This window comes from Lissotriton vulgaris, chromosome 1_2 (assembly GCF_964263255.1).
Source record: "Lissotriton vulgaris chromosome 1_2, aLisVul1.2, whole genome shotgun sequence".
NCBI classification, from domain to species: Eukaryota; Metazoa; Chordata; class Amphibia; order Caudata; family Salamandridae; genus Lissotriton; species Lissotriton vulgaris.
In genome coordinates this window covers 214,139,916-214,654,681 of record NC_141686.1, presented here as the reverse complement: position 1 = coordinate 214,654,681, position 514,766 = coordinate 214,139,916, and the positions used below count along the sequence as shown (strand labels likewise).

Below are 514,766 nucleotides of genomic sequence, written 5' to 3'. Positions count from 1 at the left end.
GAGATTCTTTGGCATATAAGAAAGCCTTCTATTTATTTATTTATTTTGAAAGTTTTATATAGCGCGAACATGACCACCGAAGGTATAAGAGCGCTTACCGATTTTGCATCACAAGCTAATAAGCATACAAGACAGAATAACCAACACGACAAATTCAAAGTAAAAATTGTCCAGCATTCTCTTGAAGGCACAGCAAAATACATCATAAACAACAGAGGGAGAAAAAAGATCACAGTCAGAATTGTCCAACAGGCTCATGAACAAGGTGGCTGGGCAAGAGTCAACAGGTATGGACCCAGAATCAGAGGAAGGTGCCAGGCTAAGGCAGAAATTTCTTTATCAGGAGCGCTTTGACTTCTTATTTGAAGAAGACAGTAGACGAGTTCACCCTGACTTCAGGGGGAAGGGAGTTCTAGATCCTCTGAGCCATCCCTGAGCAGGCTCGGTTATAGATCTTCTCTAGAACCACAGGAGAGTTCCAGTTTCCACGCAAGGTACAATGTCGTCTTGAAGTGGATGGCTTTGTGAGCCATGCATGCAATTTTTGGCTGTATCCGAGCTTTATATGGCAGCCAATTCAGTTCCCCCAAGTCCGGGGAGATGTGGTGGTATTTTTTTTTGCCAGTTAAGAGCTACAGCGGAGTTGAGGATAGCCATCCTCACTCTGGGCAGGCCACAAAGTGTTGCACAACCATAGTCCAGCTTTTAGATCACTAATGCTTGTACTGCAACCTTTAGGTCATGTGCAGGGAGAAAGGGTTTGAGTTTCCTAAGTATGTTGAGTTGGAAGTTCCCTCCTTTGGTGAGGGAACTGATGTGCTTCTGCATGTTCATGATTTTGTCAAGTATGATACCCAGAGAGGATGCCGAGTCCACGAGGTGCGGTCTACAGTTAAGAGCAGTCAGCTGATTCAATCATTGTTCTATGATGAGAGACTGGTTGTGGGGTGAGATTAGTAGGAATTCCGTTTTAAGAGCATTTAGCTTCAGGTGATTGCATGTCATTCAGCTTTGTGTTTCCAGCAGGACTAAATTGAGGGAATGGATGTCTTCGGGGAGGCGATCTTCAGGTATAGTTGGGTTTCGTCTACATATATATGGTAGCGAATGCTGGATGATTTTAGGATTTCTGTCAGACACTCCATAAACAGGTTTAAAGAGTGTGGGGGACAATGCTGACCCTTGTGGCACCCCCTAGGTGACTGGTGCAGGGTGGAACAAGGATTGGTTTACCTTGAAGCTTTGGTATCTTTTCTGAAGGAAGGAAGAGAACCAGCCTTATATCGGCCCAGACTGCCCTATCCTGTGTTCTAGGTCAATTAGGTGATCATGTTTGACAGTATCAAATGCTGACGAAAGGTCCAGAAGAATCAGTAATCACAACTCATTGTGATTTAGCATTCTAAGCACATCATCCATGATGTGCGTTAGCGCCAACTGTATTATGACCTGAGCGGAAACCAGATTGGTATTGATGCAGACTTTGGAAATGGTCAATGTGATGGCAAAGTTGGGCAAGCACACATTTCTCCAAGAGTTTTGCCAAGGTGGGGATGGTAGTGATTGGAAGAAAGGTCCGTGGGATCCGCTTTTTTAGTTTCTTTAGGATCGGGGTAACTTGACCTGCTTTAAGGCAATCCGGAATAGCCCCTTGCATAAGGAAAGCATTGACGAATGTCATTTAGAGTGTTAGTAAGACAGATCTCACTTCCCTGAACAGGTTAGATGGCAGGGGGTCGTTGTAGTGATTGGAAGGCTTCAAGGTCAACAGCATTTTGTGTAAAGTGTATTCATCCATGGTTTGGAATAAACTCCAGGATGCATTGTTTTTGAGGTGGCAGGGCTGTGAGGGTTCAGTGATATTCAACTCCGCGGGGCAAAGGGTGATCAGCGGCCCACTCGAGATGTGATCATGGGCCGAGCGTAGTTCAGACTTGATCTTAATAGTCTTCTCCATGAAGAAAACAGCGGATTCTTCACAGTTCAGCAGTGTCCCTTGAACCGGGGCAGAGAGTTTAGTTTGTTTATTAAATTGGGACTTGATGATTTCAAACAGTTTTTTCTGACTTTTTTTCTAATTTTTTTTTTTGCTTGATCTAGTTGAGAAAGTAGCCTTCGAGCATCTGATGCATTTGTTGTAAAAGCTTTGCAAGTGACATTGAAGTTCAAGAGAGGGATACAATCACCACTACCTTTCTGCAAGTCTCAAATTCCTTTTTTCAGCATTAAGACTATCATTGAAAAATGGTTTGGAGAGCTTAGCAGACACTCTTTTAAGCTGAAGTGGTGCCACTGACTCATGTACATTAAGCATTGCATGGTTATAGTGGGCTGCCAGGTCATGGACATCATACATGTTCAAAGGGGGGCAAGATGTTATCACAGAGCTCCGTAAGGTCTTGCGAGTTGATGTTCCGTAAACATCTTTTTAACTGTTTTGGGTTCTTAGGTTGGGATCTGCTTGCTCTTACCGATTCAAGGACAAGGAAGGTGATGCACTAGTAGCCAGTCCAGTCACAAGGAGGATCGCCTTCAGGCTGAAGGAGTTCGGTGGACCAACGACAAGATCTAATCGCAGACCGGGTAATTGAGGCATTTGGCGTTAGGAAGGGAGGTGCCTCAGTGCAGAAAGCAGTTAGATTAGCGCTCCAGGATTATGGCGACACTCGCGCTTCCAATGCCCGATCTTGTGACAAAAATGAAAAGGGGTAGTGTTTTTCCGAGTCGCAACATCTATCCCTGTCTTGAGGTCTTAAGGAGTGCCTCTCCCTCTTCCCTGTCCTGCCACTCCTACAACTTGTTGTTCTTGAACTCCTCCTGGGTGTTTCCCTGACCACAAGTTACAACTTCCATCACTGCTTGTACCCGCTCTCCCTTCTGGGCATTGCACATTTGCACTAGCATCAATTTCTCCTTTATCCTGCTATGCTTTAAGTCCAGCTCGTCACTGAAATACCGAGTGGAGTAGAACAATAGTAGGCAGGGACTGAGTCAACCTACCACTGGAGTACCCATGAACCTGGGACTGACTAGCTATAGTGTGAGAAGCCTGGTTATAATGTCCACCAATGTAAGTGGGCGCCATGCACCAGTCCAGACAACCCTTTAGGTGGGTTAAGAGGCCTTAGACAACCTTGGAAAGCTCTCTAAGTGGTAGCTGTAGAGAGAAGCCTTCAGACCTAGTCCAGAAGGAGTGTAAAGCAGTTTGTTTTGGGAAACAACACTTACAACGCAACTTTTACAACGCACTACCTTTACAACAAAACTTTTACAATGCAACATCCATTACAACGCATACCATTACAACGCAACCATTACAACGCATGTCACTACAACGCATACCACTGCAACGCATGTCATTACAACGCAGTCATTACAACGCATACCATTACAACGCATACCTACACTATCCAACACTTACCCTACTGTTGCACCCCCTGGAGTTAGAATAATAATTTTTACCCCTACACTATCCAATACTTACCCTACTGTTGCACCCCCTGGAGCTAGAATAGTAATGTTTACCCCTACACTATCCAACACTTACCCTACTGCTGCACCCCCTGGAGTTAGAATAGTAATTGTTACCCCTACAATATCCAATACTTACCATACATGCAATGTATGGTATGCGTTGTAATGGTATGCGTTGTAAATGTAGTATGCGTTGTAGTGGAATGCGTTGTAAAGGTAGTTTCAAAGAATTCGTTGTAATGGCATGTGTTGTAATGGAATGCGTTGTAATGGATGTTGCGGTGTAAAAAATGCGTTGTAAAGGTATGCGTTGTAAAAGTATGCGTAGTAACGACATACATCTGTTTGTTTTACCAGAATGCAATCTTTATAGTATAGATTAAATGAAAAAGACCCACACAATGTATTTATAAAAATATGTATTTATTATATAATACCCTCTAACACACAGAAATATCTCCTACTCAGAGTTATGCACAATGCACACAATACTTTGCATAGAAGCACATTAAATAGCATGAAATACACAGTGGACCCCAGGGGGGACCAAACCATATACTTAGTAAGTGGTATAAGAACCATGACTCAAGTCAAGACAATGACAAGAGGACGTAGAATTGCTGGGGTCCCACAGAACCACCCAAGGTAAGTAGATAGAGGCCCCATGGAGAACCTGTGTAGTAAGGGAACATGACCACGTTCTCCGTAGAGCTCAACGTGTAAGTCACAGATGGATTTTTAAAGCTTAAGGACCCTTCCCAGTGGACCCTGAAGAAACCCAGTGGAAGACAGAAGGTTGGAGAGCCACCCCACCCGGGGATACCCTAGCACCCACATTACGTATACCAGGGAAGCCGGGTGCATAGGTGTGAACAGGTGTCGGAAACAGCAGTCGAACCCAATGGAGGACTTCAGGAAAGTGCCGCTGTTGAGGAAGGAGAAAGTGGCTGGTGTAATCCAAAACTGGATTGTTGTTGAGAGGTACCTGCAAGCAGAAGGGACAGAGTCTAGGTCACTCAGGAATGACAAGGAGACTTGGAAGATTAATGCCCTCCGATGTCTGGAGTTGCAGTATGGTTTATGAGGACCTTTACTCTGCAGCTGTGAGGACCAGGCAATGCTGAGGAAGACCAGGAGCCATGCACGAGCTGTCCCACGAAGGATGTTCAGTGCTGAGGGGTCGGTGTCGGGCGAGAGCACCAACAAGCCTTGGCAAATGCAACCAACACAGGAGTTGAAGAAGGAGCAACGTTGGAACCAGCAAGTTCCAGGGAACTCACCACAAACAGGGAAGTCAGGGCAGGCCTCGAACAATCAGGGGAGCCCAAAAGAAACAAAGATAACCCTCAACAGGACCCACAGCCTCGAGGCACTGGAGTCGCAAGAGGACCTCAAGCTGCTCACCAAAAGTTGCAGGCCACGGTGCACACAGTGCGATGTGGACAAAGGCTTTGGGACCAGATGTAGGTGGCCATTTACCGACCGGTAACGGCCGATTTCGGCCGTTACCGACCGGTAAATGGTAATTTGTGATGTAGGGGCCCTATTTTACCGAATCGGTAAATTTACCGAATCGGTATTTTTACCGATTCGGTAACTTGCAGATGTAGGTGGGACTATTCTGAGTCCCACAGGCCTTACAGAATCGGTATTTTACCACCCAATCCAATTGGGTGGTAAAATACCGATTCCAGGTGTGCATGCACATGTGTGCATGCACACCTGTGCCATGTGACAGACAGACATGCCCCTAGGGCATGTCTGTGTGCCACATGTCACACGTACCTGAATTCGGGGTGCTAGAGGGTGTCAAAGTGACACTCCCTGCACCCTTGCAACATTCGGTATTTACAGAATCGGTAAATACTGATTCAGTAATGCCCATTGATTCCTATGGGCTTCAATGCCCATAGGAATCAATGGGCTTTACCGAATAGGTATTTACAGATTCGGTAAAATTCGGTATTTATGAATCAGTAAAATAGAATTACCTACATCTGGCCCTTGGTCACTGAGGTGCTTGAGGTTAGGGTTACTAGGAGCCTGAAGATCTTGCTGGAAGGAAGCCAACAAGCCTTTGCAACTGCAAGTTGATGTGGTACACAGGGGTTCGGTTATTGCAGCCCCCACAAGGGATACTGGCCTCAAACCTGGTGAGAGGGCAGGTCAGGCCTCAAGAGCTGTGAAAAACTACACTCGTGCTGTGGAACCTTTTGGAGTCTGGAGGAGCCAAGTATCAGCAGACCAGTTGGTGCCTGTGAATGCAGGAAAGGGACTCCTTCACTTCAATGGAGATTCCTTTATCTGTCTTTGATGCTTCATAGGCCTTGAAAGGTTCCTGTACTATGCACAGGCACAGGCAATGCAGCAGACTGGAAGAGAGTTAAAGTCAAGCCCAAACAAAGTCCAACGAAGTCCAGAGTGCCCAGACGATCAAAGAAAAAGTGGTGTTTGATCTGAATCTTGTCCCACAACGAATCTTAGGACCTAAACTCAGGCATGTCCTTAAGTACCCTAAAGAAAGGTTTGGGACAATTCGGGGGACCATCCTAGGGGAGGGTCTGGACAAGTGGGAGGTTACTCCCATGTCTTTTGTCCAGTTTTGCTCCAGAGCGGGAGGCAACGCCTCCCAGGACTTGTTTGAAGCAGACTATGTACAGGGCCACCAAATGTGCCCCTCAGACAGACTTTGTGGCATTGGCAAGCACTCCCACGCAGCTCCAATACACTAAATCCTGTTTGGGAGGTGGTCACATCACCCTGTGACAGGATACAAATGGTTCTTCCTTCCCCTGCTTGAGCTTGAGTCAGTAGCAGGAGGGCAGACATGTGTCTGTTCGGCAGCAACCATTTTGTGCTGTCCGGAACTAGAAGGCTGGTACAGGGAACACTGAAAGCATAACAAAGGGGTCATCCAGTGCTTGGAATCATACCCCACACCGTTTTGTGTGTGTGGGTATGATTCCAACATGTTTGATTCCACACATGATAGGATTCGTTGCAGCTAGTTTTGAGATGGTCATCGCGTAATTACTCGGTGTCCCTCTATATAGTAAATGGCTGCTTCACTGACAACCCGGGAGAATGGACTCCGTAGGCTATAGGGGTGTCCTGCTCATGCTGGGGCACCCTTTCACTTAGAACCAAGCAACCAGCCTTCAAGGTTGCAAAGGCCTGCTAGAGGAGTGACTTATAGGTTTTAAGTGCAGTGACCCAAGATATAGGAAACCTATGTCTTTAGTAAGTGGTGCTAGCACAACCTTACACAGGCTGCAACCATGAGTGGTCTCAGATGGGTGGCATAATGCATGGTTCATCCCATGGAGGACCTCTGGGGTACCTATGCCATGGGTACCTTAGTAAAAAATACTAGGGACTGATAAGGGTACCCCAGTATCCAATCTGGAATGTACCTAAGTACTCAACATAACATTTTAGGGAGAAATCAGATAGACTGGGGTCCTGATTAGCAGGATCCCAGTCAGACTAGTCAATAACAGCTTAACACCAGGCAAAAGTTGGGGGTAAGCACAGAAGCATATCCTACTTTCCTACATCTCACTTGCCCTCCAACTCACTCACAGAGGAACAAGTGATTAGACACCCCAAAACACAACACTCCGACACTCTCAGGAATTGCCTTGCAGAACACACCCTTTAGCTCGCACACCCATACTAATACACAATATAGTCTGGCAGAGCAAGAGAAAAATGTAAAATGTTTGTATATGCAGTATATGCGCCACAATAAGTATGAAGATGCCTAACACAATACGGTCAGCATAGTAGGTAGTCCATATATCATAAAAGGTGCGGTCAGTATATAACACAGGGTTGCCTAACCCTCTCCACTTCTACAGAAGGAAAGTAATTATATATCAGAAGATCTTGGGTGTTTGCAGCGGACCCTGTACCTTAGTATGCAGAGGTGAAAGTTCTACATCTCTGGTGCTGTCACAATCTCTTCCCTGGAAAGATACCTCTCCTTGTGTGTGTTACCTGTTCTGTGCATAGCTATATGACAAAGTACGTGTTCCCCAACAACAGCTGCATTGGTGTGTTTTGTCTAAGTGCAACTGCCTGACTAGAACAAAATAACAATGGACTTTGTAGTTTGACCTTGTCTACGGTGTGCAGACTAAATTCTAAGAAGGATCTGAATGTTAAAACAACAGCAGGTTCTGTTTGAAAGTACAGTGTGGCACAAAGCAAAATATGTCTGTATCGGGATGTGCGCAAACGAGAGTGTAATCTTCAGCGTGCTCATGCTAACATAGGGAATACGAAAACGGGCCTGCATGGAACATATGGCAGCCTCCTCTTGGTATCGATGGTAGCACCACAATTACAACAGAAATCAGGTGATAAGCAGAACCAAAGTGTTCAGAACAGTTTTTAGTCCGTGTCCCTTATAGGGACTATTGCCAAATTGGGAATAAAACATTTTGGTGAAAAATGTATCCAATTACAGCGTATCACTAAGACCCAGAATAAGTAAGAAAGAAAACCAAATCTTCAAAATTAAAAATGTCAGCCATCCAGTTGAGCAGGTCAAAGGAACAAACGTGCTACTCATATCCACTTGTTGACAAGACAATGAAAGGACATCCTGTGTTGATTTTGATGAAACTGAGATCCAGAAGGCGCTGCACCATTTCACAGGGATCACCTCCGGCCACTGGCCACAACACTGCATTGTATACAATCTGCATACCAAAGTAAGAGAACTGGTTATGGGCCATAAAGGGACCTATCAACAATTCGAAATCCAGGGCAGAGTGAGATGGGGTAGCCAGGCAGACGTCCAGGGTACATTGAAAGGGACACCGGATACGAGGGAACACAGGTTGCACACATGCGAAGTAGGCAAAGCAGAAGGTTAGACAAAATTCGGCATCAAGAGTATCTAAGGGCAACATTCCAAAAAGTTGTAACATTCGCTCACAATACAGTTGTAGCGAAGCCTGTCCAGGAAGGCCCACAAATGGAGCAGAGATTGCGGGATTGCAGGAACAGCACAATGATGCCGCAAATTAAGACGAGCATCAACCAGAACCCACCGAACACACTGGAAAAAACTAGAATATATAAATGCCGGGATTACTCTAAAAATAGTTTGAAAAGATGTCATGATGCCGAAGCCCACAAGTTTAACAAGCATTGGAAATGCAATTGGTCTCGCATTTGTTTGAGTTAGAGCTTTTGGTTTTGTAAATGGCAATGTCTTTTACCCATGAGTAATGGAGATCCTGTATGTGGTGTGTAGTGGAATTATGTTGGTGGGATTGGAATTGTAAATTGTGGAGCAGCGTGAAGCATAATTAAGGAGAGTGAGGAGAAGATCAGCATGAAGAAGAATGAAGGAGTGAGGAGAAGATCAGCGTGAAGAAGAATGAAGGAGTGAGGAGAAGAGCAGCGTGAAGAAAGAAGGAGTGAGGAGAAGAGCAGGGTGAAGAAAAAGACAGGAGTGATGAGAAGAGAAGCATGCGGCACAAGGAAGGAGAGTGAGGAGGAGAAGAGCAGGGTGAGGCAAAAATATGGAAACTGAGAAGAAGAAAAGCAGCGTGAGGCACAAGGACGGAGAGTGAGGAGGAAAAGTGCAGTGTGAAGCAGAAGAATGGAATGTGAGGAGAAGGAGAGCAGCGTAAGGCACAAGGACAGAGAGTGAGAAGAAGAGGAGCAGTGTGAGGCACAAGGAAGGAGTAAGGAGGAGAAGAGCAGAGTGAGACACATGGATGGGGAGTGAGGAGAAGAGCAGCATGAGGCACAAGGATGAATAGCGAAGAGGAGAAGAACAGCGTGAGCAACAAGGATAGAGTGTGAGGAGGAAAAGAGCAGCATGAGGCAGAAGGATGGAAGAGTTGGTAGGAGAAGAGCAGCGTGAGCCACAAGGACTGGGAGCCAGGAGGAGAAGAGCAGCGTGAGGCACAAGGACAGAGAGTGAGGAGAAAAAGAGCAGCGTGAGGCACAAGGACGGAGACTGAGGAGAAGAAGAGCAGCGTGAGGCACAAGGACGGAGACTGAGGAGAAGAAGAGCAGCGTGAGGCACAAGGACGGAGAGTGAGGAGAAGAAGAACAGCGTGAGGCATAAGGACGGAGAGTGAGGAGAAGAAGAACAGCGTGAGGCATAAGGACGGAGAGTGAGGATGAAAAGAGCAGCGTGAGGCACAAGTACGGAGACTGAGGAGAAGAAGAGCAGCGTGAGGCACAAGTACGGAGACTGAGGAGAAGAATAGCAGCGTGAGGCACAAGGACGGAGAGTGAGGAGTTGAAGAGCAGCGTGAGGCACAAGTACGGAGACTGAGGAGAAGAAGAGCAGCGTGAGGCACAAGGACGGAGAGTGAGGAGGAAAAGAGCAGCGTGAGGCACAAGGACAGAGAGTGAGGAGAAAAAGAGCAGCGTGAGGCACAAGGACGGAGACTGAGGAGAAGAAGAGCAGCGTGAGGCACAAGGACAGAGACTGAGGAGAAGAAGAGCAGCGTGAGGCACAAGGACGGAGACTGAGGAGAAGAAGAGCAGCGTGAGGCACAAGGACGAAGAGTGAGGAGAAGATCAAATGCCACATTTTGAGATAGCATCCCTTATGTAAATAATTACGTTTGGCACTGTGTATAAATATATCCTGTGCAGCTATCCTGATAATCTGGTATGGATCCAGGCCAGGGGCGTATGAATGAATCAAAGGCCTTAATAAAAGGCCTTTGATTCATTCATACGCCCCTGGCGTATGAATGAATCAAGGGGGCTCACGAAGGGGGTGCCACAAGGCTCCTGTCTTAGCCCTACATTGTTTAATGTATATGTGGCCCCCCTTGCTGAGATTGTGCGGAAGTATGGGTTCACACCGATCTCCTATGCTGATGACACTCAGCTCCTCTACCCTTTCAGCTCCCTTGACTCTAAAGTCAAAGAGAATTTCGCTGAGGGTATGAGGGCGGTGTCACATTGGATGGCGAAGAACTGCCTCCAATGTAATGTTACAAAAACTGAGGTCATGCTTTTTGGCAAAGCAAGCATTCTTTGGTCCCCTGACTGGTGGCCAATAGATCTTGGCCCAGTACCGTCACCTAAACATCATGTGAAGAATCTTGGGGTAAAACTGGACCAAAAGCTGACCTTGAAGGAGCATACCAATTACATCGCAGGATTATGCTTCCACACTATTGGCCTGCTTAGACGTGTCTTTCCGTATCTTCCTGCTTCTTACAGGAAGACACTTGTGCAGGCATTAGTGACCAGTCGTCTGGACTACTGCAACGGCCTGCTGACGTTAGCAAATGCTGACGCAGTAGGCCGTTTGCAGGTGGTCCAGAACACGGCAGCAAGACTGGTTATGGGGGCACCAGCTAGGACCCCTTCCAAACCCCTGCTCAGGGAGCTGCATTGGCTCCCAATAAGACAGCGCGTCGATTTTAAGATCTGCTGCACGGTCCATAGATGCATCTATGGTACAGGTCCTAAATACCTGTCTCAATCCTTGGTGCCATATCAGCCCAGTAGGTCCCTTCGTTCAAGCAGTCAAGCCTTGCTAAAACCCCCATCCACAAAGAAGTCCAGACAAGGAGACCGGGCCTTCTCCTCAGTCGGACCTGCCCTATGGAACAGACTGCCCCTCGAAGCCAGAACAACTACTAATCACCTATCCTTTAGGAAAATACTAAAAACTATCCTTTATCAAGAGGCATTCCAGTCCATCTAATTAATGTTCCTTATTCACCGACTGAGTTTCCTACTGCTGGCACAGCGCGGAGATACCCTTACGGGATTGATTCCTGCGCTCTAGAAGAATTTAAATAAAAAGCAAGTAAATCTGGTTCTCTTGCCCACTCGTTTCGTATTAAAAACATGATTGTAGTGCTGGTGCACGTTACAGCTATCATCCCTGGTGCAACTGTGACTGCAGCACTAATCATAGCTACAGCACCTATCCATCCTCCCTGCGCCAAGTTTGGACACCTGCCCCTTGTATCCTTAATTTTAGCATTGGTACTGAGCAGACACAGTTAAGAAACCTTGCAGCACCATAACAAAAGCAGCTGGTGCAAGACCCGCCCTTAGCTCACAGCTGATAAGAAATCTGATGCAAATTTTAATTGCTACTGTAAAGCCCTCCCACCTGCAAGTATGTATCACGGCAAGAAACCATTACAAGGTGAATTCCAACAAGCATACTCATTGAAGGAGAACGAGTGTTACGAACACAATAACACACTACGCCCACATCATAAGAGTTTGGGAGGACGTGCAAAGGAAAAAAACATTTAGATATTCTAACAAATGAATAGGTGTTTAAAAACAACAATATCTGAACACTGGTTTGGGCAGTGCCAGGGCCGGACTGGTGATGGCGGGCACCGGGCAATCCCCCGGTAGCAGGGCCGGACTGGGAACCCAAAACAGCCCTGGCAATTTTCTCAGACCAGCCCCTAGTGAAGCACTGCCTGGCCCAGGAGGGAGACTGGAAATGCTTGCTTGCTACTTCTTTTACTGGGGGATGTTATTGCAGCACTGCTGAAAAACCGGCCCCCAGTAACAAAACCAGTCCCCACAGATGCAGAAGCGGCCCCCACCCTTCCAGCCTCTCGAGGAAACGCCTGATGCCTGTTTCGGCCAGTCCTTGAACAATGTGAACATTTTGTGTTAAAGAAGCGCACTGATGCCATACCTTGGCCAAAGTGTGCTATAACAATGCAGGTAATTTAACGGAAAAAAAACACAAGATAACACAACACTCCTTTTAAAATTGCTCAATACTTACTTATTTTACATTTCAGCACAACACACTGATAGTAATTAATGTGTCCCGCTCTCAGTGCGTGATTCCCAAAAATAGCAACTTCACAAGAGTTGATGCTGGTACCCACTTTGCAGAGCCTACATGGAGCGCTTCTCTGTCATGTGACCTGGATGTTTCTCCTGAAGAAACTTCAGGGTAATCCTCAAGATGGCCTTTCTAAAAAGACGCAGGGGCAGATTTTCAAGGAAGTGACGCATCTGCATAGATGCATCCGTTTTCTTGCGTCAGCGCCGAATGTCTTTGCGCCAATATGGATGCGCTGTATTTACAATACAGATGTGTCAGAAATACTGACACATCTATTGGCACAAAAATGACGCATTGTTGGAGTGACGCAACTCCAGCAATGTGCCACAACAGGAAGGTAAGTCCCATACAAAAAGCCATGCATCATTCCTTTCGCATGTTCTGAGCAGGCGTAGGGATTTTGACGCAGTGAAGGCGTAGAGTGACGCAGTGAAATATAAATTTCACTGCGTCAGTTCTACATGGCTTAAGGAACGCCTAGCCTGCATGCAAATAAACTCCTTCAATGTCGCAAAAGACACATACATTTTAGAAGAGCAAAACGACTGTCCAATCTAATTCTAATGAAAACAACCACCTCAAAAGTTTTTTGCCATCAGCCTCGTCTCAAAGGGAAGTATAGCTTCGCCGGACATCTAAGCACACGTTTGCATGCAGAACACTCTCACAGTCAATTTAAAAGACCCTCAAGCAAGATGTCAAGGTTGAATCTCTATTTATGGCCAAATCATCTGTTTTTCTATCAAACATGTTTGACAGATGTATTCCAAGCAACTGGGATAATCCTAACCGAACACTAAGCAACTGCAACAACAAAATATGAATGGGAGAATTTACAACCAAATAAAATATTATCAGCTCTTGCTGGCATGTGTGCACCTCAGCATTAGATACATATAAATATGTTTTGGGCCACAAGTGTGTAGTGACCTCTGTTTTATCAGACAAAAAACTTTCTATTCTGTGATGTATTTATATATTATATTATATTATATTAATTACAATTTACTTTCAAATGATATTTCGTATGAGGGGTGTTTGAAGTGGACGCACATATGGGTATGTGTGAGCATGAGTATGTCATGCGATTGAAATGTGTTTAAAAAACCATAATGTATTCTTCCTGAAGGGCCCGATTCACAGAACTAATTTAAGACAAAATCCTAAACTTACTACCATTTTTGTATTCACAGAAGGCACTTACTCATTTTGGTATTCACAGAAGGCACTTACTCATTTCTGTATTCACAGAAGTTAAGAGTCCTAACTCTAGGACTCCTAAATGCCTTCTGTGAATACCGAAAGTCTTAAAATTAGGATTTTTCTCAATTTAGTAGTAGTAAACTGAAAATAATCCTAATTTTAAGAGTAGCTGGTGCAGAATCAGGCAGCCAGGCTGATTTTTCAGCAACCCAGATGGGAACATGTCTCCCCTCTTATGGAAAAACTACATTGGCATCCTATCCTACAAAGATACGCATTTAAAGTTGGCTGCCTTATTTTTGAGTCCCTAATTGGCGCAAGCCCAAAATTCATCTCCAGCCTTGTTCAAAAGTACACGCCCTCCCGAAGCCTGCAATCAGCACATAAGAACCTCTTAACCATTCCTTCCTACAAACAGAAAGGACTAGGTAGTTGCAGGTTTGCAGTACTGGCACCCAGATTCTAGAACACTCTTCCATTGAACATCAGAACCTGTACTGACTTCCCGAGATTCAGAAGACTTCTCAAGACCTGGCTATTTCTCCAAGCATAAACCTAAATACTAAACAAATGACCAAACATACAGGGCTCTGGCAAAATCCTAGGAAGGCGCCAAGAAAACATGCGCTTTACAAGGAATCTTTAACATTAAATAACATTCCATTGTGTTTTATTAAAAAAAATGTTTAATGCTTGATTTGTGCACAAGTGCTAGGATCTTCTGTTAGCCATTGTTAGGTCTCGCGGCTCGCCTGAGGCATTGCACATGCCCTGTCTTTCGAGATCTATTGTATCTTAAACAAACTTAAAGTGGGCTTATAGCCCACTCATTACTTACCATTGGTTGGCATCTTCGTCACTCTCATTTCTTTTGTCTTGGTCAGCCACAACTGAGCTGGTTTTATGTAGCCAGCCAGTCTTGCTCCAGACTTATTTGGATCTCTCTCTCTCTCTCTCTCTCTCGCTCTATCTCTCTCTCTCGCTCTATCTCTCTCTCTCACACACACACACACACACTTTACGCTAGCACATATAACATGAATCACTCCACAGTGCCACATTCTCCACTCTGTGCTCCTTCATTCTACACCATTCCACTGTCCGCCACTCTATGTCACTCCAACGTACAACACTCTACTTCACTCTGCACTATTTCATTCTATTACACTCTACAGACTCCTCTGCACCATTCCAGTCTACGGCACTATACTCCCCTCTACACAACTTAACTGTATACAATTTTACTCCACTCTACGCCACTTCTCTCTAACACCCCACTCAACTTCACCCTATAGCACTCCACTCTATGCCACTCCATGCTACTTTACTCTACAATAAGCCACCCCACTCCATGACACTCGATTCCACTCTACTTCACTCTACTCCACTCCACAGCAATCTTTTCCACACTACTATACTTTATGCCATGCCACACCACTGTACTCCACTCCACTCTACAACATTCCACTCCTCTCTATTCCGGTCCACTCTAAGACACTCTACTCAACTCTGTGGCACTATTCTACTCTACGCCACTCCAATATACTCCCCTCTACACCTCCCTACTTTATGTTACTCCACTCTACCACCCTCTACTACACTCTACTGCACCACATGCTAGTCCACTCTTGCCACACTACTCTACTCTCTACTTCATTTCACTCAACGTCACTTCACTCTCCTCTCTGCAACACTCTACTCTATGACACTCTACTCCACTATATGACACTCCACTCTATTCTATACTACCCCAATGCCACTTTAAGCCACTTCACTCTACAACACTTTATTTCGCTCTACTTCACTCTACTCCACTCCACTCTACAACACACTTCTCCACTCTACTGCACTTTGCGCTATGCCACTCCGCTCTACAATATTCCTCTCCACTCCATGCCAATCCACTCTAAGACACTCTACTCCACTCTTTGACACTATTCAACTCTATGCCACACTACTCTTACACCATTCTACACCACTCCACTCTACTCCAGCCTATACCGCTCCATTCTACATCACTCTCCTGCACTTCACTCTACTCACCTCTATGCCATCTAACCGACTCAGCTCTATACCACTCCACTCTACCCTACTTCACACCACTCAATGTTACTCTACTCTGCACCACTTCAATCTATGAGACTCTACTCCAAAACACTCTACTCGACAACATTCTGCTCCCCTTCAGTATATGCTAATCCGCTCTACAACTCTCTCCTCTAATCTGAGACACTCCAGTTTATGACACCCGACTCTTACACTCTACTCCACTCAAAGCCACTCCACTTGTCTCCACACTACTTTACTCAACTCAATGCTCCTCCACACCACTCCACTCTATGATGCTGTACTTCACTCCACTCTACAACACTCTACTCCACAACACACTACTTCACTCAACGCTACTCCACTCTACTCCACACTATGCCATTCCAATAAACACTTCACTCTAAGACACTCTTCTCCACTTTTCGGCATTCATGCTACTTTACTCTACCCTATGTCACTTTACTCTATGCTACTCTGCTCTACTCCGCTCCACTCTAGTCTACTCCTCCATACAATACTCTACTCTATGACACTCCTCTTCACTCTACCACACTCTACTTCATTCTATGCCACTCCACTCTATACCATTCTACTCTATGCCACTTTAAGCCACTATACGCCACTTCACTCCATGACACTCTATTTCACTCTACTTCACTCTACAACACTCTTCTCCATTCTACTACACTTTACGCCAAGTGAAAAGTAGTGCACTTCAGTACCAGGGCTTTAGGGCAAAACTCTCCTTTAAGTTTAAAAAAAAAGAAATTTAATATTTTATTTTATTTTTCATAAGTTTGCGAAAAATGCATGTTTGCTAATGCTTGGTTTTAACCCACTCATTTCAAAATAACGTGTTCAAAACACAGCATATCCTTTTGTCAGAGTTTTAAAGCCAAGCTGTTCTTGAGGGGTGCTAATTCAGTACTTTTGGACTACTTCACGCAACCCCTGTGAGCAGACCAACTTGATGGCTAGTCTTTTACAAACACATTTTACTTTTATTTTTTTATTTTAGTTGGTGGATTGCAGGAGTTGTAAGTGATTTCATAGAATAACTATTTCATGGAATACCATTACTGAAAAACACCTCAACTGTTTAATAGTAATTTGCAGCATGAATGACATTTACATTTTCATATTTGTTTTTAAATTGGCTTTTGCATGCTTATTTTTTGAGGTGTCAATACAGTAGTTTCACGCCTTACTGACATTTTACTTGGAGGTATTTATTTCTGAGCTTTTCTTCAGGGTACATAACTTTGGGTTTATATTTTTTACGGTGTCAAACAATTACTCAGATGCTCTTAATTTGCTGATCCCCTCACCGCAACTTAACAGCATTGATCCCTGATCCCCAGCACAAGCCATGAGCTCCTGCGTCCCAAGAGCAGTGGTCTTCAAACTTCTTAATGCTGTGCCCCTCCTCCCTGTAAAAAAAAAGGAAAATCCTCGGTTCACCCCTCAACTTTTTCATAATTATTCTGCTAATTTGGCAATGTATGGTTAGATTTACCAAAAGGAGTACTATATAGGGGAAAGTAATTTACACTGTTTTCGTGAAGCTTGTGCGCATTTTTTTTACCTACAATATGGTATAATGTGCTCTTTTTTTTACATGATCACTCCACTGCAAACAGAAAAACATACATAAAAACATTGTCATTTACACCGCCAATAGCTCTAACTTTTACAAATGTGAGACCGATAGCATTGCAAATGCTTGTTATTTCTAATCAGCCATTGAGCTGCATTTATCTTGATCATTGTGGTCCTCTTATATCCGATAATGCTATCAAATATATTTGGGTTGCAGTGGATTCTTGCACAAGGTTCCTCTGGGTCTGTCCACAGGGCTCGGCTGACGCTCACACTGTTATAATAGATTTGCATGTCTTTGTCCGAACCTATGCCTGTGGCACTTTCCATTCAGACCAGGGTCCAGGTTTCACCTCTACTGCATGCCCATGATTCGATGATGTCCATGGGAGTGCGTGTGCATTTCTTGTCTCTATATAGGCCCATGGGCAATTCTCTTGTGGAGCGGATGAATCGTCACTTACAGCAATCTTTAACAGCTAGGGTGTTACGTATAGGCCGTTGCTGGTTAACTCATCTTTATGGGTTCCAATGTGCTCTTAATAACCTCCCAAGAAGATCTCTGGGTGGGTGGACCCCATTCAAAATGCTCTTTGGTATTAAATTGTTTGTTCCAGACCTTTATGGTCTAGTCGTTGTGGCAGCTGGTGCAACCTTTCAAGTAGATAACCACTGTTCTGTCTACAGGATCTTCAAAAGTGTTGTGATTCTCTGGCTAAAACCCATTTGCCTTCGCATCAGCCATCTGATGCAGTGGCTCTGATTCCTGTTTCTGGCTGGCTTCTTAAAATTGGAGATCAGATTAGTGAAAAGGTGGCGATTAAGAAATAATCTGTTCCCTCCTACCATGCTCCTGTCCCAGTGCTTGATCTTCAGGGTACCCAAACTGTGATTTTACCTCCACTCTCAGGATACAAAGACAACCACTTTATTTCCATTAAACATGAAGAGTTACCCAATTTAGCTGGTACTTAATAGTATGCCTTGGGGAGTCCCAGGACAGAATATTAATTTACAACCTGCGAGCGCCGTTACTTCTGATTCTTCCCGGCTGATGGAAGGGGATGTTGAGTCTTCAGTTGATCTGATACCTTTTTTACCGTCCTACTCTCCACAATGGAACTACCTTACTCTGATCTACTGCTTGAGGCCCCTTCAGGAATGCAAGTCTCAGGTCTACATCCAGAAACCCAGCTTCCATTATTCCAACTGAGTTCTTCTGGTTACTATATCAGTCAATGTACATTTTCTTTGGACAGTTCTTCATTATCGTTTGTTTTAACTCCACCAGTGAGGATTTGTGTTTTTATCTCTGGGTTAAAACACACTTACCTGGTTCAACCTTTGATATATCTGATCGTGATTTCCTTGGTATTTTTGCTCAAGTGGATTGGATTTGTGACTAGTTTTTTTCCTTTTGATTAATGGCCTCTATCTCCCAGAATGTTCTGCTGCAGAACTTGTCGACTGGGTGTTGGCCCCACATTCCTCCCTGCATATAATGAAAAGAGACCAGTCCCTTGTTTACAGCTCAACGATCCCTGTCACTGATGGAATTGTATGAGATAAAGTACCATTTGATGTATTCAGTCCTACGGAGACCCTACAGATACCATATGAAGTCTGTGTTTCATGTGTGATGTGATCGTGCCTGGGTTACAATAAGACGATTGGGATGTCAATGCTGTAAATTCTATGTTTTGCGAATTTCAATATTATTCTGTCTTTGACTCTGAAGATTTATATTTAAATTCTGCTAACTGTGCCAATTTATTCTGTTATCAAAATATGGGCAGAATTTGTTGCACAGAGCTAATGGACACCATCCCCAATTAAATTATACTCAATGGGAACATTGCCCAATTCCACCATTTGGGTAGTTCCAAAACTCAAAAGATGAAGAAGCCTTATTTCACCGGTTATTACATTTCGGACCAGGCATCATACTATGTTAAAGTGGTTCCGACTCTTTAAAAAAAATAAATGCATACTCAGACCAAGTCTATATATGCATCCTTTTTATTGATAACCTGGCCCTGAAAACAATATGATTATTGGAAAGGCAATATTGACTTGAAATTAGTATGGGGCACTAAGTCATGGCAAATCCAAGATACAGAATCTTTATTTCATGCATGTGTGATACCCACGCAAATTCCCTTTCTTAATAACACCGTCCAACAGACTGCTTGTTTGGGGTTGGCTAAGATTAAAGAACTGAATACTCCCGCTATTCCATCCTTGGCCTTCTTCAATAATTGGCAATCTTATACAAATTATACTGAAAACCAACTAAATAGTATTGCATGAAACAGTACATTTAATTATTCTATGAAAACTCCGACTGGGTAGTCATTATGGCCTTATTATTATTATTATGTTTCTTATATAGCGCCTGAATAGACCCCCGAAGGGGTATCTCCGCGCTTGCCTTGGGAACCCGTCCTGGCTTTTCCCTGTAAGATAGCCCCTATTGGGCATCCCCAAGGTGAAAGCCAGACATCCCTCCGCGGGGGGGCCAGTGTGGAGATTAAGCAAGCTTAATGCCCAGAGTTGCAGAGTGTGAACCCATGATTAGGTCAGGCACCGAAGCGAGAATTATCGAGTCCATGGACATTTGAACCCAAGACCCTGCCGCGTCGGGAATTGAACCCTGGTCCCGGGTCTGACATCTGCTTCAGGGTCTGCCTGCTCTAACCAGTGAGCCACACTTCTGCACTGAATACTCCCGCTATTCCATCCTTGGCCTTCTTCAATAATTGGCAATCTTATACAAATTATACTGAAAACCAACTAAATAGTATTACATGAAATAGTACATGTAATTCTTCTATGATAACTCTGACTGGGTAGTCATTATGGTCTTGGCACACTAATGTTTGTCCTTCTCATTTCGTGAACACTACTTATGGGTTCAAATTAAATATACCAGATCCATGTCATCCACAAACACCTCTTTCCAACACTGTTACTACTTATTCTGCAGATAAATTATGTCAACAATGGCTAGAACATTCCACTTTGTCTGCAGAAGACATAACCCTATCTAATTTCGTTTTAGGTCCAAAGTCCCCTCGTTCGAAACAATTTTTTTATGCTGCTTATAATGAACTTTGGAAATGGTTGCAATTGGAAGCTGGAGTACGTTTACACCGACTTGATCAAGATCATTAGGATAAAGGGCTTGCTCTGGTCGATAACAGTATTAACCCCTTCCACGCTCATGACGAGCTGGGCTCGTAATGGCGTAGCCTCCTCGCACGCTGATGACGAGCCCAGCTCGTCACGTAAAGAGCGGTTTTAAAAAACTCAGCACAGGAGCGGAATTGCGCTAGCGCGCATGCGGTTAATACATTGTCATCTCGTATTTATACTTTAGATAGCACTGTGTCATCAGTAATCGATATTGTACAAAATGAAGTATCTACCTTTTATTATGGTAAGAATCTATTTACATTGATAATGCAATTTAGCTGGGCACTGCAAACACTTAAAAATGGATGCATGCTTTAGCATTACCTTATTTCTAGCACATTGTACTTACCATTTCATTTGACACGAAAACAACAATGAATTGGCTATGAAAGACTATAGTTACGCCATGCTTCATATAGAAAAACTTGAACAACTCCCCTTAACTATAGCGAAACTCATTTTGTGGTATAGTTAATACATGGGGTTATCCCTTTGCCCATCTCGATGTTTCAGTTCACTGCCTGCATAAACCACTTCCTCGTTGGTAGATGTAATTTGTTTGTTTTTATTTGAGTCTTCAGGTAGTGAGGCCCTCTCTGCTCAACCCTTCATGTTATTTCTGAGCCAAATAAACATGCAAAATATGACATCTCGCTTGTGCCTGTCACTATGCTGTGTCAATGAAATAGTGAAACTGACTCGTGCATTTTCCTCCCTTACAGTTTCCAGATCTGTGAATATATTAATCAAACCCAAGCACTTTATATGACTAATTACATCAATCAATGGAGAAATGATCTAAAATAGTGGAGATCGTGCATAAATGGAAAAGATGTGACAACTAAAGGTGATATGCACAACATTCTAATGGAATTTTTGGTGACAATCCTTGCAGCCTCATCATAGCTATTGAGACAATAAGTCCTGCAATTACCAAAACATTTGCACCATCATGACTCCACATGAAAGGAATTATTGAAATTGGGGGCAGAATTTACACAAAGAGCTCTCATTTCTAAATCAGAGACCTGTCATTGACATAGCCGCATGTAACATCTAGGTGACATTATAGGCATTTTAACACACTTATTAATCAATATAAATAAAGAATAAAGTACTAATGTTTGCCTACACTGCGTCACAGTACATTAATCCATGTTCACACAACTCCAAATGTCTATCACATAGCCTGCGCCAGCAGGGTTTGAGGGGGATGCTGTAAAAATGACCAACCAAATCAAGCCACGGTAATAGGTCCCTGTAAGAATAGATGCAACGTAACATAAAAACACTTCATACTGTCTTTTGTTTAGCTAATATTGCTTAGCATTCTGCCACTTGAGAGCTCACGGGGGAAGAGCGATACCACAATTCCCAAAATACACAACACTGATTTCTCCAAACTGGATTAGCGCAGGGTGTGCAATACGTCATGAGGTTAGCTTGCCAGCACTCGGTAGGCTGGAAGGAATGGGGGCCGGTTTTGTCACAGGGGGCCGGTTTTGTTACTGGGGGCCGATTTTATTCTTAGCAAAATCGGCCCCCAGTAACAAAATCAGAAGGCCACAGTGACAGTCCCTGTAGTTCACTGACCTCTGTATTTATTGTGTGCGGTGCGCGTAATCGCCATCCGCCTTATTGTGGCAGAGCATTCAACAATAAACGCCATCCGGAAGCGCCAATGATTTCTCCGATTCGCGCATCGCACCCTAAACTCTCACTGTCATTGCCAATGACAGAGAGAGTTTAGGGCATGATGCGCGAGTAGGACCAATCATCTGCGCCCCCTTTCGTGGTTCACCCGCCTGCAGCATAGAACGTAGGTGAGAGAGTCATACGCACCGGAAAAACAAGCGGCAGACAGCACAGCATTACTCTGTGTAGGCCTGAGGCCTGGCCTCCAGACGTTTAAGTAAGTGTCATTTTTAATGCTTTACAAAAGTATTAAAGAAAAAAACACACTGGTTCGTCGTGTACCTTTATATTTCCTAACAACATTTTAGAAAGGTGCGCAATGAGCACGCACCAGGCAGCATTTTTTAGATTCCCCGTGAACTGTGCAAGGACCGTGGCGTGTTCTTTTAGGGTGGATAAAGTCGTTCTGCCGAGAACTTAATTTATAGGCCTTTAGTGTCTAAAATAATAATTACGGGCATCCGGTGCCTGCAGTTATATAAGTAATGAGAAAACGCACCCAGGGGGGCAGTTATCAGATGAGTGTACGTCGTGTCCTTAAATTACGAAAAGAATATTGAGCGCTCAAAGCCCTAGTTTCACCCTCAAAAGTCCACACGAAAGAGGGCACAACTTCTGTAGGGCCTGTGACCCACATCAGACTTCCAGATGTACGTCATCACAGAAAATCCACGACTTTCTGTTTGTATAAATTTAAGACTAGCGCTTTAATTTGAATTTCTATTTTTTCCCTTAGTGCTATACACTTACCCTTTAGAGAAATAGCAACAATTATCGGAGTAGCTATAGTGTCTTTCTTAAGCACACATATGGCCCAATTTTTGAAGATTGTTGTATGCCTAAATTGACAGATTAAATCACCTGGGGTTTGCCATCTTTGGATGTGTTCACAAAATGGTCAGGCATTAGTGCGTTTCCAAAATGAAAATGGGGATGAAACATCCCCAAAGTTGTGGTGCGCAAAAAAAGGTTTCTTCTTCATGAGAAAACCTATTTTGACTTTGGGGAAATAACCTAAAAAATTCGAAATGTGATAAAATGTGAAAATGCTAATTTCTCCTCACTTTGCACACCTGCCTCTTACAATTCTACATGGATAAGGAGTGAGTAATTTTAGTTTTCCAAGAAAGCTTCAGATGTTGTAGATTTCCCTGATCTCTTCTGATATTCTTCGAGAATGCCAAAAATGCAAAAATGTACTCCAAAGGTATGTGTTGAATACAGATCTTTCAATTTTTCATGACTTTTGAGAAATGGCCATATGACGTACCTTTTTTGGACATAAATGTATTAATGCTAGTGTGAAACTACCTGCCACAGTTTTAAGTACAATGTAATAAATTCCCACCCCTACTGAATTCCCAGATATTTGGAGACAATGCACATAGAATTAGGATAAAAAGTCATACACAAGAAAAGATGCACAAAGAATAATGTTGATTGCATGTTTCCAGTGCTTAATTTGTAATAAAATAAGTGCAGGGGTCCAAAGTTCCAGAAAGAAATTGAATATATGGGAGATATATGTGATTGTATTTGTTTATTTTGTCAAATAATACAGACTTCAGATGACACATGCCTTGCATTAGGTCTCAGAGCTTTTTAAAGGTTAGGCACAGTATTACACTCATAAAATGCCGGGACTCTGCTACCCATTACTCAATAAGCAACCTCAAGCATACAAAATAATCATGATTTTCACACAAAATAATCCTATATTCAATATAGGCCTGGGTGAAGATTCACATGAATACTGGACCCTAGCTATGCCCCTTGTCTACACAAGTCATGTCCAATATCTGATCCATTCGTTTTCCTCGCAGTTTGTAAAGTAACACGGGGAACGTTTGCATGAACACCAAGTGCTGCTGTTAAAATTATGGAAAAAATTCTAAGCAGGTGTTTAAGAAAAAGGCAAAGTAAATGGCACTCATTAATCAGGAATTCTGCTACCAGAGTGCAGTTGCTTGATAAAAAATATCAACAAAACCTAGTAGTAATGTCACTTCTGTATCTTTATGATCACAGGTTGGAGGATTACGTCTACAATTTGAATACATTTATGGATGCTAAGGTGGCCCCAAATATTCCTGTTAACATAGTAGACCCTTTTACCTGGGTTTTTTTGGACTTCACCCCAAGTGCATATAGACATCACCACTTTGAGTTATGCTTCGAATATGCTGCTATGCATTTTGCATCATGATTGATCTGATTTGATGTCCTTCCTATTTTATGGTCTTGCTTTATTTGTACTTTATATGCTTCGTATGTAGTTTTATGGTCTTTATTGACCGAGTAAAGAAATAATCGACTTCTGGCAAAAACTTCAGGAGTTTCCCAATCTGCCCTATAGCAGAAGCCTTCTCATCTGCCTCCTTCTCTTTTCCGGCCTTGATTAGCACAGAGACAGGAAGCAGATGAATGGAGTGGCGGACTCTTCATGGGGTCTTCCGGCAGGTACAGGTAACCATGCTTCGGCTGACTGCGCTATCGCAATTTACAGTGGTAGCACCATGCCTGTGGAAGACAAGCATGTAAACGATGGCGATCTTGTATGCAAAGCTAAGCAAGTGTCCCCGGCGTGCCAGTAGAAAACCCATGACATGTCCATGCCAATTCTAAGAGGTGCCTCTTGAAATTACTTGTTGAAATATATATAATTTTTGTAGCTAGGTGGTGTATTTTCATGCTTCTGCAGAATGTTGGGGATTTATTATGAATGGTTGCCTTCACAGACTTACAACTTGTACCAAAATTGTTTGTCTTCCTGGCCTCTTCTCCCAATGACTGTTCCAGCACCTCGTCCCCCGACTTGTGCTGACACTGTCTGTGCTGACCTATAACTTGGAGAGTGGAAACACCACATCCGATTATTTTGAAGTGCCTTATGACAAACTTACTTTGTTGTTGAGGACTGAGTTTGGCTGCTGAGGAGCTTTACCAGAATTTCTCAACCAACATGAGAAGCGAGCTCTAACCACAGCTTTCCTGTTCTTTTCATTAGTTGGGGCGTTGCCTTCAGACCTTTTTTTAATTTGCAGGTCACAGCGACCTGCGAAGATTCCATTGATAGGCTGCCCACAGTAACTAGCAGATAGCTGAACCAGTGGTGTCACATCTTTCTATCACATCACACTTAGTCGACAATTTGAGAATCTCTCTCACTGATAAAAACACAAGCACTAAACACTGCGGTATACTAAACCCAATGAGATTAGGAACTTTGCTGTTTCTCACATTTCCACCCTTTGGGAAATATTTAGAGGGACGGGGGCTAGAACACATAAATGAGAGTGGTTTTGTTCGACTCTCTAGCTCGTCGCAGCCTTCCAGCATTCAGAACAAGCAGCCTTATGGGGAGCCCGAACTGGTAAGCACCCCCCCTACCCCCCCAGCTCCAATACAAAATCGCATTTGCCAGTGCAGGACTTTCAGCCCCTAATGCCAGTTTCTCCATATTTTCTACGAATGTCCCCAAGCTCGTGCATCTCATGTATAAAGAAGTGTGGATACATTAATTAATAAAATCATTCACTGGATCCGCAAAGTGAGGTGTTGTCTCTCAGGTATACAGCAGGATATTTTGGGGGGTAAAAGGCAGTCACACAGTGGTACTATGTACACTAGCATTGATCTAACTCTTGGGAAGAGGGACTTAGTTGGCAATCTAGTGGCTTTTGATGTTCGAACCTCTCACTTATGTGACACCAAAATTCATTTTAAATATAGGCGCCCTGAACACAGACATCAAGTTGATTTATGTGCCCCGTCTCATGAATGAGATGGATATCCTATAGAGGAAATAAACTGACAACCACCGGTTTTTCCTCTCGACGGGCCCTCTTATTCCCCTGTTTGTGTGAAGCATGGTGACTCTCCTTCTTAAAATGTTTTGAGCGTCTCACATGACAACCCGTTTTCAGGTGACTTTCTGGGTCTATCTGACATTGCAGACTGTTGGGCTTCTTTAAGCCTCTCTTCTTCCTTCAGCAGCATTTAGACTAAACCCACAATGTCTATAATTTCTCAGAATGGGGCTGGTCTTGGATCAAAGGTCGCACTCCCGTACTGGATCAGTTTTATTGATGTGTATGATATTTGTTTGTTTCAGGAAACTTGGTACCTGATATCACTTTTCAAACATGGCTATTTAAACTTTTTAACTCCTACATCACGCAGCCTTGCTGGCCGACCTTCAGGAGGGATTTTTCAATGTGGATTAGGCCCGGCACAGTTTGTAAATTCTATGATTTTCGCATCAACAGTCCCAACATCATGGCCATTTATCTAGAGTTTGAGAATATCACTATTATTGATATTTATAATGTCTATGCTAGAGGGGTCGGGTTTTTAGCGATTAAAACCCTCATATGCATTGAAGACCATCTGGAAAAATCTATTTTCATTCCTATCAGATAACAGCAGGGACTTTAATACAACCTTTGAGCCCCTAGATACAGAGGATATCAAAGAGAGGAGGACAAGATGTGAGGTATTCCAAGTCTAGAACTACCACCTATAAACAAATGGACAGAGGCTGCCTTACAGCGTAAGGCTTTCTCATTGGAGCTGGGGCTTAGAAAACCCAATGGTAGGTCCATATCTGACAGGACAGGGGCCAAATCCTGTAACAATGTGGTTCACTGTAGTCACATTGACTATAATCTATTAGATCTGAGGCTTTGGACACTTCTTAGGGACATATGTAGCAAGGAGAAACTGGAGAGTTACCACAATCCTCTCTGCCATTTATTTCCAAATACATTTGACGTGTCCACCATAAAAGACAATGATGGAAAGACAGTGATTTAGTTAATAATGTGAAATCTGCTGTAAACTATAGCACCAGCATCTGTGCCTAGGTAAGCGGTGCAAATGGAAGCCACTGCTGGGAGAATGAAAGAGTGGCGAATGCTATTACAGGTCGGGACACTTACAGCAAATGGCCCTTCAACTCAAGCATTATAAAAATAATTGTGAACAATGCCCTGTTGTCACTTACTTATTATAGAACAGGGGGTGACCCAATTTAGTCAAAGGACCTGGGTACCAAGTATTATAATGAACAAATGGTCCTTGACGAAAATTCACCATGTAACACAATTACAGCCTAAGTTCAATAATTTTTTAGTCAGCTCTAGATTACATCTGTATAGTTAGGTAAATAGATACATTAGTCCAAATTGTCAAGTTCATACATAAAAGGTACCAAAACATTTGAGAATTCAATTGAATCCAGCGGGATTCTCTGATTTAATATATAGTTTGAAAAAATTTTTGCAAATCAAATACAAATATTTACATTTATAATCAACAAAATCTTTTCTAGTATAAAAAGATGAACGTGCACAGAGAAAGGTAAAAGTTTGTGCTCAAGTGATTGATCAAAGAGATCAGAGAAACAAAGTGTAGAATTGTTTATATACAAGAATGAGCCTGCCCTAACCAATGCTTGTAAATAAATTGTTCTTTTTTACTAGCTTGTAGTTTTCAAACACAGCCTCCGTTTTCCTTGATTTGCACTATTGGCAAGGGGATTAGGAGGGAGGGGGGGAAGGGGGGCAAAAACTAATAGATGCAGGCTCCAAAAGGAAAGTGTCGACGTTTCGAGCCACACGTAAACCGGGTGGTTTAATTCCTCAGATCAGGGTCTTCATCAGGACGGGATGAGGGAGGGACAACGAATATTTCAATGTGCACGCAGGTTAAAAACCAATGTCAATGGGCACCTGTAACAACAAATGGAGATAGGGCTAAGAATCTTTGAACCATAACAATAATTGGATTCATAGCCTGGGGGGCATGGAATTGCACTCACCCTTAAGTGGTGAATCACCATACGTGCGACGTTATGTCCGCACCAAAGGTTATTTGAATAGGCGCTGAAAATAAACAGTTTCCTGCAACCATCCCCTCACACATTCAATTAATCCTGTGCACGAGGCCAAAACAAAGCATTTTTCAACACAGTTTTCATTACATATTAGATTGTATTAACTTTTAAAGCATAGTAAATGATTACCTTATGCAACGCCATTCACACCCTGCCAGGGTGTGAATGGTGACCCTGCACTGCACTCCACCATCACTAGCAGCAATCAGGCCTGAGGCGAGCTCATTTCACTTGGCTTTAGAGCCCATGGTTCTGTCCCTGAACCTCTGGAAGGAGTGCTGCATTGAACAATACCTCGTGCACAAGCGTGGTGTCTTTCTCTGTCAGGCGCTTTAGAGAGAAAGCTGACCCTATGTCCTTCGGTGTTTGCCTCACTGTCCCCAATGAGACGCGAGCCTCTGATGCTGTAAGAGCCACCAGGCTGCTGTAAGTGACAACAGTATTATAATGAACAAATGGTCTCCAAATGTTTCTTGGGAGGACAACCCCTCAAACACCCCCTAATAGTGGTTGCTCACTGCGCTTGCTCGCTACACACCATGTGGGGGCTGTTCTCACTTTTACTTTGTTCTCCCTGATTCACCACGTGTGTCTATTTTTGGTGCTCTCTGAAAGAATGTCTATGGATATATATGACTGGGTGGGTAACCTGGTGCTCTTTAAGGTCATCATCTTCTATATACTGCGCTTTGAAAGTTGATACAATTGAATACGTAAAGAAAAATGTGCTGTAAAATTGACCATTTTGTTCAGTCTTACTCCAATCCAGAACCCCCGCCCCCACCCACCCCCCCAAACTCCCCTACTAGCAGTCGGGCTCGGTCGCTGCGCTCGCTCGCTACGCGCCGGACAGGGGCTGGTCTGGCAAAATTTGCCAGGGCTGCTTTCAGTTCCCAGTCCGGCCCTGGGCAGTGCTGGCAAGCTAACCTCATGACGTATTGCACACCCTGCGCTAATCCAGTTTGGAGAAATCAGTGTTTTGTATTTTGGGAATTGTGGTATCGCTCTTCCCCCGTGAGCTCTCAAGTGGCAGAATGCAAAGCTATATTAGCTAAACAAAAGACAGTATGAAGTGTTTTATGTTACGTTGCATCTATTCTTACAGGGACCTATTACCGTGGCTTGATTTGGTTGGTCATTTTTACAGCATCCCCCTCAAACCCTGCTGGTGCAGGCTATGTGATAGGCATTTGGAGTTGTGTGAACATGGATTAATGTACTGTAACGCAGTGTAGGCAAACATTAGTACTTTATTCTTTATTTATATTGATTAATAAGTGTGTTAAAATGCCTATAATGTCACCTAGATGTTACATGCGGCTATGTCAATGACAGGTCTCTGATTTAGAAATGAGAGCTCTTTGTGTAAATTCTGCCCCCAATTTCAATAATTCCTTTCATGTGGAGTCATGATGGTGCAAATGTTTTGGTAATTGCAGGACTTATTGTCTCAATAGCTATGATGAGGCTGCAAGGATTGTCACCAAAAATTCCATTAGAATGTTGTGCATATCACCTTTAGTTGTCACATCTTTTCCATTTATGCACGATCTCCACTATTTTAGATCATTTCTCCATTGATTGATGTAATTAGTCATATAAAGTGCTTGGGTTTGATTAATATATTCACAGATCTGGAAACTGTAAGGGAGGAAAATGCACGAGTCAGTTTCACTATTTCATTGACACAGCATAGTGACAGGCACAAGCGAGATGTCATATTTTGCATGTTTATTTGGCTCAGAAATAACATGAAGGGTTGAGCAGAGAGGGCCTCACTACCTGAAGACTCAAATAAAAACAAACAAATTACATCTACCAACGAGGAAGTGGTTTATGCAGGCAGTGAACTGAAACATCGAGATGGGCAAAGGGATAACCCCATGTATTAACTATACCACAAAATGAGTTTCGCTATAGTTAAGGGGAGTTGTTCAAGTTTTTCTATATGAAGCATGGCGTAACTATAGTCTTTCATAGCCAATTCATTGTTGTTTTCGTGTCAAATGAAATGGTAAGAACAATGTGCTAGAAATAAGGTAATGCTAAAGCATGCATCCATTTTTAAGTGTTTGCAGTGTCCAGCTAAATTGCATAATCAATGTAAATAGATTCTTACCATAATAAAAGGTAGATACTTCATTTTGTACAATATCGATTACTGATGATCTAAAGTATAAATACGAGATGACAATGTATTAACCGCATGCGCGCTAGCGCAATTCCGCTCCTGTTGTGAGTTTTTTAAAACCGCTCTTTACGTGACGAGCTGGGCTCGTCATCAGCGTGCGAGGAGGCTACGCCATGACGAGCCCAGCTCGTCATGAGCGTGGAAGGGGTTAATACTGTTATCGACCAGAGCAAGCCCTTTATCCTAATGATCTTGATCAAGTCGGTGTAAACGTACTCCAGCTTCCAATTGCAACCATTTCCAAAGTTCATTATAAGCAGCATAAAAAAATTGTTTCGAACGAGGGGACTTTGGACCTAAAACGAAATTAGATAGGGTTATGTCTTCTGCAGACAAAGTGGAATGTTCTAGCCATTGTTGACATAATTTAGCTGCAGAATAAGTAGTAACAGTGTTGGAAAGAGGTGTTTGTGGATGACATGGATCTGGTATATTTAATTTGAACCCATAAGTAGTGTTCACGAAATGAGAAGGACAAACATTAGTGTGCCAAGACCATAATGACTACCCAGTCGGAGTTATCATAGAAGAATTACATGTACTATTTCATGTAATACTATTTAGTTGGTTTTCAGTATAATTTGTATAAGATTGCCAATTATTGAAGAAGGCCAAGGATGGAATAGCGGGAGTATTCAGTGCAGAAGTGTGGCTCACTGGTTAGAGCAGGCAGACCCTGAAGCAGAGGTCAGACCCAGGACCAGGGTTCAATTCCCGACGCGGCAGGGTCTTGGGTTCAAATGTCCATGGACTCGATTATTCTCGCTTCGGTGCCTGACCTAATCATGGGTTCACACTCTGCAACTCTGGGCATTAAGCTTGCTTAATCTCCACACTGGCCCCCCCGCGGAGGGATGCCTGGCTTTCACCTTGGGGATGCCCAATAGGGGCTATCTTACAGGGAAAAGCCAGGACGGGTTCCCAAGGCAAGCGCGGAGATACCCCTTCGGGGGTCTATATAAGAAACATATTAGGGGGGGCGGAGCTAGCCGGCGTTCATGGCGGACGCTTGAGCGCGAAGCTCCGCGCTAGCGCTGCTAACAATCCATCAAATATCCTCATAGAGCGGCGATCACCGTGAAATTCCGGCGGGGGCTGTCCCTTCTCCCCCCCGTTGACCTCCGACGCAGCTTTGGGAGAGCTGCTCCTGCGGGTTCCCCCGGTGACGCCGCAGACCGGAGAGCGGCGGACCGGGCCGGGATCCCCGAGCTGCCTTGAGACGCGGGGCCGGGCTGCGTCACCCGACGTGCGGCCCCTGAGGGGAGACGTCCCGCGGGCACCGAGGCCGGCGGCTATCACGACCCCTACTGTGCCCCAAGCTCACACAGCGGACTCCTGCTACAGCGACTGCACACCCTGGAAGCCCTTGGGGTCTAGGGCGAGCGCCGGCGGTGAGGCGGACCCGCCGGGAGGTCACACGTGGTGCAGACGGGACTCTGCATCGCCGCGGGCGCCATTTCCCACAACCGGAGTGGACTGACTGGCAGCTTGAGGAGGCCCTGAGGAGCGGCGGGCGGACCTGTGATAGCGCGCCCTCTGCACGAGCCCTGCACCCCTAATCTGGCTGAGGGTCCCCTGACACTGAGGCACCCAGTGGGGGAGTGAAAGCGACGGGCACCTGTCTTGACCGGTTGCGTTGCTGGCCAGGCAGGCCTGCACACGATTGGGACCTGGACTGTCCCATTGGGGGACCTCCGGCGCAATAAGGACTGGGGCGCTGGCCTCACTATCCGCCGCAGAGATGGGCAAGGGCGACAGGACTCAAACTAAGCTGTCGTTTGACCAGAGAAGGCAGAAGGTGCCGGACCCACCGACGGACCAGACCCCGGGTGCAGCTGCAGACCCGAGCTCCGCACTGTGCGCAGAAATCAAAGGTATGCTCAACACGATGGAGAAGGGCCTACATGAGGGTATGGCGGCCATAGGCACCAAGATAGACGCCCTGGCATACCGGATGGATCGAATGACGGAGAGGGTGGATAAGCATGCAGAGAGGCTGGACATGGCGGAGCGCAGACTAACGGAGGCGGAGGAGGCGCAAACGACGTGGGACGCTGACCGTAAGCAGTTGGGAAGGCTGCTCCAGGTGATACAGGATAAATCCGAAGATTTAGAGGCCCGCTCCAGGCGCTCCAACATCCGCGTCACGGGTGTGGCGGAGTCGACCCAGACAGGGAAAATGGAGCTATTTGTCGAGAAACTTCTTAAATCTCTGCTGGGGGACGATACCTTCTCCCCTATGTTTATAGTGGAACGTGCTCACCGCACCCTGGGACCGAGGCCTCCACCGGGTGCGAACCCTAGGCCCATAATAGCAAAACTCCTGAACTACAGGGACAGGGACGCCGCCCTCCGTGCTGCTAGAGAGAAGGGAGACCTGCAGTACGAGGGGATGAACATTTCGTTGTACCCTGACTTCACCTCAAAGGTACAGGAAGAGAGGCGGCGATTTGTCCCCTACAAGCAGCAGCTCAGGGACTTGGGCTTGGACTATGCTATGTTGTACCCAGCTCGGCTGCGCATCAACAGGCAGGGCCACTCGCATTTTTTCACTGACCCCAAGGAACTGCAGAAGTCCCTGAAGCAATGGATCAAGGAACGCCGAGACGACCGATCTGCGCCGGCGGAGGAGCGGGCTGGCACTGGCGACCTGGATGAGCAAGACTAGCGGGGAGAGGGGGAGCAACGGCATCCTCTGACGGATCGAGTACGCTAGCCTCTGCGCTAATCCCTGCAGGTGGAATCGAGGGAAGCCCACTCGGGGCGCACCGCTGCGGTGAACGGACTTCTGGACATGTTGCTGCGGGTGAGATCTGCACAAGCCACACGGGTCAGGGTGGGGGGCGGCGATTACCATGACATTGTTGGATTGCCCTGGGGTGGCGTTGCTGGGGCCCTGCCACATGGGATTGTCGACAAGGGCCGGGGGGGGGGGGGGGGACGCCCGTTAAGGCGGGTACTATACTGCTCTCATATCTTACAGCCGCACTTGCGATTGGGGGCGCTGGCGTGGGGGCTGCCTATTTACACTGCGCAGGAGGGACGACCGGTCTGAGGTCGATTTGGACATTGTGTGCGCTACCTCTGCCCTGGCGCTTACAGTGCTTGCGGCTCTTCTTGAGACTGCTTGGGGAAGTTTGAAGATGGGTGGGGGGGGTGGATGCAGGGATCTCGGTCACACCAGGTTGGGGTTGGTTGACTGTGGGCGGAGGGGGGCAATGGGGGTTCTGAATTTGGAGTTGTTTGGGATGTTTGGGGTAAGGTCCGACATGTGCTCTAACAGATTGAGAACTGCGAAGTGGGTGGGTGGCTGCCGCTACCGGGAGGGGGTGGCCCCAGTCACCACGCTACGATTGATGTCCTCCTTTAATGTTAATGGCTGACACGGCTCGGGCAGACTCGCTGCGGGATTCGGAATCCCTACGGGCTGTCACCTGGAATGTAAGGGGATTAAATGACTACAGGAAACTCCGCAAGGTGCTGCACTACCTACAGAGACACCACATAGACTTGGCACTGCTGCAGGAAACACATCTCCCTAACACCAGCAAGATGCTAACTTACAGGGGGCTCCAGGGACACTCCACTTCTGCAGGTTTCACTACACACGCCAGAGGGGTCCTAACCTGGGTTAACCCGAAATCTAAGCTATCCCTCGCCCTGGTGAAGGCGGACCCGGAGGGGAGGTTTGTGTTAAGCAAGTGCACGGGCAAGGGACACAACCTATTGATCATGAATGTCTATGGTCCGAACTATGACTCCCCTGACTTTTATGCAGCGGTTGCGGATCATTGTACTGAATGGTCCGCTGGGAATATGGTCTGGGGAGGGGATTTCAACTTCACCTTCAACCCTGATCTAGATAGGTCCACGGGCCCTACCAGGCGCCCTGCTGCGGCGGCGCAGCGCATGCAGGCAGAAATGTTGAGGCTGGGCCTAGTGGATGTATGGAGAGAAAGACATAGCGCCAAGGGGGGGTACACGCACTACTCAGCATACCACAACATACATACCAGGATCGACTACTGGCTGGCATCACACTCCCTGTTTTCCATGGTCAGGGGCTGCAGTGTACTTCCCCGCACCCTGTCGGACCACTCCCCGGTGCTCCTGGAGTTGCGCACTCCCCTGCAGAGAATCCCGCCATTTACGTGGCGATTCCCGCCTTACTCGTTGCTGGACGAGGCGTTCAGGGCAGACCTGGGAGAGGACATAGACAATTTCTTTACCACTAATCTGGGCTCGGTGGACACCTTCGGGACAATCTGGGAGACATTCAAGGTGTATGTACGGGGGGTGGTCATGGCGAAGCACTCAGGGGTTCTCAAGGCGATTAGAAACAGACTGAAATTCTTGGAGGGGCAGATAGCAGACTACGAACGCCGCCAGCTCCTTGACCCGAGCCTGCCTGGGGATGACACCCTGCAGGAACTTTTGAAAGAATTCCACGAGGAGGCGGACAGGGAGGTACGACATTTAGGAAAATATGCGACGGCGCGCGCGTATGGGGAGAGCGACCGCCCGGGTGCACTGCTTGCCAGGATTATGAAAGGCGCTAGACGCAAACAGTCTGTCACGGAACTGCGCACCACTGGAGGGGTGACACTCACGGAGGAGGCGCGCATACTGGCGGAATTCAGGAGCTTCTATGAGGAGCTATACACCACTAAAATCTCGGGGGTGGAGGACCAAATTGACAATTACCTTAGCTACATTAAGATGCCATTCCTGGAGAATTGGCAGAGGGAATTCCTCATGGCCCCTATCCACTGTGAGGAGATATCTGACGCGTTGGCCACCATGAGAGCTGACAGTGCCCCCGGGATAGATGGTCTGACGGTGGCCTTTTACAAGGCGTATAAGGATAAGCTGCTCCCCCATCTCTCCACTCTCTTTGACGAAATTTGCGAAAATGGCGCTATGCCCCCCACTATGCGGGAGGCGCTCATTGTCACCATCCTTAAGCCTGGTAAGCCCAGCGACCTGCCAGGCTCGTACCGCCCTTTGTCCCTTCTCAATGTGGACGCTAAACTCTACGCAAAGGTGCTGGCGACCAGGCTGGCCCTGGTGGCGCCCGAGTTGGTGGCCCCGGAGCAGGCTGGGTTCATCCCGGCTAGGAACCTCACTTACAATATTCGCACGGTCCTGGGAGCCATGCAACACACCAGGCATGATACTAAAGCTATCGCGGTCTTTCTAGACATGGAGAAGGCCTTTGACTCTGTGGAGTGGCCCTTCATGCGCAAAGTACTGCGGAAGCTGGGGCTGGGAGAGATCTTCCTCCAACTACTGGGCGCACTTTATCACCAGCCCACGGCCAGAGTCAGACTGGGAGATGCAGTCTCGGAGCCGATCTCCATCAGCAGAGGCACGAGACAGGGGTGCCCTCTTTCCCCGCTGCTCTACGCCCTGGTGGCGGAGCCGCTGGCGTGTGCGATTCGGGAATACCACTCGTACGAAGCCATCAACTACCCCACCTACAAGTTAGGTATCTCCACGTATGCGGACGACACCCTTCTTTATGTCAGGGACCCGGCCAACAACATTGCGTCGGTACTGAGGGAGGTTGTGAGGTTTGGCGCGCTATCCGGGCTGAAGGTTAACTGGGCGAAGTCAGTCGCCTTCCCACTGACCCCGATTACCGTCCCCTTCGAGATGGACTACCCGCTCCAATGGTCCTCTGAGCCGATAAGGTATCTGGGCATTATGCTGCACACGGACCCGGACGTCATGCTAAGGGAGAACTACGGGGTTGCCTACAGCAAACTCGTGGATGATGTTGAGCTCTGGATTAAGCTCCCGCTGTCCCTGGTGGGACGGATTGCCTTAATGAAAATGGTCATTCTCCCGAGGTTCTTATTCCTATTCAATAATCTCCCGATTGTCCTCTCGAAAGCCTTCTTTGCAACTCTAAACAAACTCCTGGTGAGATTGGCGTGGGCTGGGAAACAACCTAGGGTGCAATGGCAGGTGCTGCAATTACCGTACGAGCAGGGGGGATTGGCGGCCCCAGATCTGGAGCGCTACTACAGGATTGCACAGGCCTCCCACCTCCACACTTGGATTCATGGCAACCAAGACATTCCGCACGTGATCCTGGAACGATTGTTCGCAGACCCTACCCCACTTCCTGCTACCATATGCGGCCCCAAAGACCGCAGGGTTGGCGTTCTGGACTCCTTGCTATCCACCAACCATGCATGGCATTCCATTGTGCAGAGGCAGAACAAGGAGCTGATGTACGCTCCCAACATGCCTATACAATGGGCGCTCTGGCTGCCGACCTTGGCGGAACCGGGTGTCCATAGGGCCCTCCACGAACTGGGTGCACACACTCTGGGGGACCTATTTGTGAATGGCAAGGCGAAGACGTGGGCGCAGATCTCGCATCGAGGGGAGAGCTCCACGTTACTCCAACGCTTCCAATACCATCGAGTCCGTAGTTCCCTTTTGGAACTACTGGGCCCGGATATGGAGGAGCCCCCCGCAGTCCCGGAACTGGTGTATGTTATAGACAGCGACTCTCCAAAGAAGCTGCTCACTAGGCTGTACAGGATAGGGCACGAACACACGGCACTGCTCTACACTAGGGCGCGGTTAGCCTGGCAGACTGACCTGGGCACCCACGTCGATGATGACATGTGGGCATACTGCTCTGCGGCCACAAGGCGCATCTCCCTGAACGGGAGGCACCGTTTGGTCCACTTTAAATTTTTACAAAGGGTATACCATACACCGGAACGGCTCCACAGGTACGGCCTCCGCGACTCCCCACACTGCGAGAGGTGCCGGGCACAGGTTGCGGACTTCTTGCACTTAGCCTGGAACTGCCCGGGGGTCCAGAGATACTGGGCAGGCGTATTCGCTGAAATGAGCACTATAGTTGAGGTGGACCTGGCAATGGACCCAGCCCTTGCCCTAATGGGCTATACGAAATCGATACCCGTCTCGATTAGGAAGCTGGTGGGCATGGGGATGCTCCTTGCGAAGCGGGTAGTTGCATTATGCTGGATGAGGGGGCCATTACCTACACTCAAGCGGTGGGCTAGCGATATGAAGTACTGTAACACTCAAGCGGATACATACAGTGAGCTCCTTCCGCCCACGAGTCGCCCCAAGAACTTTTGGGGGCTATACCAGACCCACTTGTCCTCCAGGCCGGTCGGGGATGCCTCGGGGGAGGGAGATGGGGAGGAACCGGAGAGTGTCCTGCAAGAGCCACCTGATTCACCTGCCCGGTGTGTTTCCCCGCACACTTAGCGCTCCATAGGCGTTAGGAAACACCCCATCCGTAGAAGCGTGGGATGGGAGGGCAACACATTAGATTGAGGAAGGGTGGTAGGATACACCAGCCACAACAGGAATTAGTGACACCTAAGGACTTACTCGGGGAGCACAACTGAGGGACCAGTTATGGGGAGGGGGGATGTTTACGGGGTTAGGGATTGGTTGGGAGAAAAAGTAAAAATGTACTGCTTTGTTCATTTCTTCCAAATGCACGCTGCTCAGCAGATGGTACAAGCCTACAGAGGAGAGTTTCCATCCATTGACCTCCGGCGAGCTCTTATACTGGACTCTATGATGATAATGTATAATGACATGTGTAATTGTTGTTGCACGGAGACCTATTGCCGGCCCGAGATGGGTTGTAGGCGAGCGCTTTATGTACTTTGTGAGGTGCTTTTTCCTAATAAAATAAATTAATAAAAAAAAAAATATAAGAAACATATTAATAATAATAAGGCCATAATGACTACCCAGTCGGAGTTTTCATAGAAGAATTAAATGTACTGTTTCATGTAATACTATTTAGTTGGTTTTCAGTATAATTTGTATAAGATTGCCAATTATTGAAGAAGGCCAAGGATGGAATAGCGGGAGTATTCAGTTCTTTAATCTTAGCCAACCCCAAACAAGCAGTCTGTTGGACGGTGTTATTAAGAAAGGGAATTTGCGTGGGTATCACACATGCATGAAATAAAGATTCTGTATCTTGGATTTGCCATGACTTAGTGCCCCATACTAATTTCAAGTCAATATTGCCTTTCCAATAATCATATTGTTTTCAGGGCCAGGTTATCAATAAAAAGGATGCATATATTAACTTGGTCTGAGTATGCATTTATTTTTTTTAAAGAGTCGGAACCACTTTAACATAGTATGATGCCTGGTCCGAAATGTAATAACCGGTGAAATAAGGCTTCTTCATCTTTTGAGTTTTGGAACTACCCAAATGGTGGAATTGGGCAATGTTCCCATTGCGTATAATTTAATTGGGGATGGTGTCCATTAGCTCTGTGCAACAAATTCTGCCCATATTTTGATAACAGAATAAATTGGCACAGTTAGCAGAATTTAAATATAAATCTTCAGAGTCAAAGACAGAATAATATTGAAATTCGCAAAACATAGAATTTACAGCATTGACATCCCAATCGTCTTATTGTAACCCAGGCACGATCACATCACACATGAAACACAGACTTCATATGGTATCTGTAGGGTCTCCGTAGGACTGAATACATCAAATGGTACTTTATCTCATACAATTCCATCAGTGACAGGGATCGTTGAGCTGTAAACAAGGGACTGGTCTCTTTTCATTATATGCAGGGAGGAATGTGGGGCCAACACCCAGTCGACAAGTTCTGCAGCAGAACATTCTGGGAGATAGAGGCCATTAATCAAAAGGAAAAAAACTAGTCACAAATCCAATCCACATGAGCAAAAATACCAAGGAAATCACGATCAGATATATCAAAGGTTGAACCAGGTAAGTGTGTTTTAACCCAGAGATAAAAACACAAATCCTCACTGGTGGAGTTAAAACAAACGATAATGAAGAACTGTCCAAAGAAAATGTACATTGACTGATATAGTAACCAGAAGAACTCAGTTGGAATAATGGAAGCTGGGTTTCTGGATGTAGACCTGAGACTTGCATTCCTGAAGGGGCCTCAAGCAGTAGATCAGAGTAAGGTAGTTCCATTGTGGAGAGTAGGACGGTAAAAAAGGTATCAGATCAACTGAAGACTCAACATCCCCTTCCATCAGCCGGGAAGAATCAGAAGTAACGGCGCTCGCAGGTTGTAAATTAATATTCTGTCCTGGGACTCCCCAAGGCATACTATTAAGTACCAGCGAAATTGGGTAACTCTTCATGTTTAATGGAAATAAAGTGGTTGTCTTTGTATCCTGAGAGTGGAGGTAAAATCACAGTTTGGGTACCCTGGAGATCAAGCACTGGGACAGGAGCATGGTAGGAGGGAACAGATTCTTTCTTAATCGCCACCTTTTCACTAATCTGATCTCCAATTTTAAGAAGCCAGACAGAAACAGGAATCAGAGCCACTGCATCAGATGGCTGATGCGAAGGCAAATGGGTTTTAGCCAGAGAATCACAACACTTTTGAAGATCCTGTAGACAGAACAGTGGTTATCTACTTGAAAGGTTGCACCAGCTGCCACAACGACTAGACCATAAAGGTCTGGAACAAACAATTTAATACCAAAGAGCATTTTGAATGGGGTCCACCCACCCAGAGATCTTCTTGGGAGGTTATTAAGAGCACATTGGAACCCATAAAGATGAGTTAACCAGCAACGGCCCGTACCTAACACCCTAGCTGTTAAAGATTGCTGTAAGTGACGATTCATCCGCTCCACAAGAGAATTGCCCATGGGCCTATATAGAGACAAGAAATGCACACGCACTCCCATGGACATCATCGAATCATGGGCATGCAGTAGAGGTGAAACCTGGACCCTGGTCTGAATGGAAAGTGCCACAGGCATAGGTTCGGACAAAGACATGCAAATCTATTATAACAGTGTGAGCGTCAGCCGAGCCCTGTGGACAGACCCAGAGGAACCTTGTGCAAGAATCCACTGCAACCCAAATATATTTGATAGCATTATCGGATATAAGAGGACCACAATGATCAAGATAAATGCAGCTCAATGGCTGATTAGAAATAACAAGCATTTGCAATGCTATCGGTCTCACATTTGTAAAAGTTAGAGCTATTGGCGGTGTAAATGACAATGTTTTTATTTATGTTTTTCTGTTTGCAGTGGAGTGATCATGTAGAAAAAAGAGCACATTATACCATATTGTAGGTAAAAAAAATGCGCACAAGCTTCACGAAAACAGTGTAAATTACTTTCCCCTATATAGTACTCCTTTTGGTAAATCTAACCATACATTGCCAAATTAGCAGAATAATTATGAAAAAGTTGAGGGGTGGACCGAGGATTTTCCTTTTTTTTTACAGGGAGGAGGGGCACAGCATTAAGAAGTTTGAAGACCACTGCTCTTGGGACGCAGGAGCTCATGGCTTGTGCTGGGGATCAGGGATCAATGCTGTTAAGTTGCGGTGAGGGGATCAGCAAATTAAGAGCATCTGAGTAATTGTTTGACACCGTAAAAAATATAAACCCAAAGTTATGTACCCTGAAGAAAAGCTCAGAAATAAATACCTCCAAGTAAAATGTCAGTAAGGCGTGAAACTACTGTATTGACACCTCAAAAAATAAGCATGCAAAAGCCAATTTAAAAACAAATATGAAAATGTAAATGTCATTCATGCTGCAAATTACTATTAAACAGTTGAGGTGTTTGTCAGTAATAGTATTCCATGAAATAGTTATTCTATGAAATCACTTACAACTCCTGCAATCCACCAACTAAAATAAAAAAATAAAAGTAAAATGTGTTTGTAAAAGACTAGCCATCAAGTTGGTCTGCTCACAGGGGTTGCGTGAAGTAGTCCAAACGTACTGAATTAGCACCCCTCAAGAACAGCTTGGCTTTAACCCCTTCGATGCTGATGACGAGCTCAGCTCGTCATCACCCACGGGGGTCGTGTGCTGATGACGAGCTGAGCTCGTCATGGAAAAGGGCGATCAGAGTATTTCAGCACCCAGCGGGAAAACGCCTAGCAGCCAAGTGGTTAAAACTCTGACAAAAGGATATGCTGTGTTTTGAACACGTTATTTTGAAATGAGTGGGTTAAAACCAAGCATTAGCAAACATGCATTTTTCGCAAACTTATAAAAAGTAAAATAAAATATTAAATTTCTTTTTTTTTAAACTTAAAGGAGAGTTTTGCCCTAAAGCCCTGGTACTGAAGTGCACTACTTTTCACTTGGCGTAAAGTGTAGTAGAATGGAGAAGAGTGTTGTAGAGTGAAGTAGAGTGAAATAGAGTGTCATGGAGTGAAGTGGCGTATAGTGGCTTAAAGTGGCATAGAGTAGAATGGTATAGAGTGGAGTGGCATAGAATGAAGTAGAGTGTGGTAGAGTGAAGAGGAGTGTCATAGAGTAGAGTATTGTATGGAGGAGTAGACTAGAGTGGAGCGGAGTAGAGCAGAGTAGCATAGAGTAAAGTGACATAGGGTAGAGTAAAGTAGCATGAATGCCGAAAAGTGGAGAAGAGTGTCTTAGAGTGAAGTGTTTATTGGAATGGCATAGTGTGGAGTAGAGTGGAGTAGCGTTGAGTGAAGTAGTGTGTTGTGGAGTAGAGTGTTGTAGAGTGGAGTGAAGTACAGCATCATAGAGTGGAGTGGTGTGGAGGAGCATTGAGTTGAGTAAAGCAGTGTGGAGACAAGTGGAGTGGCTTTGAGTGGAGTAGAGTGTAAGAGTCGGGTGTCATAAACTGGAGTGTCTCAGATTAGAGGAGAGAGTTGTAGAGCGGATTAGCATATACTGAAGGGGAGCAGAATGTTGTCGAGTAGAGTGTTTTGGAGTAGAGTCTCATAGATTGAAGTGGTGCAGAGTAGAGTAACATTGAGTGGTGTGAAGTAGGGTAGAGTGGAGTGGTATAGAGCTGAGTCGGTTAGATGGCATAGAGGTGAGTAGAGTGAAGTGCAGGAGAGTGATGTAGAATGGAGCAGTATAGGCTGGAGTAGAGTGGAGTGGTGTAGAATGGTGTAAGAGTAGTGTGGCATAGAGTTGAATAGTGTCAAAGAGTGGAGTAGAGTGTCTTAGAGTGGATTGGCATGGAGTGGAGAGGAATATTGTAGAGCGGAGTGGCATAGCGCAAAGTACAGTAGAGTGGAGAAGTGTGTTGTAGAGTGGAGTGGAGTAGAGTGAAGTAGAGTGAAATAAAGTGTTGTAGAGTGAAGTGGCTTAAAGTGGCATTGGGGTAGTATGGAATAGAGTGGAGTGTCATATAGTGGAGTAGAGTGTCATAGAGTAGAGTGTTGCAGAGAGGAGAGTGAAGTGACGTTGAGTGAAATGAAGTAGAGAGTAGAGTAGTGTGGCAAGAGTGGACTAGCATGTGGTGCAGTAGAATGTAGTAGAGGGTGGTAGAGTGGAGTAACATAGAGTAGGGAGGTGTAGAGGGGAGTATATTGGAGTGGCGTAGAGTAGAATAGTGCCACAGAGTTGAGTAGAGTGTCTTAGAGTGGACCGGAATAGAGAGGAGTGGAATGTTGTAGAGTGGAGTGGAGTACAGTGGTGTGGCATGGCATAAAGTATAGTAGTGTGGAAAAGATTGCTGTGGAGTGGAGTAGAGTGAAGTAGAGTGGAATCGAGTGTCATGGAGTGGGGTGGCTTATTGTAGAGTAAAGTAGCATGGAGTGGCATAGAGTGGAGTGCTATAGGGTGAAGTTGAGTGGGGTGTTAGAGAGAAGTGGCGTAGAGTGGAGTAAAATTGTATACAGTTAAGTTGTGTAGAGGGGAGTATAGTGCCGTAGACTGGAATGGTGCAGAGGAGTCTGTAGAGTGTAATAAAATGAAATAGTGCAGAGTGAAGTAGAGTGTTGTACGTTGGAGTGACATAGAGTGGCGGACAGTGGAATGGTGTAGAATGAAGGAGCACAGAGTGGAGAATGTGGCACTGTGGAGTGATTCATGTTATATGTGCTAGCGTAAAGTGTGTGTGTGTGTGTGAGAGAGAGAGATAGAGCGAGAGAGAGAGAGAGAGAGAGAGAGAGAGAGAGAGAGAGAGAGAGAGAGAGAGAGAGATCCAAATAAGTCTGGAGCAAGACTGGCTGGCTACATAAAACCAGCTCAGTTGTGGCTGACCAAGACAAAAGAAATGAGAGTGACGAAGATGCCAACCAATGGTAAGTAATGAGTGGGCTATAAGCCCACTTTAAGTTTGTTTAAGATACAATAGATCTCGAAAGACAGGGCATGTGCAATGCCTCAGGCGAGCCGCGAGACCTAACAATGGCTAACAGAAGATCCTAGCACTTGTGCACAAATCAAGCATTAAACATTTTTTTTAATAAAACACAATGGTATGTTATTTAATGTTAAAGATTCCTTGTAAAGCGCATGTTTTCTTGGCGCCTTCCTAGGATTTTGCCAGAGCCCTGTATGTTTGGTCATTTGTTTAGTATTTAGGTTTATGCTTGGAGAAATAGCCAGGTCTTGAGAAGCCTTCTGAATCTCGGGAAGTCAGTACAGGTTCTGATGTTCAATGGAAGAGTGTTCTAGAATCTGGGTGCCAGTACTGCAAACCTACAACTACCTAGTCCTTTCTGTTTGTAGGAAGGAATGGTTAAGAGGTTCTTATGTGCTGATTGCAGGCTTCGGGAGGGCGTGTACTTTTGAACAAGGCTGGAGATGAATTTTGGGCTTGCGCCAATTAGGGACTCAAAAATAAGGCAGCCAACTTTAAATGCGTATCTTTGTAGGATAGGATGCCAATGTAGTTTTTCCATAAGAGGGGAGACATGTTCCCATCTGGGTTGCTGAAAAATCAGCCTGGCTGCCTGATTCTGCACCAGCTACTCTTAAAATTAGGATTATTTTCAGTTTACTACTACTAAATTGAGAAAAATCCTAATTTTAAGACTTTCGGTATTCACAGAAGGCATTTAGGAGTCCTAGAGGTAGGACTCTTAACTTCTGTGAATACCGAAATGAGTAAGTGCCTTCTGTGAATACCAAAATGGTAGTAAATTTAGGATTTTGTCTTAAATTAGTTCTGTGAATCGGGCCCTTCAGGAAGAATACATTATGGTTTTTTAAACACATTTCAATCGCATGACATACTCATGCTCACACATACCCATATGTGCGTCCACTTCAAACACCCCTCATACGAAATATCATTTGAAAGTAAATTGTAATTAATATAATATAATATAATATATAAATACATCACAAAATAGAAAGTTTTTTGTCTGATAAAACAGAGGTCACTACACACTTGTGGCCCAAAACATATTTATATGTATCTAATGCTGAGGTGCACACATGCCAGCAAGAGCTGATAATATTTTATTTGGTTGTAAATTCTCCCATTCATATTTTGTTGTTGCGGTTGCTTAGTGTTCGGTTAGGATTATCCCAGTTGCTTGGAATACATCTGTCAAACATGTTTGATAGCAAAACAGATGATTTGGCCATAAATAGAGATTCAACCTTGACATCTTGCTTGAGGGTCTTTTAAATTGACTGTGAGAGTGTTCTGCATGCAAACGTGAGCTTAGATGTCCGGCGAAGCTATACTTCCCTTTGAGACGAGGCTGATGGCAAAAAACTTTTGAGGTGGTTGTTTTCATTAGAATTAGATTGGACAGTCGTTTTGCTCTTCTAAAATGTATGTGTCTTTTGCGACATTGAAGGAGTTTATTTGCATGCAGGCTAGGCGTTCCTTAAGCCATGTAGAACTGACACAGTGAAATTTATATTTCACTGCGTCACTCTACGCCTTCACTGCGTCAAAATCCCTACGCCTGCTCAGAACATGCGAAAGGAATGATGCATGGCTTTTTGTATGGGACTTACCTTCCTGTTGTGGCACATTGCTGGAGTTGCGTCACTCCAACAATGCGTCATTTTTGTGCCAATAGATGTGTCAGTATTTCTGACACATCTGTATTGTAAATACAGCGCATCCATATTGGCGCAAAGACATTCGGCGCTGACGCAAGAAAACGGATGCATCTATGCAGATGCGTCACTTCCTTGAAAATCTGCCCCTGCGTCTTTTTAGAAAGGCCATCTTGAGGATTACCCTGAAGTTTCTTCAGGAGAAACATCCAGGTCACATGACAGAGAAGCGCTCCATGTAGGCTCTGCAAAGTGGGTACCAGCATCAACTCTTGTGAAGTTGCTATTTTTGGGAATCACGCACTGAGAGCGGGACACATTAATTACTATGAGTGTGTTGTGCTGAAATGTAAAATAAGTAAGTATTGAGCAATTTTAAAAGGAGTGTTGTGTTATCTTGTGGTTTTTTTCCGTTAAATTACCTGCATTGTTATAGCACACTTTGGCCAAGGTATGGCATCAGTGCGCTTCTTTAACACAAAATTTTCACATTGTTCATGGACTGGCCGAAACAGGCATCAGGCGTTTCCTCGAGAGGCTGGAAGGGTGGGGGCCGCTTCTGCATCTGTGGGGACTGGTTTTGTTACTGGGGGCCAGTTTTTCAGCAGTGCTGCAATAACATCCCCCAGTAAAAGAAGTAGCAAGCAAGCATTTCCAGTCTCCCTCCTGGGCCAGGCAGTGCTTCACTAGGGGCTGGTCTGAGAAAATTGCCAGCGCTGTTTTGGGTTCCCAGTCCGGCCCTGCTTGACATTTTTCTGCTGTGTAGGATGATGTATTGTTCCAATCCTCTTCGTCAATCGTACTAACGTATTTCATGAACGAAAGGCTGTGTCCCGGAATGCATAGGTCTGTTTAGCCACCATGTGGGCATTTTCTTTACTGCTTTTGTCATTTCACATCCTGACTTGCAGTGGCTCTGCGGGGAATGAGATTTTGATATCTTTTCTGATCACTTTGATACCTATCTCATTTGTCAAATTTGGATCGATTATTTTCTGTCATTGAGTAAAAGACAAACCCCGCATAGGTTAAGTCAACCCCATAAACTGACGCAACTCTGAAGAACCACTTACGACTGATAAAGTTTAAAAAGTTTAATATAAAATCAGAATAAGTTGCATATACAATCCTCTCAGGATAAGATTCAATAAGTATACAGGAACTAGAAGGAACATAAATTCCCTAAAGAACCTCAGTCTACAATTGAATACAATCAATATCAATTCAAGAATCAACAGATTAAAAAGCATAGACACAAAGTGGTTCCGTTGCGTCATCTACAAAAAGAGAATAAACAAGTTAAATCTGTCCCTACTCTATGCTAGGTGACATCCCTACTTCGCAAGTTCCTTACCTAAAAAAGGTGTCAGCAGTTTGACTTCCAAAGAAGTTCAAACTCTCTTAGCCTCTAATGGTAACTTATGTTGAGAAGCAGTACCCTTTCTGCCTACCCATCCGCTCTCTAAGGGTCCTCGGCCTACTGCTCTCTTGCGCTGTGATCTCTCTGCGCTCGCTCCTAACTTCTCCTCCCCAGGGTGCTGTCCCTAAATACACAATCACAGTATGGGTGGAACGCCCCTTTGACGCCCACCATGTACACATTCACATGATGTCATTTCTGGCTCTTTCCATAGCTTCATCTCTTCGCGTCGTCCGTTAAGTTGACCTTTCTTCTTAGGCGCCATCTTCGTCTTCTTGCTGGTGACTTCATTGACATTCCATTTGACACTTTCAGAGCAAAAGTCTATCACCTCAACAGAACTCTACTCTTTACGGTTGTGTTCTTAACCTCTTTTGGTCCTGTGAATGGTCATTTCTAAACAAGACTCAAATTCCAAGCGTCTCTTATCGCATTTAGGCCATAAACTTCGTCCAGCATTGTCACCTTAAATCTAACAAGACCTTTGACTCTTGACTCGCACATTCAGATCAAAGCTATCCCCGATTCCTGTGAGCCCACTAAATTACATGGAGCGGACTACACTCTTGCGAACCCTTGGTCAGTTAGGTTAAAATCACACATGACCAAACTCTTCTAACATTCCTACAAACTCTTCTACACAGTATAACCTTTAACACACATTTATATATAATCGCATTTTAGCAAATCGTTTATTATAAGCGAATACATTTTACATAGAATACAACTTATATTCTCGTTCGTTACATCGTCTATATATACTCTCTCTGCACATTTCTTCCCTTTTACATTTCGCCGTTTTCTCCGTTTAATAATTACACACGTATATTCTATTCAGCACGTTCTAATATTCGTAAGCATTTCTATACATTTCTATATTAGCCCACTATGTATACAGGCCTTTCCTAATTCTAATGCATATTAGAGTGAATACAAAATACATTTCCTATTACTCATGTTACATCGGCTAACTTTACGCTATAAGTGTTATTTCACGTTATAGATTCTACGTTTGCGTTATATGCTTGTGAATATGGTACAGATATACTTTTTATTCAAATTGCGCTCTCTCAGTTCTCTCTCTTGATGACCTCTAGGGGTCATCACTAAATGCAATTTGAATGACACCTTACACAGAACTAGTTACAAGATTCCCTCTTTTTATCGTTTTGAGAGCTCTTAAACTTTTATACTGTTGATCTTGTAAAGCAGCTAATCTCCTTTCTTGCTCTCTCATGGACCTTTGTAACCGGTTCGACCTATACCATTTGTACAGTTTCACTAACCCCAACAATGTGATTATGCAAATCAATATTATCAAAACAGGTTTCAATATGTACCACACAACACTTTTACCAAGGTTGGCAAACCAACTTCCAACCTTTCCTACTCCATGACCTACTTTTTCCCAAACATTTATTTTTGTTAAATCTTCGATTTCTTGGTGTATCTCTGTAATGTTCTGTATGACTTTCTCCAGTGGTTTTGAATTGTCTGGAATGTAAGTACAACTTTCCTGGACCTTCAAAGCCTTGCAAACTCCGCCCTCTTTTGCTAGCAGAACATCTAAAGCAAGACGGTTCTGAAGAACCATTGCCCTAATCGACTGCATCTCTCCTTCTACTAGCATCAATGACCTTGCAGTACTTGCAGACAATCTATCTACAACTGTAGCTAGTCTCCTGATCTTAACATCGTTAAGTATCAAACCTAACAGAGGAAACATCGCTCCAAATATGTCTCCAACTACTTCAGCATCTCCTATTTCTCTTTTCGCTCTTGTCGAAGCCTTTCCTTCTATGATCGCTAAATCCTTTGCATGATATATTTTGGGGAAGACAATTGCCAAATAACACGAACCATACCAATTGTCAGGCAGTTTTACATAGGCATTTCTTCCACATACAAAATATACATTTGGAATCGCTTGCATCCCTTTCATGAAATCTTTCGTATAGTACTCTAACCTAAAAGCATGTTCGCAATTAACTTCACCTACAAATACACTCTCATAATATGTCTTGCTTCGAGTTAAACATAGCTTTCCTTTCTGCGTTCTATCCAAAGCTATTGGACCATTGCTACCTTTCTTTTTGTGTGCCTTTTCTTCTTCGGTCCAATCAGTTTTCCACTGTCCTGACATTTTTAGAATCTTCTGCCTTCTGTATCGGTCATCTACTTGTCCTATGAATTTTTTCTCGACCTCTGACACTTTGCAAGTCAGATTATTTCTGCGTGCGTATGATGTATCTAGTGTATCCCAAGGAAGAAAGAATTTCGCTAATCTATCCTCCTTTTTATAATAGTCCCACTTATTCATTTGTTTATAATTCGGGACTTCAGGCAGTACCGAATCATAATTTGAAAAGTAGTACTCGAACCCTTCTCTACCATAAAATATACTGAGCAATAAACTACATGTTATCCCATAAGTCAGTGGGAGATGATGATATCTGATGCCTTCATCTACAGAAGCCGGCAATTGCATACAAACATAACAATCTTTGGCCTCCATGGCATCACTGTACTCGTACAATAGTTTGGCATATGCATTTGATCTAAAATTTCCCTGTGACTCGTCTACGTGTAACCTACGAGCTTCGTCTGCCAGTAACGCTTTTTCACGGATCACATTGCTCTCCTCCTTCTTCCCAACAAGAGCAGGTTTCAAAGTCGTTACAGGCTTTACATCTGTCGTTTCTTTTTCACTTGCATGTCCTACTATGTATGATATGGTAACTACTGTAATAATGAGAAAAATTACTACTGCTATTAGTGTACCTACTATGCATTTAGCCTTTCGGTTTGGGTTGCCATGCTCCATGTTATCAAACAGCGTAGCTCTTTCTTTTTCGAGGAAAAGTTTTTTCTTTTCAGTCTTTATTTGCTTTATTTGATTTCTCAGTCTGTAAAGTGCTCTTAATCAACAAAAGTCTCTTTTTTTTTTCTTTCACAACAATGTCTTTTATCTTCAGCAACAGACAACCCTAACCCTTCTCCGTCCTCTAAATGTAATCCCTAATTTTATTCTTCTTTCCACTCGGCGCTAGGTTATCTTCTTCTTTATAGCTTAAACACAAAAGTCTTTATGCGTCTACAATGATTCTCGTACCTGCAGCTCTAATAACATGTTCCAATAATTCTAAACGAATGACTTTTTCTTCTTGTTCTGGTATTTGATGACCAAAAGTCGGAAACTCTAATCGATTTAGCACTAGATCTTTGATCCGACTCAGGTAAGGGGGTATGGGAAGTGTGAAAGTCAGTAGCCCCTCAGTCTCGATTCCAGGCGTCAACATCCATATCTCCACTGCCACAAATGGATCGAGATTGATCACCTTCACTTCTCTCACTCTCCCAGATTTCTGTCCCCAAGACATCTGCTAGATAAGTCCACTCTGGGGTGGCGTACCTTCGGCAGGGCACACGTACCCTTCTTGATCTTCTCGGACTCTCAGAGCCTGAATCCGTAGTTTCTTCTTCTAGATCCGACTCTTCAGAGATCGGGACAAGGGTTTTCTCTTGATTTGCTTTCAAGCTTGGCCTTCTCCGTCTTTCTGGCCAACTGGCTTCGTCACTCCTTGTCCTCCTGCTCCTTGTCCTTGGACTTGTCTCTTGATCACTCACAGCTTGTTCGGTATCTGATTCGAACTCCCAGGTACTCTCTTCTCCTGAGGCGACTTCGGTCCCACTGGTGTCCTGACCGTCGTCAACCTGTTCCGACACAGGCTCAGCCTCTTCGATCACCTCTACAGCTTGACTTTCCCCCTCTGTGGCTTCTCCGCTTTCCGCTGGATTTTCATCCGAGAGAGGAGCTGTTTCTTCCAGAGGTGTTGGCACTCTTCGGGTGTGTGAGGCGTGTATCCAGTTTGGCAAGCCTCCACACTTTACTGCAGTGTTCGTAACTAGTATGACCTGGAATGGTCCTCGCCAGCGCACGTCTAGACAGTTCTTCCTGACATGTTTCTTCACCAGGACCCAGTCCCCCGGACACAGGTCATGGCACAAGTCTTGTGCTGATGGAACCTCCGCAGCCTGGACCTGGAGGGACACAGAATGAATGGCATCAGATAGTCCCTTGCAGTAGTCCAAGATCAAATCGTCTGTGATGTTCAACAACGCTGCAGTCGGAACCGATGGCAATATCATAGCTCTCCCCATTAGCACTTCGTGTGGAGAGAGACCTGTTTTTCTATCTGGTGTGCTACGTATGCTCATAAGAACCAATGGAAGTGCATCAGGCCAACTCAGAGATGTCAATGAACAAACTTTGGCGAGTCTGAATTTAATCGTGTTGTTGATTTGCTCTACGATCCCTGAAGCTTCTGGTCGATAACTGCAATGGAGCTTCTGATCGATACTCAAAGCTGAACATAGCATCTTCACTATTTCGCTGTTGAAATGAGTTCCTCTGTCCGATTCCAAAGAGGCTGGCACCCCAAACCTCGGTATCAGCTCTCTAAGCAACAATTTCGCTACTGTAAGTGTATGGCACCTACGTGTAGGGTAAGCTTCAACCCATCTAGAAATATACAGACAATCACTAAAACGTATCTGAGTCTATTGCATTTGGGCATTTCGATGAAATCCAGCTGCATTCTATTGAAAGGCCCCCCAGACCTCCCTATGTGACTCAATGTGACTGGTGTTCTCTTTCCTACGTTTAGTTGCTGACAGATCGCACAACGCTGCTTCTGCCGCTACTCTAAACTTCGGATTAAACCACGTTTGTCTGAATACTCTCACCATGGCATCTCTACCTATGTGTGCTGATCCATGCAATTTCCTTGCCATTGGACTAACAAGCTCGTTTGGTAAAACTGCTCTCCCATCTGCAGAAATCCAAAAATTCATTTCACTTTTAGTACATCCAGCTGTTTCCCAGCCCTTCTTTTCAGAATCTGGTGCATTTTCCTGAATACACTTCAATTCGTCCCACGTATCTACAGTGTCTAACAACATTGTTAACTCAGTTCTTTCTTGTATTCCCCCCACTTCTACATTGGTGTGAGAATATCCCTGTTCCGCGCAATAACGTGCTACTTCATCGGCATAACGGTTGCCTTGCGACACAAAGTCTACATTCTTCGTGTGCGCGGCGCATTTGACTACCGCTATGGCTGTCGGACCTTGCAATGCTTCTAACAATAATCTCACGAATTCTCCATTCCTAATAGGAGAACCCGAGGAGGTCATGTAACCTCTTTGAGACCATAACTGCCCGTAATCGTGAACTACCCCGAAACCATACTGGCTATCGGTGTATATGGTGACTCGAATTTTGTTACCTGCTAAACAGGCACGCGTCAAAGCAATAATTTCAGCTACCTGAGCGGAATGTACTCCTTCCAGGCAAGCGGCTTCCACAACTCTGGTAATAGTACAAACTGCATATGCTGCTCTCAGCTGACCGATATCGTCTCTAACGCATGAACCATCAACAAAGAATATTTCATCGGGGTCAGTCAATGGCTCATCTACGATATCAGGTCTCGGTTTGGTGCATAGTTCAGTCACATCAAGGCAGTCATGATCTGTACAAATTTCATCATCAATCTCATTTGGAAGTGGCATCAAAGTAGCAGGATTCAAGACAGAGCATCTCTTTAGGGTCACATTCTCGGCAGCCAATATGACTTGCTCGTAGCGTGTGAGCCTGCTATTCGTCAGATGCTGAGTCTTAGTCCTGGTCATTAACAATTCCACAGAATGCGGTACGTACACCACTAACTGATGTCCCATTACCACACTTTCACATCTTTCAATGCTGACACCCGTTGCAGCAACGGATTTGAGACATCCGGGCAACGCTGCGGCTACTGGATCTAATGTAGCCGAAAAGTAAGCAACTGGCCTACGCGCATTGCCGTGTATCTGGGCCAAAACTGCTAAAGCGCAACCTTCTCTTTCGCAGCAGTAAAGCAAGAATGGTTTTTCGTAATCAGGCATTCCTAAAGCCGGGGCACGACACAAGTCCTCCCTCAGCTGCAAAAACGCCATCAAACAATCTTTGTCCCATGGTACCGGATCACTCACTCCTTTGTGCGTCAGTTGTAGTAACGGTTTTGCCTTCAGTGAAAAGTTGGCTATCCACTGTCGACAATAACCGACCATGCCTAGAAACATCCTGACTTCTCTTTGTGTTTTAGGCGCGTTCATTTTCATGATCGCCTCTATTCTGTCTGGAGACACCTTCCGTTTTCCCTTTTCAATCCTATGGCCCAATTATTGCACTTCAGTCAGACAATACTGCAATTTACTTCGAGACACCTTGTGTCCGTTCTCGGCCAAGTGATTTAACAAGGTGATGGTGTCTACCTTGCAAGCTTCCTCAGTTTCTGACGCCACTAGGCGGTCGTCTATGTACTGGACCAGAACCGAATTCTTGGGCAGTACTAGACTTTCAAGATTTTTCTTCAGCAGCTGGTTAAAAATCGATGGGCTTTCTGTATACCCCTGGGGAATACGACACCATGTTAGAACGCGATTTTCCAGCTTAAAAGCGAACAAATACTGGCTCTCCTCATCTAAAGGGATCGAAAAGAAAGCCTGGCACAAGTCTATCACTGTGAACCATTCAGCTTGGAACGGTATCTGAAACAATATCACTGATGGATTCGGTACCACTGGACAACATGAAACAACGATATTATTAATCTTTCGAAGGTCCTGCACTATTCTGTATTTCCCACTAGGCTTCTGCAAACCTGTAATCGGGGAGTTACATGGACTTCCCACGATCTCCTTCAGTATTCCCTGTTTAATCATGGATTCGATCACAGGCTTTATTCCTGCAATCGTCTCCGGTGTCAACTTATATTGTGGTGTTCTTGGATACTCGGCATTGGGTCTTACCATGATCTTTACTGGTTCTACCCCTTTGATCAACCCTATTTCTTCTCCAGTAAAATCCCACACCTCAGCTGACACTTTCTCCCTCAAGTCCTGTGGAAGCTCCTCCACCGTCAAGGTAGGATACAGTTCCACGCATCCTTGCGAGTTTACAACCTTAAAATCGGCATCATCATCGTTAGTCTGTACTTCTACTCCTTCAGGTGTGCAATATATGGTGCAATTTAGTTTACACAACAGATCTCTTCCTAGCAAACACACAGGGCTAGAATCACAGATCACAAACTGATGTTCATCACTGTAATTCCCTATCTTCACTGACACTGGTTCTGTCAGAGGATTCGTCATCCTCCTATTTGCGACTCCTACCACCTGAATCGTTTCTCCCGACATTGGCAGACCTGGGACTACCGCCGATCTCAAAGTGGATCGAGTGGCCCCCGTATCCACCAAAAAGGTCGTAGGATATCCAGCCACTTCAGCCTCTACGTATGGTCCTCTCTGGTCTACCTCCAGGGCTGCTCCTAGAGTACAGTCTTCTTCCCTATTCACTCGTTGCCCCGTAAGAGGATCAACGTAGTAGCATTCTTCTCCTCCTACGAACAATGGCATTTGTCTATAGGTTTTCCCTCCATTTGCAATGCGAGGCGGTTGAGGGAACGGGGCTCGAGGAGTCTGAGTCCCCCCTTTGACAAACTTTCCCTTCGGGACTGCTGCTCCCTTAACCACGTTGTTCTGAACCTCATCCTCCTCCTGTTCTAATTCCCCCGTCTCGACATTATAAGGACACTCGCGTCTCCAATGTCCCACCTCGTTACACTGATGGCACCTCGTTGTCTTTTTCAGTGTCGCAATATCTATTCTCGGTCTCGGTCTTTCCTCCTCATCTCTGTTTTGATTATTCTGTTTCTTTCCTAGTGTTCCTGTTCCCTGTTGCCGCTGTCCACCCTTTCCAGCTGATTGCATCTGCACCAACATCAGCTTTTCCTTAAGTTTCTTTGCCTTCGAATCTATTTCATCGCTACAGTACCTCGCGTACCTCAGAATCTCATCTAAAGGTTTGTTTTGCCAACAAATCAAATGCTGTTGAATCATTAAGCTTATGTCTGGTCTCAATCCTAGGACAAACTTCGACACAAACTGTCCTATGTCTTTAGGATCCATTACGTCCAACCCACTGTACTGTTTGAATGCTTTCAGTAATCTCTCATAGAACTCGTGAACTGTCTCTTTAGGTTCCTGAGTTGTTCGATCTATCTTAACCCAGTCTATGTCCTGCACCGGCACTTTCTCTTTTAACCATGCAATTACCCTCTCGTACTTTTCCATAACTCTCTCTGATGGACCATTCGTCTGGGCATCCCTCGGGGGTTCACAAGTGGGCCATTCGATACTAAGTTTGCATGCCGTCCACAAATCTCCGGGTACTACGATATCGAACAAGGTGTTCAAATCGACCCACAGCACCTTAGAGATCTTCACGAACCTCTCTACCTGCTTATACCACTCAACGGGGTTCTCTCTTAACTTGGGGAAAGAATTAGTAAATGCCGCTAAATCCCCCCTACTCCAGGGCACATGGACGTAGCTTCCGTTCGCGATTTCTCGCAAAGGGAAAGCTTCCATTCGCATTAGCTTTCCATCCGGGGACCTCGCAAGTGTACTCCTTCTGACGGATCCCCTCTTGGACCATCTTTCCTCCCATTTATCCAAATTCCTCCACAATCTGATACTCAGGATCAGTTCCTTGATGTGTATTTTCAGCCCAATCGTCCTACGCTCATCTAGATCCTGATCCGTGCAATTTAGCCTATGGTTACCCTGTAAAGCTTTAGTTTGTGATAGGTCTATCATATACCTGTTTGCCAAATCAGATAAATTTTCATGAACTGACCTCGCTTTCCGAGTAACATCCTTAGACATAAACAATATTTCATCCGGTTCATACAGCTCTATCCTTTCCATTGGCAATGTGCCGTCTATTATTTCATCCAAGTCTGATTTCAAACTCATTACATCAAGCCGTTTTGCTTTTATTCCAGCTCTCAGTACCTCACTCCTAGGTGGTTCGCTTACATCCCTCTCACCCCCACTACGCGCCCTACGTCTAAGCACAGGTGAGTTATGAGGAGTTCTCCTTGCATCTCTTTGTTCCCACCTCTCTAGATCCCAAGCTTTTCCATCCTCCCTTGGGGTATGGTGGAACAATGATCTATTCCCCATCACTACATTCTGTCTTTTCGGCTCGGTCTCTTTAGCTGCAAGATAGGATCCCCCGTTCTGCTCTATATCACTGCAACTCCCTTGCTGTCTTGTGTCGCTCAATAAACGATAAGGTCCTTCACGGTCCTCCATGTTCCCGCGATCTCGTCCGTGATCACCGGATGCATGGCGAGACGCTTCGCGACTCCCTATGTTCTCGTGATTCCAATGTCGCACGTTTTCGCCCGGGGCATGGTGAGTGCACCTGAAGCTATCTCGATACTCCTGTGTCTTTCGTTCTCCCTCACTAAGGATGAGGCGAGGCACTCCCCCACACCCTGCACTCTTGTCATCGCACATTTGCCTATTGCCACTGGTGGTATGGCAAGTATCTCCTTTGCTTCCTTGACTCCCTCTCTCCCACTCCGGGCTGCTTTCGCCAGCTCCGCAGTGAGAGAGGATCCTGTTATCCTGATCTCTCCATTCTGCTTCTGTTTCTAATCTTTTATTCTGAGTCTCTTCGGCAGCATCCCATTCTTTCAAATACTCCCTCAATTCCTTAAAGGATTTCGGTTTCGGTCCCCTCAGATCCATCTGTCCTCTTTGACCCCCCCTGTTCTATCCAGGGACCCGTTGCTGAATCTAATGGGGTACTCCGACTCATTGGTCCTAGCAACTGCCTTTGGGAATTGATCGTATTATTCCTATTCTCCATCTCTGCCCTTTCCCTGTCCCATCGTGCCTGTTCCTCCTGCTGGGCTCCCTCTGGGTTGTAGATTGACACTATAGGACCTATGGTAACGGGTACTTGTAGAGCATCCGGCAATTGATACGACCTTGCATGCTGCGTTTCTGGTACCTTCTGGACCACGAATCTTCCTACTACTCTCTGTACGGGACTAGATTGAGGTACTTCCTCACCTTTCTTGGGGTCCCACTCTGATGTGGGGAGCGGTTTATATTCCCCCCACCTAGCTCCGTCCCCTTGCTGTAGTTCGGGACCTTCGGCTTCTCTGTTGTACGGAGGTGGTCTATCCATTAATAGCCTCTCTATCAGATCCTCATCTGGCTCGCTATCCTCATCTTCTTCTAGAGGTTTCTTTTCTCCCGTAGTCTCTAGCATTGTGAACAGTTTGTCTGCTTCTATCTTTTGCACCCTCCACTTTTTAGCTTCATCGTCCCATTTAGCATCCTGCACTGCTTTTACCGATCGTCTCACTCTTTCTTTGCGCCTATTCGAGCTCTTTTCATGTGCTGCTCTAAACCATGCACTAAGGGCTTCGAACTGTGTTGGCCTCGGTAGAGGTCTCGTTGCGAGCATTACCGCTTTCAGTTGGTTCAATACTTCTAACTTAAACGTCCCGTATCTCGGAAACGTCAGTTCCTTATTCCCTTCCGTTAGCTTATTCCACTCAGAGATCCATAGTATTGAGTGTAAGCCTACATTCACTGCCATATGATAAGCTGGTGTGCCTTCTGGTGGAGCTTCTTCTCCTGCATACAAGTTTCTTCTATCTCTCCTAAAGATCGCCCTTAAACGCTTAAAACACTTCATTTTTGATAATCTACAATTTTCCCCTATTCTCTTCCTTATTTACGTCCCGATGACAACCACCAATCCCTGTGCGACTCTCGCTAATCAGCCTATCCCAGCGCGGTTCTACACCAACCGGCCAATCTCAGCGCGGCTCTACGCTGACGTCACTCGTCCCCTCTGCAGCAGTTCCCCTCCTTTCTCAGCTCGTCTCGCGGTCTTGCATGCGTCTCATTCATACACCGAAAAATGACTACTTCCGTCCAAGCGATCACTTTTCTCTGACTGTACGTCCACAGTCTAACTGTAATTGTCACCTCAACTGACGAGACGTCTTTCTCTCACTTCAGACGCTCGCCTTAACTGATAGGTTACTTACACACAGTAAACGTACGACCAGCGTCCGTTACTCATACACTCTCTCTGTCACTCCCCCTATCATCGGTCCTACGGGCGATCAATGGTTCCTCATGACCCCCTTACAATGGTAGACAATTACTCTGGGCGTTCGATACACCCAAACCACTTAAGCCCTTCTCTGGATCTTAAGATTTTATCCGGTTGCGCGCGCTCACAACCTTCCCTCAATCACACTACAGGCATTCAACTCCGCTTGACATTACAACACAGGTACAACATAAAACACCGCAATCTGGCAACGCATGACCCTTATACTCATTCTCGACCGACTCTGCTGCTTTTCTCTCGACGCACCGTCAGCACCTTCTTCGGCAGGGATTCTTCTTCTGGTCGTCGATGACTAGGGACCTTGGGGTAATCTAGACCTGACCTAGGTTGCCTTCCTCAAGAAGAAAACCATCTTTCTCTGCTACCAACTGCGGGGAATGAGATTTTGATATCTTTTCTGATCACTTTGATACCTATCTCATTCGTCAAATTTGGATCGATTATTTTCTGTCATTGAGTAAAAGACAAACCCCGCATAGGTTAAGTCAACCCCATAAACTGACGCAACTCTGAAGAACCACTTACGACTGATAAAGTTTAAAAAGTTTAATATAAAATCAGAATAAGTTGCATATACAATCCTCTCAGGATAAGATTCAATAAGTATACAGGAACTAGAAGGAACATAAATTCCCTAAAGAACCTCAGTCTACAAACGAATACAATCAATATCAATTCAAGAATCAACAGATTAAAAAGCATAGACACAAAGTGGTTCCGTTGCGTCATCTACAAAAAGAGAATAAACAAGTTAAATCTGTCCCTACTCTATGCTAGGTGACATCCCTACTTCGCAAGTTCCTTACCTAAAAAAGGTGTCAGCAGTTTGACTTCCAAAGAAGTTCAAACTCTCTTAGCCTCTAATGGTAACTTATGTTGAGAAGCAGTACCCTTTCTGCCTACCCATCCGCTCTCTAAGGGTCCTCGGCCTACTGCTCTCTTGCGCTCTGATCTCTCTGCGCTCGCTCCTAACTTCTCCTCCCCAGGGTGCTGTCCCTAAATACACAATCACAGTATGGGTGGAACGCCCCTTTGACGCCCACCATGTACACATTCACATGATGTCATTTCTGGCTCTTTCCATAGATTCATCTCTTCGCGTCGTCCGTTAAGTTGACCTTTCTTCTTAGGCGCCATCTTCGTCTTCTTGCTGGTGACTTCATTGACATTCCATTTGACACTTTCAGAGCAAAAGTCTATCACCTCAACAGAACTCTACTCTTTACGGTTGTGTTCTTAACCTCTTTTGGTCCTGTGAATGGTCATTTCTAAACAAGACTCAAATTCCAAGCGTCTTTTATCGCATTTAGGCCATAAACTTCGTCCGGCATTGTCACCTTAAATCTAACAAGACCTTTGACTCTTGACTCGCACATTCAGATCAAAGCTATCCCCGATTCCTGTGAGCCCACTAAATTACATGGAGCGGACTACACTCTTGCGAACCCTTGGTCAGTTAGGTTAAAATCACACATGACCAAACTCTTCTAACATTCCTACAAACTCTTCTACACAGTATAACCTTTAACACACATTTATATATAATCGCATTTTAGCAAATCGTTTATTATAAGCGAATACATTTTACATATAATACAACTTATATTCTCGTTCGTTACATCGTCTATATATACTCTCTCTGCACATTTCTTCGCTTTTACATTTCGCCGTTTTCTCCGTTTAATAATTACACACGTATATTCTATTCAGCACGTTCTAATATTCGTAAGCATTTCTATACATTTCTATATTAGCCCACTATGTATACGGGCCTTTCCTAATTCTAATGCATATTAGAGTGAATACAAAATACATTTCCTATTACTCATGTTACATCGGCTAACTTTACGCTATAAGTGTTATTTCACTTTATAGATTCTACGTTTGCGTTATATGCTTGTGAATATGGTACAGATATACTTTTTATTCAAATTGCGCTCTCTCAGCTCCATCATTGTCAATCACTGAGAGTGGTCCCTGTATAACAAACAGCATGCTCGTTTTCTCACATGTAAGTTAGCGCAAATTTAGTACCCTAAGGAGGAGATTTACTAAGCTTTTACGCCATGTTTGTGTTACAAGAGTGACGCAAAATGGAGCAAAATCTCTTTTTCCTAATTCCAGCGCTAAACGTATAGCACAGCGCTGCTTCACATTACTCTTTGCGCCATTGGGGCGTGCCAAGGGTGGTGCATGGGCGTTCCCATGCAACCACCCAAGATTTATAACGCTAAACCCGATTTACTAAACACAGCTGATTGGGGTTAGCGCGAGAAAACTGTGCCCTTTTAAATGATACGCAAAGAAGGAATTTCTCCTTCCTTTTCTGACTTTGCATGCTTGATGCACTGTGCAGCACGCATACAGAGTGGGAAAGCTCTCCCTCGTGTCTAGGCATAGTATTTTGTACAGGAAGGATACCCTTCCTTCATGTACAAAACCTATGCTAGACTCACACACACACACACACCCTTACGCTAGGGTGGTGCGTGGCGCACAGCAGCCGTAATCAGCACCGACGTAAGGGAAAGGGGAGTAGAGATCTTTGAACATTTGGCGCTCTCCTGCTCCCTCCCTGTCGCGCAACGTAGTGCAGTCTCGCTGGAGGATGCGCCGCATTGCATGGAGATTTAGTAAATATCCCCCTAAGTAATAACCCTAACTCCAATCTCTTCTGTAACATGTCTTAAAACAAGATCAATTCATTCGATTGATTGTTTGCCTGTCTTTAATTGATGAGAGTATCCTTCCTTTCGAACATTTTCTCAGAAACATTAAATTTATATCTTTGGTTTCGTTATCCACACAATGGTTAAACATGCAACTGCAGGTAACTGGGGAGTGTTTTGAACACTATGGAGCGATTCACAGAACTACCTTAAGACAACATCCTAAATTTACTACTTTTGATATTCACAGAAGTTAGGATTTTGTCTTAAGACAGACTTAAGACAGAATCCTAACTTAAGTCTGTCTTAAGTCTATCTTAAGACAAAATCCTAACTTCTGTGAATACCAAAAGTAGTACGTTTAGGATTTTGTCTTAAGTTAGTTCTGTGAATCGGGCCCTAACTGTACAAGATTACGTCTGTCTTTATTACACGCTGTACTGAAATGCTCCAAAAAAATACTTTATATTTTATTTGTAAAGGCACATGCTTGCAACCACAATAGCACATCGGAAAATAAGTAATTATTATGATATTACCAAATTATTAAATATTTATTAGGTTACCTCTTGCTACCAATATTTAGTCTGGGCCAGATTCTTACAATTTCCGCATCCCCCCAAAAAAGTTGAATAAGTGTGTCCCCCGGTACTATACTGGCATTTCTTCTCTTTAAATAAGCTGGGAATTACAAAGGGCCCGATTCACAGAACTAACTTAAGACAAAATCCTAAACTTACTGCTTTTGGTATTCACAGAAGTTAGGATTTAGTCTTAAGTTTGTCTTAAGACAAACTTAAGACAAAATCCTAACTTAAGTCTGTCTTAAGCCTGTCTTAAGAAAAACTTAAGACAAAATCCTAACTTCTGTGAATACCAAAAGTAGTAAGTTTAGGATTTTGTCTTAAGTTAGTACTGTGAATCGGGCCCTATATCTTTAATATGTAGTATTTTCTCTAAATGATTAAAGAATTAAATATCTCTAATTTATCAAGCTCATTATCATCTTATTTCTTTGGTCTTGCTAACAACATGCTTGTTCCTTTCTTTTATTTGGCACACACATTTTACTTTTCTTACATTACCAAGGTGCCTGGGTTCCCATTATGTCTATAAGGTTTATTTGTTCCTACCTTTAATGTTTCCTTTCATTTACTCTATAGAATTTCTTGTTTCTTTCTTTTATCTTATTTTGTAAATTCCTTTGGTTCATTTTTCATGTTTTCCTTCCTGCTCTCTCTGACAGTTAGTTTGTTAGAATGCGCAGGTAAATAATACAATAACACTGATGTATCAATCAATCAATCAATCAAGATTTGTAAAGCGCTGCTTATCACCCGTGAGGGTATCCAGGCACTGAGGTAAGGGAGCAGGCTGCTGCTGGTCGCTTTTAGTTGGACAGTCAGGACTTTAGTCCATGTCTAAATTCTTGAAGGTTGGGTGAGGTTCGGAGGTGGAGTCTGTTCCAGGTTTTTGTGGCCAGGTAGGAGAAGGAGTGGCCGCCAATTCTGCTTTGGTAAGAGGGTGAGAGAGGGTGAGAGAGGCAGAGCGCAGGTGTCTGATAGGTGCGTGGAAGTTCAGCCTGTGGTTTAATTAGGCTGGTCCTTGATAGTGCAAGGCTTTGTAGGTTTGGGTCAGAATGGTGAACTGATATCTTTTGTCTACTGGGAGCCAAAGTAGTTGTTAGAGGGGGGGGTGAGGTAAGCTCGCTGAGGTAGGTTGCGGATGAGCCTGGCTGCTGAGTTCTAGATGGTCTGCAGTCTGTTCAGTGGCTGGGTGGTGACTCCCACATAGAGAGTGTTGCTGTAGCCCAGTTGACTGGTGATGAAGGCCTGTGTGATTGTGCGTCTGGTGCATCTGGTGCTGATCAAGATCCACTTGATGATTTTCTGAAGCATGCGGAGCATGAGGAAACATGTTAGGATACTGCATTGATTTGGTTTTCATTGTGAAAATGATGTGAAGTATGATGCAGGGCCAGGATCTGCTGGCCACAAGGTGCCATTCCAGGGTTTGGCATTGTCCCCGAAAATTAGTACCTCTATTTTGTGTGTTGAGTTTCAGGCAGTTGTTCTGCATCCAGCATGCCACTCTGGTCATACATCAGTGGAAATTATTTTTGGTGTTAGCGGGCTCCACAGATAGGGAGAGTATAAGCTGAGTGTCGTCAGTGTATAAAATGATAATCATACCGTGAGCCCTGGTTAGGGTGGCCAGAGGTACCATGTATGTGTTGCACAGGGTGGGGCTAAGTGAGGATCTCTGGGGGATTCTGCAGATGATGTTCTCTAGGTCTGAAGTGTAGGCTGGGAGGCGGATGCTCTGAGTTCTTCCAATAAGGAAAGATGCAATTCAATTTAGGGCATTTATTCTTTTTGGCGGGTTTGAGTTCTGGGGTGAACCAGTTATTTTGCTTGGTGGTTCTGCCTTGTTCTTCCATTATGAGGGAATCAACCCTGTTGGCGCACTCAAAGATCCAGGTGTTGAAGTTTTTGACAGCCACCTCGAGGATGAGGGTGGTGTCTGAGGTGGAGGCTCTGAGGGTGTTGGTCCACAGGTCCTCGGTTACGTGGTTCCAGCTCCTGTGAGAGGAGCTGGTATAGTTTGTGGACCATTGAGCGGTTTGACCAGGTTAGTTTGGTTAAGTGTCTGTGGTCTGTGACTATTTGGGTGAGGCCTAGGCTCTCGATCAGGTTGGCTGCGTAAGTGTTGTTGGGGTCCTCGATGTGGAAGTTGAGGTCTACAAGGAAGATGAAGTTCTTGGATTTGATGGCCAGGGGTCTGTGAAATCGTGGATGTCTTCACAGAATGTGTGCCGTGGGCCTGGTGGCCTGCATGCCAGGGTGCCCCTCAAAGTGGTTTTGTTTTCCATGTTGAGAGGGAGGTTTAGGTGTTCCATGATGGCGGTGGAGTCATCTGTGGTTGCAGTGTAGTGGAGAGACTCTTTGAAGATGATGGCTATTCCACCACCATGATTGTTGATGCGGTCCCGGTGTATCATCTAGTATCCGTTTGGCGTGGCGGTGGCGATGTCTGACTCTGAGTGGGTTTTTGCCAGGGTTCAGTCAGGGAAGATGACGTTGGGGAAGAGGGAGGTTGAAGGACTGGGTTTTTCTAAGACCCAGCGGTGCCAGGGATAACACCTAAAACCTTCGTGGGTAACCTGTTCCGGCGTACAAATGACAGAGACACGGGACACTTCCTTCGGCGTCAAAGATTCGAGGTTTATTACTGCAGGGAACACAGAAGTCACAAGAAGTACAGCATGTGTAGGTTCGAGGAGTCTGATTCGAATTGTATCTGTGGATCGCTCCTTTTATACAGTTTTCATGCATAAGATAACATAGTACACAAAGGTTTACAACTTGGTTCCCATCGTAAAGACCATAAGGGATCGCTTTCATGTATTCAGGGCCCGGAACATAAGTACAGTGGCGTTTGGTAGTTCCCATCTGTAAAAGCACCTCTTCCAAACATATGTACATTCCAATCAGCAGTAAACAGATCGAGGAGAGGACAGAAACAGGTGCAGAGGAAGACGAGGACAGTGAATAAAACGAAAAGGGTGTAAAAGGGGTGGTATCGGGAAACACGAGCTGCAGGAATCAAAGGGGACGTGCTTAATGAATACACAACTAAGACAATAGACCAGCACGGCAAGATGAGCCTCGAGCAGGGCCATCTGCTTTACAGTGCCATCCCCCTTATCATAAAGACACTTTCAAAGGAAACGTGTCTTCCGCAAAAGCTTGGGAATCCCAGGGTCGCGAAGCGGACAGCGTCCGTTCGCTGGCTACTTGAGGGCAAGAAACAAAATGGATGCTGTATCTAAGATGGAACCCGTGGGTTCAGATGAAGAAACCCACGAAACAGATGAACGGTTCAGGCCAGCGTAGCGAAAACGCGTACAACCACTAAACTCGTCATTTGAGGTTCATAGATACCAGACTTGACCATATTCGTGCGAGTCGAAAACACCACTTACGATTGTCACGGAACCTCAGACGCTCCTTTTGCCCTCATGTAGGCAAGCTCAAGTCGGAATCATAATCGATCTCGATATTCATCAGACTATCTAGATGCTGCTGCAACATAACTCTATCCATCAGAGTTCCTTTGGTAACAGGCGGCTGTCTTATACACGTTGTAGCACAGAGGCTACATAAGGCAGGGCCACACTGCACACAAAGGCAACACGTGAACAGGAATGCTACAACAACCCCGACGATCATCAGAATCTTCCAACCCCAAGTCGACATTAGGCCCCAAAACCACCCAAGTAGCGTCCAATCCCCTACGTCCACGTGTATGGACTCAGAGATCTTATGCAACTTTGAGATGGCTTGATAGACAGTCGGAGCGTTGTCTGGAATGAATATACAACAGCTCGACTGGATCACCTTACATACTCCACCTCGATCTGCCAAGACAAAGTCTAAAACCATACGGTTTTGCAACGTCATAAGCCTATCCGCCTGAAGCTCTGCTGTAATGTTGCCAAGGGCACTGGCAGTGATATTAGCAGTCGATTCCACCACTCGAGTCAACTGTCTCAGGTTCCTACTATTGACCATAGGCCCCCAAAACGGAAAGAAACCTTTGAAAAAGTCTCCTGCCTCTTGACCGGCAGTGTCCTCTTTGCTAATAACGCCCCTCACAACTCTAGTCTTGTGGTAATCTGCGGCAACGGTAAACGTCGGTGGCAACAAGTTTGCAATATAACAGGTGCCCGCGAAGTCCAGGGGCAACCATGTATACGCACGGTCGTAGCAGACAAAGTACGTACCCTTGGCAGTCAGAAGAACAGGGGAAGAGAGCATTGGTAAGACATACGTCTCAGAGCAAGCACTCTCTCCAAGGTGAGCTCTCGGGCTTCGGCCACGGCCTTTCAAGCAGAAGTTACCAAGGTGGGGTACGACCCATATTGGAGACGAACTTCTAAGCTGTCTATCGCCTACGAGCGCACTATACTCAACCTCACTCAGATCCCTATAAGCTTGCACCTCTTCCTCTGGGATGAGCGAAGGCTCATAGATATCCCTATCTAAATCAGCAATCGCTATTACCAAAGACTTATGGTACGGGCCGGGACCAAAGTGTGGAGGACGTGGCTCTCGATTGGGGTAAGAATCTTTTTTTTTTTTTTTTTTTTTTTTTTTATTGAAAGTTCATGACAATAGTATATCCAATAAATACAAGAAAAACACATTAATACAAAGAGACAAAATAAGTATACATCAAAGATGTTAAAACAGGTAAGAAAAACCGATAATGTAGGAAGAGTGATAATATATCTGTGGAGGACAGGAGGGAATTTCTACATAGGTACTAAGAACTGAGGCACGTAATTTTCGACCGCCTCCATGCTGCAACGGGCGACCACAACCTTAGCCCCATATCCCTGGATTTCACTCCCTTCAGTGCATACAGCTCCGATTCGATGTTATGAATCCCGAGCAGCCTGCAGATCCACATCTGAAAGGATGGGGCATCAGAGTCTTTCCATGCAGCAGCAATTAATATTCTAAAAACAGCTATTGCTAAAAACACAAGTGCCTCAGCCTCGATGCTTAAACCCTGTTTGGCGTCAAACCCGAATATTAAAAGTGTAGGGGATAGGTCGATCTTGACAGCTAGCAGCCCCTCTAAAAACTTTGCAATTTCGTTCTTAATTGGCCCTAGCTTTTCACAGCTGCAAAACATGTGAGGCAGATCCGCAGGGCCCTTACCACATCTAGGACAGTTGTTATCCACTCTCTTACCCCAATCATACAGTTTTGCCGGTGTATAGTATAAGTTAAATAGGGTTTTAAAATGCTGTGCTCTTAGGTTTGAAGAGCGTAAAAACCTTTTATCCATAAGGATGGCTCTATCCAGATCAATATCGGGATCGTTCAGTTTCCCAGCCCAGGTAGCCTCTGTCTTGAGCATATCATCCGGCAGAGTTCCCAAGAATATTGCATATATTTTCCTTATACGGCGACCGCCACCCCTTCAAATAATCTAATAGTATACATTCTTTTGATATATCTATCACAGGTCTTTTGGATTTAATTGTGTTAGTCAATTGTATATATTTGAAATCTTGAGGGCCTTGAAGTGAATATCGTGTCTTTAGGAGTTCAAGAGGCCTCAGAGCATTCTTTACCATAACTTGACCCAATGTAGTGATTCCCTGCATTTCCCAGTGTCTCCAAGAACCATCTCTGCTTAAATGCGGGAATAACCCTGATTTCCAAAGAAGAGTATGTTTATTAAACTTAGGAATACTCTGGTTCTTTTGTATTGCCAGCCATACCACCCGGATATCTTCCAATATTTTGTAGCCTGGGGATTTGAAAAAACGTTTATCATAGTTCCTTAACAGTATACCATACGCCTCATTTCCTAGTACTAACTGGTATATGGATGGGATAGTACACTGGGAATGTATCGTATCAGCAGGGAAAAAAAGTATAGCCATATCAATGAGGAGACAAGACCAGTGATATAATTTTAAGTTAGGAATACCCAATCCTCCCTGTTCCTGGGGTAGAGACATAAATTTAATTGATCTCCTCACCTTACCGTATTGCCAAAGGAAGTTCATAAAAATAGCCTCCATCTCCCTGATCAGGATATCGTCTATTTTGAAGGGGATTGACCTAAACTTATATAGGATTTTTGGGATTGGGGTAAGAATCTAGTGCACTTCGAAACATTGTTTGGAATGCTCGAGCTGAACCCTGGGAACTATAAGGAAGGACCAAGTACGGAATTCCCTTATCGGTGGTATGTGGCATCAACCCACACACCCAACAATTGGGAGTGCTCACCACTAACTGATGCTGATGAAGGAGTGGAACGAAGGAATTGTTCATGAATTCCGCACGTCTGACCTGCTCGTGTTGGGGTAAGATGTGGAAGGAATGAGGAGAAACAGTAGAGGTAGGTTTAGGTTCAGAAGTAGGTTGAGGTAAGGCAGAAGGCAAGAAGGACTGTATCATGTAATACACCCCACCCGCCAATAACGAGGAAACAGTTAAAAACAGAAGGAACACCTGAAACATCAAGCATTTTGTACGAGCAAGTTGTTGCAGCTTGAATCTTTGGGCCTGAGCTTTTTCCAAATCCAACAGCTTTGAGAAAGCCATCCTCTAAAACCGTCCGCAACGTTTTTGACGCACTTCGTTCTGTGTAGCAGTAGTCAATCCCCAGGAGTTCCCAGGAACCGACGGTCTTCGACCTAGTGTCAAGACCTACTAACCAGAAGGAAGTACCCGATCTAATATCAAAGACTAATAAAACCTTTGCTTTGTTCCTTGACATCCACGTTACCCCATTGCCCCCATTCAGTCTGAACACACTCGTATAACTGTGATTTTTGTAATATTGAGTTTTTTTCCACATATGTGTTTTTGCTTCCACAGCTAGGAGATTTTGTATATGTTTGTAAATTAAGATACCTTACATCCGGGTGAGCCGTAGGGCCCTACGGCTCACCCGGATGTAAGGTATCTTAATTTACAAACATATACAAAATCTCCTAGCTGTGGAAGCAAAAACACATATGTGGAAAAAAACTCAATATTACAAAAATCACAGTTATACGAGTGTGTTCAGACTGAATGGGGGCAATGGGGTAACGTGGATGTCAAGGAACAAAGCAAAGGTTTTATTAGTCTTTGATATTAGATCGCAGAAAATATCGGCTTCTCCCAGGACGTGTCTGTTCGTCAAACAACGGATCTGATGATGGGACAGAGTTCTGCTGATCAGTCAATTGTTCAGACCTTGAGTTTTGCGATGACAAATGTTCAACAATGCCATTCTGCTGCACTGAGGAATCTCCGACAGGCTGAGCGTCGCTAAAAGGGACGAAGGTCGGCAACGTTTCTGTTTCAGACGAGGCAATGCCCTTCCTCACCCACGAGTCTGCTGATAAAGGTATAGGTACCTTTTTAGTATGTATGGCATGCACCCAGTTTTTGCGTCCTTCCAAACGAACAGCAGTCCTCGTGGCAAGGAGCACTTGGTAGGGTCCAGTGAAGCGGGGTTCAAGGTTGCGCTTCCGTCCAAAGTTTCGTGTTACCACCCAGTCTCCGGGCTGGAGCTGGTGGCCTGGACCCTCCGTCTGTGTCGGCAGTGCTTCAAAGACCTGTTGGTGAATTAACCTCAGTTTAGCAGTCAGATCATGAAGATAATCGATCAACATTGGATACTCAAGATCAGAAAACACACTCGGTCTAGGGACCCCCCAAACATTAGCAGGACGGCCGAACACTATTTCATAGGGACTGAGCCCTACTCGGGAGTGTACAGTCGCCCTAGTTGACAGAAGAGCTAGAGGCAAAGCGTCAGGCCACAAAAGACCAGTGGTAGCCTGAATCTTCGCTAACTTCAATTTAAGGGTGCCATTATACCCTTCAACCAAACCTGCTGACTGGGGATGATTGGCGCTATGGAATTTTTGAGTAATTCCAAGGCCCTTACACACACTCTTCATCACACTCCCCACAAACTCACTTCCGTTATCAGACCATGCAATCCGTGGCATTTCATACCGAGGAAAGTATTCCTTCAGTAGAATTTTCGCAGTGGACAGAGCAGTGTTATCTTTGAGAGGGTAGGCTTCAATCCATCGGGAGAATGCGCAAACCACAACTAAAACGTACTTCAGGTTGTTGCATCGCTCCATATGAATGAAGTCTAGCTGAATCACCTCAAAGGGACATGAAGGGGGAGCAAAATGGCCAGGAGGTGTAGGGGTTCCTCTACCAGGGTTGTACATCATACATATCATGCAATTCTTAACCAATCTCTCAGCACATTTAGTAATACCGTCATTCTTCCACACAGGGGACAACAACTTGCAGATACCTTTCGCACTAATATGTGCTAAACCGTGTGCCATCGTCACGACAGCTAGCACATACGCGTCCGGCAACATCCATCTCTTATGCTCCGACAGATCAATCCAGCAGCCATTCGCATCCAACTTTCCCGTACTCTCTTTCCACTTCGTCTTTTCAGTCTCAGTGGCCTCGTTCTGAATCGCTTTCACACTCTCGATAGTGTCCTCACACATACCAGTCTCTGTAGGCTACCTAACCAAACTCGTCACATACATTCTAGTGCTAAGATTCCGGGCAGTCTCCTTAGCGGTCTCATCCGCAAACGCATTACCACGACCAACATCATCTGTCACCTTACGGTGCGCACTACATTTAACAATCGCCACCTGCTCAGGCAATGTAAGTGCATCCAAAAGATCATTCACAAGCTGTCCATGCTGAATCTTAGTGCCATGCAACGCCATAAAACCTCTCTCTCTCCACAATCGCCCAAAACTGTGCGCAACACCGAAAGCATACTGGCTATCGGTAAACACATTCACCCGTTTCCCTTTTGACAAAACACACGCTCTAGTCAAAGCAATCAACTCTGCCGCCTGAGCATAATTCTGATTCAATCTCGCGGTTTCCACAACAGTACTCAATGTCACCACAGCATATGCAGTCGTCACATCACCATTCGGCAACTTAAAACACGACCCATCCACATACAAAGTCCCGTCAGGATCTTCCAAAGGAGTATTTTTCAGGTCGACACGACCTTTTGTTTCTTCCTCCGTCCGTAAGTAGCAGTCATGAGGTGCTACTTCATCTGATTCCATACTAATTGGCAACAAAGTCGCCGGGTTCAAGACATTGCAACGTTTTATTTGAATGTGACTTGCCAAAAGCGTCAACTCGTACCCAGACAACCTTGCACTCGTCAGGTGTTGAGTTTTCGTACGATTCAAAAGAGTGTCAACTGCATGCGGAACCATCACCGTAAGCATATTATCCATGACCAGTCCTGCAGATTGTCGGATGGACACCGCAGCTGCCGCTGTTGCTCTCAAACAACTCAGCAATGCTCTAGCTACCGGGTCCAAGGTCGAGGAAAAATATGCACATGGACGCTGCTTACCACCGAATTGTTGCGTCAAAACACTCAACGCACAACCTTCCCTCTCGTGCACATATAGTGTAAACGGCTTGCTGTAGTCAGGAGTACCTAACACAGGAGCCGAACACAACGCGCCACGTAGTTCAGAAAAACTTTTCTGACATTCTTCCGTCCATGGTAAAGGAGTTGGAACATCCGTGCACGTCAGAGCTACTAATGGTTTCGCTAGCAATGAAAAATTTGGAATCCACTGCCTGCAGTATAACGTGATACCTAAAAAGGCACGCACATCTCTCTGAGTCATTGGCACAGTCATTCGAGCAATCGCTGCAATTCTCTCTGGGGTCAACCTTCTTCCCTCCTTTGACAATAAGTGACCTAGATAGGTTACTTCTTGGCAACAATATTGCAGTTTAGAAGGTGACACCTTGTGATGTAAGTCACAGAGATGTTGCAACAACGACACCGTAGCAAGTTTGCAAATGTCCTGAGTGTCTGCAGCCACCAATAGGTCATCGACGTATTGGATCAAGGCCGCACCGGCCGGCAACACAAACGCATCAAGTTGGCCTTTCAAGGCTTGACTGTATATCGATGGACTCTCACAGTAGCCCTGAGGAGCACGTTTAAACCTAAAGCTGCGGCCACCAAGGGAGAAACCGAAAAGGTCTCTGCTCTCCTCAGCAATCGGAATGCTGAAGAACGCATTCTTCAGATCGATCACTGAGAACCAAGATGCAGAGGCTGGAATCAGAGTCAGTAGAGCCGTGATGTCCGGCACCACAGGGAACTGAGGAATCACAATTTTATTCACCTCCCGCAAATCGATAACAAAACGATAAACAGGGGGCTTTGATGGATCAGTACGCTTCAGAATGGGCAGCACAGGACTATTGCACACGTTTCCCCGAGTCTCCTCTGTTAGGACCCGTAGCTCTTAGGGGAATCAAGGCCTTTCGAGTCTGTGCCGAGCGTGTTGTAATGTGTTTTTCCGCCTACCAGGGACTACGTGTCCCAGAATGCCTTGAGGCGTGAACTGGAAACCTTGCTTCCTTTTGCACCAATCAGCTACTGTCTGGGAGGTTCATATGCCTCCTCCCTCTTCTTGGCGGTGCTTGGTTTTCATGCTTGGATTCCTGCCTGGGGCCCGACCAGAGTATCGCTGATACTGTTCCTGTATCCCCGTGAACTGTGTTCGTGTTCCTCCTTTCTTTCCCATCCCTGAGATAGCGCTCCTCGAGACCGCGTGGGCTCACGCGGTCCATTTCAAGAACCACCACAGAGTTTTGGTTCGTGTCTCCTGCCTTTTCCTTCGCCGACCTTGGGACTGGATTTACCCTGCTTCCACCCTAACGGTTCACAGGTGTGACGCTTGGAAGCGCTGCCTAGGTTCCGTCAGTCTCTCTTCGGCTTCCCTGTGCCTCCGCACCTACTCGCTGCGAACTTCTGCTGTGAACTCTCTGCCTTTTTGTTTGCGGACAATTCTCCACGTTGTTATTTTTTGCACTAAGGCACGCCGGAAAAAATGTAGCCGGTTTGAAGGAACCTTGGTGAACATTTCGCACGCATTTGTGAACTTTGTGTTTTTTTGCCTACGCAGAGAAGATTAACTTTTACCTACAATATCTTTTGTTGGATTCTACCTATTGGGAATTAATTCGAGACTATTATCTCTCCCGAGGAACTACTTATCTTTATTTTGGAGAGACCAAAGTATACACCCATCTTTTGGTTCGTATATACCTTTTATTTCTTGGATACCTTTTGGGTTCTCTGCACTCAATGGGCAGGTAAGAGCATTGCAGCACACTTGGTACAGAAATCTATTTATCTCTTCGTTGGTGTCCTTTTGAATCCACTAAGGCCCTGTTGTATGTTTTGTTTTCTTTTTCCTCTGCAGGTTACTGCGTCCTCATCGCTTATCATTCCCGAGTGCCCTGTCTTCTATTCAGGAGACCTATGGGTTTTGGTCTCTCTCTTTTATAGCGACCACTCAGACCTGTGTGTGTTTCTATTTCGCTGGGTGTGTGGTGTCGTTTGTAACAGAGAGAGACACTGTCTACACTTCTGAGGAAGCTGGTTTCTGCCTGGAACTTGTTGATCGCCCGACAGAAAACCAAGCCCACGTTTTATTTTCCTCCCGAGTGTAGACAGTCATGGATGACGCAGCCATGCTAGGCGAGGCAGATGAGGTAACATTAAGAGAGTTAGCAACCACAGTGGTGAACTTGCAAACTGAACTAAAGTTAATTAGAAATGATAATCAAAGGTTACTAGCTGAAAACGCCCGATTAATAGAAGCCAGTAAAACCCCTGAGATACAAGCTAGACATAGAAAAAGTTATATACAACCCTCTCACTTTCAAGCGTCTAGCGTTAGCTCCTCGGGAGCCTCTCAGGACTCTACCACTCCTGTACAGGTTACTGTAGTTACCCCACCACAAACTCCCTTAGCCATGCCAGAAAGATTTAGCGGAGATAGTCAGAAATTCAAAGTCTTTATGAATCAATGACACCTGATGTTTTTGTGTAAAGCCGCTTCATTCCCGGATGACGCGGCTAAGGTCGCCTTTATCATTTCCTATTTAAGCGGGAATGCGGCCTCTTGGGCGGTGGCTTTAGTAGAAAATGACGATCCTGTGTTATATAATCTTGACCTATTTAAAGAGAGGATGAAAAACCTTTTTTCTAGGCACACATATATGCAGGCGAGTGATAACGAGCTTCTTAACTTGAAACAGGGTTCAAAGGATTTATTGACATATATCACTGCCTTCAATAGATTAGTGACAGAGACCCACTGGCCGGACGATAAGAGAACTTCTATATTTTATAGAGGTCTGCGAGATGAACTAAAAGACATCTTATCGCAAATAGTGGACCCTCCCGAAAACTGTTCTGAATTCATTGACCTGGTGGTCAAATTAGACCACAGACTGGCTGAAAGAAAGGGAGAAAAATCTCGTACTGATCTCCCTAAATTCCTAATAACAAAGACGGTAAAAAGCGATCCCAAAGACACAAGCGAACCCATGCAAATAGGAGGTATTCGTGGCCCATTAACTCCCGAAGAAAAGGAAAAAAGGCGTAAGCTAAATCTTTGCTTATATTGTGGAAAGGCTGGCCATTTCGCCCGAGAATGTCCTGTAAAGCCCAAAAGTTCCTTGAGTGGGGGGTTACCAAAATACTCTAAGACTATGCCTTCGGAAAACTTGTTGACTTGGGGAGTACTGAGGTCGCTCTTCCAAGTTCCTCGCTGTCTCAGACCTCTAAATATGTGGCTAACACATATTCACCCATTCCTAAACCTTTTACCATTTCGGTGGTGTTAGTGTTGCCTTCACAGGGAAGACATTCTATGGCTCTTCTTTTGGACTCAGGGGCAACAGGTAACTTCTTGGATATTACTCTAGCTAAATCCTTGGGTATGCAGTTCATAAAAAAGGAAGTGCCTGAAAACGTCAGAGCAGTAGACGGGTCTGCCCTATCCTCTGGGATGTTGAAATACCATACCCCTGACATTATTGTGTTATGTGACAATGGTCATAGTGAGAGCATATCCTTTGACCTAATTGATACCCCCAATTTCGGGGCTATATTGGGAGTACTCTGGCTTCAGACTCATAACCCCCATATAGATTGGGTAGCCAGAACTGTTACCCTACGCTCAGCTCACTGTCTTACTCATTGTTATAGAGACATCACCCACTGGCATACTCCTGTGTATTGTGCCTCTACCACTATTGACGGGGCTACATTACCCTATGAATATAGACAATTTGCTGACGTGTTTGATGATGTAAAAGCAGTTGCTTTACCGCCACATCGTTCCTACGATTGTAGGATAGATTTAATACCAGGCGCTGATTTACCTGTTAGTCGCATATATGCGCTTACGGAAACAGAGACTAAATACCTGCAAGAATATCTACATGACATGTTGGCCAAGGGCTTCATCAGTCATTCTACCTCTCCAGTGTCATCCCCCCTTTTTTTTATTCCTAAACGGGAAGGGGGACTCAGAGCTTGCCTAGACTACAGAGTATTGAATAAAGCCACTATCAAAAACAAATATCCTCTTCCCCTCATTTCCACGCTGCTTGATCAGGTTAGGAAGGCCACTATTTTCACCAAACTCGATTTACGAGGAGCCTATCACCTGATCAGAGTTAAAAGAGGGGATGAATGGAAGACTGCCTTCCGAACGAAATTTGGGCTCTATGAGTACAACGTCATGCCCTTTGGGCTATGTAATGCTCCCGCAGCGTTTCAGTTTTTTATAAACGAGATACTGCGGGAGTATCTGGACATTTTTGTCATCGTGTATATCGATGATATACTGATTTATTCCTCTAATGAGTCTGAACATGTGTCCCATGTACAAGCCATATTGGGAAAACTACAAGAACATCACCTGTTTGCAAAACTTGACAAGTGCATCTTCCATACCCACAGCGTAGCCTTTTTGGGGTTTGTTATTTCCTCCAAGGGAATACATATGGATCCTGCTAAAATTTCTGCCATCATAGAGTGGGCAAGCCCCACTTCCATAAAGGAGATTCAATCCTTCCTAGGATTTACCAACTTTTATAGAAGGTTTGTTGACCATTTTTCTGACCTGGTAGCTCCCATCACACGTCTGCTTAAAAAAGGGGTTGAGTTTATCTGGGATGCGGCAGCTGAAAAAGCCTTTCAGGCTCTTAAGGTCAGTTTCACTTCTGATCCCATTATGAAACATGCGGATGAAACGCAACCCTACTTCTTGGAAGTGGATGCTTCACAATACTCGGTGGGTGGTGTGTTATCGCAGCGTGACTGCATAAAAGGTACCCTCCATCCTATTGCGTATTTTTCAAAAACCTTGACACAATCAGAACAAAACTATACTATCGGGGAAAGGGAACTCCTTGCCATCAAGCGAGCCTTCCAAAAATGGCGTCACTACCTTTTAAGCTCCCCTCATGTGATCACTGTTTATTCTGATCATCAGAACTTACAATACTTCCGGACAGCTAAAGCCCTGACACCGAGACAACTACGTTGGGTTGCATTTTTTGGGGAATATGATTTTTTTATTCACTTCAGACCAGGGATAAGACAGGGTAAGGCGGATGCTCTATCCAGACTGGGTAAGGAGAACAAGTGGGTTCAGGAGAAGCTGTTGCCTCTTATGCCTGAGAGTAGACTAGTGGCTATAGGAGAAAGAATCCCTGATTCACATACCTTCTTGGAGCACTTAGAACAGGCTTATGCCCCTTTAGATCCGCTCACCTGGTTACAAGAACCAAAAAACACCATCGTGGACAATCTGTGGTATCATGACAATAAAATCTTTTTACCTACTACAGAATTACACCACCTTGTTTTATAATGGTGTCACAATATGCCCTTAGCAGGTCATCCGGGGGAAAACAAAACCAAGAGTCTCTGTCAACGATGGTTTTGGTGGCCACAACTATCGCATGATGTTAAGCATCACGTCAAGACCTGTCCCACATGTGCCCGCCAGAAGGCCTCACATTCTGTACCTGCGGGGTTACTACAGCCCCTTCCTGTTCCCAACTGTCCCTGGACTACCCTTAGCATGGACTTTATAACAGATTTACCCAACACTCATGGATATACCACAATTCTGGTTGTAGTGGATCTGTTGTCCAAAATGGCCCATTTTGTACCCCTAAAAAAGATCCCCTCAGCTGTGGAGTTAGCAGCGGTGTTTATCCGAGAAATTGTCCGGTTACATGGATTACCATCTGTTATAGTATCAGACCGGGGTCCCCAATTTGTTTCTAGATTCTGGCAAGGGTTATGCAAATCTCTCTACATTGATCATAGGTTATCCTCATCCTATCACCCCCAGACAGACGGTCAAACCGAGAGGACAAATCAAACCTTAGAGCAATATCTCAGATGTTTAATAACCACCACCTGTCAGGATTGGGTACAAGCACTTCCTCTAGCAGAATTTGCGTACAATAATTCTACTCACACTGCTTCTAAGATCTCTCCGTTCTTTTTCACCACTGGTTATCACCCCAAAATACTCCCTCTTGAGGTACTCCTCTCTGACACGCTAAACCCTGCAGTTCTCGATCATCACCAAACCCTGTTACAGATATGGGAGCAAGCCAAAACAGAATTAACCCAGGCGAAAGAGCAAATGAAGGCCCAAGAGGACAAACATAGAAGACCTGCTCCCGTTTATTCAGTAGGTGATAAGGTTTGGTTATCATCTAAGAACTTGAGACTCGAAGGGCCACGTAAGTTACAACCTCGCTATCTAGGGCCCTTTGAAATACTAAAAGTCATCTCCCCTGTGGTTCTCAAATTGGTCCTGCCCCCTGATATGCAGATACATCCTGTGTTTCATACGTCCCTTCTGAAACCTTATGTGGCCCCTCTACTCCCTGAACCTCCTCCGCCCCCAGTCATGGTTGAGGGAGACATCGAATACGAGGTGCGAAAAGTTCTAGACTCTCGCAGGCACAGAGGTAGACTCCAGTATTTAATTGACTGGGTGGGTTACCCTCCAGAAGACAGGACCTGGAAACCAGCTGAAAACATTCATGCCCCTAGATTGATACGTAGGTTCCATGCTCTTCATCCCTCCAAACCTCGACCTGTGAGAAGGCCTTTAGGGGGGGGGTACTGTTAGGACCCGTAGCTCTTAGGGGAATCAAGGCCTTTCGAGTCTGTGCCGAGTGTGTTGTAATGTGTTTTTCCGCCTACCAGGGACTACCTGTCCCAGAATGCCTTGAGGCGTGAACTGGAAACCTTGCTTCCTTTTGCACCAATCAGCTACTGTCTGGGAGGTTCATATGCCTCCTCCCTCTTCTTGGCGGTGCTTGGTTTTCATACTTGGATTCCTGCCTGGTGCCCGACCAGAGTATCGCTGATACTGTTCCTGTATCCCCGTGAACTGTGTTCGTGTTCCTCCTTTCTTTCCCATCCCTGAGATAGCGCTCCTCGAGACCACGTGGGCTCATGCGGTCCATTTCAAGAACCACCACGGAGTTTTGGTTCGTGTCTCCTGCCTTTTCCTTCGCCGACCTTGGGACTGGATTTACCCTGCTTCCACCCTAACGGTTCACAGGTGTGACGCTTGGAAGCGCTGCCTAGGTTCCGTCAGTCTCTCTTCGGCTTCCCTGTGCCTCCGCACCTACTCGCTGCGAACTTCTGCTGTGAACTCTCTGCCTTTTTGTTTGCGGACAATTCTCCACGTTGTTATTTTTTGCACTAAGGCACGCCGGTTAAATGTAGCCGGTTTGAAGGAACCTTGGTGAACATTTCGCACGCATTTGTGAACTTTGTGTTTTTTTGCCTACGCAGAGAAGATTAACTTTTACCTACAATATCTTTTGTTGGATTCTACCTATTGGGAATTAATTCGAGACTATTATCTCTCCCGAGGAACTACTTATCTTTATTTTGGAGAGACCAAAGTATACACCCATCTTTTGGTTCGTATATACCTTTTATTTCTTGGATACCTTTTGGGTTCTCTGCACTCAATGGGCAGGTAAGAGCATTGCAGCACACTTGGTACAGAAATCTATTTATCTCTTCGTTGGTGTCCTTTTGAATCCACTAAGGCCCTGTTGTATGTTTTGTTTTCTTTTTCCTCTGCAGGTTACTGCGTCCTCATCGCTTATCATTCCCGAGTGCCCTGTCTTCTATTCAGGAGACCTATGGGTTTTGGTCTCTCTCTTTTATAGCGACCACTCAGACCTTTGTGTGTTTCTATTTCGCTGGGTGTGTGGTGTCGTTTGTAACAGAGAGAGACACTGTCTACACTTCTGAGGAAGCTGGTTTCTGCCTGGAACTTGTTGATCGCCCGACATCCTCAATGACCTCTTTCTCAATCAAATCGTAGATGATTGCTAACAACGCTCGCTCACCATCAAGGGAGATACGATACTGGGGAATACGTGGCAATCGCACATTAGATTTCAAGTGAACAACATAAGGAGAGATATCAAGCAGGCCCACGTCGTTGGGACCTGTTGCCCACAAAGATGCAGGAAGAGAACTCAATTCCGGTGGAAGCTTATCGAGAGACAAGTACATTGGAGAGATAACTCTCTCACCCAAAGTAAGCTTTACTCCCGCAGGAGAACAATACAAAGTCGCATACAGACGTTTAAGCAAGTCCAGGCCCAAGAGATTTTCACCACAACCAGTAGTCAAAATCAAAGGAGCTTGCAGCTCACGAGGCCCAATTGTAAGGGGCAAAGGGCGCGAAACTGGATTGCTAACAGGGGCGCCAGAGAATCCAACTGAAACACTTGTTAAGCCAGACAAAGGTGCGCCAGGGAGTTTCGAATGCATGATGGAACTTTTCGCCGCACCAGTGTCCAACAGAAAAGGCTCAACGACGCCCGAGGTGGCAACTGCGACGTAAGGCCCTCTCTGATCAACCGGAACTGATACTACTCCCTCTCCTTGTCTATGGCTGTCCTAGTAATTACCGTGGTCAGTGCCATGATCGACATAATAATCGTCTACATTGTACTGCGCAGATCTCCCTAGCGACGATCCACGCTGATCAAAACAATTGTTAGAGTCTGAAGAATGATCAGAACGATCATTTTGAACACCGCGGCCTCTACCAAGTGATGCTTGTTGTGGACCACTACGACCTCCTCTAGATGAACTACCACTATTTCGATCACGCAAAACTGGACAGTCGAATTTCAAATGACCCTCACCTCTACAATAGGCACACTGGTTGTACCCCAACGAAGATCTCTGCGAAGAGGAGTCATTTCGTGATTGCGACCTATTTGACTGAGACTGTGATCGATTACGCTGTTGCGAATCATTCTGATTCGAACGCGGAGGATACGCTTGCTGCAACAACACTTTAGTTTTGAGCTCTTTCGTCTTTTTGTCAGCACGGTCATTTTCCTCTTTCTCCCTATTTTCATAATATTGTGCCGTAGCCAATATTTGAGCTGACGTGGAAACAGCCCACGCACTTTCAGAATTTCTTAATTTGTTGCTTAAGTCCGGCAACAGATTAGACACAAATTTGTCTACAAACAACCTCTGACCTCCCTCGGTACCCATATCCTGACCACTATGATCGATAAATGCCTCCTCAAATCTCGTAAAGAAATCAGAGACACTCTCGTCCTTCTTTTGTTTGCAAGCGGACAACTTGTCCCAATTTACCTTCATAGCTGGCATAAGCGTTTTCATAAGAGTAATTATTCTCTGAGGGAGATCGGTTATGAGCTGTTCGGGCTTGACCCCACCAATTTGACGGGGGTCTGCTGCCACAAGAGCAGGCCAGTCACCACCTAGCTCGTTTACATGATTTTCCTGATGAATCTTCGCTCATACCGGTTGCGGTACGACATTACCGAACAACATATCGATGTCGGCAAGAATTATTATCGTAGCATCCACTAACTGAGACAATTCCTTATAGTACCCTGCAGGATTTTTGCGAGGGTCTGGCAAAGATTGCTTTACTTGCAGAACTTCCGATCGTTTCCATGGAAGATGTATCCACACTCTCTGGAAATGTGGCAAGATCGGTGGAGCTCGAGTGGATCACCCGGCATCCACACTGGTGGAACTTCGCGCATGGGATACTGACCTGGCGCTTCTAGCGGTCCCTCAATGTCTTCTACAAACAATGCCCGAGGCATTATAGAAGGACGAAAAGACAACAACTGCTCGACAGCACGTCGAACATTGGTGCCTACTAACATTCCGCTCGCAAACTGAAGCTGAAGATTAGTCAAAGCAGTCAATACATCGTCAGATGCATCAGCTGATATTTGGTCACGTAAAAGCTTGCACATTTCTTCAAACACGAACCTTTGTGTCGGTACATTGAATTGACAAAACGTATCAAGCACCACACGTGGAGGATTTCTAAGGGGGTATTTCATCCAACCCATCGCCATATTATACAATGCGTCACTTTCCCTACTACCGGGAAGCTGACTACGTCTTTGAGGACCATCCGAACCAGCGGACTCAAGAATAGGTCCAAGCGAATTAAAGAAGTTAGCAGCAACAGAAGGAGTACGACGTCGAACAGATGGAGAAGAAGAGTAACACAACGGGTTAACAAGGGAAGTGTCGGAAGCAGAAGGGACAGCAGGAGTAAGTAGAACAGTAGAAGCAGCGGGAGCAGGAGTATGAGGAAGTACAAGTGGAGGAGCAGTAGGGACAGAAGCAGGCAAGGGAGCAGGAACAGACGGAAGAACGGGTACAGGTTGGGGAACAGGTTGAGGAACAGGTACGGGAACAGGGACAGGGGGAACCACAGGAGCTGCGGTACCCTGTGCGTACGGAGGTGGTGACTTCATGAGATAGGACAGCAAAGGGTCCTCCACTGTTTCCTCCTTCTTACCCGTTCCCGTCGGTAAAGCGGGATAACATTTATCTATAGTCATACGCTGCAATCTATCGAAAACTTCCTTTTCCTTTTCCTCCTTATCGCGCTGGAACTGCTCTGCATTTTTCACTGTCGTAACAATTCCTTCTCTCTTATTACGTTTAATCTGTTTGATTTCGCTCTGCTTGGCTTCTTTACGCCACAACCGAAAGGAATCAAACATGGCCGGTCTTGCTTTTCTTTGGAACAATTTAGCTTCAAGATTATCTAAAATCGGGGTCTCAAAACTACCATGGGGTGGCCAACTGACTACACCATCCTTTTTAGTATAACGAACCCAACACTCATTGAATGTAATTGGACCTAATCCATGTTTACTGTACAGTTCGTAAGTTGGAGTTCCAACCGGAGGTATCGGACACGAGTCCTCCAGTCGGGAATCCGCACCACATTTTCTAAAACAACTGAACAAAGTACTACGGCCAGGCATCTTGCACAGTAGCCGAGTTTCACAAACTTCAAGGGTTATAGGATTTACAATGTCCCTGCAAAGAGCAAAAACCCTCGGTTTTTGGCGACTGCAGACGTCAAATATCACAACAAAGAACCAAGTACTAAGAACCACGAATGCAATGGAACCATGCAACAACTAAGCACCCACAACTAAGGACTCTGGGAGCGACCCACAAATACTTAACTAAAAAATCGATAGCGTCACCAGGAAGGCCCGTCAATCGTCTCGCTGTACCAAGCTCTACGCCAGGCGCCAAAACAGGTCTACAGTCAGGGCAGCAGTCCGTCGCAGCCGTCAGGAGGTGGGAATCTTCGCGGGAAAAGTCGTCGGGCCACTTGTTTCGACAACAGGATCGATGAAGCGGGGTGCACCTTCCCTCGGAGATTTCACACGAAGTTCCTCACGATCGTCGGGCTTTGGACCGGTACCACTGATGCAGCTCCACGTGGGCGCCAACTGAAGGACTGGGTTTTTCTAAGACCCAGCGGTGCCAGGGATAACACCTAAAACCTTCGTGGGTAACCTGTTCCGGCGTACAAATGACAGAGACACGGGATACTTCCTTCGGCGTCAAAGATTCGAGGTTTATTACTGCAGGGAACACAGAAGTCACAAGAAGTACAGCATGTGTAGGTTCGAGGAGTCTGATTCGAATTGTATCTGTGGATCGCTCCTTTTATACAGTTTTCATGCATAAGATAACATAGTACACAAAGGTTTACAACTTGGTTCCCATCGTAAAGACCATAAGGGATCGCTTTCATGTATTCAGGGCCCGGAACATAAGTACAGTGGTGTTTGGTAGTTCCCAACTGTAAAAGCACCTCTTCCAACCATATGTACATTCCAATCAGCAGTAGACAGATCGAGGAGAGGACAGAAACAGGTGCAGAGGAAGACGAGGACAGTGAATAAAACGAAAAGGGTGTAAAAGGGGTGGTATCGGGAAACACGAGCTGCAGGCATCAAGGGGACGTGCTTAATGAATACACAACTAATACAATAGACCAGCACGGCAAGATGAGCCTCGAGCAGGGCCATCTGCTTTACAGTGCCATCCCCCTTATCATAAAGACACTTTCAAAGGAAACGTGTCTTCCGCAAAAGCTTGGGAATCCCAGGGTCGCGAAGCGGACAGCGTCCGTTCGCTGGCTACTTGAGGGCAAGAAACAAAATGGATGCCGTATCTAAGATGGAACCCGTGGGTTCAGACGAAGAAACCCACGAAACAGATGAACGGTTCAGGCCAGCGTAGCAAAAACGCGTACACCCACTAAACTCGTCATTTGAGGTTCATAGATACCAGACTCGACCATATTCGTGCGAGTCGAAAACACCACTTACGATTGTCACGGAACCTCAAGGTGATGGAGTCTCAGATCTCAGAGGCCTGTTTGCGGGGAGAGCCGGAGTTGATCAGAAGACAGTAGATATCTCCTGGGTCTAAAATAGGGCGGGGTTCCTTGGGAGGGCTGTGCTGTGTTGCAGGTGAATTGGCAGTGGCGGCAGGAGAAGGGTCCTGCTGTAGAGCCCAGAGATGTGCTGATGCAGTGTGTGCAGCTGGGTCCGGGATTCTGGCTGTAATCTTGGCAATGGTTTATCTGCAGGTCATTGGCGGTCCAGGTGTCACAGTCCAGGCATGGACGGTCACGGACGGGCTTGCCTTCGGTGCACTTTTGGCTCCAAAAGGCTGAACTGAGGCTGCATTAAGTAGCTAACTGGGAGGGGGCGGGGTACTAGGTCGGGTAGCAGGGATGCTGTAAGATAGAAAAAAGATTTTGCATTGTTTTGTGTAAGTTAGCATTTGCAGCAACATTTTGTATACGGGCTACATTTTAAATCATAATCGAAACTAATCCTAGGGCATTTCGGAGAAAAGGCCCCTGATGAGTTGGGTTTCTCCAAAGTTGAGTTTTACTACACTAATGAATACACTGTTCTTATTAGTGCATACCTTTCTTCATAGATCTAAGCCTTCTCTCACTTGTCTAGTGGAGGGCATTAGCAGAATTACCTTGAATAGTAGGTAATGTGTGCTCAGCCTCAGAATTGAAACTTACTCCTTTGTTATATACTGTCCACTGCATCTGATAGGAAAATTCCACTATCAGCATGTTTAGCCCAGCTATGAGATGTACATAATGTGTCTTTATGCTTACTGAAAGAAAGGGCCTTAAAACTCTGCTCTTTACTGAAGCCTACTCTTAGGTCTCCTCTCCCTTCCATTCCACTTCAGTACCTGGCTTTCTATTCCATCTTTTGCGCCTTGACGCCTTTGGGCAAAGTAGCGCTTACACAAATCGCCCTTCATTCATTCATTCATTTCAGTCCCTCTGCAGCACCCATAGAGACTGGGCAGACCGGGATCCACTCTGAGTGTACTCTGAATAAATAATTTTTGGTTTGTATTTTCTACTGCCTGACCGACACTTTATTTGGTATGGAAGGCTGAGAGGTGGTCCTGAGTGACCCGGGTGACCCTAATCGGACCACTTCCTTCATTTGACACCCGAACCGGGACTCTTTCGGGTCTGTAACCCATGCCCTCCCAAGGACAGATGGGGAGGTTGAGGATATTGTCTGGTCGGACTGACGGATCAGGGATCCCTGCACAAAGAGTACTTGCTACTCTCAGCTGCCCCTTCTGTCCCATTGGACGGTGCCTCGCCCAGTGGTCATCCCGGCTGGAGTCTTGAAAGGCGAAATCCTTGGATCTGACCGCTTGGTCTGAAGAGTCGGCAGTGAAGAATTATTTCATGTGAGCTGCATATACCAAGTGAGTTTGTTTTGGTCCTTTGTGGATATGGTACCATTTTGGTTTGTATTTGGCATGGTTGGAGGACCGTGTTTTGTATAAAAGCACTTGCAATTGCCTTCCCAGGCAAAAATAACAAATTTGGTTTCTTTTTGAAAATGCCTGGGTTCAGTCGATTCTTGGTTTCTTGTTGTCGTTGTTGTTCTGCAGATGCTCGATTGGAAGTAGGACAGCCGGCACCTCCAGAAGGCACTCTAATTTTGACATGTATGTAAAGCATGGTATTGGCCCTATTATGTTTAGTACACTTTGGCACAAATATACGAGGGACAATGCTGGGTTGCACAGTAGCCATTCGGGCAATTTTGATAAATGAATGATTGGGTTTTTGCAGGAAATTATTATTTATTTGTGTATTTTATATAGCGCGCAGCTACCCCAACGGGGTGTCCCGGCGCTTCTGAGTGAAAGCAGAGTGATAGTCCTGGGGGGGTTAACAAAAGAGAAAAGTTTTTTTTTTTTTTTTTTTTTTAAATTTTTGAAAACCTTTATTGATACCAGAACACACAGCTATTCAGCCTGACATCCCGGAGGCAAGGCAGCAGGAATAAAGGAGAAGAATAGTGTCAAACAGTTGAGACATATACATCGAAGGTTAATTTTATAATATAAATACAACAACAGGCGCCCGTGGGCGCGAAAGTGGCAGTGTAGAAAACGTGACGCTGGGTGTCGGGGAGGGGTAGGGAATAAGGCAGGGAAACACTTATTAAAAGGAAATTGCAGGATGGGAAGGAGGCAGGAGGGGGAGGGTATCAGGAGAGTAATTTACATTAGTGCTCAGCTGGAGTCACAGGTTAGGGAAAGGCGATATCATGTTGATCGAGTGGCTCAGGCGGTAAACACACATCCCCCCGATATTCGTTCCATGCTCCCCAAATTTTCGTCCAAGTCCGAGGTCTCCCCCTGGCCACATAGACTGTCTTTTCCCTAAACATGCACCAGTCCATGTTGGCCTTCCACTGTACCAATAGGGGGGCCTCGGCCGCACCCCATCTCTGGGCTATGTCCCTCTTCGCCACCATGTTCCCAAGGGTGACCCACCTAGTCTGTGCAACGTTGTGGTCGGAAGGCTCCCACACATTCAAGAGGCATCGCCGGGCCTCCGCCTGGGAGGTCACGCCAGTAACCTCCTCCATAACGCGGTGGATCCTTCTCCAGTAGGAGGCGATCACCGGGCATTCCCAGAGGATATGTAGGAAAGTGGCAGGAGCTCCACAGCCCCTGCGGCAGAGACCGTCAGGTGAGAAACCCATACGCATCAATCGGGGCCCTGTCACATACACCCGGTGCAAGACCTTAAACTGTACGAGGCGAAGACGGGAAGAGATGGCAACCTCCTTAGGAGAGGAAACCGCACCCTGCCAATCCTCGTCGTCTAATTCAAGGCCATCTGCCACCCACTGGTCTCTCAAGCTAAGGAGGAGGTCCGTGCGAGTGTTGATCAACTTCTTATACGAGAGTGAAATCGCACTGTCAGGCATATGCCCATCCAGGATCCTATCTTCCAGTGGGGAACTTTCGGGGATGACGCCGTCCGGCGGAGAGGCCGAAAGCAGCGCATGTCGCAGCTGTGCATAGCGGAAGAACTCCGTCGCGCCCAGCTGGTACTCAGCTTGCAACTGGGGGAAGGTCTTAATCAAACCCCTGGAGAGCATGTCATCAACCCTGCTGATGCCGATGAGGTCCCACCTATCAAAACCCTTGGTGTGCCAGAGTCTACCCAGGATGTCGGAATCAAAGAGGGGAGTGAACCTCGTGAGTCTGCCCTGCCATCCTTGTGCCTTAGTAACCGCTTTCCAGGTGCGGACCGCCGTGCGGGTGGGGCCCGTTAACTTACGGTCAAAAGTCTTGGAATATAGGGCCCGGTAGTAGTTACCGTCGCCCACCAGCCACCTATCCATGGCATATCCGGGGCTCACCACTGGGCCATAAAACCCATGGTTTAGGGCAGCTAGCTGCGAAGACCAGTAATAACGGCGCACGTCGGGGAGGGCGATGCCCCCATCATACCAGGGGAGCGTAAGTTTGCGGAGGGCGACGCGAGGGCGACCCTCCCAAAGGAGGTTACGGAGTAGGCCTTCAAGCTCACGGAAGTAGCGGGCTGGGACAGGGTCTTGTGCGTTCTGAAGTGCGTACAGGAATCTGGGCAGGGCCATCATTTTGAAAAGAGCGGCGCGGCCAAGCAGGGAGATTGGCAAGTGGCGCCAGCTGTCGACGTCACGCCTCAGCCTCTGCAGAGGAGGGAGCAGGTTGTTGTCATACCCGAGCTTGGCATTACCAGAGATGTAAATGCCCAAGTATTTGAAACCGCGTGAAGCAATCTGAATACCGCAGCCCCTAGGGAGACGTGGAGTATCCCCCTTGAGGACGTAGAGGGAGGACTTGGCCCAGTTAATAACCAGGCCAGAGTACCGCCCAAAGAGTTTGATGACATCACAGGCTACGATAAGGGATCTGCCAGGTGAGGACAGGTACAGCAGTATATCGTCAGCATACAAGGAGACCCTGTCCTCAAAACCAGGGGCCCATGTAATGCCTCTCAAGTCAGGATGTGAACGCACCAATGCCGCCAGGGGTTCAAGGGCCAAGGCAAACAATAGAGGGGACAGGGGGCAACCCTGTCTGGTACCGCGACGTAGGGGGAACGGCGCCGAAAGGCGGCCATTGACTGTGACATTGGCCATCGGGTCCGCATACAGGAGCTTCACCCAGCTCACAAAGACAGGGCCAAATCCGAGTTTGGTCAGAACTGCCCACAGGTAAGGCCATTCGAGCGAGTCGAAGGCCATAGTGGCATCCAAGGACGCCAACACGGTGTGGGCCCGGGCCATGACCCCATGGAGGCGGCGCAGGTTAAGGGCAGTGTTACGATGGGGAATGAACCCGGATTGATCGGGATGCACAAGTTCGCTAATGACTCCAATCAAACGATTAGCCAGTAGTTTGGCAAGGACCTTGGGCTCCACGTTCAGGAGGGAAATGGGACGGTAGGAACGACAAACGTCTCGTGGTTTACCCTCCTTGTGGATGACCACGATGGTGGCCAACAAAAGAGAAAAGTTTTTAGTGCCTTACGGAAGGGTAATTCTTCCTGGATCATCCTAATTGCGATCGGGAGTTTGTTCCAGAGAGTTGTGGCACAGACCTGGAAGGTTTTACCTCCAGAACGTGCTTTCCTGAATCTTGGTATGGAAAGCAGATGTTGGGAATTGGAACAGAGGTTCCGAGAGTTACAGTAAGGACGGATACTAACAGAGAGGTAGGCCCATCCCCTACCCCTAGTTGCTCGATGGGCTAAGGTCATGGCTTTGAATGCAGCTCTTTGATGGATTGGTAGCCAATGTAATGCTCTGCGTTGTGGCGAAATATGGGTGCGTAGGGAAACCCCGCAGACCAGCCGAACAGCTGCATTCTGGACTTTCTGGAGCCGATGTAGGAGGCCCGCGGTCTGGAGCCGATGTAGGAGGCCCGCGGGCAACCCTAAATACAGGCCGTTCGTATAGTCCAGGTGGGATGTAATCAATGCCTGGACTATGGTTTTCCTGGTGTCACTAGGGAGATAGGTGATGAATTTCCTAATCATCCTGATCTTGGAAAAACAAGCGGCTGAAACGGTCTGTATTTGGTTGCTAAAAGAAAGATTTGAGTCCCACTTGACCCCTAGATTTTTTACAGAGTCCTTAGGGATAGGAGGAAGGCTGAGTTCCTGTGGCCACCAGAGAGTTGCATCAAGAGGGGAGGGTTGATGGAAAAAGAGAACCTCAGTTTTCGCCACATTCATGCGGAGGCAGTTATGGTCCATCCATTTTGAAATGTCCCGCAGTCCATATTTGATTTGCTTCGAACGTGGCAGAAGAAGGCTAAACAGAGACGATTGAAGATGGAGAAAGATGCATAAAAGTGAAAAATACAAACATTGACTAAGAAAGCTGTAGCGCATGATAGAGAAAAACAAGAGACAGAAATTAAATATGAAGATAGGTGTTTTCGGTTACACATTGATAAATCTCATATGGCCCAGAAGAAAATGATACTTTTGTGGCAGAATTGTTAGATACCCGACCCCCACCTCTGTATGCCCCGCAGAGGATATACCCCATTATTCCTTTGCAGTCCTAGCAACATCCTCCTTCTGTTTCAACTGCTTCTGTCTCTGCTACTGTTGATCAGACTGCTGTGGCTACGTCGCCTCCTGCTCTTTCTTTGTCTTCACCAACTATGGCAACTGTGACTGTTAGTACCCCTGCCAAACCTGTTGTTTCATCATCCCTTCCGCCAGCTCTTTCTCCTGCCACCCAACCATCAGCGACAATAGTGCCTGTTAATCCTGTTGCTTCTCCCACTATGTTTTTTTTATTCCCTGACATTAGTAAGTACTGGAACGCTGATACATGGATGTGAGGATAGAGACTGATCGAAATTTAAAGAACGCATAGGACTATTAGTGCGATCCGATGTGGATGATGAAGAGTAACAGCTAATAGTTAATCAGGCTGCACAGTGGGCTAATAATCCTATTTATAGTGTAGAGGATGTCTGGGCGACTATGCGAGATTTTGAGCCCTTTATACGGTGCAGAGTACGAATATCGACAGAGAAATATCATGGGACAGAAATATTGCCGCAAAAATATCGTGGGGAAGAAATATCGACAACAAAAATATAGTTGATAAGAATATCGACTGACAGGTAAGAAATATCAATTACAAAAATATCTTTGTAATAAGTATAATTTACAAAAATATAGTTGACAAAAATATGGATTTATGATTATTTGTATGTATTTTAGTGTTTTTAATGAGAATTGTTTGTCATTTTATTATATGTTTTAGAGTTTTACTAGTTATTAATTTATTTTAAATTCAATTTTGCGTTTTTAGTTCTGTTGCGGTTGTTGGTTTCTAGGGGATTAGGGTGGAAAGTAATTTAATGTTATAACATTTATTGAATAATTAATGTGTTAATTGATTAATGATAGTTTAATAATTAGTTGTTAATTAATTTCAATTAGTCAATTAATAATTAATTATTTTAATAGTTTAATCAATTTTTGGTGTGTGTTGTGGTGTTTTTATGTGTAAATTGTGTGAAGGGGAAGTAATTCATTTTTTATTGATTAATTATTAAATATTTATAAATTAATTACCATTAATGAATTGGTAATTATTAATTGTAATTGTGTAATTAATTTTAGCTGTTTGTTGTGGTGTTTATATGTGTAAATTGTGTGAAGGGTGGTAAGTAATTATTTTGTTTATTGATTAAATATTACATGTTTTTAAATTATTACCATTAATTAATTACTAATTATTAATTGTAATTGTGTAATTAATTTTAGGTGTGTGTTTTGGTGTTTATATGTGTAAATGGTGTGAAAGGTGGTAAGTAATTACGTTTTTATTGAATAAGTAATACATAATAATAAATTCATTTCCATTAATTAATTAGTAATTATTCAACTTAATTGTGTTATTAATTGTAGGTGTGTGTTGTGGATATTATAGTGTTAAATAATGTGTAATTCATTATTTGTTATTATCTTTGTTAATAATAATATATTTAACTTTATATATTAATTATGTTAATATTGGAAATTAAATTTAATAAAAATGTTGATGTTTTAGTTTTTTATTGTTTTGGGATCCAGCGCTTTCCCTACTATTGCACTCACTAGAGTGAGAATAGTAATTATTACCCCTACACTTTCCCTACTGTTGCACTCATTGGAGTGGAAAAAGTAATTTTTACCCCTCCGCTATCCAGCTCTTTCCCTACTATTGCACTCACTGGAGTGGGAATAGTAATTTTTACCCCTACGCTATCCAACGCTTTCCCTACTGTTGCACTCACTGGAGTCAGAATAGTAATATATACCCCTACGGTATCCAGCGCTTTCCCTACTGTTGCACTCACTGGCGTGAGAATAGTAATTTTTACCCCTACGTTATCTAGCACTTTCCCTACTGTTGCACTCATTGGAGTGGGAATATACATTTTTACCACCCCGCTATCCAGCGCTTTGCCTACTGTTGCACTCACTGGAGTGGGAATAGTAAATTTTACCCCTCTGCTATCCAGTGCTTTCCCTACTGTTGCACTCATTGGAGTGGGAATAGTAATTTTTACCCCTATGCTATCCAGCACTTCCCTACTGTTGCACTCACTGGAGTGGGAATAGTACATTTTACCCCTCCCCTATCCAGTGCTTTCCCCACTGTTGCACTCATTGGAGTGGGAATAGTAATTTTTACCCCTACGCTATCCAGCACTTTCCCTATTGTTGCACTCACTGGAGTGGGAATAATACATTTTTACCCCTTCGCTATCCAACGTTTTAACTACTAATGTTTTTATTTTGTTATTACATATGTATTTTTTTTTAAATAGTTTAATGTTTTAATTAAATATAGAATATTTTATTTTAAATTATTTATATATGTGTTTATTTTATTTTTATATAATTAAAAAGTTAATGAATTAAATAAAGATAATAGTTAATAAACTGTATTTAAGTAAATATATGTATATGTACACTTTCTTTGTGTTTATATTTATTACATTAAGTTTATTTGTTATAATTAGTTAACATATATATTAAATGTAATTTATGTTGTTAATAATATTAATATTATTTAATTAATTTATGTTAAGTTATGTTATTTTTTAAAGTCGATATTTCTTACATCTATATTTTTTACATCGATATTTTTAAGTCAATATTACTTTACTTACCTGTTTAAGTATAGGGAGTCGATATGTTTGTAATCAATATTTTCACATCGATCATTTTTTAATCTATATTTTTAAAATCGATATTTAAACATACAACCCCTTTATACAGCAACATGCCCTTAAACATATGTCTTCTACTTTGATTGATCTTTGGCAAAAATACTTTGATGCAGATGCGCCTCAAATTTTATATGATATTAGAGATCCGGTGTATGCTAGTGATTTAGGGCCAGAGCAAGTGTTCAGCAATGTCACAACGATAATAGCTTATAGGGGAAGATTGCATGAGAAGAGCCCCAAGCCGAAAACTCAGTTTCCCATGCAGGAAGTTTATCCAATATCATCCAGAATTACCAGAATCGACAGATGGCCGTGGTAATATTACTAGGCCAAGGGAGGTGGCTTGTTTCCAAGAACAATGGGTTTATACTCCATGGAAAGGAGCAAGGTTTTGTCAGGTAACACCCATTTGCCCAATCCTAGAAAATATCCTCCTGCTTATTAAAAAAAGAACTGAAGCTGCCTCTTCGACGGTGATGACCCTTGCTGATATTGAAATGTTTTTTGGTTTGTTGGTTCCAGTAGATATCTGGAGACAGATACACACCCAAGATCATGTTGCGGAGTTAGGTGGTACATGGGATGTGATTAGAGGATGGGATCAAGTAAGGAAGCCGAGCTGAGATATTTGCTCTGCCTGGTCGCATTATTACATATATGCATCCACTTATTCCATCGAGAAAAGTAGATTGGGATAAATTGTCGGCTTGTCGACAAAAGAGAGATGAGAGTGTGTCTGATTTTTTCACCCGGTTTGAAGACACGTTTTTGGATTATAGTGGGCAGGATGTGTCTGTTGAAGGGGTGTTCGGTTGTTTGTTAACAGATTTGTCTCTAATTTTCTTCCTGAAATTGCGACTCGATTGCAGGCTTCTGAGAGTACCTGGTTCACCTCGTCCCCTTCTGTTATTTTGAAGACCAAGAAAAAACAAAAGGATTTAAAAACAATTGTGCTATTACAGCAGGCTTTTAGAGGGAATGGCAGAGGATGTGGTGGTCCTGCTAGACAGCGTCCCTGTACTAGCAGGCAACTGAATACGACTCCTCAGAGGCCAAATCAGTGTGCGTATTGTAAGGAGGAGGGACACTGGCGTAGCTAGTGTCCCGTGTTGTTGCAAAAGGTAGCGATCCCTAGAGGACGAGGATCTCATGGACAGGGTCGTGGAGCGGTGTGGTTGATAGGGCTCAGAACACTACAGCCCCACAGGGTCATTCTGATAATATTTTTTTTGAATACCCTCGGGACGGGCAGTTTTATCATGATGATTATGACACAGATGAGGTGACAGGAATGCCTTATAGCTAGGACAGCCAGGGACAGTTCTTGTGGGTCAGGGCGTCTCCGTTCCCGGTCTGTGCACCACGTGATCGGCTTTGGGATTTTCATCGGTCATGACTTCGTGATAGCATCAGCTGGAGCTGTTTGTTGCTACAAGATTTTTTGTGAATAACATATTTTGATGATATATTGACCTATGTATGTTGGATTTTTGTTGTTTTGGTTTTGTTTGGTTTAGATAAAGATTTCCTATTTTTCTTAACTGATGTGGTGTCCATTTGTAGTGTTTTCACTGGGCTACTTTATGTGTGCACAAATGCTTTATACACTGCCTCTGAGATAAACTTGCCTGCTCGTGCCAAGCTACCAAGGGGGTGTCTAACTCCCTTTCCCTGACCAGAAGCAAGGGTCCATACTTGGACAAGGTGCAAACCATTGTTTAATTGTGAGACAGATGCACAATAAATCTGGCAATTCCCAACACTTCTGACATGAGACTCACTCCTTCCACTACACTTATTGCACAGATGAAGGTACTCACTGATGAAGTTCAGGTTGCTGAAGTTGGCCATCTCAGGGTCATCATAAGCAAACAAAGACCGACACCAAAAAGCTGGACATGAACCCAGAGCATCTGTGCAGGAGCTGCCTTCAGCAGCGTAGACAGAGGCTAGTTTATAAATGATTCCGTATGAAATCGGTGCTTCAAGCTTTTTTTATATGAATATAGTCAGTGGGTGACAGTCACGAAATGCAGATTGAGTCTGCAAAAGTTTGAGTTTGAAATAGAAATGTTCATTCAACCTCCACTTTTCCTGGAAATCCTTTGATAATGTTTAGAGGGACACAATTGCAAAGTGGTAAACAATCAATTAATCAGGCGTTTGTTAAGCACGACTACTTACCCGTAAGGGTCTCAAGGCACTGGGGGCATGGGGGGGTTAGCAGGCTCCATTCCATGAAGGGAGGGGGGTCTGTCGAAGAGCCAGGTTTTAAGGTTTCTTGCAAAGATGGGGAGCGTTGTTGTCTGTCTGAGGTGGAGCGGAAGGCCGTTCCAGGCTATGGTCGCGAGGAAGGAGAAGGAGCGACCTCCTGATCTGGTCATTCAGGTGCAGGGAACCACACCGTATTAGAGCTAGGCTGATCGTAGGGTCCTCTGGGATACGTGGAATTTGAGTCAGCTGTCCAGGTATGCTGTTCCGCTGCTGTGGAGGGCCTTGTGGGTAGGTATGGGCGAATTTTGCAAATCTCGCGTTCGCGAATTTTGCGGATTTGCGAACTCGCAATCCGCAAAATCCGCAAATTCCCACGAATTTGCGGATTTTTTTTTTTTATGTTCGCACGGGTTTCTGCAAGTTCGCAAGGGTTTTGTACAATTTCGCAAATTGCGAAATTGTACAAAACACGTGCAAACTTGCAGAAACCCGTGCGAACACAATGTGCCCAGTAGGGTATGTGCCTCGTCTTGTGTGAATAAAAGGTCAGAGAAAGATCAGTTCAGCAGATGAAGAGAAAGAAGCTCCTGGTCACAGGAACAGCACGGGTATTGCGCTCGTGAAAGTCAAGGATGCAAAGCCTATCCAGCATCACAGCTGATTTTCCACTGTAGATTTGGGAAGAAGGCACACCTGTTCAGCCTCGACGACGCTCACGATTGTTTTTGGGCTAATGAATGAGTCACTGAATTTGAGCATCAACTAGTTCGAGCGACCATGTGTTTGTTACTATGCAATCGCCCCGAAGGGCGCAGGGGTCCCTTGAGTGAGCTGCAGACCTGTGCCGGTCACAGGAACAGCACGGGTATTGCAATCGTGAAAGTCAAGGATGCAAAGCCTATCCAGCATCACAGCTGATTTTCCATGGTAGATTTGGGAAGAAGGCACACCTGTCCAGCCTCGACGACGCTCACGATTGTTTTTGGGCTAATGAATGAGTCACTGAATTTGAGCATCAACTAGTTCGAGCGACCATGTGTGTGTTACTATGCAATCGCCCCGAAGGGCGCAGGGGTCCCTTGAGTGAGCTGGAGACCTGTGCCCAGCCATGCAACTATTTTACAATGGCGCCAGCAAGCTGCCAGCGCCGTTGTAAAATAGTTACAAAGTTAGCTTGCACAGGAAGCACTTAGATAAAATAAAGCAGCACCTGCTTCGTTTTATCTAGTGGTTCCTGTGCAAGCTAACTTTGTAACTATTTTACAACGGCGCTGGCAGCTTGCTGGCGCCATTGTAAAATAGTTGCATGAGTGGGGGTTCAACTTTTGAACCCGTTACGTTCACGGATTTTTTTGCGAATTTTGCGGGAAATCCGCAAAATTTGCGGATTGCGGATTTCCCAAAAATCCGCAAAATCCGCGAGCGTAACGGATTTCCCGCTCACACTTACTTGTGGGCGTGGATGAGCATCTTGAAGGTGACTCTAGCTTCAATGGGGAGCCAGTGGAGGGTGCGCAGGTGCTGGGAGATGTTGCAGTGTCTTGGCAGGTCGAGGACCAGTCTTGCGGCGGCACTCTGGATGTTCTGTAGCTTGCAGTGAGCTTTTTCTTTATTCCGGTGTAGAGTGCGTTGCCGTTGTCGAGTCTGCTGCTGACCAGGACGTGAGGGTTGGTCTTCCTGTGTTCGAGGGGAATTCATTTGAAGGTCTTACATAGGAGGCGGAAGGTGTGGAAGCAGGATGACGAGACGGAGTTGATCTGGCGGTCCATTTTGAGCTCGGAGTCCAGGATGATTCCCAGGTTGCATGCGTGGTCCGTGGGGGTGGGCGGGCTTCCGAGGGTTGGGAGCCAACATGTGTAGTTCCAGGCATTGGGGTTTGGGCCCATGATGAGTACTTCTGTTTTGTTGGTGTTTAGTAATAGGCAGCTGTTTTTCATCCATTTGGCGACGGCTGCCATGCCTTCTCAAAAATTGTGTCTGGCAGCATTGGGTTCGTTGGATAGGGAGAGGATGAGTTTGGTGTTGTCTGTGTATGACACAATGTTGGCGATGGGGGCGAGCGGAGCCATGTAGACGTTGAAGAGTGTACGGCTGAGGGAGGACCTCTGAGGGACTCTGCAGGTGTTAGGGTCCAAGAGGAAAGGGGGGAGTATGACCCGCTGCATTTTGCTGGAGAGGAAGGAGCTTATCCAGTTGTGGACCTTGTCTTGGATCCCTGCGTCGTGGTGTCTGCGTATTCCGGTCTGGTGAGAGACTGTGTCGAACGCCGCTGAGAGGTCGAGGAGGATGAGCACTGCTGTTTCTCCTTTGTACAGTAGGGTGCGGATGTCATCTGTTGCAGCGAGGAGGGCGGTTTCCGTACTGCGGTTTTTTCTGAAGCCGATTGGGAGGAGTCGAGGATGTTGTGCTCCTCGATGAATGTGGCAAATTGGCTGTTGATGAGCTGTTCCACTAATTCTTATATTCCTACTGTTCTTGCCTAACTATCTTCTTCTGTTCATTTATATACATATAAGTTCTATATATGTTTTACTGATTGTGTTTAGCAATTGCCTAGGTGTTACTTTGAGGAGGGATATTTGCATATAGTACAATTTGGCCTACTGTGTATATACTAATAAAAATACCCCAGAGCATATCATTATTTGTCTGTTTTCCCTGGGATGGGAGGTTAGGACCTTTCTTGTCCAAGTGCTTATGTTTAGAAGGTCGGAAAATTCCCTTGTAGCAGGTAATTGTGTAAGAGAAAGTTGTTCCACTCCCAACCCGGGAAGTGTAAAATTCTAATTCTTCCACCCCCAGCCTTGTTGTGAGAGGTATTTGTGTGTGTGTGTGTTGGGTGTATGTAGTTCTTCTTAGGTGAGTATTCTGTAGCGGAGAGGAGCGATCAATTGCCTCACGCGCAGTGCCTGTCACTAGGAGGATTGATGTAGTGTTCGAGTCCCCTCGGCAAAGGCTATGATCTAGAAAGCGTTAGTAGGCCCGATCCACAGAACTAACTTAAGACAAAATCCTAAACTTACTACTTTTGGTATTCACAGAAGTTAGGATTTTGTCTTAAGACAGACTTAAGACAGACTTAAGACAGAATCCTAACTTAAGACAGACTTAAGTCTGACTTTCTTGTGGAAGCTACCATTAGACGTTCCACAAAACAAGGTCGGAGAGGAGCAATCAATTGCCTCACGCGCAGTGCCTGTCACTAGGAGGATTGATGTAGTGTGCGAGTCCCCTCGGCAAAGGCTATGATCTAGAACGTGTTAGAGGGCCCGATTCACAGAACTTACTTAAGACAAAACCCTAAACTTACTTCTTTTGGTATTCACAGAAGTTAGGATTTTGTCTTAAGACAGACTTAAGACAGAATCCTAACTTAAGACAGTCTTAAGTCTGACTTTCTCCTGGAAGCTACCATTAGACGTTCCACAAAACAAGGTCTCCCTTTCACTCGCCACAGAGAGGGAAAGTGCTTCAGGAATTGGAGTCTGTACTTGCCTGTTGCACGTCTGAGCGAGTTTGGCGTTTACCTGTATTCAGTGCACAGAAATTTAAACATCTGTTGAGGGCTTCAGTTCTCTATGCTCTCCATCAGAACCTAGGGCCTAGAAGATGTTCGCCAGTGTGCTCTCTGCTACCACCCTGCCCTACCTCTGCACGAGCTTAAACCCTACACCGGTGTGCTCCATAATCTATTGGTTTCAGCTGTTATGCAGATGATTCATCTGAAACTGCTGCAGAACATGAAGTGTTAAATTACTTTAAACTAACTTCTATCCTCCAAACTCTCTATAGATCTCTATCTATGCTATCCCATTACCTCCCACTTCTGTCAGTCTGCAGAGCTCTCTCCTCTCCCTCTCTCACACTGCCCTAAACTCTGTTCTAAAAGTCTACCCAAACTGTGTTAGCTTTTTATTCAACACAGCTGGTCTCCCCATTTCATGCCAATACCCTAAATGTGCTAAATCGCTAAATGCGTATAAGGTACCAAAGGCGAAACGGATTGCATTGCAAATGCTTGTTTTAAAAAGATGCTGTGCAAGAGATTGCAGTTTTCTAAAAATGGCATCACGTACGTGATTGATGCAGTAAATGTGCGATTGCATGGGTTTTTAAAACAGGTAGAGACGAAAAACAAATATGTTTTGCCATTATTTCCTAATGTTGGTAAATGGTGTTCTTCATTTTTCTATTTTTGCATTCTACGTGTTTGAGTTTCGCAAGAAGAGGAAGGGAAAGCCATGGAGGAACTGAGAAAGATTCACATTTTTAAATGTAGACAAAGAACTGAATTCAGCAATGGCACTGCACAATAGCTAAAAGTATTTTATGATTAAAAACAAAATAACGTTAATTGTAAAAAAAAAAGTGCTTTTCAGTGCCATGCACAAGCACGCTCATTATGTAAGTTCCCTCTTCCCTGTTATATTTTGTGCATGAAAAAGGGCAATAGGCTTTTGCAGAAGATATTATATGGCAGCCTTTCTGTTTCCATCCAGTTAGTCCTACTGATGTTAACCAGATGGACACTACTGTAAAGTATTTTGGTCAGTATTGCAACAAAGTGCTAGCACAACAGTAGGTCAAACAATGCCATAGGTTTCGAATAAAGGTCATAACAGTGACTAATTTGTAAAAAAATAAGTACCAGGGCCCTTAGAAGGAGGCCACTGCAGCTTGTACCACCTATTGCCACTGCCAGAGCTGCCAATGATACTAACCATCTGATTGCTACAAGTGTGACAGTTCAGAATATTCCAGTCCACCCAAGAGTGGCAGGTATTAATAATTTGCAATGCATATTGAATTATTAAACAACTGTTGTTGTGCACATCTCAAAATTAGAGAAACAGAGCTGCCATATGGTGGACTGTCATAAGAGTCGGTGTTGACAATTATGTGCTGGTGCTGAGCACAAGATTAGGCACTTGGTTGCAGCCTATTTTGCCTAGAGAATTTGTGCAAAAAAACCTGATGTGGAAAATCGAGTCTCTGCCCCATGCTACAATTCCAAAAGCCATTGGTGGTTTCTGAAATATTGTTCTATGACAGCGACTTCTATCTGGAGATTCCTTAATTTAGAATAATCACCAGGCATCAGACTGGAATAGAAACATTTCAAGCAGTACCCCTGCGTGCTGGTAGCCAGCTCCCCTTTGGCATCATCGTGAGCCCCAGAAATTATGTGCATGGGCCTATAAAGGAGCAACCCCAGCGCGCTGACAACGGTTCCTTTCTTTCCACACCAGTCAGTGCGGACCCTGAGTCACTTTTCAACTGACCTTTTTTCAACATTTTGTTGATGTTTCTTTTAGAAATTATTTCTCCCAGTGTATCATGAATGTCCCCCCAAAACAACTGTGGGGTTTTAAATCCTGTAGTGCCATTGTCAAGCAGATGTCTGTGACAGACCCTCCACTGGTTTGCTTTTGATGCTTGGAGCCAGACCACGACTCCAAGACCTGAGAAGACTGCTGTGCCATGTACCCAAAGTCATTGTGGTAGCTGTCCATGAAGCTCAGTGTCGTCTGTTGTCAGACTACTCTGCGACGCTCCAAACCCAGTCACATGAGATGTCCCAGAACTGTTTGGAGAGCCACGCTTGAAGTTCGGCTTCAGGGTCCAAGTCATTGTTGGGTAAGTCCTACCAAAAACTCCTCCAAATTCAAGAAGATCTAAGCACTCTTTCAAGTCTTCAGACGATGCTTGAGAACGACATCATGAGTTGAGGTCCGGCTCCCAATCATCCACCCCAGAGCCTGTGCTTGTGTCCACTCCGTGCCTCCCAGAGTTTCACGGAGTCAGAGAAACCACCCAAATTCAACAAGTTTTATGAGGCCATGCACCTGATTTTCTGGCAGCCCAACCGTTCCAGAGAGCCTTCCAGTCTAATGGGTTCGGGGGTAGCCCTACTGGATTTCCAGCTGGTGGGTCCGCCTTTGGTGCCAGTCACACTGCTCCTAGGAACCCAGCTTTCCTTTCCCAGCACCCTACCCCAGAACACCTGGTTGTCCAGGCCTCAAACTCTAAAGGAAACACAGGTGCGTTACCTACAACTACCTAATAAGGAATCGAAGAAGCTGGACAACTCTGGAATGAGAATGTTTTCTGTTAGCTTGGCACTGTGGTCAGTGAACAACGCTTGCCTTTTGGGCGACACCAATAAGGCATGGGATTCAGTTGTGCAAGAGCTGCACACGGTCTCAGAAGAGGCCCAAACCATACTGTCAGAGGCACTTGCAGATGGCAGAGATGCAGCAAAGTTCATTATACGCTTCGGACCAGGGGCGTAACACAAGCCACCGCAGCCCCCGCGATGCGGGTGGCCCGCCACGCCACAGGGCCCCCCTCAGTGACAGCAAGCCCCCATGCCACAGAGACCCGGCCTCTTAATATTCACCTGACACAAAGCGCAGCATGATTAATGAGATTATTTTCATGATGCTGCTGCACAATTTGTTAGGGGTGGGGCAGTTAGAATAAAGTGGCAGGCACGGGGTTAAAATTGCTCCTCATGAAAGCCCATAGTAACTGCCCTTGTTTAATTTCTAAAGCGCAGCACTCCCTGGAAAGTGCAGCATATTTTTTTCATAATAAAAATGGCGGCAAGGGCGGCAGATTCACACGCTTTTTGAACTTCCCGGCGAAGGCAGGTGTGACAGTGGACAGCCTCTCCTGGCGAGCAGTGGAAAGCTCGAGCCAGGCTCGCGCCGGAAGCCTTGGCTCAGCTCACGGTCATGCTGGGACCTCGAGTCCAGAGGAACAATCCAGCCCCAACCGCCTGGCCGGGTCTGCTGAAAGACACTTTACCCTTTGAATTGTTTGAAGCAACTTTATTGATTTTACACAAACGGCACAATCCCCCTAATAATCAGCATGGTTCTCGGAGTTTAAAAAGGCACTGAAGCATGTGCCATGCAGGGGCGCTGCAGCACCCGCTGAAATCACAAAGGGGAGACAGGGGCGGCTCTAGGCACATAGTGGCCCTGGGCAGGGAGCGTAGGTAGGGGGCCCCGGAAGAGGGGGTCCGAGCGGGGCGGAGCGCGGAGTCCAGTGAAGAGGGGGAGTCAGGGTGTTTGGAAGTGGAACAGAGGCCACCAAATCCTTGCCAGGGGCCGCCACACAAATATGTATCCATCCTCAGAAGATTATTATATTAAGGATATATATTGGCGTGGTGGCCCCTGGGGTTTGGTGGCCCTGTGCAGGTGCACAGCTTGCACATGCCTAAGGCCACCCCTGGGGGAGAAGCAAGAAAGAGGCCCATGACACAGCATTAAGAAGTGTATGTGTTGCAAAAGTCTCTACGGGAGGGTTCAGCACAGACAAGGGATCGAGGAGACGCAGCAGCTCCACTCTGCAGAGGCATCTATTTACCAAATGCAATAATTACCCAGTCTGTTATTTATGGCATTGAAGACTTTCTTTCTTATGCCAAAAAACTGTTGACACACGCGCCAAACCCGCTTTTTGTAGATGTTCCCCAGGTCGTGTCAGCTCCCACGTGGACACACCGGATGGCCCAGGCTGTGACACTGTGTTTCAATTTCCTGCCCCCCAGTCGGCCCCCAAGGCACCCAGGAATTCACTGTTGTTCCGCTGCGCACTCTGCTGATGACCCAGAGTTAAAGGAGGGAGCCTGTGTTTCGTTAATCGACCGCCTGTTCACCTCCTCCTGACCTCGACATGTTCTGTTACAGCAACAGCCCAGGCAGAGCCCAACTGTGGCCCGGACTCACCAGGCCAGCGTGAGTCTCATCTTAAGAGCAGGTGGCACAGGTTGTTGCTGCAGGGCAGTATGGCTCGCTATCAAGAAATCAGGTAAATCAGATATTAATTTAGTAATCCGCTGCTGACAGGATTCAAAATGTTCATAGAGAATGGGTGCACTAAAGTTTTGTATCTGTGCTGTAAATGCAGGGCCCTCTCCGAGTTTTTTTCTAACTGAATTAGCAGTTTTGAATGAATGATTACGCACTTATATAGCGCATGGCTACCCGGAGGCATCCCAGCGCATTAAACAACCTGGTCATTCCTCCATTGTTCAGGGAAAAAGGAAGGTCTTTAAAAGTTTCCTGAACCTCAGATGGTTAGATTCCAATCGGATGGCGTCGGGAAGCTGGTTCCAAAATTTTGCAGCCGGTAGGGAAAAACGTCTGCCTCCCATACAGGTCCTTTTAATCCTAGGAACACGCAGGAATTTCTTATTGCTTGACCTTAGAGTACGCGGAATGTGATGGAGTTGGAACATAGGTTGGATCAAGGCTGGTCCCGAGTCAACCATGGCCTTAATAATAATAATAAGACCATTTCTTAAGCGCCTGGTTACACCAATGACAGTGTGTCCCCGCGCTGAAAAACTACTGCTCCCAGATGAAGCTAAAACCAAGGTACACTAAAATCCTAGATTGTATCAGGAAGCTATTTACTTGGGAAAGAGATGAGTTTTTAGATTTTGTCTGAATCTTGTTTCGGAGGGCTCCATCCGAAGATTCAAGGGGAGGCTATTCCAGTGTTTGCTAGCCAAGAAACGGAAGGAGCTACCTCCCATTCTGGACCTGTGAACTCGAGGGAGTTTGAATAACATCACTCCAGCAGATCTAAGATTTCGGATAGGGCGATGGGTGATAAGGAGTTTTTGCAGGTAGTATGGACCTTTTACCTGGGCAATACGATGAGCTATGCATAGTGCCTTAAATTTGATACGCTCCACAATGGGGAGCCAGTGAAGTTTACGCAATGCCGTGGAACCGGATGCCCTACGTGGAAGGTTCAGTACCAAGCGGGCGGCGGCATTTTGGACACACTGAAGTTGTTGAATGCCTTTTTTGCTCAGGCCAAGGAGAAGGGCGTTGCCGTAGTCCAGGTGCGGCGTGACTAGGGCGTGGATAAGTTTCTTCCTGGCACCAAAGGGGAGCAGGTCGAGAACTTTGCGGAGGGTTTTTGATATTCCAAAGCATTTTCCAGTGATTTTGCTAATTTGTTGCTTGAAGGAAAGCTCCGCATCAATCATTATTCCCAGGTTTCTGACAACCTCTGCTGAGCGGGGGATTGGCCCTAATTCCGTCGGCCACCAGTCCTGCGACCAGGTAGAGAGAGACTTACCGACCACTAGCAGTTCGGTTTTTTCGCCATTTAGGCGAAGGCAATTGTTGTTCATCCACCCAGCTTATGCACAATGGTCATAGCCTTGAACCAGATCCTATGTTGTACTGGGAGCCAGTGCAGCTGACGTTGCGCTGGCTTAGCCAAGCTCCTCTTAGGGATATCCAACAGCAGTCGTGCCGCACAGTTTTGGACTGTCTGTAGGATTTTGATTGTTCCCTGGGGATCACCCAGGTAAAGTGCATTTGCGTAATCCAGCCGCGATAGGATCAGTGCCTGTACCAGGAGGCGCCTGGCTTCAAAAGGGAGGAGTATAAGAATCTTCCTTATTAGTCTTATAAGGGCATAGCAGGTAGCTTTCACCTTACGAGAATGAACCAAGAAGCTAGGAGTAGGGTCAAGCCAAACACCTAAGCTCTTAATTTGTTTCTTGGGGGAAGGGGGCTGGCCAAGATTACTAGGCCACCAGGCATCCACCAGGCATTTGCTGATCTCTTAGTGCAAAGGCTTTAATATTCATGCTTAACAGTGCCAGTAAGTACAAAGAAGCCTTTATTTTCCAGCACAGTGAGACTTGCTAAGTCAAAGATAAGTGGGGTGATTTATGTTCCCGCTGGAGAGAGGTCAGAGTTTTGTCTAGTGACAGTTTTCACTCTCACCATTATGTAGCGCAGAGGGTTAATATGCCTACTGCAAAGAAACTCTACCACCATATTGTATTGTATTGAACTGTATTGTGTGCAGATAGCTCAATGGGTTGCTGCTTTTGTAGCAGAGATCCTTTTATTACATGTGGTTCAGCCACACCTAAAGCTAAGATGGGGTGGAGGGTGCGGTTTATTTAGAAATTAAATAATAGCTTTAAAAGCACCTACTTGCTCGTCACCAGTGCTGCCAGTCCTATAGTACTTTCAGCGACCTTAATTCAGAGCACAGCTCACATAGTCAGCGCCTGCCAGTGAGTGTCATTGTAGTTGCTCTGTGACAGCCCATAACTGAAAACAAATGTGTGCAGGAGCCCCTCTGTTTATCTGGGCAATGTGCGGGCTCTGCATTCACATTACATTACGTTATGCAAGTTAGACGTGTTGCAGAGGCCTGCTTTGGTATTGTTTAGCATAGTGACACGAGTATATTTAAATAGGGAACCCTCTCGTTATGTTCATGCCCTGACTGCTTCCGATCTCCACGACTGCGTTTTTGTCTAAACGATTACATTTTATTTTCAACCGGCTGTTTCTTTAGTGCATTATGGCGTCTAGAGGTAATCTAAAAGCGCTGGAAGTTCTGGCATCAGGTTTCTTGTTAGAGTGCTGCCATCCGCACATGGTGTCCTGCTCTCCACATGCAGCGTAAACAGCATATTGCTTGTAAGACATGAACACTTCTTGAAAAGCAGTATGAAAATGGAAAAAGAAAAAATGGTCCCTTAAAAACATTCACACTCGGACTAAGTTATAGTTCACAATTATTGGTTCTAAAATGTATTTCTTAATTACCAGGGGCCCGATTCACAGAACTAACTTAAGACAAAATCCTAAACTTACTACTTTTGGTATTCACAGAAGTTAGGATTTTGTCTTAAGTTTGTCTTAAGACCAGGGCCGGACTGGTGATGGCGGGCACCGGGCAATCCCCCGGTAGGCTGGAAGGAATGGGGGCCGGTTTTGTCACAGGGGGCCGGTTTTGTTACTGGGGGCCGATTTTATTCTTAGCAAAATCGGCCCCCAGTAACAAAATCAGAAGGCCACAGTGACAGTCCCTGTAGTTCACTGACCTCTGTATTTATTGTGTGCGGTGCGCGTAATCGCCATCCGCCTTATTGTGGCAGAGCATTCAACAATAAACGCCATCCGGAAGCGCCAATGATTTGTCCGATTCGCGCATCGCACCCTAAACTCTCACTGTCATTGCCAATGACAGAGAGAGTTTAGGGCATGATGCGCGAGTAGGACCAATCATCTGCGCCCCCTTTCGTGGTTCACCCGCCTGCAGCATAGAACGTAGAGAGAACGTGAGAGAGAACGCGAGAGAGTCATACGCACCGGAAAAACAAGCGGCAGACAGCACAGCATTAGTCTGTGTAGGCCTGAGGCCTGGCCTCCAGACGTTTAAGTAAGTGTCATTTTTAATGCTTTACAAAAGTATTAAAGAAAAAAACACACTGGTTCGTCGTGTACCTTTATATTTCCTAACAACATTTTAGAAAGGTGCGCAATGAGCACGCACCAGGCAGCATTTTTTAGATTCCCCGTGGACTGTGCAAGGCCCGTGGCGTGTTCTTTTAGGGTGGATAAAGTCGTTCTGCTGAGAACTTAATTTATAGGCCTTTAGTGTCTAAAATAATAATTACGGGCATCCGGTGCCTGCAGTTATATAAGTAATGAGAAAACGCACCCAGGGGGGCAGTTATCAGATGAGTGTACGTCGTGTCCTTAAATTACGAAAAGAATATTGAGCGCTCAAAGCCCTAGTTTCACCCTCAAAAGTCCGCACGAAAGAGGGCACAACTTCTGTAGGGCCTGTGACCCACATCAGACTTCCAGATGTACGTCATCACAGAAAATCCACGACTTTCTGTTAGTATAAATTTAAGACTAGCGCTTTAATTTGAATTTCTATTTTTTCCCTTAGTGCTATACACTTACCCTTTAGAGAAATAGCAACAATTATCGGAGTAGCTATAGTGTCTTTCTTAAGCACACATATGGCCCAATTTTTGAAGATTGTTGTATGCCTAAATTGACAGATTAAATCACCTGGGGTTTGCCATCTTTGGATGTGTTCACAAAATGGTCAGGCATTAGTGCGTTTCCAAAATGAAAATGGGGATGAAACATCCCCAAAGTTGTGGTGCGCAAAAAAAGGTTTCTTCTTCATGAGAAAACCTATTTTGACTTTGGGGAAATAACCTAAAAAATTCCAAATGTGATAAAATGTGAAAATGCTAATTTCTCCTCACTTTGCACACCTGCCTCTTACAATTCTACATGGGTAAGGAGTGAGTAATTTTAGTTTTCCAAGAAAGCTTCAGATGTTGTAGATTTCCCTGATCTCTTCTGATATTCTTCGAGAATGCCAAAAATGCAAAAATGTACTCCAAAGGTATGTGTTGAATACAGATCTTTCAATTTTTCATGACTTTTGAGAAATGGCCATATGACGTACCTTTTTTGGACATAAATGTATTAATGTTAGTGTGAAACTACCTGCCACAGTTTTAAGTACAATGTAATAAATTCCCACCCCTACTGAATTCCCAGATATTTGGAGACAATGCACATAGAATTAGGATAAAAAGTCATACACAAGAAAAGATGCACAAAGAATAATGTTGATTGCATGTTTCCAGTGCTTAATCTATATCTATACTACTATTATAAAGGAAGAACTTTGTACCTTTGAGGCGGGTAAACTCGGGAACCACAGCGCCAATCCACACACCTGATACATCTTTGTAATCCTCAGGGTGTGCCGATGGACATAGGCTATATAAAGTAAAAAAATACGTTATATTTAAAAAAAATTACATTAAAAAAAAAATAGTCCCTGAGAAGTAGTGCCGGCCGTGACCTGCGTGCTCAGGTCCCCGGTAGCTTGTCTCCTTTCTGGTAAAGAATTGGCTTGGTAGTTTAGTCTGCCCTGTTCCCATGATGCACTGGGCCAGGGACAGACTGATTTGCATATAGCCAGGTTCTGAGCTGGGATGGGGCAGTGAGATAAATAACGGTGATGGATCAAGCCCTGATCTTTGGACTGGGTAAGAGTGGTCTGCTCAATTCAGACACTCTGTTCATCACCACCCCCTTTTGTAAATCACGTCAGGACATGGCGTGGGGGAGGAGCGGTGACGAGCGTCCAGTGAGCAGTAAGTTCATCTTGGGTTAAAGTTATGTGGTTTCTTTTCTGTGAATTTGTGGTTTTAAAACGGCAAATGTCCAAAGACTGTTGGCAGGTTTGCGCTCCGTACCCGGTCCCAGGCAAGCCAAGCACTTCATGGCCTGCTGTTCGCCCGAGTTTGGTTTCATCTCTGCTTTCCAGGGCGGGCGGAGGGGAGAGAGCGGGCGGAGGGGAGAGAGCTGGCGCTGGACGGGTGAATCGGACTTTCAGCAGCAGATGTCAGAAGAGGACTGTAATAAGAAAATGAGAGACAGACGTTGTACATGGGGGTTACAGGCTGCCTTGTGGTTCATACATGCATTTCAACATGATACCCTAAAGATTTAGAGTAGATTCTTTCTTAACAAAGCTGTCTCTGCCGGTACAATGGCTTCAACACTGCATCAGGCTGTAACGCATTCAAATTACCCAAGTCTGCATCTTTAGCCTGGAATATTCTGAAATTGGTTGTTGATGATCTGGTGCATTAGAGGAACATTATCAGAGGCTCCAGACAAAGTAAACAGTCTTAAAGGACTGATTAACTGAAGGCTTCGAATCGGGCTTTCAGCAGCAGATGTCAGAAGAGGACTGTAATAAGAAAATGAGAGACAGACGTTGTACATGGGGGTTACAGGCTGCCTTGTGGTTCATACATGCATTTCAACATGATACCCTAAAGATTTAGAGTAGATTCTTTCTTAACAAAGCTGTCTCTGCCGGTACAATGGCTTCAACACTGCATCAGGCTGTAACGCATTCAAATTACCCAAGTCTGCATCTTTAGCCTGGAATATTCTGAAATTGGTTTTTGATGATCTGGTGCATTAGAGGAACATTATCAGAGGCTCCAGACAAAGTAAACAGTCTTAAAGGACTGATTAACTGAAGGCTTCGAATCGGACTTTCAGCAGCAGATGTCAGAAGAGGACTGTAATAAGAAAATGAGAGACAGACGTTGTACATGGGGGTTACAGGCTGCCTTGTGGTTCATACATGCATTTCAACATGATACCCTAAAGATTTAGAGTAGATTCTTTCTTAACAAAGCTGTCTCTGCCGGTAAAATGGCTTCAACACTGCATCAGGCTGTAACGCATTCAAATTACCCAAGTCTGCATCTTTAGCCTGGAATATTCTGAAATTGGTTTTTGATGATCTGGTGCATTAGAGGAACATTATCAGAGGCTCCAGACAAAGTAAACAGTCTTAAAGGACTGATTAACTGAAGGCTTCGAATCGGGCTTTCAGCAGCAGATGTCAGAAGAGGACTGTAATAAGAAAATGAGAGACAGACGTTGTACATGGGGGTTACAGGCTGCCTTGTGGTTCATACATGCATTTCAACATGATACCCTAAAGATTTAGAGTAGATTATTTCTTAACAAAGCTGTCTCTGCCGGTACAATGGCTTCAACACTGCATCAGGCTGTAACGCATTCAAATTACCCAAGTCTGCATCTTTAGCCTGGAATATTCTGAAATTGGTTTTTGATGATCTGGTGCATTAGAGGAACATTATCAGAGGCTCCAGACAAAGTAAACAGTCTTAAAGGACTGATTAACTGAAGGCTTCGAATCGGGCTTTCAGCAGCAGATGTCAGAAGAGGACTGTAATAAGAAAATGAGAGACAGACGTTGTACATGGGGGTTACAGGCTGCCTTGTGGTTCATACATGCATTTCAACATGATACCCTAAAGATTTAGAGTAGATTCTTTCTTAACAAAGCTGTCTCTGCCGGTACAATGGCTTCAACACTGCATCAGGCTGTAACGCATTCAAATTACCCAAGTCTGCATCTTTAGCCTGGAATATTCTGAAATTGGTTTTTGATGATCTGGTGCATTAGAGGAACATAATCAGAGGCTCCAGACAAAGTAAACAGTCTTAAAGGACTGATTAACTGAAGGCTTCGAATCGGGCTTTCAGCAGCAGATGTCAGAAGAGGACTGTAATAAGAAAATGAGAGACAGACGTTGTGCATGGGGGTTACAGGCTGCCTTGTGGTTCATACATGCATTTCAACATGATACCCTAAAGATTTAGAGTACATTCTTTTTTAACAAAGCTGTTTCTGCCGGTACAATGGCTTCAACACTGCATCAGGCTGTAACGCATTCAAATTACCCAAGTCTGCATCTTTAGCCTGGAATATTCTGAAATTGGTTTTTGATGATCTGGTGCATTAGAGGAACATTATCAGAGGCTCCAGACAAAGTAAACAGTCTTAAAGGACTGATTAACTGAAGTGAGGTAAGGCTTCCATGACATCATTGTCGTGTCTCTTTCATTTGTTTAGTGCCTACAGACAAAATGCGTGACTTTGAGGCCGGCTTCCTATTTCTTCATGGGATTAGACACATTTTAAGATGGGTCTAGCAGACTTTTTTGTTAAAAAGATGACATCATTGTTGATAAACAGAAGATCACATAAAATCATTGCACATCTATTATGGTTTTATGGCCCTTTCTTTTTGTTCATCAATTAATGTTGAATAAGCATCAATCCTTTATGTCAATACCTTTAACATGAGACAAAGTCCACAAAGTTCGACAACTAATTTCTGAACAAATTTAATGTTTAATACATTATATATTTTTGTATATTTTTTTAATATGTTTTTTATAATTGCACAGTTTTCACAGTATCTATACGAATAGACCCATGCAGATTTTGTAATACCACGGAAATTTGCGTGTTTTTTTTAATCCGTCCTCTATCCATGGTAAAGATGATTTACTCTTTCATTCTTGGGTTCTTAAATAAGACGCCAAGATAGCTGTCCATAACTTGTGTATAATAGGTGATTCCTTCTTTAAATCTATACTACTATTATAAAGGAAGAACTTTGCACCTTTGAGGAGGGTAAACTCGGGAACCACAGCGCCAATCCACACACCCGATACATCATTGTAATTGTCAGGGTGTGCAGATGGACATAGGCTATATAAAGTATAAAAATATGCGTTATTTAAAAAATTAACATTAAAAAAGTAGTCCCTTCAAAGTAGCACCGGCCGCGACCTGCGTGCTGACGTCAGCAGCGCGGGGAGGAGCGGCGTCCAGGAACGCGAGGAGGAGCGGCGGACATGGCGCGGGGGAGGAGCGGTGACGAACGGCGGAATGGCGGTGAGGACCGGCGGACAGGCAGGAGGAGCGGTAAGCGGCGAGGAGCGGCGGAGCAGTGAAATGAGGAGTGCAGGGGAAGAGCGGCGGCTGAGGTAAGGCTCCGGGCAGGTGCGGGTCAGGGCAGGCAGGGGTCGGGGCAGGCGGGGGGCAGGCGGGGGACGGGCGGGGGACGGGACGGGGCGGGCGGGGGCCCAGGCTGCTTGACAATGTCGGGGCAGGCGGGGGACGGGGCTGGCGGGGGACGGGACGGGGCGGGCGGGGGCTTGGGCTGCTTGACAATGTCGGGGCGGGCGGGGGGCCGGGCTGCTGCTGCACAATGTCGGGGCGGGCAGGGGCCTGGGAAGCCTGATTGCTCCCGGACAAGGTCGGGACGGGCTGCTAGTTTGTAATAAAATAAGTGCAGGGGTCCAAAGTTCCAGAAAGAAATTGAATATATGGGAGATATATGTGATTGTATTTGTTTATTTTGTCAAATAATACAGACTTCAGATGACACATGCCTTGCATTAGGTCTCAGAGCTTTTTAAAGGTTAGGCACAGTATTACACTCATAAAATGCCGGGACTCTGCTACCCATTACTCAATAAGCAACCTCAAGCATACAAAATAATCATGATTTTCACACAAAATAATCCTATATTCAATATAGGCCTGGGTGAAGATTCACATGAATACTGGACCCTAGCTATGCCCCTTGTCTACACAAGTCATGTCCAATATCTGATCCATTCGTTTTCCTCGCAGTTTGTAAAGTAACACGGGGAACGTTTGCATGAACACCAAGTGCTGCTGTTAAAATTATGGAAAAAATTCTAAGCAGGAGTTTAAGAAAAAGGCAAAGTAAATGGCACTCATTAATCAGGAATTCTGCTACCAGAGTGCAGTTGCTTGATAAAAAATATCAACAAAACCTAGTAGTAATGTCACTTCTGTATCTTTATGATCACAGGTTGGAGGATTACGTCTACAATTTGAATACATTTATGGATGCTAAGGTGGCCCCAAATATTCCTGTTAACATAGTAGACCCTTTTACCTGGGTTTTTTTGGACTTCACCCCAAGTGCATATAGACATCACCACTTTGAGTTATGCTTCGAATATGCTGCTATGCATTTTGCATCATGATTGATCTGATTTGATGTCCTTCCTATTTTATGGTCTTGCTTTATTTGTACTTTATATGCTTCGTATGTAGTTTTATGGTCTTTATTGACCGAGTAAAGACATAATCGACTTCTGGCAAAAACTTCAGGAGTTTCCCAATCTGCCCTATAGCAGAAGCCTTCTCATCTGCCTCCTTCTCTTTTCCGGCCTCGATTAGCGCAGAGACAGGAAGCAGATGAATGGAGTGGCTGACTCTTCATGGGGTCTTCCGGCAGGTACAGGTAACCATGCTTCGGCTGACTGCTCTATCGCAATTTACAGTGGTAGCACCATGCCTGTGGAAGACAAGCATGTAAACGATGGCGATCTTGTATGCAAAGCTAAGCAAGTGTCCCCGGCGTGCCAGTAGAAAACCCATGACATGTCCATGCCAATTCTAAGAGGTGCCTCTTGAAATTACTTGTTGAAATATATACCATTTTTGTAGCTAGGTGGTGTATTTTCATGCTTCTGCAGAATGTTGGGGATTTATTATGAATGGTTGCCTTCACAGACTTACAACTTGTACCAAAATTGTTTGTCTTCCTGGCCTCTTCTCCCAATGACTGTTCCAGCACCTCGTCCCCCGACTTGTGCTGACACTGTCTGTGCTGACCTATAACTTGGAGAGTGGAAACACCACATCCGATTATTTTGAAGTGCCTTATGACAAAATTACTTTGTTGTTGAGGACTGAGTTTGGCTGCTGAGGAGCTTTACCAGAATTTCTCAACCAACATGAGAAGCGAGCTCTAACCACAGCTTTCCTGTTCTTTTCATTAGTTGGGGCGTTGCCTTCAGACCTTTTTTTAATTTGCAGGTCACAGCGACCTGCGAAGATTCCATTGATAGGCTGCCCACAGTAACTAGCAGATAGCTGAACCAGTGGTGTCACATCTTTCTATCACATCACACTTAGTCGACAATTTGAGAATCTCTCTCACTGATAAAAACACATGCACTAAACACTGCGGTATACTAAACCCAACGAGATTAGGAACTTAGCTGTTTCTCACATTTCCACCCTTTGGGAAATATTTAGAGGGACGGGGGCTAGAACACATAAATGAGAGTGGTTTTGTTCGACTCTCTAGCTCGTCGCAGCCTTCCAGCATTCAGAACAAGCAGCCTTATGGGGAGCCCGAACTGGTAAGCACCCCCCCTACCCCTCCAGCTCCAATACAAAATCGCATTTGCCAGTGCAGGACTTTCAGCCCCTAATGCCAGTTTCTCCATATTTTCTACGAATGTCCCCAAGCTCGTGCATCTCATGTATAAAGAAGGTGTGGATACATTAATTAATAAAATCATTCACTGGATCCGCAAAGTGAGGTGTTGTCTCTCAGGTATACAGGAGGATATTTTGGGGGGTAAAAGGCAGTCACACAGTGGTACTATGTACACTAGCATTGATCTAACTCTTGGGAAGAGGGACTTAGTTGGCAATCTAGTGGCTTTTGATGTTCGAACCTCTCACTTATGTGACACCAAAATTCATTTTAAATATAGGCGCCCTGAACACAGACATCAAGTTGATTTATGTGCCCCGTCTCATGAATGAGATGGATATCCTATAGAGGAAATAAACTGACAACCACCGGTTTTTCCTCTCGACGGGCCCTCTTATTCCCCTGTTTGTGTGAAGCATGGTGACTCTCCTTCTTAAAATGTTTTGAGCGTCTCACATGACAACCCGTTTTCAGGTGACTTTCTGGGTCTATCTGACATTGCAGACTGTTGGGCTTCTTTAAGCCTCTCTTCTTCCTTCAGCAGCATTTAGACTAAACCCACAATGTCTATAATTTCTCAGAATGGGGCTGGTCTTGGATCAAAGGTCGCACTCCCGTACTGGATCAGTTTTATTGATGTGTATGATATTTGTTTGTTTCAGGAAACTTGGTACCTGATATCACTTTTCAAACATGGCTATTTAAACTTTTTAACTCCTACATCACGCAGCCTTGCTGGCCGACCTTCAGGAGGGATTTTTCAATGTGGATTAGGCCCGGCACAGTTTGTAAATTCTATGATTTTCGCATCAACAGTCCCAACATCATGGCCATTTATCTAGAGTTTGAGAATATCACTATTATTGATATTTATAATGTCTATGCTAGAGGGGTCGGGTTTTTAGCGATTGAAACCCTCATATGCATTGAAGACCATCTGGAAAAATCTATTTTCATTCCTATCAGATAACAGCAGGGACTTTAATACAACCTTTGAGCCCCTAGATACAGAGGATATCAAAGAGAGGAGGACAAGATGTGAGGTATTCCAAGTCTAGAACTACCACCTATAAACAAATGGACAGAGGCTGCCTTACAGCGTAAGGCTTTCTCATTGGAGCTGGGGCTTAGAAAACCCAATGGTAGGTCCATATCTGACAGGACAGGGGCCAAATCCTGTAACAATGTGGTTCACTGTTGTCACATTGACTATAATCTATTAGATCTGAGGCTTTGGACACTTCTTAGGGACATATGTAGCAAGGAGAAACTGGAGAGTTACCACAATCCTCTCTGCCATTTATTTCCAAATACATTTGACGTGTCCACCATAAAAGACAATGATGGAAAGACAGTGATTTAGTTAATAATGTGAAATCTGCTGTAAACTATAGCACCAGCATCTGTGCCTAGGTAAGCGGTGCAAATGGAAGCCACTGCTGGGAGAATGAAAGAGTGGCGAATGCTATTACAGGTCGGGACACTTACAGCAAATGGCCCTTCAACTCAAGCATTATAAAAATAATTGTGAACAATGCCCTGTTGTCACTTACTTATTATAGAACAGGGGGTGACCCAATTTAGTCAAAGGACCTGGGTATCAAGTATTATAATGAACAAATGGTCCTTGACGAAAATTCACCATGTAACACAATTACAGCCTTAGTTCAATAATTTTTTAGTCAGCTCTAGATTACATCTGTATAGTTAGGTAAATAGATACATTAGTCTAAATTGTCAAGTTCATACATAAAAGGTACCAAAACATTTGAGAATTCAATTGAATCCAGCGGGATTCTCTGATTTAATATATAGTTTGAAAAATTTTTTGCAAATCAAATACAAATATTTACATTTATAATCAACAAAATCTTTTCTAGTATAAAAAGATGAACGTGCACAGAGAAAGGTAAAAGTTTGTGCTCAAGTGATTGATCAAAGAGATCAGAGAAACAAAGTGTAGAATTGTTTATATACAAGAATGAGCCTGCCCTAACCAATGCTTGTAAATAAATTGTTCTTTTTTACTAGCTTGTAGTTTTCAAACACAGCCTCCGTTATCCTTGATTTGCACTATTGGCAAGGGGATTAGGAGGGAGGGGGGGGAAGGGGGGCAAAAACTAATAGATGCAGGCTCCAAAAGGAAAGTTTCGACGTTTCGAGCCACACGTACACCGGGTGGTTTAATTCCTCAGATCAGGGTCTTCATCAGGACGGGATGAGGGAGGGACAACAAATATTTCAATGTGCACGCAGGTTAAAAACCAATGTCAATGGGCACCTGTAACAACAAATGGAGATAGGGCTAAGAATCTTTGAACCATAACAATAATTGGATTCATAGCCTGGGGGGCATGGAATTGCACTCACCCTTAAGTGGTGAATCACCATACGTGCAACGTTATGTCCGCACCAAAGGTTATTTGAATAGGCGCTGAAAATAAACAGTTTCCTGCAACCATCCCCTCACATATTCAATTAATCCTGTGCACGAGGCCAAAACAAAGCATTTTTCAACACAGTTTTTATTACATATTAGATTGTATTAACTTTTAAAGCATAGTAAATGATTACCTTATGCAACGCCATTCACACCCTGCCAGGGTGTGAATGGTGACCCTGCACTGCACTCCACCATCACTAGCAGCAATCAGGCCTGAGGCGAGCTCATTTCACTTGGCTTTAGAGCCCATGGTTCTGTCCCTGAACCTCTGGAAGGAGTGCTGCATTGAACAATACCTCGTGCACAAGCGTGGTGTCTTTCTCTGTCAGGCGCTTGAGAGAGAAAGCTGACCCTATGTCCTTCGGTGTTTGCCTCACTGTCCCCAATGAGACGCGAGCCTCTGATGCTGTAAGAGCCACCAGGCTGCTGTAAGTGACAACAGTATTATAATGAACAAATGGTCTCCAAATGTTTCTTGGGAGGACAACCCCTCAAACACCCCCTAATAGTGGTTGCTCACTGCGCTTGCTCGCTACACACCATGTGGGGGCTGTTCTCACGTTTACTTTGTTCTCCCTGATTCACCACGTGTGTCTATTTTTGGTGCTCTCTGAAAGAATGTCTATGGATATATATGACTGGGTGGGAAACCTGGTGCTCTTTAAGGTCATCATCTTCTATATACTGCGCTTTGGAAGTTGATACAATTGAATACGTAAAGAAAAATGTGCTGTAAAATTGACCATTTTGTTCAGTCTTACTCCAATCCAGAACCCCCGCCCCCACCCACCCCCCCAAACTCCCCTACTAGCAGTCGTGCTCGGTCGCTGCGCTCGCTCGCTACGCGCCGGACAGGGGCTGGTCTGGCAAAATTTGCCAGGGCTGCTTTCAGTTCCCAGTCCGGCCCTGCTTGTCACAAGGATAAGACATTCTCTAGGCTGAGAAGGATTCGCCACTAGAGTTTGTAGTAGATTGGCCAAGAGGGTAAATGGTAATTTGCCTGCATTCTCTGACCTCGTTCCAGATTCAGTGAAACAATCATATGCCAAAGAGCGGACGCTAGTGCTAGCTCCTGTATTATATCGCAACCATGAAGTGGCAAGACAGATCTCCCTATCATTAAATTCCATTGAGGTCTACCCCACAACCTCAGAGACAATACCCCATTAAAGATGAGGCAAAAAAAAAACAAGTTAGAGAAATTCTCCAACAACTTGAATACCAGGGTGTAATTGAAAGTTGCACCTCTCCAATGACTAATCCTTTGTTTCCCATAATAAAATCAGATCATTCATATCGCTTAATGTTGGATTACAGATGTCTGTACTTGGCCACTCACACATCCGCAGTGCAAAATGCGCATAGCTTTGCACCGATGAACAATATTGTACACAAAAATACAAAACTGCTGTAGATATCTCAAATTGATTTTTCTGCCAAGATATGACAACTGAAATTAGCAATCTGTCCACCTACAGTGCTCTTGGGTCTCAGAAGAAATGTTGCCTTTGCCCCAGGGTTATATGATTAGGCTTGGGCTATATTTGGTTTGAGTTACAGAATTACCACAACATTTTGATGATAATGCATTGTCCTTTGTTGACGACCTCTACCTAACAGACGATGAGTTGTCAGCACACTTGGCTGGAGTGGATCGCATTGTTTTGAGATTTGCTGACATGGGCTACAAATTTAACTTTAAGAAAGTTGTCAATTGAAGGCACTGGATTCATTGCAGTTTTGGACCTATCCTCTGGAATGGCGAATCCTGAATATTCACACTATGATACCAATGATTTAGCCTGAATCCTGGATTTCATTGAGACTGACTCTGAAGCTGTTCAGCCTCATAGCCTCCGGCATCCTGTCAGTAACACATGCCAGTTGGCATATGCAGGCTCTGCAGTGGGACCTGAAGTCCCTATGGGCATAGGGTCAAGGAAGTTACTCCGACCTAGTCCAGATATCGAAGGGACCTGCTAAAGACCTGCAGTAGTGGCTGGCGAAACAAGACTGGGACAGCCGCATACCCGCCCCCCTTCTCCACCCAGAGTTGACTGTAGTGCCAAATGCACCAGATGCACCACTTCTGCAATGGGGCAGCTATCTGTGAGAGGTTTAGCGCAGAGTTCTCTGGTCTCTTGAGGAGTCTCAGCTTCATATAAACCTGTTGTATCTGAGAGGGTTCCGACCGGCAGTGAAAGCCTTTCTTCCTTCCATCAAGAGAAGGCTAATTCAGGGGTTTGTGGACAGCCTCACTGCCATGTCATATTGCAACAGACATGGACATGGCTGGAATGCCAGGTCAATTTCCTGGTGGTCCAAAATCTGCCGGGCTCCTTAAACGCCGGAGTGATAGTACTGAGCCATCAAAACCCAGTGAATCGTGAATGGCATCTCCATACAGAAGTGATTCAAGGTATCATCTGAGAATGGGTAGAGCTCTTTGCCACCACCAAGAACGTGCAATGTCAGCCCTTCTGCATGTTGGAGTTTTCAAGGCAACTCTTACTCTTTTCCACTCAAGTGGAGTTCAGACCTCCTGTATGTCTTTCCGCCGATACTACTCCTACTCATAATTCTCAAGAAGATCAAGAATGACCAGGCCCAAGTCATTTTTATGGTGCTGGAATGGGCATCGAGTGTGGTATCCAGAACTCCTGAGTCTGAGCAATGGCTCTGCGAACAGTTTCCTCTCTCGGGAGGAGCTTCTGTAAGCAGCAGGTAAGGGTCCTGCACCCGAGCCAGCACTCGCTCCATCTTCATGTATGAAGAATGAACAGCAGCAACTAACAGTTTTTGATCTTCCTAAGATCATAGCCGCCTGCCAATGGGACAAGTTTGTGACATGGTGGCAACTCTAAACATATTGATCCCCTCTCTGCACCTTTATCCGAAGCGTTGTTGTTCATATTTTCTTTAGCCCAGCAAGGCTTTACCTTGGGCACAGTTAATGGTTATCTTTTGGCCATCTCGGCTTTCTTGAGGTTTTCAGATCAGCGTTCTCTGTATAACTCCCTTGTTGGGACTCTTTTCTTGAAAGGACCCCACCAACTCTTTTCACCAAAACCCTTCATTATGCCCCAATGGGACATAAATCTAGTCCTGATTTTCCTAATGTGCTCGGCATTCTAGCCCCTGAACAACTTTCCACTCCATCTGTTTACCATCACAACAGTCTTCATGGTGGCCATAACATCTGCCAGGAAGGTTAGTGCACCCTCCTTACACATCTTTTTTCGATGACAAGCTGGTTCTGAGAACAAATGCCTTATTTCTTGCAAAGTAGGCAAGAAAATTACACTGCCCAACTTTGTTGCTTCACCACATCTTTCAAAACAGGCGGAGAGATTCCATCATCTGGACCCAAAAGAGCATTGTCATTCTACATTGGTCATACAAAAGAGTTCTGCATGGACGATCAACACTACATTGGGTTTGTCAAAGTGAAAAAAGGAAAGGGCTTGCAGAGACGGACCATCTTACAATGGATTGTGTTCTGCATTAAAATGTGCTACTCACCTGAGGGCTTGCGGGCTCATTCTACCAAAGCCAAAGCTGTGTCAACAGCGTTAGCTCACGGACTTCCAGTTCTGGACATCTGTCAGGCAGCAACTTGGACTTCTCTGCACACATTCACCCAACACTACTGCCTGGACAGTTAGGTCTGTCATGACAGGCACTTTGTGCATATGGTCCTCCAGGACTTCCTGGTCTTATGCCCAGATGCATCAACCGTTTTAGGAAGTGCAAACGGTGCGATTCGCATAAATCGGCCTTTTGCACTTCCTAAATTGGTTACTGGGATGCATCAAGCATTTTTTGGAAATCGCTTTTTTTGCGAGTTCCAAAAAAATGCGATTGCTGTTAAGGAATCGCACATTTGCGATTCCTTAACAGAAATGCATCATCCCCAAAACATTTGCGATTTCCAAAATTGCAAATGCAAATTACCACGAAGTTGAACTTCGTGGTAATTTGCAAAAATGTTTAAAAACGCATGAAAATGCATTTTTTAAACGTGTACGTTACAGGCACACATGTCCTTAGGACATGTGTGTATGTAACTCACATGTAAAAGTGCATTTCATGAGTGCAGGGGGGGGTCCTTTGGACCCCCCTCTCCACCCTTGAAAGGCTTTGATGCATTCCGATTCGAAATTGCGAATTCGCAATTCCCATTCATTCCTATGGGCATTTCAGCCCATAGGAATGAATGGGAATATCGGATTCGCTATTTGGAAATCGCAATTTTATTGGAATTCGGTAAAAAATGCGATTTTTACCGAATCCCAAAAAAATAGCGAAATTAATGATGCATTGCCATTTGCGAATCCTTAATTGCGATTCCTTATTTTTCGCAATTAAGGAATCGCAAATGACAACGTTGATGCATCTAGGGGCTAATCTTTTCACAGACCCACTTCAAGGAGGGTATTGCTTGTATATCTTTTTTAAGGTAAGGAATCTGTGGCTTTAAGTCTCTATCAGATGAACATGTCACTTACCTTTGGTAATGCTTTATCTGGCAGCCACAAGTGCACCAGCTCACAGAGAGAGCTAGAATGCTCCATATGTTAGTAATTATGGCACATTCCTGCCCTCTCCTGCGCATGATACTTCCGGCATGGACAACACAGATGCAGAGCCAACCGACACCACCTATCGGCACACAGGGGTACTGCTTGAAAATATATTGTCCAGGCTTACAGTGGGGATTATTCTAAAGTAAGGAATCTGTGGCTAGATAGAGTCTCTACCAGAGATGGTGTTACCGAAGGTAATTAACTTGTCCTATAACTCTGTAGACTTTTGATGGGAGTTTACCCAGCCTAAACATGAGGTATGTGGCTTATCGTCTGCATTTTATTTTGCCGCGTCTTACTTTTATTGGTAGCCCATATGTAACTCAGGTTTCTAACAGATCTCTTAGAGACGCTGAATATCTCGCTGATAGGAAACATGTCTTGGTAGTACCTTTATGTAAAAAACTGGTGCCATTCTGCCAAACATGGCAAAATCTTCTCCCCTACCCTGCTAAGATTCTGGAAAAACTGATGCATTTCCAGTTTTCTCGTTATTTGGAGGACAATAACTTGTTAGACTCCTCCCAAACGGGATTTAGAGAAAACAACAGTACTGAGTCATACTATTTGAGATTGAGCTGTATTTTACTACCATTCAGTGGCTTTTTTTTTTGAGTAATCGCTTTCATGCAGCTATGCTGCTGCCTTTTGAAGCCTGTGCCGGTCAACTGAGCCATTCTCCAGGGTTCGACTCTGAGTCACACGCTCTTCAATATCTATACAACCCATTGGAAAGGCAGTGTGAGAGCATATTAAATGGGCAACATTTAATATTTGAATGATACTCAGTTAATTGTTTCCATTAAAGAGAACTGCTAAATTATTAGAGTGAAACTTGTGGGTTGCCTCACACTAAACAGCAGGCTGGATGCAGTCTAATTGTCCAAAACTCTATGGCAAAAAAAAGTGGATTTTACTATTTGGGAAGGTCAACATCATTTGGGATAAGCCCCAAAAAGCAGTGAGGAATTTGGGCTTCCGGACTGATGAGTCCCTTTCCATGGAAGTCCAGGATAATGTGGTGTGTGGGAATTGGTTTGATATTTTGCGTTTACTTCAGGATTTTTAATTGATTGCGACTCATTGGTGCAAAACTATAGTACAGGCGCTCATCACTATACTAGACTATTGCAATGCTTTATATGGATAGATGGACTAGTATCTTTTTAACGGCTTCCAAAGCATTCGAAACATGGCTGCTCATTTGATCTGCAAACTTCCCCCTTATATTGGCTGCCTGTGTGCAAGAAAGCTGTTTTTAAATTGATCTGCCATGTGCAACGTGCAGTCTATTTGATCAGTCCTGTGGCTCCGAGAAACAGAATCTGTTTCTATGAGCTCTCGAGATCACCAGACAAGGCTTTCATACGTTTGAGATGCATCACTGGGGTTCATATGGGATGACGCTCCTTAACTAGCCGGCCTCCCATTGGAATGCGTTCTTGCCTACACTGTGCCTGACCTCTGTTTAAGCTGCATTTTTGAAATTATTTAAACCCTGGCTGCCCGCTTTATATTGTTGAAATGAGATGCTCTTGTTGTCTGGTCACCCCCAAGCTTTTTGATTGATGCTGCTGGTTTTTTAACTCTGCACGAGGACTACTAACCAGACCTCAGTGCCTGGGCCCTGACCTTATAATGTGTATGTTTGATTACAGCCAATTGGCATAAGCTAGATTACTTGTATGTCACTCGTATAGGGTACCTAGGGTACCCTGGGCCTGTAATTTAGAAGGCACTGGCTGTGCCATCATGGATGTGACAACCATACAACATGTCTTCCTGTCCGCCACTGCAGACTGGAAGGGACGTTTTAAACTGCTAGTCTGACTGCCAATAAAAAGCATGGCAAAGAAAGACCCGCCTCTGTAGTATGTGTAAGTCACCCCCATGGCAGGCTTGACTTGAGGAGCCCTTAGGCGGGGTGCAGCATATTTCTAGAACAGAACATGCCTTTTACTGAGAGTAAAAAGATAGCACTGTCATTTTTACTGTGGAAAGGACTCAGTCACCCAATTGGCAAGTATAGGGTTACAATCTGGCCGCTCAGTTGTGCCCACTCTTGAATATATTTAATATTTTGATACTTTTTATTTATAAAGTGCAACGTACGTCCGAAGGCATCTTGTTACAAGTGACTTCAACCAAGGCAGATCAACAGCATTTGGTGAATTTGTGGAAAAAGGTAGGGGCGATGACCTTTTTCAGAGTTGCCCGGCGTTATCCGCCTCTATACCCACTCAAGTTACCCAAACAAAGAGGCAGGCGCTGGAGACTGGAAGGCAGGAAACAGAAGTTTTATTCCGTCGGAGCAGAACACATCAAATCAGACAACAGGGTATCTTCTCGAGGTGCTCTAACCGCATCTCTGAGGCCTGGCCTCTTATACACGAGTTTATTGCTTTATTGTATGAAACACATCTCTGTCAACCCTTTGATGTACGGAAAGACATCCTCGGAATCCCCCCTTCAGGCCCGTTCCCACACACATTTACAGTTGGAATCCCCACCCCGGTCACAACAGGTGATGATTATCGCGCAGCTGGATATTCCGCCGATTCACGGAATGTGTGGGGTTGATCGGATCTCACATGGCGGGGGCTTTGATCAACTCGAGGGTCCTTTGATGGGGGAAGCTTCCTACTGTACAGGGGGGGGGCAACAAACAGTATCCGCAGGGCCGGGTGGCGGCCTGGGAACGAGGAGGACAAACGGGCACATAGGAAAAGGGGGTTGTATCAAAGGACCCGGGACCATGAAAGGAATGAAGGGAGGTGTCGTGCTGGGAACAGGTTGGGGTTCCGAGGCAGAGCTGCGCAGAAGAGGGGTTTATGACCCAAGGCATGTGAGAGCGGGGGTTGTCAGCGTGCGGGGGATGCTTGCGAGGTTAGGAGAGAGAGAGAGAGACGCGCTGGCTATCAGCGAGGGGCAGAGAGGCCATGGTACTCAAAATGGCTACCGCTTACGCACACAAATGGGCTCGAAAAGGGGCAAGATGGCGCCGATAATGTTGACGTTTGCGGCCTAAGTTTTAACAGTCCTCTCTTTTCAACGTATCTAGCCAACTTGCCTACTCAATGTCAATCTTCATCAAATTCCTAACCTCGGCATCATATAATGCTCCCATGCGTTCATTTCCAAAGTCCACAGTCTTAGGGCAAATACAATTCATACATAAGGAACACAGAGGCGGCAGGCATTGGATTCCTAAGCACAACCCACATATAACAACTACAGGAATCAGGATAATCGTAAACAGTCTCCAGCCCCAGTTCTTAACGGTGTTCCAGAACCAACCACCAAGCGACCATTCTTCCTGTTCCTGGTGGACTTCTGAAGAGAGTCTGTGGAGGTGTTCGATGGCCTTGTATACTGAGGGTGAATTGTCCGGTATATATGTACAACAGCTGGACCCAATGATGCGGCATGCTCCACCACGGTCCGCAAGAACCACATCTAGAACCAGGTGGTTCTGGAGAGCCACCAGGCGGACCGCTTGAAGTTCGGCTGTGTTATTAGCAAGAATACCAGCTGTGATGTTCATTGTTGTCTCGACTGCCTGAGTCAGATGTCGGATGGCACGGCTGTTTGCCATCGGGCCCCAGAGTGGAACAAGTCCCTTCATAGCATCGAGGAACTGTGCTCCTGTTGAGTCGGCTTGTTCAATATCCTTTGCTCGCTTTTGTCTATGGTGATTTGCTGGGGCCACATAGGTCGGTGGGTGCTGTGCTAAGGGTTGGGAAGGGGCATATGGAAGGGGCATGTAGATGATCGGAGGACCTAACAGCAGATCATCGTTGGCTCGCTGTTTCAAGGGTAATTCAGGATAGAGCGTGGAGGGTGTTCTAACCGGACACTGGCTTGATGTTTCCATCTCTAGTTTCTGTTTGGCTTCCTCTCTTTCCTTAATCTCTTCTTCTAGTTTCTGAGCAGCTAGGTGGGCTGCTTTTCGCAGCTCTTTTCCCAACCTACTTTCAGTTTTCTTTTTACATTGTTCGGTTTCTTTGCGCCACATGCCGAGACTATCAAGCGTAGTGGGCGTTGTCTTGTGTTTACCAAGGGCTGTTTCTAGCGCGCTTATTTTGTCCTCATCGAAGGATCCTATCAGTGGCCACTGACTTTCTCGATCCTTTTTCGTATATTTATGCCACAGCTTTCTATAAGCTATAGCGATCAGTCCATGCTTCATGAACATGTCCTTATTAGGGGTGCCTTCCAGTGGAGCCGGATGGTTCATCTCTAATAAGCGGTCCGGGCTAAACAGGCTACAAATCAGTGGGGAGAAGACAGGCATGACGGATTACAACGGGGACAAAAGTCAGCACTACCTATCTTATCACTGCGTGCAAAGACTAGACAGAATATTTCTATTCTACGTTGTTTGCAGGCGGTGAATACCTCAAAAAGAACCAATATCGAACAGTCAATGTTCGGTCAATCAAACAATCAATGGGGAGAATAAGTAGGCACGACGGGTTACAACGGGGACAAAAGTCTGCGTTACCTACCCTTTCACTACCTGCAAAGAGAGAACCTGTTCTTCCCTGTTTGCAGACAGAGAATCTCCAGAGAACAATCCACAAACAGTAGTTCGGGCAAAACAATCAATCAGTGGGGGAGAAAGATAGGCACGACGGATTACAATGGGGACAAAACGTCTGCGTTACCTATCCTTCACTGCTTGCAAAGAGAGAACCTGTTGTTCTCCGTTTGCAGACAGCGAATCTCCAAACAAATCAACAAAAGAGTAATACTAGTATTTTCCAAACAATCAAACAATCATTTCGCAATTCGTCATGTTTACACGACCTTACCCGGACCGCATGGACAGTTTCTTGTCTTCCGAATCCAGCGCCTGATCATCCTCTATTCTTCGTGATCCTCGCGGCACTCCTGATGGTTCCCAGTCAGGACCGTAGATCACTCGAGAGAGGTCTGTTCAGAACCAGTGAAGTTCGGATGATCGGCTGTCAGACGAGGGTCTATCGGACAGGTGCACTCCCGATCGTTGCAGTCGTTCACTCTGTCGTCAGGACCTCTCCCACTGGATCCACGAGTCGCTGATGGGCCCCACGTTTGGGACGCCAATTGTGGAAAAAGGTAGGGCCGATGACCTTTTTCAGAGTTGCCCGGCGTTAACCGCCTCTATACCCACTCAAGTTACCCAAACAAAGAGGCAGGCACTGGAGACTGGAAGGCAGGAAACAGAAGTTTTATTCCGACGGAGCAGAACACATCAAATCAGACAACAGGGTATCTTCTCGAGGTGCTCTAACCGCATCTCTGAGGCCTGGCCTCTTATACACGAGTTTATTGCTTTATTATATGACACACATCTCTGTCAACCCTTTGATGTACGGAAAGACATCCTCGGAATCCCCCCTTCAGGCCCGTTCCCACACACATTTACAGTTGGAATCCCCACCCCGGTCACAACAGGTGATGATTATCGCGCAGCTGGATATTCCGCCGATTCACGGAATGTGTGGGGTTGATCGGATCTCATAGGGCGGGGGCTTTGATCAACTCGAGGGTCCTTTGATGGGGGAAGCTTCCTACTGTACAGGGGGGGGGGGGGCAACAAACAGTATCCGCAGGGCCAGGTGGCGGCCTGGGAACGAGGAGGACAAACGGGCACACAGGAAAAGGGGGTTGTATCAAAGGACCCGGGACCATGAAAGTAATGAAGGGAGGTGTCGCGCTGGGAACAGGTTGGGGTTCCGAGGCAGAGCTGTGCTGAAGAGGGGTTTATGACCCAAGGCATTTGAGAGCGGGGGTTGTCAGCGTGCGGGGGATGCTTGCGAGGTTAGGAGAGAGAGAGAGAGACGCGCTGGCTATCAGCGAGGGGCAGAGAGGCCATGGTACTCAAAATGACTGCCGCTTACGCGCACGAATGGGCTCGAAAAGGGGCAAGATGGCGCCGATAATGTTGACGTTTGCGGCCTAAGTTTTAACAGTCCTCTCTTTTCAACGTATCTAGCCAACTTGCCTACTCAATGTCAATCTTCATCAAATTCCTAACCTCAGGCTTCAAACATCTGAGAAACCATTCCGGAAGCTGCTCAAAACCTGGATCTTCACGCTCCCTGACGACTGGTCCAAAGCCGCCATTTAGCCTCCCCCACTCCCCTCTATGACTGGAATCAGGACCTATAGCGCCATGATGCTCCTTCCGGAGCGACCGCTTGCGCTTTACAAATACCACTCCAAATTCCAAATTCCAAATAATGCTCCCATGCGTTCATTTCCAAAGTCCACAGTCTTAGGGCAAATACAATTCATACATAAGGAACACAGAGGCGGCAGGCATTGGATTCCTAAGCACAACCCACATATAACAACTACAGGAATCAGGATAATCGTAAACAGTCTCCAGCCCCAGTTCTTAACGGTGTTCCAGAACCAACCACCAAGCGACCATTCTTCCTGTTCCTGGTGGACTTCTGAAGAGAGTCTGTGGAGGTGTTCGATGGCCTTGTATACTGAGGGTGAATTGTCCGGTATATATGTACAACAGCTGGACCCAATGATGCGGCATGCTCCACCACGGTCCGCAAGAACCACATCTAGAACCAGGCGGTTCTGGAGAGCCACCAGGCGGACCGCTTGAAGTTCGGCTGTGTTATTAGCAAGAATACCAGCTGTGATGTTCATTGTTGTCTCGACTGCCTGAGTCAGATGTCGGATGGCACGGCTGTTTGCCATCGGGCCCCAGAGTGGAACAAGTCCCTTCATAGCATCGAGGAACTGTGCTCCTGTTGACTCGGCTTGTTCAATATCCTTTGCTCGCTTTTGTCTATGGTGATTTGCTGGGGCCACATAGGTCGGTGGGTGCTGTGCTAAGGGTTGGGAAGGGGCATATGGAAGGGGCATGTAGATGATCGGAGGACCTAACAGCAGATCATCGTTGGCTCGCTGTTTCAAGGGTAATTCAGGATAGAGCGTGGAGGGTGTTCTAACCGGACACTGGCTTGATGTTTCCATCTCTAGTTTCTGTTTGGCTTCCTCTCTTTCCTTAATCTCTTCTTCTAGTTTCTGAGCAGCTAGGTGGGCTGCTTTTCGCAGCTCTTTTCCCAACCTACTTTCAGTTTTCTTTTTACGTTGTTCGGTTTCTTTGCGCCACATGCCGAGACTATCAAGCGTAGTGGGCGTTGTCTTGTGTTTACCAAGGGCTGTTTCTAGCGCGCTTATTTTGTCCTCATCGAAGGATCCTATCAGTGGCCACTGACTTTCTCGATCCTTTTTCGTATATTTATGCCACAGCTTGCTATAAGCTATAGCGATCAGTCCATGCTTCATGAACATGTCCTTATTAGGGGTGCCTTCCAGTGGAGCCGGATGGTTCATCTCTAATAAGCGGTCCGGGCTAAACAGGCTACAAATCAGTGGGGAGAAGACAGGCATGACGGATTACAACGGGGACAAAAGTCAGCACTACCTATCTTATCACTGCGTGCAAAGACTAGACAGAATATTTCTATTCTACGTTGTTTGCAGGCGGTGAATACCTCAAAAAGAACCAATATCGAACAGTCAATGTTCGGTCAATCAAACAATCAATGGGGAGAATAAGTAGGCACGACGGGTTACAACGGGGACAAAAGTCTGCGTTACCTACCCTTTCACTACCTGCAAAGAGAGAACCTGTTCTTCCCTGTTTGCAGACAGAGAATCTCCAGAGAACAATCCACAAACAGTAGTTCGGGCAAAACAATCAATCAGTGGGGGAGAAAGATAGGCACGACGGATTGCAATGGGGACAAAACGTCTGCGTTACCTATCCTTCACTGCTTGCAAAGAGAGAGCCTGTTGTTCTCCGTTTGCAGACAGCGAATCTCCAAACAAATCAACAAAAGAGTAATACTAGTATTTTCCAAACAATCAAACAATCATTTCGCAATTCGTCATGTTTACACGACCTTACCCGGACCGCATGGACAGTTTCTTGTCTTCCGAATCCAGCGCCTGATCATCCTCTATTCTTCGTGATCCTCGCGGCACTCCTGATGGTTCCCAGTCAGGACCGTAGATCACTCGAGAGAGGTCTGTTCAGAACCAGTGAAGTTCGGATGATCGGCTGTCAGACGAGGGTCTATCGGACAGGTGCACTCCCGATCGTTGCAGTCGTTCACTCTGTCGTCAGGACCTCTCCCACTGGATCCACGAGTCGCTGATGGGCCCCACGTTTGGGACGCCAATTGTGGAAAAAGGTAGGGCCGATGACCTTTTTCAGAGTTGCCCGGCGTTAACCGCCTCTATACCCACTCAAGTTACCCAAACAAAGAGGCAGGCACTGGAGACTGGAAGGCAGGAAACAGAAGTTTTATTCCGACGGAGCAGAACACATCAAATCAGACAACAGGGTATCTTCTCGAGGTGCTCTAACCGCATCTCTGAGGCCTGGCCTCTTATACACGAGTTTATTGCTTTATTATATGAAACACATCTCTGTCAACCCTTTGATGTACGGAAAGACATCCTCGGAATCCCCCCTTCAGGCCCGTTCCCACACACATTTACAGTTGGAATCCCCACCCCGGTCACAACAGGTGATGATTATCGCGCAGCTGGATATTCCGCCGATTCACGGAATGTGTGGGGTTGATCGGATCTCATAGGGCGGGGGCTTTGATCAACTCGAGGGTCCTTTGATGGGGGAAGCTTCCTACTGTACAGGGGGGGGGGGGCAACAAACAGTATCCGCAGGGCCAGGTGGCGGCCTGGGAACGAGGAGGACAAACGGGCACACAGGAAAAGGGGGTTGTATCAAAGGACCCGGGACCATGAAAGTAATGAAGGGAGGTGTCGCGCTGGGAACAGGTTGGGGTTCCGAGGCAGAGCTGTGCTGAAGAGGGGTTTATGACCCAAGGCATTTGAGAGCGGGGGTTGTCAGCGTGCGGGGGATGCTTGCGAGGTTAGGAGAGAGAAAGAGAGACGCGCTGGCTATCAGCGAGGGGCAGAGAGGCCATGGTACTCAAAATGACTGCCGCTTACGCGCACGAATGGGCTCGAAAAGGGGCAAGATGGCGCCGATAATGTTGACGTTTGCGGCCTAAGTTTTAACAAATTGCATTTACATGGAGAGTGGAAACAGCCAAGTTTTGAGCGGTTCTGAAATATCGGCAGGTTCACCTGGTTTCTTAGGTGCCAGGGGAGCAGGTTCCAAAGCTTGCATGCTGAATGTACAAAACCTCTGCCACGCCATGAAGCAGTGTGAATTACTTATAACCTGAGATTTTTGTTGCTTCCTGAACAAAGGATTCTTCCCGGGCCTACTTGTAGCTGCCAATCACCACCTCAGGCTTCCTTGCTTCATAATGCATTGGGGCCTGTGTTGTGGTCAGGATTCTTTTCGAGCTGGAAGGGATACCTGCAGAATTCAGCAAACATGGAAAGAGCAAGTAATGAGGAGAAATAAAGATGTATCTCCTCATTGCACCTCTCTCAGATAGGCACATATTTTTGGTGCAAACCCAATTTTCTTGCCTTTAGTAAATATGGTTGTGTGGAAAAATCCATAGGTGAATGCATGGGAATGCCCATACTGCACCCCTTGAATCATTATCTATGACATAAAAGACAGTAGGATACGCTGCCATAGAAATTGGGGGTTTAATAAATCCTGAAATACATTTTACGTTGGGGCTGCATCAAAAAACAGATGCAATTTTGACTGCTGCTTTTAGCAGGAGATCCAGTAGGTCTCTGTCCTGTTGTGAGTCTAGTTATGTTGTTATAAATTCGGTGGTAAGTGTTGGGTGGCTCAACTGGGTGACATACCTTAGAGGAGCTGACAACACTGCTTTGCGTAACACACCATGGAGACAACCCCTCAGGGGCATGTGGGCGTCTTTGGACAAGATCCTAGACCCATACGAACCGCCATGAACAGTACTAACAAAACGTAAACAATTGGCTCATAGCCACCCCCACTAGATCAAGACACTAACAAGAAGATAGTAATCTTCTGGTATGCTATCCCCTTTTTCTCTCCATCTTAATTTACTATTCTTTCCTCCTTTCACAACCCCATTTTTCCTCTCACTGGGACAGTGGATAGGGGGACAGCCAAGCATATATTTTGTGTAAACTTTACTAGCAGTAATATAGCCAGTCTGGGCTGCTATCCTGTATCGACAAAGCGTTGACGATTATATGTTATATGTTATATGTTATATGTTGTAAGATGGACATGGACAACAGTGCTTCTACAATTCCAAATCACACATCCTTTTGGGATGTGCGACATTTAAAAGGACAGAGTCCTAATTTTCAACAGTCACAATATTGACTGTCTCTGCTCTTGGGATGCCAATAGTTTAACTTTTTGTTTGAGTCACAAACCAACCATCCTCCCTCCCTTACACCTCCCCCCCACAATGGAGAGGAAAATGTCACTAGTCAGTAGGTATTTTTGCCACATTAATGTTCCAAAGAATAAGGCCAAGATTGTGGCACCCCAGGTCTGAATAGTTATGGGCGATGCATCATAGAAAGGGGAGAGATCATCATTCCAAAAGGGTTCCTGCTTGGTCATGTGTTCTTAAACAACTTTGAAGCTGGGGAAACAGGTTCGAGTCTGGCGGGAGGCTCAAACATCCTGTGATTCTGGGAAAATCACTTAACCTCCCTGTGCCTAGAAATGAATGTGTACATCTGTAATGCAACTGGAATGCATGTAAAGTGCTCCGATTCCTTTGGGTTGAGTTTGCGCTATATAAAACTGCAAAGAAAAAAAAGATTTCCTCTAGGCAGATTGGGCAACCCCTTCAATGGGTTGGGGAAATTAACGTAACTGGCACTGCTAAAGACATAAAACTGTAATGAACAAAGAACCTAAGCTAGACAGAAAGTCCCATGATCAATTAAGGACTGCTTGAAGACATCAGAGTACTGGGACCAGCAACTAATGCTTTATCAGAAAAAACCCAGATCCACTCACCGAGCAGTGGCATAGCTAGACCTCAGATCCCTGCGACTGCGGCCACATTGAAGAGAGGTGGGGAGGAGGGGGGTGCTGGCGGATTCCTCGGATTGTTGCGCCCGCGATGCCAAATTGCCCCAAAACTTGTGCTGCCCGGGGCAGGCTCCCCCCCCCTTGCTATGCTCCAGTCACTAAGGAAGGTGTACGGCTGTTAGAGGCAGGCAGAGTAAAACAAACCTGTAAGAAAGTGGTTTATTTGTTGTGAAGGATTTGAGTATTTCACAGGTAATCTGCTCGCAAATGTCTTTTCACTGGTAAACAAGTACCACATTGGATCGCTTGACTCTCTCATGCCAGTGAAGTGCAGCAATAACCCTGTCTTGCTGGTGTGCAACGATAACCCTCACTAACTCTTTGTTTAATCAGTGCTTTTTTATTTTTTTTAAGTACATTTATTTGTAGTTTTATAAACACAAACAGACCCATGTCGGTATTACACACACACACACACACACACACACACACACACACACACACACACACACTACTAAATACTGCACATTAAATCGCAAACTTGTATATCAGATAGATGAAAATACCTTGGTGACCCCCTCATTACAATTCACACTATTAGTGGACCCTGAACTTTATAACCCTACAAATCCCACCTACTGAAGATGCAGCATCACAATCAATAAGGCAGGCCTACTGGCTTTGTCAGTGTGCCGCCACATCAGTAAAAGCAGCCATCTGTTATAATTCGCCAATGTAACACCATTGAAATCAATGGTGGCGAAACAATGTACATCACATGTTATCACCTTACATTGAGGTTAATTGGGGTTGTCCCAATATTCAAAAACATTAATTACTGTCTAAAAGCTTGTGTTGTCAACATCAGCATTTTCAATAAAGCATAATGTTTCAAAACAGGTGACCAAGCATCTTTATTACTACACTGAAGTGTTGGTGATGCCCCTGCTCCTTGTTGACCTCAGCAGAAACCTATACAAATGTTTGCCCCCTCACTGGGTCCAAGGAGTGCTTCTGTTGCCGGAGTGGTGAATATCTAATGAGCAGTAAAAATCTCTCTGTTGTTTCAAGTGTCCTCGTGACGCATAGCCTTTTTCTTCTTTTTCTGTGCCGGGTGTCCATGTCCACTCAGGCAACTGGATGGTTCTGAAGTAGTGTGGCTCACTGGTTAGAGGCGGCAGACCCGAGAGCAGAGGACGGCCCGGGACCAGGGTTCGATTCCTGGCGCGGCAGGTTTCTGGACCAGGGTCAGCAGACTCGATAATTCTCTCGCCTCGGTGCCCACTCTGATCAGCGATCACACTCGGCAACTCTGGGCATTAGCTTGCCTCATCTTCACTAACGGCCCCACCAGACCGCCGGGGATGCCTGGTCTCACCCTGGAGATACCCATTAAGGGACCATCTCTCAGGGAAGCCAGGAAGGGTTTCGCAGCGGTCGAAGCGCCTTGGGACCCTACGGGTAAGTAGTGCGCTATATAAATGCCAATACATACATGGGGAACCCAAAGCCCCCACAGCCCTTGCATGCCAGTGTGCACTCACAACTCCAGTGCAGCGTGCAGGAACAGACACACCTGTTGTTTTGTTCCTGCCCAGAGGGATCAGTTTCTCTTCTGCAGAGCCCATTTACTACAACACTCATACCTAGAAGAAAGAAACCAAAGCTTACATACTGTCTCTAGTGACTATGTTGGATGTATTGTCATTTGACAGAAACATGTGTTGTCAATCGTTCTTCCTGAGTCTGCGATGTCTTTGGTATCATCTAGTGAATTTGCACACTTTCTTGAATATTCCATGATTTACAAGTTTTATCTGTATTAAACGATTCCTACCCAGGTTTGTGTAGCTGAAGATGTCTATTACCTGAAAAACAAGCACAACATTTGCTTCCACACTGTTCATGCCAACGCTTACAGGCCAGTTCTTTTTCAAACCACATTCACATTCATATGAACCTGAATTCTCAATTGTGTCTGTCCATTTTCTATCTAATGCTTCATACAGGCATTAGTCTTTGCAAGTTACTACCAATTCTAACAGGCTTTGGAATTGAGGCAAAGAGAGAAAGGTGCCAATGACTAAAGAAAGTGGTAAAGATGTGACCAGAACTAATGGCTTATGGGCCTAGTCACAAAAGTAAATTTGGTAAAAAACATACATTTGCAGCCACATTTACCCGGCTTAAGTTTTACAGAAATTCACAAAGGGGTTCCTGGCAGATGTAGCCCCTTTTACAAGACTGGTGATCTCCGGTCGCACTAAAAGGGTGGAGCGAGGTTCAACTTAAATGTTTGTGAAAATGTACAAGTACTTCTTTGTGAGCATTTAGTAATCTCTCACCCTTCCTTTCCCAACATGCAATGTCTCAAATTTTACATCCAACCCAAGGCTGGTGCATATCCATCTACGATGGTATGTGGAAGATATCACCCCCAGATTTGGTGGGGACACAGGGAAAGGGGTTTCTCGATTGGGAAAAATGCCCTTGGCATTACGCAGTACATCTAATTTACTGACTTTTAGGAAAGGCCTTCAAACATGGCTCCTTGCCCGTTAGTGCGCTCTTTTTCTACTGCTGGATCTGTTTTTATTGTTATTGCTTTGTTTTTATTTTCACTGTGTTGTGTTTGTCTATTTTTGGTTGCCAATAAAAGCGCCGGGACACTCTATCGGAGTAGCCGTGCGCTATAGAAGACCAATTTAACATAACATAACATAACAAAATATTTTCCTCCCAGAATTTCTTTTTATTTGCATTTGCACAGTAGTTATCATAATGGCATCAGGTAAAGAAGTGAATTTTGCTCCTGTAGCCCATCTCGTCCCTCACACAGGAAATCAGGGCATGATTATGAGTTTGGTCGTACGACTCCTAGAGAACTGAAGCTGCCACATCCATGCCCCCATTGTGCCGGCACACGAGCGACCGCTATATTACGAGCTGCGTAGTCTGAACCCCAGACCACTGGCACAGCGTTTCATCCAGTGGTCCTGCAGCAATCCAAAATGTTGCCAGTCGAATGGATTACGACTACACTGTTGCAATGACAGTGCCCGATCACAGTGGTTCATGCAAAAAAGTTTAAAAAAACACATACACTGACCAATCAATGGATGAATTTAAAAACTACACACAACCACTGTGCTTTGGCAGGTGGACAGACCTGAAAATCACACTATAAAACGCACCTTATAGTTGACTAGCTTCTAAACTGCAGCACAGCAAGACAGACTGCCATTTACAGTACTTTTTAGATAAGGTACTCCTTTTTCATTGTCCCATTCGGCACTCTCCACCACCTTTCATTTTCAAAGATTTTTTGCACCGAGTTGACAGTTATGGTGGATGAAATCGTTAGAGCAGAGCCCCAAATTTTTGGAGGCCAAGTCCAGAAGACTCCACACATATGGAAAGCAGAAATGGGACAGGATAGTCAACAGTGAATGCTGTTGGTACCACCCTCCGCACACAGGGAGACATCAGGAAGAGGTGGAATGGCCTCAGACACAAGGTGCGTGGCAAGCACACCAGCCAGCACCTGGAGTCTCCTGGCGGTGACCTCCCAGTGCACCATTACAACTCATGCCCTGGGAGGGGAAGGTCTTGGCCATCATGCATACTGAGGGCTTCTCCGAAATACCTGGTGGACTGGACTCTAATATGTTACACTCCAGGAACTTACACCATATCACAATGTCCTGTTTGCTAACAACTCTGCCTTAGCTATCGTCTCCTACATCTACTCTCATAACATGCAGCATAGAAGGTATCTGAAATGTATGCTTGTGTGTGGCAATGAGTATTGGTGCATATGACACCACATGCCTACACATCTTTGAACTGCCACATGTTGCAATGCTATCTGTAAGTGCAGCATCATCAAAATCACAGCCTAGGACACATTACATGTGGCAATGTGGAAATGTATGGTCCAACACAAATGCGTGCCGTCAGCAGCTATGGTACACTTAACATTCGTCAAGTGCTGCAAAAATGAAATTGAACTGACTAAAGCTACCATGAATCCTTGTCACTCCAACTTCAAACACAATGCTAGACTGCTTGTGTCCCCACTCACTTGTCAGCCATCTTACTCCTTTTTTTTTGTAACATATTTTTTATTGGCATTTATCAGTTTTACATTAAGCCTGCAGTAACTATTATCAAAATTACATTTTGCATGCCGCAATACAGTATTCAGTCATCATCATCAGTGTCATATATCATACACGGTCACTTCTGTATCCACATGCAACTCGGAGAAGTGACCCCTACGGCCTTATAGTTATGTATAAAATTCTTAAACATTATATTATGTAGGGGTTATTTCCCATGGTTATCGTTTCGATTATTTCATGTTGTAAGCATCAATAATCTGTTTATGGGCTTGTCTGTCTGAATTAGGGGTTTCTATAAAGGGGTCTCCCGAACAGTGCCTTTCACCCAAACTTAAAACAAACATATGCAGAGTGGTGTATATTTTCCCAGGAGTTAGCAATATCTCATTTAAGGGGCTTATTGGAATGGGCAAGCGGGTCGGTGATGATAAGGGTGTGGGGTAAAAAACCTGTCAGTCAGCCAGTGTTACAGTCCTACCAAATATGTTTACCCATAAGTAGCTTCCGGAATGTATTTGATTCCCACATGAGTCATCTTGGAGCACTCCCCCCGACCGCACCCTCTACCTGCCGAGTCTCCCCTCTGTTCTGGTAGTGTTACTGCCCTCCGAATCTTGTACCCTTTCTGGGTGTTCCCAGTTTTTAAGGATTTTTCTCCATTGAGTAGCGATAGGGCCCCTGCGTAGCCCCCTCACCTCTTCCCTAATCAGAGCCCTACTTTCAGCAACAGCCCAGTAGGTAACATCTTGTCTCAATGCGCTCACCGCTAGGCCAGCATTTGATTTACAAGCCATGGCTATTCGTTATCTGGCAAGGACCAAATCAGATCTATAAATCTATTCCCGGTCTTTCATTTGGGTGGATGGGAAATGAGCCCAGCACCTTGCCCACTGCTACAACCTCCTCCTCCCAAAACAGTCCCAAGGTGGGACAAGCCCATGTTATATGTATGAATTCTGCATCCTTGCATTTGCATCTGGGGCAGCCACAGGTCTCCCCACCATAGACTGTGTAAAACCTGCGAGGTGTCATATATGTCATATTAAATAATTAAATTGTGTATATTTAAATCTCGTATTGCGCTCAACCATCCTACTCTAGTCTGCTGATTACTATTTCTCAAGTGTTGTTAAGTAGTGATAGAAAAGGTACCCCAACTACCATGAGGCCTTGTCACTCCAACTCCAAACAAGATAGTAGACTTCTTTTGCCCCATCTCACTTATTGGCCTCCTTACTACTGATCTACACTAGTCATGTGCTTACCAATTCTCAAGTGTTGCTAAGTTGAGATAGAAAAGGTACCCTAACTTCCATGAGGCTTTGTCACTCCAACTTCAAAAAAGATGCTAGATTGCTTGTATCCCCACTCACTTGTTGATACGGGTTTAAAAAACCCTGGTACACAGCTGAACTGCGCGACCTTAGAAAAGTCTGCAAACGTCTGGAACGCGTCTGGCGGAAAGACTGATCTACTAATAGTAAAGTCCCTTATCAGGAAGCCATGAGGGCATACAAGCTAGCCTGTAACCACACGAAAGCGACCTTTTATGAAGAGAGAATCAGGACTGCTTCCAACTCCTCAAGAGAAACATTTACTATAGTCAAGGAACTCCTGAATACCCCCTCTCCTTCATTGCCGCAAGCTACGAGCAGAGCTCGGTGCAATGAACTTGCACATTTTTTTGACAATAAGGTCAGAAAAATCCTACGAAGTATTCCTCTTAGTGCTCCTCCCTCTGAGTCCTCAACGCAGGTCGTGAGTGGTGTGAGCCCTTTGTGGGAAGTTATCACTCCCATAACTGAGGAAGACTTCCGCAAAGAACTAGCTAATCTCAAAAGTGGTTCCCCCTCTGACCCTATGCCCATCCATATCCTTAAGCGGATTGCACAGACCATCTCCTCGCGGGCCACGGACCTTTTGAACGCCTCCTTCGGCGGTGGGGAAGTTCCCCCTAGCTGGAAGAAGGTGATGGTTAAGGCTCTTCCTAAAAAGTCGGGACTTGACCCTGACGATCTGGCGAACTTCCGCCCAATTTCTTTGCTGCCTGGCCTGAGCAAAATTGCAGAAAAGGTTGTCAACCGCCAGCTGTCCACATTCCTAGAAGGTCATAACCTGCTCAAGAACTCGCAAACAGGCTTTCGCTCTGGGCAGGGTACTGACTCTGCCCTGATTGCAGTAGTGGAGGAAGCCAGACGCATTCTTGACGCAGGAGGCTCCGCAGCTGTGGTCCTCCTTGACCTCAGCGCGGCTTTTGATACCGTCAACCATGGTATCCTTATTCAGCGCCTTACTAGGGTGGGAATATCTGGCCAGGCTTTAAGCTGGATGACTTCCTTTCTGAATGGTCGGTCCTACCAGGTTTGTGATGGCACAAACCTTTCCGAGTCGATCCCCCTCCAGTGTGGAGTCCCGCAGGGCTCCTCGTTGTGCCCGACGCTTTTTAATATCTATATGGCCCCACTGGAGGATGTGGTTTCACTTTCGGGGTGAAAATAGTGACCTATGCGGACGACACCCAGCTTGTCGTCTCGCTATCCCACCATGAAAATGTGGCAGAAAGATTCGGGTGCTGTTTGACAGGTATCATGGCTTGGATGACAGAATCACGGCTGAAACTCAACGGGTCCAAAACGGAACTTATGATGTTGGGTAACCTTTCCTCCTCCCTTCCCAAAACCATGTGGCCCCCCTGTCTGGGTGAGGCACCCCAACCCAAGAATGAGATTAAGAGCTTGGGAGTATGGCTGGAGCCCGACCTGACTTTCAGAGTACAAACTAAGAAAGTGGCAGAGATCTGCTATGGTTTGTTACGCTCTGTCCGGAAGGTGTTGCCTCTTCTTCCCTTCAGCTCTAGGAAACTTCTGATCCAGGGGCTAATACTGTCAAGGTTGGACTACAGCAACGCCTTGCTGCTCGGTGCCCCTGAATCAGCCATTAACACCCTTCAGCGAGTACAAAATGCGGCGGCCAGAGTACTGACCGGCACAGCGAAAAGAACTTCGGCCAAGCCCGCTCTCAGAGCACTCCATTGGCTCCCCATCCGGGAGAGAGTTAAATTTAAGGCCCTTTCCATCGCATTTAAGTCTCTCCAGGGAATGGGCCCCCCTGTCCTCAGGGACCTTATATGCCCCTACAAGTCCTTGCGTTCCCTCCGCTCTGACGGGAGCAATTTACTGACCATCCCCAGAGTAAAGAGAGCTCGCTCAGGAGGCAGGAGGTTCTCTGTGAATGTAGCCAAGACCTGGAATGATCTTCCTGCCTCTCTCCGCCTGGAACCCTGTCTCCAGAAGTTTCGGAAATCTTTAGAGACATTCCTTTTCCCACGAGGAGTATGAGTCCGTTGTCTGAGGATCTTGGAAGCTAGCGGTGTGTATCAGCGCTGGGACGCTCTTGGGCAGCCATGCGCTTAAGAAATCTAATTTCATTTCATTTCATTTCATTCATCCTTTTCCTCCTGATCTACACTAGTCATGCTGGTTTCCATTTCTCAACTGTTGCTAAAGTGAAATTTAATAGCTACTACAGTTACCATGAGACCTTGTCACTCAAAACAAGGATGCAACACTCCTTACACCCCTTCTCACCTGTTGGCCATCTCACTACAGAGTGTAGTATTCTGTGTCAGTATACATTGTATATTACATGTTATATCTTGTGATTGTATGCTCCCTGTAATGTTTGGAATGTTTATGGTTACTTGGTAACGTTGTAATGCACTGGTGCTGTGGACACTGCAGCTGTTGGAGTTCGCTGCCTCTTGGATGGCTCTATTTTCGTGTAGCTTTATCAATAAACTTCTCAAGACATATATTGTGTTTCCAGCATACTTACTACATTTTATTGGCGACGATCCTGCTACACGGATTGACCCAGAATGCAAAGCACATCTTTACTGATGTCTGCCTACAATCAACCTTCACCTATGCTAAGGCCATCCTTTGCTCTTCACTCGAGCTGTGTGTGGCACTCTGTGACTCCTGAGCACATCCAGTCAATTCCAGCACTTCAAGCATGGAACTATTGTAATTGATCTTCCCGGAGCGGATTTCAACAGTCAAGTAAGGCACTTTGTCAACAAGGACAGTAAGGCATTTACTCTTTCTTTGCCTGCCCTCTCACACTCAGCGCGCCTCCGGTTAAGCTTATTTTTTTTGCTCTCACCTTACTGCCTTTGCTTCCCCCCTGGTACCTTTCAGTACCGACGAATGCCTTTCGGATTAGCATCTGCGGCATCTGTATTCCAAAGGGTGATGAACAACATACTTAAGGGTGTTGATGGTGTGTTGGTCTTCCAAGACGATGTGCTAATTTTTGCAAAGGATGCTTTGTTCCACTATCACGTCCTGAACACAGTTCTAAGTCTGTTTCAGAGAGAGGTGCAGAAAGAGACAAGTGAGGTGCAGAAAGAGGAAGAAAGGTGCAGAAAGAGGAACAAAGGCACAGAAAGAAGCAAGAGAAGTACAGAAAGAAGCAAAAGAAGTACAGAAAGAGGCAAGTGAGGTGCAGAAAAAGGCAAGAGAGTTGGAGTAAGAGGCAAGAGGGGTTCAGAAAAGGGCAAGGGAGGTACAGAAAGTGGCAAGAGAGGTACAGAAAGAGGTAGAAAGGTACAGAAAGAGAAAGAAATGTACAAAAAGAGGCAAGAGGGGTATAGAAAGAGGCAAGAGAAGTGCAGAAAGGAGCAACAGATTTCCAGAAAGAGACAATAGAATTGTAGAAAGAGGAAGAAAGGTACAGAAAGAGGAAGAAAGGTGCAGAAAGAAGCAGGAGAAGTGCAGAATGATGCAAGAGAGGCGCAGACAGAAGCAAGAGAGGTTTGCGCACCATTAGTAACAATTTGACACAAACATTTAGCAATAAGTAACAGGTGACCATTCCCCCTTTACAAAGGGCCTTCCACCATGGTGTAACACGTGTCGCTTCACTTTTGGTAACAGCTCTGCAGTAGAAAACTTTTCAACAAATTGTAGCCCAAAGGAGTAACAGCAGACAAATCACTCTTGACACCCCTACGTGATTTAAAGGCAGCCCACTAAGCAGAGAGGGTTGAAGAAGACAGCTTCTTCAGAAAACCATCCATTCGGAAATGCAAAATCTGGACCGGGTCAACAGAAACTGGGCCAAAAGATTAAGAGGAACACCAACAAGACAAATAACACCAATACTTACTATAGGAAGCCCTGGTAGAATCCTTCCTAGGGTGCTGAATCTGTTCCACCTCCAGGGAAGAAGAGCCAAAGGACACCAAACTCAACTTCTCAAGTTCCAAGCAGTTAGACTGAGGAGAAACAACTGAGTCTGAGACATCTGGCCGGATCTTGAAAACCCGACCCTTAGAGAGAGACATCAGAAGAGCAAACCAAGGCTGTATGGGCCAAAAAGGTGCCATCAGGATCACTGGTACACTCTGAATCTTCTGAATAACCCTTGGAAGCAATGGAATTGGGGGAAGGAATATAGAAGACCCAGTGGCCAGGGATCTGACAAGCCATCCACCGCCCAGGCCTGTGGGCAAACCATCTCTGTGCAAAACACCTGGAGCATGGATTTCCATTCAGACGCAAATAGGTCTATCCAGAGAATGCCAAAGAGGTTGCATATCTGGAGGAACAGAGGAGCGGCTAGATGAAACAGGACTGAAGAAGGAAGACTGCGACTTAGGCAGTCCGCCTGAAAGTTCAGAACCCCTTGAATATACACTGCCTTCATTAGTCTCTGTATGGCTGCTTTAGAAATTTGGAGGATGTCTTCCTCCTCCTCCATAGCAAGGATATTGTGGAGGTTCTCAGCCCTCTTCCCAGAATCGGATGACTCCGTTGCCCAGGAAGAAAAAGTGAGACCAGCTTCACTTCCCCTTTATACCAGTTTCCAAGCAACCAGATCTCACCAAGCACGAGATCCAGCAGCTGAAAAACCAGCCTGCAACCTTCCCTGGCTCTGCGCACACTGCAGAGGACAGGATACTCCTATGTGGTCCAGAGGCGTCTTGCTGCAGTGTGCTGAAAGATACTCCCCACCCCAGCCAAGCACATGAATGGGGAGAGCAGCGCAGAAACCCTGCCGAGCAATGAGTGTGTACCAGTGAGGAGCTTATATTCCAAACAAACAGCAATCGGTTTTAGTGTAGCACTTAACTGTAAGCCATAGGAAAAAACATATACCTAGACATTGGAGGACCAGCCTTAAGTCCATGTAGGTCATGGACATAATGGTAGGACTTTGTCCTAAAAGCGTGGTAAAGGACATGTGGTGGACAGGGCCGCCTCACGTTGTGATGACTGGGACCAAGGTGACCAATGAGGAGGTAATGATGCAGTGACTGAAATTGTGCCACAGAGATTAAACTTAAGGTGCTTATTTACAAGCCCCTTGTGTGTCCGGTGCATTACTTTTTTTGTGGGGAAAAGTAAGGTACTGGCTGTGCAAGGGGCTTGTAAATAAGCCCCAAGAATTCCAAACTCGCTGCCATCTTGTCTCATTCCAGAGCATTTGTACAACCTTTACCCTTGTCTAGCCACTAAGAACTTCTGTATGAGTAATCAGAGTTGGTGTTGCTGGAGGTGGGCTACTGAGGTTTACCGCTCACAAGGAACTCAACGCTAAACAGCAGTTGCCATTCCATCTCCCTGTGTGGGTTCATCCCGAGTGGAAAAACATATGCTTTACCTATACCTGCCAACTCACACAGTGCAACACCACATGATTTCTGCTCCCTTCACATGGTCACCTGGTGAGGAGACAAAATCACAAGGTGGCAGGGTAAACCAGCTGAAAACCACTGTAAACAGTAGAATTCCAGCTCGTTTTCGGAGACTGCAAACATCTGACCTCCAGGACATCTGCAACAGCCTTGATTACACTTTTAGGTCGACCCTGGGCACTGCATGCGCTGCTCTGCATGGCATGTTGTATTGAGGTATGGACTTGAAGTTCCACCCATTGTCCACCCATATTTTTCATTGGCTTGTGTGAGAAGTTGGCCTGATATGCAGTGCTCACTATTCTAGTGATCACTATGTATCAGTCCAAATAACCCTTATTGATGATTGGTTGTAAGTCAACCGTAGACCAGCTATCCTAGTAGCATGGACAAGAGCAGTCTTTAGGCTAAACTCTAGAGGGCGTGTTAAGCCAGCTGTTATACCATCACATATACCCCTTGAACACCAAGTGAAAGGACACCACACAAGTTGTTATGAAAATAAAGTATATTTATTTAGAACACAACAACCCTGGACTCTTTATGAGGACAGGGTGCTAAGCACAATACAAAGCTCTTCGGAAAATACGCAAAGTTGCACAATTTACACAAATGCCCGAGGGGCACGAAAAACCATATACTCTAAAAGTGGAATGCGAAATTACTAGCAGGTAAGTACTACGCTAATAGGCTTTGGGATCGCTAGGACTTGACTACTGAACCTTCAGATTACTAGCAGGAGGCCTTGGGAGATCGGGTGCAGAGTGTGCACTCTCACGCGGGATGCGGAACAAAGTCTATGGTTGCTAGGAATTACAAAGTTAGTGTTATCGGACGAATCCGACTAGGTAGAGCTGAAACTAAAAAGGATCTGGACCCTTGGATAGTGAGGCTATGCTGTAGCACCAAAATGCTGAGTTTACCTAGCCCAGGGGCTGCGGATGCATAGGTCTGGAAAGACGTCGGAAATCCTCGTTGCAGTCTATGGAGCCTGAAAGAAGAAGTTGCTGGCAGGCGGCCAGTGAAGAGATTCAGATGGATCCAAGCCTGGATCGGAGATGGAAGACACCTGTAAGCAGAGGGGACCAAGTTCTGAATCACAGTGATTAGATGGGCACCAGGATGGCACCGGATGGAGTTACCTCGACCATGGTGAGTGGGCGACGCTGGGCTCTGCAGTCTCACGGACCAGGAGGCGTTGTCGGCGACCAGGATGGAGGTGCGAGCTGTCCCACGATGGTATCTGCTGTCGACGTCGCTGGACCCAGGATTGGGGCAACAAGTCTTGGCAAATGCAAGCCCACGCGGTGGACTTAAAATGGCGTCTGGAGTGGACCAGGAGGGTCCGGGGTGCTCCTCTTTTGGAGGGGAGCAAAAGCCAGTCCGGAGCAACCAGACCAGCGGTGTTGATGTCGTCGTTCGTTGTTGGGAAGGCCACAAGCCAGTGGGCTAGTAGCCAGACAACGCGGTGAGCAGCAAAAAGCAGAAGGGCCCCACGCAGATCTCGTGGAGGCTGGGAGGCTGAACTTCGGTGCTGGAGCTGCTCAGGGTTGGGGCTTTTCACACCCCAAAGCACTCACTCGAGGATCCCTCGGCGGTCGTGCTGGGCAAGCGTCGTGCAGTCTTGAAGATGGCCGGTCCCTCGAGGTCTCTTCGCACCCACGGGTCTCAGCTGAGCTGACGATGTGGGTAGAGGTCAGAGGTGGGAGCACGTAGACCTTCTGTGAGAAGGGGTGCCGAAAAGTAAAGCGAGGCAAGACGGAATAAAGGGGAGAGGACGAACAAAGTCCCCTGAGGAAGGGCATTTATTGCTTGAAATGCATTGGGCATATGTACATAAAAACATGAAATGAATACATGAAAAAACAAAGGAGGGTAATGATGAAATAATTACCTAAAAAGGATAAACCAAAAGAAAAATAATAAAAAGACAATTCTATGAACAATATGTGATGAAATTTGCTTTACATTGAATGAAGGATTATAGAGTGCTGTGTGAAGGTGAAGCTTGGGGTCCAAGCAACGCGTGTTGGAATTTATAGAACCTCCCATGCTCAGAGGGAGTATCACATTCAGCACCAACCACATTGTTGAAACTGAAGGAACTAAATAACCATCAGAATAAACAAAGGAGTGCAGAGCCACACCCACAGAGGTTTTTTCATAGAGGTCAGAGGTGCCAGGGAAGCCGGCTCTCGTCGAGCTGGGCAGTCTTGATCCGGAGGAGAGACTTACAGCAGACCGCGATGCTTGGATGGTGCCTGCGGATGCAGGGTGACTACTCCTTAGTCACAAGGGAGAAATCTTGAGAAGAAGTCGAGAGTTCCTTCCGAAGAAAGTAGTTTCAGGATTCAAAGATGATCTAATTTGGAAGGGGACCCGCTCCTATCTTTATACTAGGACAAGGGGCTGGCACGCGACTAGGTCCTGCCCATGGGTGGGACCAGGAAGGGGGGTGGTTACACCCCTCTCCCATGCCAGACTTTCCCCAGCTCAGGGGCTGGTGTGCCCCTGGAACTGGTTCTAGCCGGCAGATGCATAGTGAGCACCGGGGTGCCACTTGCAGTCACCTTCCTCTAAAGCCTTGCCTACTCAGGATACACAAAACCCTGTCTGGGATGGTGCTAGCACCGCCCCTGACAGGAAACCCTTTGTCCAAGCCTCCCTCGCTGGAAGGACTCCCAGCAGCAGGAGGTCAGACTTGTGTCTGTGGTGGCAGCATCCATTTTGTGATGCTGAGGCTTGAGTTAACTGGGGTTCACATTTACATACATGTCGTGTCCCTCTAGAAGGGTGGAATGCTAACCCCGTCGCCAGAATTGGCGAGGGGTTAGTATTCCAATTCGTATGACACCTTACTCGACATGTTTTGATAAAGCGATACCAGAGTTGGCATATAACCGCGAGGATTATAATGCACTTAAGAGTATATTGCATGCGTTATCATGGAACAGCTATTAGGACTTGGTTCCGCAAGCTGCAAACGGGCTCAGCTCATGCCAGAGCACCATCTCACACGATTCCAAGCACTCTGCCTTCAGGATTGTCAAGGCCTGCCATAGGAGTGACTGATAGGAATCTGTGTGTCCATTTTAGGGTTAGATATAGGTATACTATATCTAAAGCAAAGGGTGATTACACCACCTTGCCCCAGCTGTCGTGCAGCCAGTTGTGTCAGATTTAGATGGCCAGCCAGGGGTGGCATAATACATGCTGCAGCCCCTGGTAGGCCCTGGGTACACCTATGCCCTGAGTTACAGGGTCTGATAAGGTGGCCCAGTACCAATTGGATATGTACCTAAGGTACATGGAATCCATTTTACAGAGAGAGCAGTAGGCCTGGGGTCCTGATTAGCAGGGTCCCAGGCCAACTCATTCGGAAAACCAGCAAAACACCAGGCAAAAAGTTGGGGGCAACCGTAGTCAGGTATCCACCTTCCTACAGCTTGTGTCATTGTGCACTGTAAACTGTAGATGCTCATTGGTCAAAAGGATTAGTAGTTCCTCCTTAGTATTGCCTTGTCTCATTTTGTAAACTCCAATGGAGAGACACACCCTGTTACGTGTGTTGTGGCTTTGTAGGCTTTAATTACAGCCTTCGAGCACTATTTTCTAAAATAGCTTTATCCTGCCTGCCACGCTTTCTCCTAACTCTTTTTAAAATCTTTATAGCACGTATTTGTAACGCAATAGGTCTCACAATTGCGAGAGTTTAAGCTATTGGCATTGTAAATGACAATGCCTTTCATTTATGGGTTTTAAAAACAACACCTAAATAAAAGGCTTTGTCATTTGCAATGCCCATTGCTCAAACTCTCATAAATGTGAGACCTGGTGCATTGCAAATGCTTGTTTATTTGGAGGGACTTGGTGAGGGACAGAGTGTCTCTTAGATAGCTCCCAGCAACATGTCCCCTCCCCTCCAAGGCCCAGTCCCCTCCTCACATGGTGAAGTTATTTTGTAAGTTGGCAGGTCTGATGTACCATGGAATTCCGCACCATGCTGAGTTTCCATGCAGACTACAAACAAATGTTGTGAATTCCACAAAGTAGTAAAGCTACAATAGGAGGTAGGTTTAAATATATGAGTGCGTTTTTACTATGTCGCTTGTGAATCAGACATTAAGTTAGTAACTTAGCGATTCTCCTTCCCCATGGTGAATATTGTGAGAGGGCCTCTATCGATGTTGTGTATGTGTGTTTGGGCCCGATTCACAGAATGAACTTAAGACTCAATCCTAAACTTACTACTGTTTTGGTATTCACAGAATGCACTTACTACTTTTGGCATTTATTTATTTATTTATTTATTTAGTGTGTTTTCTATAGTGCACAGCTACCCCAAAGGGTTGTCCCGGCTCTCCTGTGCATTCTTATGCTGAACTAGATTTTTTAGAGTGGGGATTAACAGAAGAGGAAAGTTTTTAAGGCTTTCCAAAAGGGGAGCTCTTCCTGGATCATCCAGATAGAAGTTGGTAGCTTATTCCAAAGGGCAGAGGCATATACTTGAAAGGTTTTTCCGCCAGAGCGGGTTTTTTTAAATCTGGGAGTAGTGAGAAAGTTTTTTGAGGAAGAGCGGAGAAGCCTAGTATTGCTGTAGGGGTAGAGACATATGGAAAGATAGGCAGAGCCCTTTCCCCTCACTGCACGATGGGCCAGTACTAGTGCTTTGAATTCTGCCCTTTTTTGTATGGGCAGCCAATGTAGTCTACGGCGGTGGGGCGCGATGTGCTCACGTAAGGGAATGCCACCCACCAACCGTACTTCAGCATTCTGGACTGTCTGGAGTCGATGGCAAAGACCAGCAGTCAGTCCAATGTATAGGCCATTGGCGTAGTCCAGATGGGAGGTGATCAATGCCTGGACTATGATCTTCCTGGTGTTGTTAGGTAAGAAGTTGATGAACTTTTTCACCATCCTTATTTTGGAAAAGCATGCTGCAGAGACCGTATGAACTTTGTGTTGGAATGAGAGGTTAGAGTCCCATCTAACCCCTAGATTTTTCACCGATTCTTTAGGCTGGGGAGGGGCGCTCAAATCAAGGGGCCACCAGATGTTGGGGTCCAGTGGGGACGGCTGGTGAAAGAATAATACCTCCATTTTCCTGGCATTAAGCTGGAGGAAATTGTTATCCATCCATTGGGCAATGGTACGCAGGCAGTTTTTTAGTGGGTCAAAAGTAGATTGAGTGATACTGTTGAAAGTAAATAAGAGTTGAATATCATCTGCATAGGAGGTGGCTTTTATTCCAGTTTGGGCGATGATTTCAGCAAGAGGTGAGAAATAAACATTGAATAGAAGAGGGCTCAGTGAGGAGCCCTGAGGGACTCCCCACCGAAGCGGTCGACTGTCTGAGGTGTCGGGAGGGGTGAACAATGCTTGCGTCCGGTTGGACAGGAAGGATGCAATCCATTTTAAGGCCGTACCCTGAATGCCTTTTGATTGACGGTGTCCAATGCTGCCGACAAGTCAAGCAGCACCAACACCGCTCTTGATCCCTCGTCCATCCTCCAGCGTGCGGCATTGGCCATCTCGATTAGTGCTGGCTCAGTGCTATACCCTGGTCTAAAACCATGCTGTGAGTCGTGGAAAGCACCATGTGTTTCTAAAAAACCTGATAGTTGTTGCTGAACAAGTTTTTCGAGCACTTTGGCAGGAGCTGGTAAGAGAGAGATAGGCCTGTAATTGGCAGGTTAATTGGGGTCGGCACTAGCTTTCTTCAATATGGGGACTACCCGAGCATGCTTCCAAGAATCTGGGAAGACACCAGTATGCAGAGAATCATTCCATATCCCATTCAAAATGGGGTTAAGAAGAGGTGCCAGAGATTTGTATTGCTTAGCTGGCCAGGGATCCAAAGGTGAACCAGATTTGCATTTTAGGAGTTCTTTTAAGGATTGATCTAAGGCAATCTCTTTAAAATTGGAGAAAGTACAGTCTGATTCAATAGCGACAGTACTGGTTACATGATTGTCTGGGTTGATATTACTAGGGAAGGAGTCATATATGATTGCAATTTTGTTTTCAAAAAAATCAGAGAGACTATTGCATAGTGTCTGAGACACCAGAGGAGGTCGTTTGAGAGCTAGGGGTTCGGTGCAGGTTCTGACTGTATTAAATATTTCACTGGATGATCCCTGTGCGCGGTTAATTTTTTATTCCAGAAAAATTCTTTTGTGCTCGATTATTTTTTTCCTATACTCTTTAAGGGCAGATTTGTATAGGAGCTTACAGTCGGGAGAATAAGTAGATCTCCAGCGTCTCTCAAGGAGTTTACATGCCGATTTGCATTTACAAAGTGCATCGGAGTACCATGGGCAGATGGGGTGGCACAATAGGATTCAATAGGCCTGATTGGGGCAAGATGGTCAATGGCGGAAGAAATCCAGCCATTGAAGTTGGTCAGTCTGGCGTCTAAGTCAAAAGCTGTATCAGAGGGATGGATGGGGGAAAGATGGGCAGCTAAACTGTCAAGGGAGATCTTACTCCAGTTTCTACCTTGTAATTTGGCCGGGAGTCTAGGTCGGTCTTGTTGGTGTCGAAAGAAGGAGAATGGTATAAAAAAGTGATCGGACCAGATCACCGGAAGGGGATCGTTTATGGATAGTCCATCCAGGTTGGTACAGATTAGGTCAAGAGTGTGTTCAGCTTTATGTGTTGGACTGTTAATTAGTTGGTTTAGTCCTCCATCTGACAAGGTGGATAAAAAGTTAAGAGTGATGGAATCCGAGGGATTATCAACATGAAGGTTGAAGTCCCCGAGGAGGGTAAAGTTTGCGTAGCGCAATGTTGCCTGCAGAACGTAGTCTAAGAAGGCCGGTAAATGTGATGTTTTAGAGTTAGGGGGGCGGTAGACCAGGAGGCCAGAAAAGGTAAAATTAGCCGCCATCTTAATACAAACTGGAAGTGCTTCAATGTGTTCTAATTGTGTGTAAGGGAAGGAGGAGATAGTCCACTGAGATCTATATATTATGGCAACTCCTCCACCTGAGCGAGAACCCTGTCTGTTAGCGCACAGTATGCTGTAGCCAGAAGGTATGGCTAGGTGTATAGCGTTATTGGTTTCGTCCCCTAACCAGGTCTCGGTAAAGAAAAGGAGATCCCACTTTTCATCTTCCAGAGTTTGGGCAATGTCAAGAGAGTGTTTTGTTAAAGAACAGCAATTAATCAGACCAGATTTTATGAATAGAGTGTTTGTGGTGGGAGGGGTAGGGGCTAGAGTTCGTAGAATGGAACATTCATTCCTTATATCATCATTAGTCTGTCCTAAACTGCAGGATGTAAAAGGCAGATGAGGGGTGAGATCTCGAGGTGAAATTAACGTCAAGGTACATTGGTTGGGCTTGAGGGTCATAAGCATAGCCTTATCATAGGAGATAAGGGTTGGGGAAATGCAATATGTAACAGTACTTACGTCTGCGGCCGCTTCCTGGTCGCGGACGGGCGCAGACAGGCATTCACAGAATGAACTTACTACTTTTGGTATTCACAGAAGTTAGGATTTTGTCTTAAGTCTGTTTTAACTCTGTCTTAAGTCTGTCTTAAGACAAACTTAAGACAAAATCCTGACTTCTGTGAATACCAAAAGTAGTAAGTTCATTCTGTGAATGCCAAAAGTAGTAAGTGCATTCTGTGAATACCAAAATAGGAGTAAGTTTAGGATTGAGTCTTAAGTTCATTCTGTGAATCGGGCCCCTTGTGCGCGCTCGTGTGTGCCTGCATTTCGTAACTGTTACCAGTAGTGATGACTGTGAAGTGTGAGATCCAGAATTCATTTTAACTGCACTTCCCCATCCTTTGATTGCCACAACATCTGGAGCTGTACTCGGTCGGCATTGCTGTTACTTCCTTGATCTTGACTGCGCCCTTTCATTGGAAGAAAATCAGCTTCGACACGCTCTCGCCTACATCTCTGTCGAAACATCCTGACGTCACCCACTGCAGACTCTAGTGAACCAGGCTCACTGGAGCAGACAGGTGGTGAAACAAGAAGGTGTCAAGTCAGAGCCGGTGGCCACAGGAAACGTGAGTACAAGAGATTGAGCAATGACCAAGTCAATAGGTCTCTTTTTTTGTAAAATAAATAAATAAAACATGCTGCACTTGATACGGACGGGTATTCGGGTTTTGTGCAGATTTTTGTAAAACTGTGTGTGTGCAGGAAGGATGGGAAGGATAGTGCATTCACTGCTGTTTCTTTGGTGAAGAGTAGAAGTGCTTGAGTGTGATAAGGGTTGAAGGGCCACCTCATGGAAAGTCTCAGAGTGGCCCTTTGCTTCAATGGGTCAGTCTGGTAAGGTTTAGCTCGTTCTTCCGCTTTGCACAGCCAGCCCAATAAAGTTTCATTTTTTGCACCTTTCTTTAAAGGTCCAATACAGTCAGGTTCCATTTTTTATTCTCCCATTTGGGGCACATCCCATGAAATGCACTTTTTCTTCCAGTACATGGCACTATTCTTTAAAATCTTGCCTAGTGAAATTTAACTCTGACATTTTCTTTAGTGTCATTCACTGAACTTTATTGAACAAAGGATTTTTCCCAATTGAAGAGCATTAATGTTGATTTTCTGAAACTAGTTGCCAAGTATTTATTATGCTTGCTCAAAATAAAAGGATCAATAATCTTATTTCCATTAGCTATTGTGATTTATTCCACTTTTCTTTTGTGTTAACTGCTAGATTTCTTTTACATCTTCTCACATGTCTTTTGTGAAGGGCAAACTTTTTTCAGAACAAGAATTCAAATGTACACATCAAAACACATTCAACACTGCAACAATAAAATTAAACCTATGCCTCTGCGGGAAGAATACCCGCAATCAAACTAACAGTACCAGTACTTGGTAGAAATTGACAAAATATCCACTCTCCTACTAATAAAATTTTGGGTTAGTGGCCCAGTAGCTTACACCAGCAGGATATAGTATGTTTGTTAAGAAACAGAAACTAAATATTCCGCGAGGGGCTAATACGTTAAATGACGGACTGTTCTAAGAAAGGTCATTCACATTCTGTGTTTTTGAATTCAATGGGATAACTTTATTGTTTTTGTCATTATATGGTTTTTAGGTTGAGCCTGTAGCAGCACGCATGTGCTGCTCCGGCGAGACTTCTTGTAAAGGGGTTAAGAAAGCTCACCACACGGTCATGCGTGTGTTTTTGATTTTCATAGGCTATTGGGTTTTGCCTGCATCTTTCTAAGAAAGACAGCACGCAATTGGACAAAGGCGGGTGCATGTCCCACCTTTGCTCCGCCCACGGCCTATTGCTTGCAGTTACCTGCACGGGCCACATCTGTTTGCCATTATAATGCACAGACGCATAATGCAAAACAGATGTCTGGCTGTGTGAGGCGTGAGTGCACCACTCGCGTGCTTGTTTTTATTTGATGCTGCATCCATATCCGGCCAGGTGTAATCAGACCCACTGAGTTTTAGAGGAACACATTTCTCCAGTTAATACACTGAGGAATTTGTGCAAGCAAAATCCATAATAACAGGTGATGGACAGAATGAAGAACAATGACATACATTCACCCCAGTACAGAGATCTGGGCCTAAATCCATCGTTTTTTTGCTCACCATGCCTTTCCAGTTTGAACCCAGCCATATGCAAATCAGTCTTGACCCTGTGCCCCATGGGAACAGTCCAGCCCGAACTGCCAAGCCAGGTCCTCCCTGGATTGGAAACAAGCATCCAAGGACCGGTTTCGGGCTTTCAGCACTCATCAGCCTGGATAGCTTGATTCCAGTGGCATGGAGAGCACGGGACTCACGTCTGAGCATACCCGTCCTACTCGGGGTGACAAATGCAAAAATAACAGGTGATGGACAGAATGCAGAACAATGTCATACATTCATCCCAGAAAAGAGATCTGGGCATGAATCCATCGTTTTTTTGCTCACCATGCCTTTCCAGTTTGACCCCAGCCATATGCAAATCAGTCTTGACCTGTGCCCCATGGGAACAGTCCAGCCCGAACTGCCAAGCCAGGTCCTCCCTGGATTGGAAACAAGCATCCAAGGACCGGTTTCGGGCTTTCAGCCCTCATCAGCCTGGATAGCTTGATTCCAGTGGCATGGAGAGCAGGGGACTCACGTCTGAGCATACCCGTCCTACTCGGGGTGACAAATGCAAAAATAACAGGTGATGGACAGAATGCAGAACAATGTCATACATTCATCCCAGAACAGAGATCTGGGCATAAATCCATCGTTTTTTTGCTCACCATGCCTTTCAGTTTGACCCCAGCCATATGCAAATCAGTCTTGACCCTGTGCCCCATGGGAACAGTCCAGCCCGAACTGCCAAGCCAGGTCCTCCCTGGACTGGAAACAAGCATCCAAGGACTGGTTTCGGACTTTCAGCCCTAATCAGCCTGGATAGCTTGATTCCAGTGGCATGGAGAGCACGAGACTCACGTCTGAGCATACCCGTCCTACTCGGGGTGACAAATGCAAAAATAACAGGTGATGGACAGAATGCATAACAATGTCATACATTCATCCCAGAAAAGAGATCTGGGCATAAATCCATCGTTTTTTTGCTCACCATGCCTTTCCAGTTTGAACCCAGCCATATGCAAATCAGTCTTGACCCTGTGCCCCATGGGAACAGTCCAGCCCGAACTGCCAAGCCAGGTCCTCCCTGGACTGAAAACAAGCATCCAAGGACTGGTTTCGGGCTTTCAGCCCTCATCAGCCTGGATAGCTTGATTCCTGCGGCATGGAGAGCACGAGACTCACGTCTGAGCATACCCTTCCTACTCGGGGTGACTAATGCAAAAATAACAGGTGATGGACAGAATGCAGAACAATGTCATACATTCACCCCAGTACAGAGATCTGGGCCTAAATCCATTGTTTTTTTGCTCACCATGCCTTTCCAGTTTGAACCCAGCCATATGCAAATCAGTCTTGACCCTGTGCCCCATGGGAACAGTCCAGCCCGAACTGCCAAGCCAGGTCCTCTCTGGACTGGAAACAAGCATCCAAGGACCAGTTTCGGGCTTTCAGCCCTCATCAGCCTGGATAGCTTGATTCCAGTGGCATGGAGAGCACGGGACTCAAGTCTGAGCATACCCGTCCTACTGGGGGTAACAAATGCAAAAATAACAGGTGATGGACAGAATGCAGAACAATGTCATACATTCACCCCAGTACAGAGATCTGGGCCTAAATCCATTGATTTTTTGCTCACCATGCTTTTCCTGTTTGAACCCAGCCATATGCAAATCAGTCTTGACCCTGTGCCCCATGGGAACAGTCCAGCCCGAACTGCCAAGCCAGGTCCTCCCTGGACTGGAAACAAGCATCGAAGGACCGGTTTCGGGCTTTCTGCCTTCATCAGCCTGGATAGCTTGATTCCAGTGGCATGGAGAGCAGGGGACTCACGTCTGAGCATACCCGTCCTACTCGAAGTGACAAATGCAAAAATAACAGGTGATGGACAGAATGCAGAACAATGTCATACATTCACCCCAGTACAGAGATCTGGGCCTAAATCCATCGTTTTTTTGCTCACCATGCCTTTCCAGTTTGAACTCAGCCATATGCAAATCAGTCTTGACCCTGTGCCCCATGGGAACAGTCCAGCCCGAACTGCCAAGCCAGGTCCGCCCTGGACTGGAAACAAGCATCCAAGGACCTGTTTTGGGCTTTCAGCCCTCATCAGCCTGGATAGCTTGATTCCAGTGGCATGAAGAGCACGGGACTCACGTCTGAGCATACCCGTCCTACTCGGGATGACGAATGCAAAAATAACAGGTGATGGACAGAATGCAGAACAATGTTATACATTCACCCCAGTACAGAGATCTGGGCCTAAATCCATCATTTTTTTGCTCACCATGCCTTTCCAGTTTGAACCAAGCCATATGCAAATCAGTCTCGACCCTGTGCCCCATGGGTACAGTCCAGCCCGAACTGCCAAGCCAGGTCCTCCCTGGACTGGAAACAAGCATCCAAGGTGCGGTTTCGGGCTTTCAGTCCTCATCAGCCTGGATAGCTTGATTCCAGTGGCATGGAGAGCACGAGACTCACGTCTGAGCATACCCTTCCTACTCGGGGTGACAAATGCAAAAATAACAGGTGATGGACAGAATGCAGAAAAATGTCATACATTCACCCCAGTACAGAGATCTGGGCCTAAATCCATTGTTTTTTTGCTCACCATGCCTTTCCAGTTTGAACCCAGCCATATGCAAATCAGTCTTGACCCTGTGCCCCATGGGAACAGTCCAGCCCGAACTGCCAAGCCAGGTCCTCTCTGGACTGGAAACAAGCATCCAAGGACCAGTTTCGGGCTTTCAGCCCTCATCAGCCTGGATAGCTTGATTCCAGTGGCAAGGAGAGCACGGGACTCAAGTCTGAGCATACCCGTCCTACTCGGGGTGACAAATGTAAAAATAACAGGTGATGGACAGAATGCAGAACAATGTCATACATTCACCCCAGTACAGAGATCTGGGCCTAAATCCATTGTTGTTTTGCTCACCATGCCTTTCCTGTTTGAACCCAGCCATATGCAAATCAGTCTTGACCCTGTGCCCCATGGGAACAGTCCAGCCCGAACTGCCAAGCCAGGTCCTCCCTGGAAGCATCGAAGGACCGGTTTCGGGCTTTCCGCCCTCATCAGCCTGGATAGCTTGATTCCAGTGGCATGGAGAGCAGGGCACTCACGTCTGAGCATACCCGTCCTACTCGGGGTGACAAATGCAAAAATAACAGGTGATGGACAGAATGCAGAACAATGTCATACATTCACCCCAGTACAGAGATCTGGGCCTAAATCCCTCGTTTTTTTGCTCACCATGCCTTTCCAGTTTGAACTCAGCCATATGCAAATCAGTCTTGACCCTGTGCCCCATGGGAACAGTCCAGCCCGAACTGCCAAGCCAGGTCCGCCCTGGACTGGAAACAAGCATCCAAGGACCGACCTGTTTTGGGCTTTCAGCCCTCATCAGCCTGGATAGCTTGATTCCAGTGGCATGAAGAGCACGGGACTCACGTCTGAGCATACCCCTCCTACTCGGGATGACAAATGCAAAAATAACAGGTGATGGACAGAATGCAGAACAATGTTATACATTCACCCCAGTACAGAGATCTGGGCCTAAATCCATCATTTTTTTGCTCACCATGCCTTTCCAGTTTGAACCAAGCCATATGCAAATCAGTCTTGACCCTGTGCCCCATGGGAACAGTCCAGCCCGAACTGCCAAGCCAGGTCCTCCCTGGACTGGAAACAAGCATCCAAGGAGCGGTTTCGGGCTTTCAGCCCTCATCAGCCTGGATAGCTTGATTCCAGTGGCATGGAGAGCACGAGACTCACGTCTGAGCATACCCTTCCTACTCGGGGTGACAAATGCAAAAATAACAGGTGATGGACAGAATGCAGAAAAATGTCATACATTCACCCCAGTACAGAGATCTGGGCCTAAATCCATTGTTTTTTTGCTCACCATGCCTTTCCAGTTTGAACCCAGCCATATGCAAATCAGCCTTGACCCTGTGCCCCATGGGAACAGTCCAGCCCGAACTGCCAAGCCAGGTCCTCTCTGGACTGGAAACAAGCATCCAAGGACCAGTTTCGGGCTTTCAGCCCTCATCAGCCTGGATAGCTTGATTCCAGTGGCATGGAGAGCACGGGACTCAAGTGTGAGCATACCCGTCCTACTCGGGGTGACAAATGCAAAAATAACAGGTGATAGACAGAATGCAGAACAATGTCATACATTCACCCCAGTACAGAGATCTGGGCCTAAATCCATTGTTTTTTTGGTCACCATGCCTTTCCTGTTTGAACCCAGCCATATGCAAATCAGTCTTGACCCTGTGCCCCATGGGAACAGTCCAGCCCGAACTGCCAAGCCAGGTCCTCCCTGGAAGCATCGAAGGACCGGTTTCGGGCTTTCCGCCCTCATCAGCCTGGATAGCTTGATTCCAGTGGCATGGAGAGCAGGGCACTCACGTCTGAGCATACCCGTCCTACGCGAAGTGACAAATGCAAAAATAACAGGTGATGGACAGAATGCAGAACAATGTCATACATTCACCCCAGTACAGAGATCTGGGCCTAAATCCATTGATTTTTTGCTCACCATGCCTTTCCTGTTTGAACCCAGCCATATGCAAATCAGTCTTGACCCTGTGCCCCATGGGAACAGTCCAGCCCGAACTGCCAAGCCAGGTCCTCCCTGGACTGGAAACAAGCATCGAAGGACCGGTTTCGGGCTTTCCGCCCTCATCAGCCTGGATAGCTTGATTCCAGTGGCATGGAGAGCAGGGGACTCACGTCTGAGCATACCCGTCCTACTCAAAGTGACAAATGCAAAAATAACAGGTGATGGACAGAATGCAGAACAATGTCATACATTCACCCCAGTACAGAGCTCTGGGCCTAAATCCATCGTTTTTTTGCTCACCATGCCTTTCCAGTTTGAACTCAGCCATATGCAAATCAGTCTTGACCCTGTGCCCCATGGGAACAGTCCAGCCCGAACTGCCAAGCCAGGTCCGCCCTGGACTGGAAACAAGCATCCAAGGACCGACCTGTTTTGGGCTTTCAGCCCTCATCAGCCTGGATAGCTTGATTCCAGTGGCATGAAGAGCACGGGACTCACGTCTGAGCATACCCGTCCTACTCGGGATGACAAATGCAAAAATAACAGGTGATGGACAGAATGCAGAACAATGTTATACATTCACCCCAGTACAGAGATCTGGGCCTAAATCCATCATTTTTTTGCTCACCATGCCTTTCCAGTTCGAACCAAGCCATATGCAAATCAGTCTTGACCCTGTGCCCCATGGGAACAGTCCAGCCCGAACTGCCAAGCCAGGTCCTCCCTGGACTGGAAACAAGCATCCAAGGAGCGGTTTCGGGCTTTCAGCCCTCATCAGCCTGGATAGCTTGATTCCAGTGGCATGGAGAGCACGAGACTCACGTCTGAGCATACCCTTCCTACTCGGGGTGACAAATGCAAAAATAACAGGTGATGGACAGAATGCAGAAAAATGTCATACATTCACCCCAGTACAGAGATCTGGGCCTAAATCCATTGTTTTTTTTCTCACCATGCCTTTCCAGTTTGAACCCAGCCATATGCAAATCAGCCTTGACCCTGTGCCCCATGGGAACAGTCCAGCCCGAACTGCCAAGCCAGGTCCTCTCTGGACTGGAAACAAGCATCCAAGGACCAGTTTCGGGCTTTCAGCCCTCATCAGCCTGGATAGCTTGATTCCAGTGGCATGGAGAGCACGGGACTCAAGTGTGAGCATACCCGTCCTACTCGGGGTGACAAATGCAAAAATAACAGGTGATGGACAGAATGCAGAACAATGTCATACATTCACCCCAGTACAGAGATCTGGGCCTAAATCCATTGTTTTTTTTGCTCACCATGCCTTTCCTGTTTGAACCCAGCCATATGCAAATCAGTCTTGACCCTGTGCCCCATGGGAACAGTCCAGCCCGAACTGCCAAGCCAGGTCCTCCCTGGAAGCATCGAAGGACCGGTTTCGGGCTTTCCGCCCTCATCAGCCTGGATAGCTTGATTCCAGTGGCATGGAGAGCAGGGCACTCACGTCTGAGCATACCCGTCCTACGCGAAGTGACAAATGCAAAAATAACAGGTGATGGACAGAATGCAGAACAATGTCATACATTCACCCCAGTACAGAGATCTGGGCCTAAATCCATTGTTTTTTTGCTCACCATGCCTTTCCAGTTTGAACTCAGCCATATGCAAATCAGTCTTGACCCTGTGCCCCATGGGAACAGTCCAGCCCGAACTGCCAAGCCAGGTCCGCCCTGGACTGGAAACAAGCATCCAAGGACCGACCTGTTTTGGGCTTTCAGCCCTCATCAGCCTGGATAGCTTGATTCCAGTGGCATGAAGAGCACGGGACTCACGTCTGAGCATACCCGTCCTACTCGGGATGACAAATGCAAAAATAACAGGTGATGGACAGAATGCAGAACAATGTTATACATTCACCCCAGTACAGAGATCTGGGCCTAAATCCATCATTTTTTTGCTCACCATGCCTTTCCAGTTTGAACCAAGCCATATGCAAATCAGTCTTGACCCTGTGCCCCATGGGAACAGTCCAGCCCGAACTGCCAAGCCAGGTCCTCCCTGGACTGGAAACAAGCATCCAAGGAGCGGTTTCGGGCTTTCAGCCCTCATCAGCCTGGATAGCTTGATTCCAGTGGCATGGAGAGCACGAGACTCACGTCTGAGCATACCCTTCCTACTCGGGGTGACAAATGCAAAAATAACAGGTGATGGACAGAATGCAGAAAAATGTCATACATTCACCCCAGTACAGAGATCTGGGCCTAAATCCATTGTTTTTTTGCTCACCATGCCTTTCCAGTTTGAACCCAGCCATATGCAAATCAGCCTTGACCCTGTGCCCCATGGGAACAGTCCAGCCCGAACTGCCAAGCCAGGTCCTCTCTGGACTGGAAACAAGCATCCAAGGACCAGTTTCGGGCTTTCAGCCCTCATCAGCCTGGATAGCTTGATTCCAGTGGCATGGAGAGCACGGGACTCAAGTGTGAGCATACCCGTCCTACTCGGGGTGACAAATGCAAAAATAACAGGTGATGGACAGAATGCAGAACAATGTCATACATTCACCCCAGTACAGAGATCTGGGCCTAAATCCATTGTTTTTTTGCTCACCATGCCTTTCCTGTTTGAACCCAGCCATATGCAAATCAGTCTTGACCCTGTGCCCCATGGGAACAGTCCAGCCCGAACTGCCAAGCCAGGTCCTCCCTGGAAGCATCGAAGGACCGGTTTCGGGCTTTCCGCCCTCATCAGCCTGGACAGCTTGATTCCAGTGGCATGGAGAGCAGGGCACTCACGTCTGAGCATACCCGTCCTACGCGAAGTGACAAATGCAAAAATAACAGGTGATGGACAGAATGCAGAACAATGTCATACATTCACCCCAGTACAGAGATCTGGGCCTAAATCCATCGTTTTTTTGCTCACCATGCCTTTCCAGTTTGAACTCAGCCATATGCAAATCAGTCTTGACCCTGTGCCCCATGGGAACAGTCCAGCCCGAACTGCCAAGCCAGGTCCGCCCTGGACTGGAAACAAGCATCCAAAGACCTGTTTTGGGCTTTCAGCCCTCATCAGCCAGGATAGCTTGATTCCAGTGGCATGAAGAGCACAGGACTCACGTCTGAGCATACCCGTCCTACTCGGGGTGACAAATGTAAAAATAACAGGTGATGGACAGAATGCAGAACAATGTTATACATTCACCCCAGTACAGAGATCTGGGCCTAAATCCATCGTTTTTTTGCTCACCATGCCTTTCCAGTTTGAACCCAGCCATATGCAAATCAGTCTTGACCCTGTGCCTCATGGGAACAGTCCAGCCCGAACTGCCAAGCCAGGTCCTCCCTGGACTTGAAATAAGCATCCAAGGAGCGGTTTCGGGCTTTCAGCCCTCATCAGCCTGGATAGCTTGATTCCAGTGGCATGGAGAGCACGGGACTCACGTCTGAGCATACCCGTCCTACTCGGGGTGACAAATGGAAGCTTGTTTCCAGTCCAGGGAGGACCTAGCTTGGCAGTTCGGGCTGGACTGTTTCCATGAGGCACAGGGTCAGACTGATTTGCATATGGCATGTCTGAACTGGGGTGGTGTGGAGTGCAAAAAACGATGGATTTAGGCCCAGATCTCTGTACTGGGGTGAATGTATGACATTGTTCTGCAGTCTGTCCATCAAATGTGGTTTTTGCATTTGTCACCCCGAGTGGGATGGGTAGGCTCAGACGTGAGTCCCATGCACTCCACACCACTGGATTCAAGCAAGCCGGGCTGAAGACGGCTGGAATGCCAGAAACCGGTCCAAGGAAGCTTGTTTCCGGTTCAGGGAGGGCATGGCTTGGCAGTTCGGGCTGGACTGTTCCCATGAGGCACAGGGTCAGACTGATTTGCATATGGCCCTGTCTGAACTGGGGTGGTGTGGAGTTCAAAAAAACGATGGATTTAGGCCCAGACCTCTGTACTGGGATGAATGTATGACATTGTTCTGCATTCTGTCCATCAACTGTGGTTTTTGCATTTGTCACCCCGAGTGGGATGGGTATGAACAGATGTGAGTCCCATGCACTCCACACCACTGGATTCAAGCAAGCTGGGCTGAAGACGGCTGGAATGCCAGAAACCGGTCCTCGGAAGCCTGTTTCCGGTCCAGGGAAGGCATGGCTTGGCAGTCCGGGCTGGACTGTTCCCATGAGGCACAGGGTCAGACTGACTTGCATCTGGCCATGTCTGAACTGGGGTGTTGTGGAGTGCAAAAAAACCGATGGATTTAGGCCCAGATCTCGGGACTGGGGTGAATGTATGACATTGTTCTGCATTCTGTCCATCAACTGTGGTTTCAGCAAAATCCAGCCAAGCAGCACAGTTTGCACACTTCGCGGACTCTGAATTTTACTGCAAATGCCGATTGCTCTCGATATCAGATCCACATTTTCACTCAGAATGAGGCAATAATCCTGCAATGCCTTAGACGCACTTAAAACATCGGAAGTTCCCGTCCTAAGTGACTGTCTCAGGCCCAATCCTTTGAGGCTTCCTAGCACCCAACAGCCCGCATCCTCCTAGAAGAGACCTCAGGGGCATATTAGCAAGGAGTAGCGATAATTATCGCTAAATGCACTTAGCGCATTTTTTTTATCGCCGCCCATCGCCGGATATTATTGCAGAGATAACGTGCTGACATGCAAATTGGGCTTCAAACCTGTAGCTATCGCCTACAAGCTGTCGCTTACTGCTGTTAGCGACAGCTTGCTAAAAGGGCGATAAAAATATCGCCGCTTCGCGGGAAAAAGTTCTGCTAAAGCGAGGATATCGAACTTGCTAATAATATGCCCCTCAGTTAGTACAGCCTGCCTGTGAGGTCACATACTGTGTGTATATTGCTTTTCTGCTCTCCGCAGAGGTCCGTGCACCCGCATGTCAGTTTGTCATATGACAGTTTAGATTCAAGCAGCCCACGCAGGACTTTTCTTTTGAAAAATAGCACATGAACAAAATTTGTATTATGTTTCTTGAATGTTGATCACATCGATTGTGAATCAATTTTCAGAAATATGACACATTCATGTTCTTTCTCTATTTTACACCGGCACGTTACACCGAGGAGAGAGAAAGGTGTAGGTTAAGGAGATGCTTCTTTGTAGGTTGCTGTTCTCAGGTCTCGAACTTTAATTTTCTAGAGAGCCACTCCATGCCATCTCTTAGTGGGCCTTTCCATTACCCTGATTGATACATTCGCCCTCATGCTGATCCAGTGGGTGGGAATGCAGCAAGATAAATGACCTCAGGTCCGCAGGGTGTTCTCAGAAACCAGGAGGTACATGTAAATTTCCAAGGGTACAATTGTTGTGGCAGCAGCCAGCTATAGCAACAGCGTATTTTCAACGTTGAGTTCTCTGTATAGCCTTCCGCAGGCAGAGAACAAGCTTGCACTGCAGCAATAGCAATTTGCCTTTTCAAATCCCGCAGCCCGGTTATAAAAACATAATTCCCCGTTTCGGGGCCCTGGCCCTATGTTCAGTTGAAATATGCCGCTTTATTTAAATTTGGTGAGTTATCATTCTCCCCACGGCATCTACTATCAAGGTTACTCGTAGACAGCCGGTTAACCTTACCAAATGTTCAGCGATACATAAAAAACAATTCTGAGCATTTTCATCCCCGACTACAGATTAACTAGAGGCAAACCTGCCAGGTGCCATTCACAGCAAATGAGTTGTACTCCTTTTGGCCAATATTGCCGGGATGCCCCGCCTAGACGAAGAGTCTTTTCAGCGAGACGTTTTCTGATCCCGAGTTCTTTCTCACACACAGCTGACGTTGCAGTGTAGGAGGGGCCCATCATCTGTCACGCATGCTTCCTCCTCAGAAGTGCCAGTGTTCTCTCGGTTACACCCCTGTGTGATGTGCTAATGACCCATGCAGTAAAATTGTACCCACTCTTCGCCAATTGTATGCTCCTGTCCTCTGTGCCTGGTGGTGTTCGTGATCCCACCCTTGTCGCCAATGTAAAGTCCTCTGCTCGCCCCCACACTCATCACACTGAGCCGATATGAATGCAGAACTGGTTTATTATATTTATGCACGGTTTACTGAGCTTAGGGCGCCGAGCGTCTATGTCTCTCAAGCTCCGGTCGCCAACTGCCGTTTTCCCCGTTCGCGCCTTCTCCGCATTCTTCCTGCGCATGCGCGCGCCTACCGCTCCAGTCTATGGCGTGACGCGTCATCGCGTACACGCTCATAGACTAGAGCGTACACCACAGTTGGTATTTGCAAATCGGGCGTAATCTTAGGGTCCATATTAATTTTCAAATTGCCATAGATCACTGTATGGCAACAGCCGAGGAGTCTGGTGGATGGCTGGATGGCAGTGAAATGGATTAATCTTTTGTTGAAACGAAACCACTTTTATGTACATGCATGAATGAATTGGTAAACCTAGCATCACATTCTTTATTCACTACCTAGAATAACATGCACAATGAATATAGCACATACTCCAAAACCTTCCTTCACCCTTAAGTCACATTGGTCTACTGAGCCTAAACCACATACCCCTTCTGCTACTCCTCTCGTGGACCTAACAAAACTACCCTGAGCCAACAACCTATACTGGTCACACTCTTGGGCATTGATGTGAAATTGGCTATTCAGCACACCCCAGTACAAAGTTGTCTAAAACCACAGTTGTGAAATAGTTATAGCCAGGGAAAGTAGATGGTGTCCTTGCCTTTCCTTTGAAAGGGACATAAAGTCAACAGCAGGAGAAAGCAAGCATTGGCATAGCCAATAGGTCTCGCTTTTGGGACCTTATAAGTGTTTAGCCATGGAACAGTGGATGTTGTTGCACCAAGGATATTGTGCTGGATAACTAAACGCTTATAAGTTCCAAAAGCGAGACCTATTGGCTATGCCAATGCTTGTTGTATTGTTGCATGTTAAATGTGCTTTGATGTGTACATTTGAATTCTTCTTCTAAAAAGAGTTTACCCTTCGGTGGCATCTCAGGCAAGATGGCCGCGAGCGGGTTGTGCTGAAAGGTTGCATCAAGACCTCTCTCCCGTCATCACCAAGATGCTGACAGCTTTATGATCGGTTAAATGACCCCCGATGGCCTCTGAATGGTGGTTGCATGCACGTTTTACATCTTCTGTCGGTGTGGTATTTAAAAACGACTCTTAGCGGAATTTCTCTGGCTAAAGGGAAGGCTCTGTGACCTTATGAGCTCCCTCGGCTCTAAAAGAATGCAACACCAGCAGCCGGCTAAAATGCCCCCGCGTTCTGCTAAAATCGACAAAGGGAAAGAAAAGCTAGAAGAGCAAGTGGACACGGGGGGAAAAAATGCTTCTTCTGGAGAGGTTACGCTTCCTGCCAAGAATCCAGGGGCAATAATGAAAACGGTGGCCCCACAGCAGAAGAAGAAGACGGAGCCACGGGGTAAGCCCAGCGCAGTCTCCAGCACAGATCTGAGCAGCCCTACCGAGACGCACTCTGCGATGCCGGGAAAACTCGCTGACAGATCGGAGAAAAGTAAATCAAGGGAAACAACCCTCAGGCAGCCTACCTTATCGGAGGTTTTTACCGCGCGATCAGCAGGGCAACACGACGGAATCTCAAGCAAACTCGGCGGAGGCAGTCCTGGAGGTCTTGCCGATGGTGGAGGCGTCCTCGAGGACGCTGTAGACGCACTGAACGCTTCCCCAACCGTTGCTAGGCAACAGCCTAGGCAGAGTGCTGTGAGTCGAGGAAGCGTTGTTTCTGGGTCCCAGGATGCAGAACGGCCTCAGCAGCAGAAGGATGTAGCCTCTGACTCACTATTGGGAGACGCGATGCCGGAGTTGGTGGGGAGCGCATTCAAAGGTGAGACTGGGAGCGCGGACATGATGAGTGCTTTTATGTTGTTAGAGGAAGAGCTGCGTGCCTCAAAAAATACCAAGGCCACATGGGGGAGCTCAGTCAGCCTTGCTAACAAAGAAATGTGTGCTGCTGGGAGCTCTGGAGCTCAGGAAACCTTTAAAAAAAAGGGAGATGTGGGCTCAGTGGAAGGGGAGCACTTTTACTCTTTAAATGAAGACTCTGACTCAGTGCAGCCTAGTGAGGAGACTTCAGAGGAAGAGGGCGACGCAGATGAGGATTTATTGTCAGGCTCTAGCTCTTCAGGTACTGATATGGGTAATGATACTACTCAGAAGAAAAGACAGTCAAACCTGAGTAGACGGTTGGCAGGCTCCCCGGGGGGCGCGGAGAAGCGACTCCTTTGGGTCTATTCAGCAACTTCCCAAACTTATTAGGAAGAGGAGTCGGCTGCGCCTTCAAAGCACAGCGCCCCATTTGATTGTTTGTTTAATATGTTAAAGCAAATGCAAGCTGAGGCCAGATCAGTGAGCCGGAAAGCAAGGCAGGATTCTAAAAAAATACAATTGACTTTGAAGAAAACGAATAAACTCTACGATGATCTTGTTGGTAGAGTCACAGAGGTGGAAGAGCGAACGGGCAAGCTTGAAGATGATCTTAGAAACTGGCAATCTTTTAAAACGACACACGAAAGGTTGTCAGAAGACCTCCAGTGGAAAATGGAGGATTTTGAAAATCGACAAAGAAGTAACAATGTTAGACTCTTGGGTGTGGCTGAGGGGCTGGAAGGGCAGGATATTAGGCGCTATGTGATCAACTTACTTGAGGGTGCGTTCCCGGAGTCCCAGTGGCAGTGGGACAGGGAGATCCAGAGGGCCCATAGGTTTCCTTTCACTCAGAAGAAGGTGCACGGCGCAGAAGGAGGAGGCCAGGCGTCCTTTCCCAGAGCTATTCTAGTCTACGTAGGGAACTTTTTGCTACGGCAAGAAATTATTGACAAGGCGAGACCTGACAGTAAGAGATCTTTTGAGGGTACCACTTTTTTTGCCAGGCTGGATTTTTGTCATGTGACGGTCGAGAGAAGGTGGAGGTTGAGGCTTTCACAATTTCAGGCTCTGGGATCAGAGACCTATCTATTGTTTCCTGCCAAGCTGAAAGTAGTCACGAAAGAGAGAGCCGAATGTTTTTTTCTGAGATTAAAGCTCAGCAGTACATGGAAGAGCTGAAAGAGGGGGTTATCAGCTGGAGAGTGGTGTTGGTGGAGGGGTGCGACTGACGCAACCCAAAAACGGCCACGTATAGGTCATACCTGACCTATTTGCCTGTAGTGGGGGGGGGTGGCGGGGACAGCAGGGGAGGGAAAGGCAAGGGGGGGGGTTGGGGGGTTTAAACACAGTTAAAATTGTTGGTTTTTCTGGTGTAATAACACACATTTTCACTGGGTGCCGGGTACAGTACAGGCAGTACAGGCAGCGCATAAAGATTGTAGGATGTTGTTTTCATATTTTTTAATTTTTTTTTACTGTTGTAGGACGGTTTATGAGCAGAGATTTGTTTGACTTCTTTTAATGTCTTGTAAGATTGCTTCAATTAACGTATGCGGCCTCAATGATTCTAATAAGAGATTGAAAGTAGCAGGACTACTGAGAGCTCTCCATCTAGACCTGCTATGTCTCCAGGAGACCCATATTGAAGCAAAACAGGTATACCTTTTGGGTCAGTTGGGGTTTGCAGTATTAGCAGCCAGTAAACAAGGAACCAGGACTAGAGGGGTGGCAATTTTGGGGAGGAATAGGGATGTGGTGGTTCGTAGGAAAAAGGAGGATCAATGGGGTAGGTGGGCTATAGTGGAAATATGCTTTAAAGGGGTAATCTTCACTTTGGTTACAATATATGGCTCCACCGATGATGATCCTGATGTTTGGCAGTTCATGGATACGGAACTTGCCCAGTGGCCAGAGCCCATTGTATGTTGTGGGGATTTCAACATCCATGACCCAGAAAGTTCATTCACAGAACCAGGGGGAGATTTGTAGGGAGAAAGAAAAAGACATACAGTGCACTAGCCAATATGGTTCAGCACAACTCTTTAGTTGACCCGTGGGTGAAGCGACATCCTTTTTTGGATGATAGTACCTTTTTCTCCGCCCCTCACAAAATTCTGGTCAGACTGGATTACTTTTTAACTTCTAAATCTTTAATCCCTGGTGTCCAAGTGGAAAAACAACCTAGGATCATCTCAGACCACAGCCTCCTGGTGTTAACCTTTAATATACCTATGGCTCAGAGCAGGAACACGCAGTGGACTTTTGAACATATTCTATTAAAGGATGGGGCTTATCAGAAGCATATGGAAGCTTGGATAAAATTCTTCTGGGATACCAATAGAGGCTCGGCATCTCCAGGGACAGTATGGGACTGCTTTAAGGCTGGCGTAAGAGGGGAGACGATGAGCTATGTGTTGGCAAGACGAGAAAGGGAAAGAATTAAAATAGAAGAAATATGGCAAAGACTAATTGTAGAAGAAGAAAATCTAGCTGGAGCCCTTTTTGCTTAAAATCATAGCCCTCAAAGGGGATGCTATAGCAGGTCTTAGTAGGAAAGCAGCTGAGAACTATCTGGTTAAAAAGCAGGATGCGCACAAACTGAGTGAGAGAGTTGGTCATATCCTGGCAGTCCGAACCAGGCAGCGCACAGCTGCAACCGATATCAAGGAGATTCTGGATTCACAGGGAGCTTCAGTTACAGATCCAGATCAGATAAGAGAAGTTTTCAGGAATTTCTATGATAAATTATAGTCCTTGGGTGATGTAAGGAGCCAGGACGAGATAGATAGATATCTTAGCGATATTCCTTCCCCTTCTTTGTCTCTTGAGGAGAAGGAAATATTAGATGCCCCACTGGGTTTGGAGGAGCTTATTGGGGCTTTGGGTAGCCTCCCCTCAGGGAAAGCAGCTTGGCCAGACCAAATTCCGGTTGAATTTTATAAAGTGTTCCAAAATGTATTGTTGGTTGACATGTTTGATATTATGCTACACACACAACGTGGTGGTTTACCTCCTGAGTCCTGGGGCGGAGCGGATATTATTGTTATCGCAAAAAAAGGGAAGCCTCCAACACTCCCTGGCTCATATAGACCTATTACCCTGATGAACTCAGACGTTAAAATATATTCAAAAATGCTGGCAAAAAGGCTCGCAGGGAGTATTGAGAACCTGGTAAGCCCATCACAACACGGCTTCATACCTGGCAAGAGCACGACTCAGCATGTTAGAATGGTAGTCACTATGTTTGATGCTGCAGGGGTCCTGGGCGATCCTATCAAAGCACTTTTTTTAGTCGCCGAAAAGGCCTTTGATAGGGTCGCCTGGGAATTCCTATGGGCAGTCCTGAGGTGGAGTGGCATAGGTAAAGGTTTTATAACAGCCATACAAGCCTTGTATAATGATCCATCCGCGAAGATCAGAGTGAATAGGGGGCACTCAGAGGCAGTTAAAATTCTAAGGGGGACGAGGCAAGGGTGCCTGTCATCCCCACTTCTTTTTGCATTATATCTGGAGCCATTACTACGTAGACTAGAAAGAAACGAAGGGATTCCACCAATTAAATTGAATGGCTGCACAGTTAAATCTTTAGCTTACGCCGACGATGTGGCTATTTTAACCCCGGACCCAGACACAGCTATCAGGCGGGTGGAAACAGAGGTTCAATTGTTTGGCCAAGTGTCGGGCTACAGTTTAAATAAGTCCAAAACGCAAATAGTTAGGAACCAGTTCACTAGGTGTATTGACACCAGGGTGGTTAGCTCAGCTACATATCTGGGTATTTCAATCTCCGCGAACTTGGATACTGTGGTCGAGATCAACATGGCTCCGTTACTGGCTAAGGTTAAAAAAGACTTAGAGAGGATGAATAATTTGCATCTTTCTTTGGTGGGGTGCACTAATGTTCTGAAAATTGTGATCTTACCTAAATTTCTTTATTTATTTAGATCGATTCCCCTTTTTTAAAAAATCCAAATGGTTTAACACGCTGGAAGGCATTTTAAATAGGTTCATATGGGCTCATGGAAGAACTCGGAGGGCGTATAGATTTATGTCTCTACCAAGAGAACGAGGGGGCTGGGTCGCGCCAGAGGCTGTACTATTTGGCAGCTGCTCTAAAATATATGCAGGGATTGATTGGAGGGGGTGGTATCCTACAGAAAATAACAACTATGTCCACAGAAGTATATGCAGTAGAGTTAGGGCAAGAGGCAGAAAATTGTTTATTGTATTATGCGGAGCTAGGATACTTCAGAAGGAAACAGTCTAAGTTCATTAGTGCAGCCCTTAAAATATGGAATGCCTTTCTGAAAAAGCCGAGCCTGGGTAGATACAACAGATATGTTAAACTATATAACAATAAATCCTTTCCTCCAGAAATGTTCTCTGACTCAGCAATGGCTGCTTGGGAGGATAAAGGAATTACACAGATTGGTGACTTAAGGAATCCTGAGGGAGTAGTACAGTTTGGGGACCTTGTAAGTAGATATAATGTAGACAGAAGAGATGTTTTTAAGTATCTACAAGGCAGGAGCTTCCTGAGTAGCAAACAGGGGGGCCCAGCAGGGTACAATTGCAATGATTTCATGGAGAGTATAATTACCGGTGGAGAGTCTACGATTAGATCAGCTTATGCATTCTTAGTAAGTGGCAAACCGGATGATATGGATAAATATAGGAGTAAGTGGGTAGAGAAATTAGGGGTTGAACCTGAAGCCTTCCAGGAGTCATTGGATCTGGGCCGCACTAACCTGTGTTCAGCTCCCCTTCAATCTCAGCACTATAAGACCTTGTACTCACTCTACCACACGCCAGCTAGGATCGCCAAATGGGGAGGCTCTGAGGGGACAATTTGCCCGAGATGTAAATCCCCTGAAGCAGATATTGTCCACATGTTCGCCACCTGTCCACAACTACACACTTTAATTAAAGACATAGAGGGCTTCGTTGGATAGGTCATTAGGGATACAGATAATCTTAACCCCCATTTGGATTCTGTTGGGAATTGGATCAGATGGAAGTAATATTGTACAGACTGATTTTATGTTTTTGGTAATGGCAGTCTATAGATTAACCTTAGCAAGGGCTTGGCTTGACAAGACGCCCCCGCATATGCAAATTTGGTTGGTGAATTTAATAGCTGCATATAATTTGGAGAAACCTATCTATGCTAGGAAGGGAAGGGTAGGGAGAGCTCGGGGTGTAAGAATATGGGATCCTTTAGCTAGATGGAGGGATGGGATAGGGTAATATGATTAGGATTAGGATTCTGTTCACATTTTCATTTTTGTTTTAATATAGGGGGATGTCAGAATAATCAAAGTACAACGTTGTGGTTATAATTTTCTCTTTTTTTTCTGAAAATGTTTGTACTGTAATATTATAATGAACCTTGTTTGTGGAGTAAACAAACTGCTGAATGTATGTGTGTGATGTAAAGTATAATAAAAACAGAGTTAAAAAAAAAAGAGTTTACCCTTCACAATAGAAGTGAGAAGATGTATAGAAATCTTGCGGTTAACGCAGAAGAAAAGTGAAATAAATCACATGTCGTAATGGAAATAAGATTATTGGTCCTTTTATTTTGAGCAAGCATAATAAACACTTGGCATTGGCAACTAGGTAATTGTTGGTATATAATTTTAAGGAGGCTCAATCTAGTTTGAGGCTAAGGGCCCAACCCCTTTGTATTTTTTGTTACAAGTTTTTCTGAAACTGGCACACTCAGTGAAATCACTGTTGTTGTGTTTGGTTTGCATTGAAAGAAACTGTCTGGCTCAGTGTCAGTTGTGCGCTTTAGAGGGTGTGTGAGTTAGAGCCCAGTGTACTGAGTTAAAGCAGAAGAGGGCTAAAATGTGCTGTGCTGCAAAGGAATGCAAAAAGAACAATTGATGGACGGAACACTGAACAATGTCAAACATTCACCCCAGTACAGAGATGTAGGCATAAATCCATAGTTTTTTTGCTCACCAGGCCATTCAGTTCGATCCCAGCCATATGCAAATCACACTTGACCTTGCACCCAATGGGAACAGTCCAGCCTGAACTGCCCAGGCCAGGTCCTTCCTGGACTGGAAACAAGCATCCTAAGACCTGTTTCGGAGTATCACCTCTCATCAGCCAGGCTAGCTTGAATCCAGTGGCACTGTGAACACAGGACCCACGTCTTGGCACACCCTCCCCACTTAGGACGTCAAAAGAAAAAAGAACAAATGATGGACAGAATGCTGAACAAATAAAACATTCACCCAAGTTGCATATCTGGATTCAATACATCTTTTTTTTGCTCAACACGCCACCCCAATTTGGACCCAACCTGTGCAAATCAGTCTTAACCATGCTCCTCAGGGGAACAGTCCAGATCGAACTGACAGGCCAGGTCATCTGTGGACCAGAATCAAACATCCTGGTACCAATTTTGGGGAATTACTCCTCATCAGCTAGGCTAGCAGCTTCAATACAGTGGCATAGTGAACATGGAAGCCATGTCTGGGCATAATCTTCCCAATTAGGGTGACAAAAGCAAATAGAAGAAATGTTGAAAGGAACGCTGAACAAATCAAACATTCACCCCCAGTCACAGATCTGGTTTTGATCCATTGCCTTTTTGCTCACCTTGCCTCCCCAGTTTGGATCCAGCCATATACAAATCAGTTTTGACCCTGCTCCCTGTGGGAAAAGTCCAGCCCAAGCTGCCAGGCCAAGTCCTCCCTGGACTAGGAACAAGCATGCTGGGACCAGTTTTGAGGTATCAGCCAGGCTAACTTGAATCCAGTGGCACAGTGAACTGCATAACCCTCCCATTTAAGGGGACAAAAAGAAAAAGAACAAAGGATGGACGGCATGCTCAACATATCTAAAACTCACCCCCTGTCACAGATCTGGGTTTAATCCATTGTTTATTTCCTCACCATGCCTCCCCAGTTTGGACCCAGCCACATGCAAATCAATCTTGATCCTGCTCCCCATGGGAATAGTCCAGCCCGAACTGCCTGGACCAGAAACAAGCATCGTGTTTTCCGTGCCCACCAGGCCACTGGAGTGAGGTCATACTCTGAAACCAGTCCCAGAAGGCTTGTTTCCGGTCCAGGGAGATCCTAGCTTGGCAGTTGGGGCTCAACAGTTCCCATGGACAGCAGGGTCCAGACTGATTTGCATTTGGCTGGGTCCAAACTTGAATGGCCTTGTGAGCAAAACAACTATGGATTTAGGCCTAGATCTCTGTACTGGGGTGAATGTTTGACATTGTTCAGTGTTCCGTCCATCAATTCTTTTTGCTTTCGTCACCCCGAGTGGGAGGGGTATGCCCAGACATGGTCCCATGCTTACCATATCACTGGAGTCAAGCTAGTCTGTCCGATGAGGGTTGATGCCCTAAAGCTGGTCCCTGGACGCTTGTTTCTGGTTCAGGGAGGACACGGCCTGGTAGTTCGGGCTGGACTGTTCCCATGGGGAGCAGGGTCAAAACTGATTCAGAAATGGCTGGGTCCAAACTTGAATGGCCTGGTAAGCTAACAAACAATGGATTTAGCCTTAGATTTGGTTGGTGCAAAACGCTGCAGTTAGGCTGGTGATGGATGTGCCTAAACATCTTTCAGTCTCATCCTCCCTTCGGGCTCTGCACTGGCTCCCAATTGACCGTAGGGTTATGTTTAAGGCTCTTTGCCTCACTCATAATGCCTACTATGGTCGGGGCCCAGACGGTGTTAAAGTATTATTTCATCTTTACGTCCCTATTAGGAATCTCAGGTTGGCCAGTAAACATCTTCTTACGGTGCCTAGATTTAAGCGGCTGAGATGGGGGGAGATCCTTCTCAGCAACTGCTGCTAAAGTGTGGAATTCCCTTCCTGACGAAATTGTTGGACAATGCTCACACATTGTGTTTCGTAAAATGCTAAAAACCTGGCTGTTTCCACAGATGCTGGTTTAGCTTGGCTGTCTACTTTTCTCTACCGCTGTTAGCGCCTTGACGCCCTTGGGCAAAGTTAGCGCTTTACAAGTTTTATATTCATTCATTCATTAATTTATGTACTGGGATGACTGTTTAACATTGTCCAAGGTTCCTTCCAGCAATTGTTCTTTTTGTCTTTGTTTTTGAAGTGCAGGGTGAATCCAGGTGACTCCAGTCGGCTCGATATGTGTGAGCCATGTAGTATCAGTGCAGTGTGAGCAATGTAATATGGGAAGAGAAGCATAGGCAGTGCAGTTGAAGGGCTGTTTGAGCTATGAGGCCAGAGTTGTGTCAGAATGAGCAGTGGTAGTGCAGTATGATGCAATGTGGGCAGTGAAGTATTGAGTAAGCAAAACTCCTCAAAAGCATGATGGGGAGAAAAGAGACCATCTTCCCCACCTCTAATTCCCTTCTATTTTACCATGCACACCTGAGCAGGGCCCCATTGCAGTTATGGTCATTCATACATGCATACTTATATCAATATTTCTGAGATATACCTTAGCTGTAATGCATGTGTTATATCTAATCACAAAAATATTGCATCCATTACTTTGACCTAACCATACACCACATGGCAAGTCTAGGTGACTAACTGTGCAGTTATGAATAGTAAATAAATTCTTATGTTGATTATGATGTGGTAGAAGATGTAGTGGAAGCAATATTTCTTTCTAGTCGATATTACTGACCTCAATATAGTGTTATACAACTGCAAACATCTTCCTAGGCTGCTGAGAGCTCCAACTCGGCATCATTTATATATCCCACCAGACAGGTTTAGGACTGGCTCTGTGAAGTGTGAGCAGTGTAGTGTGGGTGTGATATGGGCAGTTATTAGGAGAGCAAAGTGAGCAGTGAAGGAGGGGCTCAGATCAGGCGAGGTCCCAATAAAGCCGCTCAATCATAGGTGTAATGCAGAGGCAGCCATGACATGTGCACACAAGTGCACAGTAATTGTTCTTCTTTGACATTTCTCTGCAACTTAGATTGGACAACTGGCCAACTCTCAAAAATTGTCTGCCAACTTCAAAGAGGCCCATCTTTTCGAGGCACTTAATGAAAGTATAAACATCACTGCAGAGACAAACTCACCTTGGCATTGGACTGGAGTAATGCAGTGGCGGCTTGCTTGTACAGAGGGTGGTGAGGCAAAAGAAAAAAATCACTTACCTTTGAAACCTGCTTTGCGACGTTGTCCTCCCTTGTGTGTCTTTTCTCCTCCTGGAAGCTGCGAACAAGAAAAATCCACTACCAATCATGGCGCTGCTCTCACAGCATGGGAGCAGCACTAGGATTCGATAGAGCAGGCTCTTTCAGCGCTCCAAAGAGCACTGGAGGCCTGCGCTTTCTCTAACCCAGCTGCCTAAGATAGCTATGTTAGAGAACTTAAAAATGCACGTCTGGCTGGCAGTCCCAAGACGTACGGCCATAGAGGCGTGTGTATTTTAAAGCTCAAAGCTCCCCGCTGCCGTCACTCGGCAGCACTGGCCCGCCCCATCCTGACACTAAGGGGTCCATTAGGATGCAGGGCGGATCGGCACCGCCCGTATGGCGGTGGCGAGCCGCCCTACATCCTACCCCGCCCGCCACCCATTTCTCCCCGCCATAATATTATGGCGGGGGACCCCGGCGGATGGAAAGACCGTCCGCCACTTTTCCGCCTGGTCGACGAGTCGACCGGGCGGAAACGGATTTTATATGGTGGCGGTGTCTGCTAGACACCGCCATCCATATTAGTATGCTGGTGAAGATCAGCCTTTACATGGCGGCGTTGTGCCATGGAAAGGCATGCGGAGATCACAATTGGGGGCCCTTTGTGGGCTCCCAGGTAGTTGGGAGGGTTTGGGGTGCACATGGGGGGTACCTATGGTACCCCTGCTGCATTTCCATGCACAATGCAGCGGCACCGCGCGGTGCCTGCCACTTTGTGCATGCGAATGCACAACATGCATTTCTACCATTGCGGCGGATGCTGCTGAATGCACCGCCCGCCGCAATATTAGAAATGCGTGATGCGCCCACCAGTGTGGCGGGCGCATCCTAATTTCCCCCACGGGACCACCCACATATGGTGGCAGATCCCGTTTTCCGTCAGGTTGGTGGGCGGACCAAGTCCACCCGCCATCCTAATGATGCCCTATGTTCGGAACGGGTTGCTGAAAAATAAAATGGTAAAAAATAAACCTCATTACCATTTTATATTTCAGTTCTGGGGCTTGTGGGACGATGCTTCTCTGCTCAAATGGATGTTCACATAGCTTATTTATAATCGTAAAGGCCTCTGTTCTTTCCTATCATGTGATTATTACCTAGAAATACTAGTGTGTCAAGTCAAGTCAAGTCAGAGGCTTTTGTAGAGCGCAAAACTTATCACCGCAAGATCTCAAGGCGCTTTAGGCAGAGAAGAGCAAGTGGAAACAGTGCCAGAGGTATGATTCGGACGAGGGGGACCTCATTTCGGGAACAGCCAGGTTTTGAGACTGGCCCGGAAGAGTTTATGTTCAGAGATGGATAAAAGGTGGGAGGGCAATTTGTTCCACAGCTGAGGGACGAGATAGGAAAAAGAGCGATGGCCATTTCGAGAGGTACGAACACGCGGCTGGATCAGGAGTGATTTATGACTGGATCTGAGAGGTCTTACTGGTGCATACCAATTGAGCTTCTTTCGGAGGTAGTTAGGACCAGATTTATACAGGATAGCATGCGTCAGACTCAGGATCTTAAAGTAGCTTCTTTGGCGAATGGGAAGCCAGTGAAGTTTTTTCAACGTGGAGGAGGACGGGGTTCTGGGTGGAAGGTCAAGGATCAGTCTCACCGCTTCATTCTGCAGGGACTGCAGTTTGGAGAGCAGATTTTCGTTGAGTCCGAAAAACAGGGCGTTCCTGTAATCGAGCCGGCTGATGACCAAGCCCTGCACCAGAGGCTTCCTGGTTTCAATAGGAAGCCATTTGAAAATATTTTTGAGATTACGCAGAATCCCATAGTAGGTACCGATAACCTGGCTGACAAGATTCTTCATGGACAAGGAGTGATCAATCATTATCCCTAGGTTGCGGATTGCAGGTTTAGGGGGAGGACAGGGGCCAAGTTCCGGCGGCCACCACTCGTGTGACCAGAATTCCTCGGCTTTGCCAAACAGAATAATGTCCGTTTTACTACTGTTCAGTTGAAGTTTGTTGCTGCACATCCAGTTGCTTATATCGATCATACAGTTTTTAAAGCGGTAGCGAGTATCAAAATAGTCTGGGCCGCATGTGATAAGTAGCTGGGTGTCGTCAGCATACGATAAAGGTTCAAAGCTGTGTGATTTGATGACATTGGCCAGAGGGGTCAGATATAGATTGAATAACATGGGGCTTAGGATAGATCCCTGGGGTACCCCCACGGTAACTGGGTGGGTGCTGGAAGTCAGAGAGTAAGCTTGAACTGTTGTAAGGTGGTATAGTTACCCAGCCAATCCAGGGCTTTTCCTCTGATACCCATCTCCCACAACCGATGTTTCAAGATGTCGTGGGATATGGTTTCAAAAGCTGACGATAGGTCCAATAGGACCAGAATTGCTGACTCCCCTTTGTCCAACGTTAGCCTGATATTATCCACAATCTCTAGGACTGCGGTCAATGTACGATGGGCGGCACGGAAGCCCGATTGTGCTTCACTACACTACACTTCACTACATTCCGTGTGCCTCCACGAATGTAGTGAGCTGTTTATTCACTAAGTATTGCAAAACTTTCCCAAAGTAAGGTAACAGGGAAATGGGCCGGTAGTTGACCAGTTAGGTAGGATCATTGGAAGGTTTTTTTAAAATGCGCCTAACTAGTGCCTGTTTCCACGTTTCCGGTACCCTAGCTTGGTCTAATGAGGAGTTACAAATGTACAGAGTGGATCTGCCAGTTGAGGAAAGATGTTGGCGCAGGAACGGTCCATTGGAGAGCCAGATTTTACTTTGTGTAGGGCCTCCAGTACCACTACAAATGTAATTGGATCAAATTGGGTTAGGTAGGGAGTGGCTGTGGGTGCATCCGCAGGAGGATTATCCCAGATTTTAATGGTGGGATGGAAATGACCAGAATCCTTGCTCGGGAAAGAGGAATACATTGTTTTAATTTTATTTTCGAACAAAAACGGACATGGAGTCAACCCATTCTTGGTTGGGCGTTAAATGAGATTTTTCAGCCCGAGGCGAGGTAAAATCTTTTACTATTTTATAAAGTTCTTTGCTGGAGTGGGCTGCCTTATTTACCCGTAGTGTAAGGAAGGTCTTTTTGGCCATTTTGATGTTTTTTAAATAAAGCAAATGCTGTAGTTTATAGGTCTTTCTATCCTCCTCGGTTTTGGATTTACGGCATTGCCGGTCAGCCGCACAGCAGGATTGTTTATCCACTTTTAAAGCGACGGTGAACCATGGAGATGCATTAAATTTCGTGTTCACAGTTGTCCTTGGGATGGTCTCGTCTAAGGCTTTTAAAATGTCAGAGTCTAAATTGGTAGCCATTTGTGCCACAGGGGTTTCCGGGTGCAGTTGTTGCATTTTGAAATGGAACTTGAAGATTTCCGGGGTCATTTTACGCTAAGGGCGGATAGGGACTCTTATTTTATTGTTGGACATGTGCTCAGAAGGTGCAGGGATACTGAACTTTGTAGTGATCTGTCCATAGCATGGGAAGCGGGGCCTCATTTCTGAGTTGAGGTGAATTGGTGAAGATTAAATCGAGTGTATGTCCCGCTCCGTGGGTGGAGCCGTTGACCGGTTAGGTAAGTCCGAAAGTTTCCATTGTGCTAATTAAATGGATAGCTCCAGGGTCAGACAAAAGTTCAGCGTGATAGTTGAAGGCTCCTAGCAGGATAAAGTTTTCCGTTGCTAGAACATGGGAGGCAATTAATTCTAGGAGGGAGTTAACAAAATTAGATTTGGAGCCGTGGGACCTATAGACTAGGGCGAGACGCCATGTATCCACGCAAGAGACTTTGATGTTAACGATCATGATTTCGGCGGAGGTGTTGGAAACAAATTCTAGCAGCTGATTTCTGAGGGAGCTTTAGCTGCAATTGCAATGCCTCCACCTCGACTCCCTACCCTGTCCATCCTGGTGAGATGATACCCCTCAGGGAATGCAATTGCTATGTCAGGGGAGGCCTGACAGTGGAGCCACGTTTCGGTAAAGAGACAGGTGTCGGGTTTCTCAGCATCAATCAGGCTCCATAGCTCAAGTGCGTGTTTGGGTACAGATCGTGTGTTGAGATAAAGCGCGGTGAGTGTCAGAGCTGAATGAGAGTAATGTGCCATAGCTTGGCCTATAAAGAATTCCAGGGACTATGTGGTAGATACCTCACTGCTCAGACCATCTTTTGCCATTGAGATGGAGATGAAGTTGAACAGAGAACATCTAGTGTCTGTTTGGACTATATCTCTCCAAGGCTGACCAGTCTCTGTTGAGTATACACCAGGGAGTGACCCTGGTAACACATATGTTGTTATCACCTGGCCGGAGAGCGCTCCCAAGAAGCTTTAGAGTGTCTCAAACTTCCTTGAGTTTGAGGCGAAGTCCATTTACCTAGTTTTATTCTCTAAGATGTTTGCATCACGATGTTTTCTTTTTAGCATTAACTGATGATTTAAGGATGCAGTTGTATCCAATACTTCGTTCTCATGTACTTCACTTGCAATAGTAAACACCTTCCCAGTTGTAGCACCACTACTAAAACAAACATGTCCAGTATGGACGCTGACATCCATGTTAGCGTCCACACTGCTTCCAAAGAAGCCACCTGTGTCCTGGGGAGATGAGCCTCCGCCATCTGCGGATCACCCAGTGATGTGATGCAGAAAACCTTCCCAGGAGCAGCAAGGGCGAGCAGGCATTTACTCACTTTATGTCTTCAAGATGTCAGCAAAGAGGGGAGAAACCTGTTAGCTGAGGTTTCTGAGGCCTGTTGTCATGCTGCACCTTATCTCTCTCACCTCATTACTGTACCACTCTCTGCTCTTCTTTTCCTAACTCTTCCCCGCCTTGCTTCCTTTATTCTTCCTTCACCCTGGGCCTCCTTCTTGCCTTTGGCTGGTAATTATATATCACACATCTACCAGTAGTCGCTCTTTAGAGGTTTTAGGGTTTCCATGTGACACTTGCCATGCTGGCGTGGTTCTACTGTGTCTGGTCAGTGAAGGGTTTTATGGTATCATGGGTTTCACCCTTTCAGAGAGTGCACTCCATTAACATATTGCTTCCATTTCTCCCATTATACTAGATACATCTCTTTACATCCTGCTCCTAATCTTTCTTTCCTTTTCTTTTTCTTTTCGTATTTTGCTTTTCAGACACTGCACCAAAATAATACAATGTTTTCGTTTCTTCCAGCACAATTCAAAATTTGCAAACATTCGTGACAAGAATTTTCAATTCTATTAAGGACAAGGAGGCGAGGATTATGCTTTCTCATTTCTTTAATGAAATGCTCAGCAGCCAATAAAAACAACCAAAAAACTACATTTCCCATGAACACCAGGGAGTAACCATAGATGGTAGCGTATAAAAGGTCCCAACATTAGTCTGTCTTCCTCTTTCTTTGTGGAAATATGTCCAAATTAAAGTAAAATCCCAAATACAACAGGAACAACAATTCCAAACAAGCCGCCGTCATCCACAGAATCCGGAAGTAGGCAGCTGAAGAACCATGGGTCCAGACGACAGGAGGAGAAACAGATCCCGGCAAGGCAGGAGCGACATCACTTCTGATCTGAGCCTGAAACAAGAGACAGAGCCATAATATCCAAACCCAACAAGACTGTCAAGAGTCATCCAGGGAAGGGAACAGGGAGAGAAATATTTGCAAATGCATGTATACAGTCATAATACATGAGCATACAAATATGGAAAAACCTGGGTGGGATAATCCTCGCCTCCTTGTCCTTAATAGAATTGAAAATTCTTGTCACGAATGTTTGCAAATTTTGAATTCTATGTCAGGACAGGAGGCTCCGATTATGCTTTTTTAAAGCTGGTCCACCACCACAGAAGCAACACAATCAATCGGTTTGTAATAAAACGTTTTAAATACAGAATCAGATGACCAATCTGCAGCTTTCATTATGTCAAACAAAGTAACACCCATGGAGAAGGCTTTGGACGCCATAGCCCCACGTGCAGAATGTGCGCCAAACACAGAAACATCAATACCTGCTTCAGACAGAAGCCCCCGTACCCAGCGCGCCAAAGTAGCTGGAGTGACAGGGCAAAAAGGCTTTTGCAAAGCAATCAGCAATTGACCCTGCATGTCAGATCGCAAAGAAGCGGTACTCACCTTGTAATCTTTTAGGCATTGCACAACGCAAAGGTTGGGATGCGAGGGAAAAGAAGGATAAAAAATAGAAGGCGTATTAGATTTTGTACGCCTAGAAAGACGAAAAGAAACCCCTTCAGGAGTAAAACTACGACCAGCAAGATCTAAAGCGTGGACATCAGAAACACGCTTACAGGAAACCAAACACAGTAACATAGTTAATTTCACCGACAACTGTTTGCGGGAAAGCAAAGAGTTCGAAGGCCAGGCCTCCAAAAAACGGAGAACAACCGAAACGTCCCACAATGTAACATACTTCGGAGTGGGAGGTTTCGCAAAACGAATTCCCTTAAGGACCCTGGAAACAAAAGGATGTTCACCTGCAGGTTTCCCATCAATGTGAGCATGGCCTGCCAAAATAGCAGAGCGGAAGCCATTGATAGTGGAGTAAGCAAGCCCCGAGGTGGCTAAAGAAGCCAAAAAGTTAACAATCATACTGACATCTGCTGAAACGGGAGTAACTTGTTGTTGATCACACCAATCGCACCATCGCTTCCAAGACCCCTTGTATCGTTTGTGAGTATTGGGGGCCCATGCCTCACGAAGGTACTTGGAAGCGTCGCTTGAAATGCCTGGGATCGCCCAACGATCCCCGAGATCTTCCACGCGAGCAATTGTAGGGAGCCCGAGGTGATCAGGGGATGAGGATCTCCGAGAGGATCCAACAAGAGATTCCACAACGGGGGAAGGAGAAACGGCGGAGCGGAGCACATTTCCAGAAGCACCGGAAACCAAGCTTGAAGCCCTCCAGAGAGGGGCAATCAGAATCAGATCCGTCTGGAAACGTTTGGAATAAGCCAAGACCCTGGGAATCATCAGAAACGGTGGAAAGGCATAGCAAAGGGTCGATGGCCACTGTTGGAGAAAAGCATCCGTGGCCAGAGCTTGAGGGTCCGGTCTCCAACTGTAAAAGCGCGGGAGTTGCGCATTTAGACGAGAGGCAAACAGATCCAGTTGACAAGGACCCCAACGGCTTTGGAGAGCACGGAAGACTCGAGGGTGAAGCCTCCAATCGCTGTAATCCCGGAGATGTCGGGAGTGCCAGTCCGCTATTTGATTGTGGCATCCCGGAAGATACTCCGCAATAACAGTGATCTTCTTCTGCAGACAAAAATGCCAGAAATGTTTGGCGATCTCCGCCAAGATTTTGGACCTGGTCCCGCCCAGTTTGTTCACGTAGCGGACTGCCGACACATTGTCCATCCGGAGAAGGACACAACAACTCGGTCATAGGGGAGAGAAACACTTGATCGCAAAGGAACCCGCCAGGAGTTCCAGACAATTGATATGCAGAGTCAATTCCTGAGGTGACCAACGACCCCCGGTCGAGACAGACCCGCAGCGGGCTCCCCAACCCCACCGGCTGGCATCGGACTCTATCACTAGATCCGGGGATGACCCGAAGAGGGCTCGACCATTCCAGGCCTCCATGTGGTCCAACCACCACTGCATCTCCCAACGGACCTCCTCCGTAAGAGGGATCTGGTCTGAATATCCGAGACCCTTCCGGAGATGCAGAATTTTCAGGCGTTGCATTGCCCTGTAATGTAGAGGGCCCGGAAAGATCGCTTGAATGGAGGACGCTAGAAGACCCACTACTCTCGCCAACGACCTCAACGACACAGTCGGTCTGGAAATAACAGATGTCAACTCTCTCTTGATGTAACGCATCTTTTGCTTGGGTAAGAGAAGTTGACAAGCCACCGAATCTATCTGGAAGCCCAGGAAGTCTATAGACTGGGAAGGAACCAAAACCGACTTCTGAACATTGATCAGAAAGCCCAGAGATTGTAACAGATCGACAGACCATTCCAGATGACGCATAAGCCGAAGACGACAATCCGCCATCAGGAGAATATCGTCCAGATAAATTATCAACCGCACACCCCGAGAACGAAGATGTTCTACTACTGGTCTCAACAGTTTCGTGAAACACCACGGTGCCGATGACAGACCGAAGGGGAGAACCTGATACTCGTACCAAACCCCTTGCCACAGAAACTGAATAAAACGGCGATGGGGTTGAAAAATTGGAATCGAGAGGTATGCATCCTTGAGATCCAGACGGACCATCCAGTCCCCCTCTCGTAAGAGATCCCTCAAAAGATGGATGCCCTCCATCTTGAAATGACTACCACCCCGTTGAAATCTTTCAGATTGAGAACAAGGCGAGAGCCGCCTCCTTTCTTCTCGACCAGAAAGACAGAACTGGCAAACCCCAAGGGATGACGAGTCGTGGGAACAATCGCCCCTTTCTTGAGGAGGGTGGCTATTTCCTTGGAGAGACACTCTTGGTCCTTCAGAGGAAAATGCAAACAAGGGGGAGGACGAGTTTGATGCACTGGATGATAAAACTCTATTCTGAACCCTTGAACAGTTTGCAGAACCCATGCATCGCTTGAGATCATGCGCCAATTGTGCAGGAAAAATTGAATGCAACCCCCCAACATCACATCGCATGCATTTATTAGGCTCACCTGTAGAGGAGGCATCATGGTACTGTCCTTGCTGACCACCAGATCGGCCTTTCCCATACTGGCCTTTTCCTTTTCTGGAAGGATAAAAGTTGGCTCGGGTGGAGTAGCCGGAGTCATAGGAGCCTCTCTGCTGAGAGGAATTTCCCCTCTGGGACTGGTTCGCAGAGCCTCGGCCGAACGAGCGTCCCCTTCCACGTCCGGCCTTAGCAAAAACCGGGCGCATGGCCCGTCTCAAAGAGGCCTGCGCCTTGTCAATGCCGCTAAACGTTGACACAAAACGAGTGAGTTCCTTCAGGAACGGTTGGCCGAACAACAGTCCTTGAGCTTCAGGGCCTGATTCAGACGTTGCCAATTCCGAAAGCTTTGGATCCAACTTTAAGAGTATGGACCTGCGACGTTCAGTCGACATCGCGCAATTTGCATTGCCTAGATAGCAAATCGCCCGCTGGGCCCATTCAATCAATTCCTTGGGATTCACCAGAGCCGAAGCCTCGTCAGCCTTATAACCAAGGTCCAAGAGTTTGGTGAGGGGAGCCAACAAGTCGAGCATCTTGTCCTGACAGGACTTCCAAGATCTGTCCAAACCCTTCTTTTTCAAGTACGTGACCATCATGGGGTCAACCTCTGGGGTGTCGGCCAGATGGTCAGCCAAGTCCGGTCTCGGGCACTCGGAGCGCAACCGTGCCTGAACCGAGGCCTCAAAAGGCTGGCGAATGTGGGATTCAATATAAGCCGCCACAGCAGGTGAAGGCTTCCACGATGAAGAGTTCGGGTGGACAATGTCCGCCAGCTCGAAATTCAGGACTGAAGGATGCTCAGGGGCGTCCACAAAGTGTTCTTTACAGACCCTCTTCCGAGGGGGCGGTGAAGCATGGTCAGAAGAAGCGGAAGAGTGGGCATTATCCGACTCCGACTCATGAGGAGCTGAAGAAGCGGAAGGAGTGGCCGCCAAACTCTTCGCAAGGCGCTGAAAGTCCGACTTATGAGGATTCACCGGCGACTTAGCCGATTTCTTGGCAGCAGGCAACCAACCCTGCTGCTGGGCGTACAGATTTAGGTGACGCTTCAGGGGGTTAATGGCACGCACCAGTGCCTTGTTAACAGACTGTTGGACCCCCTTGTCCAACTGCTCCACCAAATTCTGCTCCAAGGAGTCTTCCTCCTCGCCATCGTAGTAGTAGTCGTCGTCAGCGTCATAATATTCAGCCATTCTACCAAGTAGAAAAGTAATGCCCACAAGACGACTAAAGTTCAGAGTGTCAAAACACCAGTCAAGGGGGAGTGCGTAAACCCCAAAGCAGGCTTTGAAAGAAGCAGGAACCGGGTCCGGACTTCAAGAAAACAATTCAAGCGTGGAGGGAGCCAAAGCCTGCACAACACCACACTCTAGGCAAAGCCTATGCCACAATGTTGCAACCGCAGTCCTCAAGAAACCACGGCGTCTGACGGGGTTAAAGTTTGTAGACAGGTCGTGGGCAGTACGCCAAAGACGTCGTCACTCAACCAGTTCTGAGGAGAAACCCTGAAACCGGAAATAGGACAGTGCGCACGCGCGACAGTCACCTGTCACCAAACACCGTCTCGAGAGCGCTCGCGCTCCCCCAAGGAAACGGAAACCCCTGCTCCCACTCCACAAGAGGACACGAGCGCGAGATAGCGCACGGAACAACGGAGGTGACCACACGCTCCAACGGAAGAGAAAAGCCGACTAGCAGCTGAAGAAAAAACCACGTAAGTAACACGGAGACAAAGCCCCAAACACGTGAACCTCAAATGCGCAAAGCACAACAGGTAAGAAAAGCAACAAAGTCAACAGAGTAACAATATGCTTAGGAGAGAAAATATGCACTTAACTGGCTGCGGAGCAGCAAAGTGAGGAAATATAAATTTTATGGTCAAGTAATGTTCCCTAAAGCGTACCCCACCGTCTCCATGTACTAGCTTGAAGTGCATGTAACTTCCCTCCTGTGCCAGTTATGAAGACGCAAATACATTTGCGTCCAACGTTAACCAGTCCTCTTTCAGATCCGCCATGAACGGGTTGAATATTCAGTTTCTAAATATGCTATGCCAACGTCTTTTTGTGGTATACTTTACACTTTTTTCAGCTCTGGCGAAGTAGGCCCTGAATTCTGCCATCGAGCTTTTTTTTCTGCCTTCTGACTCTGAAAGCCTCAGCCCAGGCTGCCTCTGTACCAGTGACCCCTGCCTTACTCCTTGCGCGGCTCACGGCGCTTAGCTCAGCCTACTGCCTGCCAAGACTGTATCCAACCTTCGAATTATCTGCTCCACTCCTCGAAAATACATTCCTGTCTCGTAGTTCAGGTAAACATCCTCCCAGCTGCAGAGCAACGGGCCCGGCCTTACTGTCTCCGTGCAAGTAATTCATAGCTTCTGTTGCCATGGTAGGCCCATGCCCCCCCTCGCCTCTCATGCAGACACGTAGACGCTTATACACGCACTCACAACCAGTATAGAATAGCCTCCGTCCGAGAGACCTTTCCCTTCCAGATAATACAGTTCCTTAAACATAAGATATCAGATACGATTTGGGATTAGGTTGATCTGACATCCCAGACTTATGTCTACACTTGTAGGGCTAAATGTCAAGTCCCCTTCACCCTCCAGTTACACGTCAATCACACGTCATGCTGCTGCGCGCGCATCTCTGCCATGTATTTCTGCTGACACTGCAGGATTCTCTTATGGATCCACCTACTTGTGACCTCATGATAAATGACGTTTCTAGTACACGCCTTCATGCACGCCTATTGCAACGCCTTTTCTGTTACGTATGAGCATTTTATCTCTCTTCTCAGCTGTTACGCCTTCTGCATATGCCTTTACTGTAATGCATTGACTATATATATGAATAACTGTCAATAAAGTGTTGTCTGTCAGTCCCTTCCCGAACCTATGTGGTGACGGAATGGTATGCCACCTTGGCTCGAGCCAAATACCCAATTCCTTTTTAAGCAATAAAACCCTTTTTGAGAAACCTCAAATATCACGGATTTTGCCTCTTATTTATCTGAGTTATTCTTATTGACTTTACCGTATAAATTAAGCATGGGTAATTAGAATTTACCACAAAAGAAAGAGGAAGACAGACTAATGTTGGGACCTTTTATACGCTACCATCTATGGTTACTCCCTGGTGTTCATGGGAAATGTAGTTTTTTGGTTGTTTTTATTGGCTGCTGAGCATTTCATTAAAGAAATGAGAAAGCATAATCGGAGCCTCCTGTCCTGACATAGAATTAATGTTGTTCCTGTTTGGTAAATGGCATTCTGTTGACACAAACACATTTTGAAATGTATTTCACAACACATAGTTCTGAGCAATCCAAGTATGCTTCCTGCTTTGAATTGCAAGTTTAGAACAGAGAAGCGAGCAATGGCTTCACATTCAATGATTTCTCAGCAGATTACGGTAGGGTAATAGCAGAGGGTGACTGGGATACAGCGAAACCAGTAGATTTCTAGAAGTCTCCTTCCAATGAAAAGCTGGTACTGTTGGGGCAGGGCCAGTCACTGTTCGCTGGAACAGACCCTTCCCACCTGCCTGCTACAGCACACCCAGTGTTGTAATCCAGCATAACTTCACTTCTCACGCAAAATGTGATACAAGATCCATGAGGCTGTGGCTGTCTGTGAGGTAATTGGAGGAGTCCCACCAACTTTTCAGCAGCTTCTCATGCCTGCCTCTTAAATAGTCCCCTCTGCAGCCACGGTCATCCTTCTAGGTGCAGTGTGCATCTTAAAAACAGCCAGCATGAAGGGCGGTGTAAACACCAACCAACCCACGGGTGATGAAGAGCATGTATACGTCTGCATATGTTTGTGTATGTACATGTGTCAGTACATGAAAGTGTATCTAGCGAATGAATAGCGAACATGCTCTTATGATGTGTGTGTATGGTTGTGGAAGTTTGTTGGTCTGGGTGGCATCAGGTAAGGTGGGTGGGTATTTATTACCCTGGCTATCTGTGCCCATCTTTGACATATTGTGGACATTCTCAACAATATTCTGGCCATCTCTGGTATGATGACAGGTTATTCTTGACATACTATGGCCATGTTAGTTAGCATTATGTGTATTTCTGGCAAAAGTGGCCCATCGCCGATGTATTATAGGCCATCTGTTTATTCTCGCCATGTTAGTGGACTGTCCTTGGAATATTCATACTATATTGCGGCCTTGCTTGTCAAACATTTGGTTATGCCTTGCATAATATTGGCCAATCATTGGCATTTTGTGAACATTCTTGATACATTTTGTGGCTATCCCTTGCACAAAGGTCTTTGCATAAAAGTCCCCTTAATTGACGTATTTTCGTTGTTCTTGACATGCGTGTAGTTATTTTGCATTATGGAGATTTTGGCACAATTATGCACCCCTGGGCTTGCTGCATTTATTCTTGATGGAATTTTAAGTATCCTTAGTGTTAACATAGTGGAAGTTCTTGTCACAGGGTGGACATTTTTGTTATGCGATGTTGATAGACAAAAGGGGTTCTTGTGTGTGTGTAGGAAAGTTCCTCTTTTTGCCTTTTCTGTTACGTATGAGCATTTTATCTCTCTTCTCAGCTGTTACGCCTTCTGCATATGCCTTTACTGTAATGCATTGACTATATATATGAATAACTGTCAATAAAGTGTTGTCTGTCAGTCCCTTCCCGAACCTATGTGGTGACGGAATGGTATGCCACCTTGGCTCGAGCCAAATACCCAATTCCTTTTTAAGGAATAAAACCCTTTTTGAGAAACCTCAAATATCACGGATTTTGCCTCTTATTTATCTGAGTTATTCTTATTGACTTTACCGTATAAATTAAGCATGGGTAATTAGAATTTACCACAAAAGAAAGAGGAAGACAGACTAATGTTGGGACCTTTTATACGCTACCATCTATGGTTACTCCCTGGTGTTCATGGGAAATGTAGTTTTTTGGTTGTTTTTATTGGCTGCTGAGCATTTCATTAAAGAAATGAGAAAGCATAATCGGAGCCTCCTGTCCTGACATAGAATTAATGTTGTTCCTGTTTGGTAAATGGCATTCTGTTGACACAAACACATTTTGAAATGTATTTCACAACACATAGTTCTGAGCAATCCAAGTATGCTTCCTGCTTTGAATTGCAAGTTTAGAACAGAGAAGCGAGCAATGGCTTCACATTCAATGATTTCTCAGCAGATTACGGTAGGGTAATAGCAGAGGGTGACTGGGATACAGCGAAACCAGTAGATTTCTAGAAGTCTCCTTCCAATGAAAAGCTGGTACTGTTGGGGCAGGGCCAGTCACTGTTCGCTGGAACAGACCCTTCCCACCTGCCTGCTACAGCACACCCAGTGTTGTAATCCAGCATAACTTCACTTCTCACGCAAAATGTGATACAAGATCCATGAGGCTGTGGCTGTCTGTGAGGTAATTGGAGGAGTCCCACCAACTTTTCAGCAGCTTCTCATGCCTGCCTCTTAAATAGTCCCCTCTGCAGCCACGGTCATCCTTCTAGGTGCAGTGTGCATCTTAAAAACAGCCAGCATGAAGGGCGGTGTAAACACCAACCAACCCACGGGTGATGAAGAGCATGTATACGTCTGCATATGTTTGTGTATGTACATGTGCCAGTACATGAAAGTGTATCTAGCGAATGAATAGCGAACATGCTCTTATGATGTGTGTGTATGGTTGTGGAAGTTTGTTGGTCTGGGTGGCATCAGGTAAGGTGGGTGGGTATTTATTACCCTGGCTATCTGTGCCCATCTTTGACATATTGTGGACATTCTCAACAATATTCTGGCCATCTCTGGTATGATGACAGGTTATTCTTGACATACTATGGCCATGTTAGTTAGCATTATGTGTATTTCTGGCAAAAGTGGCCCATCGCCGATGTATTATAGGCCATCTGTTTATTCTCGCCATGTTAGTGGACTGTCCTTGGAATATTCATACTATATTGCGGCCTTGCTTGTCAAACATTTGGTTATGCCTTGCATAATATTGGCCAATCATTGGCATTTTGTGAACATTCTTGATACATTTTGTGGCTATCCCTTGCACAAAGGTCTTTGCATAAAAGTCCCCTTAATTGACGTATTTTCGTTGTTCTTGACATGCGTGTAGTTATTTTGCATTATGGAGATTTTGGCACAATTATGCACCCCTGGGCTTGCTGCATTTATTCTTGATGGAATTTTAAGTATCCTTAGTGTTAACATAGTGGAAGTTCTTGTCACAGGGTGGACATTTTTGTTATGCGATGTTGATAGACAAAAGGGGTTCTTGTGTGTGTGTAGGAAAGTTCCTCTTTTTGCATGGTTAGCCCCCACTTTTTACTTGATGCCTAATGTAATTTTGAACTGCAAGTGCACTGGGTCCCTACTAACCGGGTTCCCAGTGCCAGATCTCTTTCTAAAAACACTGTTCGATGATTGGCACAACTTTAGCTACCCCTGTAAGTCTCTAGTAAGTGACACCCCTAGTACCTAGGGCATGGGTACTGAAGAGGGTATTCTGGGCTACAGCATTGGTTGTGCCACCCCAAGGCCCACTCACTAAGGCTAGGCACTCTGACATTGCAGGCTGCATGTCTTAGTGTAGCTAAATCAGAAGAGTCCACATGGCAGACAGCGCAGTGTGCCATGCCTCCCCATGCACTGCATACAATATGGGTAATTCACTCCTACTGCTGGCCTTTAGCCCTAAGGCAGCATGCATATATACTGTGTGTGGCCATATCAGCATGAGCAGATATGCCCCTACAATCTCCAGTCCATTCTGTGATGTAAGTTAACATGGAAGCCATAAAGAGGTCATGGACTTGATGCATGTCAACATAAGTTTCCTAGCTCCCTGCACTGATTTCTAAGATGTTTGGTACCAAACATCTTGTCTTAATAAACCCTCACTCGTTCCAGTGTTGGATTTATTAATACATTTACACAGGAGATATTTTTAGAGGGTCCCCCGAACTCTAGTAGGGTCTGTGGCCAGTTTCCACCAGTCTGGCACCACCAGACATGTTTCTGAACTCATGATGCGAGAGCCTTTGCTCTCAGAGGCCAGAAACAATACCTGCACTGGGCAGGGGTGTTTCACACCTCCTTCCCGGACAGGATGGCAGTTCGGAGCGGGAAGCTCCAAAGGCAATGCCACCTTTTAAATCCAACCCAGGAACCCCCAGATGGTGGGGAGGCCAAGGCCTCTTTCCTGCTCCACTTTTGGAGGGAGGTGAGGCGGGGAAATGATTTAGATGAGGAGGAAAGTACCCCCTGAATTTGCACCACCACTAGGTTGGGGCAGGCAAGGAGAACCACTCACCTGAAATTCCACCACCTTTAGCTGGTGGGAAAACCTCCAATAAGGGCTAGGATAGTGCCTGAGGAAGTGGTCACTAAAGGGTGTAGACACCATAAAAATAGATATCCCATTGGCTACTATTACCTGCCTCCCCTTGTAACGCCTAAATTCAATATTTAGATGGCTCCCTGAGGCTTAAACCTCGGAATCATCAGACCAAAAAAGACCAGGACAAAAGAAGACTTGCTATGTGAGAACAGAAGCCCAGCAGCAGAAAGAAAGGACATCAAACTCTGCCAGCTGCAAGATGGACTCAACAATCATGGCTGCTGTGTCATCCTGAGACCTGCCAGGACTCCAAGATCCCTGGAGCACCTTCTGCCTTCATGAAATCACAGAGAATCTTTTAGAGTGAAGGTATCACTTCCCTGTACACGGCAGACACCGATCCCATGAAGTCTGGTTTATCGACTTGCTGCTCCTCGATGACCTCAACGTAGCATCAAGCCAAGAAGAGGTACAACTTCTCCGGAGGGTCAGGTCTGCCTCTCTACCAAGTTTGATGGCATTAGGACCTCTTGAGCCACAGCCTACCAATACCCGATACACCGGACCCCCAACAGTAAAAACCAAGAAGAATCCACACTGTACTCCCAAAGCACCAGAAGCAAGCACCTGTGAAGGGATGGTAAAACACCTGCTATCTACTTCCTGAGTTGCCCAGCTGTCCTGAGATCACCTCTCTAAGATGCCTGCTCCTGACCGCAAGGACAGTAAAGATGCACAATGCCCGGCTAACCCGTTCGCTCTGCACCGAGCCCAACTGGCCACAGCACCACCCAATTAGCTGTGCTCCCCGTGGTCCCCAGGCCATTGCGACCTCCTCCAATCAAAAAGATCCACCTGAATTACATGTAAGTCCACCTGTGCAGTGCATTTTCAAGTGGCCCCTTTTGTCTTTGTGCACCTGTTTCCAAGAACTTCAGCACTCTGCTACCACCCAATCTGGGTGCTTCTGAACATCTCCTGCTGGAACTTTGGACCTGGTCCTGACAGCAACCAAAAACGAGAAGGTGAACTTCAGGAAAGAATTTCCTGATTCTATATTCAATTTCCAATTTTCCCCCCATTGATCCTATGGTGTATTTTTGCGCACAAATGTGATATATTTCTCAAACCCTTTAAAAGTGACAACAAGCGCTTAGCAATACCCTCTGATAAGCCTAACTGCTCGCCCACACCACCACTAAAAGAGCATTAGAATTATCTGCTTTTACCTCTCTGTACTAATTCTTGATTCTATGGACTCTCTGCACAGTGTACTTCTTTTTAGTTCAATATATAGAGAGCCAGCTTCCTACATCTTGTGATTCAGCGGTGGGATAGAGAACTTTGCATATGCTGGAATTACTTTATCAATATTTCACTGTGAGCAAATCCAAAAATGGTTTTTGGGTAGTCAAATTTTTGATTGGTCTATTTTTTCTAAATTTCTCAAATTAACTGATAGGGCCTTGGTTAAGTCAATGAAACAAACTGGAAATTAAAAAAATCTGTACTTTGGTTAAGACAAAGCATTTAGTGATAGTTCTTTTTTTAAGTTCTCAAAAAAGTTCCCAGCTTTAGTAAATATAATTTTAGATACAGAGAACCTGGTTCAGGAGCTCAACTTGACCCCTTATGAGGACATGTACTATGGCCACTTAAAGGCTCCCTGTAAAGCATATGGTATAATAACTGGATCTCATGATACCAAACAAAAGCTTAAAAGGCTTTTGACTGCGTTTGAGAGAGATAACCCAGAAATAGCGGCTACATTCTATGAGGATGAGAATGCTACTACAGATCCAAATGAGGAGGTGGTTGAGTCCCGCCCTCAGAAGCCGATGAGCCTCCCTCAGATAAGGACATAATGCTAGAACGATTGACCAGGAGACTAAACTTAGAAACTCAGCCCCTGGAAAAAGAAAGAAGAAAGACAAAGGAAAGAGATGAGCCTAGGACCTATCTCTGGTGGCAGCATACAAATAAAAAGGTAAGGTGAAGGTTTTTATGACTCTGAACTTCTAAATATTCAGATGGTGATGACATCACCAAATGGTTCACTGCATTTGTGAGGGCCTGTATAAGTAGAAATGTAGCCAGAAAAAATTGGGCTCCTCTCTGGTGGGGTCTATTCTACTTAATGTTTTGTTTTACTACCTTGCCTGCTTTTTGCATATAGAGGGGTTCCCCCTTTGAACTTATGTTTGGACACCCTGTAAGAGGACCCCTCTGTATTGTCAAGGAAGGATGGCAGAGACTCCTCCAAGAACCGAAACAAGACATCGTGGATTATGTACTTGGCCTTTGTTCAAGGTTGTCTGAATACATTGAAAAAGCCTTGAGGCCAGCCAAGAGGTACAGAAGGTCTGGTATGATCAAAAGGCTGCCATGTTGGAGTTCCAACCAGGGCAGAAGTTGTGGGTTTGCAGCCTGGGGTACCTCAGGCATTTCCAGCACAAATGGACTGGGCCCTACCCTATCCTTAAGAGAAAAGGGGAGGTAATTTACTCAGTGGACCTTGGCACATGTAAAAACCCCAAAAAGTAATACATATAAATTTCCTAAAACCCTACAATGACAAGGGTGATGTGACCATGCTTATGGTTACAGATGAGGAACAGGAGGTAGTGAGCCACTCCCTGACCTCCTCTCTCACAACCCTAAAGATAATACAGTTGATGTGTAGCAGGGTTTCCGTTCTCCCACAGAACTGTGCATAGAGATCTAGAACCTTAGTGAGTTAGGATGATCCAAAAACTCATCTCAGTGTCAGAAATCTCGTTACCTAGCTAGCTACAGTGTCTCATGGATCATTATGGAATGATACATGTATTAGACAAACCAGAACATGATCTTTAGAATACCTCAGGAGTCGTGGAACACATGAACACTCTTTCGTTATATAATCATTTCAAACCAAAACTGAGAGTCAAAGAACACAAGTGCAAGTTTGAAATATTTATTATTCAATGCAAAGTTCTCAAACGCAGTATCTTGTATAATACCAAAATGCAGATTATAAAAATCAGAGTCAGCAGCATAGTCACTAATCCATAGTAAGCAAAAGGTGCTAGCATGTTATAATGCAATTTCTATAGAAATCTATATCACCTATATTTCGCGCACCCTATCTAGAATATTATATTATATCTAAGAAGGTCTCATTCGGGCTTTAGCAGGGCGGCCCCATACCTCTCAATGTCAGTAGGAGCAGTTCACATCAGCAGCTACCAGCTCTCTTCCTGCGCAGCACCAAGTGTCTGCGTTCATTCCGTGTAACTCTATCTTAAACCCGCGTAGAGCCCAAAATGTTGGCATCAACATTATTTGTGTTATGTCTAATGTCTAATGTGGTGCGAGGATCAGACCTCCTAGCAACCTTGTGTTAGGTTAATCTTAGAGTGTGCAGCTCTCAGTGTGCAGACAGTTGTACCAAGTGTACCAGGCAAAGCTGATAGCATAGGAATAACATATTATTCTCAAATAAAGCAACTCGCCGCTTCTAGGGTGAAAGCTACAACAACAAGTACGTGTCGTGTGCAAAACTGAAGCCGAAGGCAAAACGGCTGTTTAAACATGTAATACACTCATGCTAACTTAACGCAATATATGTAATGAAGTATCCATATGACACCCCCCCATTGGTCCGAGCACCGCCAATCATAAGGGAAAAGGCAATACTAAATCAGATACAAAAATTGAAAGCAAAATTCAATAATCTTGAGCAAAAATAAGCTAAAATATGTATGAATGAATATGTATGAATGAATATGTATAAATGCCTACAGTGGCCTCAATTCTAAATAAAACAAAAACCACAAAAACCCTTGAATCAAAAGTCATCCGCCAGGTCTCAAAATTACGAAATGTAGAACCAGGTCTCATCCTTTCAAATGTTTGTAAGAGAAAAACCAAGGCACTTATCCGATATCCAAAGTCATGTGCCACCTAGACGTTATCTTCAGCGACATCACGTGAGTGAACTCTCCATCAGCTGAACATAGTTCATCTCTCCAATTCAGCGAGGGGAAAGTCATATTTCACCACAAAGCATTCCTCCCAGGCATCTCACGATTGGAAAGTATATGCAAAGAAAGTTGCAACAGCCTCCAGTATGAAATCACTGCCATCATCCGAAAATAGTTCAGCCATCCAATTTAGCAATGGGAAAGAACATACGTGCTCCTCCAGCATCGGATCCTCCTGCAACGTCAGAGGACAACTCGGTGGGTTCACCAGATCGCTGTGTGTCAGAAAGGCATTCGCCGCTGCAGAGATCTCCCATTGTCCCAGAACTCCATTTATCGCTGCCAAGGCCATAAGTCTCTCGCCAGAACAGATCAGCTCGTGAGCCACAACGGGACGCATTAGCTGATCAAAATCGACGTCAGGAGCAGTCCTCAAGCATAGGCATAAATCAATGGCCCAATCGAACTCGCAGCTCAGGCAGTGAAACACAGGTTGGACACACGTGAAGTCGGTGAACCGAAATGACAATCTATAGGCCGTGCTTAATGCTGCAAGCGGCAATGTTCCATAGTAATTGAGCATCCGATTACGGCACAGTGTCAGGAGGCGTTGAACGGCGTCTTGCGCAGGATGGGCATCCATGTTTTATGAAGAAAAACACCAACAGGAAGCCTGCGGCTACAGCCAGCAATACAGGTATTCCACCAAACAAACTCCCAAAAATAGTGTGGAAAAACGTGGGAATGAGACCAAAAACTTTTTCAAACGTAGTCACGAGGCCACTGCTTACTAGTTTAAAAAAATGTGCCAGCCCAGTCGTTGAAGAAGCATTAAAAATCTGGTGTACCAGCTCGCAGAAATGAAATGGCAAATCAGTGTTTAAAAGCGCCTGCACCTCTGTGCGGGTGTTAGCTATGTGAAGGACATAAGTTTCCCGGGCCGAACTCAGGGTCACTTGTTTTTGAGACAAAAGAGCCCTTATTCTGCTTAAACCATTGAATTTCGCTTCCAAGGTTGGGATCCGTGGCCAGATGGAGACATCTGAAGAGCCATGCGGGGGTGGGTATAGAACGTTCTTGCAGCACACTACACGCTCTGATACAGTAACTATATAAGCCACACCAATTAATAAACCACAACATAATTCGTTGTTTAAAAGCAAATAACTACCATTAGCTAATAAAGTAAATGTGGGAACTACTGCTGGAACTGGCGTGCCTTTTAAAACACATGCTAAATTTGGGCGGTCCTGATTACAAGAACCGTGTAACTGAATGTGTCTGCATATTAATGAATGGTCAGGTGACTGTGTGCATTCCTCACCATTAAGATTCACTTCTTTTCCATCTTTCAGACATCTGTATGTGTATGGTAATGACCATGCCTCATGTAGGAATGCATTGCCTAGTGGCTCATATCGTCCTATAGCAATATACCGCATACAGTTAGTAAATTTATATAAAGGAAATGGTAATGTAATTAAACCATGAATAAGCCACGTGGCAGTAGTGGTTTCAGCAACAGAGAAAGGTAAGGATTCTAGCTTCTCAATATGTAACATAGAAAACGATGCATCACGCATTGAAAGCATGCGCTGTTTATCAGTAAGATTAAAAGGGGCAAAGAGTGATGAAACGTTCAATGAGGTCCAGGGAACTCGACCAGCCTTAATTGTCTGTAGAGTCCAGGCAAACTGCATTACAGAACGTAATTGATTTTGACCATGGTATAACGTGGACACTTCATCATGTACAATATCAACAACAGAAGAAACAATATTATCCAATGTGTAAATTCTTGAAGAAAGCGTGTTAATACTATTATCGACCACTGCAAGCACTTTTTCCAAATTGGCTTGATCAATAGCCCTCAGGCGTTTAGCTGCTTCGACTTTTGAAAATTTCCAAATTTCATTGTAAATAGCATAAATAAAGCGTTTAGACCTACCCATAGTCGGGCCTTTTATAAAATCATTTAACGCTATGTTCTCATTCAACTGGGACAGATGCAGTTTAACTGCAGCTAAAGTGGAATGTTGTAACCAGTTCTGACACAATTTGCCTACTGAATAAGTTGTAACAGTGTGATCTGAGTCAAACCTGGGATCTGGCCTGATGCGTGTAAAACCCTCAGACAAACCCAAAAAACGACTTTGGCAAGAATCAGAGCTTCTTTGCCATAAAAGCCACCCATCCGGATCAAAACTGGAAATATTAAAGGAGGAATTCTGCAAAAGTGCTTGTACCTCACTTATGGGCAATGTAGTGAAATTACTCCAACCTGAATATTCTTCCAAATCAGGGATAGTAGGGGTATTTAATTTTTTAGATGTAGCCAATCCAAAACATGTTGTTTGGGAAATAGTCGAATTTAAAAACAACATGTGATTCGGGATGAGACATGCACGATGCAAAGCCTCAGTGCCTTGTACCTGCCAATCTTTGGTACCCCAAACCGATTTAAGGTCAATAGCATCCTTCCATAACTCATAGCCATCCACAGATAACCTTTCTAGAAAGGACTTTGAATACAACAATTTTGTGTCAGTCAGTCTAACTTTTGGCATGGATTTCTGTTTCACCTTGAAGTAAAAAGACTCAGGATTTGATTGATTAAAATCTGTAAAGTAAGAGTATTTTCCCAGAAAAGTACTTGAGCTCCCCTGTAAAGGAGCAGGGCAATGTTCCCACTGAGTGTAATTCACAGGAACCCGCCTGGAACTTGTCTTGTGCAAGAAATGATTTCCATAATGTTGGTAACAAAACAAATCACCATAATTGACAGAATCTAAATACAAATCCTCATCATCAAAGGCCGCATAATATTTCAATTCAGAGAACAATGCTTCTACGGCCTGAAGATCCCAATCATCAGAACGAATATTTTGCTTAATAACATCTCCCATGTTTACTCTAAGCACATTAGGAACATTAATTACTTCTGTGGGGCCATGTATCTGAAACCTAACCGCATCCCACACAATCCCATCAAGGACAGGCCAAGCAGTAATATGTACTGAATGTAAGTCTCTCTTTAGTCTGTGTGCTGAATGTGAGGAGGAGTGAGGGGCCAATGTTCCATTAAGGTACCGAATTCCTGTTTTTTCTTTCACATAATGGCCATCAATCAGGCGGAAAAAATAAAACACAAAACCAATTGACATAAAAAGATAAAACGAAAATAGTATCAGCCAAATGTATGTCCAAGGTGGAATTAAAAAATGTTTTTTAAACAACGTGGCATATTTTGCAATAGTCGATGGTTTCTTTGAAAGTTCCGAAACAGAGTCAAAAGAGAATCTGGACTGGTTAGCCAAACGAGCATGTAAATCGGACATGGATAAATCAGCAGGATCTGCATAGGTCACCTCATCAATGTTAGTAACAGGAATAGTATTTAATAAAGGACTTGATATGGCAGGCATCTCGAGGGACACCTCCTGATCTGCACCAGATGTAATAGCCAGCACAGAGTGCCTCACCATGGAAGGACAGGATACAGCCGGTGTCATGCTATGAAGAATCGGCCACCCTGTGTGTCTTGACATTGTCAATAGAAATAAATCTGTTTTCTTTACGACCTGGAAGTGGTGGTAAAATGACTGTTCTTGTGCCCTTCACTCCAAGGACCCGAACTGGCGCTCGATATGAGGGACCAAACTCCTTTTTGTTATCGATCTTCTCTCGAACCAGTTCTCCAACTTGGGGTAGCCAGCCAACTACCGGGATCTGCAAAGCATCATCCGACGTGGAGGGCAAGTGTTCCTTTGCAAGACTGTCTCTGGTCTTTTGTAGATCCTGTAAAACATTGCAATGTTCATCTACGTCAAAGGCCGCGGCCTGGGCCTCGCAGTCTGCACCATCAAGGTCAGGGACGTACATCTTGATACCAAAGAGCATTTCGTATGGGGTCCGCCCACCCAGAGACCTTCTAGGGAGATTATTAAGCGCACGCTGCACGCCATAGAGGTGGGTCAGCCAGTTTCTACCAGTGCCTATAACTCGGGCTGTCAAAGATTGCTTTAAGTCGCGGTTCATTCTTTCTACCACAGAATTGCCCTCAGGCCTGTAGGGGCTTGAAAACTTCACCTGTACTCCCAACGAAACCATAGCATCCTTATACGCCTTAGAGGCGAAAGCCGGACCCTGGTCCGAATGGAAAGCACCACAAGCAAAGATTCCCACAAAGACACGCAAATCCTTAATGACAGTCCGTGAATCAGCGCTGCGATGCGGCCATAACCACACAAAGCGTGTGCATGAGTCAACTGCTACTAAGATATATTTATACGCAGTATCAGAAGAGAAAGGACCGCAGTGATCCAAATAAACACATCCAAGTGGTTTATTAGAGATGTACAACTGTGTCTGAGGCGGACGCGCAGCAGTAGAAGGCTTAATCTGCTGACAAATGTCACACATAAGGACATAATCGCGCGTCTGTTTGTACAGTCCCCGCCACCAGAACCTCTGTTGTAGCTGAGACACAGTGGCTGAGACGCCCGCATGCGCAGACGCCACACCTTCATGAGCCGCTGTAATCAGAGAAGCTCTGCGATCCGAGTTGGGAACTAGACGCTCTCCAACTTCAGGAATTTTCACATAAGGAACCTTATCGGGACTTAAGTGGTATGTGTACTTCGAAGGGAACCCCGCAGGATATTTACCTCCCTTCGCCGTGGCAGCAACAGCCGCCAAGATGTCATCATCTATTTTGCTCTTGGACCTCGTGACTGCTGCAACTAAGTATTTAGATACCGCTGACTTCGCTGCTTCATCAGCAAGCGAGTTGCCAACAGCGTGGACTCCCACGCGCTGGTGGCCGAGAGTATGAATCACAAACACGAGCGGCAGCTTCTCTTTAAGTTCCGCCACTCGGACCCAGATCATTTTATGTTTTATTGTACTACCTTTGGAATCACGAAAATCATTCTGAATCCAAAAGAACAAGTTCTCATTGTAAGACTGGACACAGTAGTAAGAATCACTTACGATTAGAGTCGTCACACTAGGATCTGCGTACTCCAATGCGAGCATAAGAGCACGGAGCTCTGCTAATTGTGCGGTGCAGTCTCCAAGCGTCTGCGTGTGCACGACACTGGACTTGAACTCATCGTTCACCATTGCACCGACCACAATGGCGCAAGCGGAAACGTAGGCATGTTTAGAGCCATGCGCAACCTGCGCCGAACCATCCGTGTAAATGATACAATGGAAATCCTCCAACGGCCGCATTGCTAAAGGAGCAGGATGAACAAATTCATACTGTAAATACTCCTGCGACCGTAAAGCGGCGTCAAAAATAAACGTGACATCCTGAGATGTCAAGGATGTAGCCCACTGAATCCACCGAGGGTGCAAAGCTTTAGAATTAGGTACACTGGCTTTCGTGACCGCCTCCAAGGCAGGACACGGGGTAACAATCAACATGCGCTTCCCCTGCGACAGGGCACGTTCTTTAAGAATTGCCATCTGCACAGCCGTTAAAACTTTCTCCACAGTGGAAAAACGCAGTTCAGCCGAAGTGTACAAGTGTGACTTGTAAGCAATAGGTACAGTATCCCCCTCATTAAAAGTCAGGTACGTGAAACCCACCGTCCCAGGGATAATTCTTATCACCAGGTTGGTCTGGTTATCACGGGTCTGTAAGTAGTCAGAAGTGAGCAAATCAGCCTGCAAAGACTGCAGAATGGCTGAATGCTCAGGCAGCCAGCATGATTTGGAAAAAGATGGTTGTACCAAGGCATATAAAGGCTTGATACGCTGGGCATATTCCGGAATGTATGTCCTCCCGAAATTTAAAAAACCCAGTAAAGACTGTAATTTTTTCAGCGTTGTCGGAGAGCGCAACTGCGCGCACTTCTCCAGGAAGTGAGGAGCCAATCCCTTTCCTTCATGGTTAAGTTCATAACCTAGAAACAACACTGTGTACTCCGCAATGTGTGATTTTGCAAAGTTAAACTTGTAACCCATATCTGCAAAGTTACAAATTATGCTGTTTACTCGACACAGATGCACCCAAAGCTCGTCGTCTGTGAGATAAATGTCATCCACATACGAACATGCAACTGGATCGAAACTCTCCAAAAGAGAGACTATGCGGGCGGAAAACACTCCAGGACTATTTTTATATCCCATTGGGAGTCGTTTAAACATTTTTTGTACGCCGCCGCACGTAAAACTGGTCCATTGGGAACTTAGACCATCTAATCTATGTGCATAAAAACCATTGGAAATGTCAAGCGTGGTTTTGAACCGTTTACGCTCAAGACTATTCACTAGGGCAGAGCCGTGAGTATTCTGTACTGCACAGTTACGGCAATGCGAGTTCAAATGCCTGTAATCCAAAACAAGACGATACGAGCCGTCTGGCTTGTTAACAGTAAAAAGGGGATTATTCATTGGTGACACACATGTTTCAATTACACCTTGATATTCCAATTGTTCAAGGATAGCCGCGACCGAAGCTTTAGCTTCACGCCGTATGGGATACTGGGGTTGTGGCTGAGGCTGTGACCGCAAAGGAATCTCATGGCTAGGGGACAATTTATCCCAGCCACACTGATTTCGGTACACAGCCGGCGCAAGCGCCAGAGCCCACTCTTCTGCAAAATGCAGCGCTTCCACTCTCGGTACAGTGTGCGCGAAACTGGGGAGGATTACCTCCTCCCCTCGCGGAGCTGCGAGAACAAAAGGTGGGGGCCAGTCAGCCTCCGAAAGCAAAATGTCATACGTATCCGAAAGATTCTCCCAAAATACCCCTTTTACAGTTCGCTGCATGTCACCTTCAATTAACAGGACAATTTCAAAAAGTCTTTCAGGGGGAGCAACATGTGTATCAGCTGTTTCGATTACAACATAAGTGTCAGTCGCTGTCACCTTCAACAGTGGACGGAGGGCCTCTCTCACTATGGTAATCTCCGCCGCGCTGTCCAGCAAGGTCAGAGCCCACGTCAGATTCCGAAGCCGCGTTCTCACTATCTGGGGCATATCGATGCGCCGTTAAGGCTGCGACTTTCTTCTTGGCAAACTGCGGTCTCTTTGGCGTAGAGTCGCCCCGCTGGTCTCCTTCACTTCGCGTGCGGGGCTGGCCACGTCCTTGCTGACCACCCCTGCCCCTGCCGCCCCCTCCACCACCGGTTGACGGAGCCGATGAGTCCTGAAAGGAACGAGGAGAGCGTTGGTCAGATGCCTGATATCTATCCGGCGATTTAATCGTAGCGCGATCGCGCAATTCATAAACTCGCTCTGACTGCGCAGGTTGTGAAGGCGCCGGACTAGAGACCTGTGTCTGTTGTTGTTGTTGCTTACCCTTATTCTGCTTTTTCGGCCAAGTTTGTTTTTTGGACTTGGGCTGTCTATCTGTTTCCGAAGACTGCCCCTGGGGCTGCTTCTTTTCTTTTTCAAGAAAAACCTTCGCACCCTTAGAATTGCGGCCAACCATTTTATAAGCCGCCACAATAATTCTTGCCAGCTGACGGGGTTTCTCGGCATCGGGTACTAACGCCAGACCATTGGCCACCTGAAAGTTCACTGCATCCCCTTTTACATTGGCAAGGATAATACCGCAAACTGTCTCAAATGAACCGTTCAGGCGCATACCCAACTCAACCGCCGACTCAGGTCCGTGATCATCCTGAACACGTTTGAGGATCGCAGACAGGTTCGAAACTGACGGTGTGCCAAAGCACCTCGAGTAAACCGCTGCAAAAGTCTTACCCCATGTCTCACAGTCAGCAAGTTCCGGGGCTATTTCCTTCGGTAAACTAAGCGTAAGAATCCGGTGTTTTTCACTCGGAGTCGTATTAGGAAACACAGCCTCTAGCTGGTCGAATTTCTCGGCAAGCCAGTAAGGAAATTCATCCGTACTATCTGGCTTTCTGCCCATAACGGAATTCACCAAGACAGGACTGATTTTCAAACCAGCCTGCTCCGCTCGAAGCTGCGCACCTGCGGGGGCTGCGCCTTGTATATTACGACTAATGTAATGAACAAGCGCTCTAATCACTCCAACCGAGACCTCATGAAGACGCCTCAGGTCAGCCACGTTACACGTGGCTCGATTAGGATGAGGAGTAAATCCACCCAAGGCGGGCCAATTTGTGCCCGGAATGGACAAAGGACCTAACCTCGGAGCCGTTAAAGAATGGGGTAGGGCGCCACCAAACCAAACTCCGTGCTGCCAAGCGTCTATAGGTACTTCCAGTGCTCTGTACGGAGCATAAGCCGCCGGTACATCCGTGGCAGTGTATGTATGGTAGACACCCGAATTAGCGTCCACTTCCGGAAATGTCACCCAGGAATAAAACAATTCATACGGGTACGCATGTTCCGCACTCACTACTAGAACCACAGCTAAGCCTTCCGCGGGGACATTATAACCCCGCATGTGGTCGCGAACCGCGACGCGGCTATGCTGCGCTATTTCCACTGCCATGTGAGCACAGGAAGAAGAAAAAAGACAGAGAACACTTTATAGCACAACTGGGTTGTGATTCAAAGAAACCGTTTTCAGAAGAATTCAAGCTTGAAAAGACCTATTTCAAAAACAGGTAGGTTATTCCGACACCACCGTTTACCGGAAACGGGAATGAAGGTGTCAAGGTATGAATGATATACTACTCGAGTGTCATGAAATACGGCCAACCAATCCGTTGGGCGCCATGTAGCAGGGTTTCCGTTCTCCCACAGAACTGTGCATAGAGATGTAGAACCTTAGTGAGTTAGGATGATCCAAAAACTCATCTCAGTGTCAGAAATCTCGTTACCTAGCTAGCTACAGTGTCTCATGGATCATTATGGAATGATACATGTATTAGACAAACCAGAACATGATCTTTAGAATACCTCAGGAGTCGTGGAACACATGAACACTCTTTCGTTATATAATCATTTCAAACCAAAACTGAGAGTCAAAGAACACAAGTGCAAGTTTGAAATATTTATTATTCAATGCAAAGTTCTCAAACGCAGTATCTTGTATAATACCAAAATGCAGATTATAAAAATCAGAGTCAGCAGCATAGTCACTAATCCATAGTAAGCAAAAGGTGCTAGCATGTTATAATGCAATTTCTATAGAAATCTATATCACCTATATTTCGCGCACCCTATCTAGAATATTATATTATATCTAAGAAGGTCTCATTCGGGCTTTAGCAGGGCGGCCCCATACCTCTCAATGTCAGTAGGAGCAGTTCACATCAGCAGCTACCAGCTCTCTTCCTGCGCAGCACCAAGTGTCTGCGTTCATTCCGTGTAACTCTATCTTAAACCCGCGTAGAGCCCAAAATGTTGGCATCAACATTATTTGTGTTATGTCTAATGTCTAATGTGGTGCGAGGATCAGACCTCCTAGCAACCTTGTGTTAGGTTAATCTTAGAGTGTGCAGCTCTCAGTGTGCAGACAGTTGTACCAAGTGTACCAGGCAAAGCTGATAGCATAGGAATAACATATTATTCTCAAATAAAGCAACTCGCCGCTTCTAGGGTGAAAGCTACAACAACAAGTACGTGTCGTGTGCAAAACTGAAGCCGAAGGCAAAACGGCTGTTTAAACATGTAATACACTCATGCTAACTTAACGCAATATATGTAATGAAGTATCCATATGACAGATGGAGTTGTCTTTTCAGACACCCTCACTACCCAAAATCAGACTGATGGCAGACAAGTCCTGATTCAATTTGCTGAGCACTTTTCCATGACCCCTGATTAGACTAACTGGTGTGCACTTGATGTGGACACTAGTGACAGCCTACCTGTCAAAAACAAAATATACAGGCAGTCTGATCAAGTCGAGCAATGCATCAGAGTTGAGGTCAGCAAGATGATGGAGTTGGGTGTCATGAACCCTCAGACAGCCTCAGAGCCAGATTATTTGTGTTAGTCCCCAAGCCTCATTCCCAGAGTGGAAAGAAAGAAGATAGGTGTTGTGTGGACTACAGGGTCCTCAATGCAGTTATCAAGACAGATGCCCATTCAATTCCAAAAGCTGTTGAGCTAATTGACAAGTTAGCGCCAGCCACAATTCTGAGTACCTTTGATCTCACATCAGTGTACTAGCAGATAGGTCTGACCCCTGGAGCCGAAGGGAAAATTGCATTTTCCTCTCCAGATGAGCCCTTTCAGTTCACTGTGATGCTTTTGGGTTTGCAGAATGCACCTGTCACCTTTCAGAGGTTGGTGAACAAAGTCCTCACTGGTTTGGAAGCCTATAGTGCAGCCTACCCTGATGATATTGCTGTCTTTAGATCCACCTAGCAGGATCACCTAATACACCTCCAAAAGGTCCTGGAGGCTCCACAGAAAACAGGCCTCACTATCAAGTCGAAGACACACAATTGAAGGACGGAATGCAGAACAAATCATGGGAACAGTCCAGCCCAAACTGCCAAGCCCGGTCCTCCCTGGACCGGAAACAAGCATCCTAGGACCGATTTTGGGGTTTCACCCCTCATCAGCCAGGATAGCTTGAATCCAGTGGTACAGTGAGCCTGGGGCCCACGTCTGGGCATACACGACACACTAATGGAGAGAAAGCAAAAGACACACAATTGATTGACGGAATGCAGAAGAAATCAAAACATTCACTGCCAGTCAAGAGACCTGGGTTAAATCCATCATTCTGTTGCTCACCATGCCACCCCAGTTTAAACCTGGCCATATGCAAATCAGTCTTGATCCTGTGCCTCATGGGAACAGTCTAGCCCGAACTGCCAAGCCAGGTCCTCCCTGGACCAGAAACAAGCATCCTAGGACCGGTTTCGGGGTTTCCCCCCTCATCAGCCAGAATAGCGTGAATCCAGTGGCACACTGATCCCAGGACTTACGTCTGGGCAGACCCGGCGCGCTTAGGGCGAGAAAGCAAAAGACACACAATTGATAGACGGAATGAAGCAAGTGCCAGATAGAGCAGTGCAAGGTTGTATACTTGGACCACCTGGTAGGTGGAGGCCAAGTTTAGCCCTTACAGCCCAAAATCCAGTCTATTCTGGATTGAGAAGCTCCAACCACCCAGACCCAAGTCAGGGCATTCCTTGGCTTGACTGGGTACTACAGGAAGTTTGTGCATGGTAAAGGGTCCATTGTGGCCCCCTCAAAAAACGGACATTTAAGAAAATGCCCAAAAAGGTCAACTGGACAGTGAGCTGTCAAAAGGCGTTTCACACTTTGAAAGAAGCAATATGTAAGCACCCATACTAACAGCTCCAGATTACTCCAAGCAGTTCATAGTGCAGACAGATTCCTCTAAACATGGGATAGGAGCAGTCCTACCCCAGACCACTGGTGATGGCTATGGCCAACCTGTTGCTTTCATAAGCACGAGGCTTCACCCCAGAGAGCAGCTTTGGAGTAAAATAGAGAGGGCAGCCTTTGCTGTGGTGTGGTCCCTGAAGAATCTGAGACCATACCTATTTGGTACTCACTTCATTGTCCAAACTGACCACAAACCTTTCAGATGCCTCCTTCAGATGAAAGGAGAACACCCAAATTGTTAAGGCGGTCTGTATCCCTATAGGTAGTTGACTTTAAAGTGGAACACAGACTTGGGACTGACCATGACAATGCAGATGGTCTTTCCAGGTTCTTCTACTTAGAAGATAAAGACTCTCTAGGGGCAGTTTAGTCTCATCTCTTTCGTTTGCGGGGTGGGGGGTGTTGTGTAGGAAAGGGCCTCTTTTTTCATGGTTAGCCCCCACTTTTGCTTGATGTCTGATGTAATTTCGAACTGCAAGTGCACTGGGCCCCTGCTAACCAGGTTTCCAATGCCAGATCTCATTCCCTAAACACTGTATCATGATTGGCATAACTTCAGCTACCCCCGTAAGTCCCTAATACGTGGGACCCCTGGTACCAAGGGCATGGCTATTGAAAAAGGTCTTCTGGGATGCAGCTCTGGCTGTGCCACCCCATGGCCCCCTCACCAAGGCTATGCACTCTACCATTGCAGGCTGTGTGTCTTGGTGCAGGAAAATCTGAAGAGTCGACATGGCACACAGCCCTGTAGGTCACCCCTATACTGCAGAAGGTGGGAAAAAGATGATGCTGTCGGGCTTCTGGACCCAACTCTGGTCTTTGGGTATCAAGAACCAGAGTAGAGCGAAAGCTGTCAACCAGATTGTGCTAAATAAAAATAGATGTTTCTCGGAAGCAAGCAAGCCATGCACCAAGGTCCCACCCAACAAACCCCAGGTGGTCCCAGTGTTCCAATTAAGGAACACAATCCAAAGTTGTTAATCACCTTAGACCAAATAACAGTTAAGGGTCAACTTTCAGTCTTGGGTTTGGCTAGGATCCAATGTACTTGTTGGCCAGTACTCACTACGATAACCTTGGGGGTCTTTGGGCTTGATTATGAGTTCTGGACTGCCAAACTTGTGGTGACAGTCCAGCCACTTCCGGACTGCGCGACCTCCAGAAGTATTATGACTGTGGTGGTCGGACTGCCACAGGACTGCTGCGACTGCCAGGGATACAGGATCCCACGCTGTTCACGCAATGGTCAGAAGAAGAAATATGATGGCAGTACCGCGTCGGCATCTCCAAGCATTTTTCGAGTTGCCTCACCAGCACCATTTTCATGGTGGTGAGCCCGCCATGAAAAATGTGGTGGTGAGGCAACTAAGAGGGTCCTAATAGGGCCACCAACTGCCACATGGCCCAGGGGGTGCATGTGGGGGGCGCATGTAGTGCCCCCTCGATTTGCACCTCAAGTTCCTACACAGTGTGGCATGTATGCCAAACAGTGCAGGAAGGTGCAGACAGTGCTCTAAGAGCGGTGGTCTGCATAGGAGGCTCTTCTATGAGCCTACCTGACCGCCGCTGCTTGACTGCCCAACAGACCAGGAATAAACTCCTGCACCATGGGTTTTGCAGTCCCACAGCGGACAGCAGGTTGCACCGCCCCCTGTATTAACTACCAAACACGTATTCAGGCCCTTAATCTTTAGAAGCCAGCATCTTAGAAACCACCAGTCATTTTCATTTTACAAACTCTAGCAAACGTTTCCTTTACTGATTATTAGTGAATCTAACTTATGAGAATGTGATGTCCAATTAAAAGAATTTGTACTTCAAACATTAGGCTTATCTCTGCCATGAAATGTATTGTTAAAATTAGTCTAAGATATTTTGTGGTCAAGGATATAGTAAAATATTTTTGGGAAATAAATTTGAGCAAAATATATTTTGGAAATGGTTATATCACATGCTACCATTTAAAGAGGTAAAGAAAGAAAAAGCAGCGATAATACCACTCTCAGTAATTACCATCCACCATGGTACTGATAGTTATGTATGTGGCAGTATGGCACACGTTCTCAAATGGAACTAAAAAGGATCCTCATAGTGTTGGGTATACCCGAACATAGCAAACACAAGGAGTTGATGGACGGCCACTCACCCAGAGTCACAGATCTGGGTTGAATCTATCGTCATTCTTTAACTCACTACACCACCTCAGTTCAGACCAAGCTATATGCAAATCAGTCTTTTCTCTGTGCCACATGGGAACAGTCCAGCCCAAACATGCCAGCATTGATGAATTTCAGGGACGATTCTTGACTTCCATCGCACATATGTGCAACATGTTTTATTTATTTCAAAACTGTCCCAAATTATTGGTGTGTGTTACAAACACGCTGACTGGCTAGCTCAGTTTGTTTGAGGTGAAACTGTTTGAAGGTCTTGTGCTCTGTATTTCCGTTGCAAATTGGGTTTCTGGTTGGCAAAGGTATGCACCCTGTCCAAACTGTAACAACCACTCTAGTCACGGTAAGCAAGATACACACTAAAAGATAACCTGTGCTCACCCTATGGTAACTTGGCACAGAGCAGTCAGGCTTATCTAAAGAGGAAATGGTACTTACTTCCTGATTCAGAATGACCACAGGCCCCCCAGCTGGGTCCTTTAAATGAGGGGTGAGAATCCAAATGGTAGAGGTGGTCCATTTCTCTACAGGGCATGGACTTCACATTGAAACAGAGACCTGGGTTATAACACTCCAATGCTGATGGTTTATCTAGGTTTTTACACCTTAGTGATCAGAACTCCCTAGAGGTTGGGTAGATCTCCCCACTTGCAGTTGGTGTGGACACATGTTAGATCTGGCATCCTCAAGGTGGTCTTTCCCTAGACTTTTTGATATTTACCTCCAGCTGTTTCTGATTCTTTTTGTTGGCCTTCGGACTCTAAGCACTTTATCACTGCTAACCAGTGCTAAAGTGCACATGCTTCTCCCCTAAACATGGTGTCATTGGTGTGTACTTGATTAAGCATATTTAATATACTAGTATGTCCCTTGTAAAGTGGTATAGTATAGGGCCTGTAAGTTAAGTGCTACCAGTGGGTCCAGTACACCACAGACAGCTGCCCTATATGGCACATACTTGCCTTGATGGTCAGGCCTGCCTGTTGCAGACTCAGAAGCACTTCCTGAAGGTGGAAAAGGTGGACCTTCCAGTTGCTACTATAGACAGCTATGTTATCCTGATAGGCAGCTGAGAAGACGTTCATACCAGCAAGGACCTGGTTCACCAAGCTCTGAAAGGTGGCAGGGACATTTTTGAGACCAAAGGGCATACTCCTAAACTTGTAATGGTGTTCTGGGGTGGAGTAGGCTGGCATCTCGTTGACGCCCTCCATTAGGTCAATCTGCCAGTACCCGGTGTAAGATTAAAGGTACTTAAGTACAGTGCAGTCCCTAACCAGTCAATCAGCTCCTCCGCCTGGGAGGGTGGGTCAGTGCAGTATCTTGCATTTACAATAAGAGACTAGTTAGGCTTAGTTGACGGAACCTTTATTCCGCCAGTGTTCCAACCACTTGTTGCTATGGTGGAATGTTGATCTTTGAAAACGTGAGTTGGAAAGAGCGACGGAGGAGCTGGAAGAAGGAGGCTGACATGAATAGATGTGGCCAATGTACTGCCCTGTCATGTATTAAGACTCTGTATCTCATGCCAAGTTGTTTATTATATTGAAGGATTAAAAAAAAGCCTCTGTAAAGACTATTACCAATCAACTACCCATGAGGTCTATCTTTGTTACATTGGTGATGAATATTTCACTTTCAGTGAATGATGGTGGGGAAAATGGAAGAATATTTTTGCACACTATGCATATGTTTGTGGCACTTCCTTGAGTTCAGAAAGAAAAACCTCTCTCAGTTCAGTTCATGAAGCTTTATTCGGTACATAAAAAAATGACCACAAAAGCATAGCACACAAGCAACAGAATTAAAATACAGACATAATTAAAAACTCATACTTTTCCTAAAAGCCATCGATTTACATATAAAACTGGCAGTATAAAAACATACGTCGGGGTGGTCCATGTTATATAACAGACACATAGCATCTTCCACGTGTAAAACTCCATACTTGAGAAATAATGGTTTTAAAAAGGAGATCCTAACATTCTGAAATAGGGGACAAAAAATCATAAAGTGCATAGTGCTTTCATTTGAATGTCCATCACATGGGTATGGGCCACAGGGGGCTTTTTAGGGTGAGGGAAGGCCACTAATACATGAGCAATGCCAACTCTTAGTCTGGTTAGTACAAACCTATGTGTTGGCCTAGTTACAACATTCAAATAACCTCTCTCCTACTTCAATATTTGGATCCTGGAGTTCAAGAAATGTGTGAACATTTGCCTGATTTAACAAAAGAAGAGGCATGTGACTTAAATGAATGCAAAATTTGTCTCAGGAAACTTGATTTACATTTTTTGCCTATAGTATCAACTGTGTTGGAAAGATATAATGTTGGCAAAAGTGTACAAAGGAAGATGTTAAACAGTGGAAGAATACATCACTGTATTCTACCACTGTTATCCTGAACATGTAATTTTGGTGGAAATTGTGTGAAACAGTTGAGAGACCAATTCATGTTGGGTTGCAACCTAGAAAAAGCTTAGGAAATGTGTTGGAAGAAAGACAATCCGTCTCTTAATGAGGTACTCATTATGACAAACACTTGCAAACACAGTATGGCATGTATAGAAGATCAAAAAGGAGGGGGAAGAAATGATGGTACAAAAAAGAATGTTCATGCTGTTTAAGCCTTGAAGAAAGAAAAAGAAGGAGCACAACAGAAGTTAGGAAAGGGACATGGTAGCATTGAGAAAGCAATAGGAAATTTCAGGGAACATGTTATGGATGTGGAGAATATGGGCATGTAGCTAACAACAAGGAGTGTATTGGGTGGAAGGGCAATGGCAAGAAATGTGGGTGCAAAGGTCATGTGTCTTAGTGTTGCAGGAGTGGAAATTAAAAAATAAAATGCAGGAGATAACTATGCCACGAACCTAGTGAGTAAGAAGAAATATTAATACAAATTATGGAAGTGGGTGATGCTGGTCCGTTGGAAAATAAACTGTACCTGTTCTCATCCTATTTGATTTAGGAGCCAAAATCACACTTATTCCCCTTGAGGTTCATCTTAACGATTTGAAGGGCAAGGTGAACCTTCATGAACCATTCATCTGTCCAAAAGGATATGGAGGGGAACCCTTTAAGTTACTGGGGTACTTCATAGGTTGTATTAACTTTAAGGACAAATATAGAGCCTGGAAGACATATGTGTTCGAGGCATGTGGGCTGCTGAATTCATATCTGTGCATAGTCCGCCACCTAGTGTTGGGTCCGGATGATTGCACATTGTTGTCCTGGAAGAGTCTTCGAAGTATCACGAGATAGGTGGCTCCTCCCCTGGACTACAGTGCGCATGGGCATCGCCTCCATCCCCAGATTGTTTTTTTCCGCCATTGGGTTCGGATGTGTTTTCGGTTCCCTCCTTCGGAACCGATAGTTGTTCGATTTTACTTGAGACCAAAAGGTCTTTAGGCTGGGCGTCGGTATAGTTGCGTTCGGGTTTTCTTACTGACTCTCAGCTCCAATCTCCTACTGCCCTTCCACGTGCTTCAACGCGGACGGGCCTACACTACCACATTTGCTATGGAGCGGACTCCATTCAAGAGGTGTCCGCTGTGTAACTCGAAATATTCGCACCTCGACGTGCACCCTGTGTGCAACACATGCTTGTCACCGCATCACCGTGAAGACACCTGCATGGCGTGTTCAAAGTTTAGGAGTAAGAAAACTTTGAAGATTCGCCGGGCTAATCGACTCCAGGCGCAGTTGTCGGCTTCGGCGCCCTCACCTGATGACATATTTCAGGAATCGGTCGAGGAAGAGGACGACGTAAGGGAGTCGGACTCTGGCCCCGCGTCCGAGGACGAGACCTACGACGCGGAGGAGGAGGCCTGCGACGAAGTCTCCGGTGAGGTAGGGGACGATGAACTGATTTGTGCCACGATGGGAGATAGCTCGGAGGAAGAGCATCCCCAACCAGACTACGGGGTTACCCCCCGTCTTACGGCCCAGGTCGAGGGATCGCCTTCGGGCCTTACCCAAGATCTTGCTATGAGTCCTACGTCCCCGCCTCCGGGCCCGGTCACGGACATTTCTACCAAGAAAACGAAAGTGAAGCCAACTGGTCCCGCACCCTCGGATGCGAAACCGAAACCGAAAGTGGCGTTGGTGAAGAAGGTTCTGGAGGCGTCAACTTCCACGAAACCCAAAATGGCCGACTTGAAGAGCCACGCCAAAATGGCCGACCACAAGAGCCGCGCCAAAATGGCCGACCCACAGCCCTCTGGGTCGGCGTCGAAGGTGAAGGCATCCGACGCGGCTGCGTCGGCACCGAAAGGGGTCGCGGACCCGAAGACGGCTTCGAAGAAGCGTCACGCCGACGGTGCGCCAGGCCATGGGGCGTCGGCGCCGAAGAAAAGGCCTCCCGGCGACCGGGCCCTCGTAGACGATGAGTCGCTCGAGCCGGTTCAACCCTCGTCATCCCTTGCAAGGAAGGTGGGAGAATCCTTAAAGCGGATCCAACAGTCCACTGTGGTTCCCAGCCAGGACACTGTAGTGCCTAGGCCCGCGCCGAAATCTACCAAAGAGCATACGCCCATTCGTTTTACCCTTCCTCCCAAGTCGGCGCCGAAGGCTTTCGCGCCTAAGCAGAGCGGACGCTCTCAAGAAGCGTTGACGCAGAAGGCTGCATTGGTGGTATCGAAGCTTCGGCTCCAGCCGCTGGCGGTGGAGGAACGTCGTGAGGTGATCATCGACGCCAACACCGGGAAGTTGTCGCTCCTCAAGAGGAAAATTACATCGGAGCCGGCCTTGGAACCTTTTAGGATTCCACTCAAAAACAAGAGAGACTCTTCGGCGCTGATGGAACCTCTGTCTCCACAGGCCCAGGAACACTCGCCGGCACACTCCCCCGTACCTGAGGTGGACGAGGAAGAGGACGAGTACACATATCCTGCGTACTCGGATCCGGAAGAGGAGCATGTGCCCTGGACAGCAGGAGGCGACACAGACGACCCGCAGTCGGGCCAGGACACTCAACTTTTCGCCGCGAAGACGTCCCCAACGGAGGACTCGGCGGCATTCAATGCATTGATAGAGAGAGCTGCAGCGAACCATGACGTCGAACTGCACTCCGACACCGTGGATGCCGATTTCTTGGTCGACACCTTCTCGGTAGCCGAAAAACAAGTCAAGACACTACCGATGCTTAAAGGGGTGCTGAAGCATGCACAGGAGGTGTTCAAGGAACCCACCCGGGCGCGGGTGGTCAACCCTCGCATCGACAGGAAGTATAAGGCGGCGCCCACGGATCCCACGTACATTAAGGGACATTTGCCATTGGACTCCCTGGTGGTGTCCAACGCTCGAAAAAGGGCGAATTCGCAGACTACTGGTGATGCTCCTCCCCCAGATAAGGAATCCAAAATCTTTGAAGCATCAGGCAAACGCATTGCTGCGCAGGCAGCAAACATATGGAGGATCTCTAACACTCAAGCCCTGCTTGCACGTTATGATAGGGCCCATTATGACACATTAGAGGCCATCCTGCAACACTTGCCTGACCAATACAAGGAGGCGGGGGAGATGCTCATTCAGGAGGGTAAACTGATAACAAATGCATCCATCAAATGTGCCCTTGACGTGGCAGACACTGCCTCCAGGGCTATCAATACTAGCGTTTTACTCAGACGCCATGCCTGGCTTCGAATTTCTGGGTTCAAACCCGACGTACAAACCACTATATTGGGTCAAACAGTGAATCCTGACCATCTGTTCGGCCCTGAGGTGGATGCCTCCCTAGAAAAGATGAAGAAAGATACCGAAACTGCCAAGTCTATGGGGGCTTTGCAGAGTCAGCAGTTTCGGGGGAGTTCTTTTCGCCGCTCCAATTCAAGAGGCACCTCAAGGGGCCAGGCATCCCAGTCCACGCAATACTATAAGGGTAATGCCCAGTCCTCGTATAACAACAACAAGGGCAGGGGTGGCTACAGAGGCAATAATGTCAAAGGCAGGGGACGTGGAAACAATGCCTCCAGGTCCACCGCCTCCAACAAGCAGTGACGTCTTCTCACTCCCCCCCGATCACACAACACCTGTCGGGGGGAGACTCCAGCAGTTCCTGCCAGCGTGGAGGTCCATCACCACGGACAGGTGGGTGAGGTCTATTATCCAGTGCGGGTACTGTCTAGAACTTACGTCCATTCCACCGGACATACCGCCAAGAGGCCGTGCTATGTCCGACGAGCATTTGACCTTGTTGCAGCAAGAAGTACTGGTCATGCTGCAAAAAGGGGCAATAGAGCTCGTTCCATTGCAAGAACGGGGAACAGGAGTTTACTCCCTGTACTTTCTAATCCCCAAAAAGGACGGATCACTCAGGCCGATCCTGGACCTCAGGCCCCTGAACTGGTACATCAACTCGGAGCACTTCCATATGCTCACATTGCAGCAGGTACTTCCCCTGCTTCAGCAGGGGGACTTCCTAGCAACGCTGGATCTAAAGGATGCCTATTTCCATATTCCCCTGCATCCTTCCCACAGAAAGTACCTCAGATTCAAGATCTTAGACCAGCATTACCAGTTCAGAGTCCTGCCGTTCGGGGTCACCACGGCACCGAGAGTATTTACAAAGTGCCTAGCGACTGTGGCGGCGCATCTCCGTCGCCAGCACATCCATGTCTTTCCATACCTAGACGACTGGCTTATTCAGGCAAAGACGGAGCAGCAGTGCGTGGACCACGTGTCACGCACCATTCATCTCCTGCACGATCTGGGATTCTCTCTGAACTACCCCAAGTCCCATCTCCAGCCCGCCCACGTGCGACAGTATCTGGGCGCGACAATCGACACTCTGGCAGCCACTGCGCAGCCGACTTCAGTGAGAATCGCCAGTATCCTAGCGCTGATCCAACGGTTCAGACCCCAGCACTCGCTTCCAGCGAAGGTGTTCATGCAGTTGATAGGCATGATGGCCTCCTGCATCTCCATTGTCCCGCACGCGAGACTACATATGCGTCCGCTTCAGGAGTGCCTAGCACGTCAGTGGACTCAGGCTCATGGGCAACTGACAGACCTAGTGTTGGTGAGCGGTCGGGCATACAACTCTCTGCATTGGTGGAATCCACAAAACCTTAGCAAGGGCCGACCATTCCAAGAGCCTGTCCCACAGATCATCCTGACAACGGACGCCTCTCTCCAGGGATGGGGAGCGCATGTACTCCACTACACGGTGCAGGGACTATGGACACTTCAGCAAAGGAAGATGCACATCAATGTGTTGGAACTGATGGCAATCTTCATGGCCTTAAAGGCGTTCAAAGTACATCTGTGCAACAAGGTCGTGTTGATCCGGACGGACAACATGACGGCAATGTACTACATCCAGAAGCAGGGAGGTACACACTCTCCACAGCTGTCTCATCTGGCTCAGAGCATGTGGAAGTGGGCCATTCAGAGGAACATCTTCCTCATGGCAGAGCACCTCCCGGGCAAGGACAATCAAATGGCGGATCTGCTCAGCAGACACAGCCATCAGATGCACGAGTGGGAGATACATCCATCGGTACTCCAACCGTACTTCCAAAAGTGGGGTCTTCCAGAGATAGACCTGTTCGCCACAAAGGAAAACGCAAAATGCCAAAGCTTCGCCGCCAGGTTCCCACACCCCCAATCACAGGGCAATGCGATGTGGATGAACTGGTCAGGCAGATTTGCGTACGCTTTTCCCCCAGCACCTCTGATACCGCTGGTGGCACGCAAGCTCCGGCAACACTCGATGAAGCTCATCCTGGTTGCTCCAACGTGGGCTCGCCAACCATGGTACACCACGTTTCTGGAACTCTCCGTGGTACCGCATCAAAGGCTTCATCTCACTCCCAGCCTTCTGACGCAGAGCCATGGCGACATTCAGCACCCAGATCCGCAACAGCTCAACCTGGCGATCTGGCTCCTGAAGTCCTAGAGTTTGGCTACCTCAATCTTCCTCCCGATTGCATGGACATCATTCGGGAGGCAAGAAAGCCCACTACTAGAGCTTGTTATGCGGCTAAATGGAAGAGGTTTGTCGTCTACTGCGTGGAGCACAGCATTGACCCGCTAGACGCTTCCATTCAAAACATCATATGTTACCTCTTTCACCTGTATCGTTGTAACCTAGCTTACTCTTCCATCCGCATTCACCTGTCGGCTATGGCAGCATACCTCCAGAATAGGCAGCACCTGTCACTCTTTAAGGTCCCTGCTATCAAGGCTTTTCTGGAAGGACTCAAAAGAGTCATTCCACCAAGGACTCCACCAGCTCCGGAATGGAACCTCAACGTGGTTCTTACAAGGCTGATGGGTCCTCCCTTTGAGCCACTACACTCTTGCGAGCTGCAGTTTTTAACCTGGAAGGTTGCGTTCCTAGTAGCAATCACATCGCTACGGAGGGTTAGCGAACTGCAGGCGCTCACCATCCAGGAACCTTTCTTCCAGGTACATGCTAACAGGGTGGTGCTCCGCACTAACCCTAAGTTCTTACCCAAAGTGGTCTCACACTTTCACATAAACCAAACCATTGAATTGCCGGTGTTTTTCCAAAACCCAGAGACGCTGGCGGAGCGGATGCTCCACACCCTTGATGTCAAAAGGGCTTTGATGTATTATGTGGACAGGACGAAAGATTTCCGCAAAACCCAACAACTTTTTGTTGCTTTTGCCACACAACACAAGGGAAATGCAATCTCCAAAGCAGGAATAGCTAGATGGATAGTAAAGTGCATTCAGATCTGCTACGCTAAAGCTAAGCGCACTCTCACTATCCCACCGAGGGCCCACTCCACTAGGAAGTTGGGGGCCTCTATGGCTTTCTTAGGTAACATTCCCTTAGAAGACATCTGTAGAGCAGCCACATGGTCTACCACTCATACTTTCACTAAGCACTACTGTGTAGACGTGCATTCAAAACAACAGGCAGCTGTTGGTCAGGCTGTTCTAAAAACACTTTTTCAGACGGCTGCAGCTGGCACGGGCGGCCGCCGCTAATGGAGGGACTGCTATGTATTCTATGCACAGATATGAATTCAGCAGCCCACATGCCTCGAACTGCAAATGCTACTTACCAGTATGCATCTGTTCTTGGCATGTAGGGCTGCTGACATTCATATCGCCCACCCTCCTCCCCGGCGCCTGTAGCAGCTGCAGTAGGTATTCATATACACATATATGCTCATAGCATGGTCATCACTCATTTCTCACTCCATCTCTGCCAATGGCTAAAACAATCTGGGGATGGAGGCGATGCCCATGCGCACTGTAGTCCAGGGGAGGAGCCACCTATCTCGTGATACTTCGAAGACTCTTCCAGGACAACAATGTGCAATCATCCGGACCCAACACTAGGTGGCGGACTATGCACAGATATGAATGTCAGCAGCCCTACATGCCAAGAACAGATGCATACTGGTAAGTAGCATTTGCATTCTGTAAGAGGTGATTCATTAACCAGTTGGTTTCCCCAGAAGGTGTACTTAGATCCTAATGGAAGTCCTTTGGTGAGACTCAAGGAAATTAAAAGAGATAGAGATGGGTGTGACAAACAGAGTTTATGTCATATAAGCATAGAGAAACCAGACTATGGGAAAGAATTCCCAGAGGTTTTCAAAGGTGAATTGGACTGTTCGAAAGGGTTTGTACGTAGTATAAATATAACAAGCTTTGGAAATGCAATAGGCCTCGCATTTTTTGGACTTGGAGCTATTGGCATTGTAAATGTTTTTTGCTTATGTGTTATGGAGTGTATGTATGTGATGTTATTATGTGGGTTGGACTGGATTAGTTAGTTGTGTAATTGTGTGTCCTGGATTTGTGTGGTGTGGAGTGGATTTAAATGATGTGGCATGGTGTGCTGTGGAATGCTGTGGTATTGAGTCTACTGTAATTATGTGGAGTGGGATTGTAAGTTTTGGTGTGTAATTATGCGGAATTGAATTTTGTGTTGTGGAGTGTTATGCAGGGGAGTTTAATGAGGTTGTGTGTTGTTGAGGGCTGCACAAAAGAGACTATAAATAATACATTTAAAATTACATGATGTAAACAGCCAAACATCAATGCACTTGATAAGGATATGCCCTCCCCACCTTAATAAAGCAAGAACTACATTGTGTGTCTTTTTCTGTAGAACTTTGTACAGCATTCTTTTTACTTAGCCAGTCACGTAACGCCGCTGGGAGGGAAACTTGAAATACTGATTAAATGCTATATGTGGCATAGGCTATCTCTTAGCACAGGAATATCCTATACATTACAAAAGTGGGAACTTTGCATGATGCTACTGGGCTTGATGAACAGGACTTGCTATGCGCGCACAGGTATGCGTTTTCTGCACTCTGACTGTATTTTCTCTGTAGATTTTTACAGCCTCCGTATATAGATAGGCCATTTCAGGGCCAGATTTTGCGCTGGTGGCGCCCGGTGCGACAATGTTTGTTGGCGCCCCCAATGACCGCCTCCGCCACGAATTCTCTCACTATCACCCTTTAACAGTGCCCATCAAGTCTCCATAACTACTCTCCCTCCAATGCACTTATTTTACTTTATAGAGCCACTCATACCAGTCTAGGGTGTCAGAGCATTTTACATCACACACACATTACACAGAGACAATCACTCATACATCAGTAAATCAATGTATAGGAAATGTTACATCAGACAGAGGATTACCAGGTGTAGGAGTCAGATGCCACCCATACTGCTAGGCAGTAAAGTTTAAGAGTGCTTGGTCTGAAGAAGCACAAACTTAGAATTTAAAAAGTAACACCATGGTTAGGGGTTGTCTTTATTAATAATTGATTTCAACCCAAATGAATCTTTTAGGCAACATAAGAATAGTGAAATACTGGAGGGAAATGCTCTAATCTATACCTTGTAGTTTTCATACAGCTCTCTGATAATAGCTAATACCTCACGGCTCTCACGAAGGCAGAAGACCCGGCACCGAATTACACAATTCGCACAGAGATGCAATTGGTGTGTCTGCCTGTTTTTTGCACCATAAGCACTAGTATTACAGAAGGGACTGCAATGAGATGGATTAAAGAGTTTACGCCTTGAGCTCCAAAGGGGCAGTCCCTCATATTCATTGCAGCATCGAGTGTAGCCCCTGGACCACTGCCTGTACTCACTGTCACCTGACATGATTCCCGAAGGGAAAGCTGTCCCACAGAGACAACATTTCTTTTCTGAATTATGTACCAACTGCAGCTCAGTGTTGGTATCAGATCAATGGTTTGCGATTGCCATTGCGTTTGAAAACCATTGATACATGTCATTGTAAATTGCAATTTGAAGATAGCACCCTTTTCACTGCCCCTCCAAATTTCAATATGGAGTAAGATGCAGAACCCCTTTTGTCAATCATGAATGTTATTCACAACTCTAAAAAGGGGTTTTGCAGTAGCACCCACTGTGATGCTGCAAATTGTAAGCTTTATGACCACAACATCCGTTTGTATATGCGGGCCTTGGTTATTTAGGTAAAGCAGGATGTGCAGTGAAAGGAATGACGTTACAAATGAGTAGTGCCTTTAATGCTCTGGAAATGCTAGGATCTCCAATCTACCTCTCTCTCTCTACCTCTCTCTCTCTCTCTCTCTACCTCTCTCTCTCTACCTCTCTCTATCTACCCCTCTCTCTCTATCTCTACCTACCTCTACCTCTCTCTCTACCTCTCTCTACCACTCTCTTTACCTCTACCTCTCTCCCTAACTCGCTCCCTCTATCTCATTCTCTCTCTCTCTACCTATATATAACTCTCTCTCTCCCTATCTCTACCTCTACCTACCTCTACATACCTCTACCTACCTCTACATACCTCTACCTACCTCTACATACCTCTACCTACCTCTACCTATCTCTACCTACCTCTACCTGTCTACACCTCTCTCTCTCTACACCTCTCTCTCTCTACACCTCTCTCTCTACGCCTCTCTCTCTACACCTCTCTCTCTCTACACCTCTCTCTCTCTACACCTCTCTCTCTCTCTACACCTCTCTCTCTCTACACCTCTCTCTCTACACCTCTCTCTCTACACCTCTCTCTCTACACCTCTCTCTCTACACCTCTCTCTCTACACCTCTCTCTCTACACCTCTCTCTCTGCACCTCGCTCTCTGCACCTCTCTCTCTACACCTCTCTCTCTGCACCTCTCTCTCTACACCTCTCTCTCTACACCTCTCTCTCTACACCTCTCTCTCTACACCTCTCTCTCTACACCTCTCCATCTCTCAACCAGTTGAATTCCGGGAAGCCCAAACCATCAATATTTCAAATCTGCGTATGAAACGTGGGTAGGATGAGCTGTGCAGCTCAGAAAGGGATGTTTTTTTTACATAATTTTTATTTAACCCCTTGCGTGCGGGGCGTATTCCCCGCCTGTGCTGACTCCGCCTTGCGCGGGCGGAGTCATGACGGAACGGTTCCGTCATCAGCACAGCTCAACCGATGCTGATGACGGAACCGTTCTGTCATCAGCATGGAAGGGGTTAATAGAATTGGGAAGCAGGAGACCAGTTGAGATAGGAATTCACATACACTGGTGACAGCTTTATAATTGGCTTTAAAACCATTCAAAGATGACTGCAGCATCTACGTGGGATGTGGTAGACTAAGTGGCAGCCGTAGCCCTATAGCACTGCTTGTCATTAAAAAAAAAACAGCATTGACATAGCCAATAGGTCTCCCCTTTGGGACCTTATAAGTGTTTAGTTATCCAGTACAATATCCTTGGTGCAACAACATCAAGTGTTGCATGGCTAAACACTTATAAGGTCTCAAAGGCGAGACCTATTGGCTATGCCAATGCTTGTTTGTTTTTCCTCTCTTTCATTGTAGTTGCCAGGTCATCTGCTGTGGAGCCTAACACGATTTTTCTCCTGCTCCATGGGTTTCTTTGTTTATTTAAGCACTTTGTCTTAATAGATTTTTTATTTGTTTATTTAATACTTGTGCTCTATCATGTAGTAGGATGGTGATGAAGTAAAAATGTTGCCCCCCCCCCTGGAAATATTTCTGCGGACGCCCATGGCCCCACCAATACTATACCAAAGTGAAACGATTTTCATCCCAATTTTGACATACATGCACAATCTTAAGAAGATAAGGCAAGGGTGTTATGTACCCTTGTGGTCCAATACCAACATAAACAAAGGCTCGTGGTCACCAAGACATCTGCACTAGAGGATCCTTGCAGTAAACACAAAACATCACCTCTGCTGGAGCAGTGTTTGCAGGCCTGAGACGGCCTAGAGAGAGATATTCATTGAATCATGAGAGTTTTGAAATAAGGGCGCTTGATTAATCAAATGCAAATAGACCAGAATTGCAATTAGCATCCATTCCTTTCAGTTTCCTCAGCTGCCGTCAATTTCAACAGATTTGCCTGGAAATCAAACTTGTTTCCTTTCCGGCTGCTCTAACAGACATGGGCAGCGTCTGATATGAAAATGAGATTTATTTACCAGGGCAAAAGCCTGGTCGTGTGTTTATTCAGCAGCACGCCTACCTGCTCGGTGAGGAGCCAGGGCTGGCCTAGCATGGTTGGGACTGGAGGCAGAGTTTGACACAGCGGCTGGGGATCTGGCGGAGGGTGGCTCCATGGAAAGTGGCAAGGAGCAGTGGCCACAGGTTATACAACTATCATGAGTCTAACGCAGATGTTACCAGCGGTGGGTAAGCGCTTCATACATGTTCAACCCAAGCATCACAACTCCAAGTCAAAGTCCTACTTAATATGAACGCAAACCAGCAACTTCAAACAAATGAATATGTTTGACAAAGAATGACACTCGCCCAACAGCTGCCCTTCCCCGATAGAGGCATGGCCACCCACTGATTTTGCAAATAGTAGCAAATCAATGCGCTCCATGGAAAACAGAACAGCTGTTGTTGATTTTAACACCGTCTTTTCAACATCATTGCAAACAAAATGTTAAAACAAACAGCATCCGCAGGGGTAGAGGGGGAGGGCATGCTGCTGACATGGAAGGAGGATGTCGAATTGTGCTTTTAAAATGCTTCACATATCCTTACTGAGTAAATCAAAGGCCTGTTTTTAATTGTGCTCAAAATCGAAAGGCAGGGGGAGCAGCTGTGTGACCAGAGAGCTTTCACATGCCTGTTTACAGAAAGTCAGAGCACTGACAAGATAATTAAATGCAAGCAGCTATGGCACTGAGCAGGAACCAAAGAAATAAATAGTCCCCCAAAGAGCATAAATACAGTCAAATCTTAATGATTCAGTACTTAGTTCTTGCTGCCTGCGAGGAATGAAAGAGAATAAGGAGGGACAAAGAGGCAGGACTGACCACTAGCAGGCAAAGAATATTAAAAGACATGAAAACAAACAAATGGTTAGCAGGGAGATGGCTTTAAGTACACAAGATAAGTTACAATAGGTCTCGAATGCTCGACCTGAAAAGGGGAGCCAAGTGAGAGGTGTTCCCATTAAAGTAAAAGAAAAAATTAAAGAAGAGTTTGAAAAAGTGAAGGTGAATGGGCTCATAGAAGAAGTTGAAGCCACTGAATGGCTTGCTCCTTGGTCGTGGAGCAGAAAGCAAATGGAGAGGCTAGACTCTGCATTGACTAAAAGGAGCTCAACAACAGTGTTATAGTAGATCACAAACCCTTGCCCAATGTCTCTGAAATATTGTCTTTACTTGAATGTGAAAAGTGTTTTTTGTCAATTGACCTCCCGTTTGCTAACCACCAGAGAACGTTACATTAAGATTTGCAGGAGTTTACAATGTTTATTACCCCCTTTTGGAACATATAAATTTCTCAGAATGTCATTTGGGCTATTCTCTGTGGTAGCAGTCTTTCAGAGAATGATGGAAAGAATTTTGAGAGGAACGGATGACGTAAAAGTCTATCAGCATGACATCTTAGTTTTTGGGAGTAGTGTTGAGAAGCACAATCAACGAGTTAGAAAAGTTTTAAGTGTGTTGAAAGAGAAAGGTTTAACATTAAAGGTAGAGAAATGTAAATTCAATCTTTCTGAAATTGATTATCTAGGCCATAAAAGTACATCTGCAGGGATTGAGCCAAAACAAGAGTTGGGGATACCAAAACTATCTTGGCCTCTCTGACTTGTCGTTAAATTTTTAGGCATGTTGAAATATTGTGGTAAATTCATTCTGAGATTTGCCGATAAGACTCAAAACATGAGGAGGTTATTTGAAAAGCGCATGGTATGTACATTGGACCCTGATTGTTAGAAAGAGTTTAAATTGGTGACAGCATGTTTATCAGGGGCAGCGTCTCTGAAAAGTTTTGAGCTCAGTCAATCAATTTTAATCATGACAGATGCGAGTTCATGTGTTCTGGGAACGGTACTGCTTCAAGAACAGGACGCCATAGAGTGTACAACCGCATTTATCTCAAGGAGCTTAAGGGGGGCGGAACTCAATTATTCTGTGATTGATAAAGAGTGCCTTGCAATATTCTGGGAAGTGCGCAAACTGAGGAAGTGTGTATGGGGTTGTGATTTTCAATTCAAAATGGATCACAAACCATTCAAAGAGATCTTTAAGAAGAAGGCCATTGAAAATATTTCATCCAGGATAGGGAAGTGGGTTTGAGGAGTTTCATTTTGAAGTGGGCTCTGTACCAGGTATGAAGAATAATCTTGCATACTGATGCTCGCGTCTAGTGGAAAGTGATGCCACAGAGGGTTCAGAAGATGCAATGGATGAGGATAATGATTTTGTAGTTTGCCTGAGTAGGGATAGTGTGATTAAAAAAGAAGAATGAATTGTACTGGTTGGTTGAGACACTGAATTGTAGCCTGTGATCAGGAATTTGTGGGAAACTGGAAGGGTTACTCAAAGACAAATGAAGTTTTAAAACCATATTGGTCTGTGAGGTCAGTACTTTCATATCAGAATGTTTATTGTTAATAGCTACCAGGTTAATTCCCCCTAGCAAGCCAAGGGGGCATCTCGTGGAATTTGCTTATGATAGGCATCTGGGTATCTCAAAAACAAAAGAAAGAATGAGACAGGTGAACTGGTGGCCTGGGACGGACATTCTAACTGAAAGAACTGTGAGGGAGTGAAAGGAGTATGTGATTGTGATAAGGGATTAAAGTCAAGAGTACAGCCAATGATTTCTGATAAAGCTCCAAAAAGAAGTTGCCATAGATATTTTAGGCCCCATTATGGTGTCCACTAGTGACAAATACGTCATTGTGATTATTGATATGTATTCAAGGTGGCCGGAGGTGGAGATCACTAACTCCGTGGAAACTAAGGATATCACAGTTTCTAAAACACATTTTCAGACAAGAAGGTTTTCCTTCCACATTGTTGTCTGACAGTAGGGTACAATTTGTGTTCAAAGACATGGAGAAGTTTCCAGATGATTGAGGCATAATTCATAAGAGGACAGCACTGTACCACCCAGAAGCTTCTAGAATGGTTGAAAGGTTCAACCATGTGTTGAAAGAAACCACCCAGAGAGCATTGTCTAATCAGATGTGTTGGAAGAAAGATATTTTTTAAAAGGTTATGGACTATAGACTTACCCCACACACAGTGACAGGAAAAAACCCCATTTGAATTGTTATAGAAAAGGAAAGCATGTACATCAGTTTGTCCATCTTAAATGCACATTAGAACCACAGGTAGTGTACATGTCGAAGAAAATAAGAAATAGAAAGATGAAATAGAATTAAGGAAGATGCTTGTCAACAAAGAGATATGTGATGTATGCAAAGCTATTAAAAAGCCAAGAATACAGGTTAGGACACTGGTGAAAGTTAAATACTGTGTAAAGGATCTTCTGCTCTAAAGTCCTAGCATTTATCTCACATAAAGATCATCGGGTGTGGAATCTCGATAGGGTGGTAAGAGTATCAACATGTAGAGAATTTAAAAGTGGGGAAGTGGTTGGTTTCAATCGGCATGGTTCCAATGAGAATGATGTGAACAACAGAAGTGAAAGGCGTTGCACCAAACCTTGATATGTTTAGAATATTCCAATGAATAGGCTGTATATATCTTGTATTTTCTCATGTTGTTCATCAGTCCTTACACTTTCTTTTAGGTTTTTCTATGTACAAAGCAAAATGCAATAATGTGCAGGTTTTTATAACCCATGAGCGGTATTAGTATTAGATGGGAGATGTGTAGTATCTTGCATTTACAACAAGAGCCTAGTTAGGCCTATGTGATGGAACCTTAATTCATCCAGTGTTCCTACCACTTGATGCTATGGTAGAATTTTGATGTTTGAAAGTGGGAGTTGGAGAGAGAGACAGAGGAGCTAGAAGATGGAAGCTGAGGTGAATAGATGTGGCTTATAATTAGGGTTCCCAGTTTTATGGTATTTATTTTTCTAACATTTCCGTCTGTATTTACCCATATTTATTTTTGGGCCATTTTATCTGTATTTATCCATATTTAATAAGTGTTTTGCGGATAAATCAAGTTGTAGAGCTGTACATTTCCATATTTATTTAACTGATAGACATGCAGTCATACTTTGATGTCTTTCGTGTTTTCACTATTTAAACTGCCAAATAGTCATAACAATACATCCACAGGTAAATATTAGCATTATATCACAAATTTATGTTGACATATGGCGTTATTTACAGAAATGTCATCATGTTTTTTAACTTCCCATGCTGTCCTTCTGCTCGGCTGTTGGGCTATAATTCATGAAAGACAGCACGGAGAGACACTTAAAAGAAGCCTAGTTTTCTGTATTTATCAACTTTTAAAAATAAATGCAGACAGAAAACACATTGCTTTCTGTCTGTATTTATCTGTAAAAATCCGTAAAAACAGAAAACTGGGAGCCTTACTTATAATAAAGACTATTCACAATCAACTACCTGTGCGGTCTATCACTGTTACAGTGAACATCTGTTTTGGTAACTGAGTTTAGCCCTCTGTAATCCACACAGAACCTCAGTTCAGGTGTGGTGCCCGGTGGGCCAGCTTTTGGTACCAGAACCACAGGATCAACCCCAACTTTAGCATTTAAGACACTTCAGCCTTAATGTTAAACCTCACCTTATCTGACAACTTTTAAGATTTATCCTTAACAGGAAGGTTGTCCCATGTGTCCACATCATGGGTCCACGTGTGGACAGCCGCAGGGATAAGGGAGAACATAGAAGAGTACTGCCCCATGACATGGTGGCAGACCCTCTCCTGCTCAGGAGGCAGACTGGGGGAAACGACTACTCCTTCTAGAGACCCATCCTTATCATTGAAGTCTAAGAGGTCAGGGAGAGGTTCACTCTTCTCTTCCTCTTCTCTATTTGTCACCAACAGCATGGTGAGCTCAGAATTCTCAAAGTGGAGTTTGAGGTGATTGGCATATAGCACCCAGTGGGGTTGCATTGGGGTCTTGAAGTCCACATGGTATGTGGCCTCATCCTTTCCCTCAATCAATTCATAGGGCACAGTCCAGCGGTTCTGGACAGTCCTGCTCCACTGGCCCCATCACCCACACTTTCTGACAAGGTTGTAAATCCACAATGATAGAATGTTTGTCAAACCATTCTTTTAGGACATCCTGCTGGCTTCTAACTTGCTGGAAGCTTGCTTCTGTAGCTTAGCCATTTGGCTTACGAAGGTGAGCATGCAGCTCACTGCATCCTGGGATACCCTCTTTGGAGGTTGCTCCCAACCGTCTTTGACCAAACTCAGAGGTACTCAGACTGGGTGGCAATAAAAAAGCAAGAAGGGGTTAAAGCCCTTTCCTTTTTGTGGAGCAAACCCAGGCATGGTCCAAGGATTTGACACTTTTTCCTTAGGGCCTCAAGCAGGCCTCTGATCATGCCTTTCAGGATCTTGTTGAACCTCTCAACAAGGCTATTGATTTGCGGGCGGTAAGAAGTGGAAAAACTGTAGGTTACCCCACACTTCTTTTACTTCTTTCACATTAGCGGCATGTATGTAGACATGATGAGGCATATTATCAAGAAATGGCTTTAAAATTATCGCGGAAGGAAACTGCTGCTAAAGCTGCAATTTTTGGCTTGATAATATGCCCTTGTGAATTCCCATAGAAGTCCATGTTCTGGTGTGAACATGGGCTTCTATTGGAATTCTCTACGGCATATTATCAAGCCCATTATCGCCGCTTTAGCGGCAGTTTCCTCTCGCTAAAGCGGCGATAATCTTAAGTTCGTTCTTAATAATATGCCCCGAAGTTTGTGCCCCTGTCAATTTTGGGAGAATTGAAAAAAGCTTGAATTGGTATTAGTATAGAATTATAGGGTATACAACCTTTAGCACGCATTTTTTACAACGCACTACCATTACAACGCAGGCATTACCACGCATACCATTACAATGCATTGCGCTGGGGGGAGCTCTAGGATAGGGAATAAGTTTAATTTTCTATCCAACACCTTCCCTAGTGTCCACGGGGACTGGAGTTGGAATAGAAAATTATACTTACCACTATCCAGCACCTCTAAGCGCTATGCGTTGTAACGGTATTCGTTGTAAATACCGCGTTGTAAAGGTATGCGTGGTAAAAGTATGCGTGCTAACGTCATACATCCAATTGTAGCAAACTATGAGTTAATATATGGTATTGCACAGACACAGGTCCTATTCTCACAGCTGATAATCAATGTTAGAAATTGGGTTTCTGGTTGGCAGCACACACACACACACACACACACAGTAGCACAATCAATACAGCAGAAAAAGACTACACACTGGTTTAGAAAAATTGATTATTATATTCTGAACAAAAGAAGTCCAAAACGACAAACATCCAATAGGTACAAGTTGAGATATGAATGTTTGAAAAATAAGGGCAACATAGTTTTAAAAGCAAATAGCATTTTAGGGGTTACTTAAAGTCATGCTGGACCGGGGAAAAGACAATGTTCAGGCTGACTGCGATGAAGCACAGGCCGCCTATAGGACCCACACAAACTCTGGTGAACAAAGTACCTTTCCTGGTCGAAAACAGAGGGATGCATTGCCAAATGCGTTGATGCAAGTTCCGCAAGTTGAGGATGTGTCGATCTGTTCCACGCGCTGATGGCGATGTGTCGTTTCCGTAGATGGGTGCTCGAGTTGAGAGGCGTCGAGTGATGTGCTGAGTTTCTCCATGCAGTCGAAGGGATGCATTGATCTCCAAGCTGCAGCGGCAGCAATATACTGTCCAATGCGTCAATCTCAGGAGGCAAAGCGATGGTTCTGATGTGATGCACCGATTTTACTCATGCCACTGTGTCAATGCGTCAGTTCAGCTACACGCAGACAGGATATGCATTGAAATCCATGTTGCAAATATCTGACCCACTTTCAGTGAACCAGGCACAGGTGCAGGGGTAGAGACTTTGATATCCCTGAGTCTCAAGAATCAGGAGGCAAACCAACAATCCCTTGGAGCACACTGTGAGAGAAAGGCAGACTCCAGCTCCCCTTCAGCGATTTAAACATAAATTATTGAATCACCACCCTGAAACATCAATTGTTGATACCGACCACAGTCTCTCCTCGCCCTTAAAATCGAACTACATTTTCTACTCCAAATGCCCCTCCAAATGGAAAAACATCTTCCTCCACCACCTTACAGTTACTAAATCAAGTAATATTCCTTATGGTTGCAAACTGTCAACTACCCCATCCCCAGCCTTTCCCGGTGAAATTGACATTTCTATATTCAATACTGGCAATATCCTTATCCGAGCCTCTTATCACCTCCTTAACCTCTTTGAGTGCCACTTCAGTACCTTGACCTATCAACTCTCCAAACCTGTTCCAAACCCTTCCTATTCCCAACTTCCTGCTGCCCTCATGTTGTCTGCAACCCCTCTGGGTCTGACCCACCCTCCCCTTCACGTCTCAATCACTCACGCCGTTATGTCAACTCTCACTCCCTCCAACAACCAACCCTCTCAACCCCCCTCCTTACCTCCAACCCCACTCCTTCTTCCTGGTCTCCATAATCCGTATTGTCGTACTCCATCCCCCCTTTGCCAATCTCTCCCTCTCCAAACTACATTCCCCCTCAACCTAAAGGGACTTATCACTACAACCCTCACACCCACTTACCTTCTCCTTCCACCTTGACTGACATGACGACTGACCCGCCTCTTTTCATCCTTCACACTTCGCCAATCAACCGGAACACTCTTCTTACTCCTCCCCCACCTCTCCTCCCCCCTGCTCATCAGACTATCCTCCCTAACCAATAAGGAACCCACTTCTTCCACCCCTCCTTCGCAACTGAGCCCCCTCCATCTTTTAACTCAGACACTCACTAAGATAGAACTTAATCTCTCAACACTAATGACTGAACTGCACGACTCAGATAAGATAACAGCGACCTTAAATCCTTGCCCTTCCTTAATCACAATGATTCCCTCCTATCCAATACTGACCTCATGGACCTTTGCAACTCCTACCTACCTAAACCTTAGATTACTGATCACCCACTCCCATATGCCAACATTCCAGTGATAGTGGGAACAAACAGACTCCCTTTCTCACCCATCTCCCCCAGACCTCCTGCACCACGTACCACCAAAGGTGGATGATGGGAATAGCAGCCAAACCCATGGGGCTGGAGACTCGCAACCGTGATGGCGGCAGCAGGGCCGCAGATGGTGCCCAAAATGACCAGACCCGGCGGAGATCACAAAGGGGCAGGAGGCGTTCATCGAGGGTCTCCCGGGGGCGTAGGCAAAGACTCAAGCCTGTGAGCATGTGATATAATGTTTGTATTTAGCTCCCTTCCATTGCATTTGGGCAGGCAGCAGCCAGGACGGAGGGCCATTCCTGGACACTTTATGGACCCCATACGGACTGCTCACCAGCTGTCCTTTGACAACGGACTATATCCTGAATCCTTCTTCGTTCCTCGTTCTGTTATTCTGCTACCTTTTTTAGGGTTCTCTCTGTTCCTTTTTCCTTTTTTTGTTTTTGGGGTCCCCTGTTCACTGCTCCTAGGCTCACATGGACCTTGCTATGGGACACACGGCTCACTTCACACCCACACAATGGTCACAATGCACGGATCCAGCGTTGGATCCTTGTACTCTCTCCTCGATACTGGACCTCTAGATGCCTCCCCCTAACCTCAAGATCCTCATGTTTAATGTGAGGGGTCTCAACAATCCTATTAAGCGCAAGGTGATACTCTCATACCTGGAGAGTACTAGGGCTGACATATGCCTGTTACAGGAGGCACACCTGCTTACCCGTGAGTGTCACCGACTCAAATCTTGTATGTTTCCCACACAACGCTTCTCGTCTGATGCTTCTAAGTCAGAGGGAGTGGCGATCTTAGTTCCTAGAGCTTTCCATGGGAGGGTGGGGCAGAAGTGGAGAAGTGTGGCTCAATGGTTAGAGCGGCAGACCCTGATGCAGAGATCTGGCCGGGACCAGGGTTCAATTCCCGACACGGCAGGGTCTTGGGCTCAATGTCCACAGACTCGATAATTCTCGCCTCGGTGCCTACTCTAATCATGGGTCCCCACTCTGCAACACTGGGCAATAGCTTGCTTAATCTCTACACCGGCCCTAAAAAGCGCTGGGAAGCCTGGTTTCACCTTGGGTGTGCCCAGTAGGGAGTATCTCACAGGAAAAACCAGGACGGGTTCCACAGCGGTACACAGCGCCAAGATGCCTGTCAGGTGATGGTGCGCTTTACAAGTATACATACATTTACAAGGTGGCGGAGACCTGGGAACGGCTACTGACTTATAAGTTTCACATCGAGGGGTATATCCTGGTTATGGGTCCCTGTTTGCACCCAATGAGGGCTAGGAGCGATTTATCCTTGAGGCTTTGTCGGAGGCTACCATAACATTTGAGCGCAAGATATTACTGGGGCGTGACTTTAATCTTGTCCTGGACAATTACCTTGATAGGTCGTGCAGTGCTTCAGCCAGACAGGCGCACTCTCCACTGCAAGGTTAGCCAGACTGAAGAACCTAGGCCTGGTTGACATGTGGCGGTGTCTCCAACCCCAGCTTAGGGAATATTCCTACTATTCCAATGCTCACAAAACGTATGTCAGGTTTATAGATGTTTTTTTGGTAACCTCAAACCTGACTAAAATTCCAAGGGAATTTCTGGAAATAGATCTAACGCTATGTTTGTTACTTTTGCATACTCAATTGTTCTAAAAAGAAATTAATTAGTGTTATAACTGGGGGTCTCTAGTTGGCAGAGGTAGGTACCACTGTCCAAATAGGAACCCTTGATTCTAGTCCGGGTAAGGAGGAAACCCTCTGAGATAACCCCTGCTCACCCTCTAGGTAGCTTGGCACGAGCAGTCAAGGCTATTAAGGAGGCAATGTGTAAAGTATTTGTACTAACACTCACAGTAACACAGTGAAAACACCACAAACTGACTCCACAACAGTTTAGAAAAATAAAGGTATTTAATCTAAACTACACAAGACCAAAACAACAAAAATCCTACATACACAGTACAAGAATATGGTTACAAAAGAGTTCTTAAGGTTGTAATAAAAAGTTCCACAGTTGCGTGAAAAGTTCACAGTTGCGTCACGTTTCAGACACAGTACCTTTAGTTGCGACAAAGTTCCATAAGCAGAAACTGGTGCGGTGGAAAACAAGCGATGTGTTGCTCCTGAGACCCTAGGGAGGTTATGCGACAGCCCCGCTGCAGCAGCGGGCATGTTGCGACGAATCCAGTCTGTTTGGGGAGGAAGGCCACTTGTATGGATTCTGGTGCGTATGTTCTGTAGGAAGTTTGTTCTTGCAAAGGCACGATGCGGCGATCTCTGGAGTTGCGACGATCTCCGGAGTTGCGACGATCTCCGGGGCGACGATGCGTGAACCAGCGGTGATCTTCTCTCTCGCAGCTGTTCAATGCTATGGCTTCTGCGATGACACTCGTAGCAACGTGATGCGGTCCGCAAGCAAGCAGTGCGGCGATCTCACCCCGCGACGACAGGCTCTGCGACGACACTCTCAGTGATGTTAGGCTTCCCGCACCGATCAGGTGCGTCCCGCAAACGAAGGATGCGACGGCTCTGACAGCGGCAACAGGCGCTGCGATGATCTCGACCTTCGTAGTGGCAGGAAACTTCTTGCACTGCCGGGGACGCTCTACGCAGCGAGCAATGCAATAACTTTTCAATTGCAAAAAGTTTCTCAAGCTTAGTTACAAGCTTCCCAGCACAGGTACAACTTCCAGAGGCCCCGCAACTGGATCAAGCACTCTAGGAAGGACAGAACCCTCTCAGCAGAGTTCAGGGAAGTTGGGGGTGAAGTCCTTTTGTTCCTGGGACTTCAGAACAGGGAGCCAGCTCTCCTCAGGCCCTTGGAGATTCCTTCAAGATAGGGGACACAGCACAACAGCAAAGTCCTTCCCCTCTCCTTGGTAGCAAAGCAACAGGTCAGTCCAGCAGAGCAACAGCAGGGCAGTCTTCCTTCTTCGGATTCAGCTTTCTCCTTGGCAGAGGTTCCTTCTTGATTCCAGGATGATCTAATTTTCTGTTGTCAGGGGTCCTGTACTTATACCCCTTAAAGTCTTTGTTCTCTTTGTGCATGTGGGCCCTGAGCCTGGTCTGAACCAGTTCTGGGTGTTTCTTGAGTACTTTGTTTTCCTGGGTTCTCCTTTCCTTTCAGAGTGAGGGGCAGGATCGTCAGACGCCCGGCAGGAGGGGGAGCCAGCATTGTGGCAGGCAGGCACAGCCCTATTTAGGCCCAGGTGCTAACTCCTCCCACCACTCAGGTTGCAAATGCAGTCATTCAGCCTAGGGCTGACTCAGCCAGCCTCCCGGGGAATCCCCAGCCCCTGTCACTCTCAAACCAGACAGTCAATGCACAAACAGGCCAATTTATTTTATGTTATTTTTTCAATTTGTAAGGCGCAACAGCTACCCAAAAAGGGTTTCCCGGCTCCGAGACACAGCTAGAAAGAAGTCAGGACAAGGTTCTGGCTATTCATGTTATTGTTCGAAAAGCCAGGTCTGGACATGCCTTCTAAACCTGACATGGTTTTCCTCCTTTCGAATGAAGGGAGAGAGTGCGTTCCAGAAGGATGGTCCAAGATGGGAAAAAGATCTGCCTCCCATTCTTGCCAATTTAAATCTTGGTACACAGAAATTGGCAGCTGATTGCGAACGAAGATTACGCTTGGGAGTATAAGGGTGGGCCAGAGCTAGAAGGTATTTGGGTGCAGTACCTGCTTTAATTCTGAACATGTAGTTCAGGGCTTTAAAACGGATTCTGCTTTCAACCCTGAGCCAGTGGAGTTCCCGACGGTAGCTCGAGACTCCGCAGTTTTTAGCGATTTTGCACAGTAGTCGGACTGCTGCGTTCTGGACCAGTTGTAGTCGACCGACTACCGCTTTGTTAGAGCCAAGGTACAGAATGTTGCCGTAGTCAAGCCGTGATGTTATGAGGGCATGGACTACGGTCTTTTGAGTGGAAGGGGGCAGCATCCAAAGGATTTTCCTCAGCCATTTAATGATGGTGAGGCATAGGCCGGTGACTTTGCTGGACTGTTGACTCATGGAAAGGGAGCTGTCCATGATGACTCCCAGATTGCGAACTTGGGTCACTGGGGTATGAAAAATGCTCATCTGATTAGGCCAGTGTGAGGGATTCCACAGGTCTCGACGTTATCCCAAGAGAAGAATCTCTTTCTTGTCTCCATTGAGCTTTAATTGGTTTCTTGTCATCCAATTAAGGATGTTTTAAAGCCCTGATTTGAGGAGAGATGGGGATGTCGGACAGGATTCAGATAGAGAAAAAGTAATTTGGGAATCGTCGGCGTAGGTCATGAGTGTGAGTCCGGATTTTTCGGCTAGGTCAGCCAGGGGTCAGAGATATAGATTGAAAAACAGGGGATTCAATATAGATCCCTGTGGCACTCCGTGGGGGGCATAGAAGGTATTGTGGTATTGGGTTCTTCAGGCCTACATATTCTGCAAAACCCGCTATACCATAAAACAGACGTTGGCACGAAAACTGGAAAATGCAAAAGACAAGTTTATTAAGACCCCATGGGGTGGTGGTACATTCCTACAGCACCCTTCGGTAATGCAAGAAGTATCACACCGAACATCGGTGCGAGACATCTTTTATACAGTTTTACAGCAATAAAAGAGTAGGCGGAACACATTTGCTCAGTTTTAGGTACATATATGGTCATTTTTGGAACACAGCCAACTCATGGGAGGAGTTACAACATCACTGGTCAGTTTGGATTGGACATTCCTAAGTGATGACTGTCCACTAGTACAGAGGGTTTAACTGCGCATGTGAGAGCTTGACCAATACTAAAAATAGCTTGTTGCTGGGCAAATTCGAGTGGTCAGTGGTACAGAGAAAGGACAAAAGGGTATGCTGGCCACGAGGCGACGCATTCATATGAAATGGCCGCTAGTGTATTCAAAATGGCTTACGATCACCATAGTCAAGTTAAGGGGGAATGCGTGTAGCAAAGCTTAACGCTAACCCGATCATCGTCAAATTACGACAGACGACCCTTTTAGCGTTCAGCTGAAGCTACCTCATAGTGGACATAGTCAGGATATTCATCTTCAATATCAATGGACATAATTTTCGCTACTTCTCTATGAATCATTTGTTCATTCTTGACAATAGCTCGTCTAGATGGAATACAAGCAGAAAGGCACATGGAACATAACATAGGGCCACATTGAATACAGAGACATAAAAAGAATAATATCCCAATTATTACACATAAGATTGTCAGCAACTTCCAACCCCACGTACTAAGTAACGTCCAAAACCACCCCAAAAATGTCCAAGTACCATTATCAGGATGTATCTCAGCAGCTATCTTGTGTAACTTAGATATTGCATCATATACAGAAGGTGAATTATCTGGCACATATACACAACAACTACTTCCGATAATGCGACATGCACCCCCACGATCAGCTAGTACTACATCTAGAACCATTCGGTTCTGGAGCGTTACAATTCTGGTAATTTGAAGTTCTTCAGTTAAGTTTCCTAAAGCAAAAACTGTCTCATTAGCAACAGCTTCTACAACACGTGTCAGTCTTATTTTCCGGCTATTTAAGGCAGCCCCAACAAATGAAAACAAGCCTAGAATAAAATCAACATACTGTTGCAGAGAAGTGTCAGTTTGGTCTATTTCATCAAGAGCTAATGTTCTCTTCACTCTATTCAGTATAAAATCATGATACAAGATGAAGTCATTATGGTACATAGGTGGGGCAATGAACACAGGGGGTAATACAAAGGATATATAACATGTTCCTAACCAACCTATAGGGAGACGGTGATAACCTTTATTTCCACAAATGAAGTACGTATTTGGTGAAGCCACAAAGGTGATACCATTTGGAGTGTCAAAGGTGAGAGTGGTGTTACATTCACTTCTTCCTACTGGGATTGTACATTTATTACGAACACACAAGTCAGCTTTCGTATCAATAACAGTAATCACATATAGATTAGACATATTTACATTTCTTTGGTTACTATAAATTCGTGGCGAGGATATATTATCAGGACGGTAATCTTCCCATTCAAACTTAGGGGCCAGATGTAGGTAGCCCTTTACCGATCGGTAACGGCCGAAAATACCGATTTTTGGCCCTTACCGATCGATAAACAACCATCGAGATGTAGGGAACGAAAAACATAAAGAATCGGAGTGAAAACCGATTCGGAATGAGCACCGAATGGGAAAGAATCCGATACGTACATACCGAAAATCAGACATGTAACGAATCGGAAAAACACCGATTCGGATGCAAAGACCGAATCGGTCCATGTACCGAATCGTTCGTGACACCGAATCGGAAAATCACCGAATCGGTCCATTGACCGATTCGTTCGTGACACCGAATCGGAAAATCACCGATTCGGTCCATTGACCGATTCGTTAGTCACACCGATTCGGAATATCACCGAATCGGTCCATTGACCGATTCGTTAGTGACACCGAATCGGTAAATCACCGATTCGGTCCATCTACCGATTCGGTAGAAAGACCGATTCGGACATGAGCCGAATCGGAAAACATGCCGATTTGTAGGATTCGCCGATCGGGAAATTCCCCGACTCCGACAGTTGGGGAGATGTAGGGAGGCACAGAAACACCGAAATCGGCTCAAAATCGGTAGAATTCACTCGGTATTTACCATGGATTGCAATCAGGTGGTAACCAACTCCAACCCATATAAACAGTCCCAAAATGCATTGCAACTTGCAGGATGGCAGCTTTCTATGTCATTGCGAGGCGGCTACGGCTACAGCAGGAAGGACAGAGGGAATGGCTAAGAAATGAACAGGTCTACAGACAGAGGATAACCCTGTTCATGCTCACAGAGGCAGAGATACTACAGAGATACAGGCTGGACTCTGACACCATGCTTGAGCTCATCAGGGATCTCAAGCCATTCTTGGACCACCACACCCCAAGGGCACACGCCATCCCTGCGCACATCCAGGTGCTATGCAGCCTACACCTGCTAGCGTCTGGCAGCTATCAAAGTGGTGTAGCAGCAGCAGGAGGGGTGAGCCAGAGCAGCCTGTCAAGGTTCTTTCACACATTCCTTGACGCCATGATACACAGGATGGACCAATACATCTCTTTCCCTGCAACCCACGCAGAACTGCTACAAACCAAAGCTGACTTCTACCAGATGGCACAATTTCCCCAAATCATCGGTTGCATAGATGGCACGCACATTCCGATTTGCCCACCAGCGGACACCGAATACATATACCGCAATCGCAAGTCTACACACACCATCAACGTGCAGGTGATCTGCAATGCAAAGTGCACCATCACAGACCTGGTAGCAAAATTTCCAGGGAGTACCCATGACTCCTATATTTTCCAACAGAGCGGCATATATGCACGGCTGATGGCTGGCGAATTTGGAGAAGGATACCTCCTAGGTGAGACACTTCATCAGACCCCCATAACACATAGTAGGTAGGTGGAATACATGTATGCATGTGTCTAATGTGACCCCTTTCTCTTCCAGGCGACAGTGCATATGCCCTCCGCTCATTCATACTCACCCCCTACCTCAACCCCTCCACACCCAGCCAAAGGAGGTATAACCGGGCCCACATACGCACAAGGAATGTTGTCGAACGGACCTTTGGCATCTGGAAAAGTAGATTCAGATGCCTGCACAAGAGTGGAGGTGCAAGGCAGTATACCCCCATCACCTGCTGCAAGATCATAGCTGTATGTGCAATGTTACACAACCTTGCGGTCAAGAAGGGCGCTGAGGTGGAGTTGTCTGACTACGAGGACCATGACGACGACGAAGCTGTGCCACTGACACAGCCAGCTGGGGTGTGTACGCCAAGTGATGGCAGATACAGACGTGAGGAGATCACTGAGAACTATTTCTGACTGAGTACAGATGCAAAGACAGCTAAATGTTGTTTTGAAACAAATATTTTAATAGTGTAGCACCACAGTTACAGCACTGATGTGCAACAAAAAATGGAGTATGGTAAAAAAAATAAAGTCCAAGGTACTGGTTGCCTCACCCGCCCTTGCCAGGCTATTTTTTTGCCCGCTTGCCAGACCCACTGGGGTGTCCCTCAGCCCCCTCTGAATGCCCAGCAGCATCAGCGGAGCGCCTGGTGCTCCTCCGTGGCTCAGACGCAGCGCTGGCCGGGCTGCTGCGGCTGCTGCTGTCCCCAGCATCACCCAGGTCCAGGGCCGGATTGGAGGCGGTGTTTGAAATTATCATGGCCTCCATGGCAGTGGTGATCCTGGCCATCCCCCTAGTAAGCTCAGCCGTATGCTGACTAAGGACGGATTCCTGGTTGGCGCTGCAATGGCACAGTTGTGCCGTCGCCGCTGCAAGGCGGCCCATGGCGCGGTTCAGAACCCGGGCATCCCGCCTGCGCACCAGCTCATGCTCCTCCTGTCTGCTTGCTGAGTGGGTGATGGCAGTGGTTAGCCTGCCTAACCCTGCTGCCACCTCCTTGTTGGATTCCACCCCGGCCTGGAATCCCTTCACCAACTCTCCCATCTGCATGTTGTGCTGCAGGAGCTGGCGTTGGCAGGCCATAGTGGATCTGGCTTGTTGCCTCTGAATTTTCACCATTTGTCCCTCCAGGCCCAGGAATACACTGCCCTCCCGTGCTGGTGCAGCAGTGGTGGTGATGTTACGGCGCCGGGCACTGCTGCTTCCAGCCTGCTGAGTGGGCTGGGGTGCCACTGGTGGGGGTGTGAAGCTGGCCGGTCCCTGAGCCCCTGCTCCCAGGACAGGTTGAACAGGTGGCAAGGCCACGGTTGTGGCAGGAGCTGGAGTCGGCGGAATGGTGTCCCTTGTAGGGGAGTTCTCTGGGGAGAACTGCAAGGGGGGTGTGCTGGCCATTACTGGGGAGTGCAGTGCATCGTAGTCAATGACCAGGACTCCCTCCATACCTAGCCCTGTGGTGTCTCCTTCCTCCTCCTCCTCCTGGCCAGCCTGGCTGGTGCTGGGCCCTGCGACTGCAGTGTCGGACGCTGCTGCTCCCTCTGCTGTCACTGTTGTTCCGCCTGATGGGGCCCCTAGGTACAAAGAAGCATTTGTAAACTGAGTGCCGATGTATTACAGTCAGTACAATTATAGCATTCCACATGTCCTTGCATCTCCTTACACTGTGTCACACTGTTTCCTGTCTTGTGAATCTGCACTGCCATAGTTAGCTAACTTCTGCTGACTACATGTACCATGATGCTTGTCTCTTGTATGTTGGTGACAGTACTGTGCTGGGGTTTGCCTATGCATTGTGTCTAATGGGGAGGTGTCTGGTAGGGTGTGTCATGATGCGCATGCTTCTTACCTGTAGCTGTGGCTCTCGCAGAGCTGTCCAGGGTCCCGATTCCAACGACACTCTCCCTCTCAATGGTGCTGGAGACCAGTTCCTCCAGCTCGGTGAGGGGTGGCGCCGGGTTCCTGCCTCCTCCTGTGCCTCCAGCCTGCCTCTGTATCTCGCCCATCTTCCTCTTAGTGAGGCTGCGGATGTCATAGAACCTTTTTTTAAGTTCTTCGACAGACCTGGGGGTGACACCCGCAGCATTCACCTTCTGGGCGATGTCGGCCCAGATTCTCCTCTTGGTGCTGTCTGGCACGTTCAGGGACAGCTTGCCAAACAGCTGGCGGTGCACCCTCACCACCTCCTCCACCAGCACCTGAAGTTCGGTGGTGGTGAACTTGGGCTTCCTCTTCTGGGAGGACTTCTGGCTTTCTGACTGCTCTGCCATGTTCTCCAGTTCAGTTGGCAACCTCCTACTCCCACTGCTGCAAACTGTGAGTGTTGAGCTCAGGCTGGCTCTCCAGAAACTTCTTAATTAGCTGCACCTGCCAGTGTTGCCACTCCCTGTTTGGGTGGGGGAGGGGGAGCCACCTCATTGGCTGAATCGGCTTTTGCCGAATCGGCTTTTACCGATTCGGTAATATCCGATTCGGTAAAATCCGATTCGGTATTATCCGATTCGGTAAAAGCCGAATCGGTTCCTTCAATGCATTCCTATGGGCTTTTTCGCCATGGGTGTGTTTTCATGGCTACGAATCTATGATTGCCGAATCGGATTTTACCGATTCGGCTTGTACCGAATCGGTATTCGCCGATTCGGGAATATCCGATTCGGTGGTAGCCGATTCGGTAATTTCCGATTCGTTGTTAGACGAATCGGTACTTTCCGATTCGGATTTTTTCCCTACATCTCGTTTTCCGATTTCAGAATACCGATTCGGCCCGCCTCGATATTTTGAAATCGGAAAATCGCGTTTACCTACATCGGGCCCTAGGTTCCTTCTGCTTGTGGATAACCATCTCGATTATTAAAACAGACCTTGTTGAGTCGGAAAAGTAGTCCACCTTTTGTCGGCCATCGCAAAGTAAACAAAAGAGTATACCAAGCATTGCAAGAACCATTATGAGAAAACGGTAGTGGGATAAGTGGAGTGCCTCCTTTCTTTTGATGTCCAGGCAACATCCCACATACCCAGCAGTTCGAAGTGTTTGTCATGTTATGTGTATGATGCAGAATCTGGATGAAACTGTTATTCAAATAGGTCTGTCTGTGTTGTTCTTCATGGTAAGGCAGAGTAAAATGATAATGTTCAGCCGGAATTGGGGTAGTTGGCAATAAATGTTCTCTTGCCGGCACCAGCAACTCTACCACCCAAGCTATAACTGCAATTACCACAATTATTATAACAAAAAGTACTGCACCAAGACTTCACTTATTTCGCATTGTAGTAGATGCCCTAGTTCAATGTTCAAAATGCCTTTCAAAAAGCAACTAAAAAATAAAAATGTGAGTGCTGAGCTCCGAGGTAGCCGTTGGTTTCTTCTCCGAGATTCAAGACGTGTGTCGCTACACTTGGCAGAACAGATCTCCCCCCCTTGATATTCCCGGCTTCCGTTTCACAAACCTGGAGCAGTAACTCAACCAGTCTCGCAAAAAACAACTGCTTTTCTTGGTCGCAAATTGTATCTTTCCTTTCCGAAAACGGTGTGGTCCGGGAAGGCTCCCTCCGATTCAGTAGACGTAACAGCTGGGTTCTTCTCCTCGTCCAAGATGTCTCGATAATCAGACAGCACAGTTGGGCTCACCAGACCCGGAGAGACACGGCGGCAGTGAGTGGAATGCACCCAACGCTTCCGGTTGGTAACTCGCACAGCCGTTCGAGTTGCAAGTAGCACTTGCTCGGGGCCACGCCACCTCGGCTCCAAGCTGCTGGTTCTCTCAAAGGACCGGACCATTACATGGTCGCCAGGACGAAGAGTGTGAGCCTCTCCAATGGAATTGTCGGGGAGTGCTTCTCGAACCTGTTGATGAATGGAAAGTAAATTATTTGTTAATCGTGCCAAATAATCGTTCATCATTATACAAGGCACATCGTGCAAAAATCACGACTTAGGAACTCCCCATATATTCATAGGCCTTCCAAACACCACTTCATAGGGTGTGAGGCCAGTTCGGGAATGGGGCACTGATCTGATAGATAACAATGCCAGAGGCAGAGCATCCGGCCATTTCAAAGACGTGGATGCCACGATCTTTGCTAGCTTCAATTTCAGAGTAGCATTATACCTTTCCACAAGACCTGCTGACTGCGGGTGGAATTCAGCGTGAAACTTCTGCTGAATTCCCAATCCCTTCATCACATATTCCACAATTTTCCCAACAAAATGAGGACCATTATCATTACACAGAAATTTGCAAACGCTGTAGCGTGGGAAGTACTCCTTAAGCAAAACCTTAGCTGTTGTCAGAGCTGTATTATCCTTCGTGGGGAAGGCTTCAATCCACTTACTGAAAGCACATACCACCACTAAGACATACTTAAGGTTATTGCAACGCTCAAGCTGAATATAATATAATCCATTTGTAGTACCTCGAATGGTGCAGTAGGTGGAACAAAACCTCCTTTCAGAGTACGGGTCCCCTTAGCAGGGTTGTGTTGTAAACCTATCAAACAGGTCTGCACTACTCTTTTGGCCGTATTGGCAATCTCAGGATGCTCCCAAACTCGCGTTAACAATCGAGTAATTGCAAGAGCTCCAACATGTGCCAATCCATGTGTCATTTGGACCATTGCTTGCAAGTAAGCTGCAGGCAATTTCCATCTTTCCATATCTTTGCTTCTCCAACAACCCTCATCATCCAGCACTCCCTCCACTGCCCAGGTTGCGAGTTCTGTTGCAGACGCTGATTTCTGAATGTTTAGTATCTCCTTTCTAGCATCATGCCATCGCTCAGCCTGTGATTTCACTACATACATTGGCGAGGCATTTCGTAACATAGCAGTTTCCCTCGCTATGCTATCTGCAAAGGCGTTTCCTCGTCACACTTTGTCCGTCACTTTCTTATGTGCACTGCATTTAATTATCGCCACTTTCTTTGGACAAAGTAACGCATTCAAGAGATCACGCACTAATTCTCCGTGCATGATGTGCACTCCGTGTGAAGTCAAAAACCCTCGCTCTCTCCAGAGTAGGCCAAAATCATGCGCTACTCCAAAGGCGTACCGGCTATCAATGTAGATGTTCACACACAAGCCAGCACTCAGTTCACATGCTCTTGTTAAAGCTATCAGTTCCGCTGCCTGGGCCGATTTCTGTGGTATTCGTGCTGCTTCTACCACTGTCTTAAGTGTCGTGATCGCATATGCTGCGGATGTTGTACCATCTGGCAGCCTTAAACACGATCCATCAACCCACAGTTCCCCATCCACATCTGGAAATGGCGTATCCTGTAAGTCAATGCGACCCTTTGTTTGTTCTTCAGTCAGGAAAACACAATCATGGTGTTCTTCCTCCTGGCCCTCAGCAACTGGATATGGCAATAAAGTAGCAGGGTTCAGGGTAGCACATCTCTTTAGTGTGATGTGCGGCACCAACAGTGTGAGCTCATATCCTGTTAAACGTGCGCTCGTAAGATATTGGGTCTTTGTTTGGTTTAACAGAGCATCTACCACATGGGGAACTAACACCAGCAATTTATGTGACAAAACTATTCCTTCACTCTGCCGTATAGCCACTGCTGTTGCTGCAACTGCTCGAAAGCACCCAGGTAATCCTCGTGCTACAGGGTCAAGTATTGCCGAAAAATACGCGCAGGGCCTCTGTTTATCCCCATGTGTCTGCACTAGGACTGACAATGCACACCCATCCTTCTCGTGTACGTACAATGTGAAAATCTTCGTGTAGTCTGGTGTACCTAACACTGGTGCAGAACAAAGAGCTTGTCTCAATTGTTCGAACGCATTCTGGCACTCATCTGTCCATTCAAGGGGCATTGGTGTAGTTTTGGACAATAACGCTAACAAAGGTTTTATAATATGTGAAAATCCCATTATCCACTGTCTACAAAAAGACGTTAAAAAGTTAAACCTATGAAAGCACGCACATCTCTCTGGGTGCGGGGGACTGGTGTATCTAAAATCGCTTGAATTCGATCAGATGTTAATGCACGCCCTTCCTTAGACAAAAGATGACCGAGGTAGGTCACCTTTGGTCTACAGTATTGAAGTTTCTTCCTAGAAACCTTATGATTATTCTGGGCAAGAAAGGAGAGCAAAGCAAGAGTACTCTCCTCACACTGTGCATGCGTGTCTGCAGCAAGTAGAATGTCATCAACATATTGGATGAGAGCCACTCCAGACTGCAAATCGAAAGAATCAAGTTGTCTTTTTAAAGCTTGGCTACAGATGCTAGGACTTTCTGTATAACCTTGAGGAACTCAACAAAATCTATACGATTTATTATTTAATGTGAAGCCAAATAGATATCTGCTATCGGGATGGATGGGAATGGAAAAGAAAGCATTTTTGAGGTCAATCACAGTAAATGTGGTGGCAGTGGGCGGAATCAGAGTAAGTAAGGTGGTAATATCAGACACCACCGGGTACTGGGGCACTACAATCTTATTAATTTCCCTCAAATCAATAATAAATTGATAGACTTTGTCATCAGTATCTTTCTTTAAGATCGGAAGAATCGGGCTGTTACAGACATTATAGGGAACTTCCTCCACTACTCCTGCAATAATCAAGTCGTGTACAATGTGTGTTAAGGCAATTTCACCTTCCCTAGATATTTTATATTGCGGCACACGCGGCAAAGACACTCCCTCCTTAACAGTTATTCGAATAGGAGGAATAAGCATCTGTCCCACATCTGTATCCGAAGTAGCCCATAACGTTTGTGGGAGGGATGCCAGCGCTTCAATTTCCTGCAGAGTACACAATCTCTCTACATCTGGGTAATTGTCATTCAAAATAACCCGCACTCCTTCAGGAGCGCAGCGTATTGTTGCTCGGAAATATTTAAGTAAATCTATTCCCATAATATTGTCTGGAGTATTCGGCGACAATATAAATGGGCATGGGCCAAAGAATCTATCAATGTAAAATGTAAGGGGTTGTGACAATGGGCTAAGAGAGGGTGTTCCATCAAACCCTATGGATGTAATCGTTTCGCCAGATAGGGGAGCCCTTGGAACCAAGTTTTTAGACAGAGCACTACGAGTAGCTCCTGTATCAACCAGGAACTGATCAGTAGAACCCAAAACGCCCGCTGATACATATGGACCTCTTTGATCTACTGGTACTTCAACCGATTCCACACCCCATCCTACGCAATCCTATGCATGTACATAGTCCTGAAACTCCACATTCTCACCCTCCGATATCTGATACTGATTCCGTCGATCAAAAGTATTACTATCGGCCTGACCACGACCCCTCGCTTCAAACCTGCCACGATCACTTGCTCCGCCCCTCGCTCCTGAATAACTATTCCGTGTCCTTCCACCTCCTCGACCACGCTGATTACGCTGTTCATGGAGCACCGGACAATCTGAGGCCCAATGTCCAAACTCTTTACAATATGCACACTGATCCTCAGCAATGTCGATACGACCAGAAGACACACCATACGTTCCACGCCTGTCTCTATCATTCCCTCTCGGCTGTGTAGCACGAACCTGAGCCAACATCACCTTCGTCTTCAATTCCTTCGCTTTCTTATCAGTACTTTCTTTGGCCTCTAATTCCTGTCGCTCATAATACTGAGCCATAGTCAATAAGGACGCAGGGGTCGCCGTGGTCCAGGAACTTTCACTCGTCTTTAAACACTTTGCAATCTCCGGCAGGAGATTAGCCACATACTTGTCGACAAACAAGTGCCTACCCGTATCATCTGTTAATAATTGCCCACTGTAATCATGAAATGCTTCCTCAAAACGCGAAAAGAAGTCAGAAACCGATTCATCTTGTTTCTGTTTGCAAGAAACTAACATAGTCCAATCAATCTTTTTAGGGGGGACAAGCGTTTTTAATTTGTGTAAGATAGCCGTCGGAAGATCTAAGATTAATTGACACGGCTTACATGCAGGCTCCCTATCTAAATCAGCTTGGCCCAAAGTTTTCCAATCCGCTCCCAAGGTCGCTTGATCATCGAACTTACGAATCGCTCTCCACATATCAGGGGGCAATATCATCCCAAAGAAAAGATCAATATCAACTAACGTCATAACACACGAAGAATTAGCCCCTTCCACTCCTTCATAAAAAGCTGCCGGATTCTTACGGGGTCAGGCAAAGCATTTTTCAATGCCATAACATCTGCTCTATTCCAAGGTGTATAAACCCAATTATATACAAAATAACCCTTTGCATCCCCGGAAAATTTATCATCACTTGTACCTTGCCCTTTAGGAGGGACATACAAAGGGGCAGCTTCACGCATACGCATAACATGAATCGTAGAACTCTTATCTGCTCCAAAGATGGAACACTCTTTGGATTGCTCCGTCGATCCCGGCGCGGGCATCTCTGATTCTTTCCTTGCTTCCCGTAATCTTGACGCCTCATTCCGTAGTTGGATCAACCGTTGGAAAAACCGATCCGCATCTGCAATAACAAATAAACCTTTACGCATATTCTCCATATTGACCGATATATCCTTAGGCTCTAGATAAGTCGAATTTTTCCTAAATCGTTCTACAACTTCATCTCCAAACTGACTCAAAAAATACAACCATTCTCGTTCAGACCATCTATTCATTTGGTCATTAATCTCTGACAAAGTTATTTTGTTCAAGTTAAGTTTACGAGCAAAACTACGCAGTTCCGCAGCCTCACTGGCACTTAACCTCACGCAACTACCCCCTCGACCATCTCCATCCGAATCCTCATCTGGGGCCGTAGGTGGAACATATGGAGGCGGACAACGATCTAATAATGAAAAATCATCAACTTCATTAGTAAGGACAGGATAAAGAGGGCGTTGAATAGGGAATTGACCGTTTGTTTGTAAATTACGTTCCTGTGCCTCCCTCTCTTTCCTTTCTTGCAACTCCTTCTCCTCCAGCTGTAAAGCCTTATCCCGAGCAGCCTTCCGCTGCTCTTTGTCCGCCAAGGCTATTTCACGCTTCATTCGTTCACGCACCGCTTTCTCCCACATTCGTGCACAATCAAAGATATCATGTCTAGACCTACGCTGAAACAAACATTGCTCCACATACTGAACCTTTCGTAAATCAAACGACCCATGTAGTGGCCATTGCAATTCGGGTTCAGATTTTGTCTACTTATGCCACAATTTACTGTATAGAATAGGGGGAAGGCCAAACTTTATATACATTTCTCGATTAGGGGTCCCCTCTGGGGGAGCCGGCTGGGATTCGTTTAATCGATAATTGGTACCTTTTCCAAGACAGCACATTCCTCGGAGTGTGCTTAAAACGGGCATGTCAAAAAAATCACGGAAACGTGATATCACAAAATGCCACTAAATACACTTCACACAAATGTGCCGTTCAAACAAAGACAATTTTTAGAGAAATATCTCTACATGCCCGCCTATGTGAAGTGCACTGCACATATGATTCAAATCATAGAACCAAACGTTAGCTAACTCAAAACATATTCAAAAAGCTACAGTAAGCGTCCGTAGACTATCTTACCAATCACAAGCTTACCAAATCCTCAAATATCCAGGTTCCAACTGCCAAGGTCTTTAATCAAATCAGCCAAATCGGCACTGTACGACAACTCGAACGAGCAGGATCTCAGTCGGGGACCGGCGCCACCTGGAAGGTCAGATCAGAAGGAAAGGAAGAAAACACCGTGGGTGCCAAGACTCGGGTCACTCAGTGGCAGCGTACGCGTCCATGGCGAGTTTCCAAACCTTCGTCACGACCTCTCCTTCGGGCATCCGAGTCGCCGATGAGTCCCTTCGTGGCCGCCAATTTGTGGTATTGGGTTCTTCAGGCCTACATATTCCGCAAATCCCGCTACACCATAAAACAGACGTTGGCACGAAAACTGGAAAATGTAAAAGACAAGTTTATTAAGACCCCATGGGGTGGTGGTACATTCCTACAGCACCCTTTGGTAATGCAAGAAGTATCACACCGAACATCGGTGCGAGACATCTTTTATACAGTTTTACAGCAATAAAAGAGTAGGCGGAACACATTTGCTCAGTTTTAGGTACATATATGGTCATTTTTGGAACACAGCCAACTCATGGGAGGAGTTACGACATCACTGGTCAGTTTGGAGGGACATTCCTAAGTGATGACTGTCCACTAGTACAGAGGGATTAACTGCGCATATGAGAGCTTGACCAATACTAAAAATAGCTTGTTGCTGGGCAAATTCGAGTGGTCAGTGGTACAGAGAAAGGACAAAAGGGTATGCTGGACACGAGGCGATGCATTCATATGAAATGGCCGCCAGTGTATTCAAAATGGCTTCCGATCACCATAGTCAAGTTAAGGGGAAATGCGTGTAGCAAAGCTTAACGCTAACCCGATCATCGTCAAATTACGACAGTATCAGAACAGGCCAATGAGGATGTTATTTGGAAAGTTCTTTCCGCCAGGAAGGAACGAATCCACTCAAGGGCTTTTCCACGGACACCATTTCTATATAACTCCTTGATGAGAATTTCGTGGGATATAGTGCCAAAGGCCGCGCTCAGATCTAAAGGCATGAGGGCGACCATCTGACCATTATCAAGGAGATTCCGGATGTGTTCCGTAACTCCTAGAAGGGTGGTTTCTGTCGAGAAACCAGCCCGGAAGCCCGATTGGGAGGGGTGCAGAAGTGAGTTTTCTTCAGCAAACGTGGATAAGACTGAGAGGACGTGTCTCTCCAAGCATTTGGAGAAGGCAGGAAGCAGGGATATGGGTCTATAGTTGGCCGGAATTTCCGGGTTTGCTGTGGGCTTTTTTAGTAATGGGGTTATCATGGCGTGTTTCCATAGGGCCGGAACTGTGGAAATATCAAATGAGGAATTAAGAGTATTTGCGATGATTTCCAGGGAGCGATCGTCCAGTTGTTTAATTACATCGTACAGTTGTGCCAAGGCACACAGAAGGGTCAGACAAGAGAACAGCAACTTTCTAAAAGTGCTGTTCTCAAACACAGGATTTAAAAACAACCTTTCCTAAAAGATGTGTTATTAAATTCTGAGTTCAGGGACACTAGACTCTTATGTCCTATCTTGTTCCTATGGGAAGAAATGCTGGTAGCCACTGTAGCCAGCATCCCCCATGTTAACCTATGGAGCAAGATAGCCTTACAATAGTGAAAAACGAAAATGGCTGCCTTTCACTACCAGAGCATGTCACCTGCACCAGTACATGCTCTACCTTTCACATACACTGCACCCTGCCCAGGGGGGTACCTTGGGCCTTCCATAGGGGTGATTAATGTGCACAAAAGGGAAGGGCTAGGCCTGATCAGTGGGGACACTGACCAGGAGGACACAGCAGTTCCTAGACTGCACACATGCACTGCAGTGGCACACCCAAAACACCATTTTAGAGCTACTCATGTGGGTGGCACAATCAGTGCTGCAGGCCCACTAGTAGCATTTGTCATCACCAGCCCTGGCACACCCGGTGCACTTTACTACGGACTTCGTGGTGATACAAATATGCCAATCATGTATATCCAATCATGATAACAATTTACATAGGGAGCACTTACACTCTGGCACCGATCAGCAGTGGCAGAGTGTCCAAAGCATCTAAACCAGCAAAACGAAATCCAGCACAGCATCAAAAATACAGGAGGTAGAGGTAAAAAGGTAGGGGGAAACCACGCCAAAGATGCCAGGTCTAACACGTGTCCCCTCCAGCTGAAAGTGGGGAGAACTACCCACCCTCTTGGGGGTTCTCTTCACTAAGGCAGAAATACCTGGACAGACCATCAGCGTTGGCGTGCTCTGTACCAGGGCTCCTGTAGGGAGATGGACCACCTCAACAATTTTGGGTTCTCACCCCTCATTTGCATTAACCACATGAGGGGCCTCTGGTCAGTCTGAACACGGAAGTGAGTCCCAAACAGGTAGGGCCTCAACTTCTTCAGAGCCCAGACCACAGTAAAAACTTCCCTTTCAATTGCACTCCACCTCCGTCCCCTGGGGAGTAGCTTCCTACTAATGAAAGCTACGAGCTGGTCTCCATTCTCCTCAGTGACTTGTGAGAGTACTGCTCCCACACCATGCTCTGAAGCGTCTGTCTGCACTTTGAACTCACTGGAAAAATCAGGTGCCTTGAGCACCGGTGCTGTGCACATGGCAGTTTTCAGGGTTTCAAAAGCAGTCTGGCAGGCTTCAGTCCAGTCTTCCTAGAAGTGAGTTCTGTCAAGGGGGCGACAATGGGGCCATATCCCTTGACAAATCGTCTGTAATACCCGGGGAGTCCTAAAAAGGCTCTCACCTCTGTCTGGGTTTTGGGGAGCTCCCAAGCCAGAATGGTATCAATCTTTGCCTGTAGGGGCGCCACCTGGCCGCTCCCCACCTGGTGTCCCAAATACACCACAGATCACTGCCCTATCTGGCACTTGCTGGCCTTGATAGTGAGGCCTGCCCTTCGAAGAGCCTTCAACACTTCACAGAGGTGTTGCAAGTGGACCTCCCACGTGGAGCTGAACACTGCAATGTCATCCAGGTATGCGGCGCGGAATTCCTCCAGCCCGGTCAGTACCTGGTTATCCAGTCTCTGAAGGTTACAGGGGCATTCTTCAACCCAAAGGGCATGACTCGGAACTGGAAGTGCCCCTCTGGCGTTGAGAATGCAGACCTCTCCTTGGCCCCATCAGTTAAGGCAATCTGCCAGTACCCAGAGGTCAAATCAAAGGTACTGAGGTACTGGGCAGCTCCCAACCGATCCACGAGCTCATCAGCTCTGGGGATGGGGTGTGCATCAGTCTTTGTGACCGTATTGAGCCCAAGATAGTCCACACAAAACCGGAGTTCTGGAGTGGCACCGGGCGCAGCAGCTTTGGGTACCAAGACCACTGAGCTAGCCCAGGGGCTGCTGGAGGGCTCAATCACCCCTAGCGCCAACATCTTGGAAACTTCTTCCTTGATGCTGGCCCGGACCTTGTAAGCTACCCTGTAAAATTTCTGTTTCATAGGCAGACTATCTCCAGTGTCCACATCATGGACGGACCAATTGGTGATGCCTGGGGTCAAGGAGAACAGTGAGGAGAACTGACCCAACGCTTGGCGACAGTCTCTTTGCTGTTCTGGAGAGGACCACACCATCCACTGACCCGTCTTGCTCCTTAGCTGCCAGGAGGTCAGGGAGAGGATCACTATCCTCCTCCCCTCCTGCATCTGTAGCCAGGAGCATTGTCACTTTAGACCTCTCAAAGTGTGGTTTGAGGCGGTTCACATGAAAGACTCTCAGGGGTTGCCTGGGGGTCCTCAGGTTAACCAGGTAGGTTACCTCACTTTTCCTTTCCACCACCTCATATGCCCAGTCCACTTCTCTTGGAGTGCACAAGGCTCCACTGGCGCCATCACCCACATTTTCTGCCCAGGTTGAAATTCGACCAGAGTGGTATTCTGGTCGTGCCATCTTTTCATTTCTTCCTGGCTAGCTTCCAGGTTCTCCTGAGCGAGCTTCCTGAAGCGTTGTGTCTGGTTGCGAATGGCCAGCACATAGCTGAACACATCCTGGGGGGTTTTCCCACGGGATTTCTCCCACCCCTCCTTCACCAGTGTGAGAGGTCCTCTAACAGGGTGGCCATACAGGAGCTCAAAGCGACTGAACCCTAAGGACTTCTGAGGCGCCTCCCTGTAGGCAAACAACAGGCATGGTAACAAGATGGCTCCGCTAGGCCCATAATCATACCTTTTAGGGTCCGGTTGAACCTTTCAACCAACCCATTTCCTTGAGGTTGGTAAGGAGTGGTGAACTTATAAGTTACCCCACACTCCTCCCACAGAGACTTCATGTACCTAGAGATGAAGGTGGTACCCCGGTCAGAGACCACCTCTCTGGGGAACCCCACATGGGAAAAGATCCCCATCAATGCACGGCCCACCACGGGGCTGTGATTGTCCTGAGAGGGACAGCTTCCGGGTACCGGGTGGCATGGTCCACCAAGACCAGGATGAACCTGTTGCCTAAGGCTGTCTTGGGGTCCAGGGGCCCTACAATGTCTATGCCAACCCGCTCGAAAGGGGTGCTTACCACTGGGAAGGGTTGGATGGGTGCCTTCAACTTCATTCCAGTCTTGCCACTGGCTTGACAGGTTTGGCAAGACCTACAAAAGGAACCAACATGCTTCTTCATCTGGGGCCAGTGGAAGTGGGTGGCAAGCCTGTTTAGGGTCTTGTCTTGCCCCAGATGTTCTGCGAGAGGCACGTCATGAGCCAGACCCATTAGGAAGTTTCCGAAGTGCTCGGGTACCACCAGCACACGGGCTGCACCGGGCTCAGCAAACTTAGGCTCACTATACAATAAGTCATCTTCCCAGTAGATAAAGTGATCTCTGGCTGCTCCACCTGCTGCCTGATCTGCAGCCTGTTGCCGCAGACCAATGAGGGAAGGGCATTCTTTCTGCGCCTGGCAGAATTCCTGCCTGGAGGGACCACCTTCCTGCTGCCAATGGGTCAGCTCAGGGAGGTCCCCCAGTTCGGCCACCTGCTCCCCTGTAGGTTCCAGGGCATCCCCCTCAGGTTCTGCTCCTTCCTGGACCGTGGGAAATGCTGGGGCGGGTTTCCCGCGCCCCCTGCCTTTTCCTCTCCTGGCAGGTCTCTGTGCCACTGTTTCAGGCTCCAGTTCTGCTGAGTCACCCTTACTGGCTGCCATAGCACGCGTGGTCACACAGATCCAAGCAGGCAACCCCAACATCTCCAAGTGAGTCCTGTGTTCTACATCCTTCCATGGGGAACTCTCCAGGTCGTTACCTAGCAGACAGTCTACAGGCAAAGCATCACTGACAACAACTTCCAAAAGACCAGAGACTCCCATTCAAAGGGAACAGGCGCCAACTTGCAGAGGCACACTGAGCTGTCAGCTGCCACTACAGGGCGGAGTACATCAGAGATGATTTGCTCTTCAGACACCCACTGACACCTCACGGATGTCACACTGGCACCGGTTTCTCTCAGAGCCTCTACCTCCCTCCCATTGATGGTCACCTTCTGCCCATATTTCTTAGTGTTCAGGGGCAGTAAGGTTTCCTGGACCATCTCTTGGTCTCCTAGAGAGACAAGGGACATAACTGCTAAGCGCTCTTCCCCACTGGAAATCAAATCCTTGCCCAAAGCTATACTCGCTAACCCTGGGGCTTGAGCACCAGTGGGTGCTGTGTTCTTTTTGGGACAGTTGGGGGCAATGTGGCCCAGCTCGTTGCAGAGATAGCAGGTAGGTGGACCCCTTTTGATTCTGTTATCTCTATTGTCCCGCTTGCCCTTCGGGGGCCATGGCTGTCTAGGTCTGGGGGGTTGGGATTCCTTTCCCTGGGAACTATTTTGGGGCCCTTGTGAGAACTCCTTTTGGTTACCCTTGCCCCCCCCCACTCTTCTGCTGGGGACCCTGCCCACCTTTGGCTGTGGTACCCACAATTCCTCTGTGGACCCTGGTACTGGTCCAGTGGTCCGCCTCCTTAGAAAGCTCAATGGGGTCTGTTAGCTTGCTGTCTACAAAATGCTGGCGCAGCTCTGGAACACAAAGACTACTCAAGTGCTCCCAACTGATTAAATGCAACAACCCCTTAAAATCAGTTACTTTACTGCCCTTCATCCAACCTTCCAGTGCACGCGAGTACAAATTCACACACTCCATCCAAGTCTCAGACTCTCTCTTCTTAGAGTTTCTAAACTGCAGTCTACACTGCTCTGGAGTAAGGCCATACCTGAGACATAAGGCCTCCTTCATATTGAGGTAGGGCATGGCACCTGCCATCTCTAAGGGCTCTAGAGCACTCCTCCCAGAAGCCTCAAATGTTTCCACAGGCCCACCTCCCAATGCTCTTCAGGCACACCGTTCATTCTCAAAGCAATCTCATAGGACGTAAACCATGCATAAATATCCTCACTCCTATTATAATTATGTACCAGATCCTTGGGAATACATACTTTACCCCCATGCACTGGCTGTGCGCTGCCACCATTTGAACTGGCATCTACCTCCTTGGCTTTAAGATCCAGTTCTCTCATGCTCAACTCATGAGCCAAAAGCAATTTCTTTTCCTCCGATGCACGGGCATTTTTGCTCTCCTCCGCCGCCTTTTCTCTCTCTTTATCCATTTCCAATTGCTTCATTTTCATTTTCATGACTTCCAAGTCATATTCTCTTACTCTCTGATTTTCTTGTAACTCTTCTGGAGTGAGGCCCCTGCCGGAATGGTTGCTGCCAGCTCCTGAGCCTACTCTGCCCACTGGCAGATCTGTGACTTGAAAACCATTCTCTGCATCCACATCATCATTTCCCTCTTGTGCCTCCCAATGGGCCTTCAAGATTCTCTGCAGCTCCTCCTTTCTGTAGGCGCTCTTTATGGGGCACTCAAACTCAAGGCAGAATTTCCTAAGTTGCTCAACTTTGTATGAATAGGCCTTCAAGGTGGATAACCTCTCTGCTAGTGTATCTTGGATGTATGTGCTGGGAGCCCTCAGAGTAGGATTGTACCTGAAATGATATTCCGCATCCGAGATCAGAAATGTCTTCCTCTAAAGTTTGAGTCTACGTTCAATGATGGTGTTAGTGTCTATAAGCGTGTTGTGTCCCGGCCTCTAATATCCAGACACATCACACAGTTGTTGGTCTATTTCTTCTTTGTAGTCAACCTCATTCATGATGACAACATTACCACCATCATCTGCCTTCTTGATGATAATGCTAGATTCTAATGACTGAGGGTGTATGGCCTGTCTTTCTTTCTTGTGATGTTGTGTCTAATGTTCTTCTGACCTAGTATATATGCATCCTCCAGTTTGGGTAGCTCATGTGTGACTTCTTAATACAAAATATCAATCGAGCTGTCCATAGGTAGGCACCGGGTGAATCTAAACTTGTTTTTAAGACCACTATCATCAAGATTTGAGCCAAAATTGAGGTTCCCCATGATTTGTGCGACTGATGGTGTGGCAGCCTGTGTGTTTTCTAGGAACAGTAACAAATGGATATGTTTTTTTTGGATGGTCATGTTACACTCCATTATATCTGTGTTTGGACATGGTTGGTGTGCCCTTTACCTTGAAAAAATGTGTTCAATTTCAGTTTGCAGATAAACTTAAAGCAATGTATATGTAAGTCTGTAAAGTCTGGTAAAGAAGTAGGACAAAATCCTAGTTCCTTGCTTAATATTTGTATTTGTTCAATACTGATGACATCGTTAGACAGGTTGACAACAGAAAAGTCATAATTTTGCATATCAGAACTTAGCATATTCAATTTATCCAATAATATTTCTGATTCCGTCTTCTTCCTGAATTTACGGTTACTTTTTTAGCGTTACCTAGGGGGTACGCTAACATTTCTTAAACACACATGTCCTTGCTTGTAGGCATACCTCGTCTGCCTTCATCACTTAAAGAGTGATATGCATGTATTTGTTCGCATTTAAATTTTATGAAGTGGAACTGACTCTGACTTGCATGGTGCAAACAGTCTATCAGTATTTCATGCAGGGTGCTCCTTGGTATATTTTCACTTTTTACAGTAACTTGTGATTACCCCGTAGGCATATGGTGCCCTTCAATGCAATTTTGAGAAGCGGTGTTTGACTACTTTGGTTCAAGGTATACTGGCACTTTATTTGCCTACATGACACCTCCCTACGTGTGCTGCAACAGAGTCTTAGGGCCCGATGTAGGTAAACGCGATTTTCCGAATTCAAAATACCGAGGCGGGCCGAATCGGTATTTTGAAATCGGAAAACGAGATGTAGGGAAAAAAAAGCGAATGAATACCGAATCGGTCGGCATCGGTAATGAGAATCGGTACGTTCCGAATCGGCACGGTCCGAATTGGAAAGTACCGAATCGGCTAACAACGAATCGGAAATTACCGAATCGGCTACCACCGAATCGGATAGTCCCGAATCGGCGAACACCGAATCGGTAAAAGCCGATTCGGTAAAATCCGATTCGGCAATCATAGATTCGTAGCCATGAAAACACACCCATGGCGAAAAAGCCCATAGGAATGCATTGAAGGAACCGAATCGGCTTTTACCGAATCGGATAATACCGAATCGGAGTTTACCGAATCGGTAATATCCGATTCGGTAAAAGCCGATTCGGCAGAAGCCGATTCAGCCAATGAGGTGGCTCCCCCTCCCCCACCCAAACAGGGAGTGGCAACCCTGGCAGGTGCAGCTAATTAAGAAGTTTCTGGAGAGCCAGCCTGAGCTCAACACTCACAGTTAGCAGCAGTGGGAGTAGGAGGTTACCAACTGAACTGAAGAACATGGCAGAGCAGTCAGAAAGCCAGAAGTCCTCCCAGAAGAGGAAGCCGAAGTTCACCACCACCGAACTTCAGGTGCTGGTCGAGGAGGTGGTGAGGGTGCACCGCCAGCTGTTTGGCAAGCTGTCCCTCAACGTGCCAGACAGCACCAAGAGGAGGATCTGGGCCGACATCGCCCAGAAGGTGAATGCTGCGGGTGTCACCCCCAGGTCCGTAGAAGAACTCAAAAAGAGATTCTATGACATCCGCAGCCTCACGAAGAGGAAGATGGCTGAGATACAGAGGCAGGCTGGAGGCACTGGAGGAGGCAGGAACCTGGCGCCACCCCTCACCGAGCTGGAGGACCTCGTCTCCAGCACCATTGAGAGGGAGAGTGTCAGTGGAATCGGGACCCTGGACAGCTCTGCGAGAGCTACAGCTACAGGTAAGAAGCATGCGCATCATGACACACCCTACCAGACACCTCCCCATTAGACACAATGCATAGGCAAACCCCAGCACAGTACTGTCACCAACATACAAGAGACAAGCATCATGGTACATGTAGTCAGCAGAAGTTAGCTAAATATGGCAGTGCAGAATCACAAGACAGGAAACAGTGTGACACAGTGTAAGGAGATGGAAGGACATGTGGAATGCTATAATTGTACTGACTGTAATACATCGGCACTCAGTTTACAAATGCTTCTTTGTACCTAGGGGCCCCATCAGGCGGAACAACCTTGACATCAGAGGGAGCAGCACCGTCTGACACTGCAGTCGCAGGGCCGAGCACCAGCCAGGCTGGCCAGGAGGAGGAGGAGGAAGGAGACACCCCAGGGCTAGGTATGGAGGGAGTCCTGGTCATAGACTTCGATGCACTGCACTCCCCAGAAATGGCCAGCACACCCCCCTTACAGTTCTCCCCAGAGAACTCCCCTACAAGGGACACCATTCCGCCTATACCAGCTCCTGCCACAACCATGGACTTGCCACCTCTTCAACCTGTCCTGGGAGCAGGGGCTCAGGGACCGGCCAGCTCCACCCCCCCACCAGTGGCACCCCAGCCCACTCAGCAGGCCGGAAGCAGCAGTGCCCGGCGCCGTACCATCACCACCACTGCTGCACCAGCACGGGAGGGCAGTGTATTCCTGGGCCTCGAGGGACAGATGGTGAAGATTCAGAGGCAACAGGCAAGATCCACTATGGCCTGCCAACGCCAGCTCCTGCAGCACAACATGCAGATGGGAGAGTTGGTCAAGGGATTCCAGGCCGTCGTGGAATCGAACAAGGAGGTGGCAGCAGGGTTAGGCAGGCTCACCACTGCCATCACCCAATCATCTAGCAGACAGGAGGAGCATGAGCTGGTGCGCAGGCGGGATGCCCGGGTGCTGAACCGCGCCATGTGCCGCCTTGCTGCGGCGACGGCACAACTGTGCCATCGCAGCGCCAACCAGGAATCTGTCCTTAGTCAGCATACGGCTGAGCTCACAAGGGGGATGGCCCGGATCACCACTGCTATGGAGGCCATGATTATTTCGAACACCGCCTCCAATCCTGCCCTGGACCTGGGTGATGCTGGGGACAGCAGCAGCCGCAGCAGCCCGGCCAGCGCTGCGTCTGAGCCACGGAGGAGCACCAGGCGCTCCGCTGATGCTGCTGGGCATTCAGAGGGGGCTGAGGGACACCCCAGTGGGTCTGGCAAGCGGGCAAAGAAATAGCCTTGCAAGGGCGGGTGAGGCAACCTGAACCTTGGACTTTATTTTATTTCCCATACACCATTTTTTGTTGCACATCAGTGCTGTAACTGTGTTGCAACACTATTAAAATTTGTTTTTTCCAATCAACATTTTGCTGTCTTTGCATCTGTACTCAGTCAGAAATAGTTCTCAGTAATCTCCTCACGTCTGTATCTGCCATCACTTGGCGTACACACCCCAGCTGGCTGTGTCAGTGGCACAGCTTCGTCGTCGTCATGGTCCTCGTAGTCAGACAACTCCACCTCAGTGCCCTTCTTCACCGCAAGGTTGTGTAACATTGCACATACAGCTATGATCTTGCAGCAGGTGATGGGGGTATACTGCCTTGCACCTCCACTCTTGTGCAGGCATCTGAATCTACTTTTCCAGATGCCAAAGGTCCGTTCGACAACATTCCTTGTGCGTATGTGGGCCCGGTTATACCTCCTTTGGCTGGGTGTGGAGGGGTTGAGGTAGGGGGTGAGTATGAATGAGCGGAGGGCATATGCACTGTCGCCTGGAAGAGAAAGGGGTCACATTAGACACATGCATACATGTATTCCACCTACCTACTATGTGTTATGGGGGTCTGATGATGTGTCTCACCTAGGAGGTATCCTTCTCCAAATTCGCCAGCCATCAGCCGTGCATATATGCCGCTCTGTTGGAAAATATAGGAGTCATGGGTACTCCCAGGAAATTTTGCTACCAGGTCTGTGATGGTGCACTTTGCATTGCAGATCACCTGCACGTTGATGGTGTGTGTAGACTTGCGATTGTGGTATATGTATTTGGTGTCCGCTGGTGGGCAAATCGGAATGTGCGTGCCATCTATGCAACCGATGATTTGGGGAAATTGTGCCATCTGGTAGAAGTCAGCTTTGGTTTGTAGCAGTTCTGCGTGGGTTGCAGGGAAGGAGATGTATTGGTCCATCCTGTGTATCATGGCGTCAAGGAATGTGTGGATGAACCTTGACAGGCTGCTCTGGCTCACCCCTCCTGCTGCTGCTACACCACTTTGATAGCTGCCAGACGCTAGCAGATGTAGGCTGCATAGCACCTGGATGTGCGCAGGGATGGCGTGTGCCCTTGGGGTGTGGTGGTCCAAGAATGGCTTGAGATCCCTGATGAGCTCAAGTATGGTGTCAGAGTCCAGCCTGTATCTCTGTAGTATCTCTGCCTCTGTGAGCATGAACAGGGTTATCCTCTGTCTGTAGACCTGTTCATTTCTTAGCCATTCCCTCTGTCCTTCCTGCTGTAGCCGTAGCCGCCTCGCAATGACATAGAAAGCTGCCATCCTGCAAGTTGCAATGCATTTTGGGACTGTTTATATGGGTTGGAGTTGGTTACCACCTGATTGCAATCCATGGTAAATACCGAGTGATTTCTACCGATTTTGAGCCGATTTCGGTGTTTCTGTGCCTCCCTACATCTCCCCAACTGTCGGAATCGGGGAATTTCCCGATCGGCGATTCATACGAATCGGCATGTTTTCCGATTCGGCTCATGTCCGATTCGGTCTTTCTACCGATTCGGTACATGGACCGAATCGGTGATTTTCCGAATCGGTGTCACTACCGATTCGGTACATGGACCGATTTGGTGATTTTCCGAATCGGTGTCACTACCGATTCGGTACATGGACCGATTCGGTGATTTTCCGAATCGGTGTCACTACCGGTTCGGTACATGGACCGAATCGGTGATTTTCCGAATCGGTGTCACTACCGATTCGGTACATGGACCGAATCGGTCTTTGCATCCGAATCGGTGTTTTTCCGATTCGTTACATATCCGATTTTCGGTATGTACGTATCGGATTCTTTCCCATTCGGTACTCATTCCGATTCGGTTTTCACTCCGATTCTTCATGTTTTTTGTTCCCTACATCTCGATGGCTGTTTACCGATCGGTAAGGGCCAAAAATCGGTATTTTCGCCCGTTACCGATCGGTAACGCCCTACCTACATCGGGCCCTTAGTTTCTCTTTGCTCTTTCTGTTTACAGATACATTGTGTGTCTAGGTGCACCTAGTAATTAGGAGTGCCCAGTTGTTTGAGGTGCTTGACAATCAGACCCTAGGGTGAGCAGATCCAGGCTACCAGCATGCCTTTAAGGAAGTGTAACATACACCACTTTTAAATGATGCAGGTGAGGAAATATTTGTTGAAATTATATGACTTAGGACACCAGGCGGCATATTTACTAGAAACTAGCGGAGCGCGGTGTTATGCCAAAATTGGTAATGCCATGCTCCGTCGCTTTCAAAACGTTGGGATGCGCTGTAAATACAAGAATGTGCCACACCCCTATGATTCCCCTTGCGCTGGAGCTAAAAAAGTGACCTAGCGCCAGCACAGGCACCCTTGCTCCATGTTGCAAGGGTGCCTGCTCTGCAGGGGTGATTGTTTATGTGTAGGAAGGGGCATCTTCCTGCACAAAAGAATTCTTACAGGTGATTTGCTGTTTCTGTTTGTGCTGCAGAATGCAGCACACATGGAAAGAACAAATTATGAGGAGAAATGAAACATTTCTCCTCGTATCGCCTGCTTAAAACCATGTATTCCCTGGTGATATTTTTGGCGCTGTCTCATACCTTGTAAATATGGGGCAGCATCAAAAAGCAATGGGTGTTGCAGTGAAACGCCAACTGCAACATCCATTTCACACCCCTTTCATGCTAAGTGCTGCACGAATATTGGCAGCATTCACAGAGTGGTGTGAAGCCACATTAAGTGGCTTAACACTGCCTTGTAAATGAGGGGAAGGACTTAAAGCCACCAGAAAGTTGGAAAAAGTGACATTCTTGTGGTGTTAACTCCTTGTAAATATGCTCTCAGGTGTGTTGTATGGGTCTTACATACCACCGCTAATATCTTATAATGAGGTGTAGCATAAGTTACCTATCCCTCCTTACCTTATTTACAACTTAATTGTGCATAACTCTTACAGCAGATGCTTTTTATTCATTTGCTTATGAACTGACTGCTACACGGACTACGAAATTCTCAGTATTCATTAGGTACATACCATGCCGAGGGGAACAACCTTTATAACGCAACTTTTAGCCCGCAATGCTATTACAACGCAGACTTTAAAACAAAAACCATTACAACGCATTACACTGGGGGGCGCTCTAGGATAGGGAATAAATAGTTTTAATTTACTATCCAACACCTTCCCTAGTGTCCACGGGGACTGGTGTTGGAATAGTAAATTAAAATATTCACTATCCAGCACCCCCCAGTGTAATGCGTTGTAATGGAATGCGTTTTAAAACTTGTGTTGTTACAGCATGCGTGGTAAAAGCATGCGTTGTAACAACGTACATCCCATGCCAATGGTGGTGTCTCAGGTTTCTAGTATCTACTATGGGTGTGACTCCTGGCTCCGTGTTCACTATATAAACAGGGACATCCTATCAAACTATCTATACTCTTTACACTGCAGCCACGGTATGAATTCTTAATCACTACTTATTATCCTCCTCAATGGTAGTGGGTGAAACTCTTCTTCACATTCTTATAATTTTTTCTTCCTCCTCCACGGGTGTTTTGCCATCCCTTAGCCCTTAATATTGCAGTTTAACCCTACCGGGGTGATGTGTGTTTTTTGAGTTGTCATCACAATTCACAATAATGGTAGCCTTTCTGTGTATACTTCACAGCCTTGAAAAAGTCTTGAAGACGAAACATGTGTTGGTTTCCCTTTGGAGATGTGTTACATGCGATACAAAGAATTAGAGAAGAATAAAGTCAAGGATATAAAAAGTAAAACTTTACCGACCCAGCACTATTGACATAGAGTAACGTGTTGGGACTTTTTTGTGTGCTCTGGTGCCATACTTTTCTTTTCCTGGGACTTGCTCCAGGATGGATTTTCCCTCCGCAGTGGTAGGGTGCAGATACCAAGGGAGGACCACCATTGGGAGAGCCCTCTACTGCTTTACTTTATTTCCTCTTACTTCAACCACATGTCTGATGTGTGAACATAAGCCACCTTTTTGTTTTAAGGACTAATATTATGAAGGGTCAACCAGGAGAATCTAAATGATAATAGAGGATTTGTAACACATATTTGTAGTTATATTTTTCATGTTCTTACTATGATTATCACCACAAATCCTTTTCCACGCAGGCAATTACAATGACGTTGTTACAACGACCGTGTTGTAAAGACGCATACTATTAGTCGGCAAGTCAGAACAATGACTTGCGGAGGGGGTAGAAGGTGTTGGATTTAAAATCCAACACCTTCCCTACTGTTGCAGATACTGGAGTTAGAATAGTAAATCATACTATTCCAACATCCAGCGCCCCCACTAGAGCAAGTCGTTGTTAAGACTTGCGGGGTAATGCTATGCGTTGTTACAACGAGGTCGTTGTAACGACCACGTTGTAATTGAATGCAGGGAAAAAGCATGCACAATAGAGTGGCATGTTCTATCAACACACCCAATTAAAAAAAGAAAGGTTCTACTAAAAATATCTGTTTGTTGGACATGAAGGTGATTAACTAAGACCACAGAGCTCCTTTCATGGAAGAGTTAAATATACTGATGCAGCATTCACGTTCAACTGGGGTGTTTGTGACCCCCTTCTAATCAGCTACATAGTACAGACCATCAAAAGCATCCGGAGACCTACAAGTCCACATGCAGTTTCACGCAGGTGCAGATTAAAGAGGTTGACAGTAGCTGCAGGTCTTGTTATCCCCTTTAGCTTCAGGGGAAATTACTTGCGGTAAGTGATAGGACCAAGCAGCATTTCCCAATGGAGAAAAACTGTGTGCAGAAGAGGAAACCACACGCTCAGTTGTTTTCCACAAGTATGACAAAGCATTTTGAAATCCTCTGTGGCCAAGTAGCCACAAGTCTTTACCCACTTCCTGTTTGCTAAATTAAGTTAAAACAAGACATTTGTACTCTTTTCAGCAAGATAAAAAGAATCCTTAGAGGCATTGTCCTTTTTCTATATGTGCTGCAGAGCAGAATGCAGCACAAGTACAAAGAGGAAATAACAAGGAGAACTAAAGATATTTCTCCTCGTTACACTTCTGTTGGGAAGGCGAACAATTTTAGCACAATCCCAGGTTTGCCAACCTTAGTATAGGATCAAAATCCATGGGTGGATGCATGGGGACACCATAAACACACAAGGCAAGAACTTTGAGCTCTGAAGGAGTTGTCTGTGTTTTGGACCAGAGATGAGCAACGTGGAAGTGGACTGCAGACTCACAGACAGCGATTTTGCAGCATCTAGAACATATTGGCCCAGGCCCCTCTTGATGTTAACACTAAACAAGAAAAGAAAATACACCATGGGGTAATCTTGGTGACAAATTGCTTGTAGTGGAGGTAACTTCTTCAGTGGGTAATGCACGGAATATCTTGTGATTGGAGAAATAGTATGTTTTATGTGTATTTAATGTAATAACATTTCACAATATCTTAGCCTTTTGTTCACAGCTTCTTATTCGCAATGGCGGCGCCACCTGGGAATGCCATGTATGTTGTGAACCCATATATCCCCAATCCTAACTTCAACCCTGCTTGTCAGGGGCCTTATTTTCTAAGGAGGTTCATTGAAGGAGAGCCAAAGACACTTGGAGTAAGTACTGGGGCTCTTGAAATATTTATGGGACTCTTGGAATATGTATGTCTTCCTCTACCATGCACAGTTCTAAAATTATTTAAGAACACATCTAACACAGTTATGGAAATTGCTCTTTAGGATTTTCCATAACTCTTTATGAAGGGGAGAGCTAGCGCAGGCTTAAATGTTATAATAGAAATCCAGGTATTAATGTTGATGTGATTTTCACCGTAAGATCCTCATAACCAATCCCTGGGAATAGCAGGCCAAATTCCTTATGTTTTTTTCCCCTCTCGGCCATAATCGGGCAGGGATGCTGGTGGACCAAGGTGGCAAATGTAAGGCCAGCCAATGGGTTGTTGCACAATAGAGCAAAGGAGTTAAGAATGTCTGTTAACCAAAGGATGAAGTGAAGTTTGTGGCATTGAGGTTACAATGCTAGCATACAGGACCAAGCATTGATCCTGATTGAAGGACAGAAGGCGAGCCTTGAAAGAAAGGGGTAGGAAGGGCCTTTCAAAAGAAAACATCAGAAAAAAGTATAAACCGGTTCATGAGTGAAGTGATGATTCTATGTTCTAGGTGGTCCTGTTATTGTCGCATGGGTACATTTTGCTAAAAGGAAATGTTATAGGTGATGTGTGAAAATGCAAGGCCTGAAGTCCTTGAAACATTTAAGCAACAAGGGTTGGCGCATACCAAGGTTACAATTGTAGAGGCATCAAACAGTTGTACTAGGCAAGTGAACGCAAAGGGCTTTATCTAAAATAGGTCATCAATCCCGCTTTTCAGTAGTCACTGCAACCTTTTAAAGCAGATCAAGTCTACTGGTGGTTTTCCCACCTACAGGGTGAATTTGATAGTACAAATTTCTCAGCCCATCCATACTGTCTCCATAGACTATCATTCCAATTGACTAAGGCCCTAATTACGACTGATACAATACTTTCCGATATAGGCGTAACTCCTCTTACCGCACATACTGAAATAATGAGGGTTGCCATCTAAACCACATTGCCGGAAAAAAATCAGTAGGTCAAATCTGCCAATATTTATTGCGAGAAAACATCAGGTAGATCCAAGGATATGTGGATTTTAGTGCAGCAAGCACCACAATCTTCATGATTTCTAATGTATGTTAATATGAGTGTGAGAGGGATGAATGCAAACAAAAGTATCACAATAAATAAACAGAACAGATAGGAAAGAAAAAGGAAATCTGTGAAGTCATTAAACGTTGAAAATAATGAGCAGCAGTGCAAATCAAGAGAGTCTACAGGGGGGATAATAATGTACATAATAATGTACACATTCATGTAAAGCTTTGCAAGTAAAAGTTGATGAAAGAATGTTTGTGAAGAAGAGATATATTAAAAGCAAGGTACTTTGTGTGTTGAAGCAGTAAAGTATCTGACGTCACCAGCATTGACAGCCAAGATAGTTATTAATTGCAAATAGTGTTGAAGTTTAGATTCAGCAGTGCCTGGACTAATTAGAAGGTAATTTATTTGGTAAAAGATGCTATAGATCAGTATATGCTGTATTGAATCCTTGTTTCTCACTTCTCCTGCTTATAACTAATTCATTTCATTCATTTTTTGCTGTAGGCAATTCAGATTGTGATTGGTATCCTGCAGATCTGCCTGGGAGCCTTCCTCTGTGTCATTCCCTTAACAAGCGGTTCAATCATTCTTTTTAGTGGAGTACCATTCTGGGCATCTATCTTTGTAAGTATGCATTTTCTAAATAAAGACACACATTCTGGGTGCAATAAAAAACGTTTCATAACTTATTTTGCAGCGTTGTCTGTGGGAAATACCTTACGTCATGGGTGAGGGGCATGAGCCACGAGGATAGTGCGCACCCCGAACTCAGGATGGATAACATTGGTAACTTCACTAAACTCATCTAAGGATAAATATGGGCAGTTTGGGCACCAGACCAAATTCACTTAGATAAGGATTGTGTTGCTTGTTTCATCGGATGCTTGTCCTAAGGGACCAGAATGAAATTCACTGCTGGATCTGGCCCTCCCTGCCGGCCCCCCCCACAAATTTTGTCTTTTAGCCTTAACTTTTTGCTGATCTCGTTTTTGTTGGCCTTATGACTCTGCGCACTTTACCACTGCTAACCAGTGCTAAAGTGCTAGTGCTGTCTCCCTAAATTTATTTTTCATTACTGTGAGGCCTAGGATTCGGACAAGATATGAAAAAGAAATCGAGATGCAAAAATATCGAGTTGTAAATATCGCAAATCATGAGCAAAAATAAAGTTGACAAGAATATCGATTTTAAGGTAAGTAATATCGATGTTAAAAAGAACTATGTTGATATCGATGATAAAAATAGCTGTGTCGTTAATATTGTTTACACAAGTATCATTGTTAATAATATAGTTATTAAATTATTTTGATGTATTCTAGTATATATTTGAATTCTATATGTTATAAATTAGTTCGTTTAGTATACATATTGTTAATGTTTTTAAATATAATCTGTACATTTTTAGTTGTTTTTAAATTTTATTTAATAGTTTATTGTTATTTTTAGTGCCCTAGACGGTTGTGGGTTTTTATAGTGTTACAGGGTGGGAAGTAAATTAATAATAAAAAATTAATAATACTTTTTTTTAATATTAATTATTTATTTAATCATAATAATTGTGCAATAATTATTTTTTTTACTTCAATTTAGGTGTGGGGTTTGGGGTTTGTAGGGGAATACGGTGGGAAGTATTTTAATTATACTTAATTAATAATTCATTTTTAATTCGTATTACTTATTTATTTGATACTTATGTGAATTGCGTAATTAATTTCATTTTGTATTTATATTTTTGATGTGGATTGTGGTTTTTGTAGGGGTAAATGATGTGAAGGAAATTATTTATAATAATTAGTGTTTATTAATAATTATTTAATTGATAATTATGTAAATTGTGTGATTAGGATATTTTTAAAGTTATGTATTAGTTGCAGGTTGTTGTGTTTGTACGTGTAAAGGGTGGGAAGTTAATTAATTATAATTAATTTATTAAGAGTTAATTGTTATTAATTGTTTAATTGGTCATTAATTATGTAAATCATGTAAATAAGATATTGTTCATGTATATATTAGGGGCGCACTGTTGCCTTTGAAGGAATAAAGAGTAGGAAGTTAACCAAATATATGTTATTATGAAATATTTGTTTTGTGGACTACTAATTATGTACAATTGTTATTTATTACAATTTTTAAGATATATTTTAGGTGTTTTTTTGTTTGTAGAGTTATAGGGTATGACGGTATTTAAATTATAATGAATCTAAAAATTGTTGTTTTTTTTTTTAAGTGTGTTATTTATTATATTATGGGTTAATAGTGTTATGCTTATTAATTGAAAATAAAATAGTTGTTGGTTATGATTGTGAGGATATAGTGTACTCTTTAAATTATATTAATATTTGTTTTAATAAAAAATATTTATTAAACGTAATAAATATGTAATTTTATTTTTATTTATATATATATATATTTAAATATTTATATTACTTGTTATTCAATGAAGTTGTTAAAATATTTTATTTGTTAGAAGTAAACTACCCTCTTTCTCCTGTTGCACAAACTGGAGTGGGAATAGTCATTTTTACCCCTTTGCATTCCAACGCTCTCTCAATCAATCAATTATTTGTAAAGTGCACTTCATACCCGCGAGGGTCTCAAGGCGCTGGGGGGGGGGAGGGACTGCTACTGATCGAACAGCCAAGTCTTAAGTATCCTCCTGAAGGTCAGCAGGTCTTGGGTCTGTCGTAGGCTCAGTGGGAGGGTGTTCCATGTCTTAGGGGCGAGCTGGGAGAAGGATCTCCCACCGGAGGTTATTCTCGAGTGAGAGGTCGGAGGAGCGTAGCTGGCGGTTGAAGATGTAGAAGGAGAGCCATCTGTTGAGGTAGGCTGGGCGGGTCCTGTGGAGAGCTGTGTGTGCGTGGGTGAGGAGCTTGAAGGATATCCTCTTGTTGACGGGCAGCCAGTGCAGGTTTCTCAGGTGGGGGGTGATGTGGCCGTCGCGTGGTACATCCAGGATCAGTATGGCCGAGGCATTTTGGATGCATTGTAGTCATTTGATGAGCTTGGTTAGGGCTCCCGCATAGAGGGCATTTCCGTAGTCGAGTCTGCTGCTGACGAGTGCCTGGGTGACTGTCTTTCTTGTATCTGTCGGGATCCATCTGTAGATCTTGCGGAGCATGCGGAGGGTGTTGAAGCAGGAGGAGGAGACGGCGTTGACTTGCTTGGTCATTGAGAGCGTTGAGTCAAGGATGATTCCCAGGTTGCGTGCGTGGTCGGTGGGTGTCGGGGCTAACCCCAGTGCCGTCGGCCACCAGGAGTTGTCCGAGGCTGAAGGGTTGAAGCCGAGGATGAGGACCTCCGTCTTGTCCGCGTTCAGCTTCAGATGGCTGGTCCTCATCCAGTCCGCAACGGCCTTCATTCCTTCGTGGAGGTTGGCTTTGGCAGTGATGGGGTCCTTGGTGAGGGAGAGGATCAGCTGAGTGTCGTCGGCGTAGGAGATTATGTTGAGGTTGTGCTGTCCGGCTATGTGTGCAGGTGGGGCCATGTAAATGTTGAACAGCGTTGGGCTGAGGGAGGATCTCTGGGGTATGCCGCAGATGATCTCTGAGGCTTTGGAACGGAATGGGTGGAGGCGGACGCTCTGGGTTCTGCAGGAGAGGAAGGAGGTGGTCCATTCCAGAGCCTTGCCTTGGATCCCTGCGGCGTGGAGGCGTGCGCGTAGTGTGCTGTGGCAGATGGTGTCGAAGGCGGCAGAGAGGTCTAGGAGGATGAGTGCTGCTGTCTCGCAGTTGTCCAGCAGGGTCCTGATGTCGTCGGTGGAGGCGATGAGGGCAGTCTCAGTGCTGTGATTGCTGCAGAACCCTGACTGGGAAGGGTCCAGGATTATGTTTTCTTAGAGGTATTGGGTTAGCTGTCTGTTGACGGTTTTCTCAATGACCTTTGCCTTACGTTTATTGAGAGGGGGGTTGATCTCAGCATGTTTCCAGATCTCTGGGAAGGTTGCGGACTCGAGGGAGAGATTGATGACGTTGTGCAGGGGCGGTGTGATGGAGCTGCTTGCTCTGTTGAAGACATGGTGCGGGAATGGGTCTGACAGAGAGCCGGAGTGGATTGTGCGCATGGTCTTGATAGTGTCATCGATGCTCACGCTGGCCCAGGCTAGCATGGGGTCGTGGTGGGTGGTGTGCGGAGGGTCTGTTGTGTTGCTGTCTGTTGGGGCTGTCTGGGTGTTAAAGCTGTCATGGATGTCTGCTATCTTGCGTTGGAAGAAGGTGGGAAGTGAGTCGCACAGGGCTTGCGACAGCGGGATGTCATTGGTGTTGGAGCTGGGGTTGGAGAATTCTTTCACAATGTTGAAGAGCTCCTTGCTATTGTGTGCTTTGTTGCCGAGACGCTCTATGAAGGAGGTCCTCTTGGCCACACTGATGAGTTGGTGGTGGTTGCAGGTAGCGTCCTTGTGTGTTGCGTGGCTGTCCGGAGTTTGTTCACTGTGCCATTTCTTCTCTAGTTTCCAGCAGGCTTGCTTGGAGGCTAAGAGTTCTGGGGTGAACCAGCTGGCCCTCTTGCTGGTGTCTCTGTGGGGGGGTTTCTTCAGCAGGATGAGGGTGTTTTGGGCAGTCCTCGATCCAACGTCTGAGGCTGTGGGCAGCATTGTTGGTGTTGGAGGGTTCGGTGGGTGGGCTGAGAGCGAGGTTTGCATGTAGTTGATCTTCGGTGATTTTGCTCCAGCAGTGGCGGGGGATCTGTTGTGTGCGGTGGTGTGTGGTGCGTTTCTGGAAGGTGAAGTGGTTGCAGCGGTGGTCGGTCCAGAGGAGTGCATTGGTGTGGCTGATGGAGACGTGCGGGCTTGAGGAGAAGACGGGGTTGAGTGTGTGGCCGGCGGAGTGGGTGGACGTTGTGACGAGTTGCTTCAGTCCGAGGTTGGTGAGGTTACCAATCAGGGGGAGTTGTTGTCATTGTTGTTCTCAAGGTGAAAGTTCAGGTCTCCGAGGAGGATGTAGTCAGTGGAGGTCAGGGCGTGCGTGCTGATCAAGTCGGCGATGGAGTCACTGAACTGGGGGCGGGAAACAGGGGATCAGTAGACGAGGGTGCCTCTGAGGGTGGAGTTAGGGTCTGTGTGGATCTGGAAATGCATGTTTACGGCGGTGCTGAACGCGTCGTTGGTACTAGTTGAGACCCTGATGCTGTTGTTGTGGACGATGGCGATTCCTCCTCCGACTTCATTGGTGCTGTCTCTGCGGGTGATCTTGTAGCCATCTGGGATGGCCATGGCGATGTTGGATGCAGAGGAGTCGTTAAACCAGGTCTCTGTCAGGAAGGCGACATCTAGGGATGTTGTGTCGAGCAGGTCCCAGAGCGTGACGGCATGCTTGCGTGGTTGGGGTCTTTCTTGGCGGGTGGTTTGTCGGCTCTGAGGCTGGTGTAGCTGCAGTTTCGGCAGGTGAAGGGGCCGTGTGTGCATTTCTGGGTGGCCTTGAAGCAGGTGTGGCTCCATCCGAAGTTGAGAGCGTGCAGAGTGCTGGCGTCATAGTGGCGGCGGTCGTCGCGGGGGGTGCGGGGGCCAGGGGTTCTGGCGCCGGGCGTGGTTCAGGCACGGACGGGCGCAGACAGGCTTGTCTTAGGAGCAGCCGCACTGCAGCCAGCATATATGGTGAGGTGGGAGGGAGGAGCAGCTGGGAGGTGGGGTCAGCGAATGGGCAGTGGGCAGTCAGGGAGGCGGGCCTCAGGCTACGCAGCGGCGAGGGCAGTGAGGGACACCGAAGGTAACAGAAGGAAAAAGGGGCACAAAATCGAGGGGGAAACGAGGGGCACAGAGGGCAGAAGGGCACAAAAAATGAGTGGAAGAGAAGGCATATGGGCATAAAAACAAGGGAAAAACGAGCGCCACAGAGGGCAGAAGGGCACAAAAAAACGAGTGGAACAGAGGGTAGAAGGGCACAAAAACAAGGGAAAAACGAGTGGCACAGAAGGCAGAGGGGCACAAAAACGAGTGGAACAGAAGGCAAATGGGAAACAAAAAAGAGGGAAAAACTAGTGGCACAGAGGGCAGAAGGGCACAGAAAAACGAGTGGAACAGAGGGAAGAAGGGCACAAAAAATGAGTGGAACAGAAGGCAAAAGGGGGCACAAAAATGAGTGGCACAGAAGGCAGACTGGCACAAAAAATGAGTGGAACAGAAGGCAAAAGGGGCACAAAAACAAGGGAAAAACTAGTGGCACAGAAGGCAAAATACAGAATACAGAAATACAGGGGCAGCTAAGAACAGAAGGCAGAACGGGCAGAGAGGCACGGTGGCAGCGAGGGGTACAGAAGGAATGACCGGGCAGAGAGAGCACGGGGACAGCGGGGGGAACAGAGGGAAGAAAAAGGGGCACGGACCACGTACAGGCAGCTGGGAAGACAGACAACAGCAGTCACAGACACAACAATGAAAATACAGGCAATACAATAAAAGCAATAAAGCAGAGGATGAACAAACCTACCTACAGCCTACCACTGGCCACCAGGGATGAGGCGCAGGTGGTAGCCTGCGGGTGGTGGAGGACCTCAAACTCCCTCAGCAGCGGCAGCTGGGACAGGGACACACAGGTGGTGCTGTGCGGAGGGGGAGCACCTACCTGGTGGGGTCAAGGGTCAAGGTTTCTCTACTGTTGCAAAGACTAGCGTGGAAATAGTACATTTTACCCCTCAGAAATCCATCACTTTCCCTACTGTTGCACTGACTGGAGAGGGAATAGTAAATTGTTATCCCTCCTGAGTCCAACCGTTTCCCTACCTTTGCACCAATTTGAGTGGGAATAGCAAATGTTACCCCTTTGCAATCCAACACTTTCCCTACTCTTGCACAGATTGGAGTGGGAATAGTTCATTTTATCTAGACAATAAAGGGATTAGAATCAGAATCAGAATGCATTTTATTGTTTAGTTAGTTTTGTTTTCAATTCGTAAAGCTTTATTTGGTTCGTATAAAAACAACCATAAAAGCACATGAATAATAATACATCATTATACAAATTTGGACAGCATAGTACAGAGATAATCAATCAATGAAAACCACGATAAAAATCATACCTTTTCTGGCATTAATAGATTTAAGTAGAAAAGTAGCAGTAAAAAAGCAAATATCGGGTTCCTGCATCATAAAAAGCAGCCTCATCGCTGCATCCACGTTAAAAATACCATATTTTAAAAACATAGGTTTTAAGTAAGCAATGCGATAATTCATATAAAGATTACAGATAAGGAGAAAGTGCAGTGTGCATTGTTTGGTTTGGCCATCGCAAGGGCATGGACCTACTGGGTGCTTTTTAAGATGTGGAAAAGCTACCAGGTGATGGGCCAGCCCGAAACTTAATCTGGTAAGAACATATCTAGGTGAGGTTCTTGTCACCTGGCTCAAATATGTCTGGAAGCCTTCAAAAACTAGATATCTGTTATAAAACATACATGTCATTAATTGGCTGCTGTTGTACGACCGCCTCTTTGCTCTATGTGACAGAAACGTGTTTTTCAGTACTGTTTTGGGCATCTCTGCTACCGCATGAGGATCATACAGAATATTTAAATCATACATTTCTTTAAAACTATGTACAATATACTTTAGCCAGGGTATCATAAGATAGTTATCCAATTCAAGACAATCTTTAATTATTAGTCTGTTGAAAGCAGTCTTCTCTTTTCGCCAAATGGATTGCCAGATCATTAGAGGCCTTAAAGCTATCAGATCTGACAGATAGCTAATCCCGACTTCTCTGTGGATTAGTTCTGTTGGGGCGGAAGTTGGTAGGCATAGCAGTTTTTTGAGGAAATTATTTTCCTCCGTTTGTAAACTGCTATCAGAATAATGTCCCCATAACCCAGCCCCATAAAGTGCGATCGAGACGCATCTAGACTGATAAATCTACGTCATGTCCCTAATGCGTCTATCGCCTAATTTAGCTGCAAATCTGAAGACTCCATGGGCACTTTTAGCCATTTTTGCCAGGACATTTATTATTTCATGCAACCACATTCTATCATTGGCAAAAGTAATTCCTAAATAGCAACATTTATCCACTCTGGGGCCCCGAGTTCTAATAGCGTTCGCCATAAAATTGAATGATCCACTAAATCAAACGCACTGCTTAAATCCGCAAAACAAAGGTAGAGAGAACCTTGTTTGGCATAAGTATATTTCCCAATGATTAAATCTAAGTTTATGTACTGTTGAAGCGTTCCTCGCCCTTTCCTAAAACCATATTGAATATTGGCTAAAATCCTATTGGTCGCCGCCCACTCTTCTAGCCTCACTAACAGAATCCTACTCATGGTCTTAACGGAGGAGTGTAAAAGGGAAATTGGACGATAATTTTTGGCATCCGATTTATCCCCCTTCTTAAAAATGGGAATAATGATGGATTCTCCCCATGTAGGAGGGACTCCGTTACTTACAGCGGCATTAAAAACAATTGTTAATAAGGGGCCCCATAATGCTGGGACAGCTTTATAGACATCAATGGGAACCCCATCCGGTCCCTGTGCCTTATCTCCCTTACTTGCTTTAATGCCCTGTTCCACTTCATCTAGAGTAAAGTTTAACGGTACTATTGGCTAGAGACTAGTACTGGCACTAGGAACATAACTGGCTTTAAATATACCAGAGAAATGGGTTACCCAGGCCTCACTACTTACATGGGACAATAACTCTGGGACCAATTCATCTTTTAAGAATGGGGAGTTAACTGTCACCCAAGACAATTGACAATTTGATGTCTCTGCCGCCTGTGTGAGTTTATCCCATGCCTCTTGTTGCAGCTCTTTTTTCCTCCGCTTTAGGGCCAATTTATAATCTATTCTTAATTTAACTACAAGCGTCGGGTCCCTAGGTCTATTCATTAACGCCTGCTTTAGCTGTGAGAGCAAAGTGGTGCAGGCATGGTCAAACCATCCCTTGTTATGGATAATTTCCCCGTTGCTAAACCGTGTAAAAATGGTATCTATAGAGTAATTGATTTTAATAAAATTCCTTAAAATCAATGCAGGTTCACTATTAATATTCAAGTTGTCATTTATCTCCACAGAACAATCCGTTACAATATTTTTTGACACTTTGTCCGCATTCCCCCCTTTCCATTTTATCCTCGTGCCATTAGGTCTATGCGGTTCAATGTTACCCACATTTCTTGTAATATTAACAGACCTGGGTTCCCAGATTACAGTTGTTAAAATAATACAATTGTGTTCACTAAATAAGGATTCCTCTATCCTGGGGGTCAAACATTAAGGGGTGATAATAGAGGATACCAGAATGTGATGAATCGTTGAATTTGAATTATTACCAGCAAAAGTAGGGATCACATTACCACATCCGTCTCTTGCAGGTTGCAACAATTCCAGGTCATGATCTACCATAATTGTATTTAATGACTCGCCATATATATTGTGGGGGAAGTGGAAATCGTCTTCTCCCGTATCTCTCTGCACCCCACAGACCCTTCATGTGGACATAGGACATATAGAAATGTTAAAATCTCCAACCCAAATGAAATAAAAAATAACATTTTCCTCTGTACTCAGCTTCTTAATCACGATATCTAGATCCTTAATGACTTTAGACTGTGTATTATCAAAAATATTGTTATAAAAATTAATTAAGAGGACATCCCGGGCATGTTTTTGATAAAGCCAGAGGATCTGCAGATATGCCCTGATATTCAAATACCTTTTCACTTCTAATGGCAGACCTGTTAAAACAAGAATTAGGAGGCCCCCCTTTGCTCTACCAGCCGCCGAACCCTGTGCTGGTAGATTATACGAGACAAACCCATCATAACTGACCAGTTCAGTACACCAAGTCTCGTGAAGACAAATAATATCATGAGAACTAAGGAAGTCCATCCAACCCAACTTTTCCCTTTTTGAAGCCAGCCCAGATATATTCCAACGTGCTATATATATCCCTTTAGTATTACTTATAGCTTCCGACTCTATCAGTGGGATGGTATTTCCTTCATGGGGGACCCCCTCACCTGTATGAATGTTGCTTTCACCTCCTGGATATGTACCATGCCGTGGGATATCCCCAGTCACGGCTCCCTGTTCATCTATATATTCCCCTTCTGTGACAATATACCTATGATTAGCCGCCATATCAGTTATAGGGCGGTCCATAACCTGTCAATCGTTCACATCGAGTGCTTGGAATCGGTTGGACACAGGTACCGCAAACAGGGATTGTGATGGTAAAGCCCTTCTATTTAGATGATGGTCCGGAGTTGTCCCACCACGGATTTCATGCATTAGTGGGCTATAAAAAAAGCCAAGTGGGCGTAGCGTAATACCCTGTACATTAAATGGTAACGTTGCTACTCTAATCAAGGAGGTGCTAGCATAGTGGGGGGTTTTAAAATTGATAATAACACAGTCACCCCGTATACTATTTTTGGATTGTCCTATCCAATTGACCCTTCTGGTTGTAAGGATCTGGTCAGAACGATTCACTGGAAATCCACAATGGTGATTAAGCCAGTGCACCGTTTTATTCTTAAGCGATTCATGAGTTTCCACTTGGGTTCGATTTAGGGCCTTAACATTCATCAAAACTGCCACATACGGGGCACAATCTGGTGGTAGGTTTTTTGTATTACTACGTGTTCCCTCCATAAAGATCCTCTCTGCCTGGGTTTCTGTATCCTGAATATTCTCCCTACTACAAATAACTTGATTACTATCCCCCCTCTGACGGCCTTCTCCCGCCCATCATTACCTGTTACCTCTGTCGATAATAGTTCTACGGTTGCATTACTGGTATTTTTATGGCATTCCACCGGTGTATCTTTTAACGCCCTAAGTAACTTATTTTGGAGGGTTAACTCCCCTCCTAGCTTGGTAACTTCTCTATTCAGTAAGTCTAATTTATCAGACAGTGGCTTAAGGTAAATGTCAATTTTAGCAGCCAATACATTAATATGATCTACCTGTATACCATTTAAGGCCCCAGAATTAATGTTAGCTGATTGCTCATCTATATTGGGGGCAGGGATAGATTTAGATCCCTTACTAACACTAGTTGTCCCCCCTTTAGGTTGGGGCTTCCTACAGCCCCTTTTTACTCTAGGGGCGGGTGCCCTACTAGGAGACAAACTGAGGACATCAGTATGCTCTTCAAATATCAATGTTGTGGCTACCTCAACACTAGCCTTAGCCTAGGCTGCAGGGATCACCGCACGCGGCAGGGGGTACAGTCAAGGACACAAGAGGCGTAGCCGACAAGCCGCTCAAACCCAGCGAAAGTCGACGTTCGGCCCTATCAATCTCAACATTGATAGCACTCACTGCTTTTACTAGGTAAGTATCAATAGTTGCACCCGCATGCTCGACAGGGGTTTTATTTCCCTTGCACTTAGACATTTTCTAAAAACTAATTAAACTGTAAAATCACATGAACCGCAAACACAAAGCCTATGTAAAATATATGTTACACAAATAATCAATAAAAATCCAGGAAAGCTGTAGAAAGACCTTACCCACAAAGGAGACGCTTAAATATATTAGGCAGGCCAACTACTCACTATTGTTTCAGCTTATCCTATATCACACTTCAAAGTTAAAACCAAGAGAAATAGCCCAGCCCAGCCTTGGACAGTCTCGGACAGGCTCAGACGGGCCCACCCTTGCGCGCCTGCCCGCACGCGTCCCACATAGCGGGCAATAGAGGCTGTTATATACAGACAGAGGGAGGAGCCTATTAAGCCTTAGGTATTTACCGGCGCTGGGCTGATGGGACTCGTAGTCCTGGGAGACCTCACGGCAGGCGGGGGGGCAGGGAGCAAGCTGGCAATCTCCTACAGCTGGGCTCCCAACAGAGATCACCCCGAAGTCCCACAGACAAGGTTCAGCAGCAATACCCCTTCGAGTGTTCCTGGCTGCGAGTTGTTATCAAGGGGCAGTTCCAATGAGCCTCAGGTGTTTACCGGTGCTGGGCTGATGGGACTCGTAGTCCTGGGAGACCTCACGGCAGTCGGGGGGACAGGGAGCAAGCTGGCAATCTCTCACAGCTGGGCCCCTAACAGAGATCACCCCGAAGTCCCACAGACAAGGTTCAGCAGCAATACCCCTTCGAGTGTTCCTGGCTGCGAAGCGGCACCCCGCTAATTTAGTTAAAACCATAACAATATACGAGTAAAACTGAGGGAATTATACTATTAAAATATACATGTTAAAAGTTTTGATTTGCATCAATGCAATAATTCCACAATTAAAGTATACTTTTTAAAAATTGTGATCTGCAATAATACAATAAAATCGAGGGAAGAGGTAGGTAGTCGGTTTTGTGAGACATAAACTCGAAGGTGCTATTGTGCTTTTCCCCTTCATCAGTGTTTTAGTAATTTCTTGTACAGGATTAAGAACTTTACTAAATTACAGTTAAACTGTTGGTCATTCAGGTCGAGACATTTTAACATTGCAGGTCTACAGGTACGATTGCCCCTTGTGTTGAATAGTTTATTCAGTAGTAAGTGACAGTTTGGATTTAAAAATGGATAGATGCATAGTAGGTGGATGAAGTCCTGATTTGGTGCTCCACAAAGTCTACATGACTTTGGGCCCTTTTATTGCCAGCTTGGTTAATCTGCGTTAGATGGTAATGATCCAAAACTTATTGCTAGAAGCTTTGTTTTTAAATAGGGGGAGTAAGTCAGACCCAAGTATGTTGCTGGTTGCAGTTTTGTGTACGGTTGCAGGACCATCCTTGCAAAGGCTCGCTTGCTTAATCTGATTTTATCTTCCATTAGCGAGTGCTTTATTGCTGCTTTCTTCAGTACATATTGAAAGGAAGAGAGTCTTAAATTCAGTTGCCAAAGACCTGTTGTGTTTGCGAGCTGCAAGGATGATTGTATGTACTTGGTGTAAGCAGACTGGGGGTCATCGTCTAGTGCCCTCCCGAGCACATTACTGATTGGATTTTGTTAGTTGGTCCAAATTTTGTACCAGGTTTTTATTGTTAAATATCTTCTATGTAGGTACTGCTGCTGCAGCCTAAATTCCATTTGGACCTGTGCCAGTGAGGAGTTGGGAGGTAGGGAAAATACTGTTTTGTATGTCCGGGTTTGAAGGCTATCCCGGATCACCACGTCTTTACCATGCTGGATTTCACTAGCTTAGGCCACAGTTGGCAGAAGTTTCACTTTAATAACTGCTAGTAGTGAAGCAAACGATGGACTTTTTAAGCTCTTTGCAATTGAAAAGAAAGCAAATATTAGTCCATTTCCTTTTTTCATTAGGTCTCGTTGTGTGTTTAAAAAGGTTAGTCGATTATCCATGTGTACACCTAGGTATTTGTAGCTGCTGACCACTTCCAGTTTTGTATTACTGATTTTGAATGGTAGTTGTTTCTGTGCATGGTGACGTATAATCATATCCTTTGTTTTTGTTGTATTTATTTCTAGCATGCTTGCCTTAACGGAATGCCCGAGTTCGTTGATTGCCCTTTACAGGCCTATTCTTGTGTGACTTAGTAGCATTATATCGTCAGCATAAGATAGGTGTGTGATAGGCAGTGTGCCCAGGCGTGGCGGGTGTGAATTTACCTCATCTAGCTTTGGTGAGAGATCAGCCACAAAAAGGTTGAACAGGTGTGGCGCTAAAACGCAGTCTTTTTTTAATCCCGCATTTGTGCAAATTTTCCTGGTAAGCCTCTTTCCGTCTGCTATATCAACTTGCATCCACGTGTCTGAGTAGAGTTGCATTATGGCGTATTGGTTCTAGGAGACCACACTGCTTCAGTTTGTGCCATAAAAGGCCTATGTTAACTCGGTCAAATGTTGCTTTAAAATCTATGAAACAGAGATACAGATTTTTTCGCTGCTGTAGACTCTATAAGGCCTAGTGCGAGGATATTTGTGGTAGTGCCAGCGCCCCTGCGGAATACAGACTGGTTGATAATTGACCAGGTGAGAATCAGTGAAGCGTGGTATTTTGCTTCTGAGTCTATTAGGGCGATCATTCGATAATTGGCTGGGTCTGATCAATCCCCTCCTTTGTGCAATGGGTTAATTATTGAGCCTCCCCAACTCTCCGGAAGAAGATTTGCACTACCCACCTCACGAAACAGGCAGGACAATGGGACAGCCCAAAAATAGGATTCAGTTTCTTGATTGCTTGAGGCATACCGTTTGGGCCTGGTGCCCCATCTGGTCGGCCCATGCTTATAAAAGTAGGACATCTAACACTAACCTTTCAGTGCACATCTGTGCTGCTACAAGGACTGCAACTTTGCTGGACTGCTTCTCTAAAAGGAACTGCTGCCCAGGTGTGCTAACCTGCTGACTGATGCCCTCTTGCCTGGTGAAGAAGAACTGGACCTGCAAATTCATCTTGAAACCAAGACCTCAGAGTAACTCCTAGGGCTAGACTGCTGGCCTCCTGATCTGAGCCTCAGGGACATAAAAGCTCCTCAAACAGCTGCAGCGAGTCCCTGACCCCCCAAGTGGTGCGCCTCAGGTCCTGGACCCTGGGTGTGGCTCAGTGAGCTCAAATCAAACTTTTAGGTTTTTTGCAACCACAAACAGGCTTGTTCGTACCTAGACTGTGCTGCTCACACTAAACACAAGTGTGAGCCGCTGCCAGCCTGTCTTCACACAGCAGCATCAAACACCCGCAGGGGATTGCCAACTCAAAGCATGAGCCTACCCATCCGCAACACCCATCCTTCTCTTTGAGTCTCGCCATCACCCTCCTGCATTGCTCTCCTTGCTCCTCACAGCCCTCTCCAAAGCTAATGGGGTTCTTGGCACACAACCTGAGAAGATACACCTTCAGTGGCACTAATCTGGGACTGTATCCGACACATGCTCTATCGTGGTAAACCTTTGACTTTGACCTGGCCCAGCATGACTAGATGACCACATTTGGGTCTTTGTGCCCTCATGCTCTATTTTACACTTAGATCTTTACAAATTCATAACTTCTGTTCTATTGATTGGATTTTGCACATTTTGGTCTTGTTTTATGTATTATATTTTGCTCTATTTTCCTAAACTAGTGTGGGATCTTTTGGTGTGGTGGTTCCTCCATTCCACTGTTTGAAGTGTTGCACAAATACTTTACACATTGCCTCTAAGTTAAGACTGATTGCTCTGTGCTGAGCTACCAGAGGGTAGAGCTCAAGTTAATTTGGGGTTTGCTTGTGCCTTACCTGACAAGATTTGTGGTTGCTCCTTGACCAGAACTCACACCCTAGTCAACCAGTAACCTGATTTCTCACATTTACTAAGGAGGCAAGGCAACGTCAATGGTAGCACCGTCTCTCTGGGTATGTTGTAGCGCACATGAGGTGGCAGCAATGTGAGTGGGGATGAACGTCATTCATGAATGGGGACATGCTGGTACATAATTCTGGATTGAATTTCATTTTGCATAGTGGCCCACATCCAATATGGAGAGAATAACCATATGGCATTCCAGACTACTTGTTTAAAAACACTGGAACTATGAAACATAAGGATCTCTGGTAATGTATGACTGGTAAACTAAAGCCACATGCTTGGCTCCAATACTCTGGACTATCAATCCTACAAATTACAAACTAACAATGTAATGCTGCCAGCAAAATAATCACTGCCATGGATATAATTGTGTATGTATTTTATTGCAGTCAATAAGTTAGTGTGATCTACTTTGAAAAAACACTTTGCTGCAAGATAAATTATGAATTTATGAAATTGCTTTCTAATACTTAAGATAAGATAAGATATAATAACATACAATAGCATTGCATAACATAACATAACATGTATTTTTATAGAGCATGTTTACCCTAGATGGTGTCCTGGAGTTGAATAACAGATGTTTATGTTAATCATTATATAGAGGGAGGGTGACAAAATAATTTTTTTTCATATTTTACTTTAATATAATGTTATTATTGATCACACTGGATTCATGAAGATCATACAAATGTTGTAGATTTTCTGAAGACCTAATTAATCAATCTAAGAGGCTCTTATTCTGGGCCCTTATGCTGCAACTCCTCACCAGAGAACAAATAAGTAGAAACTAGTTGTAGAGAAGTTGGCATTAGTTTCCATTTCTTATATATGTTTTGTTGTAATGTACTCGATGACACATGATTGTGGATAATTAATTCTAATTATGTTCTCTTCTTCCTAGTTTATCATTTCTGGAGCATTGTCTGTTGCTGCAGAGAGACATGGCACCCGGAGCCTGGTGAGTTAAAATACATACTAGAACTTGCCCTTAGCAAAGATGAGGAATTCCCTGGTTCCACATGGGCATTTTGCAAACATGGGAAAGAATTCTCTAGCCATTTGCAAGTCTCTTAGAGGCAAAGGTTTGCTGTTGCATTTACATTCGCAAAAGAATGTAACTGCCATCTCTATGCAGCACTTCAGTATTTTCATTTGAAAAAATGTACTTTCCCACAGAAGACATTTTGGACCCTATTTAGAGTTTAGCTGATATTATACTCCATCATACTGGTGGATATATCGTCCACCATATTTCAAGTGCTGCATGATACACTGCACTTGATATATATGGGGGGTATAAAAAATAATTATTAGCCTCTTCGGAGGCGTGGGTTCGAATCCCACCGCTTCCACCAATGTTAGAACTGGGGGTCTCTAGTTGGCATTGGCTTGCACCTTTGTCCAAATAGGGACCAAATAGGGACCATTGCTTCCGTCAGGGTAAGGGGGGTACATTCCCAAATTACACCTGCTCAGCCCTGTGGTAGCTTGGCACAAGAAGGAAGGCTTATCTCAGAGGGGAAACAACCTTTACAATGCAACTTTTACAACACACTACCAATACAACAAAACTTTTACAACGCAAGATCCATTACATCGCATGCCATTACAATGCAACCATTACAACGCATACCACTACAATGCATGTCATTACAACGCATACCATTACAACGCATAGTACCCTTACACTATCCAACATTTACCCTACTGTTGCACCCCCTGGAGTTAGAATAGTAATTGTTACCCCTACACTATCCAACACTTACCCTACTGTTGCACACCCTGGAGTTAGAATAGTAATTTTTACCCCTACACTATCCAACACTTACCCTACTGTTGCACCCCCCTGGAGTTAGAATAGTAATTTTTACCCCTACACTATCCAATACTTACCATACATGCAATGTAGTGGTATGCGTTGTAATGGTATGCATTGTAAAGGTAGTATGCGTTGTAATGGAATGCGTTGTAAAGGTAGTTTTTAATAATTTGTTGTAATGGCATGCGTTGTAATAGAATGCGTTGTAATGGATGTTGCGTTGTAAAAAATGCATTGTAAAGGTATGCGTTGTAAAAGTATGCATTGTAACGTCATACATCCTCTCAGAGGCAGTGTGTAAAGCATTTGTGAACACATACAGTAATAGTGAAAACTCTACAGATGGACAAAACACAGGTTTTATAAAAAAGAAGTATTCTTTATATAGACTTAACACAAGACCCAAATGACAAAAATCCACAATACAGTATTAAGAAAATGACTTTAAGATGGTAGAAATACCGTAGCTCAAAGATGATGGTAAATGGGACACGTTTCTCACAAAGTACCTGTGGATGCTTCACGCAAATTATACAAAAGGTTTGTAGGGAGAACGATGCATCGTTTCCTTGCTTGGGGGAGGTGATCCGTCTGTTCCTCAGTGCTTGCAAAAGTAGGTGATGCGTCTGTTCCTTACAGAAGAGAAGGTGATGCGTCGATCTCGTGGTGCGTCCCAGTTGCGATGTGACAAGCTGGCCCCTCAATGCGATGCAACGATCCGGTGCGATGGGACAAGATGGCGTCTTTGATGCGATGACGTGAAGGCGATGCGTGCACGCCCGGCGGCCGTGTGGCATACTCTGTAACTTCTAAGCCACATCAGGCCATGCGACACGCTTCTCCGTGATGCAACGGCGACCCTTGTGGTGGCGACACGCCTCTCCGGGGATGTGACACTAAACAACTGCGACGGAGACACAATTCTCCGGTGATGCAGCGGCGACCCTTGCGGTGGCGACACGCTTCTCCAATGAAGCGACGGCAACAGCTGCGGATGCAACACGCTTCTTCTTGTTGAGTCGCGCTTCCAGCTCCCAACAACACGCAGGCTTCTGCAGACAGAATTCCCAGCAAGGAAATTCAGGAGGGACCTGCTGCTGAAGTTTTGTATCCCTGAGACTTCAGCAGGAGGCAAGCACAGTTTAAGCCCTTGGAGATTCTTCTTCAAGATGATGAAAGTTGCAATAAAAGTCTTTCTACTTTCCTTGGCAATAAAGAAAACCACTGCAGGCAAACCCCAGAAAGCAACACATTGGCACAGGGGCAGTCCAAACTCCTGCAGATTCTCTGGTTCTTCTCCTTGGCAAGAGGTCCGTCTTGATGTCCGGGAGTGATCTAAAAGCTATGAGTCTGGGGCCCAATATTTATATTAGTAAATCGTTTGTCCTCTGAGGGCAGAGGGTGCCTGTACCTACCCCGAACCAGAACGGTGCAGCTTCCTGGTTGGAGCTGGAGACAGCATTGTTGAAAGCAGACCTGGCCCAGGTAGCTGAAAGGAAATCTCCTCCTCCTACTCTCTATTGTATGACTCCTCAGAGGAATGACAGGAACTCTCCACCCCCCCACCTCTGACTCTCTGTGCAGCCAAGGTCCTATTCAGCCCATCCCTGACTCATAAGACTGCTGGAGCCCAAGCTCTCCTGTCACTCAGCAAAGCGTACATGCAATACACAACCTAGCAGAGGTAGGCTGGATGCTTAGGTCAGAAAATACCTACTTTCTAAAAGTGGTATTTTCAAATACAGAATGTTAAAAGCAACTTTAATAAAAGATGTATTTTATCATTCTGAGTTCAGGCATACTAAATTCATTTTTCTACCATGTTCCCTGGGTCAGTTAGGATTATAAGATGTTATAATCAAACTGCCCATTCTGGCCTATGGGGACAGGTAGCCTTGCAATAGTGAGAAACAAAATTGGCTGTAATTCACTATCAGGACATGCCACACACATCAGGGCATATCCTACCTTTCACATACAATGCACACTGCCCCCGGGCCTACCTTAGGAGTGTCTAACATGTAGAAAAGGGAAGGTTTAGGGACTGGTAAGTGGGGGCACTTACCAAGTCGACATGGCAGTACTAGACTACACACAGGCTCTGCAATTGCGGGCCTGAGACACATTTTACAAGCTGCTTCTGTGGGTGGCACAATCAGTGCTGCAAGCCCACTAGCAGCATTTGATCTACATGCCCTGGTCACACATGGTGCACTGTACTAGGGTCTGACAAGTAAATCAAGTAAGCCAATTATGGAGTCACTAATACATTACATCAATTTGCAATAGGGAGCACTTGCACTATGGCACTAAATAGCAGTGGCACAGTGCCCAAAGCATCTAAACCAGCAAAACATATTACCAAAAGAGGAGACAACAACGAAAAAAGGAAGGGAGACTCACACCAATGGTACCAGGTCTAACAGGGGGTATATCTGCCACAATTGTGACGGAGCATCCAGTCTGACAAATTGAAACTAAGGCAATTTGTAATATTCAGATTCCATCACTGCACATCCCGGGGTCTATCTGTCAATCTGCCTTTTGGGAAACAAAACTGATTACATTACTCTTTGCTTCCTACTGAATTCCAAGAGTAAGCTAGGAGTAAGTCAGAGGTTCATGTGAAATCCTAGAGTAACACAAAGGTAAGTCATACCTACTCATTAAAAAGTCTTTGGGAAATCAGGTCCAGTGGGCCCAAATTCAAAGAAACTGTATGGCTTGATAGTCCAAAATGTTCTCTCCACAAATATAGATTCCTTGTGCACTCCAATAAATCACAAATCTGCTCATGAAGATAGAAAAGATACAACACACCACATTTCAACTGTCCCTCCTAGCCATAGAAATACTGTTAATTTTCACATGCTTGTCTTCCTCATAAATTAGATCATCACAACCCCCAACATGATGTTATCTTAAAAGCTGGCTATCAAACTCAGAGTTAGAACACAACACACTGCCAACCGTAACGACCTTTAAGCAAGACTCTAAACCTATTCTGCTATTCTTATTCTCTGAACCTAACAATATGTCTGTGTATGTATGCAATGTTTTAATATATCAGGTACCTAGCTGAGTAGCAAAAGAATGCTATTCAATAATGGAAGGCTCAACCTGTCATTTGGGACATATAGAAACCCCCCAATAATCTTCAGAACAGGGGGCTCCTTTTAGTGGTGGATACACAGATGGATCATAAGATCTCCATCCGGGTACACTGTCCTGAGGATAAACAGATAATTTCCATATAGAAACATATAATTACCATTCCGAATTCCTGGAGATGGTTGGGTAGCCGTCTTGAATAGACAAGGATAGACACAGCCCAGCTTCTGTCCACCTAGGGCATCTGTTGACCTACCAATCGACATAGTTTTATTTTTTGAATGACATTTTCTATTGTTTTCACTGAAGAGAAAAACAACAGTTATAGAAACAACAGCCATCTTCCACCATGGCACAGATAGGGTCAGCATATATAAACCAAAACCATAGCAGTATCATTCCCAAATCACACACTTTCCTGTACAGAGCATGGAATGCCTGAATGGTCCCAGAGAATCCATAGAAACAAAATCAGTCCTCATCCATTGCAGTAGACCCCCCATCTTCATTGAGGAGTGCAGTTGAGAGCCCCTTCTGGCCCATAAAGCAGGCTAAGAGTTCCTCCCACACTCCCAGGTCTTCCCCAGCCTTATCATCATGTTTGCACTACTTCAGATGTACTTCCTCAGCCACCGCCCATTCAGTCACATCCGCCACCCATTGCTCCTCACTAGGACCTGACATGTGATTGAAACCGACTGCTTAGCCAGGAGCAGCAACGAGTGCAAACATTTAAAGGTCCGTTTCTGGCCCTTCTGCTGACGGATGTCACCCAACAGGCAAACAACTGGTATCCGCACCACTATCCTTAGCCGAGCCAGTAATATCAAACAAAATGCACAACCTCTGGGCAGGCCCACGCTAAATGCGAAAAAGAGCCATGGGGCCTGACATCTAGGACAAAGAACCAGCTTACTGGTTCCATTTTATGTAGAAGCACTAACGTGACATATATGCAGTGTAAAAAATGAAAATATATATGCTTCAATCTGGCATTGCTCGAAACACACTTTACTAATGCCCACATTCTTGCCTATTGGGCATCTCTAAGTTGTATTCCTATGTCACTAAGGCTGCCCGGAAAAGAAACAGAAATTGTAACCAATCAGCTGTCATGGCTTTATATAGGAGAGAGACCAGGTGTTGACACCCGTCCAGTTCCATCAAGGCCTGAAAAGTGAGTGACGTGTTAGGGGCCGCAGGGAACGTAGGCCATATTGCCCTGATTATGGCTATAACTCTAGCATGTTGCAAGACCTGACCCTATAAGAATAATATCCTGTGCCACTTTGATTTTGGCATTAAAGAATGGAGACCGGAGCATGCATTCATAACAGCAATTGTCTCTGAAGAAGAAAGATAGACTTTCGAAACGTGTCAGGCGGATCGTGTTCTGGTTGTTTGCTGAAGCTGCTTGTACCCTGAATTAAAGGCTTGCTACCTTAGTGCACCTGGTGGGATTGGCAATGGAACGTTGATGTTGGGTGGCGACCCAGCCGTCGAGCATGCACCACCCCGTGAAGTGAGGGGGCCATGCGGCGGAGCATATGTCGAGCTGTGAAATGGGAACACACACTTAGGATTGAAAGCAGGCGCTGTTTGCGGTGGCCCATCTATGGGCGTGAAATGTTAAACAGAAATTAATGCACCATCTAAGGTTGTAATTACCGGGCCTTCATTATCCACAATGCCGAGGGTCATTTGGATCGGCCCATTTGGGGGAGTGATTTTGGCATTAAAGAATGGAGACCGGAGCACACATTCATTACAGCGATTGCCTCTGAAGAAGAAAGATAGACTTTCGAAACGTGTCAGGCGGATCGCGATCTGGCTGTTTGATTGAAACTACAAACTGAACCTGCTAGTACCCTGAATTAAAGGCTTGCCAACTTAGTGCGTGTTCGAGTGCTGCTCACCTGGTGGGATTAGCAATGGAGAGTTGATGTTGGGAGGTCACCCAGCCGTCGAGCCTGCACCACCCCGTGAACAGAGGGGGCCATGCGGCAGAGCATATGTCGAGCCGTGAAATGGGAACACACATTTGGGATTGAAAGCAGGCGCTGTTTGCGGTGGCCCATCTATGGGCTTTAAATGTTTAACGAAATTAATGCAACATCTAAGGTTGTAATTACTGGGACTTCATTATCCACAATGCCGAGGGTCATTGGACGGGCCCATCTGGGGCGTGATTTTGGCATTAAAGAATGGAGACCGGAGCACGCATTCATTACAGCGATTGCTTCTGAAGAAGAAAGATAGACTTTCGAAACAAAACGCGTCAGGCGGATCGCGTTCTGGCTGTTTGATTGAAACTACAAACTGAACCTGCTTGTACCCTGAATTAAAGGCTTGCCACCTTAGTGCGTGTTCGAGTGCTTCTCACCTGGGTGGGATTGGCAATGGAACGTTGATATATATATATATATTATCACATTAGTCCCATTTTACCGGGGGCTCCGAACCTGCAGGACGGGCTCCTAAGACAGGAATGGAAATCCTGCCACTTAGCAATACCTCACAAACAACAACAGAGCCCAACTCCGTCTGATGCAGAAAGCTGACTTTTATTACGTCAAAAACACTACAGCTTTTAAACACACATGATTGGTCCTGACGCGTTTCAGCGTTACTCCGCCTTGTTCACAGGTGGGTGTGTTGCAAATTAATTCCAAGTGGACTTTGGCCCGCAGCATGGTGACCACGGGACCCAGAATGCACCAGCTAGGTAAAATTTACTTGTAGATAGGAACTTGTGCAAGTCTTTCAAATAGCGTGATTTTTTTCCCTAAAAACAATTCATTCTGCCATCAGCTGGGTGCGTAAAATATATTTGTTTGGCAAGTGTCTCACCAGGCTGCAGTGTTTCCAAATTTGTGCTGACGCTGCGGAGTTGCAGGAGAGAGGAAGGCACCTCTCACCTCTCCCTTTCTTCCAAAGCGAACTGCCACATAGCCTTTGGAATTCCTTTTGTGGCTGGCAGCGTTTGTAAGCGGCTCATCCCCTCATTTAAATCACATTAGTTCCATTTTACCGGGGGCTCCGAACCTGCAAGACGGGCTCCTAAGACAGGAATGGAAATCCTGCCACTTAGCAATACCTCACAAACAACAACAGAGCCCAACTCCGTCTGATGCAGAAAGCTGACTTTTATTTCGTCAAAAACACTGCAGCTTTTAAACACACTTGATTGGTCCTGACGCGTTTCAGCGAATATATATATATATATTCACTGAAAAAACCATAGGTTTCACACATGTAATAGTTAGCTGGACATTTCACTCATACAAAATCATTGAAATTCCCCCGTTATAGTTAGTTCAGCTAACTATAACTCGCGCGCCCGCAATGCACTGCTGATGACGTCACATATTACATCACTCATGACATGGTCAGTGACATCACTGATGACATCATCTCTGTGAAAGAATGGCAGACCTCCTCTCACCCTAATATAACCTTTGATACACACATCCAAAAATAGAACCTAAAATTTTCCCAAAAAATGGAGATATCAATACCAGTTAGAACAACCTATTCAATAATTCCAAAATCTACATACACATCCATGCATTCACCAATAGTTCTATATAGTCACTCATACATGCACTCACTCATCATATGTACGCATACACCTATACATCCTGTTACACACCTACACTTATACATAGAGTTATTCAAACATATACTCACACATGCAAATAAACTATCAAACGTCCATTTGCTTGTATATACAGCTCTACACACACCACTACACTTATTTCTACAGAAACGTACACATACTTACTCTCTTAAACAATCAGTTATAGAAACACATACTTATTTATACAGGAACTCTTCCAATCTGTCAATGTCATATATCCTTACTTATATACATCAATACTCACATATACTAGTTTAAAACATATGCACTTACTCATAAAGACACTATTGAGGCAGTCATTCACTCACTAACACACCCATACACACACTCATCCACCCATACAGTCCTGCACACATGCAGTCTTCAAAACACATACAAACAGTGAGTCAGTCATTCATGAAACACTTAGACACGTATTTACCCATTTATTATTCCATCAACCTTTAGATATACATATATATATATATAAAATATTTCTTTTTCAGAAAGACACACATTCACTGGATGATGCCATCAGTGATGTCATCAGTGATGTCATTTAAGATGTCATCAGTGATGTCATGAGTGATGTCACTGACCATGTCATGAGTGATGGAATATGTGACGTCATCAGCAGTGCATTGCTGGCGTGCGAGTTTTGTATGAGTGAAATGTCCAGCTAACTATAACATGTGTGCAACCCATTGTTTTTTCAGTGAATTTGCAAGGTTTTTTAAATGCTAATTCCTAATTATAACGTGTGTGAAACCCATGTTTTTTTCAGTGAATTTGCAAGGTTTTTTAAATGCTAATTCCTAACTATAACGTGTCTGAAACCCATGGATTTTTCAGTGAATATATATATATATTGCTCCAATCAACTTTTCCGGAGAACTCCCAGATGGCTGCTGTGGTCACAGGACTGTACCCACAAAATATGAACGCTCCTTTTCTCTTCTCCCCTAAGAATAAAACACTCCATTTTTTTTAGCAACAAACACAAGTCAAGAAGAATAAGGAAAGAGAGGAAATATCAGAAGAGAGGGGACAGTATTAGCAGAGAGAGGTAGACTGTGAGGAGAGACAGGAGAGATAATTGAAAAAGGGGCAAGTATAATTCATTAATGTACACAGACGCTCAGTGTGATTCTAGACAAAACATTTAAAACCATACATTTTACCAAAACAAATTTACTACACTAAAACGTTTAAGTGACTGAACACATTCCATGTATATAACTACGACATTTCAGTGGACAGCCCTGACTCAGTTTGCAAATACATTTCCAATTTGCTGCATTATTTTTTTCCCAACATTACATCCGAAAATGTGACACAATAGAACAAGAAAGAGGCCCAAGGGGCTTGTAAATCTGCCCAAGAGTGTATGCAGCAGTCTATGTATACTGACTGGGGAATTGTTAAGAGGGAGGTATGAGGGGAGAGGGAGGATTAAGAGGACAGAGGAGGGAGTATAAAAAGAAGGGGAAGTATTAGGAGACAGAGGAGACAATGAGGACAGAGGAGGACTAAGAGGACAGGAGGGACTATGAGAACAAGCAGCACTATAAGGAAAAAAAGTGAGAATAAGGAAAGAGGGGAAATATCAGAAGAGAGGGGACAGTATAAGCAGAGAGAGGTAGACTGTGAGGAGAGACATGAGAGATTATTGAAAAAGGGGCAAGTATAATTCCTTAATGTACACAGACACTCAGTGTGATTCTAGACAAAAATTTTTAAACCATACATTTTACCAAAACACATTTACTACGCTAAAACGTTGTCAGGAAACACACCATCGTATTCACTGAACACATTAGTACACTTCCGTTAAGAAGAAAAAGACGAGTGATCATCAAACCAAGATTATTCAATCATTGGTATATTGTAGGATAGTTGGTTTACACCTTAAGATGGCCGCCGCTGTGGCCGTCGTTTATTTATCATTACCGTTACAAGCACGGTCTAGTCATTGTACAGAACGTGCGCGTTCTTAACTGCGCACTTCAACTGAGTTTTTCGTCAGAGAGGATTTTTTCCCCGTATCTCCGAAGTAATTGTACTCAGAGATAGTTCACAGTTTCAGAATAGTTGCGGAATTTCCTTCCACGACTTCTTTAGTTTGCTTCCTCCTTTTTAGAGTCATTATCTAGAAGGAGTCAAGTATATTCTTTAGTTGTAATTCACGTCAGCCATTTGAGTACAGAGCAGTGCAGCGCTGACCAGATGGCGCCGTGACTCGTGGGGAACTGATGGTCTCTGCAGAGGATACAGAGCTGCTGTCTTTGGATTCTTCAGGAGCCTTGATGTCTCGGTGTATTCTGCGCAGCTACTGAGAGGACTTGTTTCCTGACACGCCCAGATGACGGGGCTCCCGTTGATAAGCCTTTGACAAAAGACACCACCAGCTTCCCTTGAGCCATCAGGTGATTTTGTTGCCACAGCAAAGAAGGACGCATACAACGGCATACTGAATGGTCTAATGTTCAGGTAGGCAGTGCTTCATTGCACTGAACTCAATATTGTCAATTGAAATAGTGTTTTTTCTACAATACATCAGAAAGTACAAACTGAGATCCATTAGGGGTCTCTAGGGGAGGTCTGAGGGTGCCTTTAAGATAAGTGCCTGAGGACTGTCCAACCTGTGAAAGATCTTAAGGGTCCCAAGGACAGGAGAAAGGGCCGTGGGTGGTCGCGTTCCTAAAAGGGATCATGGGTGGTCGCCTTTAGACATAGCATGCTTTTGAAAGACGTCTAAAAATTAAAAGTACATATGCATATTGTTGAAATAGGTCATACAACTGTATCTTGCAAAAAGTTTTGAAAAATAGTATAAAAAGTGTGTAAAGTAGTGTACAATAGTGTATTTTAAAAGCGCTTTAAAAAGAAATTACAAGTGCTAAAAGAGAAAAGATAATTAAATTAGTAACTGAATAAAATTCAAAATGCTTAGCAAACTATTTTTGAGCACAGCTAAAGGCCGCAGGACAGCCTTAGATGTCACTCAACCAACACCTCCTCGTGGCACACCAGCATGGTACGTGGCACGGAAAAAAGGGTACCATACAGCTATGCATTTAGATCAATGGACTCATTATACTAGAAAAAATCCTGATCTACAGTTTCCAGAATATGGGACATTTGACAGAGATAAAATGCTTTATTTAGAAGATTGTTTAAGGGAACGTGAAAAGAAAGGGAAGAAAGTACGTTTATTACAATGGGATGCATTTCATGCATGGCGATCATATGCCGCTAACAGATGGCCAGGGGAACCTGGGACAACGAAAGGGAAAGCTTTGGCATATGATAGGGAGAAGGCAAAAGAAAGATGTGTAACAAGTTGTAGGGAAAAGGAAATGGAAATGGATAAATGTCTTACAGTTCACAAGCCCATACCAGACGTGTACCCCACCCTACCTAATGCTCCCTTAGAACAGGAAGATACAGAAGACCCTGTACTAGAGGCATTATTAACAACTCCACCACCATACAGCCCACAAACAATGCAAACTACATCAGCACCACAGACACACACACCGCAATATACATCACCAGCTACTAAGACAGTACCTGTATCACTACAAGACACGCCTCTCTCTACCTCTGGTAGACAAGGGTTAAGGCCAAAAATTACAGAAAAGGAACAGAAAATGATATACGAGTGGGTGATGGATGTTATGAAAAATGGTACTTCTACATGGCGTACTGCAAAAAGTAGCTTCCCCACAGAATTCACGCCTGCACTTCAACGCAGTGCTTTGGAAAAATTAGACAAAAAAAGTTACAACTGGTTTAAAGACTGGGAAAAATATTGGCCTGAGGAAGATGGCTACCCTCAACCTGACAGATTGTCCCGTGATCATAGCAACACAATATCAGCAGCAATAGATGATGTAGGGGCATCAAGCACAGATATACTAGAGGCTGTCCAGATATTAGCTGAATGGATAGATACTCTTTTGATGCTACAAGAAAAATGTACAAAAAAGAAAAAAGGTAAACAGGAGGAAGATAGTACTCTTTCCACTTCTAGAGCCTTGCCATTAAGAGAAGTACCAGGAAATAAGGAAGGGAAGCCCACTATTAAAGTTCACACACCATGGTCAAATGTTGAATTGCATAGATTTGCACTTCAGTTCCCAGACATTAGACAGGACAGAGAAGAATGGTACAGACAGACAGAAATAATACTAAGAGTTGGCACTCTCACACTGGATGACATAGAACAAATGTTTTCTATAATCTTGCCACCAGACATTTGGGGAAAAATAAGGAGAGAGGATGATGAAGTATTGAAAATAAAATGGGAAGAAATTACTAAAGCAAAAAGGGAACAAGGAGAGGACATATCAGATGATATTAGAGACTTACCAGCAAAAATAATGGCTAAAGTAAATACACTGGTCCCCAGAAAACAAATAGACTGGTCAAAATTAAATGCATGCATTCAGGACACTGAAGAAACAGTATCTGGGTTTTTCGCCAGAATACAGAAAGTCTTCACAGCTTCAAGTGGTTTAGATACTGAAAAGGAAGCAACACAAAGTGCACTTGTCTCTTGTTTTGTAAATAATTTAAAACCATTGATTAAAAAAGGGATTCTAGAGTACAACCCTACTTGGTCATGCAAACCACTAACAGAAGTTTTACAATTGGCACAGTATTACGAAATGCTAGGGAAAAAGGAGTTGGAAAGTAAAAATAACAAATTAAAGGAGTTAAAAACTAAAGTTTTGATTCAGCAGTCAAACCAGTATAGCGGCAGAGGACAAAGAGGCAGGGGTAGAGGAAGAGGCCGTGGGGGCCCACAAAGGTCATTTTCTACTCCCCCTACACAGCATACCACCACAAATGAACAAGCACACACACAAGGATGCTTTAATTGTGGGGGTCAGGATCACTGGAGAGCTCAATGCCCACACCCCGTCAAGCAGTCACAAAGAGGGGGTGGGATGGGAAGATCAAGAGGCCGGGGAAGGAGCATGGGAAGAGGTGGATATCAACAGCAAGGACGTGACTCACAGCATGGCCCTACAGAGTATCCCCCCAACACAAATTTCTTTGATAATGAACAAATACCAAAAATGCAGGTGCATCACCCTTATGATGGAATATATCAGGAAGGGCCCCAAGGGGAATGGGACTATTATGCACAATAGGGGGGCCCGAGAGAGTTAATACAGAGGATGGTAATCCCTGTAGATCCCACTGGACCATATGTGAGGGGTAAGATTGAAGGTACACCTGTGGAATTACTAATAGATACAGGGGCCACCAATTCCTCCTTGACCAAGAAAAAGTTTCCAGATGTTCCTCTCTCGGGAAAAATAAATAAGTCAGTGGGATTCACCAACATACTTGTAACAAGCCCAATTTCAGCACCCTTGAAATACAGCATAGGCCCAATTCAGGACACCCATTCATTCCTTATATCAGACAAATGTGCATTTAATTTGTTGGGATTGGATTTGCTAAAAAAGATGAATGCCACTATTAAGTGCACTGCAGACGGAGTTTTCTTGGAAGTAGATGGACCAATGACAGAGGAAATGGGCAACTGTTTCCTATCAATAGGAATACAAAATATTGCTGCACAAATAATGGATCAGATAGATTCAAGGATATGGGCAAAACACAAAAATGACACAGGGAAAATGAACATCACACCTGTCACTATTACAGTCAAACAGAATGTAAAATTACCAAGAATACCACAGTACAAAGTTGCTCCAGAGGGTCTAAAGGGATTGCAGGATATAATAGCTGACTTACTGAAAGAGGGGATTGTTAAAGAAATATCAGGCAGTCCTTGTAACAGCCCTATCCTACCGGTCTTAAAAAAGAGTGATGGGAATACTAATGAAAAAAGTTACAGATTCATAGTTGATCTGAGGGAAATAAATAAAATAGTGGTGCCACAGTTCCCGGTTGTCCCAAATGTAGTATCAATATTGTCAACACTGTCACCAGAAATGGCATATTTTTCTGTAGTGGATTTGAAGAATGCCTTCTTCTCAATCCCAATAGATGAGGCTAGCATGTACCTCTTTTCATTCTCTATAGGCGGGAGAAGCTTCTGCTTCTGTAGGGCCCCTCAAGGGTTCACAGAAAGTCCGAGCATTTACAACCAGGCCTTAAAGAGAGAACTAGACACATTCAATTTATCACCTAACTCTGTGCTAATACAATACATTGATGACCTGCTACTTGGTAGCATCTCTGAGGCACAATGTACAACTGACACCATTAATTTGTTAAATTTCTTAGCTGAACGTGGTCACAAAGTTTCACCAGAAAAGATTCAATTTGTTCAACAGGAAGTATCCTACCTAGGACACATCCTGTCGAAAGGGCAGAGAAGATTGGATGATAAGCGCATTAAATTGATTCTACAGACACCAGTGCCACGCACCCAAAAACAGGTGCGAGCCTTTTTAGGTATGGCCAGTTATTGTCGACATTGGATTGCTAACTTCTCCTTGATTTCAAAACCTTTATTGGCCCTGACCCACAAGGACACGCCCGAACCCCTCCAGTGGTTGCCAGAACATGAACAAAGCTTCCTTGCCATTCGGCAAGCTCTCTGCTCTGCTCCTGCTTTAGGCCTACCAGACTATTCTAAGTCTTTCCAACTCTATGTTCATGAGTCTGACGGGAGTGCTCTTGGGGTTCCATGCCAGCAGTTTGGTGACCACAAAAGACCATGCGCATATTTCTCTGCCACCTTGGATACTGTAGCCAAGGCTTTACCTTCCTGTATACGTTCTGTTGCAGCAACCGCCTTAGCACTACAACGTGCAGAAACCATAATAATGGGACATGAAGTTGATGTCTATGTTCCACATGCCGTAGAGCTGATACTAAATAAGACACGTACGCAGCTCCTCACAAATGCCAGGCTCACGCAGTATGAGATCTGTTTATTTGCAGCACATGTGACACTTCACAAATGCAATGTGCTTAACCCTGCTACTCTGTTACCTATTCCCACTGATGATCTAGTGGACACAGACCATGATTGTATTTTGTTAACCGAAGAGCAAACAAAAGGAAGAATTGATATGACAGACATAGCCTATGCAGATCCAGAGGGAGAATTGTGGGTGGATGGTTCCTGCCTTAGAACAGAGGATGGAAATACATCAGCAGCCTATGCAGTTGTAACAAATAAAACTGTAGTTGAGTCCTGTAAAATACCTGAGTTGTCTGCACAGGCAGCGGAACTTGTGGCACTCACACGAGCTTGTGAATTATCTGAAGGAAGGTGTGTTAACATATATACAGACAGCCAATATGCCTTTAATGTGGCACATTCCTTTGGAAGACTCTGGAAGGAAAGAGGTTTCATTACCTCACAAGGCACAAAGATACAGCACGGAGTGCTTATCACCAAATTACTTAACTCCCTGGCACTTCCAAAGAAATTGGCCATAGTTAAATGCAGCGCCCACAGAAAAGTAACAGACAAGGTAGGCCAGGGAAATGCATTTGCTGACATAACAGCCAAACAAACAGCAAGAAATAATTCAGCACTAGTACTAACTGTCCAAGAATTACCAGATGAAGTGAAGTCACTAGACCTAACAAGTGAAGGTATAAGACTAATGCAACAAGGAGCAACCACAGAAGAACAGATGAGTTGGTCAAAGAATGGGTCATTTGTTCAAGGATGTTGGATGAATGACGCCAAGGATAAATACATGTTACCAGACAGGATGGTCTACTCTATGTGTTTGGCCATGCATGGCCCAGCACATATATGTAGAGATGCAATTGTAAATTGCATGGACAAGTTCTGGGTGAACAAGAACATAAGAAAAATAGCACAGGAGATATGTCAAACATGTATGGTATGTGCACAGTACAATGTGGGTAAGACTGCTCCAGTACCCAAAGGCCACTTTCAGAAACCAACAATGCCATTTGAAGCCCTGCAAATAGACTATGTGGAGATGCCCCTTACCAATAAGTATAGGTATATCCTGGTGGTGGTGTGCATGTATTCAAAGTGGATAGAGGCATATCCGGTGAAACACAATGATGCCATCTCAACAGCCAAGTGCTTGATAAAGGAACTGATCCCACGTTTTGGGGTCCCAAAAACAATATTTTCAGACAATGGCAGGCACTTCTGTAATGAACTAATAAAGGTTACATGCAAAGCCTTGGGAATACAGCAGAAGCTACACTGCGCCTACCATCCAGAGGCCGCGGGCGCAGTCGAAAGAAAGAATGGCGTGCTTAAGTCCAAGATAGCAAAAATATGTGCTGACACAAAATTGACCTGGATGGATGCCCTACCTATTGCCCTAATGAGCATGAGGAGCACACCAGATGCCAAGACCAAACTCAGTGCGCACGAGATCGTCACTGGGTTGCCAATGGTAGCTTGGGGAGTTCCAGACAAAAATGCTCTGCCTATGATGACGAATGAACTGTTGAATGATTACTGCATGTCACTTACACGTACTCTTGCTTCTATCAACCAGCACGTGAAGGGAGCTCTTCCAGAGCCGCTGCAGGTCGAGGGGCACAAGTTCAAGCCCGGTGACTGGGTGCTCATGAAAGCATTTCAGAGGTCCAACTGTCTCCAGGCTCGCTGGAAAGGACCACAACAGGTACTACTCGCCACAAAGACAGCAGTGAAGTGCACCAACAACAAATCTTGGATCCATGCCAGCCACATCAAGAGGGCACCTCCTGAGACTGCATCCAGCCAAGACCCAGGTCAGCAGCACATGCCAACACCAGAACTGATCAAAGAAGAAAAAAGGTACAATTTGAGATCTACAAAGAAGAAGGAGATGAAATATCAGTAATTCTGGTACCTGATCTTCTGCAAGAAATAGATGAAGTACTACTATTAGATATTATCTTAACAGATATCTTGACAACGATTTTTGACTTTGAGAATAGCAGTGAAGAAGACAACGAAGTCGCACTCAGCTACCTTGAGGAAGTATTTAGTCAGCTAGAATACCAACTAATGCAAGATTTAAATAGTCTAGCATTACAAGAAGCCTTGAATAGAGTACTTGCTGACTGAGAAAAATAAACTAGGGTGTATTGCACACTACCACCAGGAATAACAACCTGTCTGCATAACAGGAAGAGACTACAACAATTCATTAGGGAAGTTCTTAGTAAAAAGTGGGCCAATACAACGTTGAGTAGATGAACTGATCCAGGAGGTATTTGCGAGTCCGCCTGTAACTGCATAGTGCCCGTGCCACTGCGGTAATTAGTAGATGAACTGATCCAGAAGGTATTTGCGAGTCCTTCTGTCACTGCGAGCACCCGTGCTGCTGCAGCAACCAGCAAAGGACTTGAACGGATCCAGAAGGAATTTGCGGGTCCTTCTGTCACTGCGAGCACCCGTGCTGCTGCAGCAACCAGCAAAGGACTTTTTCCAGATCATCAGGATAACCAGCTTCAGAAAGATACATTTGGAGTGAGGTATAGTGGACACTCCTGTAAATATAAATGTGGTTGCACTAACAAGTGATATCTATGATCAAAGGGTCGTGTTTTTCAAGAATCACATGCATATCTTTGGGAGGAGAGAAGTACAAAGAAATACTCAGAGACCATCTGAAATATTAACGAATAGCTGTTCGCAATATATTTTATATTACAGTCTCACCTTATATGTGTTTATGCTTTTTGTGTGTCTAGCTTATATTATAGTAAAGATTCATAGTGATAATTCACAACATAGTATAATCAATAGCACTACATCCAATTAAAGAAAATATAAGAATAGATAGATAGATATGGATAGGGAAAATACAGTTCTAACAATGAAGAGAAAATGGTACAAGTCTAGAATGTGCATATCTGGAGTGATATTCTGCCTGTTATTATTAGCATTAATTACTGTATATCTATTAGATGTGTTCTATCCCATGGAAAAGTTGATTTCAACGCCAACAACACCTGCTACAATACCTGCATACACTTTGTCACCTGAAGAAATAGCCCACAGAGAAGATATGCACCACAATTCCTTTGTGACTTTGATGCATCATACCAATAAGATATTAACAAGGGGAGATTGCTGGATATGTTTGCAATTCCCAGCTTCTGTAGACCAAAGTTTGCCCCTGGTTCAAGTCCCACTACCGTTTGCAGCATCCTGTTATGCCATTTACATAACAATAGTAAAAATAGAACTGATAGCTGTTTTGCAGAACTTAAAGAAAAGTACTGCTGGTGCAGGGGCAACTATGGCCCCACCTGCAGGAACATTATATAACAAATATATGGCAGATATTCTGACACTAGGGAACTGCACGGAAGTGATAGAACCAAATGCAACATTTCCCCTGTCTGACATCTTTACCCCGCTCTTTCCAAATAAGAATACAAGTATTGGGATAGCAGGCCCATCAAAAGAAGCAAACAAGAATATACCATTTTTAAAGTTAAAATTAAGAAAACACAACGCAATAGGGAGTATATGTATTAAGAGTAATGGGACCTATCAGGTAGGAAATAGTACAAATTGTAACATGACATTTGAAATGACGGCCGGAAATATTAGCATTCCACTTTACGTAGGTGACTCAATTTATTTCATTTGTGGAGAGAAGGCTTATACATGGCTTCCAACAAATTGGGGTGGTTGTTGTCACCTAGGTTTTGTATTACCTGCTATAGCAATAAAAGACACAAAAGAAGTTCGAAGGGACATGCAAAGACATGCACCACGGAGAGGCAGGAGAAGTGTGGATGTGGATCAAAGAGATACAGCATCACAGATAGCGGGTGACATATTTAAAGGAGTGATACCATGGATTGGTCCAGCTATCAACTCCAGAGATATACGTAGATTATCCAGGCTACTAGAAGCAACAATAAATGAAACAACAAGCATACTTGAAAATATTACAGTAGAGCTTCAAGCTGTGAGATTAGTTTCGTTGCAAAATAGAATGATCCTCGACATGATGCTAGCAGAAAGGGGAGGAGTCTGTGCAATTATAGGGGCGTCCTGCTGCACCTATGTCCCGGACTCCTCTGTTACTGTCAGGGAAGCAATAAAAAGATTGCATCATATAGGTGTAGAAGCACATCAGGATTCTGGTACATGGGATATAGGAGGTTCACTTTGGAGTTGGCTGAGCGCATGGGGTTGGAAGATAGGGATGGTATTCATAACAATTTTCCTACTAATAATAGGCTGTTGTTTATTAGTTAATTGCCTGCCAATGTGCTGTCAACTATTGGGACAGATGACAAAATGCCAAGTGAGAAAATTAAAGGAAAAAGAAAGGATGCTGATGCAAACAGTCACTACTGAGTTAATGAACATAGACATTTCTGACGATGATAAGAATGAACAATATAATTATTAATTATGATCTGCTGCGTGATGAAATTATTTTAAACTGAGGTTCAAAGGGTCGATTTGTCAAAGATGAAAAATTACAATATTGAATTGAACTGCAGTTTATATTAATTTCTGTATTTCTACCTGCTTGCAAATGAACAGATCCCACTTGTCATAATTAATATGTTGCTCCATGGTGCACGGCTGGTGCACAAAGGGTTAACTTAAGTTGTCTGAAATTCAGCTGAAACCAGGGAAGAGAGGCAGGTGAGCCGGTGCGTGCCCCTTCTGTTTGAAACTCCAAATTGTTAATGATTCACTAGCTTTCACCTATGTACCAGATTCAGTTCAGCGAGCTTTTTCCAGGAATTGCTATCTGACCTAAAATGTGATAAGTTCGGCCTGTCCTTGCCTTGTTGTCCTAAAGAGGCAAAGTGTGTGCCCAGCACAGATAGCAAGTGCGTCATTTCTATGAGAAAGCAGAAAACACGGGCCACTGCTGATAAGTAGATCAACATTGGAATGTACATTTCAAGATAACCAACTAGGGCAAGGCTGACTCGGGCCTCTGCCGATAAGTGGACCAACATTGAATATGTACATTTCAAGATAACTGGCCAAGGCAAGGCTGAAAAGACACGAGATGGTGGTTTAAAGATTAACCTGTAGCTGCATGGTCCGATGTGTCGCAAATAATGTAAAATGTGAACGTAGACATATTTTTGAAATGCACCTTGATACTGTAATGTACACGTGGATTTAATTCTAGCATGGTCCCACCATGATGTAATAGTTAATGAATAACCTGTCAAGAGATTGTGAACATATATAAAGCCTGAATTCTCTCTGTGAAATCAGATCACTTTGCAAACTTGCAAATTGTCTCAAGCTGCAGCTTTATTGGCAATAAAGCCACTATTCTTTTGAAAACCTTGTATGTGTTCTTCATTGTCCCTATTAATAATTTTCATACTTTAACAGGTATATTGTAGGATAGTTGGTTTACACCTTAAGATGGCCGCCGCTGTGGCCGTCGTTTATTTATCATTACCGTTACAAGCACGGTCTAGTCATTGTACAGAACGTGCGCGTTCTTAACTGCGCACTTCAACTGAGTTTTTCGTCAGAGAGGATTTTTTCCCCGTATCTCCTAAGTAATTGTACTCAGAGATAGTTCACAGTTTCAGAATAGTTGCGGAATTTCCTTCCACGACTTCTTTAGTTTGCTTCCTCCTTTTTAGAGTCATTATCTAGAAGGAGTCAAGTATATTCTTTAGTTGTAATTCACGTCAGCCATTTGAGTACAGAGTAGTGCAGCGCTGACAAGAGGAATTCTGAAGCAGGTGTCCAAGAGTGCTGCTGAAGTTACCATCGAGGACTTTCCCAAGATACAAGACAAAAGCGAGCAACGTTGGACGTCCGACTGTAAGACCTTTCAGAACTGTTTTCAAAGCCTTCCCTAACGCAGAACTGTCTTCGCTCCCTCTTGCGCTTATCCCTTTCCTTCCCTTCCTTTTCTTTCCTTCCCCTGTACCTTTTTGCGCGCTTCTCGAGCAGATGTATATATGATGTAATAATTGGCAAAGACTGCAGTACCAGACTGAAATATCCTGAACAAGGAAAGAACCACAGTCAGCTTATTCGCAAAGACTACAGTTCTCAAGGAAGTAAATTCAACAGTGTTTGAGAAGAGTGCAGGTATTAAATTAGCCTTACGCCACTTTTATAAGAAAAGACAGTTAGAGTCTCTTGTTAACCTTGTTATTATTTTCACAGATATCACAACTTCTAAACACTTCACCTACAACACCAAAATATCGAAGAGACGCATATACTCTGTAGACAGCTGGTAGGAAGACTTTATCATTTAAGTATTGGAGTAAGACATCTTGTGGTGGTCGTATGTACATGATTTCTCCCTCAGTGCATTAGATATCCCTGGTAAAGTGAGGAGCTGAAATAGAAGAATCCTACATATCGCGAGGGTAGCAGCTGTTGACGGAGTGTCTCGTCTTAAATCCAATTCCCCTTTCCCCCCTACTGGTGACTTTGCTTAAAATAGCGGTAGTACCGGTTGGGCGGGCATTGGGAGCTAGCGGCTTATCTGCTTCTGCAAAGACTGAAGGGTTCTTGACAGATTGAAGTGCCCACGAAGTCGCTTTGCCCAAGCAGAATGGCAGAAGGATTAAATCTCAAAGCGTTAGGTGAAATGTTAGCGGGAATTCAGCGTGAGATGGGTGCAGTTCGAGAAGAAAATAAAAATGTTAAACGAGAATTAGTAGCTTCTCGCCAAGAAACCAAAGTGTTGTCACAAAAGGTGGATTGGTTAGCCATGGGAAATCCAGTAAGTAGCCCCTCAGTATCCCCTAAAACTGTGCCCATTACAGATCCTAAGACTGTGGCACAGGTAATTCACTCAGTCTCACCATTAATACCTTTAGCAGCTCCAGAACGATTTCAGGGAGACCCGCAAAAAGCCCAGTTATGTTTAACTCAGTGTTCTTTACACTTTATGTGCCGCCCCACCCAATTTCCAGATGCTCAATCCCGGGTAGCTTTTGGGTTGTCCTATTTGGGAGGGGATGCAGCAAATTGGCCAATGCCACTGGTAACCAGAGATGACCCTTTCCTTTATGATTATGATTTATTTAAGACAGAATTTCTTCGAATTTTTGACAGGAGAAGGATATCCCAGGCTACTGACAATGAATTGCTTGAGTTGCGCCAAGGATCTAAAGATCTAATAACCTACTTGACCCAATTTAATAAATATGTCATAGAAACCAATTGGCCTGAAGAAAAAAGAGCAGCTCTTTTTTATTGCGGGCTGCGTGATGAAATCAAAGCTACTTTGGCACAAATACCTAATCGCCCATCTGATTTATCGGCTCTAGTGGACCTAGTTATAGAGCTTGACTTCCGTAGTGCAGAGCGCAGAGGTGAAAAGAAGAAAGATTTTAAAATGAATTTTCCTCGTTTCGATAGAATGAAATCTGAAGGTGGAAGAGTAACCGGACAGAATAATGAAGTTGGACCCATGCAAATTGGGGTAGTGCGAGGACCTTTGAGCAAAGAAGAAATGGAACAACGCAGACAGAAAAGATTGTGTCTCTATTGTGGAGCGTCAGGACATTTTGTTAAAGAATGCCAGAAACGTCCAAAGACACCAATGAAGGGAAACGCCTTGAACCATCAGTAGAGGGGGTCTCTCTGATGGCGAAAGAAGAAAAGACGACTCCAAATACCCACGTCATCATGAATACTCTACAGACCTTCACGCCGCATATCATTGTACATATGACCCTGAAGTTTGGAAAACAAGAAATTCTCGGAGTGGCCATTATGTTGGACTCAGGAGCCACCGGGAATTTCTGTGACATAAAGTATGCTCAGAGAATAGGGATCCAGGCAATAAAGAAAGAGAGAAGTGTACCTGTTCACGCTGTGGATGGAACGAATTTATCCTCCGGGCCTATCACCAGTCATATACCGAACCATTAGAAATCATTCAAGCTGATGGTCATCGAGAAATCCTTCAATTTAATCTCATTGATGCCCTAAATTCCAATTGATTTTAGGATTACCTATGTTGGCAGTACATAAAACAACCATAGACTGGGATAATCGAACGGTGAAGATGCAATCTGAATATTGTTTGGAGCATTGCTATCATTCGGATGACCAGAAGATAGAACCATCGCAGGCGTCATTACTCTCTTTTGGAGGACAATCAATTGGAGTCATTAATTCTATGGATATCCAACCGAGTATCAAGACTTTGAAGAAGTTTTCAGTGAGCAAGAAGCAAAGCATTTACCACCACATTGTTCATATGATTGTACCATAGACTTGGAACCAGGAGCTGTGCTTTCTTGCAGTAGAATCTATGCTCTGACAGAAGCAGAAAATATGCATCTGAAGGATTACTTGGATAAATACCTAGCTAATGGATTTATAAGACCCTCCCAGTCTCCAGTATCATCTCCGTTATTTTTCATCCCTAAGAAAGAAGGTGATCTCCGTGCTTGCATTGATTATAGAGCGTTAAACCAAGTGACAATCAAAAATCGTTACCCACTACCGCTGATTTCTGTCCTGTTGGATCAGATCAAGGAAGCAAAAATATTCACAAAATTGGATTTACGTGGAGCTTATCATTTGGTTCACATGAAGGTAGGTCACGAATGGAAGACTGCATTTAGAACGAAATTTGGATTATTTGAGTACAGAGTTATGCCCTTCGGACTCTGTAATGCTCCAGCTGTTTTTCAACACTTCATAAATGACGTGATGGGAGATTTAATTGACAAAATTGCCATTATCTACTTGGACGATATTCTCATCTATTCTTCTGATCCACGAGATCATTCTGGACATGTTCGAGCAGTATTAGAACGACTGTGTACTCATCGTTCATTTGTCAAACTGGAAAATTTGTAATTTGTAATTTGCATTTGTATAGCGTATTATCACCAACGGTCTCTAAGCGCTGTGAGAGGGGGGCCTGCTAAGGTTGGGAGTGAGGAGGTCGTACTTTACTGTGAGCCCCAGGCTTCCTTAAACAGAATGGTTTTAAGTTGTTTCCTGAACGGTAACAGGGAGTGTTCTTTTTGAAGGCTGTCAGGTAGTCTGTGTGTGTTCAGTTCCTCGAGAGTAGAATTCTTGGGATTTGTCTTATCCTCGCAAGGCATTATGATGGCCACTGGAAAGGTACATGCTGTGGAAAGCTGGCCTTCTCCAAAGGATGTGAAAGAAATTCAGAGATTTCTTGGATTTGCAAATTTTTATAGGCGGTTTATTCAGGGATTCTCTGAATTGATTGTACCAATCACTCGATTACTGAAAAAAGGAGTAAAATTCCAATGGACCCCAGAGGCAGAACAAGCTTTCTCAAGTCTCAAGAAAAAATGTATTTCAGCTCCCATCTTGTTGCATGCGAATCCCTCTGAACCCTTTTTTGTAGAAGCGGATGCTTCTAATCAGGCAATAGGAGGTGTACTTTCACAAAGGCATCCGAGTACGGGACAGCTTCATCCTGTAGCTTATCGTTCAAGAAAGTTGAGTCCAGCGGAGATCAATTATACGATAGCAGAGAAAGAGCTTTTAGCAGTGAAAGATGCCTTCGAACACTGGAGACACTATTTATTGGGTGCTAAACACACGGTCACTGTATTTTCAGATCACAAGAACCTACAATTTTTGAAAACTGCAAAGACTTTGACCCAAGGCAATTACGTTGGTCCCTTTATTTTGCAGATTTTGATTTTGTTATTACATATCGTCCTAGAAACAAGAACGGAAAGGCAGACGTACTTTCACGACTGGATACTGAAGAATATGAACACCCAGTGGAACCTCAACCTATCATCCCAGAATCTAAGATCATTTGTACCATTTCTGTGGATCACTTTCAAGAAGAAGTACAGAAAAGTCTTACAATGGAAGAGATTTGTGAATTGGTTACTTAAGGAGAGGACAGAAGAATTCATGAACAGTTGCCTTATTACAAAAAAGCATTGTATCTTCCCACCAAAACTTTACAGCAAGAAGCCCTTTGAATTTGTCATGATCTACCCTTAGCTGGGCATAAGGGAATCACTAAAACATTAGATCTGGTGCAGCAATATTTTTGGTGGCCTGGGCTGACCTCTCATGTTAAACAATATGTCCAAACCTGTGAATTATGTGCTCGAAGTAAACCCACTAGACAGGCACCTCAGGGAATGTTAGAACCCCTCCCCACTCCAACACACCCATGGCATACTATTTCTATGGATCTTATTGTAGATTTGCCGGTTAGTAAGGGGTTTAATACAATTTTGGTAGTTGCAGACGCATTCCCTAAAATGAGCCATTTCATTCCATTAGTTGGATTACCAACAGCAAAAGAATTAGCCCGACAATTTAGTGAACATGTTGTGAAGATTCACGGAGTTCCCAAGATAGTAATATCGGATCGGGGCTCTCAGTTTGTCTCCCATTTTTGGAAGGCGTTTTTGCAGGGGCTTGGGGTGGAGACTAGATTTGCCACCAGTTACCATCCCGAGACTGATGGTCAGACAGAACGAATTAACCAAGAATTGGAGCAATATCTTCGTCTGTTTCTCATGGATCGGGGTGGAGATTGGTCAGAAATGTTATGGATGGCGGAATTTGCATGTAATAATGTGAAGAGTGCCTCCACGGGATTCTCTCCATTCTATTTAAATTATGGTCGGCATCCTAACCCTTTTAAAATTCAAGAGGATTTAGAAGTTCCGGCCGCGGGGAACCTAATGAGAAATTTAAACTCTCTTCATAAAACGGCTGAGAATAACTTGACCAAAGCTAAACTAAACTACAAGAAATTTGCTGACAAACACCGTAAACCAGCACCTAAATATCGGGTGGGAGATCAGGTTTGGTTGTCTTCTCTTAACTTACATTTGAAAGGAAATAAAAAGTTTCAACTTCGTTTTGTAGGCCCCTATGTTATCAAAAAAATTATGGGACCAGTCACTGTAAAACTGAAACTACCTGCTAAGTTAGGTGTTCACCCTGTTTTTCACGTCTCACTACTGAAAAAGATAGCACCACACCTTCGGTTGAAGAGACCCCCAGAATCTCTAGAAATTCAAGGACATCCTGAATTTGAAGTCATGGAAATTTTAGATACCAAATTCCGTAAAGGAAGGCTTCATTATTTGATTGATTGGAAGAAAGGTCATGGGAACCCATAGAGAACATTCATGCTCCACAATTACTCAAGACATTCCACTTGCAACATCCGACTAAACCTAGACCGATGAATCGGTCATTGAGAAGGGGTACTGTCAGGAAGCACACCATCACATCCATTGAACACATTAGTACACTTCCGTTAAGAAGAAAAAGACGAATGATCGTCAAACCAAGATTAGTCAATCATTGGTATACTGTAAGATAGTTGGTTCACACCTTAAGATGGCCGCCGCTGTGGCCGTCGTTTATTTATTACTGTATAAGCACGGTCTAGTATTGTACAGAACGCGCACGTTCTAAACTGCGCACTTCAACTGAGTTTTTCGTCAGAGAGGATTGTTTCCCCGTATCTCTGAATAATTGTACTCCGAGATAGTTCACATTTTCAGAGTAGTTGTGGAATTTCCTTCCGCTACTTCTTTAGTTTGCTTCCTCCTTTTTAGAGTCATTATCTAGAAGGAGTCAAGTATATTCTTTAGTTATAATTCACGTCAGCCATTCGAGTACAGAGCATTGCAGCGCTGACAAGAGGAATTCTGAAGCAGGTGTCCAAGAGTGCTGCTGGAGTTACCATCGAGAACTTTCCCAAGATACAAGACGAAAGCGAGCAACGTTGGACGTCCGACTGTAAGTCCTTTCAGAACTGTTTTCAAAGCCTTCCCTAACGCAGAACTGTCTTCGCTCCCTCTTGCACTTATCCCTTTCCTTCCCTTCCTTTACTTTCCTTCCCCTGTACCTTTTTGCGTGCTTCTCGAGCGCATGTATATATGATGTAATAACTGGCAAAGACTGCAGTACCAGACAGAAATATCCTGAACAAGGAAAGAACCACAGTCAGCTTATTCGCAAGGATTACAGTTCTCAAGGAAGTAAATTCAACAGTGTTTGAGAAGAGTGCAGGTATTAAATTAGCCTTACACCACTTTTATAAGAAAAGACAGTTAGAGTCTCTTGTTAACCTTGTTATTATTTTCACAGATATCACAACTTCTCAACACTTCACCTACAACACCAAAATATCGAAGAGAGGCATATACTCTGTAGACAGCTGGTAGGAAGACTTTATCATTTAAGCATTTGAGTAAGACATCTTGTGATGGTCGTGTGTACATGATTTCTCCCTCTGTGCATTAGATATCCATGGTAAAGTGAGGAGCTGAAATAGAAGAATCCTACATACCACGAGGGTAGCAGCTGTTGACGGAGTGTCTCTTCTTAAATCCAATTCCCCTTTCCCCCCTACTGGTGACGTTGCTTAAAATAGCGGCGGTACTGGTTGGGTGGGCATTGGGAGCTAGCGGCTGTTCTGCTTCTGCAAAGACTGAAGGGTTCTTGACAAACGTTTAAGCGACTGAACACATTCCACGTATATAACTACTACATTTCAGTGGACAGCCCTGACTCATTTTGCAAATACATTTCCAATTTGCTGCATTAATTTTTTGCCAACATTACATCAGAAAATGTGACACAATAGAACAAGAGGCCCAAGAGTCTTGCAAATCTGCCCAAGAGTGTATGCAGCAGTCTATGCATACTGACTACAAAAATGTAGATTTAGAACACAAGCCTAATTCTAAACAAACAACACGATTAACTACTCTACAACTAAAAAAGTGACTGCACACATTCTACATTTTTTAGTACTGCACTTTATTGCACAAAGGTGACTCACTAAACACATTAACTTACCAAATGATTTTATCCCAATAGTTATCCAAACTCAGAATATAGTTCTATAAGGTTTACAAGGATAAACACATTACTCTTACTAAAAATAAAATGCACCACATACATGCACTTACAAATTATCAACTTACCTCTCAAACTGATTGGTAGATTGAGTAGAAAGCCACTCACACAGCAGATAGTCTTTTACAGAATCTCTCTGCTTCAGTGCTTGCAACAGAACCAAGAAATGGCACATTTTCCCTCTCAATTTACACATATATACATGTTAATAACAAATCAAATTCACTAACACACAATATTTCAAAACCAAACACACATTTCTATTGGTTCAACCTTTCCAACTGACATAACTTTCCACCCTACCCCCAACAGATCATGCAAAAGTGAACTGTCAACAGAGGTCAAAAGTTCAGCACTCTATAAAACACTGCTCCTCAACAAGTTTAAAGTATCTATAAGTACTTATTTATAAGTACCAATAAAGATAAAATGGTCTCATTAGAACCAACCAACACATAAACACATAAACCTGATAGATATCTGTAAAATATATTGTTTTAATAGATTTTTTTCTTGCTTAGGTACGCTTACGAGACGACTTACAGACTTTGCACCGTACGTCATACGTTTGAGCATGGTACGCACACGGTAAATCTATCTCTATTTCAAATAGGAAAGCAGTTTGCTAGCAAACAGCAGTGTCCCGGGGGTGGGCACCCCGGGACACTGCAGGAGCCGGCCCCGGGATGTGGCGGTCCCCAGGGCCATCAAAGGCTCCAGGAGGGGGGCCGGGCAGCCCCCCTCCCAACATTGAAAAGCCCCGGGGGGTGGTGGTCCCCGGGGCTCGAGGGTCCGTCACGGACCCCCCCTATGTTCAATATTAGAGCCCCGGGGAGGTGGCGGTCCCTGGGGTGAGTGGGGGGGCTTGAGCCCCCCAATTAGGTTTAAAAAAAAAATTAATATCAAAGCCCCGGGGGTGGCTGTCCCCGGGGCTGCGGGGGGGGGGGCCATGAGCCCCCCACAAACATATGGTTAAAGCCCCGGGGATTATAAAAATTAGTAATAGAGGCTATTTGTTTTTTTTACAATAGATTTACCGTGCGCGTACTATGCTCGAACGTACGACGTACGGTGCAAAGTCTGTAAGTTGTTCCGTGAGCGTACCTAACCAAGAAAAAAATGACATTGGGGATCATTGTGAAACCCCCTAACCAACCCTAGGGGGTCAGGAAGTCCTATAGCAAATAGCAAATGTTTCCTGTCAATCTACACACTCAATCTACACAAATATACAAATAAATAACAAATCACATTTATTCCCACATTAAATCAAAATGAAACATACTCTTCTATTGCTTGAACTTTTGAACCCTTTCCAACTGACAAAACTTTCAACTCTTCCCCAATTCCACATTCTGCCAGTTACCATAGAAACACTTCAGGGAACACCTAACTGACAACACTTGTGAAAAGTTCATCATACATTGTTGCAAATCAAAACAGCAAGTGTGCTTGGCTTGTCAATATACCAGCTTATCTTAAGTAATGTTCTTTTCTATCACTTTTTCCTAACCAATAAATAACAGGCTTTTAAAAAACAGAAAATTGCACCCTAGTTTTGTAGCTAATAATGTTTCAAACAACCAATCACTTCTTTGCTTTTTTCAAAAGTCCACTTATCCACCATTTTAGAAAAAAAAAATCTTCAAACTGCCCTTTCATTTACAGAAACCATCTGAGTGCATCCAGACCTCTCTTCAAGATGCTAAGGGTGTGGATTGTGGAACACAGCTATATTTTCTGGAGTGAAAGGTACGCAAAACAGAAAGGAATTCACAAAGACCTAGGTTTACCAAATATAGGGCCCGATTCACAGAATGAACTTCAGACTCAATCCTAAACTTACTACTATTTTGGCATTCACAGAATGAACTTACTACTTTTGGTATTCACAGAAGTTAGGATTTTGTCTTAAGTTTGTCTTATGACAAACTTAATACAGACTTAAGACAGACTTAAGGCAAACTTAAGACAGACTTAAGACAGACTTAAGCCAGACTTAAGACAGACTTAAGACAAAATCCTAACTTAAGTCTGTCTTAAATTTGTTTTAAGACATAATCCTAACTTCTGTGAATACCAAAAGTATTAAGTTCATTCTGTGAATACCAAAAGTAGTAAGTGCATTCTGTGAATGCCAAAAGTAGTAAGTGCATTCTGTGAATACCAATATATTAGTAAGTTTAGGATTGAGTCTTAAGTTCATTCTGTGAATCGGACCCGTAGACATTAAATGGATTGGACAGAGAGGGTTAAAGTGGCACCAATCGATGCCATTGGTGAAATCCTTTATGCATCTCCAACACCCTGACCTCATAATTGTGCACTGTGGTGGTAATGACCTAGGCACTTTGACTGGGGTAGGTCTGGAAATGTTTATGAAGGACACCTTTACAGAACTGATGTCACTTTTCCACCAAACTACTTTTGTTTATTCTAATATATGTCACAGGCAAAAATGGAACTGGTCCAATCAACTTTGTCCACAGATTGAGAAAGCTAGGAAACATTTGAATAAATCTGTTTCTGCGTTTCTCAGAGACTATAGAATGGGGTCCATTTACCAAAACAATCTGCGCTTCAATATGCATGGCATCTATAGGAGAGATGGTGTACATTTTACAGATGAGGGGAACACAGTCTTCCTCTTGAAATTTAGACTCTGCATCGGTACTTACTTGTAGGTACTAAAATCTCCCAATAAACACAACGGCTCTTTTTAGAGCCACCCAACATGTAAACAGATACACTTCATAAATATCTAAAAAGATCTTTATTTTTCTTGCTAAGGTACACTTACGGGACGAATTACAGACTTTGCACCGTACGTCGTCCGTACGTGCATGGTACGCGTACGGTAAATCTACAGTAAAAAAAAAAAGCCTCTACTACTAATTTTTTTAAATCTCCGGGGACCCCATCCCCCGGGGCTGAAATATAACATTGGGGACCGTAGGGGGAGCCCCAAAGCCCCCACGGTCACAGTCGACTCCCCGCGTCCTTCGGGAGCTGGCATTGCTTTTCGTCAGAGAGAGCAGCTTACATGCTGCTCTCTCTGACGAAAAGCAATCTGCTTTCCTACTTGAAAGAGAGAGTAGGTTTCAAATACGAAAGCAGTTTGCTATGGTAGGGCGGGAGCCACGAGTCTCCCGCCCTACCATAGCAGACAGCAGTGTCCCAGGAGTGGGCACCCCGGGACACTGCAGGAGCCAGCCCTGGGAGGTGGCGCTACCCAGGGCCATCAAGGGCTCCAGGAGGGGGGCCACGTGGCCCCCTCCCAACATTGAAATGCCCCGGGGGTGGTGGTGTCCGGGGCTGGCAGGTCCGTCATGGACCCCCTTATGTTCAATATTAGAGCCCCGGGGAGGTGGTGGTCGCCGAAGCGAATTGGGGGGCTTGAGCCCCAGATACGAGGTTTGGCGGTCCCTGGGGCAGCGGGGGGGCCATGAGCTTCCCGCATACTTTTCAAAAAAAAACCCGGGGGTGGCAGTCCCCAGGGCTCTGGGCCCTCCATTACGTAAAAAAATATTGCCCCCGGGGGCTAATCAAGAATAAAGCGGACTTCAGCTTTTTTTTTCTTTTTCACCGTGTACGCGTACCCTGCAATTTAAAAAAAATAATAATAATTGGGGGACCTTGGGGGTCTTTGTGCGACCCTCTGAGCAGGCCTAGGGAGTCAGGGTGTTTCTACCCTGCCCCCTTTGAGTGTTTTTCACGTTTCTTTTACTGATTTCTTGTGCCTCGGTTCTACCGAGGGACAAGATGGCTGGAAACACTTCCTGCTTTGGAGTGTCGACAGACAGTTGACAGCCAAAGAGCATGCAGCTCGTGCTCGTAATGGTACGCTTGACCGTACTATTACCGTACGCGTACGGTATGTCGTCTATAGATATATCTATGATTTTACTTATGATTTTCTCAGGAAATACTGAACGGATTTACACCATTTAATAAAAAGCGTAAACTGCGAACCAAACACTACTTTTTATGCCAATTTTGGTGTAATTCCGTTCAGCCGTTCGAGCTTTAGCCCTGGCTAAAGGTCCTATGAAAAATTGCATGGGGAAAACATGTTTTGGAACTCCCCTTTTTTCTCAGCCCCGCTTCACGAATCACCCCCAAACTTTCAGGGAAGGAGCGGAGCGGAGCAGGCCAATTTCTTGGAAAATTTCACTAAGATTCATCAACGGGCGCCAAAGTTATTCCCAATAGAATGTTGCGGATTTCCTATGGAAACTAGGTCCTAACTATAACTACCTACAGGTTATATATATATATATATATATTTATATATCCACACAAAGTTTGCCCTGAAGCAAGGATGCAACTTCCCAGCTGGTTGCTTTTCAAAAGCCTTTATTTTCGAAAACTGGCATTTTCAGCTCCAAACATTTACAAATCCTGACGCGTTTCAGAGCCCCCAGGCTCTTTCATCAGAGGATGACACTGCCAAACTGAAATGCAAGGTAGGCGCCATTAACTGCATGCATTATATATACAGCCCACGTGGGCTTCTCATGTGAGTCACTTGGAAGTTGCATCCTTGCTTCAGGGCAAACTTTGTGTGGATTTATACTCGGCAGCCTGGCCGAGAAGGATGCCTGACCATGGAGTCATAATGGGGCCCGAGAGGTTTGAACATTCATGACCTTTAGGCGGTAAGTCACCTTACCGCACTGCCCTACATCAAAGTGAAAGGGCAGGAATGCACTGTGTTTATCCAATATGGTGCATTCCTGTCTTTCCACCTTGCGCTGGTGCTGTTTAGGCAATCTAGTGCGAACATAGGCACCCTTCCACTATGGTGCAAGGTTGCCTGTGTTGTCTGCAGTATTGTTTAAGTGAATGAAGGGATACCTTCCTGCACAGAAACAATCCATAGACATGATGTACTTTCTCTATGTGTGCTGTAGCCAGCAGCACACATAGAAAGAGGAAAAACAAGGAGAAATAAATGTTATTTATCCTTGTTACGCCTCACCTTTGGAGGCGTAAGGTTTTGGTGCATCCCCAGGGAAGCGTCAAAATCCATAGTTGTTGAATGGGAACACCCACAGCAATGTCCATGGAATGCCTCCATAGCGCAGAGTAAGTCAACATAGCGTTTTGCACTGCCTTGCCATACTCCATATCTATGAGGCCATTCAAAGCCACATAAAGTGGCTTTTTGTAGCCTCATAAATAGGATTTGGTGGTTTGCCACGCCGGTACGTCACACAGAGTGACCCAACAGTGGTGCAAGAGGCTCATAAATATCTCCCCATGTCTTCATTTCCAAAGCTAGTAGCTTAGATGCTACACCACCCATCCCCTTTATTAATTTGCATTTTAAATCTGTCTTCAGACTAGGATAAACATTGTCTTCTAATTTTATTTTACCTTTCCTCCTGAGAGGTACTTCCCTGTTTGTTCTGGCTATTCAATGAAAGTTTTTTTTTTATTGACCGATACTGCCAAACAATAAATATTTAGCCAATTTGTATATATTTGTAGATTTTATACTTTAGAAAGCACTACCAGTTCCCAGAACCTAAAAGGCAGAAACATTCAGAATAAAAGCAGGGAATGCAAAGTAAAAATTAAAAAACACAAATTTACATATGAAAAAGAAAAAAGAAATCAGTGATTAAGACAGAATACAGTCAATACAGATTATGATAACTATAACAAAGGAGGATACAAACTCATACAAATGGTCAGCATGAAGAAATCAGTTGTTAAATCTTTAATGTTGAGATGCATCATTCACAGTGGATAACATCCGACTCTCCTTGGACAGAGGTGAATCAGCTATTTTGGTCCTACTGGATCTTTCCGCTGCCTTTGATACCATCTCCCACAGCATTTTGAAACATCGGCTGTGGGATATTGGTGTCAGAGGCAATGCCCTGGCCTCGTTTGTGGATTATCTCAAGGACTGTCATTCCTACGTCAAGATGAATTCCCATGCATCTGTTAACACCCCTCTTTCTGTCGGGGTTCCACAGGGATCGATCCTCAGTCCCTTATTATTTAATCTTTATCTTTCCCCTTTGGCCCAGATCATAAACTCCTACGGCTTCACCACGGTGTCTTACGTAGACGATACGCAGGTGCTTATCACCTGCAGATCCAATCTCCTGGAAACCTGCACCAGGTTTAAACAATGCATGGTTCACATCAATAATTGGATGAGTGAAAACAGACTTCAACTCAACTGCAGTCAGACCGAAATGTTGCTATTCGGCAAGGCTAAGACTATCTGGTCTCAGGATTAGTGGCCTCATGATCTAGGGCCTTGCCCAGAACTTAAAGAAGCCGTTCGATATTTAGGCATCATGCTCGACGGTGCTCTCTCTATGAAAGCTCACGTCAATCAAGTAGCCGGAACGTGTTTCGGAATACTTCGGCAATTGCGAAAAATCTTTAAATGGCTTCCACCCAAAACTAGAAAGCCTCTGGTCCAGGGATTGATAATCAGCAGGCTTGATTATGGAAATGCGATGTTTGCTTCCATAAATGAGAGACTGATGACCAAGTTACAAACCTTCCAGAATACGGCTGCGAGATTAGTGCTGGGTTTGCCTCCTAGGTCTGCTTCCAAACCCATCCTTTAAAAGCTGTATTGGCTACCTGTGCGCCAAAGATGCCATTTTAAAATCTTGAGTTTAACCCATAAACTCCTTCATGGCGTCGCCCCCTCTTATTTAGCAAAAAAACTAATTTGGTGTACTCCGTCCAGAGCCCTCCGCTTTAGTTGAAAGTTCTTGCTGTCCCAGCCTAGAGTCCGGATGTCCAGGAATGGATGTCGGTCGATTGTGTACGTGCCTCTGCTATGGTAGGTTGATGCCTTTCTCTTGCAATTCGCCTTGAGACCTCTTTTGGTGATAGGTGCGCTATATAAAAGCATTTGACATTGACATTGACTCTAAAACCAAAGTGTAGTGTTGTGTGACTTAAAAATTACGGAACACTTTTGGCTCCTGATGGAATCCGTAGACCTGTGACATAAGTGTTAGCACATAGTGAAGTAAATGCAGGTTAAGAATGTTGAGCTTGTGGCCCAGCTGCGACAACCGGTGGCTGCAATGGCCATTCCTGGTATTCAGTCAGCGGGCGGGGAGATCCTCACTCGCCGTCAGGCCATTGTTAATGAGTTTGCATCATTCTACAAAATGCTGTTCGCCTGGAAACGCCGGCCAGCATGGAATGGGTGACAGCGTTTCTTGAGGGAGTCGACTTCCTACACCTGACGGGCAAGGGCAGGGAGCTTTTAGCGGGGTTATCAGCAGGGAGGCAAAAGCAGCAGCCATCTCCAAGCTACCCTAACACAAGGCCCCAGGGGAGGATGGCTTCCCCGTGAAATTCTACAAGTGGCCTCTGGAGACAGTAGTCGATAACCTACTTTCAGCTTTCCAGGAAGCAGAGTGGATAGCTTCTCTGGGACCATTTTCGAACAGGGTAGTTATCATGATCCTACCCAAACCAGGGAGGGATCCGTTGCTGTGCGGCAGTTACCACCCTACATCCCTTTATAATGGTGATATTAAATCCTTGCCAGCATATTGGCAGCACACCTAAGCAAGGTCATTCCCTCCCTCATCCATCAGACACAGGTTGGCTTTGTCCCCGACCGCTCCTCAGGGAATCATCTACGCACTCTGGCTCACACCCTCTGGAATGCTGAGGACCTACCAGAGGATGCGGTGGCCCTTTCCCTAGATGCCCAAAGGCATTCAACCACATTGAGTGCGGGTACCTCTTCACCACTATGAAACTGTTTGACGTAGGAGATCAATTCATCTCCATGGTGCGTCTACTTTACGACTGTCCCATGTCAACTGCGGAATTTTCCTCTTGGATACCTTTCAGATTCAGAGGGGCACCCTTCAGGCCATGGAACCACTGTCCACTGTCAAAAGTATACCTAAATGCCGATGACATCCTGCTCACACTTATTTATTTCCACCTCTCCCTACCAGCATTACTGGAAGTCATTAATGACTTTGCCTACCTGTCAGGATATAAAGTGAACTGTGACAATAGTGAGGCACCACAGGGGGGCCAATTCTTGATTATCCCATCTGCTGGAAACCCTCACAGCTCAAATTTCCTGGGGATCTTGGTCAAAAGAGGTCTAGCCAGGATGGTCATGTACAACCTGACACCGCTGATCGCGCAGATGATGACAGACTTTGCCAAATGGTCCCTAGAGGGATTTTCCATGTGGGGCAGGGTATAGGCGGTAAGGATGGTGACACTGCCTCGCTTTAACTACACATTAGGAATGCTACCTTTTGTGGTGCCCCCAGCCAACTTACGCTTCATCGATTCCCAGATTCGGGCCTTTGTGTGGGGTTCCACTCGACCCCGCTTGTCTGTATCAAAACCTATGGCACACCTCTCCTACACTGGCCTGGGTCTCCCATCTGTGGAGCATTTCGCTATGGCCCTCCATCTCTTCCAGCTTGCCTATTTGCTCCTGGGCACCCCAAACTCCCACAGTGGGTCATCATGGAACGTCTGCTCCTTTCATGCGGCAGCCTCTCTTTAGAGACCACACCCCCTTAATTTCTTCTCCCACACCCTGGACTGCAGGCAATTCTTAAAGCTTGCCTTCGTGCCGACTGCCTGCGTGGTGTGGACCACCGATTACATACCAAGCTACCTCTGTGGGGCAATGATAGCATCCACATCGACAGCCAGACCCTCCGATGGCTAAAGTGAATGGAAGGGGCATACAAACTCTGGAACAGGTATATATGGACGGTTACATGAAACCCTTCGACCGTCTAAGGGAGGAATTTGGCCTGCACCCATGACAGGCCTGGCAGTACCTACCCCACCTCCTAGCCCACTGTCCTATGCCCCCGCCTTCCCCGTCACCCCATCCCTCACCTCTCCATATGGGACATGAATGATGAGGATGATATAGAGCTTATTAAGCACTCAAATGCTCAGGCGTCTTGGCGCTGGTGTGTGTATGAGAAGAGCTGAGACTACGCTAAGTCTGCTCGGGTGTAAACAGCCGAGTTTTCAGAGCTCGCGCTGGCCCGCGTTCCGCGAGTCTGGAAAGCGAGGGCCGGAGGTCGCTCCTTCTGCTACCTGTCGGCGAAGCTTTGGAACTCGCTTCCTGTCTCTATGAGAAGCACTACGAATCATCTGGCTTTCGCAAAGCCTTAAAGACCTAGGGCCTTATTTATGAAGGTCTTGCGTCAGTTTTGCGCCGCTGGTGCGTCACTTTTTGTGACGCACCAGCGGTGTAAAAAATGCGCCCTGTTGCGCCATATTTAAAAAAGTGACGCATCTAGGTAGATGCGTCACTTTTTAAACCCCTGCACCACATTTCACTGCGTCACTTTTAGGACGCTGTTGCGTAAAAATCTTGCGCCTGCCTCACAGCAGACGTAAGACTGACGCAAGCCCTTTCACATGGAGCTTTCCCCATGTGAAAGGACGCATTGCTGGAGTTGCGTCACTTTTGTGACACACTCCAGCAATGCGTCACTTTTGCGCTTACAGATACGTCAGAAATACTGACGTATCTGTAACTCCTTGCGACATGATGCGTCATACATTAAATATGACGCATCAGGAATGTCGCAAGGAGTTCGCAGTGAAAAGTGACGCATCGCTGTTTTCACGCAACGATGCGTCACTTTTCATAAATGAGGCCCCTGGCTTTTCCCTATATTGGTCGTCTAATTCTTTGCCACGCTTTCCATGGTCTCATGTCTCTTGGTTTCTGGTTGCGCTGGGATGCCTCGTTGCTGAGGCAGCCATGCTCATTACATATCCAAAATAAATCAATACAAATCATTCGATACTGCCAAAAAGCAAAATATTGGTGACAGCTGAACTGCTTGGATAGAGACATTTGAAGATTTCATTGATGGAATAGAAGAAACTAATAAAAAGATTAACAAGTATCTCAAGAATCTTGCTGGTGAAGGTGTAAAAGAAGTCACAAAGAAAATGCCATGCTGAGGTTCCGTGACAATTGTAAGTGGTGTTTTCGACTCGCACGAATATGGTTGAGTCTGGTATCTATGAACCGCAAATGACGAGTTTAGTGGGTGTACGCAGTTTCGCTGTGCTAACCTAAACCGTTCGTCTGTTACGTGGGTTTCTCTATCTGTACCCACGGGTTCCATCTTAGATACGGCATCCATTTTGTCTCTTGCCCTCAAGTAGCCAGCGAACGGACGTTGTCCGCTTCGCGACCCTGGGATTCCCAAGATATCTGCGGAAGACACATGTTCTTTGAAAGTGTCTTTATGACGAGGGGGATGATACTGTAAGGCAGATGGCCCCGCTCGAGGCTCATCTCGCCGTGCCGGGTTATTGTCTCAGCCGTGCATCTCATTAGGCACGTCCCTTTGATGCCTGTAGCTCGTGTTTCCCGATACCTCCCCTTTTACACCCTTTCCAATCTCCCCACTGTTTCCATCTTCCTCTGCACCTGTTCTTGTTCCTTCTTCGATCTGTTTTACTGCTGATTGGAATGTACTAATGGTGGGAAGATGGGTTTTTACAGTTGGGAACCGCCAAATGTTTCCGCACTTATGTTCCGGACCTTGAATGTATCAAAGTGACCAAAGCGACCCCTCTCGGGGATAATTATGGGAACTGAGTCGTAAACCTTTGTGTACCATGTAAACCTATGGGAGAATTATGTATAAAAGGAGCGATCCGCAATAGCAATTTGAAGCAGTCTCCTCGAACCTACACTCGTTGTACTTCCTGTGACTTCTGTGTTTCCCTGCAGTAAATAAACCTCAAATCTTTGACGCCGAAGGAAGTGTCCCGTGTCTCTGTCATTCGTACGCCGGAGCAGGTTACCCACGAAGGTTTCAGGTGTTGTCCCCTGGCACCGCTGGGTCTTAAATAACCCAGTCCTTCAGTTGGCGCCCAACGTAGGGCTGCATCAGTGGTACCGGTCCAAGCCCGACGATCATGAGGAACTTCGTGTGAAATCTCCGAGGGAAGGTGCACTCCGCTTCATCGATCCTGTTGTCGAAACAAGTGGCCCGAAGACTTTTCCCGCGAAGATTCCCGCCTCCTGACGGCTGCGACGGACTGCTGCCCTGACTGTAGACCTGTTTTGGCGCCTGGCGTAGACCTTGGTATAGCGAGATGATTGACGGGCCTTCCTGGCGACGCCATTGATCTTTGAGTTAAGTATTTGTGGGTTGCTCCCAGAGTTCTTGGTTGTGGTTGCTTAGTTGTTGCATGGTTCCATTGCATTTGTGGTTCTTGGTACTTTGTTGTGATATTTGACGACTGCAGCCGCCAAAAACCGAGGGTTTTTGCTCTTTGCAGGGACTTGGTAAATCCCGTAACCCTTGACGTTTGTGAAACTCGGCTAGTGTGCAAGATGCCTGGTCGTAGTACTTTGTTTAGTTGTTTCAGACGTTGTGGTACGGATTCCCGACTGGAGGACTCGTGTCCGATACCTCCGGTTGGAACTCCCACTTATGAGCTCTACAGTAAACACAGGCTAGGCCCGATTACTTTTAATGAATATTGGATTTGTTACACTAAAAAAGACGGTGTCCTTAGTTGGCCACCTCATGGTAGCTTCGAGACCCCGATCTTAGATAATCTAGAGGCTAAATTGTTTGAGAAAAAGTCAAGGCCGGCCATGTTTGATGCCTTTCGGTTCTGGCGTAAAGAAGCCCGACAGAAAGAGATCAGACAGACTAAACGTAATCAGAGAGATGGTGTTGCTGCCATTGTAAAGAAAGCAGAGCAGTTTCAGCGTGATAAGGAGGATAAGGAAAAGGAAGTGTTTGATAGGCTACAGCGTATGTCCATAGATAAATGCTATCCTGCTTTGCCTACGGAGTCGGATAAGAAGGAAGAATCAGTTGAGGATCCTTTAATGTCTTATCTTATGAAGTCGCCACCTCCGTATGTACAGGGTACCGCAGTTCCTGTGGTTCCCCCTGTACCTGCTCCTGTACCTATTCCTCAGCCCATTCCTCAACCTGCACCCGTTCTTCCGACTGTTCCTGCTCCTTTGCCTATTGCTATTCCTACTGCTCCTCCGCTTCCACATACTCCTGCTCCCGCTACTGCTCCTGCTCTACTTACTCCTGTTGTTTCTTCTGTTTCTACCCCTTCTCTTGTTAGTCCCTTGTGCTATACTTCTCCATCTACTCGAAGTCGTACTCCTCCTGTTGCGGCTAGCTTCTTTCATTCTCTCGGACCTATTCTTGGGTCCGCTGGTTCAGACGGCCCGCAGAGACGTAGTCAGCTTCCCGGTAACAGGGAACGTGCTGCGCTGTATAACATGGCGATGGGTTGGATGACACACCCTCTTAGAAATCCTCCACGTGCTGTACTTAATACATTTTGTCAATTCAACGTACCGACACAAAGATACGTGTTCGAAGAAATGTGCAAGGTTCTGCGCGATCAGATATCGGCCGATGCACCGGATGATGTGTTGACCGCTTTGTCTGATCTACAGCTTCAGTTCTCGAACGGACTGATAGTGGATACCAACGTTCGACGTGCTGTTGAGCGGTTGTTATCTTTCCGTCCCACTCCTATACCTCAAGCCTTGTTTGTCGAAGATGTTGAGGGCCAGTTAGATGCGTCTGGTCAGTTTCCCATGCGCGAGGTTCCGCCAGTATGGATGCCAGCTAATCCTCAGGCTCAACCTCCGGTATTGGCACATTTCCAGAGAGTATGGATACATCTCCCGTGGAAACGATCGGAAGTGTTGCAGGTGAAGCAATCTTTGCCTGACCCTCGTAAAAATCCTGCAGGGTACTATAAAGAATTGTCGCAGCTTGTAGACGCTACGATAATGAATCTTGCCGACATTGATATGTTGTTTGGCAATGTCGTACCGCAACCGGTATGGGCTAAGATTCGTCAGGAAAATCATGCAAACGAATTAGGTGGTGATTGGGCTGCCATTGTAGCGGCGGATGGGTTGCAAACTGGTGGTGCTAAACCCAAACAGTTGATTGCTGCTCTCCCTCAGAGGATAATTACGCTAATGAAAACTCTTATGCCAGCTATGAGGGTGAACTGGGACAAATTGTCAGCTTGTAGACAGAAGACGGACGAGAGTGTCTCTGATTTCTTTACGAGATTTGAGGAGGCATTCATCGATCATAGTGGGCAGGATATGGGCACTGAGGGTCTAACTTATTGCCCGACTTGAGCAATAAATTAAAAAACTCTGAAAGTGCGTGGGCCGTTTCTACCTCGGCTCAAATATTGGCTACAGCACAGTATTATGAGAACAGAGAAAAAGAGGAGAACGACCGCGCTGATAAAAAGACGAAAGAACTTAAAACTAAAGTGTTGTTACAGCAAGCGTATCCTCCGCGTTCGAATCAGAATGCTTCGCAGCAAAATAGATCGCAGTCGCAATCTAATCGATCACAATCTCGAAATGACTCCTCTTCCCAAAGATCTTCGTTAGGGTACAATCAGTGTGCCTATTGTAGACAGTAGGGTCATTTAAAGTTCAACTGTCCTGTTCTAAACGATCGTAATAGTGGTAACTCATCTAGAGGAGGTCGTGGTGGTTCTCAGCAGACATCACGCGGTAGGGGTCGTGGTGTTCAAAATGACCGTTCAGATAACTCATCAAACTCCAATAATTGTTTTGATCAACGTGGATCATCACAAGGACGATCTGCGCAGTACAATGTAGACGATTATTACGTTGATCAGGGTACTGACGACAGTAAATACTAGGACAGCCATGGACAAGGAGAGGGAGTGGTATCGGTTCCGGTTGATTAGAGAGGGCCTTACGTCGCAGTTGCTACATCGGGCGTCGTTGAGCCTTTTCTGTTGGACACTGGTGCAGCGAAAAGTTCCATAATGCATTCGAAACTCCCTGGCGCACCTTTGTCTGGCTTAACAAATGTTTCCGTTGGATTCTCTGGCGCCCCCGTTAGCAATCCAGTTTCGCGCCCTTTGCCCCTTACAATTGGGCCTCGTGAGCTTCAAGCTCCATTGATTTTGACTACTGGTTGTGGTGAAAATCTTTTGGGCCTGGATTTGCTAAAACGTTTGTATGCAACTTTGTATTGTTCTCCTGCGGGTGTAAAGCTTACGTTAATGAGAGGGTTGTCTCTCCTATGTACTTGTCTCTCGATAAGCTTCCACCGGAATTGAGTTCTCTTCCTGCATCTTTGTGGGCAACAGGTCCCAATGATGTGGGCCTGCTTGACATCTCCCCTTACATTGTTCAGCTGAAATCTAATGTGCGAATGCCACGTATTCCCCAGTATCGAATCTCTCTTGATGGTGAACGAGCACTGTTAGCGATCATCTATGATCTGATCGAGAAAGATGTTATTGAAGAAACACTGGGAAACGTGTGCAACAGCCCTGTACTGCCCATTCTAAAACGTACTGATCCTTCGAAACCACCTGTTTATCGTTTTGTTATCGATTTACGGGAGGTAAATAAAATTGTGATTCCTCAGTTCCCCGTTGTGCCTGACATCACGGCGCTACTGACTCTGATTCCAGCTTCTGCATCTTGGTTTTCGGTGATCGATTTGAAGAATGCGTTCTTCAGCATTCCGATTGCAGAAGAGAGCAGAGACCTTTTCGGTTTCTCTCTTGGTGGTCGCAGCTTCCGGTTTAAACGTGCTCCTCAGGGCTACTGTGAGAGTCCATCGATTTACAGTCAAGCCTTGAAGGGACAACTGGATGCGTTTACGTTGCCGGCTGGTGCGGCCCTAATCCAATATGTCGATGACTTATTGGTAGCTGCAGATACTCAGGACATTTGCAAAATTGCTACGGTGTCGTTGCTGCAACATCTCTGTGACTCACATCACAAGGTGTCACCTTCTAAACTCCAATATTGTTGTCAAGAAGTAACCTATCTAGGTCACTTATTGTCAAAGGAGGGAAGGCGGTTGACCCCAGAGAGAATTGCAGCAATCGCGCAAATGACTGTGCCAACAACCCAAAGAGATGTGCGTGCCTTTCTAGGTATTACGTCGTACTGCAGGCAATGGATTCCAAACTTTTCATTGCTAGCGAAACCATTGGTGGCTCTTACGTGCAAGGATGTTTCAACTCCTTTACCATGGACGGAAGAATGTCAGAAAAGTTTTTCTGAACTGCGTGACGCATTGTGTTCAGCTCCTGTGTTAGGTACCCCTGACTACAGTAAGCCGTTTACATTATATGTTCACGAGAGGGAAGGTTGTGCTTTGAGTGTCTTAACGCAACCTTTTGGTGGTAAGCAACGTCCATGTGCATATTTTTCCTCGACCTTGGACCCGGTAGCTAGAGCATTGCCGAGTTGTTTGAGAGCAACAGCGGCAGCTGCGGTGTCCATCCGACAATCAGCAGGATTGGTCATGGATAATATGCTTACGGTGATGGTTCCGCATGCAGTCGACACTCTTTTAAATCGTACGAAAACTCAGCACTTGACGAGTGCGAGGTTGTCTGGGTACGAGTTGACGCTGTTGGCAAGCCATATTCAGATAAAACGTTGCAATGTTCTGAACCCGGCAACCTTGTTACCAATTAGCACGGAGTCAGATGAAATAGCAGAACATGACTGTTATTTGAGGACCGAAGAGGAAACAAAAGGTCGAGTGGACCTTAAAAACACTCCTTTGGAAGATCCAGATGGAACGTTGTATGTGGATGGTTCATGTTTTAAATTGCCGAATGGTGATGTGACTACTGCGTATGCTGTTGTAACTTTGAATACTGTTGTTGAAGCTGCGAGACTGAATCAGAATTCTGCCCAGGCTGCAGAACTGATTGCTCTCACTAGAGCGTGTGTGTTAGCGAAAGGGAAACGTGTGAATGTGTTTACCGACAGCCAATATGCATTTGGCGTCGCCCATAGCTTTGGACGGTTGTGGAGAGAGAGAGGTTTTATGACAACGCATGGTACGAAAATTCAGCATGGTCAGCTTGTGAATGATCTTTTGGATGCACTTACGTTGCCTAAGCAGGTAGCGATTGTTAAATGTAGTGCGCATCGTAAGGTGACGGATGATGTTGGTCGTGGTAATGCGTTTGCGGATGAGACTGCTAAGGAGACTGCCCGGAACCTTAGCACTCGAATGTATGTGACGAGTTCGGTTAGGTGGCCTGCAGAGACTAGTATGTGTGAAGATACTATCGAGAGTGTGAAAGCAATCCAAAATGAGGCCACCGAGACTGAAAAGACGAAGTGGAAAGAAAGTACGGGAAAGTTGGATGCGAATGGTTGTTGGGTTGATTTGTCGGAACATAAGAGATGGATGTTGCCGGATGCGTATGTGCTGGCTGTTGTGACAATGGCACATGGGTTAGCACATATTAGCGTGAAAGGTATTTGTAAGTTGCTGTCCCCTGTGTGGAAGAATGATGGTATCACGAAATGTGCTGAACGCTTGGTTAAGAATTGTATGGTATGTATGTTGTACAATCCTGGTAAGGGAACTCCAACTCCTCCTGGTAGTTTTGCTCCCCTTTCATGTCCTTTTGAGGTGATTCAATTAGACTTCATCCATATGGAGCGATGCAATAACCTGAAATACGTTTTAGTTGTGGTTTGCGCATTCTCCTGATGGATGGAAGCCTATCCTCTCAAAGACAACACTGCTTTGTCAACTGCGAAAATCCTACTGAAGGAATACTTTCCTCGGTACGGAATGCCTCGGATTGTATGGTCTGATAACGGAAGTGAGTTTGTGGGGAGTGTGATGAAGAGTGTGTGTAAGGGCCTTGGAATTAATCAAAAATTCCATAGCGCCAATCATTCCCAGTCAGCTGGTTTGGTTGAAGGGTATAACGGCACCATTAAACTAAAGCTAGCGAAGATTCAGGCTACGACTGGTCTTTCGTGGCCTGACGCTTTACTGTCAACAAGGGCAACCGTACACTCCCGAGTAGGGCTCAGTCCCTATGAAATAGTGTTCGGTCGTCCTGCGAATGTTTGGGAGGTCCCTAGACCGGGTGTGTTCTGTAATCTTGAGTACCCAATGTTGATTGATTATCTTCATGATCTGACTGCTAAACTGAGGTTAATTCACCAACAGGTTTACGAAGCATTGCCGACGCAGACGGAGGGTCCAGGCCACCAGCTCCAGCCCGGAGACTGGGTGGTAACGCGCAACTTTGCTCGTAAGAAGAATTTGGAGCCCCGTTTCACTGGACCCTACCAGGTCCTCCTTGCCACGAGAACTGCCGTTCGTCTAGAGGGCCGGAAAAATTGGGTGCATGCCACCCATACGAAGAAAGTCCCTATACCGTTACCGGCAGACTCGTGGGTGAGGAGGGGCATTGCTTCAGCTGAATCCGAAGGATTGCCGGCGTTTGTACCTTTTAGCGACGCACAACCTGTTGGAGAATCCTCAGTGCAGCAGAAAGACACTGTTGAACATTTGTCATCAAAAGACTCAATACCAGAACATTCGACTGATCAACAGAACTCTGTTCCCTCAACGGATCCTTTGTTTGACGAACAGACACGTCCTGGGAAAACTCGATACTTTTTGCGATCCAGCACTAAGGACAAATAAAAAGATTTCGTTCTGTCCCTTGACAATTGCATTATCCCGTTTTCCGCGATCAGTCTGAACACAAGTATCATTGTAATTATTTTTGTATGTATTGAGTTTGGTTCCACATGTATTTTTGCTTCCACAGCAGAGAGACATTTTGCATATACATTGTAAATAAAGGCCGTAGGGCCGCGCGTGTACTTCCTTCTGGTTAGTAGGTCTTGACGTTAGGTTAAAGACCGTCGGTTCCTGGGAACTCCTAGGGATTGACTACTGCTACACAGAATGAAGTGCGTCAAGAAACGTTGCGGACGGTCATAGGGGATGGCGTTTTCAACGCTGATGGACTTGGAAGAAGCTCAGGCGCAAAGGTTCAAGCTACAACAACTTAGTCGTACCAAATGTTTTATGTTTCAAATATTCGTATTGCTTTTGACTGTTTCTGCACTATTGGCGGGTGGGGTGTATTACACGATGTCGTACTTCTTACCTTCTGCCATACCTACTCCTATTTCTGACCCTAAACTTACTTCCACTGCATCCCCTCATTCCTTCCATATCTTACCCGAACACGAGCAGGCTAGACGTGCAGAATTCCGCAATAATTCCTTTATTCAGCTCCTTCACCAGCACCAGTTAGTGGTTAACACTACTAATTGTTGGGTGTGTGGGCTGATGCCACATACCACGGATAAGGGAATTCCATATCTGGTTTTACCGTATAGTTCCCAGGGTTCAGCTCGAGCATTCCAAACAATGTTTCGAAGCGCACTAGATTCTTACCCCAGTCGAGAGCTACGTTCTCCCTACTTTGGCCCTGGCTCGTATCACAAGCCTTTGTCTATAGCGATAGAAGACTTGGATAGAGATATCTATGAGCTGTCGCTCATCCCAGAGGAAGAGGTACAAGCCTATAGGGTCCTGAGTAAGGTCGAGTATAGTGCGCTCACGAGTGACAAACAGCTTAAAAGCTCGCCTCCGATATGGGTCGTACCCCACATTGGTAATTTTTGTTTAATGGGTCGTGGCCGAAGATCGAAAGCCCGACTTGGAGAGAGTGCTTGCACTGAAAATTACATTCTGCCGATGGTCTCGTCCCCTGTGTTTCTGGCTGCCAAGGGTACATACTTTGTCTGCCATGATCGTGCGTATGCATGGTTGCCCTCCGACTTTGTGGGCTCATGTTTTATCGCAAATCTGTTGCCTCCGACGTTCACTGTAGACGCAGACTATCACAAGACTAGAGTTGTGAGAGGCGTAATTAGCGAAGAGGACACTACCGGTCAAGAGGCAGGAGACTTTTTCAAGGGTTTCCTCCCGTTTTGGGGGCCTATGGCTAATAGTAGAAACCTGAGACAGTTGACTCGAGTGGTAGAATCGACAGCTAATATTACTGCCAGTGCCCTTGGTAATATCACCACAGAACTTCAGGCGGATAGACTTATGACGTTACAAAACCGTATGGTTTTAGACGTGATCTTAGCAGATCGAGGTGGGGTATGTAAGGTGATCCATTCGAGCTGCTGTATTTTCATTCCAGATAACGCTCCGACCGTCTATCAAGCCATCTCAAAGTTGCATAAGATCTCTGAATCCATACACGTGGACGTAGGGGATTGGACGCTACTTGGGTGGTTTTGGGGCCTGATGTCGACTTGGGGTTGGAAGATTCTGATGATTATCGGAGTTGTTGAGGCGTTCCTGTTCACGTGTTGCCTTTGTGTGCAGTGTGGTCCTGCCTTATGTGGCCTCTGTGCTACAACGTGTATAAGACAGCCGCCTGTTACCAAAGGAGCTCGATTGGACAGAGCTATGTTACAGCAACATCTAGATGGTCTGATGAATATCGAGTATGATTCCGACTAGTGCTTGCCTACATGAGGGCAAAAGGAGCGCCTGAGGTTCCGTGACAATTGTAAGTGGTGTTTTCGACTCGCACAAATATGGTCGAGTCTGGTATCTATGAACCGCAAATGACGAGTTTAGTGGGTGTACGCAGTTTCGCTGTGCTAACCTAAACCGTTCGTCTGTTACGTGGGTTTCTCTATCTGTACCCACGGGTTCCATCTTAGATACGGCATCCATTTTGTCTCTTGCCCTCAAGTAGCCAGCGAACGGACGTGGTCCGCTTCGCGACCCTGGGATTCCCAAGATATCTGCGGAAGACACATGTCCTTTGGAAGTGTCTTTATGACGAGGGGGATGATACTGTAAGGCAGATGGCCCCGCTCGAGGCTCATCTCGCCGTGCCGGGTTATTGTCTCAGCCGTGCATCTCATTAGGCACGTCCCTTTGATGCCTGTAGCTCGTGTTTCCCGATACCTCCCCTTTTACACCCTTTCCAATCTCCCCACTGTTTCCATCTTCCTCTGCACCTGTTCTTGTTCCTTCTTCGATCTGTTTTACTGCTGATTGGAATGTACTAATGGTGGGAAGATGGGTTTTTACAGTTGGGAACCGCCAAATGTTTCCGCACTTATGTTCCGGACCTTGAATGTATCAAAGTGACCAAAGCGACCCCTCTCGGGGATAATTATGGGAACCGAGTCGTAAACCTTTGTGTACCATGTAAACCTATGGGAGAATTATGTATAAAAGGAGCGATCCGCAATAGCAATTTGAAGCAGTCTCCTCGAACCTACACTCGTTGTACTTCCTGTGACTTCTGTGTTTCCCTGCAGTAAATAAACCTCGAATCTTTGACGCCGAAGGAAGTGTCCCGTGTCTCTGTCATTCGTATGCCGGAGCAGGTTACCCACGAAGGTTTCGGGTGTTGTCCCCTGGCACCGCTGGGTCTTAAATAACCCAGTCCTTCAGTGCACTGATGAAATTACATAATATCAAGTCAAAGCAGCTTTGAATCTCAAATTCAATCCAGTAATATACTACGGGTTCTTCGTAGTCACACATTCATCAGAAGGACCACGCTTCCTATCCACCTACAGGTGCCCCCTTCAAAGCTGCATACCGGTAGGTGGATAGAAAGTGCGTCCTTCTGATGAATGTGTGACTAGGAAGGCGGCTCCCCCCCCACAATGCACCATGGAGCCTGTAGTATTGTATACCTCATTTAGTGCAAGTAGCACAAGGGGACTGGTAGGGTTTTAGTATTGACCCTGCATGCACAGGGTGTTTATATCACTAATTATAAGTATTTTCACAATGAAGAAGACCCAATACCTGATTAGGCTAGCATAGGGGTCAAAACATGTTGGTAACAGATAAATAGGTTGGGGTCAAGTGTTTCATTGGTTTTCACGTTATGACCTAATGTCTGTGTTTTAACTACACCAGGGGTACTTGTTATTAAAGTAGGTTTTGAGTATATCTCTAGGCATTTTTATCAATTATTCCCTCTGCCAAATCAACAGGACCCCAGACATTGTCCTGGCAACAGAACTCCATGAAGGTCATTGTGGAAATGTTACCTCAAAACGAGCTCTCTGAGATCGCGTCTCGTTTCCTCATCTCAACAAGAGAGTTAAAAGAGAGTTGAAGGCCTGCATCTATGCAATTGCCTTTCCTCAAAAACCACTCAGCACCCTTTAAACATGTCAGAGATGCCCAAGCGTGCACGTGAAAGTATTGCTGTTGACTTTTCCAGTCCTCTTGACAATGGACATCATTTATTGGTGATTATTGATGAATGCTCTTTTTTCCATTAGTAAAGAATCTTTCATTTAATACTCAAGAAAAAGTAATTGAAGATTAGATGGCATCTTTGCAACATGGATTATCAGATTTAAAAATCCGACAACTGCCAACCAACAGTCTGGAATTCAGAGACTTTCTTAGTCATCTTAATGTGAAGCATCAGAAGAGCACCACTCTTTGGACGCAGGTCAATGGCCTCGTCAAACATTTCATGAGCACTCTGAAGAAATCTGTTCAACATGCTGTGTTGGAGAAACTCAATCTTAGGACTATTTTGATTTCCACTATTCAAGCTTATCTTTTGAGCCATCATTCAGCCACAGGTGAAAGTCCTGCAACCCTTATGTTCGGGAGAGTCATAACGATCAAGTTACCTCAATGGACCAATCAGAGATTGAGTACTGAGTAAGACACCCATATCAATGACGTGGTTTGTAAGGAGAAAATGAAAGAGTGCTTGTAGGTCAGCCTTGAAGAGGAAATCTGATGCTCCCTTCGATGTTGAGCCCTTTTATGACGTGACCAACAAAGGACACATGGTGACTGACCAGCATCCTGGGAAGCTTATTACAAGATTCCTTGCATGTCCAACATGTTGCCCAACGCTCGTCGAGCATTGATGTCAATGCAGAGACTGGGACTAAACGAACAGTTGAGAGTCCATTTACTGCTGTTGCTTCTACATCACCAATGCAGATTGCGGACACTTCAACTGCCTGTTCCCTGTTTCCGAAGACTTGATCAGAACGTGTGATTAGAGCACCATGAAGATTCATTGAAGAGCTTTAATTGTGTATATATTTGAAAACATATTTTTTTGTAATTTAATAAAGGGGGAGAAGTAGTGTAGAGTGAGTTAGAAATGACATAACCCTTTTGGCTCTGACAGACTACAAAGACCTGTGACTTAAGTGTGAAGTGAATGCAGGTTTAGAATGTTGAGTTCGCATTCACACGCTGATGATTAAAAACTTGTAAAACTACCCTTCGTGAGTGGTGTAGTCATTGACGAGTGCGTGGGTAGAGAGGACAAAAAACAACGCAGGCTAAACAAACATTTTGCAATATAAATTTACAACCAGAAGAAAGGAAAAGTTGACAGAAACACATTAGAGAAAACGTTTTTTAGTTTGGAGGGGTGTTTGGTAATAGTTCTATATTGTAGTCCTGTCCTCACTGTAGCCAGAGATCTCCATGCGGCTCAGTGACAATTGACAGAGAGCAGGCGAAGGAACTCCTGTCACACTGTTGGTGATATAATAACCTTCAAATATACAGTATTACCTCCTGGTTCACCTTCCTTGCCCCAGTATTTACCCACTACTAGTATTTGGCTCCAAGGCAGAAACCTCCAAAGCAAAAGAACTCCGATTCCAAGTCTTCTTCACTACAGTACTAGTTTCCCATCCCCGAATATGGCTGACTTTCTCTTCCTCTAATTAGTATAAAAAGGAAGTTGACCCAATACGTATCCTGTTTTCCCCAAACCCTCCAATCATGAAGCTGCCCACAAAGGCTGGGAGGGATGGGAAACTTATTCTGTGGCGAGGAAGACTTGAACTCAGAGTAAAGAAGATTACATGTAAGTAGCCGGGGCATTATCCAGGCTTCAGTGCTTACTCCAATTTGGCGGCATTCACCTGATCCAGAAAACTAGCAGCATGGCAGCTTAACTGATCAATGAAGATGTATTGACTCACACAGCCCTGTGAGGTATGTTTCTGCTCGCCTAACAGAAAATCCTTCAAGACCAGCGAATCCTCGTTTGGCAGCATTTTTAGTCCAACCGGTTTTAATACCCCCAGGGTTTAAATCAGCTTATTAGTCACTACCATTTCTTCAAACGTAAACAGACATGATTGCCTTTGAGCCCAAGTGTGAACCTGTTCGTCAGCATACATTTTTACCTTATTTGACCCACAGAAGCAACAATGTGCTTCTTCTGATTGATTGTCACCGAGCACCATCTAGCGAAACTGTATGATATTTTCACATCAGCTTTTGCAAAATCTGCTACATTAAAGTATAAAAAGCATTAAAAGCATTTCTCTGCATGGAAAAGTAGAGTGAATCACATACTTTATTTATGTCATAGTTTCTTATAGAGCAAACATGACCCTTGCGGGTATCAGAGCGCTTTACAGAATGACAGCATTTGCAGTAGAAACAGTAATATCACATTCAATGCAAATTCACTAACAAACTAATCAAATAGTCTTTATTAATAACAACATATTGTCATAGTTCATGCCAGTAAAACTACCAGGCAAAGATGAAAAGCAGGGTGGTGAAGTCTGTACTGCATGGAAGAGCGCATTAGGTAGCTGGAATAATTGATTGTGTGAGTGACTGGGGAGATAGGAGACGTGATCTAGGGAAGAAATTTGCCCATAAGGAATTCTTTGACTTCTTTCTTGAATTGTATGATCGAGGGATTTGATCTGATTTTAGGAGCTAATGAGTTCCAGAATCAAAGAAGGCTCAGTTGTAGGTTTTCTTCTTGTGGAATTTCTGAGATTTCAGAAAAAAGGTGGTGTAGGTTCTGGATGCTTTGTCCGAGTTTCTGGGTGGGATTGTTAAGGGTATTGAGGTGGAGGGCTTTCTGTTTCATGCAGGCAATATTTATTTGGATTCTTGCTCCTTAAGGCAGCAGTTGAGGGTTGTGAGATCCGAGGTGACATGACTATATCCGTTTTAGCCTGTGATAAGTCTATCGGCAAAGTTGAACAAAGCCTTTAGAGGAGCAAATTTGCATCTGGGCAATCCAGATAGGGTTGCACTACCATAATCCAATCCGGGTATCACTAAAGCTTGAACAGCATGTTTGAAATCATTGGGGGGCTAGGAAAGGTTTTAATTTCCTTAAAATACTCATTTGGTGATTTGCTGCTTTTGTGGAGACACTGATGTGTTTCTACATGTTGAGATTCTGTGCATATGTAACGCCCAATGACATTGCAGAGTCAATGAATTGTGGAGTGCAGTTAAGGGCTGTTAGCTGTGTCAACCAAAGGTTGTTCCCCGGGTGTAATCCTTATGATGCTTAAACTATCAAGGAGCTACCTACCTCTCATACACAATTGCTCAATGGTAGTTGGGCAAGATATTCACGCTCAGAGGACCTTTTTCCTACTCCCAGCCTAATTGAAAGTAGCACCAACAATTGTTTTTACAAGATTTAACCTGACAATGTTAATTGTGTTTACAATCTTCTTTATTAACCCTTCCATGCTGATGACAGAACGGTTCCGTCATCAGCGTCGGTTGAGCTGTGCTGATGACGGAACCGTTCCGTCATGACTCCGCCCGCGCAAGGTGGAGTCAGCATGGTCGGGGAATTCGCGCCGCACGGAAGCGGTTAAAAAACAATTTACATTTTGTTCTTAAAAAACAGTCAACATGGAGTTCATCTGTCTTACACAATACCACAATGAAAATTCAAATACAAACACCATTACCAATATACACATTAAAAACACAATTTCTTTAAAAACACATTTGTGTATGTATGTCCGATATAAAACCCCTAAGGGATTTTTCATATGTCGACGCGTTTCGGTGATCCTGCTATTTATGCAACACCTTCCTCAGGACAATTATTAAAAACGAATAATATTCTGTGAATAAAATTTTAAAATACATAATCACTAATACATCATAATATGTGTTACATTCATGTTTCACCAATTAATACTCCCTCACGCTTTATTGACAATGTAAAGGCAAATACCTCTACTTCCTATTACAAATCCTATCTTTCAGTATTCTTTGGTCCTCATTCATACAACACCGTTTTTACATGCCTCTGTGCTCAGTCAGCAAATCTCAAATGTGATCATATTCCATTAGAAAATGTCAATCCCTATTTAACTGACATTCTCACATTCAAGTTACTGGACTCAGGTCATTACACTCAGATACTTCTGTTAATCCTACACTCATACCTTAGGTGAAGTTTTATTCTTCCCTGTGTATTTTTTATCCTATTAGATGGAAATAATCGTTCCCATGCTCACATTCTCACACTCGAGTCTTATAACTCAAATGTCTGTATTATTGTATTACTCAAACCTTCATTTTAGCTGTTATGTCTCCCCTGTGTTCAATCTAGGGAAGCACTGGTCTGCTTGTCTGCCTACTTTGTATCTATAGGGGAAAAGAATATATTATACCTATAGTTCCTCATGGAGTTCTATTCTTTAATAATTTCTTTAAGGGGACAGATTAAGTCTACAGGGTTTTTCTTCCCCTCTTGATAAAAATGTCTAGCGTAGTTCCTTTGTATGCTCGATCTAATATATTTGCCTAATATTGACAAAATGACACACTATTAGATAACCCCTCTTCAACCTCTGGCATTTTCATTGCAATTAATAGGGAAAGAAAAAGGGGCTTACCGATCAACACATATGTGGAGGAGGTCCATTATATTTATATAAAGTCTCAAACCCGGATGGACAGTCTAACATTCTAAGATGGCTGCCGCTTTATTAGAGGTATAGGGAACACCCCACCTGAAGCACAACTGTAAAAATACTGTGAAATGACATGAGAAGTGTATGAGGGCCATAGCGTGCAAACACAATACGGATGTACATATAAAATATCGGGCAGAATTTGAAGGCTTTAAATTATTTATAATCATCTGATGTAAAACAACGGGATTGAATAAATACACCGGTAAAATGTTCCTATGTAGCTCAGTATATGTGAAAATACAAAGAAAGGATTAATGAGTAGGTACTAAGGATGGTCTCATATTTAACACTATTGCTTTCATACTCAGATAGGATGGCAGGTGATTTGTTGCACAAAAGCGGCGAACGTTTGGAAACGGCCTGACCGGAAACACGAAATTCGGTAATAGGCTCACGTGATACGGGTGAACACTGAAAATGCCGGCATTATGGAACATAATCCTTTTCGCTGTATCACTGAAACTTTATGTAGCCGTGTCAAGACAAACAAGAGGTAAGGCGATGGCAGCTACATCGTGGAATCGGGGAGGTTTCTCAGCATACGGAGTACTAACGTTGCTGGGGAAAACAACTTCAAACAGGATTCGATTAAAAGTAATATTGTGTCCCTGACCACCCTTAAGGTAACGAGTGGCAGGGTTGTAGATGTAAGAATGAGAGCGCCTATTAATAATAATATCGTTCATGAAGATAGCATTACTTTGGAACTAAGAGACATTAAGCCAGGCGTTTCAAATGCATTTGCTAAATGTGTGAAGAGAACGGATAAAAAACCGGAATAATGAAAGTGACTGACCAGAATTTATAAATATGTAAACTTGTGAGTTTGGAAAATTAAAAGTCTGAACTCAGAAGTATTTTTGCTACAATCGGAATCCTAAAATGATGTATTAAGTAACATTTGCTGATATACTGTTAATTAGCTAGAATAGCAGTGAGGGCCAGGTACACGACAAATAGAGGTATTTTGGACTCGGACGCCATAGTATTAAGTCATTATATGCATTTTGGTTTCATCCCTAAAGAAACACCCGGGGATAATTGACTAATCCTGATAGAATAAGAAGGGCGATGTACTCTCCTGTTACCAAGAACTACGCATCTATTATTAAGAGAGCAGGAAAATATGTCTTGATCGGTACCACCCTTTTGCTTTCCCTATTAATTGCAATTAAAATGCCAGAGGTTGAAGAGGGGTTATCTAATAGTGTGTACTTTTGTCAATATTAGGCAAATATGTTACATCGAGCATACAAAGGAACTACGCTAGAAGTTTTTATCAAGAGGGGCAGAAAAACCCTTAGACTTAATCAAAATATAGAAAGTTAAGTGTGCTCTGTCCCCTGAAAGAAATAATTAAAGAATAGAACTCCATGAGGGACTATAAGTATAATATATTCTTTGTTCCTATAGATACAAGGTAGGTGGACAAGCAGACCAGTGTTTCCCTAGATTGAACACAGGGGAGACATAACAGCTAAATTGAAGGTATGAGTAATATAATAATACAGACATTTGAGTTATAAGACTCAAGTATGAGAATGTGAGCATGGGAACGAATATTTCCATCTAATAGGATAAAAAATACTCAGGGAAGAATAAAACTTCACCTAAGGTATGAGTGCACGATTAACAGAGTTATCTGAGTCTAATGACCTGAGTCCAGTAACTTGAATGTGAGAATGTCAGTTAAATAGGGATTTGCATTTTCTAATGGAATATGATCACATATGAGATTTGCTGACTGAGCACAGAGGCATGTAAAAACGGTGTTGTATGAATGAGGACCAAAGAATACTGAAAGAGCGGATTTGTAATAGGAAGTAGAGGTATTTGGCCTTGACAATGTCAATAAAGCATGCGGGAGTATTAATTGGTGAAATATGGATGTAACACATATTGTGATGTAGTACTGATTATGTATTTTTAATTTTTATTCACAGAATAATATTAGTTTTTAAAATTTTCCTGAGGAAGGTGGTGCATAAATAGCAGGATCACCGAAACGTGGCGACATATGAAAAATCCCTTGGGGGTTTTATATGGACATATATACAAGAATGTGTTTTTAAAGAAATTGTGTTTTTAATGTGTATATTGGAAATTGTGTTTGTATTTGAATTTTCATTGTGGTATTGTGTAAGACAGATGAACTCCAGGTTGTCTTTTTATTAAGAACAAAATGTAAATTGTTTTTTAATAAAGAAGATTGTAAACACAATTAACATTGTCAGGTTAAATCTTGTAAAAACAATTTTTGGTGCTACTTTCAATTAGGCTAGGAGTAGGAATAAGGTCCTCTGAGCATGAATGAGTTGCCCAAATAACATTGAGCAATAGTGTATGAGAGGTAGATAGCTCTTTGATAGTTTAAGCATCATAAGGATTACACCCGGGGAACAACCTTTGTTTAACTGTTGATTTACCCAGTTCCCCCATGGGTCACAGGGTCACTCTCTTTCTTTTATCCTTTTACTGTACGGCTTGTAAACCAGAGAGTTTTAGACTAATCTTAAATATGGATACAATAAAGACATTTAGTTTTACCGAGGATCAATTTTCCCAAATTATCGGTGGGAGTTCAAAAAATATTAATGCATCCATCATTACTGACAGTAACTCAGAAAAGTGGAATACCTTTTGGAATTTAAAAAAGAAAGTTATATGCACAGAATGACATGCAGAATTCCTGATTGAATATTGTAAAAAAGGTATTATCCCAATAGGACTCCAGGTGAAAAATGAACCTGGCCTTTTCGTGAAGAATGAAAAATGTATTGAACATTTGACCCTGTTAGTAAATCGATGCAGCAGGGACTGGATGCTTTTAAATATTGAAACAGCCCAGGAATATATTTTAATAGAGAAAAGGGAATTAGATCAATTGGAAGCTGAGCTGAAGAGTAGTAATTCTTTAGAAGAAGTAAAACGTAAACTAAGTGAAATTAAAGAGGACGTTGAAGGATATAGGGAATATTTAATGAATAAAAAAATGAACAAACTAAGAAAAGATATTAATAGGTATAGTGTTGAGACAGTATACCCATATACCCAAAAAGATTACTACGATACTCCAGCTCAAGATACATATCAAAAGAAAAACTGGTATCCATATTGTCCGAGAGGGCAGAGAAAAAATGACAGTTTTTCTGATACATCATATGCAAGTACTGAGTCTGAGGAGGAAAATCAAACAGAGAATAGGAACAGGAAGGACACTAATGGACAATATAAAGATCAGAGACCTTTTTTAGGACAGCAACAGAGGCAAAACCAAGGGATGAGGGGAAGGGGTCGAGGGAATTACCAACGACCAGCTCCACAATACCAACCCCGATATATGAATACGAGAAGTCAAAAGACTTGGGGCTAAATACTCATTAGAAGGCTCCAATAATAAATTTGTCTAAAAGAATATTAAATAGAGAGGAAGAGAAAGTTTTAAATTTAGGCTTAGGATTTGCACCCATATCCAAACCTAATCCCTATGAGATCCAGAAAGATTTTAAAAGTTTAATTAGAAAGATTAGGTTAAAGAAATATTTTGTAAACAAAGAACCTACTGAAAAGGTGAACAATTCAGGTTTAAAACCGCCTTCAGTATGATCGATGATCAATGCCTGGTTGGGTGGGGCGATTAGAAGGAGTTCCGTTTTTTGAGTATTTAGTTTGAGGTGATTAGTTGTTAGCCAATTTTGAGTTTCCATTAGTGTTGTGTTGAGTGGGGTGATGTCATCTGGGGAGGAGACGTTTAGGTATAGCTGGGTATCATCCGCATACATGTGGTATTGGATGTTAGTTGAGCTCCGAAATTCAGGTAATGGTTCCATGAATAAGTTGAAGAGGGTGGGCGAAAGCGATGATACCTGTGGTACCCCATGAGAGATCGAACTGAGCTGGGGGTGAGATAAGCCAGACTCTTTGAGATCTGTTAAGGAAGTAGGAGGAGAACCATTTAAGGACTAGACCTGTAAGGCCCATACAGTGTTCCAGAGGGTCTAGGTGATTTGCGTACTTCACTGTACTGAATGCCGATGGTAGGTCGAGGAAGACAAAAAGACCAGCTTGATTCCGGTCCAGCTTTTTTAGGGCATCATCTACAATGGGTGTCATAGCAGATTCGGTCTGTGCCCAGCACGGAAGCCAGATTGACATTGGTCTAATAGGTGGAACAGATCAATGTTTTGATCTGGGTAGTGATATTGGAAATAGGTCAGTAGTTGTTAAAGTCAGTTTCGTCCACTTTTGTTTGGGGGATAACTTGACCGGACTTAAGGCAGTCAGGGATGGGACCTTGGAAGAGGGAGGCGTTGATGTTCTAGAGCCTCCAGAAGCGCCAGCTTCCTTTTCCTTAAACCTCAAAAATTTATAAACTAGAAAAAAAAGACCTATAACCGAGCCTTCTCAGGGATGGCTCTGAGGATCTGAAACTCCCTTCCCCCTGAAGTCAGGAGGACCCGTCTACTGTCTTTTTAAAAAAAGAAGTCAAAGGGCTCCTGATAAAGAAATTTCTGTCTTACCCTGACACCTTCCTCTGATTCTGGGTCCATACCTGTTGACTCTTGCCCAGCCACCTTTTTCATGAGTCGGTCGGACAATTCTAGACTGTGACTTTTTTCTCCCTCTATTGTTCAGGATGTGTTTTGCTGTGCCTTCACGAGAATACTGGACAATTTTGACTTTGAATTTGTTGACCTGGTTATTCTGTTTTGTATGCTTATTACCTTGTGATGCATAATCTGTAAAGCGCTCCGATACCCTCGGTGATCATGTTCGCGCTATATAAAATGTTCAAAATAAAATAAGATATATTAATTTTGACCTGGCAAAGTAACCCTTGTCAAGGCTCAACCCTACCTTTCGAATATAAATAAGACACACCTAGGGGAGGTGCTGGACAGCCCAAAGGGCAGGATGAAGTGTATTTCAAAAGTTGGACTTGTACTTTTAAGTTTTGCATTTCCTGGGAGTGAAAAATTTATAAAATCTTTTTTCACTACTGCAAGGCCTACCTTTCCCATAGGATAATATTGGAGTTACCTTATCAAACTTATATGAAGTGGGACCAGATGACCCTTCATGTCTGGTGTCTGAAATTGTAATGAGAAATCCTATTTTATGGTGAATTCGTACTTTAAGTTAGAATTTTGAAAATTACACTTTTTGAAAGTTGGCATTTTTCTGCCCAAGCTATTTAGTGCCTCTAGGCTGCTCCTGGGTCACATGAATGGGCGTAGTTGACAGGTGGGCATTATGTATTCCTCCTACACAGCCACACAGAGATTAGGTGTGCCTGGATGTGCCATCACTGGCAGGATGGGAGGGAGGAGCTAGGTCCAGCCACTCTCACACCTGAATAGGCTTTGGCTTGCTTACACACTAAAGACTTCATACCCCCTGTAGTTAGTCTTGAGCTAGTACAGGGAAGGCAGGATGCCTGGGGACTTCAACGGAAAACCTCTAGAAGCTTCTCCCCCACTTCAAAGACGCAAAAGGGACCTCAGACATCAACCCTTCAGTACACTTCTGGATCTTTGGATACTCTTCCAGGAAGAAGGACTGCTGTGCTTTTGAAAGGACTGCCACTCTGCTGGACTGATGCTGAGAAGGAAATGCTGCCCTGCTGCCTGCTGCCCTCCAGCTTGGGTGAGAAGGATTCCAGAGTGACTCAAAGGTTCTAGCTTGCTGTCCTGATCTGAAGCCTCATGGACCCAACAGGCTTCCAACAACCTTGCACCTGCCCCTGGACTCTGAATCTGTGAGTCTACCCTGCCAAGTGGTGCCACTCAAGTTGTGGACCCTGGGAAGGGGACCTAAGGTGCTGGGCAGACTCTGTAGAGCCAGCAGAACTGAGGCATCACCTCTGCTGCACGGCCCTATCCCAAGAACTGATGCATCCGCGCTGCTGTTTGTATCTGAGCCGACGCAGAGACCTGCGTCGCATAACACCCCGCAGCACCTTCAGAACCGTTGCTGCGGGACTCATCCTTAGCACAAGTCCTTGCATCCCCGTAGGCGGTAGTCTCAGTGAAGACCCTTATTTGGCTTCGCAGCCTCACACCTCTTCGGATCCGACACATCGCCCCGATTGTGCAGTGCATTCCAGACGCAAGACTTTGCATCACAAGCCCTAGTCGAAGAGATCCTTGATGATGATGCGGGATCTCACATCGCAGCCTCGCTGCATCTTGGAACTGAAGCATCACTTTGGCCGAGCAAAGACTCTTTGGCGTGGTTCCTTGCAACCCTCAGCAAACCAGGATTTAAGGTACTTTGTTCAGTGGGCCTAATTGGGTCCCTGTAGCTGACCTGTGCTCCATCGCAGTCGGACTGAACTTGTGACTTTGTCCTAGTCTGGCATGACCAGCTATCCACAGTTGGTGCTTTGTGCTTCTTGGCACTAATTTAACAAAACATCTTTATAATTGAATATCTCCTGTTCTAATAATTGGATGTTTGTTGTTTAGGCATTGTTTCATTTATTTAACCTTTCTCTATTTTTCTAAATCTGTTGTGGGATGCTTTTGTGCTGTGTTTTCACTGTGATCTGTTTGAAGTGTTACACAAATACTTTACACGTTGCTTCTGAGTTAAGCACGACTGCTCTGTGCCTAGCACATGTTAATTTAGGGTTTACTTGTGACTTCACCCTGAGAAGGATCGTGGCTCCTGCTGGACCAAGGCTCACACCCCAGTCAACCAGCAACCCCATTTTTTACACATTGGAAGAAGAAACTAATGTTATTACACATGAGGAGTGAGAGAAAGCTGCACAGTTTTTATCTAAATTCAGTCTTGCCCCCCCCTGCCACCCTTACCCTTTCCCTCTCGTCTCTTAAAATTCCCAAAAGAGATTGGAAAAAATTGGATGTGAACGCTTTAAATAAGATCCTATGCTCCAATCTACCCTCATCTGATTCTAGCGTTGAAGTGCTGCCAGAAAATGTAGATAACTGGTTTTCAGATGCTATAAACTCTTGTGTCCCCCCCTTACTCATAAAACACTTATGATCCATCGCCGTCTGGCTCCTTGGTTTAACGAATTCTTAAAAGCTGACAAATCTAAATGTAAACGCTTGGAATGTAGAAGGAGGAAAGACTATACACCTGACTCCAAAGATGTCTATAAGAAGGCTGAAAAGCTCTACCACAATCACTGCAACTCTGTTAGGCCCGGGTTTGTCTCCAAAACAATCTCTGAGGCTGCTAATTGTTCTAGAACTCTCTTTGGGCTGGTCAAAGAGCTTGTTGGCTCTGAGACCACTGCGAAACCGCCGCCCCTCAACAAAAGCCAGTGCGAAGAGCTTGCACAATTCTTCACGCACAAAATTGAAAAAAATCTACACGAAAGTCGCGAAATCACACTCCGACAGGACCCTGCAGTCACATTTAATCATCATATCTCTAACCACGCCTGGTCCTTTCCAAACTGATTCACCCCACACTAGCTCATACTTGTATGCTTGGCCGCTTCTCAACCTGGATTCCCTGAAATCTATTTTAGGGAAAGTAAAATCCGGTTCTCTATTGGACCCTCTTCCAATCTCAATATTAAAACAGCTTGACAACCATCATCTGTCCATTATTCTAAAACCTCTAAACTCCTCCCTGTTCGAATCCACAGTCCCTGCACATTGTAAGCACGCCATGGTGACTCCTCTCCTGAAAAAATGCCCACAGCCGACCTGAGTGTTCTCTCCAACTACTGTCCAATTTCTCTTCTGCCAGCCTTCTCCAAAATTCTTGAAAGACACATTCATTCCCATCTCTCCCAATTCATCAAATCTAATAAAATCCTTCACCCCTCTCAATCCGGTTTTAGAACCGGATTTTTCACTGACACCACACTGCTGGGGGTCACCGAGAACCTGCGACACCACCTTGAAAGAGGAGACACAGCTGCGCTTATACTGCTCGACCTCAGCGTGGAGTTCAACATGATCCCCCATGCCATACTCATCAACACACTAAGCTCGCTAGTCATTTGTGGCCCAGCATTGAACTGGATCTCCTCTTTTCTAGTCAACCCCACCTTTCAAATCTTTTCTGCCACGGCCAATTCTAATTTTCACTCTTCACCTTATGGGGTACCCCAAGGATCTATTCTTAGTCCTCTGCTTTTCAATTTATACGTTAGGCCTCTAGCATACATTGCCGAACAAGCCGGCCTGACCCTATATACTTACGCCGATGACTCCCAGATCACCTTTTCCGATTTGAGCACTGACCCTGGCTCGACATCTCTCCTTCAGTCAGGCTTAGGGAAAATTGCTAAATGGATGAACTGCCACCTTCTTAAATTGAATCGCGAAAAGACTGAAGTCCTGATTCTTGGTAAAAAGAAAGACCTGTGGGGCCCGTCACAGTGGTCTGCCGAGATGGGCGCACTCCCACTGCCCTCCAGATATGTCCGCAACCTGGGAGTTACTATTGATGATTCCCTAACCATGCACCAAGAGGCAGTCAAGGTCTCAGCTGTCTGTTTCACCATCTTAAATAATCTGGATGCTGCCAGGTGACACCCACAGATCAGTGGTCCATGCCCTTATAACATCGCGGCTGGATTATGGTAATGTCCTCTATCTTGGCTCTAACAAGGCAGTGATCAGACAACTGCAGCTGGCACAGAACTCTGCCGCGAGACTACTGTGTAGGGTTCCCAAAGCCACTCCCATCTCCGGCTACCTCCTTGACCTACATTGGCTCAGGATTGAGAGTCGTATCAAATTCAAAAGACTGAGCTATATGTTTAAAATCAAAATGGGCACGGGTGCACAGTACTTACAATCCCTTGTCCGTCCCTATACTCCCACTCGCCATCTACGGTCTACAACTGTACCCAGAGTCAAACTCTCCAGGATGGGTGGGAGATCTTTTTCCTACCTCGGTCCATCGCTATGGAACTCTCTCTCCCCTGACATCCGCAAAGAAACCATCTACACACGCTTCCGCAGATCCCTTAAGACCTGGCTATTTAACCAGTAGCTCTGTCTATCGGTATAAATAAGCTATTACCTGCACTTGTCCGTCCAGCGCCGGGACACCTTTTTTTGGGTATCTGCCGCGCTCTACAAGCTTAATAAATAATTAAATAAGTTGGATGCAATTTTTCAGAATTTAGCAAGAAGTATTTTCAAAAGATGGAAAAGTGAAGCAGATGTGTTTGCCCCATTGTGCAGCTAGGTGAAACTACAATGTGAATTAAGCATGGGTGCAAAGAATACCTTAATTTTGAGAGGTGAAAAATATCTACCAAGAGGGAGTGAAAAAATAAGAAAATTGATTAAATTGGACCATGATGGGCACAACCTGATTCATCATTGTGAAGTTTTGCGAGTCTGAAATAGCGATTAATAAGGAATCGCTATTCCCGACTCGCAAAACGGGATTCATGTAGGAATCGCAATTTTTTTTGCGATTCCTACAGGTTCCTTATTTGCGACTAGCTAATTGCTAATCGCAAATAAGGAATGACTCCCCATTCATTCCTATGGGCCTTTAGGGCCCATAGGAATGAATGGGGAGTCATTCCTTATTTGCGATTAGCAATTAGCTAATTGCAAATGAGATTGCGATTTCAAGGGTGTATGGGTGTCCAAAGGACACCCTGTAACACCCCTGAAATGTAAATTCACACAGATGTTACACACACACATGTCCAGAGGACATGTGTGTGTGTTCACATGCAACTTAGAAAAATGCATTTAAATGCATTTTTTCTAAGTTTTTCGCTATTTACCACGAGGTTTGACCTCGCGGTAAATAGCGGCCCAAAATTGCGAATTCGCAATTTCTAAATGTTTCATGAATAGCATTTAAGGAATCTCTAATAGAGATTCCTTAAATGCTATTCCTCGCAAATTTGCGAGTTCTTAATAGCTAATTTTGCATTTGGGATAATAAATCCCAAATGCAATAAGCGCAATTTCGCTTGATGAATCAGGCTGTTACTTACCATACAACACTTTAACGACAAGTGTGGAGGCTAGGCGTGAATAGTTATGTAAAAAGAATTGATAAAAAGATGTGAGGTGTGTAGAGAGAGTGAAAAACATTTGAAAGTTGGTGGTTAGGAAATGGATTCCCTGAATTATGCTAAAGTCTGATCACTTTGCCTTAGTAATGATTGCTGCTTTCTCAAGATGGGTAGCAGTTGAACTTGTGAGGAACATTACACGTAAGAATGTTAGCAAAATATTCAAGAAAGTATTCATAAAAGAGAGATGCCCAGGAATAATTATCACAAATAATGGTACTCAACTTACATCCACGCTGATGCACACACTTTTAAAACGTCATGGGGTTAAACATGTACTCTCCAAGGTAATAGGCTCAACTGACTTGTCGCAGGGACCCTACAAATTACAGTGAATGCCATGAAGGGAGTGAGAGAGGCTGTGGACAAAATGGCGTGGGCATAAAACATGACTGTGAATTAGCTCATGGATGTGTTACCGTTTGCGAGAATGAAAACCCAAAATCAAACTGACCCTGCACTGAATGAAGGATTATGAAACCCAAAGTGATGCATATGACGGCATGAAAGGAAAAAGAATTGCGGAAGGCGACTACAACAAAATCAAGTTGGGAAGAAGGGACAATGTGCTAAAAAAGTTTCAAATCTCATGAAAGTGTACATTGTACATAATTGCCATTTTGTTTTAAAGTAAGGTCAATGGTGGAATAAGAAAGAGTTACCTTGAAGAGCAAGAAAAAAAAGGGAGAAAGAATAGTGCAGAAATTGTGAAAAAGGGAATGACAGGAACTCCTGTAGTGGTTACATATTTATGAGTGATGCGCAGATGGCTGACCCAGAAAGCATTGGATGAGGTGGTCAAGCAATAGCACAAAGAGTGAACAGGATGGCAGTAGGAGAAAGTTAAAACTTTGAAAAGAGAAGCAAGGATGGCTGCTAATTCATGTGGTGAAGACTGCAGAAAATGTTTTAGGACTTTATTATTAGGGCTTCATTATATACAGAGAATGGAAATGGAAACAAGTCCCAACAACTGCAAAGAGCACCTCAACATCTTCAGCCCATCAGCAGACACCAACCATCACCCCACCACAGGCCCTCTGCAACAACCTCACTAACTTCTTTCACAAGAAAATTCTCATGATCTACAGTAACTTTTACCCCCAACTCAGGACCCAAGTCCTCAACAAACTGCTGCCCACTATCATCATGTTTGACCACCTACTAACAAACTGGAGCTCCGTCAACCCAAAAGACACTACAGAAATCATGAAAACATTCTACTTAGTGCCCCCCACCAACGTCTTCCCCCGCCGCATCTTCAACCTATAAGGAACCCTAATCAGCTCCAACCCCACCACCATCAATGTCTCCACCCTCAGCGGAATCTTCCCGGGGAACTTTAAAAACACAGAAATAACAGCTGTCCTGAAGAAACCTTCTGCAGACACGGAAGAGCGCTGCAACTACAGACCTATCTTGCTCCTAACCTTCCCATCAAACGTCATGGAGAAATCAATCAACATGCAACTCCTCAATCATCTAAAACAGCACCATCTCCTAGACACCACTTAGTTACCGTATTTTCCGGCGTATAAGACGACTCGGCGTATAAGACGACCCCCTACTTTTCATGATAAAATGTAGGTTTCATGCTATACTCGCCGTATAAGACAACCCCCACTTCCAACGCAGTCCTGCATAGCGATTTTGGTCATTCACGGCGCCATTTGTTCTATTTGCCTATTACTTTTTATTTGCTATCGATACTTGCACAGTGCTTCCACAGTGCCACCATCACCTACGTAACATTAGTTCTTGTGTTTGAGTGCCCTCAATTTATTTCAATATTATACCATACCTCTACTTGCACACATGTCACTTTTTCCTCCTGTAATGCACCATTTTCTATTGAGAAGCGGTCTGACACCTTCGGGTGAAGTCCGCACTATGTAAAAACGCATGAACACATACCGTAAAGTTTGGTACCCGGCGTTTAAGACGACCCCCAACTTTCCAGAACATTTTAAGGGGTTAAAAAGTCGTCTTATACGCCGGAAAATACGGTAGGTTTCTGCAGCAACCACAGCACAGAAACCATTCTCATCGCAGCAACTGACAACATCCAGACCATCATAGACATCCTGCTTGATCTATACTCAGCCTTCAACACTGTCTCTCACAGCACCCTCGTCTCAAGACTCCACAACAAAATAAAGGAACCGCCCTGAGATGGCTTGCCTCCTTTGTTGCCGACAGACTCCTGCCATACACCTCTGTACCCAAGAACCTCATCTGCAGAGTCCCTCAAGAGTCCTTGCTGAGCTGTGCCCTCTTAACATCTACATGGCCCTACTTGCCCATGTCATAAGATCCCAATGAATCAACATTGTATCCTATGCAGACAACACTCATCTCTGCTCATCCTCTCCCTCACAGAAAACAACCACACCACCGGGACCAGCTTCACAACCTGCATATCAAGCGTGGAAAACTGGATGAAACAGAACTGCCTAAAACTCAACAGAAACAAAACTGTAGCCCTAATCTTTGGGAACTAGAGCTCTCTGTGGGATTTCTCCTGATAGTCAACCGAATCGGGACCCAATCCCACCCCCATAGAGCATGTAAAAAAACTCAGAATTATCTTGGATGACAAACTCCCGATGACCAAACAGGTGAACGTAATAACCCCTTCCTGCTTCTGCATATTCTCCACTAGCTATTCTAATGGCTTCTTACAAACACCAGATACAGTCACCCAGCCCCTCCTCATCAGTAGGCTGTACTACGGTAGCGCACTTTACACCAGTATCTCGAACCAACTCATACAAAGAGTCCAAACTACCCGGAATGCCACTCTCAGCCTCATCAGCAACATCCCCTGCAGTGCACACACCATGCCCCACCTCTGATAGCTATATTGGCTACCCATCCAGAGCGGCTGCCACATTGGAGGACCAGCATACCTCAACCACTGCCTTAATTCCACCATCCAGCTAGGCAACTGACTCGGACACACTCCGCCTTGCACAGATACCACAAATCACCAGAAGCAAAATAGGTGGACGCTCTTCTTCCTACATCAGAGCCAAAACCTTCCTCTTCACATCAGGACCACCCCATTTCTACTAGAGTTCCACAAAAAAATGAAGACTTTGCTGTTCGACTTGATGCCCTGATCAGACTACACATCTACTCTAGTGCCTGGATACCCCTTTGGGTGATAAGTGCGCTATACAAATCCACTTAACATAACTTGGAATTAGTCCAACCAATGTCTTGTTTCTGCAATGTCTTTCAGGATTTTGGTCATACATACATTTTTTATGGTTACTTTATATTGCTAAAAAGATGGGATGTGCCATATGGTGATGTTTAGACATTTCATTGGATTTATTTATATATTTTTTCACCACAACATATTTCCACTTCACAGTTGTAGCTGGCATTAATTGCGGATGGGGGTTAGGCGGGTAGCATGGGGAAGGTTGCGAGGGGGGTTAAAAATCGTACCTGTCCCAGCTGGGTCCCGCGTTTTCTCAGTATTCTCCTGCTCTCCTGCCTTCTGTAGGAACAGGAAGCAGGCAGCCTCCCTCTCCTAAGCAAATCACAAGGCTGCAATGGCAACATTGTAATTGATGGGCACTCAGCCCAGCTAGGGGCCTACGGGGAGATCATTTTCTCCACGTAGGCTGCATTACAGCCCACATGGAGAAAGGGCAGAGTGGGCATGACTGATTTGGGTGGCCCCAGGGGACCGACCAAACAGTTATTGGGCCCTCAGCAGTGGGTACACCACTCTTCCCCTACTCACAGAGCAGTAAGTACAAGCAAACCTTTCTGCTTTCTCGCAGTGCAAGAAGCAGAAATATAAAATGGTAGTGATTTCCATTTTATGTTTATGCTTCTCACACTGTGAGGAAACGAGGGGGCGATGCTCCTCCGCCCTAGTGGAGCAGCTGCCACTTAAGACACATTAACCGTGTAATTCTGTTTGGAGGAAAGCAGAGTGATATTCTTTTACTTTAACCCCCTTACATAAAAAACATATGTTATTCATTTTTGAAAAACTTTCTTTCAGTTGTCATTATTTTGAAGAAAGGAGTGATGTTATATTGTACTAATTTGTGGGAATTTTCCTCTATGATCAATTGTCATGACATCATGGGAACCAGAGATCTCTATGAGGTCACAGGATTCCAAGGGTCTCAATTACTGTTAACAGAGAGCAGGTGAGGAAACTCCTGTGGTGGTGTTGGTGATATATTACATTTCAAAGTACATTATCCAGTCTTCAGTGCTTACATCAAGTTACATCCAGTTTCACTATTAATAAAATATCATAAGAAGTGACATCTTCAACTACAACAATATAGAACCTGCAAGTGCAGCTCCCTTGCTGAAAAGACGCCATAAGAATTAAGTCTACCTTCAAAGAAGAGTGAACAAAAATGAGTGAGCGGGTGACGGTTGCATTGTAAGTGGTGTACTTAAAATGGTATATGCAGCAAAATGGTGGACAGCAGATACTTCATACAGCAGAATGGGCCATTATTTTCTTTGCATTTTCAGAGCAGCTCGTTCATGTGTATGTCTTTATTTTGTGAAAAAGCTGTAAATCAACAAGATGTTATCATGATAGCAATGTAAACCAAATGGCACCACAGGGCATTACTTTGGACTGCATGCCCCAGGGTGCCATGTTGCCCCTGCGGGTGCCGTGCTGCCCTGGGGATGCAATTCTGCCCCGGGGGTGCTATATTACCATTTAGCTCTGTTGTTGACATAATAGACCACCAAGGAAATTAATATTGCTGGATATAAAGATCTGTCACTAGAATATCTTTGCGAGAATATTTTCTGGCAAACATACTATGCTCTATTTCTTTTTTTGCTGAATGTATTTGATTTTGTATCAAACGGAGCACAGTACTGGAAAGGTCAAGTATAAAAGGACAGTTAGAAGATGCAAGCAGGACATATCGCCTAAGTCAGGTGTCTAGTAAATGATATCACTCAGGATCTTAACACCCATGAGACATAGTCATAGCATGAGTGCAATGCAACAGCATTTGTACCAGTATCATTGTGGGTGCAGTAATGCAGACACTATGGGCCCAATTCACAGAATGAACTTAAGACTCAATCCTAAATTCACTACTATTTTGGTATTCACAGAATGCACTTACTACTTTTGGCATTCACAGAATGAATTTACTAATTTTGGTATTCACAGAAGTTAGGGTTTTGTCTTAAGTTTGTCTTAAGACAAACTTAAGACAGACTTAAGACAGACTTAAGACAAAATCCTAACTTCTGTGAATACCAACAGTAGTAAGTTCATTCTGTGAATGCCAAAAGTCGTAAGTGCATTCTGTGAATACCAAAATAGTAGTAAGTTTAGGATTGAGTCTTAAGTTCATTCTGTGAATCGGGCCCATCATCATGCGACCTACGAATCATAGCATGAAGGTGTTGACGTTGTTGTTGATGCCCAGTCCATAAAATTCTTTCCAGTACCACCAGGTTTTCATAAACGTGTGGGGCAGCCTCTGCTTGCATACACCACTGAGCCAATTTGTCCCTGTGAGCTGTTGCTCTCTACTCGGCATCATGTTAATAAAAACCACCAAATTGAAAAATATTTTAGTAAGCAATACTTAAGAGCTGATATTTATCTCAAACTACAGTTCTGGACATGATATTCTAATGTGCAACCAGACAGAAAGGAGGCAACCCAATCTAAGATTCTACCTCGAAGCCCACATTTTAAGGTAGTATTGAAATAAATATAATGCAGTCATCTGTTTCAAAGTCTATGGTGAGCTAGAGCTGCAGGCGTGTGTGAAGGCTTTCACAAGTTGAATGTTAGGTTTCTCTGTGCAACAAGCTTCTCTATTAGAGGTACCTCAATTCTTCACATTCTAATCATCACCCTTTCTTTACAGGTAATAGGCAGTTTGGGGATGAACATTGTCAGCAGCATCTGTGCTGGCATCGAAATAATTATTGTTACAATCAATCTATTAATTGATTCAATCTTTTGCAGTTCATATCAATTTTGTGTAAGTAAACCATATCGAAGTCAAATATTACTAATGTGACTGGGCTTTCTTATGCTTGTTTGTTCTTACATAATCTTGTTGCATTATTCATTGCTTCCAAATTCTTCATAGTAAATTAATGATAAGCTGGTTAATTTAGAGCTGGGCGAATGTGGAGTATCAGCAGAAAAATGGCATATGTACTGCCTGTCAATCTTGCAGTTCTTTCACCCCATTTGGGGATGAGGGAAGAGCAGAGTTTGCACCAACAGGTTCAGCTGAGGCTGCTGGTGCAAATCCTTGACCTTGTTGGCCTGTCTGCCCCTGGGCTGCCAGGGCATAGGGACAGGCATCCGGACCTATTAAGGGTGGGAAGACCATCACAAGAGTTCTGTGCCCGGGACGGCCATGCAAGGTGGTCCCGGGCAAAGGAAATAAACCAGTGGCTTGAACATGTAGTGAGAAGGCTCTCTCCACATTGTGTCAAAGATTGCTTGTTTTTAAAGAAAAAACTCCCAGACAGAAATGCTGATCAGTATCAAAAAAACAAAGTTGCCCGTTTGGAAATTCCTTCTCATTTAGATACTTCACTGTTGATTCCATTGTAAGCTTCAAAGTCCACTGAGCTAGTGGGCTAGCTGACTGTCTGAACAACTCAAATGAGTTCAAAACTGTTCCACCCATGACAGGCTTTCACTTGTAGTAATGTTTTTTGGTTTAGGATACATTATACAAAGCTTCAACATTATAGATCACTAAATTGATAAATGAATCAAATTTAACATCACAAATAGCTGGTAACATATCTCTAGTTAGTAATGCTATAAATAAAAAAAAATGTGTGTTAACAGTAAAACACAAGGTAAATGGTATGCTTGGTCTTTCAGATGAGATTAACAAATAAATTCCATTAATCTTGGTAGTATTAACATCTTTTCCTATAACCCTTGTATATCTCAATGATGATTAAGTACAAAATAATGTTGAATATTGAATAGTTTGCACTAGCAGTATTGCCAAGCATGTATCCTGAATGGGGATACAGAATTATGTAGAGCATGAATAAGACAGTGGTAAAAGATGGTGAAGGTAATTGAATGGCTTTAGAGCCGTATTCCACAAAATTGGTACATCGTAGCTATTCGAACAAGTGCCTGAGAAAACCACAATGCTGTGATCCTTAATTAAAAAACAAAAGAGCCAGATATATTTTAAAGATTTATGGGGTTAGATATACAATGGAACGCCTAATTTGGAGCATTCATAATTAATAGGTGGTCAAAATTACACAACTGTAAGGGCGACTCAAATACTAGCTGTAAGAAATTGGGTTGCTGGTTGAGGGGGGTGAAACCCTAGTCAAGCAGCAATCACAATCCTTGTCAGGATGAGGCACAAGAAAGCCCAAAATTAACCTGTGCTCAACCCTCTGGTATCTTGCCACAGAGCAGTCAGGCTTAACTTGGATGCAATATGTTAAGTATTTATGCAGCACTTCAAACAGTAATAGAGTGAAAACACAACACAAGAAAAGCAATTAATAAATAAAACAAAACCAAAACTACAAAAATCCAATCAGAGATATGCACGTTTAAAGTTTTCAGTGACAATTGCGCCAAAAAGTCGGACCAGTACAAAGTCAAAAGGTCAGGCCGACTGCAATTGGAGCACATGCTGGCTACAAGGACCAATATAGACTATTGAATAAAAGTACCTTAAATTATGCTTGCGGCGTGTTCCGACGTCCAGCGCCGAGTATGCGTTGCAACAGCCGAGGCGATGCATCGATACGAGGTCCTGCATTTTGTCGAGGATTCTGTGCACAAGTTTTTGCAATGTGAAACCCAGCATCGAAGATGCATCGTGCAGCCGAAGCGATGCACCAGTTCTGAAGAGCTGTGAGGGTGCGATGTGAGACCTGCATCATCAACATGGGATTTGTGATGTTAGGGCATGCGTCAGGAAAGCTCTGAACAGGCAACAGTTTCTATCGATGTGGAGATCTTGTGTCAAGAGAACCCTCACAGCAGAGGCAATGTGTTAGTCCTGCTCTGGATTGCACTCCTCAGCAGAGGGCATGCTTCGGTTCTGCTAGGTACACAGCTGGGCTGGTATATCACCTTGATGTCAACTTCCAAGGGTTCAGGACTCAAGTGGCACCACTTAGACACATAGATGGCAGGTGATGGGTTCAACTTTGTTACAGCCTTCTGTCTCTTAGGCTCTAGTTAAGAGTCCAGCCAACTATCCCTTCAATTCACTCTAGGGTCCTTGGTTTCAACAGATGCAGTTCCAGTCCTTCGGACCCAGGCAAGAGGACAGTAGGCTGCAGGTCAGCACATAAGGGGAGCAGCATTAACAGGTCCAGAAGTGTACTGAAGAGTTGGTACCTGGGGTTCCCTATTTATACCTGGGCCTTCCTTTGAAGTGGGAGAAGCTTTTAGAATTAAATCGATTTTCATTAGCAGAACACATAGCAAAAAGGAACAAGACAATGCTTTATTGCCTACAACCCATGGGAGAAGCTTTTAGAGGTTTCCCTTTGACGTCCACAGGCTTCCTGTGTCATGTCCTTTAGGCTAGTTCTGTCATCTATACCCCTTTTTACATACATTGTCCTATCCGCATGACATTAACGGTTTTGAACAGGTAACCTTTTCCCTAGTAGCTTACTCCTGTCTCTTTGACACCAACTCTTAGTATTCTATCCTAATCCCTGTACCTGACATACATAAACATAACCTTAGGCACAGCATAATTACTCTGTGTAAGGGTCACTGCCTTTTTTAAACCTTAGCCAACAGCCAGCTGTGCATGATCGCATTTGTTTGGAAAAACATTCATATGTGTTTCCAAATCATTTATGTTTGTTTTCAAAGCATATCGATTCTAGAAGAAAGCCTGGAGTCACAACTCCAGCATATGAAGCCCTCACCCCCACTTTGCAAATTAGAGGAGAATTCCTTCCAAGCAGTCATGTGGTCCTGCGTCCTGTCATTGATGGCCCATCCAGGCATACCTAAGCTCCATATTGTGTGTGGGTACCTAGGAGGAATACCCAAAGCCCAACTGCTAACTATACTCAGTCATGTGACCCAGAGAAAACCTGAATGCACTAAATGGCTAAATAAGGAAAATGCCAACTTTCTAAAAGTGGCATTTCAGAATTGTAATTTAAAATCTGACTTCACCATGATAGAGAGGTTTGCATTACAATTCCAAAGACACCAAATAAGAACTGGTTACCTGTTCTCATTTGGAAATGATCACCTATTAAATGCAATAAGGTAACTACAAGGTTATCCAATGGCAGAGGCATACCGTGCAGTAGGGAAATACAAATGTAAGAGTTTTTTAAAACCAAGACATGTAAAACTAAACAACACATATCCCATTGTTTAAATACACCTTAACTTGCCCTCTTGGTAGTCCAGGATCTACCCAAGAGGTCAATCAATCAATCAAAGCATTTGTATAGCGCACTACTCACCCGGAGGGTCTCAAGGCGCTAGGGGAGGGGGGGTCCGCTACTGCTCGAACAGCCATGTCTTGAGCTGCTTCCTGAAGGTGAGGTGGTCCTGGGTCAGGCGGAGGTGGGTCGGTAGGGAGTTCCATGTCTTGGCGGCGAGGTAGGAGAAGGACCTTCCCCCTGTGGTGGCTCTTCAGATGCGGGGGACGGCAAGGGCGTGGCCGGTCGATCGAAGCTGGCGTTTGGGAGCGTAGAAGTTGAGGCGGCTGTTGAGGTATCCTGGGCCTTGGTTGTGCAGGGCTTTGTGTGCGTGGGTGAGGAGACGGAAGGTGTCCGGAGATGTGGTTGTGACGGGGGATGTCCAGCATGAGTCGTGCAGAGGCGTTCTGGATCCGCTGGAGTCTCTTCTGGAGTTTGGCGGTGGTTCCGGCGTAGATGGAGTTGCCGTAGTCCAGTCGGCTGGGTGACCGTCTTCCTGATCCACCGGAAGATCTTGCGTAGCATGCGTAGGATGTTGAAGCACGACGAGGAGATGGCGTTGACTTGTCTGGTCATGGAGAGGGAGGAGTCCAGGATGAAGCCCAGGTTGCGTGCGTGGTCTGTTGGTTTGGGTGCGCTGCCTAGGGCGGGGGGCCACCAGGAGTCGTCCCAGAGTGTGAGGATCCCAGGATGAGGACTTCCATCTTGTCCGAGTTCAGTTTCAGGCGGCTGTTCTTCATCCATTTGGCTACCTCTTTCATCCCTTCGTGTAGGTTGGCTCTGGCGGTGGCGGGGTCGTTGGTGAGGGAGAGGATCAGCTGGGTGTCGTTGGCGTAGGAGATGATGTTGAGGTTGTGCTGGCGTGCGATGGCTGCGAGGGGACTCATGTAGACGTTGAAGAGGGTTGGGCTGAGCGAGGAGCCTTGAGGAACGTCGCAGATGACTTCGGTGGCTTCTGACCTGAACAGGGGAAGGCGGACTCTCTGTGTCCTTCCGGCGAGGAAGGAGGTGATCCACTCCAGTGCCTTCTCCTGGATTCCGACGTTGCTGAGGCGCTGTACTAGGGTACAGTGTCGAAGGCCGCGGAGAGGTCTAGGAGGATGAGGGCCGCAGTTTCTCTGTTGTCGAGCAGAGCTCGGATGTCATCCGTTGCTGCGATCAGGGCGGTCTCGGTGCTGTGGTTGGCCCGGAAGCCAGACTGCGAGAGGTCGAGGGATCCATTCATCTTGAGGAAGGCGGCCAGCTGCTTGTTGACGGTCTTCTCGATGACTTTTGCGGGAAACGATGGCAGCGAGATGGGTCGGTAGTTCTTGAGGTCGGTGGGGTCGGCTGATGGCTTCTTTAGTAGGGCGCTGAGTTCGGCGTGCTTCCAGCTCTCCGGAAAGGTAGCGGTGTTGAAGGAGCTGTTGATGATGTCCCGCAGATGGGGTGCGATGACAGCATCTGCCTTGTTGAAGACGTGGTGGGGGCAAGGGTCGGTCGGAGATCCAGAGTGGATGGAGTTCATCGTGCGGATGGTGTCTTCGGTGCTGATCGGGGTCCAGGCGCGGAGGGTGGTGGTGGGGGGCGGTGGTGCGCTCGTGGCGTGCGTTGGTTGAGTGCTGAAGCTGTTGTGTATGTCCGCGATCTTGTTGTGGAAGTAGGAGGCGAGGGAGTTGCAGAGGTCTTGCGAAGGGGTGATGTCGTTGTTTCTGGCATTGGGGTTGGAGAGCTCTTTAACGATGTTGAAGAGTTCCTTGCCATTGTGTGCGTTGTTGTCCAGTCGTTCCTTGAATGCAGTTTTCTTGGTGGTGTGGATCAGTTGGTGGTGTTTTCGGGTGGCGATCTTGAGGGCAGTCATGTTGTCAGGTGTTGGGTCTCTGCGCCAGGCTTTCTCCAGGGCTCTGCAGTCCTTACATGACTTACATGTCAATTCAATTCAATTCAATATAGTCTTTATTTTGATTACTCAATCATAAAAGACAGGTTAATTCAGTATTAAAAATATATAAAAAGATATTCATCTCTTAGCATTTTTACAATAAACATTAAACAATAAAACCAACAATGATCATAGTTCTTCATAAAATAGTCAATAAATATATGTCCATTATTAAAACACATGATTATACGTAGGCAATACTAAAAATAGTTATTAAAATGTAACATGACATTCAACAACTATCATATCACGTAGGCTAGAACCAAGATTCCACCATTTATACAAAGATCTTATTTCAGCAGAAAATCAAAAGATTAGTATATGGTCCCCCTTTGCAGTAAAGGTTACTCCACCCCCATTTTCATGGCTCGAATGGCCCACGCCCAACTCAAAATGTTGCCATACCAATTACAATAAGGTTTGTGGTATCTGACCTAAGAATCCTAAAAGCTTCCTTTGCGGTCCTAATACCCAAGACCATACAAACAGGTTTTAGCCATTTTGTCATAGGAAGATGGTAAACTGGACAGACAAATAAAATGTGGGCTTTGGTCTCAATATGGACATGGCAAAAGATACATGTATCACATACTGATGAGAGCCATCTACTTGTAAATGCTCTTACTGGTAGAGAACCTACTCTGAACTGATGGTAAAGTTTTGGATCAAGTGGCCTAGAAATGAGGTCCCAATAGGCTTCCAATTTAACCTCAGCTTTTACTTCTAGGAATTCCCTAGACAATGTCAGCCTTGTAATGGATGAGATTTTCTTAATTTTAACCATATCCCCGTAAGCTGCCTTGTAGATCTTCTTAAGGAGAAATACCATACCATCTTGGTCCTTCCACAGGATGCTCATCCCCCTGTCGGACAGCGTGATTTTAATATTGGTCAGCCATGGGATTAGGCCTGGGCGTAGTTTGTGTAGCAGCACTACACGTAGCGTAGCTGATGACACTGTGTACTTGTCTGCACTATGAAAGAATTGCAAAATAATTGCAAATGCCATCCTGCACAGTGCCAGATATCTATCTTTATATGCTAAAGTGCATATAGTACTTTCACAAAAGTGAAACTGAAAAATTAGCAAACAGTGAGAGAGGTGATGATTTTGGAATCCTCCCTAACCTAGGGGGAGTACCAAACAGATGCCTTGAAAACAAAAAAGCACATCTTATTGAACGATTTGGTGGTGGTCCCATCCTCTTAGGACCACCCCAAGAACAGTTATTGGCAAAACAAACATTCCCAACCAAAGGCCCTGCAAAGAATTATGGGATGAGATTAGCAGTGGGGAGTGAATTTTATATAGTATCCAATATCAAAATAATTCTACAAAGAGCTCCAGTTCAACTGGTGGTTACTAGATGTCCCTCACGAGTCAAATGCAAATGCTTGATGAAGGAGTTTCAATGGTTTGGCATTTGACTCGTGAGGGACATCTTGTAACGACTAGTGGAACTGCAGCTTGATGTAAGAATAATTTCAATGCTTTGCATTTGACTCATGAGGGACATCTAGTAACGACTAGGTGAACTGCAGCTCTTTGAATTTGAATTTAAAAATAATTGTATAGCGCATGTTTACCTAGCGGTTTCATGGCGCTGCGGGGTCAGTTCAACTTCAAGAGCAGGGACAGAGTTGGATTAAGATGAAAAGGCCTGTGCGTACAGAAAGGTTTTCAGTCTCCCTCAAAACTCCATATAAGATGCTGATGTTCGGATGGGAACGGGTAAGGAGTTCCAAAATGACGGAGCAAGGACAAAAAACTTGCAGCAACCTATCCTACTTTTCTTAAATCGAGGTACCACTAAGAGAGAAAGAGAAGAAGAGCGTAGTTGCCTACTAGGAATGTAATGGTGAATGTTAGCTTTGATGAAGGCTGGAGCTGTCCCGGCAAGAGCCTGAAAAGTCAGGCATCCGAGCTTGAACAGGGCTCTTTCTTTTATAGGGAGCCAATGTAGGGAGCAGAGGGACGGAGTGATGTGCTGGGATCTAGGTAAACTAAGAACCTACCGGGCAGCTTGGTTCTGCACTAGCTGGAGCCGGCGGAGGGCATAACTAGGAATGCCATTGTACAGTGCGTTACCATAGTCAAGGCGAGAGAGAACGATCGGCATGACGATAAGTTTAAGGGCTGAGGAAGAAAAAAAACGTGAAATCTTGCGAATAGTACGCAACGCAAAAAAACAAGAAGAAACCACCGTGCTGACGTGCGAGTGAAGAGTGAGGTGTTGATTAAGAGTGATCCCCAAAGTTTTGACAGACGAAGAAGGAAGAGGAGGGGAATCAAGCGAGGAAGGCCAAAAAGCCGAAGACCAAGGATTAAGTTTACCTCCAGTCAGGACAAGCTCAGTCTTATCAGGGTTGAGTTGACTTTGTAGAATTATTTTGATATTGGATACTATAATATTCACTGCCCACTGCTAATCTCATCCCATAATGCTTTGCAGGGCCTTTAGTTGGGATTGTTTTTGTTTGCCAATAACTGTACTTGGGTGGTCCTAAGAGGATGGGGTCGTGTAGTTTTACTAGAATGGCCACCAATTCCAGAAGTGTACCCATTTCCACCAAAGCACTCCACATTTTCACACGGGGACAAGGTCAAATGCAGATTTTAGATCCACGAAAGCCGCATAGATTGTGCCCCCTCCTATGATAACCACATGCCAGTATATTAGCACAAACCTAAAGACCTGGTCAAGGTTACTTGTGTGTGGCCGAAACCCCGCTTGTAATGGTGATAGGATGTCTCTTTCAACTATCCAGGCCTGGATTCTGCCAAGCACTAATCAGGCTACGGTTTTCTGAGCAGAATCTATCAGGCTAATTGGCCTGTAATTTCCTGGTTGTGAGCGATCACCCTTCTTGTATATCTGTAGGATTTCAGCACCTGACCAGGTATCAGGAATCGGGGCACCACTGGCTATGGCATTTGCCAGTAACTTTATATAAGGTACCCAGAACTCTTTTTCCTTAATAAACAAATCTGCGGGTATGCAGTTAGGACCAGGGGCCCTGCCTCCCGGAATTAGTTTTAACACAGACTCAACTTCTGAGCTAGTGAAGCACAGAGGTTCAGTAGGCAGTGGCCATTGAGGGATCTCTTCATTACAATTAGAGGACTGAACCTACGCCGCATAATGTGCAACCCACTGTACTGGGGAAGTGTGGTTATTCAGTATCTGCTTCAGTTCACCACTACCCCATTTGACTAACTGCCAAAATTGTGTCATATTCCGCCCTCTGCATGCCAACAGCAATTCATGCCATCAGTCTTCGCCCCATTCCTTCTTCACTAGCAACTGCGCTTTCTTATAGTTTGCTCTGGTCTTTCTAACGTTACCCAAATCTTTGGATCTAATAGCCCTTAATAACATTTTGTAAGCATTTCTACAGGAGCTGTTGCACCATGAGCCTGCCTTCACAGTCCTATTCTTACTACTTTTGGTATTCACAGAAGTTAGGATTTTGTCTTAAGTCTGTCTTAAGTTTGTCTTGACACAAAATCCTAACTTCTGTGAATACCAAAAGTAGTAAGTTCATTCTGTGAATGCCAAAAGTAGTAAGTGCATTCTGTGAATACCAAAATAGTAGTAAGTTTAGGATTGAGTCTTAAGTTTATTCTGTGAATCAGGCCCATAGAGCCTTATTTTTTAGCGTCAACCAATCTTGCCGAGCGCCAGGAGGCGCTTTAAAGGCAAGTACTACTGTGCACGGAGTGGCCTCAGGTGGAAGGTGCAAGGAAGTGTGATGATTCATGTCACTTGCTTCAGTTATCTCTATGGGCCTACTCCTAGTTCCACTCTCCCCTTGCTGTGGCTTCTTCTCCGTAGATATACCATTGTAAATTAACAGAAAGGTTGGGCTCAGAACATGTGGCTGTCGCAATGGGAGCTGACTTATTTCAAACATTGACCGGGATTCTCATTTGCGTTGTCTCGTACCCCCACCTGTTGATTATCTATCCCACCATTCTCCTGTACATTAGAGTGGATAGGGTTTATTTGGTTTGTGCCGAAGATACCCTGTTCTATCTTCTTTAGTCTATCATCGACCGAGATAAATTTTCTAAGTAAAGGGTTGATCATAGCTGAAATTTTCACTCCTATCAGTGAGCATAACTCATCTAAATTGAGCTGCGGGATGTATGAACTAGATGGGCTGAGCTGGTGACAGGCTGCACTGCTATTGATAGAGGTTGCTGCAGGTTGGAGAACACCTATTTTACCAGTGGTAGCTACCCTGCGGTTGGCTGTTCTAGGGGCTGGCAGATTAGGCTTTACTGGTCCGCTGCCTTTCCTTTTTTTTTTTGGCAGTTCACCACCTGTGCCCCCATTGAGCTTCTTTTCCCTGGTGGTGACCATGGATGTACTTAGTGGGCTTTCCTGTCCCTGTAGTGTGGCTGGGATTGCTGGCACTGGATCAGTATTTGTCGTAAGAGGCTGAATACTGTGTGTTTCAGGGCCGGTGGTACTTCCTATTGAATGTTGGGAGGGCTGTACTGTGGAACTGTAGCTGCCAAATGGAATCACAGGGTCAACTGAAAGCCTACGTTCCGTCAGTTGAATTTCGTGCATCAAAGCGGATTCTGCCCTGCCTAATAAAGCATCCCAACTTCCGTTTACTCATGTTTGCAAAACCGTGGCCTGCCAGAGTACACAATTATAGCTTATTAACTATACTCAAACAGATTATTATGTATAAAGCAAAATCTTACAGCTCAATTGTCAATGGTGTGGCCCAGCCCGGCCTCCTCTGGGCTCTTACGGGCGCAGACAGACCTGCCCTTGGACTGGGCTTGGCCAAGGTACGCCTGAGCGCGTCCCGCCCGCAGCTGCCTTTTGAAGCGCCTCCTGCCGCTTCCTACTTGCGTGGGTGGCCGTGCACCACAGAAGTGATTGTGGGTGTTTTTAGTTCCCCTCGGTGCGGGATAAGAGATCGAGGGTGCCACAACAACGGGGGCAGGCAGAAGGATCGTTGCGGTCTCCCTGGACCGTTGGCAAAGCAGACAGGTTAAAGGTAGTTAGCAACCGGCCGGGACCTACAGGTATTAAAAGGAAGGTATGGGCTGGGCAAAAGGTTTATATTTTGCCAGGTCACAACAGCAGTTTAGCACTGCAAACACAGGCTGCAATGGCAGACCTGAGATGTTTAAAGAGCTACTTCAGTGGATGGCATAGTCAGTGCTGGAGGTCCACTAGCACAACAACCAAAAACAATTGCCAATACTGCTACTATTTATTAAACGTAATCCAAGAAGATATAAGAACTGCTCATCACTATATCCTCAAGCTCATGAATTGCTTTTTATTTTGTCAACTTATTTCATTTTTTAGAAACCACTTTGTCAATTTTTTATATATACATAGTACATTTCACAAAAACCCACAAATTAACTGTACACATTACACATAGTACAACACAATCACATCCACCATTCTTCCCCAAACATACTTCATTCATAGCCATACCATATAACACATCATATATAATGTAAACCAAACAGAAGATTACACGTCCAAAGGAACCTTTTCCTACAAGATACAAATATATACATTTAAATACATTTATAGCATTCAAATGAACTTCATCAAGTTTGTACTAATCCTTCTGTTAGATAAAGCTAGCCCTTAATTTGGTTTGGTTTATTCTCAGGTCTACAGGTTCAAACCCCTCTGTTTCTGGGGGTTCTCATCAGGACCAAACCTTCACTCTACGTGAAGTCAATACAGCATGTGCCCCCTAGTGGCACAAGTTTGGTGGTTACGGATGCACCTGACCAAGTGACTGGACTGATACACATGGGCTCAAATGTTTGTTGCGCCGTGTCTGACGGTGAAGGTCGACTCTCTTCACTCTTGTGCCGCGTGCTCGATCTCCGTGGAGCAACGTGGAAGCGTCTCGCGATGCTGAGGCGTCTCACAGTGAACCGCACGTTAGGTCCACTAGCAGCATTTATTTTACAGGCCCTTGGCAGAGGTAGACTCACTTTACTAGGGACTTAGAAGTAAATTAAATATACCAATTGGGTATCAGCCAATATTACTATATTTTAAGGAGAGAGCACAAGTACTTTAGCACTGGTTAGCAGGGGTAAAGTGTGCAGAGTACTGACGCCAGCATAAACAAAATCCGCAAAGAGGAGGGCTGAAGGGCCAACTGTTAGGAGGATAAACACGCCAAGGATGCCAAGTCAAGCACTACCCAACATACATATAAAAAAGACAAGAATTACAGATGTTTAGGAGTTATATCTATATTTATAGGTCTATATTTCAGATTTTTTTTTTGTAAAACATGTTTTATTAAGAAAGAAAAAACACACGTCAGCAATAGCCTGGTAACACAGAAGGAACAGTTCGGTAGGCATCAGTAGTTCAGCAGGCAATATCACAAGATACAATCATACACCGTGGAAGGTCTAGGGCAACGGGGGATCATCGCTTGCAGGTGTTAGCATGGGTTGACAAATATCTCCATGATAAGAGTTCCACAGGCCCCACACGCGCAACCATTTTTTGGGACATCCACGTGACACTTATACAGTCTTCTCTCTAAACATTGCCCAATCCATATCCCCTCCCCATTCCTGTGCTGTGGGTGAAACCAACGTCCCCCATCACTGGGATATATTCCTCTTGGCCAGCATTAGCCCCAAAGTCACCCACTGCATCAAGCATACGTTCAAGTCAGTTGGTTCCTAGATGTTAAGAAGACAACTACGGGCCTCCACCTGGAGCTGCGCAGACAGAACAGTATTGATGATGTCATGGATATTACGCTAGTAGGGTTAAATTTGTGGATATTCCCAAAGTATATGAAAAAAGGTTCCCAGCTGGCCACAGCCCCGCCGGCAGGCACCCTCTTCTACCCTTCTTATTCGTACCAATTGGGGCCTGGTTACATAGATATGGTGGAGGAGTTTTAGCTGGACGAGGCGGAGACGAGCGAGTATCGCCACAACTCTGGGAGAAGAGATTGCCTCCTGCCTTTCCTCGTCATAGAGACGGATCTCGAAGAGCCAGGAGAGGATCCGAGATGTTGTTGACCAGTTTTTTATATATCAAAGAAATGGTACTGTCCGGGAGATGACCATACAGCACCCTTATATTTCAGATTTATGAGGAAAACTTAATGGTAACTATACATTTTATAAACATGTGGAATTCTCTAAACCAGGATTGTCCAAAGAAGTTCCGGGTTCAGGCAACAATTTCCATGGACTATGCACATTATTTCCAATTTAATATTAAGTAATTTTATCTTATGACAATATCCTCACCATCTGTCATTGATTACCTCTCCTGTAACTATTTAATATTGCTCTAAATCTTTTTCAGGTACAGGTGTTATGGTATTGCCTATTTGTAGGAGGCTGGCTCTGTATATGCTATACCAGAGTAAGGTATAGTGGGCCCGATTCACAGAATGAACTTAGGACTCAATCCTAAACTTACTACTATTTTGGTATTCACAGAATGCACTTACTACTTTTGGTATTCACAGAAGTTAGGATTTTGCCTTAAGTCTGTCTTAAGTTTGTCTTAAAACAAACTTAAGACAAAATCCTAACTTCTGTGAATACCAAAAGTAGTAAGTGCATTCTGTGAATACCAAAATAGTAGTAAGTTTAGGATTGAGTCTTAAGTTCATTCTGTGAATCGGGCCCTCAGTGCGCAGAGTCAGGAGAGTCCCCAGATGTATAACAGAGACTACATTAGACAAGTACTAACAGCTGTCTTTGTGGTAGTTTGGGCGAGCAGTTAGGCTTTTCCATATATGGTGTGTTAAGCATTTATTGTTTTCACTCAATCAAGGACTGATACACACACTTAGAGACAAAATCCAGACCAATTAGGTAAGTAGAAACAAAAATATACTTATGTTTTATTTTGAACCAAGCGGAACTTGGCACAGATAACATACACTTCACAAATGTAAGACTGTTCAAGGAAATTCAGTTGTGGTTGGATTTGCATTTGTTACAGGTTTGTACTACTTTGAAGTGCAGTTTGAATTACACAATGACTACTTTCCGATTAATTTTGGATTACTTTTGATTACTTTAAGTACTGGGGTTGTATGCCTAGATATCACACCCTAAGTTTGTGCAATACAAGTTAAGTACAACTTTTTAAACTTTGTAATTGAGTTCACTTTTCTCAATACATTAACAGTTACACTCATTTTTAGGCCCAAAACCTTATAACATTGGTTCCTATGGAGAAAAATGGTTATCGGTTTTGAAGGTAAGTACTCGATTTATGAGGGTGAGTTTTGGGGGTTTTGACCAAGGTTTCCCATGATTTAGATGGGCGCTCAAGTTGTACCACCAGCGGCACTGGGGTGGCTGGGTGCAGAGTGCAGAGGCCCAATGTTACCCAATAGGGCTAAGGGGGCCTTCGCTTAGGGACTGCTGACAAGCAGGCCACTCAGGTGTGGAAGCAAGGCTCCTGGGGTTAATGTCAGCACTGCAGGGGCCAATGACCAGCACAGGAGCTGCCCCACCAGAGGCACAGGGGCAGCCAGGTGCAGAGTGCAAAACGGATGTCGAGGACACTGTGTTTCCAAATGGAGATCTTCTGTTTCACAAAGTTGCTGCAGGCTCGGGCAGGGAGACTTCCTGAAGGTGACCATCGGCTGAAGATGTAAGTTGGGAACTTGGGAAATGCCTTGACATCATTGGTTTGTTAATCCAAGGCTGTGGGGCTTCGGGTGCTGGGGTGTTTTCTGGCGTCAAGTTTTCTTACCAGCTCCGGTCAAGGTCGGGGAGACCCTTTAGGTTGAGGCTGTAGGCGTCGTCCTAAAGCTTGAGGGAGGTCGGGGATCACCAGATCCCAATTCAGGATCGCTGGGGAGACCGCCTTGTGGTGTTAGGTCACTCGAACTCGGGCCGTGGGCGTCGGATGCATAGTGCTGCAGAATCTTCATTCTGGAGGTGAGTCTTTGGTTGAGCAAATCCGGTCTCACAGGAGACAAAGTCTGTGGGAAGTTCGCAGGGCAGGTCCTCCGGGCTCTGGGGGTTGCTGCTGCTGGACTTTGAAGGGGTTCTTGCTGTATGTAGGCAGGTCGTAAATGGGACAAGCCAGTAGAGCTGGGGCCAAGGGAGTTGGTATCCTCTTCTCCTTCCTTGATCAGCACGGCTCTTCAGTCCTTCTTTTTTCTTCCTCATACATGAGGAGGCAAGGTTCAGGGTCACCCCTAAATACTGTATTTAGGCGTTTTAAAGAGGTGTGCAGGTCGGGAATAATGGGTCCCTTCCTTGGGGAGGGTACACCCCCTATTAAGCTACTCTCAAGTGGGAAGGGAGTATAAGCCTCTTCCTGACTGGACGAGTGCCCTCATCTTCAAGATGGAGGGGACTGAGATGTGTGCTTTACCTTGCCTCCCCCACCTAAGGGATGGGGTTGGCAAAGGTGGGCAGTCCTCTCTTCCTAGCTTGGATATCTCCCGCCCAAAAGTGGGGGCGAGAACCGGTGGGAGCCATTTGCTGGGGGCAGCAAAAGGCAGGGACAGCATCCAAAGGTCTTTGAAGCTTCCCCATTTGTGGGCCCAGCCCATCTTCGGGGAGGAGACATGACACCTCTGCCCAGGATGGGCTTTGTTTCTGGACCCAGAGAGCGGGGGCTGTCTACCCAGGGGTCCAGAAACTTGTCTGGTGGTGGCAAATGACAGGCAGCCATTCAGGAACCACAACAGGGCTGGTCGATTTTCAGGAGGCATCTCTAATCCCACACAGGCATCAGTGTGGGTTTAATGTGCTGAGAAGTTTGCTTCCAAACTTGCCAGTTTTCAGGAAAACCATTATGGAGCTGTGGAGTTTGTAGTGACCAACTCCCAGATCATATACTCATTATGGCTTTACTACACTTAACAGTGTCTAAGAATGGACTTAGACATTGTAGTGGCACGGGGCGCATGCCTCTGTACCCACACCTTAGGGTTAGTGCACCCTGCTAGAGGTGTGACTTACCTAGGCCTCAGGCAGTGGATTGGAGGCATGGCACACAGGGATGTGTGCCATATCTACTCTTCTCTTTCTTCTGCATCTAAACACGCAGCTTGGAGTGGCAGGTTGTGTGGATTAAGGTGCAGGGCCTCTAAGGGTGGCACAATAGGTGCTGCAGCCCTTACAGGCCTTCCCTGGTCACAGTGCTCTTGGTACCCACTGTACCTTTTACAGGAGGCTAACCTGTGGCAAGGGATTTGTCAGTTGTGGATACAAAATTACAGTCTTGGGAAAGACCATTGGGCCTGGAAACCTGATTCGCAGGACCTGGAGCACATCAAGTCAGGTTGTATCAGATGTTAGGCAAAAAATGGTGGGTAACCATGCAAAAACGGGCACTTTCCTACACTATTTATTTGTAAAACTTACAGCATAGAATATAATTGATTCTTGGCTATACAACATGTCTAGGCTGTGTCTGATGACAATGAACTGCTTGCAGATTCATAATGTATGTAAGATACAGAGTACAATTGAATGTTAGGAAGTTTACCCAACTGTATGCAGCAATAAAAAGATGAGCAAACTATGCAAATTAAAGAGTCTTTGATGCAAAAACCCAAAGGCTCGGCTACTTCAATGAAGCTCAAACTCGCAGCTTGGTATTCCCAATTTACAGAAGGGCATGATGGGAAAGACTAGCCCCTAGATGCATCAACGTTGTCATTTGCGATTCCTTAATTGCGAAAAATAAGGAATCGCAATTAAGGATTCGCAAATGGCAATGCATCATTAATTTCGCTATTTTATTGAAATTCGGTAAAAATCGCAATTTTTACCGAATTCCAATAAAATTGCGAGTTCCAAATAGCGAATCCGATATTCCCATTCATTCCTATGGGCTGAAATGCCCATAGGAATGAATGGGAATTGCGAATTCGCAATTTCAAATCGGAATGCATCAAAGCCTTTCAAGGGTGGAGAGGGGGGTCCAAAGGACCCCCCCCCTGCACCCATGAAATGCACTTTTACATGTGAGTTACATACACACATGTCCTAAGGACATGTGTGCCTGTAACGTACACGTTTAAAAAATGCATTTTTATGCGTTTTTAAACATTTTTGCAAATTACCACGAAGTTCAGCTTCGTGGTAATTTGCATTTGCAATTTTTAAAATCGCAAATGTTTTGAGGATGATGCATTGCTGTTAAGGAATCGCAAATTTGCGATTCCTTAACAGCAATCGCATTTTTTGGAACTCGCAAAAAAAAGCGATTTCCAAAAAATGCTTGATGCATCCCAGTAACCAATTTAGGAAGTGCAAAAGGCCGATTTATGCGAATCGCACCGTTTGCACTTCCTAAAAAGGTTGATGCATCTGGGCATAGGAGTGCTATCACAGACATGCACTTGCAGAAGGGCAACCAACGAGGTAAATATCTAGTCAGCAATTTTCCATCAACAGCTAAAGCCCTCAGACTATATCCCAGGAAGTCACCAGAGCAATAGACAGACATATAATTAAGGGGCATATTTATAGGAATGGTGGCGCAGGGAAGTACAGCAAGCTATCTTGCTGCGCTGCCCTATACCACCAGGAAATGGCAAGAATGCACTGTCTTTAGTGAATATGTCCTTTGCCCCTGTGCTGGCGTCATTTGGTAGCCAAGAGCTAACACAAGCACCCTGGCACCATTGTGAAAGGGTGCCTGTGTTCTCTGCAGGATTGTTTTGTGCAGAAAGGGGCACCTTCCTGCACAAAAAGAATACATAGAGTAATTTTCCTCTTTCAATGTCTGCTGCAGGATGCAGCACAGAGAGGAAAAAACAAGGAGAAATAAAGGTATTACTCCTTGTTGTGCCTTCCCTAGAGAAGCTTACGTTTTTGGCACATCCTCAGGTTAACATGATCCTATATAGTTGGGGAAACATCAAAATTCATGAGTGTTATGTGGGAACACCCACAACACCACCAATGGAACGCCTCCCTAGCGCTGAGTAAGGCAACACATCAATTTTGCCTTACTCCATATCTATGAGGTCATTCAAACGCACACAAAGTGACTTTGCCTGGCCTCATAAATTTGACTTGCTGGTTTGCACCACTGGAGCATCATAAAAAGTGATGCTATGGTAGTGCAAGGGTCTCGTAAATATGCCCCTAAATTTCTAAAACAAAAACTATGAATTAGGATAATGGACCTTGATTAGGGGACTATGGTATAGTGTTGCACTTGTCAAGGTCTGGAGGCTTTTCCAGAGAGGGAGCCCAAAGCTACTCATTGTCTCCACAGAGATTTTCTCGCCATTGGCACCTACCAAAGTCACTGGAAGGGGTGGGGCTTTTTCTCAGAGGGAATGACACACCTAGGGGTTCATACCAGAAGGGTAGGGTGAACCATTAGAAATACTTTCCACGATGGGGGCTACAAGACAGTTGTAGTTCACACAATCCCCATAGGTAATCTGGTGGAAAGGGTGAGCTTCCCATGGCTGACCCATAGTGGTGCGTAGCCCAAGAGAAGGGTTGTTCCCTAGATAGGAGGTGTAGTGGTAGACCCAATGTTCCCTAACTGGGCTAAGCCACTGGACCTGAGGGATCTATGTGTGTGGTGGACTCCCTAGATTCCAGGATAAGGGTTACGGACGGACTCTGAGGTGTCAGGATAGGGTAGGTGACTGCCCAAGGAGAGTAAAGGATGTCATTTTAGAGTGTTGCTGTTTTGAACCTAAGGTGGTGGCTGAGGCTGTGTCTGGCTTAGTGACCAATCAAGTAGGCCATGTGGGGTCAGACCTAAGGACAAGGAGCAAGAAGTCCCATCTGTTACAGATTGTGATCTGAGCTGTTATGTTATGTTATGTTATGTTATGTTATATTATGGTCATTTATTATGCGCGCAGATGCTCCAGCAAAGGAGCGTCCTGGCGCCCGACAAGGTACCAACACAACACACCTTAAAGAAAGAATGCAAAAGGAGCAGATTTAAGAAAACAAAAAGGTCTTAACAGCCCTACGAAAAGAGAGCAAATCACCGAGGGCACATATCTCTGGGGGAAGAGAGTTCCACAAGACCGCAGCGCGTACACGGAATGAGCGGCCGCCAGCACGGCTGCGCTTAAAACGGGGGACTACAGCAAGTTCAAGGTCAGAAGATCTTAAAAGCGGACCGGAGTGTAAGGAGACAGAAGATTCAGAAGAATCAAGGCAGGAGAGCCCTTGAGGATTTTGTAAGACACACAAAGTGCTTTAAATTGGATCCTCTGCTTAATCGGCAGCCAATGGGGAGAACGCAAGGTGTTGACAACAGAACAGAACCTGGGAAGACTCACGACTGCTCTGGCGGCCGCATTCTGTACGCGTTGAAGGCGGGTGATTTCGGCCTGATTTAGCCCCACCAAAAGGGAACTGGCATAATCAAGCCGAGAGATCACCGTCGCTTGCACTACAAGTTGCCTGGTTGCTGCGTCAAAAAGTTTGAGCACAGGTTTTAGGCCACGCAGAATGCCAAAACAACAGGCTGCAATGCGCTTTGTGTGGCAGACAAAGCTGAGGGAAGGGTCTAGCCTCACCCCAAGATTTTTTATCTCCAACACCGGTGCCGGCGTAGGACCCAGTTCCGATGGCCACCACATATCGCCCCAGAGTTCCATTTGCTTGCCAAAGATCATAATTTCCGTCTTTTTTGCGTTCAACTGGAGACAGTTGGAAGTCATCCAGCTGGCGACCGCCCGAAGTCCATTCTGGAATCTGGGAGCGTCCACATCCGGGTCCCCACTGAGCATGACCGCTAGCTGAGTATCGTCAGCGTATGACACCATGGTCATACCACATTGCTTGACGACCTCAGCCAGCGGTCTCACGTTAAGATTGAATAACGTGGGGCTCAGCGAGGAACCCTGTGGGACCCCAAGATCCAGAGGATAGAGTTTGGACTGATGGGGCGGAACGGCCACGCAAAAAGAACGGTCAGCAAGAAAGGAATGGAACCACTGGAGCTCCGGGCCGACAACACCTGCTTCCTCTAGGCGCTGCAGAAGGATCCTGTGCGAGACGGTGTCAAAGGCGGCGCTAAGATCTAATAACACAAGCGCCGCCGTTTGACCCGCATCCAGCACGGAGCGCAGATGTTCCACCATAAAAAGGAGGGCAGTCTCCGTGCTGTGCCCAGCTCGAAATCCATTCTGCGTGATGTCTAAGATGTTGGCTCATGAGAGATGGTCTGAGAGGGCAGAATTTACATGTGCCTCCATCACCTTGGCCGGCCAAGGAAGGAGCGAGATCGGACGATAGTTCTCGGGTTTACTGGCATCCAGTGACGGCTTCTTTAGGATGGGCATGACCACTGCCTGTTTCCACTTCGCAGAAACTGAACCAGATGTCAGCGAGGTATTAATCAGAGAACAGACCGGCAAGAGGTCGTAGGATGCCAGGTCTCTAAACAAAGCCGGCCTTAATGGATCCGCTGATGACCCAGACTTGACCTGCTGAGCCAGTTTCTTAAAACTTTCAGGTGTTAGACCAGGAAGAGAATATAGGACATTCTGCACTGGGACGTTACAGGGTCTTGCAACAGAAGGCAGAACCGTAGGAAAGACTCTGTAGATGGATTGGACCTTTTCAAGAAAAAAGGCCGCCAAGGTTTCGCAATGTGAGATGGAACAGTATTCATTCGCTGAAGCCTTTTTTGCCACCAGATCTTTGAGAGCCTTAAAAATGGTTTTGGATGGATTGGTACTGTTACGAAATTCAAGGGCATAAAATGCAGCGCGAGCTCTGCAGATGGCTCGATGATAGAGTTTAACAGTAGCCAAGTACAGGACTTTTTTATTACTATCATACGTTTTCCGCCATTCTCGCTCTGTGCGTCTGCACGTGCATTTAAGCGTCCGCAGAGATTCATCATACCAAGGACTGGAGTCTCTAGGTCCCCGTTTGCACAATGCTATCGGGATGAGGGAGTCAAGAGCCCTGGTGACCCATTCACAGAACCCCTCATAGCCCATTTCTACGGTATCTGAAGGGCCCAAAGGATCCGACGATAGAAGACGGTGGAAGTCCTCAAGTTTGAGTTTATTCCAACGCCATCTCGGAACAGCTCGGACTGTAGCTTTAAGGGAGGGCTCATACAATGGACATTGGATCCATACCAAAAAATGATCCGTCCAAGTCAAGGGGGATGGAGTAAAGACGCTTGCCTCATCCAAGTTCGAAAATAAGGGGTCCAAGATATGTCCACCTACATGGGTGGGAGAAGTGACCAGTTGCGCAAGTTGGAAGGCCTCAAGATCAGCCACGGAGCTGCTCACAGCAGGGATGGTCAGATTGTCATAGTGAAGGTTTAGGTCCCCAAGAATAGAGAAGTTGGCACACCCTACTGCCAGCGCGCTAATAGCGTCTGGAAGGGCCTCCCTAAATGCCACGTCACTGCCGGGAGGGCGATAGATCAAAATGCCCGACAGAGCAAAGTGGGGAGTGATGGAGATTTTAAACAAGGCACTTTCGCAACCTGCGATTTTTTGCCCTCTCCAGTCACAAGGGTAACAGGATTTAACCGCAAGCGCAATTCCCCCACCTCGAGAGGACCGGTTGAGTGTATAAACCGAGTACTCAGAGGGAAAGGCCATGTTAAGGATGGCCGTGTCCGTATCCTGTAGCCAGGTCTCGGTCAAACAAAAAACATCTGGTGGCTCCTTTTCGATCAGGTCAAAGATGACTTGATAGTGTTTAACCAGCGACCTAACATTCAAATTCCATATGCTAAGATTGTATCGGGGAAATTTCGGACCAGAGACGGAATCCTCACCGGTACATGCAATAAGGGCGAGGGAGTCCAGCGACCACCTGCCACAGGTACACAGGTGAGGGCCACATAACTGACTTACCTGAGGCGCATCACATCTCGAGAAGTGATGTCCAATGGCCAGTAGAGCATCCCTGGTATAGCGAAGCATCGTCTTCACCGCCGAGATCCTGCCCTGCCCAACGCGACCGATCGCGGACGGGCGCAGACGGGCAGGACTCTGGCACGACTCAGGCTAAGCAAAGGCGCTCCCGCTGCGCGATACCGCTGCGCTAGGTGGAGAGCATTAAGTAGGCATCCCACAGTGGCTTCTGCACACTAGAGCGCTCACTAAAGATGGCGCCCAACCAACTACCCCACTCCAAGATGGCGGCTACAAAGTGAGCCCACCCCGGGAACCGGACCCACTCAAGCAGCGGTGGATTCCGATTATGGTGCAGGTGAGAGGGCAATTTTAAAAACCAGGGCTAATAACCACAAAAGAAAAGCAAATAGTAAACAGGTTTAATTTAAAAATCGCTATTCAGCAAAATGAGCGCGAAGCGCTAAGCAGCGATGTCGTGCCTTGTCAGGGCGAACCCTGAAGCAACTCGCCTTAAGTAGGCGTCCCACAGTGGCTTCTGCGCACTAGAGCGCTCGCTAAAGATGGCGCCCAACCAACTACCCCACTCCAAGATGGCGGCTACAAAGTGAGCCCACCCGGGAACCGGACTCCCTCAAGCAGCGGTGGATTCCGATTATGGTGCAGGTGAGAGGGCAATTTTAAAAACCATGGCTAATAACCAAAAAAGAAAAGCAAATAGTAAACAGGTTAATTTAAAAATCGCTATTCAGCAAAATGAGCGCGAAGCGCTAAGCAGCGATGTCGTGCCTTGTCAGGGCGAACCCTGAAGCAACTTGCCTTAAGTAGGTGTCCCACAGTGGCTTCTGCGCACTAGAGCGCTCGCTAAAGATGGCACCCAACCAACTACCCCACTCCAAGATGGCGGCTACAAAGTGAGCCCACCCCGGGAACCGGACCCGCTCAAGCAGCGGTGGATTCTGATTATGGTGCAGGTGAGAGTGCAATTTTAAAAACCAGGGCTAATAACCAAAAAAGAAAAGCAAATAGTAAACAGGTTAATTTAAAAATCGCTATTCAGCAAAATGAGCGCGAAGCGCTAAGCAGCGATGTCGTGCCTTGTCAGGGCGAACCCTGAAGCAACTCGCCTTATGTAGGCGTCCCACGGTGGCTTCTGGGCACTAGAGCGCTTGCTAAAGATGGCGCCCGACCAACTACCCCACTCCAAGATGGCGGCTACAAAGTGAGCCCACACCGGGAACCGGACCGCTCAAGCAGCGCTGGATTCCAATTATGATGCAGGTGAGAGGGCAATTTTAAAAACCAGGGCTAATAACCAAAAAAGAAAAGCAAATAGTAAACAGGTTAATTTAAAAATCGCTATTCAGCAAGCTTAGCGCATAGCGCTAAGCAGCGATGTCGTGCCTTGTCAGGGCGAACCCTGAAGCAACTTGCCTTAAGTAGGTGTCCCACAGTGGCTTCTACGCACTAGAGCGCTCGCTAAAGATGGCGCCCAACCAACTACCCCACTCCAAGATGGCGGCTACAAAGTGATCTCACCCCGGGAACCGGACCCGCTCAAGCAGCGGTGGATTCCGATTATGGTGCAGGTGAGAGGGCAATTTTAAAAACCAGGGCTAATAACCAAAAAAGAAAAGCAAATAGTAAACAGGTTAATTTAAAAATCGCTATTCAGCAAAATGAGCGCGAAGCGCTAAGCAGCGATGTTGTGCCTTGTCAGGGCGAACCCTGAAGCAACTCGCCTTATGTAGGCGTCCCACAGTGGCTTCTGCGCACTAGAGCGCTCGCTAAAGATGGCGCCCAACCAACTACCCCACTCCAAGATGGCGGCTACAAAGTGAGCCCACACCGGGAACCGGACCGCTCAAGCAGCGGTGGATTCCGATTATGGTGCAGGTGAGAGGGCAATTTTAAAAACCAGGGCTAATAACCAAAAAAGAAAAGCAAATAGTAAACAGGTTAATTTAAAAATCGCTATTCAGCAAAATGAGCGCGAAGCGCTAAGCAGCGATGTCGTGCCTTGTCAGGGCGAACCCTGAAACAACTTGCCTTAAGTAGGTGTCCCAGAGTGGCTTCTGCGCACTAGAGCGCTCGCTAAAGATGGCGCCCAACCAACTACCCCACTCCAAGATGGCGGCTACAAAGTGAGCCCACCCCGGGAACCGGACCCGCTCAAGCAGCGGTGGATTCCGATTATGGTGCAGATGAGAGGGCAATTTTAAAAACCAGGGCTAATAACCAAAAAAGAAAAGCAAATAGTAAACAGGTTAATTTAAAAATTGCTATTCAGCAAAATGAGCGCGAAGCGCTAAGCAGCGATGTCGTGCCTCTTTGACCAGCTGTCAAAGAGGGACAGGCTGCAGAGGCTCTGCCTCAGCGAACTCCGGCCTTGTGCACTTCAGGCGTACCAGTCTTGGGCTGCCTCCTTGGGGCCTCCTAATGTGGTAGTTGGGGGATGAGTCCCACCAGAAAGGCACATAAAGTGTGTCCACCTGCAGTGGTACAACCAGGAAGCAATGTGGTGGCCATCTTAAGTGAAGGGATCCTGTGTTTCAGATTGGGTTGGTGCAGCAATTTCTGTTCTGGCTGTCGCTCTGTGCTGCAGTGAAGCAGACTGCGGAGGACTTTGCCTGGCAGACTTCTGAATGGTACACTGTGGGTGTACCCAGCATAGGACAGGTGTCCTAAGGTGGAATGTGACAGAATGGACCTTTAGGCAGAGGGTCACCTCTCAACTTCCAATGAAGGGATTTTTAGGGTCTCTACACGGTCTTCCAACCCGCTGCTAGGAGACCGAGGAAGGCCCAAGGAAATGGGCCTGGGTGACGCTGACTAACACACATGGGCTCTCCTAAGGCACTCCAAGGGAAAAGCTCATCCCTAGAGGAGGGGAGGAGCTAGGACCTATTTTCGCAGCAGAGAACAAAGATAGATTTCTAAGTTCTCAGGGTGGTTTCTGTTCTGATCTACCTAGGCGGAATGTGCTGCAGGGTTATCTGACGAGGTGGTCTCAGACCTCCCAGACAGTGTCAGTGTGGTGGTGAGTCCTGTGCTTGACTGGTCTCCCATCAGACAGCCAGCCAAGGGTGCTTCTCCACGAGGGGGAGGGATAGCAAGTGATTTGAGTGGGCTCTTCTCCTTTAGGACAGTCATGCCGCAACGGGGATGGGAGCTACAGACCCCAGTGTTCATGCTGTGGGCAAAGGTCAAATGAGTCTGCATCTTCTGTATGTAGGGACCTGGACGAGAGAGGGTACTGGGTGGAGTAATGTCCAGAGTGGGACCAGCCCATGACCCAGGGGATAGTTTCTAGACCTATCCAGTGTGGAGGTATCAATCTGAAACACTGAACCCTTGTCCAAGAGCGTAGTGATTTAAGGGTTGTGTGACCCAGGGCAAGGGTAGGCTTAGTTCTGCTCAGTCCATAAAGGTGGTTATTGACTCAACTGCATCCAACCTAGAACCAGGAAGGTTTGTAGTGTAGTTCCTTTTAGGGGTTAGTGGTCTCATGGCTGGGTGAGGTAGAAGGTGTTAGAAAGTGGTTTATTAGTAGTGGTAAGTAGTGACCTACCACGAGTAATAAAGCCACAAACATAAACAAAAGGGTCAGCAGCAGTCTCAATAAATTATTCACTTGTTCAGTCCTTGGTGGCTGGCTGCTAGCAGGAAGGCTCAACTTAGGAGACTGATGTGTAAAGCATTTAAAAACACCATTACATTAAATAAGTAAGACACAACACACTACAAATATCCAGCTCCAATTCATGAAAATAGATGATATTTTTAGGAACAAATAGACACTAAAACAACAAAAACTCAATGTAGGGAACCAATGATTGGAGACTATTTAAAGATTAAAAGTCAAACTAGCACTTAGAAGCAAATATCGCTCAAGAGGCTAAATTGGGACCTATTATGTATTTAGCTATGCAGCACATTAGCCTGGGTGCTGAAACATCTACTGTTCTTTAACATGGAGGGAAAGTAAGCACCAAACTGCATGGGAACACACAGAGAGAAATAGTGCCTTTCAGCGGGACATTGTATAGTCCAAAGCTCTGTTTGTAATATAAAAGTAGGGCCTTCGGTAGTCATAATACTGAAAATACAAGATTTGAAAAAAATAATATTGTTTAAGGGTACTCGTGGAAGACAATCTCTATGGACTGGAATCTAGAGAATGCTAAAGTGATTATGGCATTTTACTAACTTCTGCTGGACGTTTTCCATAAAGAAAGTTAAATTGAGGCAGTTGCCGGAAAAATTAATAAAAAAGAAAATTCCTCAGCAGATAGCAATTCTGGTCTTTTACTGCCCTCTGCTGGTCATTTTCTATCAAGACGGTTAAATAGAGGCAGTTTAACAGAAAAAAAGTCCCTAAGCGGAAGCAGACAAGTCCTAGGGCTGATCTCCAGAGCCCACAAAGTACATACATATATAAGTATATGCTGAAGTATACATACTAAAGTACATACTAAAGTATATACAAGAGGTCTTGAATGCTCGACCTAAAAAGGTAGTGCTAGACCGGTACAAAGTCAAGAGTTCTTTATACTTACTTCCAGAAGTGGTTACTGATGGAAGAAAATAGTTCACAGAACCAGCTAAGGGTTCAGATGCTCTGGTTTGCCTCTTGGGGTCTCGAATTTCAACTCCCACAATGCAACTGGTCAGCTTATGTCGCTTTTTAGAAAAGTTGCTCCAAATTTCTCCAAACATCTGCACCTTTTTCCAGAACGTCTCCTTGAGGGTTCAAAGTGTCCACACCACCAACCCAGGGGGTCTAGAATTTCTGAAATGGTCCTTTCAATGTTGGGACTACACTTCCCACACGCACCTGTCCAAATCCTTAAAAAGCCTCTGGGCACACTCCAGTATGGGCATTTCTTGGGGTAGGTGATGCAGGATGGCTCTGTTAGCCTCTAGCTTGCTGGGAGTCCACTCCTTAATCCTTGTGAAGCCAGGTTAAGTCCTTAGGGCTGTAGTACCAGATTGTGCAGCACGTGCATTTCTTAGGGGTGCAAACTTTAAATAGATGCGCAAAATTTTAAAAGAAAAGTAGAAGGATACTTGCCTTGCCCCGGGTCATGGCAATCCACAAATTCCGCTGATTATTTTACAGAGAAAAAGTGACATATTTAAAAGCCCCTATTGCCACAGGAATGTCATTTTTTTCGACATTCCTGTGGTGAGATAGGCTTCGCCTTATCTACAAGGCAGTGCTAAGCCACTTAACGTGGCTTAACACTGCCTTGTAAATAAGGCACCCTTTCATGCTATATTTGGCGTGAAAGGGGAGGGCAATGGGTGTTGCGGTGGGCGTTCTGCCGCAACACCCATTGATTTTGATGCTGCCTCATATTTACAAGGAAGGCGTAAATATGGAGTAACACACAGAATTAAGACCAAAAAACCTGGTCTTAACACCATCAATGCTGATGGTATTCCCCTCCTGGTGCTGACCCTGATTTATTCCCATTGTTCATGACGAGCTCAGCTATGTGTGATGCACAAAGCATCGCACGTAGAAGATACAAAATCTCCATCTAAAATTGTTTATTTGTAGGAAGGGACACCTTCCCGCACATAAACAATCATTCCCACAACAGATACAATACATTTCTAATAAGATGGATGTGCCATGAGTTATGTTTGTAATGGAGTAACCCGTTCACCAATCTCGTAATCAACACAGTGCAGTAACCACATTTCCTGCATTGGTGCTGCATTGAGTGAAAGGGGGAAAGCATAATAGCTCTACATCTACTATGATATGGCACTATTGCTCTCTCCCTTAGCTAGTGCACCTTAGCTGCCTTGTGCACTAAAGTGCAAGGGTGAGTGTGATGTCAAGTGTAGGCTTTGTACTGGAAGGATATACTTCTAGTGCAAAATATTATTGGGCATATTTAATAAATAATCATGCAGAGCAGCAAGTCACCTTTCTGCGCTGCCCTGTGCTGTGTAATAGGGAAAGGACAAGATTGCGCCATACTTAACAATATATGGTGTATCCATGTCATTTTCCAGTGCTGGTGCACAATGCGCTGCCTAGCGCCAACGCAGACACCCTTGCACCATGGTGCATGGTTGACTGAATTGTAAGCAGTATTGTTTTTGTGCAGGAAGGGAAACCTGTAACTTTATTGTTTAGTTAATTAAAACCATAACAAATTTCCTTTACAATACACAATCAGAACTAAAAATAAGATCACATAAAAAAGAAATACATTTCTTCATTATAAGGTCCTTGTAATAATTCTCCTAAGAGCTAAAATTGAAATAAGAAGAAAGAATAAAACAAGTGAAAAAGTCTTAATAGGTCTTAATGTGCGAAACTGCTTCCAAACGTTTATCAAAGGCCATCAAGAACTTTATCATCTTGCAGTTGATTTGGGGAGATGTTGAGTCCAAGCCACCAATGACTGCCGTCCTGCAGGTGCGTAGTCTCTTGACCAGAAAGATGTTCTTTAAGAAGAGCATTCGCTCCCGTTCCAGCTTTATGCAGTGGCATATAATGTGAATTAAATCTTCCTTTGTATTGCCACAGAGGCGACAAACAACAGATTCAGTATGTTTCCAGGTAGGCTCATCGGCCAAGGTTGGATATTTGTCGAATCTCAAAGCCATCAGCCTTTTTTTGATAAAAACAGAGTAATTTGTATCTAAGTAGGCCGCCGGGGTAAGTATTTTGTAACTGTTGAGTCCATGAATGGGATCGATGTAAAAAGATTTCTTTGTCAGTGATCAGCGAATGAAATTTGGCAGCTTTATTTAATGCCTGTTTAAATGAGGTAACTGGCAAATTTTTATCCCAAAGATTTGCAGAACATGTTAGCTCCAGTGCACAGGACAGGAATTTATTTGCCTCTGACTTTCTTTGCATTTCCAACTCCTGCTATAGGAATTTATTAAGATTATTATCGATGGTGTTCTTCTTAATTCGGTACCACACCTTGATACATGTGTAGAGTCTTCCCAATGATTCATTCATTAGACCGAATTCTAGACGCATCTGCGCTAGTGAAGTGGAACTAGGAAGTTCAAAGACCTTTTTTGTAGATTTTTGTAATTAAGTTGTTTAAGATAACTGAATCCTTACCGTGCATTGCTACACTTGCATAAGCTAAGGTGGGAAGTGCTTTGCTAGCAATCACAGTTAGTAGTGGTTTTAACGATTGACCTTCCAATTTTTTTGACAGAGTACTAAGTGCAAATTTTAAGGCTCCTGCTCTTTGTGTCAGATAATTTTTCTGGTGTTGTAGGGCAAGCTTATTATCAATATAATATCCCAGATATTTATAGTTTGATACCCTTTCCAACTGTTTTCCTTCCAACCAGATATTAAGGTGTGCTGATCGTCGGTGGTAATTAACATTGTTTTGGTTTTGGATAAGTTAAGGGCAAGCTTGTTTGCAGACAAGAATTCTGAAAGTTCTGTTAGCAATCTGGAGAGGCCAACATTTGTGAAACTCATAAGCACAATGTTGTCGGCATATGCCAGATGTGTGAGTTGTAAGTTGCCTAGTTTCGGAGAGTGAGCATTGCAGTTATTTAATTTGCCTGAAAGATCTGAAATAAATAGGTTGAATAAATGTGGCGCCAGAACGCAACCCTGTTTTAAACCAGTTGTTGTAAGTACTTTTCTTGATAAGCGGGAACCGTCTCCTAGTTTTACTTGCGTCCAGGTGTCAGTATAGAATAACAACAGGCCCATTAATATGCTCTCTGGTATAGCCCATGCTCTCAACATTGCCCAAAGTAGGTTCCGGTCCACACTGTCAAAGGCGGCTTGCAAATCTATAAAACACAAGTTCAAGTCCTGTTTAGTGCGCTGGCATTTTTCGGAAATCATTGTGATGGATAAACTATTTGAAGTTGTTCCGATTCCTTCTCTAAACCCAGTTTGGTTATATGGGATCATTTCTCTTTCTCCTGACCAATTAACCAGATCTTTTAATAGTAGCGATGCAAAATATTTGGCTTCAACATCCTGCAATGCTATTAGCCGGCAATTGAGTGGGTTAGATCTGTCTCCACCCTCCAATGCAAGGAATGGCTGCCATATAGTGTTAAAGGAGTATGAAGTCTGGGTTAGGGTCGCCTGAATCCACTCCATACCTAGGTGTTACAGCGGAACACCCACTGCAACACCCATTGCATGCCCCTTTCACTCTAAGTGATGCATGAGTAGGGCCAATGTTTACAAGGCGGCGTTAAGCTTAACGCGGTCTTGTAAATAAGCAAAGGACTTAACATCACCAGAACGTCAGAAAGAGTGACGTTCTTTTGGTGTTAACTCCTTGGAAATATTCCCCTCTGTATTTTTACTATGCTCTCATTACTGTGCACTAATTGCATTGCTTTCGTGGGGGCTGTGCTATTTTGTTTTAAGAGCAGACTTAGTATGATTGACTAGCAGAGTCTGTCAGAGTTCAGTTTTTCCATTCTGCCTGCTCTAGCTGTCAAAGGGGGCGGGCCATCGTTCGACCTATAAATTAATTTACAAACGCGGATGTGCAGTGGAGGTGCGCAGTAGGCACACCTCCTGTGACGGACCCCCTGGCGGGTTTTAACCCGCATCACCTCCAGAGATGTTGCTACATGAGAAAGTGCTATTAGCTCATAATGATACAGGTAAGAATGTCAATTATGCCAGATCAGATCCATGCTCGATAATCAAAGTCTTTAAAGTGACATGCCAGGAATGTAGTTGTTTGAGTGTGAATCTTGAGACACAGGGTAGCAAATTGCCAAATATTAATGCTGGCACCAACCTACATCTTAAAAATACCATCAGAGAAGGAAAAGTTACCTGTATATGCTAGGTTATCAGGGAAACACAAAATTGAATTTGTAGATTTCCTAGATAAACACAGACTGGACATTGTCTATGCGACTGAGACTTTGGTCAATACTACTTCTGGCCTAGACCTGGTTTTGCCAAGTCCCCCTGGTTATTCCATTTATAGATTAGATAGGCCTCAAAAGAGAGGAGCTGGGTCAGCTGTTATCCTTGCAACAATATGTTGGCAAATGTTCTACCAGTATCCTCCACAGAGTGTGAAGCACTATCTTTTAACATTGAATTGGCTAAGAGCCAATCGTTTAATGGATTATGAGTGTACTGTCTACCTGGTCCTAGGAACACTTTCACACAGGCTATTCTTTCTCTAAGGGAATCCTGTCTGTTCTCTACTGATTATACAGTCTTAGGAGATTTTAATTATAATTTAGAAGCCCTCACAGACAAAGACACAAAGGTACTAGTTGACAGTATATCAAGCCAAGGCCTTACTCAAGAGGAAGACGGCTCAAAACACCTTGTGGGCCATACTTTTGGTGTTGTTTTTACAAACAACTCTTTTTTAACTGTGATAGGCGCCTACCCTCTGACTTGGTTGGATCATAAGGCAGTGATGTTTGAAGTAAATATTCTCCACAGGGTGCTACCGCCTAATGTTTCATGTACTACTCAAATATCACGTACCTGGCATAAGAAGACTCCCGTTAGGAAGGTGAGAATTCTGAGAGTTTATTTAGCGCTCAAATTCCCGAAGGTGTCTCGGCGCTACGTAGAGCAAGCAGATACTGTGGTAAGTATGGTATTGGTTGAACAGCCAGGTTTTTATCATCTTTCTAAAGATTAGCAAGGACTGACAGGATCTGATCTCCAATGGGAGAGCATTCCAAAGCTTTGCAGTAGTGACAACAAAGCTCCTATCACCCCAGGAGGCAGTTTTTGAACACAGTACCTTTAGCTGAAATGCAGTGGAGAAGCAAAGTGCCCTGTTCGTAATATGGGTAATTAGCTGATTTATTAAAAATTGCTTTAAAAGCAATAAATAACCCCTTAAACTTTATGCAAATTTTCACAGAAAGACAGTGATAGTTCTTGATGACATGTGAGATGGACTTGAACTTCGGGGTTCCAGACAACATTCTGGCTGCCGCGTTCTGGACTGTTTGACATTTTTGAATGACCTTGATAAGTGCATTCACAAGAAGCCCATTGCAATAATCTATGGAAGACATGACCAATGTACTGACAAGAGTTTTTCCTGCATTCGATGGGAGAAAAGGGTAAATCTTTTTAATCATACGTAGTTTATGAAATGAGGCCGAGACCACCGAGTTGTCATGAGGTGCAAAGGTCAGTCTGTCATCAAATAGTACACCCAGATTCCTAACCTTGGTGACTGGAATCAGGGGGGGGGGGGCAGAGAGGAGGGCCACCAAGAGTTGGACCAGATGGGAGATAACTTGCCAAAGGTCATAACCTCCGTTTTGTCAGAGTTCAGCTTGAGGCAAGTGCTGGCTATCCAGCTACTGATGGCCAGCATGTCCTTTTGGAAGTTAGCTGCTATCCTTTCTCCGTTGTTGTTCATTGCAAACACCAATTGGGAATCGTCTGCATATGATGTAAGGCCCATCCTGTGTGCCTTGATGACTCTGGCTAAGTCCGACGCGTAGATATTAAAAAGAGTTGGACTTAGGGATGAACCTTGCGGGACACCACAAGGGAGGGCCAGTTGGGCAGAATGGAAAGTGCCTAAGTTTACCGACTGAGTGCAGTTGGTGATAAAGGATAATAGCAGATCTCTTGCCCTATGTTGAATACCCATTCTGGTGACACGGTCGATCAGAATGGTGGGATCGACTGTGTCAAAAGCTGCTGAGAGGTCCAGCAAAATAAGAACGGCTGTTCCTCCCTGATCCATAAAAATTCTGATGTCTTGCAATGCCTTATTTAGTGTGGTCTCGTTCCATGGCCTCTGCGAAAACCAAATTGAGTATCATCTAACAGATGATGGTCTTCTATGTACTTGGAGAGTTGAATATTCATCACTTTTTCAACTATTTTGGCCGGAAAAGTCAGGCTGGCTATGGGCCTGTAGTTTTTACTGTCAGCAAGGGTCCAGGTTTGATTTTTTTAATAAAGGTTTTAAGATAGTTTTCTTGCAGGTAGTGGGGTATATGCCTGAAGAAAACATTGCGTTACAAATCTTAGCTAAAACAGATGCCACCTGTTCAGAGACTGGTGTAAGTACAGCCGGCGGACAAGGATCATTGGCTGCACCTGACTTAATAGTGGACATTAGATTAGCAATTTGGTCCGGAGTGGCATTTTCAAATTGCACCAGAAGAGTTATAGTTGACAACAAGCTCGCCTAAGGGGGTCAAGCTGTGATCTCCTCTTCCTTTAACACACTACGGATAATAACAAAATTAATCCATACATACCGCTGCAGCGATTCTGCTCTGGAACAGAAATATGTTTGGGACCATAAAACATTGGCAGGTAGGAACTGTGGGGCATATTTACAAGCCCCTATTGCCACCACAACTTCACTTTTTTGGATGTTGTGGTGGCAATAGGGGCTGCAGCTTACTTACAAGGCGGGGTTAAGCCACTTAATGTGGCTTAACGCTCCCATGTAAATAAGGCGCCCTTTCACGCTATGCTTAGCATAAAAGTAGAGGGCAAAGGGTGTTGCTGTAGGCATTGCACCGCAACACCATTGGTTTTAATGCTGCCCCACATTTACAAGGTTGGCGTAAATATGGGGCAGCTCCAACGTTAAGAACAGGGAAAACCGGCACCAGAGAAAACCTTGGCTTGCCTAGGCGAAATGAAGAATTTTTTTTATTTTCTCCTTGTTTTTGGTGTTTCCATGTGTGCTGCGTTGTGCATTGTTTATGTGCAGGAAGGTGTCCCTTCCTGCACATAAACAATAATTTAACAATAATTTAAAAAAAATTGTTTTGCAACTTCTATGTGTGCTACACTAACCAGCACACACAGTAGTTACAAAACACCATTTAAAGTCTGTTTGTGTGCAGAAAGGGAGACCTTCCTGCACATAAACTATCTTCCCCTGCAACACAGACTCCTTATAGTGCAAGGGTGCCTGCGCTGGCGCTAGGCAGCTACATTTACCACCAGTGCAGGAGGAAATGGATGGCTGCACCATATTGTTGTAAATGTGATGCAGCCCTGTGTTTCAGAAGTGGTGGAGCGCAGCATTACGCCAAGAAGGCTAAAGCCTCACTCCACCACTTCCATTGTAAATATGCCCCTGAGTCTCTATTCCACCTCAGTTTCTATGACCACGAGTCTGACTAGCCATAGTGCCTCCCCTGCCCTCCTAATCTTTCCAGAAAAACAAGTGAATTGACTCTCAAGAACACAACACTCTTGACCCTCTCAGGGATTGTGGCAACAGGATACACCCTTTCGTTCTCTCACTTGTATTAGTCCACAATACTATAAACAAAAGACACAAAAGAAGTGTATAGTATTTATTTAAACTATTGTGCTCCAAGATGCATTATTTGCACCACAATAACAAAAAACAAATGCATACTAAAATATTGCAAGCATGATTAACAAGCCATATACCATATTAAAAAGCCCTGTCATGTTGTAAGACCCCCACCCTTCCTACTGAAGCTAAATTATTATACATCAAAGATTTCTGCCATTAGTGGCGGACCCCTTACCTTAGCATACATAGATGGATATTCTACATCTCAGCTGACTCAGTGAACTTGCTTCAGGACCTTCACTCAGAGTGTGTTTTTAGAACTCCTGTCCTCAGTTATATGTCAAGACATGTTTGCTCACAAACTGCAGTTGCATTCACGTGTTATTTCTAGGTGCTAGTGCCTAACTCAAGAGAATAACCAGGAGCATTGCTGTTTGATGTTTATCTATGGTGTTCAGACTAAATCTCAAGAAAAGAAAAGAAAATGAAAACATATACAGGTTCTGTGAGAAAATACAATGTGGCACAAAAGCAAACATGTTTATTGTAGTAACGTGTGCAAAAAAAACATGGCCTACAATGTGCAAAACTAGACTAACACAGGTAAAATGACATTGGGCCATGCATGAAGCCCATGACAATACCACCTGATTCACAAAAAAACTGTAGTGACAGCTTCGGTATTATCTACAATAGACTAATTCATTGGACTGTTCCTCAATGTGCAACAGCAGTTCATGAATAAGCTCCAAGCACTGCAAAATGCTGCAGTATGCATGCTTTTAGGACTCCCCAAATTTCAATCTGCATCTCAAGCTATACGAAAATAACATTCGCTACCAATCAAGCAACAGGTCATTTCCAAGGCCCTATGTATCACCCATAAAGAGCTTTACAATATGGGCCCAAACTATCTGAAAAGAAGCTACGCTGGGGCTAAAAATGTTATAGTGCTGAAGTTCAAATGCTCCTCCTGGGGAGTGAGAAGCTTTGTCATCTGCACACCTAAAGTGTGGAATACTCTACCTCTACATATCAAATCCATGACCAATCTGTTATTCTTCAGAAAAGCACTAGCAACCTGGCTATGTGGTAATCAGTAAAGGATTCTCTCGATGTCTCTAACAGTGATAGTGCCAAGACACCTCCAGGTATTCATGTGCTTCGAAAGTAAATATCACATAACCTAAGTAGAGCTTCTTGGGTGTTCACCAAGGTGACAGTGGTTACTTCAGATCATTTGTGGAGATCAGGTACCGGTCTTTCACTATCTTGATGACTGACTGTTGAAGGTGGGCTCACACCAGGCAGTTGTCTCCTATCTCCAGGCTACGGTGGATCGCTTCCACTCGCTGGGGTTCACTATCAATGTTTCAATATCACACCTGACTCTCTGTTAGAAATGGGATTTCTGGTTGGCTAGGGCATGCGCCTAATCCAGGCAGAAACCACCACTCTAGTCAGGGCAAGGGAGTTACACGCTGAAGATAACCCCTGCTCACCCCTTGGTATCTTGGCATAAGCAGTCAGACGTATCCCAGAGGCAATGTGAAAAGCGTTTCCGCAACACACATACACAGCAGCAACACACTAGGCACACCACAAAAGAAACTCCACGCAAGGTGGTGCGACCCGATGTTGCCATTTCGTTGAAGAGGGGTACCAAGAAGTCGCAGAGTTCCGAAGCAAAAGATTTGTAGAATAACGCTGTGTAACCATCCGGCCCGGGTGCTTTGTGGAGCTTAAGGTCCCCGATAGCCTTCAGTACCTCCTCCCTAGAGATGGGGGCTGCAAGCAGTTCGTTCCATTCTCTCGAGACTCGCGGAATGGGGAGGGCAGCCAGAAAGCGGTCTTGGGCTGCTTGGTCCAGAGAATCACCCTTATATAATGCCTCATAGAACTTGCCAAAGAGACGTGCCTTATCCGCATCGTTGTGGCAGACCGACCCTGAGGAGTCCACAATGCCACCTATATATTCCCGTTCTCGTTTATCGCGCAATTGACGAGCCCGATGTTTGCCTATTTTATTCCCCTGAGAATAGGAGATACGCCGAAGTCGAAGCAAGGTAAATTCCGCACAGTTGGTATAGTGGGCCTTCAGCTTGTCCCCCAAACAGCAGACAATGGTCGCAGTGTGAGTCTAGACGGGTTGGCTTTGTGGGTCTGCTCTAAGAGAGCTAATTCCGTCTCTAATTCCTCCCTTTCCTTCCGCCTCAATTTATTGAGATTAGCATTAAGGTGAAGACATGTGCCCCTTATGGAGGCCTTACACGCATCCCAGGTATTAAAAAGAGAGTAATCAGATGCCGGATTGAGAGTCCAGAACTCCTTTATCGCCTTGTGGAGCGCCTTGCAGGAGACGTCATCTCGGACAAGGGCCGGTGGGAAATACCATTTCTTCGTCCCATCCCCCCCGGAGGGCCACCGCAATCCCAGTACCAACAAGCTGTGGTCTCATACAGACAAAGGGGAAATGCTAGAGTCCCGGACGTCCCCCTGAAGAGCTTGGCTCACAAAAATATGGTCAAGCCTGGAGTAGGAGTGATGAACATGGGAGAAGAACGTGTAGTCGCGTGATTTGGGGTGCAGGAATCGCCAGCCATCCACCAAGCCAAGATCATCAATCACCCTCTGATTCTCAGCGGAAAATACCCCAGCACCCGCTCTCTGTGCCCGTGAGCTGTCCAGATCGCCGTCCCAAATCACATTGAAATCCCCCATGAGTACCATAAGGCCTCCAGCAAAGTCACCCGCCTTGTCAAGCAGGTCACGGAGAAAGGCATTTTGCCCCGCATTGGGGACATACACCACCACAAACGTACAAGTCACTCCATCAAGCACTCAGTTGACCATAAGCCACCTCCCTTCCTTATCCCCGCTAACCCCCAAGGGTTGGAAATGTAAAGACGCTCAGAAGAGAAGCGCCACTCCCCTGTGTTTAGTAGATGCAGAGGACCTATAGATGAGAGGGAAAAGTTTATGGCGCAACCGCAGTTCGTCTTTACGCGCCAGGTGAGTCTCCTGGAGTCCCACAATATCCAAGTGATGATCAGCAATATATTTCCACACTTTTTGGCGCTTCTGAGGGGAGTTAAGCCCCTTAACGTTCCATGTCCCAATACTAATCGGCATAATGGTAAGGTAGAGTTCGCCCCCTCCCCGTCAATGCCAGGGCCATTCCTCACAGCCAATACGCAGGAAACACACCCTCTGGGCTCAGAAACACCCTCTCCACCGGGTCCCTTCCAAGCACTGGACTTCCGCCCGCGTCCCAGAGATCAAGGTCAGTACCATACTCCACCCATTCAACGACCTCCCCCCGAGGTCGGACAGTCAAAAACTCCAAGGGCATATAGTCAACGTGAGAAAAGCATACCATACATTCATACCAGGCGCCACCACCCCCTGACCCATTCACCCCCCTCCCACCAGGCCCCCCACAACACCCCATAGCCCCCCCCCCCAAACCAAACCCCAACTTAAGAACAAACAAATATACTTAGCAGTCTCAATGGATCGTCCCAGGTCAGTGCAGCGCACTGAATAGTCACCGGGAAGGGGCGGGAGATACCAGGCGGGACTCCCAAGGCCTCGGTCCGGGGTGTCCCCTCACAAAGTACCACCATATCCACGGAAACAGAGCGCACGGACCCCTCCGGCGCCTATAGCCCAGCAGCCCACAACTCAGGCCGCTCCGGAGCTCTGCTGTGAATCCGTCAACGTCGCTGAAGCAACGGAAGCCACTGCGTCTCCTCTCTCCTGCAGGCTGGTCGCTCGATCAGGCCGCCTGCGATCTGCCGCCAATCTCACTCGGTGGCAAGAAGAAGACCGATGTCGCCTCCTCGACGTGGGGCTGCTTGCCCTTGAAGCAGGGGCTTCATCCTCAATGCCTTGGAGTTCCTTTGCCACCTGTAAGGAGCGGATCTACGCCAGCTTGTTCTGCCACCGGAAAACTATACGGAAGGGGTGGCCCCAGGAGTAAGGAATGTTGTGATTCCGTAGAAACGCCGTTACTAGTCTAAACTCTCGCCGTTTCTGAAGGGTCGTTGCCGCCAGGTCCTGATAGAGCTGCGGGCGATGCTCCCGGAACTGCAGATTAGGAACGTCGCGCGCTTTCCTGAGGATTCTCTCCTTGAGCTGAAAGTCATGGACACAGACGAGGATATCAGGTGGCGGCCCTCCCCCCGTCCGAGGTAGGCCAACTCTATGGACACGGTCCATCCGGATCTCACGTACATCGTCCTCGCCCAGGATCTGAAGGAATAGATCCTGCACATATCCCCGTAGGTCCCCTGCTTCACCATCCCACTGTACCGCTCGTATATGTATGTTATTCCTTCGAGAACGGTTCTCTAAGTCCTCCGCGTGAGATTGCAAGTCCAGGTTCTGCTCGGTGAGCCTCAGCACGTCCTGCTGCAATTGGTGGACGTCGTTCGCCATGCTGAGATCGTGGCCACTCTCTCCCCAATGCCATCCACGTCACGCCTCACTTCCCGAAGGTCAGACGTCAGTTGCGCTCGGAGGTCCGAGATATCCTCCTTGATGGATTTAAAGAGGTCAGTCATAAAAGCTTTGCTGGCCGGAGCGTCATCGTCAGACCTCCTGGGAGAGGAGCTTGGGCCAGGGGACGCCGGTTGCTGGGTGTTCTTCGGTTAGCCATCCTTACCGTTCTTCCCCTTGTGCAGGACGGTAGCCATTGTGGCCCCCCTCGTTTTCCTGGGAGACACCACGAACGCTGTCCACTCACACCAGGGCAGAATGCAGTCGCTGCCACCACCTCGGTCCCCTGACATGTATCCCCTGGATGTGCGTCCAAATCTCCAGCCGGAGTTGTAGACCCCAAGCATCTCAGTGCGTCAGGAAGCCCCGGTCCAGCAGGGGAAGTTCTCGCAGCACCAGCTCCCCCTCCAATGCCAGGGACGGCGCTGCGGTACCAGCAGGCAGCTCAGTGGAGGCGAATGTCCAGGGGGCCCGACCCCTCTCTGTGGGCCACACCACCAGCGGGCACTCCGACCAGCCTGGGTACACCCCAGGCGTGCCTTCTCAGAATCCCTTCTCAGATTCGCTCTTTAGGGCAGATCCACACTCTCTCTTGCTGCCGCAAAGACTCGGTCTCTGAGTCGCAGGTGGGGGGGAGGGGGGAAGGAGGAGAACAAACTTATGGGCAATGTCGGCCCACACAGCTCACTCAGCGCCTGTGCCCGCAGTCTTTGGCGCTCCCGGTGTCCTGCGCCACCGTCCTGTCCTTCAGCTGCCAGACCAGACCAACCAGTCACACGTGGTCCCAGGCAGGAGGCCTCGAGTGTGGCCGTACCTTGTCTGCCTCTGCTCACTCCCGAGGGGTCCGTCCACACACCCCTTGGGCCGGAATAGCTGCTGCTCACGGGTCAGGGCACTGGGCGCGGGTCTTGGTGGTAGTGCGGACCGCCCCCTGGACCAGGCCCCAAGCCACGGCCTCGATTTCTCTGGCAGCCGCACCGCAGCTCCGGGTTCTCGCGGAGGACAGGCTCCGCCCCATCACCGGGTCCCGGGCTCCTACGGCAGGCAGACCTCTCCTCACCGCTGAAAGCTCCTCACAGCGCTGCACCACTTTGCTCCGGTGCTCAAGCTTGTTGCCTGCCGCTGGACACCTCCAAGAGTCCCTTCTCCGTTCCCCCGCGCCGCAGCTCGCAACGCCGCCTAGGCCTCGGGCACCTCCACCGGATCCGGTCTTCCGACCACAGGCGCAGGGGTCACCGCAAATCGCTCCACTGCCGGCCACCACTGTAAGTCGGCTCCAGAGCGGCCAAAAGCCCCGGAAGGACGCTCGGGGCTAACGCTAGACAAAGCTCTGTAGGGCCCGGCGCCGGAGGGGACTAAAGCACGTCCTACTCCGTCGCCATCTTGGCCATGCCCCCAAAAAAGGACGATTTTTAAGGAGATTTTGCTTTTAGAAATCTACTCTACTTCATTCTCTTGGAAATCCGCACTCTCTACCTATATTGGCTTTGGAGAAGGAGAATTTTAACTATTTCTTCAACTTTCAAGAAGTGTTTATTTTCAAAGTGTGGCTAGTCTGTTCGAGCGAATCTCACCGGTATGCTGACGTCTGATTCGCTCGAGGAAGAGTCGTGGTGTGAGTGAAGAGTCTTGCCGCGAGTGAATTTCATCGGCATCCTGACATCTGCTTTCTTTCCTCGAGCAAGAGCCTTGACCTTCTGCACCCGCATCTTTCTTGTTAGTGGTGACGTACACCCTGGAGCGCTTTTTCATTCTGATGGACGCGACGTTATTTCGTCATTTCACGTCACGTTGTGCTTGACGTGCTACATCTTAGAAAACGTGGTGGCCATCTTAGTTTACCGGTTTCGATAACAACGCGGCTACCGAGTGAGCCGATTTATTTTCTCTCTCATTTTTATTTCATTTACGAGTTTTAAACTGCACCGCTTCTCATTATTTCATTTCTTTTACAAGTTAGTCTTTTGGCTGATGATTTTATTCGCCGTTTGAAGAATTTGGATACAAGTTATACAAGTAACTTTAACACTTTATTATTAAATACTGACTGGATACAAGTTATACAAGTATCTTTAACACTTCATTATCAAATACTGACTTTCCTTTTAATTTTATTGTTGCTTCCTTTTTATTTGTAACAGCTAATATATTCAATTCTTGGAACCTATGGCTATGCAATTTGATCCACCTGACAAATGTTTACAACATAAAGGAGATCCACCTCTACCATGGACACGCTGGAAAGAAGAATTTATTAATTACATGAAGGCTATCGATGGTAAACGTATGGGTGCGGAGAGAAAAAAAAGTATTTTATTGCATTGTCTAGGCTCGGAAGGTCAATTAGTTTTTAGAGCTCTTCCCCAAATTCCACCTGCTGCAGGGGAGGGTGAGGGCACTAATGTCTATAAGGAGGCCTTATTGAGATTAGAAAAGAGATTTAAACATGTGACTAATATTGCCTTAAACAGGTATACATTTTATACTAGAGCACAATTGGAAACAGAATCATTTGATGAGTTTATTACTGCTCTTAGATCACTATCCATACATTGTAATTTTGGTAATATGTGTGATGAGATGTTGAGAGACCAAATAATTGTCCATGTTAAAAATAAGAAAACACAGGAACGCTTATGGGAATTGGGTGATCCTAAGTTAGATGAGTCCATTGCAATTGCAAAATCTTTAGAACAATCTGAAAAGTGGATGAACACTATTAAGAAACATACTGAGCAAAAGGCAGAGTTGGTTGATGAAATATGTGTTGTAAAACGTACAGAATCAGCTACCAATTGTAATTTTCATCCGAACTATAATTCCAATTCTAACAAGTTTAATTTTCAAGGAAATGTTAGAAGATTTGACAAATCGTTCTTATGTTTTAGATGTGGAAGTAAAACACATTTGGCCTCATATGGGGGATGCCCCGCGATCAACAGAGAGTGTAGGAAATGTGGTAGGTCAGGACATTTTTCAAACATGTGTAGAGATCTAAAGAAAGGTATTTCTAATCCTGAAGGAAAAATTGCTTCTGTCATGGAAGAGATTCCAAAAGTTACTAAATGTGAATGCGGTGGGAATCACTGTGATGACAATAAGGGTTTTGTGGTATGTGTGATGGAGTGTATCTCCAATGTAAATGATGCCAATGATTACATTTGCATTAAAAAACCTGTGTGTGAGGTTGAAGTCTTAGATGTCAAACTGGAGCTCATGGCTGATTCGGGTTCTCCCTGGACAATTATCACTAAGGAGTATTTTGATTTACGACTTAGTTCTGTCCTTAACATCAGAAACATTTTTCGATCTGACATTGTAGCTGTAAGTTTCAATGAAGATAAAATTGATATGTTAGGTTTTTTTGTAGTGGATCTCACATTTAAAACTAAATGTTTGAGTGTCAAATTATATGTGGCTGTAAAAGGTGTTAATGTTTTAGGATGGAGAGACCAGTGGAAATTTGGAATTACTCTCAATCCTCGTGCTTTAGAGCCAGTAATGTTGGATAGTAATGCTGATCTGGAGAACATTTCCTTGTTAAAAGAGGAGGATTCCTCTAAGTTACAGATCTTGGTCAAAGAAGAGTTCAAATATATATTCTCGGATACTTTAGGCAAATTCAAGGATTATTCACATAGAATTAAACTTAAGGATGGTGTGGTTCCTGTTAAACAAAAACTGAGAGGTGTACCAATAAATGTTAGAGAGGAACTTAAGAAAATGTTGAATGATTTAGTAACTGAAAGCATTATAGAGCCAATTGAATCGGCAGAATGGGTTTCTCCCATTGTTTTAGTGAGGAAACCTGATAAAAGTCTAAGAATGTGTGTGGACCTTCGAGTTCTCCAGTATTGGGGTGTCTTTCATAGATTCACATGCTTGAATATTCCCCGTCGTCGGAGTGGAAGTCCCACGGTAAATAAAATAGCAATAAATGCTAAATATATAATAATATATAATAAATATATATATACATAATAAGGAAAAACCCCAAAAATGCATACAATAACCATCTGGTACCTAACCAAAAGTTTCCACATAGGAATGCATGGGGAAAAAGAAGTTCCAATGCAGCCTATCCTTGTCATTATGTTAGTCCAAACTGCAGCCAATCAGGCGTCAGCCGCCCTCTAGAACCTTCTCCTCAGAGCTCAAGCCCTCAGATTTTCTACCGCACGTCGTGTGTAAGGGAGTCTCCCTGAGCTCTGCTCAGTTTTCTTTCTTCAAGTGTTCCAGTTTCTACCAAAATGTCTTCAAGTAAGAAGTCTCTCTTCAGAGCTTGTTCCTCCTGTGGAAAGCTGAGATTATTTCATGATGACCCACACAGTAAGTGTATTTACTGCCTTTACCCGGACCATGAAGTGGGTACCTGTAAACTCTGTAGAAAATTCTCAGAGAAAACTCAAAAGGACAGAGAAGGCCGTTTACTTGTCTGGCTTCAGAGGCTTAAAGACAAAGACAATGTAATTTCTGACGCTGAAAGTCTTGGGTCAGGCCGTTCTAAAGCAGCTTCTAAACGTGGTAGTGTGCAGGAGGTGCCTTCACCATTTCTTAAAAAGAGGAAAGTTTCCCTCACTTTGACCCCTGCGGTGTCTTCACCTTTGCCTACCACGTCTGGGCCCACGAGACAAAGCTCTCAGGCTCCTTCTGCTTCAAAGTCCAGTTTTTCTGTGAGGAAAACGGATTTGCCGTCGACGACGGTAGTTTCAACTCCGTCGACGAGAATGGCTGTCTCTGGTTCCAAATCGACGACGACAGTCACAACGACGCTGGCCTCTGGATCGTCGTCGGCTTTAGCGTCGACGTCTTCATCGTCGATGAGAGTGGTTCTCAGTTCTAAGACCGTGTCTTCTGTGATTCCTATTTCATCTTCAACGACGAAAAAATTTCACTCGTCGACGACCCGGTCGTCGTCGACTAGAAGTGTGAAGGCTTTGACTCCGTCGACGCTCTCGTCGACGAGCGCACCGTCGACGGCTATCCCGTCGACGAGGGGACCTGTTCCATCTGCTCCATCGACGACCGCTCCGTCGACGACCGCTCCGTCGACGATGACTCCGTCGACGATGACTCCGTCGACGATGACTCCGTCGACGAAGACATTGAAAGTGAAGGTTCCGTCGACGATGGCTCCATCGATACCACTGAAGACTGCTCCGTCGACGGTCTCCTCGTCGACGATGGCATCCAAGTCGATCCCATCGCAGAAGTCAATTGATGTCATGCCGTCGACGCGTACGCAGGACACAATTTCGACGCCGGCCTCTTCTTTTGCTACAATGCCTCTATTGCCCTTACAGTCCAGCAAACCACAGTTCGAGACTCTTACAGAGCAAGAGATGATTAATCCTCCATCTCCGCTGTTTGCGACTGATTCTGATCAAGAGTCTGATGACCAAGCTCACAGTCTTTCGGATCTAAATATTAAGTGCCAAGACTTCAGTAACGACGAGGAAGATCTTTATGGCCAACATCAAACGACTCACACTCAAGTTCCAACTGCGATGTTGCCTATCTCAATGATATCAAACCTCCAAAGTATGTTGGAAGATTACAATCGGTGTTTCCCACCAACGCCACAGGTTACAACGGTCCCATCAGTAATGAATCCAGTTTCTAACCCGGTTCTGGCTCCTCCTCAACCAGCGTCGCCTGTAACTGTTCACCGAACTACCTCAGTTCGTGTTCACACTACCATCTATCCGGAGGATGATGATGACGAGAATCCTCCAGAGCGTGAAGATGGTGAAGTTTCTGAAGTAGATGAGGATGGTGAGGAACATTTGGCGGAGTGGGATGACTATCGTGCTCAAACACCATCTCCTTCTCAGGTGCCTACAGCGGATTCTCCTCCAGTAGACATCGCGGGCTTCCACCAGTTAATGGATAGGGCAGCGCAGCGATTCAAATTGCCACGAGCACACCGAGAGGAAGATTGCTTCCTATACGATTTCAAGAACCAGCCCTTGAAACAGATCCACACAGTCCCGATTATAGATTTCATCTGGTCTGAAGGGGAGAAAATAATGAAGACGCCAAACTCTCTACCAGCACAACTGCCAAGGTTAGAAAAGAAATACAAAGCTCCTGTAGGATCTCCAGCATGCCTTACAGGTCAACCTAAGCCCGACTCTGTCGTCACGCAGGCAGCTCAACGGGGTTCAAAGAATCCGGCGTCTACAATCACTGCTCCTCCGGACCGTGAGGGCCGTCGCCTGGATGCTATTGGGCGAAAATTTTCCTGCATGTCCTCTACAACAGTTCGAGTAGCTAACGCAATGGCCATATTAGGCCGTTATGACCGTCAGGCTTGAGCTGACATGTCCGCCTATGTAGCGTTACTCCCAGATGCTTCCAAGGCAGAAGCACAGAAAATTCTGCAAGAAGGAGAAAGGACGGCAGAGGAACTTATAGATTGTGCAGTGGATGTAGCCTGCACTGGTTTTCGCCAGCTCGCTGGAGCGGCCGTCCTGCGTTGCCAGGGTTGGTTACGCTCAACTTCGTTTCGACAGGAAGTTCAGGCACGAATCCTAGATATGCCATATGACGGCGAGTCATTATTTGGAGCGCATATTGATGAAGCGCTACAATCCATTAAAAAGGACACGGACACTGCACGTGCTTTGGGTACCCTTCAGTTTAAGAAGCAGCCCTTTCGGGGTGCTCAAGGACGTGGCACTACATCCACTTTTCGTGGAGGAAGCAGTCAATATCGGTCCTTCAACCAAGGTAACCAGCGTTACACCGGTAACCGCCAGCAGTCTTCCCGTCAGCAGCCTGCCAGAACTTACAGAGGGAAGTCTAATTTCAGAGGACAATCCAACAAACGTCAATGACTCCTCTATCAAACGGAGAATTGGAGGTCAAATCTCTCTGTTTGGTTCTCAATGGTCCTCCATTACTACGGACCGTTGGGCACTCAACATTGTGAAGAGAGGCCATGCATTGGAATTTGTCGAGGTACCTCCTCCAACGCCACCTTCCGGACCGCCACCTCCGCACCTCAAAGAACTATTTCATCAGGTTCGCCTTCTCATTCGAAAAGGTGCGGTGGAAGTTGTGCCAAAGTCGCAGAGAGGGAAGGGGTTTTATTCCCGTTTTTTCCTCGTCATCAAAAAGAACGGAGAATGGAGACCAATACTGGACTTGAGAGCACTCAATCATTATCTCAAGGACCAGACCTTCCGTATGCTAACGCTTACAGAGATCTTGCGTTTGCTCTCAGTCGGAGATTTCATGACTACCATCGATCTCCGGGACGCCTACTTCCATGTCCCAATTCTAGCGGCTCATCGCAAATTCCTGCGCTTCAAGGTGGGGCACCTTCATTTCCAATTCAGGGTCCTTCCATTTGGCCTCCGTTCAGCCCCCCGAGTCTTTACAAAAATGTTGGCTCCGGTCATGGCTTTTCTTCGTCTCCAAGGCATACAGATATTCCCATATCTCAACGACTGCCTCCTGAAATCACAATCCCGCGCACAACTTCTACACCATACTGCAGTCTGTCAGACAGTATTCCGTTCCTTGGGTCTGTCCATCAATCTGGAGAAATCTCAATTTCAGCCAACAACTTGCAAAGATTTCCTAGGAGCAACGCTGGACACCAAACTAGCCAAAGCATTTGTCTCCCGGGAACGTCAACAGAGGATCCTCTGACTAGTTTCGCTACTTCTCGCAAAGAAGTGCGTTTCAGTCCGCTTGTTGAAGTCTTTTCTAGGGATGGCTTCGTCATGCATCGCTCTTGTCCCTCATTGCCGACTACGAGCACGACCTATCCAACAGGCTCTGGACAAGCAGTGGCGTCAAGTCACCGGTTCCTTCAACGATCAGGTCTCCATCACCATTCCCATGAAGAAGGCGCTCAGATGGTGGGCACAACCACACCAGCTAGCAGCAGGCACGTCTTTTCTGTCCAACACCCCAGATCTGACACTGACGACGGATGCCTCCCTGGAGGGCTGGGGAGCTCACCTCCAAGACCTGTCCGTGAAAGGGAAATGGACTTTCCATCAAAAGACCTGGCACATCAACAAGTTGGAGCTTATGGCTATCTTTTTGGCCCTGAAATCATTTCAACCAGTGCTGCAGGGAGAGTCAGTTCTCATACAAACGGACAACACAACCTGCATGCATTATATAAACAAGCAGGGCGGAACGAAGTCTCCGGTGTTATCCCGCCTGGCAGAGGCGATTTGGGACTGGTCCATCAATCATCAAATCCAAATCACTGCAGTACATCTTCCGGGGTTGTCCAACCTCCTGGCGGATTCCCTAAGCAGATCCCGATCATCCAACCACGAGTGGGAACTCCACCAGCCAACACTCGATATGGTCTTTCACCGTTGGGGATTCCCTGCAATCGACCTCTTTGCGACTCCAGAGAACCGCAAATGCCCCGCTTACGCAAGCTGGCATCCCCACAAAGGGTCCCAAGGCAATGCCCTTTTGATGGATTGGTCGAATCTATTCGCCTACGTTTTTCCTCCGATCCCTCTAGTGCCTCGCGTACTTTGGAAGATGCGGAGAGAGCCTTGCCACATCCTTCTGATTGCTCCCAGGTGGCCACGACAGGCGTGGTTCTCAGAGCTGCTACTCCTGTCTCAATGCAAACCCATTCTTCTTCATCCTCGAATGGATCTTCTCTCCATGAACAGGGGTCAAATCTACCATCCGGACCCCTCTTCCCTGAGCTTGTCAGCCTGGAACCTGAGCACTGTGAATTTGCACATCTAAGCATCCCTCAGGAGTGTCGTAACATCCTCGCTCAGGCCAGGGCTCCATCAACTATAAAAACCTATAAGTTGAAATGGAAACGCTTTTGCCACTGGTGTGCAGACGCCGGAGTACATCCTTTGCGTGCCACGCCCGCTGAGCTCCTCCCTTTCTTTCTCCATCTGGCTCAGTCGGGTTTGTCACATGCTACTTTAAGAGTTTTTCTGGCGGCAATATCACGCTTCCGCCATGATGGCTCCGCCTCCTTATGCTCATCCAGATTGATACGTCAATTCTTCAAAGGACTTCTTCGGACTTTTCCTCCAGTTCGGCGTCCTCCTCCAGAGTGGCGCCTCAACATTGTCCTGTCACAATTATTGACTGCTCCGTTTGAACCAATCCATAAAGCAGACCTCAAGTATGTCACCTGGAAGGTTGCGCTTTTACTTGCTCTGATGTCCTCACGTCGAGTGAGTGATATACATGCTTTCACGATTAAACAACCATTTCTACAGTTCAAACCGGATTCTGTGCTTTTACGCACTAACCCTACTTTCCTTCCAAAAGTGCCGTCAGACTTCCATATTAATGAACCTGTTATACTGAAGTCTTTCTTTGCCAACCCGCAATCACCTGCGGAACAACGCTTGCACTCTTTGGACATTAAAAGATGTTTAAAGTTCTACATCAGCAGAACAGCCCAGTTCCGAAAATCGGATCAGCTCTTCGTGGCCTATGGCCGTTTTCAAAAAGGGCGACCAGTCACCAAACCTACAGTAGCCCGCTGGGTGGCTTCGGCGATTGCTTTCTGCCATCAGAAAGCGGGAAAGCCTTTACAGTCTACAGTAAGAGCCCACTCTACCAGGTCTGTGGCCTCTTCGACTGCACTCTTTGCCGGAGTTCCATTGCATCAGATTTGCAGAGCAGCCACGTGGTCCAGCAGGCACACGTTCACGAAGCACTACAATCTGGGTGCCATGGCTGAAGGGGATACCGCAGTGGGACAAGCTGTGCTCCGTAATCTTTTTCAATAAGGTGAGCCTCTGTTCTACCCTCCTCCTATGGTTTCCAGTCTTATGCATGTCTTCTCTATGTATACATATAGTTTTATAACTTCTATGGCATGGGTTTACACCTGTTGATTCCAACCTTTTGTGTATACATTGCGTCCTGGAAACTTTGTGTTCGGATACGGACTGCTTACTATTCTATATTCAAGCATGTGAATCTATGAAAGACACCCCAATACTGGAGAAGAACAATTGTTACTTACCTGTAAACAGGTGGTTCTCCAGTATTGGTGTCTTTCATAGATTCACATGCGACCCTCCCATCCTCCCCTCAGAGGCTCGCTTCTCCTCATAGACTCTGTGGTCACTCTTGTGCTACGAAAATCTGAGGGCTTGAGCTCTGAGGAGAAGGTTCTAGAGGGCGGCTGACGCCTGATTGGCTGCAGTTCGGACTAACATAATGACAAGGATAGGCTGCATTGGAACTTCTTTTTCCCCATGCATTCCTATGTGGAAACTTTTGGTTAGGTACCAGATGGTTATTGTATGCATTTTTTGGGTTTTTCCTTATTATGTATATATATATTTATTATATATTATTATATATTTAGCATTTATTGCTATTTTATTTACCGTGGGACTCCCACTCCGACGACGGGGAATATTCAAGCATGTGAATCTATGAAAGACACCAATACTGGAGAACCACCTGTTTACAGGTAAGTAACAATTGTTCCTCTTAATGCAGGTATCATTGTGGATTGTCATCCCCTTCCGAACATAAATGAGGTTGTATCAATGTTGGAGGGGGCAAGGGTGTTTTCCACTTTAGACCTAAGGTCGGCTTACCACCAGATTCCTCTTACTGAAGACTCAAAATGCCTGACAGCTTTCATTACTCCTCAAGAATTATTTCAGTACACTCAAATGCCGTTTGGCTTAGTATCGGCGGCATCAGTATTTCAAAGAGTCATGTTTAATATTTTTAGAGATTTGGATAAGTTTGTCAGGTGTTTTCAGGATGACATTCTGATCTTTTCAGCCAATAACAATGATCATTTGCAACATTTAAAGTGTGTTTGTGAAAAATTGAGAGAAAATGGTCTTACTTTAAAACCCAACAAATGTAAAATGTTTCAACAGTCTGTAGAATTCTTGGGTCACACATTGTCTGGGAATGGGGTTGTTCCTAAAAAAATCAAATGTTGATGGTATCACAAATGCCCCTGCTCCTGAAAACAAGGAACAATTACTTTCTTTTGCAGGTATGCGTGAATACTACAGCAAATTTGTGTACAATTTTGCTTCCAAAATGGAGCCTTTAAGGAAGCTTCTCAGACATAATGCTGTTTTTGTTTGGGAACGTGATCAGCAAAAAGCTTTTGATCTCATTAAGTCTGACATCCTGCAAGCTCCCACCCTTAGACCATTTTGTTTGAACAAAATGTGCATAATCACAGTGGATGCTAGTAGATATGGTTTGGGTTCTGTTTTGTCTCACATTTCCGGCAAGGAGGAGTGGAATGTTTGTTTTGCTCTTAATGAAACTGAAAGGAGGTATGCAGTTATAGAAAAGGAACTTTTGGCATGTGTCTGGGCCATAGAACATTTTCGAAATTATATTTGGGGTAGTAAGTTTCTTTTGAGAACTGAGCATAAGCTGCTTGCCAATATTTTATCTACGGGGGGTGGATGGAGTTCTACTGCTCGTATAGCCAGGCTAACTTCAAGATTGCAGGAATATTGTTTTACAGCAGAATTTGTTCCAGGGAAAAAGAAGTCATTGCAGATTTTATGTCTCGCATGCCTTGTAAGTCGAGTACTGATGGAACTTCTTTTGAGAAAGAGGTAGTTACTTGTTTACAAGATGTTATTGCGGGTCCGTTTGAAGATATATCTGAACACTCTTGGAACCTTGCTGATGAACATGATGTTACTTTACAAACCATCAAGAAGTATATTCTTGAGGGTTGGCCTGATAAAAAGCATATTTCAGAAAGTATTCTACCCATGTTCTCTGTATTGGATCAGTTGGCATTGGAAAATGGTTTGATTTTCAAGTCTGGGAAGTGTGTCCCGCCATTTGAAATGCAGAAAGTGATTTTAGACATTGCTCATAAGATGCATCCTGGAATGTCTGCTATGAAGCGTCTCATAAGAAATTATTTTTGGTGGCCTGGTATTGATAGTCAATTTATTGTATAAAATTATCAAAAATTATTGATAGAATGGCAGATCGTAAGGTTAGAGAATGTGAGGTGTGCATGGGAAGTGAGAAGATGTTAAAGGTAAATGTTCCTCCATTAAAAAATTCTGTTTGGCCTAATGAGCCTTGGAAGAAACTTGCGTTTCACATTTCTGGTCCTTTTATGTGTCTTCCGCTTGATTCTCGTTATGCCCTTGTTTTGCTTGATTATCACTCTAAGTGGCCGGAGGTCAAGTTTGTTTCTTCAGTTTCCACTAACGTTGTGATAGAGTTTTTCCAAGAAGTGTTTTCCAGAGAAGGTTGTCCTTCTGTTCTTGTAACAGATAATGGGGTGCAACTTACCTCTTTGGAAATGGAGAATTTTCTCAAATTACAGAACATTCAACACTGTACAGTTTCTGTTTATGAACCTCATGAGAACGGTTTAGTTGAACGTTTCAACAAGGTGTTGAAGGGTTTTGTTTCTGATGTCTTCAAGATGGGTTCTGGATGGAGGAATTTATTGAGGGAAAAACTTTGGTTATATAGGATAACTCCACATTCTACAACAGAAGTTAGTCCTTTCCTTTTACTAAAAGGGCATGACCCAGCCTCTACCATTTGTCCATGGTGGTTTAAGGACAAATGTTCTAATAAATCCTTTTCTGAGGATCTTATTAAAGATGTTGTGGAAAGAGTGGAGTGCAAACAAGCTAAGGTTAAAGAGTGGTATGATAACAAGTGGAATGTGAAAATCCGAACTTTTCTGTTGGTGATTTGGTCAGGATTAGGAAACCTGGTTTCATCACCAAATGTTCAAACAAATTTGGTATACCTTTGAAAGTTGTTAAAGTTTTCAGTAACAGTTTACTTACTCAGGATGGTAAGTTATGGAACATTAGACGTGTTGCTAAATGTCCTTCTTTGCTGAATTCCAATCGTTCTTCTTTGCTAAATCCCACTGTTCCTGATCTACAGGGTCATTCTAATGGTGATGTTGCTTCAAGAGTTTAAATGTCTGTTCGCTCTAGATCACCACCCATTAGATTGGCTAATTATGTAACTTAAATCTTTTTTTGTTTTCTTATTTCAGTTATTTCCTTTCTGTTCTTTTTCTTTTTATAAAAGGGAGATGTGTCACATTCTTGCTGTACATACTTATATTGATAATGTCTCTTTAAACTATGTGCATCATTCAGTACTTCCATGATTCTACTTAGAACCTACACTGCTGCTAGGCACCACGTCAGTTGCACTGTTCCTGTCTGCCAGCCAGATGCTGTTTGTTGCTGTGCCACAACTTTGGATTAAAATCTTATATTTAAATTTGTTCCAGTGTAATCTGTAACAGCATATATCCTAAATCAGCAGTGTACCACAGTAACACTGGTAAGGTGCACACATCACCTTAGAGCCTTGCACCCCACGAGAATACACAAGGTGATCTCAAGGCCAACAGTCCTTCCCCTAGTGGGCCCGTCTTGGGCTGTCCCAAATGCTCATTGTCCAAAAAGTCAGGGCTCTCTGAGCAAGTGGCTTTTGTCTGCCACCAGACTGCCAATGCAGCAGGGTATGGGCCACACCAGGCCGGTACCAATAATGGGGGTGAGGGTGCAGCTCACCTGTGTCTCCTGATGACACCAAAATGCCCCCCCCACATCGCAGCTGCCACAATCTGGCGGTGCACTTGTGAAAATAACCACCAGCACCAACAGTGCCATGGGAGCCCCCTTCATCGGCTCCCCCTGGGGCAACTAGCAGGCACCAATGTGTGCCCCCTCAGTCCCACTCACCGAGGCTTCTCTCGCTGGCAGGGAGAAATCAAGAGGCACCCGCAGGCACCAATTAGTGTGCTTTGGGAGCCCCCCTCACCCGGGCTTCTTGTGTTGGCCAAATGACCCAGCAGGCTAGATGCAGTCGCCGGGGGAAAATTACAAGAGAGCTGAGCCCCACTCACCGGCGTTCTCCAGTGCCACTGGCAGGCACCAACCGTGTGCACACTCAGCCCCACTCACCGGGGCTCCTCGTTGACAGGGAGAAATCTAGATCGAAGTCTGCTTGGGCCCGTGAGGCTCTCCTTCTGCTTCCTGCCACCTCAGTCACCACGCAGGTCTTCTCTTACTCAGGCAGAGACGATATGCGGGCTCTCCTTTATACCACAGGAGCCCCACCCACTACCAGGTGTCCTTTGCCTGGCTTCCTGCCTCGGCTCTGTTTCCTCCGGCCAGCCTCCAGGCAATACACTGGGCTTCCCTTTACTCACGGGAGCCCCGCCCACAGACAGGCGCTGACTTGCCTGACTTCCGGTTCGGCCAAAACACTGGTTTATGAGCCAAGTTGGAGCCCCCTTTCCGGGCTTTAGGAATATAATCGCCAAGTGCCCACAATGCACGGCACTGAGGGACACAGTCAGGACAAGGTGCACCTCACACTCCCAGGTGGTGCATCAAGCACAGTGCTCACCCTGCGCTGCTTCTGCGGGACGAGCCCACGCCGGGGACTCAGGTACACAGGAATCCTGCAGTGCTCACACCTGCTGATACCTGCAGGGAACAAGCAGCAATTCGTCTCCGAAAGTGCACAGTCAGGCAGCACTCCTGGGCAGACAGCAGATCCTCCAGCTGCAAAGCAGGGCAGTAAATCAGCCCCCCGCCAGTGGAGGTTCCTCCTGGCAGTCCGGCAGCCTGCAAGTGTCAAATAAGCACCAAGCAGTTACAACCTTTCATGGGATCACAGCCCCCATACTTATACTACATATCCTCTTTTTTCTGCCCTCGCACAGGGCCTGGGACCCAGTTCAAACCAGTTCTGGGGGGCAGTTGAGTGCACAATAATCCCCATTGACAATGTACGTCTTGGCCCCAGACCCACAACAGGGGGGGCAGAGCCTGCATTGTGCAAGGCAGGCACAGACCTATTCAGGGTCCTCCCACTACACCAAATGCAGATCGGCCTATTCAGCCTGACACTGACTCACCCAGCCCCTCTGGAGCCACTGCACCTCCTCACCCCCTGTCACTCCAGAGCCAGACATGCAACACACAACAGGCAGGCACAAATGCCGACGGAAGCGGCTGGCCAGGAAACGCACGCAGGAAACGCATGCAGGGTTTGCAGGTTATGCATTCCTTAAAACTAAATGCTTCTGAGATCGGCGTGCAGTGTAATTAAGAATGTCCTCCTGGGAGCAGCATTCAGCGGGAAATCAGCGGTAACCAGCGGTAAGGTGGTATTCAAGAGGGGGTAGTAGTAAGTCCCCGGTACACTATAGCATATTACTGCAAGATAGAAAATCTATAACCCGCTTCACTTTACTTGAGGTTGTAGTTGGCCAAGGCTGGTCTGATCACGGACCAGCGCTCATTAACATTAATATTTATGTTGGAAGAACGCCGACGGTGCCTATGGAGCAGATTTCGCTCCGCTATATTTAAACTTAAACTTGGAAGCTTGGTAACACATACACTTGAGCAACAGCCCAACAAAACGGACTTTGAGAGAAAGAAGCTTTACTTTCTTGTAACAAGGTGTGGGGGAGGGGGAGTAAGGTGGTAGAGACTCACGGGCTTATCGCGGGGAGGAGGGGTTGCATGGATCAGACGCAGCTCGGTCTCCCAGTATATAAGAACACTGAAGTCTCAGCTCAAGAGCCGGCTCTGTTGAAGTTTCCTAAGTCAGGAGGGCAAGAATCAACGGAAGCGATATACCTAAGACTATCGAGCTAGCTAACGTTGAGATAAGCTTAATTCCTGTAAAACAGGGAAATATCCCTCCAATAAGAAGAAACAGGTACCAGCTGAGATCTAGGGTAGAACTAAAAGAGAAAGGGGCTTTACAATTTGAAGAGAGGGAGCGACCTATGCCATTAACCCCCTGCAAAAGCAAAAAGAAAAAGACTACTTTAGTTAAAAAGCTTAAAGGAGTATCCCATGAGGGCCAAGTGGTGAAAAGTACTCCATCTCTCAAATATTTTTTTAAGGTCCTGGATCAGGCTAAGCATTCCTCAGTACAGTTGGAGGGCAACATTGGCACCACATCTCTAAAAAACCGCTACGAGGTCCTAGAAAATTTGGGAAACATGGAAAGTGCGGACGAGGGAATAGAAACACTAAATCCAGAGACTTCGGGGCAGCATAAGGTCAAGCTGAATCTTCCTGAAATTGAAAGTGAAACAGGTGCCACGGCTAATCTAAATAAAGCACTCCCAGTAGATAAAGTGCGAGAACAAGACACTAGACCCAAGAGTCAGGCTGGAACGTTTAAACTTGCACAAAGCAGCTTTAAGGAGGCAGAAGAGGAGACTAGGAGAACGGACGCAAGTAAAGACAATCAATCAGATTCAACCCAAATAACTTCAGGAATGAGGAGGTCTGAGGATTCAAGTGAGCAGGAGAGTGACCGACTAGGGGATCTTTTTCGATCCTTGAGAGGCGACATGATGTCGAAATTTGAGATATCGGAAGCCAATCAAAAAACAATACAGGATAGATTTGATGTGTTAGAATCTAAGCTAGAGGAGGCCACCCTGCACGCAGGGAAACTTGAAATAGAAGCTGCTGTTTTGAACAAAACTGTTCATGGAAATCAAAAGGACATAGAACATCTTAAAGCCCAGAACAGATCACTAGTTATGGACATTGAAAGGCTGGAGAATGCCGGACCTAAGGTCACTGGGAGCACATGTCCAGATGAGATTCCCAGCCATGCTCAGGATTATGTGGAAGAATAAGACATATAGCTTCACACAGCTAGAAGAGGTCGACAACCTTTTGGATCGAATAAGAAGTGAGCAGGAGGAATAGAACTGGGCAGATAAGTTGATTACTTCAAGGAAGAAAATAATAAAAATAAAAACAATAAAAAAAATAAAAAAATTAAAAAAATGATGTCCTTGCCCAAAATATATTAAATAAAAAAAAAAAAAGAGGAATGGTAGGGGAGAATCTGAGAAAGCAAACGACTGTATAAGTAGGCTGTATGATAAAACTGAGGGGCATGATGATTTATTTGTAATTTAATTTGTCTCGCTAGAATACAGTAAACTGGTCAAGGGCAACATTCGGTTGCTCCGAAAGGCGAAGTCATCGCCAGGTATGTGGGGGGGGTTCCTCAGGGGGGAGGGGTTCAATAGGTGGGGGGTGTCAGGGGGAAAAATAAAAAATCCTCATATATAAACAAATGTTTGATGCATAAAGGTATGGATGGGTATGAGCGTACATCAGGTTCATGATTAATCCGTATAAGCTTAAGGTTCTGTCATGGAATATTAATGGTATAGGGGAAAAAATAAAACAGAATAGAATATGCGATTTCTTAAGAAATTTGGATGCTCAAATTATAATGTTACAAGAAACACACTTAGAGGCAGTATTATGTGATTCTCTCTTTAAGAAGTCTAGGTGGGTTCAAGATATAATTAGTTCCAGGCAATTAGGCGTTACAAGGGGAGTTTCCATTATAATTCGAGCGAATTGAGGGATAAGCTTGAGAAGTTTTGAGACGGATGAATCGGGAAGGTGGCTAGTCGCAGAAGTATACAGTCAAAGTATCCCATATACAACCGCAGTGTACCATGGTCCAAACGAGGACAATCCGGTCCCGCTGTCCAAACTAGAATTAGCATTATTTATGACAACTGGCCCTCTAATCTTAGGAGGGGATTTTAACCTGGTCTTCGATCAAAAATTAGATAGAACCTCTAGGGCTAAATACCATGCTCCCTTAAAATCACTTGCCATTTTAGATGCCTTAATGAAAGACTTTACTCTAGTAGATGTCTGGAGAAAAAAGTATAGATCTCAACCAGGCTTCACTTTTTATAGTAAAAAATACAAGAATTATTCTAGAATAGATTACCTTTTTGTTGACCAACACCTTCTCAAAGATATTAACTATCTTTCCTTCACGCCTACAGGATTATCAGATCACGCTGTTCTAGAATCAGAAATCGAGTATAACTTCACCAAAACCAAGGTGGACACTGGAGAGATCGTTTCTGCTAGACAATCAGATTAAAGTAGAAGTCAAAGATAAAACATCAGAATTCTTTATAATAAATTCAGGATCCTCTTCCTCCCAGGTAGTATGGGAAACCTATAAGGCTTACTTGAGAGGCGTTTTAAGTTCTCTAATTTACTATAAGAGAAAGAGTATAAAAATAAAAAGAAGGGAGGACTTGGCAGCAATAACAAGAAAGGATCTCGAACTACAAAATGCAATCTTAATGAACTCCAGGGAAGCACATTTGTTAGAGAAGGAACTTATTGACTTACAGCTTCAGTTGAAAATTGCGGATGAGAGAGCTCTGAAAGAAAAATGGGAGTCTAGTAGATTAAACAATTTTGAGTATGGAGAGAAGTGTGGAGCCCTCCTTGCCTGGAAAGCCAGAACGAGAAATAACATTAAAGCCCTATTGCAAAGACAGACAGGAGATTTGATAGAAACAGACGAAGAGATAAGAGAAGAAGCAAGGTCCTTCATGAGGAGTCTTTACACGGAAGACAAAGACCCTAAGGGGGAGTATTTAGAATCCTGGCTGGTCATAAAACATCTGCCGCAATTGTCTGAATCAGATAAAGCATACTTGGAAAGCGAGATAACAGAAGGGGAAATTCTAGGTCAATTGAAGAAAATGAAAAGAGGGAAAGCCGCAGGTTCGGATGGGTTGCCAGTGGAGATCTATTTGGACAATAAAGATCAATTAATAACTCCATTAAGGGAACTCTTCAATCTTTTATTGATTCATGGCTACTCTACACCTCCCTCATGGGGAGAAGCCATTATAACGCTTATACCCAAACTAAATAAAGACTTGAAAAGAATAGAGTCCTATAGGCCCATCTCACTACTGAACACAGACATGAAGATTTACTCTGGTATTTTAGCCACTAGACTATCGAGGGTTATAAAATCTATAATTCACCCTGACCAGAGAGGCTTTATCCCAGGGAGACAGATAGCACACAGAAATGACAACTTCTAAAATTGGCATTTCTAAAATAGTGATAATAAATCTGCGTACACCATTACGCAGCATTTATTACCACTATTCCAAACATACCAAACTAGATCACGCTACTCCTCTCATACCAGGAATTACCACTGACACACATATCAGGGAATCCCCAATGCATTGTGTTGGACATGGCCTTTTGTGGCTAAAGTTCCTTAAGCTTTTTGCTTTCCTCTTAGACCTTTTTCTGACATTATGTTGCCGACTTAGATGCTTTGGCCAGTTTACTACTGCTGATCAGTGTCAAAGTGCAGGTTCTCCCTGTATAAAGGGTTAAGGTAATTGGTTGTCCATAATTGGTATATTTGCCTTACTAGTAAAGTCTCTAGTAAAGTGCACTATGTGTGCCAGGGCTGATAATGCAAATGCTTCTAGTGGGCCTGCAGCACTAATTGTGCCACCCACACAAGTATCTCTAAAACAAGAACTCAGGCCTGCCACTGCAGTGCCTGCGCGCAGTTTGCTAACTGCCATGTGTTCCTGACAAATGCACCCACTTGCCAGGCCTTACCCTTCCCTTTCTATGCACATCAGACACCCCCATGGTAGGTCCAAGGTACCCCCTGGGCAGGCTGCAGTCTTTGTGAAAGGTAGGACATGTACTAAGGTGTATACTATGTCCTACCAGTGAAATACTCTCAATTTCGTTTTTCACTGTTGCAAGGCTATCTTGCCCATAGGACAGAATGCGGAAGGCTGTGTAATATGCTTCCAGCCTATCTTCCCATAGGGTTAAGATGTGGAGGTCAAGTTTAGTGTGCCTGAACTCACAATTTAATAACGCATCTTTTTGTGAAGGTGGTTTTTGCATTGTGTGTTAGAAACTGCGCTTTTAGAATTGGCTGGTTTTCTTGTTCTAACAATTCTGTTAGTCTCTGCCTGGTTGTGGATTGACTGTCTCTAACTGAATATGATAGGGTCTAGGAAATGTCTTGACCCAGGGGAGGAGTAGGAGAAAGCAACAGGCTGACCTACATCTGGAGTGTAGGGAGGAGGAGTAGCCCCTGGAGGTGAAGAGACTTGGGCTGATGCTATAAAAGAATGGCTCCACTGCCTGCTGAGTGATTGAGGAACCAGACCCCCACTAATCAAAGGAAGAAGGTGTCACTGGCAGAGAGACACCCAGAACTGGTATGGACAGGGGTCAGTGCCCCCCTGAACACAAACACTTCAGAGACATTTAGAGGTATAACTATGAGAGTTGAAACCCCTGAATGTTGGATTGATCAAGACTGAAAAGGATGGAAACTACTTTGTGGTCAAGAGGAACCTCTGCCAAGGAAGAACAGCTGAAGAGACTGAAGAGAAGGAATGACCCTTGCTGTGTGTTTTGGGGCTGGCCTGCAGTTTGCTGATTTAACCAAGGAGAGGCTAAGGGACTTTGATGTGTGCTCTGTCCCCGTGCTTAAAAAGGACTTTGCTGTGTGCTGTGTCGTGAAGTAACTTGTCCCCAAGGGCCCGAGGAGAGCTGTCTCCCTGTTGTGGAAACTCAGGAACATCAAGGTTTCCAAGTGTGTCTCAGTGGCGCTGTGTGCGTGTCATTTTTGCAGCCTGAGACCGTAGTAAGCATTGCCCCGGGACTGTGTGGCCCGATACCCAAATGAGTCTCAGCGCCGCTTTGTGCGTGTGCAGCCTGAGACTGCGTGGGATCCGTGGTGCTGGTTATAAAGTGCCCCCACAGCGTGAATCATCGTCCATGCTGCTGTGAAGTTGTTGTGGCCCAAACCGTCATCGTAACGGAGGCTGCAGATCAAGATCACTGCAGCCGGCCCGAGCCGCAACGTCCTGAAGGATTATGCACAGCTAAGGAAGTTGTGAGGTAATCGTGATCGTTGTTCGCAAGAGGAATCTGCCCAAGATCATAAGCAACGGAGAAGGCAGCGGCGTGACCTGTCCGGTTACAGCGTCACCTTGCATCGGAGCTGCCTCCTCATCGGGAGCGCCCAGCCGGACGTCCGACGAGTGGGACGAGTGAGAGAGCGAGGCAGCACACCCCCAGGTAAGGCTTGGACTCCGGTCGGGAGTAGCAAGCCTGCGTGGCCTGGGAAGGCACGCAGGAGGAGTACATGATTTCTCCTGTCTCTCTCCCACTGCATCGCATTAGATGCGCTGAGTCCTCGAGCAGCCCCGACTGGGCCGCCATCAGAAGTTAAGGACCGTTGTCTGTGGTTGGGCCTTAGTGGTGCCCGTACTAATTGCGTTGATTGGCCTGGTATTATTACTGCATTACGAACTGCCTTATTACTTGCATTAGGGATTGTATTATTCTTGCATTATGAACTGCCTGATTATGTGCATTCAGGATTGCATTATTCTTGCATTACAAACTACATTAGTCTGATGATACAAACTGCAGTGCATTGTATGCACTAGGACTGCATATGAACATCGTGAACTTCTCATTAATACCGTAAGAGGCTACAAGTGTTTGTTGTCCTAATAAACGGCAAAGTGAAATATTACGAATACGCATAAGTTGGACTTGTTTATTTTTTTTAAACATCTTTTTATTGAACAAAAAGTAAGACATTAGGGGGGCGTGGCCAAGATGGCGACGGAGTAAGACGTGCCTGCGAGCTCCTCCGGCACCCCGAGCCCTTCATAGCTTTGTTTAGCGGTATTGGGGCGATTTCAGCCCCGGCTTTTGACTCTCCTGGTTTCGCTGAGGCGTCCAGCATTGGTTTGTCCCTTCTTCCGTCGAGCTACGACACGGGACGGCGGACTTAGCCAGGGTGTTACTTTGGTGACGCACTTGCACCGGAGCGGCCTACGGGGCTTTGTCTGGGCGGCATCGACTCTTCGCAAGAGGGGACTCGGAACTCTGGCAAGTGATCGAGTGAAGCGCTTCTGTGCGAGTCCCCCACATTGGAATTGTGACGAGCCTGCCTGTGATTCCGGTGTCCTGGCTGGCAATTGTTGCCAAGCAGAGGTGACGAGGAGGCGCCGTCCTGTCTGGAGCTTTGCTGGACAGCGCAGACGACGGACGGGCAGAGAGGTGGTGCCATCTTGCCTCTCACCATCTGCGCTGAGGCGTCGCATCATGTCGACGAGGAATCGCCTGAATAAATCGGGGAAGGATGGTCCCGGTAAGGGGGCTTCTGGATCGCCCCCCGGTCCTAGCAAGTCGCTGACCAAAGACGACGCTGATGGCCCGGTCACGAAGGCCTTCCTGATTGAGCTTTTTTCCTCCATCAAGGAGGATATCACGGAGCTGAAAGCACAACTAGCCTCCGACCTCCGTGAAGTCCGCCGTGATGTAGACGGCATCGGCGAGCGTGTAGCGACCCTGGAGGACCACGGCTTGGGCCTCAGTGGGGATGTTCATCAGCTACAGCAAGACTTGCTCCAGCTTTGCGAGCAGAATCTGGACCTCAAGACCCACTGCGAGGACTTGGAAAACAGGTCCCGTCGCAATAACATCCGAATAAGAGCGGTGCCGTGGGATGGAGATGGTGGAAACCTGCGGGAATATGTGGAGGCTCTCTTTTTGCACATTTTGGCGGAGGACGATCGCAATGAAGTCAAGATGGACAGCGTACATCGGGTAGGCCTGCCGCGTGGCGCGCGCTCGCCGCCTCCCGACATCTTGGTTTGTGCCAACGACTTTCAGCTGAAGGAGACGATCCTGCGGAAGGCGAGAGACACTAACAATTTGCTTTTTCGTGGGCACAGCCCTCAACTTTTCCAAGACCTGGCGGCCTCCACCCTGTAAAATCGACGGGACTTTCGCCCAGTCACGGCCTTCCTGAGGGAGCACGGGGTGTCCTACTCCTGGGGTCACCCCTTTCGGCTTATCTTCCGGTGGCAAAATAGACTGGTGCAAGTGCGAACAGTTGCAGCCGCCAGAGACTTGCTCGGAATGGAGGAAACATCTGCGTCCGCGGACGCCAGCGCCTCACCAAGAAGACGTCGCCGTTCCTGATCCCCAGCTTGGCAGAGAGTGGGCCGACATGGCGCAGCGGAGGGGCCATCCCTGTCGGCGAGCCGGAGTGAAAGGGGAGACGCTTTGGCCTCGGTGGCCCAGGTGACTGAATCAAGCCATGTGGACAGCTCCTCGGCGGCTTAGGCCCCCTCAACAGCAGCCCGTGGGAGCCGGGGGGCTCTACCACCTCAGGTACTCTGTAGGACAGTTCTCGGATGGAGGGTTACCCCGACCCTGGATTCGGGGGGGGCATTACCTGGGTCTTATACCCCCGACCCTTACGGTCATGTCCAGCTTTCATTGTTCTTTTTCTACTTTTTGCTTTCCCTTTTTTATGGTTTGTTTCTGAGGCTCCTGTGGGTTTCGGTAGGCTTGCTGGGGATGGATCCCGGTGGTGGTGGATGGGGACCTGGTATGGCAGTGGTGTGTCTGGTTTGTATTTAGAGTTGGGCTGCATTGATTGGAGCGCTGGGGGGGGAGTTGGTCTCGATGTTGCCGGTTACGATAGGCTCCTGGAACGTTAAAGGCCTTAATTCTCCTCAAAAGCGCCAGAAAGTTTGGAAGTATATCTTAGATCATCAGCTAGATGTGGTGGGCCTGCAGGAGACTCATTTGGCCCGCAAAGATGAATCCAGGCTTAAGCACAGGCAGTATCCCCTGATTTATAAATCCTCAGCCACTACTAAGCACCGTGGGGTTGCGCTTTTGTTCCGATCTCCCCTTCAGTTTCAGCCTGTGAGGGTGCGGGGGGACAAGGAGGGGAGGTGGTTGATGGTGAAGGGAATGCTCATGGGTAAGCTTTGCACCTGGGTGGTGGTTTATGCTCCAAATACAGGGCAACATGGGTTCCTTGAGACTCTGCTGAGTGTGATTGGGGACTTTGGGGAGGGAGCGTTTATTGTGATGGGAGATTTCAATTTGGTTTGGGATAAAAGTCTTGACTGTTTACATCAACAGAGGACGGAGACGGGTCTCTTTTCCCCGGAGCTGCGCGATAACTTGTTGAGTCTGGGCCTTATTGATAGCTGGCGCTCCCTCCACCCCCGCACTAGGGACTACACGTTCTATTCACATGTTCACCACACATATTCCCGTCTCGACCATATTTTTGTGCATCAATCTTTACAGGGCGACCTGCGCGATAGCAACATTTTTCCACTTTCAGTTTCGGATCATAGCCTTTTTGCGACGTGCTTGATCTGGGCCCCAGAGTCGTCCCCTCATCGCAAATGGTATTTCCCGGCATCCCTTTCGCGAGATGAGGAATCCTGCAAGAAGCTTAGGGCGGCCATTGGTGAGTTCTTTGAGCTGAATAAGATTGGTGACACCTCGATCTTTACCCAATGGGACGCCTTCAAGGCGACGACACGGGGCACGTGCATCGCATTGAACTCCGCCCTGAACAGACTTCGTTGTGAGGAGAGGGAGGTGCTGGAGGCGGAACTGACTACATTGGAAACTGCGCATAAGCAGAATCCTTCTAGAAAGACACTTCGCCCTCTTGCTGCGGTGCGAGGGAAGGACTGCAGGGCGCACTATAATAATCGAGCTGAATATACCCTCCTGCGCATACGGCGCCTCTCCTATGCTCAGGGCAACAAAGTGGGGAAGCACTTAGCACGGCAGCTCCGTGATAAACGTGAACGGGAATATGTGGGTGGCATTTGGACTCCCTCCGGGGTAGTGGAACACAGGGATGAGGTTAAGGCAGAGCTCTTCGGCGACTTCTATGCTGCGCTATACTCGGCGGACCGCCTAGTGCCGGCCGCTCAACAAGCATACTTGGAGGCCCTGTCGCTACCGCAGGTCTCCAAGGAATGGAATGAGCTCTTGGAGGCCACGTTAACTAGGGAGGAGGTGCTTTCAGCCATTCGGTCCCTCAAACCGCAAAAAGCCCCGGGCCCGCACGGCTATACGGCCTCCTTTTATCAGACATTCGCGTCCGAGTTGGGAGACCACTTGGTGCTCCTTTTCAACAACATGAGGGAGGCGGGCCACACTTCAGGGACTATGGCGGAGGCTATGATTTCGATTATTCCCAAGGCGGGGAAAGACCCCTCCAAATGTGAATCCTACCGGCCCATAGCCCTCCTGAATGTTGACGCCAAATTGTATTCTTCTATCTTAGCCACCCGGCTCAAGGACCTTATGCCTGCTCTCATCCATCCGGATCAATCGGGCTTTATAAAGGGTCGTCAGACCCATGATAACACTAGACGGCTGATTCATCTGATTGAGAAAGCTGAACGCTTTAGGATTCCAGCTGTTCTGCTAGGCCTTGACGCTGAAAAGGCGTTTGATCGGGTGGACTGGAACTTTCTCTTTAGTACTCTTCACGCTTTTGGCTTTTCTCCCAAATTTATAGATATGCTTCGGGCCAACTATCATGGCCCACGTTCGAGAGTCATGGTGAATGGTCATGTCTCACTATTTTTTGCTCATTCCCGAGGCACAAGGCAGGGCTGCCCCCTATCTCCCTTACTTTTTGCGCTTAGCATAGAGCCTCTTGCCATTAGGGTTCGAGAGGACCCGGATATTGTGGGCCTCCCCTTTTCGGGAGAGCAGCATAAAATATCTTTGTTTGCTGATGATGTCCTTTTGTCGCTAGCTGACCCCGGGACTTCCCTTCCGCGGGTGCAGGATGTGCTGTCCCAGTTCAAAGCAGTGGCGGGGTTTCGGGTGAACCCCGGCAAATCATACATACTCAATCTCACGCTTTCGCCCTCTGAGGTTTAGCGCATTCGACCGCTCACGCCCCTGGCCTGGTCTGGCTCCTCCATTCAATATCTCGGGGTCAAGCTGACCTCCTCCATCGCCACCCTGTATGCAGCTAACTTCCCTCCTCTGCTGACTCAGATACAGGCTGAGCTGAATCGCTGGAAGCCTATGTTTATCTCTTGGCTTGGACGCGTGCATGCTGTCAAGATGACGCTGCTCCCCAAGCTTCTATATCTGTTCCAAGCCCTCCCCATTCCCTTGGACGGGTTTTTTTTTCGACGTCTGAAGACTGTGGTTCTGCGTTACATCTGGCAGGGGGGCCGTGCTAGGCTCTCCTTTCTTACGCTTCGCCGGCCCCTGAGGAAGGGTGGGGCTGGCCTTCCAGACATGCTTCTTTACTACAAGGCGGCACAACTCCGGGTGTTGGCTGAATGGACCTAAATGGAGTCAGAGAAGCATTGGCTGCATATGGACAGGAGTGTGGCGGGGCGCTCTATTTGGGACTTGGTTTGGAAGGCGAAGGGGGATCGGCCTCGCAACGCATACATTAGCACCCCTACGAGCACCACTCTGAAGGTCTGGGACTCGGTCTCTAATGATGAACGATGGACCTCCTTTCCTTCCCCCTTCACACCTATTCACTTTAATCCAGCATTCCCGACGGCTCTTGTTGAGGGGCCCTTTGATGGGTGGAAGGCGGGGGGCTGCCACGCACTTACACATTTGTTTCATGGCTATGAGCCGCTCACCTTCCAAAATTGCATGCGTGACTATGGTGTGCCACCTACTGAGCGCTACCGGTACGCCCAGCTGCTACATTGGGCATTGTCTCCTGAGGTGCGGGACGCTGCGACGAGGCCTCCCACGGATTTCGAATCCTACATTACTCGCACATCATCTATGAAGGGGGTGATTTCCTTCCTCTATGACTTACTGTTAACCACGGCTATCTCACCTCGCCCTAAATACATGGGTTTGTGGGAGGAGCACCTGGGGCGAGACATCTCCGACGAAGAGTGGTCCCATCTTTGGCGAGATCTACACACATTCAATCATTCGATCGATCTGAGAGAAGCACATATGAAGACCATGCTAGATTGGTATCTGTATCCGACCCGGTTGAAAAAGATTTATCCCTCAGCTTCTGACAGATGTTGGCGGGGCTGTGGTTTCCTGGGGGACTTTCGCCATATCTGGTGGGATTGCCCCATCATACGCCCTTATTGGGAGGAGATTCTGTCTCATATTAGGGAGATCCTGGGCTACCCGATTCCAGATTCCATTGGCTTTGTGCTCCTTGGCCTTCGGGACCCACTTCTGGAGCACCAAACCAGGGCTGACAAGCACATCCTTTGGCTCTGTCTGGGAGCGGCCAAACTGACTCTGGCTGCTGCATGGAAAAAGAAGGAGGCCCCAGCTCTTTCCCTTTGGTTTGCTAGGTTGTGGAGGCTGCTGAGTGTGGAGCGTATGGCGGACATTTTCAGGAATAACTTTAAGAACTTTACTTTCAGATGGGGCCCACTGGTCCGCTTTCTCTCTCGGGGGTTGCCGTCAGCGGTTTGCCCGCCCACTATACGTGCCTTACATCTGTTTCAGGTGTGAACTGTGCTTGTGTGAATGGTTGTTGTCTGGCTGCCACCATCGGGGGATGGGTGCACTGGGGAGGTTGGAGCCTCTCTTGGGGGTTTGGTTTGTTTTTCTTTTCTGAAAGGGGATGTGGACAATTTGATTTTTATGATTTTCCTTGTCGCGTTGTTTTTCTTATGGCCGAACTGCATGGAGGCGCACATGGACTTGGTCAACTGAGCCTCTGACTTGGATAGACTTGCCCGATACCAAGGCGGGCTTTCCCCTCCGGATTTCACAGGGGGCTTGACATTCTCCCGGGCTGATTTTTGAACTTTTTATTTTTGAACTCTTATGTCCTGCCCTGAGTGATGACACTGCTCAGCCCTTCATAACTGTTACTGCTGCTCGGCCTTTTGCATTGGCCCCTGCGTGGGTACTTCTTTGATTTGCAATTCATGTGCTTTCATCCCCCTTTCTCTTCTGTTGTTTCTATCTTCCTATTCTCTCAATAAAAATATCTTTACCAAAAAAAAAAGTAAGACCTTACACAACTCAGAACTGACCAGAGCGCATTGAGTGGCTGCAAATATAAACAGTGAGAAAACAGACCTCCGTCTGAGCCAATTAAAGCAGAATATAAAGAACGGGCTTAGGAGTCCTCCGGTTCCACACTGGCGGGATCTACATCAGGTGGTGTACAGATGTCTCTCTGGTAAGCGTTCCAGACTCCCCAGATCCTGCCCCACTTGCAGGGTCGCCCCCTCGACACATACACAGACCTCTCCCGGAACATACACCATTCAAGGCCCTCCATCCACTTCCCAACCTGAGGCCCCCAAGAAGCACCCCAGAGTTGTGCAATATTCCGTTTGGCTATCGCACAAGCTAGAGTAACCCAGAGTTTGCCATGACTCGAGAGGTCGGAGGGCTCCCAAACATTCAACAAACATCGACGCGCCTCCAACTTGATCCACACTCCCCATACTTCACTCATCTTCAGATGTATCCTAGTCCAAAAATCACGAACCTTTTCACACTCCCACAGGATATGAAGGAACGTTCCAGGCATTCCACACCCTCGCCGACAATCCCCAGATACGGCCAACCCCATTCTCAACAATCCAGGACCCGTGGTGTAGGAACGGTGCAGAATCCTGAGCTGGACCAAACGAAGTTTCATTGGGACCGCCACTACTCTAGGGGATGGCACCGCCTCCCTCAAATCTTCCTCACCCAGGACTAAACCATCCGCCACCCACTGTTCCCTGAGCTGCACCAGGGGATCCTCAGTATGGTTAATGAGTTTTCTGTAGGTCAACGATATTGCTTTGGTGGGCAGATAACCATCCAACAGTCGGTCTTCCAGCGGGGAGGCTACCGGAGGTGTCTCTCCACTGGGGATTACAGCACGTAGAGAATGACTGACCTGAAGGTATCTAAACCGTTCAGTATCATGCAGCTGGTACTTGGCCTGAAGTTCCTCAAACGTCAACACCCTATCCTTACCCCACACATCACGCACCTGAGTAATTCCAATCAAAAACGGTCAAACCCTTTTGTTTTCCACAGGGTACCCAACATCTCTGAGCTCCACAAAGCCATAGACAGTGTTATTCGCCCCGCCCATTTGAGGGCCCTGTTGGCCTCATGCCATACCCTCGTCGCCGTTGATGGGGGACCCACCAAAGGGAAACGACGGCACCTCGCATACAACACTCTAGTATACTCTCCCCCGGGCACTTGGCCGCAGTCCATCGCAAAGCTGGGATCTACCGGCGAGCCATAAATGGCATGATTGATAGGAGCCAACTGGGACGCCCAAGAGGACTGCGCGGCCCAACAAGGAGATCGGTAATACTTTCCACCTTGCAACATCACCTCGCAGTCTGGCCAATGGGGGTAATAGATTCAGACTAAAGCATACCTTGGGGTCCCGCGATATCTGGATCCCCAGATAACGAAAACTGACCAGTTCCAGCTTCACCGGGCTGCTCACTGGCCCTCTGAACGGTTCACCACTTAACACAAAGAGGACTGACTTCGCCCAATTAATAGAGAAGCAGGAATGCCTCCCGGAAATAACGAAGATATCCATAAAAATTACCAGGGAACTGTGAGGGGAGGTCAAATACAACAGGATGTCATCAGCATACAGGGAGATCTTATCCTCCCACTCCAATGTCCAACGCCGTCCTCTAATCGAACGGTCCCATCGCACCCAGGAAGTGAGCGGCTCCAGTGCAAGGGCGAAAAAGAGTGGTGAGAGAGGGCAACCCTGACGAGTGCCCCTCCCGAGTGAAAAGTCACGAGATCTATGATTGTTTACGACCACACGAGACAAGGGGGCTGAATAGAGTAGGTGAACCCAACCAATAAATTCGGGGCCAAACCCCAACTTCTCCAGGACCGCAAAGAGGTATGGCCACTCGATCAAAGGCCATGGTGGCATCCAGGGACAACAACACCGCCGGTTTGTGGATGCGCGACGCACCCGCCACCACTCCGTGGAGCCGTCTGAGATTAAGAGCGGTGTTCCGACGCGGCATAAAACCAGACTGGTCCGGATGCACCAGCGTCGTGATAACCTTCACTAGACGGGCGGCAAGCAGTTTGGCTAACACTTTAGACTCTACATTTAAAAGGGAAATCGGACGGTACGTTGAACACTCCAGACACGGCTTACCATTCTTATAAATGAGCATAATATTCGCGATGCGTTGATCATAAGGCAACTCGCCATGGTCTCTACTCTCAAGATGCATATCTTTCAGGTGCGGGGCAAAGCGGTTGGCGTGAAGCTTAAACAATTCAATGGGGAGACCGTTTGGGCCTGAAGCCTTGCCGGAATGAACCCCCCTGATGGCCATCGCCACCTCATCATTAGTGAGGGCAGAGTCCAGAAACTCCCTGTGTTCGGCAGAGAGAACCGGCATCGGAATGTCCCGAATCATGTCGGCATTTTCTCCCTCCGTGAAGTCCCCTGCCGAGGTATAAACCTCCTCAAAATACCGGGCAAATTCATCTACAATTAAGTGAGGGTGCGACGAAACTGCTGCACCCCCGATACGCAGTTCCGGCACCAACCGAGATCCCCAATCACCCTTTTCCAACCATGCTATCAACTTCCCGGCCTTGTTGCCATGTTCATATATTCTACTCTGCGTGGTAGCATGTTGCGTCTTTGCTCTGTCACGTGTCAGGGCCCTGTACTCGTCCCGGAGCAATCAGATCCCGGTGCCCCGCCCCAGGGTAACTCCCTGAGGAGACAGCAGCTTCAAAGATCAATAGTTCCGCCTCCACCCTATCTATTTCGGCCCTGCTCTTCTTCTTCTGCCCAGATACTAGGGAGAGAGTATCAGTTTATACGCTTCCCACAGGGAACCCTTCGATGTAACCGACCCTTCAGTCTCCTGAAAATAACGATCCTTGACACGTACAAGTTCCTTCCTAACAGCGGGGTCCTTTAGACGTCACGCATTAATCGGTGCAACCTTACCCGCATCACCCTGTCCCATCCGCAATTGAAGCCATATCGGCGAATAATCAGACACTCCCCTCGCCAAATGAGTCACCTCCTGAATAAAAGCCGCCTGAGACACTGGTAATAAAACATAGTCTATCCTAGAAAGTGAGTGGTGTGCCGCAGAGGCGTGTGTATAGCTCACATCACTAGGGTGCCGAAGGCGCCACCCATCCACCAAACCCGACGCGGAGGCTAAATCCGCCAGCCATCTACGGGAAGGCAAAAGCACACAGGAGGGGTGCCTGTCTAGTTCACCATCCAGTACAGCATTGAAGTCCCCGCCCAGCACCATTGTCCCAATGGGCAAAGTCAGAAACACCCGGCCCAAGTCACGGAAAGTATCCACCTGTAACGCTGGAGGGACACAGATAGACAGAAACTTGACAGTCCTACCCTCCTATAACCCCGATATTCCAACATAGCGACCTCTGTTGTCAGACCACGTTGACTGGATAGTGAGGGGAAAGGAGTTTTCACCAAAATCCCCACTCCTCTAGAGCCCGAAGTAAAGCCAGCATGAGCCACTAGTTTGCAGCCTCCTCTGTGAAGCGCCATACAACGTTATCTCCGAAAAAGAACAGAATATCCATAGACACCCATAGCGAGCTCTGGTCACACAAAACAAACAACTCAACAATCAAAAAAAAAACAGTTCCAATCCCCCAACCCCCCTCCCTGCACCCCTGCATGTAGCAAACACACATCCCCAACTTGCAGTGTGCCTGTCACCCCCAACTAACTACAGGTATCTAAAAGTAGAAAACGGAGGAGGACCGCCCCCACCACTCCAAACCAACCACTGTGCCCCCATACGACAAAACACAAAAATAGTCCGGGGGGGTGAAAGAGCAACCCCAACCAGTTCCACTACGCCACCAATCAATCAATCAATCAATTATGGCACTTGTATAGCGTGCTACTCACCCGGAAGGGTCTCAAGGCGCTGGGGGAGAGGGGTCCGCTACTGCTCGAAAATCCACACATACACACAAACACACACACACAACCACACACACAACCACACACTGCAACAGATGGGTCCACGGCGCTGCAAAGGATAGCTGCTGTCGTCCCGCGGCCGTTGAGAATATATTATGCAGTTTTTCATCTCTTTTTACACGAAATTCGCCGTAGACACATAAGTGAATTGAATAGAGGCGACTCGTGTCCGAAATTAAAGAAAGTTGCTCTCGGCGATCTTTACCAGAGAACAAGGGAACGCGGTTCTCCTCGATCCGATCTATTTTGTTGCAGTGGTCTGCTGAGAATTAATGACTATTTACATTCACATAGAAGAAGACATAATACAGAATATGCCACGTGTTTAAGTTTATAATTACACTTTGCAGACTTCTTCATGTTATTAATAGTCATTATATGGTACATTCCCTTCATCATTAGAGTTTGAATTGCAAAAGGAAACACGATCCCCTGTCTAGCCATTGTGCTGAGATTCTGAATAATATAATCCGTGGCTCCTGAAGAAGGCGTTTTCAGAAACCCCAAAACGCGCGTCGAGAAAATATTGTTTGCCACTTGTTGACTTTTTTAAATATTATGTGATTATATTTTTTATGATAATTGTATAAATTATGCTTTTGGGGTCTTTGTTATTTTTTAAGTGACATTTATGTATGTAATGTATGTGTTTTTTTTAATGAATACCTATTAAATGGAATAGAGTTTTTATATCTGAATACATTTGTTAGTATCTTTTTATGTCAATAACCTTCCCTCTTGCGTGTTAGAATTGTGCTATTATTCACACATGTCTTATGTTCCTGTCCTAGGAACTGATAATTCCGATCAGGGGGTCCTTGTTGTTTACATTGTGTTTCTCGAGGGTGCGGCAGTTCCATTTTGGAGTTCTTAAGTTCGTAGGTGAACCAAGAAGCTTTCTTGCTGCCGTGTCTGCTGGGAGGGTTCTTCAGTGGTGCGACGTTGTCTGCGCAGTTGGTGATCCACTGTGTGAGGTTGCTTGCTGCTTTGTCGGGGTCCGTTGTGCTGGCGGGAGGGTTCTGGCTGAGGGAGGTGGTGAGCTGGTCGGCGGTGATCTTGTTCCAGCTCCTGCGAGGGGCCTGTTGCGGGTGGTGGTGGGTCGTGGTTTTTCTGAAGCTGAAGTGGACGCAGCTGTGATCCATCCAATGAAGTCCGGTGGAGTGGCTGAAGGCGATGTACTTGCTGGAGGAGAAGACTGGGTCAAGCGTGCGGGCGGCGTAGTGGGTTGGGGTGTTTACCAGTTGCTTGAGTCCGAGGTTGGCGAGGTTGTCCAGCAGGGTGGTGGTGTTGCTGTCCTTGTTGTTCTCCAGATGGAAGTTGAGGTCCCATAGGAGGATGTAGTCAGCGGAGGAGAGGGCGTGCGGGCTAGTGAAGTCTGTGATGTCTTCGCTGAATTGTGTGCGTGGTCCCGGGGGTCTGTAGATGAGAGTACCAATGATGTTAATGTGGTACAGTCACCGCGACAAGTCATTGTTCTTCACTATCGGTCCGGGCCTGAACCCCGGAGTCCGGTACCTCAATCCGATCCATCCAGCCAGTCCGCGGCAACCTCAGGATTATCAAAAATTCAAAGTCTTCCCGTCATGGTCAATCCAAAGACAGGCCGGAAACATCTTCGAATACTTCATATCTCAGTCCCTCAAACGCCGCTTGATGGAAATAAAGTTCTGCCACTGTTTCTGTACCATCTGAGTGAACTCCGGGAACCAATAATATACTGAGTATTTGGAGGGTCCGAGGGGAAATGGTTTATAGACAAAGTAGGTACCTAGTCCCCCAACTTGTATAGCGAAACAACAAAGGAGGTACCTTCAGTCTGAGTGAGAAAAAGGACCCGAGTGGTGTCCAAAAAATGTGCATGCAGACCACACTGTTGATCTTACAAGGAGACAATATTGTGTCATGTCAAAAAAGAGATGAAAGAGGAGAAGATACAAAGTCTTTGAGACTAGAAAACAGTACCCATCAGCCCACTCAAAAGCGGAGTATCGTCATCTGGGTAGTGGGAGAAAAGGTGTCCCATAGGCTCATCCTTAGCCAAAGTCTAAGGTTGCCTGTTCATGGACCCTTAAGATCGAAACATCCAACCCCTAGAAGACAGGATGTGAGCAGACAGGGCAGAAAGAAAAAAGAAGAAAAAGTTGCAGTGCAGGAAATAAAGGAAGAGTGCTCCTGATATTTAAAAATGCCTAATTCGATGACATAAGGTAACTTTATTGGGTTTGACCATCAAATTGGCATGATTAAAAGCAGTATGCTGATAGCATGGAAAAAATGGTTTGCTATCTATCATGAGTGTTACTAGGTCGACATGTTTCAGCCTTTAACGGCTTTCTTCAGGACCATAATGAGCTACCGCAACACATACTTATCGTGAATAACGACCAATGTCCCATGGATTCAAAGGAAAAAGGTGTATCTTCTCCTGTATATAGTGTGGAAAACAAAAAACAAAAAACAAAACATCATGTTAAGATATATACATAATGTAATACACATATCATGATTCTGCTGTCAAAGACTTTTATAATCAGCACTCACCCTAAATGCAGGGAGAGAAAACCTCACCTCGCCTGGCGACTGCTCAGGTAAGAAGGAGGCCACGCACTGTAAAAAAGTGCATGAAAAAGGAAAATTAATTATATGAAGAAACTAGTTCCAAAAAGCAAAACCAAAGTGGCAGATTACTAGGACCGGATCTATAAGAGAGACCTGTGAAAACCAACTCTAAGAGAGAATGTAAAAAACCCCCACTCTAAGAGAGATTGGAAAAAGCCTTATCTAGACAGAAGGGTCATTGTAAACAAAAAGGGTTTTCTTGGAAAAACCAAACCATAGCTAAAATCGGCATATTAGCGCTAGTAACATGCCAGGGAAAGCGCTAAGCTAGATTTAGCCTTTAGAATCTATCAGAACAAGTGCAGAGCTCCAAAAACCCTACCTCTCCGTCGTTGCCTCGGGTCTGTGGACTGAGCCGAGGGGGAGGTAACTAACTCACGTGATGTGAGTGTTTATAGAGAGAAACTGCGGACCTGGGAGAAGCCTCCCATCCAAAACCCCACAATTGGTAGAGAGGCTTAAGCCAATCGTGAGCGATGTCCGCTGTTTGGACGAAGCGCACGTATGGCGCCTTTCAGCTGGCTCTAGTTAAGTGGCGGACCTGAGAGAAAACTATCTGCCAAACACTCGCTATTGGTTGAATGGCGTAAGCCAATCACAAGCGATTTCGGCGAGTTGAAACGGAAGTGCGCGGATAACGCCTTCCAACCGGAGTATGCTGTGAAGCTAACCAACGAAAGCGGCCACACCGTGTAGCGGACTTTAAAGAAGACGGTACTCAGAAAAAAAGGGCATTGGTTGAGACAATCAGCCAATGAAAGTGTATCAACAAAGTAAACATCGCCTATGGTGTAGTGTGGAAAGACACGAGTAAGGATGCGGACACGCATTTATATCTGCATCAAACTCAGTCTATCCACTAAGGCGGAAGTAGTTACAAACATCTGTGTGTGTCGAGGAAAGAGTCCCAAAAGTACAGGGACGAGTGTCAAGATTAAGTTCAAAGCAAACCTTACATAACTTGATGTGACCACATGTGGGCTGTAGGTACGCAGGAGGACACTGAGTCATGCTCATGGTTGGAATTCTAGCCCCTGGAAAGAGTGGTATGTAAGTAATAATAGCTGTCAGAGTCATGCAAATGTGTCCCAAAAGCGGACATCATCCTACGATCAGAGGCGGAGTATCTACACCAAATGTATGCACAGAAGGTTACGAACCTCCATCATCTCAGTGTGCAGACACTTAAAGTTGCAACCAGGGGATATCATCATTCAGGCCTTCGCTGTCAGTGCGAAGTTTGAAAACCCACTTTTGCTCTTTCCTAAGGAGGAACAATGGAATGTCAGTGATGTGGCTGGGTATGTGGGGTTGTTCTAAGATCAACCACCTAAGTTCATCAGGATGATGTTTTTGCTCAACAAAATGTGTTGTAAGGCGGGTGGCCTGTTTACTGCGTCTGATGGTGCTTTTATGCTCTTGGATGCGCACTTTGATTTTCCTTGTCGTCATGCCTATATACTTGAGGCCACATGGACAAGTGATTTGGTAAATGACTTTGTCACTGTTACAGTTCGTGTGGTGCCTCAGTATCCAGGGGCGGTTGGTACCAATGTCAACCTCGAGGGTCTTCTTAGTTTGGGCACACACTGAACAATTTCCGCAGGGATGATGTCCCTGTACTGGAGGGAGATTCCACAAATTGGAGGTGGATACAGCTGGAATGTCCCGAGGTCTTGTATGTACAAGAGCATCTCTTAGATTTGCTCCTCTCTTGAAGGAAAACATAGGTACCGGGATATGTTCTCCTGAGCTGTTCAGAATCCGCCATCTTTGTCTGATGATTTTTTGGATGGTGGACGAGGAGGTGTTGTATGTGGTGACACATACCATGCGATTGGTGGGAGGTTTAACCACTGGAGGTTCTAGTAGAGCCTCACGATGGTTGTTGGCGGCACGCTTGAGGCTTCTGCGTACCAGTGATTTAGGGTAGTGTCGCGCTCTCAATTTCCTGGAGAGATCACCAGCTTTTAAGCGGAAATCAGTTGTGTCAGAACAGTTCCTCCGGACCCTGAGGAACTGGCCAAAAGGGAGGTTCTCCCTCAGGGAACGGGGATGATGGCTATCAAACCTAAGCAAAGAGTTACGTGCCATCGGTTTTCGGTATAACGAGCTAGCCAAATGTCCTTCTTGTGGGAAAATCGTTAGGTCAAGAAAAGGAAGGTCGGTTCTGCTGAACTCTAGGGTGAACCTGAGGTAAGGGTTCTGTGCATTCAGCCATTCCTGAAAAGACTGTAATGATTGTATGTCTCCTTTCCATACTACTATGATGTCATCTATGTACCGTTTCCACAATTTCAATTGATGAAAGTGTGGATTGGTGTCATTCAGTACATGTTGAGTCTCGAAGCTATGGACATAGAGATTCGCTAGACTCGGTGCGAATTTACTGCCCATAGACGTCCCCGAGATCTGAAGATACAGTGATTCCTCGAAGGCGAAAAAGTTTTCAGTCATGGCAATCCTTGCCAGTTCCATGATAAATTGGACGGGAGTGGCACTGTCCCTTGGAAAATCTTCTAGGAGGGTTTTGACCGTCTCTAGTGTTTCCAATTGCGGTATGCAGGTATACAATGATTCGACATCAAAACTAGCTAGGATGTCTGTATTGGTGTCGAAAGCAACATCAGGTAGTTTGCGTAAAATGTCCTTTGTATCCTGAAGATATGTAGGCATAGTTTTAACAATTGGACTCAGAAAGACATCAACAAAAGTTGATAGCGGTTCCAACAAGGATCCAATGCCCGAAATAATGGGGCGGCCAGGGGGTGGTCTGGCTGGTTTGTGAACCTTGGGAAGAGTGTAAAAGTATGGAACCGTAGGACATTTGGTGACAAGAAAGTTGGCCTCTTGTGGGGTAATCCAACCCTCCGTACTGGCTTCTTCCACTAGATATTTGATCTCACTCGTGAGTCTGGCAGTGGGATTGATGGTAAGAGGGGTGTAAAACTGTGTGTTGGCTAATTGTCTCAAACACTCAGTGCGGTATGTGGTGGTGTCTTGCACGACAATGGCTCCCCCCTTGTCCGCCGGTTTGATCACAATAGTGGCGTCCTTGGAGAGAGTCTGTAGGGCAGTTCTGTCTCGTCTCGAGAGATTCTGAAAATTCCCTTCTTTAGAGAGATTAATAGATTTGAGATCTTGCAGCACTGCTGCCTCAAAAGTGCCAACCTTGGGTGGTACTTGCTGTAGTAGAGGCAAAAAAGTGGATTTGACTCTAAGCCCTGTATTTACATCATCAATTGGTAAGGTAGGTTCTTTCTCCTTAAAGAAGTAGTGTAACAAGGCCACGTACAATGGGCAGTCGATCAAGATCCCCCGACGACCCACAACAAACGAGGCCAGTAGACTCGACCACACAGCCTAGTGAAGATCTGGTTGTGAATTTGAGTAGCCGGGCCATTACCCCCAGCGAACAGGAAGTCCTCAATAAGGGTCTTGGGTTTGTTCCTACAAACTGTGTTGAACCTTTTTTGCTAAGGAGTGAAATTGAGCGCTTCTTCAGGACCATCAGGTTACACTACTTCTTTAAGGAGAAAGAACCTACCTTACCAATTGATGATGTAAATACAGGGCTTAGAGTCAAATCCACTTTTTTGCCTCTACTACAGCAAGTACCACCCAAGGTTGGCACTTTTGAGGCAGCAGTGCTGCAAGATCTCAAATCTATTAATCTCTCTAAAGAAGGGAATTTTCAGAATCTCTCGAGACGAGACAGAACTGCCCTACAGACTCTCTCCAAGGACGCCACTATTGTGATCAAACCGGCGGACAAGGGGGGAGCCATTGTCGTGCAAGACACCACCACATACCGCACTGAGTGTTTGAGACAATTAGCCAACACACAGTTTTACACCCCTCTTACCATCAATCCCACTGCCAGACTCACGAGTGAGATCAAATATCTAGTGGAAGAAGCCAGTACGGAGGGTTGGATTACCCCACAAGAGGCCAACTTTCTTGTCACCAAATGTCCTACGGTTCCATACTTTTACACTCTTCCCAAGGTTCACAAACCAGCCAGACCACCCCCTGGCCGCCCCATTATTTCGGGCATTGGATCCTTGTTGGAACCGCTATCAACTTTTGTTGATGTCTTTCTGAGTCCAATTGTTAAAACTATGCCTACATATCTTCAGGATACAAAGGACATTTTACGCAAACTACCTGATGTTGCTTTCGACACCAATACAGACATCCTAGCTAGTTTTGATGTCGAATCATTGTATACCTGCATACCGCAATTGGAAACACTAGAGACGGTCAAAACCCTCCTAGAAGATTTTCCAAGGGACAGTGCCACTCCCGTCCAATTTATCATGGAACTGGCAAGGATTGCCATGACTGAAAACTTTTTCGCCTTCGAGGAATCACTGTATCTTCAGATCTCGGGGACGTCTATGGGCAGTAAATTCGCACCGAGTCTAGCGAATCTCTATGTCCATAGCTTCGAGACTCAACATGTACTGAATGACACCAATCCACACTTTCATCAATTGAAATTGTGGAAACGGTACATAGATGACATCATAGTAGTATGGAAAGGAGACATACAATCATTACAGTCTTTTCAGGAATGGCTGAATGCACAGAACCCTTACCTCAGGTTCACCCTAGAGTTCAGCAGAACCGACCTTCCTTTTCTTGACCTAACGATTTTCCCACAAGAAGGACATTTGGCTAGCTCGTTATACCGAAAACCGATGGCACGTAACTCTTTGCTTAGGTTTGATAGCCATCATCCCCGTTCCCTGAGGGAGAACCTCCCTTTTGGCCAGTTCCTCAGGGTCCGGAGGAACTGTTCTGACACGGCTGATTTCCGCTTAAAAGCTGGTGATCTCTCCAGGAAATTGAGAGCGCGACACTACCCTAAATCACTGGTACGCAGAAGCCTCAAGCGTGCCGCCAACAACCATCGTGAGGCTCTACTAGAACCTCCAGTGGTTAAACCTCCCACCAATCGCATGGTATGTGTCACCACATACAACACCTCCTCGTCCACCATCCAAAAAATCATCAGACAAAGATGGCGGATTCTGAACAGCTCAGGAGAACATATCCCGGTACCTATGTTTTCCTTCAAGAGAGGAGCAAATCTAAGAGATGCTCTTGTACATACAAGACCTCGGGACATTCCAGCTGTATCCACCTCCAATTTGTGGAATCTCCCTCCAGTACAGGGACATCATCCCTGCGGAAATTGTTCAGTGTGTGCCCAAACTAAGAAGACCCTCGAGGTTGACATTGGTACCAACCGCCCCTGGATACTGAGGCACCACACGAACTGTAACAGTGACAAAGTCATTTACCAAATCACTTGTCCATGTGGCCTCAAGTATATAGGCATGACGACAAGGAAAATCAAAGTGCGCATCCAAGAGCATAAAAGCACCATCAGACGCAGTAAACAGGCCACCCGCCTTACAACACATTTTGTTGAGCAAAAACATCATCCTGATGAACTTAGGTGGTTGATCTTAGAACAACCCCACATACCCAGCCACATCACTGACATTCCATTGTTCCTCCTTAGGAAAGAGCAAAAGTGGGTTTTCAAACTTCGCACTGACAGCGAAGGCCTGAATGATGATATCCCCTGGTTGCAACTTTAAGTGTCTGCACACTGAGATGATGGAGGTTCGTAACCTTCTGTGCATACATTTGGTGTAGATACTCCGCCTCTGATCGTAGGATGATGTCCGCTTTTGGGACACATTTGCATGACTCTGACAGCTATTATTACTTACATACCACTCTTTCCAGGGGCTAGAATTCCAACCATGAGCATGACTCAGTGTCCTCCTGCGTACCTACAGCCCACATGTGGTCACATCAAGTTATGTAAGGTTTGCTTTGAACTTAATCTTGACACTCGTCCCTGTACTTTTGGGACTCTTTCCTCGACACACACAGATGTTTGTAACTACTTCCGCCTTAGTGGATAGACTGAGTTTGATGCAGATATAAATGCGTGTCCGCATCCTTACTCGTGTCTTTCCACACTACACCATAGGCGATGTTTACTTTGTTGATACACTTTCATTGGCTGATTGTCTCAACCAATGCCCTTTTTTTCTGAGTACCGTCTTCTTTAAAGTCCGCTACACGGTGTGGCCGCTTTTGTTGGTTAGCTTCACAGCATACTCCGGTTGGAAGGCGTTATCCGCGCACTTCCGTTTCAACTCGCCGAAATCGCTTGTGATTGGCTTACGCCATTCAACCAATAGCGAGTGTTTGGCAGATAGTTTTCTCTCAGGTCCGCCACTTAACTAGAGCCAGCTGAAAGGCGCCATACGTGCGCTTCGTCCAAACAGCGGACATCGCTCACGATTGGCTTAAGCCTCTCTACCAATTGTGGGGTTTTGGATGGGAGGCTTCTCCCAGGTCCGCAGTTTCTCTCTATAAACACTCACATCACGTGAGTTAGTTACCTTCCCCTCGGCTCAGTCCACAGACCCGAGGCAACGACGGAGAGGTAGGGTTTTTGGAGCTCTGCACTTGCTCTGATAGATTCTAAAGGCTAAATCTAGCTTAGCGCTTTCCCTGGCATGTTACTAGCGCTAATATGCCGATTTTAGCTATGGTTTGGTTTTTCCAAGAAAACCCTTTTTGTTTACAATGACCCTTCTGTCTAGATAAGGCTTTTTCCAATCTCTCTTAGAGTGGGGGTTTTTTACATTCTCTCTTAGAGTTGGTTTTCACAGGTCTCTCTTATAGATCCGGTCCTAGTAATCTGCCACTTTGGTTTTGCTTTTTGGAACTAGTTTCTTCATATAATTAATTTTCCTTTTTCATGCACTTTTTTACAGTGCGTGGCCTCCTTCTTACCTGAGCAGTCGCCAGGCGAGGTGAGGTTTTCTCTCCCTGCATTTAGGGTGAGTGCTGATTATAAAAGTCTTTGACAGCAGAATCATGATATGTGTATTACATTATGTATATATCTTAACATGATGTTTTGTTTTTTGTTTTCCACACTATATACAGGAGAAGATACACCTTTTTCCTTTGAATCCATGGGACATTGGTCGTTATTCACGATAAGTATGTGTTGCGGTAGCTCATTATGGTCCTGAAGAAAGCCGTTAAAGGCTGAAACATGTCGACCTAGTAACACTCATGATAGATAGCAAACCATTTTTTCCATGCTATCAGCATACTGCTTTTAATCATGCCAATTTGATGGTCAAACCCAATAAAGTTACCTTATGTCATCGAATTAGGCATTTTTAAATATCAGGAGCACTCTTCCTTTATTTCCTGCACTGCAACTTTTTCTTCTTTTTTCTTTCTGCCCTGTCTGCTCACATCCTGTCTTCTAGGGGTTGGATGTTTCGATCTTAAGGGTCCATGAACAGGCAACCTTAGACTTTGGCTAAGGATGAGCCTATGGGACACCTTTTCTCCCACTACCCAGATGACGATACTCCGCTTTTGAGTGGGCTGATGGGTACTGTTTTCTAGTCTCAAAGACTTTGTATCTTCTCCTCTTTCATCTCTTTTTTGACATGACACAATATTGTCTCCTTGTAAGATCAACAGTGTGGTCTGCATGCACATTTTTTGGACACCACTCGGGTCCTTTTTCTCACTCAGACTGAAGGTACCTCCTTTGTTGTTTCGCTGAACTCCGGGAACAACAACAGTGAAGCGTTCTCATAGGCCAGCGGGACTGTGGATCTTGCCGTTTGCAGAATAGCGTACCGGTCCCGAAAGTTCAGGACCCGGGCTATTATGGGGCGAGGATGTGCCCCCGTCTTCGGGCGACCACCGGGAACTCTATGGGCCCTCTCCACTGTAAAATAGTTACTGAGGCCCTTAGGCTTGAGATGTTGCAGGACGAGCACCTCGACAAAGAGGTCCGGAGTCAACCCCTCTGACCTCTCTGGCACTCCCAGGATACAGACGTTATCGCGGCGCGCCCGTCCTTCATATTCATCGAGCTTTCGATCAAATTGAGTCCGGGTCATCTTAAGGACTCGCACCTCTTTCTGCAGCTCCGACACATCTTCGATGAGAGTCGTCATCTTAATCTCCAAGCCCTTAACATTCTCCGCCGTTTTAGTCAGGTCAGCCCTTATGAGGCCCACTTCGATCGACACCGAGTCCAGTTTATTGTCCATCTTACCCAAGGATGATTGGACCCAGGTGATCGCTGCCATTAAGTCTTTCATTGTAGGGTCCTCAACAACCGAGTCGCCATCCCAACCTCCAGTCGGGGTACGTTTCGCATCAACTGGGGACCCCTTGGAGAGGGCGTATGTTATACCTAGAATCATCTCCTTCCTAGTTGCTCAGCCAGTATGAGTGTGATGTCTGTGTGGAATGTTGGAATGCTTGGTGACAGAGAGAGTAGAATGTGAGTGTGCCTGGTTGTGTGTGGAGAATGACAGTTGATGAGAGTGGGCTAAGCAACAACCATCTAGCACATGGTGGGACCCTTTAATTGATCTTCTAAAGACCAACTAAATCTTCTATGGAACTTGTGATGAGCTACGACTAAACCTCCTACTTGGATATATTACCCGGCTACCTCTGGTTCTATCTTTTATTTATCTACAACATTTTGGCGATGTTTTGAGGAAAAGACCCTGTCTGCTGGCTTACTGAGGTGAAATATTTGAATTTATTAAGAGACTCTTTTTACTGGAAACAGAATTAAGAAAGGAAACAAGGAACAAGGAGAAGAACGCCCGTTTCGTCCCACCAGTATCCTTCACCATCAGGATAGTCTGCTCCGGGCGTTTCACACTCCTCTATTTACTAAGTTAAGAGAAATGGAAGCGATTACGGATGTAACAGTGTGTTTAAAAAGTTATGTTGATTATAAGTAACCTTTCATATTCTCACTGAAGAGCTTCCTTCCTTCCAACGAGCATATGGACAGATTATTTAACTGTATGCAGGTTACAGTGATTAGACTGTGATTTACAGAGTCTGACAGCCTTTCAACGAGCATTTGATCGGTTATTACATTTTGAGAAGTGTTTTGGATTGTCTAACAGCGTGAGGATGAACTGCCATCTAGTGGAACTGCCTGTGTGCTTTATTTCTCTTGTTATAAACATACGAAGATATTATTTGCTCATATGAGATTTGTGCCGATGACAGCGTTATTATGACATTTAAATGACGATTTGGGCAGCATTTCAGTACTGTGTGGAAGTCGCTGAGTTCGAGGTATGAGGAATGAACATGTATTTTTTTTTGCCACTAAATCTGGATTCATGGAAACTAGTGGAAACCAGAATTTCTGAGTTCTTCAAGAGTGTGTCGTGGGTGTTTTACTTTTAATTAACTTTACTTCAATGGTGAAACCAACTTTGACAGGTGATGAGAGTGGGCTGAGCAACAACCATCTAGCTCCTGGTGGGACCCTTTAATTGATCTTCTTAGGACCAACTAAATCTTCTATGGAACTTGTGATGAACTACGACTAAACCTCCTACTTGGATATCTTACCCGGCTACCTCTGGTTCTATCTTTTATTTATCTACAACATTTTGGCGAAGTTTTGAGGAAAAGACCCTGTCTGCTGGCTTACTGAGGTGAAATATTGAATTTATTAAGAGACTCTTTTTATTGGAAACTGAATTAAGAAAGGAAACAAGGAACAAGGAGAAGAACGCCCGTTTCATCCCACCAGTGTCCTTCACCATCAGGATAGTCTGCTCCGACGCTTCACACTCCTCTATTTACTAATTTAAGAGAAATGGAAGAGATTACGGATGTAACAGTGTGTTTCAAAAGTTATGTTGATAATAAGTAACCTGTCATATTCTCACTGAAGAGCTTCCTTCCTTCCAACGAGCATATGGACAGATTATTTAACTGTATGCAGTTTACAGTGGTTAGACTGTGATTTACAGAGTCTGACAGCCTTTCAACGAGCATTTGATCGGTTATTACATTTTGAGCTGTGTTTTGGATTGTCTAATAGCGTGAGGATCAACTTCCATCTAGTGGAACTGCCTGTGTACTTTATTTCTCTTGTTACAAACATACGAAGATATTATTTGCTCATATGAGATTTGTGTGGATGACAGCGTTATTATGACATTTAAATGACGATTTGGGCAGCATTTCAGTCCTGTGTGGAAGTTGCTGAGTTTGAGGTATGAGGAATGAACATGTATTTTCTTTTGCCACTAAATGTGGATTCATGGAAGATAGTGGAAACCAGAATTTCTGAGTTCTTCAAGAGTGTTTCGTGAGTGTTTTACTTTTAATTAACCTTAGTTCAATGGTGAGACCAACTTCAAAAGTCGTTACCTTCAAAGTGGGCTCGAGCGAATTGTTCCTTCACTGTTCTCGAGCTGATTGTGTGCCACGTCACTGGTTGTTTGTGCCCAATCTCCCGATGAAAGCAGCACTTGCATCACATTGTTCACGTTGCTCCTATAAGCCCAACTTCCAGCTGAAGGCACGTAAATACGACGTTGGAGGGGCGTGGCTAGCAGCCGATCATGGCGGCAGCATAAGGGACGAGCTCCGCAGCTGAAGCGGCCTCTTCGTCAATCCGATATATAATCCGACACACTTTCTAAGCCCTATAGGAGGGAACCAGAGCCCAGGACCGGGTGGAGTAAGAAGCGACAAGCGGCGATACGATCCGACGTCTGGAGACCGAGATACGTCGAGGCTGCAGTTTGGCCTACTCCGACCTCCTAAGCCGGGGCCTCCCCTGGTCGAGTGGCCCAGCAGGAAGTGCAGGCGGACCTGGGTATCTGGACCGGAAGTGCCCGTGGGGCGCGGGGGAAGGCAGAACGAGTGCCTCCCGGACAGTCAGAAGCAGCGACACAGCAGACCACGGGAGTGTGGTGGACAATAACACTGTTGCCGGCGCTCCGACCGTCCTAGCGGTCGACACAGGCGGCATTGAGTGTAATGAAACCGGTGACGAAGGGGACGTCCGCCATTTTCTAGACCGAGGAAGGTGCTGCGCACTTGGCAACTACCGGCGCTCTTCGCCCTACGACACACCCTACTGAGGCTCGAACACTATATAATTGGTTTGGATGGTGTGTCCACACCGCTCCGTACATCCTGGAGCGTAGGGGCACGAGGAGCACGACATCCAGCGGTATGGCGGGGAAAGGTCCCAAGGGCGGCGCCACACAGACCCGCATCGAACGGTATACCTCCGACAAGCCAACCGCCTCCCCGGCGGGGAAAGATCTGGGAGGCAAGACGGCCGACACCCCAGGGGGGAAGAAGGCGACGCTGGACGATGTCATGCAGCCTCTGGCTCAGCTACAAACGACAGTGGGTACGATTTCGACGGATGTCACCTTGCTCAGAGCGGACCTCCACAAAATGTCGGAGAAAGTTAAGAACATGGAGGTGGTCACGAAATCTCTAGTGGAGGACGTCTCCGAACTCCAACGGGAGATGGGGAAGATGGCGCAGGACAATAAAATGCTCCGGGAGAAACTGGATGAACAGGAAGGACGTTCGAGGCGGAACAACATCCGTATCATTAGGGTACCAGAGTCGGAAGGAATTAAAGCCATGGACCTCTTTGTGGAGAACCTGATCACGGATGAACTTAAGCCGAAAGGGCTGTCAAATTTTTTCTCCGTTGAAAGGGCCCATCGGGTACCAGGAGGCCAGCCAAAGCCGGGGGCAGCTCCGCGGCCCATAGTAGCCCGTTTGTTTAATTTCCGGGACGCCATTTTGCAGGCAGCCAGAACTTCTCCTCCTCTTAAGATCCAGAATGCTACCATCGCCATATTCCCCGACTACACAGCGGAGGTCGCATGTCGGCGACGAACGTTCTTTGATGTGAAAAAGGAACTGAGGTCAAGGGAACTACTGTACTCCATGCTCTTTCCTGCAAGACTGAGGGTGGTAGCAGAGAACAAAACGTGGTTCTTCGACAACCCGGAAAACGTGCAGGAATGGCTGGAAGGCTGGAGGCCGGGTCAGAATCCGAGATGGACAAATCAACCCAAGAAGGATCGAAATGGAGGTCACCGCCAGGACTCCCAGGCTTCGGGAGGTGGACCGGAAAATAGCGACTCATTGGGGGCAGAAGGCGGCCAAGAAGAGTTCGAGTAACAATAAGCGTCAGACTCTATTTTTGTTGCAGACATTTAATGCCGCGTAAGCGCTTCCCGCCATTGGACACTGGGTGAAGGGCCTCCGAGGGTGTGAATGAGAGGCTGCCGGCAGCGGAGAGCCCCTCACCCCAACGCGCAAGTACTCTGTTTTGGGGATGGGGTATGCACTCTGCTCAGTTGGGCGGGCGGGCAGTTTTGAGTCCGTGCAGCAGGGGGGCAGGGAGGGGGGGGGGGGGAGAGGGATTTGGGAAAGTTTGCACTAAGGGACCCTTTGGTCCTGCGAGTTTTTGTTCTATGCACACATATGTTTACTGGTATGTTTCATTCTACTGAGAGCATCTGGTCTATTTGGGACGATGAGGGATTGGAATGTCGAAAAGAGTCTCATCTACCCTACACCTGTCTCCGCACGCCACCTCGCACACGGCGAGGGGGCCTCATGATGGTTCACCATCTTTCTCATGGCTGGAACAAATAACCACACCACGCCGAACCCATTGCTCGTCATGTCATGGAACGTTAGAGGTCTGGGGGATAAGATTAAGAGGGGATTGGTGCTACAGGGAATTAGAAGACAGGGGCCTGCTCTTATTCTCCTACAAGAAACACACTTGACGGGGGCGGCCACGAAGGCCCTAGATAGGAGAGGTTATCAAATGAAAGTGCATGCAGAATTCACCTCAGGGTCCCGCGGTACGGGTATTTTGCAGAAGAAATCCTCCCAATTTATTGTGAAGTCAACAGCAGTCGATGCCCATGGTCGCTTTGCGGCAGTCCATGGTCAGTGGGAGGGGAAATTGTTAAATATAGTGTCCGTATATATACCGCCAGCGCTGCACTCTGTAGCCCTGCCGGACCTTGGCAGATTCCTGTTGGACCTCCCTGATGGGGACCTACTCATTGGTGGGGACTTCAACATGACACTCACGGACACCCTCGACCGGTTTCCCTCCCGAGCACACACAGACGGCCCCAGCAGGCTCCAGACCTTTCTAGACGCACAGGGGTTGGTGGACATATGGCGCAAACTACACTCTGGCCAGCAACAATATTCATACTATTCAGCCACCCACAATAGTCTTTCCAGGATCGACTACTTTCTCGTACTGGGCAACGGGCATCTTACTGTGGCCGAGACAAGTATACAGCCTAAGGGCATATCGGACCACTCTCCGCTCACTCTAACGATCACTACCACAGACACTAAACGACAGCGGTTGTTCCCGATCTTCCCTGGATATCTTAAAGTCCCACAGATAAGTAAAGACCTGAAGAAAGCTACCCGGCTTTACTTTGAGGAGAATCGGTCCTCGGTAAACTCCCCCTCCACGTTATGGGAAGCGTATAAGACCGTGTTTAGGGGACAAGCCATTGCCGTTGTCGCGAACCACAAAAAAGCACACAGGAGGGAGGCATTAGACTTAGAATTGGGCCTCGAGAGGGCCAACTCCGCCCATATGGCAAATCCTTCGGACGATACACTCCACGCTCTACAGGTCCACCAACGTCACCTCACAGACCACTTAAGGAGGGTCACTGTGGCGGATATTGCTGCGACACAACACAGGGTCTACGACATCGGGGACAAAGCTAGCAAACTCCTGGCGTGGCTAGACAAGAAGCAGGGGGGAGGGAGAAATATCCTACAGCTCACTGACTCGTGTGGCGTCGTCCATACCCGCCCTGGTGAGATAGTGGAGGTCCTAGCTGATTATTTTAGTGAGGTATACACCCCTACGACAATGGTGGCGGAGGATGAGGCTCGAGCTGCCCTCGAACATGTGCCCCTGCCGAAATTGACGGACGAGGCGTCGAAGGACATCAACGCGCCCTTGACAATGGATGAGATTCAACTAGCCATTGGTTCCCTTCATTCGGGTAAGGCCCTGGGCCCCAATGGACTACCCATCGAGCGGTTTAAAACCATGTCAGAATCCTTGGGTACACCCCTTATTCAGATGTATGAGGAATGTAGGTTGCAGGGGATGTTGCCGCCGGACCAACGGATGGCAATATTATAGTAGCTATCCCGAAACCGGGTAAACCCCGCAGTGAATGCTCATCATATAGACCCATCTCCCTTCTGAACCCAGAGGCCAAAATCATAGCTAAAGTGTTAGCGAATAGGCTCTTGCCGTGCTTAACTCAATTGATTCACCCAGACCAATCCGGCTTCATGCCGCATCGAAGTACGGCCCTAAACCTTCGCAGGGTGCATGGGGTTGTGGCGAGACTCTCACTACTGCGAGAGCCAGCGGCGATCCTCTCGCTAGACGCCAAGATGGCGTTCGACATGGTGGAGTGGAACTATCTCTTCGCAGTGCTCGCGCGTATGGGCTTTGGTCCGGTGTTTATCTCCTGGATACGTATGCTCTACAAAGACCCCGTAGCCAGAGTGGTAGCTAATGGCCATATTTCTAGAACCATACATCTAGGACGTGGCACGCGACAGGGATGTCCGCTTTCGCCCCTCCTTTTTGCTCTGGTTTTGGAACCGTTGGCGGTTACTATTCGTACTACACAGCTCCTGAAGGGGATCCAATGGACTCCGCAATGGGAGGATAGAGTGTCCCTATACGCGTACGACATGTTGATATACCTCACTGACCTGGAGGACAGCCTTCCTAACCTCCTGGCTCTCTGTAATGCACATGGGCGAGTCTCGGGCTACACCATCAACTGGGCGAAGTCGACAATTTTCGAGCTCCAAGGGCCACTTCCGCCACTCCCGGACTCCTGTCCGCTAGAGATAGCGCCAACTTCTTTTAAATATTTGGGGATCCATATTACCCGAGTAGAATGTGAGTGTCCCTGGTTGTGTGTGGAGAATGACAGTTGATGAGAGTGGGCTGAGCAACAACCATCTAGCTCCTGGTGGGACCCTTTAATTGATCTTCTTAAGACCAACTAAATCTTCTATGGAACTTGTGATGAACTACGAATAAACATCCTACTTGGATATATTATCCGGCTACCTCTGGTTCTATCTTTTATTTATCTACAACAGCGTACTTGTCTATTTTGTTAGTTTGGACCTGACGAGTATTCTTTGCCGATTTCGACTGGGGCTTCTCAGGGTCTCCTCTTGACGCCATTGATACCACCAATCGGGTCATGGCAACTTCCTCAGTAGTGCGACCTTAGACCAGGTTAGGTGGGCTCAGGACACCCCAGCCACGGCTCTCCCGCGATAAACCAGGATCCGACCGGTCACTTCCAGACCCAGAGGCCGATGTTGTCGCACTCCACTGCGGACCGCTCCACACTCAGGGTCCCGGCTTCCACGTCCGTGGGCCTCAAAGTTTCGGACGACGATAGTCTGTCGCCAAAGCGCCCAAACGAACCAGAATTTCACCTGGTGACTCAGGTGCTGGTCCCCCACCCGATGGTAGGGACGGGGTTCAGGATAACATGCCGGATGGCTGGTCAGGATGTGGTGGCCGGCGGAGCCGAGGCTCAAGCGGCCATCTTGGTCGCTGGCGCGGCTCCTCTCCTACGTGTTGGACTTTTATCGTTTGGTTTTACCGTATTTTTCTTCTTGATAATGATACCGCTATTTTCATACATCAATGTGGTGTCCATTTGTGGTGTTATTACTGTGTCACTGGGAGTGCAGTTGGAAATACTTTACACATTACCTGGAAGATAAGCCTGGCTGCGCGTGCCAAGCTACCAGGGGGTGAGCAGTGGTTATCATTTCAGTGTCCCTCCTTTCCCTGACTAGAAGCAAGGGTCCCTATTTGGACTAAGGCAACTGCCTCAGCCAACTACAGACCCCCAGTTCTAACACATTCCTATGAGAGGGCAGACTCACAGAAGTGAGAACCCGAAATTAATGTTTGGCACTACCAGGACATGCCACACAGTTAAGGCACATATCCTACCTTTTACCTACAGCGCACCCTGCCCATAGGTCTAGCTAGGGCCTACCTTAGGGGTGACTGATATATGGTAATAGGGGAGTCACAGATGTGGCACCCACTTTTCTGTGCCATGTTACAGTGGCAGTAAACTGCGCGTGCAGGTCCTGCAAAAGCAGAGGCCTGAGACAGGTTTGAAAGGCTACCTTGGTGGGTGGCGCAAGCAGTGCTGCAAGCCCACCTGTAGCATTTAATTTTCTGGCCCTGAGTATCTGAGATACCACTTTACAAGGGACTGATAGGTACATTAAATACACCAAACAGGTGTAGACCAATCTTACCACATTTACCATAGAGAGCATATTCACTTTACGATGGACAGCAGTGATAAAGTGCCCAGAGTCCTAAAACCACCAACACCAGGTCAGAAAAAACACCAGGAGGAAGGCAAAAAGTTCAGGGATGACCCTGCAAAAAGGGCCAAGTCCAACACTCTCTCTCAGATGCTCCCTTAAATCTGAGTTGTTCTGACACGGTGCAGTTTCGGGATTATCCTCACAATGGCGAGTGCAGGGTATTGAGGCTATGATACCGATGTTTCAGCTTCTATTCCTGGTTTCAGTGAGATTGACTCTGAGGCTGCTGGGCCTTATGACGTCCTTCATCTGCTTGTGACATATGCCTCCTGGCATATATGAGCTCTGTAGTGGGACCTGACATTGCAGTGGGCACAGTATCAGGGAAATCTTTCCAACATGGTCCAGATCCGAGAGGAACCTGCAAAGGATCTGCAGTAGTGGTTAATGAACTGCGATTGGGTCAGTGGCAGACCCATCTCCTTTCCCAAATCAGATCTGACAGTGGTGACAGATGTGTCACTACTTGAATGGGGACAGCCATCTGGAAGAGGTGGAGCAAAGAGGCCTCTGGCAGAATACAGACTCCACATCAACCTACTGGAGCGCCAAGTGATCCTGATGGCTTTGAAAGCCTTTCTACTCTCCATCAAGGGAAAGCTAGGTCTTATGTTCTTGGACAACATCACCGCCATGTGGTACTGGAACAAATAGGGCAAGATGGGCTCTTGGACCCTTTGTCAAGATGCCCTGCATCCTTAGACTTGGCTGGAACGTCGGTGCATATCCCTGGTGGTTGAACACCTAGCAGGCATTTTGAACGCCCGGGCGACAAACTCAGTGAAGATACCTAGTGGATCATGAATGGTATGGAGGTGGTTCAAAGTCTCTTTCAGGAGAAGGGAGAGCCATGGTTACATTTGATCACAACAGCCGAGAATGCCAATGTCAGCATTTCTGTGCCTTGAGTTCAAAAGGAGGCTCTCGCTCGGAGAAGCCTTTCATCTTGAGTGGAGCTCAGGCCTCCTGTACACCTTTTCCGCCCAAACCGCTTCGCTCCAGAACAATCGATCATCTTCTGCATTTAAATCTTCTGCGCACTAGCAAAGAGGCAACCTCTTGAGAATTTGCATGCACATTCCACCAGAGCTAAGGCTGCAACCATTGCGTTAGCATGCAGAGTTGCGGTCCAGGATATCTGCCAAGCATGAATGACACACGTTCACCAAGCACTACTGTCTGGACAGGCATGTCCTTCTGGATGGGCACTTTGTCCATTCGGTCCCAGAAGACTTTCTAGTGTGAAGTTGCTCCACACACCCACCTCCAGGGAAGGTTTGCTTGGGTATCTATTCTAAGGTAAACAATCTGTGGCTAGAAGTCTCTATCAGATGAACAAGTTACATACCTAGCCTTATCTGGTAGAGGCTCCTTACCGATCCACCCATCCTCCCTGCTCTGTGAACAGATTTATAGGGTGAAGCCCAAGCTTATCACACTAGTGGTCAGTTTTCTTCATGGCTTCGTGGTGTGAAAAGTCATGAAAAGAAAATCTGATCAGTGCTCTGGAGTGACGCCTATATAGGCACTGGGCACATCAATCCAAGTGCACTATCAGGACATGCAAAACCTAGAAGTACATGTACTACCTTTTACTTAAACAGCACCCTGCACTATGGGCTATCTAGAGCCTACCTTAGGGGTCGCTTATATGTAATAAAATGTGGAGTTTAAGACTTGGAAAGGGTGTTTTAAATGCCTTATCGACATGGCAATTTAAACTGCCCATTCAGTCCCTGCAGTGGCAGGCCTGAGACATGTTTAAAGGGCTACGTGTGTGGGTGGCACAATTACTGCTGCAGGCCCAACCTCAAGAGAGTTCTCATCACTAAGGAGAATGAACCTGGAAAGACCTTCAGGATTGGCGTGGTCGGTCCCTGGTCTGTTTTCCACCATATAAAGTCCATACTCTTTAGGGAGATGGACCACCTAAACAGTTTTGTATTCTCACCCTCATTTGCATGAGCCACCTGAGGAGCCTGTGGTCTGTTTGAATCAGGAAGTGAGTCCAAACAGGTATGGTCTCAACTTCTTCAGTGCCCCTACCACACTAAAGTCGCCCCTTTCAATAGCACTCCACTTCTGTTCCCTAGGAAGTAACCTCTGCTGGATGAAGGGTAAAGGCTGGTCTAGGCCCTCTTCATTACGGTGAGGAATCTTTCTGAACTATAAATTAAAAAGTCAGGGGCCTTGAGCACAGGGGCAGTGCATATGGCATCCTTTAGGGAGTCAAATGCTTTTCAGCATGCCCCTGTACAAATCACATTCCTGTGCTGCTTCTTTGAAGTCGGGTCTGTCAAGGGGGCAACAACTGTGTCATATCTGTTGATAAACCTCGTGTAATACCCTGTGAGGCCTAGGAAGGCTCTCACCTCATGGGGGCTCCCAGGCCCTGATAGTCTCTATTTTGATTTGGTGGGGATGCACCTTTCCCCTGCTCACCAGGTGTCCTAAGTACAAAACAGGCCACTGCCTATCTGGAACTTACAGGCCTTGATAGTCAGGCCAGCCTATTGCAGGGCCTGAAGTTATTCCTACAAGGGAAAAAGGTGGTCCTTCCAGCTGCTATTGAAAACAATAATGGCATCCAAGTAAGCAGCACGAAAGGCCTCCTTTCCAGCCAAAACGTGATTGACCAACCTCTGGAAGGTGGCAGGAGCATTCTTGAGTCCAAAGGGCATCACTCTTAACTGATAGTGGCCCTCTGGAGTGGAGAAGGCTGACCTCTCCTTGGCTCCTTCATTTAGGGAAATCCGCCAGTACCCTGATGTAAGATCAGAGTTACTCAATAATTCGGCAGCCCCTAACATACCAATCAGCTCATCAGCCTGGGGGATGAGATAAGCAAGTCTTGATGACTGAATGGAGCCCCCTGTAATTCACACAGAACCTGAGTTCTGCTGTGATTTCTAGTGGGGCAGATTTTGTTACCAGCATACCAGGGCTTGTCCAGGGTCTACTGGAGTGTTCAATTGCCTCTAATTACAGCATCTTAGAAACCTGTGGGGCGATTCACAAAGGTAAATCGAGATGTTTGATCTAAACTTAGACCAAACGTCAAAGTTTGCAACTTTGGGAATTCACAAAAGGCATTTATGAGTACCATGTTTATCTCTGCACTCGGGACGGATCTCCTTCCCAAAGTGCAGACGTAAAGATTTATGAATATCCAATGTTGTAAACTTAGACATTTGGTCTAAGTTTACCTTTGTAATTTGGGTCCCTCATCTTTGATGCTGGCCCTCACCTTATCAGACATCCCGTACATTGTGTTCTTGACAGTGAGGCTGTTTCCTGTGTCTGCATCATGGGTACACGGGTGGGTTGTCACAGGGAATACTTGAAAACAGAGAAGAGTACTGCACCAAAAACTGGTGGCAGTCCCTCTGCTGTTCAGAAGTCAGAGTAAGTGACATGTTTACATCTTCCACTGACCCATCCTTCTACTTTGGGGTGCCTTGGGGTCTTGAGGTCAACCACGTAGAGGAACTGCCCCTTCCTCTTAACTATCTCATATGGCACAGTCCAGTGGACTTGGGGGCGCTGGCCTCCACAGGTTCTATCACCCACACTTTCTGCCCAAGTTGTAATACCATAGGGGAAGTCATTTGGTCATTCTGCTGCTTTATTACTTCCTGGATGGCCTCTAAGTTGTCAGAAGCTTTCCTACACAACTTGACCATTTGGCTTGTGAAGGCTAGCATGTAGCTTGCTTCATCCTGGGGAGTTTTCATGTGAGCTTTCACCCATCCCTCCTTTACCAAACTGAGAGGTTCCCTTATAGGGTGTCCATACAGAAGCTCAAAAGGGCTAAAGCCAAACTCTTTCTGTAGCACCTCTCTATAAGCCAAGGGAAGGCATGGCAAGAGGACATCCCATTTATGCCTGAAGGCCTCAGGCAGGCATTTGATCATGCCTTTCATGGTCTTGTTCTCCCTTTCAAAAATCCACTGTATTGTGAATGGTAGTGGGAACTGAACCTGCAAGTCACTCCATATTCCTTTCACATTCACTGCTTATAAGTAGATGTGACATAGCTGCCTCTGTTAGACATAACTTCCTTGGGGAAACCCACTCAGGTGAAAATCCACTTTGGTCCTTATCCACTGCAGGCGCAGTTGCAGTCCTCAGGGGTATGACCTGTGGGTATCATTTGGCATGGTCCACCAGTACCAGGTTAAACCTGTTTCCAGAGGCTGTCCGCAAGCCCAACAATGTTGATGCCCATCATCTTAAAGTTTGTGCCAACGACAGGCAAGGGATTAAAGGGGGCTTTCAGCCTCTGTCCTGTCTTCCAACTGTAGTAAGCTGTCTATTTATGTAGCGTATCGATGTGAGGTACACCATGCAAATAGTTCAGACTGTAGTGTAGTTCCTATTTTCCCTATAGGCCCTGCGCATTGGAATAACATGTAGACGTAGGACTGAAGTCTTCTAGGTCTCTACTGACTATGTTAGACTTAATTTAGGTGTGCGCCAGCTAGCTAAGAGGTAACTGGAAACTTTCTTGACTGAATAGGAAGGGATCAGCTTCTCTGGCTCAGACAAGAAGGGATTCAGCTTCCGACAACCGCATAAACATGACAACTTTGCTCCCTCGGAATAAGAGTAAATCTCTAGAGTGATGTGAAAATTAGACAATTATTTCACTCACTCACACGTGTGTTCTTAGTTTCACCAGGTTGCAGAGAATGGAGAGACAGGCGTTTTCAATAAAAGATATTATTTATTGAGCAGTCTTCCTTCTCATGCAAGAGAAATGAATTGCCACAATTGCAATACTCATTAGAAAGTAAATTGCGTACAGTACCAGGAGTATTATGAAGTAATACTGTAAAAGCATTGATATGGTTTCTTAGCCATAAGATACTTTAAAATGGATAAAATATATACATTAACTAACATGCTCAACTGGTGCTTCTAAATACGCCTACCCAGGTGTACCTGACCTAAGCCTAATACGTGGGAAGGAGTAATTAAGTAGCAGTTTAAGTTAAGTAGGTTTTGCCAAGAATCTGGTTCAAGAATTCTCTCTAAGAGTTTAGTCAGCACTGTACCTTGGGAATAGAATGTAGGAGGTTTGGTATCTCTCTCTCAGGACTCGATATCCCAGTCACCTGCAAGGGCAGGCTGGAAACGCTGGAGGCTGGATGTTCTCGGCAGGAGAAAAGACAGCGTCTTTCTCAGCGCGTTAAAGAGGAGGGGCAGCGTCCGTGGGCTTCTCGCATCTGCTGGGCTCTCAGGAAGTAGATAGCTGCTCGGCTCCAATATTCACCACCGCGTGTTTGCTTAAGGCAGCGTTGGCATATTTATACCTGAAAGGTGCCGGGCTTGACGTAAGGTTGGACATAAGACGTCAATAAAGATGTCACTAAGAACTGGCCATTCTTACAGTGCTTCTCAGGAGTTCTATTAAAATTCAAAACAAAGCACATGGGGATTTCCCAGATTGCTGGAGGTTTGGTGTGTTGAAAGAACTCGTTGTGCTTTCTAGGTATCTAAGGAAGTGGCTTTTGCTGTGCTTTGGACTGCAAGGGCGGTTTACTGAAATATGGATCTGATTCTTATGCCATTATATGGATATTATTGACTATAGCCGTGTAAGGGCATAAAAGGGTAATATTGATTCAGGTTCCTAGATAAAAACACTACAAGACGACCCATATTTGGTTTACAATGCTTAATTTAATAATCCCAAGTGCTTTTTTTGTGGTAGAGTGGTCGAGGAGCTTAGGCTTATCAGAGGGGAGTGTTGAGCATTTGTTGGGACACACTCTCAGGAAATGCAAGATCAATTAAGATTGACATATAACTTTAGGCATCAAAATCCTCAGAATCTGGTAAGTACTTTTGGAGTTATAGGTTTTTGGAATAATACAATAAAATACTCAAATGACGATTTTTGAATTCTGAGCCTCAAACTCAGTAATGTTATCCTATGGGAGAAACATACACTGCATACAGTTACTTGCAAGCAGTCCTTTAGTGTACTTTTTGGGACTTAAGGTGCTTAGGGGCCAAGTTCCAAAAAACCACCAGGAGTTCCAATTTACCTGCCCTGGTGATTTTGGGTGCAGAGGTGCTGGTCGCGTTGGTAGCCTTGAGTGCTATGCATTAAAGACAAGTCTTTGGGTAAGTACCTGTAAAAGAAAGGCTGCACAAAGGGACAATTCTGGCAAAACTCAATGGTGGGCTCAGCTCTGGAGGGTCTCTGGAGAAGGGTACACTGTTGGTTTACCTGAAATCGGTTTATGGGGCTTGGGTGCTGAGGTGGTTTGGTAACTGGGCCTCGAGTTAGAGGCTCTAACTTCTCGAACTCAGCCTGAAAGGGGAAGAAATTCAATCAATGTTGTATTCAGATAGGTTTCTTTGAGTTGATGAAAGAATTCTGTTGCTTTGTCTTTAAAAGTTTTTGTTGCTGGCGTTTCTTCTGGTTCGCTTGGATCCACAGAAAAAATATTGAAATTGATGAAGTAGCCAGATGCAGTTCTGTCAATTGTTGGAATTGTTTTTTCAATTTTTCTTTCATCAGCACATTCTGAGGCTACATCATTGTAGACTGGTGTTTCTTGACGAACTGTTTCAATTTGGGTTTCAAGAGGCAAAAGTTCCATGGCATTGTTGCATAGTCCTTTTTTATTTACTGCAGGTTTATCGAATGTGATTAGTCTCTCAGTTTTAACCTCTTGGATTGTAGCAAATCTTGGTATTCTGCTATTTCTTGGGAGTCCACTGGGCCTACTACTTATTATTGGCCACATGACTGTGGTTTTACCAGGTCGATGGATACAACTCGGTTCTCCTTTTTACCAGCAAGGGGCGGTAGTACAATTGATCTTGTTCCGTTGATGGCTAAGGCAGGTACTGCTTTTCTGTAAGAAGGCCCAAATTCCTTCTTCACCGCGATCTTTTCTCTGACCAGATCCCCAATCTTTGGAATCCGGACAGGTCTTGCTGGGACAGGTGGTGTATCTTCAGTGGTTGTTGGCTGTTGTTTTATCTTTACGTTGCACAGGGCTTTTCTTGTTTCATTTAAGTCCTGTAAAACAGCCAAACGATCTTTGATGTCAAAGCATTTTTTCTTATATTCCACCACTGAAGCCTGACTATCTAAGTCCTAAATATACATTCTAGTTCTGAACAATAGTTCATACGGGCTGAAACCTTTTAGAGAATTTCTTGGCAGATTGTTAAGACTACGTAGGACACTTATTAAATGCTGGACCCACCCATCACCGGAACCTAATACCTTTGCCGTTATAGATTGCTTTATGTCTCGGTTTTTTCTTTCCCCAATCCCGTTTCCCTCAGGATGGAAGGGACAAGAGTACCGCAATCCCATGCCCATGCTGGTCATGGCCTCCTTATAAGCTCGAGAGCTAAAAGCAGGACCATGGTCAGAATGTAGCATGGCAATTGCGTATGTGCCGATAAAGACTCGCAAATCTTTTATAACAGTTCTGGCGTCAGCCGAACGATGGGGTCTGTATTTTATAACTGAGTTCAGGTTTAAAAGGAATTAATGGGATGCTGGATTTTTCTTATAGATAGCCTTCCGCTATTTATTCGAATGGCCATGGCACTACTCCGGTCGGCTCACTGCTACGATCTCTGTCGCAGTCTGGGCAGCTTTTTGCAAATTTATAATGTTGCACGCTCATCCCCGGCCACCAGTATTCTGATTGTAATTCTGTCAGAGATTCTTTGATCTGTTTGTGCCTTGGACCCTCACCCATGTGTGTGTCTGCTATTAATAAGACTCTCCTGTTCATGTTTGGAATTACCCTATCCCCCACTCCAGGGATTCGAGCAAAAGGAATGGAGTTTGCGTCAATTACGTATGTATAATTGAGTGGATAGTTCACAGGTAGTGCTGCACAGTCACCCTTTGAGGACGTTTTTAAAGCCAGCATGGTTTCCCCGTCTATGTATTTTTCTGAACGCTTTTTTGTGGCTACGGAAGCCGGTTGAGTTGCTTCCACTGTGGCTGTATTAGCCAATGAATTCCCTGCAACGTGAACGCCATCACGTTGATGACTCAGAGTGTGTATCACGTGAGTCTTTTGTAGTTCTTTCTGTAAAAGAACTACCTGTTTCCAAAGCATTTTATGCTTGATTGTGGCACCTGTGTCATCTTTGTAATCGTTTTGAACCCAGTTCTGCAAATCATTATTGTAAGATTTGACGCAGAAATGAGAAAACACACTATTAGTGTCGGGAATTCACGATCTGCATTTTCAAGCGCCATCTTTAAAGATCTGATTTCAGCTCGCTGAGCCGAACAGTTTCTTAGTGATTCCGTTTTTGTTATTTTCGGTCTGAATTTACCGCAGAGCCAGCGACCTTTAACAATCGCGCAGGCTGCATTGTAGGATTTATCTTCTACATTGTAATGTTGTACAAATCTGTCCGTATAGATTATACAAGAGTACTGTTGGAGAGGCAGAATTTAGATTGGCAGAGGATATTCTTCTTCATATTTCAAATCATTCAGTTTTTTCATGTTCGGGACATAATAGTATGTCACTTTTTCTGTATCAAGAGAATTTTCCCACTGTATCCATTTTGGATCTAGTGCCACTGATTTTAGATTTACTGGGATGAATAGCGCCTCGAAGGCTGATTCTGCTGTGAAAACAGTTATTCCTTTTCCTTGTGCTTGGGCTCGCTTTCTTGCTACAGCAGTTTGAACTGCCTTTATAGTATTTTCTGTAAGACTGAATGTTTTTCTGCTTTTGTGTACAAATGTGATTTGTAAGCTATTGGTACCGTTTCTCCCTCATTAGAGGTCAGGTACGTGAATCTGAATCTTCCTGGGATGACTCGGATTACAAGATTGCGTGCATTGTCATGTGTTTCTAATTTTGTTTTTGCTAACATGTCTGTTTGCAATGATCTCAAAATTTCGGTGTGTTTCTGAGTCCAGTTGATTGGTTTAAAATCAGGTTTTATTAATTGGTAGAGAGGTTTAACCCTCTCTGCGTAATTGAGAATATAAGTTCTTCCGAAATTCAGGAAGCCTAGTATCGATTGCAAATTCTTCAGCATTTTTGGTGCTTGGAGTACAGCACACTTCTCTAAAAAGTTGTCTGCTAGGCGTTTGCCTTCACTTGATAATCCGTATCCTAAAAACAGGACCATCAGATGGGCAATTTGTGACATTTTAAAGTTGAATTTGTAAACCTATGCTGCAAACCCAAGTATTACGGTGTTCACTCTTTTCAAGTGAGTATCCAAGACGTCGTCTGTGAGATAGATGTCATCGACATAAGATAATGCCTCATCGTCATACATTTGTAGTAACTCTGTTACTCTGGCTGAGAATAATCCTGAGCTATTCTTGAATCCCTGTGGGAGTCGACAAAAATTTTTCTGTGACCCCATTATTGAGAAAGCGGTCAAGTACCTGCTTTCTGGTGCAATATTTTGACAAAAGAATCCATTACAAATGTCTAATGTTAATTTGTATTTCTTGCGAACTATGTTATTCATTAGTGCCGCACTGTGCGAATTTTGTACCGCAAATGTTTTGCAACATGAGTTAAGGTGTCTGTAGTCCAAGACTAGAAGATACGAATTGTCTGGTTTGGAGACAGGAAACAAAGGATTGCTCATTTGAGAGGTGCATGTTTCAATCACCCCTTGGTATTCAAATTGATCTAAAATCTCCCTGACCTGTTTTTTAGCTTCTTGCTTAATTGGGTACTGCCTTTGTGCAGCTGGTTGACATTTTAACCGGATTTTGTGAGGAGGGGAGTCTTCGTCCCATCCTACATGATTTTTGTATAATGCAGGAGCTTGAGCTACTGCCCATTTTCTTGCATACATATATTTTCTACGGATTGGAATATGATTTGAGAAGGCAGGCATAATCATTTCTTCGCCATGAGGGCACTCCATGACCAACTCTGGTGGCCAGTCTTTTTCAGCTAATAGGATGTCATTATCCCAAAACAGACCCCTTATTTTACTAGTCTTATCCCCCTCTATACGTAGTGCTATTTCGTTTTATGAGGTTCGCTAACTCTGGTGTCTGCAGTTTCCACTTGAATGTATACATTCGTGTCCACTGTCTCCAGATGACTCATCAGGATCTTGCGAGCTATGCTGATTTCTGCTGCCCTGTCTAGCATTGTCTGTGCCAACTCTCCGTTTTTCAGCTGTGTCCTCAGTATTCTCGGCATGTTCGATTATTTTAATAGTGGCTACCTTCTTTCTTGGAAATTGTAATTTTTTACTTTGAGCAGGTTCCTCGTCTTTGGACTTGGCGTGCTCTTCCCTGTGTTCCGACCATCCTCTTCTTTCCGATTTCTGCGAAAAAGATCGAGAGGGACTTGTATCTATACTTTGATATCTGTCAGGTTTCTTCAGATTATCCATATTTCTAAGGTTGTATCTTTTCTCAGAGTGCTCTCTTTGGGGAGACTGGTGTTCTCGATTTGGAGTTCTTTCTCTCCGCCGAGGAGACCTTCCTCTGGACTGGAATCTTCTTTCTTTGGGACTGGATTGTTTGTTTCCATCCTAGCTCTTTTTTGGAGTGTTTACATTATTTCTAATAAATATTTTCTCTGGATTTTCAAGTAGTTGGGGTTTTACCGGTTTCCCACCCAAACTATCTCTACCTAGTTCTTCATACGATTTTTCTATGATTCTGGCAAGTTCAATTGGTTGGTCTGTTATATCTGTTTCCTTCAATTTTTGGCGGATCGCCACAGATGCTGCTTCACCTTTTATGTTGGCTAATAATATTGCCGAGACCTGCTTGAAGTCTTTCAGTAATTTCATACCAAGAGTTAAAGCAGGTTCTGGACCGTATTCATTCTGAATCTGTCTTAGTACAGCTGGTATTATCGCCAGAGATGGAACACCATCTGTTTTTGTGTAAATGGAAGCAAAGACTGTACCCCAAGTGTCACAGTCCTCCACATGTGGTGTGCCCCCCATTGGAAGGCAGATAGTCAGAAATCTCTCTTTCTCACTAGGGGTAGTATTTGGGAATGGTGGGCCCGATTCACAGAATGAACTTAAGACTCAATCCTAAACTTACTACTATTTTGGAATTCACAGAATGCACTTACTACTTTTGGCATTCACAGAAGTTAGTATTTTGTCTTAAGTTTGTCTTAAGGCAAACTTAAGACAGACTTAAGACAGACTTAAGACAAACTGAAGACAAAATCCTAACTTCTGTGAATACCAAAAGTAGTAAGTTCATTCTGTGGATGCCAAAAGTAGTAAGAGCATTCTGTGAATACCAAAATAGTAGTAAGTTTAGGATTGAGTCTTAAGTTCATTCTGTGAATCGGGCCCACTGCTTCAATCTGAGTTATTTTTTGTGCTAGCCAGAATGGAATTTGTTCCCGTTTTGTGGGTGTTTTACCAAGACATGATTGTATGTTCTGTGGTGTAATTTTATTTGTGTTCCCCTGATGAGGGGTCAGCTGTTGAATGTTAACTGCTGGTTGGACTGTTGCAGTCCTCATTACATATTGGACTAACTGTCTGTGTATTTTAATTAGTAATTTTAGCTGGGCTAAAAGTTCTGTGTCTGACATTTTTTCAATGTCTGGATGTGGTGTGTAGCTGGCTAGATAAACATCACAAAGAAATTAATATGATGAACTAAGAGGCCTACGACCACCCAGCACGTACCAAGCCCCCAGCAGCCACAAGTGTATTGATTTATTAAAAAACCTTGTACGTAACGATTTGTACAAAATCAATTTCAAAAGGTACTCAAAACATCAAAACCTTACCACCAAGGACCGAGACACTCTCAAATCTTTGGCCAACAATCCAAACATTAGATGCGTAAAAGCCGACAAGGGCGGCGCACTTGTAATACTTGACACCACCATGTATACACAACGGCTCAGCGAACACATACAAGACACCCATGTCTACATGCAGCTTGACAACAACCCAACAACCCAACAAGAGAATTTCAGAGCATCCTACATGACATCGTGACAAAAGCACACCGAACTGGCATCATTGAGGATCGTACCAAGAACTATCTTCTACAAGAACACCCCAAGAGCTCAACTATACATATGTGTCCTAAAATTCACAAGGATCTCCAAAATTCTCCCTTTAGACCCATCGTCTCAACCAAAGGATCAATACATGAACCCACAGGCAAATTCATTGACAAATATCTTCAACCATTGGTCATCAAAACCACCAGCTACATCAAAGACACTACTGAATTTTTACTGAAATTATCAAAAATTCAGAGTAACAGCAACGACTCGCTCATACTATGCACAGCCAATGTTAGCTCTTTATATACGTCGATCCCCCATCAGGGAGGAATCAATGCCATCGAACTAGCCCTCCTCAATAGTGGCATTGATCCACAAATGCAAACCTTCCTAATGGAACTCATGGTATACACCTTATACCACAGCTATTTCCAAGAAGGCAACAAATGGTACCTACAGCTATCCGGAATGGCTATGGGAAACTGCGCTGCTCCAACATATGCCAACATCTACATGGAAAATTTTGCAAAACTATACATATATGCCAATACCACCTTCAATGAGAAAATAAAAATGTACGTCAGATACATTGACGACTTGTTTATAATGTGGACGGACTCCAAAGAATCCCAAAATCAATCTCTACATGAACTCAATACCAAGGATGAGCGCATCAAACTTACCTGGCAAATCGGTGATAAAGAAATTACATTCTTAGATGTCAACATCAAAGTCACACAAAACAGTCTCATCACAGATCTCCATAGAAAAAACACCGACCGCAACAATACCCTGCATTACACTAGCTTCCACCAGGGATCTCTTAAAAAACACTTGCCATTCTCCCAAATGCTGCGCGTCAAACGCATAGTTTCAGATGAACAGACCTTTGACTACCGCATCAAGGAAATGCATGACCGCTTCCTTGATAGAGGTTACCCTGAACACATCTTAAAAGAGGCCCAAACCCGAGTGTCTAAAATCACCAGACAGGAGAGTCTGACCAAAACACCAAAAAAAACAGAACAACGTATGGTTCTAGTCTCCAAATACTCCACGGCAAGCACTGCCTATAAAACAATCATACTTAAACACTGGCCCATTTTACAAATGGAACCCGACTTCCGGGACATGTTTCAAAGTCCTCCCTTGTTTGCCTACACCAGGAGTAAGAATGTCAAAGAAATTCTTTCCAAACCTACACCTACCTCCAAACACTACAAAGGATCTCAACCGTGCTTTAATTGCAATCATTGCAATTGCATCATCAAGGGTAACACCATCAGACATCCCATGAAGGGCCACGCAATCCAGCTTCAAGTCAACGCCACATGCGACTCCACAAATCTGATCTACGCTTTGAAATGCCCTTTTGGTAAATTGTACGTCGGTAAAACAGAACACAAAATTAAGACACGTATGAACGAACATAAATTTAACATACGTCTTAAACACGAGTAATCAAACATTGCCATGCATTTTTTTGAAGCTCGCCACACCATTGCACAACTTCAATTTATCATCCTGGAAACTGTCACCTTAAAAGAAGGCACTGACAACCGCAAGACACTTCTCAAAAGAGAACTTGAATGGATTTACTGTTTACAGACACTTAAGCCATTTGGTCCTAACAACCGAACTGAATATAGTTGTTATTTGTAACTTGTTGTAAATACATGTTCTGCATTGCTCTTTTACTGCTTCACCCCTCCCACGTTACCTATTCCTTGCAACCCCTCCCCTACACCAGCTGTTCACAGTGTTCACATTCCTCCCATACACCGTTCCATCATGGCACCTCTGTATCCCTCCCTCTCCAACCCTTTAGACCTTTGTTAGTTTCTAAATTTCGGCAGCACCTTGGTCCTTTTTTCATCTCTACTAGTCATTATTTTTATACCTTTCAGCCCCCGTACTGATATCGCCAAAGTGTCAAGCTATGTTCCTGAACCTTTGAGGTAGCGAACGCTGCTATCACAGATACGAAGTAAGTCCCCTCCTGCACCCGTTAGCTTCCATACGCGTAAGCGTCCACACCCTTGAGTCGCGTCCTTCACCCGATTTTAATTTTATTAATTTCATTCACGCCCCGCGCTGACCCCAGAGTCCCGCACCCGCCCATATCACTTTAGTTCACAGCCCGGCACCATTGGTCGCCTTTTTTCCACTTTTACCAGCTTATACACAAAACAATGATTGATCAGCACTTAACTTACTATTTCCTCATGTTTGTTACCACAACTCTCACTCCTACTCGTCTTCCTTTCAGCTCTCCGTGATAAAGGGCCCCCCGCCCGAAATGCATTGGAGCAGTTCACTTTCATTTTGCCAACCTAAATGATCTACTTATTGGAATGATATGATGTGAATATCATCGACTACATTCACCATGAATTTTGTTGAATAAACAAACAACTTCTTGGATAATAACCTTTTGAATCATTGTATGATTACCCACGGAGTGCCTCATTTGGGGATGTATTAGCATCTCATGCGTAAACCACCTAAACCAAAAACTCTACATAGGAATCCCTTCCTACTAAGTTCCGGCGGATTTTAACCTTTCACCCACTCCAGACATCTATTGGAGTATTTACGGGAAAAAGGGTCTGTGTGAAAAAGCACAACTGAGTTACTCTAACGTCTTGCTTTAGTTTTATCGCCTTACCAAACGTTGGGCGCCATGTAGTGTGGTTCCTATTTTCCCTAAAGGCCCTGCGCATTAGAATAACATAAAAAGCAGTGTAGACGTAGGACTGAAGTCTTCTTTAGGATTCTTTAGGATTGTGGTTGATCTGTTATACGTTACCTACATCCGTAGCTTATGGTGGGTGCACATGCTACAAACACACCTAAATAGAACACTTTCCAACTCAGTTCTGAATAATCAGCTGTTAGGTAAGCGCCGTGATTCAAAGGCTGCTGGTGATTACTTTTTAATGCTGCTGACTAGCGCGAGTACAGCGCTTTTAACGCGAACATTATTTTAATTTAGTTGGTGGGTCCTGCATCTAGCTGGGTTTGTGTTAGGACATACCTGCACACTAATAGTAAATTGCACCGCTGTTGAGCGTGTCTTTAGTTGCTACCTTTGGGGTGGGAGCCATCTTGAGGGAGGAAGTGCCGGGTCGGGACGCCATCTTTGTTGACAGGTTAGTTGCTGCCTGATGACCTCGCACGCTCGAGGCCATTTAAACTGCTCAGTCCAGGGTCTCTCCCTGTTAGGTAAGCGCCGTGATTCAAAGGCTGCTGGTGATTACTTTTTAATGCTGCTGACTAGCACGAGTACATCGCTTTTAACGCGAACATTATTTTAATTTAGTTGGTGGGTCCTGCATCTAGCTGGGTTTGTGTTAGGACATACCTGCACACTAATAGTAAATTGCACCGCTGTTGAGCAGGTCTTTCGTTGCTACCTTTGGGGTGGGAGCCATCTTGGGGGAGGAAGTGCCGGGTCGGGACGCCATCTTTGTTGACAGGCTAGTTGCTGCCTGACGACCTCGCACGCTCGAGGCCATTTAAACCTGCCCCCATGCAAGCGCGCAGCGCACGCGTGCAGCGGGCGCGACGTGGGCGCGCCGGAGGCTCGCCAGAGGCAAGCCCATTGGTGCCCATCCGTGACCAGACGGGACCCGGGGCCACGACCCCTGGTCCGCCTATTATCTACACCAGCGGTGAGTTAAGGGCTCTAAATTCCAGTAATACTGCCATCAGTCAGGGATGTGCAGCGATTCTCAGGCAGGAGGGACTATTCATTGGCCCCAGTTCCCATCCAGGTCGGAAGGATGCTTTTAAGGTCCAAAGCCTGCGCTATGGTCTCCTTAATACACGCTCCCTTCAACGTCATCACCTAGAGGTTTTTACCCTTTTGGAAGAAGGAGAATTAGATCTTTTAGGAATAACTGAAACATGGCTAGAAGATTCCTCAATGCCGGATCTCGTAGCTTCTTTGCCATCTGATTTCTCAGCACTTTTCTACAATAGAACGGGAGCTAGGAGAGGGGGAGGTGTGGCCCTTCTGTATGGCTCACGCCTATTGGGCGAAAGGTTTCTGACCGAAAATCTGGCTGGCGCGGAAGTGATGGGTGTTAAGCTAAAACTAGGGACAGACTGCTTGATTATTCTGTTAGTATATCGCCCCCGTGGGCTTCGCCGGAATTTCCCGATCTGTTCATGAGACTGGCCCAGGACATCCGCTCGAGATATGACAAAGTAGTGATAATGGGCGACTTCAATTATCACTGGGAAAAGGTCCCAAAAGATGGTCAGGCGTTACAGATTGAGGAGGCGTTAACCTCACTGGATCTGGTTCAACAAGTGAAGGGCCCAACACATGCCAAGGGACATACCCTAGACTTGGTTTGGATGACAGTCCCTGCGCAGGGCATGGTAACGGCCCAGCCATGTGTATGGTCCGATCACCATTTGGTGAGAGGTGAGCTACTAGTGGACAAACAAATAACAACGACTAGAGGAGGGTGGAAGGCAGTTAGGAAGTGGAAAAACATAGATGGAGACAAAATGGTACATCTACTTCGAACCAACCCCCCCCCCTAACAACCGGACAGATAATCCAGAGCTCCTTTGCAGGGAACTTATGGATAAACTCACGAAGGCTGCGGACCGAGTGGCACCAATCCGCAGGATGAACCTAGTGGATAGAGGACGGGGGGCCCCATGGTATAATGAACTACTTAGAGAAAAGAAACGAAGGCTACGTAAACTGGAAAGAGCCTGGCGTAAGGATTATAGCCCCGACTCTCGGAGCAGATATACACTGGCTCTCGCTAGCTATAAGCAAGCGATCATACCTAGGAAGTCCGAGTTTTATGAGGAGAGGATCACAACTGCTACGAATCCCCAGAAAGAAGTTTTCTGAATCCTTACGGAGCTTAGGAAAAATAAGGAACAGACTCCGGACTTTATTCAGGAAGATTGCCAAAAATTTCAAGACTTTTTTACCAACAAAATTATTGACCTTGTCACTGAAATTACGGCGACTCCTAAGATTGACTGCCCGCTGCAGGCCATGCCAGTTAGAACGCCAGCGATAATTCCATTATCTACCTTACCCTTGATTACAAAGGAGAGGTTGTCTTCTCTTATGGGGCGGGTCAAGTCGGGCTCCAGGTCGGATCCGTGCCCACCCGAAGTGTTTAAACTTGCACTCCCTGGCATAGAGGAAGATGTGCTGAGCCTCCTAAATCTATCTTTACAGGTAGGACAAGTGCCTGCCTCCTTTAAGGAAGCTCGGCTAATCCCCCTGCTAAAAAGAACGGGGGCGGACGTGAAATGTCTGAAAAATTTCAGACCAATCTCCCAGCTACCGTTCCTGGCGAAAGTACTGGAGCAACACGTTCTTACCACTCTGTCGGAACACCTGGAAAGCAACATGTTGTTAGAGCCGAATCAAGCAGGCTTTCGTGCGAACCACAGCACTGAGCTTGTCATGCTGTCGATTGTAGATGAGCTAAGGAACAGAGCAGACAAGAAAACTCCGGGTGCCCTGATGAGGCTGGACCTCTCCGCGGCATTTGATACCGTGTGTCATGAACAACTATTGTCGCGGATGAGGGATTGCGGCATTCAGGGCACAGCACATGCATGGTTCACATCCTTTCTTCAAGGGAGGATGCAGAGAGTGCAACTAGGTGACCTGCTTTCCACCGCAACCTCAATCACCTGCGGAGTTCCGCAAGGGTCTGCTCTGTCACCCCTTTTGTTCAATATATATCTACAGCCTCTGATTCTAATGCTCAATCAAATGGACTGCCAGGTGTATAACTACGCGGATGACACCCAAATCATCATCCAATTGGATGATAGCCAGGATGCCTTTGCTAGATTGCAAAACATTCTGAGAAATACAGCCAACTGGATGTCCGGGAACTCCCTAAAGATCAATCCGGATAAAAACCGAGGTGTTGCCAATTACCATCGCTGGCAACCCATGGAGTGATCAATTTTGGCCTAGGGAGCTGGGTATGCCCCCGGAACCGGCGGCAGTGGTCAAGAGCCTGGGCATCCATGTGGACAGTAAATTGTCCATGAAAAAGCAAGTCACAGCTGTGGTGGGCACCTGTGTCGGTCTCCTCCGACAACTCAGGAAAGTTTCCTCGTTGCTGTCCTTCTCCACTCTGAGGAGTGCAGTTTCTGCTATGATTCTAGCCAGGCTGGACTATGGCAATTCGTTGTACATAGGACTACAACAAAGACTTTTAAATAGAATGCAGATTGTCATGAATGACGCCACCAGACTTATTTTTAAAAAGCCGAGGAACACTCATGCATCCCCCCTCTTGCGTGAACTACATTGGCTGCCAGTCAAGCAGAGGCTAATTTTTAAGGGGCTATGTATTTTCCATAAAGCCCTTTATGGTAAGGCACCTACCTACATGAAATCACGTCTGACTCCCTACAAACCGGGGAGGTTGCTTAGATCTACAGAAGCTACCCTCCTTGTTCAGCCACGTTGTAGACTGGCTACGGTGGGTGGTCGTGCTTTCTCACACACACTCCCAGCTATGTGGAACAAACTGCCACTGGAACTGCGGAAAGAAACTAAGTTAATGTCCTTCCGAAAGAAATTAAAAACTGTGCTCTTCCAGCAAGCGTGGGGTGGTTTTTAATCTGTTACCAGCTGTATCCCTCTGTATCGCCTAGCGGACCCTGACAAAGCGCTTAGAGACCTCTGGGTTATAGTGCGCTATATAAATCAAATAAACAAATAAATAAATAAATAAATTTGGCCCACTCTGCTTGGCTTGGCAGTTCAGGCTGGACTGTTCCCATGAAGCACAGGGTCAGACTGATTTGCATATAGCCATGTCTGAACTGGAGTGGCAGAGTGGCTAAAGAACGGTGATGGATTAAACCCAGATCTTTTGACTGGGTGTGAGTGTTTGATTGATTCGGATTCTCCGTCCATCACCATCCCCTTTTGTACCGCTTTTGGCCGCCATAAGTGTGGCAGGGTATGCTCAGACGTGAGTCCCTCGCTCACTGTGCCACTGGATTCAAGCAAGCTGGGCTGAAGATGGCTAGAATGCCAGAAACCCGTCCTCGGAAGCTTGTTTCCAGTCCAGGGAAGACATGGCTTGGCAGTTCGGGCTGGACTGTTCCCATGAGGCACAGGGTCAGACTGATTTGCATATAGCCATGTCTGAACTGCGGTGGCAGAGTGGGCTAAAGAACGGTGATGAATTAAACCCAGATCTTTTGACTGGGTGTGAGTGTTTGCTTGATTCAGATGCTCCGTCTATCACCACCCCCTTTTGTACCGCTTTTGGCTGCCATAAGTGTGGCAGGGTATGCTCAGACGTGAGTACCTCGCTCACTTTGCCACTGGATTCAAGCAAGCCGGGCTGAAGACGGCTGGAATGCCAGAAACCCGTCCTCGGAAGCTTGTTTCCGGTCCAGGGAAGACATGGCTTGGCAGTTCGGGCTGGACTGTTCCCATGAGGCACAGGGTCAGACTGATTTGCATATAGCCATGTCTGAACTGGGGTGGCAGAGAGGGCTAAAGAACGTTGATGGATTAAACCCAGATCTTTTGACTGGGTGTGAGTGTTTGATTGATTCAGATGCTCCGTCCATCACCACCCCCTTTTGTACCGCTGGTGAGTGCATAAGAGCATGGTTACTGTGCGGCCCCTTCCCGAGACAATTTTCCTGCTAGGAGCTACCTGTTTTGATATTACCCCCAATTGAGCTTGCTATGAGTTGTGTTTTTCTGTCTACGTGTGCATGTAAATGTGGTAAGAGGGGGTGTGTTGCAATTTGATGTTGCTGGGGCTTGCATCGTGCCCTAGGACACATTTTTATGTTTGTGCACCTCCCTAGTCCCAGCACATAGTGTGCTACGTAGCCCACTATGGTGGCATTGGATACCTGGCTCTGGATGATCTCAAGTCCACCTTTTTATCTGGAGTCTTCTTTTGGGCTCATTTGTGGTGGCTTTCTTTTAGTTTTGGGCATTTCCTTGAGTCACATAATTCATTGTTTCTCTTGTCCCGCAGGGAGAGGGTCAGAGGCTCCTCTGTGGGCCCCATCCTCTCCTACACCGAAGTCAGAGCCAACTGTTTTCCTGATTGTGACTGCAAGGTTGGAGCAATGTGAGTGGACTATGCTTCAAATGGAGGAGAGCCTAGAAGGGGTGCACCTGTCGCCCTGCACTCCATCTGGAGCAGGGGTAGAGACTTGGAAGCCTCCATCCCAGGCACACCCCTCTACCTCAGACTACACCCCACTTTCTAGCAGTATTTTTGGTAGGTCCACTGACTCAAGCTTTTGGCTGCATTCTCTTGAGGGCCTCGGATTAGTTACAGTTGTTGTTGTTTGTCTAACGAAATTGGTGCTCATCTTGTCGATTTTCAGAGGAGTGAAAGGTTGATTGAACCCCCAACTGGAGATTCAAACTCATCATGCTGAGGCCTCTTAGCTTATTGACTCTTGCACGTGGGGGCTGTGGAGTTTTTAGGTCTTATCATCCCAGGCGCAAGTAGAACATTGTTCTTGTCACCGAGGATGGCATAATTTATATCTGAAAGGTAGGCTTCCATTGATTTTCAGGCTTCTAGAGCATTTGAGGGCACTATCAGTACTACACAGCAAAAAGGAAACGTTAAGTGTGAGCATGATGCCCAGAAATGGGGTCCTTCCTGCTTTGTGATTAGAATGCACCCCAGTAGACTTGGCTTGCAGGACCTAGATGTCTACTTTTAAAGCAGCTTTTCTAGATGCTGTCCCGCCTCCTTGTTAGACTGTCCGGCCTTGGTATGTCGCGGTGAACCCCACTCTGGGGATCAGCAGCAGAAGGGGGGCTTTAGTTTTCGTAGACACCTTAAGCAATCCTAGACACAAGTAATAAATTTGGACCCCCAATGCTGTCTGTACGTCCTTTCTGATGTGAAAAAATGTTTAGGGAGAGGGAGTAGGGGGTTGCTAGTTGTCTTTATCATTAGTGGTGAACTATTGGGAGTTAAGTCGCTGGGATTATTATTACCTGCTTTCATATACTGGGTGGTTCATTTTACTGTGAATTTTGGCTGTGTGATTGCTTGAAGGTACTATCTCCCCACACTGTCACCCCTCCTTGCTGGGGTTGGGGCACCAGTCCCTAATGTGCTGGGTTCCCTATCTGTGGTTGCTGCTGATCACATGCTCACCCAGTTACTTGATCCATGCTGCTGTTGTGTGGCGAACTGTGGACAAAATGGGATGCATTCTAATCACGAAGCTGGAAGGACCTAGACTGAGTGTATGAGATGTTCTGATTACTCTATGCTTGGTACTGAGGAAGGAAGTTATCCATATCCAGTCGCGTGGGGTTTTGTGGCAGCTGGCCTTTATTCTCTAACTTCTGCTGCTTTTGCTGTTCATGGTATGCCTTTGTCCGGCATGCCTCTACCAGTTGACCCGCCTATGTCTATAGAAGCACCTCCTAACATCTGGTTGCTGCCAACCGCATGTCTATGTCATCCACCACAACAAAACTGGTTACTAAATTGTTTGGGATTCAAACCATACCATCTTCAGCACATACTCCAAGTGTGCTGCCACCACTATTGTTGGACTCCACTTGCATGTCTCTGATGTGCAGCTCTCTCAGGCTCAGCTCATGGGTCATCCTCCTCTCCTCCATGTCCAGCCTTTGCTCCTTTAGAGACTGCCCTCTTCCCAATTTAGCAAGGTCCTGCTCCTTCTCCCATTTGGCAAGTGCTTGCTCCTTGTCAATCTTGGCAAGCTCTCATTTGAGTCTCCTCCCCTCCCTCCTGTCCTCCAGCTCCTCTGGGGATACATTTCTAGATGCCATGCTGATGTCTGCTCTTGAATGGATTTCCAGTCCTGTGAGGATATTACCTCCCTTCTCAATAGGCTGCATGTCAAGACATTCAGACAGGTCCTGCTCCAACTCCTCCTCAGACCCTTCCTCCTCATCATCTGGATTGGTCTGGTGGACATCTGCCCATGCTCTGAAGGTTGTTTGGAGCTCTGCCTTCTTGGCACTCTCTTTAGTGAACAACATCTTTTTCAGGCAGAACCCCTTGAGCTGGACCACTTTTTAGCTCTCCAGTTTGGCCAGCTCAAATTCCATCTTGACAGAAAAGGTCATAGACATAGCAGAAAAAATGGGAATTGGGCAAAAAGGGTTTTGGAAAAATCAAAATGTCAATGAGGGCGAATTGGTCTACATATGGAGTAGTAGTGTACACCAAGTCTCTGTATGATACTGCACAATCGCAAGGCCCGCTGAACAAAATAACTTGATCCTGGGTGCAACAGCGAGATGCAGCTGCAGCCGAGCGATGTGTTGTTGTCGATCTTGCAGTCTTGGTGATGCGTTGATTTGCTCCACGCAATACTGGCAATGTACCGGTTCTGAAGATGGATGACCGAAGCCCAGATGCATTGGTTCTGAAGCCGATGCACTGGTTTTCTCCACCCAGTTGAGGGGATGCGTCAATGTTTTTTCACTGCAGCTGTGGGAATACAGTGGTTACGATGCGTCGGTTCTGGAGGAAATGCTCTGGTTTTGTTCCTGCAACAGCAGCGATGCATTGATTCTGCTTTACACACCAGAGAATACATTATTTTCACTGGAGCAAGCACCTACATCCAATGGACCAGGCACAGGAGCAGGAGGTGAGACTTTGATATACCCGAGTCTCAAAATAGGAGTCAAGCCAACATGCCCTAGGAAATCACTCTGGGTTCAAGCAAGAGTCCAGTTCTTCCTCAGCAGGTGCTGAGGGTAGCAGACAGCAGGGCAGGACAGCAGAAAAGCAGTTCTTTCAGAGCAGCAGTGCAGTATAGTGGCAGTTTGTGTAGCAGCACAGCTGTCCTTCCTTCTGGCAGAGTTTCTTTACAGGTTCAGAAGTGTCTCATATCGTGGGTTCAGAGTCCCAGTACCTATACCCAGTTGTGCCTTTAAGGTGGAGATGACTTCAAAGAGGGGCTTTGATATGTACAGAGGTCCTCCCTTTACAGCCTGGCTTTAGACTCACTACAGGGGGTTATTCATTGTGAATTCCCCCATGCTCATCTCCAATTCCTGAAATGGCTGTGGGAGTCCTACACTATTTAATGCGTACCTTACACCCCTAGCCATGCTGGCAGAGGCTCTGGGGGCGAAACTATTATCATACGCGGATGACACTCTGATTGCACCTTACCTGTGAAAAGAAGGAGGAGTTTGATGGAAGGGCTATTAAGTCCTGTCTATCGAACGTGTTTAATTGGCTATCATCTAACCAACTAAAATGCAAACCCGATAAAACAGAGATTGTGTTTTTTGGCAACTCCTCACAAGAGGTATGGAGAAATTGGTGGCTGCAGGACACTCCTCCCCCGAATACAACGGATATATGACGTTACAACGCGTTATTTTACAACGCAGACCGTTACAACGCAATTTTTACAACGCAGGTACCATTACAATGCATGCCATTACAACGCATGTCATTACATAGCAAATACTATTACAACGCATGCCATTACATCGTAAGTATAGGTAAGCATATCTTTTTAAAAAAAAAAAAATAAAGTTAATTTAATTAATTTAAAAATTGTAAATAACATTATTTAATTTTAATACATTAAATAAATAAAAAAAGTAATTAATTTAATTTAATTTAAGTAATGTAATTCAATTAATTTTATAATTGTAAATATTGTAATTAATTTAATTAAAATTAATTAAATTAATTCAATTAATTTAATTTATTTAAAGTCGTAATACCCCTGTACCCCAAAAACCAAACCCAGCCCTAAAACCTAAAAATTCCCCTGTACCCCAAAAACCAAACCCAGCCCTAAAACCTAAAAATACCCCTGTACCCCAAAAACCAAACCCAGCCCTAAAACCTACAAATACCCCTGTACCCCAAAAACCAAACCCAACCCTAAAACCTAAAAATACCCCTGTACCCCAAAAACCAAACCCAGCCCTAAAACCTAAAAATACCCCTGTACCCCAAACACCAAACACAGCCCTAAAACCTAAAAATACCCCTGTACCCCAAAAACCAAACACAGCCCTAAAACCTAAAAATACCCTAGTACCCCAAAAACCAAACCCAGCCCTAAAACCTAAAAATACCCCTGTACCCCAAAAACCAAACCCAACCCTAAAACCTAAAAATACCCCTGTACCCCAAAAACTAAACCCAGCCCTAAAACGTAAAAATACCCCTGTACCCCAAAAACCAAACCCAGCCCTAAAACCTAAAAATACCCCTGTACCCCAAAAACCAAACCCAGCCCTAAAACCTAAAAATACCCCTGTACCCCAAAAACCAAACACAGCCCTAAAACATAAAAATACCCCTGTACCCCAAAAACCAAACCCAGCCCTAAAACCTAAAAATACCCCTGTACCCCAAAAACCAAACCCAACCCTAAAACCTAAAAATACCCCTGTACCCCAAAAACCAAACCCAGCCCTAAAACGTAAAAATACCCCGTACCCCAAAAACCAAACCCAGCCCTAAAACCTAAAAATACCCCAAAATTACTTAAAATATTATATATAAATAATTTTATAAAAATACATAAATTAATATTTTAATTTATTTTTAATATTAATTAAATTAATAAAATAATGTAAAATAAAATAAAATAAAAATAATATACTTACCTATACTTACGATGTAATGGCATGCGTTGTAATAGTATCTGCTATGTAATGACATGCGTTGTAATGGCATGCATTGTAATGGTATTTGCGTTGTAAAAGTTGCGATGTAATGGTAGTGCGTTGTAAAAGTTGCGTTGTAACGGTGCAATACCGAATACAACACAATGTGCGGTAATAAACCTAGGAATTAAAATAGACTGTGCCCTATCATTGCAACCCCAAATCCAGACATTGGTGGGATCCTGTTTTGGGAAACTTCATTCTGAAAAAATGCTTTCCTTTTCTATAAGTTGAAACAAGGAGAACGGTGGTACAAGCCCTGATCACTTCAAGGCTTGACTATGCAAAGGCTCTTTATCTTGGCTTCCCACACTATTTTCTCCATTTGCAGGTGCTTCAAAATGCTTCAACCTGAATAATTCTGAATCTTGCTCCAAGAACACACATTAATCCACACTTGAGGGCGCTTCACTGATTGCCATTAAAAAGGGTATTCTTTTTAAGAGATTGGTCCTGGCTCACAACGCCCTCTACGAGAAGGGAGGTGTCTATCTGAGGAGTATATGTGCGTATGCCCCCGAGAGGTCTACGGTCTGCTCACAGCTACTTAGCCAGGATCCCTAAGATTCGCCGGGCTAGAACTGGTGGCAGAACGTTCACGTTTCTTTGTTCAAAGGCATGGGATACAATTCCCAGGGAACCCTGTCCCATCTCTCAGCTACAGGGTTTCAGGACAAGACAAACAACCTGGTTGTTGTACCAAACACATTCGCTTTTTTGCAGAGGGCAGGTTTTCATACGCTCAGTGCCGAGACACTTCTTGGTGTGTGCATGCGCTATACAAATGCCTTTTACATTTAATTTCATTTCACCATGGATGCACCCCCTGTTGTAGGGGGCTACATAATATTTACGTACCTCTCAATACCAGCATTTATTGGAGATATTACTCTACCTCCTATTCATATAGGAACCCTTAAACTGGTATACCACACTTTCCTATATTCTGAAACGCATTGAATGTACAGATTGGAACATGAAAGGAGATGAATAAACATTACACTCTGAAACACAGAAGAGAATTTGTTCTCTGTGGACTGGTGCCTCCCCAAAAATGTTATTACTACAGGTATACAGGACAGCACGTTACGTAAATTGTAACTTAAGACCACAAGACCACAAGTATATAAACTCATCAGTGTGACAGGATATTTCACTATATATGGGATACCCTATTTATATGTATTTGCCCAGTTTAGTCAGTAACATAAAAATGTACTATATATCATTTAATCAGTGGTTTGTGCCATCTAGTAAGATATGGATCATTTTTGTTGCCTCCTAGCGCTGGAGGACTGTGTGCAACAAAGGGCTAATGCAGGCACCTTTGTGCCATGTTGCATGGGTGGCTGCATTACAGGCAGGATTGCTTTTATTCAAGAAGGATCACCTTCCTGCCAAAACAATAACTAAAGGCATATTCCTGACGAGGAGAAATAAATATATGTCTCCTCATTACACCTCACTTCTGAAGGAGTAGCATTTTGATGCATTCCCAGGGTTTACAAGTCTTTGTAAATCTGAGAATACACCCTTGGGTGGCTGCATGGGAATGCCCATCCCCCACCCAAGCTGACATGTAACTCAACGGAGCGCAAGCCACTGCTTTGAGTTACATTTGTTTACAAAGTTACGCAATGCTACACAAATTAGGCTTCGAGGGGCTTTGAAAATATTGCTGAAGCCTTTGCATTGTCCTTGAGCGGACCTGGGTGACGCAAAGACAACCCAAAGGCTTCATAAATACAAGACCAGATGCTTTTCATGTGTAGAAAAAAACATCCCACTAACATGGGGTATGATACCCAAAGGTGATGTGAGTACATTTGTGTTTTTTCTGGCTTGAGTTTAATTTTCTATTACATTTCAGGGTATCCGAGAAGGCATTGTTTCCGTGATGCTTATTCTCACAGCACTGGAGTTCTGCCTGGCAATTTCCACCTCAGTCTTTGGATGCAAGTCAGTCTGTTGCTCTGGCAACACAGTAGAAACTCAGGTAACAAGTATCCTCTGATGATACAATCTCAACTTTCTAAATATTCATAAATGTTTTGTCAGTTTCCCATATAAAAATGTCCAAAGAAAAGCATGTCTTTTCTATTGACTCCAAAGGTACTTCTTTTAAATGTTAAAAAGATCATTATTACTATACGTCCGGTCTTTTCGTTGTTGAGTGAGAGCAGAACATATGTGGGGCAGAGAGTGAAAGAGCCAGGCCTTCAGTTTTGGTTGTAGGATTGGTAGTCGTAGACAATCCTGTGGTTTTGGACAGCATTAGTGAGATTAGGTTTATGGTCTAAGATTCCTCGGCCACTCATTCTAAAATAGCATCATTTTGTAGTTCTAAGCAGTTGTTCTGATATTATCGATAGAAGGAATTCAGGGCCAGATGTATGACTCTCAGTATTTGCGACTAGATATCAGCACTTTTTTGCGACTTGCAAATTGCGAGTCTCAAACACTGATGTCCAACAGTGTCTGTGACACCGCTTGTGATTCCCAAATGGGTCGCAAAGGAACTGCCTCATTAATATTTATGAGGCAAGTCGCATTTTGGGATCCATTGGGAATGGCCAGAACTCACAAGGATGTTGACCTGCTGGGGTCAGCAGACCACCATGTCTGGGACTGCTTTTTTAATAAAGTAGTTTTTTTTTTTGGTTGGAATGCAGCCTGTTTTCATCAAAGGAAATTGGGATGCATTTAAAAGTGAGACCACTGCTTACTCTTAAAACATTTTCACTGCCAATCACAAAGTGGAAGGGGTCCCCTGGGGACCCCTTCCTGTTTGCGACTGGCTTATCACTAATTTGAAATTGGTGGTATATGCAATTGTTTTGCGACCAAATTTCTAGTTGCAAAACAGTCTTACATCCCCCTGCGACTCGCTATTAGGAAGGGATGCTCTTTTCAAGGCTCTCCCTAGTAGCGATTTGCTAAGCCTATAGGTTTGCTACATGCTATAAACCTTTTTAGAAATCACAAACAGTCGATTTCCTGTTTGCTACTGCTAAAAACGGTCGTACATCTGGTCTTTGGGGCTTCAAGTGTGGAGCAAGAAAAGATAGTCCTATGGCTCACACACAAGTACTTTAAAATCTTTCTGGTAAACTGTGAGCCGGAGAGGTTTGGAAATGACAGGTGTTAAGTGCTGCTGTCTGCACGCATTTACTAGCAGTTGGGGTTGGGCAGTGCTGTTGCCTCAAGCTGTTTGTCCAGCAGACCTTTGCCTTAACCAGGTTTACTGGGTGCTGACACTCACTAGGAAAAGCCAGGTCAGGTGTCACTGGATGTATGACGGTACATCGCGTACCGTCACAACGCATCCCTTTAGCACGCATCCCTTACAACGCAAGTCGTTACCTCGACTTGCGTTGGGGGTGCGTATTTCGAATAGTATAATTTACTATTCTAACACCAGTCCCCGTGGACCCTAGGGAAGGTGTTGGGATAGTAAATTAACTATTTTTAAACCTTTAGCGCCCTCCAGCGCAAGTCGTGGTAACGACTTGCGTTGTAAGGGATGCGTGCTAAAGGTACTGCGTTGTGAAAACATTGTGGTAAACGATGCTTACCGGTGTCACTGAACCTGGTAATTGTGTATCTATTAACAGCATATATCTTGTGATCAGGCTGAGCTGTATCCCCAACAACCTTGTAATCGGGGGTCACAGTATTGTTTCATTCAACATTTCTTTGTTGGATTATTCAGTCAAAATCATTTACAGCTGGTAACACAGATTCACAAACGCAAGTTGTTTTTATTGGTCAATATGTTTTTTACTAAGGTTGACATTGGCGCATGTTAGCGTTCTGTTGCTTGACAGCTATGACCCAGATTAACTAAACTCCTGCATCAGAGTGAAGTGATACAAAGTTGTTTACCGTATATACTTTCCAGTGCAAAAAGTGTTTAATTCTGGAAACGTTCCCATTTCTCAGCATCACTTTGCATGCCATTGTATTGCTTTGCATCAAGAGAGCATTACTGGGCTGTTACGTGGGCAGATCAGCTTAAACGCACATGGTTTTGATGCAAAGCCCGATCTACCTTTATGGAACTGGATACATCATGATATATTTTAATGCCCAAATACCTGAACATTGCCACCTCTCACTGAAGTGGAGAATCAGGAGAACAATCAGATTGTAATTCATTGGATGTTCAAATTTGAAGCAGGCAAGGTGTACTCTGGTGGACTTGTAGGCCTGACAGGTCACCACATTTAAGTATTTGAATCCATCCCTAATATATGTGAGTGCATCTGTAACTTAAATAGGTGCCTAATAAGCATACAAATATATTGAATATGTATAACCATTTTTATTTTTTATTTTATTTTATATTCTTATATAGCGCAGGACTCGACCCCTGAAGGGGTATCTCCGCACTTGTGCTACTGCTTAGGGGTGCCCAATCAGGATTATAGACTGTGATGTGTTTAGGAAATTGAGATTAAGTATGTTTTAAGGGATTTCCTAAAGATCTGAAATTGATATTTTGTCTCAGTGAGAGAGGGAGTGAGTTCCAGAGTGTTGGGCCCTTATAGGACAGGGCTCAACCTCCCTGCCTAGCCCTCTTAATCCTGGGGACCTGGAGCAGCAATTGGTTGCTCGAACGCAGGGAACGATCAGAGTATAGAGGTTGATTTTTTCAACCAGGTATGTAGGGCCTGAACCAAAGAGGCACTTGTGTATTATACAGCAAACTTTAAACTTAACCCGTTGCCGAACAGGCAACCAGTGCAGTTTAGCCAGCAGGTGACGTGAGGTGGACCTGGGTAGAGCGTTAAGGACCAATCTTGCCGCGGTGTTCTGGGCCACTTGTAGTCTATTAAGTTGTTCCTCTTTGGCCGAGATGAGAAGGCCATTACAGTAGTCCAACCTACTGACTACAAGAGTCTGGACAAGTGTCTTTCTGTGGCTGTCGGGCAGGAATGGGAATACACGCCTTAAGAGTCCGATAACACGGAAGCAGGATCCAGTTACCTGATTAACATGTTCTTTAAGCAATAATGCCTGATCTAACCGCACACCAAGGTTCTTTACTATCTGCTTAGGACTTGGTACTGGTCCTAGGTCCAGGGGCCACCATTCTGGAGACCACAGGAGAGGGGCCTCCCCGAACAACATAACCTCCGTTTTGCCTACGTTCCATTGGAGGCAGTTTAAGGCCATCCAATCAGATACCGCCCTCATACCATCAGCAAAAGATTTTTTTATTGCAGGTGTGAGGGACTGAAAGGGGAACAGAAGCTGGGTGTCGTCGGCATACGACACCGGGGTGAACCCATATACTCTCACATTGTCAGCCAAGGGGGCCACATACACATTAAAAAGTGTAGGGCTTAGACATGAGCCTTGTGGCACTCCCTTGGTGAGCTCCCTAGAGATGGAATGAAGGGAGCCCAATCTGTCACCTTGTGACCAGCCTGAGAGAAAACTCTCCAACCAGGACAAGGCAGCGCCTCCTATACCCACCTCCCTTTGATGGCCGAGAAGAATCTCATGTGACACTGTGTCAAAGGCAGCGGATAAATCTAACAGCACCAGAATCATGGAGCCCCCTCCATCTAGTTCCGTCCTGATGTTATCGGTCACGGAGAGGAGGGCGGATTCGGTGCTGTGATTAGGTCTAAACCCAGATTGTGAAAAGTCCAGACCTTCCGCTGCCTCGATGTATTTAAACAAATGGGTGTTCACATGTTTCTCTGTCATCTTGCTAAGGTATGGCAGGAGGGAGATGGGTCGGAGGTTAGAGAGGTCTGTCCATGGCAGCGCTGTGTTCTTCCGAATGGGATTCACCACCGCTTTCTTCTACTCCAGAGGCACCTGTCCCTCCTTGAGGGAGAGATTTATTACAGATTGAATCTCAGGTCCAAGCAGAGTGCTCAAGGAGGCAACCATTTTAGCGGGCAGAAAGTCATCAGGGGACCCCGTTTTAATATAACTGATCAGAGAGGCAAAGTCAGAGTCATTGACTGCGGGAATATCATTAGTGAGTTGTCATCATGTATGGATATTTGAGTGGGGATGGAGGTATTATTCCTTTGACTGGAGGCCTTCGTGATTTTGTCATAGATCATCTCTATTTTGTTCTCAAAAAATAGAGAGATATCATCACAGAGAGACTGAGAAAAGTCATCAGGACTCTCACAAGCGATCGGTTTTACAAAGGCATGTAAGATTTTATACAGTTCTTTGGAAGAATTGCCAGCCTCAGCAAGCTGCTGGGCAAGACAGTTCTTCCTTGCCAGTCTAATGTTTTTATAATAGCTGGACTGAGAATCTAAGTGTGCTTTCTTACTTTCCTCAGTACGTGTTTCCTCCAGATTTTCTTTAATTTCCTGCACCCCTGTTTCTCTGTTCTAAGAGACTCTGTGTACCACACCTCTTGCTTGGAGGTGGGGTATTGCTTATGTAACTTCAGAGGGGCCAACACATTAATTGCCTCTACGAGGGAGTTGTTAAACTTAGATAAAGCGAGCTCCACATTATCTGTTTCTGAAAAGGTGGGTTTCTTCCACAACCCTCTCTAGCTCTTCTGCTGTTACTTTGTGCCACTATCGGCGCCAAATCGGCTGAAGAGGGATGATAACCATCAAGTCTTATCATTCTGGTGCTCCCTCCCTGTGCATTATCATATTCAACAGCTTCATCACTATGCCAAAGAAGAAAGGAAAGGGGGGCATCTCTGATGAGTTCCTCTCTGCAGCTGGCAGGAGTCAGAGTCTGTTGACTTCTCAATTGGTTCAGTAGAACAAAAATACGTTATTCTTGCCATAGGCCATTAAAGTAGCGCATAAACAAGTAAAAATACACTACATTGTTTTGTAGGCAGAGCAACAAGCTTGCATCAGAAGTTATATAAAATGCACATCCTAGCCCACAATCTGCCTTATAAACCACTCTATAGCAGAGGTTATAATTTCAGCCCTATCTTCTTGCGTAAAAAACTGACTGCGAGTAAATACCTACTGAGAGAGAAGATTATATGGGGTGCTGTATCACTTTTAAGTACCCTCAGGGCTTTCTCAAATTTTCTGTAGCCCAAGCTCTTACATAATGGATGAATCCATTTTCTCGTTTATGTATTATAGGCAGTACAAAAGAATAAAATATGCATATTGTTTTCTACCTGATCTAAAGTGCATAAGGTGCAGCTCTCCATCTCATGAATAGGCATTTGAAAGTATAGGATCTAATTTGAAGATATCTATAGTGACATTTTATATACAATATCTTCACCAAATAAGGTTGAATTTCATCTAGGAAATCTTCAAAAGTGGAAACTGGCTTCATAGTAAGAAATCCAGTTGTTAATAGACCTGAATTTGGATTGCGGTAATGAGAATTTGCCACATATTCCCAGTACACTGACTTAAGATGTTTCTTTGAGCTGGCTTGTAATGATTGTGGCTCACTTCAGTATAGGGGTAGGGCAAGTTCTGGGGTTCCCATAATAATCTGGAATTTATTATTATGTCCAAATATTTAAAGTTGTTCACATGCTCCAATTCCACCCCCCCCCCTCATTCTCACATTTTTCTTGAATGACCTATTCACAGTCATATATTTTGTCTAACTTATATTGATTTTGAATCCCTTCTTTGTGCAGTAGGTATGGAAACTGTCAAGTTGGAGTCCTTTAGGTGTCTGGGAAAACAAGATGATAGTGTCTGTAAAATGAAAGGTAGGGGCTGGGATACCGCAGATCTTAGGGGACCGATGGCCGCATTGTTTTAATTTGTCCAAGACAACATTAATATAGAGCGAGAACAGGGTTGGTGCCATCACACAGCCCTGTCTCACTACCCTCCTAATAGGGATATGTTCTGTAAGTTTACCTTGTTGACCTCAACGTACCCTGGCAAAATGATGCTAGTGTAGCCTAATTATCTGGGTTTGAATCTCTTCTGGGACACCCAGGGTTGTCCACAGTAGTTCTCTTGGGACGTAATCGAATGCCGCCTGTAGATCTATGAATGCTATGTAAATATGTCTCCCCTTAAGCTTTGTATATTTTAATAGCATGTACATGAGTATAAAAGCATGTTCAGTGGTACCGGTACGAGACCTGAATCCTTGAAAGGGTGAAAGTATATTATACTAGCAGCCCGTCCCGACGTTATCCGGGTATGAATTGCTGCCGGCCAGTAGTATATTGTTTCGTAGGATTTCGTTTTGATAGCATTTCTTATCTGTGACAGGCCTGTGAAACGCTCCGATTCACAGTGCACTGCTGATGCACTTAAGAGTGCACGTTCAGTAGTGTGTGAACTCGAGTTTCCCTACTTTATTTTCCTTGCAATATTATATAGCGCGAACTCGACAACATGGCATGAGCACAATTTACATTACAGAAGAACACACTGATTTGTGGTAGGGACGGGGAGACAAAGCGATTTGCCTGGAATCACAGGATGTTGAGCTGATGCCGAGATTCTAACGTAGCTCCCCATCTCTAAAGTTCGCAATTCTAGAACTTGTGGTGGGAGGTGTGTCTAAAAGTGTATGTCGGTGCTGGGCAGAGAGACCTGTGCATTTTTCCAATTGGTGGTGAAAAAATATGAGTATGTTGCTGGAGATGTGGGCCGCCGTGCCACCAATGTACTTACGGCGGAGGGTAAACACCCATTATTCCGCAAATTTCTTTCCGCATACCATCACTCTGCATACTTTCATTACGAAAGTACCATGACTCCGCAATGCCATTATAACGCATGGCATTACATTTTATATGCTTTTACCACGCATACATTTACAACGAAATTCGTTTTAAATGCATAAATGGTAAAAGCATGTTTTTTAAAAATGTTTGGATAAGGCAAGTATGGGTATAGGGGTATATGTTTTGGGGTACTGAGGTATATGTTTTGGGGTGTTTGGCTATTTGAATGGTTCAGATATAGTTTTGGGTTATGGGGTACAGGGGTATTTGTAGGGTTCAGGGCTAGGTTTGGGTTTTGGGGTATAGGGGTATTTTTAGGGTTCAGGGGTAGGTTTGGGTTTTGGGGTACAGGGGTATTTTAAGGGTTCAGAGCTAGGTTTGGGTTTTGGGGTACAGGGGTATTTTTAGGGTTCCGGGCTAGGTTTGGGTTTTGGGATACAGGGGTATTTTAGGGTTCTGGGCTAGGTTTGGGTTTTGGGGTACAAGGGTATTTTTAGGGTTCAGAGGTAGGTTTGGGTTTTGTGGTACAGGGGTATTTTAAGGGTTATGGGCTCGGTTTTGGGTTTTGGGGTACAGGGGTATTTTAGGGTTCAGGGGTAGGTTTGGGTTTTGGGGTACAGGGGTATTTTTAGGGTTCAGGGGTATGTTTGGGTTTTGAGGTACAGGGGTATTTATAAGGTTCAGGGCTAGGTTTTGGTTTTGGGGTACAGGGGTATTTATAGGGTTCGGGGCTAGGTTTTGGTTTTGGGGTACAGGGGTATTTTTAGGGTTTAGGGATAGGTTGGGTTTTTGGGAACAGGGTAGATTTATAGGGTTAAGATGGGTTAGTGTTTAAGGGTGTAGGGGTATTTTATAGAGTAAGGGTGGGTTATGATTATCAGGTGCAGGGGTATTTAAAGTAGGGGTGGGCGGAATTGGCGCGAACTTGGTACAATAAATCCGCAATATTTCGTTCCGTCAGATTTCCAATTATTAAAACAGAAACCTCATATATTCAAGGTAAAATAACAAGTATTTCTACATGCTAAAATGCATATAGTCATTTCACAAAAGTGAAATTAGCTTCCAGCAAGCAGTGAGAGAGGTGATGAATTTGAGATCAAGCCCCGGCAAACCATTGTGGGAAGTGAATATTATAGTATCCAAATAATTCTACAAAGAGCTGCAGTTCACCTCGTTCTCCCCTGTTGTCCCCAAGAGGCAAATGCAATAGCATTTAAAATATTATATATCAAGCTGCAGTTCACCTCGCCGTCCCTAGATGTCCCTGATAGGCAAATGCAATAGCATTTAAAATATTATACATCAAGCTGCAGTTCACCTCGTCGTCCCAAGATGTCCCTGATGAGTAAAATTCAAAAACATTGAAACCCTTTCATGAATGCTAAAAATTATGCTAAGCTTATCCCATAATGCTTTGCAGGGCCTTTTAGTTGTATTTTTGCTCATAACTGTGCTTGGGGTGGTTCTAAGAGAATGGGACCTCCACTGAATTACTATTTAAAGGGAGCAGGAATGTATAGAACCTGGGAAGAAAAAACAACACTCGTGACGGAATGCCCCCAGCGATTGTCACGCCCCCAGCACACACCCACAGCACAATGCAGACACGCCCACAAGGGACTACTTTGCTGGCACGGTTCTTTTACATTTTAAATGTATATGGTGGGCGTCTGCATAGCCTATGTCCTTCTGCTGCAAATGCCCTTTCCAACACTGTATTGGGTGTTGTGATTGGTGCTATGGTTCCCGAGTTTACCTGGCCAAAAGGAGCAAGTTCTCTCTTTATAATAGTAGTATAGATGGATTCTACAAAGAGCTGCAGTTCACCTCATCATCCCCAGTTGTCCGCGATGAGGCAAATGCAATAGCATTTAAAATATTATACATCAAACTGCAGTTCACCTCGTGGTCCCTAGATCTCCCTGATGAGGCAAATGCAACCAGCATTTAAAATATTACACATCAACATGCAGTTCACCTCGTCGTCCCTAGATGTCCCTGATGAGGCAAATGCAATAGCATTTAAAATATTATACATCAAGGTGCAGTTTACCTCGTCGTCCCAAGATGTCCCTGATGAGTAAAATTCAAAAATATTGAAACACTTTCATGAATGCTAAACATGATGCTAATCTTATCCCATAATGCTTTGCAGGGCCTTTTAGTTGTATTTTTGCCCATAACTGTGCTTGGGGTGGTTCTAAGAGAATGGGACCTCCACTGAAATACTATTTAAAGGGAGCAGGAATGTATAGAACCTGGGAAGAAAAAACAACACTTGTGACGGAATGATCCTAGCGATTGCCACGCCCCCAGCACACACCCACAGCACAATGCAGACACGCCCACAAGGGACTACTTTGCTGGCACGGTTCTTTTACCTTTTAAATGTATATGGTGTGCGTCTTCATAGCCTATGTCCTTCTTCTGCAACTGCCCTTTCCAACGCTGTATTGGGTGTTGTGATTGGTGCTGTGGTTCCCGAGTTTACCCGCCTCAAAGGTTCAAAGTTCTTCCTTTATAATAGTAGTATAGATAAGTATAGATCAACCTGCAGTTCACCTCGCCGTCCCTAGATGTCCCTGATGAGTAAAATTCAAAAACATTGAATCCCTTTCATGAATGCTAAAAATTATGCTAAGCTTCTCCCATAATGCTTTGCAGGGCCTTTAAGTTGTATTTTTGCCCATAACTGTGCATGGGGTGGTTCTAAGAGAATGGGACCTCCACTGAATTACTATTTAAAGGGAGCAGGAATGTATAGAACCTGGGAAGAAAAAACAACACTCGTGACGGAATGCCCCCAGCGATTGTCACGCCCCCAGCACACACCCACAGCACAATGCAGACACGCCCACAGGGACTACTTTGCTGGCACGGTTCTTTTACATTTTAAATGTATATGGTGGGCGTCTGCATAGCCTATGTCCTTCTGCTGCAACTGCCCTTTCCAACGCTGTATTGGGTGTTGTGATTGGTGCTGTGGTTCCCGAGTTTACCTGGCCAAAAGGTGCAAGTTCTCTCTTTATAATAGTAGTATAGATTCACGGATCCAGTCATTCAATCTATCCAGAATTTGGCGGGCATTCATTTTTTGCATCAGTTCTATAAGGCTTATTGGCCTATAATTCCCAAGCTCACACTTATTTCCTTTTTTGTGGATTAGTACTATTTCAGACCTATTCCACATTGGAGGGACCCATGCCCCAGATGCAACTGCATTGCTTACTATATTCGCATAGGGGATCCATACTTCCTTGGTCAACCCAGGCGCTTTTCCTAGTTTTGTTTCCCGAATAGCCCGCTCTGTATCTGGCAAGCTAAAGTAGAATACCTGTTCATGTTTTCTGTCATTTCTGATATCCAGCGATATTTGTTCATCATGCTGTAGGTGGGCGGAGGCTGCGTAAAGATTAGTAAAGTGCCTGGGTCAACATAGTGCTACATGTGGGAGACTAGATCCTTATTTTCATGGGCTACTATTTTCCACAATAAAACGGAATCCTTTGATTTAGCTGCTTGTAGTAGATTGCACTAATGTGTATCCTCACATGGGTTTTGTGCATTCAATCATTCTTTTTTGTAACTGGCTCTTACTTCTCTAACCAAAAGTGTGTTCCACCTCTTAAAACTATTAAGGAGAAATGTTTTTTCTTCTTTGCATTTGTCTGAATAGGATCACTGAAATAATATCTACAGCCAAAATATCGAGTTGCCATAATATCGATGCCAAAATATCGAGGGACATAATATCGACTTTCTATCTTTACTAAGGTAAGTACAAAAATATTGATTTTAAAATATCGAGTGTTAAAAATATAGACTGTCAAAATATCGTTTTTTTAATGTCTTTAAAATAAGTTAAAACTATTATAATATTAAATATATTTAATATAAACATAGTTAAAATTATTAAATAAATGTAACATTATTACATAATTAATGTAACTTTAAAAATTAATAATAATAATACATATATATATATATATATATTTAAATACATGTTATTAATAAAACATATAGATTATATTTACCATAGCATAGCAAAAGGTTTAAATTAAATGTAACCACTCCAGTGGGTGCTACATTAAAGAGATCGTTGGATAGCGTAGGGGTAAAAATTACTATTCGCACTCCAAAGAGTGCAACAGTAGGGAAAGCGCTGGATAGCGTAGGGGTAAAAATTACTATTCCCACTCCAGTGGGTGCTACAGTAGGGAAAGCGTTGGATAGTGTAGGGGTAAAAATTACTATTTCCACTCCAGTGGGTGCTAAAGTATGGAAAGCGTTGGATAGCGTAGGGGTAAAAATTACTATTCCCACTCCAGTGGGTGCAACAGTAGGGAAAGCGTTGGATAGCGTAGGGGTAAAAATTACTATTCCCACTCCAGTGGGTGCTACAGTAGGGAAAGCGTTGGATAGCGTAGAGGTAAAAATTACTATTCCCACTCCAGTGGGTGCTACAGTAGGGAAAGCGTTGGATAGCGTAGAGGTAAAAATTACTATTCCCACTCCAGTGGGTGCAACAGTAGGGAAAGCGTTGGATAGCGTAGGGGTAAAAATTACTATTCCCACTCCAGTGGGTGCTACAGTAGGGAAAGCGTTGGATAGCGTAGGGGTAAAAATTACTATTCCCACTCCAGTGGGTGCAACAGTAGGGAAAGCGTTGGATAGCGTAGGGGTAAAAATTACTATTCCCACTCCAGTGGGTGCTACAGTAGGGAAAGCGTTGGATAGCGTAGGGGTAAAAATTACTATTCTAACTCCAGTGGGTGCAACAGTAGGGAAAGCGTTGGATAGCGTAGGGGTGAAAATTACTATTCCCAATTAATTATTTTAAATTAATTACCAATTATATTTTAATTATATTACTTCCCACCCTATTCCCCTATAAACACACAACCCGCAACAGAAAATAAATTACAAAAATTTAATTATTTATCAATTATTCATTTTTAATTAATTACCAATTATATTTGCATTAATTACCAATTATTATTTAATTAACAATTAGATTAAATTTACATAATTAATTAATTATAATTAAATTACTTCCCACCCTATTCCCCTGTAAACACACAACCCGCTACAGAAAATCAATTACTAAAAATTAATTATTTATCAATTATTCATTTTAAATTAATTAACAATTATGTTATTATTTAATTAACAATTAGATTAAATTTACATAATTACTTATTTATACTTAAATTACTTCCCACCCTATTCCCCTATAAACCCACAACCCGCTACAGATTTATATTACACAAATAATATTAAATATTAATACCTTACCTTATTTTCGATATTTTTGTTGTCTATATTTTATCTAGTCTATATTATGTCTAGTCTATATTTTTGATTCGATATTTTGGCTATTCTAGTCGATATTTTTTTGTCTATATTTTGTCTAGTCTACATTTTGTCCAGTCTATATTTTTTACTCGATATTTTGTCCAATCGATATTTTGGAATGGATATTATGTCTGTTTACCGTCTGAATACCATGGGTTAAATGGGTCTATTCTCCTTGATTCTTGGTCTTAGCTCTGAAATATGATTTTAATGGATGGTAGTAACCAAGGCTGGTGTAGAGCTGCTTTTGTACAATTCCTCAAGTTCCTCAGAATTTTTTTTGTAGATGTTAGTCAATTTAATTCAATAATAACTTTATTCGGTAGTTTAAAAAAACACCATAGAAAACACCATAAAAGTTCACAATAAGCAAATTACAAAGTTTACAAGGATTAAAACCAGTTAAAAATACAGTTGTTAAAAAGCGGTTAAAAGAAGACGTCTCAGTTTATATATTTTTCAGTCGTACCATAACGTACAGTTTTCCATTTATCTAGCAATCTTTCGTTTAAGCAGGGCTTATATATAGTACATAATCAAAGGTTCGCACGATGACGGATAAAAAATTTAAGAAAACATACAATTGCTTTGGCATAATTTTCATTTTCAAGATACTGAAGTGCCAGGTATGCAGGACGACACTGTCGGAGCCCCCAGATTTTCAAAATGGGCAGTATCCAGCGTTTGCGCGGTTCAATAAAAAATTTACAAAATAGCATTATATGTATGTTTGTTTGTGGGGACACCGAGTCACACGGACACATGGAAAGTGTAGATGACCAAACATTTTAAATTGGGAATGCGACCAGTAGATGAAATATGTCAAATCTAAAACAGGTAAGCAGCATTTTTTCATATTGCGTTAAGCTAAACATCAAATAGGGTTCAACGGAAAACACAGTCTGCGCTAATAAAGAGTGTTGAACAGATGGTTTATGAATCTCAGATAGTAATCGTAGCTGGCGCAAGTGTACAAGACACTCTTTTTTTAGGTCCTTCTTGGAGATTTCATTTATCGTAGACGGATGGTCAAAAAACTTCCTATAGCCCAAATCTGTTAGTAGAACTTTGACATAACATAGCCATTTGATTTTCCTACACCGATCAAGTGTCAAAATATCTTGAATGATCGCTCTAGTTAGTTGACATTGTTCGGTGACCCATATTCGTTGCCACAACATTACTGGTTGTAATTTTATAATATCTGCTATGTAATCAGTACCCAGCTCTGTGTGACAGGCATACGTGGAACAGCATTTAGGTACCGCAAGCAGGTATCTCAAAAAGGAATTCTCAACTTTTTGTATTGAGTCCACATTCGCAAAGCCCCATATCCCCGCCCCCTATGTGGCCGTGCTTACACATTTCGCATTATATATTTTTAACAATTCTTTTGGTGGTCGCTGCCCCAGTCTTTGTGAAAACATTTTTAACTAAACTGTCTCTCGCAAGAAAGAAAGTTTCCTTGCATTAATAGCTGGGTTCCATTTAAATTTTTCATCTATAACAATCCCTAGATAGGGGTAGGTTGTAGTCCTGTCCAATGGTTCACCTTGTACAAACAATCTTCGATTTTTTACTTTTTTTTTCCCCGCGTGCATAGTATATGTTTTCTTTGCATTTAATTTCAGATTTAAACTTGCCATAAAGGCACAGTATCTGTCTAATGCCAGCTGGAGTTCAATCGGTGTTCTTGCTAAAATGACAGCATCGTCGGCATGTAAAAGCGCTGGTATCTGCCGACGAGCAATTAGAGGAAGGTCTTTACTGCCTTGAAGCATGGCGGTCTCTAAGCCGTTAGTATACAGGGTGAATAAAAAGGGGGCCAGTACACATCCCTGTCTGACCCCCTTTTCCACCCTGAAAGTATCCGTGAGCTCACCTTTCACCCCGAATCTTACCCTGCCTGTAGTGCCTGTATACAGTTCTCGGAGGAAGTCCACAATTAGGGGAGCAACCCCCATTTTCAGAATAATGCTCCACAGCGTTGAGTGTGCCACGCAATCAAACGCTGCAGAGAGGTCAACGTAAATCATGTGGAGCGTGGACCCCTTAGCCTCCACGTATTTACCCGCCAATAGGGACAGATTTAAAGCCTGGTCTACTGTTCCTAGCCCCTCACGAAAACCATATTGTATATCTGAGATGATGCTATGGTCAATGGCCCACTGCTGGAGTCGATCGAGAAGTATCCGCCCTGCCATCTTCCCGAGCGAATCCAGGAGGGAGATAGGCCTATAGCAAGACGGGCTATTTCGGTCCCCTTTTTTAAATATGGGGACCAACGTCGATGTTCGCCAGGAATCTAGTAAACCCACTTCAGTAGTGGCATTCAAGACATTGGTCAGCAAGGGAGACCAAAGGTCCGGATGGTATTTGAAGATGTCAACAGGGACGCCATCCGGACCGGGAGCTTTGGCTGTTTTTGAGAATTTTAAGGCTTTTTGGACCTCTTCATGGGAAAACTGGAGGTTTATTGGATAAGTGACCTGTATCAAGGGGTCTGGTTGATCCATATCTACTGAGGCGTCTTTACTAAAAACTTTTGTAAAATGTCTCACCCACTCCCGTTCGCTTATGGCGACATCAATAGAGGGAGAGTCATCTTTATCTATTAGGAAAGGGGAGTGAACTACCTGCCAGAACATAGCACTATCTTTTAATTCTGAGCTTTGATTAAGGCGTTACCACAGTTCAGCTTTCAATTCTTTTTTCCTATTGTTTAGGGCAACCGCATACTCCTTTCTGAATCTGCTAACTTCAGCTCTGTCCCTATGATCTCTGTTTAGGGCTTCCTTTAAATTTGAGTGTGCCTTTGTGCATGCTGAGTTGAACCAGCCTTTTTTTCATTTGGGACTTTTGTTTGCGCGTCCTGGTTAATTCTTTTTGAATATTTTTTATAACAGCCAGAAAACTCATTATGACTTCCTTAGGTTGTAACTTAGGGTCAAGACAATTTATGATGTCAGCTTGATTATATTTAACTATTTTTCTAGTTGTTGCTTCCTTATCAATACTACCCCATTTCAATGTGTAACCGTTCAGAGAGCCTAGTACTAACTCACGTTGGTGTAAGTTGGTCATGATATCATGTGGTTTGTGTATTTTTGTTTCAGATAGGACCATAGTGTTTGGAAAGTGGTCACTCAAAGGATTTTTAGCAACCTCAAATGATTCTATGGTAGATCCCATAGAGACTGAAATTATTATGTAGTCTATCAGACTTGTTAGACCACTGCCATTGAATGTGGGCAGGAAAGGCACTGATGAGATCTTTATTTCGTTAGCAAAGCTTAGCTCTAATTCTATCATGACCTCGCTCATTTTCTCTCCTTCATTAGAATGTGTGAAGTGTGCTACATTATTATCATCCTCATCACTGATACCACACTTTATCATTATTATTATTCCTACATAGGTGGAGATTGAAATCTCCCCCCCAAATTATTGTACACGACTTTTTAATATATTTTAGACGTTGTTCTTGTAGTACTACAGAAATCTCTGAGAGAAGAGTGATCAAGTCAGCCTGACACAGATTATTATAAAAGTTTACTACTATATATAATTTTTGTTTAGTACTCTTTAAGACATTGATCTGAAAGTTCTTTTCTAGTCTTAAAGGAAGTATGTCATCGACAAGTAGAGTGTTTATAATATAGGTGACTAGGCCACCACTATTTCTACCAGAGATTGATTTCTTTGCAGGTGACCAGAATGTCTTAAAACCCGCTATATGTGTTGGCCTGATAGCCCAGGTCTCCTGAAGGCAGATAATACCGCTCATGTTAATCTGACTCAGGAAGCTGGGATTTGTCTTTTTAGCAGACAAACCTGCAATATTCCAAAATGTAAAGTGTACTTGTAGGGTAGTCGAAGTAGGGTCAACAGCAATAGCTGTTTCGACTATATGATCTACTGCTCCCGGATTAATTGGAGCCGGTAGTACAGTCATCAAATCATCTGTCTCATGGTGTTTTATTGTGGAATGGTTACATTTACCAGGGGTAGATATAAGCTGATTTACCAAATTATCAGAAGTTGTAATTGTTGGAGTCTCCCCTATTTTAAAAGATTGTGGGGTTTCCCAGTTAGTTTAAGGACTGGCAAGTCAGTCATTAAGATCCAGCCCAGAAAAAACGTTAAATCTGTTATAGGTAGGAATACTGTAGGAGCTAGCTGGTACCGGAGCAGCTTGTCTCCATCGATTATCCCTATTCTCTTGATATGGAGTTACAGAGAGATAGGGATGAATAGATGGAGGTATGTGTGTTTGGCTCTGATGCCATTGCACCGAGCCTGTTGGATAGACAAACTTGGGATTTTGATGGAAAAAAGGAGTATGCGTTTCAGAAGGAAAGTGCCTTTCTTGAAATACGTTCGTGAGATTGGGTGGCATATTTGAATTTGTAGTTAACCCTTTCGATGCTGATGACGAGCTCAGCTCGTCATCACCCACGGGTGTCGTGTGCTGATGACGAGCTGAGCTCGCCATGGAAACAGCAAAATGGTAATTCCCAGCACAGGAGGGGGAAAACACCTAGCAGCCAAGGTGTTAACAAGGGTTGTGTTGAATTTCCATGTAGAGGGTGGAGGGGCCTTAGCTAGTGTCTTTTCGGCCCATTGAGGGTTCCTAAAAATAATTGTTACGCAGTCCCCCTCAAACCTTTTCCGTAGCGGGCCTATCCAGCCTACTCTTTGAGTATGAATAATTTCCCCTGCACATTCCATTGGAAAATTGCAGTTCAGGGTCAACCAGTGTAGGATCTTATTTTTTAAAGAGGAAGTGGTTTCACTCTGCTCTTGTTTAAGTGTCGGTACATTTACTAGTACAAGTACGTAAGCTCCACATTCAGGGGGGAGAGTAATGCGCGAAGGGATCTGTCTTGACCTTCATGGATGTTCGTAAGTATTTGTGATCCATGTTGAGGTGCTGTATGGGTCTTCCCTGACTGGTTATTAGCAAATTGAGTGTTCGTGTTGGTAGTGGGAGTGGAACTAGTAGATGGTGCAGGTTTATTCGCAACAGGTGGATTATTGGTAGTGCTCTTCTGTTTCACCATGGGTACTGAACCGGGGATAACTTTTGGTTGAGGGATAGTTGTTTTACTAGTATTTGCTTTTGGATTTGGGGCTACAGCATTATTTTGCGGAACAGTGGGTGGTTTTTTTCTGTTTAGGGATACTAATTCTTCAATTTGTTTCTCTAGTCGAGCAAGCCTGGTTTCGACTGGTGACAGATAGATGCTTAGAAGATCCCCAATTCGTTCAATCAGGTGATCGCTGTCTATAATAGTCTCATACTTATCCCTGTGTTCCTCCCCCATGTTTGTGTCCGAAGCCCCCAAAGATTGATGTGTTTCGCTGGCTATCTCTTTACTTTTTTGAGTTTACGCTTCTTAGAAACCCGAGACGCCGATGGAGTCGGTTGCTTAGTTTGTTTTGGAATTTCACCCCCTCGTGTATTAGCGACGTCTTTCTCATGGGTGTCATCCACAGTCTCAGGTGTTAATCCCACATTAAGAGCTGGAGATCTTTCTAGGTCACTATTCAGGTCACAATTAGTGCTGGAGTCTGACACTGATAGATCGACCTCATGTGTTAGAATATGGAGGTCATCTTGGGTGTCATGAGTGGCAGCAGGGTGTGTATTACTAGAATTACCTGGGGTTGTGGCTAGCTTAATGCTTCCTAGGGAAGAGCGTTTAGCAATGTTCAAATCACGCGATACTCTTCGTTGCAGTAATGAGATACTGAGATCGATAGCATCATTTGTTCTTGTAATAAAGCTATCTATTGGCCCTAGAACTGAAGCTGCTCCCGCGGCAGTCTTGCTTCTACTACCTCTCGTAGACATTTTACAAATATGGGTGTTATATCAATTAGATTATATGAGTTCTTAATGTGAATAACCCACTGCGGATGTGTATAGCTACACCCTTGGAACACAATAATACAATGAATCAAGTCAACAGTGCCCTACTTGTTCAGCAGGCAGGGATGTTAGGGGGGTACACCCGACCCGCCCTCTTCGTCCTCGGACGGCCACAGACGGTCCGCCCTTTGCCCGAGGCTTAGCCCGGCGCTCCCGCGCGCTCCCGCGCGCTCCCGCGCGCTCCCGCGACGCGGGTTAGCACTCGCGCTTTTAGCGCCACCAGGCGCGTTGTGGGCGTGGCCCCGTTCAGCTTCCAGCTGGCGAGAATGCTGGGAAATGTGGTTCTCCCCTACTCGGCGGCCGCGCACAGATGGCAAGTGCGGCGGCGGCGAGGGGAAAACACTCGAGGTCCGAGGTGGCAAGTTTGTCCAGGAAAGATTAAGGTCAGTCCCTTAATATTACATAGAAGTGCCCCGCTCCACCGCTAAGCACTCGCGCTTTTAGCGCCACCAGTCGCGTTGTGGGCGTGGCCCCGTTCAGCTTCCAGCTGGCGAGAATGCTGGGAAATGTGGTTCTACCCTACTCGGCGGCCGCGCACAGATAGCAAGTGCGGCGGCGGCGAGGGGAAAACACTCGAGGTCCCAGGTGGCAAGTTTGTCCAGGAAAGATTAAGGTCAGTCCCTTAATGTTGCATAGAAGTGCCCCCATGTTAGTCATAGTATCTGTTTTGTTCATGGCATGGGGCCATTTTAGTGATCTTTGGTTTATTCTCTATCATTGGTTGATTAATCAGGGAATATGAGCCAACCATTTTTTCTCCTCTCTTAATTCCTGTCCATTTTAGGCACGAGGAATAGTGAGTACTATCTTCTCTTTCCCTGTCTATTTTAAAACTGTTGATCTTTTCCATGTCGTAATACTGTGCCAAATATAATGCATTCTTGAGCGGACTGTTCCCCTTCTAAATGTAGGAGGTATACTTGTATTTCCATCCTTATACCTACCTATACCTATACCTATAAGCCCTTAGCCCATGCTCTATTTTAAAATATGCTAATTGCATGGTTGCAGTTGTGCATGGTACATAGTTACCTGCTTCCAATTGAGTAATTCCTCTTGTCAGATCCTCTCCCTCAGTAATTTCATCCAGCACTTTTAGAGGTTCATAGGTACAATTGAAGCTTCCCTCCTTCGATAACTGTAACACCAGGATCAATAGTTTTTAAAATGCTGTTCAGGGACCTAACAATCTCAGATTCAGTATCTGCTTTCTTCAGCTTAATTTGAATATGATAGTTTATAAACGTTTTAATTCTGAGTATGTCATGAGAGTCGATATTATAAAAATGTATGTTTGTATCTGAGGTGATTCCTCCCGATGATCGCCCATGCTGTGAGGGATTTGCATTTTAAAAAAAGGTTTTAAACCGTTGTTTGTATAGTGGCTCTAATAACCATGTCTCCTGGAAGAGACAAAAATCGGACTGCTCTATATTTGTGCAGTTTTTACAAAAAGAAACATCAGGAACGTGTGATGAATGGTAGAGGAGGTCCTGAAAATCAGTTTGGGAGGGAAAAGGGTGTGGCCGGACACTACATCATGCCTTTGCATCCTGGAACATGCAGTCCACAATGTGGACTCCCTCAGTGTTGACTGTAGCCACTGAGAGTCAGAGTGGAAAAGGGTAGAGCTGGTAGGCAGTCAGACAGTTAGCATCGGGAGAGTAAAAGTCACACTCGACTAGGTTTCCAATGTACTCCGGCGGATAAACCTTCGGTGCCGCTATGCTCAATGCACCGCTGCAGCCCTCTCCCTGCCATGACCCTCTGGGAGCATCTCACTTCTCACATCACTACCGGACAGGGTCAGAGATCAATTGCATTTCTCTATTTCAGTACTGTAAGTGGGGCATCCAGTTCCTCTGCCTGTGCACTGGTTATTTAGTACAGGTTCTCTCAGTGTAACCATTTAGGGTCTGAGATCACATGTGCATAGGTGTCTCTAGTAACATACTAGTGTGTCATTTATCTTTTAGTGCAAGAACACCATTGGCCCAAAATTATTTAATTGGAGAGTGGGTAATTTCTGCCTGTATCAACATGGGAAAAGATGACACCCTTATTAGATAGTCTAACTATGAACTTATTTGAGTGAAATACCCTAAGTTGTTCTACTATTCCCACATACTTTGCTTGTATTTATAGCAAGTCTATTCCACTCTCCCCATGTTACATTTTATTTTTTTCTAGTATGGCAGTAGTCTTCTCCGATTAAGTCAATTCCTAATTTAGATCTTTACTTTTGCTATTAATGGAGTCAAAGTGTCTTCTACTCAAGTATTGCTTTCCCTGTGGACTCTGCATTTTAAAGAAAACAATTATCAATCCTCCCCATTAGTGTACCCCGAAATGCTCTGCTGTTGAGTCAGTCTGGGCATATATAGAAAGGTATTGTGCCACCAGAACGTCACGTTTTGCGACATTGCGGTGGCGCAATACCCTGCACCATATTTTCAAAGCTGTGTTGAGCCACTTTGCATGGCTTAATGCCACTTTGTAAACTTATTGTACCCTTTCTCGCAAGTATCTGCGTGAAAGGAGCATGCAATGGGTGTGGTTGTGGGCGTTCCACTGTAACACCCATTGCTGTTTGACGCTGCCCCAAATTTAGAAGGATGTGTAAATCTGTGGCAGTGCCAAAAATTACTGCCATGTAAAAGCAGGTGTTAGATCGGCACGAGGAGAAATACTTTTATTTCTTCTTGTTTTTGCTCTTTCTATGTGTGCTGCATTCTGAAGCACATATAGAAAGAGCAAAAGCTCATTAGTTATTGTTTTTGTGCAGGAAGATATACCTTAATGCACAAACACTAATAATTAAATAATGCCGATTAGCTGCTTCTATGTGTGGTGCATTCTGCACCTAGAAGTAGCACATCACCATTATTGATTGTTTAAATGCAGCACGCATAGACATAGCAAATCACCATTATTAATAGTTTATGTGCAGAAAAAGACAACCTCCTGCACATAAACAATTATCCCTGCAATGCAGGTACCTTCATACTATGGCACTAGGGTGTCTGTGTTGGTGCCAGGCAGCTATTTTGAGTGCCAGGACATGGGAAACACAGGGGTACCACCACGCCATTTCCTTGTACATATTCCCCTCTGTCTGTAAGCACCATATTTTGGACTGCATGTCCTGTGCTTAAACCACCCAATATGCATTTATATTGTGGCCTAAAAGGTACACAAGAATACATTTACCCTGGAGAGCAGTGAGCAAGAGAATGAATAACTCCTTTCTAATGAGCACAGTACTCTCCTGACATCCATAAGATTTTTATTATACGACAGGCCTCACTCTAAGCATTTTTGGAAGTGTAGTTTCATAGCATTTGGGGCATAGACATACCATGAAGATGTCCTTGAAGCAGCGCAACTTAACCATCTGGGTCTATATATTTTCTGTTTATCAAATATGGGATCCCTGGTTTTATCCTTATCGTTATCTCTCTTGCGATGATGAGTAAGTAGTACATATTAATTGTTCCTTTCAATGCTTTTGTAGTTAGAAATATGCATGCCCTGGAGCATAACCATTTCTATCTTATGTCTGCATACATATGAATCTATCTTACAGCAAGTAGTTGGGTTGCCCAGTCCCTGAAAATTCCATGTGAGGAAAGTATATTATGTTAGTCGAGTCATTTATCATTTAAGGATAGTTGTATTAAAAAATGTAATGTCTGAAATGCTCTGAATATGGTTTCCTAGCTATTATTGTAATTTTAAGAGCTGTTATACATTTACATATTTATAAAATTGAATTGCGACTAGATGCTAATTAAATATTTTGGAAGGATGTGTTTTTGGCGCCAAATCGTTACCCTAATGTATCTATGTTTGGCGAGAAGAAATTACACTCAGAATCTATGACAAGTTACTGACCCTAAAGTTGAGGTGGTACTCATTTGAAACGGAACGGGGTCCACTTTATACCACTTTTCCTTTGTGAATTGTGGAAAAAGTTTCTGGGAGAGTAGGAAGTGGTCCAACTCTCAGTGAAACTTTAAACAAGAAAACTTAGAAAGAAAAATGCTATTCCGTTTACCTTAAGGAATTTGGGATGTTTAAAAAAAGTTTCTTCATTTAAATACAATCACAGACATGATGGCCTACTGACCCTTGTAGGTCACGATCCCTGTGATTGTATCCAATTGGAGTGAGTGATAATTTGCGAACTACCTAATGAATAGTAATTAGGTAGGTCGGATTATGATCTACTTTGAAGGAAATTTTACTCACCAACCTATTAGTACATAGGTTGGTTTGCCAAATTCTGGATTAAAAAATACTGGTCACAAATTGTGACCAAATTGTTTGACCAGTATAATGATACTGTTTAGCTTTAGAGTTTTGTGTGTGTTGCCGCCCAACAGCTATACCTCACAGAGCAGCATCACTGACAAAATATTGCAGCAAACAATATCATTGGCAAAAAGAGTGTGTCAAAAATATCGTTTACCAAAATATCCTATCCCTATACTTTAAATGGTAAGTACAAAAATATCAGAAAAAAATATTGTTTTCACTAATATCGTCCTAAAAAATACAAAATATGCGATTTTTTAAATATAGAATTAAAGTAGTAAATGTTAAATATATTCATATATATATATATATATTTCCACGAAAGTCTGCCCCACAAGAAGAAGACTTGAGGCAGCACTTGAGGTCCGTTCAATTCTTTATTTTCAATTTTCACCATGGGCATTGACGCGTTTCGGGGGTTTGCTTTCCTTTTTCAAAATGCCCCCCTGGTGAATGAGTCGCCACTGCTGCTGATAATCCCTTCATAAAAAAGTAATTATGTCCTTCCCACCACTTGAAGTAGCGTGGGTTGCCTCCAAAACACGGTCTGGAATCGCCTCTGTGCTCGCAGGTGAACCACATTTCCCAGCATGCAACATCATTCCCATGCTGGCGGCGACCCCATCCATCGGTGCGTTTGTCTGGTAAGTGGCCGATGGGTTGTGTGGGTAGGCAGGGAGTGTAGCTAGTTTTCGGGGCATTTTAAAAGTCAATCACGGTCCTCTCCCCCTCCCATGCACTTCCATCCGTCGTGGTACAGAGAACACCGCTGAAGTAAAGGTGTAGTCCCATAAAGTATGGACTGCGCATCCGCAGCTATGTCCACTCCAGATTTCGTGCGGGGCAGTCAGAGGATCTTCCATGTAGCGATCCCCTTAACACTTGTGGGGGGTGCCAGCCCAGCGCGCAGCCACACGAAAGATTGCACAGCTAACCACGCCATATTTTTCCACGAAAGTCTGCCCCACAAGAAGAAGACTTGAGGCAGCACTTGAGGTCCGTTCAATTCTTTATTTTCAATTTTCACCATGGGCATTGACGCGTTTCGGGGGTTTGCTTTCCTTTTTCAAAATGCCCCCCTGGTGAATGAGTCGCCACTGCTGCTGATAATCCCTTCATAAAAAAGTAAGTATGTCCTTCCCACCACTTGAAGTAGCGTGGGTTGCCTCCAAAACACGGTCTGGAATCGCCTCTGTGCTCGCAGGTGAACCACATTTCCCAGCATGCAACATCATTCCCATGCTGGCGGCGACCCCATCCATCGGTGCGTTTGTCTGGTAAGTGGCCGATGGGTTATGTGGGTAGGCAGGGAGTGTAGATAGTTTTCGGGGCATTTTAAAAGTCAATCACGGTCCTCTCCCCCTCCCATGCACTTCCATCCGTCGTGGTACAGAGAACACCGCTGAAGTAAAGGTGTAGTCCCATAAAGTATGGACTGCGCATCCGCAGCTATGTCCACTCCAGATTTCGTGCGGGGCAGTCAGAGGATCTTCCATGTAGCGATCCCCTTAACACTTGTGGGGGGTGCCAGCCCAGCGCGCAGCCACACGAAAGATTGCACAGCTAACCACGCCATATTTTTCCACGAAAGTCTGCCCCACAAGAAGAAGACTTGAGGCAGCACTTGAGGTCCGTTCAATTCTTTATTTTCAATTTTCACCATGGGCATTGACGCGTTTCGGGGGTTTGCTTTCCTTTTTCAAAATGCCCCCCTGGTGAATGAGTCGCCACTGCTGCTGATAATCCCTTCATAAAAAAGTAAGTATGTCCTTCCCACCACTTGAAGTAGCGTGGGTTGCCTCCAAAACACGGTCTGGAATCGCCTCTGTGCTCGCAGGTGAACCACATTTCCCAGCATGCAACATCATTCCCATGCTGGCGGCGACCCCATCCATCGGTGCGTTTGTCTGGTAAGTGGCTGATGGGTTGTGTGGGTAGGCAGGGAGTGTAGCTAGTTTTCGGGGCATTTTAAAAGTCAATCACGGTCCTCTCCCCCTCCCATGCACTTCCATCCGTCGTGGTACAGAGAACACCGCTGAAGTAAAGGTGTAGTCCCATAAAGTATGGACTGCGCATCCGCAGCTATGTCCACTCCAGATTTCGTGCGGGGCAGTCAGAGGATCTTCCATGTAGCGATCCCCTTAACACTTGTGGGGGGTGCCAGCCCAGCGCGCAGCCACACGAAAGATTGCACAGCTAACCACGCCATATTTTTCCACGAAAGTCTGCCCCACAAGAAGAAGACTTGAGGCAGCACTTGAGGTCCGTTCAATTCTTTATTTTCAATTTTCACCATGGGCATTGACGCGTTTCGGGGGTTTGCTTTCCTTTTTCAAAATGCCCCCCTGGTGAATGAGTCGCCACTGCTGCTGATAATCCCTTCATAAAAAAGTAAGTATGTCCTTCCCACCACTTGAAGTAGCGTGGGTTGCCTCCAAAACACGGTCTGGAATCGCCTCTGTGCTCGCAGGTGAACCACATTTCCCAGCATGCAACATCATTCCCATGCTGGCGGTGACCCCATCCATTGGTGCGTTTGTCTGGTAAGTGGCCGATGGGTTGTGTGGGTAGGCAGGGAGTGTAGCTAGTTTTCGGGGCATTTTAAAAGTCAATCACGGTCCTCTCCCCCTCCCATGCACTTCCATCCGTCGTGGTACAGAGAACACCGCTGAAGTAAAGGTGTAGTTCCATAAAGTATGGACTGCGCATCCGCAGCTATGTCCACTCCAGATTTCGTGCGGGGCAGTCAGAGGATCTTCCATGTAGCGATCCCCTTAACACTTGTGGGGGGTGCCAGCCCAGCGCGCAGCCACACAAAAGATTGCACAGCTAACCACGCCATATTTTTCCACGAAAGTCTGCCCCACAAGAAGAAGACTTGAGGTAGCACTTGAGGTCCGTTCAATTCTTTATTTTCAATTTTCACCATGGGCATTGACGCGTTTCGGGGGTTTGCTTTCCTTTTTCAAAATGCCCCCCTGGTGAATGAGTCGCCACTGCTGCTGATAATCCCTTCATAAAAAAGTAAGTATGTCCTTCCCACCACTTGAAGTAGCGTGGGTTGCCTCCAAAACACGGTCTGGAATCGCCTCTGTGCTCGCAGGTGAACCACATTTCCCAGCATGCAACATCATTCCCATGCTGGCGGCGACCCCATCCATCGGTGCGTTTGTCTGGTAAGTGGCCGTTGGGTTGTGTGGGTAGGCAGGGAGTGTAGCTAGTTTTCGGGGCATTTTAAAAGTCAATCACGGTCCTCTCCCCCTCCCATGCACTTCCATCCGTCGTGGTACAGAGAACACCGCTGAAGTAAAGGTGTAGTCCCATAAAGTATGGACTACGCATCCGCAGCTATGTCCACTCCAGATTTCGTGCGGGGCAGTCAGAGGATCTTCCATGTAGCGATCCCCTTAACACTTGTGGGGGGTGCCAGCCCAGCGCGCAGCCACACGAAAGATTCCACAGCTAACCACGCCATATTTTTCCACGAAAGTCTGCCCCACAAGAAGAAGACTTGAGGCAGTACTTGAGGTCCGTTCAATTCTTTATTTTCAATTTTCACCATGGGCATTGACGCGTTTCGGGGGTTTGCTTTCCTTTTTCAAAATGCCCCCCTGGTGAATGAGTCGCCACTGCTGCTGATAATCCCTTCATAAAAAAGTAAGTATGTCCTTCCCACCACTTGAAGTAGAGTGGGTTGCCTCCAAAACACGGTCTGGAATCGCCTCTGTGCTCGCAGGTGAACCACATTTCCCAGCATGCAACATCATTCCCATGCTGGCGGCGACCCCGTCCATCGGTGCGTTTGTCTGGTAAGTGGCCGATGGGTTGTGTGGGTAGGCAGGGAGTGTAGCTAGTTTTCGGGGCATTTTAAAAGTCAATCACGGTCCTCTCCCCCTCCCATGCACTTCCATCCGTCGTGGTACAGAGAACACCGCTGAAGTAAAGGTGTAGTCCCATAAAGTATGGACTGCGCATCCGCAGCTATGTCCACTCCAGATTTCGTGCGGGGCAGTCAGAGGATCTTCCATGTAGCGATCCCCTTAACACTTGTGGGGGGTGCCAGCCCAGCGCGCAGCCACACGAAAGATTGCACAGCTAACCACGCCATATTTTTCCACCAAAGTCTGCCCCACAAGAAGAAGACTTGAGGCAGCACTTGAGGTCCGTTCAATTCTTTATTTTCAATTTTCACCATGGGCATTGACGCGTTTCGGGGGTTTGCTTTCCTTTTTCAAAATGCCCCCCTGGTGAATGAGTCGCCACTGCTGCTGATAATCCCTTCATAGCCTCCAAAACCATGTTTAACAAATGAATCCCTTAATTAGCAGCACGTGATTATTCCCGGTTTCTGTGTGTTCTCTAAAACAAGGTGCCTGCTTTTGAATAATAACTTGCTTATGAAGTTTTTTAGAATCGGTGTTTGTTCTGCTAATTAAGGGATTTATTTGTTAAACATGGGCTTGGAGGCTAGTTGGGATAAGGTTGATGGGAAAATTCAGGCTGATGGGAGCTTTGGCATACGCTCGTGATTCATCAGAGAGCAAACTCGCTACAAGCCACAGGCTTTTACTGAAACCAGGTAAAATTCATAACTTCAAAAAGTGGCATTTAACAGAGGACCTGCTAGGGGTGTGGGGAGAGTAAATCATTCGGATCGAGTTTTTGGTATGTCTAGATGGTCAGTTCAGGTTTTTTTCAAAAAAGGGGGAAGGAATAGAAAGCGTGTGATTTATGTGCACATGGTGAATACTGCTATTGTGGGGGATCAAAGGATTGTTGATAAACTTAGTTGTATGGACAGTAGGATACAATGGAGTATTGAGAAATTCACAGCATGTTTATTATTATGTAATTTTCATTTTTCGAATATCTGTTTAAATGGTCCTTTATCTATTTTTTCCAGTACCCCTGAGGAAGAACTAAAAAGTTCGAAATGCATTGGGTGTTTAATACTGGTTGTTCGACAGGATGTAGAAAGCACATGTCTGTGGAAAAGCTTCGGCAGCATAAGACATTTGAATATGCAAAATAAACACATCCAAGTTTCACCTGGCTGCCTCTGGAGTGATTTACTTTTTAAATACATGAAGTATGAAAACGACGTAAAGCTTATGGATAAAAATGGATTAATAGGATGAAATATGATTAGTGGACTCTTCTAGCGAGGAATGTCTCCTCATTGACGCAGTGCAACAGACAGGAACGCAACCCGCGAACCCTCCTCTAACCACTTGAAGATGACTGTGCTGGGACAAACACAGCTCTGTTCTGCACGCAAACACCGATTCTAAAATAGTTGATTATGAACAAAAAAGAAAGGGAAGGTGTGCGCACGCTATTCTCCTTATAAGATGTACTCTTCCCACTCCATTCTACGCAATAGAAGGGAAACAGTTTGATTCTGGAGGGGTTAAATTTACTATTCTCACTCCAGTTCAAGCAACAGTAGGGAAAGGGTTCGACTTCGGAGGGATAAGATTTATTATTCCCATTCCAGTCTGTCAACGGTAGGAAAGGCATTGGACATCAGAGGGGTAGGATTTACTATTGCCATTCAATTAGTGCAAGAGTAGGGAAAGTATTGGACTTAGAAAGGGTTTAATTTACTAGTTCCATGCCAAACAGCACAACACTAGGGAAAGTGTTGCACTTCGGAGAGGTTAGATTTACTATTGCCACTCCAAACAACGTACTAGTAGGTAAAGTGTTGTACTTTGGAGGGGTGAGATTTACTATTCCCATTCCAGTCTGTGCAACAATTGGGAGTCAAGTCAAGTCAAGTCAATAAATTTATATAGCGCGTTACATACCCAGAGGGTCTCAAGGCGCTTGAAGAAGGGTGGGGAATTACTTGTCAAATATCCACGTTTTAAGTTGCTTTCTGAATGCTAGGTGGTTCTGAGTAAGGCGAAGGTGAGTGGGAAGTGAGTTCCAGGTTTTAGCTGCCAGGTAGGAGAAGGATCTACCTCCCATGGTTGTTTTGATGATGCGCGGTACAGTGGCAAGGGCTTGGTTGGAGGATCGTAATTGGCGGGAGGGGGTGTAGAAGGACAGTCGTGTGTTGAGGCATTCGGGTCCGATTTCGTAGAGTGCTTTGTGTGCGTGGGTTAGGAGCCGGAAAGTAATCCTCTTATTGACGGGGAGCCAGTGGAGGTTTTTCAGGTGACCAGAGATGTGTTCTTTACGCGGGATGTCTAATATGAGCCTGGCTGAAGCGTTCTGGATGCATTGGAGTTTTTTCTGGAGTTTTGCGGTGGTACCGGCGTAGAGGGTGTTTCCGTAGGCTTTAGACTTCGGAGGGGTGAAGATTTACTGTTCTCATTTCAGTCTGTCTAATAGTAAGTAAGCGTTATACTTTGGAGGGGTAATATTTACTATTCCCACTCCAGTCAGTGCTACAGTAGGGAAAGTGTTGACTTCGGAGGGGTTAAATTTACTATTCCCATTCCAGTCTGTTTAACAGTAGGGAAGGGGTTACATTTACTATTCCCATTTCAGTCTGTTTAACAGTAGGGAAAGCTTTGGACTTTAGAGGAGTAAGATTTACAATTCCCACTCCAGTCTGTGCAGGAGAAGGCAAACTGTTGGTCTTTGGAGGGATTAAATTTACTATTCCCACTCCAGTCTATGCCACAGTACGGACAGCATTGGACGCCAGAGGGGGTAGAGTTACTATTCTCACTCCAAGCTATACAAGAGTTGGGAAAGTGTTGGACTTCGAAGGGATTACATTTACTATTGACACTCCAGTCTGTGCAACAGTAGGGAAAGTACTTCACCTCTAACACGTTACATATCTGAATAATCCTGTTAATTTAGAAAAAATATAAACATCTAACAATAAACAATATTAATTCACTTTTTTAAAATATATATACATAAATATATATATTAAAACAAAGTAAGCAATTTACCTAATTAATAAACATTTTGTTAATTATTATCAATTAAAAACTTAAAAATAATTGTAATAGTATTATTACTTCCAATCTTTCCACTCTATACCTCTACAAACCTAGCAGCCCACACCTAAAATAGAACTAAAATAAATATGTATCACACACAATTTACATAATTATTAATCAATTAAATAATTAACAATCCAGTGTGAATTATTTATACTTTTTACATTTATCACCCTATACCTCTACAAACCCAGCAGGCCACATCTAAATTATCTCTAAAATATATAATTATTATACAATATACATAATGATTACTCAATTAAATAATTAACTTTACATGAAAAAGTAATAGTTAAATAAATATTACTTAATTAAGTTCCCATCCTATACACCTACAAACCTAGCAACTGGCAACTATAATATAACTAAAATAAATCAGTGTTAGGTAATGTACATAATTAATAATCAATGAAATAATTAATATTACATTAATTGTTCACTATTAATTAGCTTTCCAACCTATATCCCTACAACTCCAGCAGTCTGTACCTAAACTATAACTAAAATATATAATCATTTAACTCGGAAGACTCTGACTCAGGCACTTATATTAAGCCGTCTGGACTACTGCAACGGTCTGCTGATCTCTGCTAATGAGACTTTGCTCAGCAGACTGCAGGTAGTCCAGAATACGTAGGCGTGACTAGTCCTTAACGCACCCCCTAGGACTGCTTCCCGCCCTTTTCTCATGCAGCTTCACTGGCTTCCAATACGCCAACGGGTAAAATTAAAATGTTGCTGTACCATCCATAAGGCGCCATTAAATCTTGGTCCCACCCATCTCTCGGGCAAATTTACACCCTACCTTCCTTCCAGGTCTCTCCGCTCGAGCACCAACCATCTCCTTGAGGTTCCCCGAGTTAGGAGGGCATGACTAGGGGAAAGGTCATTTCCCATCTTAGCCCCTGCTACTGGAACGAGCTCCCCCTGCACTTCACCCAATGTCCTGACCACCTAAAATTTGGGAAGTTGCTCAAGACCATTCTTTTTTGTCTCTGATTCAGCTGTAGTAGCACTACACTCATGCTCCCGTCCGAAGCGCAGAGATACCCCTTCAGGGGTCGATTCAGGCGCTATATAAATAAATAAATAAATAAATAAATTACACAATGCATATAATGAATACAATATTAATATATTCATATAAATGAATAACTGTTTATAATTAATGTATTTCTTAATTAATGTCCCACCCAATATCCTTACAAACCTAGCACCCTGCACCTAAAATAAAACTAATATAAATCAGTATTGCATAATGTACATAATTAATATCAATCACAAACATACTTAACAAGTATTAATGAATAAATATTTAATTATTACTTAATTAACTTCTCACCCTATCCCCTACAAAATCCTCTACAAAGCTGTAAATACTATTTGCAATTGAATTGAAAAATCGAAATCCCTTAAAATTGCAAACTATATTTTAAAAACGTAATAACAATTATGCAAACAATACAACACATAAAATTAATATATGAACTAAAACATATCAAAATCATTTGAAAACGATTTTTTTACAACTACATTGTTGAAAACACTATTTAATAAAACGAAATTCATAACAACGATATTACTTACCTAATATAATGATATTCTTGCCAACAATATTTTTGCATCATGATATTTTTGTATCACAATACATTTTTTTCTGGTATATCTCTCTCCTAATTTTTAAAACTCAATATTTTGTCCAAACACCACAGAGCATCCTCCCACTTGTGCAATCACTTTAAGGATCCGTCATATGTTTGTAAATCTGAACATCTTAATTATTTTGGGGGTCCTGCGCAATACGACTGAATTTTATTGCACATTTCCCACTATTTTAAGTTTGCATGATGACAAACGATGCTGAATATATGTTCCAACTTGAGAAACAGGATCACACAAAAACAGTTGAAACCTGTCTTGCCAGTGCCCCAAAATCCTTAAGATGGCACTGTGTAGAGAGAGATCAGCGTCAGAGGTAAACCAAGGTGGAGAGAGTGAAAGAGGTTGTCATGGAGAAATAAGTGACATAGTTTACCTTCACAGATCCTCCTTAGTAGTTGAGGGCAATGGGCAATTACCCTCTTTGCCTATGCTTTAAAATGTCTCTGAAGTTGCATACCACACCACTGATGCCTCTCCTAGAAAGCCCTTGCAGGCTCAGAATTAAATAGTGTGAGTCATGACAGCCAATGATTGCTTGCATTTCCTGGTGTGAAAACACGACTCAAAATGCACAAAAAACAACAAAACATGATTCAACAAAAAGAGCAATACATTAATGGAGTGTAACACAATACCTTAACACAGCAGTTTGGTTGTGTTGTTGTATTTTGTTGGAATTTTAGTGTGTTGTTTAGATTTTGTGCACTGTTAGGTGTTTCTGTTTATTTATTTGTTGGTCTCCATATCGTTGTGTTGATGTGTTGTGTTCTTGTGTTGCTGTTTGGTGTTGGTGACTTCTGTTTGAATGTTGTATTGTGTTTACATGTTGTTTTCCTGTGTTGAAGAATTATTTTGATGAATTTTGTATTATGTTTTTTGTGTTGTGCTCTTTTTGTTGTTTGTTGTGTTGCTGAAGCAGTAGGTTGAGTTTTTGATGTTGTTGCTTTAGTGTGTTGTGCTATGTTTAGCGCTGTTCAGCATCTTGTCTATGTGTTTGTTATATTAAATTTCACTAAAATCAAAAGCTCTCGGCTAGTGCTAGACCTAAATGTTTGCGGAAAATACTTTCAGCTGAGTTACTCTCCTGCCTCCACCAGCCTAGCAAAACTGTAAGCTGTCCAGGTCTTCAAGAGAATGGGTGAGTACTCAATCCTCCCTATGCTCCGCCACTGATGATTCGCCCAATGGCAAATTCAAGTTAAGGGTGTTTGGGTCGAGCTCTCCTCTCTGCCTGGTTCCACTGACTACCTCCAAGCATTCTTCTCCTCTCTGCCAGCAGAGGAAGTGGGAATTGTGTTGGATTTTGTGAGAGACTGGGCAGGGGTGAAGGAATACTTAAAGCTGAATCTTAAAGATATTTGTAATCTACATCTGCATATGTAAACCCTTTGAAAGTGTGTAAATAAATACAAATATCAGCAATTCCCAAATAATTCCACAGTACGCCTGCAAATGTGCAATAGTAGCAGCAGACTCCCGAATTATTACTTGAATATGGTTGTGAATTCCAAATTACAACCATGCAGAGTCCTTTCAACATTCCTAAATTGTACACTGTACAACTGGACATGGATTTAAGAATTCAAGATCAATTTTTGAGAATTCATTGCAGTACATGGTGGCTATGCAAAGCATTTTGGTGTTGGGGCCACGACCCTAACGAGTTGATGACTGTGTAATGCTGCTAATGATGGCACTAACAATATGAATATACATTGATTACAATGTCTTGTTTTGGCAGCCAGGACTTGTGGTGCAGCACAACTACCCAGCGCCTTTTGGGAACACCGTGGGACAGCCTGCAGGAATGACATCGCCATACACAGCATTATCTACACCAGAAGGTCTGCCATACTATGAAGAGCTACATGTGCAAAGACTACCAACAGCACCTAAAATGCCTTCACCACCAAACTACTAATGAACTGCCCTGGGGATGCTATTTAAAGCTGAACAGAGACATAAAGAGGAAGGAAGAAGATATGTATGCTGCAAGAGGCAGCATGGAGGAATATGAAAATACTTTTAGATGGAAATGCTCTAGAAAGAGTTATTTTCCAAACCTTGTCCTTGTAAACAATCTCAAAGCTACAAATAATGATATCCTATACAGGGTTGCAATTTGTTACCTACAAAGACAAATAAACCTAGTGTGCATAAGAGTTGATATATATCAGAATGAAATCCAATCTATAACATTCTCAGATGTCCTCCCTAAGAACAAGCATCACACCAACTTCCCCATAGCACAATTCTACTTCCAAGACACCTTAGAAGGATAATTATATATCAATCAAATGATACATTTCAAAAGCAACATATCCAGACCTCATCTTTGTATTAAAAGGAAAGTGTCACCCCGCTCAGACCGGCCGAATTTATGATTAAATTATTGGTAGAACACCCTATGGCTACCCCCCAAAATGCAGCCCCAAATAGCCACCAATGCAAGATCTCTCCTACAAAACACTCCCTGGCCATAGACAATAATTCTGAGGGACTCCTCAATGCAGTCTGATTGATAAGGATAATGAACAAACATTTATAATGCAATAGGTCTCTCATTGACGCAAGTTTGAGCTATTGGCATTGCAAATGACAATGCCTTTTATTTTTGTTTTCTTTTTTCAAAAACATAAATAAAAGGCATTGTAATTTACAATGCAAATAGCTTAAACTTGTTTTCCATTCCTGTGCGTTTAGTCTAATTTATCTCACTACAAAACAAGGATCACAAGCTCCACAAAGCAAAGTAAAAACCTGAACAGGAGCAGATGGTCATGCATGGACTTGAGAATCTTGGTATCTGTAGTCACAAGCGCAGTATAAAGCAACAGAAGTTAGTATTATTTAAAGGTGCGCTGTACCGGCTCAAAAAAGGCGCTGAGAGAAATAAATAAAATTACCTTTTTAGACCGTGAGCGTCTAGTTAGACTTTGTTGAGGGACGCCTCCTTTTCTAATTCAGATCTGCGTGGTTGAATGGTTCAAGTTCAAGTTCAAGTTCGGGTATTGGTATAGCGCGCTGCTCACCCAGAGGGTCTCAAGGCGCTTGGGTAAGGGGTTCATTATTTGTCGAATATCCAGGTTTTAAGTTCTTTTCTGAAGGAGATGTGGTTTTGAGTAAGGCGGAGATGGGTGGGGAGTGAGTTCCAGGTCTTGGCAGCAAGGAAGGAGAAGGATCTGCCACCCATGGTGGATTTTCGGATGCGTGGGACAGCGGCGAGGGCTTGATTGGACGATCTTAGTTGGCGGGTGGGCTTGTAGAAGGACAGTCGAGTGTTGAGGCATTCGGGTCCTAGATTGTAGAGGGCCTTGTGTGCGTGGGTGAGAAGGCGGAATGTAATTCTTTTGTTGACGGGAAGCCAGTGGAGGTCTTTTAGGTGTCCGGTGATGTGATCTTGGCGAGGGATGTCTAATATGAGTCTCGCTGATGCGTTTTGGATGCGTTGGAGTTTTTTCTGTAATTTTGCTGAGATTCCGGCTATAGTGTGTTACCATAATCCAGTCGACTCGTGACCAGTGCGTGGGTGACAGTCTTTCTTGTCTCGAGGGGGATCCAACGGAAGATCTTTTTGAGAATGCGAAGTACGTTGAAGCAGGAGGATGAGACTACGTTGACTTGTCTGGACATCGAGAGAGAGGAGTCTAGGATGAAGCCAAGGTTACGTGCGTGGTCTGTGGGTGTGGGTGCTGTGCCCAGAGCGGAGGGCCACCAAGAGTCGTCCCAGGCAGAGGGGGAAGATCCTAGGATGAGCACTTCCGTTTTGTCGGAGTTGAGTTTTAGGCGGCTATGTTTCATCCATTCGGCTACTTCTTTCATGCCTTCGTGAAGATTGGTTTTGGCGGTGTTAGGGTCTTTGGTGAGGGAAAGGATTAGCTGGGTGTCGTCGGCGTACGAGATGATGTTGAGGTTGTGTTGACGCGAGATGGAGGAGAAAGGGCTCATATAAACGTTGAAGAGGGTGGGACTGAGTGAAGATCCTTGTGGTACGCCACAGATGACTTCAGTGGCTTCAGAGTTGAATGGGGGGAGTCGGACTCTTTGAGTTCTCCCAGCGAGGAATGAGGTGATCCAGTCCAAGGCTTTTCCTTGTATTCCGATGTTGCTGAGGCGTTGTATAAGGGTGCTGTGGCAGACTGTGTCGAAGGCGGCGGAGAGGTCGAGTAGAATGAGGGCCACTGTTTCACCGTTGTCCAGTAGTGTTCGGATGTCGTCAGTCGCTGCAATGAGGGCGGTTTTGGTGCTGTGTTTGGCTCGAAACCCGGATTGAGATGGATCGAGGGATTTGTTGGATTCAAGGAAGGCGGCAAGTTGTTTGTTGACGGCTTTCTCGATGACTTTGGCCGGGAATGGGAGGGGGATATGGGTCGGTAGTTTTTAAGTTCAGAGGGGTCTGCAGTGGGTTTCTTCAGGAGGGCTCTGAATTCTGCATGTTTCCAGCTTTCTGGAAAGGTGACAGAGTTGAACGAGCAGTTGATGACATCACGGAGATGGTGTGCAATGATGGAGTCTGCTTTGTTGAAGATGTGGTGGGGACAGGGGTCGGTTGGCGAGTCAGAGTGGATGGAGTTCATTAGGCGAATGGTGTCTTCAGTGGTGATTGGGTTCCAGGCGGTAAGGTTGTTAGTTGGCGGAGTAGGATCTGAGAGGGGTGGGGAGGGTTGAACGCTGGGAGTATTCTCAAAGCTGTTGTGGATGTCGGCAATTTTGTTGTAGAAGAAGGAGGATAACGCATTGTAGAGGTCTTGGGAGGGAGTGATGTCGTTGGATGCAGCGGTGGGGTTGGTGAATTCTTTGACGATGTTGAAAAGTTCCTTGCTGTTGTGAGTGTTGTTGTCGAGACGATCCTTGAATGCTGATTTCTTGGCGGATCGAATCAGTTGGTGGTGTTTGCGGGTGGCTGCCTTGAGGGTGGACATGTTGTCGGTGGTTGGGTTTTTTCTCCATGTTTTCTCCAGGGTGCGGCAAAGCTTCTTGGATTTTTTAAGGTCATCATTGAACCAGGGAGCCTTTATGCTGGCTGATTTGATCTGGTGTTTTTTCAGGGGTGCCAATTCATTAGCACTGTGGGTGATCCATTGCTTGAGATTGGTGGCTGCTTGGTTTGGGTCCAATGAGAGGGTGGGAGGCTTTTGGTTGAGTGATGTGAGGAGTTGTTCGGAGGTGATTTTGTTCCAGTTTCTCCGAGGAATAGGTTTTGGGGGCTTGTGGGTCAGGGTGGTTTTGTAGCTGAAGTGAACACAGCTGTGGTCCGTCCAGTGGAGAGCTGTGGTGCGATCGAAGGAGATGTGCGATAGGGTCGAGCGTGTGTCCGGCTACATGGGTGGGGGTGTCAACAAGTTGATTGAGTCCGAGATTGGTCAGGTTGTCCAGAAAGGTGGTGGTGTTGCTGTCGTGTTTGTTTTCAAGGTGGTAGTTGAAGTCTCCTAAAAGAATGTAGTTCTCGGAAGCGAGGGCATGTGGGCTGACGAAGTCTGGTATGTCGTCGCTGAATTGACTGCGGGTACCAGGAGGCCTGTATATGAGGGTGCCTCTAAGTGTGGTCCTAGGGTCGGTGTGGATCTGAAAGTGGAGATGTTCGGGGGTTGCAAGATTATCATCGGAGCTGGTCGTGATTTTGATGGTGTTTTTATGGATGATGGCGATGCCTCCACCTGTATGATTGGTGCGGTCTTTACGGGTGATCTTGTAAGCCCCCGGTTCCCTTTCTTGCAAGCACTCTCTCTGGTGGGACCCAGCAGTGTGGTGGGAGGGTAAGGGGCGAGATTTATTGCACATCGCTATCTGTTGACGTAAGGGTGTCCTCGTAGGGCCACGGTACACTGGCTGACAAGAAAGGACCCCTCAGTGCCCACAGGGCTGCCTCCATTCGCTTTCACCTCCTGATGATTGCAGGTCATTTAAGGTGCTGAAGGGGGTCAGAGGAAAGGTCAGAGGAAACATCTGATTCCAATTAGTGCACAGTTCCATCACGACGGAAGGATGCGTGGGCTCGAAAGTTGAAGCGCAAGTGAAAAGCCACGTGGCCTAGAAGCCGTTGTAGGTTATTTAGGACGCCAGTTAAAGCCATTAAATACCATGAACAGCCTGGTGTTCGTGGCTAATATAAAGGGGCGGTTTCCCTCTTTTGCAGGTGTCATCAGCCTGCATGGGGCTGTAGGCCGGTTATTGCTAAGAGCTGTAAACTTCTGAGAGGTGAGAATGACGAGCAATATCAAGAAGTATTTGACTCACTGAGCTATCTCATTGGATACCCGAGGAAGAGTCATGCTAACAGGTTATGTTCTATGTGAAGTGGGCACAGTTAACCGGCCCCATTTCATGAGGGTGAATTTCAATCGGTTCTGGATTTTCAACTAAGTCACTTCACTTTTACCATTATATGTAATGGCCTCCACGGCTCTTTGTGACTATGAAGGCGTTCCTGGAAAAGAAGAACAGGGCAACTTTAAACTAGTCTTGGCAGGCATGGTAGGCCATGGCTTTTTTCAAAAAACGCCACAGAGATCAGAACCAGACATATGCAGATGAGCCTGGGCCCTTGCCCCATCAGGAACAGGCTAGTCCAAAAGCGATCTGTCCGGGAATGAATAGCACACGTTATTCAAACGCCAAGGGATAATTCAGTGTATCGTGGTTTGTATCAAACGGTGAATGTCCTTATATTATGCATCTGACACGGCTAGCCGTTTGTGCTGAGCTCACAGCGGGGGTGCGCCAGCGCCACCCAATCAAAGAGTTCGCTGGCTGAGAGATTGCAGTGTTCTCTGCTCTCCTTCCAATGACGTATTTCCCGGCACTAACGCCTCTCATGAGGATGTAAGGTTCGCAAGTGAGGACAACACGGCAGCATGCCTGCCTCGGTTTCTTGAAGTCAGCTTGGCCACGGACTGAAGATGGCTCGGCTCGCCCATGAGGACCATTTTCTCCTGAGACATTTTTTTTGTATGCTCAAGGGAGATATGGGGCATTGATTCTTCAGCCTGCAGTCTTAAGGACAAACTTCCGAAATGTGCTGCATTTCCTCTTGAGGTAACAGTCTCTTTCAGGTCAGGGACTGGCGCATTTGCTTCTGATATTTGAGGCAGCTCCTCTTGAGGTAGCTGAACAGAATCTACTCAGATCTGTGCTGCTGCTGCCCGAACCCTCTCAGCTGCCTTCTGCGATCATTCTGCAGAAGCAGGGCATAGGCTTGGGTCAGTACTCTCTGGCCTCGTCTGCCGTTCTGCTTACCGGTCTCCTCTTTCGTGGCAGACTGATTCCGTACCAGTCTCTCCATATCACAATACCCACGACAGTGGGGCTGTGGAACGAGGAGGGTTTGAAATCAAATCCACAAAACTACCTCCTCCTCTTTTCTTTGCAGTTTTAAATAGCGCAAACCTGACCCGAAGGCATCAAAACGTTTTATATGCGCACCAGTTGCATTACAGACAGACACATTCATTTTTAGGCCGGGGAATATTAAGAGGTTTGCCCAGGATCACAGGATGAGTGAGCCTCTTGCCAGACTCAACCTGGTTCCCCAGCTCCAAGTCGCCCACTCTAGCCTGCATGTGTGAGGTTCACGGACACATCATTCTCATCAATCCATTTCAGACTGGCATGTTCAAATCAGCTGGCCCAAAACACAAGGGAGGGAAGCGGCCAAGGCCCTTAGGGAGACGAAGAAATCTCAGTGTCAGAGCTGCAATACTTTGACAAGTACAGTTAGCATACTGCATGAAGGGATGATCAGAGGCGGCTGCCGATTAAACAGACTGTTAGACATTCAGCTTGGTATTGGCTGAGGGTCATTTTTGCTTAGAAAGGGCATTAGTCAAGTCGATAGTTTTTTTCATCAGTGTTCTGGCGCTAAGCATGGGTGGATTTTGATGAACGCCACAGCAACAATGCCCAATCCCCCAGGCTTTTGAGGAGCAATCATTCTCCCGAAAACGAGTAATAATTTTTTCACGGTAGATGTAGTAACGGAGCCGCCCGTCCTTACACGCACGCATGCACCTCAGGGGCGGGTTAGCCCCTGGGTATAAATAAACGGGCGCGAGACCGCTCGTGGTCTTCGGCCCTAGCAAGCAGTCAGTGTCTGTGTCGGTTATTAACCACTAATAGTTAGGCCCCACTCTGCGGCCTAGGTCCTCACTGCCCCTGTGCCCCCCGGCACCACACTGGCAACGAGGCGGGTCCTATCCCACGCCTCGCCTCTGCGCAAACACATCCCCTCATACGCCTTCTGCCTGGAGGGCTCGCGCCTGTCGCGCTTGAGCCCTCGGCGTGAGGCCGGCAAGTGCGGGTGTGTACCCCGCTGCCCTGTCGCTCACTCGTCCTGCGGGCAGCAGAGTGACAGCCGAGTGACCCGGCAGAAGACGTGCGCCAGGCCATGGCCCCAAGGTGAGCCCTCGCGCCTCTGTCGACGAAGATCGTGGCCCATGCGGAAGCGGCCCCGCCAGCCCCGTAGCCCCGGGAGCGCAACATCGCGCGGCTGCACCCCTGAGCGAGCGTGCTGCTTGCGCAGCGCGGGCCCGTGACCGGAGGGTGACCCGGGTGCATCGGGGGGACTAATACCGCCTCCGCGCCTCCCCCGTGTCAGGCAGGCACAAACTGGGCCCTGTGCGCATCAGGGGGGGAGGGGGAGGGGGAGAGATCGGCTCCCACGATTTACAGCTCGAACACTGGGGAAAAGGTGGAGGAGCAAGTGCCCACCAGCTGCCGGCCCCCACACGGGGGTACACTCTATTCAGGCCCCGCCAGGAAAAGTGGTGGCAACGTGCCAGCAGCGCTCACGGCCTAGTGCCCCACCTCGTAGTGAAGCCTCAGAGCCCGATACACATCAAGGCCCAGAGCCTGTTACACTGCAGGACACACCACACTGGCCTAGCATGTGCTCAGCGGCCCACACAGTGGGCAATCACTGGCACCACCAGCCCTGGCTGCCTACACACGCCATCCTCACGACTGGTGCTGCACGTTGCTGGAAGGCCCCAGGAACCGCGCCACACGGCGCCAACCACAGCGCGGATACGCCGCAGAGAAGCCCCACCTACCCTCACCACAGTAAGGCGCATCTCGACGCAGCAGACTTCTGCCACGTGCCCACACAGCATGAGCGTGCAACCAGCGGGCAACGCAGGCACCGCAGCCGTGCCAGTTGTACAGCAGGCCCCACAACAAGCTGGACCTCAGGGTGCTGTACAGCCTCTAGTCGGCGCAAACGCGGCAGACCCAGCGGCAGCCGCCACACCGGCCCCTCCCGGCCATGGTCTCGCGGCGCCCCTCCCACCGTTCAGCGAACTCTCGGACCCGTTCACGGCGGCGGCAAGATGGCGCTTATGGATAGGAAGACTCGACCACTACTTTACAGGAGTCAGAGAGACGGATGGGAGAGTGAAACGCTCACTGCTGATGTGCTATGGAGGTGACGAACTCTACGAGCTATTTGAAACGCTGCCGGACAGAGGGGAAGCCCATGACTACAACGCGGCAGTCAATGCGTTAAATCGATATTTTGACCCGAGAGTAAATCCTGACTACGAATGGTTTAAGCTACGCCAAGCCCGCCAGGGTGAATCGGAATCCATCGACACTTTCTACGCTAGGCTGAGGAAACTTGCGACAGCCTGTGAACGGCCAGACCAAAGACTAGAGATACGGGCGCAACTCATCCAGGGCTGCAGGTCAGTGCAACTCAGACGCCTCATCATTAGGCAAGCTCGGATATCTTTAGATGAGATCCTCGATCTGGCAAGGTCGCATGAGCTCTCCAACGCCAGGGCCGACGAGATGCAGGCTGCACTAAACCGTCCAGGAACGGCGGCAAAGGCCCCAGTCATTAAGGAGGAACAGGTGGACGTGATCCGCCAACGACCACCGGCCCAGAGAGAAAATACCCCGACAACGCCACGCGCAGTGTGTGGAAATTGCGGCATGGACCACCCAGCAGGAGGGAGATGTTTCGCGAAAGGCAAGATATGCTCGAATTGTGGGAAGCCAAACCATTTCGCCAAAGTATGCCGTAGCAGCGGCGGTCGACGCCCAGGTGCGGGGAGCATGAGGGGCCCCTCATGCTCCCCGCACATGGGGAGCCCCTCATGCTCCCCAGGTGCGGGGAGCATGAGGGGCCCCGCACATGCTGTGCGACAGTTGTCGCTGGAAGATCCTGGACCCTGCAGCGACACTGCACAATCAGCATTTTACCCAGAAGATGGGGACGGCGACGTTTTTTTTGTGTCATTCGTCGGATGGGAAGGGTCAAGGAGGAGACCGCCCCCCATGTGTGAAATCACCATAGCCGGCTCCCCGGTACAAGCGCTGATTGACCCGGGGGCATCGGTGAATGTAATGGGCAGCATCCAGTATGAAAAGTTGTCTCCACGTCCGACGCTATCGCCATCAAAGGCCAAAATCTACACCTACAATAGCCACGACCCGCTTCCCCTGAGAGGAGTGATAGAAGTGGTTGCCGCCTGCAATGACCAGGAGGTGAAGACAAGATTCCATGTGACCGTAGGAAGACGGGGCACGCTGCTCAGCTGCCACACAGCAGAAGACCTCCAACTGGTATTCTTTGCACGACAAGTACACGAGCTGCACGCGGACGCGATGCTGAAAGACTTCCCCGCCCTATTTCAAGGACTCGGCCGCCTGAAAGAAAAGACATTCAAACTCCATGTGGACCACACAGTGAGACCAACTGCGTTGAGGCACAGGCGAGTGCCATTTCATCTGAGAGCACAAGTGGAGGAGGAGCTGAGGAAGCTCGAGGAATTAAGAGTCATAGAAAAGGTGTCAGGCCCGACACCATGGGTTTCGCCCCTTGTGGTCGCACCGAAACCCTAACAGCTTGGTGCCATACGCTTATGTGTGGACATGCGGCTACCCAATAAAGCGGTGAGAAGGGAGAGGCACCTAACGCCCACGATGGACGACATCGTAGCAGACCTGACCGGAGCTCAGTGGTTTTCAAAACTGGATCTGAATGCCGGCTACCACTAGCTCGAGCTACACCCGGATAGCCGCAACACAACCACGTTCTCTACGCACGTCGGCCTACGAAGGTACAAGCGGTTAAGCTTCGTCGTGTCATCGGCTGCGGAGGTTTTCCAGAACGCGATTAGAGAGACTCTGTCAGGATTGTCAGGAGTAATAAATCTGAGCGACGACATCCTAGTCTTCTCTAAGACGCTCGAAGAACATCATGTACACCTCAGCAACACCCTACAACGCCTGGCGGACCACGGCCTTACCGTACACCAGACCAAGTGCTCCTTTTACAAAGAGTCGGTGGAATTCTTTGGGTACATATTCTCGAGGGATGGACTCCAGGTGGACCTGGAAAAGGCAGAGGCAATCAGGTCGGCGCCGAAACCAACGTCGGCAACGGAGGTCAGAAGCTTTTTAGGGATGGCCATGTACTGTGGCCGTTTCATCCCCGGCTTGGCATCCCTCTCGGAACCCCTACGCATGCTGACCAAGACGGGACAACCGTGGACGTGGTCTGCGAGGGAAGATGAAGCATTCACAGCTGTCAAGGACGCACTGATCGACGAGAAGGTCATGGCTCACTTCAGGCCACACCGATGCACGGAGGTGGTTGTGGACGCAGGCCCGGTTGGGCTTGGGGCTGTCCTCATGCAGGAGACGGAAGCGCATGAATGGGTGCCCACAGCATATGCCAGTCGGCTGTTGACTGCAACCGAGATGAGGTATGCACAGATCGAACATGAGGCCTTGGCGATCAATTGGGCGTGCCAACACTTCCACCGATACTTTTATATAGTCATGAGTTCAAAGTTGTCACGGATCACAAGCCCTTGGTGCCACTGTTTGCCGGGACGGCCAGACTCGCTCCTACCCGCATCGAGAGGTGGGCCGTGCAGCTACAGACCTATCGGTTTGAGGTCATCTACCGCCCTGGGGAGTACAACCCGGTGGACTTCCTTTCGAGGCACCCATGCTCATCTGCCACCAACCAAGGGATAGAGGACATGGAAGAATCCAAAGAGTTTGTGAAGATGCTGTCGCAGGAGGTGTGCCCCGCGGCCCTCACGCTGGAAACCATTGGAAAGGTCACAGATGAAGATAAGTTAACAACGTTAACAAAACGCAACTGGAAACACTTCCTAGACGGGGTCAGTGCCCTCACAGCCACAGAACAACAGTCAAGGCAACAGATGTGGAGGGCCCAGAGTGAACTCAGCGTGGGGCCACATGGGATAGTCCTCCGTGGCACAGCAATTGTGATCCCATACAGTCTCCAGAAAGACGTAGTACGCCTGGCTCACCAAGGCCACCAAGGGGTGTCAAAGACAAAAGCACGGCTGCGCAGCAAGGTATGGTTTCCCGGCATGGACTCGGCAGTAGAGGAAGAAATAAGTAACTGCCACTCATGTACCATCGCGGGTCAGGACCCAGTCCCTCATCCGGTGATCACTGAGGACCCCTGTCAAGTGCCATTGTTGAAACTCAGTGTAGACTTTGTATCCTTCCCAGACGGCCGCCACACGCTTGTGGTGATAGACTCCTACTCACGATTTCCAGTAGTGGTGGTCGTACCCTCCACCGCGTTCGTGCACGTGAAAAAAGCGATGGAAAAGATCTTCGCCATGATGGGCCTGCCCGAGGAAATTAAGTCAGACAACGGTCCACCTTTTCAAGGAAAAGACTTCCAAACATATCTGACCGCGAGAGGAATACATCACAGGAAAGTCACCCCGCAATGGCGTCAAGCGAACGGCGAGGTCGAGAGGTTTATGAGGACCTTGAACCGTGCCCTCCAAATTGGAGTTGAGAAGGGAGAAGACGCAGAAGAATGTATGTCCCAGTTCCTGAGCGCATACCGGCAAACACCTCACTCCACCACTCAGTGTGCCCCGGCACATCTGCTGTTTAAGAAAGTGCCAAGGGACTGTGCGCCGACTGTACCGGCATGGTGCCCGCCAGAACTGGACCAAAATGCCACGCAAGATAGGAGAAGACGAAACAATGAAAAAGCCAGTCGGGCTCGGAGAGCCCAACCCAGGTCCCTGGTGGTCGGTGACACGGTTGTCCTCAAAAACAGACATCCCAACTGGGAGTATGACACCGCTTAGGAACCCGAGGTGTGGGAGATCGTAAACGATCAAGGCACCATGGTATCGCAACCCGTCCCCGAGAACGCGAAGAAGCCAGCCAAACATCTGAGGATGAGGAACATGCGAGTAATGATCAGATGGACACCAATGTGCCGACAAGCCAGCGGGAAGGGGGGATGTCCCCACCGAGACCTGAACCCGGGAGGAATAACATCACGGAGGGCAGCCCGAGAGAGGCCCAGGGCCTAGCAGAGCAGTCTCAAGGTGATGGAGTGACGGAGAATCAACGGAGCCAGAGGTACCATCTCAGGCCAAACCCGACTCCCAGCCAAAGACTGAGAGACAATGCCTGCGAACTGAATGCCTTGGACTATTGATCTGTGAGTTTGGAGGAATGTAGTAAAGGAGCCACCTGGCTCGTCCTTACACGCACGCACGCATGCACCTCAGAGGTGGGTTAGCCCCTGGGTATAAATATACGGGTGCGAGACCGCTCGTGGTGTTCGGCCCTAGCAAGCAGTCAGTGTCTGTGTCGGTTATTAACCACTAATAGTTAGGCCCACTCTGTGGCCTAGGTCCTCACTGCCCTGTGCCCCCAGCACCACAGCGCGGAGAAAAACATTCAAGGCACTTAACTGCGCAAAAACATGTCAGGAAAGCCGACTTAATCACACGCCCAAAGACAGTTACAAAGAAACACCACCCGCTTCAGTTTGCTTGACTTAGCAAATCAAAAGGGCTCAGCCTTCCCTTACGAAATGCGTCTTTGAGCTTAGCTGCCACTCGGTTACATCTAGTCTGACACTATAGAAGCGACTCTCTTTTTCCCCAATGCCGAAGCCCACTAAACCAAGACAAACGTTTATATTTAAAGGTTATGGTGAAGGAGCCAACTCACAGGGTATATATACTTTTAAAAAGTAGCCAGAGATAAAAACAAAAGCCCAGAACTGGATACCTGGTGTCCCCTCCGCGGCATAGATCAGAATGGAACCCCCCACCCATACAATATTAAAGTATTGCTGTTATAAAGAACTAAACATGAATTCAAGTTTGGTGCTGAAATGCGTAGTAATGTTGAAAGGAGGGGTAAACACTGTTAAGTATCGGACTGTGTTCATGGAACAAAAACGTTTGTACATTTTTTGTACTGCATTGCTGGTTTGACACAAACCCTGAAAAAAGGTCGCAAGCAGTGCCGGAATATATGATTAGCGTGATATGCACTAGCATACTTGGCGACGATGGAACAGCTGTAGGCTATAGCGCCGAAGTGCACGCTTTGGATTTGATAGCGCTGGAATGTGACGGGGTCGGATGCTTTTCTAATGCCTGCCTTGAGTTTTCCTTTGTAAACCATCTGTATGGACCGGCACAATGAGTTTCTATTGCATTTGAATTGCTTCTACTTTAAACCTTGCCCCCGTGTTCGCAGGAGTCCCCCCGCCTTCTTGATGTCTTGCTGCCCCAATACGGCTCAGACCCTCATGGTAGTTCCTTATTAGGCCCACTGGAAATAGGGTAGTGGTCGGCCAAGTTATGCAGCAGGGATGTCTCATTTATGCGGTGGGGGAACGCAAAGCTGTGTGCCGCGGCCGTGGGGTCGGTGTAACCATCCTGGCACTCCTGCCCCTCGTTAGTGCCAAACAATGCTGGTTGTACACCTTCTCTGACTCCTCCCTGCTCCTACCGAGGGGTGTGGGGGAGCGACGAGGGGCGTCCGAGATAAGTAATCAACTCCAAGGTGGTAAAGAACTGTAAATAAACATACGTCAACACAGTCGTCGGGATTAAAAAACCAGCGGGAGCTCGCTCTGCCTTCAGCTGTTGTTGCTGGCACGCACCCTCTAGTGGCCCACTGTGCGAGATGAGCTCGCTCGCGGAGCTCACGGCTGACATCAGCGGCACGGCTGCCTGCGCTTGGAGGCTGCTAGAGTGAGAGACGGGCACGCAGGCAAAGAGTTATTGGCGGACCAAGAGGGAGCCGGAGCCTCAGGAGGACGCGGACGTACGCGAGACTTACACAGGTAAGGAGAGCTGCGACCCCTGTGGATGGGACAGATCTGGGTGCTATGGGCGGTGGGGTGGGTGAGCCATTCTCGAATCGGAGGTGGGAGGGAAAGTGATAGTAAGTGCAGAGGCTTGCAAGGGAGACAGGAGATGGGCACAGCATGTGACGCGCGCATTCACCGATCCGATCCGAGTTGCAGCCTGCGCGTGCTCATCTCCTGTCGCCCTTGCAAGCCCTTGAAAGCAGAGTCGACGACTATAGGTCTCGCAATGCGACAGCGCTTCTCGCTGCGTGGCAGGTGCGAGACCTAAAAAGTCAGTAGCAGCAACACTAAAATAGCCCCTAGCCTAATATCTTTCTCAAACGTTTGCATCTTGTATTCTCTTCACTATCTCAGGTCCTTGCTGTACAGCTCTGTGTGACTGGGAAAGGGCAGGAAAGCACATACTTATCATAATATGGCACATTCCTTTCTTTTCCTATTGCAGGCGCACAATGTGCTGCTTAGCACCAATGCAAGTACCCTTTCACCTTGGAGCAAGAGTACCTGTGTTGTAAACAGGATTGTTTTTGTGCAGGAAGGGACAACTCCCTGCACAAAAACAGAGGCATTTTCCTCTTTCTATGTGTGCTACAGAATGCAACACACATAGAAAGCTGAAAAACCCAGGAGAAATAAAGATATTTCTCCTTTTTGACGCATTCCCAGGTCTACCACTTATTGTAACTCTGGTAACGTGCCAAAATCCATAGATATTGCGTGAGAATACCAACACGCCACTCATGGAACGCCTCCCTTCTGCTCCCTTAAGTGCTGTGGAAGCCAACACAGTTATTGTTTCTTAGCCCTCACAACTGCTCCTAAACCTCTGTTCCTTGTATCTATGATCAATATGGTATTCCTAAAGATATACCCATTCCTAAGCCAGGGTCAAATATTGTATTTTAAATAACAATGTTCATGTAAATTTGGAAAAAAGCCATAGGTTGTGAAAGGGTCCTGTAAATATCTAGTTTGATAAGAGTGAATGTTTACTGTCAGCTATCTAAACATTTGAAATTAACCCCTTATTTTAGAAAGGATATCAAGAATGTTATAAAGCTGGCAAAGCCTTTAACACATTTTAAGCAATACTCGACTAAGTCAAGAAAGGGCTTGTCCTGACCTGCTGGAGAAGGAGCTTTTGTAACAGTTTCAACCAAGTCAAGCTTGGGTTTCATCAAGTCAAGTCAAGTCAAATAAACTTTATTCTGTCATATTAGATAGACCATAAAACTATATAAAAACAGTACATCGTAAAAAAAAAACGTAGCAGTTTGAGGCAGCACTTCCCAGGATAATATCATAGTACACACAAAATACAGTCTCAAAGGTTTCAGTTCCTGATGTAATGCTACAAGAATAAAACATCTGTCATAAGAATGTTAAAGATATATAGATAAAAATGCAGCTCAACAGTAAAAATGATTCAATGAATAAGGGAAACAGGATTAAAGTCTATGGCCTCAGTGCAATTTTTAGGTTTCGCACCTGGCGAAACAGCGCGAAGCGCTGTCGCCAGTGAGACCTATAGTCGTCGACTATGATTTCAAGGGCTTGCAAGGGAGACAGGAGATGGGCACGCGCTGCCTGCAGGCCGGATCGGATCTGTGGACACGCGCATTCACCACGTACAGTTACGCGCTGTGCCATCTCCTGTCTCCCTTGCAAGCCTCCTGCAGTTACTTTCACTTTTCCTCTCCCCTCTGCCGTCGGCTCCACGGCCCGTAAACACTCCCCAAAGTGCTCCTTTCGCGCAAGGATCGCAAGGCCTCTTCAAATAAGCCCCACCTGCCCAGGGCCTCTTTCAAGTCCCTGACCCCCCTCAGCCAGGGAATATCCAGGGCCCATAAAAGATCCAGGCAGTCCATAATTAGCAGTCTGTTTTGGGAGAGAGGCTCATTCACCCAGATCCTGCACCACAATAACAATGGACGAGTCCTTAAAACATCTTCCTCATGTGTAAGCCCTAACTCCCTGTGTGTGATGAAAGAGGAAGTAGACAGTGGTAAACCCAAGAGGAGGCGTGTACATTTATATTCAGTGGTCTGCAGTGCCTGAGGGGCTGATTCACAGAACTAACTTAAGAAAAAATCCTAAACTTACTACTTTTGGTATTCACAGAAGTTAGGATTTTGTCTTAAAACAGACTTAAGACAGAATCCTAACTTAAGTCTGTCTTAAGTCTGTCTTAAGACAAAATCCTAACTTCTGTGATTACCAAAAGTAGTAAGTTTAGGATTTTGTCTTAAGTTAGTTCTGTGAATTGGGCCCTGAGAGCCCTACACCCCTGTGGCGTAGGTAGTCAGTCCAACACATTTAGCACAATAAATGGTCAACAATTGAGTGAGCGATCTTCAGCCCAATTTGGCAGCAAAGGAAAACACGCCATTAATACTCCTTCCAAGCTGATTGTTTCTATTCTCTATCTGGGGGACCAGGACCCATTGACGTTGAAGGTTGCCCCCAGATAGTTGAAGTGGAAGTTAGTCACATGATAACCGGGATTACCTGAAGCTTGAAAACAGGCCAAGGGCCTGACCTAGAGCAGCAAGACATTATGAAAGATTTGGTAGTATCAATCGTCATAACTAGCCCCTTCATAAAGGAAACAAAAGCATTCAGAAGATGCTGCAGAGCTACTATTGTACATCCCATGATGATCGCAGCGTCGGCGTACAATAGGGCTGGTATTGGACGATTATCAATCTGGAGCATGTCCCCAATGACCTTCTTGAATATTGGGACAATAAGAGAGGTAGACCAAGATGAGATCTTAGTGGAGAAACTCACTGCACTGAGCACATTGGCAACTCCTTAGATAACTTATGGCCTAGTAGTTACTGACCCCACACCATTCTGTTTCTCTTCCAATAACAATAACTTTATTTGAATATAAAATATCCATAAAAGTACACATTAAAAAATACCAGCGACAGTACAAATTATTATAAAAGAGCAAGACATAAAAACAGTGAATAGATATAACCTCCAAGGTTTCTCTTCCACTTAAGACCTTCCTCTCTCAACCTACTATTAACCCGTTTACCGCGGCCATTATTTCGGCACAGTGCGGGCGTTCTAAGGAGTGGGCGGGGCCACACCAGCCGTTGGCCGTTCGCAGCACCAGCCAGGTAGTGCTTGCGACGGCCAACGGTCGACGGGAGCACGGAAGAGGTTAATGTGTCGTATTGTTGCTCATCATGACCCCTAGAGTAGGGAAAATAAAAAGTATTGTAATATTTAATAATCATATGTTAATCCATGTATTAATGTGTAGATAAATGCGTATAAAGAAGCCACACTTTGTGTAATCGAAGAATAATCATTAGCTTATAGTATTTATTGTTAACCAAATGCACATTTTTAATGTTGGCTTAACTGCAAGTACGCGCCTACAGTTTATTCATTTATAAAATTTACTTATAAAGCGCAACACTCATCCCGAGGGATATCAGTTCAAAAGTCTTTTACTATTTAACATAATGTTGAATTCGAAATGTGCTTTCACAATTTCCTTCTCTTTACAGAAGCAGGCTAAGCTAATAGAGGAGATTACCAATGTTAGAGTGGATAGTTTGAATTGACAGTTATTTGTCATTTACACCGTGCAGGTGGATAACAAGGAGCCTCTTGTACAAGCAATCCTGACCACTGATACATCCAAAGTCGTGCAGCTCTGAGCTTTCGACGATAGATATGAGGGGAGTTTACTTGCTTTAAAAAGATGGTGAAACCAGATTAGTCCCAGCTCAGAGGAGTTGGTGGAAAGAAGTTCTGGGAAAAAAAGCTATTCACTTAACAGTGTCTTAGAATAGTTTTAAGAGACGCTGTCCTGATTTCGATAGGGTAAGACTTTTGCTTAACTCTGACGAGATTGCATATTCTTTGGTGCTTGAGTGATAAGCGTGGCTCAAATCCACCCGAGTGACTGACCGCACTCACCTATAGTCACTATACAGGAAGTCAGCCGGACAGTGGAGAAGAATAACAAAAGTCTTTATTAGGCCAAACAACACTCATATGAGAGGGCCCTGTCCGACCTCACTCCTAGGAGTGCGAACGAGAGGACTGACTCTCTGCATCACAGCAATACATTATAATGCAATACAGTAACGAGGGGTACGCCCCTTGTGGAAAGTTACCGAGCCCCAGACCATGAAACAATGCTCTCATAGAGCAGGCATCTGCACCTGCGAGGGATACATTATTATCTCTACTCAAGGCCATGGAGCTGGGCTTCGGCGTCTCTGGGCATGAGAACATTTCTGATAAGGAGACTTGTTAGTTTCGGCCACAGCAAGCTAAGAAATGAAAACTGCTGTCTTAGTACATTTCTGAATTCCTGCGGGAGGGGCATATGAGTGAGCAGGGTCCGCAGGCACAGAGGGTTACACAAAATGGTGGCACACAGGCTAAGCTAAGAAACTAATGTGGTCACACATACATTTGAATATACGTAAGGAGCAGTAGAATAATTCAGCATAAGTGCATATACGAACGTCATCAGTTAGCCATATGATGCTAACTCACACATCAGCAATAAGTAATTAGGTGTCAAAAAGTGAATTCTATCAGACCCTCCTTTTAGCATCATTGGCTAACTATGGCCTCATTTATTTGCCAAAAGGTAGTGCCGACATCCATTCTAGGGGCAGGACTTAGTATTTTTAATCTAGAACATCCTCAGCAATGAACATCAACCAACTTGCATCAGCAGGAATTTCAGTAATCATAGAATTTGTGTATTGACCAGGTGGCTTCTTTTTCGGGCGTATATTCGCGGCACACATTGAACAACAAGGGGGAAGACAGTATATGCAAAGGCAGCATGTTAAAATAACAGTCACGACACCAACCAGACCCATCAGTATTTTCCAGCCCCAGGAAGAAAAGGCACCCCAAAGCCACCCCTGCAAGGACCATGACCCGTTATCCTGATGCAGTTCAGTCGCTAATCTATGCAATTTTTGTACTGCCAAGTTAACAGTCGGGGCGGAGTCAGGGATATAAACACAGCAAGACGTCCCGATGACGCGACAGGCCCCGCCCCTATCAGCTAGTATGACGTCAAGGACCATCCTGTTCTGGATCGTGAATAATCTCATAGCCTGAATCTCAACAGATATGTTAGTCGTAATGTCAGCTTCAGTTAGGACCACCTTTTCCATTACTCTAGACAGTCGTCTAATAGCTCTACTGTTAAATATCGGACCCCAGAAAGGCAGCAAACCCTTAGAGAAATCAGTCCATTGCTAATACGAGGTGTCCGTCTGGTCGACGTCATCTACCTGAAGTTCCCTCCTTTTGCGCTGCTCTTGCGGCTGCTCCTGAGGACTGGGGAATCGACGATGAGTTTTGTGGTAATCAGAGGGAGCCACATACACAGGGGGAATCATGTAGGCTAGGTAGCACACCCCACCCCAACCCTCGGGCAACCATAAGTATCCATTATCACCGCAGACAAAATAGATACTGGGTGGGGCAATCAAAGAGGGGCTAAGAGGCAAGCGTATTGAAGCAGTCACATTACAAGAGCTATTACCAACTTTTATGGGACCCCTTCCCTCGATACAGAAAAATGGAGAAGGACCCACCACAGTCAGGGGTATCAGAGACTTAGAACTGTCGTTACTCTTCGGGGGGTGTCTGTAGGACAGAGTGGCATTCAATTTCAGGAAACTATCCCTAAGTCTGTCAGTATCATTTGGTATCAGGAATCGACCCAGCCTTTTCTCACACGTCTCTATAAAAGTCTGGTCAAAACGTCCATCAGTATATATTCGTCCAAGGAAAGATGGAGGCAGAGGGCGTACTCGCATTGTCATTGTCCACCCCCTATTCTGCAGTCGGGGATTCAGGGAATCTGGCTGTTGGAAATATTTAACAAGACCTATAAGAGTATACCACCCCACACAACTATTCACCGGCGTCAAAGGGAGAGCAAGGAATCTATCTTTCTTATAGGCAGCAGAAGGCAAAAGCCCACAAACCCAGCAATCTGTCATGTTGGTAGTGGCGTGTGCATGGTGCAAAGTCTTAATAAAAACATTATCTTTATAATTTTTTCTCAGCATTCTTTCACCGTAATCAACAGTAATCATATTGTGTTCAGGAACAGGGGTGGGTGTGGGTGCAAGCACGTGAACAGGGTAAGCTTTATCCAAGAAAAATAATATTCCAAGAGTCACTATAAAAGCAATCAGAACAATGATGATGACCACTATCTTTCCTCTTCGGGGAAGGGCCAACCAAGGGGAATCAGGCACAGGTCTTGGAGGAGCCGCAAAGGGCTGCTCCTCATCAGGAATTGGACGCCCAAAGGGATACATTCTTAATAATCTTTCAAAAAATATCAAAAATCAAAATCAAAAAAAATTCACACTACTACTAGAAAAAATAGTCCCAGACAATCCTCAACCGGCCAGAGGGGTTCTTCAACCCTTAAAAGGGATCTTCTCCCTGTGTCCTTCAAAGCCTCACAGGCAGGCTTTTACCGTCCATACCTTATTCCACCGATGGTTATTCAACAATTTAGAAACAAGGGAAACACTTAATTCGGGCCCCGCACCACTCTATAGTCTCAAAGAACACAATCTTCGGCCAAACACCAGGGCTCTTGTAAGTCCATCCCTACCACTAAATCTTCTTATTCATGAGATCCACTAAGCCCTTCTTCCGGTGTCCAGTCCATCACTTTCAGCACTTGTACTTGTTATTTTCTTATTCGGGGCCTCAAATTGTAGCGAGTGCTCCCTGGCACTTCAGGATCTGTGAACAAAGCAGGTGTATCTGTGGCAGACGTGGGCTTTCTGAAGTCTCTTCACTAGTAGCAAGGGGAGTTGTAGAGCTCACTGAATTCTCAATTCCGCTACGCTCTTCTCCAATCAGTGAAGCATCCGAGAAAGGAGCATACCTCGGTATAGATTCGTGCTCTTGGTCAGCGATGCCATCCTGTACCCACTTGTCATAGGGCAACAGGAGCGGGACTCTCTTTACATGTGAGGCATGGGTCCACGCTTTCCTGCCGTCGATCCGAAGCGCCGTGCGCGTGGTGAGGAGCACCTGGCGCGACTCTGACCACCTTGGTTCCAGACAAGACTTCCGCTGGTATCGTCGCACCACAACCCAATCCCCTGGGTGGATGGTGTGTCCAGGCCCCTCCGGCAACGGCTTCAGAGTGTCTGCTACCTGCTGATGAATAGAACGAAGATCTTTAGTCAAAGCATACAGATAATCTGTCAACAGAGGGTAAGGAACTTCAGAAAAACATTTAGGTCGGGGCACTCCCCAGATATTGGCCGGACGGCCGAATACCACTTCATGAGGGGAGACGCCCATTTTTGCATTTACAGTGACTCTCGTGGAAAGCAAAGCTAAGGGAAGTGCGTCTGGCCAACGGAGACCTGTACTCTCACATATTTTGGCCATCTTTAACTTGAGTGTGCCGTTAAACCGTTCCACCAGTCCTGCCGCCTGAGGATGCAAGGCTGTGTGGAACTTCTGAGAAATGTGCAAACCTTTGCATATATTTTTCACTAATTCAGCATTAAAGGACGTACCATTATCACTCCAGATCACCCTAGGTAATCCGAAGCGGGAGAAATACTCCTTTATCAACATTTTAGCAGTAGAAATGGCTGTACAATCTTTCGTAGCGTACGCCTCCACCCACCTACTAAAAGCACATACGTCTACAAGGACGTATTTCAAGTTATTGACCCTTTCCATTTCGATGTAATCCATCTGGATCACCTCGAAAGGGAAAGAAGGGGGTGCAAAATTTCCAGTTGGGACAGGAGTACCCTTTCCAGGATTGTGTCTCAAACACACCATACACTGGCGAACCAAATTAGTGGCCATCTTAGAGATATTTTTATTACTCCAAACCGGGTCTAACAGTTTGCAGATACCCTTGGCGCTCACATGGGCAGGCCCATGAGCCATCATCACTACTGGAAGGACATACGCATTCGGTAGCAGCCATCGTCTCTTGTCTGTCATATCTGTCCAACATTCATCCGCATCCAGTCGTCCCTGCCCATCCTTCCATGCTCTCAATTCCTCGTCTGTCGCTTTTCCTTGTATGTTCTTGACACTCTGTACAGTGTCTGCGAACATATGAACATCTGGGACCCATCTAGCTGGTCCTGCCACAAACATTCGTGGTAGTTTGTCTCTAGCAGTTTCCTTCGCTGTCTCATCGGCAAAAGCATTGCCTCTTCCCACATCATCCACTATCGTCTTGTGTGC

At 45.5% G+C, this 514,766-nt stretch overlaps 1 protein-coding gene across 4 annotated transcripts; it reads left to right on the top strand.

The window, feature by feature from the left end:
- The first annotated feature begins 103,842 nt into the window (after positions 1-103,842).
- Positions 103,843-493,551, top strand: LOC147735026 (membrane-spanning 4-domains subfamily A member 4A-like). Of its 4 annotated transcripts, none has more exons than XM_086953117.1 (7): positions 103,843-103,906; positions 258,810-258,951; positions 260,544-260,663; positions 276,129-276,185; positions 345,123-345,239; positions 460,352-460,477; positions 493,131-493,551. In XM_086953117.1, exons 2-7 carry the CDS (start codon positions 258,823-258,825, stop codon positions 493,308-493,310), a joined length of 729 nt encoding a protein of 242 aa, XP_086809243.1. In that variant the 5' UTR covers positions 103,843-103,906; positions 258,810-258,822; the 3' UTR covers positions 493,311-493,551. The 4 variants fall into 4 exon arrangements, with proteins under 4 accessions (XP_086809243.1, XP_086809242.1, XP_086809245.1 ...); XM_086953116.1 differs by lacking the exon at positions 103,843-103,906 and adding an exon at positions 147,826-148,011; XM_086953119.1 differs by lacking the exons at positions 103,843-103,906; positions 493,131-493,551 and adding exons at positions 147,828-148,011; positions 487,666-488,011.
- Positions 493,552-514,766: the final 21,215 nt, after the last annotated feature.

What these genes read in the sequence shown, in the direction of transcription:
- LOC147735026 (XM_086953117.1), top strand. Translation starts at nt 258,823, where the DNA reads ATGGCGGCGCCACCTGGGAATGCCATGTATGTTGTGAACCCATATATC. An exon ending in CATTCTGGGCATCTATCTTT is followed by an intron (nt 260,664 to 276,128) that starts GTAAGTATGCAT and finishes TCTTCTTCCTAG; the next exon opens with TTTATCATTTCTGGAGCATT. An exon ending in GACATGGCACCCGGAGCCTG is followed by an intron (nt 276,186 to 345,122) that starts GTGAGTTAAAAT and finishes CTTTCTTTACAG; the next exon opens with GTAATAGGCAGTTTGGGGAT.